Source organism: Corvus moneduloides, chromosome 6, assembly GCF_009650955.1.
Source record: "Corvus moneduloides isolate bCorMon1 chromosome 6, bCorMon1.pri, whole genome shotgun sequence".
NCBI classification, from domain to species: domain Eukaryota; kingdom Metazoa; phylum Chordata; class Aves; order Passeriformes; family Corvidae; genus Corvus; species Corvus moneduloides.
Genome location: NC_045481.1, coordinates 16,329,037 through 16,898,702, shown reverse-complemented (window position 1 = coordinate 16,898,702; position 569,666 = coordinate 16,329,037). Strand labels below are relative to the sequence as shown.

The window sequence follows — 569,666 nt, the reverse complement described above, 5'->3', positions numbered from 1 at the left end:
TTTGGAATAAAATACTGAAGAGTTGCTCCAATTAGACTGATGTTTGTCCAGACCATCTTTGTTGGATTTGAAAAGCAATTCCTGTACTCTTCTTGCTGTTCTTTTCTGGATTTTTCTTGCTCTCCTCACACTTGCTTAATCTCCTGGTTTGCTTGGTTCATGGCTACTGCAAGCCATGCAACTTAAGAAAAGACCTACAAATTGGGCTGTTGTGTTTTTTACTATGCATATGTATTCAAACAAAAAAGAAAAAAAAAGTAGTATTTCAAGATAGACAGCCTGCTGCTATGACCATAGAGGTCTTTCTGAGGACCTGGACACCTGTCTAATGAGGCATGGGAAACAGGAGGACACACACTTTTTCCTCCACTCTTTATTCACACAGAAAACATCAGGGATTGAGCTCTGTCTGTGTCTGGCAATCTCCTTCTGGAAATGAACATTGTGTGCAAGACCACACAGGAAAAGATGGCATGCACTTGAATCTTGAGAAAGTAACAGTCCACGGAGATGCTGTCCTGCTGGGAGCCAGCCTAGTCCTTCATGTGCAGACCTGGTTCTTGGTACCTCTCCCACATTCCTCCTGTCTGCAGCACTTGCTTCTGCTGCTGGTTTCCTGGCATGCAGTTGTACTGCAGCTGCAGTGGAGGTCTTTGCTCTGTTTCCCAGAGTGGATTTCAGATTTCAGTCCTGCAGCAAAAGCCATCCCAGGAGTTTTCTGGAAGTTGCACAAACTCAGGGACTGGTAGCATTTGGCAGGAGAGGATGTGAGTCTGGGAGGTGTCCCCCAGGTGTTTCAACCCTCAGGATCTGCCCATTCCCATGTAAATCATACCAGGCTTTAGGTTTAATTTTGCTTTCTTCACATAAATTTTACTTAAGTTTAAGGCTTACAGCTAAATGCTTATTTCTGCTTTGCAGCATACGGGATGAACATAACACGTTCTCTAAAACATTGGATGATATTTAGGAGGCCTGCATAGACTCATGACCTGTTCAAATAATAACTGTAAATCTCCTGAGAGTTCTGGTAATATTTTAACCAGTCATCCTTCTTCAGCTAGTAAAAAAGCCCTGTATCACCCTATGTCTGCACACGTAGCACTACGATGATTCATCACGCTTCCCTTCTTTCTCAGAAGCTTCCTGCACAGCCGTGTGGTCCTCATATGTCCTTCTGCAGAACTGAACTGGGCATCTTTTCAGAATTAAAGAGAAAAATGTTCACACCGTAATCACAAGATGGAAGAAGCTTTGGGGTTTTTTGCATGCATTTGGACATAGGCATTTGTTTGCTACGAGATATTTCCAGCTTCAGTGGTAGATATAGTAGTCACAAAAGGCTTAATAACTTCTCTGCAGTTGCTAGGTAATGCTGTCTTATCATTGGGACCACTTACTAGTTAGTGACAGCCTTTCTGATGATGTAATGCTTAAATAGTCATTGTGGAGTGCATTAAAATGCATTTTTATTTTTCCTGTTTCCTTTAGGAAGCTAGGAAAGGAAACATAAAATGATATTATGGCTGCATGGATAAATCAACCAAAAGCCAAAAAATACAGGAGCTGAACCTTAGTCCAAGGAGACATCTTCAGCCCTGAGAAAGTAAACACTTTTGTTAATGTATTGTAGTATAGCTTCTGTTAAAAAGTATTGTTGCTTCATAGTTCTTGGACCAAAGTGGAATGAAATGATGAGTCCAAATGATGGGTCACTTCAATACTAAGCATGGAAATATCAAACAGGCCTTATTACAGTCAAAAAAATATTTGAATGCTTTATTTTTTTTTCTTATTTCTGTTTAATTCAGCAATTAGAGTCACTCTTATAAAACAACAAGCACTGTTGGGATTCAGATTACTTTTGGACACAGACCAAACTTTTCAAACCCACATGCAGATCAAGGCGTAGCCAGAACTCCTGCAGTCAGGTCAGTTCCAGAGGTGCATTCTTTGGGTATCAGATCTGAAGTAATTGCTAATTTGTTTCTAGGTAACAGGAAAACACATTAAAGTGAATACAACTATTCAAGAAACATTTCATTCTCATTTCTATTCATTTCACTCAGCTAAGTGGTCCAACTCCATGTCCCTCCTTTCCTAGTCTGGGAAATACTGGAAGAAGGGGCTGAGTCTCAGTGGGGTTTTACACCCTTAAAATCCTCAGAGCTTGTGAGAGCCCTTGACCCTGGCTGTGGCAGACCCCACCTGTGCTTGCTCTCAGCCTCCTGGGACCCCTTCCTCCATTCCCTGCCCATTCTCTGCTTCCTGTGGACCAGGGCTGCTTTGCTGATGTCTTTCATAAGGCTACACAACTCTAACCAAGGGTGCTTTAAAATGAGCACAGTGTAGGCTCAGCAAGTAGTCCCAGATGAGCATTCCAATTCATCCTCCACATGGCCTTTTCTTTTTCTCCAGGAGCATCTCAGACTGGGAAATAGTGTTGGGAGTCTGGGGACTGGGGGCGATTACAGTGCCTGACTATCTTTTCATGCAAGCAAGGCAAATCCACTTGTGGATGCTATTCCTGAGGCAGGACCTTACCCTAGATTAGACAGCAGTCACGTCATGGAGAAGCTGGTATTTACATAGCTGGCACCAAGCAAATGGAGAGAGAAAGGTAAAGTTAAACACCAGGTTCTTTTTTTCATCTCTTTGCATGATCATTTGTGAACCTTTTGGTGACTAGAAGAAACTGCATGCTCACTCAAACCTACATAAATGTGCTGAACTCAGCCTGGATGCTGCTGAGAGGGGCTGTCTTAGCCAGCAACAGTGGCAACCCAGCATCTTTGTATTTCCCATTTGTCAAATCAAAAGGTCCTATTTCAGACTTTCCCTTATGAATACTCCTACAGTGGACACATGAAAGGAGACCAATTGCTCCCTGACTGAGATATGTGTGGGACTCAGTGTCAGGAGAGAACAAGAAATCTGCAGGCTTCAGCACCCAGCTTCTGTATGCTGCTGACAAAACTAGCAGGAATAAAATATGCATGCTGAAAAGAAAAGGGAAATAATTGTTTCTTTACAGGAGCCTTTCTCTAGGTTCTAGGACATGCAGTCATAATAATGGTGGACACTACACAGAAAACAATACACAGGGTGAGATCATTCTTGTAGTCAGGTTCAGTACAGGCATTACTGAGCAGAACTGCAGAGCACAGAGACTGTTTGCAGGGCAAGTCTCTGCTGTGACAGGTCATTCAAATGCTCGTGGCAAGCGCAGTTACTGCGGATATGAAAAAATGGTAGCACAAAAATAACTGACTACAGGCTGTGGACCACTTCAGCTAGAAAGATTTTATTATACTGAGTTTTAGCCCATATGTAGGTAGCTATGCTATAATAAGTAGGACGAAGTATCACCATAGCTGGGAATGGCATTACCAGTCACATTTTATTCCATTTGGTTAGATAGAAGATTTCATCCTACTCACTTGTTTGTCTCATCTCAGGAAATATAATCTGCTAATACAAATACCTGATACAAAGCATCATCCCAGCTGAAGGAGCAGAACTGTTTTGAAGTCGTCCTGTTTTGCACTTGTGTTTCTCTCCACACAGAGCAGGTGGTAGGTAGATGCCTGTTGCAGCACTGAACGTATGCATGGAAGGCTGACAGACGTGTTTGTGAAGTGAAGTCTGGTGTACTGATTTGCTCATTTCTCCATTTCTGAATCCTTCATTGACAGTGGTGCCATGTCTGATGAATGAGAAACATTTGAGAGAGTTACAGAAACATTAAATGCTTTAAGTGAAGAAGGTTTAGCTCCACAAATCAAGACCATCAGAGATAATCCCAGATGATAATTCTCTCACTGTTTCCCACTTAAGTGATGCAATCACAATAGAGTGAAACAGGATGGTAAGTGATTGCACTGTATTACTACTGAAACTGAACTATCATGTTGGTACTCTTTGAAAACACTTTTCAGTTTAAGGATCAGTGCTCTCTGCAGTCATCAGTTACACCAATGTACACTTATAACCATGCTGGCTGAGCCTCCTGACTGTGATGGTGGCAATTCATGCTGCCCTGCCTTCCAGCATGCCAGCAATCCTGTCCTCTTCCAAGTACAAACTGTGGCAAAGTGTGGCCCAGAATTATGCACCTGGTCTGTAATGCATCTAACTGCAGATAACTAGTCACCTGAATCTGTACCTGGGGCAGTTCTGGTAGTGCTGCTCACAGGGAGCAGTGTTTCCTCTTCAGTTTCCTTTGGCTTGGGAGAGGCAGGACATTGTCCTCACTCACTGGCTTTGTTGCAGCAGACTCGGACTTTGCTTTAGCTAACATGAGAAATGCACAGTTCAAACCAAATAGTAGAATAAACATTATTTCTAGTCTCCACTTCGCTAAGTGTATCTGAGCCTAGATCAGTGTCTGTCCAAGATGTTTCCCAACACTTTGTGGCTTCTGCATGGATCCACAAATCTTCCACCTTCTTGCAATCATTTCCTTTGCCTATGGCTTATTCTGCAAGTGTCAAGATTTTAGCTAATATAAAAGCCTTCTCCAAAGCTTTCTTTTTGTCCCTACTTGCACCTTGCCAGATTAATGAGTTCTAGCAACAACATCTGGCTTCTGTGTTCAGCTACTGCCAGTTTCCAACCTCTGCTGTGACCAAAATATCTGTCTGGTTTTACCTCCCAGGCAGCCCATGCAGGGCCCCCAGCACCCCTGTGGGGCATTTGCCCCTACACACACACATGTGAATCAGAGACACCCGTGGTTCTGGGCAGGAAGGAGAGACTGAGGGGCCTGTGGGGACCTCTGCTCCATCTTCCTTCACCTTGTGCTGGCCAGGCCTAATCCTAGACTGGGAATGTCTGTTTTGTCCTCCACCCAAACCCTCTCATGGTAGCTTTGTCTGCAGGATTAGGCTCCTGACAAGTTATTTCCATTCTGTACTTATGCTGGGTCATTCTCATCAAATGGCTACAGAGGTTTGTTCATGCCTGTCCCCTCCTCAATATATCTGTAATTTGGGAAGCAGATTTCATTTTGATGATTTTTTCCAACTACTTAGTATGCTGGATTTCTAAGGCACTTACACTTGGCTTGGTGATTCCTCAAAATGGGAATGGTGCCTAATGAAGTTAACCCTGTAAAATGTCTAATGAATAATTAAATAGCATGTTGCCTGTAGTTCAGCTTTTTCAGTTTGGTCAGTTGATTGCTGGTTTGCTGCTTCTATCAAACAAAAACCTTGCTGTGAAGCTTGTTTAAAATTCAGCATTTGCTAATTAGCATTGTTTCGAATGTAATTCTAAGTGCCACTTCTTCAGGCAATTCAAGAGAGCAATGTAGAACTTCAGTGTCTCTATGGAGACCATCTATAATTTCAAAGACAGAAACAACAGTTTAATGCCTTGTAATACTTAAAAAAATCACCAGTAGCTCTTTTCAAAATACCCCCAAAATACCAATAAAGAAAGGATGGGGCCCTGCTAATATACAAAGCCAATTTGTTGAAGATCACTGAATTGTCATAGAGATGATTCAGTGAAACTAGTTGAGAGCTAAGTTAAAGCACCAGGATTAGTCTCAGGAGTTTAAATTAAGTACTGAATAAATATTTAAAATGCAAAAGATCAAATCGTTAGGCACATGTGCCAGCTGTAGGAAGGTAAAACCATTTTGTTAGATTTATGTACAGAAACATCAAGAAATGAATTCAACAGCCCTGCTAACCATCTGGCCCACAGGACCATAAGCCATGACTGATCTTGATTTCCAAGGCAGAAGCGAAGAGGGTTAGATCACCCACACTGGGCATCTGGCCTCCAGCAATGCCTTATATCCAACACCTCAGAGAAAAACAGCACTGGGATGACACAAAGGCAGGGTCTCCTGTGAATAACCAGTGACCACACAGGCAAACTCTGCTGGATGAGCAATGTACAAAGCTGTGCCTCCTCCTGTACAGAATACTACGGCTGGTCAAAACCCAGGGCTGAAACTCGTGGTGCTGCAGCCTGTCAGGGAGAGGAGAGCTGGCTGCCTGCAGCAGGACACTGGGATAAACACAACTCCTGAGGCTCCTCAGGCTTGCAGAGAGGTCACTGATTCCTTGGAAACTCTCAAATCATTGACAGAGAACAGTACTGGGTACGATGTGTGAAAAATATGCAGAGCAAAAGCTGTGTTCCCTACAACCAAGGAGCAAAATAAGGGTGAAAGCAGATAAGGCAGGAGAAAAGGTGCCAGCAGCTGTGAAAGAGCCCTATTCCAGTTCAGACCTATGCTCTGCACTGGGCAGCTTCAGGGAGCTTCCTCATCTGACGGCATGTCAGGACAGCAGGAAGGGTGGGAAGGGGAAACTAGGAAAGGAGGAAGAGACAGGAGAGAGCCTGGGTGGGGAGCAAAGCCCTTCTCAAACATGGGTGGAGACACCAGATATGAGGAGGGATAAGCCCTATTCCACAATCAATCGTGAAACACGGCACCTTGAAAAGCTCAGCTCTGTACCAGGCAGACTTTGAGCAAAAACACTTTGTGCCCTGAATTTCACAGGTCAAACAGAACACGATGAGTACAAATCTCACCATGCAACCTGTGGGAACACGTAGGAATAAAGGTATGCCGCTCTGCCTGAAAAGAGCCAGCAGAAGTTAAAGAAAACTTCTAAAATTTAGGTCTTTATTGCTCAAATGTCCATACCTCTTTCAAGGTTGCCTTGCAGTTGAGAGCTTCTGCTCTCCTAGTGTGAAATATCCTAAAATAAATAACACTATCTTCTCCAATGGTGCATTATAATCAGAGTAGGAGTTTTAAAAAACCAAGCGGAAATGTGTGGTCTAATTTCTAGCTGAGCTGATCAGAGATCAGTTTTCTTACATCCTTAGAGGTATTTTAATATAGTAGGATTTCTTATTGTACCTTGTTAGATCACAGGAAAGATTTACTACTCAAAATTGTAAAGGAATACATTTTACCATATTAATTGTCTTATTTCCTTTGCCCCTTTGGCAATAATGTTCATTAGTGTCTATAAAAATAGACATTTAATGAGATGTTTACTTCATTTAATTAAAGTCTAGTATTTTTTGCCTGGAGTACAGTATCTGCTTAGTCTTGTTTTCTACATTAGATACAAGTTAACTACATAACTTGATAATAACAGTGAACAGGGATTTTGTTCTTTAATACAAATAATTATATTTTTTTCCTTATTATTCACTCACTGTTCCAGCTGGTGTTAGTGGAAGGACATATATAAGAAAAGCATTATCAAACAACTCAATGCACTTCATATTTCACATGCAGCAGTATTTTTATTGAAGAAACAAATACTTTTTGCACACCAGCTTTAGTTTTAGGTAGCTTATGGGATTTCTTGTCTTGCAACATCTTTATTTGGCGCACTAAGGTATATGCAGCCATAGGATGAAAGGAATGCTTTGGTAAGGGCAGTTTTCACAAGACCTACTTGGCATATAGAATGACAGAATCATAGAATGGCTTAGGTTTCAAGGGACCTAAAAATCATTTAGATCTCCCTGCTGTGGGCAGGGAGACCTTCCACTAGACCAGGTTGCTCAAGAGCCCCATGCAACCTGGTGGCTCACCCCACTGCTGTCCGTGCCAGCTTGATGCTCAGCTCTCTCATTTTTGTTTCCTCTTTCACCTTTATCTTTTTGCCGTCCCAATACACACTCTTGCTATATGTGACTAGTTATCAGAGCATTCAGCATTCATGTCCAAATACTTTCCTCATGGAAGCTGCTGTTGCACCCTGAGGTCCCACTCCCTCCAGGTGACAGGAGCTGGTCCAGCCACAGAGCTGCGCACACTGCAGCTGTGCAGGGTCTGCATGAACACACAAAGGGTGCAGTTCTGCAATCAAATGTCTGCTCCAGAAAAGGTTAAGCCACTGGTCCATGCTGCAAACCCATAGGTTCAAGTCTTGCATCATGACTGTGAGCTCAAAAGGCAGAGCTGGAAGCCCCAAAGCCACAAAGCGAGCAGTGTATCAGGGCAGAGCTGGTCACGCCAAGCCGAACAGTGGGAGAGTTGGATCAAGCCAGCTTCATTTTGCCCAGAGCCTAACCCCCAAATATCATCTTTTTTAATCAGCCAGCATTTAGCCAGAACTTATGCCTCATCAATGTAGCCATATTTCTGTTGAACTTTTTTATTTTCTGATGGATCAGCATTACTTGACAAGGAAAAAAAAAAAACCCCATCAAAAATGTTACCTCCTTTCACCCCCAGCTCCAGTGAGAGAATGTTTCATGGATCCATACAGCTGGAATCAGCTGGAGTTTGTACCAATAAGGCATCCTGCCAGGAGCCAAAGAAGCCCCAGCCCCACCTCTCTAATCAGATGTATATCCATTTTGAAAACAAAAAAATTTGGTTCCCCCTCATTCCACATTCTTTTTTTCTGTTTGCTGCTATAAATAGATACAGGACTTATCTCAAGAGTCTGTGTGATGCCTTCTGACCCACTGGATTGCACTTCAGATATCTGCTTCAGACGTCTCTTTTAATATCATGTCTCTTCCACTTCAGACTAGGTCAGCTATTATTGTGTTAAGAATATTAGAAATGTTTTTAAAACTGTAGTAAATTAAAACCTACCATTTCTTATGTGTCTCTTCTTCCTTTCCAATGGCATTGTTTGGGCAATAGATCATAAAAAATACCTCACTACAGTGATGTATGGCACTAATCTATCATGTGAGCACTATCTTTTTGGTGATATATTAGAACAATGCATCATTAAAACATCATTGATGTAGATATATATTACTCAGCTACCAACTGGCCAGTAGCAATACATATATATATATGGGAATTAGATGAGTTTAATGTATTAAATCAAAAGTGCATGGATTTGAATCTAAAATAATAATATCCAAATGCTGTTAAGAATGGTATGAGGTCATATATTAATAGGTGTAATGAGAGACGCCACAAGACATTTCAATTTAAGAAAATAAATGCTGTTTTAATGAAATGGTGGAAGCTGCCCTTCTGCTACCCACATTGTTTTCCTGTTTCAGACTGGACCAAAATGGAAAGTGAAAGTCAGAATGAAAAGATATAGGGCAGTAGTCCAAAGGCATCACTACCTCCCACAGCTTTGATGGCAAATAGGAAAAACAAGAATAGCAAATTTAAAAAAATTAAACGGAGAAAAGCAGTACAATTCTTTTAGGATTTGCTGACAGCTTTGGGTCTTTCTAATATCCTTGACTTTGAAGGTTTAACAGGGTCTCTGATCTTTAATAAACCGAAGTGAGGTGGATCATGGGTGTGGGCACCAATAAAAAGAATGAAAAGGAAACATGATGTATATGATTCATTAGTTTCTAGCAAATTATGTGATTTTGCCCTGAAGTATTTGTTAAATTCCCTGTCTTTCACTAGAATGATTTCCTTTGCCCAAATGAAAATGTGGGGTCACATCTGTTGAGGGAAAACTGTACTGACAGAGCTCTTTCCAGACTATTTCTACTTATGCCAGAACATGATGAACCTGCCATTTCTTGATGTTGTTTGTTCTTCCTGGCCCTTCATCTTTTGGGAGTACTCAGGAAATAGGGGGTTGGGAAAAGGCCATTGCATTATTCTGTAGGAGTCCTTTTTGCCTCCAAGTGCAAGATAAAGCAGAAGCTGTGTTACAAACCTCTGCCTGCTCTGGTTCCTTTGGGGGATGTTTTTGGTTTTGTTGGAATTCTCAGTGACCTGAAAGCTAACTTTTTTTTTAATCATCTGCTTTTCATTTTACAGGGTAAGGATATTCTACGTGGTTAGTAATTTCATTTCATAACCCACCTTTGAACCATAGAAAAATTAACTAATTTTTCAGAAGCTTATTACAGCAAAGCATAACAACTCCTTTATCCAAGTTCAGGGAGCATGCAGTTGTCCAAGCTGGAATTGCAGTTAGCAGGCTCTCTCAGTGTTTTCCTAGAATTTAAACCATATTTACCTTCCAGAACTTCCAACAGTCCTTCACATTTGTTAACCATTTTTAGTCAGTCTGACTTCTTGTATTACCATATTACTAACATAACCAAATTTTCACTGCCCACTGTCATAGCACAATAGATTCATGTCAGTAATATAAAAGACCTCAAAGTCATAGAATGATTTGGGTTGGAAAAGACCTCTTAGATCATCAAGTCCAACCTTTAACCCAGTTCTGCCAAGTCCACCATTAAACCATGTCTCTAAGTGCCACATATACATGTCCTTTAAATGCCTCCAGGGATGGTGACTCCATCACTTCTCTGGGCAGCCTGTTCCAATGCTTGATAGCCCTTCTGGTAAGGAAATTACATGGACAGGGTTTGGAAAGGATAATCCAAACTCCAGAGTAATCGCTAAGGTGCAGATATACCATGATATGCAGAATGAGAAAGCTACATACTAATATTAGACTGAAATCTTGATACATTGTGGTTCAGTGGTGAAACCACAAATTATTCAGTTCAGTTAACAGAAGGAGAGAGACAGAGCAGTGAGGAGCAGCAGGTTCAGCACCATGAGGAAACCACTTGGTAGCATTTTGTAATGGTGGGGGAGGAAGAAAGTGTGTTTCCCGTGCCTGAGGAATCATTTTCCACACAAAGACCTTTCCCGGTGTACCACCCTGAGTACATCCTGCACTCCACCAAGGCATTGCACATTGCCAGGCATTGGGTCATCATATGCCCTATAACTTCCAATAATTAATTTCCCTTTCCACTGAAAGACTATGTTACATCAGTGAATATCATTGACACAGTGAGGTGGCAGCAAATATCCTGGTTCTGCTGTTAGTAATGCAATAGAGGACCCAGAAAATCAAGTGCCTTGTAGTTTAAAGGTCTGGGAACATGATGTGGATGTAAAAAATTGGTAGTACAAGCTCATTTATTCTTTTGCAGTTCAGGCCATATTTTTTCTGTGGCTTTCAGCAAATCCCTCAGGTTTTCTGAGCCCAGTCTGTAAAACCAGCCTTGCAGTCTTTCGTCATGTCCCACATAAGGGACCATTAAAGATTGATTCATTCTTGCTTGAAAATTGCTGTGAAGATGAAAACTGCAGTATAAATTCTGCCTATTGTTCCAGTGGCCTCCTGATTTCAAAGGCTGCCAGGGTTAAAGTGGTAGGAGACTGATTTAAGTGGAAATCAAGACACAGTGTGGCTGATGCAGGAGTCAGACAGAACATGTTCAACCAGCAGCAGCCTGAGAGGGAATGATACAGAGAGATGATACATAAAGCTCTTCAATAACATAAAGTCGCACATAAAATAAATCTCATTACTGCCTTTTGCACTCTCCAGCCACTGTTCCTACAACTCTATCGGGCTCTGGCAGTAGTGAGAAACATATTAATGAAACAGAACAGGATCTGGGAAGGGTATTGTGTCAGGTTGTATGATGAGATACACAGACATCCTTTGGAGTTTACCAAGAGTGAGACAGTAATATGCACACTCAGAATAAAACCTTTGCCTTTGCAAGCAGACAGCAAAACATCAGAGGGGCAAAGAGGTGGGAAGACAAGCTCACACTGTGACACACAGTGGCTCTGTCAGAGTGCATGAAAGGAGCTGGCAAACGCTTCATTGCTGCTTTTCATAAAACTTGTCAAGGTAAGAAAAGAGGTGACTACCAAAGCAATGGATACCAGTGCGCTTGTATTGATAAGAAGCAGAGCATAAACCCATGACTCCACCCCACAAGGGGACAGCTGCTTGTTTCTGCAGACAGGAAAAAGTCCAGAGACTTTAATTCAGATTTTTCTGTCTAAGAAATGGAACAGCAAAATTAACAGGGTTAATTAATAACCTCAGAAATCCATAATTAATTAAAAACCAGAACAGATTTATTGAAATCCAAGCATATCGTCACTCACAGTGTGGATGATGATGCTTGAGACAGAGCCCTAATCACCTAACTGAATGCGCTGTTGATCTCTGCAGTCTCCATGGCACAGGAATGGGCCCAGGAACAGGAACGGCTCCTGGTGGTGTGTTTGCCCCTGCTGCCTGTAAGAGATCTGAAAGCCATCGGGAAAGCTGGGGCAGCATGAAAGCAGGAGCTGCACTTGGGAGCTGACTGAAACCCAGTGATATCTGTAGAAAGAGCCCCATACGTAAAACAAAAGGTGTTCTAACTTGTGTTACAGTGTTATTATCATCACTCCTCTCCTTCATGGCTGTGTCTGCTGAGGTGACCCATAGTGGCAGGACCCATAGTGCCATACACACCAGCAATGACCGTCTGGCCCCACAGCTCAGGGCAGGACTCAACCCAGTCCAGCAGCCTGGGTCTCTATCAACTCAGAGTCCCAGAATAAGATGGAAACAACGCACAAATGTGGAAAAATGCCATCCAAATGGTGAGAAGCTGCAAATGATTCAGTAGGTTATCTGATTCTGTGGTTTCCTGCTGAGCGCAGGCTGCCATGTGGTGACACAATTAATGGAAACAGCTTTCCCAGCATACAAGGAAAACAAAGGCTTTCTGGTGTACATGGAGCAAAGCAGCCCAGGACAGTCCTGTAAGCTACCAAGGTGTCACTATGCTCCCTGCAGCAGCCCTTTCCCTCCGCACTTTTCAAGGACCAACAATAATTAAAACACTGCCCTTCTACCCTCCATTTCAGTCATGGCATTTTATTAGCTTTGCCAAACAAAGCTTCCCAATCCCTCTGGAAGGTGATTGCTATCCATGTTTTATGGCTGGGGAGATGCAAAAGTCCTGGGGGAGATGAAAGGCTGATTGCTCCCAGCTTTGTCCGAATAAGCAAGGGAAGAGGCAGGGGCCATAAAACCTCCCCTTTCCTATTGCATGGCCTTTCTACCCCAGCTGTCCCACCAGGAAAGAGCCTGGCAGTTCTAGGGTATCTGCCTGTCAATGGAACTTTCCAGAGGGGTGGCATTGTGTGTCTCACCACACCCATGCCAGCAGCAAAAGGACTGCTCACTAAGACAGAGAAAACGGCACATGCCAACTGACAGATAATTTGTTCAGCACCAGAAGGGAATTTCTTGTGGCTGAGAATTTGTACCCAGGACTTTCAGAGCTGACTTCACCCCTGCCAGCAAGATGGCATGACTTGTGGGTGGCTGAAATGAACAGTCTGTGAGTGAGCAGGCCAAGATTTTCATCATCTAAAAAAGGGAGATGATCAGGGTCAAGACATTGGAGTGACTGCTCATAACCAAACTGTCTTATTAGATTGCTAGCTCCAATTTTTTGGACCCAGATGTTGTAGCATATAAAAACTGACATAAATTTATGATAGAAAAGTTGCCTTTGGGCTCTCTAGTGTCCATCATCAACAGTGCACACAGTCATTTAATGTTTCCTCTGGGCATCCAGCATAAACACTGCTTTTATGTAACATACCTATACACATGCACATACATGCAGGAGGATTTGGGAATAGTTTCCTTGAATTCTGTGTGGAAAAATTAATCTACCTGAATGCCATGTTGAATTTCATTGCACTCATATCCCCACACATCTGGCACAGCTGTGGCTCTCTCTGGCAGACCGACAGCCTGTGCCTCCCACAACAGCTACATGGAAAAAACCTTCTGTTTGCAATGCTGCCTTCTGCAGCCCTCTCCTTCCCCTAAGAGTCTTTAGATCATATAATCTATACCACTGTTTCAGTTGCTCCTTTTTCATCCAGCAGATAAATTATTATGAAGACTGACTTTGCCTTCCCCTGACCACAGCCTCCTCCATGTGTAGTGAAGATAAAGATTTAGATAAGCCACTCATCTCAAAAAACATCTAGGAAAGCATTCACACTATTTTTAAAAACTCCCACCCAACACTGTAGTGGCAATTGCCACAAAAAAATCCCAAACTACAAACAAAGTAAACAAATACAATACCACTGAGAAACAGAAGAAAGCAGTAGTAATGCTTGCTATTCGGCAACCACTTCAAAATTCAAAACAAACCAACTAAAATTGCTTTCCTAATTCTCTTTTTTCCTTTTTCCTAGGCCTTTCTCATAAGGTACCTAGTAGAAATTGAAGCAATAGTTTTATATAGATAAATCCATAGCACTGAAAAGCGTCTGATCTCTTTTCTCTAGATGCTCAAAGACTGCACCAGTCTATATGGTGTCAGAAAACCATGTGGGAAGGAGATCATTCTCTCTTAAATTCAATAGGCTTTTAGAATCACATTTATTCACTTCTATAGAGTTTTTCCATATGGGATTTCAGAGCCTTTTATACAAGAAGGTGCCCCCTTTTCTCCTCTTCTCTCCTTTCTTTGTGCTTGTTCTTTCATCAGCACAAAGCTGAAGTGAACAATAGTACACACTCGGCTTTACATCCTGCAACATCCAGGACTCTGAAGAACAAAGAAACAAATACCCGACCGAGGGACTAAAGATAACAAATTCACTGTGATGGGTAACTTTAGCTCCAGTGGAAAGTTCTGGTGCTGGTAGAAGAAGGTTCATTTTAGGAGCCAAAGAAGATGAGTACTGAAAGCTGGTTCTGATGTGGGCTGGCTATAAAATCCCAACTGAGTCACTCTGACTCTCCAAGCTGCATTTTCTACAGCTGCAAAATGGGTTTTTGGCCTAGAAGCCTGGGTAGTGGTTTTATAAGGCATTATAGAGGACTGCAAGGAATATAAACAAATAACTATTTTTTCTCATGGGAGGGCAGGAGCAAAGACAGAAGGCAGAAAAGCAAATACACTGAGTGGGAGTGTTGGGACAGCAGTTGGGACAATTTAGTAATTTGGTTTCAATCTCATTCTCAGAAACAACGTACAGCTGCGTCAATCTGCTTGTTGATCACTCTCTGCCTGCTGAGTGTTTCCCTGCATTGGGGACCTGGTCCTGCTCCATGCTGGAGGCTGCCCCTTGCTGCCCTGCCTGTACCCTCTCAGGGCCTGCTCCCACCTCAGGGTACTGAGCCCAACCAGCTCCCCTGCTTTGGTCCATGAGGACAGGCGGGGTGACTGTGATGCTGCACCCTTCTGTAGCTGCATTGTCTTCTTTTTCCCTTGGTCTGAAAACTGGGCTGGGGAAACACATCTCTTTTCCCAGCTGGTTTACTGCAGAAGGAGAAAGAAAACTATTTTTCTCTCCCTAATTCGGATGTCCCTCAGAGGCATCGGTGTGAGGCAGATGCCACCCGTGGGACCTGGAGAGCAGGGAGGGGCAGGTCAAAGGCCCAGGTGTAGGGAAGGCAAGATCTTGCATTTTTCCTCTTCTCACTGAATCTCTGAAAAATCATGTCCTTGCCTGCTGCTATCATCACTGATTACATGCCATTTGCCTGTTGCATTAAAGCTGCTTTCTTAATTAATATCATTTTAAAGGGTGGGCTTGGCAGGAAGGAGACAAGCTGTTTTGAACCCCAGTAAACACATTTTGTATGTGATCATCCTAAGCAACTCCTGCAGCCTTTCTACGGTGAGCAGGCAGAAAGCACCACGAGTTAATGAACTGTGTTTTAACCACCTGATGCTGGTCAAAGCTTTGATCTATCAGGTTTAAGGCTGGGTGGAGGAGGGGAGGCAGAGTGTTCTGCCACGCTCCCCAGTACCACTGAAACTGTTAATCAGCCTGCTCTGCAGTCTACTGCAGAGTTTGCTTTATTAAAGCTCCCTGCTGCCTGCACACGTTCACTGGCACAGACATCGAGAGACAAGCAAACACTTACCCAAGTGCAGAGTACTCACTGCTGCATTGCAGAGTTTACTGGCATAAAATGATGGGGGTAGGTAATCACAGGTGGAGACGGGTCCTCCCTCAGCCTGCCTGCATCTGCAATCTCCTGGATTTCTGTAATAGGGGATACAAGGAGAGCTGATGGCAAAACATGCTTTTTAAGGCTCTTTTTCCAATTCCTGAATGTCTGGATAGCTGCATTGCTTGCACTAGTCTCAAATGTAGTCTATACTGCTTAATGTGGTTTTTGTTCACAGTTACTCTAAAAAAACTAAAAATTAATTTCCTTTGATGTACTTGAAGGGGTAAGCGTAATTTTATTTATTGTTGTTATAAACTAACCTTGCCTCTGCCTAGAGGCCCCCTCGAAGGTTGAGGATGCCGTTGTGCTGTTAAGTATTCAAATTAAATTCAGCCTCCTTTCAAGGACCTGGCAGCCTGAGTATTAGAGGCTTCCTGGTTTTCCTATAGGTTGTCTCATATAGAAGGTTGAGCAGTATTACATCACTTTTGGAGGAAATTGTAGGTGATTAATTCAGTTCATTTCCTTTGTACCCGGCCCCCCCCCCCCCCCCCCCCCAGGTTTATGCTTTTTCCTTTTTTTTATTTCTTTTGCACCAGCACAGAAGTATTTGATTATTTCTTGAGGTTTAATACCAAATAGCTGCTCTGTTTTGGATTTGTTGTTTTTTTCTGGAAGAAAGCTGGTATTTGCTTAAGAATTGTTAGGCATTGCATTTCTAATCTGTAAATATGCATGTGGAAATTTAATTATAATAATTTTGTTCTTTGTGAGCAGCTGATTCAGGATTTCTCAGTTCCCCTTGTATTTCTCAGGTATGTATCTCAGCTGCTTTTTTTGCTCTTTTCTTTTTGTGAAACAAGGATGGCTCAGATTTCTCCTCCTTACATGTTTCCTAGTGATACAGTACTGCAGTCTCTGCCTTACTGAGCTTATGTCTAACTGCAGAGTATTTAGCAAAAGAATTCAAGGGCAAGTTTTAGATTTGGAGTTAACCATCTACTATACTCGGCTTTGGTAGCAGATGTCATCTGAACAGCAAAGAGAGTCTAATAAGGAGAAATCCATCTTCAGGCCTATGTGAAGGTGGACTTGCATCAGTCTGAATCAAGAACTTGTAACTTGGTAGAGTTTAGGGAAAAGGAAATTTTCTTTTCACTGAAAAGCCTGGATATATCTGTGCAAGCGTGACATCTGTTGCAGCACTGCTTGCTGACAGTCTTCTGGGACAAGCTGGCCAGAAGGACTGGATATTGTGAGAATTAAAGCTCCGTGTTTGCATGGCAGCTTAACTGCTGAGCGCACGCGTTCTGAAGGAAAAACATGATTTACCTAACAAGAGCTACTGGGGCTGGATTTCTCGAGATGTTGAAAAAATCTCTTGACTCCCACAGGAACCTGGCTACCAGGTGCTTCCAAAAGCAAAGTCTCCTTGTCAAGGTGAAGGTTATGACCAAAGAAGCCAGATACGATTTCATTATTATTTTAACTTTCCCACATCCCAATTTCATACCAATGAAACAAGGATGACATTTTACTATCTTTAAGGAATGGTAAGGGTTAACATAATATAATCTTAGTAGTCCTGCAAGGAAGACATTGGTAAGTGACACAGTTGTTATGCTGTTAGTGGCCATTTTTGAGCAATTTTTCCTCATTGTTCAGATCCTACTTTAATTCACTTCTTCCAGCGACCCTTTCAGTGTTAATCCACCACACAGAAGCGTTGCAGTTTTAATTAAAAAGGAAATCTCTATCTCACTAAGCTTAGTCTGCCATCTGATCATGCAGTATGGTTTACAGACAGTATTATCTGTCTAATTTACATCATAAAACCATGACTTAAGCAAGGCAGAACACATTGGCAACCCTCAGCAAATAATGCTGCTCTAACCAAAACCAGCCATGTTTTAAACAAAACTTGACTGTAAGAATGGAGATGTGTGACTCACATGGTTCTGCACACAAGGAGGGTCACAGGGACACAGAGAGCTCAGTGGGATACCTCTTTAAAATAAAATCTGTAAACTGAGTTTGGAGCAGCTCCTGAAAATATACATTCCAGCTTGACCACAAGATAGGAATTTGAGGCAGGATTTACTGGATTAAATTATTTGGCTTCTGATATAATGAAGGCTAGTGGTCCCTACTGATCTTTAAAACCTGTGATCTTAAATACTGGCAGTTGTTATGCCCCCTGTCACTTGGAACTTCATTAATCAAACTGTGTGGTAAACTGCAAAGCTATGAACTGTCCTGAGGGCCTACATGTGGCAAGTATTCACACTGGGCTGGGTAATATCCCCAAATCCCATTCCAGCAGGTGATGGGATCAGCAGAAGTCCACAACTGGGCAAAAATCTCCTCTTAGTTGTTCTTACATTTGGATCGAGGTAAAGCAACTGTCCCAGAACAGTACGGACTTGAAGGAGAGCAGTACAACCAGCCTCGCTGCTCAGCTCCCAACAGCACTGGCACATCAAGGTAGCAAACATAATTTGGGAGTCACTGAGTGAAAACAGAACCATACAACACTATTTTTCACATTACTGTCAGATTTTAAAACATTGTGGATGGAAAGCAGTGGGGGAAGGGAGAGAGAAACTGGATCTTGTATTTCTTATTAGCAGAGGAAGGATGGAGGTACAAGATCTGTGTCATGCTGTAAGCTCTTTACCTCAGAGGAAGGTGAACCCCACCTGGCAGAAATTAAATGTTAATGTATCAAATTATGTCCAAAAGCACATAAAGCTCAAGGGACAGCTTATGATACCCTTTGAAAAAAAGATCTAATTTAATTCATTTGCATATCCTGATACCCAATACTGCAAATTGGCATTGGTGGGTTAACGCACTGCTACCATTAGGCTCCCTTGAGCTTATTGGAAAACTGTATTCAACAAACTGTAGGCACTGAATTGAAGTGTCTGGTCAGGGAAAACCAGATCAAACTACATCGTCTTAATTGTGACTCATTTTGGGATGTAAAAGGGTGGCACCAACACTTGGTGGAAAGAAACAGTGAATCGATTTTGCTGAGAACCTCATCAATCACTGGTCACAGTGACCCATGGATCATTAATCTAATTAAAAACTTCAGCCTTGTGGCAGAAGTAATAGCAGACACACTAAAACCATGCAAATTAGATATGCTTTCATAAATTTGAATGGGTCTCGCTGCTGTTCCTAAGGAGAGCTCCATTTCTAAATTGGGCAAACTTTTCACTGACTCTAGCTGAACTTCAGCCATTTACTCTGTGTCAGATGGCATCTTTAAGAGCTGTGAAAACTGTACGGAAGGTATGTGGCCTGTTATTGAGTCATGTTCATATACCCAGTTCAGGGAAGGAAGACCTGAACAGTGGGCATGGGACATCCCCTCTTAATGTTGTGATCTTCTTGACAACTAATCTCTCTGCTGCGTGAGCTCTTTAGGTGAGGCGACTCAAAAAGAGTCTGGGAAACTGTCCTGGTTCTGGCCCAGATCAGCATAAGGGTATGGCCAAGGCACTGTGTTATTTGATACCATCTTATGTCATGGGCTGGGGAAAGGGACTCTGAGAAGGGACTTCTGAGAGGAAGGGATGTGGTTTCCAGCTGGAAGGAAGCATGGCAGATGGAGCAGTTGGGGTGGGGCACTACTGGCTGTGGTCATGTCAAGTAGGGCTCAGTGTGCATTTTGCATGTAAATCACCTTCTTTTTTTGCACACTTGTTATTAATATTGTCACTGTTACTGTTCATTTTCTTATCTCATTGCCGTTTTCAGTAAATTGTTCTTATTTCAACCCATTATTTTTACATTTTTCACGTAATTCTCAACTTCATCCCTGGAGCAGGAAGTGGGAGGGCAAGTGGGGGAGCAAGTGATTGGCATCTCGTTTGCATGAGTCTCAAGAGAGGCCGTGACAGCAACACATCTGAGAGTACACAGGCAGCACTGATTTTCTGTGTGTCTGTGAATCCAAAGAATTTGCATTTTCTTGAGGGATGATATATGCCAAAGAGTACAGTCAGTTGGTGATGTGGGTCAGTTGGTCAGGTTGGTCCTTTCAAACACAGCAGAGCCCATTGCATCATCGGGATGCAGGTTTTGCTGTCATCTGTAGAGTTGTAAGAGCATGCATGCAGTTGCCAAAACTGCTAATGTGCACAGTACAGCTGCAAAATTTGTACTTGTTCTTCTCAGACCTTGTGAGCACAATCCATTACTCTGAGCACATCCATGCAGTCCATCTCTACTCAGATGGTACTTGGCCTTGGTCTCAAAACTTGGGGAACTCTACATCAATCCTCTTATTATTTGACCACTTGGGATTTTTACTGAATAAAAAATCTAAACGCTTTTTGGGTGCAAAAAGTATTTCAGGACTTCCATATTCAGCACTTCCAGGATCTCCATGTACCACAGAACTGAGGCCAGTTCATGCTGTGGGTTTGGCCTGCAGCAGTAAGTACTTTGACTCCAAATTCATCAAAACAAAGGCTGTGCATGTAAAGAGCTGTGATGCCAGTGATTATGCTGGAGCAGCTTGGCATACATGCCTCTATCTATCATGAACTACACCAGATCAGGACTGATATCCCTAACAGTAAGCTCCGTGTTGCACTGTCACCTGGGACTTGAGCATCTTGCTGGGTCTGAGACATCTAGGACCTTAACAAGCATTGCAACAGATGAGACTCTCTGAGGCCATCCATTCACCCCTTCCATCTTCATTGCCATGCTCAGGACAAGTGGAGGGGCCCCAGGCATGAAGCCGTGCTTCTGGCAGTGCCTGTGGCTCTGGGAGGTGTCTTGTCTGAGTTATACTTACTGAAGAGATGAGATCAATAGGATGTGTTTAGGTACAACTGTGCCTAGGAAAGATATGCTGTATGATTCAGCCACTATCCAGCAGACGTGGGCAGCTCAGGGGCCAGGACAAGAGATTCACCTCACCCCATGGGTACTACTAACATGTACACACACACACACACACAAGCAGCCTGTTCCAACAGCAGCCTCCTGCCCTTGTTTGCCAACAATGACATGCAGGCCCTGCAAACACTTCCATATAACAACTTGCTATGTCACAGCTTGGCTGACAGTTAAGAGACAGGAATATAATTGGGGCAACAAACACCATCTGGACAAGACTGGCTCTAACAGGCATCTGTGTGTAGCCATCCATAGCCCTAGCCTGAGCTGGCTTTGTCAGCACCCCAGTGAATGAGGTTTTCTGTGGTGGGACTGACATTGTGTACTGAGGAAGCAATGGCAGCAGATGTGAATAGAGCAGAAGTGAGCATGTGTTTCTGCAGCAGCTTCTGCACTCCTTTATTTGGTTTGGTCACTTTACGAGGAGGATGCTGGGTGTTTGTCATCTGCCATGCCTGCGGCAAGCGCATTCTGACATCCGTGTTGGGAGAGTGAGGAGATGCTCTCACCTCCAGTTGCAGACAATAGTGGAGGCTGGTAAGATGCCAGGTTTGTTCCCAGAACACTGCGGTGCGGTCATGGTTTGTGTGTTCCTGAGGGACACAGGCCATGCTGTACAGGCTGCCAGGGAACCAGGGCTTGCTCCAGGTGTGAGCTGCAAAGACAGTGTAAACAGGCTTTTTTGTCTCCTTCATAGCAGGTCACAGACGTACTGGTGTGTTTGAACACAGTACACAAACCCAAGGCTCAGTCATGAGTTCAGGGGAGCATACCAGATCATTGCTTCTTAGACTGTTGAATTCAATGTGCAATGCCTAATGTTAATATTAACCTATATACTGAATGGTTTGGAAAGTACCTGTTTGTACCAAGCTCTCCCAACTGAAACGCTTCAGCTGCAGAGTTCTCAGCACAGCATTCATTATTCTGAGACTTGCTTTCCCAGTTAGCTGGAAAGAGCCTGATCGTTTTCACCATTTGGATCATATTTTAGCTCCTGTAATAGCTTTACCTGAGATAGATTGACGAGCAGAAATTTCTTTTAAAATGCTATGATTATGGATAGATTACACATTCTTTGTGAATGAAACTTTTCATGCAATTGGGTGGGAATTGAGGGAGAGCCTTTTTGAACTTCATTAGTAATGCTGCTGGTTGTCTCTTCTGACTGGTACAATGTATGTCACACAAGAGTATATCACTGAGCCATGCACTTTATTAAATGTGAGTATGTAAACATGAACTCAGACCAAACTGAACGTCCTGAGTTCTACTTACACCTCAGCATGAATCCAGAGTCTCTGTCATGTAATTTTGACTCTTCCAGATGCCTCTCATGCCTTTCTGATTAAAGAGCAGATAATGTGATCCCAAGCTATTGTCAGCAATCTGGACAGAAACTGCATAGCTCACAGGTACAGTATGACTGAGCCTGTGGTCAGACTGGTGCTTTCACCTCAATATTGCTGGTTTCATTGATAGCTTTGCAGAATATCTGCCCTGCTTTCACATGTAATATATCATGGAGTAAAAGAGCTTAGGGAAAATACACTTTGTGAGAAAAGATGGAGAAAGTTTAGGTTGTTTTGTTTAGAGAAAAGTTGACTGAGGAAGAAAGGAGAACTGTTTTCAAATCTATAAAAGGTGCTGCAAAGTGGAAGGGGTAACCTGTTATATATGCTGGGGACAAGACAAGAAGCAAGGTTCTTGCTTTGCAGTAAGTTAGAAAAAGGCAAAAACCTCTTATCAGTAAGGAGGTAAAGGGCGGAAACCACTTATGAGGAGGGCATGAAGCTTCCACCATTTCACCAAATGCCTGTTGGGCTTGTCATTGGCAAGGGCAGGGCATAGACCGGCATAAGCAGGCAGGGTCAGAAAGGGGAAGAGCCTCAGCACCCCGGAGCAGATCTTGGGTCACCACGAGCAACACCAGAGGGACTCACTCCCTCTAGCCCCTCCATTAATGGGGTTGCACAAATATCTGCCACAGGTACAACTTGTTCAAATTTATTTTCAAAGCACAATCACTAAATTGCAGAGCCGAGAGCAGAGGGCAGGTAGTCTAGTTCTTACTTATCTGTGCTGCCCACCAGACCACAAATACCCAAATTCTCCTGACATGTGAAATTAAGCCAGGCTGAAAATGACTTTTCACCTCAGTATGGTCTAACACAGAGGTGTTACCAACAGCAGTCCTAAGCCCTAGGGGACCAGAGGAGTCCTTAATTAGGAGGTGTGGCTTTTTCTGGGGAGAAGTGATTTGGAAGGCTAGAAAAGTATTCTAAGTGTTCTCCCATGATGCTATTGTGAGCAATAAATGATCTTTGTGCCCCAGGTTTGTAAGGGGGTCATATTTTCATGATGTCAAGCATGCTGCTGTCTTTTCTGCAATAAAGCTCACCTAATCAAAACAAGTCAGAGCTTATCTAAGCCCCTAGCCAGAGATATCTCTTTGGTGGCTACAGAGCCAGGTTTCCTAGCAACCTAAAAGGCATTAGACAGGGCTTTGTGGACATTTATCTGTTACACACAAAACCCCCCGTTTGAATAATGTTACGGGTGTAACATCAACTGACAAAAGCCAGGAAATTCAGAGCTGGGGCTGATTTTCTATCCTTGCCTCTCATCAGGCTGAAAAACAAAAGGCACAGTCATGTGAGTGATGAGCAGAGCAAACCAACCTTTATATGTCCTGGCTTTTCTCCAAAACGGGATGCCATTCAAATGAGGTGCTTGGTATTAATTTCCTCTGTTTAAGACAGGTTTAATGCTCACATTAGGTAGCATGCTGACAGTGCTGTCAGTTTCTCCATGGGCTACCATTTTTCCTTGGAGGGGCCAACTGGAGTGAGGAAAGAGATATCCTAGCCCCACTGCAACCTTTGGTTTCTCCATGGTGAAACCAGTTTCAGATCTGTGGCTTCACAGGTGGAGGCTGTGAGCCTGCTCTATGCAGGGCCACCATGGCATCCTCAGGAGATCGCTGTTAGCCCAGGGTGGAGCCACTGAGGATACATGGGTTAAAACCACCCCATCTTCCTACTACTGCCCAACTCTAAACACATGAAGATGATTTTTATAGGTTTCTAGGGATTCTTGAGATGGATCTTGGAATGGATCTTGTTATCAAGCATTTTGAAAACAAAAGGCCAGGGGAAAAAAAGATTTAATGTAGGTGGGCTTTTTCCCAGACCAAAAATATACCGAGGACTGATGAATGGTCTGAAAAGTGATACTTCAGTGATGTCTTTTATTTCTTCACTTGTAGCAATAGCAGTGTTTAAAATCTTGCAACTTAAAATTTGTGGAGGAGAGTGATGGAGGGAGGCATGGAAGAACTGCCGTTGCTGCTGGCTGCCACTTCAAATCCTTGGGGGAAGAGTCTTCTGGAAGTGAATGGAAACTGATCACCTCTCTACACAGTTCTTGAGTCATCTCACAGAATTTAACAGAAAATTATTCTTTTGCTTCAAATTGATATAATGTGGCTTAAAAGTGCTCAGAAAGAAAAGATGTGTTCATTTCCACAATCTAAGTTATCAGCTGGGATAAATTAACTCTCTGACTTCTGTGCAATTCTGTATGTGTACCATCTCTAACTAGGTAGGTTTTCATATGTATATTTGCACGGCTTTAGTAGTTCCATCTCTGGGGCTTTCACAAATAGATAACAGCCATTTTTACATTTGTTTGAGGCCTGACTGCAGGGTTTATCTCCATGTAAATTTTCCAGCCCAGTAGTGAAACTTCTGAAATGGATGGTAAAGAAAGTTCTGATGAAACTTAGCCATAGTCGGGTACTTCACTGCTGAAAGGGAAAATCCTCCAGTCGCTGTCAGTGGGTGAGCAACCAGGCTTTCATTCCTCCATTCTTCACTGTAATCTCCATTAACATAAGACTTGGTGTTTTGCTCCCCACACATAGATGCCATACTGTTTGAACTCCAAGGGGCTGGTGGGATAAAGGCATGTGTACAGGCCTCTCTGCTGACCACAGCCAGCAGTTCTTCAGCAAGCATAGCGTGAATATAAACATTAGATACACCACAATGGAGAGGAATTACTATGCACACTATCACTTTCAAGCCTTTGAAAGAAACAGAAGCAGAAGGAGGTTCTTGCACTTTCTGCCGACATCATCTTTACTGTCCATCCATTTGTTCCCCATTTAGCCTCCCCACTGGCAAAGCCTCTATTGTGTGCTGAAAGAGGAGACAATGGGAGCCTACTATGCCTGTCGAATGCACACATTGTTCCGTGGGCTCCCTATAGAAATCCCTGTGTCGCATGACCCATTTTCCAAAGTTTGGGTTTTTTCTTTTCTGAAGGGGGAGGGTAAGAGGAAAAGGGACAATGTCTCACAGCTCTGTGCAGATTAGTGGTACGTTCATGCCCATACATTGAGATGGATAAAATAGCCATAAATTTTTCCCAAAGTGCTTATTTGTAATGCATGCATGAACTCACTTAACAAGCTTAAAATATTTAGTGAACACCGAAATGAATGGAGAGTGTGGGAGGCGGGACAAAACTAGCAGAGATAATTGAATACACTTAGCAGTCATAGCAGCTTTACATAGCTGTATCATATTCTCTATGGATAACACAGCTGGGACAATATGGTTAGAGTTTTAAAATATCTAGGGATTTCTGTCTTAAGATAGTTATCAATAATTGCAAACTTAAACATTAAATATTTTTGGCTTAGTTAAAATATATACCTCTTTATTCAATGCATGATAAAATATTGTAAAATAGAGAACATTTTCCCTTTGCCAGTTTTTCAGGACTCAGGTAAGCAGGAAGGGTCTCTGAGTGGGCCTGTCCAGGAACTGAAGTCTGTCTTGGGGAAACCACAGGCTGCCAAAGGCAGGTGGATTAAAACACAGAAGTCCCTCAGACTTGACAGAGTTTGAGATGCCAAATGAAATCAAGGAGATGGGTTACTATAACACAGGTTCATATCACCTGTGAAACTGGTAAAGTCCTTCAATGCTGGAGAAAATCTTGCCAGATTAAATCATAAATTTCCAGTTTCATTCCAACTGAGCCAAAATTTGTACCCTTGCCCTTGTTCGGACTAGGACCCCAAACCCACACACTGCAGCAATACATCCATCTCAGCTCACACCTAATTAACTGATTAATTACAGCAGCACTGGGGGAACTCTGCTCTTTGTTTTCCCTTTCTCTTTGGTGCTTGATGCCACTTGTAGCAGCACAAAGAGCTTTGAGTGGCTGGGCCTTCCTGGTCACCTGCAGGTTCAAGGTGAACCTTCTGCTGGGCTTTTCCTCTCTTTTCTGAGATAATTGACCTTGATGTCACCACAAGGCTCCTCCCCCGGTCGCACCACTCGCACTCCAGCCAGTACCTTAGCTAGAGCTGGAGACTAATGCAAGGCTGTTTAATTCAGAAGAGCAATATGAAGGTCACTGAGGAAAGTAATGTGGTCCTGTTGATTGAATATGTGGATAAGGGAACCACAAAAACATAATCTACTTTGCTGGGGATGCGATAAACCAGGTTTATGTATGCAGTTCGCAAGCAGTACTTCTGAGTGTTACTCTATCAGATAATCCAGGCAGCAGAGCAATTATATATCCCCCTGGTCCCCTAATATGGCTTGAATCAAAGGATTAGGTAATTTTCATATTTTTATGGTTTTCTAAAACAGTATTATTTATTTCTTACTTGTTTCCTGATTTGTATTTATGAAATACTTATTTCTGTAATCAAGCAAAGGTAGTCTAAGAGGAAGTTTTCTGATATTCCAAGGGACAAACCCTCTTATTCCATCCAGAGTAAGATGTCCCGAAACCCCAGAAGATTCACTGGGGTTTGCAGACAGACTCAGCAGCTATTCTGCATATGTACATGTGGCTGGGGTGTCCCTCATGTGAGACTCATCACACACATGGAGCCCAGGTGGTGTGTGGCTGGGCAGTAAATTTGCTGTATATATCTCTCCAGCCCAGGTGTCACAGCATATACCAGGGAGTTTGGGTCTTGTAAAACAGTCCTTCACAACACTTGCACATCCTTTTCTGCACCAGGCAGGTTGTGAGTGGGAAAGAAGGATGTGGTTGTGTTGTTAAGGCATGATGGATGTGATCCAGAGGAAGCTTCTGCAGAGGTCAATGCCATCTTCTAGCTCTTGGGATCAGGGTCCTGAATCAGAGCTGCAAGTGGGTTTGCTTCAGCTGCTAGGCAGAGGGACACCTTTCTGACCAAGGAATGTCCTGTCTGTACACATATTTGTTATCAGGTGTTTGGCAGCAGGTCAGACATAGAGACAGCTTAAGCTAAGCATAAAACCAGTATTGTGAGGTTAACATCCAGGGAGAACTACTTAAGCTGTCGTTCAGACTATAGCTTAAAGTTCCACAAGAAGATCTGGACATATATTTATGAATAAAATTAGGCTGGAAATTAAAAGGATTCTAGAAATGAGAGGAGCGAGATTCCAAAATGGCTTTCCAACAAGAGTGGAAGGGTTCAGAAGTCAAACAAGTCTGAGATCAAGATTTATGTGACACAGTTGCTGAAATAGTGAAGAACGTGGGCCAAGAACTCAGAAGTGTGTTTCCACCTTATCTTCCCTGCTTGCTTTCATTTTGACCCTCTCTGTTATTCTACTTTCTCCTTCTCTTTTTTCCTGTTTCTTTTCTACTTGGATGACAAGCCGGAAAATCCTCTCTGTGCATTTTTTCTGTTGCTGTTACATCAATCTGGTAGAACAAAGCAAAGGCAAATCCCATTCTGGAACATCTCCGTAGGCTTATTGAAGTCTGCAGGCAGAGCCAGTGTGGGGCTGACCCTCGGGGCACAGGAGCAGGGGCTGAAGGAGGCCATGATGCCCTGGTGACACAACAGAGTCCTTGCCCTCCTCGTGCATGGCTGGTTCCCCTTGCTCTGTGCCACAGACATGCGTGTGTGCCTTGGCAGGGCATTCAGTTGCAAAGCACTTGATTGCTGCTTGGGAAAGCTGATGACACAGTATCTACTCAAGAAGGCTGTTGAGGGGTTAGGTTCATTTAGGGGATGACTGCCATGTTTCTGTGGAGTAGAAAGGTCCAAAATACACATACAGCTGTAGCGAACATCATTGTAAAGAGAATATTCTGTTTAATTGGAAATGGAGAGGCTGACCAGGTAGCACTTGTCGGGGGGAAGAAGGAGATGCCCTCAGGACCCCGTGCCAGGAGCCGCAGGGCAGTTGCACCTTGACCTGCCATTGGCACTAGCTGTGAGTGCCCACCATTTTTTAAATCCCATCCTTGCACACTCGGCAGGGCTGGTCTGAGGCAAAACAACAGTGTCAGGATTCCTCCACCATACCAGTGTCACAGTATGCCAATCAATCCTGCACCTACCTCTTGGCTCTGAAATGGAGCTTGCAGAGAGCAACTTGTCTTAACATATAATAAATACGAAGAGGGGCTCTTTGGCAGGGGGTATAATGCTTCCTGGTGCTGGCTGCTTCATCTGCACTTGTGCCCACTTGCAGTGACTATATTTTGCAGCTTGCAAAATAATTGCTTGTCTTTCACTACATGTTTTTTTGTAAAAAGTGAGCATGTCTTGGAAGAAGTTTGGCCAGTTAATACAAAAGTAATTTAGATGCTAATCAGACCAAGTCACTTTTTTCTTCTATCACACTTTTGCAGCAGATGTTTGGGTCATGGAAAGCCACCCGAGAAGTTCCCACAGCTCTATCAGCTGGCATTAGCACCTTCATTTCACAGAAAGAAAACTGTTGCTTTTCACTGTTCTGGCTATAATCCGACAAGCACTGCAGCTATATACCAGCTAGTTGCCATGGTCATCTTCTTCCTTACCGCCTGGCCATGGGACCCTGCCTCCGTCCTCAAACAGCTCCAACACTAACCAGCTCCAGTACCCTGGCATTTCAGCATGAAAAGATATTCACCTTCAATTTTAGCAGGCCAAAGGGGAATGTCCAAATTCATAGGAGCTGGCCAGAGAACAGCTAAGTCTGAGAATCCTGCAGTTAGATGGACTCAGGCTGATAAAGAACCAGCGTCCATGTGTTGCTCACAGTTTGTGGGGAACAAATTTAAGGCATCCAGTGGCTGAATTCACCTTGTGTGTGATCCTGCTGTAGCTTTCCTTAATTGTCACAACAATGAATTTAACTTTCTGTGAAACCTGGTCATTAGAGATGATATGCCACTACATGCATACCCTTTTAAGTACAGTATTAACAGCTGAGTGAAGGGGACTATTACAACTACTGCAGTTTTCTTCTCTTGATCAGTGTTCTGTGGGTTTTCCCTTGTTGGAAGAATAAGCTAAAACTAATTAAGATGAAAGCAGAATACAAAGTGGAAACTTCCAAAGTGTCTGTCACTTGCATTTGTGCAAATTAAAACATCTCACATAGAGCAAACCCAGGGCCTTTCTTTTTCTCCTGAAGATTTTATATTCCACAATGAGCCTGTGCAACAAGATGTGCACTGTCACCCTGCTCACTCAGATACAGCCCCTGCTCCATCAATCCCACAGGACCTAACAACAAGTTGGTATCCTACACTGGCAGCTGTTTCACCATCAGGTGCCAGGGGAAAAGGCTGCCAGCTAGAAGTACCTCTAACACAGGCAGGAGAATGTGACCAGGTGTTCTTCCGGCACCATCGACCCTCTGAGTGGCTAGTCAATATGCAGAGCCTTTACATTTTGGGGTTTTTTTTCCCTTTAGAAGTTTCCAATGAGATTTAATCTTTTAAAAAAGCATTTTATTTACAGCTACTGACCTCAGAATCTTGTTTGTCTAATTTTAATAGAAATAAAAAGCACCCAAGCCATTTTCACAACCCCAATCTCCCTATATTCTGTGGCCATAGACCTTCCTGCTGACTCCTTGGGGATGTTCTTGCAACATGGCCCATTGCTGTTTGGGCAGGTTTTGCTGTTTTTTCCCTCACAGACACACAACAAAGTTGTGCTGGTTTTGACCAAAGAATCCCTCTGCTCAACTCATTGCTGGGCCCAGAGGTTGGCCCATTGCATTGGATGGGTGTTACTTCTATCCATACCACAGAATTATAGAATGGTTTGGGTTGAAAGGGACCTTAAAGGTCATCTAGTTCCAACCCACCTGCCATGGGTAGGGACACCTTCCACTAGACCAAGTTGCTCAGAGCCCCATCCAACGTGACCTTGAACACTTCCAGGGATGTGGCATCCACAGCTTCTCTGGGCAACCTGTTCAAGTGTTTCACCACCCTCACCATAAAGAATTTCCTCCTAACATCTAATCTAAAACTCTCCTTTTTTATTTTAAAACCTTTCCCCCTTGTCCTATCATGACATGCATTTGTAAAAAGTCTCTCTCCATCTTTCTTGTAGGCTTCCTTTAGGTACAGTTTATTAGGTGTTTCACTCTACAAAGGGTCTTAACTGAGCCTGAAGGAAATTTTCTTAGTGCTTTAATCAGAATGATTTTGAGTAAAACAGATTAATGCCTTCCAGTATTATTAGTCCTCTTGCAGCAAAGAGTAAAGTATCAGATCTTAGAGAAACACTTATCAGCAGTAATGTACTTCTCATAAAAATCTGAGCCTATAAATAATGAAGTTCTTCCCTTTCTGGAACATCCTTAATTATCATAAATCCAGAGAGATAGTTACAACCTGCAGGACGTATCCATGCACATAATGAAATTTTGCACAGTGTCAAAATATCCCCTGTAGTTGGAGGGATCATGTAATAAAAAACCAAGAAATTGTCCAGCATGGTGGAAATCATCTACTTAAAATGAATCATGATTGAACGAACTGCCTCAGGAGCAGAAGGAGCTCAAAGAGTCGTCAGAGCCCATGTTCTGGATGCTAAGTGATACTGCCTACTGATTTGGCAGAAATGCGGGCATTTATATCACTTATATGTGGAAAGGCATGTCAGCTGAAGAGAAAAAACAGCTGGTATTCTATCAGGTTAGACCTGATGAATACCTGCCCAGAAGCTAACCTAATATCTGTGTGCTAGATACCCATATGTGATCCCCTGCCCACAGAACAATCTGTAATATTCTGACTTTTTGGTGAAGGACTTTACTTAGTGAGGCTGATTAAATAATATGAGACAGAAGAATGTGGGGAAGAATCCAGCAAGTGTTTGTGGTAGCTCAGTGAGCTGAGTTTGTGGTAGCTCAGTGAACTACAGATATATTTCTCATTGCTGCTTCATCCTGCCATCACGCTCATGGATGCTCTGCCTCCACAGGCTTCCCCTCATTTCATTGACCATTCCTCACATGACAACAGTGTGCGGTGCTTTTCCAGTCACCAGCCTCTGGACTTCTTGCACAAGGTTACTGTCTTTCTTTGAATAATGTGGGTTCAGAGTGAGCCGTGGATCTATAGATGGTTTCCTGTGGTCTCCTGCCTATTCCTTACAGGACTCTAGTTTCACAAGTACAGTTTCATTAGAAAGGCCTGTAGCGGAGATTGCCTTCCCACTCTTTCCTGTTTACATGATACTGCTTATGTGTGAAGGGCAGAATAGTCTTTTTCCTCTCTACATTCCCAGTATAAGACATTTATAAATGCATAGAGGCCACTTTAGTCTAATTTTATAGTGTCTCTGTAGGAGGGAATGTGGAGTTAAAGCAGTCCATTGGGGCCCAAGAACACTGGGATCGATTCCTAATATACAGATAAATTGGGTAATTCGGTTAATTTCCTTTCTTACCCTAGGTGTCTTTTGAAAGTGAGGATAATGACATTTAGATAGGTAGGATCACAGTATGCCACAGCTCACTGCTGCAGCACTGGGCATTGCCATCACAGCTTTAAGCTCACTACTGCTGGTAGCAAGGCAGGAGATTTCAGCCCAGGCTTTCACACAGGTGTGGTTCGAGATGCCCACAAGGCTGAAGGCTGTGCCTGCTGGCTGTGCTGGCTGCTCCAGGTTGTGTGCAGGTCTGTGCCACAGGCACTGGTCCACCTGCAGCCATGCTTGCTCACGTGCCATGCTTGTTTCTGTGGTGCTGTGAGCGGCCTGCAGAACAGCATAGCCCAGAGCCTCTCAGTGCTCTTGTAAGAGAAGCAAGAACCACTTGTTAAAGCTTCCTGTGCTGTCTTTTATCCCTTTCTCAAAAGAGAGAGTAATGTTTTGAAGAGGTAGAGCTGCTGCAATGACTCTCTGTTGTGACCTAGACAGCTTCATATTTTTTCTGGCAAGTACACCCACCAGGCATCTAGGAGGACAAAGCAAGAAGCACTGAAGGGCAACAGTAGTAATCTACCACCAAGAAAATCCCATTCCTAATCCCCCATGGTGAAATATTGCATGGAACATAATTTATATTTGAGTTTGTGCTTATGATGTACTTTTAACCCATTAAAGTGCCTATTCTTCCCTTGAATCTGCACTTTGATTCCATTTTCCACATGGATAACCGTCTGTGACAATGAGTTTCCCTGTACAATTATTCATTGTGGGGAAAAAATATTCTTTGAACTACCAAACATTCCATTTAGTGAATATCCTCTGAATCTCTGCTAAGAATATTCTATCTTTTCTGTATCAGTTCTACAGGACTTCGGAAGGATACCATATGCTATATGAACATTTGAGTATTATGTTTTCTTTTGGAACCCTAGTGTTGAAATTATATACGGTAATTTTTTAAAAAAACAAGCCATATATTTTCTATCATGATCATCATTTGCTCAAACTAGAAGAAAAAATAAACTTTTTTCACTTAAAATCATAGACTCATAGAATCGTTTAAGTCGGGAAAGACCTAAGTCATAAACTCTCCTTTTTTTTCTGAGTTCCAGCCAATGCTCTCTTGAGCAAGGTCACCAGCTCATCTTTTGGCACATGTGGACCACATGAAAAATCTAAATTTTTGCTCTGGTGAAGCTGCTTGCCTCCTTTCTCATCTAACCTATGTCTGCTACAGGCATATACAAATGCATATGAAGAAATCTCTATTCCATCTGATGAGGTTGGTGCCATGTTTTGGCAATTAACTAGCTCTGAAGAGTGAAATGATGGAAATAATTAGTTTTGATTGATTCACATAGTTTTGTACTCCTAAATTTTGCAACTTTTCAGAGACTGAAGATATAGTTTAATGTACTATTAGATTTTTACCTGTTTGATCTTCTATCTTGCCTTAACTGTTGACTTCTTTGGTGTTATATTTGGTCCCTGGTTCAAGCCTACATACTATAGCATTGGATCAGTTGCTTAAGGAGAAGACACATTTACAGATCTAGAATTAAGTCAGAAGTGCTTGAATATATACTGCATTTGGATTTCATCTGGGTTTGCTTCTTACACATATTCCTTCTCCTTACAGGTTTTTAGCCTGTTCACTCACATGGACTGGATGATTTTAGTAGCTGTTTGGAAAACAGGGTGACTTAGATGGGCTGGAGCAGATCTAAGGCTGAGATTCAAGAATTTTGCAATGCATTTGCCCAGTGAAGACAAGGAGCTAAAGAGCAGGGATTAATTTATTCAACAGTGATTATAAAAACATTTTATTCTCTGCCCATAGTTACCCAATTCATTCAGAAACCACAGAAGCAGGAATTTCTGATGTGAAAATCATTGGGTCCCCTAGGTGTTTTATGTGCAAACAGCAGGGCAGAAATGAGGAAAAACGAACACTTGCATGACAGTTTCGGGAACTGACTGCCACATACACTTCAAACTTAAATAACCATATTTTTTTCTGCTTCAGAGGCTGACTTTGGATGTCCTTGAAGTCTGGTAGTACGCATTCTGGCAGGCATGTAGAGAAATGAACCAGATGCAGCAATTTAGTCATATAGGGAAGTTTCTAGTAAATTTTGCACAACGGGGTAGTGACAGTGTACTTAGTAAAGCTGCATGCTTTTTTAAAAATAGTGCTATTGATTTTCTTAGTGTGTGTATCAAATGTTAACACATTCATTAGAACAGCAGCCTTCCAAACACTTCTGTAGAACAACCAGCAGGCCCAGAGTCAATATCCATCTGAATACTGGCTTGCTTTCAAAGGGCGACTTAAAATTAGGGCATTGACTTTTCAGCTTATAGAGGAAAGATTTTAAAGGGAGCATTTATCAAATAGAATTAGAAAGATGTAACAAATACAGCTAGGCTGCAGGTCCTGTTTGAGCAGGCAAAGATGCGTGCATACAAGCATGTACAGCACTAGCAAAACAGCATAATACATGTTTATACATATATGTATATATTATCACTTAGGGTATTATAGGTCTAGTATAGTTACATGAGGAAAAAAAAGAGGAAGATATTTATCTAAGGAAACTTTCAGTTCTAAACTCCTGTGCTAGTGTATTGAAATATCGCTGAGTAGGAATATAATGTATTACAGTGATTGAATAAATACTGGGTCTGTGTTCTTATAATGTAACTTCTTGTACAGTACTGGGAACAAAGCAGCATATAAGTACAAATATAACCTTTTCTGGCAGTAGCTTTACAGGAACAAAATACAGTCCACTGTGTTTCTTGAAAAAGAGCTAACATAACACAGTAAAATCAACTTTTTTTTCTCTCTCCTTGTAAGGATGAGAGATGAAGGAAGGTGAGTAAAGGTCATTCCACTTCTCATAAATTTACTATGAATTTGGGATTTACCTGTTCTTAGTGTTTCCTTTTTGTAACTGTTCATGCAATCATTCAAACTTTCATATTCCCTGAGGAAAGGCCCTGTGGAATGTGTTCAGTACCTGTTGTGCCCATCTGTATTCTTAATTTGATTCTGTATTCTTAAACCTATGAGGATGAACATGTCTGGAGAACAAATGGTCTCATTATCAGATCACTACTTGTTTCATCACCTAAACTGTAGGCTTGTCTAATTTCTGTGGGGTTTATTTGGTTGGTGTGTGTTGCAGTGGGGATCCTGCAACACGCATATATCAAACCAGGAGTCCCGTGGAAAGGAAATATATATGGACAGACAGATTCTTGCTAGATGTTTCAGAGATGTTTATTTCTCCAGCCGCATGGCCGGAGCTCTGCCGAGGAACTGTTCCAGTCACGGGACCAAGGGTCCTTCTGCCCGCGCAGGGAACACAAACCAACCAATGGGAACGAGGCTGAGCAGGGGCAGGGAAGCCCCGTGTCTGTGCCCTCAGGGCCCCTCTCCCAGGGCTACACGGCGGGGGAGGGACCCCAACAGGTGTGTTAGTTGGCTGGTTGGGGTTTTTTGAGTTTTCTTTTAGCCCAGTTCACAACATTGCTCCACTGTCAACTACCTACCTGTGTTGACGTGAGTGGGGAGAAGAGGAGGTGAAGATTACATTGCTTTAGCTAGCAGCAAAAACTGCCCCTTGGAAACAAAGCCAGAGCCACCTCCTGAAGTATCCTACTTCTCTTTCTTACTTAGAGAGGGGTAAAAGAGCTTCAAAGGCCTTAACTTAAGCACCTTAGTTAGGTGGAAGAGAACAGGCACGTACAAATACAGGTAGTTATATACAGATTTTAGCTGTGTTGACTGACCCTTCAGAATGTCCTCTACTGCTGTGACTGCAGAAGGATACTTTGGTGAGGTGCATGGTGCACTGGTGATACCACAGTGGTGGCTCCCAGCAGTCTCAGGAGCATTGTGTCTGAGCTGGGACTGCTGCTACAGACACTCAATTCAGTGAAATCTTCACAAAATCCCAAGTTGCTCTCTTCCTGTTTCCTAGCCACATGCTGAAAACATTGAACTGCATGTTCCTTCCATTCTATATTTTCCTTACTTTCTCTTTTATAACACAGCGTGTCAGCCTAAGAGGATGATTTCATTTGTTCTATTGTTTAGAGGTCTTGTTAATTTTTAACCTACTTGTCCTAGTGACTCCTTTTGTGAAGTTGTCTTTTGCAACTTCTCTTAAGTCTCAGTTGTCACTCACTGAAAAGTTCTTTTGTGGTATTATTGTGTGGCAAGCAGCTAGAGTAAACAAACATCTTGGAGATACTCTATGTTTCTAATGGAAATAAAAGGTTTCTGTCTCTGTATTATTTTCTCCATTCAGCTTGTCCTTGTCCTTGTAGCTGGTACTGGATGCCTCTTTCCAGTGTGTATCTCATTTTGAACCAGATTCAAGTGTTCTTAAATGATGAGACTTCTGTTGTTTTATTTCTTTCATGTTGAATGCATTATTATTGCAAATGAATTTTACTCTTTGCTCAAGATGTATATCCCAAATATTTTTATTTCCTGCTCCAGAAAGAAAAGCCATGGCTTTGGATAGTCAGCCTGTGTAAAGGACAGTTTTAGCAGTTTTATTGTTCCCCACAGAATACGACCTCTCTGAAGTCTTTCTGAATTCCTGAATCTCCTCCTACACTGTTACCAAAATTGTGCTCTAGAGTCTAAGGGGTCACCCAGAAATCCTTATCATTATGATGGATTGCATTTATCTTGTCTCCTTTGATGAATGCTGAGCAATAACGTTAAACCTTTCTTCCCTTCCCAGCAGGATAGATGTTCATCTGGAGTTTAGTGTCTTCAAAATAAATCTGAGATAAAGTCATCAACAGAATGAGCAAATGGAGCATTGAGGAGTAAATATGGGGCCCAGTGTGGGTTTGAGACTTCCTTGTCATTGTATCACCAAAATCAACTATTGTAACCAGTGAAATTAATTCAAGACTTCTTTTCCACTTAAACCACCAGTTCAGAGGGTGGCTTTAAATTAATCTTTTAGAGTAGTAATTCACAGGTGGCAGAAAAGTTGAGTTCTAAAATGGTAAAGTGCCCAAAATACGGACTCCTCTCTCTGCCTAATTTTATTAAGTAAGACTGACCTTCTTTACCATGTTTTTAAAATACTCTGGATCAAGGCTGGCATGGATGTGCAATATATTAAACTAGACTTATTTAGGTAACCTTTCTCCTCCTTAACCTTCTTCTCTTCACGTTAATTTTGAGCACCTTGTGGCCCAGCTGGGATCTGCCATGTGGATTGCATGGTGAGCTCGGAGAAACACGGAGTGTAGGCACTGTGTGGAAATTAACCAGATTACCAAGGTCAGATGATTTATAAATGTTAGCTTTTTATGTCCTTTTAAAAACAGCCAGATCTTTCTGGAGTATGAGAAACAAAAAACGTAGCACTAGTTAATCCCATGAAAACTTCACTTTGGCAATGCCTTCCTGTAAGCAAAACACAGTCCCCTAGAACTGCGTTCCAGAAGGAAAATGCTCTCAGATGGCCACTGAGACAATATGAGAAAATGCTTTTTGGAAACATTTGCAGCCAAAACCCCTCAGAGGATCTCCTTGCTGCTTTGGTAGCTGGACACTTGCAGTGTGGAAGGAGGGCAAAATCTGTTTTTGTCCATGCCAGCCCCAGCCACCCTGAGCCTACACCTACAGCTAAACCTGGGCCCATTTTTAGGCTGGGTGTAAGATGTTACTAGCTGGCACAGTTCTGCTGGGGGCCACAGTTCACTCTCTAACTTCTGTAGGAATGAACACATCAGGAAGGGTGAAGTGAGCCCCACACACCCCTCAGGGATGAATGGGACGTGAAGCTGAAGTGGAAGGGATGATAGAAAACTGCTCAGAAATCAAGAGAAGTTCTGTATTTTATGAAGTGGATTTGTGAAACTACTCCCAGATTTTATTTTTTTTTCAAAAATGGGCTCCCTCCTGACAAGAAAATTATCTATTTGAAGTTCAAATTACTTTGAGATTAAATTAAAAATTAGATTTCTGGATTTTAAAATTTCATTTTAATTAAGTGTTGCAGCCCTTTGGAATTTAAAGAAACTGAAACTCTCTGAAGACAAATGGGAGACACAATATTTGAAATTTGATGACAAATTTGTCCATAATTTTATCCAATTACATTAAGAGGTCTTTGAGTTACAAAGCATTAAAAAGCACTACTGAGGCCAGAGACATGCTAGTGAAATATTGTTTCTGTCATGTGGAGCTCTGTACAGAATTGTGTGGGCTTAAATAAATGTATCTTGATAGTTTACCTTAAAACTCTCTGTCCTTTTCCTCAGTTCAGCTGAATCCTATGAAATAGATACGCAGCTTGAAGAAGTTCTTCACACCCCCACAAACGCTAAAAATGGCCCTGATACAACATGTATTTATGTAACAAAATCATCTGCATTAATATCTTCCTTTCCTTTCTGCAAGAAGCACAGGAGGGACCCAGGCTGACACATTTTCATGCAGCCCCTTCCAGTCTTCTCCTTGCATTTGGGGCAGCAGGGATAAGCTGTGTTTTCCCTTAAAAAAAAGGCCACAGAATAAACAAGAACATGATGTGGCTATTAAAAGGGTCGGCTGCAAACCTGAAGCCCAAGCTTTTGGGTTTTCTCTCTTTGAATATTCAGTATCCTGTTACAGATTGAAACTATGTGATAACAAGAGTTCTGACCACTGTTTTTATCCTGATCTTTCAAAATAAAGAGGGTATTAAAACTGATATATTTCCTCTACTTTTCTGAAAAGATAAGAGACTGGCTGATGGGATCAAGTGTGATGTATTGAGCTGTTAACTTCTTATTCACATCTGGCAGAATGAAAAGAAAAATGGCCCCACCTGACAGCTGTTTGCTGTCCCATTTGTCACCATCATGGTCAGGTGGTTGTCTGCTCTCTAGATCACAGCTGAACCCCGGGCATCTGGGCAGGTGTGCAGCTTGAGGAGAGGGCTCAGGTGCTGCAGAAATAAAGTGAGTGGCTTTATGTTGGCCTCCCAGGGCTGGCTGCTGGCCTTGGATGAAGGGAAGGGAGATTGCACTGTAGCTATTGCTGCTGCCAGTAGGGTCAGAGAAAGTCTTGGTAGCCCTGCCATGTTTAGCATCACCAAAATACCTGGGAAAATCAACAGCCAACAAGCCCCCTCATTTTTCCTATGGAGACACCTGTGCCTGCTCCGCCGTTCCCCTCTGGATACTGAGAGCTGAAAGTGTCAAAGCCCTTCCTCACGCCACAGCTCACCAGGATGGCTCCCAGCTGCCAGCTGGCTCCTTGGAATGGAGTGCTACTCCCACAGGGCTGTCCCGAAGAATGACCTCCTAAGTCTGCTAAACCAACACTCACTGCCCCAACCTGCTGCCTGTTGCGGAAATGAATCCTGACCAGCAGTGAAAATCAAACCAATATTCTCAGCAGCAGCTGTAAACTCGATAAGCTCTCTGTCCTCCTTTCTCTCCCCCTGCCCTGTCCCTCCCTTTGGTGTTAAAATGAAGGCAGAAACATGCTGAGAGAAGCAGTTCAGTACTCTGTTTGCAGGATAATATGCAGACCACATGTATGTATTAAAGACTGTATGGAGTTATAATTGAGCCAGGAGCATTTAAATGCAAGCCAAGGGGAATTTGCTATTCTGTGTGGGCAGATTTCAATTGTAAGGTTGGCAGCTCTGGTATCCTGTTCTCTAATGCCATGAGATGAGGGAAAATAGGCTTTTCTTTCAGAGAAGCTGATTATTGAATCTGCACCAGCTGTTCACCCTAATCCAAGCTTTCTGTGCTCGCTCCTTGTAATAGAGGCATCCCTCATCCATCCATCCATCCACCCATCCATCCATCCATCTCCCCATTCTCATTTTCACGGGTCTTTTGTAGTCTTCCAGAAAGGTGGTTAGCAGATATCAGCCATCTAAAGTGACATAAGCATCAGTACAGGCAAGGATTATAACTAATTAAAAAGAGAAGAAAGCCCCCCCAGCTATATATTGAAACTCAAATTATATTTCACATCCACTGCAAGATGGAAAAAAAGCCATCATGAATCAGAAGGCAGAGAACCATTTTTTAACAGTGACACCTGACTCTGTGCCCAGCAAACTGTGTGGGATCAGAGCTGGAGCGGATCCTGACCAGCACAGTGCGGCAGCTGTCCCTGCCGCCCCACTGTGAGCCTAGGGACCTACACCCAGGCATGCAGCAGCAGTAAAGGAAATATAACTTTTTTTCTTTTTTTCTTTCTATTTTTTTTTCTTTTTCATAATAAAGGGGGAGGAAGGGGTGAGATAAGAAGTGAGTTCCTTCTGGGTGCTTCTCACTCAGCCTGCAATGTTATGTAAGGTTGGTACAGCTAATGCCTGCTCTGCTTCACCATCAGCCTGGCTGTTTCATCCCCACTACACAATTATTTCATCAGTCTCTCCTACTAGACATCACAGTGCTATTGCGATTAGTCACATTTATTAGGAGAGCAGCTAAAATAAAATGAGCAAGTGCAGGGGCCCAGTTGCACAAGGGACTGGGTGAATACGGATCCAAGTAGCCCCTGCCCCAGAAACATTCTAATATCCTGAAAGAGGAGGACACGGGACAAGGGGGTGACACAGAGGACCCAAAAGAGGGATGTGAAAGCAGCAGGAGGAATGCTGTTTCCATGAAGAGCCTTGGCAGGGGAGGGTGAGTCTAAGTCAGAATGAGTCAACTGGGAATAAAAGGCAGCAGGAGAAAGGACATTGTAGGGGAAAGTGTAGGGTGGAGGAAAAGGTAATACAGTAAGTGACAAGCTGAAGAACAGAGATTGATGGTGGGGAAAAAAGACAAGTTTATTCAAAAAGGCAACCAGCACAGCAAATCCTCCCTGTCTGCCTGTCCCCTGCCCAATTTCTCTGCTGCTGCTGCTGCTGCTACACATTTTTTCCCTCTGTCCAATTCCCTCACAGTGTTTCTCTGTCTGAAGGGTGCTTCCTTCCCTGCTCACCATGTCCTCCTGGGCTCAGAGGATTACCCCACGCTCTGTGTATGGGCAGCCTATAGCATCCTCTCTGGAAATCTTGGCTGAATCACAGAGACTGTGTGTAATGCCAGAACCATACAAACTGAAAAGCGACATTAGCACTACAGATTGTATGTACAGATTCGGAAAACAGAGATCCAGAATGTTCTGGGGCATGGTAGGGAAAAGGGACTGGATGACCTAAGAGAAGACAGACAGACAGGCATGTACAATTGTATTTCTGGATGTTATGGACATATGGATGGAAAAATGAGCCCTTGAACTGACTAGTGGACCTTCAGGAGCTGGAGATGCCAAATGGTGTATGTCACTTAGCTATCAATTTAAATCAGTATATCTGGACAATTTATAGATAAAACTCCATAAAGAATTGGCTTGGCAACTCATTAGGTAACAGACGTTAAAATAAAAGGAGGTCTAAATGTGATTCTTGGATGAGTAGAGAGAGGAATAATAAAGTGCAGATTTTTCCTTTGCAAATGCCATTGATGATACTTCAAGTGGGCTGCTGGATAACGCCAGAGCATCCACATTTTCAAAAGAATACTGAAAAAATGATGAAGTTGCAGAAAAGAGTTCCAAAAAGATTTTGAGAAAAATAGGATTATAATTAGATATAATACTTTCTATTAAAAAACTCTGAATGCTTAACCTGTTATGCTTATCAAAAAGAAAATTGAGAAGTGTCCTGATTATGGTGTGAATAACTTCACAGTGGAAAGAACTCTTTAGTTTAGTGGAGAAGAGCATAGTAAGAAACAATAGCTGTAAGCTGAAGCTGACCAGAAAAAATTAAAAGAGAAACTAAAATTAATTAGCTTTTTAACAGTAGGAATTATTTCTGAATGAAATTCTAATTCACCTCTGTGTTTGTCAGATGACAACTAAACTCCTTTCATAAAGGTTCAGTCAAACACAATTTTTCTGATTCGCTGCAGATGGTATTGGGTGAAAGTTGACAGTTTGTGTTATAATTTGGTGGTGTTTTGTTGTCTAGAATTCCATGAACAGCTTATGTATCCACCAGAGCTAAAAGCTTTGTATTCCACCCACTTTATCTGATTACATCCTTTGCTATCACTTCATAGGTAGAAAGATGACGGATCTATACACATTTGCAGAGTAGTTAGCCCAAATCCTGGAGATCCTCCCATTCACGTGGTGAGTAACTGTAATTAAAATTTAAAATGCTTACAGCCTCAGTTTAAATCAAGACTATTTCCAACAGTATTCTTTTGGGCTGACAACAACAGGAAGGCAGATTTGAAGGTTATATGAGTTAAGGGAAAATTGGACAGAAGAGAAGTGTTAATTTGTCAAAGTGGAAAGTTCTTTAAATCTGGCACTCAGCAGGTACCCAAAATGGTTAAAATTGACACACAATTCTTGGCAAGTACTGTCAGAGGGTGGCTGATATAGTGCTGGGAACTGCTTGGTGTAGAGTAGATGCTGTCTGGACCCTTCTGGATTAAACAAGTATTACATGAAGTCTGCAATAATGAGTGGATTCAGTAATTCAGTTGCTTCAAGTCGTATGGTCCTAAAACATCTGCTGTTGGGCTGTGCTGGTGTGTACCAGCAGGAGCTCTAATCCACACCCTGCAAACAAGTTTGTTTGGCCCAGCGTGTCTCCCATTGCTGAGGGTGCTCCCTGAATAGTCTGACAAGAGAGCTGGTTGGCATGAACATTGGTGTCAACAACAAATAAGGGCAAATATGTCCCAAATTTAGAGCCAGCAAGTTTAATAGACACAGTACTTCATAAGACTGCTGAAAACAAACCACAGTTGCCAGGCTGTTTGTCTTACTTCTACCACTCCACGAGTCTGTCAAAAAACAGGGAAAGCACATCCCAGTTAAACAAAAGCCTGGTACAAAGCCTGCCCAAACGTGAATCAATGCAGAGCCCTTAAGTCCCCGTGGCCTAGCCCTACTTCTGGCAAATTTACCACATGATGAATTAGGGCTAAAGTTGTCACATCTCACAAGCCTGTCTTTCTGAGCACAGCCTGCTTGCTGCTTTCTCACGCCTTCAAATGCAGAGCTGGCCCATTTTGTACACAGCTGCCACAGTTTGATTTGCTTTGTGTTTATGCCTTAAGCTTTGCCTCTCTGTTTCCATGTCCACAGCCCCAGTCTATTTTATGCCATCCTATCTGGAATGCCTGGAAGAGAAACATCCCCTTCAGTCACACGTGAGGGCATCAGGGCTCCAGTGACACAGAAGAATCGCACTTAATTTCTCTGATTGGCTCTGGGTGGTATTGTGGGGTGATTGGGTCCCCACACTTGCCAGTGTGCCTGTTACCATCCAGCACCCCATCAGGTGCAGCTGGGCCATGGATCCCAGTGTACTGTTCTCTGGCAGTTCTTGCACTGCCTCCTGTCCATCATCAGGGAAGGTGCTGATGCAGCATGGCAGAGGACAGACAGCCTGACAGACACAGTGTGGCACCTGGCCTCGGCACCCTGCAGCTCACAGCTCTTTCTATGGGCATCACAGGTTTGGATCCTAGCCGGGAGCTGTGGTGCACACACCGTGTGTTAGCGTGGGTGTAATTCAGGAGCAGCAGTTTTGAAGTGGGTGATGCAGCACTGGTGTGGAGTGACGGTATGGGGGCTGTGCTTTGGTTCCAGAGAGGGAGGGAGGGGGAGAAAGGGAGGGAGAGCTAAGGTAACCACAGAAACATGGTATCCTTGGATATTAGCAATCCTGACCTACTTCTGGGTATTCACCCACTGTTTCAGTGCTGTTGACAAAGGAGGAGTAAAATGGAGGGCTTAAAGCTCTGAGGGAAAAAAAAAGAGATCTTTCCATCATTTTCTAGGATCAAAACTATTCACAATAATATTCAGCTAACTAAAATCTTTAAGTGTTTTATTCCCTTGCACATCATACTGTTTTCATTCCTGCTTTATATACTATAGAAAATATTTTAATAATACATTGAACTATAATTGACAGAGATGTTTTGTATAGGGTGTAGTTCTGAGTGACTGATGGGGGTGTCATTGTGAACATATAACCTACTCGTTGTCAGTAGTGTTAATCTGGCTCAGCATTTGATTTAGATCTGTGAGAAACCCTTTTCCACACCTGCAGGGCTACTGGTGATCCAGATGCAGCTCTCCACTTATATCAGTAAAATGACACTGCTGTAATTGCAGAAAAAAACAGGCCCTGGACTTCAGTGAGATATGGAGAATTTATACGAGTAGGTAACTGGGAGCAACTGAGTCTGTCTATTTTATACCAGATTAAATACCTACTTCAGACCAAAAGACAATGGCAAGGAAAATTACTGTGGGATTCGCAGTCATTCCTAAACTATCAAGGGGAGGGCATTTTTGATAAACAAAACCAGTTGGGAAGACAAGAGTGCTGTCTGGTGTTGAGCTGTAAGTGTCCATTGCAAAGCGTGGAAAATACATAGTTTAGGCCTTCAACTGAACCCCATTAAAGCTTTCATTTCAGTGTACTGTGGACCATGGACCATTGTCTTGCAAAAATCTGTACCTGGTGTATTAATAAAGACAGAAATTGAGATTTAAAACTATAACTTTAGCTTCTAGTATTTTTTTTATTTTTGACAGTTCTGTGCCAAAAAAAATTAATAATGAATCAGGGCTTGTCAAGGTGTTTTTAATATTTTTCTCAGCTGCAATTTTTTTCTGCACACACAGTCTCAAACATTTAGACTATGCTGGTAAAATGAACCAAAAAGAGTCTGAAAGTAAATGGTAGCAAAAGTGGAGCATTCCAGCATGACTTTTTATTAACTGCTAAGTGAAAAGCAGACTAGGTAGTGATGCTAACATAATGGTGCCTGGGTGCATATAGAGATGCCTTCTCTAAAAATTGAAACATATATTTATATATCTTCTGCAGAACTTGCATCTCAACAGCATGGTACTGACTAAAGACATGGCTTGAAGAAATCCCATGCAGCCCTTCACCTACACCAGGCCTGGTTCAAGTCATGTTGTTAGTCCTCAGAGCTGTAAATTATGTTCTCAGCTTCTACAATTCCCACTTTATTTGTGGAAAACTTGTATTAGATGGAGGTTAAATAATCTACCGAATGCTACTCAATGATTATTTTTGCAGGATTGAGGGAAATTAATGAATTCCCAGTCTACAGAGTGCAAGACCAAACCCTTGCCTTTGTAGGCATTGATACAAATATTTTCACTATTTCTTTCATCTGTTCAAGAAGGATTCACAGCTAGTTTCTGCTGATAATTCAGGCATTGTCTCATGTAGAACTGCTTTGATCAGACTTAGACTGTCTGCATTGAAATCTTGGCTCCACTGAGGTCAGAAAGAGTCTTACCACTGAGTTATGATAAGGGGAACTAAATTTCTGCCAGTTGCTCTGACTGGTAGCCTTGTCCACTCTACATGGTAATGCCTCACATACACAGCACTACCTGACAGTGAACATTGAGTGAACTTTTGGTGGAAACAATAGCAAATCTGGGGCATGCACTGCGCCCTGCCCCTGCCTGACTCCCCTTATCCCCCACCATCAGCATGGACATCCTGGAGAGGGTGTTAAGCAGGCAAATATGAAGGGGGGAGGAATGTGTTGGTGGGCTGTGGATACTGCTGAGCAAACTGTGCAGTTTTGCAGTGCTGTCTAATGCCTATGTCCTCAGGGAAATAGACTTCCTTATTTGAAAAGGGCTTGTGCAGCAGGTTCATGAAAGATTTTTCAGAAAAAGCCTGTCTCAACAACCTATTAGTAACACAGCCTTATGAAAGACTCAGAGATATTTCTAAAGCTGTTAGCTTAATTTATTGTGGTTGGACTGTGGGATCTGAGTCTGTATTTTTTGAAAGGAGACTTTTTTTCCCTGTTACACTCCAAATTTGACATTTTTCAATTAAAAATACATGACACAGATTGACTTTCTGGTCACACTTTAATCAGCCCCTGCACCATAGTGTCTCTGCTAGTGGGGTCTTATTCATTGAATAGTATTTCCCACAAGCCTGCAAATTTCCTTCCTCATTTAGATAGTTACTTAGTCTTTCTTTACTCCAAAGTTGAACTTAAATGAAATGTAATTTACATAACAAGTCGCTCAGAGCCTATTTTGTGTCAAATGAAAAAATCTGCTGTATTTTATCCTTTCCAGCTGACAAGTAGAGAGAAATATGTTGAAAGGGACATACCCAGTTATTAAGGGAGTCTGACAGTATTTTATTCTTTTATCTTAATTTAGCAAAGTGTCCTCACCACAAACTTGTATTTTTAAACATAAAATACCCTGAAATATTTGATCATGCTATCTGGACTTTATTGTTAACAACAGGCAGGATCACAAGGTAAATGGCTTGTAGGAAGAAGCTCCAAGAAAGAGGCTAATTAGCCTCTAAATAAACCTCAAAATAGCCTCTAAAACTAATAAGAAATCCATGATGGAGTAGAAACCCAGTGAACTGGTTTTTGCATACCATACATGAGCAATTCCATTGACTTTTAGTAAAACATTATAATACTAGATCCTCTAATTCTTGCTCATCTTCTTGAAGATGTGGTTTGCTGCATGGGATTCACTGTGAACAGTGGCTTTAAAGACTGAGTTGTAGGTGAAGTCTGAGCTTACAGTTACCATCAAATACCTGAAGCTGTAAGGAACACTTGGGTGGCAGTAAAGCCTTATAAGCTATGAAATGCACAACAGAGGTCACGACCACCCAAATATTAAATATCCAATACAGTTTTCTCAGTCTAGAAATTTGGTTTGGTGTACAGGTCACATTTCAAAGTGGTAATATTCCACCTATGGCAGTTTTACCCACCTCCACTATTATATTCTGTCCCAACTCACAGCATGACATGCTCATCACCGACAAAAAAGCTCCTGCTCTTCAGCATTGAAGTTACAATCTCACAGTGGACAGAGATACCAATGTGCTGCAGACAATGTGACAAGAAAATATTTGTGGTGAACAGAAACACGTAAATACAACCTTTTATTTGAAGAAGGTGTGGTCTTCTGTAGCTTGACCCCATCCATGAGCCCCCATGGGCTGGAAGTTCTGAGATTCATCAGCACCAAGGACTGACAAGTTAGTTCATGGCCTGCATTGGCAGTAGTCATTTCTTCCTGGTGTCTCCATGGGAAAATAAGCCCTATATTTGCAGCTTTTTGCCAATGACAGGATTAGTGGAAACACTGTGTATCCCACTGAGGAAAATCTAAGAATAACATTAATAATGCAATCCTTACGAATTCAAGTGTCAGTCAGTCTTTCAGAAGCAGTGGAAAGGACATGATACATCCTGCAGCTAACACAGCAACTTCAAAGTGCATGGGCAGCATATGCACAGTGCCACTAAGTGATACAAATACTTCTCTTAGCACTCCATGCCAGGCTCCCTGTTGATACAAGCTGTTCATAAGAGATCCAGGCTAAACCTATCCATAGGCAGAAGGAACACAAAAGGTTAGGATGTTTTAGATGGAAGGTATATGAGGTCTATAATCTCCCTGTTACTAATAATCCCACACTTCTTGAAGGTACCATTTTCTTTTGTGAGCCAATCTCTGTATTTTAACTTACATATTTATCCACCAGGGACAGCTATCCTCACCAAAATGATGCAAAACTTTGTAGGATCCTTTTGTGCCATATTCCCACCTCCACTACATGAGGACAGCACACATGTTAGCACTGAGCCCAGCACCACATCTCACCACAATGAGAAGTGCACACCATGAAGGGGGAAGAGTATTGTGCCTACATAATACCCCTTATCAGGGATGCCAATCAGTCAAAAGGCCTTAGAGCCAAACACAAACCTCAGGCAGGACCTAAATAAAAACCAGATATTACAGAAGTGCCTGCAACAGGATCAAAGCCATAGTGGAAATCCTGCAGTCAGAGGATCTGGCTATATAGGGCTCCATACTGGCCTGGGGAGACAACTTCTTCCCTCAGCTCAGAGCAGCTCAGGAAAGCAGAGGCTGTTTCTGCCATTTATTACAGTGCTCAATGACAACACTACAGCAACGCATTATGCAAGCAGGATGAGTAAGAACATGCTGGCAGTGCCAGGCAGCTTTAGAGATTTGGAGTGTCCATGATTGCATCCCTGTAGTGGGATTCAGGCTGCATTGCCTAGAAATGGAAACCACCCCAAAGGCCTGGCTGGGTAGAATGAGCCAGTAAGTGGCCGGTGATCATTGGGTGTTGCCTCCTCTTCCTAAAAATCCCTAGTTTCCAAATACCATGTTTGTGAGGAAAGCAGCTTACCATTTTCTTCAGTATGTCCTCAGTACAATGACAAGCGCAGTACATCTGGCATAGGACTGCCTGATTATTTCTAAACTGGAAAGACAAAGGGTTAGCATTCGAAAAGACCATTACTGTGCTGCTGATCTCAGCAGAGGGGTGAATTTTGAATGGGAAAGGGACATTACTACAGCAACACATAATGTAAGCATAAAACCATAGCTTCCAGAACCTTCTACAAGTTGCATAGGTCTCATTTTCCTTTGAACAGCTCTTTATCCTAAAACAAATTTTGTGGAAAGTTAGGTGTAGGGAATTTACATCTGCTTTACCTGCATTCATTACTGGTGACAAGAGAACAGCAACTGGAGGCATTTGCAGGTTATTACATCTTGAAAATCTGATTTTGCACAGCTTAGGAGGCTACATGCTTTTTTGCAAAAACTGCTCATTGATTAAAGCACTAACTTGGATGCTCAAAATGCTCCTGGCTAGCTATGAAGCTGGGTGACCTTGGACATGTTACTTAACCACTATACATTACTAAAAGACATCTTTGCCTTATAAGGTTTTGTTACAATAAGAATATGAAAGATTGTAAACTATTCAGTGGGGTACAGTGGGCAATATATGTTTAAGACAGATATTTTTGTATTTATGAAGCATGGGTCTTGGGTGACTTTCATTTGCTTAATCATACAAACACTGAAGTAATCAGGGAGCTGATTAAAAGTGTTCTGCATAACTTTGTTGAGAATACAGCAAATTGTCCTAAGTATAGTTGTTTTGGAGAGTATCTTGACAGAAAAGGGCCTTGCCGCTCAGAACCAGGCACTTTCTGTACGGCAGCGAGGTCTCCCAAAAGCTTTTCTGCTTTTATGTCTTTCTGCATTTCTGGTTCCTTCCCTGCCAGGATTTTAAAAAGTGACTATGCAGCTTGAAAGCTTCAACTTCTAGAGAGCTCTGAGGTGCCCCCTCAGTGCCCAGGTATTCCTGTCACTGGCTGCAGGTACAGGAGAGCAGGAGATGCAGACCCAGAAACAGGCTCAGAGTTCAGTCTCTTTTCTCCCTAAAGCTGCAGATGTGCAAGGCAGGAACTGTGTGAGGCTGCTCCACATTTCTGTGTGTTGCTCCTTGTATGCTTCCATCTGTGAGAAGTTCTAGTGAGCCTGGGAATACGTAGTTATATATATATCTGGGGTGCTAGAATACATAAAAATATGTGTTCTCCGTTTTTTTGCAATCCTGTAACATGTTAGAGATAAACCGACAGCAGTCAGAGTAGTTAATCTTGGTAAATGTGTTCAGTTCATCCCTGGAGGTCTTTAAGTAGTGACCAATATGCCCATGTGAACATGTGCCCACCAGCCTGATGAACTGGGTGGTTTGACTTATGAACAGAACAATACAGACAGAAACAGTAGACAAGTAATGAGATCCCCTTTTTGGGTTTTGGGAATAAAGATTTTCACTCTCCAGCAGAGCTGGTGCTAGCCAGTACCCTGCTTCTGGGATTTTCCCCATTCAAAGCTCAGTTCCCTCAGGGGAAGCCATAAGAATATGTATTGAAAGGCTATGGAAAAATCTGCCAATAGTGGAGGTTTCTTCTATGGTTAACATTAAACCTAGACTAAAAACATGGGAAGAAATTGCCTTTTAAAATGTTTTTAATCTTGTCTAGTAGAATCATGGACATTTTTATCATTCATATCAGAATGTAATTCATCTTTTTTGTCCTTTCAGGAGGAAAATTCTACTTCTGGCATTATAATTAATGCCACTGCCTGTCCTTCAGAAAATGTGGGGCATCGCACTGTGTTCAACTGCTCATTCTTGCCTTGTTCTTTTCTTTCCACCCTGAGAAACTAAAGCACAAAGCCTGACTGCATGACTGCTTGCTGCAGGGAAGGACAACTACTCATGGCATGGGAATAAGACCAGGAGTGGCAAAATCTAGAAGGGAATTGAAGCAGTGATAAAGACACAGGCCCAGGCTCCTGCTCCTTTCCCATCCCATGGGTACACCCTGGCACTGAGTTACCAGGGCAGGAGCAGTGTGCAGCATGCCTTGCCCTGCCAGGGCCTTTCTCTCAGATACACGCCAGTCTCTAATGGCTTTGGCCACATCCCCAGTCACTGGGAGAGCAGATGCTACTGTACCTTACATGGTAAAAAAACCAACAGTCAGAGGTCCAATGAGACAGATATTCTCAGGTGAAGTCCCCATCCAGTCCTGTATTTTACTGTAGTCTATTAGTTTTGTATTGAATTCTTGTTCTGTAGGAAAACTCTTTTCTGGAAATGAAGTAAATGAACAAAGGCCAAGATGGACTCCCTTTGGCTACTGCTATTGCTAATGCAATGTGAGCACTCTCACAGCACTCTCACCTCCTCACAGCAGTACCCCTGGACTATGCTTCACACAAACCCAGGTGTGAGGCTCATATAACCAGACCTCAGTAGTCTTGTCTCAGGATAATGAAACAAGTAAAAAACAGACAATATGTATAATGACAAATTCAAGATAGAAATATAAGATAAAAGCACATACATAAATGTTTCCTCTTTTTATTCTTTACCCCCCTCTTTTATACCAAGCTGTGTTGAGATTGGTCTTCTTTTAAATATTTTTAGAAATATTGAAATAACTGAGCATTGTAATACCAGTAGAGGCCTCACCATGGTACCCTTAGGCATTGCTCTGCTATTTCAGGCTCTGAAAGAGTGCAGTTTGATAGAGTGAGAAGATCAGAAAGCTTTGTCTTTGTCCTAACTTGATGTCTGAGTCCTCTAGGATCTGCTCAAATGCCCTGGGACTTCTGCTTAGTTCTTTTGAGCATTATTCCAGTGCTTTAAGAGAAGACTCTTGAGCTGGGACCATGCTTCATCTCCAGAGGCAAAGAACCTTTAGGGTAATCATTTCATTGCCTATGGATTTGAGGGAAGTTTAAGGCATCATTGTGCCTTAGGATTTCAAGCCATTATCAGGGACCAGAAAAGCTACTGACATACATCAGAGTAGCTTCCACAGCCTAAATCAGCCCACAGCCTCCAGAGCAGCACACGCTACATAATATTTTCTGCTCTTGGTGCTTTTCCTTTCATCCCTGCCATCTTTTCTAGACCTCATAAGGCATCAGTATTGGACGTACAGCAGGGATTGTTTTTGTCTCTTAGTTACTCAGCTCTGGTCCACATGTGACTTTAGAAATGTACACCAGAACGAGACGTAGGGCATAATCCACCCCTGTTCAGTTGGGTTTCCAATTATTTTCAAATCAATGATACAAACTCACTGTAGAAAAAAAATCTAGAGGTATTTCATAAAACACGAATAATTACTTACAGCAATAACTGAACGATTGTTACGCTGTGCAAGTGGCTGTGCATCTGTTTCTATCTTTAGGTAATCAAACCAACATCAGAAATAAAAATATATAACGAATAGGTAAGGAATATAACAAAAAATTCTCAAGCATAGTCACTCAGATTTTAAATTAATTCCTATAAATTCTGTTCATTCCCGTAATCAATACTCAAGAAAATGGTTCATGGACAAAAACATTCACAAAAATAGCTTGTTTTAATTAAGTGATGCAGCATATTCAAAGAAGAGAATTTCCTATTCATAAATGTCAAAATCACACCAGAAACCTTTCCTTAATAATTTTGTCAAGTCTAGCACCTTCCACAGGACCACTGTGTCCCACCAAAATGCTTGAGCTTTCTACATGGAGGAACAAGGCTCCCCTCTAATCATTTTCTCTTTGAAATTCTGCTTGATGCTGCTGCATATCCACAAGAACCTAAGTATTTTTTGTAATATTGTCCTCTGTCTTCTTTGACATTTGTCATCAAAGCCCCCTTGCTGAGCAAAATGATTTAAGTAGCTGAAGCAATTGCCCAAAGCAGTGGCTAAAGGGAAAACATGACTATTTGATTTCTGTGAGCAACTGTATCCACTGTACACAGAAAAACTCAAATTATTGGTTACCTACGGCAGAAAACCAGGAGCATGCAGGAGCTTTTTGTGCAAGAAAACTGAGAAAACTGATTTTTTATTAAAATGTAGTGTGTTCGTGCATTTTGTGGACATCTTTTGTAACCATACAGGGATCTGTAATACTCAGTTTCCATGGACAACACACAACCAAAAGGCATGATCGTTCTTGTCAAAAAACACATGTAGGTGTTAAAAAACTGATAATTTACTTGATATATCTCAAAAAAAAAAAAAAAAAAGACGGAGGAGCTGTGTCAAGACATGCTGGAGTGGGAGCTCAGTGGCCATGGCTATGGAGTCTGTCTGGAGGGGCTGTCTGCCCTGTGGGCTGAGCTACTGCCTGGGCTGAAAAAGCAAATGGAGGAAGGAGAAAAAGCATTTTCTGGTCTAGCTAAAAAAAACCTGGGGAGCGGTACTATGCTTCCGCCAGCCATGAAGCACAGCAGAGGCAGCGGGCTCCTGCGGAAACGTCTTTACCTCGCTGTCCTCCGTGGTGGAGTAAGGCAGAGGAGTCAGCCCTCCCTGAGGGGTTTTGCACACAGGTTTTACTAACTCCTTTCATGTGAGTTTCCTGCTAATGTGAGGGGAAAGAGGAGCCGGCCGGGCTGCGTTAGGTGGCTCATTGGTATGGAAGCCACACCCTCCCAGCCGTCTCTTTAAGAGCCGTGTCGGTGCAGGGGCGGGACGCAGCGACTCAGCCGGGCAGGGGCTGGGGTGGGATCGGGATCGGGATCGGGATCGGGATCGGGATCGGGATCGGGATCGGGATCGGGATCCGGATCCGCATCCGCATCCGCATCGGGATCCGCCGCGTCCCTCGGCCCCACCACACTGCCGGGCTCTCGCCTCCCTCTGCCCTCAGAAGCAAAGAGCCACCTCGGGGAGCCACTGCCGGGTGGCCCCGCATCGCCCTCTGCTCCCGTGGGGGAGCCGGCCACAGGCACACGGTGGCACCCTGGGCAGGGCTGCGAGGACAGCGTTCCTTCCTGGAGAAATGGCGATTGGCAGCCGTGACGTGCCGCACGGTTTGCGGTGGGGCCACCTCAGTGCTGTGCCAGGCCCAGCTGCCCCCGCCCTGCCGGCGCAGATGCAGGGGCTGGCTCAGGCCCAGCCGGAGCGCCGGGGCTGCGGCTGCGTTCCTCCATGGCAGGGCTGCTTCCACGAGGGAACACCGATGGAAACGCCACCGCGGGCTCGCCCGGCTTGGCAGCATCAGGCTTGGGCAGCTTGCCGAGTCTGGACCTGCTCGCAGAATGGTGCGGCACACTGGCACGGTGCAGGGCACCGGGAACCACAACAGCCGCTACACATATGCCCAATACCTGCTTGACATAAACATAATGAAAACGTTTGATTATTAGTAATAAATTATTCTCTATATAGTCACTTATTTCTGGGTCAGTCTTAAGGAAAATGCTACTGAACCTGTGCCAGATCAATGTATAGGCACTTATAACTGATTTAAATTGTTAGCTTTTCTTTTTCTCCAAAACCATCTCCCAGAGATCACTTACAAAGCTGGAGCAGAAGGCAAGAAATTAGTGTGTCTGAATGGTTTGGTTATGATAATGGCCCGCTTGAATGGGCTGGAAACAATATAAGGTAAAATGGATTTTAATGTTGGTAATGCATATGATTTGCTCTACCTCAAAAAACCTCTGAGGCAGGCAAGTTTTTCATATCCAGATGCTGAAACATGCCAAGATTAACTCTGTGTCTCATGTATAGAAAAAATTGCAGATTTGTGGAATTAATTACTTTATTTTTTGGCCGAAGAGAAATACTATGTGAGCAAGCACAATTTTCAGAAGAAAAGAGTTTGTGTTTTGCAAGGTGTCATGTGAATGTGATCTCAAAAAGGGCATTAGGTGTTACAGGCCATCAGTTCAGAGGTATAAACAACACAGAAAATGAAATGAAACAAATTCAAAACTTTCCTGCCCATCAAGAAAAGAATTTCACCAAAATGAAGGAATTTACATTTGAAAAATTCTTCAAAAAGGCTGCTCAGGACAGAGCCACTCTAGGACTTGTGTCTGTAGGGTAAGTGGAAGAGCCCTCAAGGTTTATCTGCAGTAACAGTCTTGGTAGTAACCTGTCATTGATTCCCAAAAGGATAACACTGAATCTAATAATTAACCCAACTATAACCAGCATTTCTCTCAGATGAAAGGAGTAGAGAACAGCTGACAACATACACTTCCAATGGGTACATCTAGAGACACAGTACAAGGTAGCACTAACTGCAGAGCAGTTGGGAGGAGGGGAAAAAAAATCCCTTGATGGAAAGCTGGGAACATTTATAGCCAATTGGTATTTTTGAATGGAGCTAGGAGTACAGTTTTCTTGCCTTTTTGCCTATAAATAAATCACTAGAAATAGATTCAAGTGCTGGTGCAACTGTGCAGTCTACCTCTTTCTACCTCTCAGCAGGATAACCTGCTGAAGATATGGAGGACTATCACTGTCCTGTATTTTGTCTTGAAGCAGAGAGTCTCAATGGGTTGCTCAGAAGGCAAGTTTAGACTGAATAAACTAAAATGCATTCATATTTTGGTCTCAAAGACCAAATTAAAATATTGAGAATTCAGTTGACAGTATGCAAACTTCCAGACAGAAAAGCTCCAAAAGTTGCTGCCATTGATTGTTCCTGCCCAGCTCCATTTTTTTTCTTTCTTAGGCTTTACTTTCTTAGGATGCTCTCAGCTCTTTCTGAAAATCAGACATTGTTGATATGCTACTCATTCTCTTTGTGCTCCTCCAAACCCTGGTGCAGGTTCTGCCTCCCTGAAGTACCCCAGCAGCCAGTATTTGTTGAGAGTCAGATGAGGATGAAGCCTTGTTTCTTGACTTTGATACAGTGCTGTAAGGAAGGGCTGACAGTTAAATAAAATCTACTGATTCAGCTTACTGAAGAATCTCTACAGAGAAGCTGCCACGCTCTTGACAACACATCAATGTGGTGTTATGCTCCTGAAGAAGCTGAGTGCATGCTAGATGAAAAATGCTCTTCATTTTTCTGCTTGAATCTATGCAGCTTTCATGGGGATTTTTCTTAAGCTCAGTGCTGTTCTTGGTCACACTCTGTGTCAGCAAAAGGACACAAGGTTTGTCCTTGTTACTGCTGAATACAGATGTCTTTCCTTTGGCCTAGGTCCTGGTTATCAGGACTCTGCAGCAGAGGAGAGAAAGGAGAAGGGAAGTGAAACTACAGTATTACCAGCTTTGCTTGTTTGTGCCCAGAATGCAGCGAGGACTGAAGCCATTGCAGCAGGCCAGTGTGCCAGTCCAGCTGTCACTAGGGGTTGCCACATGAGCCATGGATGTTGGAATACTGTAATGCCACAGTGATGGCTCTTCTGTCACCAGTGGTTGCTCTAAGTCATCTTTAGTCAATTGCACAAGTGGAGCCTTACTTGATAGAAAAACAAGTGTGTTGTTTCTCTTGTTGGACCTGCTGGACTGGCCTGCTTGCGCAATCCCCTTTATGGCAAATCCCTTTTACAACAGTTCCCCGCTTCAAACATGAATTCTTTCCACTGTGGCATCTGAAAGGATACAGTTACTTGAAAGTGGGGTGACAGCTTGATGCCTTGCAGTGAAACCTGTTTAAGTCTGTGCTCTTGCACTAAACCAACAAAAGTAAGTAGATTTCTGATACTTTTTTTCATTGACCTGTATTATTCTAACCACTGTTATGTTATCAATGCTTCTCAATATTGCACTGAGCAAGATAAAAAGCCTTTTTATACAAGAAAAGACTTTTAATATGTATAACTGATTATTTTTGTAGCTTAGACAAATGTGGACTTTTATTGGGGTGCAAAGGATTACCTTTAATGTCTCAACGTCAAAAGGTGTGAGCAGGCAGGTATAATCTGCAACTGCCTTGATTAGAAAAAGAAGGATTGAAACCTGATCTCTGATTATTAAATGGCCCTTGAGAGTCATCACTGATACCCAAATAAACATGGTTTCCTACAGAGAGATCTGGACAGCAGGACAATTTGTTCTGAGTGTGGCATCAAACAAGAATCCAGGTTGGAATCTGTGATTTTTGAGAAGAATCAGGAAATAACTAGACATGGTAAATGTGCTTGATTAAGAGATTCCCAGGGATAACCTGATGTGTTTTTAATATCATGAAGCCATGGGCTACTAATCTGAATGCAACCTGGATGGAATTGCATCATCTGTGCTGGTGAGGAGACAAGTGTAAATAGCTCTAATAATCTCATTGGCCTTTAGAAATGTGATTCCTTTTAAGTGTGGTTTCTGTGATGAGCCTTGTGTAAGTCATGACAGGGAAATGAGTGCCTAACTGCATGACAGAGTTGTTCTTCTGCCTGAGAAGCAACCAGCAGCTATTACCAGACAGCACCCTGCCTTAAAATATTTTATTTTGGCTTTTTTGTTCTCTCATTAAAATAATTAAAATACGACGGACTGGGGTAGAAATCAGGAAATAGGCACTACTCACTGAAGAAGTTGTGTTTTGGCTGCTGTTAAAATATGATGAACAGTTAACTGTATTGAACATTTTACTAGTGCCAAGAATTGGGATGTATCATTTTGAGGTTTCATTAAAAAAAAAAAAAAAAAAAAGATGCAAGCAATCCTCTGGTTAAGGAAAAAATCTCTATGTATAGATTTGGTATTTACAGCACAGATGCCTTGATGAACTATGGTTGTCAGTGGTCCTTGTTTAGGTTTCATTGTCTTTTACATCCAAAACAAAAGGTGCAAAAACGTCTTGCAATGAAAGAATTACTCAGACTCTGTGCATCCTGAACTTCCCTATTTGGGAAAGACATGAAACGAACTTAAATATATTATGAAAAAGAGTATTCCCAAGCAAAAAAATGGAGCTACATCTGTAAAGTGGCAGTGGCAGGGGATGATTAGGACTCACTGAAGCCAAAATCTGATTTGTGAGACTAAATCCTGTCTGATAGCAAGACAAAGATGAAATATTTAAAACTTAGGTTTCTTAAAATGACTAAAAATTCAGTTCTTAGCTTTCTGCCCAGCTTGAGAAAGAAGTTGAAAGTTAATTTGGTTGCCACAGGATAGTTTATAACACATCTGTTTTCAGAAATAGCTGAAGCATCTTCCATCAGCAAATCACTTTCTGATTCTTGAGCCTTCTGCTGTATTTAGACATCTAAGAGGATGACCTTTTCAGATATAATAGCAAAACCACCCATGAAGTTCTTGGGAATTAAATGTTGGTGAATTTTTCTTTTTTAAGAAAGATTTAGCTTTCATAATTATAGGGAGGAAAAATGGGGGAAAAAGGCTAAAAGCTGAAGTCTCAGAAACCAGGAAATAACATAAAAATATTAGTATTATTTGTTGAATTTCATGATTTTTAGGCAAATTATGAGCCCAGTTCCAGAGGAATTATGATTAATTCCTCTCTCCCCCTTTGAAGTTAACTTTTTTTCCTTCCTAAATACGTTATCACAGTGATGTTACCACCATTTGTATTGGGCCAGAAGCCTTGGCTGGGGATGGGTCCATCCTGGAGGCGTTGGCTGGCATTGGCTCTGTTGGATGGGGGGGAGCTGCAGCACCTTCTCACAGAAGCCACCCCTGTAGCCCTGCCTGCTACCCAAGCCTGGGCAAGCAAACCCAATAAAAATATAGCATGAGGAATTGAATGTTGATCATTTTTACCAGAAAATTATTGTGAGGATTTTGGTGCCCTTCATGCTGTTGCAAACCACACTTTTGTATCTTTTTCTAAGGAATATCAATAATAGTTGGGAACAATATGGCTTAAGTTTTGGTGGGAGGTTAACAATTCTGGCATCAGTGAAATTTAATACAAGAGTGCCATTACTCCAACCCCTTCATCAAACTCTAGTAAGTTTTGATTTTGCTATTATAGGACACATTAGGCAAGCTGACAAACTTAGATATCAGCTGGATTTCCTAACTAAAAGAAGGTTGAGACAGGTAGGTGTCTGTCTTTTATTCACCTTGTCTAGCTTTTTAATCCACATCCAGCTGCAGTCAGTGTGACATGGTTGACATCGAATTTAAATATCATTAATTCTTTATGTGATTTGTCATACAAGTAGTGGGGAGAGGCACTGGTAATGTCTCCACTCAGAAGGAATGCATTGTGAAATCCCCAATTTTATACACCAGAGAATTCACACAGGAAAAAGCAACCATGAATTTCCTGCAACTGGAGCCAGAATTTATGTCTATTAGGCAGGACTTACGTCAGCTGTAAGGCACAAATTCCTAGGAAATTGTGTTTCCTTAGGTTTTGTGTTCTAGAATTCCTCTTAGTTTTGAGTAGTAAAGCAAAGATCACAATAGTGTTCTCCTCTAACTAAGGAGTTGTTCCAGATAATGTTTGCAAAGTTGTGTTTGAGGAGAGGGTAGTTGCTGGTGTAAATAGAGCATGATGTTCCACTGGCAAGAATCCCGGGGGAGATGAGAACCTAGTCTCCAGGGGTGTCAGGACCATGCTGAAGGACCTTGCCAGAAAGAGATGGGAGAGTATGGAGAAGGAGAGGCAAGAAATTGAGGTAGTCATTTTAATGAAATAAGGAATAAATATAGAGGCCTGAGGAAAGGAACAAAATATTCTGCCCAGTGACAGAGTTAATGAAATCCTTTCAATCTGTGTTCTGCAGTTGAATTCCCTGGTACCAAATTTTCCAGTACAACCTCATAACCAACTTTTTTTCCATCAGCTGGGAATTCACAGCATCTCTTTCCTGGGTGGATTCACTGTGTCTGAGTACGGGCTGAGTTTCAGTTTCAGCACTCCTCTGTGGAAAAAATAACAAGATTTAGAAGGGGATTGATAGGAACAGGTAGTGCACTGGTGGTGGTTTGCTTTGAGCAGGTAATTTGTATTTAGTCACTGGATGGCTTGGACATTTTTTTGTGGACCACAATTTACATTATGCAGGCTTTGTCTACAATGGTGCCTAAGGTAGCTGTGAGAATGAATTTTCTCACTTCACCACTCATTTTGCCCACTAATACCAGATCATACACACAGAGACATATTCACACAAGAAAGAAATACCTAAATTTTTAAAAATGTGCTTATACCTAGTCACACTGAGTTTCAAACTTACGCAGTTATAGTAATCATCAGACTCTCAAAGCTACGGATGTGGGTTGGTATAATAGAGAGTGGATGAGCTTTTATTAATTGTTTACCCAGATTTTAGACTTGTGTATGTGCTTCAAAGCAAATATAAGGTTTTAAAATTTCCATTACTGTGGTTAGATGTTAATCAGAAGTAAGAGGAGGAAGTAAAAAATAACTTCAGTGAACCTACATACTGTTTAAAATGCATAATCATAGCATCATACAATCCTAGAATGATTTGGGTTGGAAGGGACCTTAAAGATCATCTAGTTCCAATTCCCATGCCATGGGCAAGAATACCTTGCACTAGATCAGGTTGCCGAGGGCCCCATCCAAACTGGCCTTGAACACTTCAAGGATGGAGCATCCGCAACTTCTCTAGGCAACCTGTGCCAGTGCCTCACCACCCTTACAGAGTATTTATCTAATATAAATTCCCTCTCCTTGGTTTAAAACCATTCCACTTTGTCCTATCACTATTTGCCTGTGTAAAAAGTCCCTGTCCAGCTTTTTTCTAGACCCACTTTAGGTGCTGGAAGGTGTTCTGAAGTGTCCCCGCAGCCTTCTCTTCTGCAGGCTGAGCATCCTCTGATCATCTCTGTGGCCCTCCTCTGGACTCACTTCAACAAGTCCACACCCTTCTTATCTTGGGGACCCGGGGCTGGATGCAGCACTCCAGGTGGGCTCTTACAAAAGCAGAGTAGAGGAGCAGAATCACCTCCCTTGGCCTGCTGGTCAGGCTGCTTTTGATGCAGTCCAGGTTGTGTTTGACTTTCTCAACTGCAAATGGACATTGCTGGGTTGTGTCCGGCTTTTCATCCCCCAGGACTGCTCTCAGTGAGTTCATCTCCCAGTCTGGGCTCATGTCTGGGATTGCCCTGACCGGGTGCATCTTGTACATAGACTTACTGAACCTCCTGTGGTTTTTGTGGGCCCAGGATTATTTGAGGATTATCCAGGTCCTCCTGGATGGCATCCCATTCTCACTGCTCAGCTTGATGTCAGCTGCAAACTTGTTAAGGGTGTGCTCAATCTCACTGTCTATGATATTGATAAAGATATTAAGAGCACCAGTCCCAAGACAGAGCCCTGAGAGACACCACTCATCATCAGCCTCCACTTGGACATAGAGCCATTGACCACAACTCTATCTGCATCCATCCCGCCAATTCCTTATCCACTGAATACTCCAGCCATCAAATCCATATCTCTCCAATTAGGAGTTAAGGATGTCATGTGGGACCATGTCAAAGACCTTACAGAAGTCTGGGTTGATGACATGGGTCAGTTTTCCCTTATTGCCTGTTGAAGTCACTCCATCGTAGAAGGCCACCAGATTGGTCAGGTATGGCTTACCCTTACGTTAGCTAGTCTTACCTGCCAGAGTTGCAGCAAGGAAACCAATTGTTTCAGAGAAAGTGGGGTCAAAATCTTGGCATGGTTTGAGTTTCTATATTCACTTGGAGTTTTTTCAGGTAAACTGCTCCCCATATCATAAAACCCCTTGAGATGGGTCAGGGTGAAGGCAGTGCAGGTAGGAGGCAGCAGGACAGCTGCTTGGGGTCCCTCCCTCCAGCCCCTCCATGCCCAGCAGCTGTCACAGGCAGCTGCCACGCTTTCCACCAGCCCCATGCTGGGGCAGGCCTGGGGCATCTGCAAGTGCTGGAGCCCATGAGCCTCCAGGAGAGATCATGGCAGTGGCTGGCAAGCAGGACAGCTGTGGGAGGCTGAGGGGTGCTGCTAGCACATGGCGGGCACTGCTCCTGGTCCTGGGTCACCCCCACCCTGGCAGCATCTCACAGAGGTTCAGTGCAATGCCTTGTAGGAAATGCTGCTTCCCACTCAAGGTTACCATGGTGATGGGGAAACAGGCACCGTTTCAGGCTCTTGGCAGCAGTGTCTGAAGGGAGCGGCCAATGCGTGGGTGAATGTCAGCCCTGCTCCACACACTCTCACTATAATCGGGTATATGTATATATATATATATGTGTATATATAAATACGTATATACACACTTTTTTTTTGCTAGAAAGCCCTTACAGAACCTGTTTGAGGAAGTAAGTTAACGACTGATATGAACCAGAAAATCAAGAAGGCAGCTTATGTCGGGGAAATCCTAATTTTGGAAAAAAACACCCACTCCAACATTCACCACTCAATACAAGGCAGAATTAGTTCTTTCTGCTGCTGCCAGCTGTGCAACAAGCATGGAAGAATCCCAATGCCCAGCACTGCAGTGGCGGTGGGAAGGCAGCTCCAGGCTGAAAGGGTCCCCATGGAACTGCCAGCAGCTCCTTAGCCACGTGCAGGAAAGGACCTTCTGCAAACAAGAGGGGCTCTTTAGGTGAAATGCAGGACATCTTGGCATGCCAGTGGTCCTACAGCCCTTGTGCTCAGCCTTGGAATGCTCATAGGACCAGGGAGCTTTCAGCTGTCAAAGGGAGACACATCTCACCACAGTGAGGTTGAAGTACTAACAGTGACTTGCTCCAACACATTGGCTACAGGCAACTGCATATAAACTATTAATATTTGTGACCTATGCCTCCCTTTAACTTGCTTTTGAAGAATTAATATAGTGAGATCTTGTAGTTTTTCTTGTTAATCCTTTTCCTGAAAGATCTCTGTGTATCTGCAGTCACATATAGAAGTGACCCTGCAATAACAAAGCAAGTTGTGCTTCAGCAGGAAGGAGACCCTGGAGTAATGTCTGGTCTGCAGTGTAGGGATATTTTCCCTTTTGTAATGCTGTGCTGTTCAGCTTTGCTGTAGACTGGATTACTCCAAGGATTTCTCTGATCCAGAATATAGAATTGTGAATTCTAAGATGGTTTATTTTGCCTTTTTTTCAGGTGATAAATTGGAGATGTGATTAATTTTCCACTTATTCCAGCATAAATCAAGAGCATCCTGTTGAACCTGCCAGAGTTTTACTGATATTAAGCTCTCCAGACTGACTGGCCCCAAAATCAATACCAACCCTTGCAATTTCTATTTGATAACATTCACCTTTGATGTAGGTAATAATTTTTTGTCATTTAATATGTCTCAGTAGACCAGTTCCAAGTAAACTAACATAGGATTATGGACTACTTGTAAGTTTGAAAGCCACTAAAATCACACCATAAAATAGGAAAGAAAGTAATTGGTCTTATGACAACAGTAATCAAGACCACAAAAGCGAGATACATTCAAGCTTAATAAAAAAATAGTATATATTGTGAATTTTTTTCCCTGATGTTTGTCTTCTTTACAAATGTAATTTTCTTACAGCACACCTCTGAGATACATTCTCAGTACTGTAGGTTTCTACCTAGTAGAAATCTGCAGCTGTTTCAGTTTCTAGAAGAAGAAATCAGAAACACAAAAGAGAATTCCTCAACTGGAATTTAGCCAAAATTTAGTAAAGTCAGGTGGCAAAATACATGAAGAATTTAGCAAATTAAGACAAAAAAGAAAATTAAAGAAAAGAAGAAATTACTTTGGCCTAACTCACTGCATTATGCTTCTCAGATATTGCTGATGTCTCTGAACAGTAGGAGATAATGTGTTTGTGGAATCCCCTTTAGAGCAAATTGAATTTGGGGCACTCAGACCCTACTGGTTTGGCCTTATAGTTGAACATCCTTGGTTTCACTCTATCATGGATGTTTTCTTAGCATTACAATTATCAGAGTCACTTCTGTGGGAGTGTCTGAAATACCATGCAAATATGTCAGTTCATATTTAAATTGCTACTAAAATCCATTTTGCATGCCCTTGTGATCATTTGCAGTAGTCATCAGTTATTTTTTCCAACTATCTGAGGAGCATTTGTCACTCCACTCTCTGACCTGTTTCCTATGTAGGATCAGGTGAAGATTTGGCTTCCATAGAAGAATTGCCAAGAAATAGGACAATGTGTGTCCTCTTTCATCCTCTGCCTCCTTTTCCCAAGGGGGCTCAGTGCTCTAACCTCTGCCTCTGCCTCTGAAGTGATGTTTGTCTGAGAAGCTTGAGCAGTGAACCTCAGCATACATAGCACTGCCTTTTTAGCAGTGCATCACCCCAAATGCTTGAATTGTTTGACAGGTATTCCTGTGATTTTGGGTTCCCTGTGCCACATATTCCCCTTGCTAGGGAAGGATGCCATGGATGTGTGAGCAGAGTGAGTCCTTACTTGCTTGGACAACACAGTGAAAAAACCCTCAGGGCTTCTTGCTGGAGCGGCAGAAAGGGGAACAAACAGCGTGAGAGCTGAGGTCTGGGCAGGGATGACTGGGGATCTGAGGGATTTGCAGTGCTGGAAGTTGACACCTGCTAAATTACTTGACTGACAGATAGTCAAGGGCACGAGGGGTCAAGGCAAAGCATTCAGAAGACAAATCCTACCCTAAATACAGTCACATAGAACTGGCATAACTCCAGTGATTTTGGAGGCAGTCATTACTTGGGTCTGAATCATGACTTTTAAATTTTTTAACCACTGACTGTTATTTACCTGGGGCAAAATGAGATTCTCTATCATTGTGCTGAATTCCCATTGCAGAGCTTGGCCAAATTTAACATTATACTTTGTTCCTTTTTTCTTAGAGTTTGCTCTCACCTTATGTACAGAAAGATCTAAATTTACTAGAGCTTTATCACCTGCTTCAGAAAGAAACACCTCCTTTTTCTCACTGAATCTGCAAGTTAGGTAGCAGTGAACTCCAAGCAGCCTGGGCAAGCTGAGTACACTTGAGACTCATGAAGCCATTATGTCAGTGCATCTAATAATTAAAAAATATAGTTCTGTTAGTTACAGTTCCCTGTAGACTTTTAACTTTAGTTTAATGCTGTGGAGCACATAAACTGAACTCCTTCATAGATTCACTTTGCCTCTTTCTTTTCTAGGTTTCCAATTTTGCTTTGATACACTTTTTTTATTGTAAATTATGTACCATAGGGAGGGTGGGAATGTTTTAATAATTCAGATTTTATTAAGAATCTTGAATTTGAAAACCAAATTAACATTTCCTTGCTTGAAGACCTGTTCATCGCTGCTCAGACTGCTTGTAGCACTAAGAGGGCAGCTCACTGTGTCCCAAAGCCTTGTCTCAGAAAACTGTCCTGGACCTGCAAAGGTAAAACAAGGCATACAAGGCGAGAGGGGCCTGAGTGGAATCAAATGTTCCAGGCTGTCCCCAGTTTCTATCCAGATGGACAATTATAAAATCTGGTTTTGTGGCTTTTTAATGTCTGGAGTATTGTCAGCTTGAACAATGACTGCACGGTAACAAATAAGAGGAAGTGAGCAGGCTAGTTTTGTGGTTTAGCATAACAAAAACAGATTAAAGCAAGCAGGCAAGTGATATATATAGCTAATTTTGTTAAGGTAACTATAAAACATATGCAAACCTGTGTCCTGTGGAATTTATGATCTAAAAGCATTCAAAGTAAATTGGATGCTTAAATCTAGTGATTGTGATCTGGGTTATTTAAAGGACAATAACTTATATGACACCTCTCTGTGAAGGAATATGTACATTCCATTTTAATAGTCTGATATCTTGTGGTGTGACAGGCAAAAATATTTTTGTAATTTTATATTCATGATATCCCATTAAATTAATTGGTGACTTCATTCACTGTTTTTCTTGTTGCTATTCAAACTGGTTTATGTTCTTGCTGCAACTGGAAAACGTCCCTCCCACAAGGACATACCTTAGTCATTCACCTAACTCAGCACCCAAGGAGTCAAGTTTGTCAGGGTGAGCCAGCTCTGGCACATTCATGACCATTTATCCACTATTGAACTGTCACATAGTAAACTGAAAGTTTACTAATATTTTGTGCTTCACTGTTGTTTTCAATAGGTGTAAAGAGATTCCCATGACAGGCTGTCATTTCTGTCTTCTCACATGTAATTAGTTTCCCATGCCATTAAACACAAACAAAAAAAGTTTGCTTTTTTAGAAATATTAAAGTTGGTGTTCTGTTTGAGCCACAAGTGAAAGCAAAACCACTGGATATCTTAAAAGCATATATTTCAAATCAGTGGGCTGTTCCAAAAGGACTATCACATTGCTGTGTGTTGTACAGCACATCAGAAAGGCAATGCCTTGAACAAGACACAGATATCAATTAAAAGCTGCTTCATTACAGGATAAGACCCTGGTGAGGCATCCCTCAGCTAAAAGACAGCATGGCAGTCTCCTTCAATCACACATTGGCTCCCTACAAATACACTCTCCAGTCCTATGAAAAGTCAGTCAATAACTTTTTCTCTTCTACTGGAGTTTTTACCATGTTTTCAGTGTGTTTAACTTTGCAGAGCAACAGGAAGCTTTAGACATTACTTCCGAACCTGAAGAATTGAAGTCAATAGTGTAAAAGAGAGGGGCTAATTACGTAAGATTCCTCATTGAAGGAAGGGTTCCCTACTCAGCTTCAGAAGACAAAGCTCATCTGAACTGCCACTATTATGGCTTGCCTCTGCTCACAGTCATGCAGTTTAGCTCTCCTCTCACTCACACAGTATCTCCAGGACAGAGGAAGCAGATATGGGTAAAAACAGTTATAAATGCAAAGTATTTGCTGGAAATTTGGCTTGAATTTAATGTATTCTCCTGTCTCTCTCAAGTGTTGCTACTCTTCGCCTTTCTCATTTTCCATGCCTCTCTCTGAAGAACTGTCCCAGATAAAAATTCCCTCTTGGCATCTATATTCTGTGGGGCAGTGTAGGATCTTGTCACCTCCTTTCTGTCTCCCCCTTCCACTCTGACAGCAGCAGCTTCTGGTAGAGAAAGATACGGTATCTGCAACTTCCACTGTTAGTAGGATTATTAAATATAAACTCTTTTCCACAGTAAGGATACCACAGAGGCAAGGAAGGAAAGAAGAAGTGTGGATTCTGCTGTTGCAGGTGTAGGAAATGCTGTTGCAACAGGAGATTATTCATATTTGAGCAGCATCTTCAAATCCAGTAGGCTTCTGACAGCCTCCTTGTAGAAGGAAATGCTGAACCTTTTCTGGGTATTAATTATTCACCAGTGCAGAATGATATAAAACACGTGAATTCTCTTAGCAAGCAATCCCTAGTAAATATATATATATGCTGTGAAATCCTGAGTTGGTTGTGTTGATGGCAATATCTGTAGAGATTTCAAGGGACTAGAATCTAACCTGGACTACTCAGTTTAGTCAAGATAACTTGGGCATCAGCATCTCAAATAAATTAATTATCATATGTGTATAGGACTTTTCATGGGTTTTAACTCCTCTATCTAAGTACTCGTAAAGCTCCTATCACTACTGCATGCAAGTGTGATGTAGATCTTATATAAAATCAACTTAGTGGAGCTATTCTTGATTTGCAATGGCATTAGTTAAATCAGAACTGAATCTTTCAATTATGTCTCTGCAGAGTGCTTTGAGCATTATTCAGAGTGTTGTAAAAGAACCACAAACAAAGGTGTTTCTTACTGGAAGTTGAACAGATTTACTGAACTGTGCCATGTAAACACAAACACCTTACAACCGGGGCATGTTCCCTCAGACTCACTCCAGTCCTGGGTACAGAACAGGGTGAGATAAGTAACATGAATGGAATGTCTTATTTATTCTTCTGACTTGTTGCAACAGAGAGAATTACTAGAGAGTGTGTTGAGTGACAGTTCTCTTAAAAGGATTATCTTGAGAACGTTTTAATGTTGATAAAATGGTGACTAACATTTCTGAGCTGTAACAACACTGCAGAAAGGCCACTCCTTGGGAATCAGTCCAACAGAGTGAGAATAAGCTGCAGAACACAGGAGGGAAAAGACCTGCAGAATGAAGGGACAAGAACTAGTGAGAAATACTAACTCTTAATACATAAGAAGTACTCCCCTCTCCCTCATGTCAAAAGTCCATGCTTCCTCCACAGGCCAGTCAGGATGTGCAAGGGCTGCATAAGGATTTGTCCTTTACATTGCTCTATGGCTGCCCTGGCATTCCATGCAAGGCCAAAGGTGAATTGGTATTTGCAAGAAGAAATTAAATAGGTGGGGGCTGCCCAAAATGAGTCCAAATCTCCTCCTCCTGAAGCAAGCCTCTCCTCCCAAGCCCTCAGTGAGGCAGCATGCTTCTAATTCACCAGCTGACCTGTTCATGGCCACCTGAGCTTCCAGTTCCTTTGCTTAGCACCTGCCACTTACGCTGTGAAGGAATATAAATCTCTCCTGCAGTGTGTGAGAGCTTTTAATCTCCAGTTTGCACAATTACAAATGAAGATCTAAGGGGAAAGGCAGAGAGGGATGTGAGAACAGTGCAGGAAGAAAGAAGGACAGTGTTTAAATCCTTAGCAGCCATGCTTTGATCTTGCCCTACATGACTGCAGTGTACGGAGTTTGTAGGGCCTTGTACTGTAGGAGTCTGCTGTCTTTGGGATGTGATACTTAATATGGTGAGTACACACACACACACACACACACACATGCACAGAGGGCTGACTGCTTGTACCTGCTAAGATTCTGACTTCACATGTTCACAGCTACAAAATCAATAGGCCTCGTGTCCCAGACAATTTGAGAGTGGTTTTATTTTGTTTCCTGACTACCCTCCTTACCAGTTTTAATTGGAAGAAAGCTTTTTTCTTTATTTTAATTGCCTACTCTATACTGTAACAGTAATTTTCTGTACGTTTTGCTGTCCGCAGAGATCTTCTAGAACAAATGGCCAAACCTTAAATACATCTATTACTGTGTAATTCACCTACCATTTGTCTCTGGGTAGGGAGGTTACCTTCAACCTGCTTTGGACTTTTAGCACGAAAGTGGAAATTAAAAGTCTCTCCAACAGTCTGGTTCTCAAGGGGTTTTAAATTGTTTTTTCTTTAATGACGTTTTCTTCATGCATTGACATTATTTATAAGAATGACAAGAAAATTTCCAAGCCATTGAATTTTTAACTATTGATTTAAAGAATCCCAAACAACCCTGAATATTGTATAACAGTAGCCTAACACCTGCTAGCTAAATGCATATCGGTTTCTCCCTCAATGAAACAGGGAGAGGGATTTTAACAGCCTAGTTAAGCTATTGGAACAGATGCTGCATTAGTGAGGCCTGAAGCTGTGGACAAGCTCTGCCAGTCATTTCTGCTATGAAAACATCAGTCAGTCCACAACTACAGATACATTAGCATGCTTCAGCTGACAAGCTGTCAGTGCACTACTTTCAGATAATAGCCTCACTTTTTGCTTTTTGAGCTTCCAGTTGGCCTTGACTGCACAATTACGTATAAAAGTTACATGTATATATTAGTACTTACATGTTTCTCAAAAAATCCCTGGAAATGGCCTGTCCCTACTCTGCATAATTTGCTCTGGAGGTTCCTGGTGCATAGAAGTTTGTCTTTCTCCAGTAAGCTGAAATGAGTTCTTTTATCCTAAAATATCTGCCAATGTGGCTAATGGCTAAGAAACAAGAGCAGGCAACTCTTCTGAAAGGTAGCAAATGACAGAAAGGGGCTGTGTACCAGCAGTACAGGGCAGAAAGACACCTGTGAGTTTCCCGTGTTCATCTCTGGGGCATGTGTCAGCTCTGCCCTGCAGTGAACAATCTCTGGGCTTGAGCAGTAACCAGAGCATTAGAGCACAGTCAGACCTTGACAGTGTTAGCAAACCTGCCTTGTGGTACTTCCAGGTTACCTCATCAGTGGGTGTTGCACAGCCTGTGGGGTCACTTCATGGGATTGCTTCTGCTGCGTGAGAGGGCTGGTTTCCCCTTGTTAAGTTTCTGCAGCTACCAAGTACCGATGGATCTGCCTCTTGGCTGCTGTTGTGTCTTTTGGGGGCTTTGCAAAATGGATTATCAAAAATACATTCCTGGCCATGTTTCAAAAAACAAACAACTCTCTTTATACTAGTAGTGATGGGTGATTCTTAGCAAATAAGTATTTGACAATATTACAGTATAATTTGACAAGTTACTACATGTGGACGAATGCAGTACATGCTATCCTTACCTGTGCCCAAAGTATGAGGCCAAAAGGAAGAATTTACAAAATATCTGATAGCAAACGGTGGACTAATGCAGACTACCAGAAAAAAAACCCAGAGGATGTAGAAAAGGAACTGCTCAAAAAGTTTTACGAGCTTCTTATTTCTACAAGTTGAGCAGAAAAATTGATGTAGGCAGCAGCAAGCTGAAAAAATACAGGTTTGGGGGAATTTTTCCAAGTCATAATGTTCTAATAACCTGGAAGTGCAAATTTTAAATCCTTGAGAACAAGCCCTGTATAAAGCTGTTCCAGGTGACTGTTAGCAGAATAGTTACCCAAGGACTCCAGTCTGGAAGAAGTTATGCAATAAGCACATTGGAGTAATCTGATTATAACCACATAGATTGATGAGGCCATGAAGGATGAACCTATTCATGTTCACATCAGGATACTGTAGCAATACAGTGTTGAGACACATGGCAACTCTGACCTGTCCTTCATAAAAAGTTGTTGATAATAGCACTGGACTAAATGAAACCAATTACTCAAGTGATGAGTCAGGTGGAGTTTAGAGAGGTTATGACTGGGTCACAACATGATTATGATAATGAAATATCAGGTGTATTTTCAGTAGCATCTTTCTTTACTAGAATAACACCTCTTTAAATGTATTGCTCTGAATAGGAAATTACAGTGGCTGTCTCTGGAAGGACAGGTGCTTTGGTGTGCCAAGTTCAGAGCATTGAGGCACTACCCATAAGATGAAAAACTATGTGCAGGTACCTAAAAAGTAATGTGCACTACCTTACAATATACCTGTGAAGTGTGCTCTTGGTTTGAGCTGTTATTTACGAGTCTGATTCTCTTGCCTTTGCCCTTAAAAGGGCAAAATACCTTTTTGCCATAGAAATGTATTTTTAACATGTAGCGACTGGGATTGAGTGAGGATGATAAAATATAGAGCTAAAATATATAATTGAGACAGACTAATAAATAGTAGATAGTAAAACTTCCATGCTAGGAACAGTATCACCAACCTGGCGATTTCAAAATTCCAAAGGAGCCATAACAGGGTATCCCATTTTTGATTCTCAAAAAAACCCCAGCTGATACACAAAATAGACCTGCCATGTACAGTATATATTATTTCCCAAGTATACCACTCAATCTGCCTAGATTTTTATCTAGTTGATTCTTTCTGCAAAATCTTTCCTAAGAAATGTCATCTGATGAGTTTAGGTCACCTCTTTGTTAGCATGTGCTGAGTCTGTTTCTCCAGGTTATATTCTTAGTCAACCAGTGATGACTGTCTGGATAGCTGAAGTTGAAAGTGTTTGTTAATAGCGATCGATCGAACAATAGCAATTCTGTGCCTGCACAGAATTAATATATAAGAACTGCCATTTTAGTGTATGTGTTTGGGTGTTTGAAATAAAAAATACTTATTCTATTCACTGGAATTTCACAACTCCCTGAAATAAATCTGCCAATAAACTACACTTTGTGTTAGTAACAGTCATTCAGTGGAATGGAAATGTGAAGTGCTTTGTGTGTGTCCGGCAAGCCCACATTAGAAGTTGCACAGAAGTGATGATTAGTGATGATTAGAAGTTCCTCCTTGATTTTTTACAAGTGTGACTCGTCATCTCTTCTGTGAATGAGGTATGGAATGAGAGAACATTGTTGACATGTTTTGAAGGAACAGAGGAACTTGAAAATTACCAAAACAGATATTTACAGTCCTTCTAAGCTACCATCCTATTTTTAACAAACACATGTATCAGGCATTTTGTATAGAGTGAAGGAGGCAGAAAGGCACTGTAAGAAAATGGGAGTTTGATTATAATCTGGATTTGCAGTAGTAAGTTATTGGCATCAAAATTAAAGTATGAATTGAATTAGAAAAATCCACAATGGTCCTAGCTTTATATTTTGGACACGATTTAGTATTTTGTTTATACTTAATACCAAATATAAATAAATATTTTAAAATGTGTGTGTGTGTGTATGTGTGTGTAATACTAACTTTCATATGGATTTTACATTTCAAATTCTGAGAGATGTCTCCAGGATGCTTGTGAAATGCTGCACCTTGGACTTTGTTGGCAGGAGGAAGCCTTGGAAGGTAGAGGGAAAAATGACTGGCAGCCAGTGGGAATAGTTTTATCCATTCCTGTCTAAGCTAAACAGGGGAGACCTTCACTGAGCAGTGGGCATTAAAAAGTTAATCAAAAAGTCCTTCCAATTGCAAATCACAAATGAAAATTGACACTAATGCTGCATATTCAGAAAGCTGGCATTTGTGAAAGACTTCTGTTGCTGTTTTCAAATGAAAGAGGTCACTCCTTTACTCATTTGTTTGGTGTTTGTCATAATAACTGTAATTATGAGGCACTACTGTGATAATTTAATGTAATTTAGCACATAATTAGTGAACAAAAATACTACACAATAATTCTTCCAGGGAGCCATGCTGCTAATAAATAGTGGCATTCAGTGACATCTTTCCTGTCCTTTTTCCTCATCAGGCTTATGTAGCCTATAGTATTTTCACTTGTCTTGCCTTTTTTTTTTTCTTTTTTTTTTAAAGAGTACAAGTATCATAGCAGAGTTACTGAAATGACATCTGCAAAAATTGCTCTGCCCTTTGGCAAAGAACACTAACTTATTCATTATCCAGTGAGTACAGCTTTAAAAAGAGTGTCCTCTGAAGCTTCATTGTCCTTCCACGCTCTGATGATGCTCAATAATGTCTTCACTGCTGATTCCAGGGAAAAAATACTTCTATCAGTGGGAGGGGGAACAGTAATTTCAATAGGCTTTTCTGGTGCAAACTCCTTTCAGTTGATCTCTAATACAGGAGACAATCTCTGATGTTTTCTCTTCATGTAGAAGAGGAAAGGCTTGAACTGTGGTGTATTGGGAGCACTCTGCATGCGCACCGGAGAAAACTCAGACGATGCAGTTGACACATGTCACAATCACAAAGCTGAAGTAAAAGAACTAAAAAGGCTCCTTTTCTAAACCCTCCTAAATATTAATGTGTCTATGGAAGCACTATTTCATATACCTCTCAGATCCAGTACCGGAAGCAACGAGTTTTCCACTCCAATAGTTTATCTTGAATCTGATTTTAAAATATAAGGACTTCCTTAAACTAGTGTTTAGCCTTAAAGAAGGTTTATGGGAATCTTACCAACATGCATAGATAGATACCTGATGCAAGGGAATGAACACAAGGGAGCAAGACTCTTCTCAGTATTGCCCACTGACAGTTCAAGAGGTAATGGGCACAAATGGAAATGCAGATGATGTTCAAAACACAAGAAAACAGTTTTGTTACTGTGAGGGTGGCCAAGCACTGGCCCAGGTTGCACAGAGAGGTTGTGGGTCATTCATCTGTGGAGATACTCAAAACTCAAATGGATGTGTTCCTGAACAACCTACGATAGCTGACCCATCTTGAGCAGAGTGGTTGGGCTGATGGGCACCTGCAGCTAAAGAAAATTTGAGGAGAAAGGAAAAAGGTATCTCAGGACTAGGGTGCCCATAGCCAGTTGTTGACTGCATTAATAAAGAATGGGGACAGCACCATATTTGCCTCTGCACTGTGACCTTATTAGCATGCCTGAGTGTGAGTAGTCCCCCCTTTCCACAAATCTTTTTTCATCAGCTGTATTCAAAACCTTTCATTCTAAATCTGAACCCTTATGGTCCTGCCCTTTCTATATCAGCCTGTTATATGGCGATGTGGTTAATCCCCAAGCCCTTGACCTTTAGTGATTTGTACTGCTGTCAAGACACATTATACAGCTTTCCAAACTGCTCTGCACTACAGAAGAAAATGTCCACAGTAGGGTTCTTTTGTTTAAACCACCAGGCAACAGGCATCAGTTTTATCATGCAAACATTTTCTTATTTTTCTTCAAGGGAAGCAAGCCCCCCCTGCCTTCCCTTCCCCAGAAGAGTTTCAGTATGAAAGAGCTGAGAAGCTCGAGTAGGTGCAGGAGAGCTGTTTGCAATTTGCAAACCAATGAAGATTATGTTATTCCTGCTGGGGCAGAAGCTGAGAGGAAAATGTGAGCTTAGTATTAATACCTAGGAAGATGATGGCTTGATTTTTCAAAGAAAAAAACATAATTTTTGAAGAGGCCCATGGCTTTGTAAAAATAAAAAAGGATTGCTGGGGTTTAGGAGCAACTGTACGGTACTCAGGGACCTCAACTCTGCTCTTCATGGGTTTTGATGGATAAGTCACCTATGAAAAGGTATAGGTAGGAATTAGAGAGTGTTCTCCCATTAGCTGCAAAGAGAGCAGATGCAGCATGCATGCAGTCTCCCATCCTCAAGGTTATTTTATTCAGAGATTTAACCTTAGCATAGCAGGGACAATTTCTTCTCTCTGCCAGTTCAGTTCTTGTTTTTTTGAGGACTTTGGCATGTGTCTTAGCTGGACTAATGGGAGTTTTGAAGTGGACTGAAAATAGCAACTAATTTCACAACCAACAGTGATGACTTTCAGCCATCAGCCGAAGCTATATTTTGATATGGAGTTAGGACATGGACATATTAGAAATTCCCATAAAAGAAAAGGCTTAAAAAGTGTTTTCTTCCAAGATTTACCATGTTCTACTTAAGAATGCCATATTAATGCCAAAGAGAGATTTCATACCAAATTTTCTAGCTATTACCTGTAAGAATCAATTTCTTACATCAGCTTGCCAATAGGAATAGTTACTTTTCATGCTAAAGGAGATTAACATCAGATAGCTTAAAAGGACTGTATCTGTAAAAATAATCTTAGCCTTACATGCACAGTGATATCCTTTAAATTAACAAGTGCAGCTCAGGAAAGAGCTCTTTGGGTCACACTTGTTATTTCTCTTAAAGCTGCATCTCAGTAGCCTTTGTATAAATTCATAGGTGCTGATGTATGGAGTAGCATCTACTTGCAGCTGCGGTCCTTCAACCCAGCAAGGGGAATGATGGGATCCAGAGGTACACTAACAAGGGTAACTGGGGTGATGATACACGAGGAACAGCTCTTTGCATGGGGAATCAAACAGCCTCTGGTTCACTGTTTTAAAACAGAGATGACTGGGGTAGAGTTGACAGATTTAATATTGTCACAGGTGTTTTGGAGAAAGTGAGTGGGAAATTATTGTTCACTAGTCCTTGCAATACAGGTTAGCTAATGATGTTACCTACTGGCAGATATAAAGCAAACAACATGAAGTCTGTTTCCCCCACACAAGAGTTCCAATATTAAAACAATGAAACTCATTGCTATGAACAGTTGTGGAGGGCAAAAGTTCAGAAAGTGATAAGACAACTTCAGGAAGGGTAGGTCTGTCATGGCCTATCAGATATCAAGCCCCGGCAGCAGCCTGAAGCTCAGAAAGTTCCCAGCCTGCTCCCCACTGAAGATGGGAGGCTGCTGCTGCAAAGGAATCATTCTGTCCACATCTCACTTTGCTCTTTCCTGAGCATCCTCTCCTGACAGCTGCTGGAGCCTGTAAGGGATAGACTGTAGACAGACCTATAGTCAGACCCTATCTATAGTTATCTGTTGGGTTTACCACCCATGATGTCAAGCATGTCTATAGATGTTACAGTCCTGATAGCCTGGACAGAAATTCACAGCAACAAAAGCACGAAGTCTGAAGCCAAACATGCATATGATTCTTATTTTGCCACTGTAACAACGGTTGTGTTTTCTGCACAGTGTCACAGCTGAACCACGTGGGTCACATTTCACAGGGATTACTCTCTACACTGTTGTGTTTTGTAACAATATTGCAAGGATTTCCAACCAGTGAAAAGATAGTTTTTTTGCATTCCCTTTTGTTGCTGGCCTGTCCACCCACGCTTTCCTTTACTGGTTTTTTAACAGTTGGGACCTCTCCTTCAGCACTTCTCTCAGTCCCTGGCTTCCCCAGCTCCTTTCATGCCAAGTAAATACGGTTTTCAGAAAGGAGAGATCTGCTTGGCAAAGGGAAAGGTAGGGCAAAGAGGCAGAGACAGTTGGAAAACTCGTCAGGGTAATCACCCACCCAGCTCCAGCCACATTCCGTCCTCGTGCCTCAAGCCTGTGTTTCCAAGCTCATTTGCAATCCATTGCAACAGCTCTCAGTCTTTCCTGTGCTTTGAATTTGCAAATCAGTCTGCCTGTCTAGAGCCATATCAAATGTTTTCAACCAGCTCCTCTCTTTCACCCCTGTCAGCCATGCTGACTAGATGAGCAGACTCAGGAGTCAGGCAGGACAAGCTGACGTGACCTGCTGTGAATCAGCTGCAGACAGGCTCCATCTGAGGGGACTAGAAACACTCTCCAGCAAAGCTTGCCATGGCAATTTAAGACTTTACCATCTGCAGCTCCCTCTTTTTTAAGACTTGCTATTTCATAGTGGAAGAGAAGTACTTGCTCCCACTTTAACTGACTTGCTTCTCACTCCTCTCATCAGCTTAAGCCAGTACTGAAAGTTGAGACAGTGGTCACACTGACACAGGGCCACTCCTTCTGTGCCTGACACAGAACAAGAGCTTAGTCTGCCACGAGATCTCCCTTCCATTTTCTGTGTTCATCAGGAAACTATCACATATGCAGATGTGGTCTTTGCTGAGAAATAAGTGACTTTTTTGGTTTTGTTTTTCACTGTAATTAACTCAACAGAGACAAGATATGTTTGTTTTGCTCTGGGAGCTACAATAGGCAATGTCAACTCTAGAAACAGCTGCTGGCTGCAGCTGAATTAATTTTTTTTCATTCCCCTCTCCTCTGGAATATGTAGAGTAAGGTAAAGCAGCACATTTTGTAACTAAATCTCAATTTTACTAAATTTCTTCTGTGAGCAGAAATCCTGAAAAGCCCTTTAAATCATAAAAGTATTTTATTGAGATGCTTTCAAATATTCTTTTAATTAGCATCAATATTTTATTTAGAAATTTTCCTTACTGTGTTGGAGGCTCAAACACAACATTCTAGGTAATTTTTCTGCTTCTTTGAATTGATAAAAAAAATTCACCCACATTTTGGGTTGCACAAAATGTCTGTGTTATTTGATTGTGGGTGACCTGAATTCCCAACATAGATTCAATTTTATTAATTTTTTTTTTTTACATGGAAGAATCAAAACATCAGTTATTAGCACATCCCACAGTGCATCTTGCCTGTTTATTTCACAGTAGAGAAGATACTTGCCTTTGCTTCATTACATCCTATTTCATACAGTCTTCCTGCATTGCCCTGACAATTCCTCTGCCTCCTCCTGGCTGTCCTCACTTTTCCAGGCCTTTCTGTTGTATCCTTCTGCTCTATGTAGGTCACTACTGCACTTCCCTGAAGTCTCCCCTTGTCGTTTCTGAAATGAGATGCTTCATTAGCCACTCTTCAGTCTTCTGGCATTACTGACTTCTGCAGTCGGCTTGTAGACACCTCTGCTAGTGGCTGTCTTCCTTCTCTTGCTACTTGCCCTACAGAAATAGTGCCAAACACATTCATGAGTCAGAAACTCTGGGGAATGCCCATTAGTGTGCAATGGGTTTCTCTCGGGTGTGCTTCACACTCTGAATCCTATGGAACCTCATTATGTTTCTTTTCTATTTAGATGCTCAACACAGCCAATATTTGAGGAGGACAGATGCAAGGTTTAACATTTTTTTTTAATTCCTTACATTGCTGTATTTTGGGGTAGAGGGAGGAGATTTGCAAATGAGAAGCAGCTCTATGCTTCTAGTTCAAATGGCTCTAATTTTGCCCTAGGAAAAAGAAAACTAAATGAAGAGAGTTGTGTACATGAGTCTGTGCAGCTCCCTGCCCCCTCCAACGGGAGCACTGAAAACAAACAAGGCACAACGTTTGTCTTCTGCTGGGAAGAGGCATTGCAAAGGTAGGAAAGAGGGAGAACAAAGAGTGCGTGTTCCAGAGTTCTGCACACAATCACCAACAAATAAGCCTGGCAGCGTCTTCATTGTCTGTAGGAGTGTGCCCCATACAGCTAATCCCCGCGTCCCGAGTTGCCATCTGGAGTATGCCACGAGCAGGTCTGTGTAGCAGAGGTGTTGCAAGCCTGCGACAAACCAGGCGGTGCACCCAGGGCCTGCCAGCAGCCATGGGCTGTTCTTGCTCAGTCACACTTGTAGCCTAACACACAAAATGTACCCAGTGAAGGGCAACCGCCCCCTGGGAGAGGCCTCCTGGAAATAAAAGCCTGAGTGCTATCAGCAGTATTTCCCTCACAGAGCTTGGGAGCAGGATGGTCCTCAGCACACTGCTTGGAGCACCACCAACACCCTATGCCTTGTAAGAAATATCTACAGGAAGCAAAAAAATGCTGAAATCCAGTGAGAGGATGCTTGCCTGGCCTTCATTCCTAGCACAGTGGGGACCAAAGGCCCCCCCCAAAGGCCATGTGGCAGCCGGGGGCTGGCAATTGCCCTGTTACCCATCCCCCAGTGCACATTGCTCCCCATCACACACAGTCTCTGTTAACTGCTCATTTCAGACAGCAGCATCCTGGCATCCCCTGTCACCCTATGTGCCGGCCCAGGGCCTCTGGCAGAGCCCCAGCAGCTCATCTGGAGAGCCCCATGGCGTTCCCCCACCTCTGCCGAACCCAGGGGCTGGGCACCCAAGCATCAGGGGGCCCACATTACCCCCCTGACTCTTGAGCAGCCACAAGGCTTTTGGTGAGGGGTAGGGGTCATACGCGGGCTCTTTACAGCTATTGCTGTTTCTGCTTCTGCTGGACGATAGGGGTTTTGTTTCTCCTGTCCTTTCCTAGCTTCATCAGCATCCTAATTGTGCTCAGCTCTCTTTTATGGCAGGCACGTGTAGGCATGTGCAAATTTTCTGACTCCTGGAAAAGCTCTGTATTAGAAAAGGGGAAAAATGGCTCAAAAAGTGCAGCCAAGCCCTGAAGGCTGTAACCATGCAGGACTACTTGTCTCCCATTTTTAGGCTCTTTATGCGGCTGTCAGAGCAGCAACAGCTCCTGGCATTGGGGGTGCTTTCCACCCAGTGATCTCAAACTTGTCTGCTGAGAATCATAGACTCACTAATCACACTCCAGGGACACGGGGAAGGAAGAACAGAGACATGACATGGTCTCCTGCCTGCCCTGCCTTGCTGCTATCTCTCCCAACAGCTGCAGTTTCTCACCACCTTGAGACTAGAGCCCTTGTGTCACACAAGGAGTAGAAAATCATCCATTAATCCTCCTTCTGTTTTTCCCTCAGGAGCTGCTGTGTTTGCTCAGGCAGGGATGCATTTGCTTAGAAAGGCAAGTGCTGCCTATTGGCTGTGAACACTCTCTCTCTGCCCCTCTCTGGAGGGCTCTCCCCATGGGGATGCAGCAACAGCCTCCTGCTTGCTGTCCATCAGTGGTAAACTGGCGGGTGAGTCACCTGCTACTCCAGAACCAAAGCACCAACCCCCTTTGTTGACATTAACCTCAGCAGTGAAAGGTGCAACTTCTGTTTATAAAGAAAAAGAGAGAAAAGGCAAAGGTTTGGGTCATGTGCTTCCCTGCCTCTCCCCCAATGGCTTTGATCCACTTTGGGCTTTGGTCCAAAAGCTCATTAAAAGGAAAGTACAGCCAAGTATTACTCCGAAAGAGAGGAAAAAATGGCTCATCCATCAGGAGAAAGACAAACGGTGTCAGATACAGGTTGCTAATTTGCTCTCCCTAGGGAGATCTGCTTCTTTTTAACCAGAAGAGTGTTTTTCAACAGAGGGATGCTGACTCAGCCTGACTCTTTCTTACCCTGGGCATTTCCATTTCCTGGCAAGATCCCAGTGCAGACATTTCCCTTGCCTGTTGATCTCTGAAGTGCTGGATGGACACTGCTTGGGAAAGAGACCAATGCATGGATGGCACCTAGGAGTCTCTTGAAACACCTGAAATGTGACAAATAGATGCATCCTGTAACAGCAGTGTGTGGCAAACAAGGAAACTCAAAAGAGAGAAACCAGTCTGAACCATAATTCTATTATTCTGTAAGTCTGGAGAAAAGGATGCTGAGGGGAGACGTTATTGGTCTCTACAACCACCTGAAGGGAGGCTGTGGTGACGTGGGGGTCAGTCTCTTATCCCAAGTAACAAGCGATAGGACAAGAGGAAATGGCCTCAAGTTGTGCCAGGGGAAGTTTACATTGGATATTAGGAAAAATTTCCTCACAGAAAGGGTTGTCAAGCACTGGAACAGGCTGCCCAGGAAAGTGGTAGAGTTGTCATCCCTGAAGGTATTTAAAAGAGGTGTAGGTGTGACACTTAGGGACATGATTTATTAGTGGATTTAGTAGTGTTAGGTTAACTGTGGGACTCAATGACCTTAAGGATCTTTTCCAACTGAAATGATTCTGTGATTCCGTAAGGCCAAAGTACAGAAAAATAAGGCATGTTTTTTTAAAAAACCTTTTTCAAGACAAAACTAGTTACATCACTGGTACTACCCCAATACTAAGGCAAGGACTGTAGAGAAAGCTAGATGAAGATGCAAATGGTGCATGACAACAAGGAAATTTTTTTTGTGTGTGTGTAAAAGTCACTCAAAAGCCTTTTGAGCAGAAGTTATTTAAGATGTTGATTTGCAGTATTGCTAGGAGCACTAGGGATATGACAGAGTGGAGGAAAGGTGATGTACTAATATTTAAAATATATAAATGAGATGTCCTTTCATGACCTTTGAGTCCAGGCAAAGTACTGGAACAGCTGAATGGAATTACCTACTTAAAATGAAGGAAGAGGGGCTTAATAAATACCAAACATTGTCAAACTAACTGGAGTCCCTTTCTTTGCTGAGATAATGTTTGGTGGTTAAAGGTAAAAATACTTGTGTGTTTAAATTTAGTTTTGAGCCAGGCATTTTCTTCAAGAAAACACAATGTTTTGATTAAAAAACCCAAAATGATACATAATTCAAAGTGGAGTATGTTCAGTGGGTTGGAAAGTGACTCACAGAGCTCCAGTGTAATTGTAACTAGGGAATTGTTGTTTGGCAGGCCTGTTTCCAGTTGGGGCATCAGCAGCAGGAGGAATCTTGCCTCATCTCCTGCCACATTAACTGTGGCATGTGCTCTGCATGTGTGTGCTTTTGTGTGTGTGTGTGTGTGTGTGTGTATCTCTTTTTCTGGTAGGTTTGCATCTGTCTACAGGGGCTGTTCCTTGATCCCACATCTTTAATGGCTTTATCAATAGTCTGAAGGGCATCAACATGACCCCTGTGCTGATCACATTTGCAGGCAATGTAAAAGTTGGAGCTTGGTGAATAAGGAGGATATTTCCTTACTGATACAGTGCATCTAAGACTGCTTGGTAGGATGGGCACAATAGGAAATGTCTGCTTGGCAAATGCACTGGAAGCCCTGGCCCACTGTGGGAGTTGCTGGGAGCCTTGCCTCTGGTTAAATCAGGCTTTCTCTTGCAGGTGCCTCCCATCTGCGAGGAACACGCCATTGTAGGGCTCCTCAGTGTGGCAGGTGAGAGCACAGGAACAGCAAAAGCAGGGAAGGTCCATCTCAACAAATTCAGCCTGGAAATAAAGTCCAGGCTTTTCACAGTCAGGGGAACCTCTCCTTGCCATGACTTGCCAAAGGTTGTGGTCACTGGGCACACAACATCAGGATAGGGCATTTTTTCCAAATGCTGTGCTCATGTTCAACTGGACTTGATTCGAGGAAGGCCTCTGGTCTCTATAGTGGTAGCTTTCATGTCCTTTTCATCTGAGAACTCCATGAATTTTTGCCACTGAAAATGTAGATCCCTTAGGAATGTCATTTATGTAGATTGTAACACAGTTGTTACTGAAGTTTCTTTATTGAAGTTGACCTGTTTAGTCATCTTTTCTATATTTTAGAAGATAGTCTGCATGGGAACTGTAGGTCAGCTGTCACAGGGTAACCCTGGCAGTCCTGCCTAGCTCATCCAAAAACTGGTACTTGTACCAGCTTATTCTCCAGAGAAAGATATATCCTCTAGTACAGCATTAGTCAGCAGTCTCCTCTGCTTCAGCAGTTGCTATTTTTAAGTCATTGGAAGGAGGGCTGCTTTAAGAAATACCATTTGAGTCATAGGAAAATTGAGCAGGGGTCAAGTCTCAGTGTCCTGAGTAGGAAGTTGCACTCCCACTTCCTTCCTGCCTCTTTCCAGAAGAGCTTGGTAATCCTCTCCTCCAGTCTTTCTGTCACTGAGCTGCCTGGGGACTGAAACCTGCCCCAGCTCCCTCGGGAACTTGTGAAATACTCCCCAAAATGACCTCTCCCAAACCCCGCTAACTGCATCTTTTGATGTAGCTACAGGGTACCACTAAGATTTTTTGTGAAATTTTGTATACTCAGCCTCATCCCATCCCTTACTCTGTGTGTCATGGCTCCTGGAGAGGTAAGAAGTAAAGTGCCCCCCGCTGTGGAAGGCTGGGCTGAGGGCCCAGAGGGTGGTCCATAGCTCTGCCCTGCCATTAGCACCTCTTCCTACTGGGCCACCATGCCTGAGCAATGGCTACTTGACCACCTTTAATTATTATTGGGTTTGCTGCAAGTTGAGTGTTTACTGCTTAATAAACTGATGCATAACACAGGGAACTATGATTTAATTCCATTTTGCAAATGGGGAAAGTTTAGGCCTGTTCCTGTAAGTGACACCACTGAGGCTTGTGGCAAAGAAATGGGCTAATTCTAGGTTACCAAGGAGGAAAAGGCTGAGGATACATTCATCCTAGCACAGCTGGGTGCGTGCACGCTTCGTAAACAGCACTGGAGGCAGCTCTTCCTCTCTTCAGCACATGGAGGAAGGAAACTCCGTGGTGTTAACATAGGGTGGAACGTAGTGCTGGCTCACGAGCTGCAGGGAGGATGTGACTCCACATGTGTCACCAGAGTGAGGCCAGGAGCTGTGCCAAGGGAGTTTCCAGTGGTGATTGCCACTGAGCTGGCAGAGAGAGGGCCTTAAAGCTTGGATGTTGTGTCTGGCTAAGGAGAGACCCTGAATGAGGAGAAAGGGCTTAGCTGCCATGGTAACAACAAAGCCATTGCTGGATCTGCACTACCCAGTGAAGGCAGGGTGGAAAGATAGGAGCTGAAGCTTTCTGGTTGATTTAGAGGACACCTGCACACCCCACTTCGTAAACGAGTGTCTTCATTGTCTTGAATGTGGCAGTGCCCCTGACTGAATTTTTTGGTTGTCAGACTCAATTCCTTGTATGTTTCCCTTCATGCAAGGTTCCCAAAGCTGTCTGCAGTACTTGACTAAACTGGTGCCTTCCAGAAGTATGTAGATAGTAATAAGGAATGAGTTTCATATGATTTTATATATATATATATATATATAAAATTAATTTAAAGCATGTTAATTTTTTACATGGTAAAACACCACTGGTTCTCTAAACTGACGTGGGAAGGGAACAAAACTGTATTTTGCTTCTTGTGCTTGCAGGACATTTACCCAAGGCTAGCAGGGAGCTTTGATAACACTAGCTGCAGATCTTCATTCTTACTTTGTTATAGGTGGCCTTGTGCCTCCTGTCCTGCTGAGCCCCACACGTGGTAAGCTGACAGCACCAGTGCTCCAGCCTCTCAGGCACAGCGTGGACAACAGACAGCAGTGGAAAATGGGGTGGTGTTGGCAAATGCTGGCAGCTCCTTGCTATGCACATGGCAGTGGTGCATCCTCTGGGCTCATTGTGGCTGCTCCCAATGCTTTGCCTGCACAGAGGCACTGGTGCCCATCACAGTGAAGCAACTCAACCCACTGCAACAGAGGCAGTGTGGATTTGTTTAGTTGTGCTGTTTGCTGGATTCATTTTTATTTTCACTGTGACAGCTTTTACATGGAGAAGTTAACTCTCCTCCTAGCTAAACCTTTGTATTATTCTGTTGCATTGCAAAAGAAATGTAGAAACACTATTATTTTCTGCAAATGTCTCTATCTGTGGTTAATGTACTATTAGGAGAGGAGGCTCCAAATTCTTATTTTGAAGGAAAATTAAAATTATTATCAACTATATATCTTCTGCATTCTGAAGGATTGGGTGTAACCCAGGTTTTGGGCAAAAATTCCAGGGGACACTTGCAGTTCTTCTTCTGAAACCTCCTTTTTTTTTCATTTATGTGTGGTCTGATCTGGTCTGATCTACCAAGTGGGACACAGTGCCTCAGAGCAATGGGCACAGAGAGCTGCCCCTGAGCATCGCTGAGTGGGGGCAATGGCTACTCTGCCTCTTGCTGGATGTCCCTGCAAGGGGATTACAAAAAGTTTGTCATTCTCTATGTTGTCTACATGTGATAGGATCTTCTATAATAAGTAAGCAATTAGCAAGCTAGTATCTAGAAAAGGTGTAAAAGACAGAATTTTCAGGCCAGGTTTTATTATAGTTTCAATCAGAAGTATCCCTTCTGGCTGCTGTTGTGCCCAATCTTCTCTAAGCAGGATTAGTTTGTGACCAGAGGGCAGCTCATCTTCGAACTCAGGTAATCTTTTGAAATGCATTTCTGAGGAGACCTCATTATGTTGCCAAATGGCACTGAGCTGGCCTAACACACCAGTCTTTCAGGGCAGCCTTGGGCAGCCAGGCAGTGCTGTCAGCCAGCAGATGATTTTCCTAACAGCATCTTGAGAGGCATAAGTTCAGGATCTAGTGACCCTTGAGCAGGGCACCAAGGGCAGCGGGGAGGAAGGAGAAGGACTGAATTTGTGGATGCAGGTGGAAATGGGGCAGGATCAGTGCCAGGATGTGTTGTTGCATTGCTGTAAATCCCTGGCCACCAGGGTGTCCTGAGTTTGTAGATTTTATTAGGATGATGTAACATGACCCAGAAGACTTCACACAGAAAACTTTGAAGTGTTTCTGGTTTCCTCTTACTGTTTCTCCAAGCCATTCATTGTTTTCACCACTGTGGAGAAGTTAATCAGAAGCATGCAGCAGAAATGACTGCAGTGTGTAATGAATGGTGGGGCCGTATTGCAAAATTTCTCACCATAACAAGCAGGAGGTGTTTCTGCAGAGAAGCCTGGAGCCAATGGTCCAGGCTGGGCATTTGGACCATGACAGCAAAGGGCAAGGCATGCTGCTTGTTGACCCAAAGCCCTGGTGGCACAGAGAAGACCTCCTGCAGAAGCCAGGCTTGGGGAAGGAGTGCTGTGGAGTGAGCCCCCTGACAGGACACGGATGTTTCTGTACCCTGGAATGGCTTGGACACCATCAAGTCGATGAAAGGCGCCATGACTGTACTCCAGCATGAAGGAGAATCAGTGGTGGGCTTGCTCATACTGTAATATGTCTCAAAGCAGTGTATTTGTGGGTGCCTGAACATAGATTGTATGGTGTTTTTCTCCTTGTAAAGAAGGACACAATGTTTGTCTAAAAATAATGTCCAAATTCAGCCCAGAGTGGATTCCTCCAGATTATTGCTTTTTGGCCACACTACTCTGAATTGGACAACAGTGTCTGGAAAAGCTTCTGTGTCCCTTGACTGGCTAGAGAAAAAACTATGCTTGATCTTGGCAAATATCCCAGCTCTCTTCAAGGCACAGAATGCTTCTCTCCTTTCTGACCGCATTACTGTTGGACTTGACTCCAGCCAGAGTTTAGCAGCTCTCGGTTTATTGCAACAAACTGAAAGTGGCTGGCAGCTGAGTTCAATACATGCAGGAATAAGGTGGCTAATTCCTTTTCCAGAAAGACACAGAAGTGAGGCTTTGTGCAGGCAAGCACAGCCCACAAAAGGTATGAAGCAGAGCAGATTTCATCAGCTCCAGGTCAAAGAACTGCCCTTCCTAGGACAAAAAACATGATTCTGCACCACGTAAATCTGCATTTACTCTGTAGGCCAGGAGACCTGTCTGCCAAGTGGGCTGATGTAGAAACTTTCAATAGCAACAGGCCACCTAATCACCTTACTCTTTCAGAGAACTTGGTTCCCCCAGTTTGAAACACTGGAGTTAGTCATCATTACCTTATTAGCCCACTCTTCCGTGACGTAGTATGCGAGTACATTTTTAACTACCATTGTAGTGCTTCATGGCATTTATTCCATTGAAAGGCAAAGGAGCAACATGGGTTTTGAAGGGAAGTGCAACTGTGGGTAGAAAGTCCCTCCTCTGTCCATGTGTGGTGAAGTCAGCTGCTGTGCTCTGAAGCTGGCCCTTGGCTTGGGCAGAGGGAGGTGAATCCCCTAGTTCATTTGTGGGGCACAGGAAGGGCAGACCCAGCCTGTTTGCAAACAGACATGAGCAGGGTGCCCATTTTCCAGCATGGCTCTGCCCATGCTGGAGACAGATGGGTCAAGAGACTCTGCAGTTGACTCTGTATTGCTGAGATTTGCTCAGTTTCTCACCCACCTCCTGCCTGTGTCCTGAGAAGTGTGACAATCTGATTTCCTGACTGTTTCCTAGCTGGCTCCCAGCCCAAGGGGGTGAATCACAGTACCACTGTCCTGCAGCCAGGCTTGCCCTCAGCTGATCACTCGTTGCCAACATAAAGTCAACATAAAGTTGCCAACATAAAGTGAGATGGCTCCTTTACTCTGCCTCCTAACATCCTTCAGACTCTGGGCTGGTGTAGTCCCTGCCCTGTTGCTGACCTGGTCAGGAAACCTGCAGAGGACAATCCAAAGCTCCTGGGTGTTCCAAATTAGGCAGACTTTTCACTGCATGGTAGGGAGTGTTGACTCACACAAGTTGCATACCTACACCTAAATAAAGTGAAGAACCTTCTTCACATCAAAAAGGCCACCCATTTTATCTGACATGGCTTCCCCTTCATCACCCCCAACAACTACTTGCTCCTAGATCTGTGTATCCACTTAGATACACAGGCTTTCAATTGTGTGGGGCTTTTTAATTTTAAGTTAAATTTGAATTTGAGAAAGAACAAAATGAGCTCCAAGTACCAGAATGTGATAGCTCTGGAATATTATGCAGCATTAATCTCAGCAGTGAGTGGGAGCAAGACACTGAGGGATGCGCTGCCTGAGAAAACCGGGGAGGCTCGGTAAGTAGCAGGAGCAGATAAAAGCAGACAGCTTGGAAGATTTTTTTGGAAGAGAAATATCAGTGTAAAGAAAGCAGACAGGAGAGAGACAACCCAGGCCACTTCCAGGGCAGACCTTTCAGTGAGTGCCAGCAGTTCTGTGCTGGTGGATGTGGAATTGTTTTATGGGTTTCTCTAATCTCCAGACTCTTGGAAAACAATTGTCTAGTGCCTGACCTAACGGGAAGTACAACTGCTCAAAATAGGGAGCACATCCAAGAAGGAAAATGAAAAGCAAAAAATTAAATTCAGAGGTTAGCTTTTCCTATTTTTAGCTTTTCTGCAAGTTATCTGGAATGCATGCAACTTATTTTGGAAGATTTAGGAAGCAGAGGGTGTTGCCAGTTCTTGCAGTAGAAAAACCCAAATGTACTGCATTTCTTGTGACAGATGATGAGCTGCAAAAGATACTTAAATAGGCAGGGTTGTTAAGGGAGGCTGGTTTTAGATGGCTGCATTAAAGATTTTTCAAGTACAAGCTCCCTAATGTTAAAGAGAGACACGGAGAGCAGGGCAGAGATCTAGCATGTGTGGTTCTGCAGATGGGGTCACAGGTTGTGTAGCTGCTCAGAAGTTATTGAATTGGGCCACAGCTGTATAGGTGTTTTGCATTTCCAAACTCTCCCATAAGAGGGAGGTTGCACTCTATCCTTTGCAAAGATCCCCATAGATGTGGTGGGGATTTGGCAGCAGGAATCTGGCCACTGATTTGCCTGTGTTACAGGCAGCCAGGTAAAACTTTGCCCAGGACCAGCTCCTTTCCTGACCCCATTAAGCACCACTCTGTTCTCTGGTCTCACCCATCAAAGAGCTGCAGTCTGAGCTCCTCAGAGCAATCCTGAAGCTTTCACTGAGCTCTCACCTTCATTTGAGGTCTGGCACCCTTGAAGGGAACAGTGATTTAACCCCAGCTTGTGGCTGTGTTGAGTCTCTTTTCTCTGACTTATTGCACAGACACAAAGAACTCACTTTTGCTTCCCTGTGAACCACTGTGGCTCACTGACTCCCACTGAGTTGTTCCTGATGAAGACACAAAATTCTCCCTCACCAAACACAGCTATTCCTGGTGCACACAGGCTCCCTCTTCCTGACAGCTGCATTTACTGCTAAGGGCTTGTAAGCTCCCCAGTACATCAGGAACCTGGCTGAGGTGCCATTCCCTCCCGCAAGCTTTGGGAACATCAGGATCCTAGAGGTAAAGGCACTCCAGGAGATCATAACAAAGAGATTTGTGTTGTGTTCAGCCAGGAAGTTATTGTCTGCAATACTCAGGTACTAATTGCTGATGAGACCATATATGTGTGTAACACATCTTGTTTCTAATCACATAAACAAGTATTTTCCTGGCCATGGCACTGGCAGAGAAAATGTGATTAAAATTCAGTGAGCTACCTCTTCTCCCTGGTAGTGAGCATTCCCACCCAGCCAGTGGAGGCAGCCACCAGCCACAGCCATGATCTGAACCATAGCCTGAGCAATGAATTCTGCAAAGGAAGATGCAAACCTGTGGGAAGGACTGTTTTCCTTGAAAGGTCTGCAAAGCCTGTTGCTCAGAGGACCCCGCTGCATTACTTCAGCAAGGAAAAGGCGGTGCTGCCCCACAATGGACAAAAGGGATGCAGTACCCCGAGATCTCTTCCAGCAGCAGACTCCCAACTTCAAGAGAGGACAGGCTGAAAAGATGCAGCTATGTCTCTGCTGATCCTGCCTACACTCTCCTGAAATGCCTTCATTATTTGCATAATGGCTACTGCTGATTATCTGTGGGGCCAGAAGGAGTTGCTCAGCTCTTCACATTTCTCTGTTTCTCTGTTATTCCCATCTTCTAGTGATACAGAAGAGTGTGGCATCCACTTGTGAGAGCATGCAGAGAGGCTGCTTCCAGCAGCATGCCCACTAGTATCTGTGGGCTTTCCGTGATGCGCAGGAGGAATTTTTTTCCAGCTTAGGGTGATGGAAACTCTCCTTCCTTCCTGCATGCATGCATGCATGCATGCATGCAACAGTGTTTCGAGTTTCACCAGCCTTCTGTAGACTTGTGAAGTGAGGTGTGGATGCTCCTGTGTACTCTTGCTGGTCCCTTAGCTGATCTCAGCCAGTCGAGGGGTCCAAGCTCATATCCCAGGTGGATGCTAATTTATTCAGGATGGCTTGCTCCTTTGGCAGATGTTGTGCATTTCACTACTTTGGATACTCAGCTGTCAGCAGAGAGGACAACGTGCTGTTGAGGGCCTCCTGTAATGACAGCCATTGCAGAAAGAGCTGTTTGAAATGCTGGGTGGGGATGGTAAGGCACCTCAGCACACACTGTGCCAGTGGGAAGCTCCCTTGCAGGCCTTTGGAATCTCACTCCATTTATTAGGCGGCCTGATTGCTCTGATCTCCACTCAGAGATACTTTTCACTACCAAACTAGATGGAGAGTTTACAGTGCACCAGGTGTGGCATACTTGCACCCTGCAGGGCTAATGAAATTTAAGCTTTTTGTCTAGAAGGTGGCTTAATGCACTTCTTGCATGTTCCTTGTTCAGATTCCAGGTAAACCTCTATCCACAGGCAGCATACTGCAGGGAGCACATGCATTATTAGCCTGGATGCTGTGCATTACCCTCAGGTAGTTGTCCATGGATATACAAATGTGGTCAAAGGTGATCAAAGGTGGTTGTCAGTGTCTTCTGTCTTATCCTATAAAGCTTCTAGTTAGAGCCATGGAAACTGTAAATACCAAGCATATAAAGGCCTGTGTGCTCTGCTAATAGCAGTGAAATAGGAATTTGTGCGTGTGTGCAAGGAATAGTTGATATAGTTGAAGTACCATACCTGTAATTTAAAAAAATTTCTCAGGCTTCTTGGCTTGTATTTCACTGTGTGGTGGAGGCCTGTGATGTTGGAGTAAATGGTGCTAAGCAACCTGGAGCGTGTATGTTGTCAGTATATAAATCTAGATGCTATGGCATCTCCTGGGTGAAGACTTTCTCATTTCTGCTCCTCTCAGGAGCTCTGGCCATAGTGCCATACCATGTAATAACTGGAATCATTGTGGTGGTATTCTTTCAGGCTGCTCCAGATTTGAGCACATCTGAAACTATCAGAAGACAGTTACTGGAACCATCATAACATGGCCTTCACACAGTTTGCCAGTGTTGCTGGGGCTTTCAGCTAAGACCTGGGTAATGCTGAGCTGTTTATTCATGCCTGAGTTTATATTCATTCATGGGTATTTAATTCCTGGTGGATTATATATAATAGCTGGTGGATGGGCTTTGCTGCGTCACATTGGTTTCTGCAGGATGCTGACTATTTATTGTGCTTCTTAAGATTACCAAGCTTGTATTTCCAAGGCAGGAGTCAGCCAGCAGCCAAGCCATGCCAACCAAGAAGGACAGAGATGTCTTGTAGAATATTATTCAAGGATAAGTGTATGTACAGAGTAACACCCAGAAAAGTCTTTCTCAACAGCAGGGTCAGCTCACATTAAGCAGTGTTCCTGGTGCAGTGCCTTGCTGCAGGTAGCTGTGGGACAGCTTTGCTATGCACCACTTTGCAGCTCTGGTGGTAGAGATGGTGTCCAATCTTCAGCCATTGCAGCAGTAAAAGCACTGTAAGAGCTTTGTTGCTAAGGGATGGCCTCAGCATGAGTTTTGGCTGTGAAAGCTGCATGTCTGACACAGTGATCTGTGCAGAGCAGTGACAGGCATGAGTCGTGAACAGCTGTGGCTACCAGGGGGTTGCAACCCTACAGCAGCTTGTCTGCCTCTGGCTCTGGAGCAGTGAGCTGGCCATGGCGAGTGAGGTGGCTCAGCTTGGCAGGTACCTCCCTTGGGGGGCACAATGGAGGCCTCAGCCAAGCATTTGCTGCCATTTCCACGCTGGGGTCATGGGTGAGGGTTACTATTGTCCACATCCAAACACCAACTTATGAAACCTCTCAAGTCTGTCAGCCTGTGGATTTGTTTCATGCAAACTGTGTACTTCAGTGCCACTTCCACTCCCCACCCAATGTTTAGGGTTTAGTTGACAAATCTTCATCTCTCCTGGATGGTAATCTGCAGGCATCAGTGGTGCCACCCAGCTGAATCCACCATGAAAACCCACCAAATGTAGGTGACTATTCATGAGTGCAACCTGCACTTCCAGGGGCTTAATCAGGCTTGAAGCACTAAAACTCACTGAGCATCTCCTGGTCAGTAGGGAAGTTTGTGTGTCATATAATCCAAGCACCACATACAGCTGGAGAGGCTCAGGTTGGGTCTGTTAGACACCTGATTCCTGCCCTGGAAACTTCAGCACTATTTTGCTGCAGTACCCTCAGGCTTGGTGTGCAAATTTGCCCACATCATGCCAACTAAGCTACAACAGCCCAGAAATTACAGCCTCCATCCAATTGGTAAGATGGTTCAGGTCTTGTCTTGTCTCATCTGGGCTGGGAGTGTTTGGACTTACAGCTACCTCAGCACAAAGAGAGGCACTCAATCAGCAGGGTAAGGAGGGGAGTTGGGGACAAAACGTCCCCCTGTTGAAGCTGTTCTGCAAAGAGGAAGACAGAGTTCCAAAAGCCACATGGCATATGGAGTAAGGCCCTTGCCATAGCCCAATGAATGAAGCTGGGCAAGCCCAGGGTTCCTGACTTGCAGAATACATAGGCTTTTTTCTTTTTTGTAAGTCAGTGACTAAGATAAAGCTCGAACACTCACAGTCATTGATACCACAGTAAAATTCTGCAAACTACTTAGAAACATGAATTTTAGCAAATGAGGAAAACTGGAAATTTTAGGTCCCCCCCAGAATAACTCTGATGCTGGCTCAAGCAAAGCTGATTGCAGAACCAGGCTGAACCTGAATACTGCAGCTCTGGCCATAGTGCCATACCATGTAATTTTTCCTGCCTCTCTTCTTGCAAGCTATTTATACCACCCCTGCTTCATGTAGGCTGCAGCTGTCGCTGTGCCTGAGCGTCTCGGGCCGAGTGAGCTGCTCTCGGGAGGATGCTTTCTTCTAGGAATCAGGACACAAAAGCCATTGGAGCGTAGTGTTCAGCATGTCCCAGTGAAATGGGAAATTGAGGACAGAGAGCAGGATGGAGGCAGCTCTTGTCACTGATCCACGGTGGGCTTTGCACAGAAAGGAGGCTGAAGCATCAGAACATGAGAAAAGCATCAATATCAGCATACTGGGAAGTAAAATGCAGCTAAGCCTGAATCCCCAGTATCACAGTACATCACTCCCAGTGACAATCCTATTTAGAAATGTCTGTGAAGGCTGGACACTGACAGAGCTGTCTCACAAGCACGGCACTGATGGGATACTCCCTCCATCGTGTGCCAGAGTCCTGTGTTAACATTGGTGTAATCTGGGCTATGGCAAGAGAATGATTCAAAAACTGCAACCCACTATACGAAGCACTGAATGTTTGGTGGTGATAATGGCCAAGAATTACAACTTAAGTCCATTTTAGGGCCAGGAAAGGAAATAGTTGTGCAATAGCATCACTTCCCATTCAAATCCTCTACAGAGAGGGAATCAAGGTCTGATAAGAATCCTAGATAAGAAACACAGGGTGAGGCTGAAAATGCTCTGAGGTATGTTGGCCATGAGAGTTGTTTTGAGTCTTCTCAGTTGTGACCTATATGATCTGTGCCTCCTTTCCTCTGGCCTTTCTAGCAAGGCTGGGAGCTATGAGTCTAGGCTACTGTTAGACACCAATTTACAAATTCTCATAGTGCATTTGTAAGCTACAGTGAGCAAAGTCTACATTATTTCTGAACAAGAAACATCCACATAAGCATGTAATACATTTTTATCTTACTGATTATTAGCATCACAGTTGAAATGAATGCATTTTAACTTTCCTGAGCATCTCTAGTATCACCCAGTCTCTATTTTTCAAACTGTAATGTAACAAGAGACATCATTAGCATAATACCTCAGGCTACTACTCATAGCAAAGGCATCTCTCTGCTGGGAACAGAAACCTCCCATGCTCTTTCCTATTGTGTTTCTTAGGGCAAATGTGGTGCTCTGTGGCCAGAAGGGAAAACTACTTTACATGTGCATGAGACCCAGCTGGGAACTGCCACCCATCAAAACTTCAGCCTTTGTTTTGATGATAACAGTGAGGGAAACAACAATGCAGGTTCTCAATAGGCATAATCCAACCTACCTAACTGCCACCTATTTCTGAAATGGGCTCACATCACCTCCCCACTTCCACTGCCTCCTCTGCAGTAAAAAAAACAACCCCAAAAGTAAAGGCCATGAGCACAGTGGGCTGGTCTGGCTCGCCCTGTAGCCTCACACTAACCAGACATAACAGGAGCAAAGCAAACACAGGAACCAGGTCTCCTGTTCAACAGCAGCTGCCATTGGTTTGGGTCAGGCACGAGATGAAGTCGCACCATAACCTGGCATCTAAAACGTGTTTTGATTAACCCTTGCTGTTGCTGAAGCTCAGCCTTGCAGCACGTGGTCCTTCACGTGAAGCCTCTAACCCAAAACAATGAAGAACATGCCAGAGTTCTCTGACGAGCATAAGATGGAAACTGTACAAAAGTTTGTTTGCATCTGCTGGTGGGCCCTCTTGGGGGCTTTTCATAAGCCAGAGGAACTTGTGCCTACTCCTTTAATTTTTTATTTTTAATCTCTCAGATGGCAATGTGGCTGACTCAGCACACACCATGAAACAATTGCTCTCAAACCAGTGTGTTGTGGTTTTCTGCTCCATGTGGTGCTGCCAGCCCATGCACCCCTGTGCAGCAAGGCAGGGCAGTGGCCAGGAGCACCTGCCCTAGAAATGGGGCCTCCTGCAGGCTGGCCACCAGTGTGGGCAACCACTGCAGAAGTGGGGCAATCATCAAACAAGTGGGACGTTCCTGAAGGGCACGCCTGGGAAGAAGTGATTTTAGTCTAAGAGCATGTAGGGCTTGTGTCAATGAAGCCACTTGCTGGGCCCTTTGGCCACAGGACCTGCCCTGAAGGTTGCAGGGTTCTCATTCCAGCTCACAGGAGTTAGTTATGCTAAAAGCTTGCAATATTAAAAAGAAGAAAGAGAAAAACCTTTCTTGAAGGAACCCTTACAAAAAACAATTTTTCAGTCAGAAGATTACTGTTTTACTTCCAATAAAGAGCTATTTTTGCAACACAGTCAAAAGGAAAGCAACTTGGCATGTTTTATGGCCTCTGTTGCCCCCTCCAGTCTTACATTAGTAGTTGGTACTGTTTGGAAAACAACAATCTTAGGAAATCCTGCACTAATAATAACAATGTCTCAGGCTCATCATTTGATATACATCTGACATGCGCTGGAAGTGAAAACTGGGGCCAGAATTTCCTTTTCTGGCACAACCAGCTATCTGTCAAAAAAAGCAAAGCCTCTTTATAGAGGAGATGGCTTTACAGGAGCTAAAGTGAACTTGTACAGGAACTTCCTCTCAAAACTCTGCCACAGTTGTAAGATGCACCTGTGACATGGCTCTCTGTAACTGTGAGCATGTGCATGCACATGTGCAGCAAAAGTGTCCACTTAAAAATTGGTAAGCAGGGCCAGTTTTCTCTTTGGGAGACAGCCCAGGGCCCACGTGCTGATCAGATGTTTGTTCCTCAGCTGTACCCACCAGAGGGACTCTCAGCTTTACTGTCCTTACAGAGGAGGGGGCTCAGCTATAGAAACAAACAGGAAAACACCAACCGTGCATGCTTTTAAAGCCATGTCACTGTGGTGATAACAAAGAAGTACTATAATTACCTTACTTAATTGTCTATCAATTGATTTTTTCAAGCCAGATAGACAGGGCGCCTTCAGTAATTTCATATTGAAGTGTCACATCCTTGGGGAGGCAATTCTAGAGGCAGAGAGGGAGCCAAGAGCTAGTCATGCTGCTCCCAGTGAGGATAGGGGGAGCAGGCTGTAGAGATTTATACCTGGATGAAGCAGACGTAAATATACCTGGAAAAAGGGTCATCTCTCCTACAGAGATCCCTGCCTCATGTAAGGACACAAAGGAAAAGAATTCAGCACAGCAATGGCACATTTCATTGACCTCTTTATGTCTAAAATAGGTTTTTACACTCAGTCCCTCCAAGGAAGTTTTCTAAGTGAAGGCATATTTAGAAAGACCAAAGCCCTCTCCCTCCTGCCTTTGGGAGCTTTGCTGTGTGCTCCTGCCGTGCTTTAGGGCCACATCCAAAAGAGCACACCTGGAGGCTGCTGCACTCTGCAAATGTCCGAAGCAGTGCCAGGGTAGTGGCACTTGGTGCTTGTCTGTCCCATGACTGGGCATGGAACAGGAGCCAGACAGAAGCAGTTATATCTTTTCAAAGGACTGAGAAATTAATAGGTACAGTTTTCTCTCTTTGAAATAGTAACTGGGGAGATTACCCACCTGGGCTATAAAGGTGCTTTAAATTGAGAACTGGAAAGGCCAGGTGACCAAGGTGGTGACAAACCAGCATAGCAGTATTGTGTTTCCCTGCAATGGGGAAGAGCAAAGTCTGAGCAACACTCACCCCCCACACATTCCTCTTTCCAAAAAAACTTTCTGTTTTCCTCAGGTTGAACTTCACTGTCCCATTTCTTCGAGTCCACCTGTTCGCTTTGCAAGTCTGAGAGACTTCCCAGCAAATTTCACACAATCAGCAATGACAGCCACATAGGACAAAAGCTGAGTATTCTCTGTCTTTCCTGTTGTCCATGAGCAGAATCCTCACCAGATAGTCTTTGTAATAATGTGGATGCATGTGGAAGTGTAACAGTCCACCATAGCCCATCAGTGTGATCAGAAAAGGTAGTTTGGAAGTGATGAGGTTAAATAGATGAAATGTTGGAGAAGTATACTTGCTGAAAGCATATTTTAGCATATAAGCTTTTTAACTTGATGCTAGAGAAGAGAAAGGACAATTGTGAGAAAAATACCATTATAACTGATAACTGAACAAACAAAGAATTAGCAAGGTATATCTGGAACTCCAGTATATCCAAGCTTCTGCTATCATTCCAGAGTAGAACAGTCTACTCAGGAAAAAACAGATTTTCAAGGAAAATTAAAGCAATTTTAAAAATAGCTTTGATGTTTAAAATGCATATAATTAATGAAAAAAAGTTTTCAAAGATACAGTTGGATTAGTTCTGCTTGGATTGGTTCTCTTGTTCCTGTGAATCATGAAAGCAAAAGTCGAAATAAAATAAATCGTGGAGTAGAAATGGTTATCTGCACCAAAATTAGAGATGAACTTTTACCAATTACTTGAATGATAAGTTTTCTTACTGCAGGCGCTGCAGAGTCCAACCTTTTATCAAGTGCAACAGAGATTGCTGCTACACTTCAGCATATGCTCAGTAAACTAAATGTTAATCATTTTGAGTAGCACAAGCAACCTGCAGAATAAGGGCAGTCTCCTCTGAAACCCACTATTCCAGTCTTATGGATTTAAGAGAAGAGTATGTAATCCCCATTGAAAGGCTGGAGATCTTGGGCGTGTGCAACTTGTCCCTATATTGGTATGAGTGCTCGACGATGCACTTTAGTAACTGTTTTACACTGGTCCAAGCAGGGGCTGTCCTGCCTTTCTCCTCTGCAAATTAATGTTACTACTGGTGCAGTAAATCAGATGAAGAACTACCTGAAGCCTTTACTTGGCTCCCACCCAAAGGTTAGTAAAACCTTGAGACAAGGGAGCAAGGGGGTTGGCGTGGTTTTCAGCCCTTGACTTACCTCACCGATCATTTGACCAGCTCTGATTCCTGACACCGGCTGGGGGAGCAAGAGCACACACAGATTGTGTGTCCACATGGAGATTTTGCCAGCCACAAAGTCCAGGAGCAGCCTTCATGAGGATGACACCAACTCACGGGCACCAAGGGAACACTTCTCCGGGACTGGCTGTGCACATAGGCATTGTTTCCTTCACTAGTGACTGAAAAGTTATGGTGGTCTGACAGCAGACTGCAAAAGGCAAATCTCTCTGTATAGCAACTAAAACAGATATTTTTTTATCTTGGCCTTCTTACTTGTTTAAAAAAAAAGTGCAGCTGTAAAACCTAGAAACTTGTTGTTTTAACTCAAAAACTATGTTTAAACAAGTGTTGCTGTATAATTCATATGCTGCAAGGATTTCCACTTCTGCCTGAAAATTCCTAAATGTACAGCCTTACAGACATAATCCATTTTTAAAAATAGGTAGCTGAGGCTATTCCCAAGAGGTAGAAGCTTGTGGATTTACAGTGAAACTGATTCCAGTGCAAGAAAAAGAAAACAGATATTCAGGTTCACCTGATATGCACAACACCAGTGATAACTTCTCCACTAATAAAAGACATGACACAATTAGATTGCTAACCTTTCCACATTGGGAGTTTATCAAAACAGCCCAGGACTTGAATTGGAATGAGAAGAATCAGAACTGAATTCTGTTACAGAATTCTCCTATTCTCTACTTTTGTCTGAAGCTCTCTTGAGAAAGACCCCCTGTGTCATATCTAGGTGCAAATTGCCTTTTTAGAAAAGCTTTGATATTACAGTAAAAGGTGAGTCAATACTGTGAAGGAGCACACTTGTGAAAGGTATCACAAATTTAACTAATGGAACTGGGATAGGAGAAGTGCTCAGGAAGAACTGAATTAAACAGATGAAAGTTTTGCACTATTTTTTGGTATCATGTAATGGGTGCCAAAAGACAGCAGGGCCAGAACACCAATTATGAACTGGGACTAGAAAAGAGAACAGTTGGCAAAAAAAAAAGAGAAAAAGAAAGCCAAGGACAGTAGGAAGAAAATATGCCAAACAGGGACTTTAAATGGGGAAACAAAACTGATGTTTTTCACAGTGAGCAAGATGACACAATTTCTACTGCCTTTAAAATAGATTTGAAAACACTACCTATTACAGGGTTTTGGTCCATTTTACAGAGAACATATGGGCCAAATGCCAAGCAGTTACAATTTCAAAGTAGCCTCAGCCTAACAGGCACATGAAATGCCAGGGGGAAAACTGAAGAGTTCCCCAGGTTTAAGTCTTCTGCCATTAGAAGATGCTCACTGGACCCCCACGCTGCCGCAGTGAGGATCCTCCATGTGTTTGAGGCGCGTAAGCTCTGGTGAGCAACAAAGAACAACATTTCCTGAATCATCTGCTATCCTGTGCTAAGCACTTTAAAACCACTTCTTGTGACAAATCAGCCAAGTATCAAGGAGCACCCAGTCTAATGGGGAAGCTGGAACTCTTCCCAGGCTCCAAATGTGCCCAACGCTGAAAATGAGCGGACGCTACTAGCCCAGCTCACGCACCCTGAATAGTCATTGCAACAATGACTCTTCTCTACACATCCCAGAGAATCTCTGGCAAGTATTTGTCTGCTAAACCAGCCAACTTTTCTTTCAAGGGACACAAAGTGCAGGAGATGTTGAGAAAGAACTATGAAGACAGTAAAAAACCCCAAAGAATATTGTATAAATATTTAACATGCTTTTCCCAAGCACTACCAAGGTATATGTGAATGTCCGTATATTATGTAGAAGCAGTGTAATCTGGCTTCATAGAGAGCTGGAGTGGAAGGAAGAAAAAATGAGTAGTGAAGATTTAAGGAAACCTGAAATCTAAGATAACGGTACCATTGGCAAAGAGTATAGCAGCTTCTTTTCTCTAGACTGGCCTCAGAACAATTTACTTTTGGTGTTGCTCATCTTCAAGGCCAGCCAGCCAGCTCATAAAAACGTGTCCACAAACCATCTATTTCCCCCAGATTCTTAACCAGGACAGGACACAGGAAAGGTTCCATTTAAAAATCATTTTATTATTAACATAATCATCCCATTTAGCCAAGTGTGGGTTCATGTATAAGGAATGTCGGTAAATATTCCATTTGAGGCTTCTTTTTACATATTTCCATTGATAAATAAACTCTGAATTCACATAAAAAAGTTAAACTTAAATAACTAATATATTTTTTGTAACAGGCATACATTGATAAAATATAAATATTCTTGTACTCAGCCTTTGCTCTAGATAACAGTTAGCCACACATCACAGTTATTAACAACTACAAACAAGAACTCAACTGATTTTCTGGCCTGGACTAAAATAGAGATGGAAACAGAAAATTCACATTTTGACTTTGGGCCAAAAGAGGTTGAGAGGCAGGAATAGAAGAGTTTTATTAACAGACTTGTTAAAAATAGTCTGTTCTGCCACTGAATCTTACTCTACAATTGGTAGTTGATTCCATTATAATTTTATGTAACACTCAAGTATCACTAACAAAATATGGCACATCATCCATGAACAATATAACGATGTTTTAAAACTACCAGGGCAAAACTGCAGGCGATATGAGTGATTTGGCTCTGGCTCACCACTCTGTCCTCTCAGTCTGACATTAACATATGGTGGCATCTCCCTGCTTTGGCCACTTTCCCGCTAAGAGTGGAGTTTGTTACCTGTAGCTCTAAAGTTTCTCAAACTAACCAGTTACCAGGCAGTCTCATACACTGGGGTTGCTCACCCAGAAGTCAGACCAAAAATCGGTTGATCAAGGTGCCCTCTCAAAGGACTCTGGGAATGATGGTAAAAGGGACCACAGGACTGCTGGCTTCAAGCTCCAGTGCTGTCAAGAAGCATTCAGTCGCAGCATCATCATTGCCTTGAGCCTGCAGCACCTCTCCCAGGCTGTTCCAGACCTCGTGGGCTGTGGAGTTCACTTGGACGGCATCTCTGAGAATCTTCTCTGCCAAGCTATAGCGCCCAAGCTGGTGAAGTATCAGAGCCTGCAAGAAAGCAAAGGGAAAATGGCTGAGATTGGCCAGTAGGGCTTTCCTGTAGCTCAAACAAGGTCACTGCAGTGAAATAAGGGTAGGCAGCTCTTGGGCTCAAAGTGTTAGACTATGTAATTTTTTTTTAATTTAGGAAAAGAAATGACCTGATGCTGGACTGGAGCAAGCTACTCCACACCAACAAAGTCAAGGGGCTTTGTACAGGAAACAAAGACTAAGTAACAAAAACTCCACCCATTTGCCAAGAAGCAGGAATTACCTGGGCTTTTGCATAAGCTCCTGTTATCTGAAGTCCTAAGGTGCATGCCCTGAAGTTTTCATATCCTCCCTGTGCATCTCAGCACCCAGCTCATGCCCTGTAACACCTGAGAGCATACACGGCACCAGCGGCCCTCAGGGATGGCTGTAACAAGACTGAGTTCAGCTCAATGGGCAACAACCACAGTGCTTGATTTAATCTGCAGAACAGAACAGGGACTGATATTGCCCCAGTAATGCACAAAGGACCAGAAGGCACAGAACTTCCTCATAAGCTTCCTTGTTACAGATTCTCCATTTTCCTCTGCGAGATGAGATCCAATTCAACACCACACGATCCAGAGCACATCCAAACCCACAAGGATATGGGCTGAATGAGGCCATGGAAATCTCCATCCATCACATTCAGCTATGTTACTGTGCCAGAAAAGTCATGGAATGACCCAGTAAGAGAGCTTTATTCTGGGATTATAATAATCCTAACAATATGCGTTTTTACATTGTGATTCTGTATTGCAAAACACATATGGATCACAAATCTTTGTTTTGCAGAGAGGCGTCCCTTACTGCTTACAGAGGCCTTGTGACTTCTCCCCTCCCAGCCCCCACTCCTTGGACCACAATTCTTTTTATCTCTCTGTACATCTGTCCCTAAAATCCTTATTAACCCAAGCACTGATGATTAGAAAGTACTGACATTCTATGCAGCCTCTGAATTATCCACCATACATTTCCAGAATTGTGCCCACCAGGCTGAGTTTCAGCTTGGGAAGACTGCTGACTCCATCCTACAGAACAACCGAGCACACCCTGAACTGTAGAACAATATAAAGAGTGCTGTACAGTATTGGCAAGTGAATAAATAAATGCAATGCAGGCTAATTTGTATCAGCCTGGCAGATGTTCTCACATAGAGGTGCTAGAGGGCTTTTTTGGGTTTGGACTTTTTTTGAGCTGTCAATTGAGTCAGCATTTTCAGAGCAAGTGAACAGTACTTCCAATACAAAAACTGGATAACTCTCAGGGTCAGTGCTTTTTTTCCCTCCAGTGAAGTGATTGTCAGTGAGTGGTAGGTATCAGATGAGAAACTACAAAAAATGAAGCAAGGAGATGGAATACACAAAGCTGGTGTCACTGCAGTGCACCTAACCCTAATAAAATGTAAATGTTGTTAATTTTCAAGACAAGATTCTCTATTTTCAAAAGCCTTGCTTTTTTGGGGTGCAGATATGTCTGTTTTATACTAATTAAACATGTGAATTATTTGAATATTGGTAATACTTTTTTCTTAAATATGCCAGACTATTTTTCCTGCTTGCTAAGGATACAAGCTGTTCTTTTCAAGACTGAAGAAAAATCCAGTTTTGCAGATATAAGCCTGTTCATAGGAAGAGACACATATTACGTCACATCTGCCCTATTCTGTATGGCAAAAAGGATAGCTGAGATTTTCCAGGTGATAGAACTAGAGCAAATACTGGCAGTTTGCCTGCTTTTATACCTTCCTAAGAATACAAGCATCAGTCTTGAAATTAGCATGTAGCAGTAGTGAAGGAACAACTCGCGTGGGCAATGGGGTCGCATCGTGTACCCTCATGCTTTGGGGACACAGCTTTCTTGAGGGAGTGTTTCCTGAAAGTCAAGTCTTTCAGTAGTATCTCAGACTGGGATGGTAGCCCTGGGACAAGCAGCTTTGCTTCCAAAGAACCAATAGAAAATTAGACTTGTTTCAAGCAGAGCATTAAAAGGACAGTGACATTTGATAACTGTAGTTGTGGGCTGAACTCAAACAAGTGATCCAGAGAAAGAATGCGAAGTACCCTCCGATTCATTAACTCTCTGAGAATGATGGTCAGATGTCATCCATTTTAAGTGTCCAGTTTGTAAATCCCCTTCCTAGATGACTTCATTAAAATTCTGAGGCACAGAACATTTCAAATTGTTTGCAGTCCTTGCCTGACTTTGCTCTATTAAGCATTACACACCACAGGCAGAAGGAGCAGGCATGTCTATCACACAGCAATATCCTTTGGTGACCTCGCACCCACGCTCATCCAAGAAAACTAACTTCAGTTTACCAGCTGTCAGCATATGCTTGCTTTCTGAATTAACTCTTCAGGAAAAAAACCTAAACCACTAAAACCAACAATGACAACAAAACCCACCCAACTAATCCCATTTCCCAAACCAAAACTCCTCTAAGACTTCCCAGAAATCTGTACAAATTATCCCAGTCCTTCACTGCATATTTTCCTCTGCTTTCTAACTGGAAACAAAATCTCGAAGCTACCAGTTCTGGCCTTCACTTATTTAGCAGCAGATGTATGGACGACATTTATCTGCAGAATAATGTTAAGTCTCTTGCTTTATGGGTGGAGATGGGCCTGAACAACACATCAGCTCTGCAGAAACACAGAGGGATACCTAAGTGACATATGGTTCAAACCTTCAGACTTGGCATGTTAGTTTAAAACCTAAGCAGAATGCCTTTTCTGTATATCCTCTCTATAAATAGAGATATAGTCTTTAAAAAGATAAAATATTAGAGGGATTTTGGAACTGAATCAATTAGAAAAAATGCTGTATAATAATTTGTGTAAATAATAATAACTGTCAGTAGGAAAACATCCATTTGACAAAAGATAATCAAACCAGTAAGTTCCGAAGGAATTACAGAAATCTAAGGCAACCTATTCGTTCTTCATTCATTTTAGAATGCTGCAGTACTTGACAGAGGTGTTTAAGACAACTGTTGGCATCTGCAGGAGAAAGCAGGATCTTTCCTGCCATTGCATCACTTTCACATGAAAGAACAATAAATTTATGACATTTGCTCCTAGCAGAGTTATAAAAGCCTCTAATGTGTGTACACCTCTTCATTTTGCAGCTCGGTACAAATGTTGCTTATTACTTTACTCCATGTTTGGTTTGTTGAGAATTTTGGGGTTCTTTTAAAGTTGATTTTTTTTCCTGTGAAATCACTGATCTCCCCTAAGTGTGTTAAGGCTTTCACTTTCTCACTGGTTAGGACGTCTATATGTTGTAAACTCTCTAAGCAAACCTTATTTTTCTTTTAGCCAGTTCTTCATTGTAGGGGTTGATTTTGTAATTCAAAAAACTCGAAGAGAGAACTCTAATGAGAAATAGCACAGGCAGAAAGTGAAGGGAATCTCTGAAGAAACAAAGAGACTTTTTTGTGCCATCATCACAATAAATGAAACCAGTGCTTCATGTCTCCAATCCACTGATATTTATACCAGTCACTTTGAATAATCAACAGTACTCAAAGATCTGTGGAGCTCAGATGCTCTCTGCTCAAGGAAAGGTCAACAGCCTTTTACAGTGCCCAGCCAGAGCTGGGAGTAAAAGGGACTTTGCAATTCCAAGAGCCTCCAGGGGCTCTCCAAAGGGGCTTTCTAAAAAAGCAGCACTGTGTAACACTGTGTGCTGCCTTCGACAGGGAGGTACTGTTGTCACTACAAACAAGGTTCTATCCAGACTTCACATCCCAACAAAACAAAACCCTCCAGGAATTAATCAAAATGGGGGGGAAAGTGCTTCCAACTTCTGCCACAGGTTATTTTCAAGATCTTGCCAACTCTTTCCTCACCCAGTCTGGAGTCACAAAGTCTCCCTCTTGGTCAATGATTTCACATGTGTTTCCTCCCTCAATCATTCCCTTTACACTTCATTTTACATTGCCCCACATACAAAACTACCAGTTTTTGCTTATTTCACCCAAACATCTCTCCAAGAACTGTTTTTTACAATGCTCAGTCAAACAGAGCCCATTTATTCATTAGACAAATGTAAGCATTTTTTAAAAGGAAAACATTCAAATGAATTGGGATTTCCAAATGGAGCATTACAGACTTCAAATAAAATTTCCAGTTAGAAAATGCACTATTATTTATTGATAAAATATCATCACTCAGAGCCTGAACAACATGATATAATAAGGAATTGTATAAAGCCCTAATTGCTTAAATAAGCATGTAGTGTAGTCTTCACTGCAAAGGTATCTTTTTTCTGCAGACAAGCTTTCTCTCTTTGCAAATTAACCTGTCATAATGATTACCAAACAGTCAATGGAAAAGACATATCTAGACAAATAAACATAGGACTAAAACTCTGTAAATAACTGATTTTTGATTTTGAAAAACAACTATTTAAAAAATGATTAAAACCAGCCATTTAGAGCAGTCCAGTAAGGTCACTTTTTTATTTGCTTCTAGGCAAGTGAGAAGCTAACATTCAATTTTTTTTCATGGAACTAACTTTGAAAAAATTACAGTCATAATTATTACCCATCATATGTCTCATCAAACCAGAGCTTTATCGTAAAGTGCTAAACTATATTTGGATTCCATTGAACTGGAAAAAAAAAAAAAAAGGGTAAAAAGGTAACACTACAAAGATCACTGTGGCTTCTTCGGTGTAACTAAAAATTTTGTCTGAAGAGAGCTGGAGGTTTTCTTAAGGTTTACCTATCTGATTACTTCTCCACCGTGCCTGAAAATAAACAGTTCTCAGTCTCAACAAAAGCACCACTTGAGATTTTTACCTTTATTCACTTCATATCAAGAGGAACATTTTCATTTTCTCTGAGAAAAATATAGACTAGAGGTGGGAGATGTTCTCAAAAGCAATGAAATTTATTTAAAAGTGAAAAAAAAGGGGAACTGTAACCATGAGTCCATTTGCACTCTTGCCTTTTTCAGGGACGGTGCTGAACTCTCTCTGCAGAGAAGGAAACTGGGAACTGGGAGAAATGGACAGAACAAAAAACGTGGCCGACTTAATGTGCAAAGAAGTGCCAGAGATTCTCACCATGTTTAAGAAATGCAGCCTGTTGACCTACAGAAGTCTCAACTGTGGAGATTTGAGTAGTACCAGATATGATATTCATATTAATTTATTCCTGGCAGGTCTGTTACATGACTTGATTGCTAAAAAGCTTCTAGATTTGTATGACACAGACCTTATTTAGCCAAAAAATAACCCTCAGAGATAAAAGTGTGTCTTGCAAAAACAATAGCTACAAGAAAACATTTTAAGCATATGAAAATAAAAAACGGACTGATTTTGCCTTTGATGATAAGAGCAGGGAGACAGAAGAACAGTGGCCAGTTTTGCTGATGACCTGCTGAAGCTCAACAAGCTAACAGCTGATTACGTATAAGCAGACACAAAGCTATTCAGATGTGGAAAAAAAAGATTTTTAAAAGCTACAAAAGATTTAAAGAACTCACTACATCCAACTTCACAATAATTTTCCCAGTTCACTATCTTACTGTTTTTAAGCAGGTCCCAGCCTAAGAGATAATCAACTTTAAGCTGTGATATCAGAAGGAAATGTTAGAAACATCCCCATCCTATCTAAAAACTTAAAAATCAGGGATTATGACCATAAATAGTTACAAAACTCGGTGTGCAACGTATGCATTGCAAATCCATATGCAGTGTAATTTTAGCATCACAAAACTGCCCCTTGTTACATGGTGCTTTTTCAGCCTATTTTGCAAGTGTTAAGGTGGCTGCTATTTTTAAACAAATCTATCAAACCTGAAGGTTTACCAGAGACTTGACAGTGTTATGCTATAATAATGAAACAGAAGTGTTAGTGAGGCAAAATGAGAAGAATTTGTCATGATACATGGAAAAATAAGTAAAATTCTACAGCTGATACTTTCCAACCTCTGTGATAAAAATACGCATTTTAAATGTAGTCTATAATCAATATTTTACACTTACGTAGAGTGAAATAGAACATTATTTATATACTATGCTCTCCTATTTTCATTTTAGCTGATGACTTTGTGCTGAAACATGTCCATCTAGTCAAAGTATGACTTTGCATAAGAAATCATTTATAAACTCCTTTCAAAGGCACATGCACGTTGAGTCATTGTACATAACTATTTTCTGCAAGTACGAAAAAATTGTGACACAACGCAGCAGTTAGAAATAAGCCACTCCATCAAAAAATGATGAATAAACATAGTTCTGTATCTGCAGACACAGGTTGCATTTTAATGCAGGGGTTTTGAAGGGTGGCCACATTATAAGATTTAAAACCAACTGGATTAACCACACTACACTTACTTTACAAGTAAAGGTGATAAAAAATACTTTAAATTTTTTTTTTCTTTTGGAAAAGAAACTGCAACATGTATAGAATTCGTTTTCCAAAATACAGAATAAAAAACTACTTATCTTATTTTCTCTAACAAGACAATTCTTTTGAAAAATAAAAAGCGTATTTCTTCAAATGTGGTCTAAATAAGACTTCCTAGCAGCTCAGTATGGATTTTCTTTTTTAAATGAGAACAAGCAGCTAATAATATAACAGTCAATCACTCACTAAACCAAACAAAGCAGCTGACGAACAAATATGAACCTGTGCCTGGAGCCAACACTTTTGTTCAGAGCCTATCCCAGAACATTGCCTGTGCCACACGTCCCTCTCTGCCTGGCCCCCTCCCTCACCTTCCTCCATGCCCAGCACACCCTTTTTGTGCTCTGTGGCCCCTCTGGAGCCCCAGTTTGGTCTTTCTCCGCCCTTCCCCCAGTGCTAACATACCCCCTAAGGTATCCAATTGCTTCCCCTGCTGCAAAACACTTGTTGCTAGGAGAAAACCTACTGCTTGGCAACAGATTTTTAAAACAACAACTTTGGCTTTGTTACTCACTGAACTTCACATCGCCAGCATGAAAAAACGAACCCGTGTGGTCGGGAGTGCTTCTCTGTACTTGTAACTCCCTTGGAAATGACCGAGCCCTTCCCACAAAGATGTGCTTGCCTTTTAGTTCCTTACAGCTCACAGCCCAGAATGCAGAAAGGTTCAAAATCGAAGGTTTTTTTTAAAAAACTGCTGGTTGTCGCCTTCCACTGAGATGGAAGCTCTTGGGGGACTTTTCCTGTTAAGACAACATGTTGTTGCAGTAATCTGCTGTAATTTTGATTTATACCTTATGTGAACATCCTATCAGCTTTTAAAAAAATAGCATGACTACCAGGCTACATTGCAAGAACCAATTTGACAATAGCATGTACACTGGAAACAAATAGAACGGCTTATGATAAAGTGAAGCAGATAGTGACTCCAGATCTTATTTAACTTTTTATCTCCATCTGAAAATTATATTGAGGGTCTTATTTTATATGCTGTGGCTACCAACACAGTAAACCCACAATGGTTCTCCCTTCAAAAGGCAGATGGCTACAGCTCTGGCAAGTACTGCATCACCACTGGCATCAGAGAATAATTACATATAGCCTTAGCCCTCAGATTATGGCCAGTCCTAAACTTGGAGTATTTCTCATCTGGTGCAAACATTTTACATTTCGTCCCAGGTGTGAGACCATGAGGTGATGCTGAACTGTATGTAGGTCTCTTGATCACCTCCTTCCATCTGGAAGCTTGGTAGCACTGCATCTTCCCTCCCCCCACTACCAGCACTGAAGCCACATCATTGTCTTCTCATCTCTCCCACAAACCAAAAACGAGGATTTCCCAGATTTATAAAATACATACACCTGCAATGAAAACTGGTGCAGGAGATCACAGCTTCACGCAGTGCTGTTTATGAAAGGGCCCATAGTAATTTCTGTAATTTGGTACATTTTTGTCTTTCCCCTTTGTAGACAGTTTATAGATATAAACACATCACAATGCATTCCCTACAGAAATCCTGCCACTTAATCAGTCTAATCTGTAGCTGTATTTCAACACTGCCTGGCTTTAAAGCAAGGCCAAGTTTACCACTGGATCATTGTACTCCATACAGAGACTCCTAAGAACTGTTTGTTATTGATGCCATTATTTTCCCAGTATTGAGTCAAAGGGTCAGAAGTACAGAAAACTGTATTTCTATTATTCAAAACCTAGGAGTAACATAAAAGTTTCAATATCCAAAAGAGGGAAAAAAGACCCAAATCCTCCAAAAATTATACAAGTGCCAAACAGGATAAACAGAAAATCTCAGACCAAGGTTTTTGAAATGAGTATCCTCAAAGTCAGCCCACTGAGTCAATATTCAATTATTTGAGCAAAAGCTGGATTTTCCACGAGAACTGAGGATACCAGGAATTCAGGGTCCTTACTCCACTGCCTAAGAGTAGGTTCCAGTTTAGAACACCTGAACGTTCCTGGTTTTGAAAGCTTGTGCTCCATGCAAAACTACTATAATGTCGAGAAATTAATGTTTTTCTGTCCATCAGTCAATTATGGATAGAATTAAAAAATAAATAATTGGAAATAGCAAGCAGTGACTTTTTAAGAAGCTGTTTTTCATTAATGACAGTTCTTCTATGCAACCACATAGAACATAGTAGTTGTATGTGTCTTCTGGAAATAGTAATTAGAAAAACTGACCAAATGTTTTAATGAAGAAATCAATCTGAAGTCAGAGGAATAGTTTGTGTATCAAAGGAAAACTAGAGTTGCAGATCCAGTGCTAGGCTTTGTGAGTAAAATTTATAATTAATAGAACTGTCAGAGTTCAAATCAAGCACTGTGGATATCTTTAGCTAGATTGCCACTGTATTGAAAGCTAGCACTTGTAGTCCATGCTTGTACACACTCAGTACTACAGAAACTAGCACTTACTTGTCTGAACTTTTGAGACTATGGAAAAGGAATCAGAAGTGAATGATATTCTTCTGAAGTACCTTTGTGCATTTATGCATGTGCATTTCTCGAAAATATTCTGAAAAATGCTGTATTAAATATTCAAAAGTCAGAACTGCAGTATTAGATAAAAGATGACCAATCTTTTCATAACTAAAAAAACCCAGAAATTCATAGATTAAAGCACATTACTCCCATTTCTACTCCTTTTGCCCTCAGCCAAAGAGACTTCTGCATATAAAAATACGTACATACATATGTTTATAACTATGACTAATGTCACTGTTTCAAAAGAGTTATGACACTGCAGCAGCACTTACTACACTGGCACTGCAGTAACCTCTAAGAAAAAGAGGTTATTTTTAATACAGCATTAATAAATATTTTTTTCAATAGCATCCCCAGGAAACAGAGCACTTCCTCCCCCGCAAAGCAGATGTGAACTGCCATCTGCTGCTCATGCTCAGCACACTGCACTGGAAGGGCCATCCTCATGGCAGTGTGCAAAAACCTCCCGGCAGGAGAGGGAATGCATCCCCCCCATCTCTCCCCGGATTCTGAAAAGCAAGGCAGAAGCTGTAGGTAGCTACTAACCTGCCAGTCTGCCAGGACAGCTGCCAGCAGACTCTTCTTTAAGGGACAGCTATTTTCAGTGTGAAGGGAGGGCCCACACCCTCCCATCTGTGCACCATCAGGCACAGGTCAGAAGAGCCAGAATTTAACCATTGGCTAAGAAAGGGCTTCTAGCACTTTCAGAAAAATAAAACAAACACTTCCCTTTATACTGAATTACCTTGCACAAAATTGGATGAAGTTGAACATACTGGAAACTACAGAAAAAAGCTTGTGACAACTAAAGAGAGAAACCCAAACAGCAGTATTTTTGGGAAAAAATTATTAAAGACCTAAGAATAATGTCAATGTACCTCAACAAATCAGCTTTTGTTAGTACTGATCTGGAAGCAGATTAATATAACTGAAGCATCACCTAAGTTTTATAATTAAATTCCATATAAGCCTGTCACATTTTCTCTCAACTGGTTTTTTTTTGTGGATCATTGTCAATTTCTTGTTCCACAGTGTTCAGCCTGTAAGTGCTAGGAATCCTGTTCACATCATCTTCCCAAATTTTTCCCTAGCTAGTTTGTTTTTATTTGCTCCAGTGCCAATGCCACTTAGCCTTATTTGGATTATGCATATTCCTCTCATGTTTACAAGGATCATATATTAGTATTAAAGTTTCCTATTCCTCCCAGGAAGCTCTGCAGAGATTTCCAGTGCCACACCGCAGTCACCTTGGCACTCACCAGGTGCAAGGGCAACACTGATGCAAAGCCACAGGCTGGGTTTGCCTTCCAGCCATGTTACTTGGGATTACAAGAGAATCACAGCCCCAGCCTGTGAGGAACCCCGAGTGAAACCTCTGCCTTAGTGCATACTGAGGGTTCACTTGTCCTGTTGGCTGGCCTCAGCTGGTTTCACTGGGCATGGCAGTCTCTGTTTTGGGGACATAAAGCAATCCGTGGAGCATGAACACCACCATTCCACAAGGGAAGGAGAATCTGTAGGCTTAGAAAAGGTGAGACTACACTGTTGACAAGATGACGATGCTGATAACAGGGACAAGATGATATCTCATGTTGTGCCAGGCCAACTCATGCACAATGGAGATGCAGCTCTGATCAAGTACTACCCCAGCTCTTTGTTCTCCCCAATCACTTCTATACTCAGTCTTGCTCTTGGACTTTGTATTTCTGAAAGTTATTTTATTTCTTTCACTGAAGGGTCTCCAAGTCTCACTTTTGCCTTTGTCCTGTAACTCTTCTCACTGAGTAGAGGTACTGCACGAACTATTCTAAAGTTTTCTGTTAACAAATTCAGTAATATTTAGTGAAGCCTCAGTTATTTAATCACCTAGTTCTTCCAGAATTCTGGTCAACTCCTCCATACTCTTCCACCAGCAAGTACTTGCCATCATTTCTATACTTTCATTTCCACTGCTAATTTTACTTTTGCCATCCATGACGAATACCACATTCCTGTTGAAGATTGAGGCAAAATATGACTTGCGGTTACGGACTTTTTGTAAGTGGATATCCACCACTGCACTGATTGACACTGCATGTTAAATCATATTCTGTAGTTGGTTTATGGCTCTTGAAATACATTTTCCAAGCTGTATAATAAGTTAGTGCACAAGGTTGGAATCTGCAGAGAAAGTGTAATTCCAAATGCTGTTTTTCTCCCTCAGTCCTCTCCTTTTTTTACTATTGTCAGCTGACAGGCAGCTGGAATAAATTTGAGCCCTGCTTCCCAGAGTGTAAGAGCCCTGTCCATTTGAGTCACTTTTCTAGTTCACTGGAGCACAGTTGTCAGGAAGAACAAGAATGACAGAAAAGGCACTCCCCCACAAAGCTAGGATTTGATCAGACTAAGCAAACTGGGAAGTTAATGCTCTCTGAGTAAAGAGCTGAAATGCAAAGTGGCAGCTTCCACTTTTCAAGGAAGGAATTTTCAAGGAATAAGAGCTACAGCAACAGCATGGGTTTGGTGGGGAAGGTGGGAATTCTGGAACTTAAGTGAGCTGCTGAGTCTGAGGTGAGATACAAACATTTCCTACCAGCTATTGTGTTAAACATCCATTGATTTATTGTCACAAAAATATTCAGATATAAATGTTACATTAAATCAAATGTAATCCACATGGCAGAAAGGCCACACTTGCTCATAACAGGGTTTGATTCTGCAGCAAATGAGGTGAGTTTGGATGGCCAAGCTAAAGCTACCTCATTTATTTTCCAGAGATCACCAGCTGCTCATACTATCGTATCACAATTTTAAAGGAAATTAAGTTTGACATGTCAATTACTTTAATAGATCTGACAGCATTTCATACAGTTTTATACTTTATATCAAAACCAGTTATTTCTGCCAACTGTAACCTACCAACTTGTGGCTAGGCATTCAATTAATATGACAAAGTATCATCACAGACTGCATTTGTGTCATAGCATTTCATACCCCTCTGATAAATCTTTGGGTCCGTGACCCTCACAATACCATCTGTTCCAATGCTATTGTGGCTACCACTTTTTCAAATGGTCATAAATTAAAAACCAGACAGAATCCCAAAGAAGCCATTGTCACCTGTCAGGACAAACTGTAACAAGGACCATGGAAAAATGGAAATTGAAATGGCTGTGCAGCTGATAGAGGTTCACTTGCTCATCTTTTGAACATTTGTCATTTGTAAACACGTGACAATATCTGCCTTAATTTATTATTGCACCCATTTAGAAAATAGGGGGGTTTGGCTTTCAATGAGAGAATGTACTTTGAAAATGATGTCTTTATTTTAAAATATTTATTTTAAGGTAGCAAACTCCACTTACCATCAGGGTCATTTTAATTGAGAAGCCAAGGCAAAATCCTTTCATTTAGTAGGTCAGATCACTTCTGATAGACAGCAAGTATTCTTCCAAAGTGCTACCTAACACGATCTTTGTCCATGTAGATTTAGAGCTCTGAAGCCATTTTCATACTGTATATTGTACAGAAGAAATGTTGAATCCACATGATTTTTTTGTTATTTCTATAGCCCTTTATGGATAAGGTCTCTGTATCACTCACAATTCACTATTTTCCCTAAACATATTATGCTATCCAGTAATACAGCTAACTAAGCTAATGTAGCACAATACATTATGTTATGTTCTGGAATAACTTTAAAAAGTCAACTTTTAACAGCAGTGACTTCAGTGAAGCCTGGTTTGGTTTTCTAATGACTGTGTCTTACATCACTGCAGCGGAGAATTTACAAACACTCACTCTTGTGCGTTTGCTGATACCTAATAAAAACTGAAATAATGAAAAAGCCTTGGTAGTCTTTCCTCCTGCCTCTATTTTTGTAATATTTGCACAAGCCTCTTTTTTTTTTTTTCATCATTCCCTCTTCTGATCAGATGAAACAAATGTATTAAATAATGATTTCATAGGCCTGATTTCCTAAGGATATTGGTCTTAAATAGTAAGTTCAATGTGTAAGATATAACCAGAGTATTAGTAGTGGCTGAGGAAGATTGAATACACTGAGTTGCAATGAATCATTTCACCAGCATCACTGATTAAAGACTAACTAATTAGAACCCAGAAAAAAATGGGGTTAATTTCATGTTAATTTCAGATACATCCATAAAAGAAGCATTTGTAAATTCACTTACAATGTTTAGTTCCTGGAATAACAGGAAAGCATTTAAAAACCTCAGGATTTTTCATCAAAGTATTCAGAAAGAAAAACTGAAAGAATCAAATGTCTGCATCCTAATGGGCCTACTAAAGCATGCTGCTCAAGTGGTTTTGGGTAGTGTCTCCTTGCAGGGCTTAGCTTTTAACAGTGTGAACAATGTTCATGTTTTCATATTTCTGCCAAGTAAGTGCTTTGCTAATGAATTGCTTTGCTTTGTTCATCTGAGCAGTACTAAAAGACTGAATATTTCTTCCAGGTCAAATGCTTTATGTACAGATACGTAGCTCTTGAACATGAGCACTCCATTTTAACTCAGTGTTTTGCTAATGTTTCTTTTTCCTTCAGTTCTATACCAGCTCTTAAGAAAGAAAGAAAAGCTGTTCCTAAAATCAACTTCAAATCTAATTTAAGGGCTATTTCTTGAAAGCCAGCTTCCTTGAAGCATCACACCAGCATCTAACACAACACAGGATTTCTCAGATTAGTGTGTAAAAGCCACACATGTATAAAATACACATCAGAGATTAGCAGAAAGAAGCTGTAATGCAGTGTGATGCAAAAAGTTTTCTCAATTTCTCAAGACTCTGATAAGTGCATCTTAGTACAAAACTACATTCAGCCTCAACATCTGGACAGTAATATATACTTAGAACCATTGTGACATACTTCAAAGTATTATACAGCCCTCTTCTGTTTACCTCCCACTAATCACAGAAGAGGAGCACAAAGTTATGGCTTGCCATTTCTTACCAAACTGATCTTTCCCAGAGGGTATTATCCCTCTTCAGGGAAAAGCTGACCTGAAAAGTCTTACTGAAAACAGTATTTATTGCATAAAATGGTAATTACATAAGCACACAAACAACATAACAACGAAAGAAGATTTATGACATTAGTTCTCCAAACCTGACTCTGGTTACACACAAATAAACATTCCAGAGTTACATTTGTGCTCACCAATTCAAGTTAGGGACTATAATAGTCTTCAATTTCCCCAAGGACATACATCAAGATTTAATTCTTTTTTGTTCAAACCCAGGTAGGATTCTCATTTGTAGGAAGATGCACCAAAGCATAGACCTGAACAGAACATCTAAGAAAAACTAACCTCTCATTGTATAATAAAAGCAGCAATCCTTTCTCCTTTAGATTTCTATACCCACGTACTTCATATTTAGTTCTGGTTTGAAGTTAACTTCTCTTGAATTTTATCTTACTACCAAGTAAAAATGTAAGATAAGAACCAAAGATTTATGGAAATAATTTACCTTTATCATTTACAAAAGTATGTTACTATAAAACAGTGCAATGTTTAACTGAGCTCTGAAAACCAGATCAAAAAGTAATCACAGAAACAATGCACTGATGCCTCAGGTACTTCTGAACCAATCTGCTGTCCAAACAGAGATCTCCTTCACAGGCATCTCAGCTGCAGTGACTTGGGAAATAATATATTCATTGAGCAAATCCAAGGCAATATTGACAAATTTTCCATAAAGGAGAGGAACTGGGAGAAAGAGAGACGTAGGTAAGTGAAGTGATATATTATTTAAGAGTATTGAAAGTGAGTGATACAAGGGCCTCATTTTACATGGCTGAGCTTAATGGCTATCAAGGAGATGCCACAGATCCCTTCACTTAAACTGCATGCAAAGGCAATAACTATCCAAGACATAATTTTCACTGATAAATTATAGAACTGATTTAATAATCTACTTTTTAATAGGAGGTCCATCAGTGACAGAACTAAATTTAAATATCATAAGGGAAAGTCCTCCTAAAGTCTGCCAATAATTTGCAAGTCAACACCCACAAAAGACACTCCACAGGCTCCTTTCAGCAGGCAGCGGGAATACTGATACTGCTGCCCTAACGAGGTTGACATTGGAGATGACTATGGGGAAAATTATTTTCTTCACAGTGCAGAGGCACTGGAAAGAATAATCACAGGAATTAAATGTCAGTCCCATGAATGTGATGCTCAGAATGAGAAATCAGGAGGCTTGTACTGTATTTAAAGCTAGGTATGTCACAGCACCTATGCTCCAGTTTCCCCAGTTTTTAACTGGGAATTCATGCTTCAGGGCCAAACATACTTGAAACTTAACATGTTCAGCACTCAAAATTATTATGAAAAAAATACTATAACCTTTTAAAAACATCCAAATTTTTGATTCAGAGAAAGAGTAAAAAAGATTTAAGTTATTGTCTTACTCTTTGACATACCAGCTCTTAGTTGCCGTAACACTTGCAGATGCTCAACTTAGCCAGTTACTTTTTATTCTTCCAATGCTTAAATATTAATGGCTAAAAATATAATAACTATAACTAATGGTATTTTTTTTCAAATGCTAAGAGTTGTTTGCAAAGCTAGTGTTTTAACAAAACATACAGATTAAAGTAATGATTAACTGTTGAAACTAGAAAGCTCTTACTTCTTGGCTCTCTGTAAGTCCACACATATTAGTATCAAATTTTAAAAGGTGCAGATCAACACTGTACTGCTGACTGAAAAGTGAGGAAAGCCCAAAACAGCTTTCTGTTTTCAAGTTTATCATTACTTAGTCTCACTGATGATGTATTTTTCCACCCATATCAGCTTAACCAGGTTGTTTACCATTACAGAAGTAGCATTAAAAGCATTAACAACTCTAAGTCTGCAGTCAGTTTTATTTAGAGAAAACACTGGCCTTTTCCAGTGAGATGAAGTACACAAAGTGGTCAGATAGCATGTCTCCTCTCCCCTACTGAAAAATCAAGAGATGGCAGCTTTCTGAGTAGTATCACTGCGTAATTTTCTTCATGCCATTTGTTGCTACCTGTTGAAAAGAATATACTCTAATAGGAATAATTATGGAATAATAACCATCAGACCTTCAAAATGAACATAGTTTTCAGAGATGTACAAAACGCACTTCAGATTTCCCCACAAAGCTCACTGAAATAATTGCTTTCTCTTAATTTGTTCATCTTGATTAAAAAAAAAATAACTTGACATAAAAAATAGCCCATCACTAACCTTAAAAGCCAATTCTCTAACTCCATCTAACACAAGTTTGCTACCAGAAAACACAGTCTATGTTTAAAGAAATCTAATCTTGGAGAAAATATATTATGCTATTCACACATAGTAAGTTGGTTGAATTCTTCCAAAGTGCAAGGTGCAACTCATCTTTAAACTGTAGACTCATGAGCAGGGGAATTACTGCTAAGTATAAAACTGGCTAGCAGAGACACTAAGCCTCAGCAATGGAAAAGAGGTCTTCAAATAAAATTTAAATGAGATGAGCTGAAGAGGGAGAGAGAGACATAGGAAGACTGCTCCAGACTGGGGATTTGCAGAAAAACTCGGAACCAGAGCAGACAACTTATCTGGGGAATACAGCTGCTTGACATAACCCTGCAAAAGCGAGCATTAAAATGATTTCCTGGGGGACCGTTGCTTCCAGATCTCTAGTTTTGCATTAAGGTAGGCTACTTTCTGCTTGATAAGGATAAAATAAAGCATAATTTTCAAGAACAAGTTGTTTAAGTTCCTAGTCAGAAAAAAACCCAAATTATAAGGTAACTTCTGGTCCTCTCAAGAGCAGTCTGTTTTTTTCAGGAAACAGCTTCTGCCAAAGCAAGTAAAGCTCCCTTGTGACAAATACAAAAGCAAAAAGCAAAAGATAATTTCACCAGTGCATTAGAAATGCATCTGAAAACTGCATAAGATTTATAGCAAAATACATGCACTGATAACTCATGCACCATTTTATAATAATGTTATTCTAAGACAGACTGACAAAGAGTCAGGACGCAGACACCTGCTGATGGTGCTGCAAGTTTCTCACACACATTTACTCACCACCTCAACTAAGCCACATGGAATGGTTTATCTCATTCAGATTGCTGTTGATGGTAGCACTTAGTTATATTTCACCAGTTTGCAAAGTTAGGCAAGAAAAGAAAAGAAAAGAAAAGAAAAGAAAAGAAAAGAAAAGAAAAGAAAAGAAAAGAAAAGAAAAGAAAAGAAAAGAAAAGAAAAGAAAAGAAAAGAAAAGAAAAGAAAAGAAAAGAAAAGAAAAGAAAAGAAAAGAAAAGAAAAGAAAAGAAAAGAAAAGAAAAGAAAAGAAAAGAAAAGAAAAGAAAAGAAAAGAAAAGAAAAGAAAAGAAAAGAAAAGAAAAGAAAAGAAAAGAAAAGAAAAGAAAAGAAAAGAAAAGAAAAGAAAAGAAAAGAGAGAAAAGAGAAAAGAAAAGAAAAAAGAAAAGAAAAGAGAAAAGAAAAGAAAAGAAAAGAAAAGAAAAGAAAAGAGAGAAAAGAGAAAAGAAAAGAAAAAAGAAAAGAAAAAAGAAAAGAAAAGAAAAGAAAAGAAAAGAAAAGAAAAGAAAAGAAAAGAAAAGAAAAGAAAAGAAAAGAAAAGAAAAGAAAAGAAAAGAAAAGAAAAGAAAAGAAAAGAAAAGAGACAACATGTCCACAGGACTGCAGACTTCAAGTGTCCTGTAGTTAAGAGTTCTCACCTACAGAATTCTACAACAGAACCCTTCACAAGAGAAGGAAAATAAAATCTCTTCTGTTCATTTAAAGTTGAGGATGGCTGCTCTCTCAAAGCCTTTTTCAGATTCTTTATATTTAGCCCCCAATCCTTAAAAATATTTCTTTATTAATTATATGAAATTCAGTTATAAGTGATTAGATGCCAGATGTTACCGACAAGCAAAAGCATACCAGGTGCTACGTAGCTTTTATTGCTGTGTAAGTTCTCAGCTCCATCTATAAAGAAATACTTTAATAAATTCAACGAGCGCAAAAATGGTCAGGGAAGCAAAATAATCATAATTAGCTCAGTGCATACTTCAGCAGAATGACCTAATTTTAAAAGTGTTTTGCAAAGCAATTCTCATATTGAAAGGCAATTACACAGAGCAAAATAAAAATAGAACTTTTGAGATCCATGCAAAAAAGGACCAGCAAGTATCCATGAAAAGGGATGTAAGAGACTACAGAAGATAGCAGGGAAGAGCACACATTTTCCATTTTGTCCATGCCTTCTCTCTTTTCCTTTTTGTTCTTTTTTTTTTGAAAATAAGGAGAACTTAAATATCAAGAACAACTATTAGCACTTTACTGACACAAGGCCTCCTGGCCATTTCCTGAATTACTAAGACTGCTAAGACTACTGACATTTTCCTTCATTAAATTAGTCATCCTTGTTAATATTTTTTTGATTAGTATAAATCTGTATGTTTTTTCCCCTACATCCTATTTTAGGTGGCCAGTTACCCAGAAAAAGGCACAGAGGAAAAGGGATGTCAACAAAACCCATCTGTCAATGGCCTTAATGTAGTTGGCCCTTTAGAGGGTAAAAGGCATAAGAAGATAGAAAGACTCTGGAAAGACTTTTAATAGGAATTACCCTTTCTAAAACCTACAAAGAAAAAAAAAGCCTGAAAAAGGAAATTTTTCATTATGCTGTGATCAGATGCTTTTACAATCTTGCTGGCTGTTCATCATCTCTGCTTAGTACTACGAAAGAGATACTTTCTATGTAAACAACAGTGAAGAGTCATAAATATTTTATTTTCTTTAAATAATATTAGACACATCTCTGTCTATGGAAGCCTCAGTGCAGATAACAGTACCAAATTCAAAGACTTTATCCTATAAAACGTAAATCAAAGCTTGAGATGAACACTACTTGTATTTCAAAAGCTGGAAACAAAGATTCTTAAAGTCTTCCAAGCAAAGAGAAGGAACTCCATTGGAGTACTACTGCACGTTGCAGACTGACCTGCTTCAACAGTGAATTGTCATGAATTATCTGATGGGTGGACTTTTTTCAGTTCCACACAATACAATAAAAACAGTGGAATGATTCGTGCCCTGCCAAATAAAGAGCAGTAACTCTAGCCAAAGCATCCCTTCCTTCTGCCAGCATCTGCCACTAATTAATTTTCCATTTTTTTAAATGGGAACAAATAGAAGGGATAAAATGTTTTCTGGCAAGCTGTGCCTGAATAGATAAACTGTGGAAAAATCTATCACACAGATAACATGAAAACAGAAATTTAAAGATGAGATTACAGGCAAAAATCCTTATGTTAAAAAACCCCAACAATCAAACAAAACAAAAAACCCCAAATACCCCCAAAGTTTAAAAAAAAAACCACCCCAGCTTTCTGACCCTTTAAGTGTTTCGGTTTTGTTTGTTTTTTTTTTTTTTTGTCTACTTTTAAATTAACATTCCTAGGATTTCTATTTGAAACAGTTTCTCTCTGTATTCAGAAAGCTGCCTTAACCATTGCTACTAGATTCTCAGTAAATAGTACACCTCAACAGCTGAGTTTCTCCATATAAGCCCAGTTCCATTCAATGCAGCCATTGTGCATGCTGCACAAAATCAGATTACCTTTTCATCTTCAGGTACTCAGATTGTCTAAACCAAACAACCATTTAAGTGAGCTGCAGAATTCCTTTTGTAATGGCTCACGGCTGAGGACAGCACCAACGAATTGAAGAGACCTTAGAGAGCTCGCTCTTACAGGGTGAAAAGCATCCAAGAATGGAAGTATTTTCTTGTTGAAAGATCTGCTCCTGTCACAGCTGCTTTAAGCCATTTGGAGTAAATACAGAGTAATGTGAAAAGAAAGTCTGTTATGAAGCAGTATTATACCATCAGCCCCATCATTCCACTTACAGAACAACAGTTCTCAGGGAATCAACAGTCTTGCCTGAGTAAATGGGAGTTCACCGCTTCAAGCTATAAACAAAATTAGTGCTGCAAATTCCTACAGTCACTTTCTGTTTCCAAAAGAGCAACTAGGTTCTAGTTTAAACTCAAATTTGTAGCAGTTATTGTTGTCAAATACTGAACAAATATAGATCTGCTTTAAAAGAGTGCTGTAAAATTCAGGTAAAGCATTTAGGCAATAAGAAATTCTACTAATCTTTCTCCAAGTCAGTATGAAGTGGTTAACTGCTGTACTTGATCTCAACATTACAAATAAAAGAAGGTAACTTTGAAACAAACAGGGAAAAAAACTTCCCTAATTTTTCACCTTGATCTCCACTTTATTGTATTTCAAAACCTAATGACCATGCAAGTTGATTTTATGCACTTTTTTACTGCACCGAGCACTGATGGCTTTCTCTTGTAAGGCTAAAAGGGGAAATAATATTTTCATGACAGAAAAGAATATAGCCTGGGAGTGCCTCACAGCAGACAAAGCATTTAAAATGTATTGAAATGGTCCTTGAGTTACTTGAACTCAATGGTTTCCAGGTTAAAATGCAAGCAGAATTGTTTTTTCACAGTACAGAATACAATCATTTGGAACATTTAGACATGGCCAAGTCACAGTGAAATGCCATTGTAAGGAGCAGTGAGATTTTGGCCAAACATATATTTTGCTTTCTCTGCCTTTTGTGAAATGATCTTGAAGTTTCTGAAGGGCAAACCCAGAACACTTTACTAACAGATATAACAAAACCAATGACCTTTATTTCTCCATTCTTCTTCAACCACCATGTGTGTAAGGATGCATTTAGAGTGAGTCAAATGAGCACTGAGATTTGGCATCAGCATTTAGCTCTGTGGTCATCAGTTACAACCCAAACCACCCATGAGAACCAGCGTAATGTGCTTAGGACAAACCTATGCAGCCTAAACCAACAATTTTACTGTGCAGGGGCCTGAGGATGAAAATCAAATGAGTTACTCAGTGTTCTCCAGATGAGAACACTGACTCACAGAAAGAAAAAAGTTAGTTGGGTGACTGTATTTACACTTTATCTTCCTTAACTCCCATGATCCCTTCAAACAGGGTCTGAATTCATGTTTCTAAGTCTTCTCTGTTTTTCCTTTCTTTCAGTCAACATCTGTGACAGGCTCGTAAGCACACACTACCCACCCATACATACTGCCAGACTTCTTTCTGGCAGTGTCTTTGGGTCAAAAAAATAAAATAAGAGTCAGTATAGTAAGAAATAAATAACAGTGTATTTATAACTGAGAGATAAAGCACACATAGTTAATCTGAGCCTTAAGAGATCTGGTTCAGCTATGCATAATAATAGGAAACTAACAGGTATCTAAAGTGTGAAGTAGGGAATGTAACTCTCTAAGATATTGCTTTCTGAAAACTAATTTCTACATGAGTAAATTGCTTAAGTAATTTCTCCCTTTCTGTTTTAGTTTTCTGCTCTTAGAACCTAAGCTACTAATAGTATTAAATGGCAAGTGCTATGATGAATTACGTAATATTCAGAAAATACTACAGTCTTCTGGGATTATACCAACATACAAATGCTGGATACCTATTTAATTTCAAAGCTAAATTTACATAGGAAATTTTCAGCCTGAGAGAGAATACACAGATTTGTTTCCTGGACAATAGATTGAAATATTCATTGCCATTTCAGGCATTAGAGAATGATGGCCTGTTTCAGGACTTTTCAGACGTCAGCAGTAAGGGCTACTTTCCACAACAGCACTCTGACCGCAGGAGATAAAAGAATGTTTATTCTTTTTTTCACAGGGGAGGAAAACAATGACAAAAGCAGGAAGGCAGCAGTAATGCAGAAATCTGGAGGTGGTGATAAAGGGTAGGGAGAATGGAGAAAGTTGTTCAAATAAATCCATTTTGGCCAAAATCAGGCAGGTGATAACCATAGGTATATGACATTGAAGTGTGAATCATCATTTTAAAACTAAGTAATTAAAGAAAAATTTAAATTTCATTAGGTGTGAGAAAAAAAATATTTGAAATTCAGGAAAAAAACCAAAGCATTTGAAACCTTTAGAACACAAGTTCACATTGTTTTTTCTGAATGCACTATACAAACCTTAAAAGGAAGAAAGGACACTGCATTTGTTCAAAAGCATTGCTGCTGCATTCTGTAAAGTACACCTAATTAATACTGACATGTTATTGCTTCCCTCTGGACACCTTGTGAACAGTCAGAGCTAGCCAAATAGCAAGCTGGTATAACCTCTGGCTTAGAGAAAATTGCAGTTAGTGACAAACAGTAAAAAATAGCACCTGAGAACAAGGCAGAGCTTAAAATGAGCATTGCTCAACAAAGTAAAGTGAATGAATGGATGGATGGAAACATTAACTGTATGGGGAATAATTTAGTTCCACAAGGAACTGCAGAGAATTTTAACAGCATTTCTCTTTGAAAAAAACTAGTTCTATTGCTTGGCTGATTTAATTAATAAACCCCCTAAGAAGGGAGGTTTTATTAATTAAAGGTATTAATAAACCTCTTAGAAGGGGCAGAAATAGCAGTGAGCACAAACACAAACATGCTGCCCCTGCAGCTAGCTCTCTGTTGGAATAGCTCCCATCTTAGGTAATGCAATAGTATGACCCAAGAAGTTCCATTTCCCAACTTTAGTTAAGCAGAATACAGCTAAACCATTTGTCATTTACTTGTGGATCAAGTCCCCAGCATTTGCTGTTATGTTGTCTTAGGCATTTCATTAATAAGGTAAAAACCTTTCCCCCAAACCTTCCCATTTATGATTATCGTTTTGTTGGCAAACAGACCTCTTTCATCACCCTTAAATGCTTCAATTTTCACACCATCATCAAGACCTCCCCTTTTTCATTTTAGTAAATCTCTTGAAAAAGGAGTAAATGAGTGAAGACCTTCAAGACAGAAGCAAAATGAGTAAGAAATTGTTTCTTTAAAAAAACTGTAATTTTGCAAAAATAATGATGCCAGCCAATAAAAAGTAACTTCATTCAGATAATACATTAGACTCCTGCAGAGTCTTCATGGTCACACTAACAGAATGTGGAGTCTGCACAAGAGACAAATGCAAGAGTCTTTTTGCAGAAACTCCAAAGTGCAGCACATGCTGTAACTCAGAGGAAGAAGTACAACACTTCTGAAGCCACAAAGCTAACTTTTCTGGTCTTTATTCACACATTTCTTCAGTAATTTAAATTAACAAGGTTAATTTAAATTTAATTAATTAGCACTTAATTAATTTAATTAGCACTTCACCATAGTAGATCATAATCAGGAATAGGTACTTAGAGAGACTTATGGCCAAAATATTGTATGAAATGTTATATGAAAAATAGTAAATTTTTCAAAGTTTAACTTTTCATCCTCCTTACCAGCACAATGTAACATCATTAAAAGGATGGATTATAAAAGGAGAAAACTCCTATGCCCACTATGCTATTGTTGTTCATACAAATTGAAACAAACATTTTATTTAGCTTTTTTTTTCCCCTCTGGACAACTACAAAGACTCTCTCCAATCAAAGACTCAGATTTCCAAACCATTAGGATCAGGAAATTTTACTGAGTGTCAGATGTCACTCATTCTAAAATTTTAATAAAAACAAAGAAAAGTTCTTCCAAACTAATTTCAGGTTCAACTATTTCAAGTAATTTCACTTGGAGAAGCAGGCCTGGATACACATGCTACATGCTAGAACTCATGCCATCCTTAAATCTTACTTGCTTTTTGTTTCATTTTATACATAAAGTTATTATGATCTATACTCAGTATTTGCCCCTCAAAAAGAAATTCACCAAAACTTATTAAATAAACATAAGCTCTAAGGTAACTTTTATGTGAAAATAGTTACATTTTATAATACTTTCTAAGCATTACTAGAAAGCCATATCAAATAATTTTAAAATATCAAATTAATCAGAAAATAAGGGGTTTTTACACAGAACTTTCATTCATAAACCAATTGTCAGCTTAGAATTGTGAATACAAATATTAGAAGCTAATGTTTGAGCTGTTGTCACAGAGGCCGATACCTCCACATTGCTGTTGCTATAGCTCCCCTGCCACTGAGATCATCTCTCTTTATAATAACTAGGTAAATATATGCAAACAAAGCGTTGGGATGTACAGATATTCATCTATACACACAGGCAAGAGTAAACACTGCAAGCTTCCTCATTAAAATACTTTTTGCAATAGTCAAAAGGTCAAGAAGTATACAGAATCCTGTACTTTCTCCTACATGAAATTACATAGACAAGTATTTTTATAGCATACGTCTTGAATATTTGTATTTAAGCAGCATAAATCTCTCAGAATCTACTGAAAACAACATCCTAGTGCAGAAAAGTGCAGAAAAGTCTAGAACAGTAGAAAAAGCTCTTATAAAAAATTTTTAAATTATAAAAATCCTTTAAAAGGACTGTCCAATCCAATGAAATGAAGTTACCTTCAAGCTAGGACTCGAACAGAAAATCCCATAAAAAGGAAACCTGGATTAGAAGCCCAGTAATTTTCATCTCACGTGCCTCTTAGACAACTAATTTCTCAGTCATTCTGAAGAGTACTGTGTGTTTACAGACTATTTATTCAAAGGTGCATTCAGAGGAGGGGCAAAAAGATACCCAGCAAAACATGAGCTTTCGTTTTCACTGAGTTGCCCTGCTTTAGATTGACTGCCTGCTTCTTCAGAAAAAGGAACCTTTTGGCATTTGTCAGCAGGCTCAAATATCCTGAAATGCTGAAAAGGTGAAACAAAAAAATTTCCCTGTGCTGCCTTCCTATCTGATCTTTTGTCTCATATGTTTCCCTCAGGGATGCACAAGAAATTTCTCTGAATAATTCATAAGTAACTAGGCAGAAACCAGCTTCTACTTCCAAATAAAAAGATGGGGTATGAAGCTGATTTCAGCTGTTCTATTCTGCTCTATCTGGAAGAAAATTGGATTAAAAGAAAGTAAATTTCCTAACATAGCAAGCACACAACATATACATGTATGTATCCATGAAGTATATAAATAAGCATATGTTTATACTGGGGAAGGTACCTTTGTACTTAAAGCTACACATTCATTCGAGGGCAAGACTGATTCTCTACCTTTCAAAAACCCAAGAAATCACATAGCACAAAGGTAATCAATAAACACGCAGAATGAAGAAAACAGTTCTACTCGGCACTGATGTAGCCTCGAGTCCTGTGTGTAGTTTTGGGAACCACAATGTAAGAAAGATATAAAGGTATTGGAAGGCATCCAAAGGCGGACCATGAGGATGGTGAAGTGCTTTGAGGGGAAGCCGTATGAGGAGCAGCTGAGGGCACTTGGTCTGTTCAGCCTGGAGAAGAGGAGACTGAGGGGAGACCCCACTGCAGTTACAACTTCCTGTGAGGGGAAGAGGAGGGGCAGGCACTGCTCTCTTCTCTCTGGTGACCAGTGACAGGACTGAGGGAATGGCCTGAAGTTGTGTCAGGGGAGGTTTAGGTTGGATATTAGGAAAACCCAGAGGGTGGTTAGGCACTGGAATAGGCTCCCCAGGGAAGTGGTCACAGCACCAAGCCTGACAGAGCTCAAGAAGTATCTGGACAATGCTCTTGGACACACGGTGTGACTCTTAGGGGTGTCCTGTGCAGGGCCAGGAGTTGAACTTGATGATCCTTGTAAGTCCCTTCCAACTTAGAATATTCTATGATTTTACAAATTCAACTTTTACTTTGGAACACCAAAGTGACTGGTCTTTCCTGTACTGTATCCAACTACAGTATCCAACTCTTCTCTTACCATAAGCCACCTTCATTTCCCAATGGCACTGAATATTAGGCAGATGCAAATGACTTCTTCTATAGTCTCTGTTAGGATTGAAATAGTCTTATGGCTGGCAAATCCTTTTTATGTCCCAACACACAGAAGACTGAATAAATGCCAGGAAAGACTGTTTCCAAAGCATTTTGTAATAAGAATATAGATCCCAAACTCACAAGCTATGGGTTATGTACACCAAGCCAAGACTTCCCCAGTTGAGATGATGCTGCTTATGAACATGGGCTCAAGACTTACCAGCCTCTGCATGCTTTTCACATGGGTAGGACTAATAGATAAGGCCTCCTCATACCAGCGTTTGGCTTCATCAATATTTCCACGAAGTTCAGCCACCTGACCTCTCATGTAGAGAACATAATGTGACATCGGAAAGAGATTAGCTGCTTCCTGGGTACATGCTGTGGCCTCAGCAGGCTTCCCAATTCCTATGTAGACTTCAGCTGTGGAAGAAACGTCAGGACCAATTAATGATTCTTGCTTCATCATACCATGACTAGGTGTTGTCACATGTGCTGTATTTGCAAATAATTTCACTTTAAATAAAGGCTATTTTCCTAAAAAAATTTTGCGTCTTAAAAGACAAATTATTACCTAAATTATTTTAAATTAATTATTCTTTCAGGAAAGTTGGTTTTCAAAGTGTATGAGGAGTTACAATTTCTAAATGGCTGTTTTAAACCCCAGAATACTCTTTATAGTTTGCTATTTTTATCCTAAGTCTTGGATTTTTTCATTTTAGTTTTATTTTTAAGACACGAGCATGTGAGTATTCCAGTACTCTTTAATTCAGTTGAGTAGCCTGACACACACTTATGTAAATCAGATTGACTATAGGGGAAAAAAGTTTCATTCAGTGAGTAATTAACAACTAACAATAGAAGTATTTGCCTTCAGTAGCTCTTATGATACTCTAACACTCTTCAACATTGCTATTTCACTACCTTGCTGGTTCATCCTAATCTCTTGCTGAAAGAGTGGGAGAAGAGAGGAACAAAGAGATACTAAATGCAAGAAAAAGCTATTAAAATTCTGGGTTGGGTAATCTTTTCCTTTACAGACCAAATAAAAATAGATTCTCAAAGTAATTGTATGACTGCATTCTCTTGTGTCACACTGTACAAGAGTTTTGTAGATTAAGGTTTAAATCAAGCTGCTGCATCAAAACAGCAAAGTGATCTGTCACTGCTGGAGACATGCTTCTCACTGTATGATACAGGCCACCCATCTTGGTTTAAAGGCTCTCACATCAGGAACTCACACTACAGCAGTGGATTTCAGATTATGCCTAAAAATCAGAATCAGACTGATATTTGAGTGCCTTTAAAGGAGCTTGCTTATGAAAAAATTGCAGCCAACAGCTTTAAAAGTATCTCTAACTAGTCAAATTCAGTATAGTAGAGTGTATACATTATAATTTACAGATGATACCTGCTATGAATATTCATAATTATTTTCATAAATATCAATTTATAACAATGACTAACAAAACACGGACTTTGAGTTTAAAGGTTTAGTAGTTTAAAGGTCCTTCTCCATTTTTATTTTATTAAGCTATTTTTACATGGTTGCAGGAGTAAATTCTTTTCTTCCTGTAAGACCAGCTCATATTGGTGAGAGAACAGACCTTTTTCTACCGGAGGAGCATTATTTTGCTCCTCAGTTGACTTGGTGATTTCACAGAACACATTCTACCAAATATAAATAATATGTCTATGTAGATGTATTGATTAATGCAGTTTATTTTTAGAAAATACTGAAATGTTATTTGATGGAAAAAGTCTCATCCACATGAAGAACTAACATGAAATTGCAGATCCAGTCACACTTTTTACCCCTCTTCCCCTCAGAGCAAGTTGTAGACTGCAATGGGGTCTCCCCTCAGTCTTCTCTTCTCCAGGCTGAACTGATCAAATGACCTCAGCTGCTCCTCATATGGCTTCCCCTCAAAGCACTTCACCATCTTCATTGCCCTCCTCTACATGCTATCTACTAGCTTAATATTTTTTTTTTTATATTGTGGCACCCAAAACTGCACACATTATTCAAGGTGAGGTCACCCCAGAGCAGAGCAGAGTGGGACAATCCCCTCCCTTGCCTGGCTGGCGATGCTGTGCCTGATGCCCGCCAGGACACATTTGGCCCTCCTGGCTGCCAGAGCACTGATGATTCATGTTCAACTTGAGAGGACCCCCAGGTCCCTTTCCACAGCACTGCTTTCCAGCCTCCCCTTCCCCAGTCCGTCCATACATCCAAGATTGCCCCATTCCAGGTGCAGAATCCAGTACTTTCCCCTGTTGAATTTCTTATGGTTGGTGATTTCCCAGTCCTCTGATTTGTCAAGGTCTCTCTGCAGAGCCTCCCTGCCTTCAAGGAAGTCAACAGCTTCTCGCAGTTTTGTATCATCTGCAAACTTGCTCAGTATCCCTTCCAGACCTGTGTCCAGGTCATTTATGAAGATGTTGAAGAACACAGGGCCAAGCATAGAGCCCTGTAGAACCCCACTAGTGACAGGTCCCCAGTCTGATGTCACCCCATTCACTGTAACCCTTTGTGCCTGACCCATGAGCCAGTTGTTCACCCATCCCATGATGTGTTTATCCAGGTGGGGGCTGGACATTTTGTCAAGGAGGATGCTGTGAGAGACGGTATTGAAAGCTTTATGAAATCCAAAACAATTACATCTACTGGTTTTCCCTTGATCAACTGGGTGGGTTACCTTGTCATAAAAGGAAATCAGTTTTGATAAGCAGAATTTTCCTTTCATGGAGCCATGCTGGCTGTGACCAGGACTGCATTGTCTTTCAGGTGTTTTTCAATACCTCCCTGAGTAATCTTGTCCATAACTTTACCAGGCACTGAAGTGAGACTGACAGGCCTGTAGTTCTCAGGGCCCTCCTTCTTGCCCTTCTTGAAAATCAGGACAACGTTTACCAGCTTCCAGTCAGGTGGGACCACTCCAGATTCCCAAGACCACTCAAAAATCATCAAAAGAGGTGGTGTGATGACATCAGCCAGTTCTTTGAGGATTCTTGGGTGAATCCCATCAGGCCCCATAGATTTGCAGGGATCCAGCTGGAGCAGTAGATCCTGCACAATTTCAGGGTTGACTGGGAGTTGATAATTCTCCCAGTCATGGTCCTCCAGCTCAGGGCCCTGAGACCCCCTTGGTCCATCATCCATGTTGAAGACAGAGGCAAAGAATGTGTTAAACACCTCTGCCTCATCCTGTAATGGGCTGATGTTATTTTTATACTGCTTACTGCCGTTAATACATGAAAAAACTCTTTATTGTCCCCCATATTTCTGGCAGCTTCAACTCCAGCTGAGCTTTGGCTGCATGAATTTTCTCCCTACAGTGGCAAGCCCATGAGTTCTGCCCATGTCAGAATATTTTAAAGATATTTTTAAGAGTGGACAGTGGCCTGTGCAGCAGATTGTAGCAGCAGACCACCAATATGCATGCAAATCTGACAAAGTTGTGAAGTAAAAAGGAATCAGCAAAGAGTGTCCAGACTCCTCCTTTGTGGCCAAACAGTAGCAGTCACTTGCATGAACTGAATAATCAGCAACAGCACATGACCCAAAAAAAATTTTAGAACACCCCCACCAAACAGCAAATAAGTAGTGGAACAAGCTGCCACAGAAGGCTGAGAAATTACCAGCATTATAGATGCTAAGAGTTACTGTAGATGGTCATCTGTGACAGTTTATAAATATTTAAAATCAATGATGCCACAATGCAGAGCACTACACCCTGTTGGACCTTGCCCTATTCTAATCTGTGTTGCTTTTGAGTAGCCCAAATGAGATCACTATTATTAATCACTGTAATTGCTCTTTCTTTCTAATCTTCTGGGCTTTTCCTCTAAACCACTAATAGCTGGGAGCCATTGCCCTGCAATGACTTTCACACCATAAAACTGTAAATGTAAATAGGTAAATTAAAATGCTATGAAATAAAGCACTGTTTTGTTGAATATAAACACTAAAGAAAAATAAAATTATGTCACTGAAAAATGCTCTAAAAGCAGAACAAAACATAACAATTGCTGGCTGATTTCTGAATTACATCTTTCTGATCCAGCTACCAATAAAAACAATTGCATGTTACACATTTTAAGCTGTGTAAAAAAACACTAGATCACCATTTTCTGGTTAAAATGTTATGTAACAGCCACTTGTGATATTGCATTTAGCTTGAGGCTTGAAGCATCATAACAATACTAAATCCACTCAAGATGACTCCACATTTAGACAAACAATCCTGAGTCTTTTACATTAATGAAACCAGAAGGAAAAGAACTGAATTTAAGCTCATTATCACAGCTGCAAGGGACAGGTTGCTCAATAGTACTACTACTGTTTCTTTCCCTGCATATGCAGAGTTATTTATTTTCTATTATAAACTTCTGTAGTTGCAGGAACTCTATTCAAGAATCTTACAAACATCTTTTTCCATTCAATGGAATCAGTGACCTTGGATTAGCTCACTTGGTTGCAGAACGGTGCTAGTAATGCCAAGGTCCCAGGTTCCACCCCTTATGGATCATTCACCTAAGAGTTGGACTTTATGATCCTTGTGGGTGTCTTCCAAATCAGAATATTCTGTGATTCTGCAAGGACACCTAGATTTCCAAGTACTAAGATACTCTAGGTACTTCAGCAACTAAATTCTTCAAGGATCAGGGAGAGAGTGCTGCATTTGTTCTACAGAAGACGTGACTCCACTGGTAACAGCTACATTCTAAAACTACTGCCTTATCTTTCATAAATGATCTTACACACAAAGTGACTCCAGTGTGCTTTTTATCTCTTGGCTTGTTTCAGTGCCATACACATGGAAAAAATATAATCTGATAAGTGGTTACAGATTCTGAATGAAACAAACAGATTTTGGCAAGTCCATAAGCTAGCAAGAAAGGAGAGGGTATAGAAAAATAAATTTTACTATCACAATACCTGCATGAAGCCATATTTGAGCCAGAGTCATCCAAGGATGCAAGGGACCTTGTTTAGGGGCACTGCTTTGCAGAGAAGAAGCAACCTCAGACAATGCTTGCTCCACTCTGGAAGCTGCTATTGATGTAGCATGGACAGAACCTGTAGAAGTAATAAAAAGAAGTTACCACCACAGAAAGAATGAAGGCCATATACATTGCATAAAACATTTAATCGCAACCCTTTTCATAAGAGGCTTTACCCCAAACTCAAGATTTAATTTACATTCACCATTTTGGAGATTTTTTCTCAAATGCCAGATGAATTTTCTTATGAAAGCTTTTATACTGGTCTGAAAGTCTATATAAAAAACACACTAAACTTTGGTAACTGTACCTGACACTTTTTTAGGTTGCTACTATGAATACTCTCTATTAAACTTGACACCTCTTTTCTGGCAATGTACAACCCAAAAAAGGTTTGTGACGGTATCATACACTGTAGTCTTCAGGTTGCTGCATTGGCTTCAGTGTTAGTATTAGCTATGTCTTTCCACAGAGTGCAATTAGAGGATTATTTTACAGCTAACAAGAGAAGAAAAAAAGAGAACTAAAATACACACAGCGATCATGACATACACTATCACAAATACACCGTTAAACTGCACTGAATGTAAAATGTGCCTCATCAAGAAGGCTGAGTTAAAGTGCCCTGTGGCAGAAAAGTCCGTTGCATAAAAAACATTCCCAAAGCATACTAAGGATAATTCTCATAAAATGGATAATTTCCAAGTCAGATTAGAATCTCATTGGCAAATAATACCCTTTTCAAAGTACTGGAATTAAAAAAGCTTCTAGGACTAGAGAATATCTAATGGGAACTGTGCTTTGGATAGTCAATTACTGCCAGCATATTTAGTCATGACTTTTTTTTTTTTAAATCAAGACCATGAATATTTTAAACTAAACTCCTTCTTGTCATCTAAGCCTCAGCATATATCTAGTTGTTTTATAATTACAAATTACCAAATCTCAGACTGATTAGGCCTGATTAAAAAATAAAGGTAGTAAAATATTCCATACTGGATCAAATGAGAAATTGTCTAATTCCATCACCGTATCCATAACGATCAACAATGGCAGATACTCCAAAAGAAAGTACTGAATCCTGTACAAGTTGAACTGCACCACAAAAGCTTGTCCTCATCATTACAAGTTAAGAAATAGACAAAACCTTCACTCTCAATATCCCAGGTTTTCTAAAAGTTTTAATGAGAAGAGATCCCTCACATAAAATACATATTTTTAAATGTGACAAGATAAATCAGCAAACCAGAAAGCACCAGAAATTCCTAGTACACAGATCAACAGGAAGAGGAAGTTTGTCTGAAAGTGTGCATAATAGTTCCCTTAACTGACAGAAACAAAGGAAAAGCAGCACAGGACATAATTAGCAATTCATGTCTTTATGAACAAGGAATTGCCCTGAAGATCTGAAACAGTGTCTGGCAGTAGAGTTTGCTTTCCTTTTTACTGGCTGATGAAACAACTCGAAGTCCAGTCTGCACAGCTGAACATTCACTAAAGATTTTGTGTATCTTATTTTAAAGCTTAAATTCTGAAGAAATTTAAAAGGGAAGTCTAAGCAAGAAGTACATGGAGTGCATGATAAGAAAAATACTAGCAAGGGTACCAAAAATAAGCAATAGTCACGAGTAACCCTTTTATTGTCTGACAGCCATTTCTGTAAATGCACATCACTGCAGCCTGGCACTTGTTAGCCTTCCAGGGACTAATAGTGAAACTGCGTTCTTGTCTCTCCAGAACAGTTTGTAAAGAAAAGGTGCAATTCACTGCCATAAAGGAGATCACCTAATCCCTTCCTTTGGAAAAGCAAGTATGCAATTTAGTATTAAAAAGGGCCTGTATTTTCTATTATTTAAAGCAAGGACTCTGGCTGCCAGCCAGGCCGTAAGTAATTTCATATAGAAAGTGTGCTGTTGGATTCTAAGCCTCCAGTACTAAACAATAAAGCACATATGAAAATATATTATTAAAGCTTTTTTTACATCAATTTATTTATAAGAAGGAACTATACTGTGGTATGATTCTTATGAGTTTCTGTGCCATCTGTATTAAAATTAAACAGATTGAATACTGAGTGCTTCCTACCCTGGACTTTGTATAAAGTGGCAAAAAAGGAAGAAAAAAAAATTTCAAAGTATTTCTAAAATTTTTCTTTGAAGTGCTATTGTTCAAGTTGTTTATTTTTCCTTTTAGGAAAAAGGTACCTCATAATATATTGCACCAATTAGTTCTCTGAAGAAAACACACACATATACAAAGCAATGGCCAATCAGGCATCTTTCAGGGACATTGCACTCATGCTAATACTCTAACCCATGAACCCCTAAATACTTCTTTAGTATTGTCACAATTAGCTGTCATCTGACTCATTTCTGGCTCCTTCTGTTCAAACACATTTTGTAAACTTTCATTTTGCAGACAACTAAAAATCATTTAAAGACTGTGTGTACTAAAAAGTTTTTTCCTACTTTCCTTCAAATTTTACTCAAGCATTTTCATATTAGAACTAATTTATCTGAACCCTTGTCCTAATCCAGGATGTCCTAACAGGTTCAGATCTCTATATTCACATGATAATTCTAAAACACACAGTAATTTCAACTACAACTGGTAAAGATACAAAGTGGGTTGTGAGAAACTGAGGGTAATGAGTAGATCTTAAGAGTCTGCTTGAGGCTTTACAGATCCTATGTAGCCAGTTTATTTGGAGGTTCCCTGTTGGTTTTGTCACCAGCTCTTCTCTCTCATCTCAGTCTTATCTGCACTTTGCCTTCTTTGGTCTGAGGTCAGTACCCACAGCCAAACACAAGCATATCCTACTTTCAGTATTACAATTCACTCTGTTGTAGCTTCCTTCAAGTGCTCAGACAGAGCTGCAGCAATTTCTCATTTAATATTTTACCGTATCTTTCACACAAAAAATACCCTTGCTCTTCCCAGACCTGCTGTTATAGCATGACACTTAAATATCAAGAAAGAAATCCATCCAAATACCACAAGCAGCAAAGAGTATTTATTTTGAAATAGAAATCATGAAGCCTGGAAAATTTATATATCACCAAAATAGATCCTGGCTGCTCGCTTTCATTTGTTTAGCCTTGTTCTGAAGCTTGTTTATACTAAAAAGGCCAAGTGTGAAACAGGGACTATCTTTGCAAGATGTAGAATTCACTACTTAAATTGATTAACATCTGGAATCACAATCACATTGCACATTGCAAAGTGTGACAGAAGGTTTTAACCATGACAAAATATTCCTAAACCGAAAAGGTATAACCTCCCACTCAAGTTTCCTATAATGGCACTTGCCCAGAATCTAGTTTCTACTCATCATACTAACATCCTATGTTGCAGATTCAGTGTTTCAATTCAATCTCAAATAGAAAACCTACCAAGAGCCTTGAACAAAGAAAATTTAACCAAGAAGTCATCTCACAGAAACCTTTCTTTTCCAAGACACATCTACAGTTAAACTTTTGTGAATAAAGTATTCAGTTTATTCTCTTCAGGCTTTTCTTAAATGTTACAGGAGAGGCTATATGAACTCATCCATTAAATGCCATTTATAATACCATACATCTTATGTAAATGAGCCTGTTATGACTTCTTCAGTTCTTTCCTTTGTCATTTCCACATAACTTCTTCACAATGCAGTGTAATGGACATGAACTAATACATGGACTCTATCAGGACATAGATGGCATGAAGGCTTGGAGAAAAACAAAATCACTTTGCTATGTACATCAAATTTTCCTTCTGAAAATGAGTAATAGAATGGCTGCTCATCCTTCATGGAACATGTTCATATCAACTCACAAAAACACTATGGCAGGATTTCTTTTTATACCATAAAAGAGAATATTACTCAACAGTTTTACATTCATCCCATTTTAACATTTCAACATTTACATAAAGAAAATAATGCTTTAACTGCAATGCTTATGCAGGAGAAAACAGGAAAACCCCCATGACTCCACTTCGCATGCACACGAAGAGCTGGAAGTAAGAATATTAGTGGTGTGACACACAGAGAACTCCAAGAAAAGCGATTACATCATGCAAAGAGGCAGCACCTTCTGCAGGACTAATACATCCCTGAAGTGATGCATTTGATAAGACGGATTGGCAGATTTAGCCAAAATTCTCAATTTTTTCCTTTAAAATTCATTGAGAGTCTGAGATACTTTTCACAATCACAAATTACAAACATAACTTTTACTGCAAAGTTATGCATGGAGATGATAACAGTCAGGTATGGACAGCATCATTCACAAAGCATCCTCTCAGCTCTTTGAAAAAGATTTTCTGTGCTTAGTCACTGCCAAACGTATTGGTTTATCTGTCTTTTCACTTTTCTCTCCTTCACCAAATTGATGTCCTGTACTACCCCATAAAAATCTATTGAAAGGTAAACAATGAAAAAAAATACAATTTAGTATTGAATGCTATGAACACAGCTTTATAAGGTAACTGATTAGAGAAAAATAATATTATTTCACGTCCTGGTTAAAACAGCAATTATTTTTATTGATCTATATTCCTCATTCTTTCTTATTTAGCTTGCTTTCATAATTTCATTATTTCAAAGCGTACTCTTCATTTATTTTACAAGCAAAACTTGTACCACAAAAGAAAGTAATAGTTTATTATGAGTCACAACAGTAGTTGCAATACTGCATTCTGGATCAATGTACCTCTTTAGGAATAGCAGTGGCATAATATCTTCTCTAATACAATGTACTGGCAGTTGGCCATTATGTTACACAAGACCTGCCTAATATATCTTTATTTGCAGTCCTCTAGAAATGAATACTGCCTCTTTAATTATTAAATGCAAGTGTTAGTTGAGTGCATTCAGGTCTCGTAAGATTACAGCCCTTAGGATGACTGAATGGGCAAAGAGCATCAGCCTTGCTTTACACACTATCAAGCTTCAACTACTGATGGACAAAACGTCTACATTTTGTGGTAGAGGAAAAGGTGATTTTAGTCCTTGAGAAATGAATATAGCTGCACAGTGAATATTACTTACAAACTGAAAAAAGGGAGTAAACCCCATGAAAGTAAGCATCTGATGGATTGCCTTTGGATAGATCAAAGCACAAATTAAAACCCAAAGTAAGAAGAAAAAAAATGTTATATAGATATATATAAGCCAAAAATTCTAAGAAAGCAAAAAGATTTCTGATAATCTTCAAACCGTAAATCAGGTTTTCAAAAGATGAAAAAATTAAATAAGATGCTACACCTCTAAAATCATGTTTCTGTTCAACAGAAATTGGAAGTCAAGTCTGTAATACAAAATGCCCTTGGCTTCTTTCACCAGAAAAAAAAAACTGAATTGAGCAAGATACAGAACATGAGATTTTCAGCCCCTTAAATTATACTAACATACTATAGGCATCTAGGGAAATGGCTCCTTACTCAGACAGCTTTATCTTTCATTAATTATTGACACTATACAAAGGACTCCAGTATCTTTTTTTTTTCTTTTTCATGGTTCTGCTACTTCTCATGCATATGGTAGAAGCTCCTTTCCCTGAGGACACAGTAGCTTGGAAATGCAAAACTTGGGCTTCACGTAATGGAATCTGTGCTTTGGCTTCATCATTCTTTCAGTTCGCCTTCATTCTTGAGTAGGTTCTCATTAACTTATAGCTTTGCAAAGAACAAGAACAAGTAATTTAAAATTAACTGGAATGTACTCTTTATAGTATAGGTCTGAGCAAGTTCAACTCAACGATACCCAAACCTGTAAAAGCAGCCAGTGAGAAAGTTAGACTTCAACTTCGGTAGGACACAGATTTCCTGGCATCTGAAGGCAGAACTTTCCTTAATTTCCAGTTACAGGCTTACATATGTACGTCAGCTATTTTAACAAGTGAACTTTTGCTAATATGCAAAGATTTATTTGCTACATTTTGGTTGGAATTAATATCTTTGACATGAAATCAGTCTAAAGACTAGGTATCAAAATTAATTTCTTAAAATCAGATTATAGTAAATTCAGTGACAAAAACAGCGCTATGTAGGAGTGAACGGCAATTTAACAGAAATTAAAAGGAGTTAAAAAGAAATGGCTAAAAAGCTTTGTTGATTTTACCCTGTCACGTGAACTACTCTGGCAGCATTGCTGTACAGTTTGTATTCAAACAGCATGGGGATTGATCTTACAGCTGGTTTAAATTGGCATCATTTCAATTAACAACAGAATAGCTTTTGACTTGAAACAGCAGAATGCTGATTTTCACTGCTCTAATGCCTCTTCCAAATCATACCAATCTGCCCTACCTGCATTATGATACACACTGATACTTAGGCAATGGTTTCCTTCATGTGAATTTTCAGGGAATGTTTTGGATGCAATTAGTTAAAGGCTTTCTGAAATTAAATTAATAAAAACTGTCCAGATAAGAGGAGATTCTGTGGCAGGGACAGTCTTGTTAGGCAAAAGATGCCAGCACTGGAAATAATTTACATTAGTAAATGCTACAAAGCAGCCTTGACCAATAATCTCTTTTACTGAACACCTATAATTTTCTGTAATACTCATGAGAACAGAGTATTAAATGTGTCTGTAACTTTACATCTTTTGGGATCAATAGAACAGTCTTCTCTGATGAAACTCTTAAAACCCATGCAGTATTTAATGAAAAGCAGCTGAAAGGCCAGATTTCACAGACACTGTTGAAACATAATCTATTTAAACATGGTTTATCAGCTATGAAGATTATCAGAAAAATACAGCACAAACACACTCATCAGGAATAGAAAGCCAATTTACAGCGAGTAGGTGAACAGGGCTCAGGAACTTGGTCACAGTATGGAGAGGCTGCATGGGGCCAGACAAAGGTATCTGGTTTAGGATGAGGATGAGGAAGATGAGAAGATACAAACAGTTGGAGAGGAGACTCTGTTCTTGAGAGAGAAGATGAGGAAGTATCAGAGGCTAAAAAGCGAAACAAAGAGAATGATAAGGGAGTGTGGGGGGGGACAGGAAAGAAAAAAGATCCAACAGGGTTAATGGACTCATGGATGCCAAAAATGCAAAGCATTTGTTTCACTATTCAGTAAGATCAAAATGGCTCCTACGTAAAATAAATGTCACTTCTGAAAGCAAAAACAACAAAAAAATACCACTTTATTTATATGTGCTCTCCTTTCATACTAAATTTGATTAAAAAAGCAAATTAAAGATTTTTTTCCCCTATGTTCCAAATGCATAAATTTTAAAAATATATTTAAGGGGAAATAAAGGCCAAAATCTAAAACTCAGGTTATATTGTTTCTTCTTATGATAAAGTCAGTGGACAGCAACTAAACCGAACAGAAAGTTTTAAAAAAGATTGATTGCAATTTATCTTAACCAAATAGCCAATGAGTCTGTAGAGATTTGCGTATTTTTACCTGTTGTTGGATATGAAATGTGTGTGTCTCCCTGTGAGATTGATTGGTTCACCAAAGGCCTTTTTTTTCCTCTCTACATTTATTTCCTTCATCGATATATACAAATATGAGTGCACGCCAGTCATGGCAAGCCAAGTGAAATGGAGACAAAGTAAATTTGACATAGTTATTGATCAGGACATTAGAATCAACAGTGGAGCCATGTAAGAAATCCACAATACACTCTTGATACTTCAAAGGCTACACAAACTTAAACTTGAATCACTTAATTATTATAGGATTGGTAAGAACTCCATATAAAGCAGGTTTCTAATACTTTTAAAAGGTCAAATTCTGCTTAATTGATACATCTAAGAATAAGATGAATTTACATCCACTGCAGCTAGATTTTTTTGGAAAGATTTTACATAAACTTCAAATTTGAATTTTAGCTCTCATTTCTTGGTACTTGGATGACTGAACTCAGACTAGACAGGCAAAGGGGATCATCATCATCATCATCATCATCACAGATGGCAAGCAAAGCTATGAAGGGCAAAATTTCCAAATGTTCACATGTATTCACATATAAATGTGCTCACAATGTAGCACTACACAAGGTAGTTTAACGAGGAGAGGAGCAAATATTTCCATCCTAAGACAACTTTCAGCCAGAACTTTCCTGCACTTTAACGTTTGTTTACTTATTTGCCAAATTCCTTCTGCATTTCTAAACTCTGTGAATCCACAGATTTTGCAGGTGAGCTCTTTCAGCCCTATATAGGTCTAAAATCTTGACCATCTATAGTTTCTCATCTACCTATTGTGAATAATATTTTATTGACAGCCTGCTTAAGCTTTCTCAAACTCTATGACAAGGCTGACTGCTTTGATTCTTATAGTACCATAATCTTTTAATTCCTCCTTTATAATTATAAAAAGAATGTTTATATAATATTCTGATGAAGAATTCTGAACGAATACTGGATGTGGAGATTTTTTATATCTATAATTACATAGAAACAGTAGATAACAAAGCTCTAGTCCTTGCCAGAAATTGAGTACTAGTATTGCAACAAGGTTTCTTTTGCTAAAATTAACAATTAGCAAAACCCCACCAACAAACAAAATCAACTCCAACTCCCAATCAAAAAAAAAGAAAACATAAGGGACATCCACCCACTGATCCTCCACAATTACCTTTTATAAGATAAATAGTCAAAAAGGGATCCCATATTTTTAATTTTCCATCTTGCTCTCCTTGACAATAGAGTTAAGTTCTAACAACACAGCTGAGATTCAGAAAAAAATACAATTTGGACCTGCTAGAAAAATCAGAATGTATGCAGAGATCCTATTTTGATCAGGGTATTGGCTGCAGGATTTGAATCTGAGGCAAGCTTCTTGAAAAGCTCACTGTTTTGAATGAGGTTTCATCTTTACTTAAAAGCATTGAGGAATATTCAGCCTTTAAAGTGCACCAATTCACTGTGCTCTCAATGTGGCAGATATGAAACAGGACACCCTGAAGGTATAAATCAAGAGCTGTATGCCCCCACTGGAAAAGAAACAAACAAAAAACCACCACAAGAAACATTTCACAACACCCATCCACAACAAGCACTTTTTTGAAGGCATAAAATTTTATCTATAGCTATGTCTATCTATATATGTATATGAAACCTATAAAATCTAGTTATGTTCTTAAAACAGAAACAATTAGGCAGACTAGAGTATAGAATGATCACCATAGAATGATATAATGTTATCCATTTTAATTATACAAGAAGAAAGAAGATTCCACGTTGTTATATCATACTGCTATTCTCTGAAATCAAGTGACCGGATCTTTGCAATCAAAACTGCTTGCACTATAGCAAGCACAGAATACTACTTTAAATTCAAGATTGAGTGAACATTCAATCCAATTTTAACATTCAGAAGTTAAATAGCTAAATTGGATTTTTCTCTACTGCACTATTCTGATATTAAGCAAAGACATTATACATTTCAATGTGTCTTAATTTATGGGTCAAGTGTACTCAAATTCGTAGGCTGGCAAATTTTCCCATAAGCTGTTTGTGTCAAAGAGTGATTGAGCAGAAATACACCCCTGAAAGGTGCCAGGAAAAGCATTCTATGGTTTTAAAAAGAAATAAGAAAACTCTCAATATTTAGAACACAAGTAAGATATGGAAAAAGTTTTTGGAATTAGCAGCATCATGATAATTCCTTCTGCAATCTTTGCAGAATGCATGGCTCACATGCTTTTTGATTGCATAACTTTTAAAGTATATTAGTTTGCCTTGTGATAACTGAATATATTAATACAGGCAAATTATATATTGTCAGTATTTACTCACATGTAACAATCTTAGCTTTTATGTAGCACAACTGTGCACCACAATTTTTTATATGTATATAAAAATATCACAGTATGTATAATTTACAATAAATAAATTTTGCTTATGTCAAAGTATGCCCACAGTAAGCCTACCCACCCATGTAATTATATTTTAACATATAATTGAGATTTTAACTAATTAACATCTTATATTTTTTTGAGATTAAAAGTTCTCTGAAGTTTTTTTATTTACCTTTTAAACAAAAAGGTGCAAATACAGAATGGACCAAAAAGCACAGGACTTTGGCAAGTAGGCTAGTTCAGCATACTAATTTTTAGCCCTTGCATAAGGAAATGCTACTAAGCTCAGCAAGAACTATAGATATTTTAATTTACAGAGAACATGGTCAGCAAGTACTTCATAAATAAAAAAGAAAAAAAAAATTATATTACACAATGTCTATTTCCACATATATGACAATAATGAAAATATAACTTCATTATGCAAAATCAGGGGAAAAAAAACGAACACAAAATCTATCTACGGCCAGATCATTTAACCTATTTTATGGTTGATGTGCAGTTCTTACCTGTTTCAGGATCACTGAAATCTGGTAATGTAATTGTATTAAGCTGTCGTCTATCGGCAATAGCTCTGTCTAACAAGCTGCTCCCACGTCCAGAATCACTGTAATGAAGTACAGAAATTGTAAGCTATTAAAATAAAAAATTATATACTGATATACAAGTTGCATGCTGCCCTACTCCCACAAAGGTTCTTGCTATAAAAGTTACTGCTATGACCAAATTTAGTACCAAGCACCACTAACCACTCACAGTGCATTAAGCCAGTTGCATTAAAACAGAATTAAGCTGAGCAAAATTAAATCCTTATTTACTTCAGCAATTCTGTTTTCATAATTAATACAACCACAAAGGGAATACTGGCTTTTAATTTGATTCATAACTAACACCTCTACAGAAATGATATGGAGTACATCTATTACAGAAAGCTGAGAAGGCAGGTGTTAGGTTGAAAATCCACACTTTCACCAGACTGAATAGAAACACTAAAGCCAGGACATCTAATTTGAGGTGAAGATGTTATAAAGGGCTGTTTTGGTTTTGTGATTTTTTTTTTTTGTTCTTTATATATGCACACATGCAGATCAACTGCCTAATGTTGAATTTGATTCTAACAGCATAGCAGAAACATTTTGAACATTTCTAACATCTCAGGAGCCAAAGCAGCAGCAGTGATTTTTACTGATTGCACCTGTGGACAAATGCACTTCTACTTTAGCTGTAACTCAGTATCTGCCCCTTAGGCTTCTTGTTGATATGCTTGCTGGAAAACTAATTGCTCCTAGAACTACTATTAAAGATTCAGCAGAAGAACAGGGACTGAAGAACTAAATACTTTTTCTCCTTAATATGAGGCAAGAATTGAGACACATTGTCAGCAAAGTATAAGGAAGCATACATGGGCATTTCTTCTTTAACATTCTATGGTTAGTACAGTAATTTCATTTTTAGGATTGTTAAGTCTGGTACAATTCATTATCAATAAATATTTTCTTTAAAGCCTCATTAAGAAACCAAACCACCCCACAAACTTAAAAGTAATTAAGTTTTAAAGCAATTGAACTGCTAGCCCAACTTAGCAGAGTGTAAACTTCCATCTGAGTCTCCCTGAAGAGAAAAAACTGTATGAAATTCCTAGTTTAAAGTAAAGCCTGAGAAACTTTAATCTAAACTGCTAGACTGGAATTCAGCACATCTCTCTATTTGCCTTAATTTTACAACTGCTTCCTTCTGAATTTGAATTGAGAGAAGAGCAAGAATTCTACAACAGTTCTTAATTATTGCAAAAATCAGTGATACAACATCCTCTCTTTGTAGAGCTGTTACTAAAATGGTAGAATTAAAATTTTGCGGTATCCTAACATTATTGCATTATTTCCTTACAAAATGACATCATTATAGAAATCTACAGGAAACAGAAGGGAACTTTCTGGGACATGCACTATCAACTATAGCTGTTACATCACTTGGTGTGAATTTTCTGTGGTAATTACTTCCTCAATCCACATGCAACCACATGCCCAATGTTGCTGACAAGTAGAGCCAGACCTACCGTCAGTATCTTCTAAGCACAGCACTGGCACTGTGGTTTATTCCTTTTCCAAATGCAAACCATGAAGTGGGAAAGAATTCAACTATTTTCTAATGCATTTTAAGCAGTAGGCTAAAGGCAAACATCTTCCAAGCCTTGCATCACAAAATAATTTTAAAATTCATACTAACCATCTCATGAGAAAAAAGTTTGTATGTCAATTAAAGACAAAAGTTCTCTCTCAACTGAACAAAGGTAATGCACAGTATTGCATTTGGCCCATTTTAAGGTATATCTAGGTATTTGTGATTTATTTTTATCATTAAAACATTATTGGGGACACTGAACCCAAGTTCCCACAAAATCTGATTAATTGCAGAAGAAATATTTAATATAAACCACAGCTTATCAAAAAAGTAAATTCTTTTCTCATTGGGAAAATGATACACTAAATTAGTTTTCAGTCTAAATCAGAACAGAAAAAGATATTTCAAATAAGCATAAAAGATATTTAAATCTTTGAAAAACAAAATTACAAATAGGTTTAAAATTATTAAAAGACCTTTTATTACTGGCTTAAAGAACTTTTTTTAAAAAGGCTTCAATTATTTCCAGTGGCAGACATAATTTTCAAATGGTGCTTTGCAATAAAATGAAGTGTGTGTTAAAACTACAAAAGTTGAAAAATTAAAGTTTTCACAATAATCCTGCATCATCATTCTTCAGTACATGAGGAGTGCAGCTGTGTGAATAGAACCTCCCAGTCACATTTCAGGTCTCTTTATTCACTGCTTGATGTAACTCTGAATGTGTGATTTGGGAAACCTGTCTCCTTCCATCATGACACTTATCCACAGGTCCTGTTCATTCCAATCTGAATTTGATCTTAATGCACTGCCATTAACTTCAAGAAAAGACTTAGATGTTGAGATTAAAAAAATCAATATTTAAAAAAAAAAAAAAAAAGATGCAAGGTAGTCCTCACTAATTTTTCCACTTAGATGTTCTTGAAGGAGAATGGTGCCAAGGAGAGTTATCAACTACTGCTGTTTGAAGCTGACACAGTCAAGAGTAAGTTTTCACAGTCACTGCTGATGTCTGAAGGAGGCATTACTTAATGTGTGTTTAACACGGCACAGTAGCTCTTAGCACAAGAACAAGAACAACAAAACAGTAATGACAAGCTATGATGAGAGCCCTGATCTGTGTAAAGGATATAACAGCAGAGATGGAAGGTGAAAAGTTGTGTTGGAGTACATGCAAAGCCAGTCTGAAATTAGGCTTGCACAGAAACTGTAGCTATTCTGCAAAGTACAGCATTCAGACACTAAACTCTTAACCCTGCCTGCCCACACACACAACCAGCTAAATAAAATAAAGCACCACCCACTAAGTTAGAAGAGAAATTTTCTCCCTGGCCCCTACTCCTCATTCAGTGAAAAGATTGAGCTCAAACCTTTCTGGCTGCTGACATACTTGCTTTGTGTAACCTGAGTGATGCTCCCTGCTCCACAATGCAGTGTCAGGGTCTCTCAATATGCTGTGACTGACTCAGGTGCCTTCCCAGCCTTCTCCTGCCACACCCTCCAAACTTTGCTGCTCTGAATGCTCACTAGCTCCCTAAGGAGAGAAGCAGTTCTCCCTCTTCTGCCATTAGGTCAACTCTGTCAATCTTCTTAAAGAGATGCCTGTGTTTACATGACTGGAATCGAAGTACAGCAAAAACTGCATATTCACCATACTGCTGCATAGGTATCTAATGTCACCTGGTACAAAGCCTTTCTGCTGCAGCATCTCTTCTCCAGAAGCTGTCAACCCTTCAAACGACCAGATAGCAGGAAATTCTGCTTGTCTCCTTCTCCAGGTATTTGATAAACATGTTGAATAGTACCAGCATGGATTCCTGCTAAATAGCCTTCCCATTTGTTTCACAGCTTATCTAAACATACATAGCAAAGGACCTTCACAAAAGCATTTTGGAAACCCAAACGGGACTATAAGAACTTATCTATGTACTTGTTAATGCCCCTGAAGAACCGAAATAGGTTCACGAACAAGACCTCCCTTTAAAAGACAGCCGTGCTGACTATGCAAGCACATCATATCTACCCACATGTGATCCCTGATGCTTCCATGGTTTTAATTAATATCTTGTCCTCTTTCATATTATTTTTGAAAGTCCTTGAACTAAATTCCTACTACAGCAATCTCTCTCCTAGACAATATAAAAGACTAAAACCCTGATCAGGAAACGAAACAAGACCATACCAGTACATTGAGAATGGATGGGTTACCCAACCTGTGTAACCAGCCTTTATCGCTGCAGAATTTAGTAGCTTTGGCATACCTTACTTCGTGGAAGCCTGGGTAGTTCCACATGACCATCAACTGATGTCTTTGCAAGTCAGTCTCCCAATACCCCAGGGATTAGTTTGTTCATATGAAATACCAAAACAAGTAAATGCAGGACTGCTGACCTAATATTGCCCTGAAAAGCTACTTAGCAAGGTAGTGAGCAGCCCAGCACTCTACAGCATCTTACCTTGGGTTAGTTAGATTGTAGCAGGATTTCCATATCTGGAGCATGTGTTTACAGGTAAGGAGTGCTTCATCTGGGCCTCTGCACAGGGACTCCAATTTGACTTTTGTAAACAGTAATCTAGTGAAAAGGAAAGGGAAATTAAAAGAGATTACAATTCAAGAAAAACATTTTTAAAGACAGTCAGCATCACACCAAACTGGAGAAAACATAACTTCAAATACAGTAATAATTTAAGTAATAGTTTAATGAAGTAATTATGATAAATATCTAATGCCATCAGAGTAACAGTGCTTTTTACAAGATGCCTTTCAACTGGACAGAAACAATAGTTGACAGGATTTTTTTTAATTAAAAAAAACGTTTCAAGACAACGTAGCTTATTGATATTAGCAGTACCCCAGGATTCCACAGGATGGATCAACTTGTAGGTTTTCCACAAAGATTAACCTAGACACCTTCCTAGTTACTTAAAGAATATAAATACAGTGTGACAATAAAGGAACTAGTCCATTGGTAGACACATTTATAGGAGTCACAGCACCTAGGAACAGATAATACACTAGAAAAATACTAACTGAAAAGCAATTTTTAGTAAAATCCCAGATTAAAGAACACAAAGCAGAGGAAGAGCATGCATATAAAACTGTAAGCCAACTTTCTGTTTTAAAACCCAGGTGTACTTTGGTGTTTTATTCCACTGCAACCTTAATCATACTAAGTGAAAAATTTATATGATTGCTCATATGGTTTGCGTGGGAAGACTGAGAAGGGTGTAGCGGGTGGGTATGTGTGAAAGCTCAGAAGTTTCTTATCCCAAATACAAACTTGGAGGCTGCTAATAGTAACTGAAAAGTGCAGAGTTTTCTCAAGAATAAGAAACTACATCGAGTTACAGTAGTTAAATCCTTAGCATTGCACTGAACATCCTTGGCAGAAACTACCCAGCATGGAAATCTAAAACTGAATCACACAACCTTAAGTGTGTAACGTGTGTGTTGTGGGACTGAGAAGAAACAAAAGGCAGGTCACTGAGTTAGCTTAAGAAAATGAGCAATGAGCACCTGCCAGGTACATAAGGTCATATGGAGTCTCACTTGGTATCTTGTAAGAATGAAGAGAAGAGTAATCAGTTACACTAGTTTAGCTTTCTTCCTATCAGTAAATTGGATTTGAGTATACAGGGAACTATATGGATAATTTAAAGCTGTGTTTCAGTTGGCAGAGATGTCCTCTCTAGGTATTTGTTCAACAGTGACTATATCACTGAAAGAAAAACATGCCCAGGTCTGTCCATCATTTTACTGAAAAGAGAAGGAAAAATGACAAATAACAACCTCCTTCCTTCACACTCCCCTCGTCTATTCTATCCTTAACACATGTGCACACACACCTCACCCAAACAGCAAGACCTAGGCATCAAAACCTGAAACCAAAATCACAGGAACCTATCTCATACAAACCCTTTCCTGCTTATCTGTATGTGAGATAGTACATCTGACAGTTTGAAGAGCTTATAGAAGTTCAATTTCTTAAAATTTGTGATCATAAAGCATTTTACAAAAGTTATGGAACATAATCGATTCAGAAGCACTGAATTTGCAAGTTATTCTAGAGTCAATAATCATAATATATACCTTATTATGTAGAGTTTACAGATAGACTGAATTTCCATTAATAGCATTCAAGCATTTAAGAGTTTCAGGAATTTTGTAGCAGAGGGAAGGCACAGGGTCAGTAAAATGCTAAGATTCAGCAAGCAAGATTTAAAAGGAAAAATGGAGCAGGGAATAGAAAGGGAGGGGATTTGGTTATTAAGAAATTACTTAAAAATACATGTACAAAATAACAGGAGTCTGTGTAACAAAAATGTTGGAACCTGGGCTACTAGTGTAGGATTCAATGTCAAGACAGCAGAAGACAAATATCTGCACAAGAATGAAAGCAACACATCAGTTTGTTGCTTTTGGATGTACTTAATACACGTTGCAACATCATTCCTGTTTCTTGCGCATTGTGGCAGTCTGGACTGGGTGTTTGCACATTTTCCAAAATACAAACAACAAACAAAGTATGATGGAAAAATATTCACAATTCTAATAAAGAAAGGCTAGGAAATTGCATCTAATAAATAAAGTACACTGGTGTGGGATTATCCACACTACAGCAAAAATAATCTTTTGAGTAGAAAAGGTTGCATTTATAAAGCCACAAAAGCAACTTCCCTGGATCCGAGAAATATTTGGACTATAAATCTTAAAAGAATGAAGACACCTCAGAAAACTGAAATGGGAGGTTAATAATAAAATGAAAACCTGCCAGCTACTCGTACTTGACAAATAGGGGAAGGAATGGAAGAGGAAGGAGGCAACAGAAAGAAGGAACACTATGTGACAAACAGGTCTCCCAAATTAACTTAATTTTTTCAAGTTCCCTTGAAACATGGCTGGAGGTATGAGCAGCTCAGGGACAAGTATTACCAGATAGGTTTTAGAAACCAAGAGGTAGGTTATCTGAAATAAGATTTTCTGAAAGGTCAGCTTCAAGCATCTGTGAAAACAGCTCTTCTGGAACACAGCCTGCATAACAGATACAGAGAATTTTAAACATTAGAAGAAGTTTTGATACTCTACTAAAATGATGAAGAACAGATAAAAACTACCAAATGATAAGATGATGAAAATAAAGCTGTACATTTTATGAGCATCACTAATTATCTGTTTCTGTTTGAGAGTCAGAAGTTTAAATTACTGGCACATGGTGCCAGAGTAACCTTGACATGGTGGAACAGCACTCTACTAAGAATACAAGTACTGAGAAATAGACAGTATTCAAAAAAGAAATGAAGAATAGGACAATGTGTGTCAGAGATCTGGAATAAATATAACAGGTAAGAACAGAAATCTGTTTGGGTCAAATCCTTTGGGGAAGGGAAGTAGGTAAAACAGGTTCTTTCAAAGATAGACTAACAGGGCATTTGTTCTACCATCAGTGTTTTCTCTGGATGCAGATCTTTAACATTGCTAAAAATAAAGTGAATTGTATCATTTTAGGAGATTAATTACCCAGACACAAAATGGAGAACAAATCAAACTCTTAAGTGGAAAGACTTAGTTATTCTTGGAGCTAATAGCTGATAAATTTATGAAATAGCTACTGAAGCAGCAAATGACTCCATTACTTGAAGACTGTTTTCACTAACTAATGAGGACATTATAAAACAGCTGCTCATAACCTAATCCATATATTACTGGATTTTTATTTAAATAAAGAATAAAAAATTCCAAACGGGTTTATAACTAGGTCTTTGAATTTCAGCAGCAAGTAATTTGACAGTGAAGGTTAGCAAACACATTCAAGATGCAGCAGAAGCCTGGTGTTTAGCACAAAGATGCTCAAACATTTAAGGATCTGCATCTCAAGTTGAGTGGGTAAAACTCTATGTGTGACAAGCCAATCATTGATAAGACTGTGCAAGTAAGACATCAGAAATGTGCAGAGATCCTATCAAGAACAGCAGGGGACAGGCAGGGGACAAAAGAGCAACACAAAAAGCTGCATCTTATGTACATTAGTAAAAAGCAAAGCTAAACTACACCTGAACAGATTATTATACATTAAAATTATAGGTTTTTAAGGCTTTTTTGTTCAAAGTAGGAAAAAAAAAGAAAATGTGTTTACTAAACAGGGATGAAGATTAAGAATATTCAGGGATGAACCCCCAGCCTTCACCATAATCTTTACCTGTGTTGTCTGACATATGAAAACTATGGCAAATGGAGAATAAGAACACTTTAAGAATGACTAAAGTTAATGCAGTCAAAAATAATCCATTTCTCAGAATTATGGAAACAGTGACACATAGGATTGTCCTTTCTAAAGTAAAAACTTTAAAGAAAATATCACTTCTGGAATGACTGGGGAACAGCATCTATACTGCCAATGTTTTTGTCAGGAGGGTAGGAACATTAGATAACACCATTAATGAATAAAAGGGTTACTGTTCAAGTTTAGTAAAGAGATTGTACCAAACAACCTGTCTAACCATTATTCCAAACCAGAGCTGCCTAATAGCTGGGCTCATCAACGTAAGACAGCTGTGAAGAGGCCAGATGCAATTCAGGGACTACTCATTGGAACAGAAGGAGAAAGACACAGTGCCCTTGTACCATATCCCAGTGAGATCACACCTGGAATGTTACATATAATTCTCATTGTAACCGCTAAAAACACACTTGAGGAATTTCAAATTGGAACAGCTGCAGAGAAAGGCTGTGAGGATGATCCATTGACTGGAAGCTGCAGAGTACAAAAAACACTTCACTTAGTCAGTCTAGCAGAAAAAAAAAGCCAAGAAGAGGTACAAATTCTTTCTATAAATACAGATGAGACAAGCAGCAGGAAGGGAAAAGAACCATTTATCTAGAGGAAATAGTTTTCACAAAAACAAGTATATCTAAAGGCCATTCAGAATATTAAAACACTAAGGGTGGGAATTAGGTCTTTTAATTTATAATTAAGTTGTAGAAAAGACTGCTTCCTCACAGTTTGTTTTGGATAGACCACAGAAGAGGTGGTGCAAATAACCTACCTTTTTAAAATATAACTGATAAGTTCATGAGAAGTATTACAGACAGGACAACTGTAATAATGGGGCCTTGTGCCATCAAAGGTTCTTGCTACTGCTTTATTTCCTAATTGATGCAAACTAATCTATTAGTCCATGATCTGAAGCTTTCTCCACCAGCCAACCAGTGTAATTTGTAGCAAAGAACTTAGGAATCTCCAAAATACAATTGTTGTCCTAACTCTCAGCCAGCCCGTTTCACTTTTTGAATATGCTACAACCACCAATTTCCTTCCATAGCAACTCTCTTACGTCAGGAGATGAAGAGGAGTTAATTTGTCCAATACTGGCTTAAGCTTTTGAAGGTATTTCTAACCTGTTGAATGAAGCAAAAATTTGAAGTATGGAAGACTGAGCTCTGCTATGTGACAAGTCACACTATTAATATTGAGAACTCTTAGTTCTTTCAGTGAACAGGTATTGCTCACCTCAAGCATCATTTTAAAATCAGCTGTTTTTCTTTTGGGATCAAGTTAGCAATTTCCACAAGTTGCTGTGCACCATAAGAGTGCAGTGGCTTGGATCAGACATAGTTGGATATCTCTATTTCATACACTACTGCATGGATGACCCCTGCCTTACATTCTGTGATCCTTTCTTCAAATCTAGCAACATGACACATTATCTATGATTCTTCCCCCAGACCCGCCTGCTATAGCACTGTCACTCAATGCAGTAGTAATCAGGAATCTCCCTAATGTCTCTCAGACTAAGTAACATCCTACAGGAAACTTACAGTTCCACTAGACTTCTTCTGAAGGGTGCATATCCCCATATCTTGATCAAAACTGCTCAGACTGCTCTATTTTCAGTCAGTGTTGGAAGCAAACTTCATTATTATTCTCTTATTATATAAATTATTTACATTGTTCAGGACTTGAAGAACATAAGAAAGAGCTGTACGTAACACTTAAAAGTATGTGCATTGAAAATTATAGTGTAAAGTACCGAAAGCCTTGCTGAGAAACCTAAGAACCCCCCTAGGAAAATAAAATTTAAAAGGATGCATCAAATCTGCTTGCTTGGAATGCAGGATTAAAAATGCAACTACTTTGGAGTAAACTTACTTGGAGTAAACTTACTAAGTTTTAAGAGAACCTTTTTGAATAATTTAAGAGTTTGCTAAGAGTAACTTCAGCTAACAGTATTTTTTACATGACAATCAATTATTAAAAATGTTAGGAAATAATTAATACACTGGGAGTCCCATAAATATGGGTACAACCAAGAAAAAAACCACACAAAGTATCAAACAAACAGCTTGATCTCCCAGAAAACCACATCAATTTCTACAATAGCTTAAGTACAATAATAAACTTTATATAATCAATTCTGATATACAGCCTGTTACTTATGAGACCATAAAAGAAAGGTGAAAAATACCAATTCTATGTGGAGTTATATAATATTTCATTTTTCACATTTAAGTGCTTATTTGATATATCTCACAACTTTAAATCCTAGAATGCTAGAAGAATTCAAAAGAAGTTGTTCTGGTTTTAAAACCAAGCACTATATCAAAAAAGAAAACCAAACCCCAAACAAAACCAATCCCCACAAAAACTATCAAACAAACAACGCCCCCCCCCCAAGAAAAAAACCCACCAAGTCTAATCAGATGACTTGCAAAATCTTAGACTAATTAGTTTGACAATAATTCTGCACTAAGAAAAGAATCACAGAAAGGATGATGCAGAATGTAATGCTAAAGATACTGGACTCTGAAAATAAACTCTTTTTTAACAGACAGTGTAGACTTCTTTTCATATGATCTGAATTTAAGGGAAAAAATAAATACGGTGATGCAGGACTTACATTCACATGCATACTTCATACTGTTTGATCTCATTTCTGTAACAAACTGTCATAGTGTCAACTGCTTGTGCAAATTAAATCAGGTTAACTATGAGACCCCACAGAATAATTGAAGTGGGAAAGCTGTACACAGAATGCACAAAACTAAGGTGGAGCAATTATTATTCAAAATTGATTATTTGCAAGAATCTACATCTATTGACCTTTCCTAGATAAAGCATTAGCAAGTCACTCCTTGCACTCAACAATTACATACAGGGAAAACTGATGACTGACAGGAAACATAAGAAATTAGGAAGTAGGAAGGAAGCCAAACCTTGGCACCGTCAGTTTTCTCTGTGTCAGCAGATGCTGTGAGCACGTGCCCTTCTAAAAATCTTGTAATGACTCAGAAATAAATGGTTTAGAAGAAAAAGGTTAAAATTAGAAGAAAACCCTGAAGTTCCCAGTGTTTATCTCATTCACAATCCAGATTTTGACAATAGTTTACTGTCTGCAAGTTGGTAGCTTCTTTTAGAAGGAGAACGTAGGGCTGATTGCCTTAAAATTCCTCACTTGAGAATTTCAATTAAATCCAACAGGACTCTAATTTACACGTAATACACCCTCCTAATGAAAAGATCCTTATAAAACACAGTAGGAAACTTCCTCAAGAAACTGTTCAGCAGTACAGCTTAATAGCTGTCATGCCAAATATCTTTTTAAAGATTAAATACATAGCTATTGGAACAAATACAGCCTTTGCAATCTATATGTGGAAACACGTCATAAAATAACTAACCAAGAAGCAAATAAGAATGCCAGCAAACAGGAAGTTGAATAGAAGTCCCCAGTGAAGCAATTATGCTCAAAATAATTAATACAGCCCTTTTGAGGAGACATGATGCAGGTGCTTCTTGTATAATGAAGTAATAAATGATATTGAAATATTTTCTGCAGTTCTCGTTCACCTGTGATAAAACTGGCTACAGTGCAAGGAATAACTGAAAGGGTGGAGAATATGCCCTTACTGCCAGCAAGTAGAGTGACATTCTTATCAGAAAGGACGTTGGGAGGTGGTCTCATTACAGAAACTACCATCAAGAGAATGAAGTCACCAGGACTGCAGAGGGCTTAGCAAATTATGATATAAAAACCAATGGCTGGAAAGGAACCAATAAGGGATCAATTCAAATTAAAACCAAAAATGCAGTCTTAATGAAGAGTGCAACTCCAACACTGAAATGAGCTACCACATGCTGCAATGGTTTCTCCAGGTTTAGATGTGTTCTTATCAAGATTGGAAGTCCTCTGGAAGGTATGCTTTAGCTAAACCTATATTAATATAAAAAGTAAAGTAAATTTAGGAACTTCTAATATAAAGACAGTTGGGGGGTTAAGAATTGATCATCCTGGCTGCAAACTATAAATTCAAGCATCCAGTTTTGACAGCTGTCCCTTTCACACATGCTGTAGAAAGCTTACAGCTTCACATTATTCAATTCCCAAATACCTGCCTCATTACCAAAACACGAAACAACACAATTGAAAAATTTAACCTACAGGGGGAATGACAACATGAAACTAGACAGACTATGAAAGACATGTAATTTTGTAAAGGATGTATTTACACATTCAGTGATCTTAGATGCAACCATGATAATCAAAGTACAGAAAGAAACTTAGAGAGGTGTCTGCTGCAATTGCAAAGTGAACCACTGCACAGTCAGTCTACTCCATTTTCAGTACTCAAGGAGAGTTCTATTATCAGGAGAGACATAAAGAGTTAATTATAAAACATGAGAAGTCATCATTTTTAAGTACCTTGAAATCACTCAAAGTCCAACACTGGCAACAGGAGGTCAAACAATCAAATCTAGTTTTTATAAAAACTCCAGGAAAGCATTCAACTTAATAAAAAAAAAGCATCCTAAACTGTTTCTCAATCAATCACCAAACATTCTCCAACTCCAGCCACAGAGATCCCAAGTACTGGAAATTCCATACACACACAGAAACATGGATGAAGTAAAAATAGGCTGTTCAGATTGCTATTTGAAGCATGACTCTCAAAAAAGCAAAAGAAGCAACAAAACCAGCCCTCAAGCCCCAAAATAATGCAATTTTCTGAAAATCATGAATAGGTATATTTGGTGTCCATTAGATGGACTTCCTCGCACCCTACTGTTCCCCATATATTTGTTCCCAAAGCAGTCAGACCTGTGATTTTTGGTGCAGTGTTTGTATACTGTATTCCATATTATGAACTCGATGTCCTTAAGAAAATGTAAATCTCTAAAGTATAATGAAGATAGTTTCTGACTAAAGCCAGAACAAATTAGTTATACTTGAAAACTTTTTGTTTGTATGCCTTGAATTCCCTGCAGCAGCCGGCTCATGACCCAAACTGGGACTCTTTCAATCAAGTTTCAAAGAATCTACAGCCTAGCAAACATAAGTCAGGGATAAGACCCTGAGGCCAATGACCAATTTGTTATATAAAGTAATATCTACCTATCAGCAGTGTCTTTTTTAATGGACCATTCAGTAAAAGCATGTAACAACAACCAAAGGGGAAGGGGGATGAGGGAGTGAGGTAGAAGAACACAGAATAAAAAAAAAAAAAACCAAAAAACACAAGCAAACTAAACTGTCTTTCATGACTTACAGAAAAATCATTCCTGAGAACTGATTCATTTAACTCCCAAAATAAACAGGATCAAAATGGAATGGATTTGAAAATGCATGTTGTAAAATGTTGACAAGAATGCATATACAAACCTGAAAGACATGATTTTGGCAAGCATAGCAAATCACTACTTCTTGTCCAAACTTATATTACCATCCTTTCCTCAAATAATTTCCAGGGCTCTATTTATCAAGGAAAAATCCCCACAAAGTTTTACCAGCACCACATACTGCAGTGCAACTACAGCTGACATTGGGAAAGCAGAATAGGGTAGTCTGTTTCCTTTAGTTGATAAATATCTTCCTGTCCCACAAAACACCATTGTATATGTATCATCCTACACTGCCTGTACTAACCAGTTCTTTTTTTATGCCCACCTGGACATCTCCAAGGAGGAAACAAGTTTGTTACACACTGAACTGAGAGGAATGTTAAAAGGCCCTGTGATTCTGGGAAATCTAATGTAGCTCAAAAGAGCCCTTGAGGGTCAGGAAGGAAAAGATTTAATAGTTTTCAGAGGAATGACATATTGGCCTGATGCTTCTGTGAAATATTCTTGGAAGAAAAAAAAAATTCCATCACACTTCAAGAAATGTAAATGTTTAAACTGTGAACTAAGTCTTCAGTTGTCTTCAAACCTGTTACCATATGTCTTTCCTTTTTGAGTGTACTTAACATTAAAATAACATGCTTGCACTCCTCAAATAACCCATCTGCTGTTCCCTACTTCTGCTACTTTAAAAGCTTGTCAGCTGCTATCCATTGCAGTTCCAATTTTCAGCATAAAATTAGCAATTTACTACTGATTTTGCCTAATTACACTAATTGTAGGCATTACATTCGTCTTTAAGTGTCCCAGCATTTGAAATAATAAGGGAACCCCAAACAGTTAAGATTAAGAAAACAATATCCCAAGTACTTCACTAAGAAACCTGACTCTGTCTCCCTTGACTGAGAATCTACTTTTGACTAATCATGAATTAAAAACAGACAGAAGTGTGGTTTCAAGATTTCACATCATTTGAAACACCACTAAGATATAAATTCCTTGTAACAAGCAGATAAAAAAACAGGGTATATTGTACATAAGGCTCCTCAGGTACTTGCACATGTATTATATATATTGAACAAGATATACAAGCCCAATATGAACCAATGCAACACAAACACTGTTACCTTGCATCACCTTGAACACACCCTCAGACTGAAATGCACACCTCTGGGACTGCTTACACATTCAGAGAGGGAAATCACTGGATTAACAGAAATAAATCTCAAGGAAAACCCAAGCAACTGAGACCTGAAGCCCCCTCACAGCTAAGCACTTTAGCAATTTAGAATATATTATGGCTCCTTCCTGCCTAGTGTCTTTGCATTCAGGGCAGCACATCCCTGCTTCTGTTACAGGAGGAGAAAGTGATCATCTCCCTCAGTTGCCCTTATAGTCTGATGGTTAGGACTCTGAGCTGCCTCATTTGTGGGTTCAAATCCTGTCAAGCTGGAGAAGAATTGAACTTACATTTCTATGAATAGGACAAGCTGTCTAATGAAAGGAGAAAAACCTTAACTTTAAATTAATTTGAACACAGTAGCACCTGATTGAGATTAACTATTCAGGTTTTTGGTGCTGGCATCTTATTCCCACCCATCTCAGTATTCATACTGAGTACAGTATTCATAATCTTTTCAGTATCTTAATCTGTTCAGTAATCTCTTGTCTAGAGATCTTTTTGTCCCTGGATTAAAGCATGCTCAGACTGCAGGAGGCTTCAAAGATTAGCTAGCATTTAGAAGGAGATTGATTTTATTCATACAGATGATTTCTTTGTAAGTAGAGTGGCTACAACCTAGCAATTTAAGCTTAAAAAAAGTTTGAAACAATAGTGCTATAAATATTCAGTAAACAACTTCCTTTTTTATTATTTCTAAAAAAACATAGCTACATATCTATTTCAACTTTAGAGGTTTCTTTGATTTTTGCCAATAGTTTTCCCAATACCTATTCAGATGTCAGAGGAAACTGCACATTTATGCTGCCAATATAATGAATACAGGAGGAACAATCAACTCTCTATTCAAAGAAAAAGCTATACCTTGCTGCTAACAGCCCAATGTGTTTGCTCCTTCCTTCCACTCCTTTAGATAATGATGGGACAGAATTCTTTGGCTCTGAGGAATTTCTTTCTACTTATTGACCTAAGATGCCCAGGGCAAAATCATGATCTGATTGGCCAAATCTCTACCTTCATAGTGCAGGAAGGTTAATATTAATTGCACATCCAAACGTACGCTTGCTGTAAGCTTCAAATATTGAACATGAACTCTAGTAATGCACCAGGTTTCCAAATGTCAAAAACTGACAGACAACATGCTTACTAATTGATTACAACAGAAGAGTTCTGGAAAGTAGCGACTTTTCTGTGTGATTCATGGTGTATCCTATGAGTTCCTTGCAACCTCTGGCATTTTACAAATAATAAGTAATAAACTTGTGAAAACATAGATTCTTTTTAAAGAAATGCATAACAAAAAGAACATACAGCTGTGAAGAGAGCAAGAACAGCACAGTGCAGCAATGCAATTACAGCATATAGAGGTATGCAGATAGGAATAATGCACAAGAAATGAAAGAAACAGGGAATAATATAAATCACAAGCACTATGCTTTACTATTTCCAAGTACAGGGATTTACTATGCTGCAAAGCCATCAAAGTTTCAATTTGCATAAAGCTGGGGTAATGGATCCTGGCAGAAATACAGAGAATACCAAGAGAACTCTTGTAGTATTTAGTTTACTGGGTTGCAGACATAACAGAAAGATAAAGCATAAAGGTATCTGAAGGGTTTACAAAACCAAATAAAGCACCACAGGCAAATAATCATATGTTTCAGTGTATCTAAAAATTAGCAAGCTGTAGAGGAACACAAAAGGATCTCTTTCCAGTCTACTAGGAAATACCTAGTAGAGACTATATTGTTTACAGAAGTCACAAAATAAGAAAACAGACTCAGCAATACACAAAGAAGTTGTGTTTTGTATTTTATATATACGCACGTACACATTGTCAACCATTTCAAGAGCACCACATATAGTTTTCAAAAGCTGATAAATCCTTGCAAAAATAACCCAGTTACATGACGGAATCAATCCAAATTTATATTATTGACCAGATGTGCCTGTCTGGCTGTCAGTATCAATTGCAGAGAGCAGACAAGAAATCTCAATCATATTTTCGACTTCTCTGGGAACTTGACAGCACTAAAAACGAGACTCTAAAAGACTTTCTTGAGATACATGTAACTATTTCACCTTGGATTCTTTAGCATTTTTTGCCACATCTGATGGCGATTCCTACTGCCAAGATATTCCTCTCAAATTCCCTGACCTGTACCAGTACACTGTAATGCAGTACACTGTATTAACACAGAGTCTGTTTTATATGACAGGACCAACAATTTAGAACCACTATGGTGACCCATATGATGAATATATATACACAGATTAATACAAAGATCAGTACTGTAATGAACAACTTGGACAACATGTTTAACCAGAGCTGCAGTATAAACTACTCTGGAAAAGCCATGAACCACGTTTGAAAAACCCATAAATACTTTTTGAATGCTCACAAGAGTAATTTTAAACATTTTACTGAATGAACCTTTGTTCTCTCATTACAACAGAGATGAATATAATAGGGTGTTCTCTTATAACAATAGGGAGTTCCAAAACGACAGTTTCAGAAATACTTCAGGATTATTACTACTCTGAGATACATAGCAGTTGTAGATACCTTATTTACATTGCCAATAAGTGGCAGAAGATGAAACAAGAACAGACAGAAGATGACAGCCATAGTGCTTTGAACATATTTGTCCTTAACAATAATAGGGTATAAAATTAGGAAGCTGATACTTCAATTGCCTCTCAAACCTTGACTTACTGACAAGTCCCTCGGTCCTAAGGAAAGCACGAACAGATATGAAAGAGAAACTGCAACATAGTTCTGAAATTGTGAAACATGGATAGAAGGCCCTGATAAGAACCAAGACAAGTCAGGTGTGTAGATAAACTAGGAAGTGACATACAGCAAAAAGCAACAAAAGCTGTTGCACAGAACTGACTGCAAGCCATGGAAGTTTGGAAAAGAGATGGTATCAACAGAGGTCCTGGTCAGATTTGTGAGGAAAAAGGCAACAGTACCTTAAAGAGACAGTCAAAAGGAGACATGAAATGTCAAGGAAGAGGAAGGAATACCACTATAGTTTCTATTTTCAAACTAATAATACAAAGAAATCATATTTTTCTGGTAGGTTGATATAATAACAATTTAGGATATAGGCCAGTCATTTAGAAGTTAAGAATGAGATACTTCAAAAAACTGCCCAAATAAGCATGTAGGCTATGCGTCATATTATGGATTATAACCTTAGTGACAGCTGGTAAATCACCAAAGTGGAAGACTGGAAGTTAATGGAAGCTGTCCCTAAGATATCTTCCTATAAAGAATTTTATTAGATTTTCATAAGAAAATAAATTTAAAAACAAACAAACAAAACCAAAACAAAGAACCCAAACAAACAAACAAAAAAACCAAAAAACAAAACAAACCCGAACCTCACAAAAGTACAAAATCCAAATGTATGGTTAGATGTACTTAACATGAAAAATAAACAGAAAGAATGATTTTTTTATTAAACAAGAGAACATTTAGCAAACATGCTTCTTCCCTGTTCACTTATTTAGTTGTCCATCAGCCAACTTCAGATGAATTGTTATTATCTAAGCAAATGTGGAGATTCTCTGTTCATGGTGTATTTTACAAAATAGGTTACATATCCATAGAGTTATCTGTAGGATGGGATAAATCTGTCCTAGCTAATAGTTAAGTCCTATTTATCCTTCTTGGAATATTGCATAAAAATAGAAGACACAAACATACTATAAGTCATGCAATAGGGAGAAATTATCTACACAGAGGGTGTAGAAAAAAACAAAGAAAGATCACCTAACCAGCTCTAACCTCCCTTCCAAACCAAATCCTTTATCCCTGTTTAACAAGCCTTGAATAAGCAGACTTGCGCTAAATGGCCAGGAAGGAAGACTGCTGGAAAAAGAAAATAGACCAATCTTCAAATCAACCCCCTCTTGAAATGAATGAGATGAGAATCCAGGAAAAATAAATACAAGAGAAAGCGTAGAAAGGAAACATGACATTCACTCACATAAAATTTTCTGGATATTCACTCAAGGCCATATCAATGATATTCAAAGCATCATGATAGTGTTTCTGGGCTGATAGCAAGAGTGCAAGGAGATGAAGAGAGTTGGCATCATCTCCTTGTAGCTGCAGAGCCTGACGAACATAACCCAAAGCTTCTGGTATCTGATTTAAAAAAAAAAAAAAAAAAAAAAAAAAGGCAGAAAAAGAAAGCACCACTATTAGAAGTATTGCCTTTTACTTAATTGACATCCATAAAATTTTCAAAATGTTCACCCAGATAACATGTAGAATTCTATACACTCCTGTAAGACACTGCTCAGAAGTTTAAAATGGACCTGATGCTCTGCGGTGAACACTGAAAATTAAATAATATATTAACCCGGGAAAGTAAGATACATGTTTTTAAAAAACAGTTCCCTTCAGCCCCTTAAAATATTCTCTTTCAAGTCCTGGCTGTATTTTTATATGATTTTGAAAATATTTTAATTGCAATGTTTAACTGAAATGTACAGTTAGACAGCAACAGTAACTTTTCTTCATGTAGAATTTCATTATCTCCTCAGCTGCCTGTGTTTTTGTTCAAAGTAAGTTTTTTTTTTGTTCACAGTAAGTGTTAAAACCAGGAAATTTAATTAAGCAACACAAGAATTTTGGAATTCAGAAGTACAGAGTCATAGCCTGCTACTCGAAAATATTTTGTGCTAGTAAAGTGACAATCCATTCCATTCTAAAGTGACATAGTCCAAGGTCTGTGCTACTCATTAGCGATGAAAAGTAGTCACCTAGAGAATGTAAACAACTGTGCTCAGGGCTACTTTATGAAATAAACATGACACAGGAAGAGGCTTACCATGATATATAGAAAGCAGTTCCACATTATCCAAATTCACGTGATGTATGGTAGAATGCCTTAAACATACCAGCTGTACAAGCTGGACTAAGCTCTGATCTCTTTTATAGCGTCAAAATGTTTTCCAGTTTTCTTAAACAAGTTTTTGTAATTTTGTTCACAACAACCAAGCCTCATTCCGGTATTCAGGAAGGGCATGGCTACTAGCCAGTATTCAAGATTTAAGCACTGTCAAGATGGTTAAAGACTAGATTCAAGACCTCCACTCTCCAGGATCTGAGCAGTAATTACACATAATAGGTAAAAACACTGTAAAAACTGACTTTTTTCTCTCTAGCAACACAAATGCTGAAGCAAGTGGAATTACTTCTGTCTTATTTCTGATCCTAGAGCTGGAAATATTGGCAGAACTCTGGAGAACTGCATAAGACTGAAGGTGTTTGGAGAGAGTATTTCACTATTTTTTTTCAGTATTTCAGTATTTTTCCCTATATATGAATATGTGCACAAGGAAAACCAGGTTTTTATTGAAGAACTATTCATCTGTATTCATCAACAGATACAAATTCTAATCTTCATATGACAGCATGATACTGCACTTTTAAAACATAACTAACCTGTCTGGATATGGCAAGCTGCAGTGCCAAGTAAAATGCTGCCAAATGATCCGTTGGAGACAAACTGTGAGCCCTTAAAAACAAAGAAACAAAACAAGAAGTGAATTTTCCCCTTGTTCCGACAGGTTAGACATACCCATAAATGTACATATATTCATTTATTCATATTCAGATCTCTTCACTACATGTATACTCATATTTTGGTTTAAGTGGTGTTCATTTCAGCAACTTTTCTCATAATTCTTAATCATCCTTGTTTTAAAGGAAGCACCTTGGGATGTGAAAAATCATTTTTAATAGAAAACAATTATGTCATTTCAGCTTAAATCTTAAAAATAAATCTTTAATACAAAATGATTCTTCAAATAAACTGTACTCCTAAACAAACACTAGATGTCATTACTTAGAATATTTATAATAAAAATTCCTTAAATTAAGTTTTCTTACAAAGAAAAAGGGAAAAAAAATCCAAACACGAATTCCCCAGAACACCATGCCTTTAAAGAGATGAATTATATCAACTTTTTCCCACCTTTTAAAAAAATTGTATTTGTTCTCTTCTTTTTACAGTTTCGGTCAAACGCGCACACTGAGTCTGAGTCATTTTACTATCCCACGGAAATTGTTCTTGTAATACACTCTACTGTTTCCCCCTGTAATACAATCTTTCTGCTGCAAGATAAGAGCTTTTTAGCACAGGGATGCTGGAGCATAGACACAAAAAAATAATTATGGCTGCACCCCAAAATGATGTGTAGTAAGTACTGGGCAGGAAGCCTGGAACTATTCCTTTATTTACATTTGTGGCATTCTTTTAATGGAGGCTCATTTAGAACTACGACGTGCAATAATCATCTTTGGAACATGTGAGTCACTTCCATTGGGAGGAAGGATCAAAACTGACCTTTAAACCACTACAACCACAGAGAACCTTCTGCTTCTGACCTGTCCATTTCTGTCTTCTCAAGTCCAAAGAGCTGTACAGGTCCCTTAGTTTAGCAACTACACCCAGCATGCTTCAAAGCAGTTTTAAGTTATTAAGGGACAGTTCCACATTTTGTTAACTTCACCTGTAAATTGGAGACTAGATGCACAGGTAAAGCCCAACAGCTTCCAGGACCAGACCTTTTTTAAATTTAAATTCTCAAATTAAGCAATACGAAAAAAGAACAAGAGATTTTAACTCAGAGCGTTCTTATTCAGTCACCCAAGTTTCAGATAGTGAAAGAATAAAGCTGTTACTATCTATCTACCATTTGGTGAGGTCTGTGAAACTTCAGTTCACACCAACCACAGGAAAAGCACTGAAAGTCTTCCAAAATTTAAAAAAAAAGAAATTTAGTGAAACGAACACCCCCTCAGTACTGTGTGAAGAGAGCAATAAGCACCTTCTTGAATGGCCACCATCACAAATTGGTCAGCCTTGACATCTGGCTCAGGCAATGGTCCAAAAAGTAAATGTATTTCTTCAGGACATTTATTTCTTCAGGAACTGGCCCTCTAGGTAGGTGATTTTAAAAATCTAGAAAAAAATTATTTTAAAAAACAGGCACACCAAAATACACAGCCCAGTACAGGCTGCTTGCTTTATAAACTGGTAGGAGGTGGAGAATTCAACTTTCTTCTCCTGGAAAACATTTATTTTTCAGATGTGGTAAGAGAAAGTGGGCATGACTGGTGTGCTGGGTGAAAGGCAACATAACACACAACCAATCAACAATATTTGAACAGAGATTGAGAAAGAGTAATTTCACAGTGATAAGAAGCTGAATATTGACATGACCTGGCAATGTGCTTTTACAGGCCAGAAAGCCAACCCTGTGTTAGGCTGCATCAAAAGAAGTGTGACCACAGGGCAGGGGAGGTGATTCTCCCTTTCTCGTCCACCTTCATGACACCCCACCTGGAGGGCTGTGTCCAGGTATGGGGTCCCCAGCATAGGGAGGATATGGACCTCTTGGAGTTAAGTCCAGAGGAGGGCCACAAAAATGACCAGAGGGCTGAAGCACCTCTCCTTTAGAGACAAGCTGAGAGAGTTGGGATTGTTCAGCCCGGAGAACAGAAGGCTCAGGAAGATGTTACAGCACCTTCCAGTACCTAAAGGGGTCCTACAGGAGAGCTGGAGAGGAGACTTCTACAAGGGCATGTACGGATAGGAAAGGGGTTGTGTCTTCAAACTGAAAGAGAGTAGGTTTAGATTAAATATTAGGAAGAAATTCTTCAGTACGAGGGTGGTGAGGCACTGGAACATGTCCAGAGAAGCTGTGGATGCCCCATCCCTAGCAGTGTTCAAGGCCAGGCTGGATGGCGCTTTGAGCCATCCAAGAAGTTGACTCTCAGAATTTTGGGAATCACTATACTGAACTGGAGAACAGGGTCAACAGATGCTGAACTGAAATGGGTTAGCTTCAGACTATGGGCCATTTCACCCCTTGCTGTTTCAAGAACCCTCAGAAGGAAGCAATTCACTATCAGGGTCTCAAAAGTAGTGAATGAGCAGAATTGGTGAAAAACGGTTAGTACAGTACTTTTTGAAATAGTGATGATTAAGTCAGTAGTGGTAAGAGGGATGGATGAGGAACTGAGTTATAAATCAGGAGGCAGAAAGTTCAGTTTCAACATGGAGAAAATGCTGAAGTAGTAAAAAACTAATTAAAACCACTAAGGAACAGGAAGAGCAATGTTAAAATATATTTACATACCAAGGAATTGCTAAGACAACACAGAACAAAGAAGGACCAACACACACCAGCCTCTCTCTAAAGTTACCTGCAAAACACATTTTCAGTCCTATCCCCTCAGATACAAAATCACCACCAAAAAGCCAGGACTTCATTTTCACAATAATGCACAAATCTGTTTCCCTACATTTAGGCTTCTCTCACCAAAGAAGGGTTTTCAAGGGTATATAAACATAAAAGACATATTTAGATGCTGCAGCCCTTTTTCCAGCTTTGTCATCAAGATTTGTTTCTTCTATAATTAGTGTAGAAATGTTCTCATTCACATGTTTATTGTCATTTCATTTGCAGAGTCCACAAGAATGAACTACTGTCATCCCCAATGGCATTGCTTCCAGGTAATGCACTTGGAAGATGACATTTGCATGTCATTGCCTACACTGTTACATCTCCAGATAGAATTTTCATTTTCCCCTAGCTTACTACCTCACCACCTGCACTTCACCGCTCAGCCCCAGCAGCAGGGCCTCAATTATTGCTCTGCTCCTACAGAGATAATTGCAAAAGCCTCCTACACAATCTGATCAGTGGACAGCTCTTAGAAACACTATCTCATTGAACTATGACTTGAAATCTTACATCATGTGTTTTTTCCTTCTAGATCAGAATATTTGAACAAATATTTTATACTAGAGAGCAACACAAATGTCTTTTAAAAAAGGGAAATCCTTAGAAATCAATTTAGGTAATGCTGGCAGAAAATGATGGAAATAAATGCTAAAGAAATACATTCTGTTCTCATGACAGGAGACTCCCAGAGGTGAAGCTGTCATTACAAAATCTTTTACAAGTCTCTCTTTTCAGCACGTAATAAAAGCTTTGCACTACATATAGCAGAATGAAATGGAAAGATCAACACCCACTCACCTCTGAAATGCAAGAAGAGCCTTTCTCTGCAAGACCTCTTGCATCCCTCGCAAAGATGCTAAAAAGGATATATTTAATCAGTGATATGAACGATGATGAGATTTCATTCCACACACTAATTGAAGAAGTTTTAATACATTGACTGAAAAAATGATTGCACACAGAACCTTTAATTAGATGTCTACCATTCTGCCAGGTATCCTTTTTTAGACAGCATGGGAATTTCCAAATGTGAATGTTTATTCCTGTCTTACCATCAGTAGCCTGCAGACTGTAAGTCAATCCCAGTGCCAAGTAGCCTTTTGCTTTGAACTCTGATGTTTTGTCTCCGAGATCAACAACTGCTTTGGCAAATCTTTCAGCTTCTTCCAACTGAAAATATTATAAAACATCCATGTAAGTCTAAAACTAGCTAAATCTTACATTATAATTATAAGAATGCTCAGAATGCTCACAATGTGTACTATGCACACTGAACCTGTTAAAATCTCAGCCATGATTGCTTTGAAGGACTATTTCATTTCTCATTAGACTTAGTTTTCTTGCCAAATACTGAGTAAAAAACACAGATTTTAAGCTGAAATACCTCTTCCTATGGTTGAGAGAAATCTGGCACAAAACACACTTACTGTGCTTTTGCCTTTTTTCTTTTTTTTTTCCAATAAAAAAGGAAAATGCCATCTACCATTTTTGCACTTCATAAATATGGTTCTTGACCCATGAACCATTTATTTAGGAAAATCAATCACAAGAACTGTGGCTCCTACCCTGTATAAAAACAGTATATCCATGCAGAACTGCTTCAAATACTGCATTGCTGAATGGATGCAAACTCATAAACAGAGAAGCAGGTAAAAAATCGAGGTTTAACTGCACACCCATGTTAGCACACTATTTAATAATCTAGAAAGAAAAAAAAGCCCATTTGAATCCATTCCAGTAACAATAAACGCTAAGTACAGTAAGCTACTCCATACGGACTCAATCCATAGGGAACAATTTACAGAACTAGGATATACCTTAATTAAGGCTATATTTTTGTCAGCCTCAATAAGCCATGTTTGTGCTACTACAGCACTTCCTCAATTTCTGTATGTGACCTTTCCCTTCTCTTTTCCTTCTTTTTAAAATATACTCATTCTTCTAAAAATTACACAAGTATCTTGAAAACAACACGATGATCTTCGATCACTTTAATTTTTTTTGTACAGATACACTGATTTCAAGTTTATCTAAAATACAACTCAACTGTCCCTACTATGAATTCATAAACCACAGCTACCTGCAAACATGGTATCACCAGAAGATTATGAAAGATTTGTCTCATTATCTTCCCAAAAGTTAGTTTCCTCTTGAAGAAAATAACAGAAGTTGCATTTATAATCTGTCTTCCAACAATGTTTCAATTTCCATACATTTGAAGCTATGTCTTAGACCAGTATCAAAATATGCTACCTTGATAAACATAACCACTGTCAAGTATTTCAAATTAGCCATTCAAACAGGGATGTACACGTGCATATTCATATCTGTGCTGTGTTTTTAGATATGTCCAAGTGCATGCAATCACTGTGCAAAAGTATTTGCTACGTATCTAAATCAAGATTTTACTACAGCTCTTGCTGAGAAGACAGAGGGCAAAGCTTACCCAGTGCAGAGATCCCATACAGAGCTTTGCAGCAAGGAGTGGAATAGTTGCATCATCTGGTTTCAAACGTATACATTCCTTCAAGACTTTAACAGCTCGAGCAGACTGTTTAAAACATTTTCCATTGAAATTATGAAAAGCATAAATGTTTCACAGATAGAAGATTCCTATTTCCAGAATTTACTTTATTTTTCCTTTGTGAAGGAGACATTACTACACATTTTGGTGACAATTTGTCACAACTCCTCAAGCCAGTGCAAGACAAGACTTCAGGCACTGCTGTTGTTATTTAACTCCTATGAGCTATCATTAAGCATCCCCAGAGAAATATTGGCTAAGAATGTAATTCCAATGGTACACAATTCAGAAAAGTTTTGAGATGCATTTAAAACTTTGCTAGGCCTGTAAACTCACAGCATTTGAGACAGGCAAATGAAAGAGAAAGAATGGGACAGTTTTCTAAACAAGCAGTGTTTTGGTGTTCTTTGGGAGTTAAAACAGCACATAGGAATAGGTCTGATATAAGATAGAATGACACTGCTCCTCTTTTTTTTGACTTATTTTGCCTCTATCTAATCACAGTTTGGAAGATAACTCAAAGTAAATAGAGTTGGAAGAAGAACCAAGTCTCTTCAGAACCAATGTGCTGCTAAATATTTTCTAAGGAAAATACATTCCTTTCCCCCATACTGAAAATAAGCAAAATATCCCCATTGAGAATGATATTTTAGAAAATTAGTTGTTTACATTACATAATGAATGTCATTTATTTTCTGTAACATGACAGGGAAAAGCAAAAGGAACTGAAAACAGAGAACAGCATCTCAAAACTTAAGTTCTTAGTTTAGATAATTTTTTTTAAAAATCCATTAGTTGCACAGAATACAGAGTCTCAAAGGCAGCAATATTAAAGAAGATAAAGTCAGAAATTTCCAAAGGAAAAAAAAAAAGCAAGAGCATCACGAATCAGCATTAATTTGTACCTAAGTATAAAATAAATTAAGTCATCAAAAGCACACTTTAACAAGTTTTACAGGATAATAGGATCTGGTGTAACTCACTACTTGTATTCAATCAGCTTATTTTAGGATTATTGGCAAGATAGTTGTTATCATCACCCAGGTTAGAAGCTGTTCAAATAACAACATTCTTTGTACAGCACTGGGAATAAATTCAGGAGTACGGCATACTTAGTTGATTTAAGGATTAGAATTATTTTCAAAAACACTACAGATGAAAGCTATGGAAGCGCTGAACATTGTTATCAAACGCCATCAATACAAGAATTAGAAAAAATTTAGACTTACTTTTCCTGCTGCCATCAAGGACAATGCAAACTGATACCAGAGATGGAACTCTTCAAACGCAAACTTCATGGCTCTTTCTAAACACTAAATACGGGGGGGAAATTGTTATTTAAGGTCATGTTCTTCAATTATTGAGAAGATATTTTAGTATCTAATATCTAGTAGTATTATCTAGTAGTATTAAGATTTTCTTATAGACTCTAACTTACATGTAATAAAAATTTTAAATTATTCAAATACATGAAAACAGCTGTCAGATTCTATATGGAAAAGAATTTAACAGAAAATTGATTTCCCGTTTACTATGTTTGTTTAAATACTCCTGCTGGTACTGTATTACATAGTCTGAAAGAAGGAATGATTAATATCACCTTACTGAAGATACCATCTGTAAAAAGTAGGAGATAAGTCTTAAGTGAAAATTGTACACACTCTCTTCCTAAGTCGTGAATACTTAATAAGCAACAGTACCACAAGCACTTACAAGTACCATTTAAAAGGAGGGGTGGTATATAAAGATTCACCTTGAAGTATTATTTCTATTTGTAAAAATTTTAACTTCACACTCCATATTCTGCTGAGATTTTAAACAAACTAACTGAATGCCAAAAGGAAAATCTTTATTAATACACTGAGATTAAATATATGAAATTAGTATTATACAATAATTTTGTATGTTTCATATCTGCTGTTGTCAATAAGAATAATTTCATTTTGCTATGTTAATTTTAACCAATCAGGCCTGTTCTAAATAGCAAAAAGGTCAAACACTTTTCTGCAATAAACTGATTTAGGAATTAATTTTCTAGTCTGCAGAGTCCAATTACAGGAAGCAACTTTTCTGCTCTGAGAGCTACAGTGTATATTTTACACCATAAAAACATGAATTATTTTTCCCATACAAACTCAGCATTAACATTACAGAAAGCACAACAAGGTGTGCAGTGTGTTCCCACACTAGACCAGAATCTGAAGCAAAGAACAGCACTGAAAATTAAACAAAAGGGAAGTGCATTATTTGCTACATGTGACTAATGCACACTAGAATTTATCCTACTACAAAATATCCAATATCAAGACTATTACTTAATAGAACTTTTATTATATTATTGTAAAGGAATGAAATGTCTAAAACCAAATACTTTCTAATATTGCTGTAAAAGGTTCATTAGGTTGCATGTGTAGTAAGTTAATTAAATGTCTATTTATGAAAAACAAGACAGGATTTATTTTCCCGTTGGACTTTTCATAAGTGAAAACAAAAAGAGCACAGAAAGAAACAAGTAAGTTATGTGTGATTTCTTCTATTATTTTAGATACTTCACAGAGATGCGTACGTAAGTACTGTAAAAAATGTAAAATTTCTTCTCTAGGCCTTGCTCAATTAAAAATTAATTACCAATTCTAACTGCAGAAAATGAGGATTAAGAAATTGATACTTTAGGGCTTTATAATTTTGCAACTGTAAGGGCACAGGACACAACTGTAGGTTATCCAAAAAGGCCTGAGTTTCAACATACTAATAATATATCTACTATTTTTTTGCTTGACTTCAAGTTCTATTTACTTGGCCCTACTCAGTAAGAAAAGTGACAGGTTACATGACTTGACTTTTCTTTGTAAGATGACAAAACCAGACATAGTGTATGTGGCAGTAAGGGATGAATGGATAGATGTGTTTGTGACCTACACAACAACATGAAAACCTCTTAAACTGGGTTCTCCTGAACAAAGTAACAACAAGGAGTTTCAAAGACATACAGCCTTTAACAAGAACTACATAACAAGCAATAGTCACCAGGCAGACTGCAAGTTAAGAAAATGTTCAGGATAATGGCAAATGACTTAACTACTTGAAAACACATTCTGTACAATCCCTCTCCTACGGAAAATGCAAATGTTGATATTGCCTTGTAAATAATCACAAATCACTATATGAACAGGCTATGTTGAACACACTACTGAATTTGGTTGTTTAGCACTATGGTCTCCTGAAAAGTATATGCTTGAAGTTAGAGAGCTGAAAGATGAAATGATGAAAATGTAGGAAAATGTCTGGACTGCAAAACATCTCTTCTAGTAGGACACTTATAAGCTCAATACCTTGCATCCTACAAAGCTTAAAAACTAACTTGATTACAAGCAGAGTACTTTTGTTCAGGAAAGAATTGACAGTATAAAGCTCCTCCATCTATTTGAAGCCACCCTAAGAAATTGAAAGCCCATTATATACAAGCTGGATAAAAACATGAGCCCTTTTCAGTTAAGAACGTGACTTGGCATTAGAGCAGTTTAACATGGATGAGACAGATTTTTGATCACTTAATGTTCTTATATAACAACCAACTACTTCTGTATGTAATCAGCTAAACCAGAAGACAGCAATAAGATAATGGAACTGGAGGGTGCATACCATTTCCACAGTTAGAATAATTTCCCAATTTCTGATTTAATCTAGAACAGCTCCACTACAGCAATCAAAATCAGCTCAAAGACAATGAAGCCCTAAAACATTAAATGCCTATTATATAACTGAACAGAATATTTTAACATTTCTGAATTTGTGTTTATTGTAATACTTCAAATTATAAAAGTTACAGACTATGGGCAGCAGGATTTGAGGGCAGATATTTTTCTACTCACTAAACTGCAAGAGCTTCTTAAAGTCTGTGTTTTCCACTGTGCTTTGAATGACAAGGATAGGAGGAAATGAGATGTTCTAAACATTTCCTGGTAAGATCCTGCTGCAGCTATATATCTAGAATATCTGTACGCTAAAATAAGTATTGCTTATTATACCAGGTCTTCATAAGATCACTTTTTTCATATTCAGGAAAGATAGTTCATGTACATATAACAAATACATTTTAATTATTCTGTATTGAAAGTATTTTTCAAACATAGTGGAATTATTTTCTTATTTTCAAAAAACATTTCAAAAGAATATACATACAATTTTGTTGGAATATTACCACAAAGATGCTAGACTAAAAGATCCTAGGTTAAAAAAAAACAGAACAAAACAAAACATCAAGAAGAAAAGACCTTAAAACATGCAGTCTCTCCTACTTTCCACATATTTATGGCCCTGCTTTTGTCTGTAATGAAGATCACCACCAGCACAAGAAGTTCCAAAAAGGCACTGAAATCAGAGATCTAAGTCAAGTTAAAACATCTTCCACTATTTAGAATATTCAATTGTGCCCAAAGGACAGAAGGAACAAGCAGTACCATCTGTCAGCTACAGGAGAAATCACACAAGCAGTGAGGGAAACAAGTGCTATGCTTTCCTCTATGTGAGGGGACTGTAAGTCTTTCCTTCTACCCTTCAGGGTAATGTCCTACACTTCAACAGACTTGGCTAAGAACATGGCTAAGAGATACCTCCAGCCTTCCTGATGAAGTCAAAATCCTTCCCTGTTAAGAAATGTAAGAAGAACTGGAAGCAAGAAGTTGTATCTACTGTGACATAAATGCTACCCAAAGTGTCCCAAAGGAGACTGTAAAGAATCCCAGGAACCTGTTATGTTCCCGTAAATATAATGGTTGTTTAACATTCTAAAAAAGACAAAAAATCCACAACAAAAAAAAAAACCAAAAAAAAAACAACAACAACAAAAAAAAAAACCACAACAAAACCATCATGACACCAGACAAAACATAAGAATCAGATTTGGAACCCAGGGCTCCTCCATCCTTGCCCAGTTGCTAGGCTACTATATAAAATGGAAAGGTTGTCAGTCACTTAAAGAAAAAAAAAAATCACAGTTTTCAAGGTTTTTTGGCCTCTTGGGTTTTTTATAATACTTGTTGGGTTCTAGACTGAAATATATGGATGGGCCACCTCTTGCACCTTTGGTGCACCTGCCTAAAACCATATCAAGGGGATAGTGTCTGTGGTGGCAAGTAAATGGAAATACTCCCGATTAGATTATGTTGTAGGGCTGGTCCTGTCTTCGTACTCCTTTGTTCTGTGAAACACCTTCCACTGTACTGATTTAAACTGACTTGTATCCCAACTGGCAGCTAGGTAATACTTTCAAGAAAAAGAATACCCAAACTGAGGGTTTAACATCACGTGAGATGCAGATTAATGGGTGACTATCAACATATACCAAAGAAGAACTAGAGCGCTTTTTTTTCATCTTTTTCTTAATAGAAGTCCTCTATTATGGCAGAGAGAAACTGTTTCTTAACAAATCAGGTCCTGGGTATGCCTTCCCAGCACATATGCTGAAGTACTCTTCGTGGATACCAATAATTAATTGTGGTCGGCAACAGTATCCTGCTGCTGAGTGAGCACTGTTTGAGCAGCAGAAAGATCTGCTCTGCCCAAAGAGCTGTAGCTGTTTCTCAGGTATAAAACTGTTAACAAACTTGGCAGTTTCCTGAAGCAGTTGCCACAATCTAACAAAACACAAGCATGCTACATAATTAAACATAAGACATTGAGGTAAGTAACACATTTCCCAAAGACCTGAAATTTTTTTTATTAACTTCATTTCCTTTTTATTAACTTCAAAACAATTACAAACTGTAAGGACTATGGATCACCTCAAATATTAAGAAGTGTAAAAGAAAGTTTTCTTCTGAAATCCTTTTTCATTCATTACAAACATTTTTCCTAGGAAATTATATCTACCACTTCTATATCCAGAACAACTTCTATTTTTTGCCATTCCTTCTTGCTCTGTCCATTTAATATGTACCCTTTTAAGCAGATCCATGCATCCCCACCTAAAAATCATGTGAATTTCTGTGGCATTAAACATTTACCACACCTTCCACACAACTTCTCTGTTTGGCCACCTCAAGTCACTTGTATAAATTTAGACAGCAAACATTTTGGGGTGGAAACTACCTCCTGTATTTAGAAAGCAGTCAGAATAACAATGTCCTATATTAGTTTTAGCCCTTTATTACTACCACAATTACCACGATTAACTGAAAATATCAACAATGACACAGGAATATTCGCAACTCTCAACAAACCTCTGAAAGCATTTCATATTGGCCTCTTCTTCCCAAGGCTATCGTAAGTAAATCGTAGACTACAGATGCACTTTGCAAACTGATGATACGATCATTCTTGTGTTCTGGTATTCTGCTCAGCACAGCATCACGGTTAGCCTGAAACACACCACAAAGAAAGAAATCAAGTCAGCCATTGTAATTCAAGCTACATTTTCACTCAAGTAACTACCATTGTGTTCAACCTCACAGACAGCAGTTACTATAAGGGATAGAGAGAGATAGTATCTGGCACTAATTTACAGATAGAAAGAATCACCAATTTTATATATTAGTGGCAAGACTGATGGACCTACTTTTAATTACTTCATTCTAATCCCATAAACTAAGTTATGTATCTAAAATTATTGAAGAGTTCCCAGAAACAAAAGAAGGTATATTTTCAATATAATGGATATTCATCTTCTAAAATTTCTTTTTACTTTTTGTGTGCTAATAGAACATACTAAAAGGATCTTCAAATCCTCTATTTCAGTTTCCATAAAATAAGGCTATCAACTTCTTTTCTCATCACAACATTATGACACTACCATCTAACTTGTGAATGGTAACATGCCCAGGATAACCCACAGTCACCTTCAGCAGTTACTACAGAGAAGTGAGAACTAATCCTGGTTCTGGGCACAGCTTTGGAATCAGGCTGTGTTTGCAGTAAGAGTTTACACTTTCAAATCCGTTTCGTGAAAGGCACATTGCAAACCTAATTCCTTAAGTAAAGTGTTCCTTTTGGGAAGGAAGAAAGCTGAGCTAGAAATGGATTAAATTAATTGACCATGTTCAAGAAGAAATCATGTTCAAGAGTAAAGAACAAAATTTGGGTCTCAGAGTAGCTAGTACCTTACTGAACGACCCAGTGCTTCTCCCACTTTACCATCAAGCCTCTGAAAACACATTACCTTCCTATCCTATCTATTTCTAGTTTTCTTGGTGTTTAATATTCCCACTGGTACAAATGCTAGTATATCTGGTAGTCTGAAATCAGAAGTCAAAGATACTTCTCTCTTCACTTCCCCCTCTTTATTTTGATTTCACAGGGCATGGCCCCCTTAGTACATTTACTTAAATACACTAAATTTTAATAGGCAGCTTATTTTCCCCTCTTTCAGATGCAAAAAATGACACACACTAAGGGATAATAAATTTTTTCTCCACTTTAACAGGGTAACATTTTAAGCTCTGAACATACTCGATAAATCTTTAAAATCAGAATAATTAAACAATGAAAATTTTTCAAAGAGATACATGGAGTGTAAAATGCACAGACATCTCAGGAATTATCAACTGAATAATCCACACCTTGGTTTGAAACAACCCCACACATACACACACACAATCCCCACCCCCCACACACCCACCTCCAAACAGACATTTTGCTTTCTTTTGATCAAGAAGTCTTTGGCTTTTCCTTTTTAAACTGCATAAATATTTAGTCAACTTCAAGAACTTCTTTTTAACTCCACCTCTAATCACTATTTGACTCAGCTCCTTGCAAGTTTTGAACAAGCTGTTAACTAGCACTTCTTGTGAAACAATGGTTGACAATGCCAAAGCACAAGGATGTTTCATAATTATCACAGATATCTTGTGTATTTGAACAATCATTTTCTTGATAATTATAAACCAGAATGTAAGTAGGAACTTACATGCTCAGTATTTCAGAACTGCCGTGGTCTCAGACACTCTAAGGTGACAGTTAAACCACAATGTGTCATCTGGCCACACTTGCACACTTTAAGCCTGTAACACACTTGAGCAGTATAACTCAGTGCAGCCTCAGTGGGAGGAAGGATATGTTCAGCCATTTTTCCACTGGTTAAGAATCACACCTAAAGCTGAGCCCAGGAGGTGGTGATCAGTGACACAAAGTCCAGCTGAAGGCCAGTAACTAGCAGTGTATCCCAGAGACTGATACTGGGCCTGATCCTGTTCATGAGCCCAAGTATGTTTGCTGAACTGGTATGTCAAAGGGCTGTGCTGCCATCCAGAGGGACCTCAACAGGCTGGAGGAATGACAGGAACCTCATCAAAGCCTTCAGAAAAGACTTGGAAGTGCAAAGTCCTGCACCTGGGAAGGAACAAACCTGGGCACCATGTATGCTGGGGGCCCCCAGCTCAAAGGCAGCTTGACAGGAATGCACCTGGGGGTCCTGATGGACACCCAAGGTGAGCAGGAGCCAGCAAGATGCCCCAGCTGGAAAAAAGGCTATTGATAGTGCAGGCTGCATTAGCATCAGTGTTGCCAGCAGGTCGAGGGCAGTGATCCTTCCCCTCTGTTCAGCACTGGTGGGGGCCACACCTGCAGTACTGGGTCCAGTTCTGGACTCCCCAGTACAAGAGACATGGAGCTACTGGAGAGAGTCCAACAAATGCCAACTGGGATGTATTAGACACCAGAGTATCTATTCTATGAGGAAAGGCTGAGAGAGCTGTGACTCTTCAGCCTGGAAAAGACAATGCTCAGGAGGGGATCCTTATCAATGTTAGAAATATCTAAAGGGAGGACACAAGGAAGAGGGAGCCAGGCTCTTTCCAGTGGTGTCCAGTGACAGGACTAGAGGCAACAGGCACAAACTGAAACACTGAAGGTCCCCTCTGAAGATCAGAAAACTTTTTTTTTCTGCTGTGAGGGTTAATAAGCACTGGCCCAGGCTGTCCAGGAAGGCCAAATAATCTCCAGAAGTTCCTTCCAACCATAATCACTCTGTGATTCTGTTATCACAACTCAGCTGACATGCAGCAACACATACATGCACTGTAACATGAGGATGTCAGATCATAGAACCACAGGATGGTTTGGGTTGGAAGGGACCTTTTAAAGATCATCCTGCCATGGGCTGGGAGACTTTCCACCAGACCAGATTGGTCAGAGCCCTGTCCAACCCGGCCTTGAATAGGGCTTTTTCTTACTAATTCACAGACAATGAAAGTAAGGGATCATACTACTTTAATAACACAATAGCATATCAAAACACCAACGATTACTCAGTCTTCTCTAAGTGTTACTTCTTTCCCAAATATTGGTTTCAGAATCCTAAATCACATACTACTTCACAACTACTACAGCTAGAAAGTTAACATGCACTGAAGCTGGAATAACAGGTCTCAACTCTCAGAAAGGTAAGTTTGTAATGATGAATATTTTTATGCTTAATCTTCCCCTTTCCCTCCTCCGAAACTAATTTGAACAAATAACTTAGCCAAGGTAAGTCAATCATGTCAAAGATTTTATACTCCCCCGAAACAAACTCTTTTGCCTGAAATAACCTGCAATAATTACTGTAAAAAAAGAAAAAAATTGAAAGCTTGCTAGAGGTATATGCTCTACAGTGACAGTGTTTGATATAATTAGGCAGAGCTAATTCACAAAGGAAAAGCTGTAAGTAACCTGAAATGACACTTAACAAGGCAGTACTTTTAATTTGGTTTTTGGCTTCTTAATGATATGTAAGGAACTACACATGCAAACACAGCAATCTGTAGTCAGATCTTGCAGAACTGGGACTGCTTTCACTTCACGTCAAGACCACAGTTCACATCAGAATTCTGTACATCTTCACTGCTGCTCAGGCACATTACAGAGGCACAGGCAGCACCTCTCAGTGGTAAGTATATGCTGCAGCAAAACCAACATATGATATGTGAAAATCTTTGCCCAGTTGATTTTTCTGTATTCTGAGAATCAGAATCTAGACAGAATTTCTAGATTCTGTCATGAATATTGCAAGGCAGATCACTAGGAATGAGGAAAGTAGTTAGCACTACAATGTAAGTATCTGCCACTTTAAAACAGTTAAACTAGGACAATGTTCACTAAAATGTTCTGATCCTATTTAACTGTAGCAAAACAGAAATTATGCCAAAATATGTAAGCATTTGAACCACCTACAGAACTTAAAAGACTGCATCTCACTGATGTGCAGTGAGACAGACTGCATGATGCCTGAGACTGTACAAGTTTCATCCTCCCAGTTAAAAAAACAGCAAAAGCTCCAACATATCATTTTACATGAGAACATAAAACTGACAAGGTATGAGAATGTCAGTATGTGGCAGTTGATTGATGGCTAGCAGAAAATATAGCAGGTTGATAAAGGTCACAAGTAGACCATTGAAAGGAATCACTTATTGAGGAAATGGGGACATTTAAAAAAAATAAACCAGTAGCAAAGACGGAATGTCAGTATCATCAAAAATCATTTACAAATTTGAGTGACTGAAGTTTAATGCACAGTGGAAGGTACTTTTTGGCAATGTTTATTATGCTCTTCTAGTAGTTTTTGATTTGATTTTTACAACAAAAATAACTTAGATTTTTTGTCTGTCTGAATAGCAACCAACTGGTGTAACAGTGGTTCATACTGGTAAGTGATGTCAAATGAAAGACCGGGCTTGTCCACCTGCCTATGGCTGGAAGGAGGCGAGGTACAGCCAGTCCAAAGGAGAAAAACTCCGTAACACTTGCAGACCTCATCTTGCTGCCTCAGAGGAACAAAAACTTGAGTTTCAGTAAAAACTGCCTGCTTTCCTAACACAAAATGAGAGATAAGGCAAAGTAAGGCATGGGGGGGGAGGGGGAGATGTCCTGTTTTAATTTAAAAAAATAAAAAACAAAATAAGGAAAACACACACAGCACATGCACATTCACTCTATTTTACCTACCATAGATTCACTAATAAGCAGCAACAGTAAGGCTTCTTCTGTATTTTCTTGAGGACAGAAGATGCTGTTCAAAACGAGAATTTAATTATTTAAGCAGAACACATTACTTTCATGAGTAGTTCACACATATATATTAAAAGCACTGTAAAAACTGGAAAATGTCCAAAAAAGAAAACAGAAAGTAACTCGCATAGAAAAATCAATTGGTTAAAATGCATTTCTTTGCAATGCTCTATATTTTCATTTCAGAAAAGTTGTCTGAACACAATAAACGAACAAAACTACCACAGATGTCAGAGTTGGACTCATTCAAAGACTCCAAAATTGAACATAATTTGACAACTGTAAACACTAAACCCATAGTTTAATTAGCCTCTTACACGTAATCTGTCTGAGCTGAATCTACATCACTGACTCAAATGCTGGCAAGAGGAAACTCTCGCACAAGAACAGGAGAACTTTTGTGTTTCAGGCAGTATGTAGAGAAATACTTCTATCAGTCTTTCATGAGATATGCTTGAGAATTTTTTCCTGATGCATTCAATAGCTATGAATATTTTTAAATAGAGCCATGACAATCTCCACCTGCTTGCCATAACCACTCTTACTTCCAAGCAATAGAATTATTTGTTAGTAATGAAGCACACTTCCTTTTAACTTAATGCTGAAGGTCTGCATAGGACTAGTTTCCAGACTTTACTGCTTTCTCGGAATACTGGATGCTTTCTGAACACTCTTCTATGCTGGTGAACAGACAGCAGTAATCTGCACTGGGTACCTGACTGGCAGGAATTAATTCATCCATTCTCATACACACAAAAAATTCCCCCAAATCAGTGACTATGTTTTATCTCTTCAGATTTCTTTCTCTAAACTATTTCTGAATTAGCAAAAGTACCATTTTCTGTTAATTCAGACCATTAGTTTCACAATTAACTGTTCAAATGTAGAAAATAATTTGCTGTTAATAATCAATTCTTACGGTCCTAAGAGTGTTTAAACTACAATACATTATAGACAGGAAACAAAACTTGTCTGACATTAAAACATCTTTTGGGGTTTTTTTAAAGCACTAGAAATATAAGCAGTAATTAAATCCCTGAAAGAAAATGGAAACTAAAACACATCTGAACTCCAGGCAGGTTGAAAGCAACATTGTTAATGTTGTGGTAATATAAAACAATACATTGTAATGTATTGTGGTAATATAAAACAGCTAAGACCCCAGGGCAGCCGCTCTGTTGTTGTATTTTTATTTTTTAGTCAATGCAACTGCTCACCAGATTTTTAAGAGTATTCTAAATCTTAGAATACATTTTTATTATTACATAACAAAAAAATTTCAAAACACAGTTATTCGTGAACAAGAACCACCCACGATGAGGAATGAGGAGTGATGAGGAAGCATCAGAGTGATCCTTATTTAACAATCCACTCTTCTATGCAGAATTTAACAACTTGGAAGAAGATTTAACCTGACCAACTGACAATGGCATCCAGAATGCAGAATAATGATTGGAAAGAGCTGCTGGAGAAATTACTTTCTCAGAGAAAGAAGGGATGTTGCCCCAAAGAGAACCACTAAAAAGTCACTTATCAAAACAAAAGCAAACATTATTTTCTCTTGCAATTTCAAACATATTTTCATAGTTATATTGATGTTTGACTCAAACAGTGAAGATCCTCTCTGTGCAGAAATTAGTGAGAAATTTCCTTGACCTGTCTAAGCAAAAAGTTCAGTTAAGTTGGCTGAACTCAGACATTTTCTGTCTCCTGATAGAGGCAGGCACGTGAGTAAACTAATTTCAATGTAACAGGGCAGAGCAAAAGAGGCAACCAAAAGCATGAAATGGCTATAAACCAAAGGCAAACCATGAAAGTTATGCTCAGTTGAAGAACTTATTAAAGAAAACTGAAGAGGCAATTACACAGAGATCTACAAAATCATAAATGCTATTAGCCAAATCACACCCATAATCCTCAAAAGAACACAATGCAGTTATCTAATATCAGGCAACACAGAAAAAACCAGTGCATTGTGGAGCCAGTTTTGGTGGTCAGAACAATACCTAGGAAAAGATTTCCTACATATCTGTCTTCCTATTCATTGTCTTTGATACTGCTTTCAATCACTGCTGGAGATGAGATACTTGGCTGGACATATTTTATGTGGTATGGTATTAACCAGTCTGATGTGATGGAAGGACTTAATTACGTGCTCCGTTGAAATTGTGGAACTCCTTACCTGCACATCCCAAGAACGAGAGAACTAAACTGAACAAAGCCCCGCTTTTGCAGGAAGCATGTTGCTATGAGTTGAGAATGGAGAACATAAGTTTGAAAGACTGAGCCCAAGAAACCTGCTGTAACTATTCTTGATCCAGGAAGGAGAATTGCTAGAAGTCTTTGAAGATAAAGGCCATTCTGCTTAATAACAGTAAAGGCACCATAATTATGTGGGCTTGCTGCTGTGTAAAATATTCCTTAATGGAAATCTGCAATAAATACAGCTAAACAACTCAAAATGGTGTCATACTGCATGCATTTATGTTACAATATAAAGATACTGTGAACACTAAAACAAAACATCCCTCCATTATGTAAGCAGGGCTACTTCTATAATCAATCTGCCACAGAAGCAGACTCTTTGGCACATAACAAGGTCACTTTATGGAAAAAAGCTTTCATGTTAACTAATAAGGCATATATGCTGTAAGAGAGGAACAGACTGTTCTTTAGGATTTGCTGTGCAATACCAAGTAGTTTGAGTAAGAAAATAATTAAAGCTGCATAAAAGAGATTTCCTCATGTCTGGACAATAAATGTACTTCTAAGAGCAGTGATCAAGATGTATTCACAAAAAAAGGTACTTCCTTTATACAAAAACAGGCTGCCTGCATGTACAGTTTATTAATTATGTACTTGCAGGGAAACACAGTTAGTTGTTCTGGTAAATTGATTGTTCAACTCCGTGCCTGTATCTCTTATTAAAGCTCAACAGACTACTTTTAATAACTTCACATCCCAGAGCTAGTCAGACAAGATTGAAACTACAATCCCACAATGCCTGACTTTTAATCCAGATGGACAACAATATAAACAAAAACCAATAATAATAATAATAATAACAATAATACATTTTTGTATTATTATATATTACATATATATGTATATATACATATATATAAAAATGTATATATAAATGTATATATATATAAATATATATATCTTATATACATATATATTTTTATGTATATATATGTATATATATACATATATATATATATAAATGTATATAATAATACATTTTAAAATACATTTTTGAAGAAAGAGGGTAAAAAATTTCCCATGGAACAGACAACGTGATCTCGTAAGATATTCCCAGATCATAGTGATTTCACAAAATCACTGAATAGTTGAGGTTGGAAGGGGTGTCTGGGGATCAGAGCTATTAACTTCTATGAAAAATTTCAAATGAGAGGAAACAGCTATCTATATCTAATACTAACCCTAATGGTGATTGGTTTGGAAAAAGAAGTTACATTTTCAAGAAGGAAGAAAACACACCATAACTACTCCAGAATTCGCTATGAGATATACCACACAAAAATGATCCGAAAAGTATCACTTACCTGATTCAAGGGAAGATTAAAACTAAACAAAAAGATGGCATCATAAAGAAGTGCCAAAACTCATCTAAGATGATTAGCTGTAAGGTAGCTGCCTTGGGAAATAAACTACCTTTGAAACTGCTAGATAAATTTCTAGATATGTTTTGTTTTTCATAATGCTTCCTGGACCAACTTGACCATATGGCTGAATCTTTCCTTTCTATGATAAAGCAGGATAGATGCCTAGAAGCAGCACACAACTTTTAAAATGTGCAATATCGGATTTGCCATCCAGTCCATGTTTTCTTTTTTACCCCATGCATAATAAGAGATATTGAATATATCATATACACCAGAATAGAAAAAAAAGAAAAAATTTCTACAATTTCTACAAAAATTTCTACAATTGAAAACAAAAGGTCTAATGTATACAGTGCAAACTTCCACCTGGAGAGCCATGTTTCTTCCCTAGGTCTCTTCAGAGCATCTATCTATCTGTCTACACAGCATGGGAAACATTCCCATTCACACTGCCAAATTCCTTCTATGTTTTCAAAAATATAAACTAAATTACCCAGTGCACTGGGTAACAACTGCAGTTACAGAAACAAAAGAGGCAGAAACTCAGCCATACTTTTCTCCAGTGTATACCCGTGGTCTTCTACTGAGCGCATAATTCTTAGTATTTGAACCCTTTCGAAGTGGATCATCGAGGGGTGATTGGTGAGGAGGATCTTCCAGTGGATTCCAGTAACTCTGTTCACACATACCTCGTAACAAAATTTCTGCAAGTTGTCTTGCAATTGTCTGTAAAAGCAAAAGATAGATATTTTCCCTCGAAATGCTGAATACAAACTCTTAAAAAATGCTCCGATTTTTTCTAATGAAGACTACTTATACAGAATATATTTTTTTATTCTACAACATCCAAAAAAACAGGCATGATGCTGTTTAACAGGTAAAAGTACCCAGTTCAATTCTCTAAACACAAAGAAAAATAATGGCAATAACAAACAATTTTTCAATTTTATTAGTTAAGTTCAGATAGTTCTGAAGTATAAACAACCCAATTGCTGCTCCTGAGACAATCAATAACCTAAGATGCTCAATAACCTCTACTGCCTTGATGGCATCAGCCTCTATAGACCTGGAGCAGTTGCTTGCATGACAGAGACCACAGTGGAGCAGCTGTCCACACTGCAGCCTGCTAAGAGAACCACGGTGAAACAATGATACTCCCTGAAGGAACTGCAGCCCAATGGAGGGACCCCATGCTGGAGCAGGGGAAAAGTGTGAGGAGTAAGGAGCAGCAGAGAGGAACTCACCACAACCCTCCACCCCTCATGCACCACTCAGGGAATGGGAGGGTAGGGAGAGGAGGTAGAAGAGTCAGAAGTCAAAGACTGAAGTTGAACCTGAGAAAAAGGGGGTGGGGGGGGGAAAGGTGTTTTAGTTTTTGTCTTTGTTTCTCATGATCCCACTCTCTTTTAATTGACAATAAATTAAGTTAATTTCCTCCAAGAAGAGCCTGTTTTGACTGTGACAGTAACTGGTAAGCAAACTCCCTGCCTTTATCTCAGACCTCAGACATTTTCCAGCTTATTTTCTCCCCATGTGTTAAGGAAGGGGAGTTTGAGGGCAGCTGGGTGGGCATCTGGCAGCCAGACAAGGTCAACCCACCACAGACAGTTGTGGTCTGTGGGCTGAATGGGGCTTCTGACAACTAGTACTTGAATGCTGGTGTTAGCTACTGTTAAAGCTCAGCAAGAGTGAAACAAGGTTGAAAATCAGCATGAAAAGGTTTATTTTGACTATTACTGTCACCATATATTTAACTGTAGAAATACTTACAAAAATATTTTTAATTAAATAATACTAATTTAAAGCTTTTAAGTCATCCTGTAATCCATAAGTATCAAGTTAATCTCCTCTTTAATGTTTCATACACATGCAATAGAACCTGCACAGCTACATATCACAATGATGAAAAATCAAAGATTTTCTACCAGGGCAGTAGAAAGAAGGCAAGATCTAGATTTGCATCAGAATTGGCAGAATTTCCCAGTAATGTTTCCCAAAAACAGATGTGTAATGTTTAAGTCACAGACAGTACCATACAATCTGCATCTTCCACCTTAACTTCTATACCATAAGAAGCCCTTCATCTTTTTCATTAAAATTTGCAATATTATCCCTGTCCATTGAAAGTCTATTTTTTAATAATTTAAATATATTTACTAGGAATCAGTTACTGAATGAATTAAGAAACCACTTACCTTCCTTATTACCATTTTGGAAGTTTTAAAGGCCCAGACTTTTTATTATATAAAAGATTCAAGTTTCTGACAATATAAGTAACAAATCTTCATGATTTTGCTTTTATGGTTTTCCTTTAAGAGGCTTTATAAATTGATAGCCTTCAGCTTAATAGAAACCACACAAAAATTATGCACTCTTTTCTCACCCCCACTACCTTACGAAAACATGAAACTACATTGACTCATAAATAGGGCAATTATAATCAAGGTTGAAAACATGGTCACTTAGAGACCAGTCAGGTTCTAATTATAACCACATATAGGAAAAAATAGGGGAGAGACTGGGTACCAAACATTCCTTACTTTAATCATTCCCTTAAGCCAGGAAATGTTAACCTTACACAGTGTTGGATACCAGGTCCTTATCAATATGCTACGTATCTGACTATTTTTCTCTAACTCATCCATTATTTTTATGCTTTCCCTGCCTACCGAAATTCAGATGCTACAATAGGAAAGTGGTTTAATATAACTTACCATTCGCAGGTTTTGTGTAGTTCTTGTTTCAACAGCTCTTAGTAACTCTCTAAATCTACCAACTCCTCTTGTCAAGTTCCTGTATACAAACATAGAATTTGACACTATTCCAACTTGGATGAAGTAATACCTTAAAATATTTCTCAATAAAGTTGTTAAAATCCATGCTACTTTCTTTTTTTCCCTTCATAGCCTCACTGCCTTTCTGTGAGATAGATATATAGAGATAGAGATATAGATACATATTCATCTGGGAACCTCAACACTGATTACTATAACAACACTCCTTGACAGTTTATTGAAAACAGGGACATTTTCATGATCAGTAGATAGTTCAAGGGAAGGCAAGGAAAAAAGTAAGAAGCAACCACCTCAAAAAGAAAAAACTAAGTTGTTCTCTTTGCTACAATAGTTTTAGTTGTCAATTACATTAGGCTTCAAGTATAAACTTTGAAAAAAAAATCCATTTTAGCTGCCTCTTGACATCTTAAAACAGAGAGACTAAAAATGAGTAAATCTTGTAACCCTGAAAGCAATATAAAACATAAAATTTTGAACTCCTTTTTAGAAGGGAAAGAGCACAAACACATTAAGGCCCACTGTGTGGCCAGAAGAGAACTGGGGGATCAGTGTTCTGTTCTTGACTCTGACTGGCTTTTCATGTGGCTTCTGCAATTCAAGTTTCTCCATCTACACTTCTTCCACATGTGCTGCCTAAACAGCTTTTGCAGAGATTGAAGATCCTCAGAGGCATCATTGATACTAACAATTTTAGCAGATCTGAACTTTCTTCTCAAACAATAGATTATATTGAATGATCTTACAGCTTTACCTTTTTTCTCACCTCTTTATCAGTTGTTTGGAGGTTTTATTGCACATAAAAGCAGTTTAGAGTATTTTATTTTGTACTGATACAATTTGTCTTTGAACTGGTGAAGGACTGGGTTAGCTTTTTGCTGACCTGAACAACTGAATTCTGCAACCTGAACACAACAATAGGACAACCATTTCACTATTTGAAGTGAAATGGTTCAGTCAAGAAACAAAGTATTTGATCAAAAGTATAATTTGTCTCAAATCATTGCTGTTACATCACATATTGTCTTAAGGTGTGATGTTATGGGCAAGTTGCATAGCATTTACCCAAGACAGAGCCCAAAGAGACAAGAACTATTACATATTGTGTAAGCTTTCTGTAAGTAAGAACACTATTGCACTGCACTATAAATCAGATGTTAAAACTGCCTTCCTTAGTTTGCTGTCTTTCTTTAAAAATATATTTAAAATACTGATCTTTTGAACTGCAACTCCGCACAAATTCAAAGAAAGCCAGCATTTTTATACAGATATTTCTTTCAATGTAGTTGCAGAATACCTGAAACTAGTGTGTGAAGCAAGAGATCTTGCTATAGGACTGTAGTACTCCTATCACTTTACCTAGAGACCTACTCATTTATTTTACTCTTCAGATTACATGACAGCACTCATCTCTGTCCTGTTTTACATAATAAAGGATTATCAGAATATTTCAGAAACTTTAGTTTCCACACATCTTTCACTAGCATGACATCATCTTTCACTGGCACAAGTTCACCTTCTAAAATACTTTTATATAAAAGCTCATTTTAAAAGAAGTAGCATTTCCAAATAACAAAACCTGTATGAACAGCTTGAAAGTTATGCCAAAGTATGCCACCAGTTGGCTAAAAAGAAATAATCACCAATCACACAAGAAGTAAAAATTGTTTGTAAAAAGCCCACATGCTACAGCAGAGCTTGACCATAGCGGGACCAGCGAGTACATAGAAAAGAAAATGCATCTTGTGTAAACATCTGCATGAAAACGGCTGTGTGAAAGACTATATTGATTTATACATTTCACACAGGCAGGCCTCAATAGCTGATGACTATTACACCAACGTCATACACTAATGAAGGACAGATAGTCACTAGGCTAAATTTCAAGAAAACCTCCAAACTCATTGGAAGCTAGATACATTCAGCACCTTTGGAAAGCCAAAATGCATATCATTCAGTAATACCACATTCCAAATATTTTAGAGAGCCAAAACCAGTCCACTGGAATCCCAGCTTTAAGTCCTCTGGTCTAAGTGTGTATTTCCCATGAATGGTGTTATTTCTCAAAGACTGTATTGCAAAGTCACAAATGTATCCTTATAACAAGATTTTTTAAAAGAAAATAAAGCAAAAACAAAACCAAAAAACGAAACAACAAACCAAGAAAGAAAACCCCAACCAAACAAAGCAGATGCCAAAAAACTGAAATGCTCCCTGCAAAATTGTCGAAAAAGAGTTATGAGTAAGAACTTGTCAGCTTGAACTTTTATTTTCCCAGTGCAGGTGAAACATATACTATGTAGTAGAACTTCAAATCACAATTAACTTCATGAAATTTTAGGAATTGGCATTTTTTTCCATATGTAGTTTATGTCTTTTGATGTGTTACAAGAACAATAACAAAACACTTTATGAAAAGCATGCAACTTTCACAAGCCCTTAAACACTTCATGACAGGTTGCTATTAGTTACCTATCACACTTTTTTAAGCATCTGCAAGGGACTGAAAATTGTGACTGAAGTTCTACTGTATCATGGAAAAAGCAGTAAGATTGTACAAGGAAAAAAAAGCAGTTAAAATACAGAATTAGCTTTTGCTTCATAAAGCATTTAACAGTTATCCACTGCACAAGTCAACACAAACACAAAACAGACTTGTCAAGCATCTTCTACGTGAAATTTAATAAAAAACAGACTTCAAAACTACAATCTAAATCACCCTAAAATAGAGTTAAATGCTTTGAGAGACAAGAAATGAAGCAAAATACACCATGAATAATATGGTAGATCTCCACACCGTACTGCTTTCAGCAAAGTACATTTCCTGTATTTGTTAACATTTTGTAACATTGAGGAGAAGAGTGGTGGCTATTCTGGCACATGGTTTTCCTTCCTAGCCTAGGACACACACACAGCTTTTACCTGCTTTTCACTACAATGTGCCCTCATGTCAGCAGCTCTCGCTGTGCTGATTGAATGCCAGAGCAAAAGGGCACATTAACTTAGACAGCAATGTCCCACAGTGTCTGTAAATGACTTTGAGATCCCTTCCTTCCATGGGACAAGGGATTTTAAGGTACATTAACGTTCACTTGTAACTGACACATTTTCAGTGATTTCAGACAAGACAAAGACAGCCCACAGATGGACACTGATAGTTACATACATGTGTTTATACGACTGCCTCCTGCCAGAACATGCTCAAAGCAACTCCTTTGAATTGCATTTTTCTCATTTTTAAAGATAATTGAATGTTTGATGCTTTAAATCTTCAAGGAAAAAAACCCCTTACTTTGACTCTTTAAGTAGCCCTCTGCCAGTTAGGCTGAGAACCAAGATCTAATGAAAGTCCATACAGACATGCCTTTAGGGCCTATTTGCATCCTTGTGTCTACGTATTTGCACCCTAAGCCACAACAATTCAAGTTAGAACCTAATTAATTATTCTCATACAAGATTGACCTCACTTCCCACCTTCGCTTGTGTTTTCTCTCTCTTTCTGTCTATACTTAGAAAAAGAAATGCAATGTTTGTAAACTCATAGGTACGCTGTAAGTTTTAAAGTTTGGTTTTTTCTCCCAAAAACTCAATATGAAAGTAAAGAAAGGAATTCTTTTAAAGGTAAGGAGTAAGGGCAGCCAAAACTCTTAATATGCATGCCAATCAGAACAGTGACATTTTAGTAACTTCAGTATAACTGACATGGTTACAAAAAAACATAAGGATTAATATCCATACACTCTAACTAATTCGTTTTAGCCAATTAACAGTCATTTACACAGTATTAAGGCCAGAAACAATTTCACATTAAAATAAGTTACTACATAAGCAAAAAGCAAGAAATGTGACAAAGCAAGAGATTAACTCTTAAGCAGTAACAGAAGATCCTAATACCAAGGTATGCTGTTTACCATAGTGCTTTGTACAGCCCTACAAGATGAACTAAAAAGAAAATAAATTAGGACTGCAATTCTATGGCTCTCTTCCATAAATTTCATAAAAGGCCTGCCCAAATGGACAAAGCTACATACTCTGCACAATGGATGGTGCTTTGGGTGATGGTGATTAATGTCTGTGTCTGTTTTCTGTTCATGTTTAAGAGAGTGGAGAAGAAGTATAACTTAATCCACAATTAAAAAAACACCCTGGGATGCATTTAGATACCGATCTATGAGAGGCAACATACTTGCAACTTCAGACAGTCCTGTTTTCACTCTCTTCCTTTCATACTTACACTCTCAGTACACCCACAATCGATATAATTTTCACAAAACATTAATTAACACAGGGCATTATTTTCTGAATAAAATGTAGAAAATCCCTAATTTCCTGGCAGAATCTACTTTTTTTTTTTTTAAAACCTACTTTAAAAAAATGTTCGTGGCACACTTCTCATTTTATCCATTGTTACCTCATGTAGAAAGAAAAATCCCAGATTTCTCAAATTCATTACAGAAGATCATGTTTGCTTGATGTTTGAAAGTTCTTAACTGCTGTTTGGGCTTATAAATAAAACATCTTCAGTGTGCCATTAGAGCTACACAAGCTTAAGTATTTGAAAAAGCCCAATCAAGCAGCAATTCTGGCATTCATGCATTCAAAATGAAAACACTGCCCAGACTGCAGTTCCACTGGTAGGTAGTCCACCTAATGGTTCACTACCTGAAGAGGAAGATCTCATCCTCCCCATTCCCATCTCTTAGTGTTTGTTCCCTTTTTCCACCATTCTTCCTTCTTGATATCTTCCTATGCTCACTTGCCATGGTCCTATCTCATTTCTGACAGCCACACCAGCCATTATCACACCTTCCAATGAATCAATTCTTCTCACCAGAATGAGAGAAAGACAGGATTTCTTTGAGAACAAAAAGACTCCCCAGAAGAACCAAACAAGCACCTGAACCAGCAAAAGGCAAACAAGGAAAATGCATGCTAGCAGTGTAACTCCTCTTTACAGTGGAAAAACAAGAGCATTAACTACAGCAGTAAAATGAGCATTTTGAGGGGAGTAAGGGAAGTGTACAAAATAATACCTCCCCAGACTGAGGATCCAATTTTGTTTGCCAGCCATCACAACTCATCATAAAACCAAAAGCTACAATCTGACGCTTGCAAATGCAATCAACAGCCACCGTCAAGACATGTAGTACATGGGCTAAAAAATGCTACATATCTTCTTGGAAAAAGTGAGCTGGAGTCAGAATTCCAATCACAAACTATTAAGAGTATCAGCCTTGAACATCAACTCAGATACTGACATTACTCTTTCATTGTTCTTTGTATAACTAGTTATTACAGAAGTTGATAAGGTTTTGAATAAAAGCGATTCCTTCATGTTTATTTCCACTTTAGTCTTCCCTGTAACACTGCCAGGTTTCCTACCTGTAACTTCACAATGGAATCTTATTTTAAACTCTTGAAGTTAAGACACAATTCTGAGCAACAAACATACAGTAAGGTTTGAAAGAGAAAGCATTCATAATGGATGATTTTATCTTGAATATCTGAGGGAATAATAATTTCCTCTCATGTTCAAATGAAGTTTTTTCAGTGAAAACTAAGAGGTAAGAACAGTATTGGAAATAAGGATGAGGAAAGCTTCTGATATGGCAGATTAAATAAAGTATCCTTTGAAAACTTATTTTTGCTAGGAATCACAGAGCAGTGATTTTTGTTCCTATCTTGAATATATTCTTGCATTACCTTCCTAACCACACAAACATGAAAGCAGGTATATAGAGAAAAAAGCTGTTTTGAAAATTGCAGCAGAAGTGATCTTGCTTGCTTTCCAATATACAGCGGTGATATTTTACATATAAGGAATGTGATACTTTGTAGGATTTCAATGTTTACATCTTACTTTCTACTCTACTTAAACACCAACTTGTTTTGAGCCTGATGTAGGATGTGCAACAAGATCTCAAGAGATGCAGTGTGATAGGTATCTAGTACTGCATTCTAATACAGTAGAGAGCTGATCTTACAGGATGTTCATGTGCATTTATGTCAAGCATTTCCATAAACCTTTTCTCATGGGTTTCATCACTAAAATCCGTAGTTGTGAGCACTGTACAGATACACATGTGGAATAGAAGCACCTACAGATTGGCCCTCATCCACTGTTCCTCCCTTACCAGAAAGAGAGCAATATTCTTATGCTATTTCTGTCATATGCTATAGTGAAAAGACAAAAACAGGTAAAAGAAATTCTACATAGATAAATCCCATACTCTAAGTAGGGCTTTTTGCTGTGCTTGTCAAACATTTAAAGCCAATATAAATCAAGTATATCAATTATACGGAAATTGAGAAACATTGGTTGATCTTTTTAATTATTTTTTTAGGGCTAATTTTCTATGGAGAAGAAGCCAATCTATACATAACAACTTGCTGGAGGAGACTGGTAATGTCTTGCTTCACTGTGGCTGTGCCAGCACGGGTAATGGCCCCATGAGGAGTACAGATCTTCTCCAGGATCCTCAGGCTTTAACTGAGTATGTGAACCATGATGGAGACAGACCAAATTGCAGTCTGGATCCAGAGCAATATCCTTGGAGGAGGTGTAAAATAAGCCAAAAAAAATAGCTCTGAAAGTTAGGTAAGTCTGGTTTTCACACGATGGCCTACTGATTTTAGACTTCAACCAGAACGCCATTTTACTTCAAGAGCACACACTTCCAGTATCTTTGTGAACATTATTACCTCAAAAATAAAAACCATAAAAAAGACAAAATTAATTTGTAAACCTCATAACATGAATACAAAGTAAATAGTAGGATTGAAGAAACACTGGGTACATAAACAGCTGACCTCTCTTTCTCAGGGGCATTCTACTTGAAAACAGCTATGTTAAATACTAATGTCAAAGTTCCTGTGCTCACAGCTTTTCTTGGAAAAACATCAGAACTTTGAACTCCTTCAATATGAAATTACAAAGCAACTACTACACAAATTATGTAATCATCCTGAAAGACATGTAAAGTTACATATTTCGGAATGTTTTTTAAAAAATACACAAACCCTACCCCAAGTTTTAGAAAAACTTCATCAACCTCCTTGTTAGGCATTTCCAAGCTGAAATGTTCCTCATCTCCCAAGTGAAAAATGGGTATGTAGTTTGTTTCTTTAATGAAATTCTGTATGCTTCAGAAGAAACCATTCATTTCAGTTTTGTGTCTTAATAGCACTAAATGAACACTTTTCTGGTTCAGACTATTTCCACTTCAACTTTTTTTTTTTTTAGCTAATTGCATTTCCATGTATTTTCAAAATACCACCACTTAGCAGAAAGGCTAAGTTAAGTTTCAAACACTTCCTAGCTTTTCATACAAGATAATGCATACCTGCAACATAATCACTTAAACCTCTAGAAAAACTTGATTACTCAACTTAAAAGAAAATCTTTGTACAGTTAACAAACAAAAGGGAAATTTGAAGTAGATCAACCAACTTTATGGGTAGGCAGCAATACTCCCTAAGTTACTGCTGAAATTATGGTCTTCCAGCTCGTATAAAAATTATCTTATTTTCTTTTCTAGTTTGAAACTGACATACGTGTACAAAAATGATTTTAGATTACATTAAAACTTGAAGTATGTTGCAAAGCTTACTGGAAAGATCTCAAACCTACTTTCTATAAACCTGACATCAAGAGGGATGACATATTTAAAAATGAGACAAAACATCCTTAAAATAGATGCATGAAAAAGCAGGCTATAAATTAAATTTATACCTATTAGAAAAAGTATATATTTAAAGTTCTCTTCAGTTCTGGTAAACTGAAGTTAAAAAATGAAAAAAATTAAGAAAGCAATCCCTAAAAGCAGCCACACAACAAGCGGCCTGGAACAACGACCATATTAGGAAATATTGAAAGAACTGTGATTGACTCTGAATTAAGGAAGGAAAGTAATGGATGTAACAGCAGGAATATATAAAATAATGATTGTCATGGAGCTATTTTTCCTAACACCTTACTTCCTATCATACCACAAAAAAAGTACCACTGGCCAATGGAACTAGACGAAGAAATTCAAAATTATATATATAATGTGTAATTAGCTTATAAACTGCAAGGGATCACTGTACCAAAGACTGCAAAAAAATTATATGCTTATGTAGGAGTTAACAAGATCACCAACAACTTCACTGGGAAGGATTAAAATGCACATGAAATAAAATCGCCTTTCAAAGTTCACACCAGACCAGCTGATATGGTCTAGGAAAAACACTCACGTCTGGATGCTCCTTAACAATCCACTGCATAAATTTTTTTGTGCAGTTGCTCTTTGTTTTCTTCATTAATCACAACCTGCTTTAAATGGTGCATTTAATCTGACATGTTGTGTGTAAAAGCAATCAGCAGTAGACACCATTTCCATCCCTGGCCTTCAATCAACATTCTTCAAAATGTGGAATACCTAGCTTATTCTTAATCATGACTGCCACTGGGATTTTTTCAGTAACTATATTTTATTTATTTTTTGTGCAAGCATGAAAAAAGAGATCTTATTTTTAGCCCTGGTAAATGAAAAAAATCAGCTTTCAGAACATTCCATTCCGCCTGCAATTAAGTTATGAAAACAGAACTAAAGTGTAACTCGCAGATCATGTTATTGCACCACTACTTCAATACTTTAAGAAAGATTTCAAAAGCACAGTGATCATTTCCCTGTTAAAATCCCTGAACAGGTTAAAACTTGGATAGCCTTTTTTTACCCTACCTTCAGTACATTAAAATCTCGAACTCTTTACAGACACTGCACGATTTCCTGCATCTCTGGTTTACATATTTGAAAGAATAAGGAACATTTTTGGTACAAAATAGTAGTCCTATCAAAAGTTCCAATATTTCAATAAAATCAAATTTCCTAATGAAATAAGAAGCCCCAGGAACAAATTTTTAAAGTATGTGATTACAACAAATGTCAGAAATGTACTTAAAACCCATTTGTGCCGAGTTTTGAAGTTCTTAAAAATGGAGAGTTGTATTCTTTTTCTCATTCTGTGTGGTAACTGAATTTATTTTTAGGCTTTTAAGCAAAGCCTTATTTAAAATAAATTATAAAGAAACTCCCATGCAGAATCTAAAGGGATCTACAGAGCAGGTACAATGAAGATTGTATACTTGTATACATACTGTTGATCTTCATGCACATTAATCCTGCAGCATAATGTTAAAATAAGTGATAACTGAAGAGATTTGGAAAAAAATTATACAAAATCAAAATTATAAAAATCAAGAGTTTCAATATGTTGACAATTACTTTTAAGAGTGCTCGATAATAAATTTCAAATAGTTAAAACTTAAGGTACTTTAAGTTCTTACATTTAGTAAGTAAAACTATAAAATGCTTTCTGCTTAATATACTTTGACTAAACAATTTTCCAATATGTAAATAAATACAATATGGGCAGCCTTACTATTTTAATCAAAAAATTACTACTTTATTAATAAGGGATCTCATAATTACAGAATCCACAATTGCTAAAAATGATGCTCAGTTAAATCACAAATACAAAACCTAAGCAAAAAACCAAACACAATAAAAGAAGAATCAAATCTCACCCATTCTTGAAATATAAAACATGTGCTCTTTGAAGTCCTGTTTCCAGAAAAAAACCAAGTTCTTGTTCATGTGCAGTGGGCCCTGGCTTAGGGCTTCTGTTTTGTATATTGGCATTAATTACCTAAGAGAGCAAAAGAAAAAAGGGGGAAAAGTGTATTTAGAAAAAAACCTTAAAACCAAGGTTTGTGTACTTTTACATGGAAGCTAATATTTAATGTTGGAGAAATCTTTGCCATTTGTAGGTGGTGGCTAGTAGACCATTTCTAGCTTTACCTCCATTGCTACCTAAATATCAACCTTTTTGCTCTTGGCCCTTAAAGATAATTTATTTACCAAGCAGAAATACTGCTAAGCAAAATTTTATAATACTTATTCAGAAATTGTTTGAAGAATGGTATATGAAAGAGAGGAATATGAAAAAGCATATTTGCAATCTTGTTCAGTAGCAGGAGGTGATGATATTCAAAAATCTAAAACTCCTGTTAGGTTAGAAAAGACTGTTGCAGAGAGCAGTAAGCAGATTGAAAGTTATGTCCAGACTGATTTCCAAAAAAATCTTTAGAAATAATTGTATTACCTCAGCATTAAAAATGCCGTCAAAATGTGGAGTTATCATTTTTCATTTGCCTTCATATTCAGTGCACATAGTCTACCAGCCACTAAAAGATGACAACAAAACAAGCAAAAACCCTCAGAAAATAAAAACCTGTATGAATTTTAAAAACAATGTGAATTACTTTTTTCTCCCCCATCCCATCAGTTTTCTTTCCCTTTTCTTCTGTTTTTCATGACCCTAACTGTGTCTTATAACTCCTTCAAAGACAGCTGTCAGGTGACAGGCCTGAAGCTTGCAAGCAATGAGTCTGAAAAAGAGGATCAGATGGATATTGTCACCTCACTTCACTCTAACAGCATTCACAAGCCAAAGAACAGAGCCCCAAGCATACTGCATTTTGCCCAAATGTACCTCAAAGACTAAATAAAAAGCAACAGTGTGTAACTCCTAGAAATAAAGGGTACCACAAATTTCTTTTAAAAAAGCATTTATATCACTTAAGGGTTTTTGCTAAGTGGTAACAAACAGAAGACAAAAGTTAATGGCGTAAATGAAATCAAGAGGAGGAAATAAAAGAGCCTTTGTATCCCTTTAAATTCAGAAAAAGCTTGAAGCATTTAAATCATGAAGTGTTATGCTCTTAACAAATGAAGAGCCTAAGTTTAACTTTTTATAATTCATAATCCATAACTTCTAAAAGGCAAGGAGGTACAGGAACTTGCTTAATATTCTGCAGAACTGCCCATATTCTGTTGTATTTTGTCTAACATTGAGAAGCTCAGATATAACAGCTTTCATTAATAAAAACCAAGTCTACTACACATCTAGTACCCCAGAGTCTGACAGTGACTGCAGTTTCATACATACATGCAGTAAGGAATATATTAATGAGAAAAAATGACAAATGGACTATCAAATCCAGGAACATTTTCCTGATTCAATTTATAAAAGTATTGAGTTATCTGAAGTTCATCTATATTTCAAAATCATATGTTTATCTGGCTATGATATCTGATGATTTTTTCATTGCCCTAGGACTGTGCCTATCAGCTGAAGAAACACACTTTCAGTTACTGTTCTGGCTGCTATGTCATTGAACTTGCTGACGGGTACAATGTTATGTCAGAATTTTATCTTCAAATAGTTTATAAAAGAGAATTTAGGCGCAGTCATGTTATTGACTCAAAAAAAACATCAACAAGATTAATTTTCTATCTTCATAGCTTCATTTTGAATTAAATTCTTTTCAAGAATTATCTGAACAGCTAGTAAGGACATACATGCAACATACATATTGTAACATATGTGTTTGAAAGACACCATAATCCCATGATTCTGAATGAACTACCACAGCGTAACAAGAGGCCATAGATCAGCATCTGAAATATATAGAGTAGCTCAGAGGAGCTCTGTCCCTTTTTTGGCAATTAGTGCTGTTTCCCAAGAGGTCAGAATGAGACAACAGTAGAAGGATAGATGCCAGGCATCCATTAGTGCATACTAACTTATTGTCAAATTGTAAATGTGCATTGAATTCTTATGAAAAGAAACACCAGACATCTTTTTGTTGAGTTACCAAGATGTTGGTAAGACCACATCAATGAAAGATGAGCCACACAATTCTTCAATCAGGAAAATCACCCCAACTTACCCTTTCTATCTCCTGGAGGTACAAGAGAGCAATATCCCCAGCCTTCTCATAGCATGTAACAATTTCTTGTTCACGGTCCACATGGAGATTGCTAGCTGAGGAAGATATTGGCAGCTTCTCAAGACAGAGACCTTGGGAGGCAAAAAAAAAATTCAAACGAAACATTAAAAACTAATGTCATCTAGTATTATACCCAAAACATAGTCCAGGTTAAGCCCCTTTAGTCAGGAGAAGAAACAAAGGAAAGGAAGGTATGATCCCCTAAAACAGACACTAATAATAATAATAATAATAATAATAAAAATGAATAAATAAAAGTGGCTCCTCCTCAATAATTATAAATCCAGAAGCAGCAATTTTTTTAAAGCAATTTTGATTTAAAAGACATTATGACAATCTACCACAAAAGTATATGGTGTCTTTCTATACCAGTTTTACATTACTGAGTATGCCTTAACTTTTCCAGAATGATCATAGAAACAAAGGCACAGTGAAAAAAGGCACTCAAGGTAATATTAACCTAGTTACTGTGCAAGGCAAAAACATCTATAAAAACAAATACATTTTAAAAAACCAATGTGTTAGGAAGTGTAATTTATAAAAACAAATACATTTTAAAAAACCAATGTGTTAGGCAGTGTAATTTTTGTATTTAAATTTAGAACAGGGAGTTCACTCTCATCAAGGCCATATAAGACTTTTCTGATCAGGACTTACCCAACAAATACATTATGTCGTGCTTTGAAGAAAAAAAAAATCTTTGCTTGTCTCAAATAAAAATGCAACAACTCTTACTAATCAATACTAACTCCTACACAAGTCACTTCTATTACAGCTATTTTCAAGATAATTAAAGTGCTGGAAAGGACCTCAAGAATATGAATCCATTTATCTGATGGAGGAATCAACCAACCCCTGACACTTGTCTAACCTGTTCCTTAAAGCTTCTGAGGATAGGGATGCCTTGGCCTTCATATGCAAATTACAATAGAGCTCAACCATTCTCACAAACAGTATTTTTTCCTAATGCCTAAATCTCTCTCTCTAGATTAACTACTTTGATTCATTCTCACAGAGAGGTTATTCTGTTCTTCACAAAACACTGCAAGTTACAGCATGGTGCCAGTAACACCAGGGTCATGGGCTTGATCCCCTATGGGCCATTCACTTACAATTGGACTCCATGATGCTTCTGGGTCCCTTCCAACTCAGATTATTCTGTGATTCATCTAGAGAGAGAGACATGCTTGCAACAAAAAATGTCATTTCTCACTAATTTCTCTTTTCATGCTTCCTTAACAGCTAATCATTTTTATCTCCTCTAGACACTCTCCAACTGGTTACCTCTACCATGACTCACTGTGCCAAAACAGGATACATGGCTTCACTTGAGGCCTCAAGAGCACTGAGCAGAGAAGATTAAAGACTTCCTGGTTTTCATAAGGGATACTTTAAAAAAAGGTATTAAAAATCAGCTGAACTTCAGTGCCTTCCCTTACATATTAGTAAAAACTCTCTTCCACTTATGATCTGCAACAGATCACCAGCTCATATTCTTCAAGCCAACTATTTCATCTTATATTTATTTGAATAATTAATTGCATTTGAGGTAGGACTTGCCACACGTTAACAGATTTATTTCAGGTCATTCTTCCAGCTTGTCAGCAGTACACACTAATCCTAAAGTGCCTTCAACTGCTCCTACATTGATATAATCTACAATTTAAATTACTGTATTATCAACTCATCATTGAAAGTTTTGAGAATCCATTGCTGGAGAAACTAAAACCAAAAACAACAACAAAACACATATATTGGGCAGATGTCTGTAGAATGCCAAGTAGTACAAATCCAGTTTGAAGAACATTTTATCAAAGGATTTCTGTCAATCAATACTGTAACGTCAGTACAGTATGTTTCATTACAATTACAAAAAAACTTGGGAAGACACAGCTACATAACCTGGAGTTTATTTATTGGTAAACTCAAAACTGTGCAATATCTGTGGCCTTCAGATTATTTCAGAACATCTATTAAGTTTCAATCTCTCTGTAAAAGTGTAGCTCATCTGTATAAAAAAAACATAAAGCCAGATTTCTGGCTTGAGAGGATGCCTTACGTTTGTATGAGAGTTTGTTGGCCACCTTTACCCTCCAATCCACCCTTTACCAGTACAAGTAACATATATCTTACTCTATGTGCTATACATCCAGCTAAGACAAAATCCTGACTCCAGTACTAAGACTCCTGCTAAAGACAAAGTAACATCCAATATACTTTTCAAAATAACTACACATTCCTAAAGCACAGCAAACACACAAATTGTCTGTCTCCTAAAAACTCACTAAATCTGAGTAAAGTAGACACTGGGTTTTGCTGACATGTCATAGTTTTAACCTAGCATACCTCTAAAACTTAAGTATATTTGCAAATAGTCTAGAGTACCTAACTAATCTGCTTTTTTTCAACTTTTCAGTCAAATCAAAACATCCAAGAAATTTTTTGAATAACAATAAGTCCCCAAAGTAACAATAGACCCCAAAGTAGCAAGGCTTAACTATAGAAAAAAGTCAGGTCTCCTTGTACTACAGGAGGTTTGAAGAGACTTCTGAAAGGAAGATCTAAATGCAAGCTTGATACTGGATAGAAAGTTTGCAGCGTCCTACACGAACACCTTCAAACTCAAAGGTGACTAAAGAATACAATAAATGAGCTTTAATAAACACATCAAATGACTGAAAGCACCAGGTAATTTGTGTGTGGATCACTCCTCCCCATTCCTTCTCTCCCATACTATGAACAGCCAACACCCCTGAGTAACCATCTACTATATGAAGCATATTGCTCAACTGACTATTTGTAGATGACTCAGATTTATTCTTTCTATTTTTACAATTTATGGCCATAACTATAATCTTTTAAATCTGAAAAACTCACTATAAGGACATTTTCTTACTTTAGCTGAGAATTATCATTATGATACAAAAACACCTCAGTGTTCAGCCAGAAATTTTAAGTAATGAATTAGGGAAGTATTTAATTTTAAGTGTTCTTTGAAGTACAGAACACTACTTCTTAGAGAAACTCCACTGTGTAACTAGTATTCACTTTTTCTTTTTTCTGGTATTTTTACTAAACCCAGGAAATTATGTATATTTTAAGTATGTAACGCTTTGGAGAAGGAAGTTTATTTGGAGATCTATTCTGAAATGACCACTTAACAGAATGGTTTGCATGCTGTATTTGTTGTGATGACACAAGTAAAAATTGCAGTTTAATGCTGTGTTAAAAATGAAAACGTATCAACTAGAGGAAAAATCCTGGAGAAATTATGATTGCTCTAATTATGATTTCATTAAAACAAGTCACTCCAGACTACCCATTTTTTTCTTAAATGCAGATGAAATTTAAGAAATAATGTAATGTATAAAGAAAATAAAGTATGTATATACACTTTCTATATAAAGTGTATATATATACTATTTAATTTAAAATATACATACATAGCAACACAGCAATAACAACTACATAATATACTGCCCACTTCTTCATGAGAATACTGAGAGATGATAAGAAGTTAATTAAGATAGGGATCATTATATTGGGCCCTCAGAAACAAGAACAAGCACATGGTAACATATAAAACAGAGAAACACATGAAGTTCAAAAGAACACATATCATCCTAAATTATCTACTGAAGATTTGTCATGGAATCAGACAAGTCACTTCTCCCCTTTGTGATTCTTCCCACACCTGCCAGGCAGGAATCTGCCGTTCTCCCCCAAAAGGGTAGGCATTTCTTTAACTGTTTACACACTGCTTAGAGATATTTGGAAATAAGGTACAGGTTACTGCTATAAAATGTTACTGCATTTGTTGTAAAGGCCATAGCTATTGTTTTATTTAACTTTTGATTATTTTGTTTTATTCTGCATTCAAGAGTATCATGACAACTGGTATCACAAGTTGACTTTGATATTCAAGGCTTTTAAGATTGAGCCGTTCCAGTTAAAACCATCTTCAAATAAAAGCTTCCAACAAACTGGGTCAGTTTCATTTTGGGAAGACACTTATCTCATACATGTCTAGTCCTGATATCAAGCAACATGACTCCTGAGGGGAAAGAAAGTGAGAAGCAGTGAAAGGAATACGAGTCCATACTAATTAAGCTTACACGTTTTGCAAGGTAACTCTAAAATTGCTTGTCAAAAGAGCAGAAGAGCAACAAACAGCATTTGGACAAGAGAAGAATATTCCTGATATTTAAATTATATAGTAACTTGAAAAGGTTTTCCTTAAATTTTCAAAAACTTTATATGTTTTATAAAATATTCAGAAAGCAAACACTAGACATTTTTATTCTCTTCAAATAAGTGGCATTCTTGTGTCTGCAGTATCAAATCAGTGGCCAAGGTTATGCCATGTAAACATTTTTTCCAAATAGAAGACCAGGCCGGCCGTACCACCACATTTGCAGAAACTGACCACTATCCAAAAAAGAGGATGCCTCAGTAAGAACAAGTAAAAAACTATTTTTAAGAAGTCCCCACATAAGTAGTTAATCAACCCTTTTTATGTCAAAAAACCCCAGACTTCAGTTCTGTAGGAAAACCAATTAAGCCATACTCCCATTTCACCACACAGAGTAAACCAAAAGTTACTCTAAGGTCAAAAGGGAACCCACAGCACAGTTCAGATCTTTACCAAGTACTCTTACCACACAGACCACTACTGAGATCATTTTAAAAAACCCAACAGAACCACAAGGGTAAGGCCTGTCACACTTACAGCATTATGTATCTGAGGATTATCCATGATGCCAGCCAGTACCTTGTCTGCAGAAATTTTAGAGACCACAAATAATAACTGACCCCATTGTTTATCCACTGTTTCCAGTAGACAAGTCAAAGGACAGAGGAAAAACAGTGAATTACTATTTTATACTTAAGTCAATAAACATGTTTTTTTCAAGAGAGAGAGTGGCATCAATACATAAAGATTTCTGGGTTGGCTTCCTGTTTTCCTTACATGGACATGTAAAACCTGAGTGTATTTGAGTATACAGCACTTTGTTTTCCTTATATGCTATGCAAAGTGCTGATAAATGTTCCAAATGCTGGTAAGTGTTCCAAAGGCTGTACACAAAAACCCCCTTTCACCTCCTTCTAAAGAAACTTCATGTTTAGTTTATTGTTATTGCTATCAAGGAACTCCCACAGTTTATTCCTGAACTTAGAACATAAACTGCTAATCTCACTGAAGGGAAGGACTTATTAAATCCTCAATCAAAGATTTTGATTTGCTTGCAGAGAATATTTTTAGAGAATTTTTTTAGAAAGCAAAGCATGGGGGGTGTTTTTTTATTCAATTCCCTACTGATATTTGGAAAGTAATTATTATAAAGGAAAAGAGAAAAAGAATAAAGAGTAAGCAAATATATTTATAATAAACTACCTCTTACTGTTACAGTGACTCAAGATGCACTGTAGGCATTGCCTATTGCTTTAGACAATTTAGGGAAACAAAAATAATTACTCTGATTTTTAAAGTATCTTGTACTGCCCACCCCATTATGCCAAGACTCAAGGGGAAAAGTCTCCAACAACTGTCAGAATGCAAGGTTTATGGCTAGCTTCATACATGTGCTTTCCAGAAAAGGCACCAGGAAAAGAGCCAATATCCCCTTCTCTCAGCACACTAGATTTTAAGAGAAGGTCCTCTGGCTACCCACTCTTTTAAACCTGCACTACTTACAGAGAATTAAATTCCATTCTAGACTAAACCCGGAGTAACATAAGCACAACTTTTCAGGCAGAACAGAGCATTTTATCCCACATGCCCATACTGCAATGTCATTTCATTAATACAGCTTTTCTAATGCCATAGTTATTATGCTAGCGCTTCTAAGCACCTTGAAATTTCTCAGTTAAAAAGGGAAAAAAACCCAGAAATACTCACCTCTTTTTCTGAAATTAATACCTACTTATTACTCCAAGCAGTCAATAAAACCATAACAGGATTTCAGGATTTCTTTTAACATCATCTGAGATAACTGTTGTGAAACAACTGGTCACACTTTTCCTCTAAATGTAATGCATTCCAATCTTTGTGTTTTCTTAAGAAACAGACTTTTACAGTATCTTTTAAACAGAAGAGATCAGTATTTTTCCACACACACATTTGTTTGTTAATAACCATGTGCCAGGCAATTCTTGCTACAGCATAGCCCTTTAACAGGCCAGCATCTTGTGGCAGGGCTGAAAAAGTTCAACCTAGAGATAAAAGCTGGAAAAAGGACTGGTTATTGTTGCACATCCTGGAGTGAGTGAATATCTCTCTGCTGAACACTCCCCCAAAGCAGAAATGCTGCTCACCAGTGTATGGAATGGGCATCAAGAAAGCTATTTGCTAAGGACAAAGGAAATTATTTAACTATGGAATTTATACTGTTCTACTGTAAAATGTCAGGATTGCTCCTACAAGCACCTCTAAGGAAAAAAGACAGAGCTCCACTGTGATATCTGCTCTTCCTGTGGCATGAGAAAAGAAGGCCAGAATCACTACTTTTTAATTTGGGCCCAACATTTTTAATCTCTCTTCACTCTTGTCTTGGTTTGAAAGACAGGTGTCTGCTACGGAAGGCAGGAGCCCCCATTGGAAAAGCAGATGCAACCCCCCTTCCCTCCGAGTTATTATAATTTTGAAATCAAGGGCTTTTAGGCAAAGATGTGGGAAATAGGAATAACAGTTCTTTACTATTATATATCTATATGTGTATAACCAGTCAAACAAGCAGCAATAACTCTGGCAGTAACAGCAAACAATCACAAACCCAGTGCCAGCCTTCTCGGCTGTCGGGCCCTTTCCCCTCGGGTGCAGTTCCGCTCGCAGCCGGCAGGGGCGCTGGCGGCTCCCGGTGAGCAGGGCAGGTGCGATGGTTCCCCCGCGGCTGCAGGGGGCGCTCCGGAGCGAGCTCGGGACACACGCGGCACCGGTGCCCTGGGATCCCGGGAAGGGATGGGACAAAGGCTTCACAAACCCCTGGGCAGCCGATCCCGGTGTCCGGCCAGACCCTTGGGAACAGCAGGCTGGAACAGCAGGCTGGAACAGCAGGGATGAGCACAAATCCCGGATAGCAGATGAGACGCATCCAAGTGGGGAACCCCCCAGAGGTCTGGGCAGGCAGGGTGAGCAGGGCTACAACGTAGCGAAGGCTCGAAGCAATGGCGGGGGCAGGGTGGCCACGGCCCGGTCCCCAGCGGGGCAGGGAAAGGTGGGCTTGGGATCCCGGGGTTTCTCTGGCAGAAGGAAAAGCAGCAGACGAAAGCAGCCTCCCTCTCTGTCCAAAAGACGAGACCGACTGCCCACACACCCAGGTGAAACAAAAGAGTAGCCAGATGCACCCCACCCCCAATGGCTAGGTCTTTGTTTTTCTTAAGTACCCAGCAATTTGTCCCCGTAGCAACACGCATGGGGAAAATTCCTTTAACAGAAAAAAAAAAAAAAAACCAAACCAGGAGAGTTCCTAAAACCCCAACAACTCTGCCAAATGAAGGATTCTGAAGAAATTCTAAAGGTTTCGAAGAAACTACGAAGACACCACCAAACTGCTCAAGTCCAAAAGAATTCTATTTTAACAAGAAATATAGTATTCTTATTCAGAGTTTGGCTTTCAAATAATAGAGCTAAAAGCAGCACTGAGGAAAGCAGGACAAATGCCTGGGCTCCTCCCAGTCCCTGTTCCAGCAGGGCAGAAGTCATAAATGTAGTCTGGGGAAAGAAAAGCTTTAATGGAGAAAATTTGAACTCCCTATAGCATAGACCTCCTTGCCATGGTCTGCAAAATGCTCACTGACAGTCTGCAACATTTGCACAGCAAGACAGGAGGGGGCGAGGAACCTGAGTTCTTGACCCATTGCCTAATGAGTCTAGAGATCCCCAGCATAATTACTAAACCAGCTTTCATTTAGCATTCTTCCATGAAGAGTTGCTCGGTGTCTGCTGACACAGGCTAGCAGCGCACAAGATCCCATTACAATCGCATATGATTAAAGTTAAGTGCAGCATCTTTTCCCAAATGCAAAGTAGCAATCCACATGCACCTGACACTGCCACTGAACCTAATGAGTATTTCCATGTTTCTGTAAACAGAACTAATTAATAGCCAATCATTTAACTTGGTAAATGCAACATTAAATTTGAATATGGGTCAGCAGCAGTAAAGACAGTCTCACCTTTCTCAACATACATCATCTAAATGTAAACACAGTTCTTCAAATAAAGATGTAAGCAATAAAGATGTAAAATGACCTGCGGCAATAAGGCTACAATTCTGTAATGTCACAATCTAACTTATAAAACAATATCACTCACACACTTAACAAGAATTCATTAATGCAAAGCAACACAGTCATCTTGACAGATACCTGAAGTAGTCTGTAAATCTATACACTGTATTAATTATAAACACATTCTCTTTACTAAAATCAAGTTTATAAAGTTGCAGACTTTAAGAAACATCAGACCTGTAAATCGCTGTCTTCCTCTATAAGTATTTTTAGAAAGGGTCGCTAATTTGTAATGCCAAGTATTATAAATTCATTATTTCAATTATGTCTTCTGACTTAGGCAGTAGTATCAGAATTATGTTACCAAAAGTTTCAATAAGTTTATTTCCTAGTTAAGTAAATACCTGCTATTTCAGAGTTCCTGACAAGTTGCTCCTCCCCAAAATAATACCTCAATATCCCACAGTGCGTGCATTTTATCTCTGCTTCCATAAGCAAACAAAATTGCTTAGAAACATAGGAGATACTGCCTGCACAGTATTTGAATACTGCCTATGTGCGCTTTCCAGTATATTACCTCATTCACATACTGCTGAAAACTTGCAGAAACTTAATTGATCTGTTCCCAGAGGCCACAACCCTAGGAGATTATTAGCTTCAGCCAATATTAAAATGGATTATAAATACATGCTTCTGTATGGCAATAGCACATAATTTTTTTTTTCTGATTGGTAAGAGAAGTAGGAAAAGTTAAAGCTAGTTACACAAGCTTGACATTAAAAGAAAAAGACATACACACTCTTTAATTACTTCTTCATGGATTCATAACTTGTCTTATTTCAATTCTTCATGAGTTCAAGATTGTCCTCAGTCTCAGAATTGAGCACTGCTAATTAAACTGATCTAGTGAAGAACATAAACAAGTAGACCCTAAAGAGACAAACTTAACCTTTTGAACAAGGGAACCTTCTCTACCTATCAGAAAGTAGTCCTTCCTATGAAGATACTTAAATATCAAGTATTTAATACAGCCAGAAATGTGCAAAATACCTCTACACTTTACTTGGAGCCAAGACTTGTCACCACAATCTCAAGACTGTCTTTCCTTCCTCCTCCCCCTTCCCAGCCTCATTTCCTAGCTTTGCTCGATCCACATAAGACAGCTCTAATAACCAGTACTGATATCCAAGTTATATTTGTGGCAGAAGAAACAAAATCTGCTTTTTTCTGTACTCCTCCTTGTAATTTCATACTAAAGGTATGACGTGCTCCTGTGACCAACAGGCAACAGCTTCAGGGAGCCAACTCCAGCAATTTCATACACCTGCTCTCAGGCTAACACATTGCCACAAGAGAGTCATGCAAACCTGCCCATCCTCTCAGCAATGTCATACTTTTACACCTATTTTTCTCTCCCTCATCACACCCTCTTGAAACAAGCTGGCAACTCCAACCACAGGCATTTTGCTACAGAAAATTGTTTTAATGGATGCTTCTCCTCTGCTTATGTGTCAAATGAATTTACAAGCAGATGGGGGGAAAGTTAACCAACAGATCCAAATAAGTATTCTCACGTTTTTGCAAATACTAAGTGGTCCATTGATTTGAAAAGCTCCATCTTTTCAATTTATGTTTTATATTATATTTTAAAAATGTCCCACTGAATGTCTTCAAGTAAGTCTTTGAATTTTAAAAAATTATGTATTTAATACAAGAACTATGACTTTATTAATAGTCTATCCCACACAACACCTTCTACATACCCATACAGAATCATTACTCAGAAGCACAGCATTGAAATTAGCTCTTTCCTTAAAGAAAACACTAGGTGTAATCAGAACTGTATTCTATGGGCACACACACACAAAAACATCAGTGTAAGGTCAAAAAGTATGCTAGTCCGTGAAGTTAACTACATAAAAGAAAATCATCTTCTACTATGACTCTGTTTTCAACATGTGAATTTGAGGAATAGGGTGAAGAAAGGCAGGAAAATATTGGAATTCTACTAACCAAGTTTCTGAGACTTTGCCTCATGCATTCGCATGGTTAGTCTGCTCCCTGTTGTTTTAATGGACACAACAGCAGCAAACTTTTCATCAGATCATCCTACATCTTCTTTGAGTCAGGATAAAGCACAAGACATCACTACTAGCAGCAATTTTTGTTGCCAGAAGCCAGGAAAAAACTAAAACCAAACAACTTGTCCATGAGCTATTGAGTCTGATAAAATGCAGCCATGCGTTTATCACCACACTAACAATATTGAACACTTTCCCTAGAAGAAGCAACAGAAAGGAACCACTTTCCAGCACTTCTCGGGCACTGAGACCCTGTGATTCTCTGCACATCACAGGCTGGCAAAGAGCCACATGTAATGGAAATAGAAAATCTTTCAAAAGGTAAGTTGATAGAATTTTCTTAAAATATTGTTGAAATTTTACAATGTTGCACTTTTGACAAATCTAGCAAGAAACTTCCTTTGGAAGATCTGAAGCAGCATTTCACTAACTGGATATTTCCAAGAAAATAATAACAATTGTTTAAGCTTCCTTGCTGGGTTTGAGAGTTTTGAATCCTTGGCTTGACTTACTATCATTCCATATGATCCCTCTTCTCATATATAGTCTTCTAAATATGCTGTCCTCAACTAAAGCTATAAGCAGCATAAAGAACTAAAAGCATTCTTTTAAAGATATACGTATATAGAAGCATTAAACTCATATATGTAATAAAAAATTTGAGGACACCCTTCATGAGTGCACCACAGGCAGCAGATGGCTTTAGTTCTCTGGTTTCCCCTTCCATGTTCCAATTCCATTTTTTCTCCCCACCACTGCCACTACTGCTGCTCCTCTTCCCCTTCTTTTTACCTATCAGTAGATAAAAATCCAGCAAAATTTAGCTTGAAGCTGACCCTGAATCCATTTTGTACTTTGTTGCATCCATACACACATGCTGACCCTTCCTCTGCTGTGAAGAACAGAGAGACGTACTTTGATGCCCATGTAAGAGTAAGGTGAGCCATGTGGAAAGCAGGTCATTTCCAAGGGCTTCTTGTGAGCTGTGGAACTGTCTATGGTTACAGTGCAACATGCTCATATAATTACCCTGTAAAAACTGTAGAAGAAGAAACATGTCAACTCACGCATCCCTCTCAATCTATCACCTGAGGTTACAGAATGAAGCCTCAGAGTGAAAAGGTAAGTACTTGGAGGTGGTCCCACCTGAAATAATGAAAAAAAATTAAAGGCAATTAAAAACAACCATTTGTTATCTGCTTTTTGCCTTTCTCAGTGGTAAGAACATCCATAATGGATCACTATACAATACTACAAGACTGCAAGACTGCAAATCCACTGGAACTGGATTGAAGTGGGGCAATTTCAGCAGGTATCTTTCACTGCCTCTGCAGACTGCAGCACAAAATGGTGCAGCTGGGCCAATGCTTGCAAACAGGCACGGACAGTCCCTCACTGCTTAATACCATGGTACTATGACTGCCAAAGAAATAAAATCTAAATACTCTGAAGAGTTTTACCTTTATATAATCCAGTTATCCTGAACATACAAGCAGAAATACAAATCCCAGTGAAGCACAAAATCTCTGTAAGAATAACTTGTATTTAGTTGGGTAATACCTACAAGCCTCAGTCACCTCTGAAGAGACTCTAAATTCAGACTGTAAAGTTTACAGCTCACTCTTAAAGGAGAAAGAAGAAAATCCACCAGAAAGGGAGAAGAGAGTGAGAATGAAATATACACTGCTGGGTAGAAACATATGCTATTTAGTCGTCAACTACTCTAAACCTGTTCAGACTTTGAAAACTAAATTTAAGACTGCTCTGTGATTACCACCTCATTCTAGAACACACAGAAGACTATATTCTTGCAATCTTCCACCATGAGAAGAAGGGAAATTAAAATTTTTTAATCTTCTGAGAGCATTGGGGTCGTTCAGCCTGGAGAAGGCTGTAGGCAGACCCTAAATCACCTTCCAGTACCTAAATGGGCCTACAAGAAAGCTGGAGAGGGACTTTTTACAAGAGCATGTAGGGATAGGACAAGGGATAAAGGCTTTAAATTGAAAGGGGCAGGTTTAGATTAGCTATCGGGAAGAAACTGTCTACTCTGAAGATGGTGAGACACTGGCACAGGTTGCCCAGAGAAGCTGTGGATGCCCCACCCCTGGGACTGTTCAGGGCTAGGTTGGATGGCACTTTGAGCAACATGGTCTAGTGGAAGGTGTCCCTGCCCATGGCAGGGCTATTGGAATGAGATGATCCTTAAGATCTCTTCCAACCCAAACCATCCTACAATTTCATTCAAACTGGAAACACAACAGTAAAAAAAGATGTTCCTGAACATGAACAAAACAACAAAAAAGCCCCAACAGTTTGCTCAGGTAAACTGGTAACCAGTCACCCAATAGAAGTGACCAAAGTAATGAAGTCCGATCAAGATAAATCAGGCCTCATATGACAGATTTCAATGTTTTAAGAATAAAAATTGAAATAAGAAGAGAAAAACCACACATCTAGACAGAAAATATGCTGGGTTTCTGTTCTGGTTTTTTTTTTTAAATTCTGAACCTACAAAACATTCCAGAGTAGAAAAGACACCCGTTTTTCTATTTTCTAATACATCATGTTTAAATTAGTAAAATTAATAATACTTATATTTTCTGCAAGATTTATGCCACCATGGTTTCAACTGTTTTATATCCTTATGAGGCCAAATAAAACAGAGCCAGAAGAGTTGAGCTCTGGGAAAAGATTCAATTAAATTCCTTGGAGATAAAAGCAAATTTAGGTACTTAAAGTTGATCAAGTCCATGGAGAGAACATGACAAATTCAACAGGCATCCTCATAGATTTAAAAAACAAAAAACAAACAGCCAAAATCCACAAACCCAAGTGGAAGCGTACCCAAACCAGACACTGCCCAAAAGCCCACAGATATGCTGTTTGAGAAAACTGGGCAAATTTACATCTTATACAAGAATTCCCCCTATACTCCCACTTCCCACTTTAATCTAAATAGTGACCAGACTTATGAAGCATCTTTTTGTCTCTGCTACCAGTTAGTTTCCTTATTTCCTTGACATCTCTAAAGGACATGATTCATGCTTGTCTAACATTTACTAGAGGACTGTGTTGGTGGAAAACAGTCACTCTCTTCCAAGACTCACGTTAGAAACAATCCTTGATCAGTTGTCAGTCAAAGCTATTGAAGTCTCTCACAAACTGTTTGCTGCCTTTGACACCCCTCTTGCCATAACCAAAAGTACGTATGCAACCAAACCCAAGCTTAAACACAGCAGATCAAAGCAAACACTTCACTCAGTAAATCCTAATAAACCCCTGGCATACAAACTACCATTTTCCCCAACACACTGACCAGCCCTAAGTCTATTACGGACTTTTCTAAACTGAAGTGGCACTGCCACCTTAAGACACAAGGCCAGCATTACAATTTTTCACTATACTAGAGTAGTAAAGAAAATGCTTTTTAATTTCCTTCACCTTCTGAATTTCTAAAAAAAACTCTATTAATATAAGAAAAATTCAAAAATAAAATGGCATAAGTGATGCATCGCTTTAGGTCAGTTATCATGTCATTAACACTCTTCAATTAAGTGGCAATTTAGCTGTGCAGCCTAGCTTAGATTGAGCATTTTAACATTCAGTAAAAGGCATCACCGTGAATCAAGGTTCTCCATTCTGCCCACAGCCACCACAAAACTGCACTGCATTTTGTAACCCTTAACTTTCTGCAATAGTGATAGATACTTTTAGTATCTAGCCAAAGTTGTTGTGATATTTACATATGGAAGGACTTTTAAATATATACACTCAAAAAATTTGATCAGGTGACAGCACAGTTAGAATATTAATTGACGTAAAAGTCTTGTCAACTTAGAACAAACCCTGAATAATTTAAAGGACCCAAAACACCCTCTTATTTTATCTACAGATATGGCACTCTACTACTGTGTAGATGACATTCACACTAAAAAAACCTTCATCTTTGGACAAGATAAAAATTAACTTTTGAAAAATTACTTCCATATTATGATACTGGGAAGAGCAATCTTACCTTTTGTAGAATATGCTTCAGCAATCATCCGTAGCCGATATGGTGGCACTGCAGTCAGCTGCAAGTCATCGACACCAACTCTGGCATATGTGTTCAGAGCTTCTTTGTAATCACCTTCCACATAGTTTAATTTGGCCATTATTAGGTTGGCTTCTTGTAGGAATTCTGGCTAAAAGGAAGAAAAATAAGAAAGTGTTTTCCCTGAGAAAACACACCTAATTCTTTCTGATAATTATTAGGTATGTTTTCTGTCACCCCCAGAATATTTTTTGTAACAGAGCAACAAATGAACAAAATCCTTATGTAATATTTGAGAAGCTTGAAGTAGAGGGGAATTCACTAAATCTCATTCCAGCAAGTTACTGAAAAGCATTACCAGTCATTTTAGATATTCTCATACTTATTTACATGTGTACCACAAATACGTCTCTGCTGGAAACCAGCTTTGCCAGGTGATAAAACTATTTAAAGGCAGCCTATCATTACAACTCCTTCAGTGATTTCTTTTTCTACCACAAGCACAGTTGAAAATAACATAGCATCAAAACTTAATGATATAAGCTCCACAGCCTACATATTTAATTCACACCATTTCAAAGTATCAGGGCAGAATAAATAGAATAAATAGAAAAAAAGAATTAATGGAAGAATGAAGAGAGAAAAGAAAATTAATACTCCCAGAAGCCACAGAAAACAAAATGTTATAGATGACTGTAAAATAAGCTTCTTTTGATTTCTCAAAAGATGGATGTTGAGAACAGAAGAGGTAAGCTGATGTAGTAGCTACAACAATAGTTAAGTAAAAGAAGGACCAGAATGAACATTAGAAGGTTCTGACAGAAAAAGTTCTCTCATATTAATCTCACTTTCAGCACCTGCAAATATAATTTAAGGAACCTTTCTTCAATACTCCAGTCAAGCTCAACTTTCCTAATTCTTGCTCAGGCTGACTTACATACCTTGAGATTTCCCCTATCAAGTGCTGCCGTGAGATGTTTCCTGACCTCCGTCAGCTTTGGCTGGGGGCCCCGTGGACTATTATTGTGTTTAAGAGTATTTTCCTTCAAAAATTGTTCTAGTTTGGACTCCCCAAGAAGAAGCTCTGCCATGTCATCTGTAAAAACAACAAACACAGGAAGTATTAGAAATAATTTTATTTCACTAATTGCCTGAATTTTAAACACAAACCAACCAAAACAAACACAGCATTAAATACTCAGGTTTTTCACGTCATCTGATACTTTGTTTTACTTTTTGATTTATCTTCTCCCCACCTTGATTCACTGTAGAATCAAGTCTCCCATGTTCTAAAATAAAAAGAATTAAAATATTAATCTCAAGTCAGTATTCTGCCCTTCCTCCTCAAAAAGCAGCACTTGATTCCAAAGATTTATGTAGCTTTCTGAACAGGACAAGATACACTTCTGATACTCACTTCCCCAAAAAACTGGTTTCAACTATGAATCCAAATATCACTGGATTAATTTATTTGTTTGAAGTTACATGTCCCTCATTATGTCCATGATCACCATCCGTATCTTCTCTCTAGATCTCCCTCAGACCTTGTTAAGGCTCCAGCCATCCCAAGTCTTCCATATGACAGCCCATTTCTTAGCCATCTCCCTGTTTCTCAGGTCTTGCCACCACTTCTCAGACCCGGAGGTAGAATGGAATACCAGGCTGCCCAGCAAAGCTGCACCCAGGACACTTCTGAAATCCAAGAAACTGGTAATGCTCTACTGCACCCTTATCCAGGACCACTAAACTTCTTTTACTGAAATGTGTTGCGTTTTCCTTCAAGTCAGAAGAGTGCTGCAAAAGTCATCACCCTTCTGGGACTTGAAAAGACTGGGTCGTGTCTTGCAAACAATGTCTGAATATGCAATACAAATACGTAATAACAATAAATGAAATAGATTTTTTAAAAGGGAAAAGGCAAAAGATTAACAGTCAGAAAAGTGCTCACCACCTTCAGCACGGTCCCTAGAAGTTACAGAAAGGGGCAGAAAGACCAGAGCATGCAGAAGTCAGTGTTACTGCAGAGGAAAAGCTTTCCCTCAGGAAATATATGTATTTCATGAAGTATAAATGCATCAGCACTATATTTTAAGTATAACAAATTTCAGTATAAGCTATAAGGACTGTAGTAAGCTATAAGCTTCTGTCCTGGAAGGTGTCCTACCAAGCAGAAAGACAAAAACCTACAATTTTTTCCCTAAAACTTCCAGCTATCTGCTGATTCTTAAACCACAATTTCTTCAAAAGAAAGTTTAAGAGACCAGACAAATAGGAAACGCCTAAGGTGTGTAAGGAGCACTTATTCTTCCATTTATATTTTTTATATGGTGTGCTGGGCAAGATATCCACAGTAAACTTAACATTTATTTATTCTCAACTGCCATTCACTCATGTTTTACTGCTTAAGCACTACTGCAAAAGGGAAAGTTCTCAGCATCCAGAGGAAGACAAAACACACTACAGATGCAGCCTGGTTACCAGCCTGCTTAATCTTCTGTCTTTCCAACCACAACTGTCAAATTCATCAATCTTAAACTTTTAGTAACAGTTCTTTTCCCAAAGTTCACCCAAAAGAAGCCCATCAAATCTTCTCCCAATATTTCAGGAATACTCATCTCATCTCCAGATCAGACGACACCAAACAATCTGAAGTGTCGCTTTCTACAAGCATCTTCTTCTCCTAAGAGCACCTTTATGCCACTTCACATGTATTTTTGTTTTGTCTAAACTGTGCACCTTCTGCTCAATTTATCCTTATAACTCTGGATACAGCCTTGAAATATGAGGAAGCAGGGGGAAAAGCTTCTGTTTTATCTCCCTGGTGCACCATTGCTTTGGAGACATTTCAAAAAACAGTGACAATTCCATCTTTCAAGTACCTATTAAAGGCACGCCATTCCCAGTTAAAAAAAATTAATATTACTACCACACAGTAATATAGCTACATTATAACAAAGAATCACTAACTGCCCCCCAAAAACCTGCTTTTCTTTACCTCTCCAAAGCTCATATGGCAAACGGCAGTTCGACATGCATCAGCAACTCCATCATACAGTTTACACATCCCTTAAAAATGAAGCTGATCTGTTTATAAAGTTTGACCAACGTTTCATAACAAATAGGAGAACTTAAACGCAGATTCTGATAAATATAAAATCTCAAAGTTTGTAGACTATAGTATTTTAGATGTAACTTGGGATATACTGAACTGAAGGTTAGTTATCTTCCTTCCTTGCACACTGGTAATACAAAATTTCTGAACAGAACTAGAATGAGAAGGTTCTATGGCAAATAAGAAATATTTTGGTAATGCACAAGAAACCCATTGTTATCTGCAGCAGGGAACAAGTGAGCCTGTGAGGACTGAGCGAATTTATGGCTTAATATGGCTTACAGAGTCTTTTCTGTGTTTAGAAAACATTATGTCAGAGTATAGCAAAAATCAGGGAAAGGGCCAGTAGATGTTGTCACCTGGAAGGACCAACACCAGGCTTTGAAATCCCTTGTCCGCAGCCTCCACTGCTCCACTGCCTTGTAGCAGCAACAGCCACCAGCTCCAACAGTCACCCTAGGAAAGGGTCCAAGGCATTCCCCTAGGAAAGGGTCCAAGCTAGAAATCCCAGACTGCTTGCCCCCTCAGCCACATAGGTTTGTTTGAAGCAATTTATACTCATTTTGCCACTCTTTCATTGAAGGCCATTCAGCAAAAATGAAAAATAAAAGATACTTCAACGTACTAAGTGAAGAAAATAAATAAAACACATATTTCAACAGTAGGAAATTATACATAGTTTTGAGCATATCCACCCATTACAAAACATCTCCAGATGACCTTGTACAACATTTGACTGTTCTTCTGGAAATTTTTAGCTTGCTATCCACTCAACATTTCCCTTGGTGCAATTTTTCTCCATTGACTCCGACCACTGTCTCCATCCATACAATCACTTTTCGTCAAAAGCGATCTGGTTGGTTTGTCCTTGATAAACCCATGTCAACTGATCCCAATCACCTCCTTATCCTTCCAGGACATACTTCCTAATCTTCTCAAGGCCTAAGGTTAGGCTGATCAACCTGCAGTCCCTGGACCCTCCTTGCAAATGGCCATATGTACCTATTTCCAGTCACCAAGAATCACCCTCCACCACAAGGGCCTTCAAAAAAAGGGGTGTCCATGCAATTGCCTTGGCCAGCTCTGTCACACTGACATAACCTACCAGGCTATCACAGGCTTGCATTCCGCTTTGTACAAAACAGCAGGGCATAGTGCTTCATTTCATGGGACTTTTCCATCAAATAGCTTTATATCCATCAATAACAACATATTTTATGCAAGCTCTGATACATATACTAAAAAGCACAAATGGTACAGACAATTGTAATTGCAATAAAGTAAATTTTCCAAAAAACCCAATATACAACAATGATTTTTTTTTTTATTTTTAAAGATACCCAGCATCTATTTTGTTGCAGTCTGTTTTCCGCATATTCTTTCTTTTCCTTCAAACAGAAGTTATAGCATAATTGATATTATCAACAACTCATATAGCTTCAGTTTCAAGCTGCAAACTAAACAAAAAATTAAAGTGACCAAATCTAAACATGGTACTTCAGCCCAAATCTCCTTTGTAACAGACTTATTCCAAACCCCACATTTCATTACCATAGCCACAGTATTATTACAAACAAATAGTAAAATCAGATATTATGACCAACATTACCCTGCTCAAACATAGCTTTAGCATAACACTCCGTAGGACTGCACACTTTCTGCAACTATTCCACCTCTCTGGAAATCAAAGAGTTTAAAGTGCATGCACAGAAAAGACACCTGATTTTGTACACCAATTCAGAGCAGGTTAGTTTGGTTCAAGGAGTTTAACATGGCTGTGTGAAAGGCTCTCAGAGATCGGAGGCCCGCTCCAAACTTATGAAACCAACTTCAGTTCACTGTATGCAATTAATTGCCTTTCAAAGACTCAGTCACTGGGGGGTCCTTTCAGGACAGGTATTTTACTCATAATATTCAGAAGATGTCAGTCTGTCCTGAGTACACAATTTTTGTTTATGAGCCTCTTTAAAAAGGGGATTAACAAACAGGAATGGACCTTGAAAATAATACTTGAGGTCAGCACGGTAATGTCCCACTTGGGAGAAGAAAAATGAAGATTAATTTAGCTAATTGTATTTTTAAAGTTAAGTGGCAACTTAAAAAAAGGGTGAAAATATGTCAAACTGGTTACTTTATGTTTTAAGGGATGTGAAAGTTGATACTTTCTCTCTGATCTGTACTCACTGAAACCAAAGTATTTAATTTAACAAGTAACATTCCTCTTCCCTTTTATTCAGTTTAATGCTTCACTGAGCAAGCTCCATTTCCAAAGAAGGTTGAGGAAACAAGATTGTCAAACATAGCAAGGAATCTAAATTACACTCTAAAACAAGTGCTTTGGTTCAGGAGCTAAAATACCACCAAGGCTGTTTACAATGAAAAGAGTGAGGTCTATCACTGACATTCTTTAACACTTCAAATAGCAGAACTTCAGAAGTGCCAAAGAAGAAAGTAGCACATGTACCTTTCCCTCTCACAGGCACCCTTTCAAGTAGGTTTCAAAAATTGTTCTGGTCCACACTCTTGTAACAAGCATTTCTTTAATTAAGTTAAATACAGTAGATCTATCTCTATGGAGAAAGAGGTAAGAACAGCTACAACAGCAACAGCTGCCAGATATGTTTTGCTTATATTAACTGCATAGTTGTCAAGGAAGCATGTGAAACAACTAGTTTGGATTCTTACAACAGATGAGCCAAAGAACAGGTCAGACACCAAAGAAAATAAACCTTTCACTGCTAGGTATGAAAATGCATACCTTGAGGCATGAGGATTTGTAAAACAAAGTGCTGAAATAATTTCTATTACAAATGGGGAAAATAATCACTTTGCCTGTAACCAAACAACAGCACTGGCACATGCAAGAGCAAAGTGTAGCTATATCAGCTGCACCACAGAAAGAGGAAGACCAGCTTTAGAAGACCCAATTCCCACCCATTTGTGGGGCCACAGTAGAACAAGAGAGGGATAGACACAGATCTAGCACTCTACAGAAAGTTTGTAAGATTATTTCTCTCTTATACACAGCAGAATTTCTCACATTGGGGAAAGTAAGAGGAGAGAAACAAGAAGCCACCTCTGGGAAAATTTAATTTATCCTCTCTCTCCCTTCCCTGTCTCATCCTCCCCCCTTCACCCTGAGAATAGTTTCACCTCTCTGATAATGACTTGAAAACTTTAGAAATTTGATGTTTTTCAAGACAGGACACAAGCGAGAACAAAGCCTTAAGTTCAAGCTGGCACATACTCTGAAACTATCCAGGCACCTTAAGATGAGAATCAAAGTAGTCAATAGGACCCAGATATTTTGTTCCCATCATTGATGCAAGTCAGCGAAGCTAATGATTTACACAGCAGCTAGAGACAGTCACAGTGCAGCAACATGTACTGCCCATACTTTCATTCAGAGGAAAGGTGGGAGAGGAGAAAACAGCAGCTGCAACTTACACACAGATCTGACCAAGCAGCAAAACAAAAGCTGCTCTTCTAGGTCATTCATACACAGCACAACTCACCCTTTCTCTGTACCACTGCTGTAGATCATGAGACACAGCACCACGAGAGAAAGAGTTACTGTCAGACTGGCTTTCATCACCGAAGTGCTGCACTGGTGCAGCTGCTGCTGACTAACACTTGAAAATAACAGGTCACAGACTGCAACCCATAAAAGCCACTGCAAAGCAGAATTTTCTTATTTACTGAGTCACTCATCTGCTAAGTCTGTCAACCAGGGCCAGATATTGGCAACAGACTTTTAAAGCAAATTATTACTGAGTGAGTGCTTTATTAACAAAGCATTGGTTTTATCGTGTCAACCATTCTGTGCCAGTAAGATTCAATGGTGCTTGTAACAAAATTCCAATTACATGGACATTTCTGAAGGGAACCATTTAAAGCCATAGCTCTAGCAGAGTTTTTCATTCGATACAGCTATCCCTTAAGACATCCTGAAATAATATAAGAACTGTTTGAGAAGAAATTGCTTTTCTTTTTCTTCCAGCACAGCATGAGTGTTCTAGATGATATTCTTCTATGAGACACTTTATAGAGACAGAATTAAACTCTGTAAAGTTGATACCTTGAAGTCTAGTGTTCCTTCAGCCAGTCTAAACAGATATTTCAGAAGAAAAACTGTTCAAAAACAGTTTCAGTATCATGAAAACCAGTGTCCCACTTTTAGAAAATTGAGACAATTATGGTTCGATATACAGTTCTTGATTAAAGGAAAGACTCCCTCCTATTCATCTATTTCGCTGCTGAAAAATTCATCAACAACAATTACTTGGCAGATTTAGGGGGTATTTGATGACTTACATCACAACTGCATTGCAGAACCATTTCCTAACTGGAGAAGAAGAGCCTAACTTGCCCATCTGTTTCTGCAACATCACAGTATCACTGAAATGATCCACCTGACTAATAGGATGTCCTCTGCCTATTATCAAAGACAACTCCGAGCACCTTGGAACTCCAAGACAAACTCAAGGATGCTTTAGGTGAAATTCCCATTTCTCTTAGCACTCAAAGCAAAAACAAAAAACACAGACACTTCATGTAAGCTGCTTTCTTTCAGCTTAGAGAAAGCTTAGACACTCGTACAAAATGGCTTGAGAAGAGCCTTGTGTAGACATGGCTATCGCTCTTTGCAATATGGATCAATATTAATCATCTTCAAAATGAGAATACAGGCTGCCATAAACAGGTGGTAAGAAAAAACACACAATGACGTGTCTTTGTAAAATAGTCTCTAAAAATATCATAATGAAAGCGGCTTTGCTACTTTATTTTTAGTATCTGTTTTTTGAAGCAAATTCTTCACCACAGTATCAGGATCTGAAGCAGTTATGCACAGAAAAACAGAATTAAAATAGAGGATTAGTCTTCATTTATCCTTGGTCAAGAATGATGAAGATTACTTATAATACTAATACTGACTTAGGTTAAAACCATAGTCTATCTTGAACCATCCACTGAATCATATGCTAAAATTGGAAATAGTCATCTTTCTGATGAATGCTACCACAACCTCCAGGTACTTGTTGAAGAATGCAGGGGTTGTTAGCAGGCTGGGTGAGAGGAATATCTAGCTCTAAATTCCTCTCGAAAAGTAAGATTAGGGAGAAGGAGAGAGAAAGAAAAGAATGGCAACACTGCATACAGCTAAAAAAAAAAAGCATAGCTGAATACAGAGTAGGAGCTCTCTCTCGCCTTCAGAATTCACTCCAAGAAGTCACTTCAAAAGTTTATTCAATTCCAGAGTACACTAAGATACATTCATAGTGAATGCTGATGTGGTCTCAATAGACCTAATGAACCTGCTTGCTACCTGTTGTTTTGCGGGGCACCAAATAACTGCTTTGGTAAAGTATTACTTTTCCTGTGGTGGTTCAACAGTTTCAGATAAAAACCAAAGCAAAACACAGAAGTTTGTCTAGATCATGACTACTACATATGCAGTTTCTCAAGTGTTCTTAATATTAATGCAGAAAAAGTAATTTTTTTAAGGGTCTGATAATTACTTTTTTCAGAAGGAAATACTTGGAAGGTATAACAGAAACACACCTCTTGGCTAACAACTGCTATCACAACTGTGGCAACAACTATCAACAATCCTGCTCCTGTTATCAAGTCTCCATGCACCAGATGTTTCTCTGCAATTACACATCCATATCATGCTGCTGTGGTACACTGGCAAGAGTACACATGATCCTGTGCTAACAACGATAGTTACATGTTATTTAGGGAGCCTCCCTCAACAGCTCAACATCTACAGCAAGAAAGAGTATGGAGAAAAACACTTTTTCTTCCATATACGCCAAATGGCATAGATGAAAAGAAGTACTTCTAGTATTTCATTTCTCTTTCCTCTGAATTACACAGCTGCAAGGAAAAAAAGTGCATAATTAGGATAAAATCTCCTACTACAATGATTTAAGCAAAGATGCTCAACCTCAGACTCAGGTCCTGGGGATCTGAATTTGAATAGGATGTATTTAGGAATAGGAAATACAGAGCAAAATATCTACAGAATCTGACTGGCCAAACAAACTTTAATCTTTCCTTGTAAGCAAGCAGATAAATCTAGAAGCATGTTATGTCACATGTATCATTTCACCCACTCTTCACCAAAATCATCAGTATTTCAGGTAATTTATTTCAGACTCTTAAAAAGCACAATTATCCAAATGCGTTGAAGTCTAAAGATCATGATTATCATTAGTTCCAAATGAAGACACTGTATGAGGTGAGATTAATTAGATGAAGCATGGAGTTCTAAGAACAGAAGACACTGCTGCTTCAAGTGCCCAGTCCCAGAGTCCAGAAAGAAAGAGAAATGAAAAAACTCAAGTCCTAATTCATGACTATTAAAAAAAAAACAAAAAAACCCAGGGTAGGAAAGGGACAATGTGTAAAGAGGACAAGTATGAAATTTCCAGAATCCAAATGGGATCATACATTGATGTGCAGAATTCCAGGAAGCTGAGATTTGCTTTGTAAACTCCATTCTGGTGCTTCAAGCCTTCCCAGAGGGAAACTAGCTTGGGACGAGAAAAGAAACTATTCCTACTCAATCCCTGAAACTCTTACTCTCTCTAAAGGTAAAATTGAAGGCTCAGAGTACCTGAATGCATGGTGCATGCTGCAGTATTTTATGACAATTTTTCCCTCAGAAATCCTATAACCTTTTGGAATATCATTATGCCCAAATTAAAAAAAAAAAAAAAAAAAAAAAAAACAAAAAACAACCCAAAAAAAACCACTAAGGAATTTTATCTAGGAGTGGTATGCAGCAAGAAGGATCCCAAAGGGGTCAACTGCTCTATATCGTACCCAGACAAAGATTTCGGAGCGAGGTTTCTGTAAAACAGCTGAAAACAAGAAAAATCTTGTAGCCTCCCACAGGACATTTATGAAGGCGGCCATTTAAAAATTGAGCTTTCTTCCAGAGGAGGATCTGGAAATCCTGGATCCAGAACTGATTTCATATTCATCTGGCAGAAAAAGCATGAAACACATGTTTTATACCCAGGAACAAGTTGCACTTAAAGCAAAGACATTCGCTTTGTCCACAATGTATCAAACAGTAAGAGCATTGGCTTGAAGAGGAATATCAGTGCAAGTCTCCAAGTACTCATACTTTGTGCTCAGCACTCAGTAACTCTGGACCAGGAGCTACTTAAATTAAAATGAATGCTAAAACTAATCTTAGATTTCTACAAGGTTTACATTAAAAACATGAAAAATAACATATAGATATACAGATTCCATCACTGATTACTTAGCAGCAAGAATTCACAGCATCAGAGGATGTCTGACACTGGAAGGGATCTCTGGAGATCATCTAGTCCAACAACCCTGATCCAAGCAAGATCAACTAGAGCAGGTTGCCCAGGATCTTGTCCAGCCAGACCTATGGAGACAGCAGAAAAGTATGCAGAAAACATGTGCAGACCAACAAGCACTATTGGCAGAAAGGCTGCAAACTGATGCAGATGATACTCATGTAAAACCAGAAGGAGAAAATACAGAGCCAGCTGTTCAAAGAAATTTAATTTTACTTACTAACACCTTTAATTATGTACAGTCATTCATTTCTCTGCCTCTTAGGTACACAGTGGGTATGGCACCTTTTTCCTGTGTAGCTATATAGTATCTACACAATTTTCCTGCTTGACAGCCAAAACTTGCTTTGAAGAAAAATATTATAGGCTTTCCAATCTATTTATGTATAGGCAAATTTACTTTCAAAGTACCACTACTACTGAAATTTATTTTATGATGACACATATTAAGAACAGAAAACTGTTTCAAACTATTTTTTTTTTTTAATATTCAAGCTCACCTGATTTCGTGAAATGTTAAAGCCATCAGAACAGTAAATAATCAAGCCAAGGCAGTCACAGTGTATCATCTAGAATACTGACAGGCTTACAATTAAATAAGATTTGGCCCATTCAGTCAAATGCAATGTAAAACCAAGAAATGAGTGTCATACCCAAGACTGGGAAGCACAAAGTGTGGGAAACAGGACCACCATCATCTTTGAGTATTTAACTGGAAGCAATTCTATCAACCACACTAAGGAATAATGATCAAAATTTAGCTTCTTCCCATCTACGTTTTGTTTAGGTTATAAATATCAAAGAACGACTGGGAGAACAGGAAAGGCACATGCTTTGATAGCTAGGAATTCATTCCAATCTTGCTTCTTGCCACGACTTATTTCTCAAAGGATAAAACGGTTTTTCGTTGCTACTAACAACAACAACAAAACACTAGAGACTATTTAGATAGAAGGCAAAAACCAAGCCATGGCATAAGGACAGTGGCTCTTGTCCGTTCTCTACCAAACAGCTATATTGCAGCACAGCACAAATTTGAGAGATGATGACAGTGATGTTGTCACAAAAAGATAAAGAAAATGATTGACAAAAAAGGAAATCACTGATTAATTTCCAGGTCAGAAGAGAGACATTTTTCATCTCTGGGGTGACCCAAAGCTTAGATTAAAGCACATAGATGAGCCTCTGTTCCCCAGAGGCAAGATCTCGCAGTTCTCTACCATTTCCAATTTTCTTCTCCTAGCTTTCCAGGTCCACTTGGGAAGGCTCAAGTAAATTCTTGAAAGATAGTACCCTACATCTGTCAATCTCAGAAACAATTGTCTCAGGTACATAACTAGCAGTGTTAAGACATAAAGTACCTTTTGCCAACTTGGTTGGTTGGTGTTTTGGTGGGGTTCATTTTTTGTGGTGGTTTTTTTGTTTGCTTGTTTAGTTTTTATTCTACCAGCTGTTCCAAAAACAATAGGTCTCTATTCTGCCTTTCCTCAAACCCAGCTCTAATGCAGTCCCATTAAAGCCTTGATTAATGCACACCATTTTCTTCCCATTAAGGTAAAGAGACTGCAATTAAATAGTAAAAAGTAAAACAGAAGTGTAGCTGCAAGCTAAGCCCATGCAAAACTGAGTTTGAGATAAAGCACACTTAAAAGATGACCTACAACTTGTTCACATAATTAACTGCAGAAAAATACGGGAGGGCCTGTAAAGTGCTGGTGTTTTCACATCTTGGTTGCCTTTGTAAAAGTTTTATGGAGATAAATCAAGTTACTGGTCTCAGGTGAGCTGCATTCAAAATTCTAGGAATAAAAGGGATTTCCCACCCACTTTTTGTTAAAGAAACACAGTTTACAACTCTAGATAATATGAGATTATAGTATAGGATTTCAGCTTATGCATACAAATTCTGAGTGGAATCATATCAATCACACACAGGTCATCAGTGGGGTGGGAACTTGCAGAAAGTTATGCAACACCTCCTGAAGTAACTCCTGAGCAACTGATAACATCACAGATCAGAGCAGCTACTAAAAGCTGCCACTATGCATTCTGCCACACATTTGCTCACAGCAGGGAAATGCCCAGATTCAGCATTCTCCCTCCACAGCCTGGAGCAGAGATCAAATGCTCTCCAATTATTAAAGGTCTGGCTACCCACCTCACACTATTAGCCAGACAGCCTCACTTCTTCCAATTTATCTCAGTATCCTGCCACTTCGCTTTTTACAAAGCTCACTCCTTATCAGTGCACAAATTAAACAGCGCTCAGTGCGGAGAAAACTGTGAAGAACTGAACCATTAAATTCTAAGATTTTATTCTTATAAAGACAGATTCATGGGGAGGAGGAATGGCCCAGATTTGGTAGGGAAGGAGAATGGCTCATATTTGGTACAGTTAAGGACCTTCTGACCCCTTCTTTACTAACATGAAATTCAAACTCAAACAAAAGTGATATCAATGATCCTGAGTTTACGCTAATGAATTTATTTCCCTATAGAAAAGTTAACCATAACCTTTAACCCCTGAAGTTAGTTTAAAGGAACTGAGAGAAGCTATAATACAGATATATACCAGTATCTATTCACTGATAAACCTGGCTACTATTTCTTCTTGTAACTTTTAAACAAGGCAAAAGTGCAACCAACCCAACATTACTAAATGAGACATCCAATTTCTAAAATAATTACATTCATAATATATAGAAATATCCTTATAAATGTAAGCAGTTATAAGCCCCAAATATCCCAAATACTTAGTTCATTTCACTAAGACCAACTACATGCTTCCTCACAGTTCCCCTCACATTTGCCCTTCACTGGCTGCTGCTACTGTTCATTTTCCACCAGCTGTTACACTACTCAGACCCCTGTGTGAGGCAAATCAGCTTGGCAAGCCAGCAGACACAGCAGGCCCCAGAACAAGAAGTACAGAGTTTACTGCTGGCCAAGCAGAGTAATTGCCACCTCTGGTGTTCATCAACACAAGGGAGAGGCCAGGAACACATAACCAGGAGAAGCTGCATAGAGAAGAAGCAGCTTGATTAAAGGCAGGAAGAAAGAACTCCTCTACATAATAGCAGCATGCATTAGACCAGCTTGGTTACTTGTGAAATCACACGCTAGCATTTTCTATTCCAGATGACAACACAGTTGGAGTACAAGCAGATGATCCACATCATCACTTACACTGTTGTAACACCCCTGGCTATCTGAAGAAACAAAGCTGTCAGTCAAAAATATGAGAACACATCTAACTACTGTCACCACCTTTGCTCTTCATTCAGAAAAATGTCTGTCCTTAGTAAGCTTGTTCTGTAAATGTGACAGTGAATGCATCAGGAGGAAAACAAAAACAGATAACAAATGAAGAGTCCTTCACTTCTACTTTTGTGGACATGCAAAAAGGCACGTCACATGGTCTGCAAACTTTTCTGGTAGAGATGTCAATCTCTTAGGAAAGCTTTGCATATATAAATCGCACTACAAACTGTATGTTTGAAAACAAACAAATTTGGTAAACACCTTCTAAGTAGGGCATGAGTCCTAAGAGGTTTAGAAATCCCTTGTTTACTCTGAGGATAAGCTTCAACCATACATCTGAGGTCTTGTATTTCACAAGGCTGCAAAATGATGAAAACCGATGTTTCTATTTTTAGGTCCTACTTATATCAAGATAAGGGAGCAGCATAGAAGGTGACAAACAAGATTAGACATGTAAAAATAATTCATCATCTTTTGGTTTTGCTACTCTGCTCCTAACTCCTCTCTGTTCCATTATTCTGCCAGGCTAAGTATGAGGATAGGTCTAATAGAAGACTATAGAAACAAGGTGTTGAGAGGAAAGGCAGTCAGAGAAGTGATCACAGACAAGACAAATCACACAGAAATGGGATAGCAAAAGTACTAAGAAATTCACTAGGTAAAAAACCATTGTGTTACACTGTTGGTGTGTTTCCACCAGCAAACTTGATACCTGCAGGTAATGTTCTATTTTCACGGCAATGTCACAATGCCTTTGGTAGCATATAGATCCGTGAACTTCCTGGGCATCCATTCTCTCCCCGCAGTAATGCAATATTTCACACTGGCTAAGGTTTCTAGAGAATTACATCATTCTACCTCATTTAAACTATAAAAATTCACCCCCTCAGTGCTTTTCCAGACAGAGGCATACATCTCACTGAACTGGAGCAAGGTCACGTTCCAATTGCAGAAACAATGAATGGCCGGAAACTCCCATGGAAATCCATGGATCCTTTATTTTATCCATTCAGCTTGCTACTGAACCAACCTAAAGCTTCCTCATTTTGTTTCCAAAGGAAGGAAAGAAAACACGAGAGTACTGATGCCCTGAAAATGCCCTGAACAGACACAACCTTCTGACTGAAGTCTATTGTAGACACTTCCTATGAGACGCTACTGTTTCATCAAAAATACATAATGGCCTTGCAATCAGCTTTGCAACGTGATTGCTAGCTTCCAATTGTGTTTCTCAGTTCCAGGAGCACTTTGAAATACATTCTCATTAGTTTCAGATATTCAGCATTTAGTATTGTAACCTCTTCCAATATTCTGTGAGCAAGAAATTATGTACTCAAGGCATCCACTAACTCTCATGACCATGCTTCACCACCACGCTGTTCATTTGCAATGTTAGACAAAATTCAACAAGCAATCAAAATTTCTTCAGATCATTTTCTTAGGAGCAACCTTTTTAAGTTAGTTAAACCAGTTGGGAACACTCACAAAGTTTCATTAATGAAAACTGCTCTAAGATTTTATTTCTAACAACTTTGGGTTTTTCTCAGTTCCATTCAAGAAGTGATACTCAGGATGTGAACACTGAACACTTGAGGACGGCACCAAACAGGTTACAGTCTATCCAAGGACTGCATCTCTGCGACCTTCAGGGCAGCATGATGATTTCTATGCCAGCTGCTACAGTTTTTGAAAAGCCTGATGTACTGGTTATAACTGGCAAGGTGCTGGCAACAAAGGGGCTGCAGGAGTAGCTCCAGTGGGAAAAGGCCAGGGGTTGCCCTGCCCCAGGCCCAGCTGGTTCCAACAGTACCACAGCCAGACACTGCTGAGCCCTTGGCAAAACTGACAGCATCTCTGTGAAACTGTATTTGAGAAAGGTCAGAAAATGCCACAAAACAAAATAAAGGAGAACAAAAGGAGTGAGAAACAGCAAAAAACCATCAAGGTCAGAGAAGGAGAGGGAGGAGGTGCTCCAAGCCAGGTGGATATGCCCTGAAGGAACTGTACCGCGCAGAGAGCCTGTTCAAAGCAGGACCGCTGTCAGCTGGGGAGCTTATGCCAGAGCAGAGGAAAAACGTGAGAAGGAAGGAGCTGCAGAAAGAAACTATCTTTCACTGTGACCACTTTGCCCCCGGCACCACATGGGGAGGGGCACAGGAGTGAAGTTCAGCCTGGGAAAGGGGGAAGAAAAATTGTGACTTTCATATCTTTCTTTCTGTCTCAGTATCTGACTCTATTTTAACTGGCAACAAATTTAATTCAGTTACTCCAAATCAAGCTATTTTGCCCAGAGCAGTAAGTGATCTCCCTGTCTTTATCTGAAGCTACAATCTTATCCTATCTTTTTCCTCTGCCCCTCTAAGGAAGGGGAGAGACTGAGCAGGGGGGTGGGCATGTGCTGTTAGCCAAGGCTAACTCAGCACCCTGCACATAACAGTTTTAACCCAATCTTTTAGCAGAATGCTGATGCAGCAAAAGCTCAAACCAAGATTTGTGTTACATGGCATGAATCTCAGTACTGCTGCTGAGTCTTGGTTCTGAAGTAGAGAAATATAATACAAACAGGCTAAGTGGCTAACAAATCTGAGGTTAAAGACCCTTTTTCATCCATCCATCTATCCATCCTTTGTGAAAATCAATGCAAGTCACAAGCTTGACACAGAATACACATTTTCTATGATTCCAATTGTGACTACTACTTATAGAATAGCAAAATAAGTGACCAATTCATCAATATTTCTCTTCTCTCTTTCTTAAAGCTCAGCAAACTCAGAAAGCCTTTCAAATGCAATCCATCAGACACAGAAATTTGTTCTAGTGTCGTTTTTATGCAACCAAAATCCTACCTAAACTGTCATTTATATTTGATCCACTGCCAGGTTTTATACACAGACTTCTATTAGGGAGTAGATAAGATCCATCAACAGAACTAAACAGGATAAACAATACAACAATCAAGTCCGCTCAAAATACTGCACCTCTCAAGTTCTGCATTTCATCAGAAGTACATACTATTGCCTTATGTATCCACACAGACCTTCATCCTGGGAGTTGTCATTGCTATTTCTTCCTTCATCTTATTTAGGCTCCAAGCTTCAAGAGATGGGAACTTGCTAATGCAAAACACCCCAAATAGTAACTTGGACCAATAAACTTTCTGTCAAGTTGTCTAATCCCCAATTCCAAAAAGGAGATGTAACGGAGTCCTAGTAAAATAGCAGACTATTCTTTTGCAATTGTGCAAGATGGAAGAGATTACAAGAGGCCTTCCCCAAAGGAGTCATTCCCATCTGTGTTTAAAGAGCAATAGACACTATTCCTAGCAATGTTGATATCCTCAGTTGAAATGCTCCAGCATTCAAGAGTTGAAGCCAATTCCCTACACACCAATACATGGTCAGAACGAAGATCCTCTTCCCTACGCTTTTAAATCATTCCTATGACATATTGTTACACATTCAGGCAAAAACCAGATTTTTGTTATCCAGTCCCAAGTCAATTTGTAAAACTGAACATCAGTACAGAAGGATGCAGTAAGGTCCAGAGTACTTTTTTTTCACTTAATTGCTTCAGATTAAGTAACAAAAGGGATATGCATCAGAGTGCCTTTCAGTGCACATCTCTCTTCATGGGTGGAACACAGGCACTCCCTCTCCTTGGTAGTCTCACTAGCTGATAACCTTGGCCTGTAACCTGTTAGGTACACCCAGATCTGGAACACAAACTTCCAGTTTTAGACACTCTCAACAGCAGGTGCAGGTATTTCACTAAATAAATTATTCTCCTCCTGTGTTACTCCAATACAAAAGAAGAATCCCATATGATCACTTAGCTTACTCACTGTTTATGTTCTCAGTTAGCCAGAATTGGAAGCCATGCACATTGATTTAATCATTCATGTGCTGTCAGAAAGAGATAAAATCTGCATATGACACTTTCCCATATTTTAAAGATCAGAAAATGCTTCAATAATTTGTATTTTGACTGGTACAGAATCTAGAAGATGCCTTCATAGGAAAATCACTGAAGTGTAAAGTTATGCAGATTGCATAATCTTCTCTGATATGCTTCAGCTAGGTAAAAAGTACACAGGTTAGAGAAATTCAAGTCAAACTCTCAATAACATCTCCTGCCTAGCTCTCCCTGCCTGTCTGAAATACCTAAGTACATCTTGAAACTATGAAGATCGTGCTTCCCAACTAGACAGCAAAAACATGCCTTTGCTTGTAGTTGTCTCTAACTAGTTCATAGTCTATCATTCAATGATGTATGTCGTGAAACTAAACATACCTTCCATCTTTTCAGTCATATTTATTTTTAGTTAGCATAACACCAGTGTCAGGATCACCACTCAGTTGTTTTTAAGGCAAACACATATAATGTTACCTACTACCCATTTATTCTTAAATTCTTTTCTCTTTGAGTCAGGCTTTTCCTCTTTTATTTGTATTTCTACAGACCTGAATCTTGCAGTTTTCTTCCCCATCTAAACGTGCAAAGCTATCATTTCTTTCACAACAAACTTCCAGTTTGTTGTCAATGTTATGCGTCATCCTCTCTCTGTTAACTTATCACCTCTGAATTCGCCCCAAGTTCTGTCTTCACAGACTTGACTGCACTCTGAAAATACCTCCAGGTCCACCTCAAGCATATGAGTGAGCCCAGAGAAGCAGACACTATCCCCATATTTTCTGTCACACAGAATTAAGGCATCCGAGGCAAGGAGAACTTCCCTGTATCTCCCGCATTCATTACGTACTTCCATGCCTCAGAATGAAGCTGCGCTATATTGCTGAGGTTTGCTTTTAAAAGGAAGGACGGAAGCCTTCATACGACACGCTGTGCACAGACACTCTGGCAGTCACAGAAGGCAGAAGGACATTTAGGGCTTTATGCACGCTGTCAGCATGTGCGCCTGCAAACTGCAGCGCTCGTGATAAACACCGGGCTGCTCCGCGCTTCGGGGCGCCAGTGCACAGGGCCGCGCTCCCGGCCAGACGGAGCGTGGCCCCCCCGGCTCCGCGGGGCTCCGGCGGGCGGGCACCCCAGCCCCGCGCCCGCGGGCGATGTGCGCAGCGCCTCCGGCCGGGACCGGGCCCTGGGCGGCTCCCGCCGCCCCCCGCGCCGCTCCCGCCCGGCCGGGCCGCCCCGACCCGCTGCCCGCCCCTCCGGCCGGCGGCCCCGCCGCCTCCCCCGGCTCCGCTGGACCCCCTCGCCGGCCCGCCCGGCTGCACCTGCCGGGCCCCGCCGCCGCCCTCCCCGCGCCGCACCGTTCGCGATGAGCTTGGCCGAGAGCTGCTTGACGAGCTCGGGGATCCGCTCCCACTGGCACTCCGAGCGACACCGCTCGATCTCCGTCTCCAGCCGCGAGCCCGCCTTCCTGGTGGCCATGGTCGGGCCGAGGGGCCCCGGCGGGAGAAGGGGCCGGGGCGGCGGGCAGGGGGAGGCGGGGACGGGCTGCGGCGGCCCCGGGAGCGGCGGAACTCGAGCGCCGCGGCCGCGCCGCGCTGGCGGCCCCGGGAGCGCCGGGAGCGGCGCCCCCTGGCGGCTGCGCGCGGCGGGGCGGGGCCAGCGGCGGGGCCGGCCGGGCCTGGCGGGGAGCGCGGCCCGGGCTGAAGGGTCGCTCCGGCCGCCGGACAGCGCTGCCCGGGAACCCGCGGGAGGCGTAGGGAGAGCAGGAGGGGGAGGGAGAGGGGGAGTCTTCCTGATGCGACCGCCGCGCCGCTGAAAGTGCCGCTGGTAGCGGGCCGGTACCGCCGGGCTGCCGCGAGCACCGGCAGGAGCTGCCCCTCAGAACCGGCTTACACGTGGGGTGGGGATGGCACGTTCAGCTGATTCCATTCCTCCACCGGCGAGTGATGACCACAGACCGCCCCGCCTCTGCTACACTTGCCCCTTCCACAAAAGGTAACGCAAAATTAGTTCCTGCCCGTCTCCGGTCACCTCTTCGCCCACCTTGAAACCATTCACCCACGCTCTCTCGAGAGGTTTTAGTCCATTTAATGGCCCTCTCCCCTGGCTTTTCCATCTTTGTACCTTCACCGCGGTCTCTGCCGTCCCAGTAGCCGACAGACGCTTACACACCGTGTTCCAGACCAAGCAGACCCCAGCGTGGCCACCAGCTCCGGACTCACCTCCTCCTTAGTCAAAAACCATAGGGAATGCAAGGTACAGAGATTATGCCCTGTGTTTTGAGAAAATAAATGCATTTCCAACATTTAGCTGGAACAAAAACACTTGCTGAAACAATTCCGATGGTACTTTGTATCTTTATCAAACACTACATCACACATACGAGACACACAAGTTCCACAAACTTATATACACCTTGGAAAGCTGCTGCCATGACTGATTTTCACTGAAAAAGTAGCAAAAAGACCGAATTGGGAAAAAAAAAAAAACAACACAAATTGCTATTTACTTTTCACAAAATAAGGATACAGCCCACTGACAGAAAACAGGTTTTGCAGAGATATGGTGTATCTACATACAGCATGAATTCAAATGATTCATGTATCTCGCTCCACATCCTTGGGTCATAGTGCAGACTTGTATAATTAATTCTTTTCATCCACAGAAATGAGAAGTCAGTGAAGCCAATTTGGTTGAATTTGGTTGAGTTTGAGAGGATGACTGTCACAGATGATGATGAAGATTCAAAAAACAGGCTGAATGCAATTTTTGCTTTTACATGCATTGCACTCCTCTGGATCTAGCACATGTTAGTCTTTAAAAATTACAAGTTCATGAAGTCAGAAGTCAAATATGGGCAAATGTACAACTACTGTTCTATAAATAGATCCATTAAATGTAAACATGACATTGCCTGTGGGCATTTGGGAGAGTTGTTCACATAACAGAATTTCTAAACAATTGTCCGGTTCACATATTCTAGAGACAGATGCCTTCTGAAGTTTTGCTTGGTTTTGATCATCAGCTGAAACATGAGAAACAGGATGCATCTTTTTAAAGATCAACAATTTCCATTGAATCACTAATTGACCAGGAACAAACCCAGGCTTATACAACTAAAAGCTTGTTAGTGTGTTCCCCAGCTATATCCTCAATGTAATAAATATCTACTTCCATCACGTCTTGTTTTGCTTCCATCATCCTTAGACCATCACAGCCATTGCAACTCTATGACAGGCATGAAATGTCTTGTTCAGTGTTTCAGGTAATTTACTTTTCATTCCCAGTGTTATTGAAAGCATAACAACACAAAATTCAGATACTGTAATTTGCCTTTTTGTCAAGTTGCTTTTATGGCACCTTTAGGTTACAGTCCCATTTCAAACAAAATAATTCAGATTTCAAACAAAAAAATTTCAGATTTTAGAAGTGAAAGGAAATGGTAGCAGAACATAACAGTGTTTTAAAAATACAATGGAGTATTGCAGGACTGGAAAGAGGATTTAATAATGTGAAAAAAGCAAAAGGAGAAATAAGTAATCAAGGTTTTTTGCCTACATGATTTTTCAGAAGATCCAGAACATCAAACTGATTATAACATGATTTTTTTACTGGAGAGAAAAGACAAGTTAAAAATGAGGGAGGAAAAGAACGATAATTCAAAATGTTTGATATTATAACTACTAGTTCTTTTACAGATAAGACTATGAAAACTAAAGTTTCAACTTTCTAAAAGAGCTAATTTGCCTATGAAGATTATTCATATTGATTCACAACAATTCTAGCACATTTTGTTAGCACTGATCACATCATTTCACTAAAAGCTACCAGCAAAAGAATAGTATTAAAATATTTACATTACAGTTCATCAGGCTTATTATCTCAACAGCTCCTATTTATGAAGTGAGATATCTTTGCAAAAGGAATTAGCACATTTTAAAATGCTTAGAAAATCTGCTTTAACATTAATGAAGTTTCCATACACCTAAAACTGCTCTGAGAAAATTCCTTTGTAGATGACCCATAATGGAATACAATAATGGATTTGGAATGAATAGCATAAAAGTAACAGAGAAAAGAAGCATGATCCTGCATATTTGTCAGTTGTCCCTTATTTTTTCAACCTTAAACAAAGTGTTGGTTTCTAGAAATGGCCTATTTATTACACTGTTGGGGCATACTAAAGTATACCTGTACTTGGCTAGAAATAGTCTGCTTGTACAGTGAGGCAGCTGGCTAGCAAATATAGAGAGATACCTGGTTTCTGAAAAGGACAGAAATTCAAAATGCAGGAAAAGTAACTAAGATGTACTGGTCAACTATTTTGCCTTATGCCATCTCTCCCACTCCAATCCCTCCAAACACAGAGGGAAGAGAAATAATGGATTGTTCAATGCAATTTCATGAGCTTGGTATGAAGAAAGAGGGCCTTTCACTACACAGTTACGCACTGCGGTGGTGTGACCCTGGCTGGATGCCAGGTACTCACCAAAGCCACATGATCATTCCCCTCCACGAGTGGACAGGGGAGAGAAAATATAATGGAAGGGTCATGAGTTAAGGACAGGCAGAAATCACTCACTGATTACTGTCACAGGTAAAACAGACTCGATTTGCAAATATTAATTGAATTTATTACCAACCAATATTACCAAAATCAGAGCAGGATAATAAGAAATAAACCCAATCATACAAACACCTTTCCCCCACCCTTCCTATGGGCATCCACCTGCTCCAGGTGGGTCTCTGCTCCCCTGACCTCGGTGGGCTGCAGGGGCACAGCTGCCTCACCATGGTCTTCACTACAGGCTGTATGGGAATCTCAGTTCCCGTGCCTGGAGCACCTCCTGCCCCTCCTTCTGCACTGACCTTGGAGTCTGCAGAGTTGTTCCTCTTGCACATTCTCATGCCTCTCCTCCTGGCCACAATTACATCTGTGCAATAACTCTTTTTCCTTCTTAAATATATTATCACAGAGGCTTTACTACCGTCTCTGATGAACTCAGCCTTGGCCAGAAGTAGGTCCATCCTGGAGCCAGCTGGCATTGGCTTTGTCGGACATGGGGGAAAGCTTCAGCAGCTTCTCACAGAAGCCACTCCTGCAGTGTCCCCTCCGCTACCAAAACCTGGCCACACAAACCCAATACACACACTGATATGGTACTCCCATACTTCTCATAACCTGACAATTAGCCTCCAAAAGAAACTTTCTCCACACAGATCTATAAGAAACAGGTGTGATGGGCCTTTAAACTGTTAATGTGACAATGTTAAAGTTATAGAGAATATAAATTGACTTAAATAAAGTAGCACTTTAATCTCTGCTAGGATATTAAACATTCTATAACAAGGAATCAGAAAAACCAATTCAAAAAGTACTAGCATTTATAAAAGTAACATATGAAAATAGAATGCTCAAAACTCAGAGGAGAGGAAAAAACTCCTGCAAGCAAACTTACAGGGTCAATGGGGTTTTTATTCCAGACCGAATTTTTGGCTTCTTAGACAAATACTGTTCACCACTGAAGTAGTGGGGAAGAATCCAAGCTTTACAGCCAATTTGTGTCAAAGGTTAGCGATGCTTAATGGCCAGTGTTGTTTCACTATTTAAAGAAAAAGTGTTTAATATGCAAGTTTACCTACTACTCTGGTTTTAGTTTGGCACACTGACCAGTGGTATGTTGGGTTTTTTCCAAAAGGTTTGTCTGAAACTGCTAGTCATAGTGCTGATTATTAAAATTATTTTTCTATCTGTAGCATACATAAGAGAAAGAAAACAATTTTGAGGGAAATATGATGTTACTGAAGACAGCACAGAAGTCCTTATTTTACATCCACAGTAAAATAAAATAAAGTGAATATTAAAAGGCTTCTCCACAGCCCAAATGGTAATTTTACCAGTCTTTTGTCTTTCAATTCAAATCAACATTATAATGCCTATTAAGAAGTTAAATATATTCCTACTGCAAGTGATCAGAGAAGCAATTCAAATACTATTTGTATTTTAAGGCAATCACAATCAACTCCTACTACTGTCTGCTGTTTTCTCAAATGTGAACTGCAAAAATTCACAAGCCAAAATTCATTAGTGTGATAATTAATTTCTTTACAGTGAAGAGCACAGCTCATAACCATTATAGAAGCAAAAATTTTACTGGACCCTAAGTTTTTTTTTTTTTTTTCAGTTAGTACAACATCACTAGCGAAAGGAGGTAACTGTACAGCTCTCCATTCCTACTGAAGTCAGTAATCTCTATGAAATTTAGAACCGACCATATGAAAATTGTTTGAGAAAATATTTTCACAGTGACATTGGTCTCCTTTCTGAGAATAGAAAAATGCTGTTTGAAGGGAAGTAAAGTGAGACTGAACAGTATCCACTAAATCAACAGTCTGACAACACGCCCATTATAAAACCTGCCACCCCTGCCTCATAGCAAGGAAGACAGTCATATAAGAAGTGAAATAAACTTTACCAAATTATTTCAGCATTTCAAGGTTTTGCACTTAGATGATTTTATTTTCTTAGAGATAAAATAATTTCATCTGCAAATGTACATTATTTTGTAAACCAATTAGTCTTTATGGCCGTTTGAAAGTTAAAATCATACACAAAACAATTCAAGAAAACTTAGGAACCTGAAAAGCTTTCTTCACAAAGGACTTTTGATTTGGTAGTTTGTTGCCTTCCAAGTGATTCAGTTCATACTGCACTTATGAGATAATGGGCAATTGATACTTAAAATGGAATGTATGCCTGTACAATCTGGCAAACAGATTTTTTCACTTTTAAGAAACCCCTTGATGCTAACTCATAGTCTTTAAAAAAATGACAGGGGCTAGCAGTCATTGATACTGACTGTCTGAATCCAAAGTTTAATTACTAAATGTGCTGCAAAAAATAAAAAGTCAGACTTCAAAAGAGATCCTTTCCAAGCCCATTCATGTGAAATGGGAGCCAGCACTGCCAGTGAAAGGGCAACAGAGTATCACTCAGCTGGCAATATATACTAAAATCACATTCTTCCAGCTCAGTGTTTATACTACATTTTAAACCTGCCACACTGTGCCTGGAAATATCCTCTGCACCACAAATGCACGTATTTACACACACCAAAAAAAAGGTCATCTCCAGAATTAAAAAAAAAAAAAAAAAAGCACTCCACTGGTTTTTGGAGGCTGAATAAATGTATTTATATCTGAATTGCGACTTGCTCCACAACTGTATTTTTACAATGGTATGGTGCCAGTAAATTTGCTATCCTATATTAACATGTAGTAAGAAATAGGAAGCAAAATGGGAAGAAAAATGCCATAGTTTGCTGTTTCTCATGTTTATTGTGTCAGTGTAAAACATTTCAGTCTTGCTCAAAAATTCAAGGATTTCAGATAAGTGCTTTGGCTACTTTTAAGTTCAGGGAAAAGCCAGGGTAAGCCTCCTCCCTGCTGTATTTCAAACTGGTGTTCAACACTACTTGTAGGGAAGCAGGTGAAAAGGGTCCCCGCGTAGTCTCTGCGCAATAACAAAACTGAGAGACACAGTTCAGCCAAACTGTAGATGTGATCCAGATTGTAGCTTAATCTCTAGCTTAAACTCAAAAAAAATACCTTCCTAGACAAATTGAACCTCAGAGGCAAAGACGTTTTCCTATTCTTTTGACTTATTTATGAAAACAGTGTCCAGAATAATATTCTGGATTTTAAAAATAAATAAATAAATAAATAATATATGTTTTTAGAAAGATACAACGGTTTTGCACTTTATTAGGCCTCTGCTTTTCAACACAGAAAACCAGCCATGTACTATCTTTGCCTATTTCTTAAGGGTAAAAACAAAATCCAACGTCTTACTGCATTCAAACGTGTTGCTTGTTGCTGTCACTACAAGCAATTAAACCGTTTGCCAGCTCCATTGCCAGACCACCAGAGGGAGTCGAAAGCTACATATAACTTCGGAAAGTTTCTAAGCCCGTAGGTAGCTTAAAACACTGACAGAAATATACTGCATGTTGTGAGTACTATGACAAATGGCTAAGAAAGTTGCTGAGGACAATGAAATAATTTTAGCAACATCATCAGTTCATTACTATCCAGAGGCAAGAAAATCTTTGGTGACAGAGACAAAGGAGTGCTCAGCAACTATTTTTGTGCTGTGTTTGGAAAAAATGAAAAATCATGCATTTAAATTAGATTTTTTTCAATTATGTTAATAACTGGAGAGAAGCCTTTAAAGAATAAACAGATCCAGAATTAGTACAAAATAGTCTGAAACAAAGAGTGGCTTCCTTGGGTCTCATCATGTGCCTTTGAACAGGTCGTGGAACACCAGGGGCACCCTGAGGAGACTGGGCTTGTGCCTATGTACCAAAGGAAGGTGGAAGACAGTGGTAGAACACAGTCTGCCCAGCCTGAGGTGACCCTAAGAGAAAATTTGCATACAAGGCTACATTATTATGTTCCAAAAGCAAGGTCCTTAGTAGAGAGGGGAGAAGGAGACTTTCTAGGATCAGCTGGGGAAAATTCCAAGAGATCCATACTCCCTACAGGTCAGAAACACTAGGAAGTGGACCCACCAACACGAGTGTGAGCTGCTATTTCTGCATACCAAATATGAGTTTAGAGACCTGGCCAGTCACCAGTCTCTGCCATAACAACTGGAAGAATCAAAAAAATATTTGCCTTTTGTTTTGGAAATTAAATACCATGTAAAGAAAACAGCATTTAAAAACAGAGTAAGAGAGAAAAAAAAAAAGTTGAGACCTGTGCCAAACAAATTTATATAAGAAATTAGACTTTTAAAACGTTATCACTATAATTAGCTATTTGGTTAAATACCAAAGAGGCAATGGATTCTTCAAGTCTTGATATCTCCAAAACAAGACTGGGTGCTTTTCAGGTAACATGAATTGGTCAAATACAAATGTCTAGAGATGACTGATTTACATTTTATACAGGATGTCAGGAAATCACAGACAATTCCCTGAAATCCTTGCTGCATTGTGCAGTATGGAATTGTGCACTATGAAACATCAGGCATCACCAAAAAGACTACTGAGGACAAAGCAGCCAACATCATTCTGCCAGAGTGTAGCCCCCGCTGTAATCTGCACCGGAGTGCTGTGTGCAATTCTGGTCTCACTGGTTTGACTCAGCATTACATTTCTGACATTCTTACAATATTCAGTTGGCTTTACACACTACAACTTTCCTTATCTGGCCTAAGTCAACCTTTCAGAACTCTATTGCCTAACACTTGCCCTGGTTGGTCAAAAGACAAACTCTGCTTGCAGCTTCTGAGATTATCTAAAAATCAATTATTTTCTTCTTCATATACTCTGATATGGCACAGCTCCTTTCTACGAAAAGCTCAACTTGGTATTTCCAGAGAAGATTAGGACTGAAATGCAGTTAATTTAAAATACAGTAACATGATCAAAGAAGTCTGCAAAGGGTCTAGCACTTGTCTGAAACCACAGAACATAATTTCCAGTCTACTCCACTTCCCTGGAGATCATCTTATCTCTGAGCACAGACAACATAAGAACAGCATATGTGCTTTTTTAGCTGCTTGATAAAAACTCAAGTAGAAAACAGTAATGTTGCTGTGACTACAGCTGGTTGGGAATGGATGCGAACTATCCTTCTGTGGACTTTATCTATCTTCACAAAGATAGTTCACAAACAAAGCTTCTGGGGGCTAATTCCCAGTTTTCAGCCACTTACTGCTCCTGCTGGATCCAAGTACAGGTTCCTGAAAATCTGAAGTTCCACACCTGCAGGACAAAGCTGACTTCTCCTACCAGTTGCTGACCTAACTCTACTTCAAGGTGTAAAAGATAACTCAGCCAGCCAGATCTGGCACCTTGTTCAGAGTATATTTAGATGCAAGTTTGAAGATGCTACTTAAGCCTGTACCTTTTTGTTTACACTCATTCCACCGACCCAAAATTTTTAATTATTCAGTTATTTAAAAAATTGTTCTTTTTGTACTTCTAACACGATTCATTCTGTTTGTCAGTCACATCATCTGAAGAGTAAGGTACCTATTTATTGACCAGTGCAATTTAAGCTGGGTATTTCCACACTGATAAAGGAAAGTGCATATTGCATAGTCTTTCTTCATCCTTTTATTTCCCCTGTATATTCGTCATTTGACTCTACAGTTCTTTTTGGGCACAAATACCCATGTATTACCTTTCAGGACAAGCAGAAAGACTACAGAAATCAAAGAGATAAGTGGGTTAACATAAATAGAATCGCCAGGAAAGTAACAGAACTAAGTATACAATATGGGGAGTAAAAATAAATAATAGTCATTAAAAACAAACACCATACACACACACCCTAAAAAACCCAAATAAAATCTGCATAACCTACTTAATCCCAATGTATACTAGAAAAACGTAGGATTCTTTAGGTATGCTGATAGCATTATACCATAGGATTTTACCATATATAGGCATTTTCACACATTTTCCTCCAAACCCAAGCTCCTGACAGTGCTGGAGATCAGTAATAGCTCAAATACTATCAGTCTGTCTTAGAGACTCGTTCAGATACTTCTCCCTACTGCCAGAGAAGTCGTGCATAATGCAACAGCCAGTAAACTCCCTGGTTGTTACCAATAAAAGTGCCTTCAGCCAAGTATCATCTGCCTAGCATTCAGACGTTCGGTTTATTTCCATTTTTCTGTGAAAAGAGTTCCCAGCACGCACAACTTCAAGAGTCAGAAGAACAGTGGACATGCAGACCACCAGCTACCACAGGGAATACCCATGCTATTGCTCTGCACTGTGCACAGCTCTGGCAAGAGCTGCTCCTAGGGGAATCCAAGGCTGACTTGTTAACAACGACACAATGTACTTCTCCAGATTGCTTTGCATTAACTTGGAAGCCATCACAGTGGTTAACCACACAATTTAGTGCAACAATAACAAAAAAAATCTCTTCCCATTTTGAACATCATGGCCTGAGGAAGAAAACAGGCTGCTGAAAATCAAAACCTTCATTACAGTTATCATTCCACCACAGCTGAAGAGTCTGATTTGCCAAAAGTTGATCATACCCTGGTAGTTAGCAAGACTTGCAAATAAGGCAAAGTACCTCCAAGACAGAAGCCCAACAACAGATTTTCCTAAAACCTGTGGCTCTGGCAGGACTGGCCAACAGGCTGGGCTTATCACCCTTCAAATAAGCATGGTTAGCTTTAACAGCTCTAGAGACAGGAGCATGCACCTGACATCTGGTTCCACTAATCTTCCCCAAATCTTGAGCAGTATTCTAGAACACAGCTTTCCTGTATTTTTTCCACCACTGCAAAATTATCCTTTCTTTTAGTACTTTTCCCATCAAATTCAGAATCATCCTCTGGACTCACTCCAAAAAATCCTCATTCATTTTCTGAATACTGGGCAAAATAAACCAGTTCAATTACTTCTCTTGCTTTTTGGTAAACTACTATCACAAGGTTTGCACTTTGTTGGCAAGACAAAGAATTTTAGAGAGGTGCGTATTTGTCAGAAAGAAAATTTCACTGCAATCTGTTGATAACTGGCATTAAGGAAATCAGGAAATCAATGTCCGTGATGCTGGATTTGCCATTTGAAAATGGCACTGTTTCCAAGAAGAAAAGTTGTCAGGTTAATCTGTGTGGGGTTTTTTTATTCAAAAAGATTTTAATTAAATGTGGAGATCATTGCTCCTTCAAAAGCAATGGTGTGCAACCAGAATGTCCTGTAAATTACAGTGAGGTAAAGCACTCAGCATTCCCTTCTTCCCGTTTCTTTCCCTCTCCCCACTCCCTGCCCACACTGACACAAGAAATAGAACGCCCTGTTCCTCTCACTGCAAATTAACACAGCCTGCTCCTTTATAACCAGCTGTCAGAATCTGTCAGCAATTCATTTTTTGCCTTTACAGCTTCAAAAGTAAAGGTAGAAATTAGGGATGATTTCTAGTGGGACTCCAGCAAAAGTTTTTATTTGGCAAGAAAAAATTTTCCAGGTTTCTTTCTCTGCAGGTGAAAGAGATCAATACTGTAAAGATATCTGTAAGCATCCATATTTGCTGCAGGAGCATCTTAGGACTGTCAAGGTTGAAAGCCAATGCCAAACTTTTATTCATTTTTGTAATCCAGATGTATGTTAAGATTCAAAGCCTGTTCTCACTTTGGTCCTGAAGTAGATCTCAAGTCTTCCTTTTAATTAGACAGCTTTAAAATTGAACTGACCTGCCACAGCTGCATACCAATTGGACTGACATGGTGATACATACTAAGCAGAATCGTACTAACACTTGAACTTAAAAGCAGCAGGGACACAGCACCTTGAGCTCTAACTTGTACCATCCCCCTACAGTGAACACATCACCAGAGAGTGGGATCCTGTTCCCTCAAGCAGGCATAGCTTCTACAGGAGTAACTGTTCTATACAGCAGAATTGTCTATTTAAACGACGAGAACTCATTAAGGAGACACCTGAGAAAAGCTCTGAGGTATTTGCTGCTTTAGGGAATTTAGGTTCTCTTCTCCACTGTATATTGATTTTAAAGGAAAAAAAGCATATGTACTGTTACTAATGAGTGAGCTTCTGCAGACAATACGATGATGCCTCCGTAACCAGTCACCTCTAGTAACTCGGGGACAAATTTCAAGCATTGTCCCCTCTTTGCACCATCATCTTGAAATACAATTTCCCCCTTTCTTCTCACTTTGCTAAACTCCAAAGACTTTACACTTGAAAGCTTTTTTAACATAGCTGAATGTCACACAGAATCACACCCATAACTTAGATAAAATGTACTTGGTTAGACATAGTTTTATCAGCAAATATTAGTAATATATATGCATATTTGAAATGGTTACCCTTCCAAACAGATTTCTTTTAGTTATTCACAAGGCCTAATCCTAAATCCTTAAATTTTTCTCCTACTTCTGAAAATACACCTTTGGTCACAATCATACTAAGACAACTACATATTTAACAAAATAAAAAAACAACCAAGGAAAATTAGATGAACATAAATGAGACACCAATTTTAAGATTTGATGCTGGATTTGTTGACAAATATCTTTGTATTAAGAAAGTTGTAACAAGTTTGCAATCAGTTTGCAGTTTCATCTGTTAGGTTTTCTGGCAGTTCCCAAAGCAATTAGAGTTCTGTTTTTCTTTCCTTTATTATTGGTATTTCAAAGGAAGTTAGCAGACTTCTCCATGATTGTTGTAAATACAGTCAGATTGGCTGCCAATTTTTAAAAGCAATTTTACATGTCAATAATATGGATTCCTCTCTACCGCTGAATAAAGTATTAGTCACACCAGCCTGTAACATCTCTACCTTAACACTTACAATTGTTTCCCAGCCAGTTGCTGTCTTCCATTTCTATCAAACAGAACACGAAGGCTGTCAAAATACATGTTTTCTTGAAATTTACATTATTGCAAGTCTCTTGCATTTCTCCATTTTGCAGTTTCTGGGTACAACAAACCAGACTGTTTCAGCTGGTCTGTGTAATTGAAAGCATCACTTTATTTTCTAGGGCAGACTACAGGAATCAGTCTGAGTTTTCTTTTCTACACAAGTGTCCTGAACCTTCAGAATTTATTTAATATGTGATATATAAAAATGCGTGATGGCAGGTGAGAGCTAGTGAACAGCTCTGCATTTCTTCTACTTTTAGAGAATCCAGTGCCTTGTGGGTCAAAGGACCAAACTGAGAAGTGTTTCTCAGCAGACAAAGATCAAAGCAGTTTTACCTCTTTGCAGCTGAAACAGCCATGTTATATTCTGTGCTCTCAATCCAGAATATTCAGTCAACTATCTCAACTGAAGGAAAGCAATGTCATGTTTAGCCATGTAAAAACTGGATTTTGAAAAATCTGTCACTTATGGGGGAAAGAATGAAGACCATTGACTTAGTAAAAACACCTGGAATGATACTTGAGACATAACAAATATTTCAGTATGATGAACTAAATGTTATAAAGCTACATACACACATACTCAGAGACCTGCAGAAGTAGGAAATGTTTATGTTGGACAACTGGCAAGAAAGCTTGCAATTCAGTCAGTGAATAATACATGCACATGGAGATAGACAGGGGAGAAATTACCCCTGAAAATATCTTCCCAGAAGCCTCTCACCTCTGACTTCCCATAACCTTCTTCCTCTTCTGTGGCAGCCCCCTTATCTGGTCCTCTGAACCTGTGTGAGTCCAGAACCCATTTTTAAAATACAAGTTCTCTTAATCAAGGCATATTACTTTAAATTGAGATCCAGACATGCAATACAGCATGTATCTACATGCATGCAGAGAACACATGCACAGATGAAAAATGTAAGATGCTTGTGCAATATTTCATTACAACCAATGAACGCATTTTCTGCTGAGAATTATTCTGTTGTCAGATGACTGAGAAGGGATACAGCTGTGTAGGAATCGTTACCTTGTTCAGAAAAGTAGCCATGGAAAAGGGCTGAAAAAATACGTCCATCAGCAAAGCCAATTTGAAGCCCCAATCCATTCTGAGATGCCATATGTTACCCCCGCCCCCAACTGTTTAATGAGTATTTAACAGGGGTTTTAAAAGTATTTAATAAGGATTTTTTCATAGCAGTAAACAATACATATGCCAAATGCACTGATTCTTTTCCTTAAAGTACAGAAATTTCCCTAAGCCAGAGGAACAGGAAGTCGTTATTTTCTTTGTACTTTGTACTGCTAAATCCTTTAGCAGAATTACCCACTATACTAGTATTTGTGTTTCTAAAAGTATTACAAAGAAATGGCTTCACCAGATATTGAGTACTTTGAAGATCAGATTAAAACCCACACTAATTTAAATCTTTACTGATAAGAAATTTGATTTTTCACACAAATCTGCCTACAGCATTGCTGACAGCACTGTATTTCTGACAGCAGACAGATACCATTACTAGACATTAAAGCTGATTGAGGTATAGCAGCAATGTGAAGAAAATCTGAGTATACACATAATTTGCAGTGTAACATCTCTTCACCAAGGCAATATAAAGTATTTATAGTACTAATGAAGATTAACTTGCACACTTCAAATTTGAAACAGTGGTCTGAGTATGAAAAACTTGGCCCATGGTCTTTATATGACCTTGAGTGCCAAGCTGTGCAACAGATTAAAACTGTTCTGCCAGGAGTAACTATTTCCCTGCAGGGACATCAGAACAAGAAGTAAACTTACTCTTGAGCTGCCTAGTTTGCAACTCAAGTTGCACTGTATCAGTGTATACATACATCAGCAGTTGTTTATGTAAAGATGCTAATCTAAAAATTCAGACAGCTTAGTGTCAAATACACTTCCTCAAGAGCTCTGTTACCTGGAGGCAGAAGACAGAGGTTATAAACATTTCAGCTACCCTGGGTAACTGGTTCAGAGCAAATACAAGGTGACACCTAAATTACTTAGCCCTGCCCGAAAGAAATACCCTGGGTTTAAATTTTTATTAAACAACTACTGTGAGAGCACAAAGAGGACACAGAAATATTCAGCTATAAAAGTTGTCTTTGATACAAGTGATGTATTCTAATAATTTTAGTCTCACAACAGTCTCTCAAAACCTGTGTAGAAAAAAATATTGACAATACAACCATTATCTCTAGCATTTAGCATCTTGTGCAAACATTCTTGTTGTTTCATCAGTTTGTCAAGAAACAGTTTAAATTTCCCAACAGGGAAACAACTGTTCTGTGTTCCTAATATTTAAGTTCTTTCAGCTGGGTCACAATATTCCAAATCCACCCGGTATCCAAAAGTTTCTTACACCTGAATGAAATCAGACCAAAATTGCTTTTTGTTGTCCTCATCCTGAAGACAACAAATTCCAAGAACTGCTCAAAGTGCAAACTTCACAAGCAACCTGTTCTTCAATCTCCCAATTCACTGCATAACAAGTATTAATGGTGGATTGTTTGTTGTATTTACAGCAAGTTTATTCGGGAGAGAAAAAGTATTCTTTCACAAATGAGCCATGTTCACTATTGAGATTACTTCCAAAGAGAGCATTCAGAAAGCAAACCTGAATATATTACATTGACAATTATTTTTCAATACTTTAACATCGGCCACTTAAAATTGGTTGTGTTATTAGCACATAGACTGATCTTTAAATATACTACTTCTACATAAACAGTGCAAATCTCAATATTCACATCAACCTGAAATTAATGCTGCAATTACTGTTGACATTCACATCAAGAAAGTAGTAAACTATTTCACATGAGCAATTCCAAAACCTCAGAATGCCATTATTTATATTAAAGAAACACAGAACAAACATGTTGGGCTTCGAAGCCTTGTTTTGATACACACAATCCCTGTAAACATGGATGTATTGTATTTGTCAATACTGATATCTGATATAATTCTATAAATAAAACCACTGATATAAACAATTTCTATAACCTTTTTTTTTTTTTGCATAGGGTTTGGATTAAGGTTACTTTAGGATAGAGACAGCTGTTAACAAAATCCTCTAGTCAATTAGTCTTCCATCACACAAATTTAGGCATATGACAAGGAACCTCTCTGACTTCAGTGGAAACTTACACATGTAAGCATTTGCAAAACTGGAGTCATCTTTAGCACTTAAGTTACCCCTAGTCATTGAGAATACAAGCTATAAAAGAGCTCTCCATAAATTTATAAAATATACTGATTTAAAAGTTTATGCTGATGTTTCTGTAAGTCACATTTATGATTCCAAACAGTTATGTACATACTATACTATCACAGTAGGAAATACTTCACTGTAGAACACCACAGTGAACAAGTTGTGAAGCACAGTGTTCAATATAATTTCCCTTTAGTATTCCCAGTGCATAAATTGTTGACATCTACACTACACAAGGTGCCCAGGTCTAGTATTTGTTATATACAATGTAAAAGCAAGATAGAAAGAGCTTTGCATTTTAAAGTAAGGAATGAAAACAGTGGGTAATATACAGGGATTCACTCCTGCAAACTACAGAATTCTCCTTCACAATGACCACAACCACCAAATATGGTGGATTTCAGGTCATTCAGCCCAGTAAAACAGTGCTCAGCACCTTGTAGGAAGAGAGATCTGAGTGCACTTTGTTCTAAAACATCTCCCTTGGATGTTATAAAGTGCAAAAAATAAAACATATATTCTAATATTTTACAGTCACTATTAAACTGCCATATTTGCACAATGCAAAATTCAAATAACTTGGTATGCATTTTTATGGACCCTATAATAACAAATGTTGAAACTGGAGTTTTCTCATCTTTAAAAAAATCTTAGTATTTTAAAATTATTGTGTAAATATAAAAAGAAAATATAAATTATAATTAAATCTTGAAATAGGTATTTTAACATGTGACCATTTTCTAAAGCATCAAATACGAAATTTAATATTCTCTTATAGCATTACATTTTAGAATCTGTAAAATCTTTTAGAAGTTAATAACTTCAAAAAAAAAGTTATTGTATCACAGTACTAGACATCTCACCTTATTAGATATCTTTTACCCTAGATGCGTTTAAAAAAATAAATAAATAAAAAAAAAAAAATCTAAGACTTCTATTCTCAGTTGTTTAAAACAAGATATGTGGAGTTACTTTTTAAAACAAAATAAGAGTTCCATAGTGCTTCATTTTGATCTGAAAATTCAAATAAATGGGACAGAATGTAACCATAAATTTAAAAGGCTTTAAAGTACTACACTGCTTTGGTGCATTGTACCAATGATTCTTTACATGCACGAAGAATCAAATTCTATAACATTCTTCACAGAGCTTGGGTAAAAGCAGAAGATCCCAAAGTTCTATATATGTTACAGAGCTTTCCTTTCTTTGAGTAGTGGGGAAGAAACTGGGAGGAAGGTTGTGACACTGAGAAACAGTCTTCTTCCAAGCGGTACCACGAGCAGCACAGCTCCTCACCTTGAGCTTGACTGCACACCAGTAATTTACCCCTCAGAGAATACAATGTTTGTTGTATAACAGTATTATACTATATCCAGTGATACCAAACAATACTAAAAAGAAATGTATGGAACTACAAAGCTAAAAAGGTATGACTAAAATAAATTTCTAAAGCAAAAGACGTCTTCCTGTAGCAGCCTGTAAGCCACAGGGAGGAAGGGTGGGAGAAGACAATACAGGTACTGCCAAGTCTATAACCACTTAATTCCTCAAGACAGGATATTCTCTGCTTCTCAGTCGGAGAACTGGAAGATGGTTTCTGGGTTATTGCTGTCTGTAGGGTTTGTGGGCTGCAATGTCTTTGTAGGTGTAGTTTTACCATGAGAATGAGAGGAAGAAGAATGTGAACTTTCACTGGAGCTGCTACGTGTCTCTGTGCTTGTACTTGTTTTTTTCATTTTCCTTCTTTTTGCAAGAGGTGCCTTGTCCACATTCTGGAGACAAAATCCTTCCCTTTTGTACTTGTTAAAGGCCTGTTTAAAAATAGAAGGTAATTCTAAGTTTTTCAAGAAATTTAACACATTTTATGCCTTATCACTTATTGTGAGTGATCTATGATACATCACAAGATAAAACGTAATTTCTTGACTAATTCCTATTGTAGCTGTAAGAATGATTCTACCAGCCTTTTTACAGGTACATAAGAGCCAATATATAACATTATTAATTGATGTCTTCCTCTCCTTGTTCTTTTTACTTTAGAAGTATTTTTATTAAGCCTTCACCTATTTAACACTACATTTTCAGAGAGGACACTGTTAAATTACAGTTTTTCTTTCAGCCCAAATTATGCTGCATAATCAGGACCTCTCCAAGAAACAATTACTTTCTTCTTCTCTCCTTCCTAAAAAGAGCCCACAAGCATTTCAGCATAAATCTGCTCAATTTTGGTTTATTCTCTGTGGAAGGTATCATGAGAATCAACACTGTGATTGTGAATTACAGTTGCAGTTCAAATGATTTTTTGAGTAGACAAGTAAGTCCACTTAAAAAAGCATCCATGATATAAAAAACATGATATAAAACATAAAACATACATATATTCCAGAAATTTTACTTCATTTTAGTAACCAGCGGGACAAAAACATTTCCTTGAGTTAAATATAAAGTTCTGTCTTTTTTTATAAAAGTTTGAAGACCTTTTAATAGATTTCTCTAAGAAATAAAGTGTTTTTAATAGCCATTTCAAGAACAGCACTCAATGCCCAAATCCTCATGAATATAAATATCTTCAAGAAATTTCTTCAAGCTTTATCATCCATATTTTCATGTACTCCATCAGAGATGCTATGAGGAAATGTTATTGAGGAAAATAAATCCAGCTATAAGTACCTACTTAATTATAGGACAGATATGTATTGTTGTTAAGACAAAATATACACAAATCTAGATGACACATTACAAAACATAGCACATGACATAACATTTCTCAGAACTTACATGGAAAGTGGCTTTGACATATGTGTGCACTGCAGCTCCTGAAGAGCCTAAGTTATCAGGCGTCATTAGAGGGTTAGATGAGAGCTGGCTGCCATCCTGAAGCCACTCGTTGTATCTCAGGCTGGACATTTTAATTCTTTTGTTTGGATCCACTGTAAGAAGTCCTAATAGAAACACATTACATTCTTTAAAACTGTGAGCTATTTATCTTTGTTCAATAGAAAATGCAAATATTTCTTAATAAAATCTCATGCATTGCTTTGATAAGTAACTAATGTCAATATTTATCCCAGGTATGCCAATATTTATCCTAGATAAGGCTCACACAATGTTACACAGTCATCCTCTCCAGAAGGATCTTAAAAGCAAAAAATTGATATTTAACTGTTTGGTAACTCACATCTCTTTTTACACAAACTCAGAACTACCAAATGATTTCTTCACTTAAAACCTGTCTAGGATGAAATTCAAAAGAGTAAGCCTCAGATTCCCTGCACAATCCACTCAAGTCTGAATCTGGAAATCCCTACATTTTTGGCAGAAAAATTCCTTACAAGTCTGCTTCTACAAAAATTAAGAACTCCATGTAAGTAGAATTAAGGTAGGTGTCTAGCTCATGATGAAAATATAATTAGATGCTCAAAAGCTTAAGGGGACCCAAAGTACAGCAAACGTCAGTGAAGTAGCTCAGAAATAACACTAAGTAGGCTTGGTACAGGAATTAAAAGAGCCAATGGAAAAGAAATAGTAATAAATTCATTTTCTGCAAAAGCTCAGTTTTTAAGACATTTATCTCATAAGCTGTTTCGGTTTTTTTAGAAAAGCAAAAATAACATAATAGAAAAACTCTGCTTTTAAGTAAGTTGTAAGAGTGAGTTCACTTTTTCTGAAGCTCTTCATTTCCTTCCAATCCCACTAACCTTATCAGCATCTTACCACATTAGAAAACTCTGCTAGGTGTACAAGCAATTTGTAATGCATTCTGATGTGTCCACCTCTACTCGTTGTTTGTATTAGAGGTCAGTATATAGCTCAAGCTGTGGATATTGCTCTGTCAGGTTAGATGCTTTGGTGCTGATTACAGCATCCAGATATTGTATGGTTCTCTGAATTTTATCTTTTGAAATAAAAATATAATGTACATGAAATACTTATAAATACATACCTCGAATTAGCTCTTTAGCCTCTTCAGAAACATTTTTCCAAGCTTCTCCTTCAAAGGAAAATTCTCCCTTTTTTATTTTCTTCATAATTTCCAATGCACTGGTACATGTTAAACTTCTGTCTTGAGACTGAAAAGGTACCTGTCCTGATAGCATTGTGTACTGCCACAAGAACAAAAGCAACATTAGGAAACACAGTATATTATGGACAACTCTATTGTTAAATATGAAGGGCTGTTGTTTGCCTCACCAATGCTATGCAATAAAACTTGGACTAGCATAACTTTAAGGCTGTAGAAAATGTAAAACATGCAAGACTTTCTCTGGAGTCCTTGTTAGAAAAAAAACATTCATCCATTCCAGGAAGCTATGAACAAAATATATTTCTACCCTATTTATACCTAATGAAACTAATTTTCTGTAGATCAAAATACAGGTGGATTCCTTCTCTGAATTGAAACTGTAGAAAGATTATATGGATGCCTGTAAAATCCCCTAGCATGCTTATCTCTTTGCAAGAAGCTAACTGTATCAGGTAATTTTTTCATTCCCAAGAATGTTAAATTTTATTTCCTACTTGGTAAAAAAAAATTTCTGTCCCTGCAAAAGATCTGTCTTCAGAACATATTATTTGTGCAGCAGTGTTTTCACCTCCCTTGAATTCAGCATATACCCAATTCACATCTGAAATAATTTCAAGTCCTTTGCATTTTAACAAAAAGTAAATACATGCAATAAAGTTACAGTTAAAAACCTCAAGCACTCACCAAAATGACCCCCAAACTCCACAGATCACAAGACTCATCATAACCATTGTGATTCAAGAGCTCCGGGGCAGCATAATGAAGAGTAAAACACGGAGTCTTAAGAGGCTGATTATCAGGTGGTTTTAAACGAGCAAAGCCAAAATCAATTATTTTTATTTCTGAATTATCAGTCTCATCTGTAAATAGTAAATTCTGAAAAGCAAAGACAAAAATCAATACCCGCACTGGGTAGAAAATTAGTTATAATTATTTTGCTACATTTATTACTGCAGAAAATTTTCCATTATTTAGAGGAAAGGTGAACTGCGAGACACTGGGGGAAAGAAGAGAAAAGTGAAAATAACAATACTCTGGGTTGTAAGAAATGTGATGTGTTTACCTGCCCTCTGCATACCTGCAAGTCAGGGCAGTTCTGAGATTACTAATGAAAATGGACACGTAGCAGAGAACAGTGGAGAAAAGAATTCAGGGAACACGGACAAGAAAAAGCTAAGACCTCAACATGTCTGGAGATGGAAGAATTGCCTTCTTCCTCAAACAAAAGCAAATTTTCTTAAGCTTACACTTCCTTCTGGCATGTTGTGAACAACAGCTTTCTTGTGTGGGGGACTCCCACTGCTTGTCCTGTCTTGTGACTGCATAGTCTTTGGTACTCAAGTGGTAACACATTATTGTCCTGAGGACAATAATGCACAAGAGTCGTTTGAAAGTGAAGGACTGTGGTAAAAAGATGTACCTTGGTATGAAGTGGTGTTAGGAAGTGCACCAATAGCTCAGAGGTTGCACTCAGAGCTGTCTTTGCTGGCATAGGTGACAAAGCTAGTACGGACATGTGTTCTGGAAGAGACCTGGTACCAATGGGATTCAAGCACTGAAGGCCACGTAACAGTCCAACCACAAACCTAGTCCTTACACCAAGGTAGAGACATTGGTACAGTAATCCTGAGAATTCCAACTTTACACACTAGAATGTGGCACTTTGGACTTGAAAACAGACAAGCTATTATCAGTTTAGAAAATATACGGCAATCTGCTTCTTTTTTTTCCCCCCAAGTATTTACATCTGCCAAGGAAGATACAAGAGGGGAGCTAAGTCATAGGAAAACTGTCTGAGGCCAAGATGAATTACAAGCTTATTCTACTCTTCCCTTCAGCTTTTGAGAGAAGAGCATAATTTTGCTATTGCCTTTACTGTTTAATCTATGAATGCTAGGAAACGTCTCAATATTAGAAATCCTATAGCCCTTTTGTAATACAAAAGGTGAATGACTCACACAAAGTAATTAATTTCAAACTCATAAACAAGGGTAAAAAAAGATTGCTAGGCTGCCAGCAGATCAATAAGGAGAACCTGAGATCATTCATTATGGATAAAAGAAAGTAGCTGCTACAAAACAGTATTTTAGTATTTTTACTTTCTGTACTGCTGTAATAGATTAATGCACATTCAGAGAAGTCAGTTTTTAATTGTTGTGCAAAATGGATCTGAAGGAAGCCTAACATCAGCAAAAATACTCATACAAGGCTAAGTGATTAATATAATTGTCCTTTTTCTAGGGTGATGTTATATAGTCTACAAGAATGAGTAACATTGGTTTAAAAAGACCTTTCTTAAGACAAAAATTAAATTGGTTATGCATGGAAAGAAAGGTACAGTCCAAGTATCCTACATAGGGTTCAGGCTTCCCTGTTGATTAGGCAAATAAAGTGTGTTTCAGAACCCTCCCATCCCCCAAATATTTACAGCTATATTCCACATATATTTTATGGATATATAAAAACCAGTCTCTCTTATTTGTTACGTTTTGTTGTAATACCTTTAGAACCCAGTTTACAGATTAATGATCACAGAAACAGTCCTCCTCAAATCCTCTACTGAGAGGCTCCAAATATGGGCACGTATGCTACACAGACTCTTTATTCCTATGAATTCTCTATTTTCTACCCAGTACTTTTCCTCTGTTTTGTAGACCAACACATGTGATCTAATTACTACTGCTAAATAGAAGTCTTTCAGTTCATGAAATTCAGAAAGTCTCGTCCTTAGCTACATTTAAGCAGCCAGACTTCTAAAAAAAGAATTATTAGTAGCACATTAGATGTCAAAGTTGAACATCAAAAAAATCTGAACGGAATTCTTAGAAAAGCAACAGAATTTCTTAAACATCTTTTTACAGAGAAGTACACTAACCATATCTATATTGGGAAACCTGCATATCCCATACTAAGTTCATGTCAGAACCTGAAACAGTAACTTTCAAAACAACAAGCAGGAAGGAGATGAGCAGGTTAAGTCCAACTTTGTGGAGGCAATAGATTCTGCAAGCTGTTTGCTAACCCTTCATTACTTGGACTTCCCAGACTTCTGTTCTTGAACATAATGTAAAATTGAAGACTGCCTAATTTACCATGCAGCTGAAGCTCTGCTTTACTGTGCCTTTATATTCAAAGTGGTAGTAAGACTAAGATGGTAAGAATAGAAGAGAGAAAGGGGGGTCGGGTTTTGTCCTTTTAATAATTACTTGTTTCTAAAGATGTTTCCTTACTCTGATGATGTGACTCTTGGAGAAAGTTTCTCTGATGACTTTTTCAACTCACACATTAGAATTTCAAAATAGCCCCTCTTTAACTGTTTACTTACAACAGGAGCCCAGGACAGAGATTCTTTCAAACTCGTATATTTTGGATTGGTTTTCAAAAACAACTAGCAACACCTACAAGACCTCTTTACCAGCTGAATTGGAATTACTATAAAATACCAAGTTTTTCATATCACAGAAGGTATATTACAAAAAGATAGTAGGAATGATGGATTATTTTTTAACTCCAGATACAAAAGGAATAGCTATTTCCTGGGGTATGATGGCTGTAATCACCCTACAATATAACATCCTTACTGGATGAATCAACATTAATCTACACTATTTTCAGGCTCAAGAAAACACATCCCAACCCACTGTTGGCAAAAGCACCCAAGAAACACTGGCTCCAGGAAGCAGAACAAAGCCAGTGGTCAACTTTATAAGAGTAAATGGAATGGTCTAGAAGACAAGATGTTGCTGAACAACAAAGCATCAGAAAAGCAGTCACTAAAAAATACATACTGATAAATTGTTTCTTTTGGAAAACTACTGAACTCACTGAACTCAAATCTCACATTTCTATTAGTCCTCATTTTGTACTTAACTGGAAAAGAAGCCCTTCTGAGGAAATTAAGATCAAACAAAAGGTGGAAATGTACAGGCAAAGTACCCATGCAACCTAGCTCTGCTTACGAACTGTTTCATACAATAAATACATGACAGTGAAAAATGTCCCCAAATAGGCAAAGAACGTTTTTAAACAAGAGTAGAGATTGCCTACAGAACTAAAAATGTTTCCTAACAGTTACTTTTACCTATGAACAGAAAAATATCTACTGAATTTGCAAAGTAAAAGTGGTAACATTTTATTTAAAATACAGAAATAGAAAACTCTGTAACAAAGGCTAGAGAAACAGAGATACATCACATTCCAGACATTTAATAACTTATTGTCTAAACATGTATCTACAATCACTATACCTCAGGTTTCAGATCTCTGTGGACTACTCCTACATCATGCATATGGCTCACTGCTGAAACAAGTCTGCGCATAATGTGACTGGCTTCAGTCTCACTGAAATGTTTCTTTTTCTGAATACGCTCAAGCAGTTCTCCTCCCTTCAGTAATTCCATTACTAGGAATGTGTGAAGCTGAAACAATAAAGAAAAATACAGCATGTTAGAAATGTAACATTACGAACCAACACTCACTCAGGAGCTAGGTGCTATTCTGACAGGTTCTCAACATTTGAAAAAATAGCACTGCTGCTTGTAGCAATTTGGAAGGCCAAACACAAGCACCAAATCTCAGATGGCATGTTTTCCATCAATCTTGTTGAGACTGAAGAATGAAGTCTTCCCCACGTGCACCCATATTTATTAACAAAAACACAATGCCACCAGCTAAATGGATAAATTTTTAGAGAGATGAAATGGCTTTACTTAGGCTAACAAGTAAAGCTGGAAAAAGCTAAACTTCTGCTGCTTAAGCCTCTTCTGATATAAATATATATATCTATTAATATGCATAAGGAGTTAACCTCTTAAATGTTATGAAATCCTTTAAAAACATCCTGAAACTTTACCTCTGATTCAAGGATTATCTAGAACTTGTGATTTTATCCCCTACAGAGTAGTAGCCAAAACTACTCCATCATTAGAATTACATGGGACACCTTCCTAAAAATTAAAGAGCATTTTTTTAAATTAAAGAAGCAATGGGTTTTTAGAAGGTTGTTCTTTTCAAGGCCATCAATAAGCAGGGTCAAAGACATTGGCACACAGTCAATTGAAATTCAAATGTCTTGCCATTAGACAAACAGCAGACTTCACAGAATGGGGAAGTGAAGTCAGCATTCTCAAAAGGCAATGGATGTAGGCTTGCCACAGCTTCCAGCCCTTCCCTCCCCTGAATAACAGTAACAAAAAGTTGCAAGCAGAGCAAAAAAGTTCTGGGAAGAGGCTAAAAAATGGAATTCAAAGCAATAGTCAGAAGGCGTACAATTTAGATACCAAAGAACACAAGCAGAGCTATGTGGACAGAAAGCAGTAACTTCTTAGAATAAGCAAGGTGTCTAGTAGTGCTTGAATGACATCCTCTGCTGCAAGCTTTCTTTATGCCTTAGGAGTAGATGACAGGGAAATTGGAAAGGATAACGAGACTTTTTTCACTACAAAACTTCTGGCTCATCAAGAGACTGCAACCCAATATTACATGATTGGAATACTAATGTAGAATTTGAACAAACCGATATCAGAGCAAGTTAAATACTGGAAATTATTAAGACAAACTGCAGAAAGGTCAAAACTAGAAAATTTTCAACAGTTTTGGTCTTCAGAATATTGTCAGCAGGTAATCTGAAATGTAACCTGGGAGCTACCAGAAGCAGCTAAAAAAAAAGTGGGGGTTGATTGGTTTAGAGCAGCCTATTCAGTTGCAGAGCAGTCTGGAGAACATTTTTCTTAATTTAGTACATTCAATTTAATCAAAGGAAAGAAGTGTCCTGTTCTACACGTGTACTCATACTGTACCTATATGCAAAAAAAAGGGTTTTCTTGTTGTTAAAAATTACAGTACAGATAGTGTATCCTCTCAGCTCATTTCACAAGTGCTCTACATGAGCTCTCTGCTGGCCCCAGTATAAACAGCTTGAGGGGGACAGACTGGGATATGTGGAGAGGCCAGAGATCCCTTGTTCCATTACAAAATCATAGACCAGAACCACAGAACAGTCTAGGCTGGAAGGGAGCTCTACAGGACATCTGGTCCAAACCCTAGCTCAAACCAGAGCCAACTTTCAATTCAGATCAAATTATGGTTTATTACATGCTGTGGAGTTTACATTACATTAAAAGAAAAAGACAATTAAGGTATCTAAATAAACTGATCTTAATGCACTTTCAAATAAAGGCTCTATTTTCACATTTGGTAACTTGGCAAGCTATTTGGTTATCTCCATTAAGTTACTAATGTGTAGGAAAAGATGCTAGATATATAATCTTCATTTCCAACATTTCTAAATTTATTCACAAATACTATTTTAAGATTTATGATGACCCTGGGGGAAAGGTGATAACACATTTCAGTATCATAGATACAGAAATTGGGCCACAAACACATTGTAGGATGGTTAACAAAGACACTGAAGAACAGAACAACAAACAGAATCCAAGCCTCTAATTTTTTCACATACTGTTTTGATTTGCTAGAGTAACTGCAAGATCATTTGAATGCAGAATTTTTGCTTCATCTTCTATCGTGATTAGACAAAAGCCCTAGGAAAAAAGTTGCCTCCACAGTTACAGTATGCTTAAGTCCAAAAAGTTCTTGGAAAAACACATGGCGATGTGTTTGCTAGGTGCTGATTATAGTTTCTTCAAAATACCTGGTCATGAAAAACTTCATGTAACTTCACTACATTCGGGTGTCCTTCGCAGAGTCTCAGAGCTGTTATTTCCCTCTGGGTGTTGGCTTCCATTCTGGAAAAATTGAGCAGTCATTTTGTACCAATTTTACTGAGCAAATTGCACATTCCAAGTGTTATTTTTTAACTGCTTGCAATCCAGATTTTTTTACTATTACAACCACTTGAACACAATTAAATGCATATTAAAAAAAAGTGGAGAACAACTCTCCCCATAACCCTGCAATTTAGTACATTAAAAAACCCACACCCAATTCAAATAATGTTTTCAATGCAATTGCAACTTCCTACAGCAAAAGCTGATGTGATATTATAGAATAGTTTCTATCTAAAACAAACCATGCCCTTAGTCCAGAGCAATTTGACTTCACCTCTGTTACTACCAGTATTTGTTAGTTCACCTTTATCTTGGCCCAATCCTATTCCATTCTTAATGGGGACAAGTACTTCCAAAATGGTATGTAAAATATGAGCTCTACTAGAAAAAGAGAAACATTGTCTATATATGAATTGTGTTATGCAAATGACCCCCAAACCAGACCATTGTAAAAATCTGAAATGGAAGAGATAAGAGACTACCTCTGGAGAAAAATCACTGCATAAGTTCTCTTTCAAGTACTGAAATCTACAGCCATAAAAAGTGAAAATGGTGATCATTATAAAAGCTGCAAGAATGGTGACAGAGAAGAACATTTTTTTCCACTACTTAGATATATTAATTTATTTTTGGCAATTAATGCCTGAAAATTTTTGCCAAAACTCTCTCCAAGAAAGGCTAACCCTGTACTGACTCAGAGAATGGCTTTACGGGTAACAGATACAGAAAGAATCTCTCACCACATGTGTTCTTAATTTTTGTTTGCTTTTTTTTTCCTTAATTAGGATGAGAATCACAATGAGAATTCTGTGCAAGAGAATTCTGTCTTTCTTGTAGGCTTCATATAATCAACAAGTAAACTAAGCTGTTCCATCTGCATCTCTGCTGGTGAAGTTTTTTAACTGAAAGTGACTTCAGGTCCTTAAGGAATTAAAAAACCTGACTCTCAGAGTCTTTCCCCCTAAACTACTAACAGAAGGAAGTGGACCTTGGAAATAGATGAAAAAGGTTCAGCATCATGAGCATTAACCTTTGAAATTTGTATGTGGGCTTTTCTAAATACTTCCTCTCGGTAAATAGTTACCATCTCAGATTTTAAACAACCTTGTGAGAAACAAATGGGATGTTCCAGAACAGTAACGCAAGCAAGTTTACAGAGATCCACTGTTTCAGTGGTCATCAGACACACAGATAAACCTAAAATTGTTGGCTGGGGGCACATCCAGCACTATTAAAAAGCAACACCACAGAGGAACTGTTCATCCCAGCTTTCACCTCAAGCATCATGAAAAGGTTTCCCTAGGTCTAAGATTCTGGTTTTGGGCACATTTGCCCAGTAGGAGTGAAAGGCTTTGAGGCAGAGAAGGTGCTAGAAACTTCTTATACTTTTCCTTTTAGCCAGATTTACTGGTGTGCTCCCCAGAGCAATAGTATTTAGAGATTCTTATTCAAGTTGGGTTTTGGCCAACTGTTCAGCACATGGGTTTACTGCTAACTCTAAATACTGTACAAACATGCTGAGTCTGCTCACACCCTGCAATCCTAAAAAAAAATTTAAATCTCTGTATACAGATCACTTCTTACCTTCATTTAGCCTGAGCCGCCAAGATGAAGGAGAAAGAGCAAAAGAACCCATGAGTAATAAAATTTAGGGACATAATTTCTAAAACTTAAGTTCTAGGGGAAAAGTCAGTACTAGTCTGCTCACTGTTATCCAGAAACAAAACACACTATCTTAAGATGAAATGGGAGCACTAACCTACAGCTCAGCCACAAAGGTAGTAGTCACAAGACTGATGGGAACTGGAGGACAGAGAAGACACCAACAGATGCTAAAAAATGGCACTACGTAGATGTCTATGTTTAAGTTACTGAATCCCATTTCTAGTGCAAGATAGTTTTAGGCAGGCCTCCATTAATTTAGCAGACCTCAGAAAACTAACTCAGACACCTACACTTTGGCTTCTTTTTCTTGAACTTACCCTATTCAAAAAGCATATGATGAAACACTTAAGTCTGGTGGACAGCTTCTTCCAGAGTTTGGGAAAACAGAGGTACAGCCAAATGTCTTGGACAAGAGATCACTGTGAACTATCATTCTGATAGCAGAACAGTCCTACTTTCCTGCCAGCATTCTACAACATACTAGGGACGTACTTACTAATGAACTCTGCAAAATGAAGGCAAAAATCCATCTGCTCCTCAAAGAATCCCTTATCTTTATTTTTCTCTGGGCAGAAACTCCCAGAGATATCCATTCTGGAAGAGAACCAGACAGTACCCGTGTACAAAACAAGTCAGCTGTTTCCACTGTAGTGTTCTCTTCGGAACACCCAGGAAACAAGATGCAACTTACAATTCCATAGTCTAATTCCATTTTATACACACACACACACACACACAATTAGATCTGAGGCAACCCACATTGCAGACCATTCTTAAAAGCAGTATCCTAGGCAATCAAGTGGGCTGCCTAGGAGAAGGAGCTAGCATAAGCCTACATTCAGTTCACTTCAGTCTCAAGATAGAAGAGCCTTAAATCTTACTTTGTTAGGAGCAAAATCAGGGGAAATAACGGTAGAATACAACTAGGAACCAGAAAAGTACTCTCTAGGTTTCTTCTTGTGTCCCAAGAAGAATAACATTTTATTTCAAAAGGCTCTCAGAATCTTTTAAAGGTCCTAAGGCTGCAATAAGTGTCTGTAGATTCACAGAACAGGAAATAATTTTAAAGTTATTTTTCTACTTCCAAAAATGTAGTGAACATTATTCTACTCCATGGGTGACAGTAAGCAAAGAAAATATTTTTATTGTCTTATAGAATATTTATACCTTTTGCTAATTATTTTTACTGCATACTCTTGGCTAGTTTTCTTGTGTAAGCACTTTCGACAAATGGAAAAACTTCCTTCTCCCAATGGTTTCTCTTTCAGATCCAGTTCATAATGATGATAAAATGGAGAGTCCTGTTAGGAAACTGTCTGTATTTAGTTTTGCAGAATACTTTCAGTATACACAGTCAAAGACAAAGAGTAAAGTTCCACGAGAATTTTTTATCTACATTTAAAATTGTAAAAGAGCTCTCTTTTTAACAAAATTAATCTTACATTTTATTTAATAAAATGCATAAAAATTATTCTAACAATCAAAGAGTAAAGCTTACATTACATTAAACAAACAACCACTAAATAAATCATTACTATTACAACAGTTGAAGATACAAAATATTCAGACAAACAGGATCAAAAATGGTCATACATACATTTATCCACAAAACTATGTGCTCATTTGAGGACATCACAATAGCATGTGTTCTTATAAGGCTTCACACGAGTATACACTCTTTTGGGTAAATATAACACAGAAGGAATTATGATATAATTAAAGTAGCTTCAAAAATATCTACAATGGTTGGCTGAACAAGAACTATCAGGAGTATTATTATTATTATTACTACTACTATACTTCAGTCTTCTGGAAAACTAGACAATCATCTCACTTTTCAGATCAAACTTCAACTGCTTCTTAATAGTATCACATGCAAGATTTGATGGATCATCAGATGCTTGGATCATCTGAGGAGCCATTACAGAGAACTGAAAAATGAATGATGCCTATTTTGTAATCTGTAGCCTAGCTGCTTGGGAAGTTATACACAGTTTTAATTTAACCAAATTAATTTAGGTCTTGATATTATTATTACCTTCATCATAGCACTTCTAGCAATAGTTGTAGCTCCAGGTCGCTCATCCCCCACATAGAACTGAAAAGGATCTACTGTAGCTGCATTGCGTTTAAACAAAATAGAAGGTGCAACGAAAGAATATCCCTATGAAATTAAAACATCAGAAAAGGTTATAGCTTGATACTGTCGTACATAAACTATCATAATACATATGAAACATCAGGTTTCAGAAGAATTTTTCAAAGAAATCAGAATTTTTGTATCATAGTAGAGAAATTGTAACTTTCTCTGTTCAACATGAACAGGTATCTTCCTGGAATTGGTTATATGATCCTCCACAGTTAAAGACATAACAATAATACAACAAGAATTCTAATTAATGCTAATCTGGCTCAGTTACAATTGCTTTACAATAGTGATAAAGGCTTGTACTTCAAACTAGCCAGTTTCCCATGACACCTTAAAGTTAAGACATGAAATAGTTTGTATGTTGCAAGGTAAGCATCAAACAATTTTAAATGGATAAACAATATAAACATTATATTAATTATGGGCCAAGTTTGAGTATCATAACAACAGCTGTGACTACCCCGGCAGGGGGAATCAGATGGTATTATGACATGCGTAACCTGCTTGCTACAGTCACTGCAAATCTAACAAGTTCCAAAATATGATGCCACATTCCTGTACCCTAAGGATTAAGCTGCTCAGAAACAGACAATAAAAAACAAACAAGCACAAGGAAGGGGAGAAGAACAAGCAATCCAAACTGCTGTTCACCTCTGCAGCTTTGGTACCAAGCTGACTGCATGTGAGCTGTTTCTGCCCACTTGACATCCAGACCATGCAGTCTAAGAAGAGATTGCTCTTTAGTAGCATGGAGGGAACAGTAAGGAAAGCTTTGTTACTCTTCTGTATACATCGGTCTAATAACTAGAGCACTCCTACAAAACGTGGAGGACCTACTTTCAGCTCTGCAGGTAGCTCCCACTTTCCAAAGGATTACTTCAACTAGCGCATAATGGGGAAATGGGTGAACTACATTGCTCTTGCTGAAGGTGGCAGCCCACGCTGATGGAGTCAAGATGACAAGACTCATAAGGTATGAAGAATCAATAAAGAACAGACTGACTTTAGTCCAGCAAGCAGGACATTCAGCTGGGAATGGAGAGACAAGGAATTTCATACTTGCAATAAGACTGTTTCCACCTTTCTCATTTTACAATTGTTGAACAAAAAGCCCGGGGAACTAGGACTAGAGATTACACAATTAATTCCAAGAACTTCGAGGCAGGAAGTAAAAAAAAAAAAAAAAAAAAAGCTAGCTATACATGGGGAATTTTTTTAAAAAATTAATTTGATTTCTTAAAATACCTGAAATATTCTTTCTGAAGTCTGAGGGGTTGCTGCAGGAGAGTATGTTGGATCCATTTCTGTAAACTCCTCTGCAAAATTGCTGACATCTAATTCATCTCTGATTACTGGTTTAAATGGAGCTGGTATTTTTTTGGCAGCTAAGTCCTCCCAATTCATATTCTAAACAAAAAACAGGAAAGTAAGTTGGAATGAAATGAAAATTTAACAGAAAGAGATATTGGAAAGAGAGACTTGTCCAGACACACAGTCCTAACTCTATCTGCTATTTTTCACAGGCAGATGAAAAATATTCAAATTATGCTCCACTGATTTGCTTAGGTAAAGCCAAGCAGTATCATACTTACTTGTACATAGACAAAATCCAATCAAAAAGAAAATCAATGTAATTAAATTTAACAGTGGAGATGAGCCAAACAACTAGCGTGATGGTCCTTGAATTTCTTCCTGTTTTTCAGAATAAGCAATATTTATATTTTTGTAAACCATAGCGCATGCATGTAGTATCTTCAACTTTTCATTGCCAATTTCTATGCTTAATTATTGATGTCAGTTTTCAGAGCCCTGAGAGCATAAACCTCCAAATTCTTACTTAAAGGCATGACTAGAAAGAGGAAGCATAGAAATAGCAGTTATGAGAAAACTGCCCTGTTACTGTAAAGGAGTGGAACTGAAATTAAGTAAAGAATAGAAAGTGTTATATGATGACAAAATTTATCTCCCAAAACAAACAGTGAATTAAGGAAGTTTAACTCCATTTAACTCTACTTAACTTCAGAAGCACCATAAATACATAATTTTTTTTTTCAAAGAAAGCACACAATTTTAGCTACAGTGGATGGAACACTACAGATATTGTACACAAATTCAGTCTTCATCACAGTTTGAAAGCAAATGTTAATACACTGAAATCTGAATAGAATTAAAATTAACTAAACAAGACTAAAGATTTAATTAGGCCAAGGAAAATAGAGTGAATTTTATCAACATTCAAATTTTACTAGTAATGCTAGTGGCAATCTTTAAAAAAATCCTCTCAAAAAAACCCCAGCAGACAACACAACACAATTTCAGTGTTTTGCATTAAACCTTCTGATTTAAGCAGTGTGTCTTCTGGCTTCTTCAAGTAACTGTTAGATACAGACAATATATTAAAAACCTAGCACGCCCTTCTAATACACACAAAATCCATACACACAAGCACATGGATATTCTTACTAACTTCAGTGCCATTATTCATGCAATTAACATGTCTCTAAGCAGTTCTGTTAACAAAATAACAGAATTTCCTTCGACTTAGATTTCACAGGCACTCATGCAGAGTAAGTGGGATCTGGTGAGTTTTGTTGTTTGCTTTACCTGGAAAAAGGGATGCTGTTTGATTTCATCAGCATCAGTGGGACCACAACCTAGCCTCTTCTTGGGGTCTTTCATTAAAAGCCGCTGAATTATATCCTTAGACAGAGCACTCATTTCTTGAGGATAAGGTGGCTCACTTTTTAATATTCTCCTTTAAAACAAACAAAATAACAATGTGGTAATTACTTAAAATGTTGAGAGTTAGAGATTTACCATACTAATGGAAGCATTAACATTTCACTTAAACTTCTATTGTACCCAAAAGCAGGAGTATGACAAATATGAAACCAACCTTTTTTTAAATAAAGGAAGGTTTAAGGAATTGTGGGCATGAAACACAACCTCTGGAGAGATACATTATGTAACTCAATCTACAAAAGGAGAACAATCCTCATTTCATGTACTGAGCTTACTATTTAAAAGAAATCTCATAGCTGCAACAGATAGCTCCACAAAGAAATCAACCTGATGCCTAACAGCAGTCAAACCAAAAATAATTCCAATATTAAAAAGTATTAGAAAACAAAGAAAAAAAAAATCCTGTATTTGAGCCATTGGAGGTTTGCCTGCACCCTCCATGTTGTGTGCAGCGCTCATGCCCTAGTCTCAAAAGAAGGCACTATAACTGGAAAAGTTTTAGAGAACAGTAATAGGACTAATCAGAAACACAGAATGTGTTTTATAGGACGTTTTATAAAAAGGCTAGGACTATCCAGCTTACTGTAATGATGATTCAAGGGAGCCGCGCAGTGTTCCCCTCAAAACAAAGTAAAGAAAGTAAACAGAGACCACACCATCTTTTTCAATACAAGAACTAGAAACCATCAAGTTGTGCCAGTGGAAGTCAAAACTTTGGAAGCCTAAGCAGAATCACATTTCAATACCTATCTTTTACATCTGTAGTTCCCACAGTTCTGTATAAAAGAGGTAGGCAAGTTTTCCTTCAGCTACTCCAAATCTAAATGCTGAAGCTAAGGACTCTAAAGGAAAGTAACATAGCCAAAGACATGTGAACAGGTTTAAAACAGAGACACAAAAAACTTTTTAGCATACAGAATCACAAAGAGTTGTGGTTGGAATGGATCCCTGGAGGTCAGCTGGTCCAACTCCCTCAGCTTAAACAGTTACCTAGAGCCAGTTGTTCACCACCATGTCTAGAAACCTTCTGAATATCTCCACGGAGAGGGACTTCACCACCTCCTTTGGGCAGCCTGTGTCAGTACTCAGTCACACTCACAGTAAAAAAGTGTTTCCTGATGCTCAGAGGGAACCTCCTGTGTTTCAATTTGTGCTCCCTAGCTCTGGTCCTGTTACTATACATCACTGAAAAGAGCCTGGTTCCCTCTTATTTGTACACTTTCTTCAGGCATTTATGAACATTGATGAGGTCTCCCTGAGCCTTCCCTTCTCCAGGCAGAAGAGCACCACCCTTCTCAGCCTTTCCTCACATTCTTGGCAGCCCTTTGCTGGACTCTCTCCAATATATCACTCTCATGCACTGGAGAGACCAGAAGTGGAATTGAGTACTCCAGGTGTGGCCTCACCAGTGCTGAGTAGAGTGGAAGGATCATATCCCTCAACCTGACCATACTTTGTGTAAAGCAGCCCAGGATACCATTTGCTGCCTTTGCCACAAGGGCATATTGCTGCCTCATGTACAGCTTGGTGTCTATACAGCCTGACGCATACTCTCACTGTGGTGACTTCATAGAAGGACTTACAATGCCTTCACTAAACACAGACTGAAAGATTCTGAAGCCATGAGAGGCTGAGGCTCAAATGACAAGAGTTCATGGCAATACTAAAATCTCAACTATTACATGTTTCTGCCAGAGCTTAAGTTGATCACTGCAGGACATTCCTAAATTTTGTTGAAAGTTACGCATGACATATCCTTTAGAGTCAGTTATCCCATGAGAAAATTTTTATCTTGAAATCTCTAGCTTCTTGGATTAGTCCAAAAATAGATGCAAACAGATTGCTTCCTAAATAATCCTGTTCTGGCAATGTGGAAGGACAGAACCAAGTTCAAAATGCACATATCTCAGGGGTAGCTTCTACTGACGCAGTATCCAATTTCAAGCAAACAAAAAGACAAAGCAAGCTAACCTCTTGGTTTAAGTAACGCTGAAAGGAGTTAGAAAAATACACTCTGAGTTTTAAGATGGTGTAGAGGTCCAGGATTGTTTTTTTAAATGACATATGGATGATCTGCCAGTAAGGGTCTAAATCACAGCCATTCTGCTAGCAGAAGTAACAGCAACCATAAGACCTCTCTTCAACTTCTGGACACATTTCACTTTATAGAAAAGGAGAAGAAAGCACAATCTTATCAAATGATTTTTCAATTAGGGATGTTATTACCAAATTTAAACATCACTAAACAAGAGTATTCTTACACTGTAGGAGGGATGGAGAAGTAAAGATTCAGTCTCTTCAGAAATCACCCAGTCTCCGGAAGGGGAAGCAGGTAAGGAAGTAAGAAAACCTTCCTGTTCTAGAGACAGAAGACAGGACACCTTGATAGAAAAACTACTTTATTTACAGGAGGACCAATGAAATCTACAGTGTTTTCATAGCTTGAAAATCACTGTGGTTAGAGAAGTCTGAAAAAGCTTCTTTATCAACCTTTCTGATGAAAGAATCCGAAAGGTAAGTAGCAAAGATCCTGGAAAGCAGCAGGTTGTCTTTGGGCTCTCAGAAGGGGTAAAAGCCCCTCCAGTCAGTATTTTTTTGAAATTGATTTCTAAAGCAATGAGATTGAAACTCTGGGATGTCCTTAGAAATCAAAAGGGAAATTCTAGAGCAAGTTCTCTTCCACACACTCTAGGAACCTCCTAAACTGTTTTCCTCTTTGCTGTACTGTATTTCCAGAAGACATCCAGTAAGTTTTGTACTGAGAAGTATCTTCCATCTGTTGACCCTCCATGACCCAACCCACTGCAGGAAAGGCAGCATTTTGCCATGCTCCATTACAAGGAGACTCCTGTAAGTTGTATTTATAAATGCCAGTGGCTTTAATTCAGAAATACTTTTGAGGTTGACTGATATTAGAAAACACTGATGATGCTCTGGATTGGTTCACAGAACCATATTACAGAGGCAGTGAAGAATGAAGCTACCTTCTTTAGAAGTTCCAGGAACTACATAAAATTATCATGAAGTATGTGAAGCTGCATACACATTAATTAGGATTGAAATCAAGCTGCCAGAAAAGAAAGACCAGATTGGATCAACATGTGAGAGAGCAGATATTTGTGGAGCAGCTTGATCAAGTAAAGAGAGCCCAGTTTCACTAGTTCAACATTACTGAAGGGCTGTACCGACAGTTAAGTCACTCAAGGCTCTAACAGTAGCCCATACAGTGTTCAGAGGAAGGAAGCTCGCATGTATCAACATCGTTTTTGGGATGCGTGTGCTTCTGTAAAGAAGCTATGGCCTTTAGCATTAATGACCCTTTTCTCAATCACCACCATTCTTTTGTACGTTTCATGTTTTTATGGGGTTGTCCACATTGTTCATGGAAGTGATCCAGTAACAGTGCAGAAGCAAGCAGGAAGAATTAAGTATCCCAAGTGGCAATTGGGAAAGCTGAAGGAATACTCTGCTGTATTTATTGCCTTTCCTGGCCTGGTATAAGCCCTCTGAGCTGCAGCAAGCTGAGATTACCCTGCTGATGAGAGAACTCTGGCTGTACTGAACACTCAAAGAAACCACCCCTTGCATAGGTCAAAAAGTTTAACACTTTGAAGTCATGAATCATTTCCATCTTACCCTTCTCTATGGCAGACTACGCAGAACTAGGAGTAACCCCACTGGTATTGTTTTTCAGGAACTTGAGCTCTGATGAGTTTTCCCCATAAATACTGCAGACCAAGAACATACATGATAATGCAAAGGACACACTAATGGATGATAAGGAAGAAAAAGAGGTGCTTAATCTAATTCTACAGTACCCTGAGAATTGTGTGCCTTGTGGTGATGTATGAGGATAGTCTATTCCCTGATCCTCTGCTTTATGCCCAAAAATGGGTGCTGTATCTTTAAGGTGGGTGCAGAGGAGGAGGGAGCCTTGGGCTTTTCAGGGTTTTTTTTCAAAGCCTCACTCCCCCAGGTGTCCAGGGTGCCTCGGGGTCTGTTTATTTTGCTCGGCTACCTTGATTTTTCTGTTAGCCCAGGCAAGAAGTTTTTTCCCTCTCCCTGGCCTTGGACAAGCTGCAGCAGCAATCCTTTGGCAACTTTTCCAAGGTAAACTGGACAGTTAGTTTAATTCTGAGACCAGAGATAACAGGACCTGCAGGACAGGAGTCAGTCAGGACCAGCAGGAGTAGAGGGGCCACTCTGTCTCAGCCCCAGACCTCAGAAAACCTGAGCCAGTGAGAGAAAGCACACCAACCCCACCCTTTTCATCTGCTGTGAAGAGGGGACCAATGTCAGAGAGTCAGGTTCCCACCTGTTTGCCCAAATTGTTGTTTGAATCTCCTGGTTTTTAGGTGGTTTTTTTTTCCCTGAGAGAGGAGCTGCTATCTTCTACCAGTAGGTAGGTAGGTGGCGAGCCAGTGGTTTGTTTTATTTTTTCCCTGGCATTTTGGGCTTTTTGTTCTAGTGTGTGTGGGGGGGTGAGGTCTGACAGTTTAATATCTAGCATTTATTTACCTTTTTCCCATTGGGCATTCCGTTTTGTCAATAAACGGTTGAGGTGGTTTTTTCTCACTTTCATCCACTAGTATTCATTTCCTATTGGCTGAAAGGGATCGTTGGAACCGTTTTTAAAGGAGGTGACTCATTCCAGAGTGTTTTCTCCTGAACTGGTCTCTAAACTGAGGCATTGTGTTACAAGCATCATCAAAAAGATACATGTCTCTGCATGTACAGGGAATAAGAGAAAGCAACCCCAGGCTGTAACCTTGTTAAAGGGCAAATGGACAAGACTTCCAAAGCAGAGTTTTCACCTTCATATTTGAGAATGATCCTGTCACCTCAGAACAAGTCATGCTAAACTCCTTGTTCTTTTATTCCAATTTGGAGCAGTCAGATACGTATGTGTATCCCTGGTCCTAGGCAAGTCAGAAATTTTGCTACAATACTTAAAGCTTTCTTAAAACCATCTGTTTTACTGAACGGTTGAATGGATCTATAGGCAGAGTGACTGGTGCACTCTGATGTGCATGTAAACCTACAAATGCTGTACATTATAGATAGACAGCTATAAGCTCTAGGAAAAAATACCAGAAGACACCATGCAAATTAGAAGTCGGATTTAATGATTGTTCCATCTTTTAAAAGCTCTTTTAATCACTAGAGTTCTCACAGGCACAGATTAAAGAAGGAAATCAATAAAGAAGGGCATCCCAGTATACAGCTGCTATGCATCTTGCCAACAGCTCTATGAAGAAAAGGTTTCTTGCAGGATCATAGATGAATCTAACAGATTGTCAAATTTCAGCTGTCCTCCATGAAGTCTAAATAAAGTCTAACCAACCACATCGAACAAAGACCCCAGGCTGCTACTGGCGTTAGTATGCCAATACGGCATCATATACTTCTAGAGATTATTTTATAGATCTATAGATGTATACAAATGAAAAAAAAAATATAGGTTTCTATCTATTCATAATCCCAAAACTGGTAAGATTTTCTAGGCTGCTGTGCAGCTGCAAACTAATACTCCAAAACGTTCCTGCTCATTTTAAGTCCTATACATGACAGGACCCTCAAAAGTCAGCCCCCTAAAATGGATTTGTCTGTCTTTCAATTCAGCACTACAAATTACTCCTAGTCAAACTGAAAATACTGGGTGTGTAATCAATCCCAGCCCTTGCCTGTGCTTTTGCAGGATGAGTCTTATCCCTGGCTCTGCAGCAATATAAGCTCAGAATTCTCAAAAATCAAAGGAAGATTTGGGAACAAGGGAAAATAAAGGGGAGAGGGTGCACTAGAAAAGGAGAGATATTGGAGTAGCTATGTGAATTTTTTTTTAAATTTAATAGTTTAATAACCCGTAATACCAAGCACATGAACAAAGAGTCTTCAGAGACAGAGATGTAAGGTAAAGTATACACTTACTTCAGTTGCATTTTCCATGAAAGAGAAGTCCACAGTGTTGCCAAAAAGATTATGATAAAAGAACAACCCAATTTCTCATCAGAAAGAGAAAAAAAAAATAGAAACTACACATTATTTCTGACACAAAAACTGAACTCTCCATTAGAGAGATATTTTAGAATAAAGTTTCATGCTTAGATTTAACACCAGACAGCCATTGTGCCACACAAAGGAGTAATATTATCTAAAAATATCAAAGGTTACTTCCTACCTAGGTGAAATAAAAAAAGGACCTGAATCCATTTAGAAGACTTTTTTTCCCTAAACTCAGAAAAATAAAAGGCCATGGAAACCATGCTTTCAAGAGCTTGTGAGCAAGTAAAAAACTGAATTCTCTAAGTCTGCTGCAATTGGCAAGTTAAAGCATATTTAGGTTAACCAATATAATTTCTGGTTAGAACAACTTTGCTATCAAGATAGAAATTTGTACCGACTCATATCTCTGTACCAGTGCCAGTAACTTCATGATCAGTGGCAGCTCTCAATAGCTGGTTTCTGTTCTGCCTGCTTTACACTATCCTCAGGGAAAGCTCCAAACACACTCCTGTTGCTCTCAAAGGCATGCAGCAGTCACCATTCCCCAAAAGGTCCCACACAACTCAGTGCAGCAGCCAGGGCAGCAGCACTGTTCTCATATGCTCTTCAAAGGAGCATAACATTCATGACAAACTGCAAGCACACAAAACTGAAGTCATCCAACACAGAAATTGCTATCAATGGAAAGGGTTCAGAAACCAGTGGGTCTTAGGAGTATAGAAGTAACACAAGACAGATGAAACCAAGTCAGAAATGCAGTAATATAGCTGGAAATAAAAAGATCTCAACTGTAAACCAGAGGGTTATCAGTTGAAAGTGACAAAAGAGGAGAAGGAATTAGATCTATCGGACCAGCACTGGCATCAACAAGAGGAACCCAAGAAAAAGGAAGAAGTATTTTTTTGTTCAGACGGTAAATTCTTCCTTCCTCTAAACAAGAGCCTCTTGAAACATCAACAAGAATAAATTGTCTGTATGTAAGATAGAACAACACAAGCTGAGTTAAGAAAAGGCTTTTTCAGGAAACAGGAAGACTGGGCAACATCTTTAATATAGGAAACTGTAAGAATTTAACTTCTAAATTTATCAAAATAAAAGCTGAAATACTACAGGACTGCTGTCTATAAATGTGTAGCATAAACACCCACCAGAACAAAAACAGACTGAGCAGCAACACAGTAAACTTGCCACAACTAAAGATCAGAAAATAAGTTATTAGGTGTCAGAGGACAGATGTTAACAACCTTGCAGTTACTCAAATTATCAGAAATATTATTATCTTAAAGCGCACATAAGGGCCTACCAAGTCAAGTCCTGTAGAATACATAACTAAAAAGTTTCCCAGTTTTTGGGAAACTATACCTGTAAAATTCAGTTCAAAGTTCTCTCAAAAAAAAAACCTGTTACTCCTTCAGAGTCCCATCTAGTAAATCTTGGAAATCAAAATTACCAAATTCAGCCATGGCATAAGCAACTAGTCAACCAAACTCCTAACCTTAAATAGGTGAGAAAGAGATAACTGAAGTTTTAACTGCAATATAATGACCAAGATGGTGAAGTCCCGAATTTTGTTTTGTTAATGGACTCGCCTCTCCCCTGTATTTTTTCTAGTGACCCTCCAAGTTTCCTGCTCTGGTAGAGAAGTAAAAACCAATACACAGGCCTCCATTTGCCAAGAAACTGCCTGAATTTATAGCGTAAGTGAAATAAATTATCTAAATAACTGAGGTATGTTCTATCATCCATTACAACCTTAAATATCAAGTGATTTTAGGTGAGGGTTAGAAGCATGACAATACCTTCCAATAGAAGCAAGACTATTCTTACTTTGGGGACTGGACTTACAAGCTCATTTTGACAGCAGTTAGTAATTTGAGCAATTGAAGACCTCAACTTCTGTTCCAAAAGAAATCCAGTAAAAGGAAATGTTTGTTTTGGGAGAGATTTCAGTTATGTGTTTTGGGGAAGCTTATTGGTTTGTCTTTTTAAAATGTTCCAGTGCTTTTACACAGGTACTGAAAACAAACCTTTAAAGTGTAGAGGTTACTGAACATAACAAAAAGTTTACGTGTAAAAGGTAAGAATGGTATAGGTTATTTCATTTCTGTAAGTATCATACTCATTTCTTCTCAGTTATGCAAGTGGGCCTCGCAAAGATCACTTTCTTTGTTTCATATTATACACTAATAAAATAAACATTATTTGTAACAAAAAGGTAGGAGTAGGGTACACTCTGACACTTTAAATCTGCAGTCTGCCAGAGTGACCTAGCAAGAGCTGATTTAAAAAATACCTCTAGCTAAAGATATCTCTAATGTATTAAGATTTTGAATGTGATAATTCTATTTACATACAATTTGATATTTCATTTGAATTCTTCTTCAACGGTAACCATGCAACAGGTAAGTATCTACAAAGCTATGGTTCCACTGTAGTTTAAACAAAACAGGTTTTTTGTAAAAGTTGGTTCTATTAGCTAATAAAACCTATCTACTTTCAGATGTCATTCTATTAAACAGAACTGGAGCACATAAAATGTTACCATGGCAGCACTTTCTTCCTAAATTTTAAATTAACAAACTCTCATAAAACATATATTACACTATAGGATCATCTGTTAGCAAGCACATATACTTCACTGCTTTGAATCTTACCTAGAAATCTCTGCTTGAGAATTCTTCTCTCCGTCAACTGTAAATGGTGATGCTCCAGTTAATAATTCATACATAAGAACACCAACACTCCACCAATCAACAGCCTAGAGAACAACAATAATTATGTATGTTATGATACACTGAAGTAAAATTGTTAACAAAGGAAGGAACAAAACAATTCTCTTAGAAAGCAACTAGCATAGGAAGAACCTACCTATCAATACAAAGGCAAAATGGGATACAATGAAGAATAAACAACTGTTGTACTGATTGAAGGTATTTCCTGTGATAAATTAATTTTATATTGAAATCTTTCCACTTAGCTTCTTCAACTTATTTCTCAATCTGAACTCTTTACACTGACTACTCAAGCTCCTTTTGTTTTCCTGCCAGAATTAATTTTTATTTTTACCATTGTCATGTGATATGAATTCTAATACGCACTCAAAATAAGAGGAACTTAAGGCTTGCTAAGAAGTAGTGGAACTTGAACTTTCACGAGATTGAGAATGAAATTAAAGAATGTTCAAAAAGCACAGTTTAAGATCACAGGCCACAGTTAATCCAGGCACCTAAAAATGCTACGGAATCATAGAATAGTTTGGATTGGAAGGGACCTTAAATACCATCTTGTTCCAACTTCCTGCAATGGACAAGGACACCTTCCATTAAATCTGGTTGCTCAGAGCCCCGTTCAATCCAGCCTTGAACATTTTCAGGTACGGAGCATTCACAACTTCTCTGAGCAACCTGTTCCAGTACCTCATCAGCCTCACAGTAAAGAATTTCATCCTAATATCTAATCTAAATATCTCCTCTTTCAGTTTAAAGCCATTCCCCCTTGTCCTGTCACTACATGCCCTTGTAAAAAGTCTCTCTCCATCTTGTAGGCTCCTTTCAGGTACTGGAAAGTTGCAATTAGGCCTTCTCCAGGCTGAACAATTCCAATTGTCTCAGCCTTTCCTTATAGGAGAGGATCCCTCTCATCACTTTGGTGCCCCTTCCCTGGACTTGCTTCAACAGGTCCATGTCCTTCCTGTGCAGAGAACTCCAGAGCTGGATGCAGCACTCCAGCTGGGGTCTCAACAGAACAGAGCAGAGGGGCAGAATCCCCTCTCTCACCCTGCTGACCACGCTGCTTTGGATGCAGCCCAGGACACGTTTGCCTCTCTGGGCTGTGAGTGCACATGGCTGGGTCATGTCCAGCCTCTCATTCACCAGCACCCCCAGGTCCTTCTCAGCAGGGCTGCTCTGATCTGTTCATCCCCAGCCTGCGTTGATATCAGGGATTGCCCTCACCCAGGTGCAGCACCTTGCACTAGGTCTTGTTAAAACTCCTAAGATTTGCATGGCCTCTTCTTGAGCTTATCCAGGTCCCTCTAGATGGCATTCAATTTTTGGTTGTTGTCAACAACAACAACTTTTTAATGTTTAATTATCTGGACCACTATTTGTCTATTTAGGATCCTGAAATTTTTCACTTAGGTAGTATCTGCTTCTGTCAGATATTCCGAACCAGAGAGATTTTTAAGGAACCTGCTTAAAAGCACAATTCTTTCCTGTTATTAAACCTGTGACATTTCCAACCTTGAACACAGTTTCAGCCAGTTCATGTTTCACCTCTTTGCTGGTTCACTCAGGCAGAGCTTTCAGAAAAAACCATGTCTCCAACATGCTACTGTTGCAATGGATCATGGGTAAAACAGTGGTTTTGTTTGCTAAAGAACTTTACTAAGGATCTAGCATGAGCCTTGTTACTCCCACTTTGACAGTTTACTGCATTTTGGTTCCTGCTACTTCCCCTGCTATCCATTTTGCATGTGCAGCTCCAGATGGCACAGGCACTGTTCAATCATGGTCATCCAGTGCCACCACTGCACCTCATGGGCCTTAGAGAGATGGACTGTGGTAACACATGGGATATTTGGCTTCTCATATACTCATCATATTATTCATATCTCTCATAACTTAAAAAATATTTCTCTCTTTCAAAAGGAAGGATGCTACTATGAATAATAAAGGAAGCAGTTTAGTCCTTTCAATGAAATTAATTACAGGTGTTTGACCTTCTCAGGTTCACAGCCATGAAATCTGAAAATCAATGAAACTTCTGCTTTACTTGTGTTGGCAATATTAACACAATACAGGAAGACAGCTAGTGAAATCATGACAATCACCACATATTTTATTTGGTTTTGCTTCAAAATATACAGAATCTGATTTCTGATATATTCAGCCAAGAGTGTCTAGAACTCGCTGAAGAAGTCTCTGCACTGTTACTAATTATCTTTACAAATACATAATTCTCAGAGAAAATCCCAAAGAATTTCTTCTTGGCATGTGTTTTTCCAAAAGAAAAGGAGGATTTGCAGAATCAGAAATCAAACTTTAAAAAAATAAATACTGAAATACTAGAGCAAGTCCTTAAGACAAACACTGCAATCATCTAGAAGAGATTACAGATGATAAATACTGACTAATGAGAGCACAGCATACTAAAGCAATCTTGTTTTCTCTTTTTGTAAGGTCTTTGAGTTGCTAGATATGCAGTAAGTATAAAATACACTAAAAACCTTCTAAAATGACAATACATGACACTGCCAATGCTAAGGTAGCGAACGTGTGGTGTAAACAACTAACATCACACACATAACTGCAAAATCACCCCTATCGATCAGCTAACATTCACCATCAAACTGTGAAGCTATTCGTTATAAAACACCGTATGACTCTGCACAACATCTGATGGAAGTATCAGAGAGAACCAAAGGTAACAGAAGAGAGATTCCTCTTCAAGTCAGCAACAAGACTGAATTTGTAAGCTTTGAGAAGCCAGAATCATAATTCAACATGACTGAGAAATCTGAGAGATGCTCTGGAGGTGGAATGACTAAATTAAGAGAGTGCAGGAAGAAGCTTCAATACGCAAGTTTAAATTCCATTTTTAATAGCAACTGGGCAATCAGTATAGTAGAAAAAGACAAAGAGGTTATAGTGGAATTCAAGGTAGATGTGAAACAATGACTCAGTGAAAAGACAAAGCACACTTTATTTTATGTGTAGTAGAAGAATCAGGGAGGTCATTCTGCTATACTTCAAACTGCCAAATCCCAGCTGTGCCCACTACAATGCTCCCTAACTGAAGGTAAACTCAGACCAAAAGAGACACAGAATGCATAGAGAAGAAAAAGAAAGAACTTTCTCAGGCAAAAGTCAGACTTTTCCAGTTCTTAGACCAGAACCACAATCAACTACATTCCATGATCCACAACAGAAAGACAAGTCAACTCAGTCTACAGCAAAAAACCACATAGATTCAATATTCTCCAAAACTACCAAGTATAGTGAGCAATCAGAATAAATTATCTAGGAATATTGTAGAATTATTTTGGAGAATAGGGTTTTTTGTTTGTTTTAAAAATAATCTGTTAATTGTTGTTGTCTTGATCTTGTCTATCAATTACTGACACTTTACTGTGTAATAAAACTTGAGTCGCAAGCCAAACAATTAATTTTTACAATATGAGAACACTTATAACATTAATAACCCATCCCATACCTCAGTAAGTATAACAGATTTCTCTGATGTCCAATTTAACATGTATATCAGAATTAGCCACAAACCAGTCACTTTCCACTCTGAACTAGTTTTTCATGCAAAGGCAAATAAGTGTCAACTAAGTTTATTGTCCCACAGCATGTTTAGAACAAATTTTGAACAGAACAAAAATAAGCCTCAATACCTTTATAAACATGCCCTTTACCTCAGACCAGAAAAGGAAAATACATCAACAGACAACTGAATACACAGGAAATAATCTATTTTAGGACAACCTAAAACAACACATACTTAAATAAGACAACATCATATTTTACAAAAACCACCCAAACTGAGCAACATGTTGACTGAAGAATTAGTTTATTTTCAGTAATAAACTCAGAACATACCTTATCATGTCCTGTGTCTCCCCCTCTTACAATATCTGGAGCCATATATTCTATTGTTCCACAGAAGGAATATGCTCTCTCGTTCTAGAAAAAAAAGTAAAATTTACATCAAACAACTATATTATACAAATGATATGGGACAGATATGGCTAACAGTTCCGAAATGCTGGCAGCAATTCTTCTCCAAATAGCTCAGAACTGCTAGCTAAATAATATTCCATCATATGTAGAGATGTATCACATAATGCTACAGAATATTTAGTCTTCTATGAAAAAATAAAATGTCATAAGTCTGTGTTGCAATCTAAGATAAACACACAAAAATTAATCTACTAGTATTTAAAAAAAACTCTCCCGTAAGTCTAAAATGATTTATACATTTCAGAATTACACAAGATTCCCCAAATAACATAGATATACATTCTGAAGGCTGCAATACCAGTGCTCTAGATAACAAATGAAACTTTTCATTAAAAAGGGAATTTCTTTGTAAGATGTACAATTTGACTAAATTGGATACAAGATCCTTTGGGTTCCCCATATTTAGGAATTTGTTATGACCTCTAGAAAAGTTGTTTTCTTTCACAACAAACACATATATAAAAAACAACATTATCTCAAGAAGAGACTTGGAGAGAGACAAGACAGAAAGGGAAAGGCAGACAGTGTTGTAAATTCAATTTTATTCTATGCACTGAATTATTCTCTTGACTATGTTCAAAACTAAGCTGCTTTCACAGGCATGTATAATTGTTCCCTGGTAGCGATTTACCTTTGAGGTCAACATGAGGTCATGCTGTACCTTGCTAATGACGAAAGCACATGTGTTTGGGCCATGCAACATTGTTCCTCCCTTATCCTTCATGCTTCTAGCATTTTGGGGAGAGATCCTGATAGGTCCTTTAAAGAAGAGTGTTCAAAAAAGCAAATATTTCAAAAGTCAGGTTTTACATTTGTAGATTCAGATTTGGAGTTTAAAACAGGTGCTATATAAGAGACTACACTAATGAGAAGAAGCTTCTAAAAGTAGAAATAGTGCTCTGTGCTACCCTAAGGCATAAAAGTTAAACAGTCCAGCAGCATATTATTAAACTGTATTTCTTAAAATACATATACTGTGACTGGTTTTTTGGGATGAAATTCTGAGTTCAAAATAGTTATAAGGCCTCATTTTGTTCAAATATTAACTTGAAATATTAACTTCTGAGACAAAACCATATAATAATGAACTTTTCATGATTCCACTTTCTTTTGACACAACTATTGTTTCTCTCTGATAATCTTTTCCAGAACCTGTTATCCTAAGGAATATAATGTGATAAAAAGCATAAACAAAGAAAAATTATCAGAAATCCCTAGCCCTCCATCAGCCAGTCTAAACCTACTCAATATCTCTGTTCTTTTTTCCTTCAGCTGGGAGGGAGGGAGGAAGAATGGGGAAAAGGAAGGGGAGTGGAAAACGCAGAAAGAAACTGTTCTTCACTCGCTACCTCTCCAAAGAGTAAAGATAATGCAGCCAAAGTGAGATATCAAGACGACTGTCTGAAAGCAAAGCACTCTGACTCCACCACAGATTAACACAGACTTGCCTTCATAAGATACTGTAGAAAGTCCTGACTTCAAAACAGTTGAAGTCATAAAATCCAGATACTTCTTTGTTAGAAACCTCTGTTTATGTTGTGGTTTATTAAGTTACAGGCTTCATCAATTACATCTAGCTGTTACTTAAAAAACACAGGTTTTGCAGTGTGAAATTTCACTAGGAACACTTCGGTAAATTTGCCACTGTTAAATATGCCTCTTACAGGAAGTCATTAATAGTTTCCTCTGTTATGCACTACACGTGGGTTTAAAACCATTTTCAAAGAATGTTATCTCCAATAACAGTTTTATTTTCTGTCATTTTCTGGTCTCTTGGGTACATGAGAGACAAGGATATAGTGGACAGAGTCCAGCAAAAAGAACCATAAATATGATTTAGGGAACCTTTGAGGAAAGGCTGAGAAAGCTGGGACTGTTTCACCTGAAGAGGTGAACCTGAAAGCTCAGGGAGATCTCATCAAAGTACAAAAACGCCTGAAGGAAGTATGCAAAGAAGAGGGAGCAAGGCTCTTTTCAATGGTGCCTAGAGACAAGACCAGAGGAGGAAACACTTTTTTACTGTGAGGGGGACTGAGTGCTGGCACAGGCTGGCCATGAAGGTTGTGGAGTATCCCTCCTTGTAGATATTCAAAAGGCTTCCTGTGGGCAACCAGCTCTAGGTGACTGTATTTGTGCGGGGGGTTGGGCAAGATGACTTCCAGCAACCCCTTCCACTCTGTGATTCTGTCACAAAATGTCACTGAAAGCTGTATTTCAACATTCATTTGTGAAACCACAACCAAATCCTATTTTGTACCCCCTCCATATTTACATTTCAGCATAATTTCTGAATGTTTATGCAATAACATATCTTTTAGTAAAGGTAAACAAAGTGGCTTACTCAAACCAGTTAGCTGCTTAAGAGAGCAACAACTTGTCTTGAAGCCACAGAGAATTTTGTTACGAGTTCTTGAATAGTGATAGATACATTCACATGGACAGCCAGGCACTTCATTTTGTTAAGCCATCTTGCTATTAAATTAGAAAACCACGTTATATTTCCCTATTATTTTACCTTCGAGATGAACAACACACTGACACAGGGGCTGTCCCAGTATATATTACCAGACTGTTTCTAATAAATACTGTAGTACTACACACAGGGTAGATATATAAATTTCCCCACACCAGCTACAGCAATATTAAAAAAGATGGTGTACTGCATTGCTTCCTAGTTCCCTGCTATCATTCTGACTGATCTAAGCAGCCTAGTGAATTGCAACTGCTTTAACTTGCCAGAGCAGTTTCAGTACATCTCCAGATAACTTATTTTAACATCCCATTTTCATTTTCCTTCATCAAAAAAAAGAAAGGGCACCGGGCAGCTTTCATGCAGAGCGTTAGAACTCTGTGACATCCAAGAGATGTGTGATGCAGATTACCATTTGTCCTGGAAGACAGCACTTCATCAGAAAAACCCTACCTCAGAACAGTGTCTTCTTTGCTAAGACTACGTACCCCAACCTGGGCATCTTGACCACAATTACACCAATTGCAGAGATCAAAATACCTAACTCCAAAAATCAATCAAAAGTGCTGACAGAGGGTTGGCAATCTTGCACCACCATGTTCTTGATGATCTTGTGATATCATCGCTTGGCTCTGCTTTATAACCAAGGAATGGTAGGCAGGCATTTGAAACTACCTGAAAATGTAGAAAGCATGTGTGTAAAGTTTTCTCCTCAGTGACAGAGAGGTCTTATGCCTTCAAAGTTGTCTAATGACCTCCTTCAACAAATACAAAAAAAGCACTTTAACAGCAACCAAAAAAAGCAAAAAGATCAAACTCTACTCTGCTGCAGACACTAATCACACTCACCACATTTACTGGAAAGGCTTGACTGATAGAGAAACAGTCACTACTGTCATAGAAGGATGTGTCCTTTAGAGCATCCATCCTAGCCTACAATAATACAGATTCAGTTTACTAACATGTGCAAAGGCAGCTCAGACAGTTGTTAAGTCTTGCAACTGCTCAACAGGTTGTAACAGTATGTGGGACAAGAAGTGCGATTCCAAAGCGAATCACAGGAATCAGATGAGACATCAAGACAGCAAAGGTATCACTCATGCTCAACATGCTCTTAAAAGGCTCACCTCTACTGGTCCAAACTGCCTTTTTGCAGCCAGCTCTTCAGAAAAAGGACTACTCCTCTATGTCTGATTTAAGAGGATACTGTGCTGGCAGGACGGTGTTAGTTTCCAGTGCCACAAAACTCACACAGCCCAGAAGCATTGTAAATGTCTGATTCAATGTCCTAATGCATCCAAAAAGGGCATGCAATCTGGGCAAAGAAATAGTGACAACAGATTCTGGATGGGTGTTTCCCAACACCTTGGAGGTGAAGGCCTTGCAATTCTTCTCAGAGAAGAGGACCTGATCCCAAGGAACTGTTATATAGTATAATAACTCCTTCAATAGGCAGAACATCATTAGTTCAGGGCCCCAACAAAATCAAATTAATTTCCCCATGGAAATAGAGACCTGTATAACTGAAAAGTGCATTTAGAGTATCTGGCTTAGAACACTCAGGCATATTCCAAGTACACTGTTCTGCACATGTGCACAAGACTGAGGAGAAGATCTATTTGCCATACATATACTGCTTTGGGGAAACGCTTCAGAGCTTGAGCAATTGTGATTTTAATTCCAAAGTGTAAATGCAGGTGTGGAAAGCACTCAAGTGTCTTAAGACAGTTACTATGCCATTTGAAGATGTATTATTTAACATTTAAATATACAGCCTTTGAAGTACTTCTTTAACTTGATGAGATTCATCTAAATAATAACTGCCACCACTACTCCAACAGACACTTGAGTCATAAAACCTTATGGCTTATTTAATTTAGAAGTCTTTGTGCAAACATTATTTAGACAGAGGATTAGCCAGGTATTCACTGAACCCATTCTTTTCAGCATTCAAAATTAGGACCCACTTCTCCAACTACATGAAAGGTCATCTTTGAAACACGACAGACTGCTTTCTGTTTTCTGACTACTTACTGCACAAATACTTTGTTCTTAACTGAGCTAGACTGCTACCTGGAACATCAGATATGACAAATTCTGAAACTATAATACTATCATATTCTTTCAAACTGTGAAATTTGACTCCTTAAATATATTTTGTAACTTGTAAAAAGTAAATATATAAAACCAACGCTACTCTTCCCTAAAAGTTCTTTAATAGTGTAAGTATTCTCTAATGGGAATTCCTTGCTATTCGAAGAGATGGTAGGATAGGGTCAAAAGGCTTGGTTAAAACCTAGAGCAAGTTAAGTTCTAGTACAAGAATTTCAAGAAATTGAAACTATGTTATATAAGGGAAAGAACACTTATCAGCTATTAAATTGGCTTGAACTAACTTCCTTGCATTCCATATTCATATAAAATATTCTTGGAACATTATCACATAGCTTAAAAATTGTTCCTTCAATGAAGTCAATATTTAAAAAAAGACAACAAAACCAAAACCTAGAAAACTCAGTGCTGTTGGGCTAAGAACACAAAGGCCACCCGTAGAGCTGGAGAGTCAGAGGTACAGTCTCTGGTGGCACATATTTCATCTGTCAGGAATAACTATGGCTGGCTAGCACCTAGTGCCATGGAGCAAGAGTGTGCAATGGCACAGAAGGGAACCAGGTAGCCAGACAGAAGCTCTCTGAAGGCATTCAGGGCTGCTCTGATGATTGACTCCACAAGTCCAATGAAAAATTCTCCAATCCAGACAAGAATTATTTACTGGTTCTCATCATGTTTGTTATGGAGAAATAATATAATTACTATGCATGTTTTGACTGGGTTCTTCTATGGTTTTCAGCAACATTCTTACAACATTCCTATGCTTGTCCGTAGTTCTTAGTTGGCAAATTAAATTGCCTCATTCCCTTAATCTGACTTCATCATTATGAAGGTTTCAAAATGTTATGACCTAGCAAGAAAAGAGGAATACTTCTCTCTTGGAGGTATTCCGAATTGGCATAACACATTTAAATAATGTGTTAAATCTAATACAGCTATGGACTTTCCACTTAGTCAAGGACAATTCCCCCCTTATTGCATGGGTAGTAAAATTCTCTATACCAACTTTCAGATCAGGTTTAGAGATGACAAATCAAACTCACGAAAAATCATAGTTTAGCTAAAATTCTCTGTATATTGGGGCTTCTCTTTTATCAATCACCTAGCATATACTTCACATACTGGAAAAATGCAGAACTGCTTGCAAAGTTCCTCAAATTTCTATTTTGTGGTATGATTATTAATATACTAACTGTACCTAAGAAAAATTCTATTTCTTAAGTAGTGCTTCATGCAAATTCTAGCCTAGCAGGAAAGTCAGTCCTGTTAAAAAGACACAGAAGGTATTGTTCTCATGAAGGTTCAGTGATGGCAATGGACATCTCTAATACCCTTTCATGGAAGGCTTTATTAAAAAAAAATATGCTGAGGAGAGTAATTCTGTCCCAAAAGATACCAAGTATCTAACTTTGTATCAGATTATTTAACAGCTCCCAGCCACTAATTCAAATACATACAGAAGTCCCAACACTCAGCATAAATACTTGCCACCTGGCTAGGACTGCAACACTTCAGCCAGTGAGGAAGAAGCCATCCCAAAAGACACCTGCATGTTGCTCTTCCACAGAAGGTCTCACTCAAAGAGGGTAAGGCAGAAACACAGACTCCCAATTCAGAACTCGAAATAGCAGCAAGAGGCAACAGTACTGGAAACACTAAATAGGCAGTGAATCCTCTTGAAGAATAATGCTAGTGTGTTTTTGTGAGATTTCTGAAATGTCTTTGTGTGCATATTTATCAGTATCAATATAATACAAATAGCTTCAGCCACAATGGTATGGCCATTGACTCTTCTATTTTACAGTTTTACCAATTTCTTAGTTAACAAAGAACATTTTAAACAATATACACTAAACTGTCCCCTCTAATAATTTTCTTTTATTCAATGCATATTTAGAAATTGACAGGAGAATCATTCATTCTACTATTTTTGCAAGGCTGCTGAAGAAAAAGTAAGTAGTTAAGAAATAAGCAAATTCAGACAGCAAAGGTTAGAAAGGATATATAATGTGACTGTATTCAGAAGTAAGACTTAATTGGGTGTACGGGCTCATCTAAAGAGTTTCACAGGGTATCAGATTAAACAATTTTCTTGTCCTTTCAACATAAAATCCATTTCTTAGTCTCCTCAAATGCCTAAAGTGGTAGATAATTTCTAGGCATGAACAGACACCAGTGTTCGTACTGCACCAGAGAACTCTCACTGTTGCTCTTCATTTGATTAATTCAGGGAAACACACTGGAGTATAACTATCTTCCTTAATTGCTTATACCTCTGAACAAATGCTTCAAATCCCAAGTTGTCTTTCTTCCTTTGTTAAAGGTACATCAAAGTTCCAGACTGCATTAATTAGACCCTCTCTGGGCTCTATCAGTAGCGTTTCAAATAGCACCCATCAGAAATGAAGAGATGTACCAAAATTTCTAGAATACAAGAATCATTGTTCCAATCAAGTACCATCATTGTTCCTATTTTGTACAGCTGTGAGTGTATGTAAACAGAGTCCTGAAAGTCATAACTTACAGCTTCGCTACAAGCATAAATAGCGAAAGCTTTCCCAGAATTACCAATGGCAGGACCCTGAGCTTATCAACAGGCTCCACAATCTCTTTCACCAATCATAGGGGTTAAAGCATCTCTGCTTAAGACCAATTCTGACAAAATGCAGCTGAGTGACCTGTGTGGAACCTTCTCAGGGGCCTCTTCCACTTTCAGCTGGAAGCAGAAGTTCAGGCTCCCATTCTTGAACCTTGCATCAGCTGTGCTGTAGGTATGTCTGTACTTGGCTGGGTACCTCGCTGATACTGATCCACCAAATTCAAATCCTGACTTGTCCTCAAGCCTCTTCCCTCACAACAAACTTTTTTGATAACCACTGGACTGTTAACCAAGCCTGTTTTTCTGGCACTAGACTCGTTCTGATCTTGCACTCCTGGTCAGTGAGCACATTGATCCATACCTGCCTCACTATCACACTTAGCTCACACTAATGCAGGGAGCAGTCTCCCCACCCTGCTGCTTCCTGGAAAACTAGTCAAGAACCACAGTTCCTCCAGGAACAGCTTACAGGACTGAAGACTTCATGCAGTTGAAGAGTTCAGCAGTATCACACAGAGCATTTCATATATTAGCTATCAGCAAACTGGCTGCAAGCTACTGATCAAGCAAGACATTAGATTTCCCTCGGTAAGCTTAGTAAGAAAACCAGGACCATAGGATAAATCAAAAGAATAATATCATAACTGAACATTTACTTAAGGCCACATAGCAGAGGTGCTACTAACAAGTTCCCCTGCTGAATGGATTTTACATTTCAGAAAATTCGCAAGTAAAGACTGAGAAGCCTGATTTCTTGGCAGAAACAGGACCTGTACCTTCAGTGAGTCTTAGAAGTCAACCTACCATAGATATTTACCTCAAAAATAGAACTGCACCAAGGAAAAAAACCCATCTCCATAGAAATTATACCTCTAACATTCTTCGCCATTATTTTAATGGCCCAGAATAACAATAATTACAATCTTAATTTAGGAAGGCAAAATTATATAAAAATTGGCAAAAAGATCTCTCACAGTTCAAAGATGCGATATAGGTTTAAAATGAGGAAAAAAATCTTGTTTCAACAAAGCCTTGCGTACTGACTGGTTTCTTGTTTTTACGCACTTCGGTTTTTTAAAATTTCAATTATTTTGGGAAACTTATTGGTGGCAATATCTAAAAATAACACTGAGTAATTAAGCTGTCCATACCAGAAATTATAAAAAAAAGTCTCTCAGCTGAAGACTGTTGCTTCTGCAGCTGTAAACTTCTATTCATGACCAAAACTAACCTTTGCAGGAGACAAACAAGAAAGAACAAAGACAGGCAAAAACCTTAGTGGTACGCTAGTTAGACTGCTCTGCTGCATATTACAAAATCATAATGAAGACTGTAATATGAAAACAAAAGCTTAGACTAGAGCAAAAATCGTTGCAACAGGGCAGATCAAAGGTCCACTAGTTTGAAATGTCATCGTATGAAGAATTTTTAAAAAAGTATAGGGTCATGTGAAATTAATTGAACATCCTATCCTGGTGGCTGTTCCAGCTTGAAGAAGCCATTTAAGTCAGAATATATTGGTTAGTATGCCTCTTGCCACAGCTAGACTGATGACTTCTGCTTCCAAAACACAGATGGAATAATGCTACTGAATTTTTCAAGCAAGAATGAGATTTGCCTGCCAGCAGATGCCATCAGAACAGGCAGATAAAGGGGACAGCAAGGGTAGCTAAACCTTGCACTGTGTTAACCAAGAAAGCTACGACCTCTACCTCTGTGACCCCAGAAAAAAAGTCAATGGAAGGCCACACCCTCATCTAATGTCAAGTGGAGATTCAAGAAACCTTTTCACAGACTTTTACAACAGCAATGTTCGGTTTCACAGCGCAATGCAACTGCAATTCTACATGAAATTATTTAAACCAGTTCCTGATAATGGATTTTAAAGTAAATAACTAAGAGTAAAGAAAACAAAAGTCTCAATTCTGCAGACAAAAAAATTCAGAAACAATGTATTATTGTGTGGGAGGAATGCAAGTCTGTACCACTGTCAACTTGGATGAACATTTTGTACTAGGTTCTTCTCAAAATTCCAATTTTTGGAAGGCTTGTTTTCTAAAGCATCGCCTTTTTGAGATGAGAGAGGTAATAGTACCAAGAAAGAACAGTATACAAAGCAAAACCTGAAAAAATCATATTTCTTCAAAGAGAAGCAAAATTATAAGGTATGGAAGAGTACTAATTCTAGGAAGAGTTCTGCTAGCTGTTACTACAAGCCTTCAAAAGTTAATTTTTATTTTTTTTTTAATAAAGAAAATCATACAGAACATGTCAAATAAACAGTTTCAGAGAGCTCCACATGTAAAAGGTAAAGGAGTAAGAGTGGACCATTTTGCTCAAATGCAATCCATCTGGTTCTAAATTCATTTACATTTGTCTGTGACTCTCTGGTCATGTGAGTTTTTCGCACGTGGCTGCCCAAGTTTCATGGAAGTAGGGTATTTGCAGTAATTCAAAAGAAAAAAAAATCTATGGGAAAAATGGATTCATGACAATGGGAGCATTTGCTCTCAGAAAGTTACTTGTTTTCCTTTGGAAAACAGAATCAGAATTTTTCTTAGTGACTAGCAACCTAATATCCAATAGAAGATACCAGACTACTTAACACAGAGGTTGGCCTTTCTCCCCAAAATGGGACTTTTTTAAAGTGGTATATTACAATAGGAAAACAGTATCCTTAAAGCAGTCGTTGTAAGGCATCATGATCTGTCTTGCAAAAATTCTTAACAGAACTTTAATATTTTGGCATCAAAATCTGGACAGAAACTATTTTATGCTCTGGTCTTCTGCATTAGTGGTCCACGCTGGAAAAGCACAATCTTCCTTGTGATAAGCACTTGAAAAGGAAACCTCCTGGGCAAAGGCTCAGTCAGTCATCTGATCACTGATGACCTGGTTTTGCAGTTAAAGTAGTCCAGCTCAGTGATGTGCCTGTAGAGTGTTTGGTAGTTCTTAATATTCAATTTCAAGACAGTTAAAACTGAGCCAACTGAAGTACACCAAACAAAACAAGAAGTTTTTGCCATTGTTTCATGTCTTTTTCCAAAACTAATTATCCAGACATATTTATAACCCATGTTAACTTCTGTGGACTAATTTCACTATTCAATTTACTCTTACTTTTTTCTCTTTGGAGAAATGTAAATCTACTCCTTATACCTGTTTATGTCTACATCACTGAACAATCCTTTAACTAAAACACAAGTTATCTGAAGTATGGATAATCTTACTCTTTTTTGCAAGAGAATGCTCAGTGTTGGACAATGTACTGTCTAATTGCAATGATAAGACATTTTCACTTAAATTGGACAAGTATAAGGGGTCTTTTAAAGCCTTTTAAAGTTAAATGCATAGCTAATCTACTAGTTCACTCACGTGAGATGACAGTTCCTAAAGCACTAAATGAGTCAAGTTGTAGTCACACCTCTCTGTTCTGCACTACCTTTAAACTCCACTAAGAACGTATACAAATCTCTTCCTAGATCATCTACCAAAACCCATAGTGGACCAATCTCCATTTAATCACTTTTCCTCCAACAAATATCATTTAAAATTTTTTAAAATTAACTAATTTTCTTTCCAGAACAAAATGTTCACTCTATCATCAAATAAATGAAATCGAACAATTCAACAGTGAAAAGCATTTGAGAGTTATAACTAAATTTCCAACTCTGATCAAGAGATTTTCAGATGAAGAAACAACCATGTATATTAAATATTCATTCTACACATCAGATAGAAGTACACAGACATCCACCCAAAGTCTTAGGTTTCAATTCAATCATCCCTCATACAGAATATCCACTTTTATATTATTTATTGCCAAGGCATTTGTATGCTCACAGACACACTGTTTGAAGACTGACAACATCCAGTATTTACTATCTAATTTATTTGAACTTCATTAAGCAAACACAAAAATTTCAGAAAAAACTTAAGATAATGCAGAAGACATGTACCAATGCAGAAGAATTGAGCACTTCACTATACTCTGGAAGAAAGTGTACTTCACTGGATTTAATTAAGAAGAAAAACTTTAATTATTATGCATGGTCAAATATATCATTTTTACAGTAATTCAATGCATGTGTTCATATTATTTTTTCTGAGACATAGATATCTCCATGTATACTAAAATATGATTTTTAGTTTGGTTACAGAACTAAAGGAAATGTGAGCAGAAAGATCGTAAAAAATGAAGTTGCATTTTAGCAATACACATCAAAATTAAGACTAGACCTGATGACTAGGTTAAACTGACACTGACCAAATCAAAACAATTCCAGCATAGAAGTAGAGCTATTAATGAGATAAAAAGATAAAAATATGCCTAAGCCACAAGTCCACAAGCCAAACCACAAAAAATACAATGGAAAAAAACCCCAGAACAACTACTTAGGAGTTTTAGGGTTTTTAAAGATAAATGCATTACACGGCTTTGAAGTGATTTCACCTGTGCGATGAACAAAACAGTGCTGTAGAAGTTTCAAGTCATACCAATTCTCCATATGCCCAATAATAACTTATATTAATGTCATGTGCAGATATACTTTGAACCCCAGTTAGACAAACACTCAGCTGAGATGCATGAAAACATAAGGATAAAATTGTCTTTTTTACCCCGATATTTTTTACAAATCAGTTGAGATTTAAAAATCATAAACACTAGCCTTAAATTCATCACAGGGTTAAGAATACAAATGCCATAAAAGGTAATACTAAATCTCTTTCAATCTCTTAATCTCTTACTAATTCCATTCTATGGTTAGGCTAGTAAAACTGTAGGTCTTCATGAGCTTTTAAATAAAGTTTGCATCAAAAGTAATTTCATACCTAAATACTTTGTGAGACTGACCTACCCTACGTGAAAATTCTTTTTTATTTAACTTTTTTATTCTAGTCAGGTTATTTCTTCTTTTTGCATGTAAATAAAATCATATCGCTTCATTTTAAAGATAAAACAAAGGAAACACCACTGTTGATTCAGTTGTAAAAGACAAATTTCAGGTTTTAGCAAAACAGTAGCATAAAATATTTTAAAGCTCTTAAAGCTGCACTGCTTTAACTTGGGTATTTTATTCTTGCATGCTATTTTCACATAATAACAGAGAGAATACTTGACAGTGCATTCTTCACACTCATGCTTTAGTAGCTCCATGGCAGAGATCAATAGGTTTCTGCTTTCCTACAAGTCACAGGCATTTGCTTCCTTTCACTCAAGCGCTTAGGAAAAGCAGCTTCCCACCTCTCCACTGTTGAATAGTCAATCTGCTGTAATTATTGTAGTTCTGTTAGATTTATTACGTGCCCAGCTACATGGAAATCATCAACAGCCATCAGATTACAGCAGAGACAATGAAAACATTGAATCATGATGTTTTCTAGCAAGCATCCCTAACTACAAAACTATCCAAAATTCATAAATACATGGTGAAGGGTTTCTCTCTAATAAGAACTCTAAATATATAGTACATACCTCTACTATGATAATTTTTATACATTTTAAATAACCTAAATATATCTTGTTTCAGAAAATTAGTCCGAAGAGGGAGTTACTAGAACAAATTCCACTTGCTTAAGTACACATTTCTAACGGTGAAGTTCTTGCAAGAAGCAGGTGGACCAGGAAAGACATGTGAAGAAAGGGAGAGATAGGAAAGTACACTGCTCTGATTAAATTGCAATTGCTACACCTTTATCCGACTTATACAGTTGTGTAATTTTATTTAAAAGTGCTACCCTAGTGAGCATGAAAACAGCTATACAGGCAAATTCTACCTGTTGTAAGTACATTGGTTCAGAAGTGTAAGTATCTATTCTAATGAATTTTAAGTGTTCTAGTAGTAGTTCAATTGTCTACAGAGAATAAAATATGAAATGTCAATTTCTATGTGTAAATGGGTTATTTTAATCATGGTTAAGTTCAGTAGCTAAATTACAAAAGCACACATGAAAAGTGGAGACAATTCCTTAGATTTTGAAAGCAAACAATGCAATTGCAATTACTTTTTTCATTAGATGAAACATGAGAAATGAGTTTTTTTTACAGGGAAGACAAATACAAAATGTGAAAGAGAATAAAAGAAAAAATATAATTAAGTGAACACATTTCTAAGGTATATACTGAAAATAGAATGGATTAGAGTCAGAAGAACTGACATTAAATGACCAAGGAGCAAGGTGGCTTTATTTAATGACTGGAGAAAGAGGAATCCGATTCATAGTGTGGATAAAGCAAACAGGTACCTCCGATGCCTATCCAAGTCCTCACCTTTCCTTGCACTGCTTGTAAATTATGTGCCAAAGGTGAGCACAGATGAGGTGTACTTCTTAAAAACAACTGTTTTGAGACTTTAAGGTTATGATTCTCTATTCAACACAGTGAAGATTTAGGCTTCATTCAACTTTGGCTGCGAGGCTGGGGAACTGCTCCTTTTCTCTCCCATCAGTGCAACAATACCAGTACTTTGCTTTGTCTCTTGCGTCCAGCACAGTTTTTCTCACAGCTCTAAGCAGGTCCCACTCTCCCTAGCCACACCTTTCACTATCATTCTTTCCTGATGAAAACTGCATCTCTCTGTACTTACTCTCTGGCACTGGTGTGGCAATCTGTTGCTAATCCCTTCTCATACCAGTTGAACCTCCTCTTGGTTTTGTGCTGTAACTTTAAAAGGAATATACTGACATTATCTCTACTACTTCCCTGGTTCAGAAAATAAAATTTAGTATCTTTTAAAATGGTCCCTCTTAAATCCCACCAGACTCCATCTGAAATGCAAATATTCTAGAGAAATTACCAGCTATCTATTTTTAGAAAACCCTTCTGCCGCTTCTAACAAAGACTTTTAGATCTGCAGTCCCAGTTTTCAATACCTCTGATTTGGCTAATGTGAAAGCCAAAAAATATCCATTTTTAAATTTTCTCAGAAGAAAAATCCTGCACAATTTTGACTCTCTGAAATCTAAAAAGCCTATTTGGAGACAGAACTGTACCTTACAAATAATTAATAGCGAACATCAACAGTCAGAGATCACTATGTTAGGTACTATGTACGTCTCTAGAATGAGATAAGCTTTTATCCTAAAAGCTTGCAATTAAGCTTATTAAAAGTGACACGAAGACGTGAGAAAAAGACAAGATAATAATACATTAATTATTATTAGCATAAAGAAGAGTCATAGCATACCATTTGCCTAGTCATTGCAAAGAATTAGCACAGTCAAGCATTTTTTTTAAAAAGCATCTGAAAATGAAAATGTAACTGACTTTTCAGACATACGCGGGTCTTTCCCTTTTCATGTCAAGGTCAGCAGAAGAAAGCATGAAAGTTTTTCAGGGAAAACTAGAACAAAGATGTATGGCAACACTGGCAGGCCTAAGACCAATAAACTGGAAGCTCAGAACCTAGTAACACAGACAACTAGATTTTGTCCTATGATGTAGGAGTCTGGAATGCAGGTTTTCCACCCTTCTCAAATGTGCTTAGGATTCCAATGAAACACTGTCATCTTGCTCAATTCTGTCCACACTTACTGGAGAGCCAAGTACTCACCTCATCAGTAAGAAACTCCTTACTTAGACCAAAGTCTGTCAGCACCACATGGCCATCAGAATCGAGGAGAATATTCTCAAGTTTTATATCCCGATATATAATCCCCAACTGCAAACAGAATACAAAAAAACGTATTTCCAAATAGTGTAACCACATCAAGAAGATGTTGCTGAATGCATTTAAATATGAAGCCACCAAAATTCTCCTTATTAAGGTAATCTGACACATGAAAGTTGCTCCTCAAAAAAGACAACTTGTAAAAGCCTTTGAAGAAATAACTTTAAAATTACATTAAAATTCTCAGAAACTACACTGTGCATTAATGTCTTAAAATTTAAAGGACATATTGTATATCACTCGAATTTAAAAGTGACTGAACACTTGCTGTTGAGTGCAAAACTCAGTTCAGCTTTTACTGAGAATGAAAACAGATGCTTCTGTTATATGGTCTAGACATAGACCAGACAGGTATGCACACTTTGCAATAGTCTACAAATCTATTTACTACTTCTGAGAACTGTAACACTTTTCATGCCTACAGCTGTGCTAGAACTCTACTACTCAGTAGTGTAGAAACAAGGATAACTGAATAATACAACCCAAAACTTGTTCATGTTCATTACAAATTAGTTTTACTGATACACACTGTTTCACAAGGATTACTAAAAATGACCAAATCATGTGTCAGTAACACTACTCTTCACCCTGCAGACAAAAATTTGTAGCCTTAAACTGGTGCACAAGGAGGGACATTTCATTGGGGATTATTTCTAATTATACAACTAATGTCCCAATGTTAGATAAAGTTACTTTCAATTTAAAACAATCTAAAACAACAGTTCTCCTTACTAACTTTATATGATACAAAAAGAATGCAGCTCTAAGTCCTCAAAATCAGCACCAGAATGAAGTTACTTTACCTTGTGGAGATGTTCAAGTGCCAAAACGATTTCTCCAATGTAAATTTGCACCTCATTTTCTGAGAACCTCTCTCTGTGTGAAAGATGAGTAAACAATTCTCCTCCATTTATATAGTCTAAAAAATAGAACAAAGAACCTTATAATTCCACTTTCCGACAATTTAATTTTCTTATTGGAACATTATTAGGTACTTTGTAAGTTATTTAGTAACACATTCTTATCAGATGCTTTTACTTTATTGTCATTCACCAGTATTTCATCATGCTGTACAATACTCAATTTCTTTCTTAGAGGACTGAGGGAAGAACAAGACTCACTTTTGAATAAGCAGTAAAACCATAAAATAACCCTCAACTATTCCTAAATTATAAAGATGGGGTTTTTCACAAAATCAGTCTTTTAGTTACTTAGGAATATGAAAAGAAAGAAGTACAAATGATAGCTACAAACAGAACCGTTGTAGACTCTCATGAAGTAACTCTGATGAGCAGCAAGGCAGACTGACATAAAGAAAGGCAATTCAGAAAACAGGTATTAGGGGAAATAATCAACTACTGACAATTCCACAGTTTTCCCTTCACAAGGGAAACCTTGATGGCAAAACTTACTGGAGGAGATTATTTCCACATACACTCCCTCATGGAAACCACACTTTCATTCTTTGCAGGCTATGACACAAGGATTTTCCCACAGTATGGGAAAGGGGAAAAAAAAATTATTACAACAGAGCTCCACTGTAACACAAACATATTTTAGATGTAGAGCTGTTTATGCTAGCAGTGTACATTACAGCCATTAATTTGCAACCTCAGAGCCCCCATTTTTGTATTTGAGGTCTACATATACAGAGCAGGGAACATGCCCCACAACATTTTACTCAGTATTTTCTTGAATATTGTTTCTACAGATCCATGGGTATAACACATAAATCCATGAAAGTGGTCCAATCCTATTTTAAGTTAATAGTTTGAGGGAGAAAGCATATATACAAATTACACACATTCTGATCTCTCTCCACTTTTCAGTTCTCTCTTTGAAAAGAAGTATTAGTGGAATCAAACAACGTGAGAAGGATTATTTATCTGGACCAGTAAGAAAACGAAAAGATTTAATGAAGTATAAATAACCCACATTTTACAATTGCTTCCTTCTTCTAGAAGAGCTCCAGCATGTAGAAAAAGGTAACAGAAACAAATTTTTTTAAATATTTCTACCCGGAACTGTTAACTTAGCACAAAGTAAGCACTGAATTGCCGGGTGCTGTTCTAAGGACTGTGACAGATCCAAACCAAAGCTGCCACAGGATTGGCACAACAAGCTTAATTTTATCCAGATTGTAACACTAACCACAGCCCAGTGAAACAACCAGCCGTCAAATTCTTGGTGCAAGATCAAATGAATCACTGACACAATGGAAAAAAAAAAAATTCCTGGTTAGTTCAGTATAAACTCCCACCTGACAGTTCAGATTATTTAGCTATTTTTTAAAGTATTAGAAGGTTAACCTTGCGTGACAAGCTTTGTATAGAAATAATGGTACTCACATGGATATAACACATTGTTCGTTCAGTATAGCTTAAAGCCAACATAAAACCTGGAATCAACTCCTAACCCTGTTTTCTGGAAATCTGGCAGAAATGCAGCTGCATGTCTGTACTTGATTCAGTCTAAATTCATATAGCTATGTAATCTGACAGCATGAAGAACTGTACTAAATATTGCACTGAGGCTCCAATTCTAAAACCTCTTAAAACTAAAATGGTAGGTTGCTCACATACCAAATTCAGCCAAGTACAAAAACAAGACAGATAGTGGTTTCCCTCAAAATCCAGAAGCCTCTCAAACATTTAACTTCCAAAACTACATTGAAGTGATTTACACAGACTTACATAATAAGACATGAAAAATTTGTAACCACCTATTTGGGTTTTTTTCCCTCAGGGAGGGTGTGAAGCCCAGTTGATTTATAAAGTAGCTTTACATCATGTTAAGTAAGAGAAATTTTCACTGTTACAGAAAGTCATTAAAAGTAATTTTGAAACTAATTATTCCTATTTTCTGCTGAAAATGAAGGAAAAAAGGATCTTTCTGGCCCCAACAGATATGCTGAAAATGGATGTAGAACTTATGAGAAAGAATTACAGCCTTTTGTTTTGTTTTTCTCTCTCTTAGCTATGAACTTCTTGCTTCAAACATCACCTCAACATTGTGTTATGGTGGACACGTGCCCAGGCTGCACTATCTGCTACACAACTTTCTTCAGAACTACTGGGCTTGCTCCTTTTTGACTCTTATGAGAATATAATATCAAGCTTTTTAATTTGCTTTCATACAAGAGGCTTTTATTGCCTTCTAATTAACCTTATCGCCTAAATTTTCCCCCTGCTATGTATTTATCTTTAGGCAACTACATTATCTCAGGTTTGAGGGGGTTTTTTGTTTGGGTTTCCCCTCTTTTTTAAAAAGTATTTCTAATGGCATCTAAGCTGCATTTTAGCAAAAACTATCTGGACTTAAAGAATGGTTCTATAATATTTATAATAAATGTTCGCATTTTATCTCATTGGATATTTCAATTTTTTCCAAGTTATTAATCAATAACTTTAAATCCAATAAAAATTTCAAAACCTTAATTATTAACAGTTACTATCAAGGAATCAGAAAGCTATCAATATATTTCTAACTATTTATTTGTGACAAACTTTTATGTATTTCTCTAATGTCCTAGTCAGAGGAATTTGCAAGAAACTATATTACAATTTTCAACTCTCATTTTCAAAAGGAATTTAGTGAATACTCAATTTCAGTTCCACATATTTATTATTTCACTGCAGTATATGAAACTAAGGTATGTACATAAAATATCTTTCTAAGAATTGACACCTAGAGGTGTAGATTCATTTAACATTAATAAAATTTTGCTAATTTAATGTAAATCAGCCTGTTAATAAAGGTTAAAAAATCAAAGTTGTGGACAAAAAGGAATGCAAAACCTGCACTTCAATTAAAGGACAATTTACTTCCTCAAACATTTCACTAGAGAAACATATTATTAATCCAAGCCTTACATTAATCATTCATTTCACAATTCTTTTAAAATTCTCTAAGTAAGAAGGTTTTAAAAATTGCTGGCAATTTTCTTACAAATACACTTCATACACCAAAATTTGCTACACTAAATTGCATACACTAAATTTGCTGCTAATCTGAAAGGTAAATTTCTAAAATTAGAGTAATACCAAACCTTATGAACAAGTCTACTTTCAGCACAGAAATGTGTGATTTTGGATTGTCTCTTTACACCCAAAAATTGAAACATGGAAGCATCTCAATACTCAAATACTCAATACCTCATAACAAAACACTTAACAAAGCAAATGCTTCCAGGTCATTGATGAACATACATTTTTTGCTGCATATAAGATAACCACTACACCCCCCAAGTCAGAGTAGCACACTGAAGCTCAAACAGGAAAACCACAAACACAGACACTGTCGAAGATGAACAGTATTTTACTTCCTATGCTCTCTCATGCAATCTCCAAACACACTGTACTTTAGACCACATGAAAAAAACCTTACAAAACATTGAGATAGAAGGGCTTTTTTGGGGGGAGTTTTGTTGTTGGTTTTTTTTGTTTTTTTTTTTTAATAAAAACTTTAATCCTGAAGACTACTCACCTAAAATGAGATGAAGCTTTGTATCTGTCTGGAAGGCATAATGTAACGTGACCAAAAACGGTGATTGCCTAATGTGCTCCAAGACTTGTCGTTCTGTCCTTGTGTGCTCAGTTGTTTTGGCTTTTTGAACTATAGTTGCTTTCTTCAGTACTTTCATGGCATACAGTTTTCCAGCATCATGGCCACTTACTTTCCTCACCAGGAACACTTTTCCATAGGCTTAAAAATTGGGGAGGGGAAAAAAAAAAAACAAAACCAAAAGCAAAGAGAAGAAACACAAAGAAGAAAAAAAAAAAAAGACAAAAAGAAAAGACAATACAAGTTACCTACCTGTACTATAGATCTGTCTAATACCATTATTACTTTCAATTACTCATTGTTACGGCAGACAGTAATCACCCAGGCTAAAAATCTACCAAAACACTTTCCGTCTTTCAGATTGACCTTTACTGAGCAAAATTTCAACCCAATGAGCTTCATAACTGAATGCTGCAAGAGTGGGAAAAGCAATCCAACCACTTCAGTATTTAAAAATTATTTTAAAAGCTGATGATTTCTTCCTTTGTAATATACTAAAACATCCATATCTAGAATTAAGCAAGAGTTCCGAGTAAGAGAGATGCTATTTTTTTGTTCTTAAAATAGTCTGCCCATATTTGCACAACTCCTATACTTTCATTACTGGTTTTAAAGCACAGAAGTTACAAAAACCTGTAGAAAAGCCAATGAATTCTTCCCATCAGTATTTCATACATAGGAGCTTTCTGAGGCTCTCATAATGAGCTTAAAAGGACTCCTAGGAATTCTACATAAATAAATGTGATACCACTACTAGGCAAACCTGTAGAAACAGTAAAGGTTAGAATTAGTGTCCAGTTGCTGGGCCATGATTTCATTGCAATTACAGAGATACAGCAGGATAGCTTGCATAACTGGAATACTGTCATGGATGGTTACACACTTTTTAGGAAAGAGGCCAGAAAGGCAAGGTGGTGGAGTTCTCTTTATGTAAGACAAAACTTAAAATGTATCAAGCTCTGCCTAGGGGTAGATGAAGGAGGAGCCAAGAGTTTATGGGTAAGAATTAAGGGATAGGCTAAAATGGGTGACGCTGTTTACTATAGAACACCTGATTAGTAAGAGGAAGTAGATGAGGCCTTTCACAGACAGCAGAAGTAGCTGTCACGATCACAGGCTCACAGTTCTCATAACCACTCCCACAGCTGCTGGAAAGACATCACAGCTTGGTACATGGGAGCCCAGGAGGTTCCTGCAGAGCACTGATAACTCTGACAAAGGTGGTGGGGAAGCCCACAGGGAGAGGTGTGTTGCTGGACCTTGTACTAACAAACCAAAAAGGACGGGTTGGTGATGTGATGGCTGGTGGCAGCCTTGACTGCAGTGTCCATGAGAAGCTGGTGTTCAGGATCCTGCATGGAAGAAGCATGGCAGTAAGTAGGATTATAGCCCTGGACTTCAGGGCTATAATAACTCTGGCATCTTCAAGGGCCTACTTGGAGGAATCTCATAGGTTAGGTCTCCAGAAGGTAGAGTGGGTCCAAAGGAGATGGTTAATATTCAAGTAGCACTTCCTTTATGCTTAAGACCAAGACATCCCTGTGAATAAGAAATTAAGCAAAGGGAGCTGGAGACCTGCATGGATGGGCAAGGCACTTCTGGCAAAATTCAGGCAGAAGAAGGAAGTTTACAGAATGTGGAAAAAAGGTCAGGCCACTTGGGAAGAATATAGAAATATTGTCCAAGTATTGCAGGTATGTGTCAAGGAAATCAAAGGTCCACTTGGAATTAAATATGGCAAGGGATATCAAGGACAACAAGAGGGGCTTCTTCAAGGATATCAGCAGCAAAAGGGAGACTTAGGAAAATGTGGGCCCACTGCCAAATGAAGTAGGTGCCCTGGTGACGAAAGGTACAGAGAAAGAGTTACTGAACACCTTTGCTTCTTACTCGCTGCTAAGGCTGGTCCTCAGGAATCCCAGAGCCTGGGGACTTTCCCTTGGTTGAAGATAGGGTCAGACAAACCTGATAGCCACAAATTCATGAGCCCTGGATGGATTCACCCATGAGTGCTAAGGGATTTAGCAGATGTTATTGCTAGACCATCATGTTTGAAAGGTCATGGAAAACAAGAAAGATTCCTGAGAACTGAAGAAAAGCCAATACCACAACAGGCTTCAAAAAGGGCAAGTGGTAATCTAAAAAAATAAATAGAATGTTAGAAACTTCAAAGAAAGTATTGAAGTGAAGAAATAACACAAATGTACCACCCCCCATACCTTCAACACAAACCCAGAAATCCCTTATGCTGTGTTAGAAATCCTTGTGTGCTTCTGTCTTGAATGAAGCACGCTATTTTGGTACCTTCTGTCTTCTGTCCCCAACTACCCTGCTCCCATCAGAAAAAAGTATAAAACATTCAAAAGGGATAAAAGAATTCCTCTAAATATGAAGGGAACTAAACATACTTCCATGTTTTATTTAGCCTGAAAAAGTAGAGTACTTAAGAAGATTACAGAGAGTTAAAAAAGAAAAAATCAAAAACTATAAGAACTAAAGTAAAGAACAATTTTCATTATTTTTAGAAACAAAATAACTAAGGCAACAAATTAAATCATTAGGTATCAGCATTAAGAACTAGGCAAAGCACACAAACAAATATGCAGTTAAGCTGTGGAACTAGTGTTATATGATACTGCAGCTGTCAAAAATGCAGATGAATTTAAAAAGATTACATAAATCCCTGAGGGAGAGGAAAGCACATCAAGTGTTGCCAAACACTGAAGAGAATCTCTGGCTCAGGCAGACCCCAAACTGCAGGTTGCTACAAGCTCACTAAGGAAACCATCATTGTAAGCCTCTCCTTAAGCCATCAAGAGACAGAAAAACAAACCAGCCGGTTGTTTTGTCCGACCCTTGTAATTACATTCACACTATTTTCTCAAAGAGAATGCTCAATATCTCAAACCTGACGTACACTAGACAAGTGTATACTGTCCTGATGTGAGACACTAAAATTTAGTTGCCCTTTAAAAATGCTACAGCATACAAAGCTCCCAATAAGCATCACGTGCAACTCCAGATTTCTTGCTGGATTTTTCCCAGACAGGTAATAGAGAGTTTTAAACTACCAAATGACATGTGAGCTTTTTTCCTAAATCCAGGTTCTCCTCCAGTCAGTATATAAAACTGATACTGCTCATATACTGAACAATTATTTTTAAGAAGTTTTTTACGTGACTCATCACACCCTAAAGAAACGTGCTTCCCTTCTTTACAGAACTCATTACTGGCAAAAAGAGCTTTCATAAAGTAAGTTTTCATAACATATCTCTCAAGAATGGCAAATAGAATAGGTGATTGTAAACATCTTTCTATTTTGTGAGATATGTAGGACAGTCTCTTTCAAGACTTTGCATTTTATGTTTCATTTCCCAACCTTCTAGTTACAAGATCTCAAGCATACCTAAGCCAGACTGAATGGTCACCAGGTACTCATCAAGAAATGGATAAACAGATGTAAAAGGATTACTCTAGTAAAATAGGCATGAGCCATAAATCCTGTCACGATATACAGACGCAGGTGACCTGAATCAAGGTTATACAGACCATAATATTGTGACCACAGTAATACTGTTATGCATATGCACCATTTTAATCTTATTTCCTATTTTCCAATACTAGATGTTAAATTATTTTTAGCATCTGAAAAACAGATTCCTACTACTGAGATAATTGTTTTAAAGAAACTGCTTCCAAAAGTAGTATTTACATTTTTATAAGGAGTTAGTTCTCAAAAAAAAAGTGTAGGTAACACTTTTGCATTTTCTAACAGGCAACAAAAACAGTGCAGAGAATGGCCTTAACCTGCATTTCCCAAATGCTTAAAGAAGAAGCCCTAGTTTACACCAGGTTTTAAATGGAGTTTGAAAATTAACTTCCCTGTGCCTTTCTGAAAAGCAGTCTAGAGCATTAAACGTAAGTTTCCTTAGGTTCCCAGGAAACAGTAATTTTATCAGAAATGTTGGAGAACATTAAGCTAAATTAAAATAAAGAAAAGCCTCAGGATTTTAACACTTGGCTACCTGTATCTTTAATCACATTTTATAAAAACATATAATAATGCATCTTAAGTGAGAGAATGTGGTACCTACTACAGCTTTACACGTAGTATCAGAGAAAATTATCTGGTACAGTGTAATGGCTGTAAGACTCTCTAGAAACAACACTCTTGTTACCATAAAAGACTTTGCAACATAGAGCTTTGCCATGGTACAAATTGTTTCTTCAGGAATCTGAAAAGGACTGACAGAAAGATGACGATTCTCAGCATTTTTTATGAGAATAAATCTCAAGTAGCACTATTTTAATCAAATGACTCATAATATATTCAACACCAGAATCTCTGATATCACCACAAGATATCTACTTAAAAGACAACACTGCAAAAGCAATTTATTTGAGTGGCAGCAAGGAGAGAGCACATAAGCTAATTGCAATACTCTTACCTGACAATTGTACTTCAGTAAAGCTTTTTTAATTTCTCAAAGAGCAACATTTTAGTGTTCATTCTCATAAAATCTCATGCACATCTAATCTATGCCAAGGCAGAAATATTTAGCCAGCAATATATACCCCATAATGAAACACACACAATCACCAAATATCCAGCCCCTAAATTCATTGAAAATACATTAAATGATAGAAAAACTAAAATACTATATATAATACATACACAAACTATGTTAGACTGACCTCGCAGCTGAAGAGAAATAAAATAAAAATTTTAACAGTAATTATTAGTTGCTGAGTTATATGGACATCAGCCTTTATGATGATTAAGATATTTCACACCAGCAATTTATAGGAAATTTCCACTCAATTCGTGAGATAGAAAAATATAATTGGGTGCTAAAAACTCTTTCATTACTGCCCCTTCCATGAATACAAATTCATAGTAATACATAGTAAGTATATATAAGCATACCTACAAGTATACTTAGACAGAAGTACATATATAAGTATTCATACTAATACATATCACCATTCTAAGTAACAATTCAGCAGGCCATTAGAATATTCTAAAATACATAGTTGCTGAAAGACAATGAGTTAAAAATATGAAGTATTCTTTGTTTCCTTGTTCTTTCTGTACAAATGCAAGCACATTAAGGCATTGCATCACACCAGCAAATTCTAACAGAGAAAAAGGAGTGCAATTCTTATTGTTTATAGCACAATGGATGGTTTCTGTGGACTCCTAAATTCATCAAAACTTTATACTTGTACCCAGACAGTTTTTTAAAATTAATCTTTTCAAGTGTTAACGTAAGCTACACCTTTTTCTTAAATTACTTTTTTACTGTTAGTGTAAGAATAATCATGAGACTACAAAGGAGAAGGCTCAGAGGCACAAAATATTTAAGGTTTTGAATAAATTTCATTGTATTCTTGCATGATGTATGTTATGAATGTATTGTGATGTTGGATTTTTGCATGTTCCTTAATGTTAGAAAAACTTTACCTAGGTTCTGTAATGTAATACATGATATAGAATGTCTATTGTTTATGTAGTCAATTTAGAAAAGATAGGCAGAGAAAGTCTTCATATTCCTGGAGTATCTTATCAGAGAAGAAGAAAAACCAGAAAACCAGAGAGAGAAGAATTTATGGAGGGAGCAGAGACGGAATGGAGCCAAGGAGGAAGATAAGGCTGACGGGATGATACACAGAAACTCCAAAGAATTTATGAATCATGCATGATTGTGATGAATATGCAATAAGAGATGTACTTTTAAAGATGATCTTTTGGATGTAGAGGTGTGCCTTTGGCTCTGCCAAAACACCCGGCCGTAATACCCTTTTTGCTATTGTCTCCTAATTGTCCCTTTTATTAAACCTTTCTTAAAATTTTATAAAGAGTGAACCTTGTTTTTCACATATATGCCTAATGACATCTTTGCTCTGCAATTTAGATTTAATCTGCCCAAGGAATATGGAGGTAGAACTCTCACTGTGCTAGTATCTGTCCATATGAATTAAAAATTGGAATGCGGCAAAATTAGAAAAGCATATAGCTCTAGCAGCTAAAAATGGGGGGGGGGGGGGGAAGCTAAACAGAAGCCTTAACAAATCTCAAATAGCATTCTGAAGAATAATTCCAGTTTTTATTGTCTATGACCAAACTGTCAAAAGCAGGCAAGAATCACTAATGGAATTTTTTCAATGTTATTACTTACCCCAAGAACAAATTTTCTCTCCCATTAAGCAAGAGAGTGATGATTAATATGAAAAGCAGAAAGTGACAGGAAAGGGTAAGTTGCATCTTAAAATGTATTTTATATCAGCATTTTGCTTTTGTTTATTTTTTGGCTTTTTACCTTTTTTTTAAAAAGTAAATGCTATTACAATAAATAGTTATGGCAGACAATACATGCCTAACTTTTTTTTTTCTTTTTTAAAGCATGTAAGTTTTTAGAAGGCAGCTCTCATATGAAAGACAGTCTACCACTGGATAAAGATGCCATTAATTTTTAATTATTACAAGAATTAAGGTAAATAATTTTCTTCAAAAATTGTTTTAAAGGTACTGCATACTGCTGAAGTTTGATGAAGTCAGAACAAACAACCACAAGCTGCCTGAGAACATCATCTTATTTTCTCCTTTCCTTCTTCAATGTAAGACTGTTTTTGCTGTTCTCTCTGACATTAGTTCCAGTAAGAATCTTTGTTACTGATCTCCAATTTAACGCACAGATTTTTTCAGAATTCTCTGGCGGATGAATATGACAAATTTGTCCAGGTTCTTATATTGAACACAGCCCCCTCTTTTCAGTCTGCTCTTCATGCAGAAAACTAATCTTCCATTTCCAAGCCCTGTCTCCAATTAGCCATCCCACCTAACAATCAGTATACATTCTAGCTGCCCTCAGCAGAAACTGAAGTAAAATATTTAATTGGAGTTTGGAATTATTTTTAGACACTCACTAATTTTGGCTCACTCTCTTGAGCACAGTATCCCCACTTCTTTCTTTTTCCTCCTTCTATGAGAGAATATTTTATATTTTCTTCAATATGCTTTGAAAGAACTAACTTCATTTCACCGTCTTAACTTTGTCAGAATACTTTCTGACCTCTTAGATGAAACTTCATTATATGTCCTTGTATAACAAGATTTTTGAGATAGTTATTTAAATCTGACATTCATCCCACTAATTTTGTTCCCTTCATATGAATAAATCATTCCGATTCTGAGGATCTTCCACATATAAGGTAAATATTCTTCCTGTATAAGCACTTAAATCCAAAAGATCACGTATAAAACATTCTCTCATATATGTTAGTTAGATTCTTGTTTCTCATTATTTTTGTCTTCTCGTAGGTCAAAAGGTAGAATGGATTATAAGTGCACGTGCTCAGGAACTAATTGTATTGTCTCTTCTTAACCGCAGTTGAAAGAGTGAACGAAAGTGGCATTTAATGAAGTTCAGTAGAGAAAAAGGAATAATCCTTGGTGGAAAAATGTATGAACCAGAATGCACTCTAGAGTGTTTTGTTATTTTAAAAACACATTTTCAAAGAATGAAGCAAATAAGCCAAGTGGGCGTGCATAAATCAACACAGCCACCTTCTCCTGTTGTTCCTTTCCTGGCTTTGGGAAGCAATTAGATTACTTTGCTGAAAAGTAACCGTCTTCTACAGGATAGACTCTAGTTTTCCTTGTCACAGGGAGAAAAGCTTTAACTAGACAGGACGGACAAGCAGGAAACATGAACACGGACAGGAAATCTGAAAATTCTGTATTAGCAAGGCTATACAATAACAAAGAGAAAGACTTGCGCAATTTCAAAAAGCGTATACTGAGTAGAACACGGGGCAGTCAGAAGTCAAGCCAGTAATAATTTGTTCCCAGAGCAACAAGTACATTATTAACAGCTTCATTAACAGTGGCATACTGTCATGTATTTCATTTTACTGAAGTAAAGTGCTACTGATTTCTTCAATGGATAAGTTTCGTCTATTACGACCCCCTAACCGCAATGTAAAAGAATCCCATTCAGACTTTTGCTTCCTTGTCTTTCCTCTGAGACTCAGGTCAAAAGAAGAAAGCATATAGCATGATACAATTTTAATACCAAAAAGCAAAATGTAACAAGTGTGCTTCCAACTGAGTGCATATATTAGAAGAAAACAGACAAAAGAATGTAAGAAAGCAATTCATACTAAAGAAAATAGTAAGTATGAAATTATGCTAAGCCACAGCATGAAAAAAGTTATGGCAAAAAATGGCTTCCAAAGGAGAAACATCAGCACACACAGATACTATTTCTAATAATCTTAAATGTTTGTGGTTTTAAAATATAAAGCTTAAAAACAAAGATTTAAATAAACCTTCACTGCTACTACCCGAAAAGAATCACCACCAAGTCTGTAAGAAACCATCACAATTACATATCCTTATGCAAGGATATCATTTAATTTAGCATGTTTTGAGTATCTTCTGTGGTTATTCCAGCTGCTTCATAGCAGACTATCCTTAAAATACTGTAATTAGTTTAAATAGCATCTACAGTCATCACTTAATGTAACTGTGAGGTTTCAATATATTCTCCCTTGCATTACTGTAGATCAATTAAGTATTAGTTTGAAAACACTGCATGCTGCATAACTCCACAGTGAAGCATTTTAAAACAGCATCACAGTTTTATTTAGCATTAGTTACATTACAGTACTATCAATAATACAATAAAAATACCTCACACCAGGATAAAGCTTTCACTGCCAGAGTAAAAATAGCTTTTGTCTATTTGCTTATAGCAATGCCCAGAATGTTTCTCAAGTTAGGAAATTAAACTTCATCAGCAAGAACATCTTAGTAAGGTTCCAGAATCTCTAGTACTGGAAGGGTTTTAAGAATGAATCAGCACAAGGGGTGATACAGGTATAACTGACTGTGTCTTGGGCCAAACAATTAAGGGACCTCTTCAAGGTCTGACCTCTTTGGAATCCTGTTTCCAGCAATTCCATGTTACAGCAAACATTGCCAACTGACAGATGGTCACTTACCCAAAAGCAAAGAGAACTAGCTCCATTCTGATCAGGTCATTGGCATTTAATGCCACCCAGTAATTAGAAAGCAGCAACCTCTGACACATCTAGTGCATGAGACTCAGCTGTCATAGGCTTGAGACTGAACAAAGCTTCTTGACTGCCCTGACAGTCTAGATTTCTGAAGCAAAAACCTCAGGCTATGATTAAAACTGCGTATCAAAAAAGTGGAAAAAAAACCAAAAAACAAACATCACAACAAATGCCAACTAGTCCTCCTACAAATGCCGTTCCAGGAAATCCAAGGAGTCCTTGGATTCCTAAAGTTTGCAAGAATCGTTTAGTCAGTTCTTAAAATAGTTTAAGATCTACTTAGACAGAAGACATTTCTGGAGCAAGAAGACTACTAGACCACGATGAAGTCAGACAGGCATGCTTATTCCACTTTATTTTTTTACTTCACACACACACACAAAGTCAATCCCACTGTCATCCAATGAAGGAGCCTTTTCTGAAAGGGGTCCCTCAATAATTACCCTGTTAACCTGAGTGAATAGGATAGCTTTGCACTGTGAGCCTAAGGATTACCTGCTATGGTTAAGAGTATTCCAGGCCAAGAAAAATTTGGCCAACCTGTTCATGAAGGAAAGAAGGCACGGGAGGTAGCAATGAATGACTGACAACAGTTTAACAGCAGCAAAATGGGCTATTTCAGAGGTACTGCCTAAAGACAGGAGAAGGTCAGGCTACTACTAGTCTGAACTTGAAGACTGGCCCTTATGAAACCACCAACTTACTTTGTAACCCAGATGCAATAGGTGTAATATTAGCGTGATCTCAGACCAATGGCAAAGGTAACAAACAGACAAAATTCCAGTATGGGACGGGTTTTCATATACACACATATTTACAAATCCAGCCAATGTTTCCATCAGCAGGAAAGAAAGACATCCTCACATAAATGCATAATTATTTATAATTTCATTTTTGTCAACCGCACTCAGATCCACACTGACCATTTCAGAAAGTCATGATTGCTTCTACCTAGGAATATGCAACATTTATCTATGAATATTAAAGCTTCCTTGTGTCTGCCCCTAACTACTGAAATTTAACACCAAGGGTTCAATTTTTTAGCATGTTTAAATTTAAACTTTTAAAAATTTACTGCAGAAACAGGAAAGTATCCTCTCAGGTGATTTAAGAGCTTAACTAATTTATGAAAGAATCAATATGACAGCTAAAAGTGAAAATCAAAATCCTTTGCTCTTTTCAGTGATGTTTTGGGGAATTGCAGCCTCACTGCCAGCCATTCATGGCTGATAACACCCAAAAATTTGGCATCATTTAACTAGCCTAAAACTTCTGCAGACCCTGATGATAGTCCACCTTCATGATTATCCCAATCTACTCAACAATGCATCTGATTTAATACTGACCAAAAAAGCGTAAACACCCTAAAAAGAATAAGTGTCATTACTTTTGGTCTGTATATGGCCCTGTCTGTGTGTCCCTTTAGCAAAGGGGAAACAAAGGGTTTTTTTCATTACCACCAGTAATCCTACAACATTCTAGATATCTCCAACATTTTGCTGAAACCCACAATACAATAATGAACTTTATCCATCTTATAAAATACTAGGATCTGACTAGGACAGAAAGTTATGGAGCCAGCAGTGACCCTAAAACAGATTAGTCAAAAAATGGGGCATCTTATCTAATAATATATTAAAATTACTGGTTTTTTCCCAAAACTTAACAAAATTACCAAGATCATGCCTTAATTTAGATTAGGTTTTCCACAAGCTATATTAAATTCTCACAAACTTTCGACCAGATGTTTTCCTTTATTTTTTAAAATGTGCACCTTAAAACGTGCTGTGCTAAAACATGTGACCTCCAATTTTGCATGATATTTGTGAAAAAAAAATTGAAAAAAATACACTATGCAATACAAAAGTGCTACCTTCCTAAAGAATGTTCCAATTACCAAAACCTCAGCTAGAAAACTAAATCATACATATGAGTAATGCTTCCAACATTTAACTTTAAAACAGTGCATCTTACCCCCTGTTCCAAGAACTTTCAGGAGCTCAAAGTTTTCAATGCCAACTTTCTCTGCATGGCCTGTCAAATTTGCTGAAGGGAAGAAAAAAAAAAATCACATCAGATACGTAGCACACCAAAACACCATTCTGACATCTTACTACAATAAAACCAAGTTAGCAGATGAATTAAATAAGCAGCGCTAAGAAGACAACCAATTCCATACTGTATTTAACTGGAAAAGCAAGGGAAAGCAATTTTCTTCCTGCCATCAGTGTACCCAAAGGCATAAAATCACAGAAAAATTGAAGCCTATCTAGTTTGTATACACCATCTTTCATTGTATGACTGGGCACCTGTAAAATGAGTCCAGTTCTACCTTGTCTGTAATCTCCAGTCACATAGTTACAGACAGCAATCAGGCCATTCCTTAGCCCTAGCACCCTGAATACTCAGTTTTTTGGATTATATGGTGTTTGGGAAGACATAAACACAGCTCCAACAACTGCTCATGCATTTATCACAGGATTATTAAAGACTCTACTAGTAGCAAGTAGAAATGACCTTAAGTCTACATAACTCACAAGTATGGAAGGTCAAAGCTGCTACAAAGTTGTCATTTGTTGCACAGTTTGCACTATGTTTATACAAATCTATACAACTTTGAGTACTTATTTTGTCTAACATACATTTTTCTAAGAAGGGATATAAAGACCTCTGTTTAAAAACAAGGAGTTGCACAGGGTTGCTTTGTTGTTTATCGCCTTTTTTTCTCTTCTAAACTCCTATAAGAAAGCCTTAAGCAGTTGCCATTTTTTCCATCTTTCATTACCATCATAATATTATGCACCCATTTGCATCTATATGACTGTAGACCATTCAGCAAAACCCCTCACTGAAATGATCTAGGCTGAAAAGCAGCAAGACAAAAAGTTAACTAAGTCTGGCAAGACAAAAAGTTAACTAAGTTTGATTATTCACATCCAAGTTCAGTTCCCTGATCCACTTTACCAAGCAGCTTCATAAGCACAATTAAGGATGCAGCATCTAACAGCAGAAGTTGCATAAGCTGGCTACTAAAAGAATGCCTCAAATAGAAACTTCAACACAAACTGCATGTCTAAAGGCTAGTAAAGAGAAAAAGTCTTCAGTTAGGATAGGAGATGCTGACATTAACTTACTAATTTCACAGAAATTCTCATTTGGTTTGACATTTCGAAGAAACTTTATATGCCTCCTAAATTAGTGTCCAAATGTGTAATTAATGTCCACTCACAGAACTGCAGTAACTCAACAACTCAAAACACAAAGCTTTGGAAAGACCTCTCTGCAAAGATGAACCAGTGTAAAAAAAATCCAAACACTAAATAAATCAAAAAGCAAATTCATGACTTATTGCACCAATCCTAGGAGTCTGCACACACATACAAAATGTACTTAGTTGGGTCAGGGCAACATTAGTGCTCTCAATGCGAAACAGTGGTGAAATCTCACCTAAAAAGAGATTATTTTCAATCTATATAATACATCTTTTTGAAGGATTAATCAAACGGTGTAAGTGCAGAGACACCACTTGAAATCACTGTGAGATTATAAAGTCTAAAAGAGCTTTCAGGTTTTTTTTCTTGTATGACCAGAAGTACACACAAGAATTTTTGCAAATCTGAGGGAATCTACAAGCTACTCTAACACATTAAAAAACACAACATAATCAAGTTATTATTATTAGAGAAAGATTAGTTTTGTGATCAGTTCCATTTTAGTAACATGTACTAGGCAAGACTGTACCAGAATCCTTAACAAAACAGTTATGCTGTTTTGGATGCTTAATGGCCTTATCCTAAAAAAAATTAAAATTTAATATCCTGAAGGTTACTGTAATATTATTTTCATAGTAAAAGAAGAAAATTTCGTCACAAATAAGCATATGATAACTCCAAAGTAAGACCCACCTCATTCTTTTTACATCATACTGAGGAAAAAAGCCATCCCACAATAGCTAAATGGTGCTGCGTAACACACAAGTGTGATAGGACACTTGAGACAAACTCTCTCACAAATACTCCCTATAAAGCAAGAAGTAAAATTATCCTTAATTAAAAAATAAGAATAACAAATTTTCAAAGCTATAAGAAAAGATTAACAAAAATTCCCAGAAAGTGCTCCTCCCAATGTTGCCACATGGTAATGGCTTGCTCCAACAGCCTCAGTTGCAGTGCTCTGTCCTTCTCTGAAGTCATAGTGCAAGAAAAGCAAGCTGAAGAGCTTGTTTGTGCCATTTTCTAATGACACCCCTAGAGCAGTCCTTTGTCTTCATCTGCTGAAACCAGGTGCAGCACTTTGACACATTAGCAGAGATGAAATGCAGTTTCTCCATGATGAAAGTTGTCATTCCAACATTTTCTTCAACTTGCTTTCAGAAGCATAAATCTCAAAATATCAGTTATTCTATTCACCACTCACTCCCAGGAACCTGAATGACCATTTTTGGAAGACCTTTCACCAGGGATGCTCTCTGCAGTTACAAAACTGTTCCAAGACTGAGATGTTGTCTTGGGATGATTTTATGATGCTGTATCCCCTGTCGTCTGCCCTATGCCAGACATGAGTTCTGTGCCTTTAAAGCTAGGTCCAAGACGGGGTGTGGGGGGAAGCCAGTGGAATTCTTTTGGCAACCTATGTTCAAAAGCACAGATAACTCGCTCACTCCCTCCCCAGCTCTCAGCTCTACAGCAGGGCAGAGAGGTGCATTCTTTTCTTAGCTAGCTTCTTGTTCGTTAGCTGAAGCAAGGAGTTTTCCTGGGACTGTGGCTTCTTCTTTTTTTTTCTCCTGGAACTGTTCAGCTCTAGTCCAGAACACCATCACTGGGAGGCCCCACACCATGGCCCGGAGGGGCCCACACTGCACCCCAGCTCCAGAGAGCAGAACCACACCTACAGAAAGGACTCAGATTTTCTCCACAACAAGAAGGTTTATTATCTAACATTATTCTTTTTGTGCCTGCATGCACTCTGCTTGTTAAATAAACAGGTTTTTTCACTTTCCTCCAAGACATCTCTTTCCAAACCTGTGGGGGCTAAAAGCCCAAGGATGCTGTTTCTTTAAGATGGACCTGGGGGGCGGGGCCACAGGACGAGTGCGGGGCAGTTTAACAGCTGGGCCCAGCGGTTCAGGGCTCAGGGGTCTCGGCAGGGCTCAGGAGGGAGAGCGCCGGGAGCATGGTGCTGCTTTTTGGTCTCCTTTGTGTTCCAGCTAGCTGGGAAAAGGTTCTGTTGGGTTTTTTCCTTGTTCTTTTTTCCCCTTCCTTTCCCCTTGCCTCACTGCCTCCCTTACCTCCTCGCTGGTCCAGGGAGCCTGCGGGGGCAGCCCCGGCTGGTCTGAGCCCGCGTGTCTGTTCCCTCTCTGGGAATCTGTTGTATTTTGAGGGTTTTTTTCTATCTACCCTGTTTTGTTCGTGTATTAATAAACAGTTTGGTTTCTTTTTCCCACTTTCACTCCTTGTGACCCATTTGTCTCATTGATGGAGGAAAAGGGGAAGAACACTCATTCCAGAGTGTTTCCTCCTGAAGTTTTGTCTCAAAAACCGAGACAGTCTCAAACCAAGACAAATATAAATTTGGCGCCCAACATGCAGCCGGAGGAAGTGCAAAAAAAACCCCCGAGACAGACGTTTTAAAGGATTGCAATGAGACCACTACTACTACAACGACTAACAGAAAAGGGAAAAGTTTCTCACACCCCACAGACATCACCGTGCTGGAAATGGTGTCAGCACCTGACCCAACAACTGCCTGTTCACACTGCACAGCCTATCTGTCAAGACAGCATTGGGATGTACATTGGTGCACAGAAAGCAGTTTTGGAAACAGAAAATTTACTTTTCCATGCACTTTTTTCTTCAAGTGTCTTGACACATCAGCTGAAGTGCAGCACAGAATGGAATAAAGTTTGGACAGGAAGAAAAGTACTGCCCAAGTCAACAGGATGAGAGTTTCTCTACAAATAATATGAAGCTACACATGACACAGCACTACAAAGGGATGGTTGTACATAATGGAAAAAAAGAAAGCTAACAAATCCCCTTGGAGATAACCTCACTGCATGGGTACACAATTAGAAAAATCTTGCGTTTACTAATGTTCTAGTGTAGTCCACACTAAGCAGCATTGCACCAATATGGTTAGGTAGAGCGTGCAGCTGAGGGCAACAGCAAGAGAGAACACACCAACTCAGAAACAAATAGTGAAGGGAAAGGCCAAGACATCACAGAATTCATAAAAACGAAGAGGAAACAGAGGTACTAGTTGCAATCATCACCTCTGACAGCAGAAGGAAAGGAAATATCCAGAAATACTACCACTGCAAAGACAAGCAGGGACACCAGTGCATGGAGACCAGAGCTGTCATTCTCAGTCCCCTGGAAGTAGGGCAGCCTGTTTATCCAGAATAACATTTCTGTTTGATGGAGGATCTCCAGATGACATAAGAGACATGACTGTCATCTGCACTACATGAACTTTGAGATGGCCAAGACTGAACTAAGAACTGTCCAAGCGGGTACTGTGCAATGAGTCTATCTTTTAATTGCACTTCTTTGATCTTGAGAAATAATATTTCAACAGGGTTTGTTTTCAAGTTAAAATGTGCTCTGTCCTCTGTTTCTGGACTCCACTGCATACAGGTCTTGAAGCAGACAAACAAAGCTAGAGCTTCCTCTACCAAACTTGATCAAGCAATCTTCTAAAACAAGCTCTGCCTGAAAGCCAAAACTTGTCTCGGCTATTCTCTGCAACACTAGACCAATTCTGCTGTTTTATTCAGCAGAACAATGAACCTCAGGCAATTATAAGAAGAACAGAGAAGGAAAATGAGACAGAACATATTCTGCATTATTCCAAATATTAGGTTGCAATGTCTAATACCAGTATTAACTTGATCTTAACCTGTTACTTCAGAGAATGGCCCATCCCCACTCACCTAACAGATCTACTTAAGCCACAGCATCAAAGAACAGATGTTGTTTTAAAACCTATATGTTTATGCTTTATTCAGAGTGGAGAGTGGGTGGTTTTCCTCAAAATTAAGCAAAACTAGCACATTCCTTTCTAGGAAAAAAAAATGACACCATGCAATAGAAACTACACAACTATTTGTTAGACACTGAAGAAAATGCATATGTTATACTGTTTATCTGCTATATAGAGTTATACTTTGTTACTGGTTACAACGACTTAGAACTATTTGTGAAGGGAAATATTCTAAAGTCCTTGAAATCTGAGAGACCATCACCACCTAGTAAGTGTCAGGTCACTGAACAAGAGCACCATTTAATCAGGTCAGGGTACTACCTTACAAGCTTAAAATGGAATTTAAAAATCATAACATCCCAAGAATACTTTTCTTAGGCAAAAGAAAGAATGTAGAGCAAAAATAAAACACACAGTTCTGAACTCATGTGAAAGAAAAGAAAATGCAGTTCACATTGCTCTGAACTCTAGGGTATCAGTTAAGGTAACTGGGCTGGTAACTGCTGATTCTGTAGAATATTAGATGCTTAAGGGTAAGATCACTCGAACTGAGAAAAAATTGTAAAATTTGAAAAAAAACGTGGAAAAAATTCAAGCTCTCACAAAGCTGCTGATTCCATTCTAGAAGGCTTGGAAACCAAACTTCACACAGGCAAAGATGACAAAGACCTCTAAAGTACTAGCTAATACAGTATGTATACATACATGTATACATGTATGTATACAGCATACACATATATTGTATGGAATACAGTATGTGGAAATTCAGAAGCATAAAATGCTGTGGAAAACATGATAAGAAACTGTCATTACCATCATGAAAATAGAAGATAGAAGATTATCCCACCAAAGTTATCATTTGCATACAGGAAGCTGAAATAAATATAAAAGTCCAGGCATCTGAGATTAATGATGCAGACTCACAGTAGTCTGAACTGGAAAATGCTCCATGTTAAGATCCATTTGCATGCAGCAGCATCTTTTCCTCTTACAGAGGTGACTTTGCCATGAGGTTTATCATTACTGCAAGCTGAATCACTATGAGGTCCAGAGGCACCTCCATGGTCAGCTACAAACTTAATGGGTAGCAACACATCATACAATTGCAAAAAAAAAAAAAAAAAAAAAAACAAAAAAACAAAAAACCCCAAAAAAACCCCAAACAAACAAACAAAACAAACAAACAAAAAAAAAAAAACCACCAAACCCACAAAAAAAACCCCCTAGCAAAATGTAATTAGACAAGATTCTAATGAAAAAAATTGCCATAATCTAATGCAGAAACGAGTTGAAACAATCAGATATCTAAGGATTGTGCATATCTTTTCAAACAAAAAATTTTATCTAACTATAAGATATGAATCAACTTCGGTTTTCTCTATCATTAGTAAGGAATGAAAACACCTTATAAAAAATGAGTCATAGGCACCTCGGACACAGCATCAAGAGTAACAGAATACAGATTAATTTATCAACAAAGAAGAGCAACTGACAACTTACATGGTGATGGAAGGTATTTACATATTTGTTTATGCAGACATTAATCAGAAAACTTAAGAATTATCCTCTCCCAAGTAAAGCTTTTATAAGCATCTGTCCAAGCCAGCATAAAATATTTACAGATGTCAAGAAAAATGAGAAGAGGAAACAGTCACAATAGATCTCAAAACAAAACACAAACCCAAATAAACTGACTGCATGTAACGTGAGTCTTTCACAAACCAGGTCATCTGCCTATCTATGGACTGAGTCAGAAGCAAAGAAATCTTAGTAGAATTTGCACCTCATCATTGGAATTCTATGGGGGGAGGAGACAGAGAGCATGTTTACCATAAGATACCAAATTACACAATGATGGGGATATAACAGAAATATTTATGTGGAAAATATATTGGGAAAACACATCCTCAGATACCCAGGCTTTGTCATATGATTAAGGAATTCTGGCAAGTGCTCTTTGAACTGCCTTCTGAATAAAATCCTAAAATGTATTAACACAGCATGTAAGACTCCTAATTCCTTTGTGGAATCAAGCCTGAGATTTTAAACCATCACATCTATTAGACATTGGATCAAAGCTAATAAACAGGCTGACAATGAAGACTGCAACTTCTAGTCCTCATTTGTATTAGACATTTTATAGAACATCACTGAAACAATGACAGCAAAATGATCAGTTGTACCAGACCCTTTTATAGATAATTTTAGCCAGGTTTGTTAGATTCCAAAGCCTGGAGGAAGGAAAACAAACAAACAAAAATCCCACCCAACAAAAACAAACAAAAAGCCACAAACACAACTCAGGAAAGATCAATAGCCATCCCTCTTCATAATCAAAGCTACAAGAAAAAAAATAACAATAAATTCCTAGACGACAAAGTACTTTTAGAAAATATTGATTGCGTAAGGAGTAAAATCCACAGATTTAAGCGGTATTTAAAATGATTAATAAACTTAAAATACTCTTTATAGTTCCCACAATCCAAGAATATGTATTTTTTAGTGCTCAAAAGAGAAAAGTAGAAGCAAAAGCAATCCAAGCTTTGAAATAGTCTATTAGTACCTCCTGATCCTTAAACAATACACAAAATTAGTAAATAAGTTTTTAAAAACCTGCCTTACAGAAAAAGTAACTTTAAAAGTATCTTTAAAGTTTCATAAAGTTTCCTTTTAAAAATAGAAAAAATAAAATATAGGTGCCAGATGTACCTCCATAGTGAAGGCTGAACTCGCTATTCAGTGCATGATTCATCATGTTTTTTAGTCACAGGAATTTTCACAATTCCCTAGAATGTAACATGAACCTTCCAGTTTACAAATAAATCCATTCTAATTTAAGTTCCCATTCAAGAAGGTGTAACTAAGAATTTGCATTATGAAACCCTTTAGATAATCCGTGTATTTATTTTCTGAAGCCTTTTATAGTTTCATACTGAATTATAAGTTTGACTCAAGGGGAAGTTCCAAATTCTTCTGCAGTCCGTTGCTACACTACCTTCTGGGCTATACATGTCTTTTCCCATGCACTTAACAGTCAGGCAAGCTGCAAACTAACACAAATTCTTTAGCCCAAAGCTTGTGAAAACATTAAAACAAATCCAGTATCCTCTTCAAAACAGACTTGCTAAAAGGAAAAGAACAACACTGTAAAGCAAAGCAAACAATGTATATAGAGCCCATTGCCCATATATTCATGGAATGCCTCACAAGTTCCCTTCAAGATCCTGGTTTTGGCAATCTCTGCCTCTCCCTGGGCAAAGCAGGGAGTGCACATGCATGCCACAAGATGGGCAACCTCCTACAAAATCACTCATACCCACTTAAGGTATAGGATCCTTTGATCCTTTTTTCTAAAAACAAGAGTTATGACAAAAGCCAAGAGGAGATGGGGAGGAAATCTCACTCTTAACTGTTCTGTCTCCTTCTTATCTTCTGACATCACAAGACTTTTCTTCTCTTTCCATACCCTTCTCTATCATGTAAAACGTTTCCTCTGATAGGCTTTCCGTTTGCCATTGTTCAGTTCTGCAGCATTACCAAGCAACAGAAATGTTAAGATGCAACAATGTTCTTTTTTCAGTGTAAATAATATGTAATTCCTAAGGTCTGCAAAAAGATTAGAAGTTGCATTAACTCTGAAAGTTACCCTTCAAAAAATAAAACCTTTCCCCTTACAAGATTCCAGAAATAGATGCTAAATAAAATTTTGTTTTCTTATTATTTTCACTGGACAGCTTCAGTGAGAATCAGAGACAGTCACCACTTCCTACTATTTCAACTTTGGTACATTTTTGCTTTTACTTCCTGAAAAGAGATTCCACTTTCCCCAAAACCTCATTTTCCTTCCCAAAGTGAGACAAGAAAGACAGTAACTATTCTGAAGTGGCTAAACTGTGAGGCTTCTATCAAGAACAAAAATGGTTTGGTGTTAGGAAAAGAAAAAAAACTTGGTAAATATATTGGGAGAATATCATTATTAAATGAAATGTGTCCTAAAAGTCACTGCTCTGTCTAATCTGCAAAACATCACATATATATACACACACACACACATATACACACAACACAAACAGACAGAGCAGTGCCCATTATTTGTAACACAGCATATCACATGGTATCACACAGAGGCACTCAAGTGTTACTTCCCTATCACAGACCCAATCTACATGCCTATCAAGTGATGTTTTTCCAGCAATTACTTTTTGGTCATGCAACAGAGGAATTTCAGGCCTCTAACACTATGAGATATAAAGCTAAAATTAAACCTGACCCTATGTACCAAAGCCAGCACTGTAATTTCAAAGTCAAGGTTTAAAAGAAGTCAAACCATGGTATGATAGGGTTAACTATCAGCTGGTCTATGTAGAAACAGCACTGCATATGCTCAAACTTAACACATTTTCATATGCCTCCATACTTGCTTGGAGGTAACAACAATCATCTGTTTCATTCTTTAAGATATTCATTTAATCTTAAATTCAAATTCTAAAGTATGTTCACTTACTCACTTGACCATAATCAATGCCTGTCCTTAACTCATTTAATACTTTTAGAGCAATCCCAAGACCAAGTAATTCCAAATGCAAACTGTTTACCTGCATTCAGTTGATTTGAATTAGTGAGTTTTTTACCATCGGTTCAAGTAGCAGCTTCCACAACATGAAAATAAGATATACCCTTCTCAAAGAACTCTCTATTTCTATGACAATAGTAAATTCTTTCAAAGCACTGGGGAGACCGACCTCTTTCTCATCTGTCAACTGACAGCTACTTTCTCTATGTAACTCTAAACGATTCAATTAGTCACAGAGCTAGCACCATCAAAGAAAAAACACAGATGAGGGGAACACCAGAATCTAAACAAATTACACATTAAAGGATATTCATTATATAGAACATATTTAGGAATGACAAAGATCTGCTGGCTCCAAATTCTAGTTCTTGCATGTCCTCTCACCCTCTTCCCTAAAATGAAGCAAAATTAAATAATCATTCTGCATGCTTTAAAGCTGTGGTGAGTTAACCCTAGCCAGCAGCTAAGCATCCACATACCAGACCCAGCACAGAAAACACCTTTAAACTTGCCAAGTATCCTATAGATTTATACATTTCTGTATCAACAGAAGCTGACTGAAACTTTTCTCCTCAAATTATTGTATCTCTGTGGATTGTATAGAGACAAGTTCTGAAACAGTATTTCCATACGTCTTGCATAGTGATGACACTATTGACACCTTCAGGAGTAGGAGTCTCCCAGGAGTACATGACAGAACAGCTCCCTCCTCCACCCTAGTGCTCCAGAAATAGACAAGTCATTGTTAGAAAGCATTTTTCAGAAAGCAGAGTTTTCTAAACACTGAATACAGAGAACAGAACAAGGAGGGGAGAAGCAACTTATTCCTACTAAACTGAATTTCAGAAGCTTAAAAAGACAAACGGGGTTGAGACTTTTTAAAATAAAAGTGAGAATTGGTACTTCATAAAGCTTTATGATCAGGATTAAAATCAAAGTTGCTTATTACACTACATTAGACAGTTCTTTGTCTAGTTTATACAAATGTGTTTATTCCTCAAACTACCTTTAAATAACGATCCCTCAGGCATACATGTTCTCAACCTTTACAAAAGAAATCTAGACATAGCTATGTAAATATATTGAATAAATGTTCCACTTCCTTTCCCCTTACCTTTTCCTCTTCCACACTTAAATGTAGCAACACCTAGCGAGACAACTATGTTTTCCAGCAGCTCTTTTACTTCTTCTTGAAAGAAGGAAACTACAGTCCCTTCGGTTTCTGTAGCTATCAAGAGACCGCCTTTTTTTTTTTTTTTTTTTTTCCCTTCTCTCCTCCTCCCCTCCTCCTCCCATCCCCCCCTCCCCCCCCCCGCCAAGGAGCAGTGATAGCTGTATTCCTCTGGGGCTACTCCCCCGACCCCAAGACCGAGGGACAGTGGGGCAGGAGGCAGAACGAGACCGAGGAGATCCAGCACCACCACCCGCTTTTCACATCGGCCCATTCGAGAATGTCAACTACATTAACCCGGCGGGCAGCTCTCTCAAACTTTTGCAGTGAACAGCATCATATGCTTACTCTTACTTCACCATGGAGAAAAAGATGATGACAGAAAAGGAATGAAGCACATGGGTTAACAGCACCTTCATTGTTAATCAATACAGAGAATATACATTCTGATTATGTTTTACACGCACTTCTAAATTAAGATTAAAATTTAGATTTACTGCAGTGTTCAAGTTGCCTAGAAACTTCTGAGAAGCAGAGAATCCCTTTTAAAAAGAAATAAAGCTCTTCCCCAACACAACAACCTACAACAGAGCATTTCTGCTACATCTTTAAAGGTCATATATATTTCACATGTTGAACTACTTCTCCAGAGGGTCGTCAAGTAACTACCGAGCTACAAAAAGATTCACAGACTGAAAAGCCAGATAACTCTGCGGTTACGTGTTGGCACATTCCCCTCCCTACAATTCCGGCATTTCACCGAGGTCAGAGAAAAGCTGTCATATAAAACGACTTCATTGAGGATTGGAACAAACCGCCCCCCCCCCCCCCCAACATAGCCACAGAAGTCAGTCAAACACACAATTTAAAAAAAAAAAATGTTTAAAAGAGAGCCTGGCTACCCTTTATCTCCTTCAAAAGCGTCAAATACCACCGGGAAGTGGGACAGGGGAGTCAGGCATAGAGCAGAACTCGAAGTGAAATACTTTTTTCAGAAATAAGAGAAGGCCCCCTCCCCGCCCCCATCGTACACGCTCCTGCCCTTACCTTCCAGCTCATCCTCTTTTTTCCCCACACTGAGATTTCCCTACTGCTCCCAACCAACTCTCTCGGAGCTCCCTGCTCAGCAGTGTTTTCCCCAGCCCGGCCCCACCGGGCCCCTCCGCCCCCGCACGACCCCCGGGCCCGCCCGCTCACCGTTCCTCAGCTCGTGCTTCACCGTGAGGAGCGGCAGCTCCGCTTCCCCCGAGGGTCCCTCCATGTCCTCACGGGCGGCTCCCCCGCCCCTGCCGCTCCCCGTGAGTGTGAGCGCGGCGGCGGGAAGATGTCACCTGGCCCGAGACGGGTTCTATTTCCCAGGGGCGCTCCGGGGAAGAGGAGCCATGCAGGCGCGCTGGGGGCTGCCGCTCTCCCCTCCGCCTTGGGGAAAACGGGGGCGAAAAAAACCCCAAACCTACACCACCCAACAACAAACAGTTATTAAAATCTAGGGAGGCACAAGCACGACGGCTTCCCTCCCCCGGCGCTCAGAGCCAGCCCATGTCCTTGCGGCTCCCCTCCCCCGGGCTCCGGCCGCCCTCCCCGCCCGACAGCGGGGAGCGCAGCCGAGCCCCGCCGAGCCGAGTGGACCCGAGGGGAGCCGAGTGGACCCGAGGGGAGCCGAGCTCGGCCGGGATAGGCTGAACGACACGGGGGGCGGAGGTGGGGACGCCGCGGGGAGCGGCTCCTACTCAAGCGCTCGCGCCCCCTCCCTCCCCGGGCCGGGCGCTCATTGGCCGCGCGCGCCCGCGAACCCCGGCGGCCGTCGGGCAGAGAACGTTCCCCGCGCGCCGCCCCCGCCCTTCCGCCGAGCGCCGCGTGCCCCCATTGGCTCGGCGGCTGCGCCAACCGCCAGCTCCGCCCCCCGTCTTCCCCCCGGCCCCTCTACTCCTTGGTGTTGTTTGTAAACATTCCCGCCCGCCTCTCCCGCTGCCCCCCGACCCCCGCGGGAGGGCGGGCGCTGGGCTGCCGAGAGGGAAGGGAAGGCGCTGATTGACCACTGGAGCTGGCAATCACGTGAGGGAGCGGCCATGGCGCCCTTCCTCGCGTTACGGGCTGGTTCCACCGTCCCCGAAGGGGGGAGCCGCCGTGGGCTGACCCACTCGCAGTGGCGGCGGGGGGGGGGGGAGGGGGAAGCTGGGCTACAGCGTGGCGAGGGGGATGCGGCAGCGGGATGGGAAGCGGGGTATCCCCGCGGGGGGATGCGGCGGGGCAGGGAGCAGCGAGGCGCAGCCGAGGGTGGGAGGGATTCCTGCAAGGCCCCGGCCGCCCGCCCGCTGAGCCCCCGCCTCCCCGCGCGGGCGGCGCGTGCGGACTCGCAGCGGCGGCGCGGCCGGGCTGGAGAGCTTGCGGCACATCGGTATGTCCGCCTGCCGCCCGCGGCCGTGCGCCTCGCGCTCGGGGCACCGAGCTCTGGGGCACCACAACACGGGGGCGCGGGTGGCCGGGCCCCCGGTGCGCGCAGGGGCCCGGGTCACGCCTGATCCCGCCTTCGCCCTTGGCCGGGGCCGTGGCTTGGGCTGGGGTGCAGGCGGCGAGCGGAGCCGCCTCTTGGGAGGTCGAAGAGACGGCATGTACTAGAAGTTCAACCAACCTTGGTGATCGGTAGAAAAGCGCACGGCTTGGTGGGTTATGGCAGCTCAGGAGGTGCCTGACAGGGGCTTGCTTGTCGTAAGGTGGGAGTGGGCGAAGTTGCTGGGTGGGTACATCCCACCGGTTCACCTTGCCCTGCCTGGGGCGCGTTCATCTGGTCCCTTCAGCTGCGAGGGAGACACTGTCCTCGCAGCGGGCTTTGACTGCATTGTTGAGGGAGATAAGGTTCAAAACACGTCGTATCTGTTCACGTCAGTTAAGCCTCTCAGTCTGTTATGTTTTGGAGGCAATCTGGTGCTTCTAAAGCTGCCCTCATTTCCTTGAGACAGATAAAACAAATGACTTTTCTCTCCGTTTCTTATTTACAGTAATTTCTGACTTGTTGCTCTTGAATGCCACCGCTTCTATCCTTACACACAAGCTAATTCACAATGCCGTGTCTCAGCAGCAGTGTTCACACAGTCTTAATTCAGTTACATCGAAGATCAATGAAATAAAATGTCTTATGTTAATCCTTTATTCACATTCCAGTATTAAATGTTAAGTGTGTTTGTATATATATATGTTAAAAATGCATGTACATGTATATATTTCTACAGTTTCTTGTGGAGAGATTGAGTTGGACTATTTAAAGTTGGTGAGAGCTTTCTACTTCATAATTGTTTATATACCAAACATCAGGTTTAGGGTGCCTTTGCAATTGGTTGTCATCCCAGAAATTAAAAATACTACCTAAAGGTTTCATAGTATTTTTGGTAAAACTTTTGAAGGTGTTCCCCAGCAAGCACTGCAGCTGTTCTGTGGAGGTATCTCCCTGTAGCATATGGTACACACATAACTCCACCTAAAATGTCCATACAGTTACTGCCTTTCCAACAGTATTATATCAAGACTATAAATATAGAAAGTCTGATCACAGGAGATGTTTTCAAACTGGAAAATGATTGATTCCCTTTTGTCACTTGGTTCTAGAAGCTTCACTATTGCAGAGAAAGTAAATACTATATCAGTATAATATTAAACTACAGAAGGGAAAATGGGAATATTACACTAATTAATTAAGTTTTTGCATCTTTGTAACTAATGGCTCCCCTGTAGAGTTAGTGGGGACTGTGAGATTTACTTCATCATTACAAGGCGTAACAGCTACTTCTGATTATTCCATGTCCCAGATACTAGATTTTAAAGGGACTAGTACTATATTTCATCCAACAGCCTACAGTTGGACTAACTGTCCCTGGCAGCCTCAGAAAAGAGAAGCTGAAATCTGACTCCATTTACTAGCACTCAGTGTGAGGGGTATTGGCATTGAATCCAGTAGTTGTTAATAGTCTTGGTTTCAGATGTTCATAGCTTGACAGACTGTATCTGCTTATTTGCCTCAGGCTGAAAATTTCTCCTTCCAAATTTCAGCTAAAACAGCTTTAAAAAATGAGGCAGTAACCCTAAAATACCAAACCAAGAATACTGATTCATGCTGACTATGCATATAACAAGATACAGTGATTACTGTGTATACTTCAGTTTAAGATGTGATTGGGCTTGCAAAGTACTACTACATGAACTGAAAGTTCTTTATTGTCATTGAGGGATGCCCTGATGTACTTGCAACATGGTTTTTCCATTAAAAAAAGTTAAGATTTTTTGCATAACACTTTCTCTGGTATTAAAATGTTTTTGCAGTGGGATTCTTGTGTCAAATCCAGAAACAGCAAAACAGCCTTACTGAATGCTTGGAAAGAATCCCACCTTTTGACAGAGAAAAGAGCTATATTTCCAGTGAAATCCTAAATCTTCTGTCAGTAGTCCATGAATACAAGAGTATGCTCAAGTTTTCCTTTCAGCTGAACTTTTGGGAGCAGTGGAGGGCTAGACTTGGTCGTGTTCTTGACATAAGAGTAGATCTACTTTCAGTGGAATGGTCCAGGTGTAGTGGGCTGGTTGCATTGCCTCCATCACACTTGTCTCAGAAGCAGTATCACATGGCTTTGTGGGTGACTGTAAAAGGCCAGAGTTCTGTCAACCTAAATGGTAGATAGGAATTACAGATAGGTGGAAATATACAGGCTAGATCTGTACCAGAAAATAAAACTGATTAGGATTCATTTTGTAGGTGTCCGGGAAGTGGCATGACATAGCATGGTGCAGCTAAATTCTTTCCCCTTCAAAACAGTGGCTTTTCTTGAATTGCCTCCTGGATTTGTAGGGACTGCCTACCATTACTGAGCTATGCTAGCCTCCAACTTGTACAAAGACATTGCTTGGAAGAATACTAGTCAGGGACCCAACTCCTGCATGCCGGCAGTCAGAAGTACCGATAGTCATGTACCAGCACTCAGATTGTGCCTTTGTCCCATTTAAATCACTAACACAGACAGTCACAGAGTCAGATGAGGGAGGAAATGTGGCTCGCTGCAGCTAAAGCAGCATGAGAAAGTACAGGAACAGTGATAGGCTGTAGACCCAGAGGGAGTACAGACTGATCTGCAAGCAATTTCTTTATAGTTTGAAGAAGTAAAACCACCCTTGGTATGTAAACTGTGCTTTTAGAAGTGCAATTTAACTGACCGAAAGTGTTACTTGCATTTAAATACATTTGTGTGTGTGTGCTGCAACACTGAAAAAACCTAGTATTTGTATAATATGTATTCAATAAGTTACCTCTCTGGCATTAAAAAGAAAAATATTTGATGTTTCAATGATTAAAAGCTACAGGGCAGTGCAGAGCCGCTCTTGCTCCATAGTGTAAATGCATCGTTTTTGGGGGTTTTTTTTATAGTAGCATTTTCATATTCATCTGCACGATAAGAGCAACCCAATGGGTCAGTCAGCCACCAGGTCAGTGTTTGGGCTGAGCATGTGTTGCAAGTTTGGGACTATGGAGTAACACCATTCTAAAGATAGATGTCCCTTCTCTACCCCGCAACACAACTGTTCAAAAATATGTATATTTACTTGCCATTCCTAATTGTGAAAAGACAGAGGAAAAAATTGCTGTGGAAAATTCCCACATAGAAAGATATTATTGAACTTCATTAAAGAACAAATGTCACAGCATTTTCGGTTTGGTTCTAAAAGAGGTGGTGTGCCAAGCTGGTTTGAGGCCTGAGGTGAAATTGAAATGCTCAGTGTACAGACTTCTGAAAGGAAATGAGAGAGAAAAAGAAGAACATGAGTGCTATAGCTGCGTACTTCCAGGGTGCCAGGGCCTCACAGTTTTGAGGTATTTGGTTTACTTTCTTTCTGAAGGGGAGCTGCTTATGGAAATTGTAGTTTCTATGAGGTGAAAGTTGGAGGTGTCTGGTGCTTTCTTATGGTCATTGAATTGTTACAGAAATAGGTGTTAAAAGGACAAATTTTGGAAAGCCAGATGATACAAAATGTTCCCCTTAATCACTCCATGCAGAGCATTTGCACAGCAGGGGGAAAAAAGGATCAAATTTTGGAAACCACAAAATTAATTTAGGGAAGTACTCACTGTGAAAGACAAACACGACATGAAACAGCTTTTGTGTGAGATTTTAGTACAGTATTAGTTCTAGTTTTTAGTTTGCATATATTCTCTGATTTTTATCTTTGGTTTAATCTGAATCTTTAATTGAACATTCTGTGCTTGATAGCTGTCAGATAAGTAGACTGGGTAGGTATATTTGCTGTTTAAAGTATTTTTTATGAAACTGCTCTGGGCAACAGTTTTATCTCTCTAAAACCACTTAATGTTTTACCATGAAAGGAGAAGTTATGCTAAGCATCCAAGTCTAATAATTCTCGTAACGGAAGTGGTACAACTCTGTCAGGAAGTGGATCGTTTCTTGAAAGAGTGCATTTGTTACTGTTTCTAGGGTCCTGTTTCAGTTAGTATTACTTTCTTCACTGAAAAGTCATTTGTTTATCTTTTTCTTCAGTCTCTGTACAGTTGCAGCTACTATTATTACAGGCAGCACTTTACAAAGTTTAATTGCTAAAAGTCTACATGGTTATAGAAGAGAAAAAAAAATTGTCAGGTTTCTCAGTTTCTGATGAGGAAAAGGAAAATGAGTGAATGCTGTCTAGAGGGGAGAGAAAGCACTAGCCATTAAAACAGAAATAGGGGGTTATTTTACTTTTTGAACTGGTAAAGCTGCTTAAGCTAGGCAGAAATGGAATTTCTGTTTAATAAAAAGAATTGACTTTTGAATCGTAATCCTCACTCACAATAGTTTGAATTTTTTTTCATATTTGTTGGAGGGAACACAGGAGTGTTATACATAATGTTGTCGTTAAACCTCAGTAATACTGACTGAGTAAACTTCCAGTCCTTTTCAAGACCTGCATGTAAATTCTCACTATTTTGAAAATTTTGGAGAAGGGGACTTTAGAAAGGAGAAGTTAATCAAGGTGATCTGAAAGCTAGTGATGATGAAATTAAAACTTTTAACTCATCATGAAGATTGTGAATACATTCTGATAGTTGCAGAAGTTATGGTTCTGCTTTCCTGCTCCAGAGAAGGAAGCATAAACATGAGAAAAAAAGTGTTTAAATGGCAGACCTTAAAGTTCTGCATTGTAGTTCTTAAAGAGAGCCTGCAGAAAAAGAGATAAGTAAAAAGAAGTGCCACATAAAATGAAGGGGAAAGGAATTTTTGAAAACTGTTACTAAAAAATAATAAATTCATTTCCATAACTTTTCTTCTAATGATATATTTAAAGATACTGCATCTGTTAAATTACCACAGAGCAAAAAGAGATTTAATGAAGTGAACAGTATTACAGAGGTTCCTTTTCCTTTATCTGGAGAAAAGTTGTATGATTATTGATTTTGAACCTACTCTTTTAAATTTATAAAGATAAGATGTCTCCATGAATTGAAGTGGAAGAAGAGAAAATCTGGAAGCAAATGGATAAATTAATAGAATATGATGTTTCAAACTCAGTTGGTATATCTCCTGGAGTTTGAAAAGGACTTGGAGCTCCTCAGAAAAAGTAGGAAAACTCCCAATAGTTTCAACTACTATATCAGGTGGCTGGAAGGCACCTCTCAACATAGAGTATTATTATATTTTTATAATATAATACAATATAATTTAATATAAGCAGCATTACAACTAAAAACAGCTTTAAAAGGACCAGGAAAATGTTTTGATGAAAGGTTTGAAGGATTATGCTTAGTTTTAAGGAATAAAAATAAATTAAAATGTGTTAGAGAACCAGTGGATAAATAGGTTTCCGTGAACGTGGCCTAGATATAAAATACTATTGTGAAAAATCAAGTAGCAAAGGCTATAATAGCAGATTACAAATTTTCAATACATCCAAAAGATGAGGATTTTTAACTTCACCTGCATAATTGACACTGGCACTGTAAATTGTATGACTTGTGACTAGAGCTAACAGGTAACTGGTATTGGAGCAATTCTATGATTTCATAACTGTTTTTCTTAAATTTTTAATCCCATACTGATTTATTTAGATACAGGATGTGAACTAGGGTATCTCTAGCTCAGCATTGCTGTCTCCAGTGCTGGCCAGGAGCAGCTGTGTAGTGTCATGACAGTCTGTGGTATAACACTGTAGTCCTTGGATAAAGGCCTCTATTTGTTTGGATTGACTTTGCCATTTGCTAGTTTCATCTGATGGCCCATAATGATTTAGTTACAAAAGAGAGTGAAGAATTGTTACCTTTTATTTCCTCCATGGTTTTGCTTCATCTGTCCTTATTTCATAGGCAAACCCAGAATATGAAGCAGTAGCTTCACCACCTCAAAAAAATCAATTAAAATATTTGCTGTAGGTAATCTGCTGTAGAGGTTATGCACCATGCACTTGGAGTTTTTTGAGCTTTCAGTAATCCATGCACAGCCTCATTTCTTTCATTTTTCTTAGGTAGAGAGGACTTCTGGGGGAAGCCTAGATTATTTAAATGTTAGAACACTCAGTTTTAATACATCTTTTTTCTTTTCTAATGTAGAGTGTTTGCTGTGACAGTCTTTGAAGAGAATGTCAAACTCCAATTGGTCAGAAGACATTGTACACTCTTCTTGTAAATTCCTCAGGATTTGCATTTTCTGTGAAGTGTTAGACTTCCATGCAAATAAGTGCCCCATTAAGCAATTTTCCTTTAACTGGCAACTTTTATTACGCCTGGCTAAGAGTGAGGTTTGGCATCCTTCTTACAACATGTCACATTCAAGCTTACTTTGCTGTTGTGACTGCTTCTTAATGTATTGATGGGGAACATGACAGCAATATAGATTATTGACATTGTAAATAACTCCATTAACTTTGAGGTATTTCAACCCCCTCACCCCCCAGCACTTTCAAGATTTAATAAAGATTTATATTAGTAACACATCTCTCTCCATTTTTAAAAGAACACTTTTGCATTCAAGGATTTTATTCCAAACCCAACACTGATTACAGATTTACTGTCATAAATTATTTGCTTCCCATTTGACTCAATGTTACCTTCCTGCAACTCTAGTGGGATGCATCTTCAAACTGGAAGTCAGATGAGGCAAATGCCACAGATTACTTGTAATATGCAGAGAAGTTAGTGTATGCCTTTGATTAAATCACTTGTTCTCTGAGTAACTGTCTTGCTTTAACCCCAGTCAGCAGCCAAGCCCCAACCAGCTGCTCACTCACTGCCCCACTGGCAGGATTGGGGACAGAATTGGAAGGGCAAAAGCTGGAAAGCTTATGGGTTAAGATAAAGACAGTTCAATAGAGAAAGCACAAGCCACACACACAAGCAAAGCAAAATAAGGAATTGATTTACTTCTTCCCATGGGCAGGCAGGTGTTCAGCCATCTCCAGGAGAGCAGGGCCCCATCACAGGTAATGGTGACTTGGGAAGATGAAATCCATCACTCCAAATGTGCACCCCCTTCCTCCTTCTCCTCCTCACTTGAAATACTGAACATGGTGTCACATGGTTTGGAACATCCCTTTGGTCAGTTTGGGTCACTTGTCCTAGCTGTATCTCCTCCCATGCCCCTCCAATTTTCTTGCCAGTGTAGCAGTATGAAAGCAGAAAAGGCCTTGGCTGTCTGCAAGCCCTGCTTAGCAATAAGAGAAGTATCCCTATTATCATCACTGTGTTCAGCCAAATCCAAAACACAGCCCCATACCAGTTGGTGTGAAGAAAAATTAATTCTACCCCAGGCAAAACCAGTTGTAAGGCCCCAAACAACTTGCTTGATGAGACTTAACAGGGCTTACAGTTGTTCATGTACTTTGAGTTAGATGCATAGGAGAAATACTGACAAGATATTCTCAAGAGATCAACAAAAAAAAACTTTACTGACAACTTTAGAAAATCAAAGAACTTTGGCAAAAGGTTTAGAACAGCATTCACTCAACATAAGCCACTTCTCAAAGTATTAACTTAGCAAGCTCAAAGCCCATTCAATTTTAAGTTACTCAAAATTCTAACAAGAGGGAATCAGAAGAAGAAAGAAAATAAAGATACCAAAAAGAACAAATATAGCTACCAACTCCTGGGTTCCAACAGTGTCCAACTAAGAGAAATTCCAAGAGGAGGTAGATCAAGGCATGTATGGCTCCTGTTTGGCCTTAAATACCCCTTGGTCTTCCTGGGCCCTTCCCCCAGGTGGGACTTCTGGTTATTTGGCCACTCAGGAGCTGGGTTGGGAGCTCCTGGGGTGGGTGTAGGGCATTGCCTCAGGTGTGTCAGGGATTGGTCACTTCGGAGCAGGGATACAGGCCTGGGGGGTTGTATGGGGTAGGGCACCACCTCACCAGGGAAAGGCCTGACCTGTCTCTTATGCACACACATGGAAGGTTTTGAGCCAGTAATCTTTCTAGTCTGTCACATTAGCACAGAAACACGTATCTATAATGTGATGTGGTCTTATAGTATCTTCCTGTCCAAGAATTTGGTTTTGGCAGTAGTGAGTGAGTTGCGAGATGCTTGCCGTTATTTTCCTGCTTCTTTAGATAACAAATTGGTTAAACTGTTCCACTGTGTGACAGTATTTTTCTTTAGAAAACTGTGATTAGTGGAGGTAATGGTCTGGTTTACGCATAAGATAAAATAATTACTTTTGGATAACAAGTACCAAAACAACAGAATTATAAATCATTTGGGGTTGGACAGGAGCCCACTGCAGTCCCAGAACACTATCCTTTAATGGATATATAAGGAAGAGATAGAGAGGTTTTCTGAGGAAATCATGAGAGTCTCACTGCTTTGGCGAACAGCAAGTGTTAATCCCTTATTTAATCTTGCGTCTCAAGACAGACCAAACCTGTGTTTTCTGTAGCCTTGTATGTACTCTTTCTGACTTTGGATATGCCATGTAAAAATAATCATGCCTTCTCTAAGACAACAGCTGCCTAATCTTTCCAGTGCCTCTCTTTCTCTGCAGAAGTAAATGCCTTCACACCACCCACACACCCCAGGAGAGCAGCCTTACCCCCCACTCCCTGCCTCTGCTATGGTAGCAGCAACATCCATTTGTCTTCAATTACAGAGTTAAGGATGTTGTTGTCACAGCTGAAGGTGACGTTAAGCATCTCACATTATCACTTTTCTCTTCCTATTATTGCTTTTCCCCCTCTATGTTGAAGCTTCACAGTGCATCCTCTTACATAGTTGAAGCTTTGGGTTACAATTTAATGTGGTTTGGCCTTACTGATTTGGCTGTTCTGTTTAGTCTTGTGAACTTTATTCCTGTTGAGGTTCTTAAACATGACTAATACAGAAGTCATATACTCTTATTAAACCAGAGCCTTGTCTAGAATAACCATAAACCCAAAATATTTAAAGAAAGTCTGCCTATCCATTTTATTAATAATCACACCATCCCCTGTTTATAGAATGTTCATTGCTAATCTTCACCTATTTACTTTGGAGAAACTTACCTCTTGTCTTTTCTGATTATTTGCTTGTCTTACATCTACCTGTTAACTCCACATATTCATGCAATAAATATCCCAGCAGTCAGGTTACCCCCAATATTCCCAAGTTGTTTCAAAGAGGCCACAAATGTATTCTGATTTATTACAAAAAGATCTAATGAATTAATTCTGAATGTTATTTTATAGGTGGTATCAAGGCTATTTTCAGCAGAAGTTTCAATCTCTAGTTGAAAACATACAGCTTTACCAAGTGTTCAGTGCAGGTAAGAGATTACATCACAGTGCAATAATACTGAAGAGCCCTTGCTATAGCTGGCCAAGATACAGACTTTGTGCTGAGCAAGATGCAGACTCAGAACAAAAAGATGCCCCCCAAAATTTCTTATTAATGTGCTGTGATGAAAGCCCTTAGAAGACAGCTGTAAACTGGGAAAACTTTGACTTTTTCACTGAAGCTGATTATAAAGGTCAGAAATTGGTTGTCCATCAGAAATATGTGTCTATCAAGGTACAAAATCAGCCATCAATAAGCATGGTATCCTCTCTATTCCTGTTTATTTTTAAGAAAGACATTTGAGATGCTTGACTTCAGCTCATGAACTCAAGGTCACTGAAATTAGATGCATTTCTGTGAATATACTTAGCTATTTTTAATATACATGGATTATATCCTGAACAATGCCCACTTAATGCACTTTGTTTCACGTATTTTCTTTTGTGTACTTAGTAACCATGGAAAAGTCATATACTGATCATTCTATTCTTTGAACTATAACATACGTATTTTGGACTTTTATTCTGTTAAATTTATTCAGTCTTGAAATAACTGCTTGAGAACAGTTTGCTTTATATGATGAACCATGGAATGAATGCATATATATTATTTATATACATATATATATATACTTTTTTTCTTGCCCAGATTTTGAAACCAAGTACAAATCACAATATTTTCTGTCTTCAAAAGGAGTGGAAAATATTGTGTAATTTTATCCAAACTGAAGCTGGATCTACTCAGAATGCTTGTTTTTTAAATTTTCCACTACAGAGAGGGGGGGAGGAGGGGGAAGTATGTTTATTGTTTGATGCAAAAGACACAGATTTGCTTATTTTTATATATGGTTTCATAGTCTTCTAATGCTCCAGTGAGCTTGCATTACTTCTGCCAATTTTCCCATGGACTCAATGATTGTATATCTCATATATCTGTAGTTTGAAGTGCTTAATAGATTCAAAATCAGCCTTGTATAGCAAACTTTCTATGTCAAAGTCAGTTAATTTATAAAGACAAGTATTATGAGAAGAGAAAAGAAATTTCCATTAGGGAAATCTGTCAGTGGAGAATGGAGTTTGAAAGTCATTAGGTACCATCATCTCTTCAAGTGTTTTAGTTGTAGTAACTTTTTTTTAATAGCAGTCTCCTACTACTCCACCAGTCTGACTGGAAATCACAGCAGTTTCTAGTAACTGATGTCTGTTCATCTTACTTTTAACTGATTAAAATCCTCTCTTTTTAATTTGTAATGAGAAACACCTTGATCCTGTATTCAAATCATAATGTTCTTCTAACTTTGCACATTTTTGAAAATACTTCCTGGTATTTACGATATAGCAATATATCATACAATACACCTTGCTTTATAGGATTTTTTTTTTTTTGTTATATTTCCAAGTAGCTGAACAATTATCCATTCTGTAGGTTTACTTTTTTTCTGTCCAGAAACACTGTTCCTAAATACTCCATCTTCAAATTTCCAGGTGGTCCCAAAAATATGTCTTTGTACTAATTGTATTAAAAGAGAAGCTACCTAAATAGGCCTAGGTTTGAACCGAACTCATTACTCCCTTTCCCCGACAATCAAAATCCCACACATTTGACTAGTCTTTTGGAGACAAACCCCACAGCTTTTCAGAGTTTAGTTTTTCAAATGTGAATGCTCTATTTTAATTGTACATTTAGATTTGAAGCACGTTAATGCAAGCTGCTGAGTGCTTTTAATTTGTCTTGTCTTTTTTCACTGCATATACCATGTAGTCTGATCCTTTGGGATGAGATACTGCTGAAGATTGCTGGAACACTCATGTAAGATGCTTGTCTCAAGAGGAAATATTTTTATGGAATTAGGATTAAAGGAATGCCTGTGTTTGTAGATTGCATTCTAAAATAAAGACAGTTTAGTTACTTTTAAATATATTAGCTTTGAAATCCATGCAAAATTCTTAGCATTTGCATCTAGACAGTTTTCCAAGTAAAGTAATTGGTGAAATCCATATTATATGCTGCAAGATGCAGTTATATGGGATAAAGTCCACTTGGCTATGAGTCTTTACGTTAACTTCTACAAACAAAGAAATGTCCTTTAGCTCCAAAGTTTCTGAACCAGAGGTCATGAAATGCTGGAAGGATAAAGCAGCTAGGTTTTGTGAATGTTTTCTCTGCTTTTGAGCTCTTCCTTAGGTATGCATTGTTGATCACTATCAATGTCAGGAAACTGGGCTAGATGCAGCTTTAATTCTATTTTCTGAAGAATACTGTTTTAATAATATTTTTAATTATTTGGACTTCATGTATATATTAACTGTACCATGAAACTGTTCAGGCACTATGATGTAATGTAAATTGAAAATCCATTTCAGAGAAGGAGGAAAATTCAGTCAGATCAAAAGCTAATGCTCAAATGAGCCAAGAGTCTTTTCTCATTTGAAAACAAAATAAACCAAAACTTAGCACACTCCCCAGACTTAGGATATATAATAAGTTATGTGAAAAAAAGTCGAAGAACAAAAATGGTTACTCTTAAAAAGTGCTTTGTAAATAGGAATATCATATAATGGTTTGGAAGGGACCTGGAAAATCATCTAGTTCAAATCCCTCTACCATGGGCAGGAACACTTTCCACTAGACCAGGTTTCTCAAAGCCCCTTCCAAACCAGCCTTGAGCACTTCCAGAGATGGGCAGCCCGGGTTGGTGCTTCACCACCCTCTCAGGAAAGAATTTTGTCTCAGTATCTAACCTAACCCTACCCTCTTCCAGTTTGAAGATATTACCCTTTGTCCTATCAAATTCCAAATGTGAGATATGGAATTTTAAGGTACATTATTACCATTTCCTATCTGGCATCTATACAGAAACCAGGAAAAAGGATCAATGGTTGCTAAGAAGACAAAAACAGAGCTAAACCTTATTTCTGAACTGTATGGTTCATCAATACTAGTTATAACTTATTTTATATCAAGGTGGTTAGCTTGTTTCATACATGTGCTTATAAAAAGCAGTTGTATTGCTTATATATTTTTCTGTCTTTATGCTAACTTTTCTGTCACATCTTTCTTTGCTTCGATCTGCATATAGTATATGGCTTGTATTCAAACATGTATGCAGGTGAAGTACAATGCAGCAAATGTTTAAGCACTTCATCTGTCCTTGAGCTCGATGGGACTAATTATCTGTTTATCTCTTTTGCTTTTATTCATAGAAGTACTATAGGTTTGAGTCCTTAAGCTGTAAGCTCTGTGGTAAGGTTTTATGCATATTTACCTCTACCATATCTGGGAACAAAACTCTAAAAGAAAATAATAATAGTAAGAACTTAAATTTTTGTTTTGTGTTGCTTCTATACAAAATACAGGCTCAATTTTTGAATTAGAGTACACCAAGATACCAATGACTGTAGTTTATTTATATCTTTAAAATATAAAATGAGGTGATAGGTGTGTAAAACATTTTCAGCCCTTACCTTCTTATTCTTGGTAATGAAAATCAAAATTATGACATTATCATCCCTTTCAAGCCAGCTAACTGATGCTGCAGCATTATGAGTCATCTCTTTTAACACCAAACTGCCTTTTAAAAAAATGTTTTAATGGTGATAAAAGGTTTGAGGGTGATATGTGTACAGATCTTACTCTACCCATGGAACATAGAGAAAAGTGGTAAAAGTTCAGGATTAACTCTATGAGCTAGAAAGGTAATTGCATTTTTTCAACATCTTGAGTTCTTTGCTGATAACTGCTTATGAACACAGCAGTTTGAGATGTTCACTATGCCCGCTGTAACTGCATGGAACACTGTGTATGATTGTGTAAGGCACTGAATAGCTGCAGAGTGAGACAGTGTAGTCAACTGATACCTGATCTAATCTGTCTAATCTGTCACCAGGAACTTAGATGTGAAGTTCTTCACATGGCCTGTGCTGTGATCAACAGCAGAGCAGATCTCCTGAGCTGCTCCATTGCATTCACTGCACAGCCACAGTGCTGCTGCCACCAGCGGTGATGCCCCAAGGGTGCCATGACAGAGTGACTGCATCAGAAACACCCACATGCTGTGGGGTCAGGCTGCCCAGGACAGTTCAATAAGGGCCTGTATCCTTTCCTTCAGTTTAAAAGTGTAAGGTAATTGGGAATTTCCTTTTCAGAACACAATGCTTCAGTTCAAGCCTACCTTTCTTCTAGGCAGAAGGCACTGTGGTAGCCTACGGCTGTGGTGTAGCATTCCGTGCTTTGCCAAGGGTTGCTGTGGTGGATGAGGACAGTTGCCCAGGGCAATTACATCATATACTGGTCTTGAATGACTGTTTTGAGTTCAGAAATGGTGAAGGCAACTGTTGGTACTCTGCAGCATCAACACACCGCTTGCAGAATGTCTCTTCCCATGGTCAGCGTGATTGCCATTTGCCTATAGAATTAGTTAATTCCTGGTTCCTGCAGATGACTGGACGATCAGGTCAGTGTAGCAACACTCATTTGCTTGGTTGAACTGCCACATCATCCAGGTCTTCCATCACCCACATTACTGCCCGGCTGAGGTCCTCAAAGGTTCATGTGCTGTAGAGTTTCATAGTTTCTCTGTATAGGCAGGGGAAGAAGAGTTAGGAATGATGTACAGATCTTCATTCAGGCCCACCACAAGGGGCTTTGACTGTTCACAATTATAACTCATTCATACTACAAGTTCTTGTTCACAAGTTCAGGGATGTTAAAGATTATCACTCATCATTTATTGGGTCTGTGATGCAGTCTATCAAATAAGTATGTAATGTCTGTGGGGTTTAGAACTTGGGCATCTTCATTAGGGACAAAGCAGCACTCTCTTCTCCAAATGGACTGTGATATTGTCAGCCTTAGAGTATATGTCTAATTACTAATAGCACTGTTCATTGTCCTTTTCATTGTACTGCTCTACTGAGTGTTGATCAAACATGCCCTAAGCTCTTGCAGATAGAGGGGAAATGTGTCTGCAGGTCCCTGGCTGCACCAAACAGACCATTGAGGGCCGTTTCCAGATCATCATGACAACTACGGTCAACACATAATACCACAGTGTTCAGGTATGCATTAATGAAAGCATAGTAATGCAGCCATAGTTTCTCCATGACTTGGAGCCTTTCAAGTTAGAATGGATGCTGCAGAACAGAGTTGTCCAGGTATCCTTGATGAAAATTAACATTTATTACAGGGGCAGTGTGGATGCTCCAAAACAAAATAACTGTCCAAATGCAGACCATTTGCTATCACATAGCACAGTTGCTAACAGCAATTTATCTATACTTATTCCTGAAAGTTGCAGTGAGGTATTCTTGGAGATCCTGCCACAGATTAATCTGGTTATCCCTATAGCACTACTTAAGCCAGGAAGTTTGTCAGGGAAATGATGGTTGGTCCTTTTGAGCTGTTCTAAGATGGTTGGTCTAAGAGCTGAAGGAAGCAGTGGAACAATGAAACTTAGTATCTCTTCATTACAGGTATATGTGGAGGCAGAGGTGTTTGTTCTTGGTAGTTTAGAGAGGTACAGTTCACTGGAGGTTCCCCAGACACAGCCTACTGAGACACACGCACCTCAAGGACACTAACTTTGTGTAAACACATGGGCCGCAATCATTTCTTTAGTGACCATCGCTGAGAACTGCTTGGTGAGCAGCAGTGGGTGCAGTGACAGCACCTGCTGGCAGACATGTCAACACAAAAGGAATGGCGTAATCCTGGAGGGAGCCTGAATGACCTGACAGCAGGAGCATGGCACGTTTTTTGGGAGCATGGTTCTGTTTTTATGGTGCGTAGGTAGCAGAACATCACTTACCTGCTTACCTTCAGATGGAATTCCTTGGTAGGAATGAGCACTCCATCAGCCCTGTGACCGTGCATGACGTGACTGGGTGTAACCTAGGTGGTGACATATGTTCTTATCAAAATAAGCACCTGTGGCTGCTGCCTTGCCAACAAAGCAGTACAAGTCACTGTACTTTGTCCTAGGGAGTTCCACTTTCTTTTCTCCTGAGTAAGACTGGAAAGGAAGATTTTTCTCACTTCAGGAGTTTTTTTTCCAGCCAATACCCGTCACCTTGGCTGCTGTGTGCAGTGCACTGTTAGCTGGCCAGTGCTGCCACAGGGGCATGGGAGACGCTGGCACTGGTGGCCTGCAGCAAGGTCCTCCTGCATTCTTGGGCTGTCTTGGTGCCAGAAGAGCCCAAGTTAGAGAACTGGTATCTGGACCCAGCCCAGAGAATTGTGGAGCAATTCTAAAGATCTGTAGCTCAGCATAGATAGGGAAACAATATTTAAATACCACCCTCATGTCCTCATGTTCTTTTTCAATTTCTTGAAGCTGAATAAGCGTATCTTGTCATCTTATGTGAAAACAACCTTTGGTGGATCATCTGTAGTCTCTTCTTACTACAGCTGGTGAGTATTCCTGTCAGCAAAGTCAAAGGCATGAAAGTAGCAGTTTTAAATCTTGATGAATTTCCTAGTCTCCTCCTAGGTCTATACTGTATCTTGCCGAAGGTGCATGGAAATGAGGTGGCTGTTTTAAAACTTGTTGGTCATGTGTATTTTTAAGGTGATGAGGCAGGAATGTGGGTATTAGGCTATGACCCAAGGGGTTGGAAGGGTGTGTGAAGTCATGAGGCCTCATCCTTTGCAGGATAATAAAGCCTGAACAACTGGGATCTTGCATAGGTTGTGCCCATGCAAGGGCAGGGCCCCGATGTGAACTATTCTCTAGTCACTGCCCATATTTCTCCACCTGAGAAACAATTTATTTTGTCCCAGAACAGAAGCTGAGTGTAAAGTAATACCAATGCAGTGGTCACAGTAGCATATAGTGCTGTCTGAAATTGCCGCTTTGAAACCGGTAATTGCTTTCTGTTATTTGTTCTTAATATACTGAGAGAAACTAGATGTGTACCTTTTTTGCAAATAAACAAGATTACATCAAAGATACATTGATTCTATCATCAATTTCTCATCCTGACATCATCTGCAGATCTCAAGTATAGGCTGGCTGCTTTAAGCAGCAGACAGAACACTAATGGAAGCTAATTTAAATTTCCATTTGTAACCCTCATCTAAAGGTGCAAAAACTTCAAATGCATATACCTTATGTTTCAAATGTAAAGTTAAATAGTAATTTTCCAGATGAACCACTGTCTGAAAATACACAACGCAGTCCCCTTTTGGAATGATACACAAAGAACTTCTGTGCTTTGAAATGATTCATAGCAGATAGGAAGAAAAGTGATCATTAATTGATTCTTCAAATAAAAGATCACAAGTGTAACTGAGAGACCCTGTTGGAAAATCAAATGGACTAAATTTGCAGAGAAGCTTGTGCTTTTCATAGAAGTCTTCTGGCAGAATTTCAAATCAGCTTGATGATTAAACAGCAGGTCGTTTAAAGTGTGTTTACATTAACAAGCCTCTGTAACCATATTCATACTAGGGCAAGGCATAGCACACAAAGAGTTTGTTAGATTATAATTAGTTTAGATTACTTTCCATTATGTATTGGTAAAGGCAGCCCATGGGCTGGCTCATGTTTCAGGTTACCCTGCTGTTCCTGTTTGTGCAGCAGTAGCTTTGGGTAAGGTATCTGCGTGACAATATCTAAAAAAACCTGCCCAGCAGTTTTAAGTAGTGACCCTTGCACTTCTTTGGCTCATGATCCCGTAAATGCCACCACCCATTCTTCTTATCAAACTTTAAACTGAAAATAGGACAAAAGTGATATAAACTGTGCAAGGCTGTATTTCATAAGAGTCTTTGGGCTCCTTGCAAGCAAGTCTCTAGATTACACTGCATTAAACCATAATTAGTCTATGAGTGCCACTGGAGAAACAGACCTGTAATATGTAACATCAGAATCTGGTGTTAACTGCTTTGCAGTGTTCAGATCTTTTTATTACCTTTACCACCCATACTTTTTACAGGTTGTGTATTCTCATGTGTTCCATTTTTGAAACCACATAAATGCTGGTTTTTACTTCTATGTCATTAATTTACTTGATATGTGTGAAAGCAAAGTAGTCACACTGACACTTCTGAAGAATGTTTTAATCCTTTGTGTTATTACATAATTTCTTGATTCGTTTTTATCTGGTGTGGTTTAGCACAGCAGTATGGACCCACCCACTGCATCTCAAAGTGTAATCTTTCTGACACTTAAATGACATTTTTCCATTTTCTTGGGTAATTAATAATTTACAATGTGGGCCTGTAAAGAATCTATGCTCGTATTTAAATACCTGCAAAATTTACAGGTTCACTTCTTCATTTTGAAAGCTCTAAGGTAATATAAAATGTTTCACTTACTGCTCTTCCTTCTTTTTCTGTAAAGAGCTTATGTTCTGCAGATTGTAAAACTGTTTTATAAACTGTATCTTGTAAGATATATAATTTTGTAGGGCTGGTTGGTGGTTCCACTGTCAAAAATTAAGAAGGAAATAATTAGAAAAACTATGCTTAAGCCAAGCCTGTCTGTAACATTAAAAGGTGTATATATAGATACAGATACATATACACATATGAGTATAATAGGGTCAGAGGAGTCTAAATCTTACAAGTCTGGGCAAACATTTGTGAATTTACTGTGTATTATGATTTCTGATGTTAGACTATTTTGTCTCACACTGGGAAGAGGAAAAGCTCATTTAAGATTAAAAGTTGAGAGGTTAAGGTACAACTGAGAGACACAGCAAGTATATAAATTTAAAAGAGCTAGTGAGAGGAGACAAGGCATCCGAACTCCCATATTGCCAGTGGATGCAGTCAGATAAACCAAGGAAGCAAGTACTACAAAGGTCAGCCTAGCTTGGAGTTATGGAGATGGGGGTCTGAGCTCAGGGAGCAAAAGATGCAGAGATAGAGGCGCACTGTAGACAAAGAGGAAGAAAATAAGGAATAGCCTGGGAGATGCAAAGAGGCTACTCTGTCCATCATGTAAGTCACCTGAAACTCAGGGCAATCTCTTTATTAAATCTTGTCTGGAACTACATTTTTCTTGCTTCATGTCTTCCTCTCAACATGCCTTTTTCCTTGCATGCATTGTGGAGTTTGGGAGAAGTAGAGCATATTCTTTACAATCAGTTATGAAAATGAGGCTTAGAACAAGTTCTGTTCCAGTCACCTCAGCAAAGTTCAGCACATCTTTCCACTCAGCCAGCCGTGTTCAACTAGTGCTCTGAGAACAGCATGTAGAAATGGTTAATGACTTAAAACTTCATATGGCAACCAGGGATCACAATTTCAAATAAAAAAATATTTGCCCTCCAAATCTGGCTTTCTTGAAAATTGTTATTGTCTGGGCGATGAGATATTTTGAAAATCACCTGGGCCAAATTAATCAGATAGTGTGTATCTGCTTAACTCTACTGAAGTGGTGCTGCACAAATATTTACTGAATGAAGATGTCAACTCACAATTTTATGTTACTTATTAAAACCAGATCCGTTTAGAACTTTTACCAAACTGTACTTTGACTGCCACTTTGATGCAAAGAAGAGTTTTTTTCTTGAATATTTATCTATATCTTTATAATATAATGTCATTTCAATACAATATTGTTTCTGACAAATTGATTCATTATTCTGAACTACTGATCTTGCATGAGCTATCCTCTCATCACCACCTGATCACATAGCTCCTTACATCATTTTCATCTCTTTCCAGCTTTGAAGTTTCATCATCCTTGTCAAGATCTGGAAGTGCAGGCCAGGATATGGTAGTGCCCACAAATCAGTAGTGGGTAAGTGCCATCTTAATGTCTCAGACAGCAATGTACTTTAATACTTATTCATTTAAGTTCAGTGTGTAAAACTCAAGATATAATTGAAATATATTGAATCTTCATGAAAACTCTAAAAAGAAAAGTGTTTATTGTGCTTCTAATGTGGAACCAAATGTTTAAGAAAGTGTTCATCAAGAGCAAACTTGATGCTTCAGTGCTATGAAGCTTTACTATATTGGTTGTTGGTGTTGGAAGTCAGGGAGTCTGATGTGAGCAGCATGACTTAGAAAAAGGTCTTTTTTCAGACTGGGTGCTTTAAGTATGTAATTTGTCATGAAGCCAGTCAATGACCTGATTTTCAAATGCCATTTACACAGGATTCTATCTGGTCTGCTTTAGATGTTCATTCCATTAAAGACAACACACTGGAAAGCCAGATCTTAGAGTCTCTTTGGGGGCACAGCACACAGGATGCCTTCAGGCACAACAGCCATCTTGAAAGCTCTGTCACCCTCTTCTCTTAAGCCCTTTTTAACACCCTGCATGTTGTCTTTATTTGTGTCATGATCCAACATACCCCCACGAGGTAACTGATACTATGATTATCTGAAACTATCTCAGAACAAAGTGAAAGCAATTAAGAAACCTCTGCCAAGGCACAGATCCTGCTAACTGATTAACCACTGTCTCAGACTGTTTACTTGGAGTGCTGCTTGAGGCCCCCATGAAGTCAGTCTGTACACTTCATAAGGCATTCTGATGGGACAAAATGGAAAAGATGCTTTAAGATCCTAATTATCTCTGTGCTTCTCCCCAGTCATTCCAAACATGCCATGGTCATGATAGCTCCAAGGATTTTTCAGGAAGTTCTAGAGGTGGTTGGGGAATCTAAACCTGACTATGCCTCCTAGCTTAGAGAAATAGCATACTGCATTTCCAGCCATTCGTGGGCAAGTCATATAGCAAAAGCTGGGTTTTACTGTGAGCATCTCACTGTTTTTATTGTATATCCAAATTTAGTAATTAATCAACAAAAATAATAGCATCTTCTATTACTGATATTGTCCAGCAAATACAGTGATCTGAAGTTATAACTCAGAATGTTAATCCTCTTGAATTTTCCCTGTTATTATATAAAATCACCACAGGAAGGTGAGTTTTGTCTTATTGCTCTTATACAAAGTTTAAATTATTCACTTTCTAACCAGACATCAACACTATATATTTATTCACAAGTAGGAGCAGCAGGCCCAGGTGCTTCTGTGTGGTATCTACAGCTGACATTTCAGCATTACTGGTATTCATAGTCCTGTAGCTTGTTAGCCACTTGCTGTCATATGAACCAAAAACTTTTAGGGGCCTAAATGTTTGCTGATAAAACCTCATAGGTACTTTCATTTCTGCTGCTGGGCACACACTTTGTGAGAGGACAGTCAGGCTTTCCCAACATCAGAACAGGGTATTTGTGACAAAATACCGAGTTAAAGACAGCTTTTGTTCCAAACTAGTTTTCTGAACTCAGACTGTCTTTCAAGTCCAAGTAAACTAGGAGTTCATCAGTAGCAGGCCATCAATCCTACAGACGATTTAGATGGTTTTAAAGATGCTCAGAAATAAAGAAAAATTATCTGAAAGAATCTAATGAACACATCTGGAATGTTTTATTAGGATCATTGTATTTAGTTTGAAATCTCTTGAATGAATCATTCCAGAATGGTGTTAGAAATTCTCTTTACTCTAAGAATAGTGTATCTTAAATTTATACTTATAGGCCTGAATTAGTGCTCAGCGATATCTCTATATCCAACTTCTTGTTATCTTTAAAGTGTGTGTTTGGAATTGTTCATGATTTTGTAATGAAGACTATTTTTGTACAGCCTGCAGAGTGATAATGTAAAAGCAGCAAAAAAGAGCTAGAAAGTAGTTAGTTGGAGTTCAGAAAAAGGACCTTTTTTTGGCTGACAATGTTGTATAAAGATTTCAGAATTAAGATAGATGCAAAGTTTACTCTAAATTTCAGTGCATCTAACTTAACCTTTCAAAACTCTGCAAACTCTGGGAAACATATTGGACAGACTAAGATAAAAGTATGATTTTAGTCAAAACTTGCTCTTCGAGTTAATTGTGGAATACTTGCTCAGAGGTATAAATTTTCACACTATTCCACGCCAGTCTCCAGTTGTGAGAGTGTACTCACAAACTTTGTACTATCATAGTTATAGCACAAAAACTATGGACCTTTAACAGAAAAGTTAACTTTTGCTAGAAGGTTGTAACATCTCATTATACATTAATTTAGTAGCATCTTTTAAAAAGAGCAGCACAGCTTCCCTCATATTTATTACTTCATATGAATGACATCAAGAATGGCTTCTTCTGAATTAAAGAAAAACTTGGAGGTTGGTAATTTGATTACCCAGAGGATAGTTCAGTTTCTTTACCTAAAAATGAGCAAGGTTAAAATCATATGCAGCCAGGTTATTATTTTAGTCTGGCTTAACTCTTACTTTTTCCTGATAGTGATATAATAAACCCTTTTTAGTTATTAGTAGTTCAGGTTGAGAGAAAAACTATGTGTGAACTTTGTCTGGATTGCAGAAAAATGACATTTTAAATCTTCAAAAGAAGTAAAAAGAGACAGATATTGATTGTAATTAGGAAACTTATTTCTGTACCTACTGCAGATTGTATGACAAGTGACTTAAACATCTCTGTTTGCTTTCCCAGTGGAAGAATAGCCACAGGAGTATTCACTTCTGCATAATTAGTATTTGAAAACCATAATACATGTGAAATGTATTACAGTGACATTTTCTGAATATAGTTCTCTCTTTACCACAAGGTTGCCTTGCTAAGTGTCTAAAAGTATTTTGATCAGAAAAGTAATATTACATATTATAGCTTGGTAGGTTAATCCATTTGTGCTTTTGCAATTTTAAAGTTACAATGACTTCTGGAAAATGGAATATTCTAGAAAATTAATATATATCAGGGAGGAAAGAAATGTTTCTTACATTATAGGGCAGCAAAATTTTGCATTTTATCCCAAAGGTTAAAGTGCATGTCTCCAGCTAATCTATTGAAAGATTCGGTTTGCATATAGTTATAGAATGTCAGTGAAATAACCCTTTGACTTTGATCTCCCTTTTGAGTTACAGCTTAGAATTTCCCAGTGATAATAACTTTGGTGGAACACAAGGAGGAAACATAAGCTACGTTCTCCAGAAAATCAGAATTTAAAATGTGAAAAAAAAAGAAAAAGTGCTTTGCGTTTGAATTTATAATTATCTTTCTGTTAAGGATGAGGAGATGCTTTTGACAGGAGGCTTGAAATCTCTCCTTCCCCATGTGCTAAGAAGAATAATTCGATGCAACAGACTGACTATTAGTAACACTTCTGGAATGGCGGAAGGTAAGTAAGCCTAACAGCTCTCTGTGCAAAGTGATTCCATTTTAGATTCATAACTATGTGGTTTTTTGTTTGTGAAGCATTGAAGAAATATCAAAAGCACTAAAGTAAAACAGAAAAATATGTTATGTTCTCGGGAGTTTTTGAAACCACCTTGTAAGCACCCAACTGTTTTTTAAATCATAAAGATATAGCAGAGAAAATGCACCATCCTACCTGAGTAATGTACATGGACTTTGCTTTCAATGTTAGCAGTGCATCCCTCTGCTTCCAATTGTCACTGAGAAATGATGGATGCAGAAAATATTTGAAAAATCTTTAAGCAAATCTGGCTTTGCTTGCATGTTATTATCGCATTTGTAAGATGACCTGCTATGTTCTTCACAGAGACCTTGCTTAACTTAGCACATCAAATATGCTTTGGGGAAGAATTAGAGATATATAGTTACAGAAGCGGTTTTCTGCTTCATTTGTTGCATAAAGCGAAGATTTCTGGCTCAGCTATACTGGGAATTATAAGGGGGGAGGGAAAAATTAGTTTTATACTCAGATAACTGAATGCATTCTGGAAGATTAATTTCTGTCTTGCCTGTCATAGCTGGACTTCTACAGAAGCAGAGAAACCTGTCGTTGTTCTGATCAACTTCAAAAAGTAATAGAAACAAAAATACCATGGCAAATAGCTGATCAACAAAGCTGTGTGCACAGTAGTAGCACTACAATAAAAAACGTTAAAGGTCATTTTGTAGAACCATAGTGAGTCTTGAAATTGTGGTTTTCTTTTCTATCAGTTCCTAAATTGAAAATACTAATGGAAGACATTTTATAATGTTAATAATATGCAGTTTGCCCCAACTGAATTTTTTAATGAATTTGTTGCTGCAGTAGTTTCAAATGTATTAGTTCTAACATTTTTAGAAGTATTATTGACATACAAAACAAGTTCATTAACAGCTTCGTTATACAAAAAGAACCATTGTAACCAACTGTCTTATGTTGTTGTTATCCAATTCTTTCTTACTGTCCTCATTGTCATTCACCAAAGAAATTAAAAGCTCTTTCTAAACTTCTCTGAACTGGGACATGAGTGTGTTGAATTAATGCCTGGGTTAGTCAGCACATCCAGCCCCACTACCATTGCTTGTGAATATATTCATAATAATGACTCCATAATGCAAGTGAATACATCAGGAGGTATGGATTTCATTTGTACAAAAAGTAAGGATAGCTATCAGGAGGATATTTGCCTGCAGATTCAGTCTGTCATCTGTAACTAGTATGTGAAAATTGGTGTTGTCAATTGAATGCCCTGACTAAACCCATAATTTTAAGAAGTCATTAATATAACCAGCAAAGCAGCAAGTGCCTGTGGATTTCTCATGGATGGCAGGGAATGAAGTTGAGGGGTAACTGAATGTAGCGTTTTATTCAGTGCTAAATGTAGTATGTTTATTCAGCAAAAATATTTGTCTGTATTTAGCAAGAATCTCTTTCTGTATTTAGTAACTTTTGCTAGTAATAAAATGAATTTTTGTGCTGACTGCTCCCAAGAGAGCAGTTTGTGGACAAATTCAGTATGCAAATACATGCTTACCTCAGCCTTTGCTTTGTATTTTTCCATCAGGAATAGAATTCTATCTTTGGATTTCTTTGTTAGCTTTGGTCAAGAGTAAGATTTGGCTCAGTTTCTACAGCCTTTGAAGGAAGCTTATTGATTTCAACTAAATTATTGCCTCTTTGATGACAGACTACTGCAGTATTTAAGAAAGTGAGTGCTTCTGTGCAGCCTCCTACTCGCCTGCCTGATATCAGACAGTAATAACTCTTCAAGAGAGTATCAGTACAGAATTTAAGGACTGTTAATTGCTGGGTTTATACACCCCAGACCAGTTGTACTCCAAATTTCCCCTCCTTATTTGAACAGCTGATATTTCCATGCAGGAAAATTTAAATGGCATTGGTATTAACTACTACTGTTAAGAAAATAAATGCTAAATAAATGAATGGGACCTTTCTTCAGTGGTACTCATTCCAAAAATATCAATGTCTTTAGAAGCTATTTCATGGTAGTAGTCAACAACCTTTTAAATCAAAGCTGTTTCCAAGTGAAGAAAGTGTAGCAGTTCTGTGTATTTTAGGTGGTTTTTTTTAAATTGTGTAGCTGTTCTGTGTATTTTAGGTGGTTTTTTTTAAATTAGAAATAGTGGAAATTACTGAGATTCAGTGAACAGTCAAGAGTTTATTCCTGACCTCTAATCGTATCTGTTTAATTGCAGCCCACATTAAAATTCCCTAGCCAAGAAATTTTAAAGAATGTTCTACGAACAACAAGATACCAGGAATTTATATCTTGGTGTTGTGAAAAATAAATGTGAAAGTGTGGTATGCGATAGCCTTTCTTTGGCTCTGGGTTAACATTTGCAAATAAAGTATTTTCCTACAGAACACTAATTTCCCAGGTTAGACAAGAAATTATGTTTATATATAAATTCACAGAAATGTTTAATAATTATGGTGTCTTCATATTCTGCTACTACCCATGTCTGCCAACTGTTTTAGCCATGAATGACTTCACAGGTAGAGTGGGCCCAGCTATGATTTTTAAGACACTTCAGGAGGTTTAATCTAATTACAGAGTTCTGAATCAAAAATTTCCTTTGGACCATCCAAAGAAATTTATACAGAAAAGTTACTGTTTCACAAACAAAAAGCTGAATTAATAACCAGTCATTACTACCTTCCACAATTTAAGGCTATAAACAGGCCAATGTTGTGATTTTGCACAAGTCCCTGGCTGATGACTTTGAGAAATTCTGCTATGCAAACGATGGACCCTTGCCACTGCTGCACAGAAGTCAACCAGGTGATTGGAAATGTCCTTCCCTGAGTAATGATTCTGATATCAGGTAACTACAGACCATTTCTGCTGGTCAATATTCTGCAGTGAATGCTGGTGGTGATTAGGAGGGTTTCAGGAAACAGCCTGCTTACACTGTTGAACATTTTGAACAAGGTTCTTTTCTTGGAATTACACCTCTGTGTGAAAACCATGTATATAACAGCCTGATCATCTTGTTCTTGAGAAACATGTTATGATAATTGTCACTATTACAAGTATTTCTCTAATCCAAGGGCAAAATCTTGTGTAATTTTAAAATATTTTGCAGTCTGAGCCTGCAGAATTCAGTATTAGTGTTTTATATTTCTTTTCTTTACTAGAAACATGGCCATGATGTCTGCATGATACTTGCAGAGTCTCTGAAATTAGAAAGATGTACTCCTGTAGTAAACACTAAAAACGTGGCTTAAACCGGCTTCCGATTTTTTGAAAGCCAGAGGCTAGATACACATAAGGGGCCTTTACCTATAAAACTGAAAAAATGCTGTGTTGGCCAGCTTGGTTTTGTGCAGAATAAGGTGTTCTGGGGGTTTTGCCTGTGTTTGTTTTGTTATTACTCAGAAAAAAAGTGGCTGTATCTTGTGGTTTCACACTGGGTTTATGTCAATTCAACCAATGCACCTTGTTTTCAAAAAATGTGATAAAGCTGTGATAACTTCTTATTTCACTAGAACTGACTGCCTACAGTACAGAAAATATGAGCATGGAGCTTGTACTGGATCACTGAAAAGCCTTAAGGAGTATTCTGAACAACTCAAGGACATGGTGACTTTTTATTTAGGCTGCAGCTTCTCTTTTGAAAAAGCAGTCCAAAAAGCTGGCATTCCTATAAGAAACGTTGAGCAAAAATGTAATGTAAGCATGTACAAAGTAAGTATATGCACACACATAGTCTTTATTGTAATTTTGCCTGTGAGTTTTGCCTGTATTCACATTAGGTGTATACACCTATTATTCAAATCAGAACTGTTTTTCTCTACCTACAGAGTAACTTAAGGCATGTGCTAGTGCTGAGAGCATGAAAGTCCAGAGTAAAATATTCCCAGCCTCATTTCAGTGCAAGGCCAGTCTTCTTTTTTTATTCATTTTTCGTGACAAAGCTTTCCCCATTTCCTGTGGCAGCCATTTCATTTGGATTCTTTCTGGTTTGCCCTCTCAGTGTCACCCAGTGATCCAGGCACTATTCTGACCATGCCTTTACGTGTGTCCTGCTCTCCATACCAGCTCCTGCTTGCAGTTGGAATATTCCTTTTATAAACCATGACCATAGCAGTTTCTTCTGCGTGACAGCCACATTTTGGATTTTTCCTGTGACAGTAGAGCCTTTAAACTGCACATTTGCTGCAAAACCAGGCCTCTGGGACAGAAGATGTTCCCAAAGACTTGGGGGTGTCTACCATAGCACTGAAAATTATGACTGAGCTCAGAAAGTTTATGGTGTAGATTTTAATGTTAACAGAAGTCTTAGTGTAATTCTGGCTCCAGTAAGCAAACCCCTTAATACTAAGAACATTAAAGTACGTATTTGCATACCTTTTTCCTTTAGTTCAGATGTTGTGCTACTAGAGGAAGGCTATTGTTGTTTTCAGTGTTACTCTTACACAATCTGTGCTATGCTCCTGGTCAAAATGAAGGTGCAAACGTATCTCATATGTGAGTCCTTCTACCAAGCCTAAAGAAAAAGTAGAACTATGTATCTGCCTCTAGCATTTCAGAATTAGGAAAAATTTTATAGTTTATAGCACATTAATGCTGTGAAGAACTGCACAGTTTGTTTCTTCAGTGACGGGCGTTATTATTATTATTATCATTATAAAGGCTTTAAATGAACATTTTCTAGACAGCTCTAGCTCTCTGCGTGTCTTGTTTATGTTCAACTGTAACTCAGATACCAGACTTTCTTTTTATAAAAAGCTGACCTGCTAAATAGAAATTTCTAAATAGAAAAGGTGCTTCAGCCTCCCAGTTGGTGAGGATTATGAATTCCAGAGCCTTTGTAGAGGCATGAAAGATTTTGTATGTATGGAACTGGCATGCTGCTTCTGTGCAAGTGGGTACTGCCATCAGCAGCGGCTCACCCAGGCGTGTTACAGGGCACTGTGTTCAAGTACAGAGGGTAGATTCAGTCCAAGAAGATTTGCAGCTGTGCAATAATCTTCTATTAGCTTTTTCACTTTCTGTAGAGGGAACACACCATTGTTTTCTGATAATATTCAACATATACTGAGCTCACCTTGTTGGGTGCACAGAAACAAGAAATGCATGATGTTGAAAATTTTAGTGATCTATATGATGAAGCTAAATGATGGACTCTTAAAGGAAAAAAATACGGGATCCTAAGAATTTTTTTCAAAAGGATTCAAAATGAATGTTAGAATGCCTTTCTAAACTCAAGTACAGCACAAAGATTTAAATTCATTTATTCTAATATTTTAGAAGTAGTATTCCATATTCCTGCTAACACTGGATTCTTTTGAACTGCCAGACATCTGTGCCTTGCTACAGCGTTTCTATGTTTCACTGCAACTTAGTAGTCACAATGAGACCTATTCCTGAAAGCAAGTTGGAAGCAGCTGTGCTAGCAACGTGTGAATTAAAAGAAGCCCATGGAGCACCAATTCACATAGGTGACCCTGGTCAGTGCTTTTCATTTTTCACTCTTCATACACCTGACTATGGATAAAAGTGAAGGGGGAAAGCATGGGAAGTGGTAGGACTGAAATACCTGTACCACTACATCTATTATGTTTTAATCCTTTCTGATGGTCACAAACCTGAATATAAAAGGAAAAAGAAAGAAGGAAAAAAAAAAAAAGAAAAAACAAGGTGTTGAGTAAGCTGAACACACGGATTTCTTAGATAAAAGATAGTTGTTGGATGTAGGTAAGTTATATGTCAGGGGTGGTTTTGGTAAAAATGTGTAATCACATTTTTCTGAAATGTATGCAGTTTCATTTATATGTGAATACTTTCTTGCTGTCAGAGATTCCAGTGACAGGGTGGCAATGACTGACAGCATGGGGAAAAGTATGTGTGGATGCGTTGTGTCTTAGTGGTTGAATGTGAAAGTAAATACTGCATTATTTTTAAAAATACTGAGATGGCATACAATGAGCATAACACTTAAGACAGAATGAATAGAACTATGACAACATTTTTTTAAAAATCTAGCTTGAACAAAACTGGAAAAAAAATAAGACAGGAGGCTGTGTGGATAAGAGCAAAACCAAACAAACACCTGTAATATGAAGATATATAGGAATAATTCCCCCCTGCTGTCAGAAGTTTGGTAGTCATGGGCTGCATACGTGGAAAGGGCATGGAAGGAGATGTCTTTGGTTAACACAACACTCCAGTAATGCATTTGAGTAACATATCTGAGTACTTAAGTCTGAGAAACTAGTAATAAGTCATTACTAAAGAGTAAATTATTATATATACAAATTACATAAATTAATTCCAGAAAAGATAGTGGTACATTTAAACACCTGAAGAATTTAAAACCAAGGGAGGATAGTGAGTGCTTAGAATGACCCAGATTATTACAAGTAGGTGTTAGAATAAAATAAAAGACAATTTAGTGAAAGGCAGCTAAGAGTGAGATGTATTTATCTAAGGCAGAGAGGAAAAGAGAGATTGATCATTTTTCTAGCTAAAGAATGTAGGAAGTTAAAGCAGTAGAAAATGTGTTCTAGAAAGAACTCATTTTGCATTGCAATCATTCATTCTTGTTTGCCAGTGCTACGAATATAATTCTTCTGTTTATCCAGAGGATTTATATTATCTTGGAAGCTCAGCATAAATGTCTAGCTTGTATTTTGTTGCAGAAATAAGGTAAATACATTTTTATTGGTGTTGTCAAGTACAAAAAGGGAAATCAAGTCAGCTCAGGCTCTGAGAATATGCTCTCAAAGGCAAACTAAATGTTCCACTTTAGGCAGACTTGACACTCTTGCACTCAAGTCAGTGTCATTGAATGATGTTTGGGGTCCACCCCCCAGCTTTGCAGTATTACTGCTTAATTAGAATCACTCATGATTTAATTTTTGATCAATTCCAGGTCTGCTGGGAATACAAGATCTTTCTAAACCAGATTATGGAGATCCAGTTCACCTTCACCCTGATGATATTCCAGTGTTTTGGGCCTGTGGAGTAACAGGAGTAGAAGCAATTATCAACTGCAGTATGTGCTGCTTGGAGACTTTTTTAAAATTATCTTTCAGTCTCTTTTCTCTCTCTCTTTTTTATTTTGCTTTTTTAAAAGCAGACTGGATGAGTTGGCCGATTAGCAGGCTTGATTTTAGGGTAAGATAAAAAACACCCCAACCAAACAACAAAAAAGACTTTGGCAGGACAGTTTTTGTTGTGAAATACAGCTCTACTTTAAAGAAAATTCCTGCTGAAATTTCACCACTTTTGAGTGAGTATTTTAAAGGTTTAAATCTACAGCTCTGGCAACATCAAAACATCTTTTTAAGCATTGTAAAAAACAAGAGGTTTAAAGGCATTCATTTTTAAGCTTCTTTCTTTTGAAATATTATTTTGTACTACATTAAAGCAATAGCAAAGGAAAAAGAAAAAAAAAAGAGAAAAAATTAAAGAGAAGCCAAAAATCATTCCAAAATGTTGTCAAGAGCTAGCAAATTGATTGACATGGAAAAGAGTTCTTAAGTATCTCATGGAGAATGTTGAGCTTTTAGTTTTTTCCAAAATTAAGTAAATGTGACACACTTTACATAAATGAAACTTTCTCCTCTGCACAGAGTGTTTCTGCACTGTGTGCAGTGATTTATGGAGGCATGAGCACAAAGAGCAAGAAAATGCAACAAAACCATAGTAACAGTATTATATACTTCTCTAAGTCACTAGAGTGGAATGAAATACTGTATTTTCATTCTTACTGAAAAAGAAGCTTAACAATCGTAGGCAGTATAATTGGGAGAGCCTTGGGAGGCCATCTGCTTTGTCTTTCTCTCCTTGCAGGATCTTCATGGTTTCTTACAGATGTTTGTCTGAACTTCTCTCAACACCTGCTCTAAATATGTTCAGCTTTAAGAGAAGAGACTTCTTTTTCTTTCTTACATACAATCTCTTTTCTCCAGTCCCAAATCCGTGCTGAAAATCCTGCTCTTTCCTGTATTCTTCAGCAAACCTATTTATCTTCCTCATGCATCCTTGTTGTAAGGAAAAGAGAGAAAAAAATTGCAAATGTCTCTCCAATCTGTTGCCCAAAGTGACTGTCTATCCTGCCCTTGCCTGGAACTGACTTTCACTCATGTTTATTTCTCCATTTTCTATATTATAACCAGTTGTCATTAGTGCCTTCCAGGAAATTTTTGACAGTTTTTGTTTTGCTGTGCTACTTTCTCAGCTAGGTAGTTAAAAGTCTGCCATACCGTCAGTACCCACACTTTACATGAATCTGCTAGCTTGTCACAAAAAATTGTCTGCTCACAGGGTTCCATGAGGTCTAGTAAACCTTAACAACCATGTTCCCCAGGTGCTTTAAATTGCTAGCCATAGAGTCCCAACAGATCCAGCTCAAACCAAGCACATATATACTTAGTAAAGAAATATCTTTATTTTCACCCTCCCAACCAAGTGAAGATTTGCTTGTTTAAGTATACCAGTTGAGATTTACCTAACAATGTACCAATTTTGCCAAATCAAGTATTACCTAGATCCAGACTTCTGGAATCAGTATAAAGACAGGAAATATTTTCAGCTTAGGGAGCTACTATGCTGTCAGGTATAAAGTAGCTTATTTTTCTCCGGGGTTTTAGAGGCTACTCGTATTTCCTTTGCTAAGGCTTACTGGTCCCCTTTTGTCATGACTCTTTGCCACTTTACAGTGGTTGTGGTTTAGGGGAGAAAATTGGAAGGGTAAAAGCTGGAAAATGCATGGGTTGAGATAAAGACAGTTTCCTAGGGAAAGCAAAAGCCATGCATTCAAAGAGAGCAAAACAGGGAATTAATTCACTGCTTCCCATGGGCAGGCAGGTGTTCAGCCATCTCCAGGGCAGCAGGGCCCTGTCACATGTAATGGTGACTTGGGAAGATAAACGCCATCATGACAGACCTTTTGGGAGGGCACCAGAGTTCTGTTCTTAGGTTGCCTCAAGTTTAGACCAAAGAGAACATTGTGGAAAAAACTCAACTACCCATGTGAGCTTTTTAAAAGTGAAAACATTTTCAGATGTACAGGCATATATTTCTTTCTCAAAGTGTATTAATTACTGCAGTGTAAATTTAAAATATAACCTATTTTTATAAGTGTCATCAGGCAGGGACTCTGTTGTTATATGAAGTAGCTTTTCAAAATTTTATCATCCTGATAATTCATTATGTTGCAATAATAACATTTAACTGAAGCTTTTTCATTCATTTTAGGTGCTCCATTAGCTTTTACTCATTCTCCTGGCTGCATGTTCATTACCGACCTGAAGAATGACAATGTCAGATCCTTAGGAGGAGTCCCACAGGTCCACTGCATCTCTCAAGATCCTCTGCATTTCAGTATTGTGTCAGCAGAAGCAGCACAGAAGATAAAGACTCTGGAGACTCTAATTGGAATAGATCCAGGTATAAACAAAAACTGTCTCCCTTTAATGCATTCGTTGTGGGGTAGATACCACCTAACCTGCCTTTTTACATATTTAAAATTCAAGAACACAGTAAGAATCTAAAGGTGGTTTTACGAATTCTTTGTGGAATGCAGTGAGTTTATATAACTAGGTCTTATATTTTCTGTTAGTGTAGTTAATATCAGAGTCTGGCCAAAACCATTCATCTGATCTTGATGACTATATGCTCTCGAACATCACAGGAGCACTGATGTTTACAGCAGACTGGAGAGTCCCCAGGGAATAAGAACTGTTACAGAATAAAACTGAAATTGGTATGTAAAGTACAGGGTACCTCAGCTTGCTGGTAACAGCTACATGGGTGTTCACTGTAGAGTAAATAGCACATTTCTTTACATATATTCATGACTACTGTGCTCTTACTAGAAAATTCTAGTAGTTGCATGTGTTTTTCAAACACTGCTCTCTGATGGGTGGAATTATCTTAATTTCTGCTGACATATCTATCAGTGACCATGTCACCACAGAAGGTAGTGGCTGGTTGTGTAGGTAGGGCTGCCTGTGTGTACAAGGAAGAGAGGGAAGCAAAGGCAAACTGAGTAGTGCAACCATTCCTAAAATACACACTGAGTTAGTCCCCTCTGGCTACTGTAAAGTCTGAGCTCAGTGTGCCATAAATTTTCTGAAATCCTCTGTAGGCAGTAGTGGAAAACAGCTTACGCCCAGCACTCCCAAGCTCCGGGTTTGGGCTGTGTGCATACATTTGGGTCTGTTTATTTTTGCTCACAAGGCCTCTCCTTTCCCACTCTCTGGAGTTGGCTTGGCACAGTGCCAAGCTCTGCAGAAATACGGGACCTAACTTAAGAGTTAGCTCATTTTATTGCTAAAGGAGAGTACAGTACTTTGTCTCAGTCAGTATACCCCTCTTCTCAGAGACTTATATTCTGCTTATGCTAAGTTTTGTTCTGAACTTTTTCATCTATCCCTTATCTGTGTATTGCCTGTGTGTTATTTAGGAAGAACAGAGGGATAAATGCCAAAGGGGAAACTGAGGACAAAAAGAGGAAAATGTGGGGATGAGGGGAGCGAGAAGGATGAAGATGTGAGGAGATTGGAAAACAACAGTGAAGACTTATCTCTATGAGCCCATCATGCTGGTATTCATGGTTTTCTTGAGTGCTAGCAAATCGAAAGAACTGAGCTGTGAACTTTTTTCCAAGTGACAGGGAAGGGACATGGGATAGGAAGTGTTTGAGCAATGAAAGCCATACACAGAAAACAGTGTTGCCTATTTAGGGACTGACCCATGAGAAGAGACTTCTGTTAATATTCACCTGTTTCTCAAGGTCTGATAACATGGTTCTCTACTACATGAAGTGTTACAAGAACTTCTAGTAGTCACCTGGATACCACTGTATTCATTGAGTTTAAAAAGTCCCCAGGTAACTTACAATGTCTCTGAAGCCTCACTTCTGAGGTTAATCATTTCATTAAGTGACATTTATTTGGGAATTAGCTCTTCCCGAAGTGGATGGAGTTAAATAGAGACAAAGGAGCAGCTTACACATCTGAAGTCTGCATTATAACTAAGGTGTGGGATGCTTGAGTTGCAGTCTAGCTTCAGTAGCTAAACCTGGTCTAGCAAGACTGTCAAAGGAAAGCAGAGGGCTAAAGGAAAGGAAACAATATGCAATAAGCTCTCAGAAAAAGCTATTTGCACTCATACCTAGAAATGCTAGTTATAATAATTTTCAGAATTGGACATTCTTAACCTGGAAGAACAGCCCATTATCTTCATTACTCATATCCTACATCATCTTAGGTTTCCTGAGGAAATTACCCCAATTCCTGCCTTGACCAGAAGTTTTTCCTCTCTTTTTTTTTAAACCCATTTTATGTCACTAAAGTATGTACTTTCACCCAGAGGGAACTTGGCCAGGAGAGTGATACCCAGAAGTGTACCGCTCTCTCTAAAACCACTTGTCTAGGAGAGCGGGGCGTGGTGCACCTGCGGCGCCGGGGTGAGCTGCTGCGGGCCTGCCTGGCGCTGTCCCACGCTGGCTCCGTGCTGATAACCACGGGATTTCCCACCCACTGCGCCCACGAGCCGCCCGAGGAGAACGACGGCCCCCCGGGAGCCCTTGCCATCGCAGCCATGCTGCAGGCCTTGGAGAAGCAGGTTGCCATAGTTACAGATCAGCGAGCCATGGATCTGAATAAAAAGATTATGGAAGAAGCTGTTCAACTAGGTAAGAGACACGGTTTTTTTCAGTTTTTATCTTTCTAATTTGAGCCAAGGCTTGCTTCAGTTTTAATCTGTCACTTAGTACAGGAGTTTTTTTCCCCAGAGAATGAATCAGAATTCATCCTCTAAGCTCTGCTCAGCATTGCTACGATGACATTTTGTTAAACCTAGCTGGCATCAAGTTAATGTGTACATATCTGGGTACTGATTCTGGATGAGTTGCTTGGGATAAATTCTGGATGTCTGCTCTTATTCTTGTAGACCTGTTTTCTACCTCAAGGTCCTGTTTAATAGCATTTACATTGAAACAAGTTTAAATTAAAATAAAAATACAGGGACCTCATCAAGAATTGTATAAAGTTCTTGATTTTAATTCTTACTGTTCTAGCAATTTTGCTTTCTTTTTTTTTTTTTAAATTCACTCAAACACACATCAAACAAAAGGAAAAGTATTTAGTATCTGAATTTCATTTTGCTTTCCTTTAGGAATCCTGAAGAAACCCATCCCTCTACTGAGTTATCAAAGGCAAAATGCTGATTCAGCTTTAATGTTTTTGTGTGAGAATGGGAATCCTGGAAGACCTAGGTACGTATTCCGTTTCTGAGAATGGGTCACACCTCTACTGTGCAAAACTATAATAAAAATAAGGACCATGGTCTGAGAAGGCACAATGGCTACAAGTAAATCCTTAAGACTTGGAATGAGCAGAACAAACTTCGAACCCAAACACTGTTATTGGACCACACACAGAGTACAGAATTCCACATTATTCTGCAATTATGCACTTCTGGGGTACAAAAAGGAAACAATTCTTCATATATCAATAGCTCTTTTCCTTCAAAAAACTGCTAGAAGTTTTTCAGCTGTTATTCTGGAAATATATATACACACACTATATATTATTTTACCAATTTTTAAATCAGTGAGATCAAAAAGTATTATATCAAAATCAGTGAAAGAGCTAAGAAAAGAGCTGTGGAGTGTGTTCATTTTCTAGAGCTTTAGCTCTAGTATGACAACTGGGGAATATGACCTGACTTAATAGTCTTGTGTGTTTGTAGTGGTGTGATTAGGGTTAATGCACTGGAGAATTTGCTAAGTAGCTGTTTGTTCATTTCATGACTTAGCAGGCAACTTAAATTTCCTTGAAGTAGGCATACATTACTCATTTTTATTCATCTTTCCTCATAAAGTATTTTAATGTAGTTGCCTTCAGTTTGTATTCTTTAATAAAAAGGTCTTTCACCCTGGTATTTGCTTCATTAGCTTATTCAATTCCCATTTCTTTCCACAGGTTAGTGTGTACTGTAATAGTATGCATGATACTGTTTTCATTTTTTGTGTATTGTTTTAAAAATGTCTTTTATAGCTATGCTTAATAAAAGTACAGGCAGATTCTATTTAAATTGGTCCCTTAGTCCCAAAAAGCTGAAGTAATTTTTTAGGTAGACAACTAACCTGCTGAAGGTCTCTAGAATCACTGTAGATACCCACCCACAAGAACATTAAGTAATTCAGCAGAATTAGTAATCTCTTGACAGTAAAATTGGAGAAACAGAAGCAAAATAACTTAATTCTAACATACAGTGGCAGAACTGAGTACTAAAGTTCTACTTAAAATGTAGGAGAGCCGCAGCACATCTGCCTGCTTTCATAACCAACAAAATAGCCATACACTTAAAAAATAAATCCCCCAAATCTAAAGACCCAAACCCACACATTGCCTAACTAGAAACAGTTGAATATTTGTCAAGCAATGTACTTTAAGCAGAAAATATATTTGCACTAACACGGATTTAGATGATCATTAGTTTTCCACTTTTTTGTTTTCTTTGAATACACTCGCAGAGTGCAAGTGTATTAATATTTTACAAGATACCACCTGCTTTAATGTGGAACAGAGGCAGGCCAGATGGCTGACCCAAACGATTGCTGGCTAGGAGGATTGCATGAGCTTCTCCATTTCTTGATAGCAAATGTGGTTTGGGGGAGCTGCACTAAAGCTATTAAAAAAAAAACTGAGCTAACCTTTGAAAAAAAAACCCACAGAGAACTACATTCAGAAATAACAAAACAGTATCCAAGTTTTACCTTGAATCCCAAATGGTCAAGAAGTAGAACCAAGCACAAGCAGCCAACAGAAGAATTTTTCATGTGAAAATCACAGCTTTGACTTTTCCCCTCTGTTTTTTCATTCACCTCTAACCAGATTTGATCACCTGATAGCAATAGAGCGTGCTGGGATGGCTGCTGATGGCAATTATTACAATGCCAGGAAAGTTAACATTAAACATCTTGTGGATCCCATAGATGAACTATTTTTAGCTGCACAAACCATTCCAGGGGTCACAACAACAGGTAAGTGTGAGTTTGTGTGACTTCTCAGAAGCAAGAGAAGCACAAAACAGGACCTCTTAGTGGTAGTGAAGGGGAGCAGGAGGCAGGTGTTGAGTAGCTGCTTTCAGGCTACAGCCATTTGTTGGTTGAATTTGAAGAGACCATTGCTGGAGAAAAATGGCAAGTTTCTATTATAGGATTCTCACAGTCAAAAAAAAAAAAAAAAGTTGATTTCAAAGTTATTTAAGGGAAAAAAAGCAAGGCCAGGTGTATTACCTGTACGTAAGTGTATGTACATACACTCTAAGTGGAGTTTTTAATAGTGAATCCATTCTGTATTTTATGTGTTAAAGGCAGCATAGAAAGTAAATGGTTATTGGATGGTAACATTACTTATTAAAGTATTGGGTTTATGATTGTTACACCTAAGTTAAATCAGCAATCTGGATAGAATCTTTGTTTATATTGTCTTTAGCAGTACATCCCTTTAAGCAGGAATTACATACTTGCATCTATTATAATAGTGCCTTCTCTAACAAAATATGTGTGTACAGTAAGAATCCTTAAAGGAATGCCTTGTCCTTCCCACCAAAACAACATTGCCCTTTGCTAGTCCCTCTAACGAGATTGCTTTTGTCAGCATGCTGCTCCTCTCTTTAGGCAATAAACCTTTTTTTCTTGAAAACTTATTCGTATCTGGTTTTGAAAAAATATGCCATAGACCATTGTACAACATTCTTGTACAATCAAATGCTTCCTGCTACCATGTGTGGCCCAAATGAGAGGTTTGGAGATATATAATCCCTATAAATATTAAAATTAAATTGGAAATAAGTACCCAGGCCAGACTGCCACATCAGAACATGTCTGCTAATTTAGCTTTTTTTCTTCTTATAGTGCTGTGGACTTGCTTCTAAGTGTTACCAAAAGTATGGGAACTTTGGCTTCTCAGTTTTGTTGTTTTTCAAATGTTTCCACAGAATTTAGAGAGCTTCTGCAGAGTTAATTCATGGTCTGATTTCACTGTATTGGTATCATTTAAAAGCTGTGCAGCAGAGGACTTCACTGATTTTTTTTATTATTGTAAAATTTGCAATACTTTGTATTTAGATTTAATTCAGTTTTTTTCCTATTCATAAGAAGTACCTTCCAACATTCAAAAGGAAGTACTCTAGATGGCACTGTCTTGGCAATCTCAACAGAGGACAAAGATCGACTAAGTATAGGAGAAGCTCTGTTTTGTAAAGATGTCTGGCAAAATGCCTCAGAGCTTTATCTGCTGCTGTTAGTTTCAACTCTTGTCCCTGATTTTAGGTTGTTGATACAAGAACTTGATCTCTCCAGCTACTTACATAACATCACAACCTGATTCCTTTAGTAAAAATACCCTAATCTCTTCAAATATCTCCCTCAGCAGCTCAAGGTATATTATTCATTTGCTGGAGTTAGGAATGTTCTGCCAGCTGAGAATTTGAATCTATTCAGCAGAATGTAGTTTGTTTCAAACATTCTCTGAATATTCAAATATTCTACAAATTGCAATTAATAAAAAATACCACAGGCTTGTGAAAAAGAAGAAAAGCAGTTATTCAGATTCACTATGTCTCAGTGCTGTGAACTTTCTCTAAAGAGATATCTGCATAGAAAATAGTTTAACAAGTCGGAGGCTTCAAAGGACAATGAAGGAATCTGCTCTCATCTCCCACGGCATTTGTGTATGTGGGTATTCTGCTCTGGGGAACTAATTGAGTATCTATAGAAAAAAACTGTAATTGTTTCTTGCACTGTCTGTTACCTAGTTAACATTTCTTGTTTTGCTTATCACACTAATTTTTTGTATCTGTTTTTTGTAAATGGGCAGCAATTTCTTGGGTTGGCTGTTGGGTTTTTCAATGCGTTTCTGCAAAGCTTAGTTTAACTTAGCCACTGGGCTGTGGCCTTTGTGTCTTGTCCCATTACTGATAGCAGTGTATTGCTACTGATGAGGATCAATTTTTTTCTGGAGGGGCTATCTTCAACTTTCTATATGGTCAGTAGGAATTTGGAGGCATATGACTGGTTCCAAAATAAATGCAAACATTGTACATCATTAGGGTGGAGTACTCGAATAGCCTTATGGGCTAGAATACTAGAAAGATCAAGTTTTCAGCCTACAGAAGTTCTTTATATAGTATGCTCCATGGCAAGAACCACTGTGTCAGAAGGTGGAGAGGGGAAATGTTAGAGTATTTGTTACATGCTGATTAATTGCTGTCAAGTTCCATTTAAAACAAGATCTGTGTTTTTAAAAAAATCTGATCCTGTAGTTTGACCACAGACAAAGCATGAGCAATGCTTACAATTGTATGGGTACTGACATCCTAAAAACTCAGGGAGTAAGGAGCAGCCTTGAGGAATTCACAGAGTAAGAAAACATGAAAGGCTGAGTTTGGAAGGGACTAATTTTCCACATAAGACTGAAATGAAAGATTAAGAGATGTACTGGAACCACATATGACTTTTTTCAGCTGTCATACAATTGACATAGCTATATGCTATTTATGTAGGAGCTGATTAAAAGCTTTCCAAAGTACTGCATGAAAAAATGGGGTCACACATTTCCCTTTCATAAAGATTTTTAGCACAGAAGACTGGCATCTCCTGCATATTTCATGAATGTAGTTTCAGAAAACAATGTAGTCAGTGGGAACGTGCATGGAAGATCCAGCAGAACTATTTTTCCTTTGCCTGGAAAGCAATTGGGCCTTTAGAAGAGGATTTATCTTGCCTATTTTCAGACATCTATATTTGAGATGTCTGCCTTGGGGTGAGATGAACTGAATGTGTGAAGGGAGTGTTTCTTTCTGCTGACTTTAAAAGCAGTGTAACTGACTGGCTCATGTGTGGATGGCTGTGTTTGCACAGGTGAATTTCACTCTGGAGATCTACAGTAAAACAGATCTCTGGCAATGTGTGGAGGAAGAAGAAAACAGATGGGACAGGAGACTTTTTCAGTGGGGTGTTCTTTTCCTCCCAGTGTCACACAAATGGGATACATCCACAGCAGTAGATCTCCTAATTGTGCTGCCATCCTGGTGACAGGACTCCCACAAAGACAAGAAAAGCAAAGCAGGACTGATAGAAAAAGCCCTGAGCAGTGGATATCTTTCAGTTAAAGAAACTGTTGGTTATCTTCATGGGACAAGAAATTCATCTTAGCCTTTTTAAAGAATATTAGGAGCAAAAATTTTGAGTATAAGAAAAATCAGATTCTTACAAAGCAGAACTTCCATATTTATATATGAGGATAGAAGCACCAGGATTGAATCAATACCTGTTTGAAAAGTACTACCAATGAACAGATTTTTGAAAGCACCATTAACTCCCAATGGTGAAATAAATGTGAGCAGATTATTAAAGATAAAAAAAAGTAGCTGTTCCATGGCAAATCATTTTACGTAAGCTATGTGTCACTCAGTTATGCCCCACTTGACTGGATAGACTTAAGGAATCAAATAAAAAATTGCTGCTGAGAAATAACTTTCCATTTCACTTAAAGAAGAAATTTGCTACAGACACATGAGATATTTATGCAGTAACTAAAAGTGTTAAATTTACCAGTTTTCAGGGCTGAAGTGTAAATTATAAATATTGTAATTTCTCTCCTGTAACACATGCTATGCATTAGAGCACAGTCATATTTCAAATTCAAATCTGATACATTGCAGCAAGGACTTGGAGCTCTTCACTGTTCTGTTTCACAGACATTGTCTAGGATTTTTCTGTAAAATCTTCAAATTGAAGACAATGCCATTCAGACTAACAGATGAAAGAGAAATTTTAGTTTCCAACTAAATAGATGAAATTTTTTAGTATGTTTTTAATATATTGATGAGAGATTAGAGGTGCTATCCAGCTTTTATGTAAACTGCTAGTTTATATGTTACCTTCATCTCCAGGTCTCTAAATGACATCTGACAACTTTATGTCCTAAATATAGGGTTGCCCAGAATTTTTCTGAAATTACACAGATCCCACTAATTTCACTAAAATCACTAAGACAAATACACAGTATTTCTATTTGTGCAACAAAAATCAATGCCCCACATCCAGTACATAAGAGCACTTTAAAAAATAAAGACTAGCTGTCGTTTTGGTAAATGACTATGGAAAATGAAAACAGTAATAGTACACAGGGCTGGGCTCTTTGGGTACTGTGGCACATTAGTGATCTGTATCAAACAGATGGGCAGTGCAGTCAGGCCTACTTCTGCCCAAATCCTTATGTATATTTTTGCTTGTCTTTCTGCAGTAGTTACTATTTCTATTCTGGTTTTTTTTGATTAAAGCTTGTAACAAGCCAAAGTTTTCTATGCTTGCTGTATTATAGAATTGCCAGCTAATTTCTCAGGTTTATTTTGGTTTAATTTTCTATCTTCTCTCTCTTGATGTACTTGTGATAATGCAGTACATAGAACACTCATGTAAGACCTTCCATAAGCAAAGTTTATTGTCTTAATTCTGTCTGCAGTTCACAACCACTTGATAGTTTTGATCTCTTTTGTATGCACACAATGTACAGTGTACATTGCTTGTATAAACCTAGAGGCTGGCATGTAATAGATGATGCTTTCAGCTATTTCATTCACAGTCTTCTGTTTTTAGGCAGTGTGGATGAAAAAGGATAAACCATCTCATATGGAGCTGTGAACTGTCACAGCAACTGTGGGGAAGACACTGGATGCCTTCTAGAGGGATTGTCATTTATATGCTGTGTTCATACTCATTTTGTCTTCTTCTCTTTTATAAAGGTGTTGGAGATGGAGGAAATGAATTAGGAATGGGCAAAGTAAAAGATGCTGTAAAGAAGCACATAAAAAATGGAGATGTTATAGCTTGTGATGTTGAAGCTGATTTTACTGTTGTAGCTGGTAAGGGATTTTTGGTGGGGTGGGAGAGTAGCTGGTGTTTGAGAATAGAACTGACAAGGAAACATTTGTCTTTTCCCTGGCAAACGAATCTATCTCAGTATTATGTACATTTTCTGAAGAGTTAAGGACCTGTTGCTTCAGAAGAACTGACTGAAAATTGAGAATGTTCAATGAACAAAGTGTATTTAATTGGACATAGGGCAAATCCTGAGTATTCTTGAAAAATCACACATTGTATAAAATCACAGAACCATAGAATCCATCCAAAAATGGCTTGGGTTTCAATGAACCTTGAAGATCATCCAGTTCCTACTCCTCCTGCCATGGGCAGGAAACCTTTCACTAGACCAGGTTACTCAATAACAAAAATCCATAAGGAAGACTGCAGAAGTGATCTGTGTGGGAATTAAAATGTCTGTGTACATACAAATTTTCAGTATAATTGATAAACTTCTGTGAGTGTGCTCGTATCAGGCATAAATTAGTCATATTGCTCCTTTACAAAGAGATAAGTTCTTTCAATAATCACTCAAGGACAAATGTACATTCTTAATATTCAACTGAAGTTGAATGTTACAGTTAAAATTCTCTTATACACCAGCATGAAATAAAATTCACAGTGAGAGAGAGGTGTTCAGCAAGGACCAACTTGTGAACTGGATGGTCCGTATTGTTCTTGGGCTCAGATTTCTCTGTTCCTAACCCAGGTGTCTCTGACACACTCTGGACACTAAGCAGCCAATTTTTGCAGTCTGGTTTCAGTGTCACTTTTGCAGGGGTCTCTAACTGGGGTGGCTATGCCATCGCCTGTGCTCTGTCTGTGCTGCGCTCCTGTGAGATCCACGACCGCTACCTGCGCAGAGCCGTCGGCTTTCCACGGGCACCGGGCCAGAGGCTCTGGCTGCCGGCACTTCCGTCCGTCACCAAGGTAATTCCTGTGCATGAGGGGTTGAGACTTGCTCATGACACATAGATGGAAGTGGCCACCAGCTGCTGAATCCTGCCTAGTCCAGTTCAATACCTTACCTTCACAAGGTTTAAAAGACAGGTGTCTGCTAAGGAAGGCAGGAGCCTCCCTTGGAATGGAAAATGTAACCCCCTTCCCTCCAAATTACTATAATTTTGAAATTAAGGGGCTTTCAGGCAATTATATGAGAAATAGGAATAACAGTTCTTTACTAGTATATATAACAAGGCAATAATACAGAAATACTGGCTTAACCTGACAGAGTCAGGATATGACCTGACACCCTGCTGGGCAGGGTGGTGGCAGCAGTCCCATGAAGGGGTGGCTGAAGCCCTCTTTGAAGTGGTAGATACGGTTCTGTAGAAGCAGTGATCCTGTAGAAGGGTCTGGTCTTCCTCTGAAGGTCCAGTGGTGGTTATGTAGCTCTTGTCCTCTGGGAACCCAGTAGGTGAGGGCTCATTGTGGTGTTCCACACCTCAGAATATATCCAGGTAGGAATGCTTGGTTCCTCCCCCTGGGTGGAGCATCTCACAACGGGATGATGTAATTCTATGAGTCATGCAGTGAGGCTGGATGGCCCATTAACAGAAGATATCTCCTGGAGGGAGTTATCAGGGATGTGTCATGGAAGAGACAAAGAACCCTGCCCCACCTGGTTTTAAGAGCTGGTGATAGAATACATACTTTTGGTTACATCTTACATTGTAACCTAAGACACAAGGTCTTCAGGGACTTTTGGGGATTCCTTGTGAAGAAGCAGCCACACTGTACTTAGACTGTTCCACAAAGGATCCAAAACAGGTTGCAAATAAAAATCCTTCAATATGAATGTGTTCATGTCTTCTAACTTCAAGCAGAAGACAGTGCTACAATTTTATGGGCAATCCAAGAAATCCCTGTATCGAGATACAGTGATTAAAATTCCCTGTTTGCTTCCTTAGCATCATTCATGATTTTATAACTCTCTGTTTTAGTGTCCTTTAGATGTCTGCTTCCAAAATCAAGTCACAGTTCTTATGCAGTAGCCACTCCATACTTCTGATCTTTGTACCGTACTTCTGATCTTTCCACCTTTCTGGAACCTTTCTACAATTAGTTTTGAATGTTTCTAAATTAAAGTTGGAGAAAAACTTGTACATGAATATTTTTAAATGTGTTTTGACTAATGCAGCTCTGTACAGTGTGATATTCTGGGAATGCAAAGGTTTCAGACTGAGAAAAAGTAAAATAACTGAGAGGGGTGAGAAATGACTGTGATCTGTGCTCATCCTGCTAAGCACGTGCCTCTATTTTTAACTTGGCAGTGGTTAAAAAAAATCTGTCTATATATACACACACACACACACACACACACTCTTAATGATTAAATAAGGTTTGTTCCACGTATTTGCAATAACTTAGGAACTTCAAAATTCGGCTTTATTGGCTGAGTGCCTCTATAGAGATTTGGACAAAAGCATTAAGTTTGTGACCTCCAAGAATGCTAAGCAAAATGCAATCCATCTACCATAGAAACTGTCCAAAACAAAGAAGCTTTTCTCCTGAGATGACAGCACATTCTGCATGAAATTCCAACAAAGCACCTTTTAAGTATTTTAGAGTAGATCTCACCATTTTTTTTTAGTTCTTGCTATCTTAGTTTTTTATCCAGAGGTCGTAAAACTGAAACTGATACCAACACTTGGCACAGCCATATAGTTTAACAAAGCTTATATGGCCCTTTTTAGCACAGTCTTTTCATAAAATAGATTAATTACTTTTCAGTTTTCAATGTTTTTTCCAGTGGCATCTACTGGTTTTTGACCTTTAAATTAATGCATCCTAAAATTACTATGATCAAAATTCCTGGTAATGAGATAGTGTAATTAAATGTCATACTGTGTACAGGAAAACCTTCTTGTTTTTGTTTTACTAAGCTATACAGCTGGGAATATTAATGAGCCAATAATGGGCTACTGAAAGTGCAATACAAAAATCTATTGAGATAAAATTAATGGAAACAGTTTTCTGGAGGAGAGAAAATGACTAAATGTCAGACAAGAAAATATTATATCTTTAATTATAAATCACACAACAGTGAACAATGCAGAAGATTGAATACATTAGTATTCACATACTCCATTAGTATAAAAAAATCAGACCATTTATGTTTATATGGCTACTTTCTGCAAAATTCATCTTCATTTAATGGTATAATAATTGCCCTAGTGAGATAAAGAGCAACACCACACAGATCCATCTTGGTGTTTATAGTTGTATTTGTAATTGAAAAGAGGACATTTGAAGGAGTGCCTAAGCAGCAGACAGCTGTCTTATCATGTGCTTTATTTTTGTTCAAAAAATGTCACTTCCATGAATGCTGTAGGTCATAATTACTAAGTGAAGACTTCCCCTGAAACACCAACATTATTTCCCTGCAGGCTCTTGTTCAAGCAGTGTCAGGGCTGTGCTGCCAAACCCCAGAACTGTGGAGCTCTCCCTTCCCACTGAACAGCAAACTCAGATTGTTCTGTGCTCATGGATCAGCCTTTACACACATCTTAGCGACAGATGCTGCAAAGCATTTGTTCCGTGGCGAGAACTGCAGGAGCAAGAAACAATTGGACCTAAACAATCTTTGCTTACCTTTACCTTTGCTTACCTACTAATTTGATTATGGTATTGGCTTGGCTTTTCAGATGTTTGTAGTATTGTTATATCAAAGTGACTGTAATGAAATTAATTCATTCATACTTATCCAAATGTAGCTAATGCTAAACATCTTACGGTCAACTCTGCATTTCATTGCATCTCACAATCAGGTTAATATATCAATCATTTGTTCTTTTACTGAACTCTTCATTAATGGCAGCGTATTAACTGTATCGTTTGGGGTTTTTTTAAATGATGACCTCTAAGAATATGAACTATATTATAAATATATGAAGGTGTGATGTATTTTTAGTATGCTTTATTACCTTTGCCATTCATAAGGAAGTTGTTCCCGTGAATGAAGCACAAACTAACAAGGTATTTTTCTATTTTTCTGATTATTTTTTCTGGTTACTCCACTCCCAACATAATGATTTACTAAAGAGAGAACTGTGGTCAAATTGCAGCACTGTACAGCTAAGGAAGCGTGCTGCTGTACATTGTATTTGCTTATTACAAATGGAAACAGTAGCATTTGATGACAAACTATGGTTTATCAGGCATAGTTACGTAGCATTAAGCAAGCAAACTTTTTTACCTCATATAAGCAGATCAGAGAGCTCTAATATGTAAATACGTAGCAGAAACCGTTCATTTTAGAGATTACATTTTGTGTATCCAATTTGGGCATCTCTTTTGCGACACAGGAGATCTCCTTTGTCCTTAAGCATTTAGATACACTCAGTGCTAAGAGAAACCTCTGTAGTGCAGAAAGATCAGTTGTATATTTGCATTCATATATATGAACATTCATATGATATAAACTGATGTATATTTATAATTTTATAAATTACAAAGTAGCAAATTTCATGCTACTAATGTATCCTGATAATTTCCTTACATAGATGCATCACTGCTGACACCATGTAACTATGCATATTTCTCCTTTAGTAGAAAACCAGACCCTCATTTAATTTTGTTGCAGCTAAGAACTAGGATGTTTTACCAGGAAATAAAAGACAGATCTTTAGAAAGTGCATTCAGAAAGCAAGTTACAAAATTAAACTGAATTGGTCATACAGGGCATGCTTTGCTTCATTCAGAAATGATTACATTTTGACCATGTACTCTATTGTGTAAAATACAACCATATTGTGTCTAAATTCAGATCTACAGCTCCTGTATTCTTTGTGGTTTAGAAGTGTTCCTGGAAAAAGTCCTAACATTTGATAAGAGTAGATATTTTAACGTTATAATTTTTTTTTCATGATTCATTTGTGTCCAGGAGATAAAGAACTTTGCTGGAGTTTATTGTGTGGTAATGTCAAACAAGAAGTGTTAAAACCTAGAGAACTCTTTGTCAAGGACACTGGTAGGACTGTTCCAGTAGCAATTTCCATGCAAGTGGAAATGGCATGGTAGACAAAGACCAGAAAAGGCATTCCTAGCAAAGAAAGGCAGGAAAAGATAGGTAGGTGAGTGTTTCAAGGTCTTACATAACTTATCACCGGGTTGGCGTAGGGGAAGCTAGGATTTTTGTTTTCTTGGATTTTTATTAATAGAATTCAAGAAATAAATTCTCAGTATAGTAAATGCTAAAAAAATAGAAAGAGTTTTACTGTGTACATTTCATAACAAATGAAAAGCAGAGCCGTTGATGGCAGACATGCGTCCACTTGAAACCAGATCTTCAAATTTCACTGTTCCCTGTGGTTTTTTCAGAGCTCATTTTATTCCATCTTTTCATCCCACAATGCTAACTGGCCCATAGCTCACAAAAAAGCATTTTGTTCCCTCTGTGTACTTTTACAGCTCAGCTTGGAACATGCTTTGTTATCTGCTTATATTAGTTAACCAAGAAAATAACTAGTTCTAAACAAAGTTTATGCTATTTCAGACCATGCCAAGGAAGCACAATTTCTGAGGTTGTTTTGTCCCCACTTCTTCCCTAAGCAACCAAAATTCTCATAAAATCAGTAAGAAAAAGGGAAGAGAGGGCCAAAGGCACGGAGAGATCAGAGAAGCTGCAGAAAAGTGAGTGTGCAGCCCATCCAGGTGCTCTCTATAACCTTTTCTCCTGGTGCATCCTCTTTCCCTTCTGTTCTTTTCTTTAAAAATGCAGCTGCAGCCAGCTGGATGCAGCTGCCACAGATGGATTTTTGAGATACTTTGGGTGGAGGTTCCTCTGATTCTGATTTTTGCAATATAGGAACTTGAAACCAGGCAAAAAATGATAGATGTTTCTGAATTGACACTAATGTTCTGTTTGAGGGAGTGTGGAGAACAATAATATTCAGTAATTAAATAGCAGTCAAGGGTATAAACCATCTGACACTCCCTGAGCTCCAGATGCTAAACATATTCTTTGGGACGAGATAGTACTTGCAAGTTGATGGCAAAATAAATATGGAGGATATGGTCAGTCTCTCCCAGAATTAAAATAAAGATCTTGGTGACTGCTCTTGTCTGATTCAGAATTTTAATTATACTCCGTTTCTTTGTTTTTTAAGGAAGAAAAGCTTCTGAAAACACTTGTGCAGCTCGGGGTCCGCAGTGGCAAAACTGCCAGTCTAGAGATGGAAGTGGACGGGCTGCCCTTCTACAACACCCATTCGCTTATGATTGAAAGGCTGCTGCAAGAAGCACAGCAGTGACTGCCCCTAATGATTTCTGCATCAAGAGTTGCTCCGATGTCATTTCCTTATTCTTGAGGCTCTCACAAGGTGTAAAAGACCAAAAAAAAGATGATTTTTCATCTCTGGTGTCTGGACCACACACAGCCTTTCATTGTTATCCTTACAACATCTCTGTGCAACAAGAAGAGGGTATCATCACCATGACTTGGTCTACCTTTCTTTTCTGTAATTTTAAAATGGAGAATGAATATTAAATGATTTATGATAAGAGGTGATCTGGCTTTTACAAAGAAACCATGCAATTACAATGAGATATTATTGCACTGCTGTTCTTGTTTCACTGACCTCATAACTGTAACAGGAAGTAACTCTCGTAACAACTTGGGTTTAAAAATACTTGCGGTGAGGAAAACAGCTACAGTAGAGAGGGGAGATTCGAAACAAAACTGCAGTTTTGAAATAGTGAAAGCTCCACTTTCTGTAGCCCCTCTGTCTTCTTATGGTGGGGGATAGTTTGTGGAAATGTGAGGAGATAAGGAGAAAATTTCAACTGAGCTAATGAAAATAAGGGCAGCATTGCAGACCTTCCATGTAAAGGGTAGGCTGTGCCATTGACCTCCATTGTATCAGTAGTTTGCCTTTTATGTATTTTGCCCCTTTCTGGGTAATAGAGAAAAATTGTAGACATTTCAGAGCATCCTGTCGTTAAAAAGAATAGAAATATATAAATAATGATTAAAATTAATTATTAGAAATAAAAGTATGATTAGAAATGAATAAACATTTGCATTCAGTATGAAATAACATTATGTAAATAAACATTGACATGAATTCCTGTTATAGAAATTCAGCTCCTGACAAGACCGCGTGAAGTAACATTAAATTCTATCCCATAGAATTTCTAACAATGAAGCAGTACACAACAAATGGTTGTGAATTGTGCCCAACTTTTGTCATTTAAAGCTGTGATTTTTACCTTAACTCCAGATGAGTGTCAGCACTGAAGTTCTGCTGGCTGTCAGCCCTCACAGCAGAGAGGGGAGGGTAGCTTTGACACTGCACCTCTAGAGCACTGGTGCTTTACCTGTCATAAAATGGAAGTTGCCTTTAGTTGGAGTTCCAGCAGCCAGCAACACTTTGTATCTCTTTTCCTTCCTGGCAGGTGAGTTTTATTTTCCTTCTTCGATGCAAGACAACTTTTTCAGAATGAGAAAAATAATTTCATACCACAAACACCAGCATATTTTGAATATTAATCTCCTGAAGTCCCTGAGCACATAAAGCCTTTAAAGACATAAGAGAGTTGAACACATGACAGAAAGAAATCTTAAAGCCAGCTAGACATTCAGGTTCACCGAAGATCCCAATGTTTATTTTACAGATTGATCATTTTTTTAGATTTATCTCAAACCTTCTGAAAAGATGTTCTGGAAAAGTATCTTTGAAGTTTCACAATTAGAAAACATCTCCTTTAAAAGTCTCCAAACTCTCCAAACTATAAGTATTAAGTAAAATATTTCATATGAATGCTTGAACTTTTTGCCAAAGCCAGTAACCCTGTAGGATGGCATATGTTCACTGCTGCACAGAATTCACAGAATGAAATTGGCATCATTTTAAAAGAAGCAGCTGCTTTTATTCTCTGTGTGCTACTGACATACTACACTAACAGGTGCAATGTATATTACTCTTTCCAAGCACTAACTTTTGTCAAAAAAAGGTTTTGCTCTTGGTTCCCCCAAAATACAAGTCTTAACAGTCAGATTTCATTGAGAAATACAAAATTTAATAATTTATTTCTCTTTTTCTCTAGTGCATGCCTTTAAAATCCCTTCTCGTGTGCAGTCCCAAGCACTGTATTTACTGCAATAGCAGGTGTAGCATGTCTCTAGCAACCTTAGCAGGACTCTTGAGTGAGTTTTGACTGAGATGGAAGGAAAACTCTGAATGGGAGTTACCTTCCTGCTGTATTGGTTACAGTTCTGCAGCCTGAGGTGAACAGTTACAATACAGAAAGAATTGATAAAATGTCAGCTTCAAGAAAAAAAAGAGGAAAAAGAAGAAGAAATCCCTCCCTTCTGTTGAGGGTTAGCAGGTTAAGTGCTGAGAACTGTAGCAGAATGCTGCGCTGTGTTACACAAGTTTCCATCTGATTTTCAACTGCAGCAGCTGACCAAAGCTGACCACATCAAAGCACCAATTCAAATAAGCCTTAATCCCTCAGATGACAACTCCATATAGTACAGCATGCTCTGCATTCCAGTTGTCTAATTTAAACAACATGGGTAACTGTAAAGAAGCAACGCATAAACATGACAACAAATACTTAATCCTAGAACAAACCATGTGTGTGTCTTGCAGTCTGACAGGTCATGGGGGGTCCAAGAAGTTGGTGCTTAACAATGTACAGGCTCAGCACTCCAGCAGTCCCTGCCTTATGACCCCCTTGGAACACACAGCAGATGAGATGAAAGATTAGGAGAAAATAAAGCTAAACAGTGCTAATAGTCAGGAGAAAAAAATGCAGTTGTAATTAATCCAGCTGAGTGGTCAAAGTATAAAGAAATGTAAAATAATTAAACAAATCAAATGTTAACCTAAGCAAACCTAATCCCCTCTTGGGATTGGAGACATGAATCCTTTCTGCTAGAGGAGGGAGGAGAAGATCTGTAGTCTCACAAATAGAAAATAACTATCTTTTAGCCAAAGCTAAAAGATAGTTATTTCAAACATAGAGTGAAAAAATATAAAAAGAAAATTATAAAAACATTCTTTATTAAACATATCCACTAATTATGTCCAATATTGCACTCTCAAGGTGGTTTCCAGAAAACTGTTAGTATATATTCCTTTTGGAATCTGATGACAAGCAAGGCTGTGTTACAATGACATACTTCAGATAGCATGAGTAGACATCTGTCTAGACAATCTTTTGACTTAAAAGCAAACCAGAGAAACAAAACTGATTATACTGCTGGAAGTTATCAGCTCCAGGGTGCAGAGAGGTGTTTCAAAGAAGATCTGAAGCCAGAGAATTGAAAGGACAAGGCAATATTAATGGTGTAACAGCTACAGATACAAGAAGGTGTGATGAGCAGATCACTAAGAAGAATCATACAGGATTCATTACTGTAACAAAAAACCCCTAGAAAACCTAGAGAGGAGGTGGTGGTAGAAACAATACTATAGAGTACAACTCCCACATCTTTAAAAGCCACTGTTCTCCACTTACTCCTGTATTTTGTTGCTGTCTAAACCAGGACACTGATCATTCATACATCATATTTCTGATACTGTATTTACTGAACCATGACCGAACCCTAAACTATATTATCTGTGGGCAAGAACAGAGTTTATACAGAATTCATTCAACAGTTTCCCTGACAAATGAATTGTTATATAATTGCCTGCATGGTCTGTGCTGCACAAAATACACAAATTGCAAAGGACACAATCAAAACTGTAGCAAGGTGTAGTAGAATTTAGATGTAAATAAATGAATACAGTGACTCAGAGAAGCACATGGGATCAAAGTGCCTCACACACTACCAACCTTCTGTTCTCTTCCAAGTCAACACACCAAGTTACTGACTCTTGACACACCATCGGAGCCCAGAGTCTCATAGTTCTGGAAGTCTCTAGGAGCCTTATGATGAGGTTTAACAGTCTGAGATTCAACAGTCAAATAACAGCCTGAAGGTCTCAGCAGGTGCTGAGTTCCCTGTGCATGTTCTCCCATAACGTCTCACACTATGGGAACCACTGTTTCAGGAGTCTGGTTCTGGCATGGTCTCTACATGCTTTGAAACTGGCAGAAGGAGAAGTTATTTCAGAGAGTTACAGAGAGGTTGCAGAAGTGTTTTGTTGGTTCTTTTTCTTTCTAAAAGTACATATGGAGACATTAAATTTTTTCTGTCTCTGACCTTTTCGATAGATGATGACAGCTTGTAGAGAATTATTTTCTCAAGATGCAACAGGGGAAAACAGAAAGCAGTTAAAGATGAGTTCACTAGAACTACACACCATGAGTACTGGCTTATTCCAGTCAATGCAGTCATCAAGACAAACAGGTTTTAAGTGGTAGCATGACAACAACAGATATATGATTATAACTGAACTGACTTGGCATATGCTTTCCTCCCTATTGCCAGGGTCCAAGCACCTCCAGAAACAGCTTCACTGTACAGCATTGCTCATAAGCCTTTGCGAGGTCACACTGCTGTAATACGTGAATAATTCAGACAGATACACAACATGGCCATAGCTGCAGATTTAGGATCAAGGTCCTTTTTTGATTAATGCTATAGGCTGTCTATATCAGCTGTGAAGCAGTCCTTCATTCCAGCACCATCAAGTGGTATTTGTAATAACTCTGGTTGTTGCTCATGCTGTGTTCTGTTGGGAGTTTCAGTAATGTTCAGTGGATAGGACTCCTTTGTCTCAGTACTCAGACGGCCTAAACATGTTAGACAAGAGTCTCTCATCTTGACAAAGTTCTGGTAAGTGCTTTCACTGGAAAAACAGTATAACACTGGGTCAGCAACACAGTTAAAAGTAGTTAACAAGAGAGAAATATGGTAAACATTAAATACTTTCTCAGCAAATGAGCAGTTGTTCTCCAACAAGCTACGAACTACAAGTAGGATGTGGTATGGCCCAAAGCAGACTAAAAATATGAAAACAGTGCTTGAAACCAGTCTTTTAATTTGGATTTTCTTCTTCTTTTGAGTGCCGGGACTCTTGTGGACAACTCGTAAAATCCCACAGTAGGAGAAGGCCAGCAGAAAGAAAGGGAAAAGGAAGCCAGCAGAGAAGCGGTAGTAATTGACATTGTGCTCCCATTTCTTGATGGGGTAATGCTCAAAGCACACCAAGTGGCTCTCAGCATCCATGCTGATCTCCCCGTGCGTGAACACAAAGCAGCATGTCATTATTTCTTTGGCCCAGATGATGATGCTCACAATGGCAGCAGCCTTCATGGTCCGAAAGCGCTGAAACCGGAAGGGGTGCACCACGGCCAGATAGCGGTCAATGGAGATGCAGCACAGGAAGCCCACGCTGATGTAGATATTCTCATATAGGATGATGCCACAAATTTTGCACAGCAGCTCATCGTAAGTCCAGTTGTCATGCTGTAAAGCATACTGAAGCCAAAAAGGCAAAGAAAATATGTACAGCAGGTCTGCTACAGTCAAATTGCAAAGGTAGATACCTAATTCATTTTTAGCTTTGATCTGTAAATACCCATAGTACAGTGACAGACAGTTAGCTGGCAAGCCTAATATAAACACAAATATGTACACCACAGGGGATAATGTCTCATGGATATCATGATTAATGTTGCACTTCTCAGTTGCATTCTCTGTGAAATTCACCATCTTCTACTTTTCTCTCTGTATCACTCATCAGGGTCCTGAATGTAAGACTTAATTACATTCAGTTTTCATGTAGAGTTTATTTCTTCCACAAATGTTTAGGCTGAAGTGATGCCTTTGCTGCAGGATGTTAATAACCTGAAGATAAAGCACAAGGAAATCCTTAGAAGAGGTACAATTGTTAAATATATAGTACACTATTCAGAAAGCTGCTCTTTCCTAGCTGTAGATATTTTACAGTCTTTGATAAAGATAAAGCCTGTCTAGGAAATCATGAATCACATAAGTCCTAGCATGTAACAGAAAAGTGCCAGAAAATTATGTGATCCAGAATCACAAAGCCAATTACAAATATTTGTTGTTTTAGCTTTGGAGGCATCTAAAATGTGAAGAAATATCATCTCTGTTGTACAGATGAGGCAGAAAAGCAGTAATCAGATTTCTCTACAATGGAAAAGGTGTCTCTGGTAAACCAGCAGTCCACTCAGACTTCTTCAGAGGATCTAGGGTGCAAAAAACTGTTGATTTTTAATTTCCATTTCTTAAATTTTCCTTTATATACAAGATACCATGTAATATGCAGTTCAATTCATCAGGATTTTAAAAAAATAAACTGAATTCTTAGCACTCTCTCTTACAGCTACTTGTAAACACAATCCTGAAAGCAAGCTGTCTTCCTCTGTTGGAAGGGCATGGTAACACTCCGGTACAGTGCATCCCCATGGTCTCAGTTCTACAGGATATTCCTTATTTGCCATCAACTCCCAAACCCACTCATTTACTCTTACTACTTACACACTTGTATCTTTCCTTTTCACTTTCACCAAATATGAATGTAATTGTTTTCACCTGAGGGGTCTGGTATAATCCAAACACATACCCACAGAAACCACTGCTATGCTATGCTATGCTATGCTATGCTATGCTATGCTATGCTAAACTAGTTAAAACACAAGAACCACTGCTGACAATGGGTTAGCACTCAGTTCTACTAGGTCAACCCTGGACCCAGCTCACAGTGATGAAACCCTCGACTAAACAATGTAATACCCCATGCAGGATTTTATCACCTCGTGATATATTCACGTGGGCACAAATGGAGCACTGGAGAACAGCAGGGCAAACTGTGCCTAGTCTGAAGGGGATGCATGTTTAACCTGATGGTGCAGAACAGCAAGACTGTGTTCCTTTCAATCTCTCCTCAGAAAATTCAGGGTTGTTGGCTATACCTTTGTAAGGTTAACAATTTGTGTACTCTTTTTACGGCTTCAGACACTATGAATTCAAAAGCAGCACTATCCAAAGATAAGACCTTGCTTCTTTTTTCTGTTTGCTATGCTAATGTGCATTTTTGTAATCATATTCTGTGCCATCTAGGAACATAAAATTTCTTCCAAGGCAACCCTTACAGAAACATGACCACACTACAGTAAAATTAGTGTCAGTTTTAGCACTTGAGGATGTTACTGTCAAATAATCTTTTTTGCTACATGGTTTTTTTTTTTTTAATAGTGATAGGCTTTACTCCTGTAGAAACTGAAAAGAAAATCACTTGCTTTAGGCCAGAAAATAATTGCCTGGCTGAAATAAATGATCAAACCTGCAAAGAACTTCATTTTTTAGCTTCAACCAGCATAGTTCCACAGAATTCACAGCAAACACCTACAAATAAAAATTGGGATGTGTTTTTCGTCCCTTTACTTCTACTGTTTCTTACCAACAGAGAGAAAATCAGCCCTTGTTTTGGTGGGAATGTCCTTGGGAGCTCAGAAACTCTCAGTCGTGAAACAACAAGCCAAGGTAAGATCATCTCCCTCAAAACTTCTAACTTCACTGTCCCATGCAACTTGTGTGAAAGACTGCTCAAGTCTAGCACTCTGCTCTCCTTCTCCTTTCAGTCTCAAGCATCTCCTTTGGGGTTTAAGAGACTCACCCCTTCCAGTGCAGGTGTCACAATAGTTACAACTCATGTGTCAAACTCAGCAGAAGAAATGCTGCTAAAGGGACCCAGTCACAGATATCTATGGTTCAGTTTGAAGTTTGCTCAAGGAGATTGCCATAACCTTCCCCTGGAATAAATATGACAATGTTAGCAGTGCTGACATTTACAGCAGAAATCAGTCACTAAAGTTATGGACAAATTTCCCCAAACACTGATACTTATTGGCCATTAGTTCTCCTGTAACACTATCCAGTTTCTCAAAGGCTTGATAACCATCACACATCTCTTCCACCTGCAGACAAGGGCAGTGCACAGAATCTTTGCTGAGGCAGGTTTGATAACCTTCTTACCCCACCCCGCCTTTTTAATCCAGAGCTCCAGGGCTGCGTTTGTATTTCATAGCATTTCTGTATTATTTGGTGACTTTTACATGTAAGGGTTTGCCTGTGCAGGATGATTGGCACACCTTAGTTGTTCTCTAAAATGCCTAAAATCTGAGGCCTATCATCATATCTACCAGTGTCCAGCCAGTGTCCAGCTCCTGTCAATAAGTAATAGTAATAGCAATTCAAAAGCTGTTGACAGTTTTGAAAATTCAGAACTGTCTTTATATGTCTAGCACTGAGTTTCATTCAGTGTTACCCAGTGAGTCATTATGGACCACAGTATGACGAAAAGCAGATGTACTCTACAGTTGCAGTGTTTTTTGAAAATGTTTCTTTTCCTCTAAGAACTCAAAGTGTTTTTATCAAATTATGTTTATGTACAGAGAATATGATTATAAAAATAATTTCTGCCTAGTTTAAAAGTCTTGCCAGAATGTAGGATGTGAAGGAGGCAGAAAAAGTCTTATTGATACAATATTATGCTAATATAATATGCACTTACCATTACAGCAACATTTCCTGCTCCTGGAGGAAATTCTGGAGTGGGCTGTTTGAAGGGGCAGGAAAAGGAGGCTGGCTGTAACAAATCTCTTTGCCTTGTGCTAACAAACCCTCCTCAATTTCAAAGATGGCGATGAAAAACAAAGGTCCAGATTCTTGGGCAATACCTGTCTTACACTGCTGTTCTGGTCGGTGGCAACAGTGAGCCAGGAAATTCTTCCCTTGTTTCAGCCTCCTCAGTGTGTGGGCTCTGGGCCACCTTTGTACCCTTTGACCATTCGTGCCTGGCTAAGGACAGACTCAGTAGCCAAATGGAAGTACAGAGGCAGTTCACCTTTTCCCCAGCACCAGGTACACTAAATATAGCTCTGCACCAGACAGGGAATGAAACTGCAGGATTTTTTCAACAAACCTGGTATCAAAGGACTGCACTGGCAGGTTTAAATAAATGGGTGTGGAAGAGCCCACTCTGTTATTAAAAACATATAACACAATACTTTACAGGCTGTCTGAAAAAGGGGAAAATGAAGGAAAAATGATGCATGGTATAGAAGAGAAAAGACAAATAATTCCCCCATTACTTACTGGCAACATCTGAATAGATGAAGGAGAAAAATTTAAAAAGTTGCTCTATGAAAAACATCTAGGGTGCAGACAATCATGAAGCTGAAAGCAGTTATGAACGGGAACACAAAGGCATTTCTTTTAGACAGCTTTAATATGGACATAGTGCAGCTGTGTGACTTTGTTTTTTTGAGCGTAGTTCATGTAACACATTCAGTATCATGAATCTGCAGTCATTTCCAGGCAATATTTCTCTCTCCTATATGCCCACATCTTTTAGATGATACCCATCTAAGCCTAAGTCTTGGCAATAAATTGGAAGACTCTCTCCATCTACATGAGCTCCAAACAATTCTCTTGTTCCTGGATTTAAAATAAAGCCAAGGATCCCTGAGCTTCAGAAAGCCTCACTTTTTCATGCTTTAAACAAGCCAACTTTATTACTCACTGGTGAGTTCAACGACAGTTCTTTTCTTTCCCAATTCCTTTGTGCCTTAGCTGTTGACAAATGCATGATTTGCCCCTGCATGATGAACCATGGGGCAGCTCATGGGTTAAGCACTGCCTGCTGGCAACGGCACAGGAAGCAGCCAGAGCCACGGACAACAGCAGCCTCTTCACCTTGGACCAAGGAGTACCATGGAGCCCAGGTGGGTCTTTTCAGTTTCAGTGAATATTGCTACAATTTTTGTTGTAAGAAATCTGTCTGCAACTAGGCCTACATATTTTTTTAGCAGAGACAAATAGGACTGCAGCAAAGGACTTCCTTGCTAGAATTTGCAACAGTTGTGCACCCAGCTTGTCTCATTCACAAAGCACCCACTTCCATTAACAGGGAGTGTAACATAGTTGTGTGCCTGCATGGTCTCTTGCTATTTAATCTGTCCCTGCACCTGTCATACAGTGCAGACAGGCCTGAGTCACTTGGCTGTCATTGCAGGACTTAAACTGTCCTGCATACCTTGGAATCAGAAACTCAGAGTGGTTTCAGTTTAGGATTTGGTTCAGGCCATTACCTACACAAACACCAGCCCTTAAATTCACACGATAAACTTCCTTCAACACTTGCAGGTTTGTCAGATTGTTTGATCCTGTTTCACAAAACCTGGAAGAATAAGGTCAGATAAGAAGGCAGGGAAGCGATGACCAGCCGAAGAGACTAGGGACTGGTCAAACAACATAAAATGGGCAGGAAAGGGACAATATCCCTAGAGCAAGTTTGAAGAAAAAAAAAAAAAAAAAGTAGAAGAAAGTAGAAATTTGGGTGCACCACTGAGTATGAAGAAATGGCACAATGATGTTTGGGTTCGATCAGAAGAATTATGATGTAAAAAATGAATCTGTTGGAGCAGGTCCAGAAGAAGGTCACAGAAATGACAAGAGGGGTGAAGCATCTCTCCTATGAGGAAAGGATGAGAAAGTTGGAGTTGTTCAGCCTGGAGAAGAAGGCTCTGGGAAGACCTTGTTGCAGCCTTTCAGTACCTAAAGGGGACTTAAAAGAAACATGGGGACAGACTTTTTAATAGGACTCGTAGCAACAGGACAAGGGGTAATGGTTTTAAACTAAAAGAGGGTAGAGTCAGACTACATACAAAGATGAATTTTTTTATGATGAGGGTGACAAACACTAGCCCAGGTTGCCCAGAGAGGTGATGGATGCCCCGTCCCTGGGAACATTCAGGGTCGGGTTTCATGGGGCTCTGAGTAACCTGGTCTAGTTGAAGATGCCCCTGCTTATTGCAGGAGAGTTGGACTAGATGGCCTTTAAAGGTCCTTTCCAAACCAGACCATTCTGATTCTAGAAGGGTACCAAGCAGAAGGAGCCATTAAAGTCAATGGAAGATGTTTCTATTAATACAAGATAAGTAAAGGAAAAGACAAGTATATATGAGGGACAAACACAAATATGTATGTATTTTTATAATATATATGTTTATATAACATATGTTTATATGGTATATAAGTATTTTTATATTTCTATAAAGATAACTGAAATATTTCCTGTTGGTTTTTATTCCAGTCTTTAGAACCAGAATTGTTAACCAGCAACTAACAAAATCATTTTTAACAATAGGATGGGGGCATAGAGGAACATAGATCAGCAAAGGCTAACAGATATTTAAAAAAAATACATGTACTCCAGCGGATTTAGTTACAGCAATTTGTGAATTATTGCTGCTAATGTTTCAGGAATTATAATGAATTGGGGTAAAACAGACATAACATTTTGTTTTGTGAAAAAGAGGAGTCAAATTGAATTTCTAAACTAAAGTATTTTACATCTATGCACAATCTATTCAGTGTTTGAAACTTGCAAGTGGATTTTTCTAACGTGAACTTCTGAGTACAATAATTATTACTCTGTATATCTGTTTCAGTTGAAGGAAACCATGAAAGTGTTCTGTAAATTACAAATAACTTTACTTTTGTCATTATCAGATGACTCCTCTTATAAATCTATTGTCAAAGAAGGAAGTCGGCAACATTTTTTTTCAGAATCCACATAAACAAAAGACTAATTAGTCATCAATGACCAATTTTTCCTAACATGGATATGCAACTATTTGCAGTCTTGGTAAATCATTCCATTTGCTCCAACTTTTGATATTCTGGGAAATCCATGTTCTTTCCAACCTTTTCATTTCAGGTTTTTATTACTTTGGAATTCTTAGTTGATGCCTGTGCATAGGAAGGACAACTTGAGACGAAGGGCAAGGAAGGGAGGTAGGTTAATAGGCACAGTTTGTCCAATATCATAGAATCGTGGAATGGTTTGGATGGAAGGGACCTTAAAGACCATCTTGTTCTAACCCGTGGGCAGGAACACTTTCCACTGTCCCAGGTTGCTCAGAGCCCCATCCAGCCTGGCCTTGAACACTTTTAGGGATGGGGCATACACAGCTTCTCTGGGCAACCTGTGCCAGTACCTCACCACCCTCACAGTAAAGAATTTCCTTCTAACATCTAGTCTAAATTTTTCAGTTTGGGGCCATTCCCCCTTATTTTATCACATGTCCTACATGCCCTTGTAAAAAGTTTCTCACCATCTTTCTTTTAGGCTCCCTCCAGGTACTGGAAGGCAGCAATTAGGTCACCCTGGAGCCCCCTCTTCTCCAAGCTGGAAAAAAAAACAATTCTCTCAGCCTTTCCTCACAGGAGAGGTGCTCCATCCCTCTAATCATCTTGGAAACCTTCCTCTGGGCTCACTCCAAAGGTCCATGTCCTTCGTGTGCTGAGGACCCCAGATCTGGATGTAGCACTGGAGGTGGGGTCTCAACAGAGGGAAGTGAAGGGGTAGGATCCCCTCTCTCACCCTGCTGGCCATGCTGCTTTGGATGCAGACCAGGATGTGTTTGGCTCTCTGGGCTCCAAATGTTCCTGTCCAGCCTCTCATCCACCAGCAGCCCCAGGTCCTTCTCAGCAGGGCTGCTCTGATCTGTTCATCCCCACCCTCTGTTGATACCAGAGGCTGCCCTGGCCCAGGTGCAGCACCTTGCACTTGGTCTTGCTAAACCTCATGACATTCCCATGCACTCACTTCTTGGGCTTGTCCAGGTCCCTTTGGGTGGCATCCCATCCTTCAGGTGTGTCCCTCCTCTCTTTGGTGTCATCTACAAATCTGCTGAGGCTGCACTCAATTCCTTCGTCTATGTCATTAATGAAAATACTAAATAAAACTGGTCCCAGTACAGACACTTGAGGGACACCACTTGTCACTGAGGTCCATTAGGACTCTGAGCCATTGACTATGACACTCTGGATGCAACTGTTCCACCATTTTCTTACACACGTAAGAGTCCACCCACCAAATCCATCTCTTTCCAGTTTAGAGAGAAGGCTGCTGTGGGGGGGCCTGTCAAAGTCTCTACAGAAGTCCAGATAAATGACATCTGTAACCCTTCCTTTGTCCACTGATACAGCCACTCCATCATAGAAGGCCATAGGCTGATCAGGCAGGACCTGCCCTTGGTAAAGCTCTGCGGGCTGTCCCAAATCACATCACTGTCCTTGATGCGCCTTAGCAGAGCTTCTAGGAGGATCTGTTCCATGATCTTGCCCAGGCACAGAGGTGGTGCTAACAGGTCGGTAGTACCCAGGGTCCACCTTTCTACCCTTTTTAAAGATGAGTACAATGTTTCCCTTTTTCCAGTCACCTGGGACTTCTTCTGATTGCCATGACTTCTCAAATATCATGGACAGTAGCTTGGCAACTACATCTGCCTGTTCCCTCAGACTACTCATTCTATCTCACACTACTACTTATTCTTTATCTAGGATTAGGGCCTTTTTACCTAATGTGAGGTCTGAACAACTGGTTGAGCGCAAGAAAGTGCTGAAAACAGAAAAAACTTTGGAAAATCCCTATTTACGAAGTTCATGCAATGTGTAATTTCAGTCAAGCAGTCCAAATAGTATCAGGGAGGTGAATCACAGCAGAAATTAGTCATGCTATAGCTGCCTCAAAGCTTAAAAAAAATGACCCTAATTTGCCCCCCACTTCCTGCTGTTAAAGATCAACCAAGTGGACAACATGACCCTCCAAGTACTGCACTGCTGAGCTACTGTGACTAGTTTCTACCCACAGGGCACATCTCCTTGAAGCTCTGTGTATGACTTGCTTGAGTACAGAACAGTGGGTGGAGGAAAACACATCACACTACTTCCTGCAGACATCTTAAATCACTCTATTACTCAGAGAAAAAATTCCAAATCTTCCTTTTCCCTGAATAAAACCTCAGTGAAGTCAATGTCCCTCTCCCCCACAATACTCCTTGACACAAAAGAAAAAAACCCATCCTGTGTCTATTGAAGAAGCAGCAGGCAAGTCATAATCAGTCATAGACATCAGAACTACTTATAATCCCAAACTCATACACTGATCCTTGTTGAACAGGACAATGCAAAAAACCCCAAGATTACACAGGTCTTGCTTATTAGAAGCCATATAAGCCATGATCAACATGCAATATTAATAAGAAACAATGACTGGAACAACTGTGTTGTAACCTGGGATTGAGAAATAGGAACTTCATCCTTCTAAGTTCAGTGAGTTCTGATTCATTTTACCATCTACAGCTTTGGGGAAAATCATCCTTCTGATTCATTTTCCTAAACTGTATTACTGCCTCTTTTGATGCTGCAGCCTGCTCTGACACCAGCACAGTGCTAGATCAGGCAATGATCTTGCGTTGAGGTCAGTGACTTAACATTTAATTCATATCTGTGTTGCATTTCAATGATTTTTGCCTTTCTCAGATTGCCAGTGTGTCCCTGCAGCCCCAGCACTACCACACAGCTCCTGCTTCACAGAGTGGCTGCTCAAAGGGAGCCATGGGAGTCACCCACAGATTTCTCTGCTGCTTGAGCATGAGCCACTCATTTACATACCATGGGCCGTAGCACACTGCCGGCACCCTGTCCCGGTCAGCTCGCCCCGTCCCAGTCAGCACACACCAAGGCTGAGCAGAGCTCTGGCTGTCAGCCTCTGCCTTTGGCCAGAGGCTCACGGCCCTGGAGCTGATGTGTGTATTAAGAGCAGCTTGCTCGCTGTACCCACATGCTCACTCAGAAAGGGAACAGAATGCCAGCAACACACAAGGCAGTCCCTTCTGTCAAGCTTCCCCAGCATCACTCAAGGGAAAACTTGCTCAAAATCTGAAAAGTTAGAGAACAAAGCAGGGACCAAGGTATCTTTCTGCTTGCATCTTTTGTAATGCCATAAGGATCATATCCTCCAAACAGAACAATATCATTAACTAAAAGTCATTTGGAAAGCAACCAAACACCCATCTATAGAATTTTTTCTCTTCATTCACTGATAATTCAGTGGATGAGACTTATTGTGCAATGCTGCTGACAAGCTTGGGACATCCATAATCAATGCCTGACTAATAACACTTGACAAACAGCAAAGGCTGTCTGATGGAAAAATTTTGCTAGCTAGGTCTAACTGGTTGAAACTCTGGCATGTCTAAAGAGATAGAGCAGATCTCCTGTTCAAGGAGAATGTTAGCATTTTCATTATTCCATGCATCAGCAAATAATGATACATTCAATAAAGTCATCTCTTTTTGAAATGTCATTTTCTGCATATATGATTCAGTATATGATTCATTTTGTACTGCAAAAGTTTTAAGACATGGTAAAGTGAAAAGCTGCTTACAATATTTGAAGATTTTTCCCTTCAACTCATTTTTCTTTGACTTAATTATTTTTCTTCTGTTTGGATTTATCCAAAGAGAACAAATTCATCATGAGATAGGAGCCTGCTCAACTGAAGCACCTAACACTGTGTGCACTGTTGCCATCTGAAAAACGAAAACAATTCCGTTTTGCCTTTGTACTGTGTTTGGGTTTCCGGCTTGCACTGATCACCATTGTGCACTTCAGACATGTTTCTGTTCTAGATCCAATTCTTTCTAGTCTAGCACACCATCCACCCTTCCACGCACTTCTGTTTAGCTACGCTTATTTCCTTTGAGGCTCAATTGAGCCTTTTTTGGCTCTTGTTCTGTATTTCTGTATTTCTTCCTTGGATACAGCATTGAGGGGGGGTGGTATGTGTGCTGCATTATGCATATGTATTTGTGCATGTCTTCAAATAGTCCCCATCTTAGGTAGAAACCTAACTCTACTAAACTATCCCTTATTGCTATCTTTAATTAAATTTCTTCTCTTTTTTTTTCAGTTTCCCTTCTGGAGATTAACCAAGTTTCCTGTAGAACTGAGTCAATATTCACATGTAAGACATGTTCTTCCATTGTTATTTCTCAGTCTTCTCACGAGAAGTAGTGTGCCTTGCAAAAGGTTTTTTCCTTTGTGCTCTTTCACTCGTTGCTGTTCTTGCTCCCTAGATGACTATTGAAAACGTCAGTCCTTTTTTTTTTTCACTTGAGAGTACAGGACTCCAACAACCTAGTTCCCAGCGGATTAATCACTTTAAAGAAAGTGCTGGCATCTGTATCTGCAGGTTTGCTTACATTTTCATTTCCTGAATTTCCATTTCTGGATAAAAGACATTCAACACGAAAACTGAGAAAAATAGTTGAAGAGGCATGACCTCACAGAAATGCAAACCCTCCCTTCTTTAATAGTATCAAAGAAGCAATTCACAGCAAAAGCAACAACCTTGCTGTAAACCATTCACACTTCCAAACATGCTTCTGACTAGAGAAAAGGGAGAGAATCAAATGCTTGTTCAGGACAGTTCTGATGAGCTCTTGATGAGACGGAAAAGCTGGCACAGGAGATGTGAGATTCCAAATTGAGAGCTGTTCAGAAATCCAGGTCCTGCTTTGGGGCGGAGGTGTAAAAGCAGCTCTGAAATTTGGACATAAGTTCAAATTTGAAATAATAGTTTTCTGACATGATAGTTTCGGGTATTTTAGTTTAAGCCTCTTGTAAGTTTAAAAGACAATCGCTATTTTAAAAGCTATGTCTGAACAGTTCTTAAACACGGGCCATAAACCAGATACATCCTCTAATTAGGTATGTGAGTAGACACTAAATCATTATCCGTCACAGAGTAAAAACTCTCCTTCTTTGGCAGAAGGAAGACAAAATGCTTCCAGATATAAAATGACAAAATTCTAATGGTTACTAAAATATTGAGTTAAAAGAAAGCAAAGCCAAGAGATCTCTGAAACATTTCCATTCTTCCCTGCTGATATTGACCATTTTAGCATTTTATTCAGGTGTCGTTAAAGGGACTCAAATTTGATAGCTCAATTACATTTGCTCTTGTAATTAATTTGTTGGTTATCTCCCCTTCCTATGCTGGCTACTCAACCTCCCTTCCAAGCTTTGTGTCTTTACTGCTGGCCCACAGAACACAACATAAGAGAATCTTGAAACCTTGCTGAACAACGCAACAATGTTCAGAAAGGAAAGTCTAGGCTCATCCTAGCAGCAATAGCTGTCCATAGCAATTTCTGAGTGGAGAATGTCAGGAGGACATCTCCTGTGGAGCAACAGTAACAGCAGCAGAGTGCCCTCTCTGTTACCTGAAGGTCAGATCAGTTTTGCATTTCTATTTGATTCTGGCATGGTGACAGATCTGAGCCTAAGCAAACCCAGATCAAACTCCAAGACAACCCTGCTGGAAAGGAGTTTGTTGCCACAGAAACAATTTCTGGAAAGAGGGCTCCATGAAGAGGAACAGAAAATATACTTTCAGGGGAGCCTGTTTCTCACTCTCCCTCTAGCAGGGTTTTAAACCTATTATCTAGTCTTTTTCTCTTTTTCAGACAAATTAGTTACAGTTTCCAGATGAAGTGCCTGAAAAGCTCTTGTTTTGCTACCCTGTAGATTACCAGAGTTTAGAACAGTGTTTCTAGTGGAGAAAAAGGGTTACAGTGGATGTATCCCTTAGAGAATAAACTGCAATGGGTTTTTTAGCTGCTGTTGCTTACTAATACTTTTAGTTAAAATTATTCGTCAGTTTCTTCTAAACAGTAAAGCTGCTCTGTGTCTTTTCAAAAACAATTGCCACCAGCTGTCAGGGTCAGCAGCTCTGCAAATGCTTCAGCTGGCAGAATAATTCATAACAAGCAATAAAAGCCACTCAGAATAAGCTTTATAGGAAAAACAAACATATTAGAGGAGACAATCAGCTAATTACAAGGTAATGAGCCTCACAAGGCTGCCATGTCTGGAGCTCTCTTTCCACAATTCTTCCCTTAAAAATAATTACCAAGTTGTGTAAATGTCCTCATGAGTGGACCTGACTTTCTTTAGTTATCACCACACTGACACAATACAGCCATCAGAAGCGAAGCCCCAGGGCACCATGAATGCACCCTCAGGTCAGGACTAGAAAAACTGGAAGGCAAGAAATTTTCTTCTCCATGCACTGGAGAAGCCAGTGCATGCCAACCATGCCAAGAAAACACACATTTAGAGCATCAGCTGGTTCAGCTGAGTAACACCATCCACGAGGCTGGTTTAGGTGAGGAAAATTTAAGTTATTGCCCCCTTTGAACACCTGGCCCTGTGCAACTGTGCGCAGCCACGGGTAAGAAGCTTCCTGTCTGTCTGAACTCACAAGCAGCCTCAGGCTCACCCTAATTGATGACATCTAGTATGATGACACCTGTGTACACCTAGTTCTGCAGAGATTCACTTTCATCCCTTCTCTTCCCTTTCCCCATATCCCGCTTCTCTCTTTTCCCACTGCTGTAAGATTACTTGCAGTCCTCAGATCCAGAACAAAGGGAGTCAATTTTTGTCCACCAACCACAAAGTGAAATAAATACCTCTCAACGAAGATGTCAAGTGACACAAGGCTTTTTAATGAGATATTGGAACCACCAAATCTTTCTTCATTTAAAACTGTGATATTCAAATCACAATGCTATGATGTAGACATTTTCACCCCTGCTATCACAGAACAACATGCTAGTCTGATCCTATAAACCCAACACTTTCTTACAGTATACTTCCTAGACCCTGTAAAGTCCTTTAAAACTTTGGGGATGTACTTTCCATGCTATCTACATCTACTTCTCATCTTACCTACAGCTGTTTAGCATGGAGCGTAAAATAAGCTGGAAACCGCGCTCTTCTGCCTCTTCACTCATACAGCAGAAAGACTTTACAAGTGCCTGCACAGGAGCAGCCTGATATGGGGGAATAACAACATAGCAGCAGTAAGACGGGGAGGCAGGAAGGATAGGGCTGAGGACAATAGAAAATTTTGTTTCCTCAAAGAAGAAATGGAAGAGTGGGTGTTAAATACACAGGATTGGCTATCTTTTACTGGCTTCTTGGTTAAAGAAAACTTGAAAGAAGAAGTGGTTAGACATTCTGCTCTTCTGGAGCCAGTGTGAATACAGAGTGCTAATGTGGAAAAAGTCACAGTGGGTACTGACTAACAGACTGCTCAGAAAGTCCCATAATGCTCACAGTGACTCTGTCATGTCTTATGAGCCTACATGTAGCCATTTTTACTTACTTTACTAAGTCTCCTTACATTTTTATTAATAAATATCTGCATGTGTTCTGAACAGAAAAGGACAGGACAAGCTGTTACATTCTTCTAAATTCTCCATTTTTCAGCTCCTCTCCCCATGCAACACACAAAAGAAGAAAGCATCACACACTGAATTGCTTTTCTTGTTCCTTTACAGAGACTGACAAGAACCAGAAAAACGTTCTCATAACAAGGACAAGCTACAATAATGAACAAAAATTTTTGATCCTATTGAAAAAAAAAATTAATTCCTCACCTGATGGATTTCACTTCACTAAACAAACCCTCACATTTCAAGTTTCCCAAGTCAGATTCTGAACAGCAGCAAGAAAAGTAGCTTAGTGTTTGGAAAATATAGTAATAACATACGTTTGAGATACAAAGACAAAACTACATGGGTGTACATGGAGCACCCACACATCAAGGTATGTGGTTTAGCAATTTCATGCCAGGTGTAACTTTTGGCTTGTGTTCTCAGGGGAAATTAAGTATTTAAGTCACTTACTAGTCCTTCCAAATATCTTGTATCTAGTCAACTTATACAGTACTACTAAGTTCTCTGAAAATGACTCCAGGAACTTATCTTCAGGCTACTGCTCTGATTCCTTGCTGCAAACAACAGTTTCTCAGTTTATGTTAACAATTTCCTCTCATCAATACAACTTGAACAGTCAGCTCTCCTTGTGCCTAATTGGAACTCAAGAAAGTGGTTCTGGGAAAATCTTTATTCCAAGTTCCTGCTAGTAGGAACTTTGCCAAGGAAATTAATCTTGAAGTTGTGAATTTTTTTTGGACACGTTGCTTTGCTTGAGTCCTTGGAGCACCTCGTTATTTTGCTTTAACATCTCAGATAGAAAACTGTTTTACCACCTCTCCAGGGGTGAGACCTAGCTCAATGATGGAAAATTAACTTGCTTTCAAGAATGAACAGATAAAAATGAAACTCACCTTTTCGCAGAGTTCATGCAAAGATGTTTCGCCTGCAGTGTGAAGAGCACAAAACTTCCCTTCTCCTCACTCCTGCTCAGGCTGCTGGTGAGGCTGTCCTCCTCCCAGCTGTGAGCAAGGCTGTGCGTGAAACAGCGCAGGAAAGGAGGAGGAGATTGTGTTTCAGCTCCTGTGCTCTTTATGTTTCATCTGTGAAGGAGTCAGCCCAGCCCAGCCCTCTCCTCCCTCACCCACTTATTCATAAGTAAGAGAGATGAGAGTGCCAATAGCAGGCACTAAATACAGAGATTGCAACGTACACGGAGTTGTGTTCCCAGCCGTACCCACCGGCACGCGCACTGACCAGCAGAGAACTGCACTGCAATCACAGCAGCTGGTGCAGAGGCCAAATACAGCTGCTTCCAGCTTATCTAAACACACACAGATGTTGCCTCATGCAGGCGTATTGAAAAGTATACAGTGTTAGTGTTGTTATTAGAATCATTTACAGTAAGTTGTTTCTAGAGCTTGCAGACATCAGACCATTACATCCAAACACAGCAGAAGGTGATCTCTGCATGAGGAAGCATCTTATCTCACTGTGAAAGAGTAAGGGCTGTGAGGGGGGGCAGTTCCTTCCTCTCTTGTCTAAACAGCCAGACAAACTGAGGGCCACACAGATAAACAGATCGAAGGGCTTGTCCAAGGTCACTCAGGAAGAGTGTAGCAGATGAAAAAGCTGACCTCCTGCTAACTGACAGCACTACCCCTATTCCCACAGGAGTGAAGGCTGCGCTGTGGGATATGTATTAAATTGTCTGTCACTCAAACTGAAACGCACTGCTTTTAAAAACACAGATAACTACAAATTACACCATTGAAGCTGGAAACAAAAGCTGTTACCAGCTCAGGCTCTAAACTGGTGTGTAACTCACCTGATGCAGTGCTCTGCCATACTGCTGTAGGGACACCAGTGGCCCTGTATGCTCAGAACAGCACCCAACCAGGGCTCCCTTCTGCTCACTGCAACGGGCATGAGTGCTCCAAGGACAGCCAGACACAGTGAGACTGGAAACAGGAATCTTGTGCAGGGAACTCCAAGACATGTTCTCCATTTCCAGCCTGGTGGAAAGGAGAGTGACATAAGCACAGAAACAAAATAGAAAAAATAAAACAAACCAAAACAGGGAGATGACACAAGAACATTTATTTAGAAAACTTGGAAATACTCCAGGAGTACCCATGGCTAATGTCAGAAACAGCATCAAAAATAACTCCCCATTCTAAACACAGTCAAAGGGCTCTTCAGGTACAACAGGCTATCCAATGGCAGAGCCCTTCCTCTGCCAGGGCCTCTGGCAGATCAGAGATCTGAAGTTATCTACAGGGTTAAGAAACCTCTCTGAGTTTCTGAGGAGGGATGGAGCAGAAAAAATAGGAAATTCTTGGATGTGGTCATAAAAGGCTGCAACAAGCAGAGAACAGTCCTTTACAGGCTCACTGTGCTGCTCAGAGGATGTCAAAGGTCAGGCAGCATACCTGGCCGAACAGGCAAGGCACAGGCTCCTGGGAGCACAGCCAGAGGCTGAACAGCCTCTACAGTGTTAAGAAATATGAATGGTTGCTGTCACATTTATTAGGACTACTTGGAATACTCCCTCCTCTGATTAAATTTTTCTGTTGTTGTTGTTTTTTTGTTTGTGGTTAAATTGTTTTCTTTTATTTTGTACTCATTTAGTCTTTATTATTTATTTTTATATACATATATAAGAATATATATATTAAGAAAATCACGCAGACTGGGTCCTTTCAGGAAGTGAAATAAAACATTTGCTCCAACACCTCTTAATCCAAAATTATATACCCTTGGATACTGCAACACTTTTATTAAAGAATTTCTAAAATATGGTATTAAGAAAATGAAGTGCAGTAACTTCCTTGGTAGTACGTGCATTTTCGTCAGTAAAAAGCAACAGGGCATTATACTGACTACTTGCCTTCCCTGAGAGCACGTCAGGGCAGAAATCATGTGGTATCCAGTTCTCACTGGTGGCTGCAGGGAAAGCATTCCACCTTCTGCAGGGTCCAGGGTGCAGATAGGGAACAAGCCCTGAGAAGATCCACAGAGAGTGATTACCCTTTGGGTACCAGGGAAAGCAGAGATACTGGCAGAGATAATATCGTGGGCAGTATTTCTTTCCTAGTTCCCACGTTGGGTGCAGTTGTCTTGTCATGCTGACATGTGTACATGCTCAAAGATGTGTTACACAGATGTTGGATACAGGTGGACAGAATATCCAGAAAGCACAGCCTGAACCTTGGTCATCAGACACAATACAGGTCTATCAGAGTGGGCTAAAAAGGCAGCACTTGACCCATGCAGCTGGTAAATTATGCCTTGCAAGTGGAGCAGAAACAATGACTTCCACAAACATCCCTCTCAGAAAATGACAGAGCAAAATAAACTCCAGAAAAATCCTGTGTTTGTTTCTTTTTCATCCAGACATTCTATTTTGCTTGCCTCAGCATGCAGATGCTGTAAAGCAGGTAACTAAAATAATGGGATTTAGGGGCTTGGGCCAACTGCCCTCATCACTTCCAAGGGGGCAGAGCCATGTGTTGTCACCTCCATCACACACACTCAGCCACTGCATATTATGTTGTACCATATTTAAGACTCTCAAAATGAAAAGAAATAACATTTTTGTAGTCTTTTATCTCCATGAATTATACAGTAGTTATTAAAGCTGACAAATAGCTATTACTCGCTCCAAGTAGCAATTCTAGCTTTTCACGCACTTTGGTCAAATCATTTTAATGTGTGTGATGATTAAGTAACACTATTGAATTGAATTGCTCCTGGCTTGCATATGTCAAAACTAGAAGCAGCAAGATTCAAAAAAAATGGAGCTAAGCTGGCATTATAAATGACACAGATGCCATGGAAATGCAGCAGGAAGGAGGTCATTTAGACCATCTCCTTACCCATTGAGAAAGGCTAGACTAGCTCCTCTAGAGCTTCAGCTTCTCTTAAATTGCCATTAAGGAAGATTCTGCCTCACCCCTTGCAATGTCTCCATTCCCTGGCTAGGACTGTTCTCAAGAAGCTTGCACTAATATAAAAATCTTTATCTTCTATATTTCAAATTAATTTATCTTTTTATTGTCCTTCTGTGAATGTACATGAAAAACAGTCTATTGCTACCTTTCTCAATATCAATCATTTAAATGTCTGAGGATTATACATGCTGTCCCTCTTTAGATTTTGGAGAGTAAGCAGCCCCACTTTTCCAGTGTTTTTTGTAGATCATGTTTTCTAGGCCTCTACTCACCCACAACGATCTCATTTCCAGTCATAAGCATTCCTCCTTAAGCATATTCCAGCAGAGACCCTTTCTGGCAGTATTGGCATTGATTCCCAGTACCTGGTCTATGCTTTGCCTATGAGGGTCAACTTTGCTATGAAATTTGATTTAAATCCTTTCAAGCACCCATTTTGGTGAGGAAAAGAGGAAAATAAGTTCTCTCTTTTGCAGTGACACAGAGATATTCCCATATTCTATAGCTGAATAACAAGGACTTCCTAATGGTCTTCCTGGTACCACCCTAGAGTCACTGCTGGGCCAGCTCTTACACTGCCTGGAGGGGTGGCCGTGCAACACAATGCTTCACTTGTTTCAGAGGTTTCACTGCAGCCAGGCATCTTGCTTTATCTAGATGTTCTCCTCCTATTTTCCCTTGCTTCTGCTCTTGTCCCCATCTGCACTGCACCATGTGTTATTTTTAAACTTTCCCACAGGTTAGAAGGGCAACAGGTTGTTCACAGGAACATATGACCAGCAGGAAATTCTCTCTGTTCTCACTATGCTGGTGTTTTCCAAGCTCCTTCAAAATTTAAATTCAAAAGCACTCAAAATGTCCTACTTTTGCCCACCGCAGCAGAGGTAGGAACCTGGAAGGGCAGCAAGGACTCAGTAAGCTAGATAGGGACAGCAAGCCATCCCCACAGGGCTGGGGTTTTTGCCAGGTAACACACACCTCTCTAGCTCCTTCCTGAGGCAGGGAACACTTTTCATTTACACTGAAAATGCAATTTAACAATCTTTTGCACCTAGACTGCAAATATCCAACACGGAGACTTCATTTTGGATGCTAGAAATGGGCTTCATGGAGGTGAACTTGGTAACCAAGTAATACCGTATGGTGGCTACCATGTGGATTACCAGTCATCATCTGCAGAGGATTAAGGACCTGTAGAGGATCAGCTGGCTTGCCCTAGAGTGCCCTGTGGTACAGCTTCAAGCACCCAGTTCTTCCCTCTGCCTATAAAGGGAGAAAGGCCTCACTCATACAGAAAAGAGTGAAGAGTGAGGTGATATGAGCATTACACAGTCATCCAGGGGCTCTGCCTGTTTCTGTTCACAATACTGAACAGTGCAGACATAGACACAAAGGAAGTGGAGAATGTAGAAATTTCTATGGCAAGACTATCAGAATTAATAAAAAGTTTTTTCAAAATCTCGGCATCAAGGGCAGTGAAGTTATTGGTAGTCATTACAGCTAGTCCAGGATCCAGGCTAAAATATCTCTGCTCTTGCTATCTACAGAACAGACTTTATTAAGTCTTTCCCCAGTTATGGTGCCCCTAGAGACACAGGCTTCGATGTGTGGCTCATTGTGTGAAGGACCTGTGTATGATCGCGGGTGGGTTGGTACACTATAAATGTGTGCATGAACTTCCATTCAGCTATGGGAAAGAAGGCTGGTCACAGGTAAATGGAGTTCATCAAGAGGGACAGCCATGTGGACTTAATCTCCTGTGCTGCTCTTCTTCCCCCTATTAGCATGGATTTGGCAATTTTAGTTTGAGAAGAACTGTAGTCATAAGGTAGTCCATACACCAGTGCCCCAATGCAGTGAGGAAGATGGGGCCTAAATGCCCTTGAACCAATACTTCAAGGACAATATAGTCCCCAGTCTTCTATCAAAGCATGAATGTTCATAGTTCCTCAGATAACGGTGCTTGCCATAAAACATTGCTACAGACATCGTGCTAAAAACAATAGACAGGGGTCACTGAGTTCACTTTTTGCTTTCCTTCCCACGTTCAGTTTTAGATTCCCTTCTAAGCATACTCTCCTTTTCCAGGTAAACCTTGTTAAACAGATATAACCTGAGAGTTTAACACGTGAAGGGAACATTTCTTCTGATTTTAGTTACAAAAATTCATGTGGATGTAATTTGATACAATAAAGTCGTTGGTATCTGTTTTCATTCATTTGGCTGATTGCATAAGAGAACAAGCACGTGTTCATGTAGGGCAGGGTGGGAATTCAGGATCTGCCAAATGGGACCTGTTACCATTGATATGGCTGGTTAAATAAACAAGGAAAAGGATCTGTGTTCATGGGAGCTGAATGTGGGTAATAGAACTGGGCTTCAGGAATTCCAAGTTTTTTTCAATTAAAGAAGCCAAAATAAGCAAGGAAGGAAATTCTAAAACAATGAAAATGATGTGGAAACTTGTACTGTTAAAAATACTGAAGACTAAATAGAAACAATTTTGCCTCAATATGCAAAAAGTGATATGGATCTTCTTAAATGCATCTATCATCCTACTAATATTTTTAAGTGCTAGCTAATTCCCACAGAGAATAAAGATAATACTCTGCGCTGAAGAACAGAAAAATGTCTAGCGCTGGCAAGGAGAAGTCACAATGGAAGGAAAATTGCTGGAGGTGAAATGGGCTTGATCAGACTGTGGTAGCTGGTTCCACTATCTGAGCTTTGGACAGGATCTAGCGAGAAAGCTCCTTTTCATCCAAAGAATTTTCTACCAACACACCATGTGGTTGTCGTTGGAAGAAGTAGTTTTAAGAGCATACCAAAATAGTATATAAAAATATACTATTACCCATCAAACATATATAACCCACCTCCTTTAAGCCTCAGCTATCCAGGAGCAAGATGCTACTGTGTGGAAACACAAGAAAAAACAGCAATAGCAGAGAGATCCTCTTGCCAGTGAAGGTACCAAAGCTGCATTCTGGAGTGTACACAGCGTTTCCCCCACTGGATGCTGCTTTAAACCTTTTGTGCTCTAACTGATCTAAAACTCCTCCACATGGAGAAGGAACAAGTGTATCAGAAAGTTGGGAGGTATGATGCAAATGGAAGTACATAAGCTGTACAGTCCTGCTTACATGATGCTGTTCATACAGCTTCCTAAAGCATTCTACCCCTTTGCATCATTTACTGAAGGACCAAAAAATCTGTAAGCAAGCTCAAGAGACTGAGCAAATTGAAGGTTACCAACTTTAGCTTAATTTAAGTTAAATCCCAACTAAATTGATACAAGGTCTATTCCATTCAGTTTGTGCCACCTGTTTTCTCCATCTGCTTTTTCATAGAGTCACAGAATGTACTGGGTTGGAAGCGAGTCCTAAGGGTTATTGAGTCCAGCTCCCTGCTCTTGGCAGGACTATCTAACACTCAGTCACATGACTAAGAGCATCATCCAGACTCTCCTTGAACTCTGACAGGCTTTTGCACTGCTATGAGCAAGCAACCCTTGTTCAGAGGATTGCAGGTGTAAAAAAAGTTCCAAAGATTTTTCCTTCACAGACATTTCCCTGATTTGCATGATTTCTTCTACTTTCCCTTATAAATAGTCAAAAGGGTCCTACAGAAGCACTCAAACTGATTGGGAATTTTCCATCTCTGTAGAAGGCTGAGATGCTGCAGCTGAACATCCCCAGCAGCCTTAAACCACACTCATTTGTGGATTAGGTATTTGTGGGCTCACAGTGCACACAAATGCAAGTCCAAGTTTTGCATAACTAGAGAAAAAAATCCTCTTGCAAAGGTGAAAGGAAGAACTTTTTCATGGGTTTAACAAGAATGGGGTAATTTTGGTCAGAGGTACTTAAAATGGCAAGGGAACATAGACTTCCAAATCCCATAACGTTCAAAATACCCTGCCAAATGGTAAAACAATCATAGTAATAGCCCTATGAAACGCTCACCTCAGTTGTTCAGACATACTTTTCCATTTCTTGCAGAAAACTCCCTCTTCCTTCCAATGCAAGTCTCTAGAGATGCCTCAGCAGTCCACTGGCAAGTTGTTCTTCTTCATCTGGAATATCCTTCTCAAACACTCATGTTCTTCCTTAGCAGTATGTTCCCAAACACAAACTGCTATTCTTGCCATTTTGCACTTCCAGACTACTCAACGACTGCAAGAAGTGAGGTGATCTTTGACCCGCAATTTTCAGAGTTTTTTACATGGAGAAGGTGCTCACTGTTTCAAGCGTGGAATCCATGCGATGTTGGAGAGGAAGCAGGAGGCTCTTATACTTCTATCTGATGATGTTTTCTTAAAGCACAGGCTGTTTAGCTCTCCCATGAACTCTCTCATATCATAAACCAAAACCATTATAACACCATATTCTATTAATCTATCTGATTTCATAAGAGCCTGGTGCAATGAGTCTCACCAATAGCTTCACTTTCCCTTTCCTAAGCGCACTCTCCTTTAGCAGAGTTTCAGATCACACCATAGGATGTCACTCACTGCAGAGGGAGCTGGGCTGCTTTTGTTTTCCCTTGTGCAATACAGCTTTTCACAGGCTGGTGCCAGTGCTCAGATCTGCTGCTCTTTTTCGTTCTGGTATGCAACACACACATCACGCACTTTGGCATGGTCTCACCATCAGAGCTACGTAATCCTCAGTTATGATAATCTTTGGTTAAAAATGTTCAAGTATTTTAACTAGAGCTGATTAGAACATCTGGGAATGATGAGCTGACAGTTTCCATGGCATCCTGTGTTTTGTTTTGGACATGTTTTACATTCCTAGTTTCTGTGGAATAACCACATTTTCATCGTCCTCTTCTCAGGGAAAACCCAGTTTTGCTTCCCTACCATTATATCCTAACCCCCAACAAGAGTAAATAAATAAACTGTCTCTTCCATGTTTCAGCTGAGAGAAGCACAAGTACTCTTCTACTGGGGTGCCTTACTCATCCATGTTACTCTTTAATGGGATTCTTCACAATCCTCCAAATCTGAACAAATCTCAGCTTTCTGTCACAATTCACCAACTCGCATTTCTGTCTTTAGGACGCAGGTTAGCCTTTTAAGGACTTTCCTATTTTAGAAGCTATTGAACAGCAGCTCTCTGTTTTCTACTGCTCTCTTCATATTTTTGAAAAAATTCTTGTAACTGGAAAAACACCATTTAGTTTTGGAAAACTTGCCATACCTTCTCCCACTAACTTTAAACTCTGGTCAGTACTCTTAAATAATGACTCTTTTTCAGCTGATGCCATTCTCTCTTAGTTCATACAGCAGCCTCTAGCACCAGCTTTCAAGCCAGACCTTTATGGCCCAGTCTAATTCTCCAGTCCCTGTGAGCCCTTCATAACAACAACTTCATTCGTTATTTCTGGTAAATGAATTATTTCACCCTGCACTGTTACTTCAGGTCAATTCTGCCTGGTACTGGAGACTTGTAAAAACATTCACAAATTTTCCACCTAGTCTTGAACATTTCCAGTGCCGTTGGGATCTGATATTCCATGATCCTGATAGGCAGAGAAGCAATTTTTAGGATAAATTTTTTTTTGTGAAATCTACCACAACTGATTCCACACTCCACTGCCCCCTTCATCTGAAAATGCAAACCCACAATTCAAATGCTCTCTGGACAGTTGGGTTCATGTTTAACCAGAAAAAAAAAAAAAGAAACAGTGTTGTTCTTTGTACATCAGTTTAACATCCAGGCTGTAATCCTTTCACCTGAATGACCAATTTCTGGATAAATTTCTTCCATGTTCTGTCTTAAAAGTAATTTACCTGTGGCTGAGCTAGTATGTCCCCAAATGTCTGGACAATCAGAAATAATTTCCGACCACATGCTGATGCACAGTTTTCCTAAGCTAAGCACCAGTTATTTTTACAATGTCCTTAACACTTTGAACTTCCCTCATTATAGAAAAAAAAAAGTAAATTCTATTTTTTCAAATTCTACTTGTGGTGGTTTTATGTTCTGAACTCAATTAACTGAAATCAGAAAAGGTCTGCTCACTTCACAATCAGGTCCCAAGTTTGAGGAACAGTGGAAAAATATCTAATAGGAAAAAGGTTTCCATGACATGCTATCTCTGTAAAGGACCTCAGATTTCTCGCTAAGGATATACTCTGTCACTGCAGAGCACGCAACCTCCTGGCAGCCACTCCCACAGCAGCCATTTATTGTACTTCAAACACACACCATCATTTGTTTCCTTGCGTCAAACAGCTTCACTGACTTCAGAGTTTGAGCACGCTGCAGGGAGCGGGTGCTGCCAAAGTCACAAAGTGCCCTTCGGCTTTCTTGGAAAACTACTGGCAACTTAGCTGCCTCCTCGGGATGGATCCCCTTCAAAAATCCGTCCTTTAATAAAAAACTCGACCTAGAGAATTAATGAGCCACTGAACGGCTTGCAGCGTTGAACCCAGAACCATTCGCAGCACTACTTAGCACATAATTAGCAACCTTCAGAGAGCACACCCTTCCCTCCTGTCAGGAAATATCAGCATCCTACAGCCCATGCAGAGCTGGGAAAAGCCAGTGTGAGGAAGGCTGGGGCTCCTGGAGATGCCTTTATCCCGCTGTCCAACAGGCAGCTGGGGGCTCCGCCAGCTCGCTGTGTTCCCCCCCGCAGCCTGGCCCAGCCGCGACAGCCGCAATGTGAAACAGCTGCTATTTAATCTTCACTTCTTGGAAGGCATCAAGAAAGGGTCGGGCAGCTCTGCGCCATCCTTTACCCTCACAGGAACACCTCTCCCCACAGTTCTCGCCACCTCACGCAAGCTGGTGCCTCACGGCACCTCCACCCGCCCAGCTCCACCTGCACAAAACTAGAGAGGATTTGCCGATTTCTGTCCCTCATAAACACAACTCCCTTCTCCCCCTCAGGCACCAGAACGCCTCTTTCACGCTACCGCTGGCTCTGCGCGCCTCAGGAAGACAAAGCGCAGCAGCAGCCCCGGGGCTGTGGGCAGGCCTTCCCCCGCCCAGCCTTTCCTTACCTGATGGCGCAGCACACGGCGGGAGCGCGGCCGGGAGCCACCGTGACTGTCAAGGAAGAGCTGACAACAATTAATGGACTGAGCAGACTGCGAAATAACTGCACCCGCCACGGCAGGGCAGGCACCTACACCAAAACCTTCCTGAACGTTCCCAGAAAGGCCACTGCAGGGCCACTGCACTCTGTGCTTCAACAGTTGTTCCATAGCAGAACATCTCTATTTAGAATTATCCCACACCCGAATGGTACTACATATATATTTAGTATCTTTTTATTCAAACTCACTAGAACTGAGAACGTAAATAATTGTGAATTACCCAGAAACTGACAACTAAGGTGTGCCACTGGGCAGGTATTTATAGCAAAAGCAGATCTACAGTAACTAACAAGTCACAGATCGCTTCCTCAGCAGTCCAGCCTGCACATGCCCTCCAAAAAGGAGCTGAAACAAGAGAGAAACACCAGTCTTGAACCTTTAGTGGTCCTGCCAAGAATCCATTTTGAGATAAAATTTCTGGAAGAAGAATTTGAGTTTACTAAGAACATTCAGTATGTTCCAAAATTGCCATAGAGCACACATAATTTTAAATTTGTTGCAAAACTATAGTTTGCAATTAAAATAGCAGAGAAGGCAGAACGGGGTTTTTTGCCATTCTCTACATGTTGAAAGATGAATAATTTCTCACTTTCATAAGGCATCCCGAGAGCTAATTACAAAACAGACTATACAAGATGCAAGCTTGGTCAAAATTGACGGCATGTTTGGCCCTGCCTGAAGTGGTCAGAGAAACATAAAAATCTAACAGTCCAATTATAGAGTGAACTGTAAGTCACTTACTTTGCATATTCAACCCTCCTGTAGTCTTCGGTAAGAAGGTTACAGTTAAACAAAAGGACTTCTGGTAGAAGTCTTTATACCTTCTTACATTGTAAAAACAAATAAAACTTCACCCAGACATGCAAATCAATACTAAGGCTTACAAAGAGCCATTGCAGACAGATCGCCAGCACTGCGAATCACATTTTTGGGGGTTTTTATTTTTCCAAGGACAAAAAGTACAACATCAATCAATTTTATTTTAATCTTTATTATAAACAATTTTGTAGTTTTCAGAATGGGATTGCTACATATTAGATAACAAAAACATCATTAAATGAATCAGTTTTATCTTTTACTAAATTAAATCAGAACCAGCAAAACAAGTATTTTTTTTTAAAGATTTAGTCTATTGCAAGAAAAACAGCTTTACAAACATGGAATTAAAATATGCATTTGATCATATATACATAAGCAGCTGATGACACTCTGGACAGAAACATACAAGGAACTTCTTTGCACATAAATAGATTTTTAGAAGTATATTTCTTTCACATGCGTACAAAATTATTTTGCTTTCTATACTGAGAAAAATTCTTGGAGACAAACAAGGATTTCTAAGAGACAAAATCCCACAAACCACTTACGATGTGGGCTGTCATGCACACAAGGTTGTAATAACACAATTTACACAGCATTCTTATACAGTACTTGGTCTTCTTATATACATACTTACAAGACACTTTTGTACACGAGATGCCACCATTGCAACTGAAATGGCATCTCCCCTGAAAGGCTGCAATAGTTCCAGTGTTTGTATAAAAGATAAAACAAGTTTCAAAAGGCAGCACCACTGTGGTTGCAGAGTCAAGGATCCACTGAGCTGCAGCTATAGTGAAGGCAGTGGGGTAATTATGCTGGCCTCTGTGTTTACACAGTCCAAGTGGGAAAGGTTGAGATGCCATCCTTGAAGTCTACACAATACCTTCTATAAGATGTAGCTGTGGCTAGAAAAATAGATTTTACCAGATCCATGGCTAAAGCCATGCACTTCTGCTCGTCATCTCTATGCTACTTAAGCATTTGGTTCTATCTTTAGGGGAGAAATTTGGCTTTTATATGACCTTTTCAGTGTGGTTATTTACCAATGGGGAGGCTGGGTTTAGCACACACATGACCTGTGAAACTTTTCTTTAATGCATGTAAAAGGGTGCACCGTGCAGCAACGACAGAAGACCCTGCTAAGATTCTGCTGGACTGGGGAACGCTCACAACCTGTGAGAATCAGGTGCCAAGTTTGCTGTGAGATTAGGTCAGGCTTCCACTTTGTTTTAGGCACAACAGCGTCAGAAGAAGGACTGGAGTTTTGCTCCTTGCTTCTCTTAATCACACTTTGTCCAGCTACAGAACAGTACCCAGAGAACACTCAGAGCAGCATGTAGGTGATGCCTTTTAAGACCTGACAGTGTCTAGATAAATGGTACCTGGACATCAGCCATACCAAACACATGTATTACAACTACACCTGTGGGTTACACACAGCCATATTCATACCAAACCGTCTGCTGATCCCCCTGGGGATCAGGAGACCCACCTGTGCTGTTGGAGGTGCCTCCTCTCATGGGCTCCTCTACAGTCCCGGAGCTGCTTTCTAACAGCTTACCCTGGCACTTGGTGGGTAGGGCATCACCCTGGCCTTGCCCTGGGGAAGTACTTCCCTCAGTGCTGCTGCAAACAGCTCTGGCAGGGGCCACTGTGGCCACCTCCTCAGTACGAGGTGCTGACTTGGGTTTGACTTTTGAGGGAGTGTGTGATGCAGACGAGTAGTGTTGCCCAGGGTTCACACGCTCTTGCTGCTGAGCATTCAGACTGCTGGTGGATGCAGTGGGTGAGGCAGAGAACTGATGGAAGGAGAGTGGCCTCTCATCTTTTGGTGGGACCAGGGAAAGGCGCCTCGCATCAAGCTGCCGACAGCGGGAATCAACACCTTGCACGGAACCTGCCACCTTTGCAGACTGCGGCCTCTCTCTTAATGGTGCCTGGGAGCTCGTTGGCACAGAAGCTCTGGTGGTCTGACTGACAGCGTCCTTGCCCCCATGCAGCTCTGCTCCTGACCTCTGAGGGCTCTCCTGCCTGTAGGCCTCTGGGCCAGCAGCCCTGAGGAGGTCTGCAGAGGCTAAGCTAAATGCCCTGCTCAGTGACGTACTCCTCCTGCTCACAGTTCCAGGCTGCTGAGGCTGTGCCATCGGCCGCATCCCGCTGCCAGACTGGTGCTGTGGCGTGTGAGGAAGCTTAAGGGACCCTTGGGGCTTTGCCAGAGCATCAGGTTCAACTTGTCTGAGGTTTGGCTTCATGTAATTGTCAGGCTTAGCTGTTCTTCCTTCTTCACCAGCGATGGCCATCTTCACAGTTGGAGCAACAAGACTAGTGGGCATCTTAGCAGCCTCCTTTCTGGACAGCTGAACCAGCAAGTTCCCAGTAGCTGAATGCTCATTTGCTTTCCTAAAATAATCGCCGAGCAAGTCATCTCTGTTAGTGGAGGTGTCCTGGTGTGAGAAAATATGCACATCACATTAATGACAACACATTTTTTTTAAAGAATCATGCAGAACTCTGTATTCACATAGTCTTCCTTCCCACTTAATTCAAGCCAAACACAACCATAGATTTTATATAGTGGGGAACAAAAGAGATGAATGCTTAAATGGGTATAAATCCAACTCAAGGAAAAATGTGCTTATTGTAATTAGATTATGACAGCCTTGTTTGCCAGGTTAATTGTCATAATTTTTAAAAGTTTCATTTTGGTTGCAACCTGGACAGCAGCTCTTTTGCCTCCTTTCACATCAGCCACTGTCACTTTAACATCAATATCATATTGATTACATCAGCCTTTGGTATCAGCAGATATCAATGATGTCTGTCATCTTCCAGAATACAGTTCATCTGGATAACTCTCTACAGTAACTTCAGGAAGGTAACAGAAGACAATACCTTGGGGAAATGTGCTAGCATTACAAAAAAGTTTCATTCCTTCTCCATTGATTCCCTTCACCTTTCCCACTCAATATATGTTAAAAGCTGCATGTGCGATACAATGAAATGTACAAAAATACCATTACAAAAATTGTTCGCCCACTATGAACTTGCAAATTTCAAGTCAGACAATTAACCTGGTGGTAAAAGAAAACATACAATGAGTATTTCATGAGGATGGTCCATGCAATCCAAAAATGGCAATGTCTGATCAGCAGCCATTGTAGTATTAGTAAAAGGCATGCTCAGAACAGTTAAGGGACATGCTGTCTTTACAAACAACATGCTGAGCAAGCTAATGAAATTTACTTGTTTTCTTCAGGGAGCATGTTTAAAGCTTAATATCCTTATTTCACTAGTGTTCCAAATATTTCTTCCAGCCAAAAAACTCATTTTCCATAACCAAACACCATCAATGGTAATAGTGCAGTGTAAAAATTTCTAAGCTCCACTAAGTGTTAAAGCATTAAGGTTATTTTTAACTTTATTTAAACAGCTGTTACACACATTAACATTACAGAAGGATGAATCCTCCGAAAACACGCATGTGTACGAACAAGCACTGCAAATACTTTAGGAGCAATTAATGCAAGTGATCTGCCAGCCTTTAAAATAACAAGTAAGAGTTACAGTATGCTTCTATAGGTATTAATATGCTAGCAAAAGCTGTGGTAAGTCAGCAGCTGTTGCCTTCATAATAAGAACAATGGATACCCTGGGGATATAGAATGAAGCAGATCTCCTATTTCCCCTGCCTGTTCTGTGCCTCACGCTGTCAGGACATGAAACACTGAGGACCGATTCAAGTGACTGCGAATGCTCCTGATGAATGGAAGGACATAAGGAGTAGCAAGAGGGATACAGTGCATCAGCTTCTAACAGAAACTGGTGTAATGAAATCATTTCAGTCTCATTTAAACTGCGCCGATGCTGAAAAGGAACAGGATGACAGAAAGAATGAAAATGGACATGGTCAGGTAGTTACAGACACACACAAAAATAATAATTTTAAACATCTCTAAAAGCTAAGAATTGCACTTGGAATAATGAGGGAGTAGGAGGTATATTTAAACACTACTCTGAAGATCCAAGGGCTAGAATTTACCGATGCCATGAAATGGCACAGCTCTGCTGATTTTAATACTTTTACCAAGGCATTCATAAAACAGAAATCTCTGTTCACTTACACTATCAATTAATTGTTAAGATATTCCTTACAGGTATATACCTGTTCAATAGTGCACTGCCTCACATTGTACAGCATGTCTGAGCAGTGAAACACAAATGTCATCTTGAAAACAAACATTTAATTCCTGAAAAAAGCACTTCAATAAGAGACACATTGTTGCAGTCATTGAACCAGCACCAGTCAACACACAAACATGGTGAAAAGTATCAAAAACTTCCGTCTGCAAGAAAAATAGTCTTTCTCAAATGCACTGATATTTTCAGATTAAGAGATGGTTTTTACAACTGCGTATTTTGCACTTCAGTTGAAAAGTATTCTAGGTTTCATTCCTAATTAGTGCTGAAAATTACACAGAAAAGTTACCAGTTTATAAATAAAAATACCTGGAGCTGAGAACTGATGATATAATACAAAACCTTGACCACAACCATTTGCTAGCAAAGAGCCCCAGCAGTCCAACACACAGTACTTGCAGTGAATTATCTGACTTGTCACAGCTCATACACCAAAATAAATTAGCAGAGTGCTATGTGAAAGCTAATTTTGCCTCAGTTATTGAAACTGTTTCATTTGCAAGACATCATCGTACTCACGTATATGAACAAGGATCATCTTGTCTCTCTCTGTTTCCCTATGCCCTCATCCTCCTAAATCAGCTTTTAACAGTTTTTTGACATCTGAAATGGGCTATCTGGCTTTATTTACTTACACTTGGTAGAGACAGCCTGTTGCTCTCTTCCAAGAACTCTTCCAAAGTTACCATCTCACTGCCAGGTGAGGCAGACCGCTGCCTGCCTGCGTAAGACTGAGATGGATTGTTCTTCAGAGGTGTATCACAGGACATCAAACCATTCCGGTGGGAGGAGGACTCATGCCTGCTAGGGCTTAAGAAAGCAGCAACAGAGTGAAGGGAATAGGTGTCTCGGAGCAAGGCTGATGCCTCCCTGCTTGGCACCATATCTTCACTGCTGAGGCTCTCAGTTCTACCATGGATATGGTCTAAGGAACCTGAGGAGAAGCATAAATACCATTAATGACACTGCTCTGATGTAATATCAGTAGATTTCACACTCAAGTAGGAACTTTATCATCCAGGGCCATTTCCACACAGACTGGGTGACATTTTTTACCTTACTTTTTTTCTCCTACAGAAGTCAAAGCAATCAGAGCTTTGAAAAAATCAGGAGTAGTAAGAGTCTTACAGCACCTTAAACAAGCACAACTACTTCTCCAAAGAATAAAAATAGCACTGCAGGCTAATAAGCCTTATATTAATAAGATAATATTGAGGTGCCTCTTTACAACCTGTGAATCACTAAAAGATCTCCCAGGCTGTGTGATCTGAGAGCTAGAACCTGACAGTGGAAAAGCAGAAAGCGGATTTTTCCCTCTTGGCATCCTTCAAGGATGCACAATTTCAGCAAAAGCAAATCTCCAGAGCACACTGATTCCATATACAAGCTGTGTACAGAGTAAGAACCACAGAGACCTCTTGCTGTAGAGAGTCTAATACGTTGCAGAGAGTCTAATAAATGGCCTGATATTTCCCACAATACGATGCCAGTCAGACTGAAGCAAAACTTGATTGTGTGCCTTAAAAGCCACCCCTTGCCAGAATCAATCTTAGAAAAGCACTTCTTGCCAGCATTTTGATTCCCATGTCCAGATTGCATAATCATTACCATTTCAAAACAACAGTCTTTAAAATTAATTGGAAGGAAAATGGCATTTTACACAGTTTCACAGAATTTCACTTCCTGTTTGTCATAACTCAGCTGTAAAAGCTTTACCTTTCAAATTGAGAGGTGAATTACTGCTGGAAGCGTTCCTACTGCTCTCTAAACTGTTTGGCCTGGACACTGAAAAACAAAAATCAAGCACTGAACAAACAGATCTTAAGTTCCTCTGATTCTCTAGAAGACTTGGCATCAGTCTCCCTTCTGAAAATAGGACCTGTGCAACTAAGTCACTTTGAAAACATTAACAACATAATATACACAGGATGCCAAAATCTGGACTGAGTAGAAACCATCTTCATTTTTCAAGTTGTTTAGGATCCATCTTGTTTATCTCATTTTTTGCATAAAGTAGTACCTTCTGGGTTTTGTTTTTACACTAACTATAAAGTAATGCAGATACTGAAAAAGCTCAACAATAAGTTGCTGTCTCTTTCTCAGTTTTCTTTGGAAGGAGCTGCTAGCCAGCTTGCAAATTAAGTCTTCCACAATCTCTAGGCAGGCAGTTCTGCTGCTTCAACAGTCTTGCCACTGTGCATCCACAAGCCCCACACAGAATTTTTCTTACTGCTGATTCACTCCCTTAAGGAAGGAATTAAACATTCTCAAAAAAAAATCACCAACAAATCTGTAGGACATGCATTAAAAGGTCTGTTGGTGGGGGAAGGCAACTTGCCTCAACATTAACATTGTTTTGAAAATTCATTTTGGCAAAACATCCATTAAAAGCTTCAGCAGAAAACTAGAAGCAGTTGGAACCACATTCCCAAAATGGTGCTGCATTACTACACCTCCTTCTGTAATATTAATGTAACTAAAATACTCCAGGACAGTTCACACGGATGTAATGAAACAAGTCTTAATGCAGATGTTTAGAGCACTCACACATGCTACAAGCTTACCATGCTGTCTGGTGCTTGCAAACTCCACCTCCGGGGACTGTTCACATAGATTATCTTCTGAATTATAGCCTGGAAAAGAACATAAAACTTAAAAGGCCAATTCAACACAGAAAGGTTAATCCTTCAGGCCAGTCTCTCTAGCAGTGTAGAAGACTGAGGTGATCCAAGAGGGTTTTATAGACCCATCTTCTAAACACTGGGTAGGGAACCACTGAAGAACTGACAGTCAAATGTGGTCTGTCAAGTTGATGACATTACAAGAGTGAGTAAACCCTGTATTTCATCGTTAAACCATTAAGCAGATAAAGTAGGAGTGAAAATATTAGTGCTCTGGCTTTATACTCAAATGCCACTAGCAGCCTCGCAGGAGCTACGAAGCAGCATGCCTGGCACTACCAGCCGGTGTATCAAATGCACCACACACCTTTGGGCCTGCTCTGGAGCCGAGAGATGGGAGTGGAAGTGTGCACGTGAATAGCTGAGGTTGAGTAGGTCCTGGGACCCATTTCCACACAGCTGGGTTTTGTTGCAGAGTCTGCTGAAATTTCAACATTATCATTGCTGCCTCCGTGATGGGAATTCCTTTTTTGCTTTAGGTCCATTAGCGCTGGTGGGGAGAGAGGTAAATGAATAAGACTCAGTGAAAAAATAGCATTTGGGGATTTGTATTTATCTGCCCATACGAACATGACAAACAGGCACAAAGAAACTGCACAACAGAGGCGCTAGTTTGGCAAGCTTTTCCATAAACAGTGCAGTAGTGGATAGGAAATTTCTGCCACCAGCTTGTCAATCATGTGTGCTCTCTGTAAAGTGTGGGAGTGACAAGGGCTGCTTAGTGCCGGTGGGAGGGTTGATATTATACATGCAACAATTACTGTGAAAGGAGGAAGAAAAGGAGCAAAGACATGAATCCAGAAAAGATAAGTGAAGTGTGAAATTCCCATAACATTATTACTTGTAGGTGCATTTTGTAAGTACTTACTTCAGTAATAAAATAGAATAAGGAAAGAGTGACAGTAGTCATGCTCTTATTCAAAGAAAAATAATGCTGATTTGAAAATTATCTATCATGATCCATGCACTAAGCTAACTGCTTTCAGGCTTAGATCTTTGCTGTGGGTAAGAGCTCAGTCTTTACAAGGTTGAAACTGCTCTTATGATGTTCTGGTGCAATGATTTTTAAGTGGAGTTCCTGGGATCTTAGCAGGAGAACAACAAAACTGTCTGCTAGAATATTACTTAGATTAAGAATCTGAAAAATTCTTTTCCACTGATGAAGCAGGTTAATTAATTCCTTGTAACATGAATGTAATGCTTTAAGTCACACATAGAACAAAATTTAAAGAATGTACTACAGAAAACACACTTAATGAGATGCAAGATTCTAGATTCTGTATATATTTCTATAGACTACTTGATTAATAGAAACCGAATGTTGAAAATGCAGCAGAGTGCAGCAGTCAAAATAAACAACTTGCAGAGAAAATGGACAGACAGTTCAAAGCACAGAGCAGCTGTGAAGTGGTATTAGAGAAATGGACCAAGGTGCTGTCATCTTAGGTGGCCCCTGGAAGCTGACTTCATTCAGGAACAATGTTTTCTCCCAAGGTCTGTGTGGACTCCACTGCATAGGGCCAGCATTTGCTCTCAGAACTGAAGCTTATACCACGCCTGCAGGGGAAATTACTGGCTAAAGCTTCACATGCAAATCTGTATTTCTAATTGACTTTGTAGACACACTTAAAAGTTCTATGGATGCCAAAAATATTAATTACCCTGGAGATTTAACATTCTCTACAAATCCCAAAATGGGCAGCAACAGGCTATTCTGCCAGAGTCCCTGGTTGTGCCACCAGGGACACTTCTCAGAGTGAGAAGGGAAACGAGATCTTTTGGCCTCTCTGCTGAGCTCCTGGTAGCACACTGCCCATGCTGCATCTAATTCTCTAACACGGTGCGGACTGGACCTGCACATTCATTTCAGAAGCCACCAGGTCATGACTACTAGACAACAAGAATTCTGGGCAATGGATTAATGAAGGTTATTCCCAGTCTTAAGAGAACAAATCTACATTCTTCTTCCAAAAAATCTGTTGAAACTGAATCAGAAGAAACCAAAACATCAGCTCAATTCAGGATGAATTTTCACAGTTGGAAGTATAAAACCTTGCAAATATCAGGTTTGAATGCAAGCATCAAGACACTTGGCTGAGAATAATTTTTCCAGTAGCTTCCACTCTATATTCAAAGCTAGACTATTTAAAAGCAGAAAAAGATGTTAAAAAACTTGTCTTTTAAAATCATTTAGTAGCACAGACTATTGGAAAAATCTCTGGAGTTTAAGACTGTATTTGTATTTTAGTATGACTACCACACTGTAGAAAGCATAGCAACAGCAAATCAACACTTTAACTGGACACAATGCAAGTACATGACTGCAAGAAAATATTGAAGCGAACAGCAACTTCACTTACAACATGCACCACAGCCAATATACATACGCAAACTGTATGCCATGAGGTCCCCTAAGTGTGCTGCATTGAAGAAATGATCCACAGTGTGCAAGAGTGATTCATCTTCTACAGGAAAACTTAAGTCCATGTTCACTAATCTTTGCTTGTATTTAGAGTATTGTATAGACATGCTGAGTGTTTCTATCAATGTGCGTATTCTTTTATGGCATATGGGATTTTTTTTTTTTTTTTAAATATTTGACAGAAATAAATGAAGATAAATGCTACAGAGAAGTTGTTAGAAAACTCCCAGTTCCGGGAAAGAAAGAGTTTCGTTAGGAGAGGATGGGATGTCGGAAGAAGACCAGAACCGGAGCCGATTAGAGAAAGACTGATGATTCGATGGAGACTTAGGAGACTTTTCTTTATCCTTGCTTTTGCTTCTCAAAAAGGCAATCTTTTTGCGCTGTGCAGCTAAATTGTTATCACCCAGGTATCCCAAAAAGAAGAAGAAAAAAAAGTAAAAAAAAAAAGCCTTATAAATAAAATTTAAAATGTCTTAACACAGATTAAAGACTACACAAGCAGTAAAACCAGATACGGCTAAACAATGACCAACACCTATAATGGAGGACTGATGAATGCATAGCTGAACATAGCTAATCTGACTCAGGTTAAGTCATAGATTACCACATACACACAATATTTAAGCAAGTCCACTAAGAAATTACTGTTAGAGCATTCAAAATGTTTTTGCTTTATAATATAAAATTAAATTGGTGTACATGTTACTCAGTGATAACACACTCAAATTTCCTGGATGTCTTCTAGGCTTTAGTACCGGTGATCTGCATCTGCACAGAAGTGTGTTTCACACAACATCAAAATAAATGAAGCCCCAGAGACTTTCTGTTATCTCTGGCACTCTACAAGGGCCTTGTTCTGTGGCAACCCAAGCCCAACTTCCCATGCTGAACTTTTGATGCATGTTAAACACTTAACATCTCCTGGAATCATATGGATGATCTTATTCCATAAAACATCTGTTTTTACTTTAAGTGAATAAATGACCTCAAAGAATTAGAATAGAGAAAGGCTTTTTACCCAATCAAAAGGAAACCTTCAGACAGACAGATACTTGCAGTAGTTTATAATAAGAGTTCCACTTTTCTCAGCTGCTCCCCCCTTCTGTTTCCCACCCACCACAGTGGGAAGACAGGAATTTTTATTCAAGTATCAATTTCAAATTTGCTTCTTGAAAAGTATTCCTGGAATACAACAATCTACATATAGAAGCTGACAGAAATTATCTCAATAGAATAAACAAAGCTTGGGACATATATATTACCTTTAGTAAGGATGAAGAGTATTTATTTTGAGGAACTTTCTTTTAAATTTCCCATAATTAGGAACACCTGATTTACTGTATAAACTAACATAACAGAAAACCATTCCATCTTCCCTACATATGCCTTAGTGTTAAAAAAAATAATTTCATCATTTAACATTATAAAATTCCTTGTTCAATTCTAAATCAAAACATGGTATTGTCCTCCAAAATCACCAGCTTATTTACAATACAGTTATTTACAGTTATTTACAATAAATGGGTTATTTGTTCTGCACGTGCACCACCTGCTGGCAGTGGCTGTCAGCCAGCTCATGCCCCTCAAAGATCAGCCTCTCCTGAACTACACATCATTCCATGATCAAGTTTTAAACTGCTTTGCTACAAAACCCCAGTAAATGAACTATTTGAACCAACTTATTCAGTAACATGCAATACACCTAGGAAAACGAAGGAATTTTACACAGAAGGCCAAGGGGGTAATAGTAGATAAAAGGAAGAAAGTAAACTAAAACTAAACCCAACCCGTTACCTTCTAGAGTTTACTCAAATTTCTAGTTCAGGGTTTTATGCATACTAAAACTTTTGTTGTACTAAAAAAACCAAACCAAACCAAAACCAACTGAACAAAAAAAAAAACCCGACCAAAAACCCCAAAACCAAAAAAAAGGACATAAAATATAAAGTGATTGAGCCTTAACATTCTCTATATATTAAATATTTTTTAAATTTTTTCAGGTTATAAATTTGGGCTGGGCATTCCTTACCTTTGTTTGAAGAACCCCCAGGGTTCTCTCTCTCTTCCACAGGGTTTGACCCTTGAGAGGTATTATCCTGAGCCTCAGGTTGGTATTTCAGTTTTTGGGAAGCAGATGGAGAGTTTACCATCTCTGGGGATTCAGAATGCCATGTGGGGCTTTCTGCTGCTGGTTTCAACCGCTCCCTTGGAGTCTCCTTCTTTGGCTTGATTAATTTGACTAAGGCTCTGGCTCCAATCCAGGGGTTTTTCCTGATAAAGCAGGTTTTGTGAATGGAATTCAGAAAATGCTATAAGAAATACTCCCCAAAGAAGTTTACAGCTGTGCTAAAGCCATCAAGCCATCCTACATTCTTATTTTGTTTACTGTCATGATTTGGTTCAAAGAATGTAGCATAAATTTCACAGCACTTGAGATCCATTTCTCTACTGAAGTCAAAATTACTTTTACAGAAATATTTCTTCAGCACGAGAAATGTGAGAAAGACAACTGTTCACTCTGCTAGAAATCTAAACTACACATATGGACCCATGTAAGACATTCTTACAGTGTGAAAAACTCCACTACAAGAACAGACCAAGGAGGAAAGAAATGAAAGCTGCTTCGAAGCCTCTTTGCTAAGGTTATCAGTCAGAACTAGGTATGGTGGAATTAGCTTGGCTCTTTTTTGTTCTTAACATAATTTTTAAGTCCTTTCTCTCCAACAGACTGCTTATCCCTTGCTTTGAAAGAGCAGCTCTGAAAGCTCCTAGTGCTGTTTAGTCACCATACTGGGAGCAAAGTGGCTCTTTCCCAATTAATTTTGTTTCAGATTCGTGTATTAATACAGAGGGCCCCGCACGAGGCCCTATATTCCACATTAACACACCCTGCTGCGCTTCAGGGAATAGCTTTCAGAGTAAGAGTGAAGAGACAAGTGGAAATGACACCACCCTTACTTCAGAGAAGTTTCTGTTATCCCCAGTTACAGAAAGCCCTTTCTTGTCCTCACAGATCTGTACAGCAGAACCAAATCCATGTGGAACTTACTTTTTTGGAGCAGGATCATAGAACTTGTACTGATCCATTATCTTCTCTTCAAGTTTTTCCTTATGTCTCCTTAAGGCATTTAATTTATCACTGTGAGGGGGAAAAGCATATTCCGAATCATCTGTATGAAATTAAGCATAATCAAAAAACTGAAGACCAAAAGCCACCAAGAGAGGAAAGAGACTGAAATACCTTCCTATCCTGAACCTTCAGAATCCCACTGAGTTCATTTACAGTCTGCTTCAAGAGGGCAAATGTAAAAGCCTACCAACCACGCTGGCGGGTGATTTTTGTGCAATAAGTTTGAAAGGTGAAAGAACAACAGTAGATGGTGGTGCTAGATTACTAATATCTCAGGCAGAGTTAGTTTGGTGGGTGTTAAAATTAACTATATCTCTCACTCATTATTTTATTAACCTACACACTGGAAGTTAGCAAATCTTATTTTCATTCAAGTAGTAGGGCAAATGTACCTCTATCACAGAACAGTCAGACACCAGGATAAACAGAGTACATCTGAACTGTATTCAGCCTATTTCAGCAAACAATTTCTTAACACTTCAACCATATAAGCCAGTACTGCTATAAAACTCAACTCAGTAACTCCCACATCATCCTGATGTGCTTAAACTAAAATTCTTGGGATTAAGGACATTTTTTCTTCCTTCTTTCATATCTGTAAGAGAAATTCACTGCAGTGAAAACAGGATTCTTTGTAAAGGCACAGTATCTTTAAACAGGGTATCTCACTTCAGCGTGTCAACCTGTGCATGAAGGACACAGCAACATATGTTGATGTCTGTATCCTTAAAAACAACATGAAAGCAGGTATTTCTTGAAATGCAAATGACAAAACCAAGATGAATATGAATATTTGCTATTCTTCAGGAACCTAAATATAAAATTACTCTCATAAGACTAAATTTGTGTTGCAACTTGGCTGTTTTCCAAAATCTTAAAAATCTTTCCAAACTTTCCCAAACTCTTCTTCTTTGACAAGTACCACTGGGTTTGGCATCCAATCTTTTCTAACTGAATTTTCCACATAGGTTCATCTGTATTATTTGGAAAGAGCTGTGCTTCCCCAGGTGTTTTGTGAACATCCCTTTGCAGTAAGGAAATGTGAAAACATTTTGTGCTTTCTCCAGTTACACTTATCTCCTACCAAACACCCCCTTTTCTGACAGATATCAAGAAGACCTATCATTCCACTGCCTGCTCTTCTAGCTCTGATGGATGATTTGTATTCTATATTCATCTAGATTACTTTTTTAGGTTTCACAATTGAAATCTCTTTTTTCTTACATGTACTGTTTCTGTTCTTCATGATACTGGTCCTTGCTCTCCATGTTCTGCTCCAGTAACATCTGATTCTGCTGGCTCAGCATCTGAATCTGACTCAGGAGGTGATGGTTTTCTTCTTCCAGATTTCCCTTTAGACGGGACAGGAGCTATTAAACAAGACAAATTAAGCTCTCCTCTGCATCTGGCTTCCCTGGAGTGCACCATAATCAAGGTAACAACAGTAGCATGGCAACCTAAGATACAAACCCATAAACTTCAAACTCTTATGGGTGCATTGTTAGTTTGGCCTTCTATACATAGCATGTCAAAAGCTTCACACAATAAATGTCAGCTCTCTAACTCAAAAGCAGCAGCAGCTGTGTATCTACAGCTACTCACCTCACAGTGGTTATCCAGCTTTGTCAGAGAGATATCCATGGATTGGTGCTGTTCTTTCAGCTCATCATAGCGAGCTTGCCAACGATTCAACTCCAACTGAGAGTTGTTCAAGGAAGTTTTCAGCTCTTTAGTGTGTGAATGCAGCCCTTCATACTCTGCCTTTAGTTGGTTGTGCAAGAAATTCACCCTAAACACGAAGAAGACAGCAGACTTAAGAAGGATGCTTCACAGAAACGACCTCACATTCAAAGACCACACCACATCTGTTTGCAGCTCTCACTAAATCAAACATAGTTCCAAAGAGTAACTCCTAAGGACATTTTTATTCTAAGCATATAATAAAATTTTATTAAGAAGTAGTGATAACATTATAAAAAAATTTCTAATCTACAAAAGAACTGAAAGGAAAATACATGAAAAATAAAACTGCTGTTTCCTCAATATGTGAGAAACACACCACAAATTTCTGAGGCACAAAGTATTTAAGAGCATTTGTATATAAAGGCAGCTCTATCTGGCAAAAAATAAAGAAAACACATTCTTGTTTTTATCCTGATGCATGAAATATGAGCATTTAAGTGTTCTGAAGTGTGAAACGCTGTAGTGTTGTAAGATGATACTGTGGCAGTCTTTTACACTTTTAGGTAAATATAAAAATGTCTACAAATCATGAAGGCATAACATTAAATAACTAAACGAACAGATTAAGTTCTGTATCTGCTGACAGATAAGCCTGGCTCTCTACCAGCCCTGCAATCAACATTATGCGACGTCTTTGTCCCTAAGAAAATGAATTAGGAACAGAAAACTTGAGAAAACCTCTGGAGAGCTCTGCACTGTTCTAAAGTACACTTGTACAATCGTGCCTCAACTTAAAATGTGATTTTTAAATATAATTTAACCTGACATTGCTTTAACTTGAAGTGGTCTTGGCCCCTTATTTGTACCAAACAGATTCTCAAAACACCTTCGTAGTAATTAGCAAGGCTAGGGGGAGGTTTTTGGGGGTGGCTCTCAAAAGGGGCTCTGCCATGAGTGAACAGCTACCCACTGATCAAGAGTCTCTAAGACTGCTTTTAGTAACAGAAATGGCAGTTTTCTCTGGGAAGCAGAAAATAAACAATGGTAACTCCTAGAGCTAAAATCATATCGTGTAAAAACCATAAACCAGTTCTCCTCAAGGGAAAAAAAAACCCAGTACCATCTGGGGGGTTGGGCATTTGTAGCTCTGACTAAAGGCAAGTGCTTGGAAACAATTCATTGCAGAAAACCCTTGTGAACTGAACCAACCACATGTGGAAGCTTATTTTGTATGAGCAAAGGTCCCAGGTCTGAAGCACCAAATAACAGTATCGGTTGACAGTATTCATGAAGCTGACAATATTTAATGAGTTAAAATTACCAAATTAACAGTACTGAAATAGAGAAAAAACCACAGACGCATTATATGAAGGTACTTCAGAGCTAAAGCAACATATCCATGTTTTGCGTAATTGACTTTTAAACTAAATATATAACAATTTAGCAAAGGAACCATACCTGTCCAGTTCTTCCCTCAGCTTCTGATTTTCCCCAGTGGTTACTGCATTTGATCTTCTCTCTTGTTGCAGAACCTCTCTCTCAGATTTTAAAACTAATTCCAACTCTTCTAATTCTGCTTTGTGTTTCATTAAACTGCTGTATCTGCAAAAGGAGGAATAGCACACCCTCAGCTTTCATTTAAACATTTTTCTTCCTCTGGATTAGGATTTTTAATACGTAATACCCCAATGACCAGAAAGTATTTTTTTTCCTGCTTGCTTTATTTTATCCACCTTTATGTGGTTAAACTTCTACCAAAGCTGAAGAATTCCACACTATGCATGAAAATTCAATTTAGTATACAAGTCAGCAGAGAAGACTTTAGGGGGAAAAAAAAAATAAAAGAAAAAGAAAAGCATTTTTTAAGCAAATTGGAACACAACTGCCAGAATCTTACTTCAATTCCAGATTTTGGTCATTTGGTGAAAGCATGAGATTCTGCAGAGTGCATCAAAACTGCTCCACTAAACCAGAATCCAAATCACAAATAATTGATGGTGGCAAGAGTCAAAAGTCTGACTAGAAAGCAGCTCCCAAAAAGCAACAAGAAAGCAGAGCAATGAGCAAGAAATTATTAGGTAACCACCTCATGCATATTAGGTTGTATGTATAGGTAATAGCATCCTGCACATCTACTAATCTCCTGCATATTCCAGACAGATGATGAGTATCAGTGAGTTGACAGCAAAACACCTTTAAGCAGGGGCTGACTCACATGCTCAAGTGGCTCTATTCGTTCACTAGTGAAAAAACCAAGAGCAAAAGTGGTGTTCACATCCGGCCTTCCACTGTTACTTGGTTTATGTAACTTGTGGATAAACCATTCGGGGCAGGGAGATGGGAAGAGAGAGAGGGCTGATGCCATCAACTGTGTCTTTAATTTTGATCTCTGGAATGCTAAAGTAACCGATGTGTGGAACGAGTCCCCTGATACTTGGCACAGGCATGGATTAGGGAGGCTCAGCCTCCCTGAGGTGCTACACCACCTGCATTCAGAAAATGCTGTGAAGAACGAGGTGGATTGAAATCACTTCACAAGGCAGCAAGCTGTTCCCAGATTTTTTTTTCCCTCTGGTGGCTTCTGTCAGAATCTGTGCCCATACAGATACACCGGCAGAGGCCACTGGGGCCACCGGTGCAATGAATGTCAAAACTCATCAGCACGTTTTTTGGTGACTGTAATATAAGGGTATTGCCCCAAACTATCAGATACATCTGTGTCAGTAATGGAGAAATATTCTTCCAAGCAATTTTAAAACAGAATCTAGGTGGAAGATGCAGCATTGCTTAAAAAGCTAAAGAGAACAAGCATCATCTTTCTGTGACTCTCATGCCAGCAGAGATGAATGCAGAGCACAGTTACTCTGCAGTCAGGAAAACTTCAAACCAAAACCAAAACCAGCAGACAGCACCAAATACACTGACTCCTGCCAACTTCTTTTTCTTTCAGGCTACCATTCCCTTCATCCCAGGGTCAAATTACAGCCTGTCCCAAATTCCAGTCCATTGAAGGGCCACACAGAAAAGTACCTGTCTCCCAGACAAAAGCTGCTTTATGCTATTCATTCCCAGTAACAGCAGTAGAGTTTAATTAACCTTATTTATTTATTTTCTTCCTCTATTCAGGTCTGGGACATTTCAAATTCAATGTCCGTACAACAAATGGAAGAACCTGAAAGCAGAGGAAGGTTTCACATCCAGCTCCAAGAAGCATTTTAGACAGTGTGCCAATCCAGAGTCTGAGAAGACAAACTCCTGTTAGTCCTTTGGCAGAGATTCCCATGGCTGTCTCTGAAGAAACTGTGCTGTAAATTCTTTTGCTGTGTCTGTATGATAGGGCTACTCTGTTCATTTTTATCCAAGCCCTCTATATTTTAAAGAGGGCTCCTTAGAGAGAAGCAGAATACTGGTCCAGTGTTACCAGCCAGGCCCAGCACCACAGGCTGCCACATGGAGCCTGAGGTATACCACAGCTGCTCCCCTAGTTGTTAGGTGAAAGGTAAGAAAGAGGAGACTGTCTCAAAAATAGAAATGATTCTTCATGTCCACAGCCCTAATCCTCAGCCAAAACCTTCTTGTAGTACAGATTCAGCCTGGAGTCTACAATTTGAGCACAATCTGTGCAACCTGACAAGTTCTACCACCACGGACCAGGTTACCCTTCCTGTCAACTATTCGGCACTCATGGTCATTTCACTTTTTAAAGCATGAGGCTCTTGGACAAAGGGTTTTAAAAAGATTTTCTTATACACGCATATAGAACCTATTTTGGCTCTGACACAATCCATTCCTAGGATTGAACAATCACAGTCCTCTTTACTCCCTTTTGGCTTTTATTTTTTCTGCTGCTTTTTGAGGAGAAATACTATGGGTAGGTAATTGTGACTGAGACAACTCTGAAAACACTCAGCTATGGTAGAAAGCGTGGCAAAAGGAACCCAGAAAAATAATTACCAGGCAGCACTGGTAACATAATAATACAGCTCCCTGCAATATGTAATCCTACACAGCAGGGATTCTTTTTCCAATGTCTCTGTAGGATTAGACTTCTCCAGACTAAGCCACAAAGAAATGCTCAGGGATCAGTTAATCAATTGTAGCTAGAAAGTTATTACCTTCTCTTAGTAATATGCAATATGTAAAGCAAATTTTAAAATGCAGCAGAAGCAGCCAACCCTTCTGTGTTCTCTGAGATGGTCAGCCAGACACCACAAAGTCAAAAAACTGTTATTAATGGTAAATGACCCAAACATACCAACCCTCCTTTTCTTGCTAAGCCAAATCCACACATCTGCGGTTCATTGGGTTATGACAGGCCATTTCACTGCAGTAACACACCACCCATTATTAAATCCCCACTGCAGTGTTAATACTGTGCAGACAGAACCAAGAGAGGTTTAACAAAGTTTGCTCAGGTGCAGAAAACATTCTGTGGTTAGAATGCAGCAGAGTGAACTACACAAACCTTGGGGACGTGCTGTTGGACGTGCACAAGCTAACTAAAGTTGCTGTGGATCTTTCTAGACAAGCTGCAGTCATAGGTTTGTGTGGAAGTGTAATCCTGCCTTAAGCAACAGAACTATGATTACAGTACTGTCACCAGCTGAGGAAAACCAAACACCTTGGAGTTCTGATGAGCAAAACCCATCTCTTAGACACCACACAAGAGAACACCTTGGCTGCACTGAGCTGCTCTGGTGAAAATTTAGCAGGCGGTGCATTCTAGCTGAATTTGAAAGTGAAATATTCCATCTTAGCAGTTAAATACTTTAGTTAAAAAGAAGAGGTATAAGAGAACTTTTCTTATGCTAGTCTTTCTCCCTTCTGCTCCCTCAGCAGCACATGATGGAGGGAGAACAAAACATGCACTAAAAAAGCGGCTTGTGGCTTTTTTCCTGACAGCCAAATGGGCTCCTTGGACAAATCACCTTGATAAGTATCTTTTAAGACTGATCTGCTGAGGAGGATACTGCACTCTTAAAACTGCCAAACTCAACCTGTTTTGAATATAGAGAAGGCCACCACCTGCTCCCCTGCAACACCTCTCACTAGGAATCACATGTCAGAAACAGAGTCCAAACTGTTAATGATTACATTGGATATCTGAGCACTTACCTCTCTAGGTAACCTCTTCTTTGAAAAACACTTTTTCCTTAGGCTAGAGCTGCTTAGTATTTGGTACTCATCAAGCAAAGAAAGAATACAGCAAACTGCCTTAACAGACTGCAGTGTAGTAATCTCAAGCAAAGCCTGAATCAATGAGAACCATTAATCAGTCTGAGAGAGACTTGGTAAGTAGGAACAGTGTCTGTGTAATCACTTACAGCTCATTTAGTCAACAGCCAAGCAGCTGTCCTGTCACACAGCCCCAGTGGATATTTTAATCACAGTAAGTTTATTTCTGCACTTTATAAGAATCTACCGCACATTATTTGCCAACTCCTTAATCTTTGAGAAGAAAAGTTTAGCACCAGTTTTCAGTCTAGCATCAAGGATCACCACTGAGTTGCTCTGAACCCAATTAATGATCTTGCACAGAAATTAAACTTAAATACAAGTGATTTGAGGAAAATCACTGAAATGCAAAAGAGAAGTTTGAGAGGTAGGCAGAAGCAGCATTTTTTGTAGTAATACACCATGTATATTGTTCAACCCACGCACAACTGTCAGAAAACGACAGTGACTAGAGACTAAACAATTAACAGTTTACTGATTTCCTAATTCAACTGAAAGGCCTGAAGCAAAAGCTTTAGATTATGAGAACTACAAGAAAATTAATAATACATCACTATCTGATAGGTCAATACAGCTTCCTTCGGAGAGCCTCCTTTGACATGACATGGATGCCACAAAGTTCAATTATTGAAATTTCTCAAGATACACACCAGGCACGTACAGGTAACTACCTGGGTGACCTGCAGACTTCATCGTTAGAACAGAGACCTCACACAGTAGAACTGGAGAATGTTTTTAAGGCTGTATGTTGTTACAGCGCAAATTCTTAAATGTAGTGGAAGCATTTAAGCTACTTCTGACAAAGCATCCCCAAGATCCAAGCCACTGTTTGCTAAATATTACCAGAGTTAACTCTGTTCTGACACCTTTAGAGATCTGAAATCTAGATGAAAATACTTGGAAAACTCCAATGTCCCAATGACAACAAGAATGACTAGGCACTTTTTCAGGGCAACAACTTCGTAACTTCTATTTGCAATTGGAGACAACATTTAAGGCTAAAATTCTAACATGGCCACATTCTGGCTACACTATACTCCTGAGCAGTGAGCGTACCTCTCACCCAGACCTTTGTGCTCCAGATCCAGGGTTTTGTGTAATGTTTTCAGGCAGCTGTGCTGATTTATTAGCCTTTCATACTCTGCAGACTGCCGTTCATGCAGTGAAGCAAGGTGTTCATGGTCCTGAAGCAATGACTCATACTCAGCTTTCAGCTGCTCCTTCTGTTTCAGTAGATTTTCATTCTCATTCTCCTTGGCTGTCTGCTGATTTTGGAGTAAAGTGTTCTGGGCCATCAGTGAAGCACTCTGAGAGCTGAGAGTTGAATTTTCTACCTAAAGTTTCTCAAATAGAAAGTAAGTATTACTTATTCACCTCCACTGGTAGATACAACAAACATTTTGTAGCAGCTTACATCAATATAGAGTTATTCAAGAATAAAGTCACTGCCTTGTAGACTTAAGGCATCTATGTACAATTTGGCGTAATTTTGGTATTACCACTGCTAGTATGCACCCCATAAAGCCATGCTATCAGCAGTATGAAAATTATCCCGATAACCTCCAAACTGAAAAAACACTGTTTTACCAGAAGCTCTTGAGCCCGAAGACTGAGATGATCTGGAATACTCGCAACTCAATTGCATCTCTGACAATCATGATCAAAGTCAAAAGTTACCCCACAGTTGTGTACACGTAATGAAGCTTAAGTTCACCCAAACTCAAAAATATTAACTGCATCACTGTGTCCGTGGACAATACTCCTAACACTGTGTATGTGAGCAGTACTCATAACAAGTCTGGTTTCAGTAGAGAGATGGTGTATTGATTTTATATGTTGCTAATATAAGTCAATTACAGGTGAGAAATAATTAAAGAGAACCAAAACACCCATCTCTGAACAGGTAAGAGGAAAAGCTTGAGAAGTGAAAGTCATAGAAGAAAAATAGAGGTAATCCAATGCTGTCCTTTGAAACTGGTCTCTTTCTCAAACTAAGTTTATTTTTTTAAAATTCAAATACTTTTTATGAGTATCTTTTCCACTCGCAACTTTGACATTTTGTCTGAAAGCCTGAAAACTGTGATTGGAACTCATTGCTACAATACCTACGAGGAGCTGACTTGTGTCCTCTTTTCATTTCTTCCAAGCTCTTTCACAGGCATAGCATTAACAGAAAAAAGCAAAGAGCAAAGTTTTTTTTTATTTCAGAAGTGTAGCTTATGGAATAACACATCTGGATTTTGCTGTATTGATTTTAACAAATTCTCTCTAACTAACCACCTTCTTGCTGAAGGTAGCTACCAGACATTAGCTACAGAGCCAACTTCCCTTCTAGCTTAGAGAAATTCAGACCTCAAACTAAGCTCCACCTTCTGGACCTCATCTTTACATCACTGCATCAGCCTACCAACACAAACGTTTTATTATTAGCTGTCATCTTCTCCACACTACTGTAATCAAATCCAACCTCCTGGCACAGAGGCACAAGGCTGCCCTGACCTGGAGTTTGGCTGTCTGCGTCTGCAGGGCAGTGTTGTGCTCCTGAAGGAAGACGTTTTGCTTCTGTAGTGTCAGGATCTGATTGTTGAAGGAGACATTCTGTGTTTCCAAATGCTTTAGCTGTTCCTTAAGCAGCTGCTTCTCAGTATGCAGGGCTGCATTCTGAAAGAGAGATGGCATTGAAGGGGTGACAGGAAGAAAAGAAACAGCTGTCCTGATCATCTGGAGTCCTATCAAAGATGAGAGCCAATTAGTGATGATCATCCTGCAACAAAGGCATAAAACAAACTCTTCCCAGCATTAAATGATGGTAGGTAGGACGGGTGTTACACATTAATCCCTGCAAAGATGGGACAAGACGGACACAAGACACATGAAGCACTTAAGTCCCGTGTAGTCCTAAGAGACATCCAAGAAATTTGGTAGACTTGGGTGCTCCAGAAAACCTACCAGATTCCTTTAAGCTCAAAAATCCAGTTTCCAGCAACCCACTCATGAGCACAAGAGGTCTATGAGCTAAGAGGAAATAGAAGAAGGCTTACATTCCTTTCCAGTTCAATTGCCCTGTCCTTCAGTTTCAGCAGCTCTGTGGTAGCTTCTTGGTGCCCCGTTTCCAATTTCTCATTCATTTGCTGGTTGGGAATGAGCTGCTCTGCTGAATTCCTCAGTGACTTCTGAGTACACTGTCCATCCTGCTGAGTCTGCTTAAGCGCATCGAAGTCCTTCTTCACCTACACAGTCAACAAGCAACTTCAGCACTGAGGGAACTGGGATTATGCATTAATAATGATGGGAAATGTCACTCCTCTCTTGCTCTGTACAGACTTTCAGAGACTCAACAACCATTACCCCACTTCACAGACAGGGTAGCTGAGACACAGACAAGTGGAAGATTCCACGTCTCTTGGCCTCCAGTCAGGGGTCTTTTGACCCAAGCTCACTGTCACCCAACAAACACGCTGTTCCTAGGTGAGATGTTTCAACTGCAGTCTTCTTCAGCCTATGTTTCCACTAAACAAGGCAGAAAAACACAGCCATGCCAATAAAAAAAACATGGGAAAACAGATCTAAAAAGAGCAATTATCCAATAGCACCCTTGCTGATGTGCTCCTAGAACAAAATTTTTTAATGAATTTTGTTTCGTTATATAGAAAGGGACAAAAAAAAAAGGCAGTCCAGTGGAAAAAAGTTCTTTGGAATGATGTGTATAGAGAGGGGCAGAGAGAAGAGAGAACCTGTTCTTCAAAAAAAATCAAACCTCAAACCAAAGAATCTCTGAACATGTGAACACATTTACGTGTTCAGAACTACACTGTGAAAAGTTAAAATTCACTTAAGCTCTTACCATATTTAGATCATTCTGTAACTGCTGGTTCAAGTTCAGAAAGTCTTTCACTTGCGCTTCCAGCATTGCAATCTTTTCCTCTTTCACAGCTAGTGTTGATTTTAGTGCTGATTCAGTTTTGCTTTCCAGAACCTTGTATTTTCTGAAAAATATGATAATAGCTTTCCAGTGTATGCCACTAGGATACGAGCCACCATCTAAATAGACGACTTCACCTTCACCCATTCCCAATCTCACTACGTGTTAAATTGTATGTGCTTGCTTCTTCAGGAAAATGATTTCCTCTAGTGTTGCAGATTGCTACTGATATATTATAGCTGGGGAACTCACTTATGGAAAATCCAATCAATTGTAATAGAGGTTAACACCAGCATGGTTCTACAGAAGTATCAAAGAGTTATATAACTTGAAAGAAAATAAGTTTTTCTCTTTTTCCCATAATTACACTACAGAAATTTCTTCTCATGGCTCTTTCGTACATTCGTGACAAGAAGGAAAATCCACAGTCTAAAGACTCCTACAAGATGGGTATGTTTCTCTAAGTAGGTCTTACCAAGAAGCCAATATACACACAGGTTGTTGAGATTTTCTTTGTTCATTACTATAGGACTTACAAAGGAATTCCTTGCCATCAGATGTTTCTTAGGCAATATCTGTGTTTATACTAACAGGTATCGGGATCACCAATTACATGAAGTAATGACAGACACTGTTTAATAGACACTATCCTTACTTGTTAAAGAGATCATGAAGAGAAGTACACACTGAAATAGCTACCCAACTACTCTGCTGGGGAGCACAGAGGAACTGTAGTAACACTGCTAGCATGGAGGTAGAAAATTGCATTTCCTCCTTCCACCCAAAAAATGTTTTGCAAAACTTACAGTATGCTGCCAAGCTTGCCTCAGAAAAATGTGATTTATCTCCAAACTTGTTAAGGGTAATGGCAAGGAGACAGATGAGAACCAAAAAGAAAGGCAAAGGGCTTCAGTTAGGCTGAGTCAAAAGAATGACTAGAAGAGCTCAGTTTTCTTACGTGTCGTCATTTCCATTATCATCCCCCAGCAGCAGCTCTTTGTTCAATCCCATCTTCTCCAGTTCCTGGCTCAGTTTATCCAGCTCACTAGACAACTTCTGACTCTTCAGCTTCTCCAGGACCAAATCCTGAAAGAAGCATTAACATGACTAGTTGCTATGCAAAGGGTGGTGATAATTATCCAGCACTACACATTTCTTTTAAGAGTACTGAAAAAATCATTGGATAAAATCCTAGTTTCAAGTAGGTCAGCTAAAATTCTTCATCAGTGACAGCTGAGTGCAGAATTAAACTGACTGCTTTTATTTATAGGTCACTTGAAATAAATCTGCAGAATGCTTCTTTTGGCCTTTGCCTCACTCACTGTACTGAACGACTTCTGCCAACACTGGCTTTGTGCCTGCCTACCAAACGAGGGAATGTGAGGACCAGGAGACACCACCCCATCTCTGTGCCACACAGGGATGTGTGCAGGCCAGGGGACCAGCAGAGGGAGTTCCCACCTCTCAGCTAGGACAAAAAGCCCTGCCAGCACTGGCATACACAGAGAGGAGCAACAGGACCTCAGTATGGAAGTCTTCTGAGGTATTATGGCTATGATGTTATTAGCAAGGGACTTGGTAACAGGCTCAGTAGTGAATAATGCACTGAGTTTCTGACATACGGTAAATTAATGCCCAAAATTTAAAAAGTGTATTATTGTAGCATAAGAGACAAGACAGCTTTGGACTTGTGACCTTGCTCACTTATTCTGGTATCTACTAATGCAGCCTGGTTTCATTTAGGTTTCTTTGGGAAGAAACTAAAGCAGAACCCAGCAAGGAAGTCACACAAGGAGAAGACCTGACAGCATTGTACCAGAAGGTGAATTGGGACAATGCTTTGCTGTTATGCCAGTAAAGTGGTCTGTGTGGAAACGGCCTCGAAAGACAGCCTGCGTTTCTAAAAAGCACAAATTACTTTTGGTGCATGGCTAAGTGTGAAGATCCCTACCATTCAAAATTCTCTGAAATACAAAGGCACCATAGAGATCTACACTGCTCATGTTTCTGCTAAAAGTTTTCTTAAACAACACATGAAGAAAGAACAAAAATGCTACTGAAGCACTTTAAGTAAAAAAAAAAAAAAAAAAAACAAAACCAAACTACCCTGAATATCAAATAGAAGCAAGAATAAAATTTTAGAAAAATATTTTGTTAAACTCTAGGTATTCAAGAGTCCTCTGATATCACAAATGTAGCCATGAATTCATTCACACGGCAAGGGAAAAAAATGTATGGGTAAGGCCAGTGCCAGTCCAGTGGTCTGTAAAAAAGGGTCCCTTCAACATCCATTAACTCCTTCAGCAGGATCTATAGGAAGTAACTAAGGAAAAGAAGATGGGCTGCTGTATGGAGGTCTGCGCCACTGGAAAATCTGCAGAAGTCTGAGAATGAAAAGATTAAAAAGGAGCCTTCTCAGAAATTATATTATTTTATTTATTTTTAAGGAAAGTTGGACAGAAACACAACTTGGGATTGTGTCAAGTGTTTCTGACAGACTTTATTTCTCCTCCTCAAAATTACACTAATGCTTCAAAAATTGAAATAAAACTGAACGTTAAAGTAAGTGATTGCCTACTGTATTAGTCTTGCTAAACTTACTTATTTCACTGAGCTACTGCAGCACGACCCTTTTTCCTTTTAATTTCACAGGAAATCTTGTTTCTGGCAGGACAACAGCAGCTGGGACAGGCAATGAGAACAAGTTGCAATAACCTGAATCTGCTCATAGGCCACTTGTAAGAGTGCCAGGTTCTGGCACACACATCCTCTGATTGCCAAAGTCCCAATGCTTGGTGCAGGGAGAGATCACTGCTGCTTAGCATGCTCTCACTCAGCAGGGAAGCATGTGGGGAAAGATGCTGTATGTAAGGTAGCTGTAAAGCCAAATCTTGGTGCAGCTCTTATTGAAAGGTTTAGGTTGGTCATCTGGGATGGTTTTGTCTCTTTCAGAACAGGGATGCCAATGTGTCCTCAGCAAGCGCTAGAAATTTCTAGACCTGAGAGTCAATCTCCCCTGCTGGAGCTCTTATGTTAGCAAACAATTTTGTGGTCACAGTCAGAGAAAGTATCAAAGTCTTTGGATAACAGGCACCACATGAGAGCTGTTTTAAAATTTTATTCTGCATGGAGAAAGACATAATTTTGAGACTCTGTATTGTGGACACAAAGTGGAGTACTGCACAGTTGCACCAAGTGCAGTTTTTGGTATGTTCCACTTTCCAGGAACAGTTGTTAAGGCTGTGAAGATCTCCTGTGGGACAGATATCTCCCTTTAGTACTTCACTGAGCTTAAAAAAAAAATAGCAGCATACAACCCAGTAGAATTATTTTGCTTACCTCTCTCAATGTAGCTAGTGTTCCCTTATCAATTGTAACTTGCTTTAGGAGGTCTTTATTGTCCTTTTCAAACTCTTTCAGTTTATTAGATGAATCTCTGAATCGAGCAATTTCCTTTTCTAGTGTCTTGTTTTCCTTCTCAGCAACTGCCAACTTTTCTTTATTGTCATCCAAAGTAGCATCTCTCCGCTCCAATTGCTGCCAAAGCCGTTTTGTTTCTTTCTCTAGCATTTTTTTGTCTTTTTCTAGCTGAGACATTTCTTGTTCTAGGGATTTGTTTTCCTTTTCTAACCTCTCTAGCTGTTTGGCAGAAACCTTTAGCTCTTCAAGGTTCCTCTGGAGGACCTGATTTTCACTCTCCATTCCTTGAACTTCTTTTTCTAATTCCTGGATCTTTTTACTGCTGTTCTCCACCATTTGCTGAAGTCTCTGGTTTTCAGAGTTGACGCTCTGATAGATAAGCTCCAGCCTCTCTGATTTCTTGTTCATTGCTTTTAACATTTCCACATTCTTTCGTAAGTCCTCTTTCTCCCTCTCCAAATCTTTATTTTCTGCTTCTATTTGTGCCATTTTTGTGCTGGTAAATCTCATGGTCTCTACCACTCTTCTAAGCTCCAGATTTTCTTCATCCAATTGCTTGTTGTCCCTTTCCAGGTCACCAAGCCGGATGGAAATATTTTGTAATGTGTCCAAGGATTTTCTTAGTTTCCTATTTTCCACTTCCAGATCGCCATTCTCTTGCTCAAGAACTTCCACTTTTTCTGTCACTATTTTCATCACTGCTGCCTTTTTTGTGAGCTGCTCATTCTCCCTCTCCAGTCGGTGGAGCTCTTTTTCCATTTCTTCCACCCTTTCCACTTTTTCTCTAACCTGGTCAAAATCCTTTTGCAATTGTTTCTTCTCAAATTCCAGCTTGCTCAGTTTGCTACTAGTCTCGGTAACTGTTTCATGAAGGATTTTGTTCTCTTTTTCGATATCCTTCACTCTTGCCTCGCTGCTCACTTGTGATCTTTGTCTCAGGGATAAGACAACTTGATTAAGGTGATCATTTTCTTGTTTAAGGTCCTTTATCTACATAAACAGTTGTGCAAATGTTATTCATCTACTTTACAAGTGCAATACAAATTAGCCCTAAAGCAGACAGATGATTGTTAACAAAATCATATCCATTTAATCCAAGATAAATTTCTCAGCAAATTACTGAATATAACCAAGAACCCAAACTATTGAAAAAAATTGTTACCTCTGGTAAGCCACGATTTTAATAAATTAAAAAGTGTGTGCTACATTCCTGCCACCATCCAAGAAGGCTGAGGCAGAAGGAGAAAGTAAACAGAGGACCTTCAGAGAACACCTTGGAGAAGATGCTTTGCTACAAATAATTCCTAATAGAGGGTATATTTCTGTCTAGGTTTAGTCTAAGATAGTCTTAAGTCCCAAAGTCCTCATCTTTAGGATCTGAAGACTGAAATTATCTCTGATAAGGTGTCAGGAATCTCAGAATGCTTGAAAATGTAGAGCAGTTACAGATGTCATTAAAGAGACACTTCCTGTAAGGACAGTACACTTATCCCACTGGTCAAATTTCAGCTGATGCAATTGCAATTTAGACTGCAATTTGCATTTGATTCTTATATTAGACAACATCCACACAAATCAAAAGGGCCTAGACCTGAAAAAATCACAAACTGCTCTTTTTGACAACTGAGAATATATCCTGTTTTACTTCCTGCCCTACCTTCAAACCATGCATTAATTCCTGCCACAAAGCATCTGTATTTGTTCTAACTGAAATGCAAGACTTTGTTGGTAAAGTGCAGTTTCCCAGGGAGAAGTATGGGTAAAAATCCTTCAAGATTACAAGAATTACACAAAAATAAGATGTTTTGCTATTTAATTTTTGCCTCACAGAAACTTATAAATTTTCATACAGGTTGAGAATATTTAGACCAGTCTCTAATGATCTTTGTCTGTACTTTTTTCATTTGTCAGATTAGTACAGATGATGTGATACTTGCACAAACCTGTAACAAGAGAATTTCTAGGCATTGCACATGAACTGCACAGTGGTAAAAGCTGAAGGGCAATTAAAATGTCAATCCAGAAGACATAAATACTTTCTTAGCATGTCTTTAAAATAGTGCAAAAAGGCTGGCTGAAGGACCTCAACCAAACCGATCACGCCATACAGGTGGCAAAAGACCAATCTTCAGCAATAAAATGGGGATTTATCTGCACATCCTAAAACCAGATGGTACTCCATTTAGTAAAATCCAAGGGCTTTTTTCCCTCAAGGGGGAATGTCTGTTCATACAACAGCCAGAAGATCCCCTTATGGTAACAAGAGCAGAAATCAGCAAAACATGCTGGGCTTCTATACTTGAAGAAGCTTTTAACCTAGATTTGAACAAGTTCAACCTGCACTTAATAGCTCTCAAATTGCCTTATCTCCCTGAGAGAACCAGATGCTCTAAATGGCATCACTGAATTACCATTACTGAGCACATGCTGTTATATTACATTTGAGAAGTTTTCACCTGTCTGTCTTTGTCAGCTTTTAGAGTCTCCATGACAACTTGTAGCTGCTCTTTATCTTTTATCAGCTCCTCACTCAAGGTTTCCAAGTCTTGATTGCTTTGCTTCTCTTTTTCAATTTGATTTTGCAACTTCTCAATCTGTATGGAGAGAACACACCAAAACACATCAGCCACAGCTTGACACAAGTTTGCACTTTAAGTCATTTTGAAGACCAGAGAGAAATGAGATGGGGACTATGGCTGAAAGATTAAATCCTTCTCTTCTGCAGTTGCCAATCTCAGAGGAGGAAATGGACTGTTTTTCTCACAGTGCCAAGAATCTTCTTCATGCCATTTATGATCAGAGCATATAAGGCACAGCAGTAAGAAATGCTTAGTTCACCTGCCTGCTGAATGCCCTGTTGTGCTCCTGCCAAAAGTGATTAAGTTTCTCCCCTTCTAAGTGATTACGGTGCTCCCCTTCCTGGGGAACTTGCCTCCTCCTAGCCACTCCATCACTGATGGTCTTACTCTACCACTGAATGCAGACAAAGTTATTAAGACACTTCAGTGAGCAACAACACTAAAAAAACCAAAACACCAACCTAAAACAGGAACAGAGGAAAAACACTAAAGCACTGGAGTGAGCAAGTTTAAATTCCCACTCCCTGTGCTCTGTTGGCCCTCTTTTCCCCAGTAGGTGACAAGGCTGCATTTGAAAGATTTGTGAATAAGGCTCCAGTCCTACAACAAACAAAAGTTTTCTTACTTATTCCTTTTGAAGTCATACTTGTAATGCATGAAGAACAGAAAAGCAGTAGTTCTTCAGTATTTAGAACCAAGAGGTTCTGGGAACTATACTCCCCAAGTCAGGAAATATTTATTCCTTTCTAAGCTTGCAAAGTACTGTGAGCACCTACAGCTCTGCGCAAGTATCAGCTCATTTTTGTCTTGGTATTATCAACTCTGCCAACAGTGAAAATGTCAATGAAAGGGGTATTAAACCTAATTCTTACAAGTGGGAAATAGCTGGAGGCTGGGCTCTGCCTGTGTCAACATGTGCCTTACTACAGGAAGTGTTTAAACAAGCAGGGGCTGCCCAGATTGGAGATAAGGAGGGCTCAGCAGTTGGAAATGTAACCATGTGGAGGTTCATTGGTCTCAAAGGAGCTGTTCAGAGAAAGCTGCAACAAACTCAGTAGCTCAGCAATAGCTGATCTTCATCTGCATTTCCCAGAAAACTGGAAGCAAGTAAGACATTACTGTTTACAGCTCTTGTCAGTAAGTCAGAAAGGCAGAGACAATGGACAGGTACTCAGACTGCTACTACTTGACTGTGCCTGAAAGGAGGGTTTTCTATTATTAGCTCCTCTGAAAACCTTGTAAGAAAGGGAAAAAAAAAACTGTACGTAACTTTTCCTTTATAACATCTCCTCTTGTACTACCTGAATAATCCTGTTTTGGCTACATGATCCCACCAAGCACTAGATCAGCAGATAAACAAGCATATTCAAACAACATTTTTTGAAAGTCTCAGACAGTGGATGAAATCTCAGCTCAATTAAACAACTTCAGGGAGACAAGACTTTACTATGGGTATCTCAGGAAAGTTACCAAAAGAACCCCAAAGACACAGAACATTTGAGAAAAATACTTCTTTATCTCTTGTCCTCTGACTTATACATGCTTGACTTTAATGCTCTTCCAGAGCCCCTGCACTCTCCCCTGCCCACCACACTAAACGTTTTTCAGTGAGTAAGAGACTTTGCCTATTATTTCCCTGGCACACCTTGCTATATTCTAATTGAGGGGATACATGTGTGGGAGAAATACAAAAACATACTTGAGAAAGGCAAGATTAAAACAAATTCAAACATCTCACATCAAAGATTATTTTATGTATGTAAAATAATCTTGTACACTGACAAAAACCAGACAGAATGCTGTCTACTAATTGTTTTCCCAAATTTCCCTGAAGGGGAGATGAAGTCCTTCAACTTGACTCATCTGTGGTATTCAGTCAACAGCTCCCATCATATTCTGTATTTTTCTGGTGTAGTGTTCAGGCATTTCACTTGCTCTTAATAGGACTATTTTTGCCTGCCTTTTTTTTTTCATTTCTTTGATACATGTGGTGCTCTCCTTACACTACAGAGGTGTTCCCTACTACTATTTTGTGTCTTACAGAACTACGAGACCTTTAGGTGACCCCACCATGTCAAAGCATTCATCATCTTCAAAAACTTCAGACTAATTCTGGAATCACAACTGTTGGCACCAATATAGTGCTGTAACAGGAGGTGCCCACAGGAATCTGCCTAGGGCAAAGCCAGAGGTTGACCACAGTTGTTCAAGTGACTTGAGTGGCTGTACACCACAGGTATCTGCTGAGTGCTTTCTATGCCTCCCTCTCCAATTTTAGGCATGTAAATTAGAGCTGGATTGAATTACTTATACACAACAGGTCATAAATGGAAGTGTGGAAGGAAGATTAGAGTGAACTGAATCTTTGCAGTTTTCCTTGCTCACAAAAGAAAGCAAAGAAGCAGAACTGATCACAACTTAGCAAATTAATCTCTCCAGAAGATGGAATGATCCAGTGCTGGATACCTGTTCTCTCCAGCAGAGAAATGGGCTTGTTACAATCTAGTCATCCACAAGCAGCATTTCATATCTAGATGCCTTCTCCCCTTGTCCTTTGAAACACCCAGTTAGCTCACAGGCAAGCCAAACAGAACAGAAATCATTGCATCAATGTCACACACACACAGGTTACAGCAGTAATGGCAAAAGGAGAAATGAGCCTTATATTCTGGATAATTTATGAACAGTAGGAATGTGAAAAAATCCAACACGAAAATGTTTTATACTTAAAGAGTAGCAAGCACCTTTTTTTCCCAGCAGCATTTGGCTCAATTAACCAGAGTTGAGGATTCAAGTTACTAGTCAGACAAAAATAAGGCTGGTAGTTGGAGATGAACTGAGCAGTTTGTTTCACAAGGACAAGCACTGAGGTGGCACTTGAGCTAAATGTCATCACAGTTAATAACAGAGTGCAACACACACACATATGTAAGTAAATTTACCAAGTGATGACCTACATGTTTGTTACAAAGACTGGAAGAACTGAGATCTTTGCAGAGAGAGGGAGACACCAGAGAATTTTAAACAGCAAAGAGGACAGAAAAAAAGAAAAAGCAGATCCAGGACTCTGGACAGCCAGAAAGACATTTAGAACACGCTAACCTGAATTCACCTGTGTGATTTATTTGACTTACATGTAAAAATTATTAAACTTTCAGAAAACTAAAGTAGTTCACTGTGACCATGGCTTCCTTTCCTAGTAGTGATGGTTGTGAGACAACAGAAAAGGACATAATCAACAGTACAATCTGACAGGGGCAAACAGGCACTGAAAACCAGCTTTCATTTAATGGGAACAGTCACTTTTTCTTACAATGATGCACATAAGCAGGCAGTGAAGTAGAAGGCAATAAATAAAATTATTAGAATTTAATTGCATAAGAATGCAATTAAATAGATGGGACCAAAACCATGGTCAGTCTTACGGGGATCATGGGTGAACTCCCTGAAAACTCTCATCATTCAGGAATGCTGCACAGTCCTTTGTGCACTGTGTTTAAAAAACTAAGAGCTCCACTTGTTCCTGTGAACAAATTACCTTTTTGCTAAGCTGTTGATTTTCCTTTTCCAGTTCCACAAACCTTAGGCTGCTCTCTCTGGAGGTCAAGGAGGCATCTCTCAGCTCTTGGATTGTGTTCTGCAAGCTCTGATTATCCTTCTCTAGCTTCAGTATTCGACTCGAAGCACATTCATTCAACTCAAACACAAAGGACTTTCTGGCTGTTGAAACATGAGAAACAGAAGGTGGCACTAATCAATTTACAAACGTCTCCTTCTGAGGTGTGTGAGATCCACTCAGATGAAGATTATTGCTGTCAGTCTTACAATTTCAGCTTGACTGCTAAGTAAAGACGGTTAAAAACAGAACCCATTTTCACAGATAACCATTAGCACCTTTAATAAATAGGCTACTATCTGAACAAACAGCCATCTGAACAGCCAGCTGTCTCAAAAGTTGCTCACTTTCTTAACTCTTCTTAAATCTGCTTTAGTCATGTTAGGAATGCGTCTGATGTTAGTAGCAAAATATACTTTGATACCATCTCATACTTTCATCAGAGGAAATAAATTGAGGCAGAAAATAAACCCCTGCTAATTGTTTGCTAAAACAGCAAGGTGGTGCACTTCCAAGAGCTAGTGAAAACTCAGGTATCTAATCACATTTAGTCATGAAAAAAGTTCTTACAAAGGAGTATTCCAGTGCTTATCTTTACAACTTCTTCATCAAGAATATGCCGAATCAGAGAGAATAATTTATTACTAGGTACCCAGGCACAGGACACCCATCAGAATGCTGCTCTGAGAAGTGTCTGAAGTTGAAATCTCAGAACTAAAAAAATTGCATCAAGTTTTACAACAGAGATGTTATTTTACTCAATGTTTGTAAATCAAAGTCTCACTACCTCTCAGCCTCAAAATCCATCACCCAGGCCTTACTGTTCTGTTAATTTCTCTGCCCAGCATTTGAATAATTACAAGAGCAATCTTCTGTTTCACATGAAATAATTGCTACCCATCACCTCAAAACAGCATTTCATATGAAATTGACTTTTAACACTGTCTTTAAATCTAAGAAAATTAATAACTCCTTCTAAATAAGCACTACAGCATACTGAGTACTTTAAGCTGGCAACTTTCTGAGAATAGTAAAATCCTATTTGTCTCTTTTATGGAGCATCACCTGGAGAGCTTCGGTCAAGTGAAGACTCAAATAGTTAACATTAACTGAATACTCCAGTCAAGTTCTGTTCTGAAGCAAAGTCCATCTAAATTACTTTTTACCATGCTTATTTTTAAAATTATTTTGAATAAAATATTCCAAACTGGCTGGTAAAATCTTATATCTATCACCCTTGCAGACTCAACTTGATATCCAGGAACAGGAGATTTTCCAAAAGAGTTTTGCAGTTTGACTCTATTTGTGACAAACAAGCTGCATTCAGAACAGCAACATCGATTGAAATAAAACTTCTTAAAGAGAATTATTGTAAAATCACAACAGCACTTCCATGAGATAAAAGTCCAAAGTGGAATAGTCTCTTTTTACAAAAGAATCCAGCTTCCTTCACCATTTTATTTTCCTACTGAATACAAGATTGTGGATGTTCTTAGTTCCTCATTCTTTTTCTCTGGTTAATCAGAGAGTTTCTGATGCTCCAGGGCTAAAATGCTAAACATCAGTGCAGTGATAAATCACTCAAGCTAATTTTGAAAGTTATGTTTCAGAAATTAGTAAATAAGATGTAACAAAATAAAACTAGCATTCTTCCTTCTATTACACTGATAGTGAAAGCAAATCAGGAAGGGAACAAAACTTGGTATTTTAAACAGGCCAGAAAATACGATATTTTTACATTTTCCTGAAATACTCTTGATCAAAATTTCTAAGTTTTGAGAAAACTGTTTTCCCTCCACTAACACAATGAGCAATATCCTTGATTACATGTAAGGAGTACTAGAGTGACATTCATTTCTCAGGCTAACATAACCTGCTTTGCAAGATTATTATTTACAAATAACAATTAACTAGTCATTAATCTTAGTGAAGAGAACTTGGATCCTAGACAGCAAGAAGATTTCAGAATTGGTGTCAGGCACACACTCAGCTGTTTTACAAAACAAAGCTATTCTAGAGAGTTTCACTGAAAACATCTGCTTACTCTAATTTATTCCTTTGTCTTCAAGTTCAACTGTTCCCGGTACACAAAGCCAAACATGCAAGTCTTAGCAAAATAAGGTGAATACTCAGTAAAAGCTGCATGTTGAATTACAGGAAATAGCTTGTATTTCCCAAGTTCCACTTAGAATCATTATTTAGGCTGGTATGATAGAGTAAATGTTAAACACAGAAATCAATTCTAAAACCTGTCCAGTGAAGAATGAATTAGTTATGTTTGTGATAGTTACGGAAATCAAATCAATCACTCAAAGAAAAAAATATCAGCCAGTTATTTTAACTGCACACATTTTTCAGTATCTAGTAAAAATAAATGACTTCAGCATACACTGCTTCCTGGGACTTAAAGGCCAGTTAATTGTCTGTATTAACTGTACTAAAGAATACTAAAGATCACAGACTCCACCCAACCACTCAGTTGGAAATATTCAATGTGACATTTCTGCTGTGTCATTTCCAAAGCTTTCTTTTTTTTTCAATTTTTATTAAAGTGTGATACTTAAAGTCACTCTCTCAGTGATGAACAAAACAAAAGCAAAACACTTTGATGCTTTCAAAGGAAAGTGAAAGATACTAAAGGAATGCATTTTAGAAGTTCAAAAAAAAAACTAAGGTCAAAGACAAGTGGCTGAATGAGGGAAGTTTTCCAATCTTCAATTCACCTTCTGTTCCCATCTCAGTCAACCAATCTGTCTACTCTGAAACAGACCACAAACACCACAGCTACCCCAGCTGGTACTCACTGTCTGCAAGATCAGTGCTTTTAGACAGTTGTTCTAGTTCCCAGCCTAGGTGTGCAGACTCGTTCATGCTCTGTTTCTGTGCAATCTCCAAGACCATGTTCTCCTCCAGAAGCTCTTCAATTCTCTTCTTGTCTGTGTCCCGGTCCTGTGCAAGACACATATGAATGCAAACGCATATTCAGCTCATCTGTAAGATTCTAGGTCGAGCTGCTACAAGCACAGTGTATGTTGAGGGTAGAAGAATCTCCTTGAACACTGTGGTTTTATAACGAAATACACCTTCAGCATTAAATGCTTGCTGTGGGCTACCATATATGCCACAGAAAGCAAAGCCCAGCTGGCCCTGTTTAGCATCAGCTCTGGCCCACAATTCACTTGGAGAGAGAGGGATGGCAGCGAGAACCTACCAGGTGGTCACAGGACCACTACAAGCCAGGACTAGTATGGCAGGCTGGATTCAAGATGTCTCCAGAGCTAAGCTCTTCAAAAACATGCAGCATCATGCTCTTACACACTGGAAATTCTGCAGATAGAACCTTGAATTCTGCAGAGCTTCAACTCATCACATCGAACTTGGACACAGTCATATGGATCAGCAAGTAGCATAGCACCTGCCTCGTAATTTGAATTTTAACTCCTGAAAACAGATCTGGAGAATGAATCTGTTGTTGCTTCTTGTGACTATCTGGGCCATTTGCATTTATGGACACTGAAGTGCTGCCTCAGTGGTTCTCAAATTTTCAGAAATCATAGCCCAAAAATTCATCAAGTCACCCACAAAAGCATTCAGAACCTCCAGCCACTTCATAAAAGCTAGCATGACATGACCTTTATAATGTCCTGAATCACAGAATGATAGAATGGGTTGGGGTGGAAGGGACATTAAAGATTATGCAGTTCTTAGCATGGGAAGGGACACCTCCCACTAGACCAGGTTGCTCAAAGCCCCATCCAACCTGGCCTTGAACACTTTTAGGGATGGGGCACCCACAACTTCTCCAGGAAACCTCTTCCAGTGCCTCACCACCCTCACAGTAAAGAATTTCTTCTTACTTTCTAATCTAAACCTACTCTCTTTCAGTTTGAAGCCATTCCCCCTTGTCCTATCACTACATGCCCTTGTAATGTAGCATAAAAACAAAAGTTAAAAAAATTAGCATAATGAAAAAGAAAGCGCATACCAGCTCTACATCATGAAGTTTGGATTTCAGCTGCAAATTTTCCTTCTCTAATTCATGCAGCTTATCACCACGAGCTCTTGCCATGGTTAGCTGTTCTTCTAGCATGGCCTTTGTTTCGATCAATACAATGTTGTCCTCTCTCAATTCCTAGGGGAAAAAAGTGTTAATTTCTTACTGACTTCTCATAGACCAAGTGAGTTTCATAAAGTGACATTGCAAAAAAAAAGAAAGAAATCTGACATGTTTGTCTCATAAGAAGATTTTTACCTAATATTTTAATGAGAGGTGATACTATGTTTCATTACCTGGGAGTCATTATGCCAGTAAATCTAATATTTCTTAGGGTCTTTTTCCTCAATTTTACCAGTTTAACAGTTTCATTTGCTTTATATGAGGCTAGATCAAGAGGTGCACAAAGAGCAACTGTTCAGTTCCAATTCCACTGTTGTAATACCAATTTCTTTGCCAACTTATCATAGTCCCTTGTTTTCCCAGCTTCAAAATAGATGATTTACTTTCAAGGGATGGGGAACAGTATCCATCAATACATTCAATATCTGCATTCCTGTTTCAGTACACTTATGTGCAAATGCCTGTTTAATAAATTTTCTCTCTCATGAACAGACTTTTAATTCACTTGAACAGTAGAAGTTGTTTTATACTTAACACTCCCTGCCACTTCCCCACTAAACACATGAGCATTAACTGCACAAGCCATGTCGCTTACTCATTAGAGCTTTTGGATCTGGTTTTACTGAGTAGAAGTTTAATTTATTACTTTTCTGTAGCCACAGCATTAGAAACAGGTTAATTATCCTGCACTGCAACTGTTTCTTGCAAATAACAAATGAAACTCTGTGCATTTAAGTATCTTATCCTGGAAACATGAAATATCCAAAGCATGAAATCTGGCCATGAATTATTGGTCATGTTTTAAACACATGTATCAAATATGTCTCATTTTAAGCTATAATACCTCACTTCTAGCTTTTACTTTTGTTGATCCTCAGGTAAGTCTTGAGTACAAGACAAATGTTCTGTGGCAGGAACGCATCAGCATTTAAAAGATTAAATGGATACAGTAAGGAATTTTCCCCAGATGAGTTACAACTGGGCAAGAAGCAGATTGATTCTCTACAGAAACTTCATCATTCTCGGGTTTCCTCCCTCCTCTCCTGAACCATTCTGCTGTTCCAATGATACATGCAAAACCAGAAAATGTGCAAACAGACAGGACAAAATGCTTGACAAGTTTATTCCTGGATAACTGATTTCAAATGTGATGTCTCTGCTGACAGAGTGTTCATGTCTGGTCTCTCAAACCACAAACACCCAAACCAAGTAGATTCCTGAAAGATCACCAAGCATGAGCAAATCATTTTCACAGCTTAATCAGCAACTACCTTCTCATTTTTTGGGGTGGAATCAGCCTTAAGAAGCCTTATATGGCTCAGTTATTTAAAAAACAAACAAAAAAGAAAAAAAGGAGAAGAAAAAAGAAGAAGAAAAAGAAACAAGATAGATGTAAAGAACAAGTTAAGAGTGTCTGATGACAGCCACTCCCCCTGCCTTTTGATACTACAGGGGGGCATCATTTAAAAGCCTGTCATAATCTTAATTGTTTGTTGCAGCTTGACTGTATATGGCATAATACGGAAAGTCTACCTTATGCAGTACCATACTACCCTTGATCTCTCAGTGGGTCAGCTACCAACTTGAAAAGCATGAGAGAAAAAATTTCCCTACTATAGTAGCATTAAAAGGACAAGTATGTCAGTGCTTTTGAAGAGGTTCATCTTCAATTAAAATGTCTGAGTATGCAAGTAACTAAAATAACAATAATACTGAAACACTAAAGTTACAGAACCTGCATTTTGGGCCAAGTCTGATCTAACAGGGTCACTTCAGGGTGGGCAAACTTAAAAGGCTGACACTAAACAGATGACAGACCAGAGGAAGTACATGGCACAAAAACTGCTGGGTTATTATGGAAGCTGCCAGAATATCTGTAATGAAACAGCAACGTGCCAAGAGTTTACTTTGCTAGATCACCCCACTCAATGTGGACCACAGCCCTAAGAACTAAGGTGGCGTCTGACCTCAAAAACATGACCTCATAACTATCCTTAAAACTGCCTACCATGCAAGAACTAGTTATTTTAGTGTCTCATCAAGAGTCAAGCTATGTGCCAAGTACATGTACATATGCAGGCTCTGGTACAAACCACACATCAGTGGGAGCTGCAGTGTATGGAAAACTGAGGCACTTTCCACTGAGTGCCCAGGATGGGCAGTCATGCCAGTTCAAAATAGTTCTGATGAAATATTAAATTAATAACCAGGTGGAAATGCCTGCTATGACAAGGTAGACATTGCTCACCCCCAGATCACCATGATCTGAGCTTGTCTTAATATTGAGATGTTCATGTAATTTAAATAATTAGTCCATGGGAGCTTTGTAGAGTTACATCTCAAGGCCTGGGAAGCAAAGCTGTCCGAACTAAAACATGACAGCACTAACATCTCCCAGAAGTTGCTGGAATAACACAGCTGACCTAAAAATCTCTCTAGCTACAAATCACACTTGTTAGACAGTCAGCAGGTGGTGGTCATGAGGTGGTGCTGCTTCCTCTGAAATTAAGGTTTATTTTTAATTGAATTAACAAATGCACCAACATTATTTTATAACCTTACGTTCATTTTAAAATCAGGAACAAATTGGCTGTGTATTTTTTTGTCTAATACACTGAGTTTAATTCAGCTTTTGCAGTTTCTAAAATGAATTACATATTGTGGTTTGATGCCCTATCAACTGCAACTTGAAATAGCTTTAAGAATGTGCATTGTGTATTCAGATGGTTACAATTAACTCTGGGGATAAGTGGTTGCACAATCAGGGTGTGTTGCCACTGGGAAACATTTTCAGAAACTAAAGTAGCAATGAAATTGCTTAAATCTGAAAATAGAGAATTTGCACATGCATCCAGACCCAGTTCAAACCCCTGCCTCGAGGCAGTTCAGAAGCTGTCGCTACTGAGCCATGGCACAGTTAACATCTTGTGACAATCATTGAACAGTATATGAAAACATACAAGAAATGCTTTTGCCTTTTTTTAATTCACAAGAGATTACTCCTGTCATCCTGCATAGAAATTTGATTATGGTGAGAAGGAGGAAAACTGGGCAAAGCACACTCCTTGGCCTCAGCAAACAAGCTCATCTTGTGGAACAGCCAAAGGTTCAGTGGAGATGAATCCTGGAAGGGAGCTTCGCACTGCAGAGAAGCACCCCCATGAAGGAAGCCCTGCACTGAGCTGCTCCTTCACATTCACAGCTCATTAAGCCACCCCAGCAGGAAGGCTCCAGAGCACATTCATGTCCCTTCAACAATGGTTCAACTAACAAGTCACTCCTAAACAATTTGTCAAGACATACAGAGAAGGAAAACAACACACAAGCCCTAAATGTTTTACACTGACATACAGATTTGAACCTTCTGCACTCCTCCTGCAATACCAGGAAGGAAAAGGATTTAAGGACTCATTTAATAGCTTTCTGCATTGATACAAAACATTAAATCCACTTTTTCTTCTCACCTACCAATCTGGCACTGCTTATTAATAACCCTGTCAAGACTCTATGAGCCTTAAGATACCACATTACCACAGAACAATGGCTGATGCTGAACACACCTACATTTTCACTGCTGTGCTTTGTATGATTTGTTGGTCTTAAGGGTTAGAGCAGCTTAGCAAGCCATCAGCAACCAGTAAACACCACGAAATGAATAATCACTGTACAGTCTAGAGGTAAGAATCTCTACTCTGTTACATCCCAGAACAAATCTAACCAGACACTGTACTGACCCCAGACATTAATTCTTCTTTCAGAGGGGCAGAGGACTTGAGTCAGATTTGACAGAAAACTGAGCCCCCATGGAAAGCTAGATACTGGCTAGTATGCACAGCCTTTGTGCTACTCTATGACCATAAAAACATGGAATAGTGCCCTGTGGAATCCTCTGAATGCATCAGCCTGAGACCAATGGAGTTTGCCTGCTGCTCAATGCTGGCAGTCCATGGCTGTGTCAAAACTCGATCAATGATGGGAGAGGGAGTGGTGAGAATGTGAAACTCTCTGTCTATTCTAAACCACAGAGCACCCTGCAGACAGCTGTGCAATCCTGCTGCACATTAGAAAAGCTCAGCCCCTACAATAGCGACAATTTTTACTAAAGGCCACACTAGGGCTCCAAATCAGACATGCGCCAGATCGATGGGAAATAGTCCTTGTCCCACTACTGTATTTGTGCTGGTTTTGGCTGGGGTAGAGTAAGTTCTCTTCACAATGGTTGGTATGGGGCTGTTTTTTGGATTTGGCTGAACACAGTGTTGATAATAAAGAGATGTTTTTGTTATTGCTGAGCAGGGCTTACACAGAGCCAAGGCCTTTTCTGCTGTCCTACTGCCACGCTGGCGAGGAAGTTGGGGGTGTATGGAAATTGGGAGGAGATGCAGCCAGGACAGGTGACCCAAACTGACCAAAGGGATATTCCAGACCATATGGCATCATGCTCAGTATATAAAGTGGGGAGAAAAAGAAGGAAGGGGAAGACATTTGGAGTGATGGTGCTTCACTTTCCAAGTCACCATTATACATGATGGGGCCCCTGCCTGTCCATGGAAAGCAGTGAATTCCTCGGTGTGCTTTGCTTGTGTGTGTGGCTTTTGCTTTCCCTACTAAACAGTCCATATCCCAACCCCACAAGTTTTCCAGCTTTTACCCTTCCAATTCTCTCTCTGATCTCACTGGTGGGGGAGTGAGTGAGTGGCTGCGAGGGGCTTGGCTGCTGGCTGGGGTTAAACTATGACAGTATTGCAGGGAGGTATCCCTGGAGAGCCAGCACTCATCTCTGACATTCCACAGTTCCACCAAAAACTGACAGAGTGGAAGAGACAGCGAAGAGAGTTAGAACAAACTTGAAACTAACGTGAAGGTCTCTTAACTGAATGCTGTGTTAAGCAAGATTAGCAGTGCAGGACATGCAGACAGCAGCGCAGGAAAGTGCTGGCTCTGGGGCAAGCAAGGAGGCTACTCCCTTGATCTCAGATGAAGGGGACAAAAACTCCTCTCCAAGCTCCAGGTAAATTATCTGAGCAGCAGGTAAAGCTAAGCACCACCAGCGCACAGTCAGAAGGGGAACACCAGGATGGCACACTGATAGCCAGTGTGCCAGGGTAGAGCATGACTGATTTGCCAGCTTGAGGGAGGAAAACAGAGAGAGACAGAGCTTTGTACTTCCTAATGCAAACTGAGAATTACTGAGAAGCAAGACAGGCTTTTGTAGTCTATTACTACATTTAATAACCATCCATTTTAGTGAACCTATTCATAAGAAGCAGCAGCTAGCTGCCCCCTTAGGTTATAGAAGGGAAAAAAAATCACCTACAAAGTAGAGTTTATAGAGCAGAAAAATAAGGTCTATGCTCTCAGCAAGAGGCCTGGCAACCTCACTCTTCTACTTCAGACCTGGATTTTATCTAATTATAGTGAGGTTGTCAATTACCGAACCTGCATTTGTTCAGCAGTCTGGATTTATTTGACCTTGGCTGAAGTGTTACGTATGTGGATTATTGGGAGTTTTGGTGTGAATGCCTCAAAGAACTGAAAGAACAGAAAGTAAAAGCAGTCCTACTTAAATTTAATGTCAGCCATGCTGAGCCAATGAGTTTGGCCAGATGATCTCCAAGGTCTTCTGCAACCTAATTCAATTAATAATTCCAGGATGGGCATAGCTGCAGGTGACTAAGCTGAGTAACTGACATTACTACTAGGGCAAAGCCACACAATTCTCATTAACATATCCCACTCATAAAACTAGGGAGGAACCAAATTTTTTCTCCTTTCTACTATAAGTAACAGTTGCAAAAAGGGGTGGCTAGAATTTGTCATCTGAGGTCATCCTTAAAAATGCCATTTTAACACCAGTTGCATCTGCTACAAAACCCTAAGGAAAATCGCCCAGACGTCCACTTAACTAATTAATACATGGTATTTAAAATGCTGGTCAAAGAACAACTCTGGAACACAGGGAATTTACCTAAAGCTAAACTAAGGATCTGGACTCTAAAAAAAAAAAAAAAAAACAACAACATTCAGAAAAGGTTTGTCCTGTTTAGCCACATAATGCTGAACTAAGCAGAGTTCTTTAAAACTAATGGGCATTTATTTTGTGCGCACCAAGTCCTTCCTCTACTGAAAGAAGTTTAATGATGCTCAGTCAACTGCTATGATGTATGTCATGAAAATTTTACTTGCTCTGATGTTCTGCTACAGTCAGCTCAATGACAAACAACACATGAACTAGTAATGCAACAAAAGCCACACATTAAGGATTGCTCAACGAATCCTCCTAATTTTCACTTGCCTCCATGCGAGCTTTGTAAAACTCCACATCGTGAAGTTTCTCCTTGCACCGAACCAGTTCCATCTCGAGTCTCTCCACACGGTTTGCCTTCTCTCTCAGAGAGTCGAGCTCATCTCTGTATGCTCGGGCAGAGCGAGCATCTGAGGCAAGGTGCATGTTCTGTGAGGGATAAGCAGGGAGAAAAATCTAAGTTTAACACTTTTAAGCATGTACTTCAAACTTTATTTTTTTGTATTTACTTACTGATTTTAAGTGTTGACAAATAGTATTCCCCTGGTTAAGGAGTAAGAATTCTCTTGGTAGCCAGTAAATTCTCTACAAGACAGAGAGGTTCTTCAGCCTGTTGGACATTACTAATGCCTGATGCTGCATAAGCTTCAGGCACTACTAGGCTATTTGCAAGCTGAACAGATGAGACTGCTCTCAACAGTTAAGTGAAAAGCATAGCACTGCTATGCCACAACCATAATCTTTGAACAGCTTGCTGGACTAAGTTGATTTCTTCATTACAAAAGAGGCATAGTAGTAATTTTAGCCTCACACTGAAACAGGATCTTTTTTTAAATAGGGAAGATTGTCACAGTAAAACAAGCCCATCTCACCTCTTGCTTTATTTTTTGCAGCTCTAGGGTGAGCTGCTCAACTTCATGTTTAGAATCTGCAAGCTGCTCAGACTTCTCTTCCCTGAAAAAGATTAGAAAAATCTTAGTAATTTTTTTTCTTTCCTGAAACAATATTGATTATATGGACACTGCCAGGAATCTGTAAAAGAAGATACAAATCTCACAGCATATTCTTTATTATGACAGCTTCATCATTTTCCCATTATACCATACACATATCATAGATCTGAGTTTGCAACTCTATTTTTATACTAAGTTCCTCTGTTTAAATCTCATTCGTGCACCTGCTTCACTGGCCTGTGGACTTTCTACTTCAAGTTAAAATGCAGAGCTAGCAGTTGGTATTTTGAAGGAGGGGAAGAGAGAGATGAGACAAAAAGAAGAATGGAAGCAGCCATCACTACATTTAAAAGCCAATTATGAAAGAAGAAAAGATGGAAGACACTACTAGCTTCCTACTGCTCTGATTTGAAAGGTGTGATTCTGAGAGCACCTATGGAAGCTGGTGTATTGGAGCCAACAGGCTCCTGCTTTTTCAGGATGTACAAGACTTAATATGCAAGTCTCTCCAGAAGCACAAAATAACGGTGACTTACAGCTCCTGACGGATTCTTCTCAATTTAGCCTTTGTGTCCGCCAGCTCAACTGCAAGGTGCTGCTTTTCTTCATTAGAAAGAGGGTTGGCAAGGTTTGGTGAAGAATCTGGACTTGGTACTTTCAGAGGGCTTGGTGGTTGCTGAGACTGCAGATAGTCTCTCTCTTGAGTGAGATCTACAATGACCTGGAAATACAGAAGACTATGTAGTGCCAAGAGATAAATAGCGTATTTATACATTGTTTTAAAAATACCTAAAAATATTTTTAGATTTAGGAAATTATTGGTCTAGCATGATACAGAATCCTAGTGACAGCCAGGAATGAAGGTTACACAGAAGAGGAAAGGAATCTCCACTATGCTCTGACCACTAGAACATTCCCCTTCCAATGCTCAAAATAAGTAGTCTGTTTTCCTTGAAGAATTCATAAAAACCTGTAACAACTAACAGTTTTAATTAACACAATCGCAGTCAAAAGCATGACAGATGATTAACAGGCCAAAGAAGGTGAGGCTTCTCCAGAGATCTGAAGGGAAAGGAACTGATGAATCAAAAAAAACTAGACAAGACAATGGAGCCCAGGAGGGTAGATGCCAATGGAGAGACTAGGAAGCACTGCATGAATGACTAGACAGAGACTCAGAGACATTCGGTCTCCATTTCATGGAGAGACTGCTCAACTCCTCTTCACCAATCATTTTACCACATCTTAGTGCTTACACAAGAACCAATGGAAAAGTCAAACACTTTCTACAAATTTTCAGAGGTGTAGTAGAAAGGTGCAGAAGAAAGAGAAACCTAGTCCACAAACAAGACATGAGAGAAGGAATGGAGCCCTCATCTACAGCTTCTCATCAGCTCTGTATGGGATAGATATGTCCTCGTACTTCTGTGCATTCATCTCTCTCATCAATGAGCCTCCTGAGGTGGAAAACCATGTTCCTGGAGAGAGATTCTAGTTCTTCTGGGGCCATATCTGGGAGCTCCAGCCACTGCAAGTCAAATACATTCTCCTGGTTGTGAGTCACCTAGGAATAGGAACAGAAAAGTATGTCTTTCCACTGGTTGAGTTGAAAATTTGTTCACCATATATGCAGCATCCCCCAGGTTCTTCTACCGATAAATTAAAAAACATATCCATTTCACCAAACCCAGGCTGCAAATAACAAATGCAACTACCTTAACTACAACACTACCCAGAAATTCTTGGTATTTACATTTTTTATAATTCTTAAAGTCTGAGTTTTAAAAGTGATCAGATAAATATGATCAATAGCATGCACACTTGCATATTAGAAGTATGCAACTGTCTTACTGACCCTGAGGTGATCCCCACAGAGAAGGGACTGATCCCACACTGAACGTTACTAGGAAGAATCCCCAATTTCAATGAATTTGCAATTTGCACCTGATACAGCTGGGAGGAGCTGTATCAGCTGCAGAAATACCTCTGGTTGCTGCTAGCAGTTAATCTTTCAACTGTTACCCTACCTAAATTGATTTACTCTGAATCATTTAGCAGAAACATCAGGCAAGTCTCTCAAGCTCAGTTAATGACTGTTCCAGCTTTTGTTATAATCATGTCCTTACCTCATTGTAATTTTTTTCTTTCCTAAAAATTAACTATTTTTTTAAATGTTAAGAAAAAATTCCTGTCTTAAGACTTCCCTTATTTGTTCCTCAAATCTGACTGTACCAGGCTTTCTACACCTGCATGCATTACCTGCATGCACCTGGCCACAGTCAGCATCCACTCCCACTGAGGGGCACTTCCACCTGGCTCTTCAAAGTAAGAGACTTTCTGTATTATTTGGCAGGCCTATCCATAGCCTTTCCTTCTTCTGAAGTCCTAGAAATCTAAGAATGCTTGTCATTGGATCGAATACCTTTTTAAAAAGACTATATGTTCAATTTCAGCTCTTCAAGACCATCTAGCTCAGAGGCCACTGAAACGAGTCACTGGGCTGTTGCAGTGGGGATCCTGCAACATGCATATACCAAACCAGGCGTCCCGTGGAAAGGAAATATATATGGACAGACAGATTCTTGCTAGATGTTTCAGAGATGTTTATTTCTCCAGCCGCATGGCCGGAGCTCTGCCGAGGAACTGTTCCAGTCACGGGACCAAGGGTCCTTCTGCCCGTGCAGGGAACACAAACCAACCAATGGGAACGAGGCTGAGCAGGGACAGGGACCCCAACACCTCACCCGTTTTATTTTAATAAAAGGAGAATGAGAACAACTGGATAAACATTACAAGAACAGTTTCAAAACAAAACAAGCCACCCTCCTGAGTCTTTAAATGTCCAAACAGATTCTGTGGAACATCTTAGGGCTGACAGAAGGGAGACAGAACTCTGAGCATGCTTTGTGGGGAAACTGAGGCAGGAGAGGGTTTAACTTCTTCCCTTCCCATTTTCATCCCCCACTCGGCATTGGAAAGGGATTTTTGGGGAAACAATTGGCAAAGGTATGGTTTTGTGAGGGAAACCATGGGTGAAAAAACGGATTGGGAATACACTGGGGGTAATAGGACATAGGGTAAAAGGGAAAGGTGGGATTAGGAAAGGGAGACTGTAGGGGGGGTTTACAAGGGAGATATTGTCTAACATGACTACGATTTTTAGCATATATACTGCCTTTCACAGAAACACCATCAGGCCCAGTGACCTGCGATGCTTGTAACCCTTTTCTACCTCGTGTAATTTTGAATTCCACTACCTCTCCATCTCCCAAGCTTGGGATGCATTTTTCAGGGTTATTCTTTTTAATAGCAGTTCTATGCACGAATATGTCTTGCTGGTTGTCACACCTTGTTATAAAACCATAATTTTGCTTAACATTATACCATTTTACTATCCCTAAGGTCTTAGTTACTATGATCTTTTCCTTTTTCCGAGTGGCTGCTGTTTTCTGTCTCGCTGCGTCTTTGCTCTCTCTTTCGGTCGCTCCCGTGTTGGAATTCTCGGGGCTGCTGGTGCCTGCGCGCTCTTCCCGGGGTCGCGTTCGGGGCTGCGCGGGCCGGGCCGGGCCGCGCCGCTCAGTTCTCCGTGTGTCGCCTCCTCTGGTCGCAGCTTCGCTGCCGCTGCCAGGCGCTGCACCCACGTCTCGGCCGGGCCCCCGAGCAACGACCCCCCCCACGCCCTGCTCCAGCGCGCGTTCCGGCTGGGCGTGGCTCCGTTCTACCGCCACCGCCGCCCGCGCGCCGCCCCTCTCGGTCGGGAGTTCACGGGGCTCGCTCCACCACGCGCGGCCGTGCGGGCACCGCCGGGTCCTGCCGCTCCCGCCGCTCCTCGCTCCGCCACCGACACTGCAGCTCGCGTGGCTCCGCCCGCACGCGGGAACTGCCTCGCTGCTGCTCGCAGAGCGCTCGGTGCACGTGGCCTGGGCCGCACGGTCCCTGCGCCAGGCTTCCCTTCGCCAGGACACAGCTGACATTGCTCAACAGTCTCGGTAACTAAATAATATTCACGAAAATATTCTTCCATCAGCATATATTTTGACTCCAGTATTAACTGTGTCCAAACGGTTTTCCAAAAGCCCTTGGTAAGAATTAAATCCCAGGAAACATAGAAAAAGTTCTTAAACAACCATGCCAGGAAGTGTTTCAGTTCTTTTTGAGCTTGAATCAAGCTAAAATTTACAAATCGTTGTTCAAGAATCATTTTAAGATAAATGTCCATATGCGGCTCTGAGAGCCAAGAGTCTTCCCACGGTTCCTCCATAGTTTAGATATGGAAGAGCAAAGCAAAACCAAGAAGAGGAATCCAAAGTTTCCAGGGTTTACTCACACAAATCAGTCGCTTAGGGATCGGGGATCGTTCTGCCCGCATTCCCCACCATTATGTTGCAGTGGGGATCCTGCAACATGCATATACCAAACCAGGCATCCCGTGGAAAGGAAATATATATGGACAGACAGATTCTTGCTAGATGTTTCAGAGATGTTTATTTCTCCAGCCGCATGGCCGGAGCTCTGCTGAGGAACTGTTCCAGTCACGGGACCAAGGGTCCTTCTGCCCGCGCAGGGAACACAAACCAACCAATGGGAACGAGGCTGAGCAGGGGCAGGGAAGCCCCGTGTCTGTGCCCTCAGGGCCCCTCTCCCAGGGCTACACGGCGGGGGAGGGACCCCAACACTGGGCAGGCTGTGTCACCTACCACAGGGCTTGGGGACTAAGTGTTTACACCATTGGTGCAAGGGGCTCTGCAGCTTCTAAGACATACATGGATTTTGTCAATATTGCACATGGATCCTTACAACAATTCCTTCTACATAACCTTTAAGTGGCAAGCAAGGCATTTACCACTGCATCTCTAAAAGACCACTGAGCCAAGTAATGATCCCAGCACCTATTTTCATCTTGTAATTTGAGTGTAGGAACAGGAATTCAATTTTCCTTTTTGTGAATTTCATGAATCCATTATGAAATTCTAAGCATTAATATTTTATAGCAAAAATATCCTTAACAGATTGACTGTTAAGTCAAGGAAGGGAGAGATACAACATCAAAAGAGACAATACTAGGAATCCTACCTCCTGAATGTGCGACACAATGGCAGCTTGGGTTTCAATATCCAGTTGTTTTATTCTGTCAATAAACTCTTCTTTTCTTTCACACTGTTAAAAGAAAGCACACCCTGAAACAGTGCTACATACCCTAAAACTTAACTGCTCAATTTTTCATTTAAATTTAAAAAAACCCTCCAAACTCAAACAACCCATAATGCTAATAAAAAACTGTTTTAAGATCTATATACTTTGTCACACTAGAAGGTGTAACACTTCACTGCTCCATATGGAGCACGAACCAAATTGCATTAAATTATTTAAACTTTATAGTCAGTACAATTAAGGCTACGTTAAATGGCTGGTTTTGCTCTTAAGAAACAAGTTCAACATGCAGTGTGATCAAGAGGTGGGGAAACAGCCCGAAGAAATCATCACAGCTTCACTAATGGAGCTGCACAAATGTAAACCTTCATTTACACTGCACCATTTAACCTGTCTGCTTTGCTGTTTGCATTTTGCTTAGTTTTGGCAATGAAGAGAGATGCATCACTTTAGATATTATCCACATCAACACCCAATGTTGTTTGTTGGACTAAATCAACATATGCTTTAGATAAAAAAAACTGGGAAACATTCTGGATAAAAATGAGTGACATTTCAGACAAACAGATTTCAGTAAATCTTTTACTTAAGGCTTTAGAAGAGGCAGACATCTGCTATCTGTATATCTGTGATTGTGCACTAAGAACGTTATTGCCTTCTTGTAACAACACTGCACTGTGAAGAACTTAAGCAGTATTTAAAAGGGTTTTTTTAAACTCATTTACAGTGTCCTTCTGGGGCCTGGTTCTGAGTCTCAACCATTTATTTCACTGGGAAGAACCCCAGACCAGTAAACGAGGGCTGAGGATGCACAGCAGCAAAAACAATTCTTTGTGCTGCAATGCAACACTAACGTAATTCAGAGAGGCAATACGTAGACAGCTTTACCCTGACATAATTGAGCTGACATAGCTGAGCAGGGTAAGTGTCCTAAGGCATGACAAAGACACTAGGCAGACCTACAAACAAGGTCAATTATCAGCAAAGGCCCGCCCGCAACGAGGCCATTGTTTACTGCCTCAGAGGTTTGGTGGGCAGAACACTGATTTCTTTATCCAGTAACTGCTGTGCATTTCTGCAGTTTTCCGTATGCATTGTCTCTCTATTTATTTAAACAAATGTCACACAGAGATCTCCACACTAATATACAAAGTATCTATTAATCTGGTATTTTCGACACAATATTAAATCAAAATATTGTGCAAATAAAATCATGATTCATTAAACAAATATTTAGACTTGTTAAACTATTTGTTTGGCATTAACATGTACTGTTCCACTTTTTATTTTAAAACGATAAGAAAATATACCAACAGCAAGCTTGATATCAAGAGCACTGTTCAAAACTTATCTCGTCCCACTGTGTTATTGAAGCTGTGAAAGTACACATCCTGTGTCTGATTAAGCAGTAGCAACAAATTGAGGCTACTGCTATCACACAATGTGCTTCCTCTCCCCTGCATTTCTTTCCTTCACCTATTGTGTTTCTCACAATTTAGCTCACAAGCTGTCTTGAGCTCAAGATTTGTTCACATAGCGCTGATCTTTGGGTAGATTTTCTCAGCTCAGAAAAAAAAAACCAGATTCAAAAAAGTCTTATTTTCTATGAATGTTCACCTGCACAGCACATCCCAGAACCAACAAGAGCAGCTTCTTGATTTCATCCATGCTTTTACCTAGAGAGGAAAAAAGGTCATCAGTACATGTGTATAACAGATAAACTACGTCCAAGTGATCATCTCCAAAATACATGCCTAAAAAGAGAAGACCTTCGAACAAGTGCCTGAACAAAATATATATGCCTGTTATAAAGTTACCGTATTTTTTACGCAACAATGCAGTTCATATGGATTAGTTTAAAATCCCAACTTCAGCAAGGCATTTTTCCTTTGATGTGCTATCCTCACCTATCATTTTCTAAGGCTTTTCTGATCAATACATCACAAAAAGAATTCCTTTAAATAGTTCAATGCCTATGACCAATCCTTGTCTCTTGGGTCATGATTAACAAGAGTGCAAAAAAGCCCAACAAACCACCAACAGCTCTCCCCACTCCAAAAAACCCTACCAAAATAAAACAAAAACACCATGGGCAGAAGCAAAGGAGGGTTACTCACAAAGAACTTGCCCTAAATTCTCCTTCTGTAAAACAGTTGCCACTCAGACTTCCCAAAGCTGAATACCATTCTGTGCATATAAATCCTCTCTGAGAGATGTTTTAGCAAACAAATTCTGCCTGTGTTCTGCATCAAAGCCTGTTCGCACTTTGAAGCGTAAACCCCATGTGGTAAGAGGACAGAGAATGAGTGATGTATAAGCGATACTGAGGAGCTGACCATATGCTGGGAGCCGTGGGGAGAGGAGACACATCCCTGGTGCTGCTGCAGGGAACCCTGCTGCGACCAGCAGCCCTGCCGGCCATTTCCTAGGGTTAGGAGAGGGAAAGCCTCACAAGAGGAACTGGTGCAGCTTAGAGACAGCTTGTTTCAACAAAATTAATGTGGACTGATGGATGGTAAAGGACATTACGTATATCAAAATAAGACAAAGGGCAAGGCAAGGAGGGCAAAAGGAAGGCAAGGAGTTTCAATGAGGAAATAAAAGCATCTTTACGGAGCTAGCTTCAGAAAAAGCCTGTCCTCATCCACACTGGGGGAAGATCAGGAAAGAGAAACAAAGAAACAAAACAGGCCACATAAAGTTTTCTCTCATCCCTACACATGTGCATTCTTCCTGAGTGTATAACTGGGACTAACACTTTCATTTTATACCCTGCTTTACTTGGGTGTTCAATTACTCCCATCACTACATAGATACTAAATTCTGAGTGCAACTGCGCTCCTCCACCAACAGCATGCCCTTGTGAGGCTGCCCTGGCAGAAAGTCAGAGGCATGTGCAGAACCCAAGGCCAGGGAAGGGGAGTTAATCTGACTCGTCAGTTAAACTGCCACAGCCGCACAGCTGCACAAAGGCACTGACCTAAATTACCACGGGGGTTCCTGCCATTCCCACAACCTTGCAAGCCAGCATCGCCACGTGCAGGCAGCTTAGGAAGTAACTTGTTTCCTGATTTCCGAGCACACAAACGTCCTAAACCAGTATTTAAACATACCTACAATTTTTCGACAACTTTTAGGAATGTTCATCTTTTAAAACGACTCAAGAATGCCCTACAAAAATCATCATGACTGTATGAATGAACACTACAATTCTCAACATCCAGGTCTTGCATTTAGTAACCATTATGATTTTGCAAGCAGAAATTCTTCTCTTCAACAGGAACAACCATCTTTAAGCATGCAAGTTCACACTTCAGCCTGTAAATACAATATAGCTTATTCCCCTGCAGAATATTTAAAAACTGGTTTTGAAAAACATACAATCATTCTTACTCTTCTCCCCATATGTAGCAGAATACAAGGCTTCCTCTTTCCTGAAAAGTTACAATTTAATACACAAATTACATTTCAGCCTGTGAAAGTCTGATTGTTCTGTATGAGCCTCAGTAACACAATCTTAAGCATAGACAATGACACAAAACCCTTCACCAACAGCAAAAAAAAAATCTGTTACTTCATGAACAGTTCTTTTGAGGGCACAACTGGGAGACTATCGGTTTGGTCAGAAGGTATTTTTTCAAGAAACTGAGCTCTCATTAGTTTCAGCACTGGGTTTCATTCTACATCATCTTCAAAGCAGGTACAGACCAAGAATTAAATGCAGAGCATGCCTGTGGGACACAAAAGCGAGTCATTAAGTTATGGAGAGCAAGTGACTTGAGTGTGTCTCTCATTGACCCAAACTTACTCAGGCAGAACATCTCCGTGGAGAGACTGAAGGAGTTAGGCTGCTTGCTCTGGATCATGCCAGACATGAGATGTAACCCTTATGTGCTCTGGGCACCTTCATCTGTCAACCATAAATTCCAATCTGTGCTCCACGGCATCCCAATTATCCTTGGGGTGAGCACAGTGGCTTGAAATCACTCATTTTAGAAACACCAGGGCTACTTCCCAACTGTGACAGCATCTATACCATCCTAAAGGCATGTGAGCTACTTAAAGCCATTCAAACCACACTCTACCCCTCTGCAACACAGCTTTGCTATTTTCTCAGTGAGGTAACAGATGGGCATTGGTGCTGCTGCACGACCCTATGAGGTGAAACACCTTTGGCTATTACTGCAAAGTAACTTAGCAAGGTCAACAGGGACCGACCTTGCCTGGAAACAGCCTTTTGAGTGAGACCTTACCCCACTCCAGTCCTCCCACGAGGAAGTGAAGCTGAGGCAGACATGGCAAGCCATGGCAGGGATGGACAAACTAGAGTTTATAGAAAGGAGTAAGAAATTAAGACGAGATAATCATGAGTTATTAGTCTCTTACTGTTTTAAACAAAACATTTAGCAGTCTGCTCTCCCCCCTGGCAGCTCGCAGTGAAAATATAGCTGTCAGGATTACGTAGGAACCCAGAGTGCTGAGAATATTTCTCTGCCTGTTTTTAAGGGTTCTTACCCCCCTGAACAACACTGTTTTAACCTCCAACCTTGGAAAAAAATTACCAATGATCAGACAAGAACTAGAAAATACAGTGGTGTGAATTAGATGATAGACTACTATGTAAGATTGTCACAGGGTGAAAATTTAGAGGTTTTGGGCTTCTCCTCGTAGTAAATAGGTAAGAGTAAAAAATACCAAAATGGAGGATTGTTGTTGTTCTCTAAACCTTCTTCTTCCTCTACTACTCCATGCTCTGCAGTAAAAGTAGTTTGGAATGACTGGATAGAGAATTCCACAGTTCCTGGTTGTGTTACTGAATAATTGGTAGAAAAGTGAAAATAATATACGTTTTTAGTAACTATTGGTTAAATTATCTTTAAAAGGCTGTGTAAATCTTGATAATTAGAGACTTCACTCCTGCTTTCTGTGCTCTATGCTGCACCTGGGTCACGCTAGTGGCTCTGTTCCTCTGATAAGACTTAATAAACAACTATCTGGCAGCATTGAAACTCAAGGAAAAGTCTTGGTTTATCTTTGAAACTCCTTGCAAGGACTTTTAGAAAATTCTCGCCCATCAGGAGGGATTTGATTTATGGCACGGTTCAGTGTCAGATTAGTCCAGGTTTTTTCAATAAATTTTTCTATGCTTGCAGACATGCTACATCATGTAATGAAAGTGAGGTTGTACTACTGACTAGAAACACTTTTAAGGCTTAAAGGTCCACTCAGCAGATACACCAGCCACACAAGTGCTTCCAAAGATCATGTGTGATTAAAGAGTTCCATTCCTTGGGCTTTCATTCAGAAGTTGTTTTCCGTGGGGAGGAGACAGTTTGTTGACATTAAGGCACTCCCAGATCACTCATACTCAAGCTACATTTGAGTAACATTTTAAAGCCTTGTAGAATTACACTATTACAGGAGATTTTTAGAAAAAATAGGGTATGAGTATGAAAAAACCTCTCTAACAATCTGAAGTGCTTTAGAGAGAGTTTTCAATTAAACCTCAAAACAAGCCAGGAAGGGATTAATTACCCCTCTCTCCTTTTTCATCTCACCCACAGGAGAGCTGAGATACCACACACTTCAGTGGAGTGCCCAAGGTGACCAAGTGAATCAGAAGCACTTCTAGGACTATTACAGAGCACCACAGTGAAGTTCTACACTGCAGCCAGTGCTTCTGCCCTGCAATGCCTCTAATCCTGCAATGCATGCTGAAGGAAAGCAAGTAACCTTCATCCCCGATTCAATCATGCCTTCTAAACAGTGAATGGTTCTCATGTTTTTCAAAAAGCTTGATTTGTGCCCATTTATAAGATGCTAAAGTTCCTTGTGCAACCGCATAAGCAGGAATGTGCCAGCTCCCCTATGCTGGCTCACTTGGATGACACAAGTCCTTCCCAGACAGCTAGGAAGTCTGCGGAGTCTACTCATGCTTATTAGCTGATCTTACCAAGACACTGTCCTCCTATGACCTAGGATGCAAACATTTAGGTCTGGGGCAGCTCCTAGCAGAGAGGTACCCACAAGCTGAACAGACAAGAGTCAAAACACCATCACTTAAACAGAAAGGTGCTAATTAAGAAATAAAGACTTTTATGCCTTTTCTTAAAATTCCAGGGCAATTGCTCTCAGGCCCTGTGTTTGTGCTGCAAGGGAGCCAGCCAGCCACCCGGAGCATTTGCAGAAAGCCCATCTGCTCCCAGGCATGAGAGAAGGCCAGCAGGTTTCCTGGAAAATAAAGAAAGGGAAAGCCCAGACACCACTTGTGCATCCTGGGAGCCTCTCTGTGCCAGAGCCAGAAGATCCCTCTGCTCTCGTGGGGGTGGAGGGTGGGAAACAGATGGCAGGACTCAGGGAGAAGGTGGGCAGAGGGATTAGGAGACACAACAAAAAAAGGAGGATCAAGGTACAGAGAGAACACAAACAATGAAAAAAATGAGAGGGGGGATGGAAAGATGTCAGAGGAAATGGGAACAAGCAGGTTCAAGTAAGTACAATCTTGGGCTTGTGCTGCCTGTTTCTCCGTATTTCTACTCTGATGTTACTCTGTCCAGCACAGGAGTGGGAGCACCAGCACACGGAGTGTCACAGGCAGCAGCTGGAGCGCGTGCAGAGAACGTGGGGAGGGTGAAACACACAAGTGCTGTTTTCCCCAACTCCAGCAACATCCTCAGTGAGAAAAGCTTGAATGCTAGATTTACACTATTGAGGCACTGTTTTGTTATTAACTTTATACTTTATGAACCTTTGTGCCTCTGGAGGACTGTGAAACAAAATGAGGAAGGAAACCAGACATGAAAAATACCCAAATGAGAGTAGACAACTTTTACAATTTTAATGAAAACTAGTTTTCTATAGACACTTGTTAGCAGGGACTTTGGGGTCTCTCATTCACAAACTTAACATGTAATTTGAAAACTGTATATAAACAGCAAAGTTTTTTGAAGGGACAGAAAGGAGCCTATCTTAGGCAAGTAAAACCTCATTTCCATTCTTGATCTAAAAACAAGTTAAAATCTCTCCCCCCTCATGATTATGACTGTTTCAAAAGATTAATTGCCATAAGTTTCTAAGTACGCTCACTAGCTGTGTAAAGCTAAAAATGTCTAGGAATGGAGAAATTAAAAAATGCACCTAAACAGAGGTTCACAACCATTACTGTGTACTGATATTCCCTGTGTGGCCACATTAATGAGTGGCCGTTTATAAGGCACGCTAAAACCAGACATAATATGAAAAAGTGATTACAGCAATGTCAAAGATGATACATAGGCTGATGATTCTCTTATTGAACACAGGGGGATTTGTGGTGCAGTAATGAATTGAAAAAGCTGTTCAGCAAGAAAAACAAATGAGAAAGACAGAAGCCAAGAGGAAATTTAATGGTAGTAGCTGTCTACCACACAGTGCAGTGAAGAGAATAAATCCTCTAATATCAGCTGCATTGTTCTGCAAGTCAAGTTCCTGCGAAAATTTTTTTAATCCTTCAATTAAACTTTCAAGTTTATTTTTAGCTTCCTATATTCTAGAAAACAGTCAAGCCTTCATCTTCTAACAAATATTTCTGATTTCTTTTCCCATGGACAAATGAATTACAGTAGGCAAATTTGCCATGGCCTGGAACCAAATTAGAGGACATGAAAGCAAGTAAAGCTCATAAACCCAACAGACATATGCCTTTTCCTATGCAAAAGCCCAAGTGCTACTGCATTTTTTGTGATGGCTGCTCTGTTTTTCCAATAATCTCACATTCAAAGCAGAGCTGCAGAAGCCCCCAACAGTCAACGGTGAGTGCCAAATGGAAGCTAAATAGCAAGAACAGCATTCGCAGCCTCAGTGCTGTTCAATCCATAATTTAATGCCTGTAACACCACTTTTTGCTGTGTTTTAGAGGGCAAAAGTAAAATTTCTGAAAAGTGTGCGTAGCAAAACATCACACGGGCTTGTTACAAGAAGTAAGTCACTGAAGTTGTACACAGTGAATCAGATTTAACAGCTCTCTGGTCTTGGACCTGTGGAGTCAATACAGTCATTAAGAGCATTCCCAGCTCAAACAGTACAAAGCAGTACTGGATTTGTTCCAGCAATGAAACCGTGGGATTGATTTTTTTTCTCTGATCAAGAGGTACCTTTCAGTGAGATAACTTAGCTACAGGACAGGGAAGGCAAAATTGGGATTTCATCTCTGCCTCACTAAGAGAGAGAGAGACTATCTTTGTTTTGCTTGTTTTTCCCCTCCCAAGTGCTGCTGCCTTCCTCTGACTCCTCTCTGCAAGACAGAAACAATGACATCATCACCAGGTCATCACTCACTTACATTGGTCATCACAGCTTATTCCTTCATTCAGCTTTTTGCATTGGCTTTACTACCTTTGCCTCAGCCATCTCCTTCCTGTTCCCTCTTTCCAAGCTTCCCATTAGCCCTCAGCCAGGTTCTTCCTCCTGAAGGAAGTTCAAGTTCTCCACTTTATAACCATTTCTCCTGCACGTCTTACCAGTAAATGCCTACCCAACAGGAAGATTAAGATCAGCTCCTCAGACACTCTCCTTCTTGAATACATTCTTGAAAGCAAACACATCTTGAGTCTTCCTTTGCTCACCACCTTCTTTGGTCATGTCTAGGCTGGGACTGGTTCTCAAAAATCCTTATATAATATGGCTAAATAAGAAATTTGTACTTTTTTTTGTACACATATGCCATCAACTTTAGACATCCAGATGTTACATTTTTGCATTTTTTTTATCCTTTCTTCTCATGTTCTGTCCCAATAATTCCAATGATAAAATTTATTTTCCCCATTGCTGACTTAAGATACCACAAAAACCAAAACCAAACCAACCAACCAACCCAAAAAAAACCCCCCAACAAAACCCCGAAAAAGCCAAACTAAACCACCACATTTTTAAAGATCTCAGAGAAGAAAGTTTTCTGGTTGTAATTAAAGGAGCTAAAAGACAGGAACACATGGATGACCAGCATCTTTCCTACAAGAGACACAGGTACTTTCTTCAAAGAGAGATCTAAGGTACTGACAAAAACCAGCAGGTCAAGGGTAGGAAATTATAGCTGAACCCAGGACAGCTTTCAAATGTGCAGCTTTCCCAGGAACCAAAACTGTATTTACCACATTATGAGTCTCCTGCCAGCTGTCGCTCAGGAATGGCTGTGACAAGGAACCAGCCAGCCTTTCCCCTTGACACTTAGCCACCAGCAGAGATGCTGCCTTGCTGGCCCAGATATTTCTATTCAGCAGCACTCTTGATGCTAAGCAGCCCATTGCCCATATGACTGAGAAGAACAACAGCTCTTGTATTTTGACTTTCTTCCTTGCCCATAACACTAGCCTGTACAGCCCAATTAAGACTTGCAGACTTTATTCTGCTTGCTGAAGAAGTGGATTCCTTACTCTCAGCTCAATTTTAAACAGAAGTGCCAAGACTATGAGCATCAGTGATCCAACATCTGCTAATATTCTTTTCGGACAAATTCTTTTCTGTACATACACACTCTACAGCTGCTAAGAGCAGCAAAATACAATCTTCTGCTAAGGTTTCTACCATTTATTTGTTCTGGAGATGCTGATTACCATGTCATTCCCCATCACTGCTGACAGGGTTCATTCAGTTTACCTTCTTTGGTAAAAACAAATACAATGTCCTTGGCACTAGCACTGGGCTCAGGCAGAGACAGAATGGGCAGGCAAAAAGAAAAAAAAAAAAAAAAAAGTAAGAAACATAGCAACAAAACTTTCCATTTCAGAAATGTGGTTCAAAGAAGTCAACTTCATTTTCAGGCTAAACAGCTTTAATTTTGTCTCACCAAAAGCATTGGACTCTGGACATGAGCTCACTGGCTTCCATCTTATTTTTGATGTGCTACTTCATGCAACAGATATCATTGTCTAAACAACATAGCCAGACAAATGTTTTTCTTTTTGTCCATTCTCTTCCTCACTTTTTCTTATTTTTTCATATAGGTATTTTTCTCTCCATCTTCTCTTAATTTTCTTCCCATATTTCATTTGCAACAGTCCCTTCATATCTTTTGGCAATTCTGCAAGACCCTGGGTGTGTACATATATTCAGAACTAAACTCATTATACAGGCACACAAACACCTGAAGGACAGCACATCATTGTCCTATGGCAGACGATATCCTAGGTCACTTGCAGCAAGGGGTGAAGACACACGGCTTTCAAACAAATAGCTGCTGCTCTGGCTTTGGCAAGAACTCACTCATCACACATATATATGCATCACATGCAAATACACATGCATATTTATTCATACAGGTATATTAATACCTCAGTGTTACATTCTAGATACATAAAGTTGTAAGATTCAGAGATGCTTGAATATTTGTCATTTGCCTACAACTACATACAGTTTATTAAAAAGCATGTTTGTATTATGGCCTGTTTAGGAGACTGGCTGCCAGAGTCCCTTGGGAGCAACTCTCAGTCCAAACAGTTAAATCCCGCTGGTGGTCAGTCACAAGTGGGGCTCCCCAATGCTCAGTACTGAGGCCAGCCCCGTTTAGTATCTTTATCAATGATCTAGACAAGGGGATTGAGGGCACCCTCAGTCAGCTTGCAGACAACACCAAACTGGGTGGGAGTGTTGATCTGCTGGAGGGTAGGAAGGCTCTGCAGAGGGATCTGGACAGGCTGGATCCATGGGCTGAGGCCAGTGGAATGAGGTTCAAAGCAGTAAAGGTCCTGCCCTTGGATCAACAACAACCCCAGGTAGTGCTACAAGCTGGGGGCAGAGTGGCTGGAAACTGGCCCTGTGGAAAAGGACCTGGGGATGCCATTTGACAGCAGCTGAACATGAGCCAGCTGTGCCCAGGTGGCCAAGAAGGCCAATGGCATCCTGGCATTCTGTGTCAGCAATAGTGTGGCCAGCAGGACCACGGCAGGAATTGTCCCCCTGTACTTGGCACTGGTGAGGCCACACCTCAAATCCTGTGTTCAGGTCTGGACCCCTCATGACAGGAAGGACATTGAAGGGCTGGAGTGTGTCCAGAGAAGGGCAACGGAGCTGGGGAAGGGTCTGGAGCATAAGTCTGATGAGGAGTGGCTGAGGGAGCTGGGGGTGATTAGCCTGGACAAAAGGAAGCTCTGGGGGACTTTATTGCTCTTTACAACTACCTGAAAGGATGTTGTAGTACGTGGGGGTTGGTCTCTTCTCCCAAATAACAAGCCATAGGTCAAGAGGAAATGGCCTCAAGTTGTACCAGGGGAGGCTTAAGAATACTCCTATGGACTCCAGGAAAAATTTCTTCACTGAAAGGGTGGTCAAAGATTGGAACAGGATGTCCGGGGAAATGGTTGAGTATAGAGTATCCCTGGAAGTATTTAAAAGACATAGATGTGGTGCTTAGGGACATAGTTTAGTGTTAAGGGCTAGACTCCTTAAGGTGTTTTCCAACCTAAATTAGAACAGAATTACAGAATCGCTTAAGAAAACAAAACAGATTTAGTATTGCAGAGGAGACAGGTGAAGAAGCTGATGAACTACTCACCAGAAAGAGGATCTTTGCCAATCATTAAAACATTTGGTAAATTCATTACAATCAGCTGCTGGAGGACCTCCTAAACAAAAGAGAACAGACAAAGTTCAGCGTGAAGGAATCCAAATCAATCCCACCACAAAGAATACAAAGCTCCATCAATTACAAAACTTTTAACATACTGGCAGGTCAAAGGTCACAAGAGGAAGCCCCACTTGAGAGAGAAATCACTATTTGAAGACAGCATCAGGTTGCACAGCTAACACGCACTAATCGCCTCTTTTAACAATGGCTAATATGGAACTCAAAGGGTCCCATGGCACTAATCAGGATAAATGCATGACCATGCCAGGAACACCAATCATTCATGCCTTTACCCCAGGCACGATCTGTATTAATCTGATGTGCAACATACAGCTGCTGTCATGTTTCAGGGCATATAAATGCAGCTGGTTCAAAGGTACCGAAGCCACTCTGTGAAGTTTGAGTAACTCAAATAATTGGTCAAATTATCTCATGGGTCTGAAAATTTAAGGATGGGCTGGGGAAGTGGGTGTGGGGAAAAGCCCTTGACCAGGCATCTGGCACTGCTCAGAGAAACTGGATATAAAGTTCTAGATTTATTTGCATTGTTTTTAATGAGGAGTAAGACAGAATTAAGTATGTCATGAACATCATTTAAGGGTTGTTTTATTTCAGGGGAGATGACAGAACAGAGGTGCATCAGGTTCAACATGTAAATGCCAGCTGTTTGAAGCTGCTCTGAAATCACAGAATGGCTTAGGAGAGAAGAAAGGCTACAAACCCTGGGGCAGGCAAAATGCTTAAAGTTGTTCCAATAAATACATTGCAAAGGGGACTCTGCACAGTAACAGAACCAGCCATGCACCCCAGAAACAAAGAGCAGAGCAATACAGTTGTTAACTTTGACCTGCAGTTACCAGCACCCACTTGCGATGATCTGGATAAAACATTTTGCAGGCAAGTTTTTATTTCACATAAAAAGCCTGGGAGGAAAACAGCTGTATGACTGAAATGCTGTGCTGAGATTCAGGAAACAAAAGTTCACAGATACAACCCTACCAAATGTTTGGCAGGTGCCTTTTTCCTGCTTGTCTCCACTTCCCAGACTACCCCTAGGCCACTGGAAGGGCACATGCATTGATACTCGAAAAGCATTCAGACCAGGGGAAAAAGCACCACAGCCCAGCAAAGAAACACACTTCCTGAAACAATCACCCATTCACCCAAACACTTCCCCTCCAAGCTACCCATTGTTATTTCTCTGCTTTCAAAGTTATACCACAGGAGGAAAATTAAGCCTGATTGAAAGAGGAAATAATTCAGAGAGTCTGCAGCCTTTGATAAGCAGAGTGCATATTCTAAAAAAATGTTTTGTATACAACACATTTAATTTTTTTCCTCTGATCCATACCAAAAAACACTCCTTGGCAGTTCTGCTTTTGGATAAAGTAGAAGTATCGCAGTGTCACAGCTAATAGGGGTTTTGGATCTGTTAAGGAAAAAGGTTCTACAGTCCTTTATGTAATATGAAGCTAGGCTAAGGCAGACCAAACATTCCCTGACTCATTAGCCAAATGCATTTTGTATTTTGGGCATTTGAGACACATTAAACAAAGTTTGTTTGCATCTGTCACCAAAACAGGTGTGAAACCTATAGGATATAAGACCACATGGCTGGAGTGCAATATGTGCTATGACAATACAGCATGGCACTGAGGCTTTAAACAAAAACAAACAAACAAACAAACAAACCAAAAAAAAAAAAAACAAAAAAACACCAAACCAAACAAAAAAAACCCCCAAAACACCAACCAACCCCAAAAAAAGACCAAAAAAAAAAAAAAAAAATCAGACTTCGCATATACTGAAGTATGGAGCTTTAACCAGCAATTTCCATGGCAAAAAAGAGGAGAAAGAATTCTGCTTCCAGTCACCCAGCACGTGGAACAGCACTGAGGCAGGAATGCATAAGGAATTTGCGTTGTCTTTGTGTAATCATCAGATCGCTAGCTATTTAACTGGCAGACACAAAAGACATTACAGCTAACCTTTATGCTGCTAACATTCCCATGAGCTCCTCCTGCAAAATTGTTTGAGTATATCATCCAACACAACCATGTCTGAACTCCCTCATAATTGTCTGAGCTCAATATCTTCTAGCAAGAATCTGACAGTCACTGAATAGAAGCTGAAATGGCCCCAAGCCTGGAAGAGTGATTTGTTAATTCAGATTGAAAGATTCCAATTGTTGTAAGAGGTGATACTCTGACCCGTTTATTTTCAAAGTAAAATGTTTAAACAGATAATTATCTGTATTATTCTAAAAGCCTTCACCTTCAGATTAGTGCCTGTGATAACACCTGACTTACGCAGTGCAGCTCACCAGCAGATCTCAACACTTTATAAAGGAAGGCCAGTGCCACTGCTCTCCTTTTTCAAGCTCAGGAAAGCAAGTCAGAGAAACAATTATTTCAGTTTAATAAACTATCCTCTGTGAACCAATGTGCCAATGAACCATCCACTCACACAACTGCAAGCATGAGATAAAACATGTTAAGGGAAAGCTCCTACACTGATCAGTTTAACTCAGATTTTGTCCAGACTGAAACCTCAGAAAGTTAGTGAAGCTCAGCTGACACTCAGTGACTGACTCAGTATCTGGGATAATGTGACCAGATCTCAGATCCATTGCTCAAAATCCCACATCTGGAAATAGAACTAGCATCCCCCTCACCTAAAAGCAAATCAGGAATTCTTCAACGTCTATCATTTATTAGTAGTTTCTTGTTTTCAGTAACACAGATTGAGAAGTAAAATGCTGTGCCTCAGCCTGGACTCCCAGCTCCCCTCACATCTTATCACTCCTCCATGAAGACCCTGTGAAGTCAAACACTTATGCTTCAGGCAGAAGACTCTGCTGTTCCAGCCTGTAAACTGGCACAGGGACCAAAGGGCCCCACGGACCCAACCATCTCCCAGGGTACAGCTACTCTGGGCATTGAGTGAACCTGGACACACCACTGATGCCCAGAGAGAGAAAGAAATGGTAGATAAAACGCAGCATTTCCCCACAGGGGCAGCAATTATGTTACTGCATTATATATAAAGGATGCTATTATGCTTGAAATCAAACACAGCTGCGAGACTCCATAACAGAGGCAGAGATGGTGTGTGTGTCTTTCTACTTCAGGCAACCAGCAGGGCTAGGGGCAACACATCGAGGCAGGAACTGGAGAGGGAAACAGGGTTTTCAAACATTTTAAATAGCCCACAGCAACCCAGAGTACCCTGGAGAGCAACTGTACAAGCAAAAAGTCTAATTCCTCCTGTAAGAAGCCTTTTAATTATTTTTACAGCACAACTAAAGCTTGGTTAAAACAGTAAAGGTTACAACAACAACACATGGTAACAATTTCCCAGATTATTAGAACCATTAGGATCTAAATTGCCAGATTTACAGCTAGACAATTAACCAACTCAGAAGCCAGTTACTGCAAGGCAGCAATCACCTCCCTCAGAATATGGTTTGTCTTTTTTATTTTTTGTTGCTAGTGAGATTTCCATGAAAAAAAAAGTTGGTATCAAGTGTTACTTAAAGAATCAAAACAAATCCCTGTCAGCCCTCAGTGCAGTGCTCATAGGTTTCTGAAATGTTTCCTTGCCCAAAGATTGGGATATTTTAAACTTGAAAAAGATTTGTCCAAAGTCTTTTGACAGCAGCGATGGTTGGCAAGAATGGATGCTTCTAGATAGTACATCAACACCATGATCACAAAATATAAGGATCAGCAGCCAAGTGTTACACTCCTTGAGCCAGACACCCAAATTCAGTAGATAAAGCCCACACACAAAGGTTTGAGCAAGCAGTTACATGACCCTGTAACGACAGGGAGGGCTTTTCAAGTGAAGGTCACACTGAGTGTTTGCCCACACAGACATGGAGCCTGAAGCCAGCTGGGACAGTCGTGACACCCAGCAATGAGAAGGATACTGCCTAAGCCAGAGGTAAGTTTACTGAAAGCACCTAGGCTCTCCAGGGCTGGTACACCAAGAAACATCAGTGAATTACCTAGAAATCGTAAGGTTAAACATAAATATAAATGCTGTGCTCTTATCAGCAGCCTTCTGGCGTCTAAGCCCCTGCTGTGAACTTGCTTGACATCTGCAAACTCTTTGCAATCACTTTTTTAAAAAGAAGCTTAAGACAAAATAAAGCCAAAGTTCCCCCACATTGATTCTAACAGTCAAGGGCCTTAGGAAAAATCAAGACACATACAAGATTAAAGATAAAATTCTAAGTGCCAAATTAAGCATTTAGGCTTACTAAACACAAGAACACACACATTCATTCCCTCCATCTGAAAGTTTCTCATCATTCCTGGAGTGCTGAGGGATATTTTATGTCCTCTTTTTATCCCTCCAAGATCACACAACACCGGATGTTTACTCTTTGCCTTAGATCTTCAGAAGAGATGCAGTGGAAGCTCTCCCTCTCAAGTCACCGTGGTCACATATTAACACTGTATTTACCTGTAATAGGGTAAGTGGGCCTCTTGTAATTTTGTAGGAACAAAGTCTCCTTGGTCCATACTATATTTCAGTACATATTTTCTTCTCAAAAATACATGTGCAACAGCATGGTCTTAAGGTACTATTCTTAGATGCACTTTTTTAGTGCCAATTCAAGTGTGCCAACAGTCCTTGCAAGGAACAAATTGCTAGAAAAGGAGTAGGCAAAACTGTCCTTTCCATGGCTGAGAGACCAGACAAATACAAGCTTTACACAAAAACTTTCCCCTGCATTACCATACAGCACAGCATTAATATAGAGTAACTACTAGCTTCTCATGCAAAATTAAATTAACCTCTGCCTGAATCCTAAACAAGAAGCTAGTACTAAATAAATTATGTAAGGAGAGAGGCAGTCTACCAGTCATTGTAATTCAATGCTCAAGCCAAGCAATTCCATTTAAGTACATTGCTTGGCTATGAAATGCTAATTGCCCAGCTGACTGGAAGCCAAATGGTGCTTTCCTACTTAAAATGCCCATGAGGAAAAATCATCATCAGCTTTATTTATACCAGCAAAAGCAAACAGTATCGAGCCAGGGAATTCGGCTTACATTTTAGCTGCAACTCAGGCCAACAGAGCAGGAAAGCTCAGCAGAGTCCTATCTGTGCAGCACAGCCAACATCTTACTCTGATAACCTCTGTGCGGACCTGATCTCACAAACATCCCTGGAGTGGGAAACATTTGGTGAAACACTGAACCCTTAGAGAACGTCTCAGCAGGAGTCTGGCCATCTGCACCAGCCCAAAGCCTCCTTAGCAGCAGTACAGGGTGGCAGCTTTGCCCCTACACATTTTAAGGCCCCTTTGGATGCTACCACAAAGGCAGGCTGGGAACTGCATTTCCAAGGCAAGGTGCACTCCCAAGTCCAAGGGACAATCAAACACAATTCTCTTCTGGAATCAGAATTTGAAGGAAAAGCAAACATGCTAATGAACAACCTTTAAAGTAAAACACACTTTAAACAGCAAATTGAGAAACAAGGGGGTTTTTTTTAAAGTATGTTTTTTTTCAAAGTTTCCAGTTTTGTATTAAAACAATAATGAAAAGCTATTTTGTGGCCTATAAAGAGGTTATATTTTAGATGAAAAATATATTTGTCTTCCAATAGATACAAACTTCATAAAGGTTGGGGGTGGTGCTGTAATTATCTGAGGAGTTATTAATGGTGTCAGAGAAATCATAGCAAGATTCTGTGAACTGTATGGCAGGGTCTCACAAAAGATTAGACAAGATGAAACAAGTTGTTGCACAAAAATGACAAGGAAGAGAAACACAAATGTTTTATTGACATGTTTTCCATGTACATCTTACCATGCAAGCATGCCTGATGACACCATGTAGTGACTCAGTGCTCATTGTTTCCCTGCCAACACATTATATACATGACAAAATTTGATTAAGAACTTTGCTCATCTCTGCAACAATTGCAGTCGTTATGCGACGGACTAGAGGATTAGCTGTCTTTAAAGGGATTTTTTTTTTTTTTTCCTACTGAAAACCAGCAAATTACAAAGCACATTTCTAAAGACCCTTCAAGTGGAAACCCAAAAGCCACTAAAATAACTGTTGCCTCATCTGCTGAAAATAATCAGTTCTGACAATCGTAGACTAGAATCTCAGTGGGAGGGGATGTGAAGGAATCATACCTAGTCTTAACTGTGCTCAGCCTGTGCAGGGTACAGATAACCCACTAAATGACAAAAATATACTCAGCGTAAAAATACACCATGTAAGATCAGATTTTATTTTAAAAACTTACACATATGAGATTTGGATGGCATATTATAGTCTATCGTATAAAAACCCCTCAAAAAACCTAGAAGGACCCAGGCATAACCATCCACCCAATTCATTGTTATGGCTCAGGTTTTGTTATTTGTATTAGAGTAGTGCAGAGGTCCCATCCAGGAGCAAAACCTCATGCACTGGAGCTGTACAAACAGTAAGACACCCCTGGAACAAAGAGTTTGTTATAAATACCCAAGGTATTGGTAGGCTGATAAAAAAATTAGTAACAAGCAACAGAGGAAGGAAATGAAAATAAGATTCTGTGGTTATAATATGATCCATTGTGTGCACACTTGCTGCTTTATGAACTAGTTAAGTCCTTCAGGCTGGAGAGAACTAAATCACTCCAAATATCAGAGGGCATGGGAAGCAAAACAAGTCCTGATAAACACATTTTGCTTTAGGATGAAATTGTTCACAACACGCATTGTTCGCATCACAAAAAAGAATCATTTAAGTGTATTTAAATAAAGGTACTTTTATATACATAATGGAATAAATAATGGAGAAGCTGACACACATCAGTTGTGTAGGACTTTTATTTTTTAATCAAACTAAGTACAAAAGTGTATATTTACATCTGAACAATGAAATGTATTGCAGCAAATTTTTTTATCCTAGTTTCAGTAACTCCAGGATTAATCACTTACGCTAATAAAACATACAACTATGGTTGTGCCTAGTAGCAATATTGATTTGACCCAGGGAAGAGAAAATCCAATTGTGGAACGCTGTGTTTTCCTGCTTGTATTGCCAGCAGCACCTTTGACTAATTTACCTACTTTTGCTACAAATAAAAAGCCTATCGATTTAACCTCAACTTCTCTTTTCAAATCATGTGCAAGTGACTACACACGTTTGTAACAGTGTCCTGACAAATTACTCTTGACTTCTATTTTATTTCATCTTTGATTTGTCCTGCAGTGGTTTATGCAGTAACAGGGAATATGAAATGTGCTGTGTTAAAGGCTTGTCACTTGACATTACAAACCTAACCAGCTAAAATGCAATTCATCTGTTGAACACACCTTCAGCTAATCTACGGTGGTCTCTAAGGGCTGTAATAATTCACCTTAACACACAGTAAAAAAACACCACAGGCCATCAGAACAGACTTAAAGCACCACTGAATTCTCTGAAACTCAGCACCAAGCACCCTCACTTGTTTTAAAAGGAAGTCAGTTTTCTCCATACACTGGGCATATTTTACTGGGATAATCAGAAATTTCATGTCAAACTCTAAAACTGAGCAACTATATTTAAGCTTAACACTGAAGCCTGATATCAAAACACATTAGCCATGCAGAGCTCCGAGGTACAAACTCTACTCCACTGCCCTTGATCACTGGAGTGAAAAAATTATAATATTAAAATACAACTTGTTATCAAGAAACAAACACCAACACAATAAAAGCTTCTCTAAGGAAGATTATGTGCAAGATCTGTTTTCTGTCATTTCTCCTATTACAAGCATTTCTGAATCTTGGGGGGGTTTATGTGTTTGTATGAAACATACAGAGTAAACACCTAACTGGGCACATGATACCAGTTCAGATAAAATACACTGAATTTCTTAACACAATTTCTATAGTGCCATGAAGAAGACCAAAATTCATTAACCCAAGGCAAGCACATGGCAAGTTGTGAGGCTTACTTAGACGTTCAGAACTAAACATTTGCTTTGCAGCTTCAACACTGTATACAGAGGTCCAGGCTCTGAAAAAGTGCCAAGACTCTAAAGAAGCAGGCAGCCACTGGAGCGACAATTGTGACACAATTCCTGAAAAAGCAGCAGCCAAAAGTAGAGGAAAAAAGGAGTTAAAGATGCAGGAATATGAGTTACACATTATAGCAATACTACTTTCCCAAAGATGAATAATGAGCAGGAGCTAGGTAGCACAAATGTATACTTTTTGCATTTTTGACAGTATCAAATAATTTATTAGTACAAATGTTGCTTGAAAAAGAATGTGTTTTCTTGGGGAAAACTCTAAAACAAACTGCTAATCCTATGAGGGCACAGGGGCATGTGTGACAGGAATAATTTTGAGGTTTCTCTAGTACAAATATTGAAAAGCCAAGGCAACACTGAAGTTTAAATAAGAAAACAAATCTGTCAAACCAGAAAAAAATGAGTAAAGCAGGGAGGGGACAAAAATGGGATAATTTCATGATTTCTAGTATTATGAAAAATATTTTAGTAGCAAACAGGAGGCCTAACAGATGCAAAGGACTTTAATGTGAATGTATGAGTCAAATTTCATCAGTGACTCAGGGTAACAGAAGTACATCCAAGTTGACTGTTACCAACATGATACTCTTAACATCCTGTTGGAAGCAGGAACGCACAAAAAAACTTCCCATCTACCTCTCAGTCCCCAAAAGAAACAAGCTGCTTTACCCTGCCACTCTTACTAATGCTGAGTAAGATCCTACTGTCTCAGCCATCTTGACTGCCATCGGGGCATGTCAAAAGTCAGCAAAAGGTGCCATGCTTTGCCTTCCAAACATCCAAACACCCTCAGAGCTGCTCAAATATAAGGCAGTTAAAGGCTCAGAAACAAGCACAAATGTGTTCAGTCTTTCCAGAATAATACTCCCTGAACAAACAAGATTTAATTCACGTTACACTGGTAAACTATTTTGAGAAACCCAAACGGGTAGCACTGGAGAAACACAGAAAATGACACCTAGAAACTGAGAAACTGTAAATACATGAACAGTACTCAAGCAGTGATGACCAACAGGAATTTTATGGGATAAACATTTATGTTATTGGTTAGCGTTGCTCGCTTTGAAACGCATGAAAATCTTTGTCTCTAACTCAGGAAAAGCAGTATTTCCAGGACAATTTTTTTCTCCCAGTGAAGAAAGGGGTTGTGACAGTGATTGATGAATACCTGTTAGAGAACTGAGCAACTGATCTGTCAGTACTTGTCATACTTCCTTCCCCTAGAATGTTTATAAATGTGAAGGGGGAAAAAAAAAAATCAATTAAGTTTAAATTAAACCCTCCAATTTCCAAAAGCTAATTTTAAAGGTTTTTAACCATGAGTTTCCAACAAGCTTAAAACCTGTGCTTGGGCAGCTTGCAGGCAACCTAGTATTGGACAGCAAGTTAATGTTTCAGGAAGCGTGTACACAGTCACTATGCCATCAGCTTACTTTCTAACTGCAACAGAGAATGCAGCCTGAGCAAGAGAGGTCCTTGAGGCATTTGCAGATAACCATGCAAAAAGCCACGCTGGATTTACAGAAGAGGAAAGCTTTTAGCTGGTCTGAAGGGAAAAGGAGAAGGTACAGGGAACAAGCTGTGCCACCCTACAAGGATGCCTGACCCAACAATATGATGCTATGGGACAAATGAGGTGAATGAGGAAGTAGAGGGAACAGAAGGTTTCACTGGTGAGGTCTGTAGTTTAAAACAAAACCAAAGGAGTCTGTATTTGCTAATCACTTGATTATGTTAGGTGCTTTCTGCTACAACCACCTGACGCTCTCTTGTAGGCAAACTCTCATTACCAACCAGCTAACAGGGGCACTAAAAACCTCAAATACCAGTAAAGCAGAGAGTCCTTGCAGTTCAGGCATGCCCCTCTCAAATACTCCTAAAAAAAAGCTCTTAACGGGTATCATTGCAGGTTAATGTTATGAGCTTTCCAACTATTCTGAAGCAGAATTTATATCCAACATCATCACTTCAATGCATCACCGCATTATCACTATCATCTAATTTACCCAATATTAACAAGTTCAACAAACACCCACACATCCCTAGCCATGTGCTTTGCCACTGTAGCAACAGTCTAAAATTTTTTCTTAAGGTGAGTAAAGGGAGAAGCTTCAAGTCAGATCAGATGGTTTTCCAATGCACAAATGTACAGTGGTGTCTCTCTTTATAGCTAGCAGATTGCCCCAGGCAGGGAACACACAGGGAATTTTCAAGACCTTCAACACCTCCTGCACTGTACAGGTGGAGAAGCTGCAGTAAATTTCACAGTGACTTTCTCAAGGTAACCCAAGCACCCTTGGGAAAGAAAGCACTCCCAGCATTTACTGCGACAGTCATCAGTTTTACCATTAACACTGAGCTGCAGTTACAATAGAAGAAAAAGAGGAGAAGAAAGATGACCAGAGAATCTAGCAGTGAATAAAATGAGAGGACAGGAAAAGGAAGCCATGTCCTCAAAATAGCCTCTCGGATCTCATCTTTCCCTTTCTGGATTTTCTATGCTCATTTTTGATTTTCACAGGCAAACAACCTTTCCATCTGGAGAGTTACTGAGGCCCCCGCGGAGGAGGGGCACAGGTACCCACGGAGAGGAGACACAGCTATTTGCAGTTGACACTCAGCTACTCACGGAGTTTACTGCCAGTAATTCGCACCTCGGCAAAGCCGGGTCAGGCGAAACCCAACAAGGCAATTACCAGGTCAAGCTGCCAAGAACAGCCTCCCTGATTTGCCAAACTTGTTGCCACCGGGGAGCCTCCTCCTCGGTCCCACCCCACGGAGACCTCTCACTGGCATCTGATCCCTTTGTAAGCTGCCAGCCTGGAGCTACCGAACAAAGAGGATGATGCTTCAGGATGCTTAGTGCTCAGCACCCACCCAAAGCAAGCGGGTCCAGGAGGGGATCTGGGGAAGCCCCCGGACATTCTACACCCCAGGACAACTGGAGGACTTGCCCTCTCCTGTGCCATTCCCATCTCACGGAAGTTCACTTGTTGCCCCTGCCTGCTGGGTGTCCCATAGTAACAAATACTGTCCTCTAACAAGATATAGGTACACGCACTATATATCTCTATACATCTACACATACCGAGTTTTGTGTGTATGTGTTTCTGCTATTTCTCCCCCCTATTACTCTGGGATCATTATAACTGCTCAAACCTGTAACAAGCAAAATCCTTCGGGAAACCCCATCTGATTTTCTGTAAGGAAAACTATCCCCCACATTCTCACATTTGGAGTCCCCATGGCTCAGTAGCAAGAGCATCAGGAGTCTTACCCCACACCACACAGCAACAAGGTGGCTTCTTAAACACACAACACTGAAAAGTGCTGAAGTGATGAAAGAAAAACTGTGATACATCATATACTTGATAAAATTTAAGGTTAGTCTTTCAGGGTCAGTTCAGTTATCCAACTTATTTTGAGTCTGAGAATATACACCAAAAAATAGTTGCTATAACACTTTTTTAAAAAAATGAACGCACAAGCATTTTGAACGAATATGAAAAATCCTAACACAAGGTGCTGTGGTACATCAAGATTTTACATCTGCAATCATCAAATTCTTCTTTATGATGAATTCACCCTCTAGACACTTACAAACCCCAGACACCATTCTATTTCACAGATATGCAAGAGAAAGCCCTTAAAAATTAATGCTGAAAAGCCATGGAGCCACATTGAGTCCACAATTCAAATTGCAGTTAATATCACAGGATAACAAAGATCTCCTTACTGCACAGCAGGGGAAATATTTCACAGAAAGAGAGTTATGACCAAAAATAGATAAAAGGAAAAAGTCCCTTCCAACAGCTGCCACAATTTCACCTATACACAGGACAGGAAATAGCCAATATCCCTGTGTGGTAGCTGCTAGGCAAAATTTACTTATCAATGGCAATCCAGGCTATGCATTCACACACATATGCATACTTGCACATGCAAACACTTTCTCAAGAAGAATTTTCAGTCTTGCCAGCTCTTAACAGAGCTCCTTTAAGTATCTGAAAGGACTGATTAGCCCTGCTTAATACAATCTGTGTAATCTACTGCGGATCTTGCAGATAACTCATAACTGTTAACATTAATTAACTCAGCAGAGCTTTACCCTTCTTGCTCTCCCACCAGCCTCATACCACAGAGCTCAGTTTAAGCGTTCTTTCATGACAACCCTAGCAGACGGCTTCCCCAGAGGTAAGCAGCAATGGTGAGCTTCTGATGCAGAAAACTCAGTTAAGTAATTACTATGTTTTAAGAGAAGACTTTTCTCCACACTTTTTACTTCTCTTCAGCAGTACTGAGCAGTAGTCATAGCACACTCAATGCCTACAATACCCTGGATACCCATGATAAGAGAAAAAATGTGAAGGATACTGTTGCATCCTAGAAAATCCTTTCTTTATGCTATCTGTGAGAGAGACAGACAGAAGCTGCGTCACTATGTCATTATTAACATTTAGGATAGATTAGCTTCTAACAGTACTATGCCAGTTTTAAGGCTCCTGACCACTACATTTTTTTTATGTCAACAAAATACCATTTCCTTCTAAGTTGTGATGTTTCGTGCTTTCCTGAAAGTGGATGTCATCTATCATATGCTCAGACAAAAGCCTCATTTATAGCTGAAGGAAATTCAAGACCTTGTATTTACCGAGGAAAACCTTAAAAAATGGTCACAGAAGATTCAAAGTCAGCAGGAGCCCCCAAACACAAGGTGCTGCCTTGGCTATAGGTAGAAAAAGCAGAACTATGCATAGTGCCAACCCCCTTTTTTATTACTGGTGCCATTTTTTCAACCATACTACTTAATTTTCAGTGTCCTTGAAGGGCACACAAAGGTAGAAGACATGTATGGTTCTCAGCAATTTCCAAGCTGCCTCACTTGTAGCTAGTATCTCTTACCTCCATCAGCAGAGCTCAGGTTTATTATTTAAGCAACATAATGGAGGGAAACCCAATATGAAGTATCAAGTGACTTTGAGCTCCATATCAACCAGATCACAAAACAACAGCCAAGCAACCATGATGAGCTGGAAGCAGCAGAGGGGAGGATAAATCCCTAGAAAAATTGCTCCAGGCAACAGAAATTCAAGCCTCAGGCTGCAGAGAACAGCAACACGTCCCATCCAGCACATCTGGGCTGTGTTGCTCTGTAGAAATAAAGACTACTAGTATTTCAGAAGATACAGGTTATACAAAAGTGTATACTGTTGTTGCATATACTGAGCACCAGATCTAAGCCTAGCAGCACTCAAAGCATGCTGAACGTCCTTGGTGGTCTAGAAGAAGTCTGATTCCTAGAAGCAGCCCCCATGAAATTTTAAGGGACACTACAATCAGAGCAATGTAGCACAAGCAAAATTTTATCTGCAGAGACAGTGTTTACACCCTTCACCTCAGTAAAGCACAAAATCTTGGCAAGGAGCTCCGCTGTAAAACATGAAAAGGAGCCATGCAAGCTCCACTGCAAACTCGGGAATGACAATGATGTTGTTAAATGCTGGAGTAAGGACTATCTTACTCCGGTTTAGTAGCAGCCTTTCACGTAACTTATTAAAATGGCTCTGCATCATTGTTTAAACATACTTTGGCGCAGGCATCGAATTACTCTGACAAACCTGTTTGTCTCAAAGTATCATGAATTAGTTCAGTGATGAATGGCCAATCAGAAACTGGATCTCTATGGGAACTGGCACAGTTGCTCACCAGAAGAATGTTACGGTAAAACAAATTGTGCTCTTCAAACCTATAGTAATAGCCTGCATTTTGAAGCTGGGCACCCAAATTAATGATTTTTCTTCACAGTGCTCAGAAAACATGCAGCTCCCACAAATTATAAAGGAAGAAATGGATGCTTACTACCTGGAGGAAATAATCAGAGAAAATCCAGTTGTAACACAGTACCTTAACCCAAGTCTAGGTACTCTGGCACCTCAATAGCTGTACCCAAATCCACTGTTCCTCTAAATCTCAGCATAAGGCAAAGTTTCTATTTCTACAACATTAAGATACACAGTAAATATAGGGTGCAAAAATAAGGCATTTTAGTTTGAACCTCCAAATGAAGCAATTTCTTTTGATAGTGAAAATATGCAGAAGATCTGCTAAATCAAACATTAACACACAGTAGTAAAGACCAGAATCTCCCCCAGACTAAATCTGTAGCCACTGATGTTACTTTCTAACCAGCAATACAAAAACAGGCACAACTGAAACTGAAAATAAAAAGAGTATTTGCTGCATTTCAGACTAGTAGATACATGATTCCTTGTGAATTTTGACTAGAAGTCATTCTCACGAGGTAGAGGCAACAGCCCCTTTGAAATTGGCTCAGCACAATGCACACAGGAACTAAGCAAACTTCTTCAAACAGCTCTGCCAACACCATTCAGCTCCAAGCTGCAAAACTCTTGCTGTTTCAAACTCAGGGCCTCCTGTGAGCAAACTGCTGATTACACCAGGTTGTATGGCAGGTTTTTGATACATGCACAGGCCAGAAGAATAAGAATGAAACCTGCCCACTAGTCATGTTAAATACAAGATTTCACACCAGACTGAAGGAAAAGGATACTGTGCCATCTATTCATTCCCTTGCCCTCCATTAAAGGGAAAATGCACTGTAGTACACTGTATACACACTCTGAACGGAGTGCACAACTCATGCACTGCACCAGACACACTGCTATCACAAAAGATAAGTGGGAGACAGCACCATGCCAACATCTTATCTCCAAACGGGGGAGATATACTCAGTCAATAAAGCCAGAGTGCTGAAATGCAGGGCTGCAGCACATTTAATGGGGTTCTTTATCCCCAGTTATGCTTGTACATTACAGAAGATTTGGAGTAGACAAGGAAAATTAATTATAACAACTCCACAGGCATCTTTCATACTCATTTTTATGAGACTAATCCAGAGGAATCAAACTCTTACAAGCTTCTGTGAAATTTTGCCAGGGGAGACCCCTGGGTATCACTCCAGGCAAGGAAAGAGCAAAGGAAAGAGATAGATAGGTAGAGGACACAGGACATGCAGAGAGCTCTCCCCTGTTCCCATAATACTTGCTTTTTATTTATGAATTTGAGCAAAGAGGCCTTTTCTGCCTAATCAAGTGCAACTCCCTTGTTGCCTTGTAGCACCACAGCTGTGAATCTCCTAATTGCATCTTTGGTATGCAGAAGGTAAGAAATGTTCATGAAAAGATGGCACAAAAAGCTTTGCTGGTCGGTCATAAACATGGACACAAGGGCTTTTCCTCAGGGAATGGCCAGCACAGAAATCAGATGTTCAGAATGTATTTCTGGCCATATGGTTCAAAGTGATGAATAATGTGCTTTGGAAAAGAAGGATGATAAAAATAATACAGCACTGTAGTAAAGCACCAAATTAAACAAATAACAGGTGGTCACTAAAAACGCATTTTTAATGAGCACCTCTTTATGAATGCACACAATGCAAAGTGGTTTCCACTACTTTGTAACACACCACTCCTCCTTATGGATTAAAAATACCTCAGTTATATAGAGCGAGATGTGTAAGTTCTTGCTCTTTGGACCTCTCATAGAATTTATTTTTGTAGGATTTGGCAGCCAAGTAACATGAACTTTAAATTCTGAACTCTTAGTACTCACAGATTCTTTAATTAACTTTTTTCACTAGGCAACTTTTTTATTAAATGTTGATGTGTGTTTTAATAAACTTTGATGTGTATCCAGTATATCTGCCTCATCAAGTGTTCTGCTCTTCACATATATATAATTGAGGAAGACAGCAGTCCAGTGGTTAACACAGAAGACAATGTTTGAATTCCTGAGTCCAGACAGACATGAAACACAGATCCACAGCAGTTCTTCAAAGTGAATTATTGCGTTCCCAAGCTCTTCCCAAACCAGTCTGCATAAAATCCAGTGGTCAAGAATGAGACACTACTCCATACCAGGAGGTACTGCTACACCACAGGGTATTAAAACATAATAAGAACCAGGGTTACTTATCCAACTGAGAGAAAGCTAGAGAAATTATTAGAGGCCAGTTACCCAAGAAAGCAAGACTAGTTTAAATGGCCTATTTCTGCAATGGAGGAAGTCTCAGAAAGAATCCCAGGCAGTTAATACACTCAGGAAATGAGAGTTTGTGGTATTAGAGCTACAGTGTAATGAAGTACATTCAGCTAAACCTGTATCCTGCTTTGTCTCAGCAGAAGAGCAATATTATCCTAAGGACTGAGGCAGCAGTTTAAGCAGCTACTCAAGCCTGAATCTTCTTGCATGAAGGAAGGTCGGTGTTACAGAACATGAAAATAAATGTGTTCCTCCTCTCAAGTGCAGCTTTCTTGTTAATCTCAAAGATGACATATTCTTCATGTATCAGTCACCACTTTAGAGCCCTGATTCATACAGAGAGACTTAGGAACACATGGCAGGTTACTATTTCAGCAGGTTGCTTATTTCTGCAATGCGTAATACTCCTTGTAATTCTTAATTGCTTTACTCCTCAAGGGCATACAGCATATGTCTTGGGAACTGGAACAGACTTGCTCTGAATAGCAAAGAAAAATTAATGACTTGTCATTAAAAAGGTGAGAGGTAGTAGTAGTTAAGCTCTACTCTCTTCTAGCTGGTTCCTTGGAAGGACAATAATTTTTTAAAAATATTATTTTTCCCTTTTAATAGTTGTTTTGATGATACACTAAAAAAATAAACAAAAAAGGCTTGTCCCCACTCTGCAAACAGAAATTACTTTAGGCTGCTGTGTATTTAATATTGCATTACATTACTCAGTATGGTTGTTCTGTTAAGCACAAACTTCAATGACTTCCCAAGTGCCAGCAAACCAGTTCACTCCATTCATAATTTCTGTGATACAGCAGCAGTGTGTGCCAAACATGTGGAACTCAAAAGGGCCTGTATCACACAGAGGGAATGATGATTAAACAAACTGGGAGTGCTTAAACTGACTAACAGTGCAAAAACCTCTCTCTCCCCCAGTAAGTGCAGTGAGCTGATCTCAGTTAAGCCAAATTCATCCTTTTTATGAACACACAGCTTCCCTAACACCTTAAGATTTGCATCACAGCTTACAAAAATGTAACAATCCTTTAAAATCCTTTCCTAATTTAAGACTAGCAAAAGGAGACCAGAATACCCTTCTAGGAGACTTCTTGGAACACCAAGCAAAAAGCACTGCACTTCCATCATGACACTTGAATGCTTCTTCACATACATACGGGAGTAATTAAAAGACATGCCTTATGCCAGCCAGCTAGATACCAACAGGACAGATTACTCTGAGATAAATAAACCCAGAGGCTCATGAGTGTATGTGGGGAGGAGCTGCCTTGTTGAAGCAGCTGCTCATGGCTGCAGTTCTCAGCCATTGTACTTGGGGGGAGAAAAGTCTATCCAATGGGAGCTTCCTTTTGTATTTCAAGATTGCAAAGCTCCAGTCTCTCCAGGCAGATGGGTGTCTGCACTCCAAGGGCACACACAAACTGAGCTCCCTGTACCTCACCAGGGGTCTCTGCTTCCAGGCACAGTCCCTGCTGCCTGAGCTCTTGTGCACTACCCACATGAGCCTACCTGGAAAGGCTTTCTGCCCACCACAGTCACAACACACCCAACAGACAGAAAACCAGTCCTTAGAACCTGGCACTCATCTGACAGAAGGCTTGTGCTGCAAGGGTTGGGCATTTGAGAAGCTGCACATTTCAGTTTGTATAGATTCATGCTTTAAAGAAGTCAAAGTTGCCATCAACACCAGCAGATCTACCTGGCAATAAACCAAAGATTTCAGAGTTGTTGGTGCCATAGCTGCCACAAGTCCAGCAAATGGGATCATATTTCAGACTTTCCCCTTCTCCCAGGTAAATCTACCAACATCTGGAGTGCAGGTATTCTGGGGTCAGGGCTTTCATACTCTTTTTCTCTGACAGCTTTTTTTTTTTTATTTCATGTTCTTAACCTATCTCATGTAAGTCACACAGATGTACTTTGATACCACTTTTTCTCGTTTTGTGAAACTACCTCTTTTCTTACAAGTGACCTGAAATCTTTCATTTGGGGCACGTTAAACTTTTCATCTGATGGCTAAGAAGGTAGGAAAGGGGAAGAAGCACTTTTAAAAAAAACCCCTTAGTCCTAGTTGAAAGTGGAGTAAGACAACAATTAAAATTATCACAGTGCATAAAAATAGTTTAAAAATCCATCCTATGTACTCATGTAATTTTTGTTGCTGTAGAATCAAACAGATGTTTGAAATATTAAACAAGTGTTACATCAAACACGTCAAAAACATATCTGAACTGACCGGTATGAAATACTAAGCCGTACATTTTTGCAGTTTAATCTCTTTCTTTGCACTCAAGCACCCTTCATTGTAACTCTTTAACTAACTTGACAGTACAAGAAATCTGCATGGTGAGAAAGGAGTTCCAGGTATGTATCTCCAGACTTGTACACTTGTCCCTTTCACAATTTTTTGGTACTGTGTTAGGCAAGACCCATTCTTTATCATCCCAGCAAAGAAAAGACAATGGTTGTACACACCCCAACAAAAGAACACTCTGGCAGTCAAACACTCCCCATCATAGGCACCAGACAAAGAGGATAAATAAGGAAACAACCACAAGGTCACAGCATATACCTGCAGAGTGAATTTACTCTTTCTTAAGAAAAGAACTAAAAACCAACCACCACTCCAAAAACTACACACACAAATGCAATGAAACCTATGGCTCAGAAATCTAGTCTTTGATATAGATTTATGGGTGGTGGGGTGGGTGGTGGGGAGAGGAGTTTGTGTGTGTGTGTGTGAGATTTTATTTTTAATATGGCTTTGTTTTGGGGATAAAAAACAAGGACTGAGTATTTCCCAGCCTCTTCTCTGCTTAGGCAGATGTATCTTTCAGCACCTCTTTACCAGTTACACAAACCTCTCAAACTGCAACACTATATATTAAAAACAATCCAAACAAACACCCCACACAGAACAAAAACAAACAAACAAAAAAAAACCACACAGAAAACCCCCACAACTACAATGACTTAAATCTAGTGTTGACCTGATAACCTCCTTTGGCACGCTGGTCAGACAGCTGCTTTAAAATCCCAGATTCACTGATTCAAAAGTATCACACATAGAAAAGCTTATTTAAAACAAACGTGCTGAAAGCCAATCTGCTTGTCACCTCCTTTGCATATTAAATATAGTTGGCAGAAGCAGCTGAAGTATTTTATTTGAGTTACTGCTGAAGTTTTAAGCTGGGAATTATATGCTACCTATTACAGCAAAAACAGCTAATCAGGAACTTGTTTGTGTTTTAAGCAGCATTCAATGGCATTTAACCAACTAAAAATAAATCACTCTTCACCACTAGCTTTCTTAACTTACAAAACATTTAGGGGAATTAAGATTAATACAACCTGAAGGGAGAGACTTGCATGAGTATTAGTAAGATCAAAGTAGCTTGTGGGTTTGGGGTTTTTTTTTTGTTGTTGAAGTTGGGGTTTTTTAAATGTATTTGGTATTTCAGATTATTCCTTTAGAGTCTCAAGAGTTACTGGTAATAACACTATATCTACTTGGCTATAAGTGTATTTCTACTTGTTTAAAAGCATACTGAAAAGAAGCTTTAAATGAGCTGTCCTTTATAAATGGGTGACAGTACAAGCCTGACTGCAAAATCTGTGTGCTAGAAGAGCACAGCAGTTTACTGTGTCATAAAAACAACTGCTTTTTACTCTCATGCCAACTCAGCTCTCTCATCTGAGAGTGTCTCTCTTACAGCAGGTTTGGCAGAGGACTCAAAGCCTCCAAAACCAGGTGTCCTGCTAAGCTCAAGACTGGGAAAGCAAGCCAGTGTATCTTCTGCAGATACTAAAAGCGGCTGCCATAAGCACTGCAAAACCTCTAAGCACTGATAAAGTGTGATACATACCTTGACACTGGTAAAAGCTGCAGTATGCTAGCAATATGTCAAGAAGAACCAAAACAAATCATGGTCTGGCAGACAGCTCTGGTCTCACAATATCCAAGGGTATCAAACCAAAACTGTTTGAAGACCCTGCTATGCAAGATGCTCAGCACCTCTATCAAGTCAGTGTCACTTAAAATCAGATCCTACGCCATACAAAGGAAGGACAATTGCAAGTTAACTGAAATGCTTTAGGAAACAAAAGGCCAAACTGCAGCTGTGTCTAAGGGAAGACAAGTCTTCAAGCAAAAACAAATTATTTGAAATCTGAATCCCTCAATTGCACAGAATTTGGACCTAGCAATTTATAAGAAGAGAATGGGCTAAGTGAAAAAGGGGGGATGAAAATCACCTCTCTAATCAAGACTTTGGCTCAGGCTACAAAGGAAATGCATACTGGAAGAAATGTGAGACAACTCAACCAAGTTTGAGAATTAGAGCACTCTGGTTTAGTTTCTTCTGCATGACTGGATGCTGGGAGCTAGATTAAGTGCCAGAGCACTGAAGTGTAAGCAAGGCTTCTAATAATGGCAGCTTTTGTGGTCTTCTACTACAGAATCATTCCTTCTGCATGTAAAACTGTAAAGATACATCCACATGCTGTTCAGATAAGCATTTGCCACAAACTCTGAAAACAAAGAGAAAGCTTTCAATACTGACACTTTTGCATATTCAGGAAAAGAGAGAGTGGGGTTTTTTTTGTTTGGTTGTTGGGGGTTTTCTTTCACTTTTTAAAATATCAACATTGAAGAAGTGACCTTGAGACATTTATTACCCCTTAAAGGGGCAACTCCTTGTAGATGAATTGTTGTTTTGCTTTGAAGTAACTACACAGTCTTGAGAGACTCCAAGCAACTCAAACAGGTTACTAGTCAAATGAGAAGGGTTTTGGCTGTAGGGGTTTTTTGGTGACTGCAGTTTTTGTTGGATTTTTTTGTTGTTGGTTTTTGGTTGGTTGGTTTTGATTGGGATTTTTTCATCTTTTTTCATCTTTTTTTATGCTTGGTTGGTTTTGGGGGGTTTTTTTTAAGTGAAATGTATTTTACTTTTAGAATAACTGCTTCTTGGGACTGATGCTGTTTCTTCAGAAACTTCATCCTGACAAATGAGTATTTTAACATACTTGGTAGTTCTGCCTATAGTATAAAAAAAATTAAAAGAAATTCAGCTCCTTGCAATTTCTACCAGTAAATGCTCATGCCTCCCTTGGGTCCCCAGTCATTTAGCTTTACTGTAACACAGCTGCTCCAAAATGAACCAGGCATTAAACTCAGTGCCAACGTCCCCTCCTATAAAATACACTGCACATCTAACAGGTCTTTCTGCGATACAAATTTGATGCTCCACTCCCTTGCAAATACGTTTCCAGTGGATATAATACGGATAGGAGCACCGTTAAAAAAAGAAGAAAAAAACCCAAGACACACAAGAACTCTAAGGTTCCACAGGGAACTTAGCTTCTTTTGGTTCTTAAACATACAGCAAACAACTTAGATGTTTTTGAAGTCAGTTCTTTAATGTAAGGTAAATAAAGGTGACTTTTTTAGAGAAAGAGCATCACCTACTGTAGTTTAAAAATATTAATTACCCACTAAATAAGTATCTTCCTGTCCTGTGAAAATGATTAAATGGCATTCATACAATATTCTTCCTTTGTGCAAAGACAAGTCTTTCCTCCCAGCCCCCAAAGGAGCAGATGTCTGTCACTATTATCTTGATCACCTAACGCACACAACTGATGTCATTCTAAGTCTGAAAAACAAATTAAACAAACATCTAGAGACTTTTAATAATGCTAATTGTGAAAGAGAACAGACAGTAGCAGCTCCACAGGGGCCATTTCTGTCTGCTGAGCTGATTTTTATTTAGGCACTTTTACTGGCCATATGAGGACCCAGCAGAATTTAAACACTTGACTCTCCTTCAACTCCATCTCTTAATCTCACACACAGCTTATATTCAAACAGCCCATCTAAACAGCTATTTCAAAAAGTCACTCTGCTTACTCAAAGTACAATGTGCACACACTTTAATTTGCTGCTTTATTTGCGCCTTAGAGTTTGCTCATTTTATAAATCCTTCTCTTCAAAAACCAACGTGTGCAAATGGGAGATGCATGCACGCATGCGGAAATGATAGCATTACAATTTCTATGCACTCGTGAGCAGGTGCCTTCCTTAATTTGCATTGGTGCAAAGTCCGTACACCATGTAAAGTAGGAAATATACCCTTTCCTGTGAGTTGTCTCCAGCAAAGAAATTAGCACACTGAAATTCCCTCCTGTCCCCAGGTCCATGACTTTCTCAGGTCCAGCAACCTGCTCAGCAGGGTAAATCCCACCACTCTTAACCAGGGTAGGTGTCTCCACAACCTTCACACCTATTTCTGGGCCCAAGAGCACTTACATTTGCCAAAGTACTGGAGGTCATCTCAAACTCAAGCACACCTTTACAACACAAACCACGAAAGCTTTCAGAAGTAAATAAAACTCTGCGTTAGATCCAAGATCTTCCACACATTTCTGAAACCTGATACTCCTTCAGAAGGACAGAAGCACTGCTTTAAGAGACATCTCAAATACCTGTCTCAGATGAAAATACCCTGTGGAAGAATTCCTTACGGGTCTAATAAGCCATTAAAAAGGTGAAAGTTCATTACAGAGCTTTGTATCACAAGCTGACCTAGGATGCTGTTGAGTGGAAAGCCAAGGCCAGCTGAGTTACAGGCACAAAGAGACACCTTTGCTTGCTCCACACCACAGGGCCTCAGATCACTGCCTCGAACTGACAGGAACAAGCCTGAGCACCAAACCTTAATCCAGAGTCAGAGCTGTGTGAAAGCAAGACTGTGGACTGAACCCTGTCATAATACAGAATGTGACAATAACCTCAATAAAAGTGACACTGGATTAAGTAACACTTTCACAGGCAGAACATGCCTTTAAAATAAGAATATAAATCACTTTCCTTTACTACCTGCCATTAAAAAGCAGAAGTTATTCGCTTTGGGAATCGGTATGCAATTAGGGGACTGTTTGGCAATCATACTTTATACATTTGTGGAATTCATCTTCTCTCTTTAAAGACTTTTGAATGAAAAGTACTAAATGACATGGAATTCATTACAGAAACACAGGCAACAAAGCGATCTTTAGCTTTCATTTTTTATTATCTTTTAGCAAAAAATAAACCTCAACTCTATATTCAGCTGTAAGTGGCATGCAGGCTGTTTTCTAACTTACCCAAAATTGGTAGGCTCTATAAAACTTAATTCCCTCCTTCACAAAATTTCAGCTGACAAAAATAGGACATTTGCCCAAAATTGAGGCAGCAGGACTGAACATGGCTATCTGAACAGTGACTTACATCTCAAACCTAATATCCAAAAATACATATGAAGTAGAGGACTGAAATACTCTGTGGCTTTAGCACTGGTAATCACAGCAACAGTCAAGGAGATTAACACTAGGCCTTGGCTTTCCTTAAGGAAAGTCACACACACTCTCACATTAGTCTTTTTAAAGCCATATAAAGGACACTGTGGATGCGTTCTGCAGTTCAGACATCCCAAGAATTGCTCTCGATTAACATGTCAGAGGTTAAGTAAATGCTTCTGTGTGGGAACCAAACAGCTATTCCATACTGTAAAATTTTACAGGTCACCTCCATTTGCCTATTTTAGGCCACTGCTCCTCTCTTTCCTTGGCTCAGTTTCTTCATTTGTCTGCACAATATATTCACATCCCTCAAGCCTATTAAGCAAAACAAAGACAAGACTGCAGACATATGTCAGGCTACTCTGCCCTTTCCCATATTCTAGCTCCAGGAAAAAAGTAGTTTAAAAGTCAGCCCATTCTCTTCCATCTGTTTGAGGTCACTATTTCATTCTGCATTAAAATGCACATAGAGCCTCAAGGGAAAAAACCATGTCTCTAAAATGAGTCCTCCCTTAAACTTCCAGATAAAATTCAATCTATCAGCCAAAATGCATCCTAGAGTCACAACCAGTAGTCTCAATCAGGTGTCCAACCTGGAATAGGTACCTCTCACCAACCTGGGAACACTTTGAAAACTGACCTCTGCAGAAACTTATTTCAACTCTGAAGCAGAAATGTTTGTTTAGTTCTTCTGGAAATGACCAAGACAATTTTCACTAACAAAGCATCAGATAGTCTGGCTGCTAGTGATGAGTCACCTGTCTCTTTCCCACTGAAATACCTGATAACAGGACCTATACAAAATGATCATGATTTTTGTTATTCTTATGTTTGTTCCACTGCAGCAGAGTGGTACTCTTTTTCAGCTGAAGAACTAGATCAAAGACTAACATCACTGGTTCAGCATTTCCCAGAATGGCCGCACCAAGGTCAGTCATCCCCTTGCCCTGCACCCACCACTACAATAAGTGAATGTCCTCACAATTCACTGTGGACAATACCAGTCTTACATACAACCTTCATGTCTCATGATCGTGCTCCTGCAGAAGAGAAAGCCTAACTCAAAATATTTTTGTCACTGCAGAACCAAGAAGGCCTCATTAAGCTAAGTACTGCATAAATACATATAGACAGTCTGTGCCTGTAGCAAGTTTAAACTAACTAGAAGTCAAACGAAGAATAGAGGCGGAAGCAAACACACAGCTAATAAGGTTCTACTCCAGGTTGTGCCAGTGGCAGAATCTCGAGTCCTGAAAGGCCCACTGCCTTACTGAAACACAGCCCATCCCTACAACAGTACCTTACAAATAACGTATTTGTCCTAAGAGTTTGTTTATTTCTTGTAGACTTGTGAAAAAGACAGAGAGGCTTCATGGCTGCTCACTGTTGTTGCTTTGTGCAGCTGTAACTTCATGCCACGAGAACATGCACACTACCTCTGGTAGGTGCAACAGTACAACTGCCAAAGCAGAAAATTTGGGAGGCTCTATGAATACAGCCCACTCAACTGTACAGAAAAGGGAGAGAGCTGCACTCAGGAGTGCATGAGATCAGTAAAGCATTTGAATTAAAAAGAGTGTCTGTTGAAGCTTCGGATACCTTGCTCATGAGAAAGCTGACACTCTCAGTTAATGATTTTGGAATTTAAAGCTCAAGATGAAGAAAGGTTGGACCTAAGCCAAAACTGTTCCCTAGGGAACAGGAGTCAAAGGAAAGCAGTCACTCAGGCACAGTGTAGTTTAACACATCAAGCTCACAAAGCTAGCAAAAAAGTTTAGTTTTACCTAATTTCAGTAGGCCATTGGGAGTACAGACTTTCCCCCCTAAGAACAGAACAATACTTTTTTGACTTCAGGGTGTGTGCATTTCTAGCATTTTGGTGTTTACTTTGCTAAGGACTAGATTACTAGCCCACTGGAAGTAGCCTGCCTAGTAGGGAAAGATTCCAGCTCACACAAGAGGACACTGCTACTTCCAGAACTTTATTTATAGCATGAATACAGTTGCCGGTCCCTAAGCTGTGCCCAAATCTGGAGCTCCAAGTTTGAATTGCTCTTTGCAGTTCAGTTAAGAGCTCTAAACCTGACTCAATGCTTCAACTACAGAAGTGGGAGCTGTTTACTGATTTGGAAGCTACTGGTATTGCAAGACCTTCACTGATCCACAGGGAAAAACAGCATTTGCCTCAGCCTGAACACAAACTCATCTCTATTCCATAGGTTAGAAACAGCCTCAGCAGCTCACAGGCAGCTAATACCCTTTAATGCGCCTGATAAAAACTCTGCTGCTTGTACTTGTTTTACACAAGTACAGAGCAGAGAAGTAAAAGGAAGACATGGGTCTGAAGAAATATGCCCTAAAATTAAGGCATCCTTGCCCTCCATGATCTCTGGGCCCAGCTAAGTGATTTAGGTGGGGACAGTAGGATTTGTGGTGATAAAGTATCCCTAAAAATTCAGTGAATTGCTTCCTCTTCACCCACCCCTCCTCTCCTTTTAATGAGAACACTAAGGGTTATTACGAGTTTCTCATTGAAGTTGCACATGCCCCACAGTCACAACTCTTTTCAGAATTGTGGCTCAGTACAACTCTTTTTTTAATTAAGAGACATTTCCAACTTTTAAGAAACGCAAGGCAATCTGCTAGGTATTTAGTGGCCACAACTGCAGGGAGTAGACAACAAAAATACAGCTGTGACCACACTGTAGCATTTCCTCCAACAGCATTTCTCATCTGCATACTCCAGATGTGACCATAATACCCATCCAGGCCTAGCCAAGGGATGATCACATTCTTTTCTTCCGTCAGATTCAAGTTTTTCATGTAAATGCTAGGAATTTTTGCTTGAGAGTGCAGTATATACTGCTGGAGTGATTGCTGACATTTTTGAAGGTTAGGAAACTACCTGTTATCAAAACAGACCTTTTCACAAAACTCCTTTTTTTTGGTATCAAAGTGATTTTTAGTTCCTTAGAAAAAACATTTAAGCCCAAAGACTGACACATGAGCAGAGGAAGCACAATAAAGCCAGTTCAAGCTTCCCCTGGCAGCCCACCTTAGGCTTCTTCCAAAACTCTACAGGTATGAGCATATTATCCAAGCATTGCAGATATCAGGACAGCTGAACTTACATGGAATTACAGGATTATATATTCTGTACAATACAGCAAAGGGAGAGGCTAATACCCTTCAGATTTTCTAGCTTTCTCCTTCCATCTTCTTTCAGTTTAAAGACAGCCAGGCATTGGAATTCAGTCAGAGCAAGAACAGTCATATAAAATTCACACTATGAGGAAAGAAAACTTTGTGCTGTGTTCAGCCTTTTCCAAGATATGGCACCAATTCCAGAAGTTTTATGATCAGCCATTTCTCCAGTGAACCAGTAGCATAACCATTATTAAATGCAATTAATGACATTATCTTGAATGCTCATAAAATCCCACAGCAAAATGAGTCATATGCTCAGTTTCAAAAGAGGGGCCTCTCAAGTCAATAAAAATCTGCAAAGGTACAACTGTTGAGAGAGTGGGAAATGCAAAGACATTGCATGGTACCACTGGTAGCCAACAAATAAAAACCACCAAAGCCTGCAGCAACCAATGTCATCTTCTGTTTTAAGAGTCGTGACAGTTTTTCTCAGCAGCCACCAGCAATGAAGTCTCATGCAGCTGAAAGTTGCAAGATGGCAACTCTTCAGAAAATTGCGAATGAACAAATTCAGTTGGCAAATTTCTAAAAGAGAGAGGTTATTCAAATGGAAAAAAAGCCTCTTCATTGCACGTACCCCTCCCAAGTTATGTCTGGTGAAGCACATCTAGGGGTTGATCTTTAAAGCTTAAATCAAACCCAAATTCCACCAATAACCTGTCTTGTTCATACTTATTTCCAGCAGAAACCCTCAGCTTATGAGATCAGTAAAGTGCCAACACTAATACTTGGAACTGTGCTTCTGGATCAGACCCGTCCATGTTTTCTGAAGTATTATCTCTATCAACGAGAATTTTGCTTTAATGGAGATCAGCTATACAGATATACTAGAAATCTGATATTAGATACAGAAAGACTAGACAATTACATGATCCAAAATCTCAGCTACCTTCTGAATATCAGCATTAATTTTAGTAGGCACTTACGTCACCTTCCTCAGATACTGTTTACAGTACCATGTATTTATGTCATATTCTTGATTGCTCCTGCCCAGTACAAAGAAGGACAAATATTATTGCATACCTACCAATGTCCTTTGAAAAACAATGATGAAAATACTACTTCATTCTAGATGACCTGGTCTACCAAATTCAGCAATTATGCCGTAAACTTGACTTTAGTCCATGAAGCAAAAAGGAATGTAAAATGTCAAGGCCAGTATTGTGTTTTTAGGAGTTTTTGTTTCTCTTGAGGAAGCAGAAAATTTGTTCCTATTGTTTGTCAGGAACTTATCCCTCACAGTCCCCACAGACACGTTTTCAGTCAGTAAGACACTACCCTCACTTTAACTTAGGCTAATGTATTAATACTACTTCATCAAACAATGCCCACAACTTCAGCCTATTTAAAAACATTCCTAATATTCAGGAGAGAAGCAGCCTAACAATATTTAATTATTAAGAATATTTAATATTCCAAAGCATCTATTTGGTTGCATGTTAAAAAAAATCCTAGTAAAACCTACTTAAATCATATCCTAATGACAAGAAAACCTCCAAACATCTAACAGAGACACGAGTACAGATGCAACACTATACTTGGCATCAATCTCACACAGAGCTCAGTTACAGCATAGATGGCCTCAACTACCCCCAGACTATGGGAAGTTGAAGGCTGCACACACCACATGAAAGGGAATCTCAGATTAGCAACAAGACCTTGGATTTGCCCTGAAGATATGATTGTGTCAAGGAAAAATAAGTTTCTTATATAACGGTATTATCATCAAAAAAAAGTTATTTTATTTTAAACTTTGTTGTAATTACATTTTCAGGACCAAATGCAAAGAGTGATAAGCTCTCATGACTACTTTGTTTACATACAGTATATGTTGTCCTCAGGCAGCAAGATTCATAGTACTTAACTTCTGGACTACAATGGGAACATGACTGTTACAGCTGCTACTGCAAGCCTCAGCTACTGTTTCCCATTGAAAATTCTGTGTCTTAATCTATTTTAGTTGTTGCTAGCTTTATTGGATTAGCTCAACAGCTAGGTCAACAAGTAACCTAACACATGACTCTGAATCACTTTTCTTTTTTCCTGACCCTGAGCTCTCTCCAGGTACTTTTAAAAGAGGTCAGAGTATCAGCTTCAAGAAAAGAAAAAAAGGCACGTGAATCAAAGTTTCAGCACATGAAGAACCAGACTCTCAGACATTAAATCTTGAGGGGGCAAGGAGAAGGAAGGTTAAGACTAGTCTCTCTCAGACTCCATATACATTTAAACTATTTACTGAGTAACAGAAACAGCAACAACAAGACAAAACAAAAAACCAACCCACTAACCCCCAAACTTCAACCTCTAGTTATGACCAAATGGAATTTCCCCTTAGAAATCACAAGTCTCAGGAATGACATCACATTGCATCAGCATCTCCGGATCTCAACAAGAGAGACAGATCAGTTATCCTCAGAAACACATGATATCCTCCCCTACACCATCATCTCAAACCTAAGTTACTTCATTTTCCTAGCAGGCTGCTGGAACTTGCACAGATGACTCATATGCCCCATCTGGTTTTGTCATTTTCCACAAGTGCCTGTCTTTCAGGCTTTCCTAAGCAAGTCCAGGAGCAGAGTTGTGGCAATCTGGAAAAGCAGTGTAGGCAAGCTTTGGAAGAGAATGGCACGAAAAGGCACTACTCTACATCTCTTCTGTATTTTGAAGACAAAACCGATACACAGTCTCCTCCGTATATACAAAAAAGATGAAGTGTCCAGGGTAAACACACTGACATCAACTCCGACAGTTTAGTTTGCTTGTTCGTTATATGACTGAGACACACAGAGAAGCATTTTAACAATCCTAAGTGGTTTCAGCTTGGTTTACACTGCACAGCATTCAAATCTGGCAAAAGATGTGTAGAAGGTAACAGCAGAACAGTTACCTTCTCACTATGAAGTCCAAATATACATAACAGTGTGCATACAGAAATTCTATTTAGAGTAACTGAACTTGTGCTGTGGCTTTCCAGCAGCAGCCAACTGCTTGTAACTCTGCAAAAGCACTCAGCTGTCACCACCCTGGTTTTAGGGGAGCACTGTGACAGTACAGGAACACTGACAGTTCAAGAAAGACACCCAACAACTGCACTGTGAGACTCTGCAGTCATTCCCGCACTTCGCTCTCTTAGAGGAGTTCTGAACAAACAACTACTTGAACACCAAAGTACAGAGTGTAAGAAGTCTACCTTCAAGCTAAGCACAGATTTACTTTTCCTATCAATTTAAGGTTTATATTCTAGTGTTAAAAACTTCTTCATCAAGATTTTATTTTCTAGCAGCCCCTTTAAGAAAAGGTTTCCTGTTTTAAAAAGTCTTCTGCCTAGAAACACTACTTCCATTTCAGCAAACCCCTTCGCATACACAATCCTACCACAAAACAGCCCTTTTAGTATATGCATCTCCAAATGCTATGACAGTCTTTGAGCACAAAAACTTCTTTAAAAAAAAGAGGAAGGCAAGGAAGCAGCCTCTGGCCATGAGGAATAGATAGAGAAGATAACCATATTGTCATTTTCAGAAGAGAAAGCATGGCTAGAAGTACTTTTACACAAGCACAATTTCCCCTCCATTTCCTGTGATGCCTTGAGAGGCCTCCCAGAAACAGAGACTAGACAGGAGTAAGGGAATAAGGTAGGTATTTATTTGAAAGGCCTTCAAAGGTACCCCCTGGGGAGCCAGAGGCTACTGCCAAGATAGACCCCAAGATGGATGACAGGTCACGAGTTCTTCACACTTTTATAGGTTTGATTCATTCGCATATCAGAGTTAATTCTCCAATTAAAGCTTCAGTTTGATGATGTAATTCCCCTCAGCTTGCCCCCCTCTCAAAGGCTTTTGGTTTATACTTTTTGGGCCTAGGACAGTCTGGGTGTCCTTGAAGAGCAGGCCCAGATAGACTTTGTTATGTCTACCTAGCACGAGAGAGCAGAAATTAACAGGCTACAAGAAGCTTCAGAGTTAGACACTAAGCAGTACAGAATTTGAAAAATATAGAAGTTAAAACCTAAGGCATCACCTGCAGCAAGCTTCTTTGAGCCCCCAGCCCCTGCACTAGCTAAAACAGTACAGCAGTCACCACAGATCAATGAGCAGAGAGCAGAAAGCTCACCTGATAGTAAGTCTTAATGTTTCTGATCAAGATGGTCAGGTTTTGAACCCGAAGATAGGTATCATTATTTACGTGCTTGTTGACACGTTGGTTGGTTGGTCGAGGATCTCTATTAAAAAGGAAGAAGAAAATAAAATATTACTAATTAAACAGGTGTTGAGACTTAACATCTCAATAACATTTAAGTTTATGCAATAAATACACTGACAACTATACAGGGTACGTATACATTAATTCACGATAGAATAAGCTCATTACCTCTACACCTATGTGTAAGTTGGGAATATTTCCTGCATTTCACAAAGTACCCTACTGCAACCCACACAACACTTCAGGGCAGCTTCCCTTCTTACCCGTATTTCCCTGAAAAGAGAACTTACCTAGCTTGTGCAAGCTAGATCAAAGCAGTCTCTGATAATATGGGGTTTTCCTTATTCAAATAAAGGCAAGTCTAGGAAATACTATCATGCCTTCCTTGGCTTTGGAGTTTTAAAACAAGAAGAGGGTATTAATACTTGATCAGTGATGTAAAAAAAAAACCTGCAAAGACCAGAGGTCTTATAAACTGAAGGGAAAAGAAGAATATTGTACTTATTACACCCATATCATCTAACTAGATCTCTCATATACATGCTATGTTTCTTGTTTGATTTTAAAGAAAACATATCAAAATTGTACCTGAAGCAACTTTATTTCTAAAATAAAAAATAAGACATGGGAAAAAAGTTGCAAATAATTTCATACAAATGTCAGATCCTCTCTGTACACTCTAAGATGTTGCAAAAAAAGGAACCCAAAAATCCTTATCTGCCAATAGCATAGATCAAAGCATTTTGTTTGCCCTCTAATAATGACTCTTATCAGCAGACTCCTACACAATCCAAACACCTGCCTCCCAGAGCTCTGCTGCGGCTGTTAATTAAGCCATTCACAGCTCTTCCAGGGCCAACTACTGAACTCAAGCGCTGACAAGGAAATAAAAGAAGAACTGATCCAATATTTATTTTTAAAATATATCTGCCAACGTTTACATAAGTATGTCAAAGAGCTTTTACTTTTTTTTCTAAATGCACAACCATTCCAGAGCACCTCTTGAGTGAAAGCAGTGCTGTGTGAGTAAGTATGAAAAAATACAAAGATATTCCACAGATGAGAGAAAACTGCCTTGACAGCAGATAACATCAGACACAGTATTTATGTACAAAGGTTTAAGCAATGTGAAGCACAGATGACCAAAACTAGCAAGACACTACACAGCCTTTCCAGCAACACAGGATTTTGCATGTGGATTAGTACTGTAATAAATTATGAAAGAAAGAACAAAAAGAGGCAACTGCAACAAGCTTTTAAAGTAAAATCTGTAGTAAGTATTCCATTTTACTGATGCTCAGATACAGGAGTGCAGAAGCCATACTTGTAACAGTTTGACAGGATGGGTCCTCGACACTGAGGGCGAAGCATCAATGCCACCTGGGCTTGAGCTCAGACAGCACCCTGCCTTCAGTACTGTCTGAGCAGATGCTGAACCTCAAAGGAAGCTGGATACAGCTTTTTTAGGCAAGGCCATGACAACAAACTGGGAAGCTAAAAGGGAAGAAACATTCAGTAAAGAGAAGCTGGCCAAACAGAAGGGTCAGCCTACAGTTCTCATTTCCATGTGAAAGCTCATGTAGGCAGCATGCTGCCATGGCACTGTCTGGCAGTGTTCCAGGTTTGTGGCCAAGAATGGAGATCTTTGACTGGCTAGCAGTCACTACTCCACAATCCTTCCCAGAACTGCACAAAATGGGGCCAAAATCCACAAAACACATTGACGAGCCACAGGAAAGGAGAGGCTATTTCTTCAACAGCTGCAGCAGTGGAACTGCAGGACTTGGATGAGGTTTTCAAAGGCACATAAGGCACAAAACAACTACTTCCTAGACTGCTCATTTTTGCACAGTGGAGACTGTGTTACAAGAACAGAAGCACCAGCAGGATCAGGCCCTCAGAAGCACCAGCAGGATCAGGCCCTCAGAAGCAATTGCAGAGCTTTTATCCTATCATCTTCGTTAAGGGTAATTGATTGCTCCAAAAGCCCTTAATGCCACTGACCTCAGGGTCCTCTTAACCTGCAGCCAAGCTGCAGCACAGTGTAGCTCTGGCACTCCTGCCACCTCTCCATCACAAGGAAGTTAAAAGCTTTTCTGAAAATAGAAGGTAGCTCAAAAACCCTAGTTTTCTGAACATGTTGTGTAACCAGCTTCACACCTCAGCTCACTTCAGAGAGGACCCTCTGCACAAGATGTGCAAGTCCAGCACAGCCTACACTTCAAACTGCCACAGGGATTACTGTCTTTGCAGGAAAATGAAACAATTCCTTCTCAATAGGCAAGATCCCATTTCTTCTTTCTGTGCTTAAAGACAACCCTAGCCTAGAGAATACAGAGCTGTTGGTACCACACTTCGTACATTATAGCACCTACTTGTATGGTGAAATCAAGAATTTTATAGAAAGGAACTGTTTCCAAGGATCACAGTGAAAATTAAAGAGAGATTTTCTTTTTTTTTTTTTGCAACACTAACGGGGTAACCCAAACAAATTAACGTCTAGATATATCTGAAAAATCCATGAACACCACCTCAGATGCCTTTTCAGTCCTTTGATGTTTGGTCTTTCCCTTACATATAAATCTAATGAAAACTACATTTCTTTTTTTTGAAAACCACCTACTCCTCAAGATCAAAAAGGTTATCTAAATGAGACTGAGACTGCATGGCTGAGGTGTGACTTAGGGAGGTACTCCATAAACCAGTAAAAACCCACCCAAGACAAATAAACAGAAGTAAAAATCTCAAACCTCACTATATACCCAAACATTTTAAAGAAGTCATCTGGTTTGTACACTCTCATGACTCTTCTAGGAACAGAGAGAAAAGGAAGGGTCAGGAGACAGATCAAGTGACAAGTTCAGCAGGCATGGGGCCAGCAACACAAGTGCATGAAGATGCAATCCTTTAAGTCATCAGTTAATAAAAGTAACCACAAAAAAACCCCACTTACATTTTAAAATGACAATCCCATTCTTACAATTTCTGACAAACCATTTTGATGAACAAGGGGAAACCCCTCAAGTCAGGCCCAAGGGTTATAAGATGCCAGAAGGAACTGACTGACTCAGCATCCTGCAGCACTTTGCTCTGCAGGCAAGGCACTGATCAAAAACACACCACTCTGGGGCCACTCTAGCCCTCCTACCACCCAAGTTCTTCCTCTCTCATCAAGTGAGGCAATGCTACTAAGGCTGGCAGATTCCTAAATTGCCTAGAAGATGGTGGAAAAGTGCACCTCTAAGTAAGATTCTAAAATTTTAAATTAAACAGATGCACATCTCTAACCTTCTGGTATTCATGCCATCTTCTAGAAACCACAAAGAGCGGGCACTCACAAGGTGGCTGTTCCTGTCACGTGGTCTGAATTAAAGACAACGTATCAACAGCACCACAAACCATGACAGCTGCCACTGAAATGGAAAAAACCTATTATTGTGCATTTTTTATAACGGGATTTTAACACAAATACAGTGTTAGTTATACAGTGTTATCAGCTGTATTCCTAACACACATTCCTGTTCGCTAAATGTTTTGACAGAAAAGCAGTCAATTATCAATTAGAAGAATTAGAACAAGCCAACATGAAAACACTTACATGCCTACATAAAGCTCCACACTATTTCTTATAGGAAGTTTCATTTGGGAAGTTAAATGGGGCAAATATTTGCTTATTCTGTTAGGTATTATACCACAGCTGCAACTGTAACACTGAAGGCAGTCTATGCAGTGTCGCCACGTGCTGATTTCATACCAGGAAGCGACACACAGCCATCTGAACAAAGTTCTTTAAAGTATGTCTGCAGAGAAACTCATTAACCTGGTATACATAAATCCATCAGCAACACAAGCTTGAAACACAGCACTTTGAAGATTAACAAACATTTTTGTATGCAGAGCATTCAGCCAGTACTGCAAGTCTGCAAAATCAACGTTGTCCTTCATGAATTATCAGGTTGGGATATACACTTCAGCAGAACACAAGCACACGAAACCACTCATTTACAACAGAATTATTTGAAAAATCATTTGTCTTGTTTTAAAATCTAAGTGGGGAAACCAAACACCGTTGTCTGACTCTTCCTACTAAATTCAACTTGTTTAACAGCTAGGTGCCCCTACTGAGAACCAAACAATGCCCAACTTTCTTAAAAATAGTCTTGCTTGTTTTAGAGATTACCAGTAAGCAAAGGGATCACCAGCAAAGCCCAACAGCTGGTGTCCTACTGACTACAGTCTGCCTAAACCCAGCCAGGTTCCCTTCCTCTGCCCTTGTGCCATGGCTACATTTGGCAAGCCTGAGCAAACCACATTTTATTCAGAGCTAGCATTCCCGGGGGCAGTTCATTTCTGAAGAGGATGAAATGAAGGCACAGCCCTATTTTCACCTCCTGTCAAAGAGCCACAGGGACCTGGCAGGAGGAAAAGTGATAGATAGCTGTCACATATCTCTCTGGTGACACAGCTGCCTTGCTGAGATGAACCCACCACCTAAAAAACATTGACACCACAACACAAAGCAGCTGGAATCTTCTCCACCCAAAGTTGTCAGACAGCATTTAGGGAAAATCCAAACCATTACAACAGAAATTAGGGGCTGACTGAACTCCTACAGCCCACCCACAACTCAAACAGCTAAAGCCTTACTTCCACTCAGCAATCTCCACTGAACAGGTACATCTGGATTTCTTCACAGATCCACCTATCTTTTTTGCCCTGAATGAAACTTAAAATCTGCTTTGCTGCAGGGCAGAAATGTTATATTTTTAGTACAGAATTTCCCAAGAATCTGGATTTCAAAATCTTCACTGAAAGAAACACGTTGATTTGCAGCAAAGTACTGCATCACACCTGGTGTTTAGATGCAAGCTGTGTGCCCCTGCTATTTCTGTTCCCATAATCAGGCAAGCAGGATAAAAAAAAATCCAAGTGAAATAACACACAAGTGATGATGCAGCTGCTCACATCAGGAGCCCAGCTCTTTCACCCTGCCACCCCCTACTCTCTACATGTGTGTACATGTCTGCACCTGTGCTTTCAAGCAGTCAACACTATCACAGCATGGCAAATTCAATTCTAGATTTATCAAAGGCTCCCATTAACACGCTTTCAGCAGGAAGAAATCTCCAGCCAAGCACTGAAAACTATCTTCAGGGACCAAGACTTAAAAACAATGAGCAAGAATTTTTAAAAACACATTTGTTTTTTTATTCTGAAAGCTCTGTGGGGCAGAAACATGCCTTACAAGACTTTCATGACTTACAGGCAACCAGTAATTGCATTGCAATTTCTAAAGTTAAAACCAGGGAAAAGTAAAGGTCAGTCAGCACCTCTCCTGAGCACCTTGCTAGGTCAGGATATATAAATAAAATTGCAATCCTTCCTAAATTAAACAGTCTTGGGCTCTCAGCACAAAGCTTTTGGTTTCAAGCTCCTTAGTCACCATTAGAAGCACTGGTACATCTCCCTAAAAAGGGGGGAAAAAAAGGCCCGACTGTGTATAATGGGACAGTTTCCTACCCCACAGTGCTTGTGCCTCCCACATTTCACTTTCTGAGACACGACTGGCAGAGATGTTTCTTGGGGAAAAAAACCCAAACAAATTAAAACCAAAACCCCACCAACTTATATACCTGACTGCTTAAAACAACTAAGCATGCCAGGGCATCTCTCATAATCACATGAGAGCAGACAAAATACCAACTGGTGTCACTGCACTCAGCCAGCCTATATGCTTATCTTCCTTATTTCCATGAGATCTTATCATTCTCTCCTTGTCTCCAGACCACTGCTCAGTTGCTCCCTCGACTTTAACAACTCTATCTCCTTAGACTTAGTTCAACGGCCAACTACAAATATTTAAGTTTGCACACACCACCTAATGAAGCTCTCATAAAAATGCCACAGTCATTCAAAAGCCACATAACTCCATAAATTTGTGACTAAATGTGACTCAGTTATTTTTTTCTTGTTTTTAAATAAAAAGATGATTGCACTTATAATTAAATAAATGTCTTCGATAATACTACTGTTTAGTCAAACCTGCAGCTGACTCAGCTGCTCTTCCTTGATAGTTTGGTTGGTCATCTTTGTGCCAAACACAATGGTCATAAATCAAAATTTAATTTCCCACACATTGGAAAGCTACAAACCTGGATCTAAACATTTCTACTTGAGGCTTTAATTTCCAGAAAATTATTTTTTTAAAGAGTAATTATTCCTTAAAAAATGCTGGAAATTATGCCTTCTCTTTCCAAGAGGCTTCTATCTCTACTAATACTTTACACCATTAGTTTGTTATCTCCATGTGTGCTGGCTGATCTGGGTTCTGTTCTGAATCTTGGATCTTCACCAGCTTCACTATCTAAGTTCCAGTACACAATTTTCACCGTTGGCAACATCAAGTCAAAAGAAAATTTTATTACCTTCTCACGTGGAACAACCAGGTATCAGAAGATAACAAAACTTGGCAACTTGAGCAGGTGAGGCATTGATTGTCAGACTTAATGTTATTTCTCAAGATTCAAAAAGATTCTAATATGAATTCTTAATTCTTGATTAACACTGCAAAACACTGGTCGAACTTCAATTGACTTCAGTCACTTAAGATCTTGAGTGCACTGCCAAAACTATGTGACTTCCAAACTCTCCTCCCCTGAAAGGCAAATACTTCTCCCTACAAACTCTCAGATATATTTCAGAATACTTAAAAGCAAATACAGAGAAAAGAAAAAACAGTCAGGCTCTGCATACAGCACAGCAGATCAGCAACAGGAAAGGATGTGGTTAAAAACACAGCACAAGTCCTAACAACGATTCATTTCAATGTTAGGGTATTTTCAGCACTCCATCTTTTAACCAGTTTCTAAGATCCCTCAACACATGGCCTTGCAGTGCCACTTGAAAGAGGTAGCACTGAGGGTTTTTTTCCAAATTATGTACTCCGTATCGAAGTTTACGCAAGAGTAGACAAAGTTCAGATGAAACCCTCCCAGTAAAGCTTTATATGATACTGTACTTTCATTTCCTTCTTTGTACTGCCACACACCTTCCACTGTAGCATGCGTGAATAACTGAGATAACTAGGAGAGAAAAAAAGAAAAACAAAAAAAAAAAAAGAAGGAAAACCAAACACACTCCACGCAAAAAGACCAGAAAGAGAAGTTAAAGAACACTTTATAGAACTGGATTAGTTCGGAGCTTTTTTCCCCCCACGGTTTTTTATAAATTTCGAAGAGCAACCAAAACGAAAATCGCTCCGGCCCCAGGCCGCCCTCCCCGCAGGAGGAAAGCTCCGGGCCGGAGCCCCACACCCGCGGGAGGGGCCGGGGCGCGCCCCTTCATGTCTGCCGCCCTCCGACCCCACTCACATTTGCAGCATGATTTTGTTCAGGACCACGCCATCCACCAGGTCCATGTAGATACCGAGGTTATCCTGGTCGCCACTCCCCAGGTCCCCGAAGGTTTTCACCTGCCGGAGGAAGGACAGCGGGTTGGGGGATGGCGAGCGGACACAGCGAACCCCGGCAGGACAGGACTGCCCCGCCGGCTGCCCCCTCGCTCCCCGCCGCCCCGCTCTGCTCACCCAGGTCACCAAGGGGCTCTGCAGGAAGAGCTCCAGGAGCTCGGAGACGGTCACGTCCATGTCGCCGGGGTTCGGGCGGCGGCGGAAGGCTGCGGGCGCGGGGCCGGCTCACTCGGGAGACAAAGGCACGGAGCCCATGGCCCACCGCCCCACTGCCCGCCGGGCGCTGCCTACAGGGCAAACAATGCGCGGCTCATCGCTCCCCGCCCCGCTGGCACACGCGGGGCCGCTCGCCGCGCTCCCTCCTCCCGACAGCAACAGGCCAGTCTTCCCCCGCCGAGCTCGCCCCGTGGCTACAGTAGAAGTTCCCCAGGCAAGAGCGAGCCACACCAGGAGAAGGGGGCTCAGCCGCCAGGCCAAACGCCCAGGAGCAAAGGCGCGGAGCCCCCGTAGGACGCCTCCGCTCCGGCCGCCGCGGTACCTGTGCCGGGGTGTGCCCGAGCCCCGGCAATTAGACCCGGGCGGTGGCGGCGGCGTGAGGGGCAGCGGCTGCCGCCAATGGAAGGGGCGGAGGGGGCCGGCGCCGGCCAATGGGCGGCGGCCGCGGGGGCGGGATGCGGTGTGGGGTCGGGGCGCGCCGCCCGCTCGGCGTCGCCCGCACGCGGCAGCGAGAGCGGCCCGCGGCCTCTGCCCGCCCCGGCGGGGGCGGCCCCGCACCCCTGCGGCTGCGCCTCGTCCCCGCTGCCACCGAGGTGATGCGCGGCCTCGCCAGGAAATTCGCCCGCGCGGCCGCGCCGGGGCGGCTGTACCTGCCGGGAGCCGCCCGGCGCCGCGCCCTCCTCCGCTGGGAACGGCGCCAGCGCTGAGCGGGAGCGCGCGGGTCCGAAGTTTACGCTTTAAAAGCCACGAAATTCACCACAAAGTACTTTGTAGGGGTGCTTCCAGATGCGCCGCGTAAACCCCTTAGCGCAGGTCAAAGAACTAAGAGGGGAAACTTGGAGCAAAGCGAGCGGCACAACCTGTTGCGCGCCCTCTTGGAATGAACCGGGAGCAGGTGCCCGTGGCGCTCCCGCCGCCAGGGCTGGTCCAGCGGGGCCGGGCCGGGCTGGCTGAGCCCGCGGAACAGACCGCCCTTCTGCCAGAGCGCCCGGGGTGCCAGCTATTTTCCTGCGGGGCAGAATTTACCCAATCTTCAGTTAGGAAAATAAATAATGCCAGGTAATCTGGATGATTGCTGCTTTACTTATCCCAGGCTCAGAACTTGAAGAGAAATAATTTCGTCATGAAGCTGACCAGTTTAAGGCACGGTGTCACATAATGGGGTTTTGTTGTGCCAGGATTTCCGTTTGACAGTTTGCTCTATTTTTCACAGATGCAATTTTTTATCTCTGGTATTTATCAGCCTGTGCATCAGCCACCTTTTAGTGCATTCTGACTATTTCTTGTTCGATCATACTGAACTCAAAAAATATATTTTGCATCTTGCACAGTCAGACACGACATATCTGAAATTCTGGTTATTATTAACCACCTACCTTCGATACGTATTTTTGCTAAGGGGGTGGGTGCACGTGTGTTTGTGCATCGGCTGAGGGAGAGACATCTGTTGTTGTGCCTGAGGCACTAGAGCAGTTTGCAAGCAAACTATTACTAAATGATAGACACTGGTGTTCATTGTAGAGGCCTGCTTGTCCCACTAAAGATCGGGTTTAATGATCTGCTTCATGCGATCGTTTTTCTAGGCAGCCCTGTAGACAAGGACGGATAACTCCCACTTGCTACGCTGGTACATGTAAATTGCAACTTGTTTACGAGCAAAAAACAACTTAGTATTTGAAAAATATATAGACCTATTCACAGAAGACAGAATAAAGATGGAAGAATGCTTTCCCACTTTTCACAACTTGGATACAACTCGTTTGTAGGACAAACAGACTCCTGAAAAGAAGCGACAGCTGCATAGTCCGATCCAGGTGTTGCCAGTAGAGAGAATTGAAAGGGAGGGCGCATCATGGAGCACAGTTATAAAACCCAAACTTCTTACCCAGGAAACTTTCCTGGGGATGCTGTTAGCTGCCAAATGCTCACGCGTTATTCAAGGTGCCTGCCTGCGCTACAGGAAATATTTGGCCCCGGGCAGTATGGGGGCGGGTGCTGGAGGTGCAGCGGCGGCAGCCGGACGGGCAGGGGCTGGGAATGGGGTTGGAATGCGGGTGCCGCCGCCTCGGCCACGGCGGGCGCGCGCCCTCTGGCGGCGGAGGCGCGGGAAGCGGCTGCGCGCTCTCGTCGGATGCCGAAAGCAAAGCAGCAGTGGGAAATAATACTTTCCTTGCTTTGAAATGCGCTGGGAGCACTGATGCAGTCCGGAAAATACTGATAAACTGCTTCAACACGCATGGGGCAAGGGGCATGCGGTGTTGTGAAAGGCGGCAGGCCGGGGGGACGCACGCTGGGAAAGGCTGAGTAGCTGCGAGTCTCCCCCAACCACCCGAGCCTCACGCTGCGGGCGGCAGAGCCCGGCTGCCCCGGGCAGGAACAAGCCCAGGCTTGCCCGGAGCTCCGCTGAGAGCAGCCCTGGACGCGGGGCTGCGGAGGGCACGCTGCCCCACTTGGGCAAAATACATACTCTGGTTCTGAGCCCCCAAAATGCTTGTGGAAGGGTTTCCCGTCGGTAATTCCGTGTCGTACCTGTCAAACCCAGCTGGGTGTGTGCTGCTTCCTCCACGTCCTCTCCAAACTATGCCTTAGCATTTATAGCGAGAGCACTTTTATTCACACACCTTGTGTTCCACCAAAGATGTGTCTTGTAAAACCTCACCTTCCTACTACAGGTCAAGTTCTCATTTCTGATGGTACCTAAGCTGCCGCCTTCCCACAGCAGATAAAATAAAACAAATACCAACGGATATACCCAAGAAAGTCCAGATCCAGACATGTACTAGCAGAAAACTTGTAGTATTTAAGTTTAATGTGATTTGCAACAATTTTGTTTTGACACCATTTCACATGGTCAGCTTTTAACTAAGAACATAATTATCAAAGAATTAAGAAGCACCAGAACTGTGATTTAAGACACATACATAGACACAAGCTACTAACGACACCAGTGTGTTTAATGTCTCCGTTATCATCATGTGTATTTTCAAAGCTGTTTTCACAGCCACAAAGTGCTTGATTTTCAACAACACAGACTACAGAAGGAACTTTCTAAGCTCAAACATTTCTAAATGTTCCTTTAGGCTGACTGTAAATTGCATGATTCCCCCCCCTCAGACTGTCCCCTAGCAACGAGTACAACCATCAACAAAGCTCTACCATTCATCTGCTGTCTGAAGTGTAAGCTGCTGAGGGATGGGAATAACGGAATTCATGAGGTCACAATACAAGAGTTAAACTCATGGTAATCAGGAAAGAGCTTTTTCTCCTCCTTTGCTTGGGACTGCTGTTAAGCAGCTTTTTTGTAAATATGACTTGACTGTTCATCAACCAACTTCTCAGCTATGGAGCACGTTTGCTTTAAGTAGACTCTGGAGCTGTAAACAATGGGTGCCAGGAGAAAAAGAAGGTGGTCAGAAGATAGCTCCTCGCAATATTTGATTCTGAAATGCTGTTTCCAATATTGTTCATTTTTAGACAAAGGTGGTAAAGAAAAAATGTTAGAGAAATTTGAATGAGAGTAAAAAGAAACAAACCCATATGTGCTACCAAACCACAAACAAAACCCCAGAAGTATTTGCTAATGTGCATTGAATCAATCTGAATGCGGAGGCAGGGGGGGATGCCGATGATTAACAGTCTGTGGCTGGTATCTGAAACATTCAGAGACAAACTCTCAGAAAAAACTAGCATTAACCTTTGGCACATATTTGTTCAGTGCTGAAATTTAAGTCAGCTGCTGGGGCTCCTGAGAAGACCAACATGATAGAGAATCCAAAATACAAGGAGACGGAGTTCGGGCAGAGTATCTCATAAACCTCTGAGTCCATAGAAAATAAATAGAGAGTCAAATACACAAGGCAAACAATAGAGTTAATACTCAGCAAAAGATATGGGGAGGAGATGAAGGCGCACCAGCGGTTTATGGCTCTTTGCATGAACTTGAAAGCAAGGGAGGAAGACTCACATCCCAGACAAACACAAAATGATGACATAACCACTTTGACTTGAACCCTTCAGAGAGGCAGTGAGTGTCACAGCAGTGGAAGAATGCTCAGGGGCCTGCAAGAAGAGAGAATAAATTAATTTCAGTTAGATTCATAACCACAAGAGGTGTTAGAAGCAAAGGCTGGTCCTGGTGATCTAATGCAGTGAGTTCAGGAGATACAGTAGGGTGGGAACCTCATGTCCAGCATATTGGGAAAGATGTCCTCTGAAGCGGCAGCAGCAGCAAGGGGAAGGTGTCTTCTTGAAGATTTTGAAGACACAATAGGTCCTGGTCTGTTGAGAAGGTGATTACTGAAGAGAATAATTGTGTAAAGGCTTGGGCACCTTATCCAAAGACTTGCATTCCCATCAGGGCAGGGAACACCCAAGGCAGAAGATTGCTGTGTATGTTTCTCAGTTTCTTTGTCAGGAGGTAAAAGAACAACTACATCAGCAGCACTAACTGGGAATCATGAGACAAGTAAAAGAACTAGTAGGACCACACTAGGAACTGTTACTGACTGCTTTAAAGGAAAAATAGGGAAGTATAGAATGCATAGAAAGAGGTAAAATGTATCAAATAGAATGTGTTTTGATTGTTTTATTAATATGAAAAATATTTCAAATCATAAGTATCAATTCCTTTCAATTGTAACTAGCAAATGTCCTTATAAAAACAGAATGTGATTTTGAAGGTCCAAAACTTTAGGGAATTTTCATTTTTCAGACTGCTGTTTTGACATTTGAGTTATACAAGAGTATATCAAAATCCATATTGATGACACTGGGCCTGAGGTAAAAATAATAAGCAAGCACAGCCAAAAGTTTTAGAAGCAGCTTTGGGAAATACTTAGGCTGTTCAGAGTTGAAGAAAAGTATAAATTCACATGCAAGGAAAACACTCCAGGGAGAAGTTAACAAAGCTTCAGCAGGGAAGTGGATGGCAGTACGGATGGGACCACCACCTCTGATACCTACCAAGGACAGAGCCATTTCTTGGAACAGTGAGCAACATGGGAATGAGGAAACTTGTGTCCCCGCTATCTGCTCAAATAGCACCCCAAATTCACTTCTGCGTGCAAGAATCGAACAGATGTGGGAAGATGAATTTGAGGAACTAATGAAAGATTCCAGTTTTGAGGGGTTGTGACAGAAGGCACAAAACTAAGGTTGTCCAGTGATAAAGAGTCCCTTTTTAAATTGCCTTTTTCCCAGCAGTCCACAGGGTTTCATTTCAGCTTTCAATTGTTCTAATAATTTATATAAAACCCCCACAAGATTCATACGCCAGTAAATGTGGTTGCAACTAGAGCAACATCAAATCAAATCTACAAGCTCATCAGGTAACCAGCCACTGATGAAAAATCATAGGACCATAGAACAGAGCCACAGAATAAAACCACAGAATATCATGGGTTGGAAGGGACCTACAAAGGTTGAGTCCAGCTCCTGCTTCTGTACAAGACAACCCCAAAATACAGTAAGTTATACCTCCCTCACATGAATTAAATTATGGCTCTGATTGAGGGTAGGCATTATAGACCCTCCCACAGAAGGTTTTCCTGTATCTACAGCATGCACACATGCCCTGCCTCCTTTCTGAACTGAACTATGAACTATATATTCCTTCATTTCTTCTGGACGCCAGAAAGTGGAGAACATGCACATGGACAACTTATCTGGAAAAACTTAAGCTGTGGCAACTTCTCTTCTTTGAATGCTTGCCTGGTTTTACACTGGGTGACCCATCTCATCTCCTTTCACAGCTGTTGAGGTTTGACAGTCCCAACGCCAGGCGTCCACGAGAGCCGCTCGCTTGCCCTCTCCTGCCACAGCTGGGCAGAAGAGGGGAAAGGAAAAAAAAAAACAACCAAACGCTTCATGAGTGAGATAAGGACCGGGAGAAATACTCCAAGGGCGAAACAGGCTCAGCTTAAGTTGGGAAGTGAATTTATTACTAACAGAATCAGAGGAGGATAATGAGAAGTAAAAGAAGCCATTAGAACACCTTTTTCTCCCAGCCCCTCCCTCCTTCCCACCGACAGCGCAGGGAGACAGGGCCTGGGTGTTTGGTCAGTTCATCACCGGGATTTCCTTCCGCTGCTCCAGGAGAGGAGTCTTCCCCTGTGAGGCCGTGGGTCCCTCCCATGGGAGACAGTTCTCCTGACCTTCCCTGGCGTGGGTCCTCTCTCCCGAGCAGCGGCCGCACCGCCCCTGCTGCAGCGTGAGCCCCTCCCACGGGCCCACAGCCCTCCCAAACTGCTGCGCCGGGGCTCTCTCCTTCCTCGGGGTGCAGTCCCCCAAGGACAGGCTGCTCCAGCCTGGCAGCAGGGCCCTCTCTCTCCAGCGGGTCTCCCACTGGATCACAGCCTCCTCCAGGCATCCACCCGCTCCGGCACGGGCACCTCCCCCACGGGCTGCGGGTGGATCTCTGCATCCCCGGTGGGCTGCAGGGGCACAGCTGCTGCACCGCGGTTCTCACCACGGCCTGCAGAGGCATCTCGGCTCCCTCTCCTTTTTCACTGACCTTGGTGTCTCCATGTTGTTTTCCCTCACATGTTCTCACCTCCTCCTCTTCTCTGACTAGAATCCAAAACCTTGTGACTTTGTTTTTAAGAAAAAAACTTCTTAAATATGTCATCACAGAGGCGTTACCAACCTCTCCCACTGGCCTGACCTTGGCCAGCAGCATGTCCATCTTCAGATCCATCGGAGATTGGCTCTGCTGGACATGGTGGAAACTTCCAGGAGCTCTTCACAGCAGCCACCTTTGTGGCCCCCCTGCTAGCAAAAACCAGGCCGTGCCAAACCAATACAACAGCTTACCTGGAATGGGAGTCAATGTCCTCAAGGCAGGGGAACTGCAGTGCTGCTCAGGCATTGACAGCACTGCTCCAGGATGCCTCTGCAGCTGTGGAATGGTTGAGACAGGTAAGGCTGAACTTCTGTGGCCACTCTGCAGATGCCAGGAAACATCATTTAGCAAGGTAACCAACATCACTTGTGCTGGGTAGAAAAGGCAGCCACTTGCCTAATAGCGCCACAGCAGCAACATGAGAACAGAGCCCCATCAGTTCTCCAATTAAACATCTCTGCAGGGATGTAAAAACACAGGCAAACCTCATCCAAACAGTTCCATCCTTAGTACATTAAGCACTTAATTCCATGAGAACATGGTGTCTCACCCAGCAGTGACAGTACATTCTAGAGACAACTCACTGTTTAGATAAACCAGGTTTTAGATCCCTTCACCTTCATGACACAGGAGATCTCTTTTTTGGTGATGTGCACTGTTAACTCGAATACTGCCACACACTGCACACATTAGAAGAAAATCTGGAAATATTCCAGATCACCTGGAATTACTTTCACTAGTGTGTGGGTTCCTTGGGGGACCAGGTACTTCATACACATTCTGTCTGGTATTCCCAGCAAGTCTAGGCTCAAAGCTCGGAAGTACATTCAAGGAATCGCCATCAAGTCTTTCAGCCACTGAAGGAGCAGAAGGCTCTCTATGGATGATTCAAACACCTTGGCTCTTGTCTGTAAATATGGAATAGGTGCTCTGTAAACCACACCTCGGCACAATTAAAATGCAACGAAGATGACTGAGCCGTGCTTAGGACAATATACATGCAGCTGTCTTGGGATGAGGACAAATGCTTTTAAAAAATCAGCCCAGAGAAAGATCTAGAACAGAGCACTGTTCCCTAACATCATTTTTTCCACCTATTAACTCAAACCCACTTTTTATTTTTTTTAATTATCCATCACTTCTTGCAATCCCAGTATTCTCCTTTTTTCCCCTCTAAAGTACATTTCATGATTTTTATGAACACAAAAATGAGTATCACTGGGCAAGAGCATACCCACCATTCACCTACTTCCAACTTTTAGGAATAATGTATTATCCAAGTGCAGACATGTCCTGTCAGGCTACAAGCATTAGATAATTGGGAAGACAACTAACCATAAGTTAGAGAGCATTAAAAGATGTGCAGCCTAATGTTTAACCAGTCTTTTAGAGCTTCATAAAAATATAAAAACTTCAAAAAGTTCCTGCTTTCATTATTATTTTGACTAAACCCAGTAACTTCAGGATACTACTACTTCTGTTAAATGCAATGCTTCAAAATCCAAGATTCCTAGAAGTATTATGAAAGTATCTGAAAGTCTGGAAGACTGAAGTATCAAACATCACAAGATCCAAGCACTTGATTGCTAAAGGAACAGAAAAAAACATTAACAAAAAGTGGGCCTTTGACTAACTCAGAAGAATGGCTTCCTGAGATATAGCCTGGAAGACCTGAAGATGACTGTATGGATAAATTTTGAGAGCTTTATGCTCAGGGAAAGTTTGACAGCTTGAGCTGGGTTTAGGTTCTGGCTAATTAATTCTGGTTCTGGCTAATTAATTCTGGCAGATTTCCTTGTCACAATGTCTGCTCTGACACCGAAGTTGCAAAAATCAGGTTTCAGACAGTTTGTTGAGACAGCACAGGGACTCAGCCTGCAGCAGCAGGTTGTGTCTAATCCTGTAGTGACCACGTGCACAACTTCTGACCTCTGTTAAAATTTACTGCTGAGAACTGCCCTATCACAGACATTTCAAATACATTGTAATAACTCAACCTTAGAAAGTGATTACAAATGAACTCTTTGAGAAAAAGATGGCTAATAATTTTTCCCTAATGCACACTCTTACTTAAATCCAAAATGGCTGGTATATACTGACAAAACCCAAGCTCTGAAGCTTTGCCTTTTGTAGCTGGCACAGAACCTGCCATGCCATCTACAATGTTCAGAAACAAAGTGCTCATCTACCCTTGAGTGTGATCACTGCCTCAGATTCTCATTTCTCTTATTTCTATTTGTACTGACACATTTACGTATTAAACATCGTGATTGTTGCAACACTGGTGCTTTGAATGCCCAAAAGGAAACTGGCTCTTGAAAACAAATGTAAGAAAGGGTCTCTCATTTGCAAAGGAACTGAATAAATGCCCTTTCATAGGAAGCACTGCTGTGCAAAACCATCTTCTGTAAAAGGAGTAAGGAAGCAGGATATAATGCCTAATTTCAAATTAGTATTATTTAGACTTTTGGGAAAAGGGGAAAAAGGCAGTCATTGAGTTAGACCAAGTTAATTGCTGTTTTTCAACTGAGTATTAGAATAAATTTCAAAAGATGGTGTCCTTGTAAAGAGTTTATTCTACAACCATCTTTTATTCATTAAAACTGGTATTCCAAAGGGAATCAGAGATTTTTAAAAAATACTACTAATGCCATTTTCCTAAGTCAAATGAGTCAGTATTTTGGTATTCCTAATTCATCCACCTTGCATTTGGTAAGTTAGTTACCATCACTGTTCTGCGTTATGAAATTTCAAAGTCTCTTTGGAATACTAATTTCCTATTTATAAGTTTAAATTTTTTTATTTCATCCTATTTCCCTGATTTTTCTCTCAAGAGGTACTGCTGTAAAATTTAATATAAAATATTTAGTCACAAAATAGTATTGCTTTTATGAACATTGTGGCAAGATTTTTTTCCAATAAAAACGATACCATCTTCCATAAATTCCTTAACACAGTAAGAACTGTGATGCAGAACAAAATTACACAGTGTGAAACAGGTACCAGCACAACAGTGAGATTATATTACATCAAAAAATTTTAATGGTCCCAAATATATACTCAACAACTAAGCATACACTCAGGGGGGCAAAAAAAAATTATGACACAAAAGTGACCACATCTAGAATTCCACTCAATCTTTAATCAAGAAGGGACAAACAAATCCCCTACCTCAAAAAAAATTTCTGCAGTTTAAAGGGCAAAGGGAACAGATTTAAAAAAAAAGAGGAAACTTTATGTTCGGCCCTCCCCCGCAGAGGTTTTTAAAACCTGTTGTAGCTTGAGTAAAATGTTCAGAATGTACGATTTCAAAGGCAGGTCTCTTTTATACAAAGAAACTGCTGGCATTCTTAACTAGTGAAGAACTATGGCAAAACCTGCCTTTTCTTCAGAAGTCTCATCCATGGTCCAAGAAAGCATATTCTGATTGTAGCAACTGACCAGTCAATCCAGAGTTCCACTAACAAAACTCCTGCCCTGTTGGCTTTTTTTTTTTCTTTTTTTTTTTTTTTTTTTTTTTTTTTGTTTTGTTTTCCATTTCCTTCCCTGAGAAAAGGGCAACATGTGGTCCAAGCTGGAGAACTCAAAGGCGTAAGTCCTTCCCCTAAACAAAGTGTTTCTCCTTCTTCTGCTCCTTTGAATTGGCACTTGATTGGCAGAAATCCATTTGTATAGGTTGATCTGTGTCATACACAGTAATTCACAAAAGATTGCTGCTTTGCTGTGGGTTTGTTTTGTTTTTGGAAAAAAAATTCTTCCCCAACTGGTAATGTTCTCCAGCAGTTGCCATTATGATGACTCAAGCTTTGCTTTCTTTGACAAAGGTAAAGTTTCCTCTTTATCTTCATCTTCATCATCCTCTTCATCATCATCAGGATAATCTACAAGCCCAACAAGGCCTCCCTACAAAGACAGACACAATTATTATAATTAAGAAAATGTTTGCACATCAATAGTTCACGACTGCATTGTAACATGTTTGCCATAAGCACACTGGTTCAGGTGGTTTTGAATAAAATTAAGCAGAACAAAAATAAATCCTTCAGCATGAATAAAAATTACATTCTCTGAAAAATGTTTAAATTAATAAAGCCAAAATAGGGTTTTACTTATCCAACTGGAAGTATTTCCAATTGAAATTTAGGTAAAGCCAAAACGCTACGTAATTTTGCTAAGTGTCACTGCAGCTCCATGTGTGAAGACATAGTTTATTTTTACTGAGTAGAGCTGACTACATTGAGCAATCTGGAAGCACTTCAAAAACAAATACAGAATATCCTTCAATTTGAATTTTTGAATTATGATACTTTTAAAACACACGTTGTCTTCACAAAAGTTAGTTTACATGTGTAGTGACTAAGAATTTTTTTGAAAAATGTAACTGAATGAAGTGTATGGGTTACAAAGTTTAAACAACTTGTCAGCTGAAAATGAAATGTATCTAGTAACATTAAAAACTCCCTTGTATTGCAAATACCCACAAATTTAGGATTAGGCAGCTCTGGACCCATGAAAAAGCAGCAGCATGAACTTCTGAAACTTCCCCTAACTCTATTATGTTAAGTAATTTCTGAAGCTTAACCAGCATTTGACTACAATGGCAGTTGTAGTCTAATACTTTACTCAAAGGTCCTATTACTTACTCAGGTACCTAATAATGGACATCCAAACCAGAACATTTCAGTCAACTGCATACCAAAATACAACTTGAAAAACAATTACACATATTCTGTACAGTCACACATAACACTGAGTATACTACACCTAAAACAACAACATCTGGTAATTAATGAAAAACCCAATTTCAACACTGTTTCTAGTTTGCAACTGTGGCATGCTTTACTCTGAAAGAAGGTAAGATACCTTATGCCTGAATCCATGCATGTTTTCCAGAGCACTGCATGTCTCCCTTTGTAAGCTGAACATTTTTCTTTTGCCACCACTACTTGAATTTGTGGAGTCAATACTGTAGCCAATATGTTCCATGTGTAAAGACTCCATTTCAGACTCAGGGAATTACACTGTCTGGGAGAGAACAAACCTCTAACAGACAATGGATTTCCAAGCCACTTCCATCCCTTTTAAAAAGTGCTTGACTAACTCTTGGGTCATGCAAGGAGTTTCCTTCACAGAGGGATTTAGAGGAAGTGTCCTTAGCTTCTTCCATCAGCCAAACTCTTCTAATCCAGGTGTTTTCAATAGAATGCAATCCAAATACAAACTCTTATGCCATGTTGAGTAGAAGAAAGAAAAAACCTAAACCTCCATTTACCTTCACTAGACGTTAGATAAACAAGCTGAATGGTAGCATTACAAAACGAGGATGAATCAGTGTTATTCCAAGATTACCTGAACAACTGATATACATATCTTACCTTTCAGAAGTGAAAACACTTGTTATGAAAATAAATTCTCATTATCTGAACTGCACTGTATCAGCATTACCTTATCTGCCCCTCCATTCTGGGAAAACAGCAGTCCCACTAGTTTCCTGACTCAGTTCAAACATTTTTAGTCAAAAATCTGATAAAATCCAACAGTGTCCTAAAATGTATTTAAAAATGCTTGTTTTGAATATTCACTCCAAGTTACAATGCTCTTTTAAAGGGGCTTTCTTCTTCTATTTCAGTATGTTCCAAATCAAAACTAAGTCAGTTCAAAGGTAAAAATGTCACACTTGGGTATCAGAAATTGTTCTGGCTTACAGCAATCAGCATTCAATGCAATTTATTTCCTTCATATAGGTCAATTATAGAATTCTGAACAGTACAAAAATGGTGATAGTAGAAATCCTCAATGGATGCAGCAGGGCATTGTGGTATCTACCAAAATTTGGCTATGTTTCCAAAATATTTATTTTTACCTGTCAAATATCCCAGTGCAATTTAACATAAGTACAGTGTTGTCTGTATTTCACAGTAAACATCACTGCTAGGAGCAACTAGTGGCATGCTTCCTACTTGACTAGTCTGGCCATTAGAAGAGCTTTTATTTCTTCTACATACAGCAGATCTTGTTAAAAATGCTGAAGGCCAGACAAGAAGTTCACACAAACCAGACAGTCCATTGCTGCTTAACGTGTCAGGACTCACACAAACTTCAGAGAGATGCAAAAGCAAATTCCTACTCTGTAACAATGAAGTCAACCTACAACCATTCAAAATTACCTTAGTTGTAATAGCTGCCATCTGAGATGTGCTTTTAGAAACTGAGCCAGGTGAGCCAGGGGACCCTGGAGACCCAGGCGACCCAGGGGATCCAGGCAGATTACTTGCAGATGACTGGCTGGTAAGGTTAGATTTTGTACCACTGGAAAAAGAAAGCTTGAAACTTGGGCTCTGACGACCTGAAAGGTTAGTTTTCAGAAGAACTTCCTTTTCTTCACTCTCTTTCACTGGAAAGAAAAGAAAAGAAAAAAAAAAAAAAAGCAAAAGTAAAGCATTGAGTCCAACATTTAATCACAAATCACTGTTGGGGAAAGGCTTAATACTTTATGTCTTTATGTATAACTCAATTAAGTGAGTCATCATAGACTTTTTTCCATACTACTGTACCACCTACCAGCTGTTGTCACTGGCCAGGAATGAACACTTTTTTTCTACCAGTGGTATCACCTGAACATTTATGTAGAAAAATTTGAGTTATAAACCAGTATTACATATATTCATTATATATCATTGAATTATAACCCAAATAAAACACAGAAAAACTTGACTATCAGTTAAGATTTAAATTCAAATGCTTCAAGAAATCTACAACACATTCTGCTTTTGAAGACAACCAAACTGTTTTAAAGGTAAAACACCAAATTGATGTTGCAATTTCAAAATAAATACATGCAAATCCTTCATTGCAGTAGGACTAAATAATACAAGTTATGGCATTCATCTTCTCATCACTTACATTTTTTTCTTTCCATGAATTTACTGATAGGGTCCATAATATCCTCATCATTTTTAGGCTTGTCAGAAGGGGGCACCACTGCCTCTCCATCTTCCATATCATCCTCATCAGTATTAAACCACATTTCCTCCTCATCTTCCAGGGTTCTTGCGTCCCTTCTGTACCTGTGGTTTCTCAAAATGGAGCGCATGCTGCAGAACAGTAAGTTTGAAAAGCGTAGATTCAAAAATCAACTCAATAATAAAACTTCTACTCAACACTTAGTGACAGTTTACAGATCCATACACTGCAGAGCAATAAAAACACCATCAAATCATTCCCTAATGTAAACCTTTGTATTTTCAATGCAAATATCATTATAAACTTTTCCATGTAAAGAATCAAATAAAGTACAACTCTGCTAATAGCACAGACTACTCAATCAGTACAAAATTCTGTAGCACATAAACAGCACTATTAAAAGTAATTTTAATAAATCTCACTAAAGTGTTGCATTCAGACTTGGTTTATCGGTTTGCACCGGTAAATAAAAAGTTGTAAAACAAAGAGTTTAGAAATACAGACTTATTCTCTGAAAACATTTTGTAACCTGTTTGTATTCAGGTCCAACAAGTTAAAAAAAAAAAAAAATCTAACTTAAATATGACTCCAGTTTTAAGAAGATACATTTAAAAGAAAGCTATCTCTCTCTGCCACATCCATCTGTTAAAACTTTTGGTCACTTATCAGTATTTTCCATTTTTTAGGGCCTTGGATATGAACTGCTACCTCTCCCTATTTGATCTATTATCAACGTTGGTTAATTTCAGCTCCACCGTACTTTTCTCTTTTCTCACAGAAGCAGTATTATGGTCTTGGAGCAGAGTGACAGGGATGTGGCCCTTCGAGAATGGGGCAGGAGAAGTGGAAGAGAGGTTGAAAACATTTTCATTGCTAGATGTTGATTTTAACAGTTTCCAACAGAAGCATGATGAAGCATTTGATGAAGCACTTCACAATTTACTAGATGAAATTTCATGGTTTTCATAAAGTCTCTGTTACTGGGATCAAAATGTTAATAATACAACCTAGACATTTGCATTACTGACTGCAGGAAAAAACCACAAGGAAAAAATTAGAACATTACACGCTATTGAATAAAAACACTAAATGTACTTTTAATAATAAATCTAGTTATAAGTAAGTTGCTTGCCAGCATTATCATCTCTTATCTATACATACTGCATCATTTTACATTATATTTACACACAAGTTCTGCTAACAGCACAAAACTATGACTTAAGTGGAACTCTAATGAATACTTTTGTGGCCCATGTCCACAAAATGTTGGTCTCCTTCCTTACTGAACTTTCTTTGCTAAAATATGTAAACAGATTCTTGTTATTTGTGCATTTTATTATTTCTGGGTTTTCACTTTAAAAATTACATGGATTGTGACAGGACTTGTGCAGCCACTATATAAAATGTAGGAAGAAGGTTGAGCTACAGACCTCTTGAAGCTCTATTTTCTGTTGGATAAACTCATGCAGCACAACCACTTAGTTCAACTTAAGCCAAGAAAAAAACTAAAGCTTTACTTGCTATACTGGATGGAAATTGCTGAAGAAAGCAGCTGGGTATTCTTTCCCACACATCCATTAATGTAAGAAAGAATCACAGCCTTGAATTTCAGCTGTTTATGTCATAAGCTTAGCTGACATAAGCCAAAATAATAACATCTCACTTTTAACACCTCAGTACTCAAAACTGCAGATCCTGCACATGCTCTTGAAAGTGCTTCAATGTTTTAAAATAAATCTACACTTACAGTCTCATTTTAATTGTACAAATCTCAAATTTAAGTATTAAGAAATCCTGTGGCAGGAAATAGAAGTCTGAAATTTCAAGATATCCTAGTAGGACTACTCAGAATTAATTTTACTGTGTTTTCAAACTAATTCAAGAAAGCAGAACAAAAACAGGTCTTGCTAACAATTCTTAAGAGTAACTCATCTGCTCACACAAGCAGTCATTTTGTTTTAATGAAACTAGACACAAAGCAAAAAGAAATGGAGCAAAAAGGCCTAAACTTCCTATTTTTATACATCTCAACCTTTTAACCTTGGGCACCTGTGTACCATGGAAGGGAACTTTTGTTCTGGCAAATGGAAGGAGCTATTCAAGCTTTGCATCAGATTGTTCTTACTCCATCAGCAAATCTAACAGGGACAAAAAAAGCATTCTCTGAAAATTTCTTTGGCTATTCTATTCCTCAGGCATTTTGATAAAACCTATCTAAATATCTATTCCCACAACTAAAATAAAAAGAAATCTGATGTGAAAATTTTTGAAAGAAAAATCCACAGAATGGTAATTCACAACTGAACAGGCTTTCAAATCAGCAGTGGAAATCTATTATTTAAATAAATGAACTTGGTAGAGATACTTGGTAGGCTTCCAACCTCATTAAAGTAGTGCACATACATTTAAGATATGATAAATTAGCATTATGACTGGGGGTCCACCAACTAACGTTTCCTGAAAGTTGATCAAAAGTCTGTAGCAACATATTTGAAAATCACACTTTTAATCAAGTAAATTCAGCAAAGCTTGAGATGCAAGCAGGAGTCTAAATTTTAATCTCCATTTCCCAGTAATAGAGAACAGCCTATCAATAGTCTGATAAGATAATTAAAGCATCAATATACTATTAAGAACATTTAGTGCATTTTACCTGTCAAGTTTTGGATTATCTTGTCTTTCCCGTTGTTGTTCAAATCGTAGTTTCAATCCTTTGAATGTCTGCACATAATCTACATCTTCCAGTGCCTTCCAGTAATTTTCAATTACATGAGCTGTTAATGATTTTATATCTTCCTATAGGAAGAAACAAAGATAAAGTGACTTATTTTCGTTCCAATTAGTTTATTTAATACAATATAAAAAGTATCTGAAATGAGAATGCCATAGCAAGCACTGTATTCATTAGCTTATGCAAAAATGAGTATTAGAAGTGTAATTAAAAATCTAGAGCCTCAACTATTTGATTAGCAAAACAACATCAATTTTCTAGCAGTATCTCCTTCAAAACACAACAGAACCTAAAGCCTGACAAAAACTAGACCCAACTCAAGCCTAAAATGTCTTTCCCACTGTAACTTAGAGATATTTTTATACTGGTAAGAGTGCATGGCATGCAGTCCTTCAGGAACAGGCAGCTCCAGCAAGGGGCCCTCATGGGATCAAAAGTCCTGTCAGTGAACCTGCTCCAGTGCGGGCTCCTCTCTCCACAGGTCCTGCCAGGAGCCTGCTCCACCAAAGGCTTCCCAAGGGGTCACAGTCTCCTTTGGGCACCCACCTGCTCTGGCCTGGGGTCCTCCACAGGCTGCAGGTGGATCTCTGCTCCACCATGGACCTCCAGTGGGCTACAGGGGGATAGCTGTCTCACCATGGACATCACCATAGGCTGCAGGGGAATCTCTGCTCTGACCTGAGCCAGTGGCACGTTCATCTTGGAGCCAGCTGGCATTGGCTCTACTGAACACAAGGGAAGCTTCCAGCAGCTTCTATAGAAGCCACTCCTTTAGCCACTGCTCACCAAAACCTTGCCATGCAAACCCAATACACCACTGTACAAGTCACAACCACCTACACAGATGAACTTTTTTCATAGCTTCAAAACCAGTTTTCAATCAACTGTTTCATGATGATCAGGTCATCTTATTCATTACCTTGAGTCCCAACTCAAAGAAAAAAGAGGTGATCAACACTGAAGATTTCAAGAGGTGACCATGCCTGGTGACTTACGCTTCTACAACTGTCTGCACCCTAGCTTGGGCCCAATTAGAGACTCCCCATGGAAGGAACTTGGTAGCACTCCATTAAAATAATCAAAAGAGATTGGTAGCTCTTATGTGTATTTCCATATTCCACTGAATTGACATTACGGAGCACAGCTAAATTTGATGGGTTTGTAGCAGTAGTTTCTAATTACATTCCTGTCATAACAAGCCCATCCAATCTGCATGATGAAATTTGATTAGTGCTGCCTTTGCAAATCTGGGTACTGTGAGTACAGTATCAAGTGAATTTAATCTTCAAGTAATGGTACTGTTTGAATGTAAAAAAGAACATGTACAAATATGTAATAGTGATATAAAGCAAGGTTCATATAAATACAGTATCACATGGTCCCATTATGATAGCATAATTTAGGGCAAAAGCAAAACCAAAAGTAATATTGAATTACAAGACTAAACAATATAGTAATTATCTTCATCATATAATAGCACTCACCACTCTGATAAATTCGAACATCTCTATTATGGCAGAGTTCATCAGATTATAACGGGAACCATTATTTAGAAATGCTTTGACCACGGGTTCAAACAAAAAACTTTTCATTATGTAACGGTTGTAGAATTCATCCTTTAGCCCAATTATCTTTCTTTTGAAACGAAGGGCACCTGAAACAGATGTGTTGTCAATGGAGTTTTTAAATTTAAAAGCAAAATTGCAGAAATTACTGAGCAGTTAGGGCAATTTACAGCCTCAGTTCATATACAGCAATACGTTCAGTTGTTCTCTGCTTCTCAATAGTCTTGACTATACCGCTGATTACTTATCTACTCTATCATAAAGAAATCCTTCATCATAACTGTACAAATGAAATGATCTCTGTTCACTGAAGGATTCATATAGTATTGTTTAACTATACTACTGCTAATATAAAAATCTATTTTCGATTTTTAAAATTACTTATGGTAAAGGTAAAACATTTTCTCAGTAAAAAAACTGAGAAATTTGCTTATCATCCCTATTATTCAAATGTTTGATTAGATTTAATTAGTACTATCTGATTAGGATATAAACTATCTAATTTTAAAATTGGTAAACAACACTTTATTCACGCATATAGTAAGGCAAAGGCTTGATTTACAACCAGTTTAAAGCTCTTTCTGAAACTCTGAAGTGTACACAAGTGAGAAAATGTCCGTGCATAAAGTACAGTATCACCTGGCAGCACATTTTGCTTAGCAGCCATGTGTACAGGTTATTCAGTTACAAAATGTAAAAGGTACTTCTTATTGTATGGTACTGCTCAGTCAACTTAAGGCTTTGTTTAACTCTATGTGCACAACTGAACTACAGAGAAAATCTCTTACTTGTCTCCAGAATTAAGTCACACTGCTTTGACACTACTGAGCTGAGCATGGTCAAGAAACTACCATCGTCTGAAGAGCAGCACACTGAACTTCTGTGCAGTTTAATGCAGTCAGGTAGTCACAGTTCTAATTAACTACCTCTGATAATTCCTACTAAAAAAACATCAAAACTTCAACGCTTCTCTTAGTATATTCAATACCGACATACCATCTCTTCAATTCCCCTCTCCACTGAGATGAAGCAAAATCCTTCTTTTTTCAGGATAAAAAGGTATCTAAAACTGCAAAATTATTTACTAATAGTAGCTGATATATCTATAATCTAGTATGAGAAACATAGATTATAACAGTAGAATTTCTGTATTCAGTCAAAAATTGTCATGATCTATGAACAGTTTTTTTTCCAGCAGAGTGAAGATATGTATCAGCTCACATTCACAAAATTCCAGTTTATTCCTCAGCTTTCAAACTTACACAATGCCAAGAAAGCGTGCTTTGAGGCCATGAGAACCAGTACCCTTCGCAGGATATCTTTGTTAATAATGTAGTTTTTTATGTGATAGGTATGATGTTCTACACAGAAAGTTAGCAATTCCAGTATTAATGCCAAGAGTTGGGCTGTCTGAAAATCATCTGTAATAAAACAAAACCAAAATAATTTAACATATCTGGAATACTGCCTTCAGAAGCTAACTTCAAATATCCAACTGCACTCCAGTAAACATTTCCAAGTTCTTTTATTTTCCCACAGACATTTTATGGAACATGCTGCAGGATATGTTTAGTCTTTTAAACAGAAATTGAACAAGCTTGTTATGGATTGAGTGTTTTCTATAAATACAGATATGGCAGGAAACTCTCTTAAAATATGAAACCAATTACATTTTTCTTAAATTGGTGTTTGAAGGTTCAGAGTACAAAACCCTAACACAAGCAGTCAGGCTTATTTAACCAAATCACATTATGATGTCCACACATCTACATCATAAACTATTGCCCCATATGCAGTATCTTAACTGAGTTTGCACCAAAAACGTGATCTATAATGCCTTTTAACTAAAGTACTGTGCAAGAAATATCTTGGGGTCTTCAAACTGCTGCTAGTAGCCAGCATGAACAGTTAGTTCATTACTGATCTCCGCTTTCTTAGTCTGATCTAGAAACAATACCCTCAAATTCAGCACACCTTCCCAGGGGAAATGTTGCAACATTTCTAGTAATCCCTGACCTTAAAAAAACATTTAGACATGTTTACAAGTCTACGTCAGTGAACTGCCCCATGAGTTCCTAAAAATTATACAAGTATTTTAATTTTTGCTAAGGCCAAATTTGCAGCAAAAGTTGCTCACTTCTTAAATCAGGTTTCTCTGCTGAGTTTTATGCCTATGCATTATTCAAGTGACTAAATAATGAATCAGCATTTTACTTTGAATTATGTATCATAATCTCAGACTCAAATTTTTTAGACAGAAAATGTCCTTTGACACTTATTCTAGACATTGACTTTCAACAGCCTTGATGTGCCCAAAATCCAGAGTGTCATTACCTTTGCTAGGCTTGTCCTCTGTAGTATTGGCCAATAAAGGGGCTGTCAGAACATGCATACAATGTTTGTAGAAGAAACCTAAGAACTCTGTCTTTTCTGTTTTCTAAGGAATGAAAAAAAATATATGTAACATACATCATCAAATACTCTAAAAAAATCTAACGTAATTTCATTTGAAGGTATTTACTTACATTGGCAGTGGCAAGCATATTTTCTGGATCAACTAAAGTACGAAGCAAACCCATGAGTAGTACTGCCCCTCCAAGTTCTGGATCTGTGTCACAAATCATGTGCTCTATAATGAGGTTAATGAGTAATATATCCTAAGGGGAGGGGGGGAAAGAAAAATCAATTCAAATGGTACTCCCTTCCGCCAAATCTGAGATTATACAATGCAACAAGCATCTGTGAACAGGTGAACACTCATCTCACCTAACAGAACTCTTTAAAAAACACAAAGCAGTTCAGTATCCTGTTACCAAATTCCATACTTCTTTGAAACAAGGGCTCATGTCATTCACAGAGTCATAAATATAAACCAGTAATTTCAAAACCCAGTAATTTCAAAAACAATACACACATTTCTGAGGACCCTCTACTTACATCATCATTCTGCTGCGCTTCCTGCATGACGAATTCTCGTACCATGGATGGGTTGTATTCAACCAAATATGAAAATATATCAGTGGCTGCACTTCGTACTTGCGCATCATCCATACCCTGGGAAAGTCAAATGAAACCATTTACGCTTTCTTGAAAAGCTTAAATGGAACCAGAAAACATACAGCTTTAATTCCTTTTCACAAATCATACCTAACTATTGCTAAAGCCATATTCTAAAACTAAGTTAACTCTCACTTCTTCTTTGTAGATTTGACAGCAGTTGGGCAAAATAAATTTTATGGTTTCCCTGCCCTTTGATCGATTTCCCTATTTTCTTACTTATTGGGATACCAAAAAGCAAACAAAGCTAGGAAAGCAAATGAGAAAACAAAAACTGAAGAACGCCAAGGCACTTACCAATGACATATTGTAACAGCTTTTAAAGTTTTACAAAAATATATTGAACATTCTGAATCTTAAGCTAGGACAAGCTAAATGAAGCAAATAAAAAGAAAAGCACTTGCTGAAGTTTGTGCTGAAGCTACTTTTTAAAAAAAGCCTCTCTGAAGATAAACAAACTTGTTATGACAAATAGAATTGAAATGACTTACCAATATGACTTCTAGTGCAGGCAGTATGCCCATATTTGACAAAGTTTTGAAAAATGCATCTCTGTTTTGAGGCTGAAGTGTTTGTGAGAATGCACAAAACTCTTTCAGAAAATTTACCTGAAAATCAGGAATATACCAGTCAGTAATTAAAAAAAAAAAAAAGGGATGCACATGTCACTTTGTGATAATTGCCACATGTATATTTTACAGATTTCTTACCAATTCCTGTCTTTTCTCCTCATCTGTGGCTTCATCTGTTAGTTGTGCAAACAAGTCTGTCAGAAATTTTTCATCTTCCTACAAAAGCAAAACAATACCATTTGTTTATTTGACAATATCAAAAGGCATCCAAGTATAATATAAAGTTCTTCTAGACCATGCTTCCTGGCAATGAAGAGAACATATGTTTGTATACTGTAATTAATCACACCACTATCAACTTTCTAATTCAATTTTCAAGTAAATTAATATCTTGTTTTTGAGCTTTAATCATATTCATATCACTCCACCCCCCAACAATTCACTCTCAATTACAACGTTTGTTGTGTTGCCTTCTAGTTGCCCTTTTTCTACTTTCTACTGCAATTCTCACTGTTTTGTCTTTGCCTTCTTCAACTTCCTTCCCCCTTGTCACATGCCAGTCCCCCTAAATCACACCAACCTTGCTTCAGCTATTTACATACATTTACAAACATGATCTCCCACACAGCCCTACGCACGCACACACACTCTCATATATTTATATCTTTGGAATGTTATTAGATGTCTGCAGCAGAACAAAAGCAAGAACACAATAAAGGGAAAGCCGCCTAACAGCAGGAATGAGGTGAATTCTAGAGACCAAATCAAAACAACTGTTCCTATTACATGCAGAATTTATTGGGCATTCTGGCTGACAGCAATCAAAACCCATTCCATTATTTTCACACTGCTGTACCTTAGCAAAACTGCAAACAGCTGCAAACACATTACAAATGAGTATTTAGATTGAACGGAGCAGCAATACTTAGCTTTCCATGAACTTTAGAGTCCTAACAACTAGGAGATTATTAAGACAGAAATAAACTTTCTCCCATCCTTTTCCCAATATTATACAATAATAAAACAGCACTTGCTAAGAAGGATTCCTGTACATCAGGAACTAATACATTTTTTCAGAAAGCTGCCAGTGTTGTTTCTTGCGATGTCAGTAACACCATGTGCAACAATCCCTCCATCCCAAAACCACAGTGCCAGAAATCCAAGCTGCTTTGCTTATGTTTGCACTGCATAAAGCAAAACCATGAAAGTACTTCAGATACACACACAAAAACTTTCTTATGTTGTGAATTACCTCAATACCTCATCCAGGCTCACCATGCAGCCTTGCTGAGAAAGTGAGTACCTCAGTTATGACAGCACACCATGCTAAGGCTGCTGTGACACTGCCACAACACAATCAGGATCTCTACATGGCACTGCACAACACAGATAAATCCACAACAGGCTGGCATGAGCTACTATATCTCACTGCACTATAATGTAAACCCTACATTTGGAATATGCCATGTTTCCTCTTGTCTGATGCTGAGCTGTGCTCCTAACCTGACCCAACAGACAATGAAGAAAAGCGATTTCTGGACACAAGTTCAGGTGCTATTTCTGTGTCTACTTCAAAATCCAAACAAAAGGAGATAGGAGAGACCTCATTTGAAGTATACCAAAATTCACTCTGGAGGATCAAGCACAGATGTAAATTTTGATTTGCAGATATCAACAGTCAAATATGTTCAAAACAACTATTAAGGTATTTGATTTCAAGAAACGTACCTTAAGCTTTGATGGGAGAATACAAGGATGTTAGACTACCTGCTATTCAGCTGTTACATGGCTTTCTAAATTTTCTGTTCTAATATTTAACCCATTAGCCACCACAGGTAACGTAAGTAACCCACAGTAGACATACTGACATACTTAGTCACTAAAATTAATTTAAAAAAAACCAAACAAAGCCAAACCCCATAAAATCCAGTTCTTTTGAAGAATATGCAGGTTCTTTTCCATGATTAGCAGTGCATTTAAGGAAAGGCTACATAGTTTGCTTTCATTTCTCTTTTTGCTGTTTCGATCAAGATGTAGAACTAATCTTATCTATGAAAACTATTGAGAAGATGCATGCTTATCCCCAGCTGGACAGCATAACCCCTATTTCCATTCTCACTGTGAAAGCAACTTTTCACCTCTTCCATAATACCTGAGAGTAAAGGCGAGTCAATACCACAAAATTATCTTAAGAGTGATCACTGCGAAAAAATAATGGAAACAGCAGCAGCAGCAGATAATCATGGCTCTTACATATGTAAGAGCCATGAATAGTGTACTTCTGAAAAATAAAAACAGGGGTATTAAACTGGGGAAATTTATGTTGTGGAAGGAGGAGACCCTGTACTGTTGGCAGTATGTGGGTCTCATTTATGAGACTTCAGTGTCCCAGAGATGGAGTTCCCTGAGGAAGCTGCACATCTGGCACTATGTGGCAGAGCAGGACAGGCAGAAGCTGGCTGGGAGGGAAGGCGTGGGCAGGACCCCAGCTCAGCTCTCTGACCATATCCTGCCACATTCCTGACCCGTTCAAGATGTGGCTGTCTGCAGCAGAGGGCAATCCACTCACCCTGGTATTGGGCTTGCAAACATACGGGACTTGTACAGGGAACCTAACACTGGCAAGCGATAAAGACTTCAATGCTGGCACTTAATGTTTCAGGAAGAATTTGCAGAAGTTCAGTATGTAACTATTTTTCAGCATTCCAAGTATAGACCACAATACAGTATTTTACAATCCATCATTAAATATAATATTGAAATATTCTCCATGCCATGTCCTCTCCCAAACTCCATTAAATACTTTGCACTTTTAAATTAACAAGATTTCCTGAAATCTCCAGGCTTCAAAACAACCATCAGACAAAAATCAGACAAATTAAGATGGATCTGAGCGATTTGAAACATCCCACCCTTACATGGATAATATGCAGTAAATGGCACTTATTCCAAGAAAATAAAAACAACTTATTACTAACTTCACACTTACGGCTTAGCCCTGAAAAGCTTTTAGCATTTATCTCATTCCAGATGCTTAATGAAAGGCAGACAGGTTGCTGTTCACAAGAAATGACTCCCTCTCACATTTATAGAAAAATTGTCATTGCAAAGAACATTCTAAATACAAGATTCTCTCTCTCAAGCTGTAAAATTACTGACAAGGGCAATAAATCTGAAGAAACATTTCTGAACAATACTACCAGGATCTGTGGAAATGCACAGTCTGAGAACAGAGTTCACATATTTTAGAAGTCACAAAGCACCAACACTCAATGCTAGAATTACTTCAATTTACATGTTTTCTTTTTTTTTCAACTTTCAAAAATCCCCCAAAATATGTCTGTGAACACAGTGCAAATGCATAATTCTCTGCAGTATGTGGTCTTTTCACGAAGACAAGTATCAAAACACATTTCGCTGTATCTTAGAAGCTGCGAAGGTCACAACTGTTTTCCAAGAGAACAAAACTGCAAACAATAGTTTATGATGTAATTGTGGATTCTAGGTATTTTCCCCAGGCACAGAAATTATTAAAAGTGCAACATTTAAACTATGTGTAACCAGACACTAAGTATATTCATTTATGCTTTACAAGTTCTAAGTAGATGCTTCTAGGATTTAATACATTTCAAAGTTCATGAAGATAAAAAAAAGCCAGGCCAACTACTCACTCAATCATTTATGACTTTAAAAACAAGAAAACCCACAGGTAAGGTAGGATCACAAAAAAGGACACTATTTACATTTGTGATTCAACTTTCAAAGTAGTCCTCCTCCTCCCAAAAGGCACTTAAAAAAGGATTCTTGAAAACCAGGCCTCTCTAGTAATTAACATTCAGTTATCAGATACTTTTGTGTCTGTGATTACAGATAAATGACATAAACCCTACTTTTCTCAAAAAACAAACATCCAAGAAACTCAACACCACCTAAACTGGAAAGAGAGCACACATTCCGTCCTAAATTCCACCTTCATATTCATTTTGGGCAGAAACAGTATTTTAGCCCGTAAAGTGAAATTTTCATGAAATGTTACTAGCAAACAGATAAATACCACTTCAAACACACATTCCCTCCTGCTACCACACAGAAGATTTCTTAGTTTAAAATCTCCTTCATATCGGACTGCCTTTCCACACATGCCTTCATCATGCATTACTTCCACGTGAATCGACATGCTGGAAGAGTAGTGAGGATCCACCAAATCACTTCTGTAGTTTCTGTACACGTGGAAAATAATTTTCTACAATGAAGAAGTTAATCCCAAAAATCATGAGCATGCACCACTCACAAATGTCTTTCACCAAGTCATTTATTTCCCCCAGAAAGCAGTATCCATTTACACTTCACTGCAAGGTGAATTTTGCTGGAAGTAAATCCCCAGTTATTCCTGAGCCAACTACTATGAGAAAGAAGACTGGATTTGGGCAAAACTACCAACATGCACTAACACAATTCTTCCTCTAAAACAACTACAGATAATTATGTTTGCATCCACAGGACTCTGTTTAGAATAAGCAACTACCTGTAAAACCACTTTCAAAAATTAAAATCTGCCTATTGTTACACATAAATACAGTAAAATATACAGATGTACCTAAATGCCTGCAATTTTTTAGCTCTTGGAAAGAGATATAGGGACTACCAGTAATATGATTTTTGTATTTAAAAATTCTGATTTACCAGTGCAATAATACATCCGATCACTGCTCTACCAGGCACAAAAATTATTTTAACTTATGTCCACTTTTCTCCTCCTCTGAAAACTAAAGACCCTGAAGTCTACATGCACATACCCAAAAGTAATCCTAACAATATTCTTTATTCTGGAAGATAAAAACATCACATCATCTTGCTGGCAAAAAGAGCACACCAATGAGAAAAGGGGGAGAGAACAGAAGGAAATAGTGTTTGCTCACTCTATGGCGCAGTTTTGCAAGTTTTTTTTTTATGAACTAGTTAGTAATACGAAGGGAAAGAACTGGTGGCCTCCAGTGTGAACATTAGTATGTATTTTTTTAAATTGCAAAAGAGCGTCATATAAAGCAAGAAACACCACTTACCTGTCCCACCCCCACTCTCAAAACTTGGCGAACTCCATGTTTCAGCAAGGATTCTTGGTGGCTATGACATCTCAAGACTAGAACAGGTTGGACCCCAAGCAGTAAGAGCATATTAGGAGGGGCTGAAATTGCAAAAAAATGTTATAAACACCTCTCTCATATCTTACACACTGTGAATGAAAAAACCTGTAATTGAGTAGATTTTCACAGCAGTTAATTCCGCAGGCTGGAAATACTGCTTTCATGGCTTTACTATGCATCATGCAACAACAGTATCCAGTTTAGTGGGATGGTGACATGCTCACTTAAATTGACCAATCTTATAAAATCAAATCACAAACTAACCTCCAGTTCTCAGAAAAGCCTCTCAATGTAAGCACATTTTTATAAAGCTTATGGGAAAGCTAACCTTCATGAAGAAGGAGGGAAGAATATGATTCATAACCCTAATGCCAAAGGTTACCTATTTTCTGTTTTTGGTTTTAGCACAAAAGGGCAACAATTATTTGCCTACCAAAGAAAGCAAAATCATGGAAGCAAATATCTTCTGTGACTACAGAATTTATTTTTTTTAAACACATACAAAATCTCTCTAATAAAGCCAGACCTCTGAAGAATCAGCATATTCTCATTTACAATATTCATTAATTATAACTAAAAACTGACTTTAAATGTCAGTGACCTTTAATGACTGTAAATGGCCTATCTTGACCATAAATGCCTTAAATAAAACACAGTGGTAGTTTTTAGTAAAGTCACTCAGCCTGTCAAAAAGCCTAAGACACAATCTGTACAGTCTTGTACAAACTTCTAGTCACTTCTCTGAAACTGAAGTCTGGCTGAGTTAATTGAGATGAGACTACTGTAAGGTGCCACGTTGGTTAATACACAGCCTGACACGGAAAGGCCTTGTTACAGCTCACTGTTTTTCCATGATGGAGGTAACAGTTTTTCTTTTCCTTTCCTTTACAGCCAGAGAGAGAGAGAAAAGAACAGAATACCCAACAACTCAGTTGTATACATAAGAGTTGCAGTATGTCATGGGATATCAGCTACTCAGGGAGTCTACTTTTATTCTGCCAAGTGAAACTTTCCAAGAAGAGATCTCTTTTTTCACATCCTCAATGGTCCAAGAGAGACAACCTAAAGTCAACAGCAAAGGCATTAACAACCTTTATCATGCATCAGCTAAGAACCTGAGATCTCATCCATGGCTTCCAATAAACTACCACGAAGCATCCCAGAGTCTTTTCAATTAATAATGACTTCTAAAAGAAACCACTTCTTAAGTAAACATGTAAGGTTAGTGAGTACCAAGATCTCAGAAGATCTAAAATAATGAATGGCAGGAACTACAGAGAACTATACATTCTTCATGAAGTAACACCCCCTCCACACACCCAAAGTATTGTGATACCAGCTACAGGAATGCATGTTAAACCACACACAAATGGAAGAAAGCCCTTAGGAATTAGTTATAGAAGTGAAAACAACAAAAGAAGTATTTTAGGTCAGTTCTCAGAGCATTATTTATTCTGCTTAAAGAAATGGGAAGCAATAGCATCATACATTTTATACACAGACTATAGGAATGGGGGGCTGAAATGAAACTAGAGTGCAGAGATTTTCAAAAAGTGCAACCTGACCTATTGCTCTATGAATCAATGAATAAATAAATACCAGGTAAGTAGGCTGAAACCTTGGGTTAGAGCTACACTGCAAGAACTTGAAAAATCAATCAGTCAATCAAACCTTTTAAACTCTTAGAAATGCAACGGACACATAATTTGTGAGTATTTTTTAATTCCCTCAAAACCAAAAATTGATCAACAACGTCAAATGAATTCCAACAGATTTTTACTTATAAATTCAGGGAGCTCTCCGTCCTTGCTAGAGAGCTGTACTGTGAAACTACTAGGAAATGCAATATAGCACAGGATGTATTATCTTTCTTGTGTGCTATCATTCTGGGCTCCTCAAAGCTGTGGAAAGCACTTCAACAATTCGAAATGTTTATCTAACTTTGAAATGCAATGTTAATTCTTCTGGCTCCAACATACATGAAGTATACTTTATTCCCAACCATAGAGAACAGCAACAGAAGTGAAGGTAAGGTTAAAAAATCTGCTGTCACACAACAAATCAAAATCAGATCTGAGCCTTTATTTCAACTGTAAACTGCAACTAACAAGTCTGGCAACCATACTAAACCTTGGTATACTAACCTAAACCTGCTCTACATCCATTAACCTAACACAAGTTGTAAGAGACAAAAAAAGGAAACTCATCAGTCACTAGTCCTCAACAAAATTATCTTGGGATGTCTGGCAAACACACCCTTAATTATTTTGCAGGATCAGGCCCTTTTTTTCTCGCCCAGTTTCTCAAGACCCCTCTCAGAATCAGCCACTGTAACCAAGACTCCTGAATAATTCTTCCCCTCCTACTCCTCAAGTCAAAATGTATCATCTTCAGAAATTTGCTTTTAGCAACTGTTGCAAAGAGGGCAAGACATTTTTGAGACAACAGTCATACTGAATGCTCCCGTTGAGATCCCTTAACTTGATCCTCACCAACATTCTCTCAAAGTCAGACTTGTAAACTTCTTCAAATTGGCAACTCCAAAATGATTAAGGCCTTCTAACTGTTTCAGATAAGCAACTGTGACTTTGTTTATCAGTGACACACATACAGACATGAACAGCTGGGTTCACCTGGGCACAAGCTGGGGCCTAGTACTACTGAAGATGGCCCAGGTGTTTCACCTGACAGATTAAAGCTCCGATAGAGTGGATTAAGTAATACCAGTATTCTGATAACTGAGTGCAATGGATGAAAAGTTGTGAGGCCTAGTTTTGACAATTATTTGCTCTATGAGTTTGCAAAAGGAATTTTCACTCTCTTTTGCTATGTTTTCCATGAAATTATACAGGGTACATCCTGGGAGTCAAACTGAAGATAAATAAGGTTAAACCAATCAGTAACATCTAACACTTGGTCCATTTCTCCAGATCAGACAGCCCCTACAAACACACTGACTATTCATTTTTTAAACTCTGGGAGAAATAAGATAACGATAATTAACTTCTACAAACCAAAATACATGTGCTGTAACACCCTGCTGAGTTAGCGGAAAGCTTTAGAAAGCTCCCCTTACTGAGATGTGCCACCCACTTCTAATACTGTTCAGGAAGTTCATGGGTTGGTGCAGAACATCTAAGACATTGGTAAGCTATGTAAAGTATCAAATAATCTCTTTACATTTGCAGTAAGACATACTTAATGAAAAACTGGTAATTCCAAGAAGCATTATTTAGGGACTTATTAAGACAAACTAAGAAAACATTCAAGCACCTAAAGCAGTCTTATGTTCTTAATCTGTACTTTCCAAACAGCTAATTTAATTTACTTCGAAATTAGCAACAGCTACATCGTGGTAGGAGATTATATTGTGAAATTTAGGCAAAGTAATCTTTTTCATAGTAATGTGACAAAAGATACCCTACGTCTAGTGACTAAAGAGTCCCAAAATAAAAAAGAAAAACTAACCCTCGAAACTTCCATTAAAATCAAAGATTCCAAGTGAAAACAGTACTATTCATTCCAAAGAACCTTATTCAATATTCCACATATGTTTGCTCAATTTAAATCGGTTACAGAGAATCTAGTCCAAACCCAGAAATTAAAAAACCTGTATTTGACAACTCAGTACTCAAATCCATGCCTTTTCTGTCACACTCCACAATCACTTACAGAATCACAGAAGTGAAGGTTCCACCGTAGCACCTCAATCTTTCCAGGAGTATTTACCCAACTTTCTTTGCCCAAGCGCAAGTAAGAGACTATGAATTTTTGAAACTTACCTGTAACATGCCAACTATTTCCACTTTATTAAAAAAGATGAAAGAATGAAGTGTTGATAGCATATTTTCCTCAAAAACTGAGGGAGTGGGTAGGACCATATCTTGAATATACTGTACTCTGTATGTCTGATGTATTTTTTGTTTCAGCTCTGGATCAGATATAGGTATCACCTCTTTAAATTTTGCTGTCTTAGTCAGAAATTCCCTGTGTTTCCGTGACTGTGATAAAGACGGATCATATTCTAGGCATCCAATTACGTCCATGATACATTCCTCGGAAAACATGACTTCAAAAAGTGCAGTTCTGTTCAAAAGGAAAATTCCTTTAATAATTTCGTATAAGTGGTGTAGTCCTTCAATGTTCTCCAAGTCTTCGCACACATGAAAAATTTCTAAGAGCTTCTTAATATAACCCTCATTTTCCAGTGCTAGTGCGAGTTTTTCACGACGTAACGGTGAAGGCAGTGAAGATGCCACAAGTTCTGCGATTTCTTCTAGTCGGCTGAGTTCACAGGATGGCAATTCTAGACCTGGTGATGACATATCATCAAAGCGTTCCTCCTCAGATTCATCAACAAGATCCTGAGTAATATCGACAGAAGGGTCTTTGCCTTGAACCTGCAAAATAAGATGTGTCAAAAAGTGGAGTTTAATTTTACTGCTACTTGAATGCTTTTTAAAAAATACCATTTAAGTATCACACTTTTTGTTTGTATGGGCAAAATAGAAATGCTAATCGAGTCTGACACTGAGCACAGCTGGTTTGGAAAATAACAGAGATAATGAGAAGACTTCTTCAAATAGAAAGCTTTAAAGAACTGTTTCTACATTAGACATTTAACTTTATTTATTTTCTAAAAACAGGAGGAAGAATAAGGAAAAACCTACATTTCCTGAGTACTTCAAATAAAACCAGGAAGTTGCAATTATTAATATGGACAGCAACTTCTTAATAGACTACTGAACTAAGCTGTTTGTTTCCAGTCTTTATTCTCTGCAGACAGATTTTCAAATGCAAATCAGTACTATTCTAGTGGTAGTTTAAACATTTATCTATAGGCTATTAACTGCTCTTGATGCTTTTCAAAGCTTCCACTACCTCAAACAGAGGAGAGAGGCCAGTCTTGCTAATTTATCTGTTGTTTTCAGTCCTGGAGAGCTGCAAGTCAAAATCCATTACTGTGCACTTCCTAAATACTCAACAGAGATGGAGAATCTCCTCTTAAGAACAAAAAAGCTCAAACCAACACTGACAAAAGAATAGTGGAAAACTGACCATCAGAAAAATAATGCACAGGACTTGCAAAGATCTCTCCAGAGATATGAGGAAACTGTGGAAAATATGAATTAGTAAAAAAACACACAGATGCTTGGGTACCAGAGTGTATCAGCTTTAATGACATCTTAATTTTAGCATCTGCCTGGAGTCTGATGTGTCAAATTCAGAGAGGCACTGCTGTGCAGAACAGTAGAAGGTGCTGTTCTTTTTAATCTTGAATATCAGCAAAAAACACCTGGGAGAAACAATGCTTCATTTCTAACAGCAAGCCTATACTTCGAATGCTGCTAAACCCCACGTATTGTTCTGCTTATACAGCAGCAACCACTTTCTCTATAAAGGATATCAAAGCTTTCCTTTTAGAAGAAGTTTTAATGACTGAGGAAGCTTAAGATCTATAAAGTAAACTAGACACAAATACAACAGCACAGCCTCAAAACAGGATGTAAAGACACTGGTTTCCTACAAAAATATTAGATCTTTACATGAGGGTGAGGAAGCTGGGCTTCCTCTCTGGGTGTTTCCTAAGAACAAAACTTCCCCTCTTCTCCACTTTGTTTCTGTCCCCAGCTTTTGGGCCATCGACTGCTAAGGTTCTTGGAAATATTTCTGTACTTAATTTACATAAGTGGTAAAGTGCTGAAAAGAATCATTCTTAAAAAAAGGAGTAATCTATATGCATGTAATTGTGAAACCAGGTTTCTTTTGCTTTATTTCTGAAATCACTAAGAACAAACTTCAAAACACAGAGTGGGGAGAGCTAAATGCTTGTTAAGAACAGAAAGAGAGTGCAGAGAGAGATTTAGGATAATTTAGAGAAATCCCACACAATGTAGCACAGAATTAAGAGAAGTTGTAATGCTTTGAAGGGAATAAAAAAACCAAACAAGAACTGGTAAAGTGGACTAACATCAGTGAATACATTGATTAAACTCTTTTGGGTCAATAGTTAATACGCCAACAAATATTATCCACAAACAGCACTGATTCAGTGACTATACAATCATCTGGTTGTAGTGGTAAAACATATGTTAAAATATATACATGCTACATATAAATTGTTTGATTTCTTAAAACATTATCTTTAAGGTGATAATACAGGGAAAGAGCGATCTCCTGCTATCAGATCGATCTTTCATAGCCTGGAAACATTTACATGGAAAGAAGTTCTGAGAGAAACTCAACATTCCCCTCACCTGAAACAGAAGAATGAGAAATGTAGAAAGAGAAATGTAAATAAAATACGGTTTTATTACATATACCATATATAAAGTTACATTTTACGGTATATACTATAAGAAATACATTTTAAAACTCACTAAGAACTCACATACATTCTTCTCTCTACAATAAAACTTAGATAGGTAATCTTTTCCCTTATGGCCAACTAGAAAAAAGTTAATTATGACATCAATTGTTATGCTACTTTTTAAGCACTCATTTTGAGTAACACTTCCTTGGGCAAAAATAGTGCTAAAAAGTTATGTTAAGCAGAAAGACCTGAAAATGCTCCAAAAAAGTACCCAAAACATAGATTAGGTTTGTATTAAATTTCTGGAGGAATGAGAAAGTTTCCAAATTTTAAAAATGCAAAATTTGGGAGAGCTGGCTAAAATGGCAGTTTTTACTTTCTATCTACTGTTGCTCAAATTCACCTCTCAGAACAGCCTAAAACTTTTGAACACAAACATTAAGATAAATTAGGTTGTCTCCATCTTACATTTATCAAACTTACCTGACAAATTTTTTCCCATATTTCATCACATCCTGCTTTTTCTTGAAAGCTAAGTGCCAAATCATAATTTTCAGCTTCAGACCACACAATCAAGGTATCCTTTAAAGAGAGGGAGAGTATTTTCAGGCAATATATTTCAGATCTTACAAACCTCAATAGTATTTAAAGAGTAAAATTTTAAAATAAGAACACCCTGACACCTAATTATGACAGGATAGTATTACAATACAAATGCAACCATCACACTCCATAAAATTTTTGTATGTTCCGAGATTCTTAGGATTAAAAACATTTCTGCATAAATCAGAAAAAGGAAGTTCCAGAAACATATGTTCTTACTTTATGTGACCATAATATTGTAAATCTCAAAAAGGTTGATCTAGAAAAAAATGCACTTGCACCTCAACATATTCTTTAATAAAATACTGTAACAAAAGCAACAGGTTTTGTGGGGGTTTATGTTAGGAGTTTTTTTTAACGTTTCCACCGGACCACAAAAAACTGCACTTTTTCTGTAGGATCAAAGTTACAATACATTTTTTCATTTTTGTAGGCCCCAGAAGACACTCTGCTAATGCACAGAACAGCTGTTTAAACGGTAGCCCCAAGATGGCTACAAACTCTGAAGAAGAGAAACAGCACAATTGACTGCCTGGGACTACACCTACCCGCTACACTGAATCACACATGAGTTTTATTTATTCCAAACTACAACTCTGGAAGGAAGTTTTGCCCTAGATTTCTAGAAATTATTTGAAACCATGCTTAGCTATGTTGGCTACCCAGACACTGAAGCTCTCATCTGCTTACTAGAATACTTCATAAGTTTATCAGAGCCCTCAAACTGCATGCAAAACCAATACATGAAAGTGGAAGCTGATGCTGCTAACAGCAATTTCACACACTGATAAGGTATTTGATCAAGTAGTTGACAGAGAGTCTGCTAAGTAACTCTTAGAATAACTACATAAAAAACTAAATTAGTAAAAGAAGAAAATAAAATCAGCATTGTTTATATGTATTGAATCAAGTTTTATCATTAGTCTTTTGTCTTCCTGTAACAGCTGAAATATAGCCACAGTAAATACATATAGCTCCATGAAACCACATTATTTCAGCCAAGTGCTAAACCATGCATTTACTCACTAGGACAAGAGACATGAGAATTTTTCTACTCATACATAACATACAGAATTCTTACTTCATTAAGTACAGATTTTGCTTATAGCAATACTGTAATGAACACTGACAATAAAGAGAAACCTTACATTTAGATTTTGATATGCACTTACTAGAAAACACCTTAAACTAAACTATAATCTAAACAGCACAAATCAGCCAGCTCCAACAGGATTGTTAAGGAATACAATATAATCAATTTGCCATTACCAGAGCAGCTATACTGCTTCAGAGGCACTAACGGCTTTACCTTGTAAATGGCAAATAGTTTACCTTTTCCTTTTCCAAAGGGTTGAGGAAGAGGTGGTACACAGAAGAAAGGGATTTAGGAAGACCACCTCCAAAATACAAAAGGAAGAAAAAAATCATAATTAATAGTTTATTCTCTAAAAGACAGGTCATGGAGCAAATACTCTGGTAATAACAGATTGACAGCACCTGGTACTGCTGACTCCAATAGAGCAAGAAAAATCAGTTTACAAAAATCTGAAAAGTGAAGGTCCCCCAAAAAATTTTTTTTTGTTTACCATCTTTTAAAAATAGTATGTACCTTACTGCAGTATTAAATGTAAGTATCAGGTTCAAATTCTAATACATTTATCTCTGCAACTGTATTTCTACTGCAGTAATTTTCAAGGCCTTTCTATCCTTAGGTTCATGCTGAGTAGTGCTTCTTTAATTTAAAAACCCCAAACAACCCTAACACCACATTTTAAGTAGACCCTAGCAGAACTTGCAACATTCCCATCTAATTACATTTCCATTCAGGTAAAAGTAGTTAGATTTCTAAACGAGTCATTTCCAGAAGACCAAAATGTATTTTCTTCTTGATAAACAACATAACTAACAAATGGGGAAATGACTAGAAGAACACAAGCAAGGACAGTGTTATTTACATTAACTGTTTAATAAACAAAAGCTCTAAGTCTCTGAATAACATCCAGCAATGGATCAAGACAGAGGAAGGAAGGCAGGCAGAGAAAAATGAAAGAGAAGACAGAAAGTTAAACCTGCTTTTGAAAACTACAGTCACAGATGTAGAGAAGTGTATTCGGCCATAGCATAGCAATTTTTCCCTTTAACAAGATCATCTACAGAAGTTCACACCTCTGTGCATTCTGGGTTTTAGTTATTTCTTCTTTGGAAAACAAAACAAAAAATTGATAAAAGAAATGTGAACAGCAGAACAATAATCTTCCAGTTTGTTTTATCAATATTAGAAAAGTGTTTGCCAATGGCCAGCATTAAAATTTAAAATTATTAGTATCTGTTGTCTTATCACAGAAGGGTTTTGTATTATGGTTCCTCAACAGAAATCTATCAATTGCTACTCTCTGGATCTTTAGTAAACTGTACTTGTTTGTACAACTTTTCCTGCATCAAAGGGCTTTTAAAAAGAGAACATGAAACAAAAAGCACTTCACCCTGTTGCATAATATACAGTTTTGTCTAAGTTGAAATTCACTGTTAAATGCAGGCACTTGTGACTATAATTTCATTTTGTTAATCCCACAAAGCTTATAATCATCAAAAATAACAGTACAAGACTTATACATGTATGAAGAAACGACTGAAGGAAATTCTAGATGGAATTAAAGATAGAAGAACACATCAATAACACTCTACTTTCTACTTTCTGTTTATTTTATTGAAAGAAACCTTTCTATATGCTTGATCTAACATTTCCTCAGTGTAAGCTGAGTCCAGTAACTACTCTGGATCTCTCAACTATGGAATAGGAGTATCTGTTGCTTCCAAATGTCAAACACTACTTCTTGAAACTCCAGAAAGCAACTGAAATTTCTTAAGAATGCCTCCTCCAAAGAGAAAACAGGAGTAAGGGTAAATATGCTTAGTAATAGTGGCTATTGGGTAGAGAGGTAGGGAGATAAGTCTTGCACGTTACACCTTGATGAGGATTAAATCTTCAATTTTATTTGATTCATAATAGCAGTTCTGGTTCAGCTGGATCAAAGGCATGTGCTTTGTTGTTGCATTTCATACAAAATATCAGCATCTACACAAGGAACTGGATGGGATAATTAGAACATCTAAAATTTGTTCTTATCTAGCTCATTGTTAAACAATTAAAATGTAAAACAGCAGTATTAAATCACAGCTACAGTGTGTGAACTGTCACAAACCTGGGCAATGGTTTTATCATTGAAGGATCTTATACTGAGTTCTCTGCAAGAATCTCAGCATTCTAGCTCCTCATATTTTTAAGATGCATCACAGTTCTTGACAAGATCTTTTTAAAACAGGATGATAATTAGGAGGTATTTACGTAGAGTTCATGATCTTATTCAAAGATTGAAAAATCATTTGCTGCTTTGCAAAAAAAATATTTTGACAGTAGTGCCAGTTGGATGTGTCATCACTATCTTAGCCCATACAAAATTTGCTGTCTCCTTAGGACCATTTACATGAATTTGTTTTGTGTTATAATAGTGCTCATTATGATTGTGCAGATAAAATGAGGAATTTTAAAATTTAATGAAAAGTTCTGAGTATGGCCTCATTTTAGGAGACCTAGGTACTTAACATTCCCATAAAGAGGTATCAATCATTTCCACAAGTGGAGGATAGCTTTGTACACTCTAGTCCTTATAAGGGCATAGTCTGAGGCAAAAATTTGTAATAGAATGGGGGATTCCTGTGCTGCTTCTCCCACTGCTGGCTGCATCAAGCCCTCATGAAGCAAGCTGTGGTTAGAGGTTCTCCAGAAGCACTACTGTGTACTACAGTTTTATTTGAGGCCTCATGTCTCAGCAGCTAACCTGCAATAATTTAACTCGGGAAACAGAAGCAACTGCACTTGAGAAGGACAGGGTTTAGTATCTACCCTACGACTGTTCATTTTTTGAAACTATTGCCAAAAGGTTTCTGACTTTCCTCAAGAGTAAAAAGTTTTTGATACATACTATCAGTCTAAAGTTCTCACCATAGCACTCACTAAAGATCAACTTTTATTAGACATTAAATCAGTTTTATTTAACTACTAGAAAGCTGATTAGCAAGTCAGCTTTCAGTGTTGTACAGCACTCACAATCTCCAAAGCAAGCTCTGGGATTTCATCATGAAGAATTTAATAGCAACTAATACTTTAGATTTGATTCTGCTACGATTTCCTTCCTAATGTGATTAAATTAACAAAACTGTTACATTACTGTTTGACAGTGGACTCTCACTACTGTTCATGCCCAGGGAGAACATGAGTCTTCTCTGTAGCTCCAAAACATTCTCTTAGCATCATCCCTATGAGATTTAGGCTATACTCAAGAAGTAGTGACCCCTTAAATTAGGTAAGTCTTTCATAAATTCTTGCTTTCAGCCTTAAAAAAGCAAATTAATCTCTTCCTATTGGCCCTCACATGGTTCAGGCCTATGACACTTTCCTGGCCCACACAAGGTTCAACATAGCCAGGCTGTTTCTTCCCCTCTTGGACTGCCTGATTGCTAGTTCCTTATCTAAGCCCTTATATTGTTTAGAGACACTTCCCTGGACATGCCAAGCCACCTTTCAGCACCTTGCTATCTAAATATTTACAATCAAAAATACAGCTTCATAATTTCAGGTTTCTCTTTATGAAATAAATTACTCGAACTACCCAGACTTCTTAAGTTAAATATACAGTATTGTGGTAGGTTGTGGCAGAATCTTCAAGCGAAAAAAACCCACCCAAGTAATGTGATATAAAGTTTCAATTCCGCATGTACTTTTCATGTACTTTTTCACCTAGAACCTGATTATGTGCTAACAATTTATTCAAAAAACTGATTAACATGCCAAAGGCATACTCAGATTGTGTTCTACTAGCTTCTACGAAAGCTCAAAAATCAAATACAGCTTTTTAGTTAGTGATTTCATAGCTGCATTCCCATGAATCCCATGGAATAAAATCAGTTTATTAGTTCTGCAGCAGAACCTTGACTCACGGGCCATACTCAGCAACAGCAGAAAAATCAGAATACACAGGAAGAGAGACATGAAGGAAAAAAAATGTATGTTAATTTAAAATAGATGAACCGGCCCACCCCAAACCCAAGAGCAGCTCACCCTTCCCCTTGTTTATTCCCTCACCCCACAAAGCCACACACTTTTCCTTACTATCTTTGCTACAATATGCAGAAATTTTATTGAAATAGTTTCACTGTTGACTTGCTTGTCATGACAGCAAGGGTATGAAGTTCATCTTCTCTGAGCATTCTGTCAGTGCCTTTTTGGATCTTTTCAAAACTTGGCTTTTTTATTAGTAAGTCTGCTCTCCATTATTCGAGGATGGCCACCTTCAAGTTACATAGCTAGTAGATAGTACTCTGGATGAATTTAAGTTTTTATTTTTCTGAGGAACTGAAAAAGAGACTGCAAAAGCAAAGGACACAAGACACCTCTAGTGCAGAAGCAAGACTGTAGGTGGAAGCTGTAAGCAACTCAAATCTTCCTTGTATCAGGCACAGAAAGGGATGCAATACATACTTCATCACTACTTCACAGGATACACATGGATGCATCTAAAAAAGCTGAGGATACAAGTCTTTACTGTTCTATTTTTAAAGCATTGCCAAAATACACTGAAAAGCTATATGCCAGTCCACACCTGTATCAGGTTTCTCCCTAGATAAATGCTATGTGTATAGAAGGTTTTTCTAATCCTTTAGGCTGCATAGGAAGACATGTGTTGTCCTAATATACTAGTGCAATTATCCCTTTTCTGAATAAGGATCACTTGTTTAAGGACAGCATCTTTGTCATTAACATTCTGAAGTTTTAATGCCTTAACCCCCTCCAACCCACAACTAAAATACCTTCTACCTTTACTAGAATATTAAGAAAACAACCAATACCAGAAGAGAAAAACTAAGTATTCCATGTGTGACCCAGCAATGCCTTGTGTAATCAAATTCCACCTACTAAACAAAATTTGCTTTTAAGGTGTATGCTACTTACCCAGTAACTAAATCCAGTATACTAACTCCATGGCAAAGTTATGGGACCATTATTGTAACATTTTAAAATAAAAACACCAACAAAACTTAACATAAAGCTGTAAACAAGAATACAAATCAGGTGCTCATGTGGCTGTACTGTGCACATTTTGCCTTTTCAGAAGAAGTTTCTGCCTACAAGTAGTACCTTAACATAAGAAATATTAAGTCCTTTTTTTGAGCCACAGGACATTAGTTTCTCAAGTTGTTTTCTTTCTAGCTGTTTTTCCTCATATGGCTTCCTTTCTTCTAGTTCTAGTATAAGTAGTGATGAGTTTGCCAGGAAGTACATGGTTCAGAGCATCAATACACTTCCACTGTAATTCTGTGTTGCAGAATCAGATACACAGACCTATCTCTCTTTTTAAACACAGCAGAAGACTACTCTTCATTGTGACAGACTAATTTATTTGACTACTGAAAAGGTAGTTAAGAGACTGTCTTATGAATTTCATGCCTTAATAAATTATTTCAAAGCTCCAGATGGCAGGTAAGTCTGGGAACTAGACTGTGCAAACTGAAGTATCTCAGGTTGATGTATGAACTGGGACAAAATCATACTACAAGCTCAGCTTCACAGGTATAGTTTTTGTTGGGGTTTTTTTGGTGGGTCAGTTGTTTTTGTTTGTTTTTAGCTTCCATGAATGTTTTACACACCAAGGCAAAAAAGGCAGCAAGGCAAATTTGTACTCAGGTCTTCATGCTAGTATTTTGATAAATAATTATCTAAACTATGCAGTTATTAAAATACACATATGTATACCATGAGATTGCATAATTTGTGGCATCCACAATTAACGAGACTATCTGTTTCACAATGGCAGTAATAGAGCAGCATAGGTAGAAGGTTTTTTCACCAGTGGAAAGACTTCACTGTTTATCACAAATGTATCTATAGGCTTCTTTTGTTGAAAGATCCAAAGCAACTGGCATAGCAAGTTTCCCCAAGAACTCAGTACACATTATTTCTCCTTGCTTCCAACCACAAATAGTTTCAGTTGGTCCAATAAAAAATTGTTTCTTCTTACAAGCCTCATGTCAGCCTAGATGAAGGCCAGAACTCATCTATTTATTCCATTAGATATTCAAAGTGCTCACAAGCTACATGCTGTGCCACAGCAGAAACAGATGTGCTGCTATGTACCCCTTAAAATAGCATGGAGGTTCACCCTCACAACAAAATTCTGAGATAAAAGCCCGGTAAGATCATAACATTACACAGCTACTTTGAAGTTTTAAGTCTTAGATTTCTGGGAGATTTTTCTTGAAATTTTTTAAGTGCAACTAACAACAGCAGGCAAGCTCAAAAGCAAGTCTTCTACCTTGGGCTGCCATTTCACTAGTAGTGAGGTGACCTAAGTGGCCTTCTGCAGTCAAAAAGAAAGATCTCACTCACTCTTCCATCTCAGTTCCACAAATGCATCTTGCATAAGGTGGCTTGAAATTTCTGCCAACATAAAGAGTTACCAGTTTTTGAAGAGGGATTTAAAGTACCAAGTTGATTTTCTTGTGGCTTAGTAAGTTTAAGCCGTTCAGAGTTCTAGGAGCAGAGCTGGAAAAAAAAACCTACTCTTTCTTTCAGCTGCTAAGCTCCAAGCTTAGCTCATATGGAATCAGGTTTAAACTCTGAACTTGCTGTTTACTAAGGCAAAGGATAAGTAGGCCTCACATGAAAGAAAACAGGCTACAAAGCAGATTTAATACACACACCAAGAAACATTTGGTATTTCTAAGGCTTGGAGTGGAGCCCCATATTCAACCTATATTAGAAACTGGTTTGCTTAAATAATATTAACAATCCACCTGCAAATAAAAATTTCTGTCTACACAGCATTTGAAAGCTTTAAAAACAGCACTTTTCCTTCTCCAGAACAGAGAATGTACAGTGCTATTCTAACGGGACAGATTCATGTTTAATATTTTTATTTCTCTAGCCATATTTTCACAATGACCAGTATGATTTATGCAGCACTAGATTACAATACATGTCTGGCCCAGAGTAGGAAATGCTGTAGGAAAACCACCACTGACAGGCATGTGTGGTGGTTTGCACCAATCTTGCAATTTTATGCCTACTTGAAGTAGGTTTCATGTCTGATCTGGCACACAGCCTATTGATACAAAACTCACCCCTCAATGCTCTTTGAACAAATTTAACCCAGCAAAGCAAGTTCACACCAGATCAGCACTTTAAGCCATAGAGCTGTGAAATATTCAGTGTCACTTCAGGAGTTTTAAAGCTCAAGTTACTGTATCATAGAACCATGACCTCAAGCTAGTCAGGATTACAGCTAAAACTTAAGTCTGCTTAGCATTTTTGCTGGTCTTGTCCTTTCTCACTCCCTGGAATTGATTCTCCAGACCCACACTGGCCTTGTCAGTTGTTCAGTATGGGCTGCTTATACAGTGCATTATGAATTCTATCAAGAGACAGACATGGGTTAAATTTTTCAAGGAAGGGTATTTTTAACCCATACTGGGTTCTCCCCATTCAGTTTAAAATATGGTCCTACAAACAGCTGCAGTTACACAACTACTGGGACTACCTGTGAACAAAACAACAGTATGTCCATGCCTGTAATAAACTATTAAAGCTAAAAGACTGAAGAGTGTTTTAATACACTAACTATACCTGAGAAGATTTTAACAAGTCTGAGCTGACCAAACAGGCAACAAAATACAATCTGGTTCAGCATTTTTAAACCTCTAAGGGCAGCAAATAAAGTACAAATCCCACACAGTTCACTTCTCACCCATCTCATGAGCATTCTTTAGGGGCTCACAATATATGGCTTAAATAATTGAAGCAAGATGCAAACTAAAGGTGAGAAGCTGCTTTTATGCATACAGAATGCTTTGGAACAGTAGTAACCCATACCCACCTTCCAAGTAAAAGACAAACAAAGGTTAATATGTAAATAGCTTTAAAGCCTTCTAGTCTTCCCTTGAATAAAAATACATTTAAAATTATAGCACCTGAAATATAAAGAAGAAAAAAGCCAGATGATACTAAGTTTCAGATACTATAACCCTCAGGAACCTCAGCTACTTTGTGATTTTCACAACTATGTTTTGCCTGTCTCTTCCAAAGAAACTTCTGGTACAAAACAGAGTGCAATTTAACTGTGTAACTTCACCAAAAATGCAGAGAAATAACACATGATCATGTAATGCACGAAAATGGTGCACACTACTTCGCCTATTTTTGGCACAAGAACATAAAACATCATTTGCAATAGAGGTAAAAAATTATTTGCTACACTGTTGCTTGAATATTGTTAAAGAATCTGCCTTTAAACATGAAGAAAAGAAAAGTATGTTTACCTGTTGCTTCTGGTACGCAGTGTTCGGGTTAATTTTGGACTCCAAAAGAAGAGAGCCTAGAAAAAAAAAAGTTCCACTTATTCACATATGCACTAAAATTTTAATCTCCACATGAATTTTCTGATCACTCTTTCTTCAAGCAACAATAAGTCTCTTAACCCCTATACTTGAGCTTGATATTTCATTTGTCCCTCAGAGATATTGTTCACCCAGTACAGAATAATTAAGAGTGCTCTGAGGACTGAATTTTAAACCTTTCTTATTCTGAGTAATGACTTTTCCACAGAAAATCTTTTAGAGATGATAAAGTCTGCAGGTCAGCACACCAAAAGCATCACAACTGCACTCCAGAGATTATCTATGGTTGTTTTGTGTGAAATTTGTAATCATGTGGTATTTGTTCTTAAAGGTTAGCTAAAACACTTCTTTTCCTGGGAAGCATATCTAGAAACTAATGCTTAGAGCAGCAATCACTGTGACTGCTAATACCAAAAAACTTCACACAATAAACTCAGGAACAGTGGTTTCACAGCAGGTTTTACTGATGTAAGACACAGAACAGCAATTCCATTCTCATGTCTGTGTCTTCTTTCCCTTCTTTTTGCGTGTTAGCGTTATTTTGTCACATTTAAATGATCTGAAGGGTTGATCTACGCAAAAACAACCCTTAAAACTGATTTTATTCTTGGACCAATCACTTCCCTCATCCACCTTGCTACTCAGCTGCACTAATGCTAGAGTGGGACTTAAATTTACATATCTGCAGAGCTTCACTCAGCTTACATGAAGAAATACTGATAAATTAACTCGCATTGTCAATCATATAACTAAAACATAAGGTTGCAAGCACCCCTTTAAAGTGGCATTCTCCATTCACTTATCTGTTTAAATTTATTCTTTAAGAAAAGTCCAAACATTCTTTAAGAGAAGTGTTAACTTCTCAGTTTCATCACTATAGTTCTAAGGCAAACATACTGCTAGAATATGGGCTGCTCTCCATCTGTTCATCCCCTAGCCTGGACTGGTACCAGGGGCTGCCCTGACCCAGGTGCAGCACTTGCACCTCATGAGGTTCACAACGGCTCACTTCTCAAGCTTGTGCAGGTCCATGTGGATGGTATCCTATCCCTTGGGCATGTCAACCATACCACTGCAGCTTGGTGTCATCTGCAAAACTGCTGAGAGTGCACTCAGTCCCTCTGTCTGACACTGATGAAGATATTAGGCTGGGGGATGTGGAAGAAGAAGAAGATCACAAAACTTCCCTTGCCGTAAGACTGGTGTATCATTAAAGAATTACCTAAGTATCAGAACATTCTGTTGTCTGATAAGAAAGGTTACTACTTAATGAATTCAGAAGCTTTACCAATGGTTTTTATATCCATTAGCTTACTATAAGTAAGCTTACTTATACTTACAATTAAGTATTTTTTTTAAATTAATGTACCTGCAAAGGCTGCTGGTTCCTAATTTTTAAGTCTGTTGTTCTACAAGAGGCAGCCTTCACTAATGAAGTTGGCTTGAGAAGCTATCACTCTGTCTCAACTGCTCTTGGAGTAAAAGTTGTTTACAAGCTCAGATACAATTCAACAACAAAACTGAAATAAATACCCCTCAAGGGAAAACAAGACACAAAGAAAAAGCTCTCTTGCCTCAAGCCCAAAAACACTATTCAGGTTTTTTTGAGTTTTTCCAGTTTTCTAACTTGCACAAGCTCTTTTACCAAAGCAGCTTATTTGCTTAAGTGTAACCACATAACTAAAGAAAAAAATAATCACAAACCATAGAGCAGGACAGAGAATGAAAACATTTAAGATGAGGTTTACCAATGAATCCAATATATTGCTCATACTTTGGCCATACTCTCGAGCTTTGAATTTTGGGTTTGCCTAATGAACATCTAAAACCAGCATTTCCTTTTCCATTACAATCATCAGCTACACAGTCAGTCATGATTTCAAAATCCCAGCTTCTACTACATGAAGTTTTAGAATATTACTTGTGCTATTAAATTAGCTAACTTCTAGAAAGTCTTTAATGTCTAGAAATATTTAATACCAGCAAGTATGAATTGCAATCTTCTAAGAATCAAAAGTAATTGATAATTTCAACATCGTATTTCAATGGCTGAACACAGACATACAGAGATGTAAATCCCAACATTAGAAGAATATCATACATAACTTGAATGCCATTTGACAAAATACTATTTTAAAAAATTGAAACAATTGAATGCAGACACTTCATCTTCCAAGCTAGAAGCAGACACTAGAGAATCACTTCTTTACTAGACTTATCAAAAAAGAGCATTACTTCTCTACTAAACCTGATGCTTGCAGGAAAGACACCAAGCTTTGTAATTGCTTCTCACTACTACATGATTCAACTTATTCCTCACCATTTGGGACAATAACTAGAAAAATATTGATCTGGAGGTAGAAACATACTGAAGGGTAAATTGTGCTCTATGACTAGTAACTGCCCCAAATCCATCCTTCTGGAGAATATGATGCTTTATTTGTGCAATAAGTTCCCCAAAAAGGGTTCAACAAGTCAAAAATCAGTGACTATTCTACTAGTTAGTTCAATGAGTTTATTTCATACCCTAAGTTTTATAGGATCAAGCCCCTTCCTGGTAGGAGGCAATGTTAAGTCTTTGCTATTGCACGTGTAAACTAGGCAGTAGTAACAGATGTCTGAAACACAGATACAGTCTTTAGAAAAAGGTTCCAGAGATATAACACACCACAAATAAACACCTTTTCCATTCAAGGTCATTATCACTTGTTTGAGATGCTTTTGTCATAAGCATTACTTTCTATGTAGGTATTTTTCCATTGGTACTATCCTAGAAAATGCTAAGACTATCCAGTCTACTTCATAAAAATACACCAACAAAATTTCATCTTCATTGACCCAATGACTCTATTCAAAGTTAGGTAAGACCTGAAAACTCACCTTAATACAAGCTATGTTTTTAGTAAGTGCTCCAAAATCATGCAGATCTAGTTATTTTTAAAATTGCAGCCTTGAATGAATTTGTAAAGGTAACTGCAAAACACTGGTGCTAAAAAATAACATCTGAAACCACCAATAAAAAAGAAAACTGATTTGCAGAATTCTGTTACCTTCCACTGTAATGCAATACAGCACAGCTGGGGGTTTTGTTAGTAGAAAACACCATTCTGTGCTGCAGAAGAAATGTGTGTATAGGGAAAGACTTGCTCAAAAGAGATTACATACAGATTTTCAATTATATTTAGAGACATCAAATATCCCAATTGAACAGTCTTAAACAGCAAATTTGTAGATTTGTTTACAAATATGCATATGGAAGAGACCAGGTAATCTGGAACACTGCTCCTCTCCCACCAAACTGTTATATGGAGTCTTCCTCAAAAGAAAAAGAATAGTGCTGCTCATTAGCCCTCACCAGAATAAACATGTTTACATTTAAATGAAAGTTTCAATTCAAGAGCTGTTTCTTGCAAGATGCACACAGAGGTTTAAGTGGGCGATCAGCTCTGCTGCAACCTAATCACAGAAACTAATCCTCAAAAACTCAAGAAATGGCTCAAACCAAGGCACAAGAAAATGTTCTACAATTGCAAGAAACTATTCCTGAGTATAAGACACTTTTGGAGGGTCAAACCCAAATATTAAGGAAAGGGGAGAACCAGGAGAAAAGAAACAAACCCCCCCCCCAATTCATCCTCCCCCATGCTTTTTTTCATTTTGATCTAAGATAAATACTGTGCTGCTTTCCTAAAAACAAGCCAACAAAATCAGTCCTTTGAGTTTGAACAAGGTAAAACAAACTTAAGCCAAATTTTGTCTAAGCCTTCTGCTAGGTGTACAGGTTTACTGATACCTGCACTACAGAAACAGCAAGGATAGGTGCTTGCCCTGTGGCAGAAGTTATTAACATACAGACTTCAGAAGCAGCAAACTACAACTTCTGAATGAAAATTGTAAGAGTTCCTAAAACACAGCTTGCAAATATGGCCTGCAATGGAGGGGTTAACTTTGGCTTGTCAAAAAGTTTAGATACAAGACCAGTAAGTTTTAATTAAAGGTTTAAGCCTTCAAATTAACACAAATTACTTGAACAGAAACATTAACTTTAGAGGTCACTTCAGTCATCTGGGCTCAGAACAAAAAGAAGGCGATCTGAAACCATGCAGTAAACCCCAAGAAGCACAAAGACCTTTTAAGAACAAGACAGGCCACAGCAACCTAAAATACCACGTCAGAAATGGGTAAGAAATTAAAGGCTTCTGATTGCACACAGAAACTCACATGGAAGGCGATAATTTGTAAGAAAAGATTTCACTATTGCTCTGCAATTCAAGTAGAATACACTGCAACTAGGAATCACACAGAGAAACTTTTCAGGGTTTAAAATAAAAAGTGAATAGCTATTAAAGTATAAAAAAATTACAACTTCATGCTTCAAAGCATAATATACCTGATATGAAAGCAGTTCATGGTATTTCTGTTCTAAAATTGTCTCCAAATTGTCTGCCAATGACTCTTAACAGTTCAGTGCCTGGGAACATTTAGACATTCAGCTAGCAACACAAATCACTTATCTGCTCTAAATTATTTTCTTTTAACTTCTGGTTAAACACCAGCACAAGTCAAAAAACCACTCCTACAGATAAAAAATCCCTTTTCTTGACTTCTTATTCCTCCAATTCCAAATGACAGCTTACCTTGGACATGGCATACTGATTGTATTTCCCTTATCTGAACACCCTGTGCTATAAAATCTCAACCACTTGTAAAGCAGCCTACTACACCAAGTCACAGCTGCAAAATCCTAAGATTGAACTATGTGCTAGCCCACGTGGTCAGCCAAAGAAACCACTGGTAATTCTGCTGTTGATCTGTGCATAGCCAAACTGGTCCTTTAACAGGAGTGGGAATTTCCCACACACATCAGGAACTACTGCTCACATCCCCACGACCTCCTCCACTCAGGAAATGGAGCCTGCACCTTCAGGCAGATCCCGAGGTTTTCTGTCAGCTTCCTGGAGTAAATCAGTAAGAACATGCCAGTGTGCACAGGATGAATCTCAGCTCAAAGGCTAGGAAAAGCTGGTTTAGAAATGCAGGAAGGAAGAAGTTTCATTGTGGAAAGAGGAGGAGCTGACAAAGAAAGAATACAAAAATGCAATGGAAACAGGGAGGCAAATGGTGTACAGGTCCATTCCTACTACTTGTATGTCCTTGATAACTGGGAAAAAGTTAAAAATCACAGTCAACTACTTCATTTAGTTAAAGCATGCAAGGAAACACAAATTGCACAGCATATAAAACCCAGGTATGGCATTACCTTTTTCCAAATAATTTGCTCACATGTAAAAATGACTATTTCCCTTCAAAATTAGCCCACAAACAATAGACACTGGGAGTAAACAAAATATAAATCAAATTTTATGAGGTGTTTACACAAGCAAGTTAGAAAAACTAGCTATTAATAGAGTGCACATTTATCCAGGAATGATACTACCTACTATATTAAGAACTTTAACTCTGTATATTACTCAATACTTCGAAGTACGAAGTATGCCATTTGAGAGAGGTCTGAAGTGTGCATCCTACTAAATAAACATCTGTGTATTAGGTGCAATTAGTAAGTTTGAGACAGTTCTGCTTTGATTAGAGTATCTTAGCTATGCAACACAAAGCGATGACTTAATTTTAGTTTTTATACCAATTTCTATCTTCCTTCTTATAGATGTTCATTTACAGGTGAGCTGGCAACAAAAGTCCAACTCAGGTTCTAATCAGTCTGAAGCACACATATCCCACTGCAAGTTAATAAATGGATTTTAGTATGAATGATCTATTTCTTCACAAGCAGGTTAGGAACTGCAGTTCTTTTGATTTCTTTTCTAAAACAAATTTAAAAAAAAAATCGGAAAACTTTTCATGTATAGGAAACATAACAGTTTTTAAACATGACCCCCATAGCCATGTAGGCAGCCAGGACAGTATCTACGACAAAACATACTGTAAAAATTAGTCTAAAAATTTGGTGATAGCTTTTTAATTCCCTTCTCATGTTGAAATTAAACTAAATCTATTTCCGTTTTAAATGTTTTCTCTTGCACTATGAAGCTGCTCAAGGTTTAAATGCATCTTCCTCACTGTAAAATAAATAAAAATCAGGTATCAGTTTAACCTTTTAAAGTATAATCAAGAAACTACAAGATCTCTCTGGGGACTTATCAGAAGCTCAATTACCAAAATCCAATCTAGATGACTGATTCCTCCATATCAGTTTATGAGCTTTGCTGTGGAGGTTACATATTGCACAGTTTGTCAGAACTTTCTCAAAAAGTAAGGATTAATGATTCTCAAGTTGCTGTTCATCCTACTTCCTACAATAAAAAAGCTTAATAAATAAAATTACAAGGTCTGTTGACAGCCACAAGCTACAACTAGATCTACAAGTCACTATATACAGTAGCTATACATCTAATGAAGTAGTAAGTCATGCACTGACAGACTTTAAAAGCAAAATGGTACAAGCTTGATATTGTAAAGTACGCATTTTAAAATCTCTGATCACAGCAGTCATGAAGTCACTTAACCAACAGCCAAGACTAGCCCAAACATGTAGCTACAGGGCTAGATATTACTGCTCAACTTATACTACTGACATACATTGCCAGAAAACGTGAAAGAATAATCTATCATTTTAAATTTATTTTCAGGAAGACCTAGAACTGCTGAAGGACTGAGAAGTCTCATTACATTAAAAAAAAAAAAAAAAAGCATCTCTGAAAATGCTGTTCTGTCCATTGTATTGTCTTTACTACCATAACTGTATCTGAAAACTGTTGATAGCTGTTATAACGCCTTACATAATTCTAAAAGCTACCAAAGAAAAGAGCAGGTGGAAAAAGCAGGGTGTTAGCCATCCAACGACTTCCTAAAAACAAATACTACAAACTAAGATCTAAGTTTTGAACAACAACTTTTATGAGGGGATCGCTTCCAGAAACATCCAGTGATCAGTTCTGAAACTAGACCACTAGATATCCAAACCCATGCAAGATTTACGACCAGATCTGAACGCATTTTGCAAGCAACACTCTGTATTCAGTATGAACCAAGTGCCTATTATGCTTGCACTTGATGGCAATCTTCTATTTTTCACTTTGCCTAGCACGAATGAACCCGGGTTAGTGACTACTTGCTTTTAGGAATACCACTTGAATTACGCAGCAAAACATTAAGGCAACAGACACAAAGCTACACCCAGTTCCCTTTCTGGGTAGGCAGAGGAAAGACTGTACCTTCAGCCGTACACACTTACCATCACTCTCCGCCCTGACTAGCAGGGACATGCCCTTGAGCCTCTCCACGTAGCAAGAGGACACATGCCCCGTGCCTCGATCATCCCACTGGCGGTCCTCATTTAGCGTGTACACCTTCACCCTCCGCCGGGTGTCCGTCATCCTGCCGCCTGCCACACCGCAGCCACCACTCTGGCTTGCAATCGCTGGAGGAGCAAAAGGCTGGTCGGGGGCCAGGCCCCCCTCAGGGGAGGGGAGCGGGAAAGAAGGGAGCAGCCCCACACGGGCACGCCAAGCAAACTCTTCGTACTCCTCTTCAGTGCCCCAATAGAATCCTCATTATCGAGGATAACAGAGAATTTGGGAAGAGGGGGAAACGACGTGAAGATGTGAAAAGGGGAGCTGCTCCTTCAGGTACAGTCAGACGCTGCACAAAAGGCGAGTAAGCCTAGGCAGGGAGAGCCGCAGAGAGGAAAGAGGCTCTTTGCAGGGCGAAGGGCGGGCAGGAGAGGCGGTGAAGAAGGGATCCCAGAGGAGAAGGGGATCCACGGTAGTGAAAGCCGCGGCGGACAGCAGCCGGCCCAGCGTGACAGGAGCAGGCGTTCCTGGAAGCCGGAGCCCTGCCGAGGAAAACAGGGGGGAGGCTGGTAAGGCCGGAGGGAAGCCGAGGAAGGGAGGCAGGCGGGAGAGGGGCCGCTCGCCCCGGCCTGTAGCCCGGCTCTATTGTGCAGCAGCTGCCCAGGCCCGAAGCCCCTCGCTCGCCGTCCGTCAGCGCGGGGCTCCAAGGAGCCGCCCTCCTTCCCGCCGGGGCTGCCCGGGGCCTGCGGACACTGCCCGTCCCGGGACGGGGTGAATGCCCAGCCGAGCTCAGCGCCCCGTCTTCCCCATGGGCTCCGGTCGCAGGCGGCGGCTTCACTCCCAGCCTAACTCCGCCGCCATGTTGTTCTTCCTCCTCCTCCTCCTCCTCCCGGTGCTGCGGCGGCTCAGTCCCGACTCCCCAGCGCGCCCTGCGACGTGGCTGCGCTTCCAGGCGCTCGGCGGCCCAGCCGGCAGAGAAACGCTATGCCCTGCGGAGGGAGGGGGCGAGCGGCAGCGGCTGGTGCGGCCCGGCTCCCTCCGGCCCCGGCTCCGCCTCAGTCACTGCGCGGCCGCCATCTTGGTTTCACCTCTCACTGGAGGCGCGGGGTCTCCCAGCCAGCGGCGGCACGGGCCGCCCGCCGGCATTTAAAGAGCCAGCGGCTCCGCGCGGGGGACGCGCGTGTGGCTGTGCCCGCGCCGCTACCGTGGGCCTGGGGGAGGCGCCGGCGGCCCCCGGCTTTGTGGTTTTTTTTTTTCTTTCTTTTTTTTTTTTCTCTCGTGTCACACCTTGCCGAGTGATCCCAAAGTTAAACAGCTTTTGGTTCAATGTCTGTTGGATCTCCGCAGTCGTAGATGGGATCAAACAATTCCCATAACAAATAGAAGCTGTCGAGGCTCTGCTTCTGCCACTGCTGCCAACATCTGAGCATATGTTTGACAGATTTCCCTAAAATATGTGAAAACACTGGTGCATTTGGGACCCCACCAGCACCACTGCAGAAGAGAGTCCATTTCACAGTACATTCTAGATACACAGTGTACATGGGAGCACACTGCAATATATACTCTTGTTATTTTATGCTTTTGAACAAGTACTGATACTTGTTTATCAAAGTGAGTTATATTCCGGGTGGTTTGAGACAAAACCACAGATTTGCAGCTTTCACCTCAGAATTAATTATGTGTCACAAGGAAGGCTCTAGTCAAGCCATGTTTTTCTTTTGTCCATCTTCTACTTTGTTTGCCCCGTGAGAAAGACAGTGTTTGGTTCCAGGACTGATAGCCAGCTTCCTGAACGAGCTCTGCAGGGTCACAGCACCAGCTGGACAGAGTTCAAGAGGTGTTTGGACAATGCTCTCAGGCACATGGTGTGACTCTTGGGGTGTCCTGTGCAGAGCCTGGAGTTGGATTCGATGATCCTGGTGGGTCCCTTCCAAATTAGAATATTCTGTGATTCCTGATGTGCCCAGTTAAAGTCATTTGGCCTTTGCTCTGATGCCCCAGGGCTGGTTAAGAATACAAGAGCCTTCAAGAGTGTTGTTTGGGTGCCTGTGACATAGCTGATTGTATGTTGTGCCTGTTGTTCTCAGCATGGTTCTCAGCTTGGCTAAAGCAGCGACAGGTTTGAAGAGATTCAGATGTCTGAGAACTGTGGATTGTGGGCCCAGCTGAAGGGGAACTGCCACACAGCATGTGTACAGAAAGATGCTTGTCACCTTCCTTTGGTGCCCTGGGCAGCTCTTGAGGGGATGTTCCTGAGCAGGTGCTGTGCTAAAACTTTTCTCAGGCCAGTCTGGAGATGGATTTTTGTGGCTTCAGAAAAGGTTGATGTCACTTAGAGAAAACTCTGTAGGACTGTTATATTCGTGTACCATTTACAAATTGTACCCTCTTGTGGCCATCAGATTAAGTAGAGACCACACTTCTCACTGCAGTTTTGATTTTTTTTTAACTGAAAACAAGAACTTAACCAGATTTCAGTTTGCATAGTTTGCTTTATGAAAATGTTCAGCTCAGCTTCTTTTAATGGGCCTTGTTTTATTTTGATACCAGTCTGAACAATGCTCAGTCCAACAATAGTGGCCACTTGTCAGGTTTTAACCCAATTCTCATTATATTTGGCAAGGGGTTTGATTTTTTCAAACATTTCTACCCCTGTCATTCCAGAAAAAAAGGTTGGGCATTGAGAGCAACTTCCCATGCTAGAAAGTAGTTGTGAAAGAAAGAAACATTCTTTCTTTCTTTCTTTCTTGGAGTAATGAGTTATAAAGCAAGTCTGTCATGTCACACCTCAATTCCTTCTCTCCATTTCTAGCGGTTTGACAGTTTGTGTCCAGAAGGAAATACCTTCAGGCATCATGAGAGGCTGCTATTAACTGAGTTAAAAGGTTTAGGCCCCTTTAGTTCCTGTAAATAATAAAGGACCTAGCCCCGACAGAAACTTTGGCCCACCAGGAATTGAGTAATAAATGATGAGATGGAGTACTGAATACCGTTTTAAACTTTCATATTCCTAGGAAAGTAACTGCACATGGATCAATGTAATAGGAATAAGCCTAAACTGGGTTTACCATACAGAGCTACTTTCTTGCACAGTGGTCAAGACTAAAGAACAAGATAACTTTTCTTTCAGTGTCTAAAAATAATTGTGGGGAAAAAAATTGCATTGTTATTATGAAGAACTTCAGGTCACACATATAACTTTGGTCCTATGTACAAAGGCATTATTAGAGCTCCTAAAACTCCTAGCTAACTATTTTCTGACAAAAAAAAAATTATGTTAGGGAAACTAGCAACTTCAGAATTTATTATGGTGAAGATTATCGCTAGAATGAAAGTCTGTGCTTGCCTGAGTATATAGTTATGGCTGTATTCAGTATGTGAAAACAAGGTTACAATCCATAATACACACATGGACACTCGCTATGTCTTCTTGTTCCCAAGGTATGTATTCTGACTTGTGCCCCAAAAAGCTGTGGAAATGAATGACTGAGTGAAAATAAAAAATTATATAGAAAAATTATCATAATAAGGGGAGTCTATAAAGAAGAAGATGTCCATAAAGGAGTCAGAATATCGTGATCAAGAAAGAGGGGAGATTCAGAAAAAATACGTTTCTAGTTTAGTGGGGAAGCAAACACAGCAGTTTGAAATAAATACATACAGTAGACAAAAGACAAACCTAGCAATCATTACAAGTTATGAAGCACAGAAAAAATGGATAAGAATGTCAAGAGTTATGCATAGTTGGTAGTTTTAGGAACAGCTCATATTTCCTAAATCTTAACACTATTATAGGGCTATTCTATCAAGATTTTTAAAAATGTTGATATTGATACATAAAAAAAATTAGAATAGTTTAATAAATAAATTTGTTCTATACTTGAAAGAATGTGTGAGGTATTTGCATCATATGATGATGACTAAGTGCTTTCCTGGTCATTATTGAGAAGGATATTAAACAACTTTTCTTAGAGAGAGACATATTCAGGTATGCATGTCCTAAAGAACTTGAATTTGAGAGTCCTAAAGAGGCTTGCATGTGTGATCTCAGGAAGCATGAAACCTTATTAACTTTTAATAAAGCTTAAATTATTGCAGAAATTCTGCAAGACATGAAGACTGACTATAAATATTCAAACTGGACAAGTGAGAACCCAGATAATAGTAGACTGATTTATCTGACATCAGTCACAGACAATAAATGCTCACACAGAATGCAATAAAGAATTACAAGATGGGCATATAGTAGTAGCAGCTCATGTGGCTTTAGGGAGAAAGATGTTTAATTTATTGTTAAATTACAAAGTTGCTCATAAGGGTAATGGTGCAGATATAATATACATGAATAGTTCTCAGGTATTTTTCTGGAAAGTCAACATTGTATTCTGTGAAGAAATACATTGCATGGGTCAGATTTGAGGTGACTGGCATAGCTCAAAAGAAATTATTGATCAGTGTAGATGATCCTAGATGATTGTGAGAAATAAAGAGTAGGACTGATGCTATTTAGGATTTCTTGTAATGTTTAGAAAGTCAATGTAAAAGCTCTGTACATAAAGCTGTGTATGACTCAGAGAGCCTGGAAGAATGGCAAGAAATGGATGAGGACATAAGGATCAGAAACAGACAGGTTCACTTACTGAAGGTGCTGATGTAGAATGACTTAGCCTGGGACAGCTGGGAAGGTTACTGGCAGCTGCTTCTGGCTTATTCCAGCTTTACAAATGTCTGTGAGCTCATAAGTGCTTCCCAGTAAGCACTGCATTTTTAAGGCAAGCAGTGACACTTTCACTTAAAATTTTGACCTGTAAACAGTGTTTGTTCAAGACCTGATGGATGAGCAGCTTAGGCAGCCAGGGTGTGGCCTGGTTGTGCTCTGACCTACACCTCCTAAATGGGACCCTTCAGATACAGCCAAATACAGGGTCACATCTATGGGAATAAATAGTAAGGCAGCTCTGAAAGAAGCAAGGCTGCATAGTAAACAAGCAACCCAACACAAACTTCTGATACTGCTCTGTAAGATCCTATAATATACCTTTTGGGTGTATTGTAAACTAGCACACTGTGAAAGAATGTAACATCAGGAATAAAAGAAGCTTTAATGCCACATTCTATAATTCTGGTGTCCTCACAGTTAACACATTTTAAGAAATTGAAAAGGATCAGAAAGGACTGCTCTGAAGAGCTTTATTTTTTTGCAGATCCATTTGTTGCACTCCAAAATCTCAGATTCCTGCAGCATGCACTCTTTTGCAGCCATACCCTCTGAATCATGTCTCAGATACTGTGGCTCAACTTTCACATCCTGCCACAGATCCCTGAGAAGCAGTAGCCCTGTTCTTGTACCTGAACCACAAACATGAACCTGTGAAGGTCAGCAGTTAAGATTCTGTGACTCTTCCTCCTACATAATGTGCATACGAATCCCCTTCACAGAAATGTCATCTCTTTTCTTTCAACTCCTATTGTCATCTCAATTTTCAGAGTACTGAAAAGACCCTTATCTTCCAAGACGAGCTTCCTTTTAAGAGTTCTCTGCAACTGCAGTCATGCAAAGTCTGTATTTGTTTTGAATCCTGTATGCCTCTCTGGAAATGCTATGTTTTATCTAAATATGTAGGCCTCATTATCAAAAGACTGAAGAATTTCAAAGCACTGATGATGCAGAGAACATGCCCGGGTCATTTATTCATCCAGCAGTGAAAATTCCCCTCCTTCTGAGAGGGGAACTCCAAGACGTCTGAATTGTGCTAGCTGTCCTTGTGCAGTACATATTTCTATTTTTACATGTATTATTTTGCCCATGGACTGTGTTTGTAAAGTTTTTAGTAAGAGTTATTGAGTCCTTTTTTCCCTTTTTCTATGGCAGACTTCCTATTCCTAATTTTTGCTCCCATGTATTTTTTAAAATAAGGTTTCCAGTACTTTATCCATAACTCAGACTACAACAGGCTTCTCTTAGACCCACACATTTGATGGTCTTTTGAGAAAGCGATGGATAGAGAGTCAGGAGTATGGATCCATGTCATAACCCTTTTTCTAGGAAGATTTGAAAGTCCATCAGAAACCCATAAGGATAAAAACGATCTCTATTTTTCTATTATATCTCTATCTAATCACCTAAAAATTACTATCTGCTGCAATACTCTCATTAAAATAAATTCCTCGTTACCTTAGGCACATCCTGAGGTGAGTGTAGGAACTGTTAAAGGTGTTTCCAGTTTGTGTAAATAAGAACTACATAGGCGGATTTAGAGTGAAAAGGGAGAAAGGCCAAAAGGGGTAGAGAAGGGACATTGTCAGAACCAGAACAAGACAGCAGCACATGGACACAGGTAGGTGGACACTCATCCACACACACGCACAGAGTCTCAGCAGGTTGGTACTTCAATTGGAGCGGCCATCTGGGATGACTGGACTAGACCTGTGTAAATTTAGGATCAGGTTCCTGGACAAAAGCTAGTGAAAGTTACAATACTTCTGTATGTAATAAATTGTAATAAATGTAAAAATATGTCAGACACCTGAAAAAATGTCCTGAAAAAAAGGAGGAAGATGAGTTTTTTGAAGGAAGTAATTTAGAATCAGCCATTGTTCTGACAGCAATTCAATATAAGCTTGTTTTTTTCAATTTTAAAAAATATGAGTCACTTCAGTGTTTGTGACAATGATGGCCTTAGAGATGCAAATAATTCAAGACTTGCACAGAACAGGAATGATTGTGGTGCAAGTTGCAACTGAGTAATATAAACAGGTTGGGAGCACATCCAACTACTCAAGAGATTACTTTACTAATTATAGTTGGCTCTAGTGTCTTCCATTCTGCATATGAAGCCAACAAAGCACAGAGGTGAGAACGCGATACCAGGCTCTGTGGAGGAGCTCTGCAGTAACAGAGGCCAAGCATTTAGGGAGGGAAACGTGCACTGTCCTCACTTTGCATCCCCTCTCTAGCTGAAAGCAAAGCAAAGTAGACCAAATGCAAAACTGGAGGTTTTGCTCTTATTGTTACCTAGAAAAAACAACCTAAATTGTTATGGAATGGGTTTGCCTCAATAGCAACATAGAAATTCCTCTGATTCTACATTCCCAGCGTAGTCTCCTCTTTTTCCATGTATATTACCTCCCTTCTGGCTGACACCAGAGATAGGATTTGGGCTCGCACCTGAGATAGGATTTGGCAGACATCTCTAACATCTTGAAAGGCATGAAGAAAGTTAGCAAGGGTCAGTTGTTTAATGTCCCCTCCAATACGAGAACTGAGGAGCAAGAAGTCCAGCAAGTGGGTGGGATGATCAAAACAAGAAAAATTGTTTTTTCATTGCTCATTGAAGAAAGTGAGGGAATCCTCTGCTGCAAGGTGACATCGATGCTGAAGTCAAACTTAGTAGTCCAATGTACTAATCTACTATGAGAGTCTCTTGCAGAGCATGGGTGGCCTCGAAGCAGAGCTCTCAAGTCAGACACTTCTGTGACTAATGGGCAAAGGCATTAGAGGCATGTGGGCGTTATCAGCGGATGTACAGGAGGAAGAAGGTGTGTGGGCCAGTAAGGTCTGGAGCAGTGAGGTGCAAAGGGGATCTGGCAGCTTTCACGCCCCAGTGTGTTGAAGTGTGGGGTGACTACAGTGACACAGCTCTGCTGTGCACTGGCTGGTGCAGGACAGTGGGACTAAATCCACAGAGAGGATAAACAGTCCTAAATAAATACAACTAGGACTACATTTGGACATTACTAACAAAGACAGTGTAAGTGCCTACAATTTCATTAATCATCACTGCAGCTTTTCACTGTACAGAAATTAATTATACTATTAGAATAATAGATATTAAATATTCACTAACAATTGTCTAAACTAATTAACATGCCGGATTTATTTGTGACATTTATGGTTTTCATTAGTGACAGAACCTGAGAAAATAATAATGAGAGAATGTATGATCTATAAGAATATATCTCAGTTATATGTGTTTATTTGTGTTTAATACTGACTAAAAGAGTATGGTGAGAATTCTTTAAATTTTCTGAAATCTTCTGCATAAAAAATCTTGTAAACATCTGCTCTATGATAGGTGTTTGAAGTTCCTTGATGTCAAGACATTCTCGACTGCTTCAGATATGTGGTGTAATATAGCCAGTCAATTTAATGTGCATGTATGGGGACAACAGAATTGCCAGTTGACATTTGCTGAGGTCTCCTGGAACAGCCTTCATCACTTAAAGATCTTACAGTGCTTTCCAGCAATGAGAGTATTCTAGGGCAACTAGAGATAAAGGAAAACAAGACTAATTACAGTCAGTAAAGCTGAAACCTTGATCCCTTCCTGCTTTCCTCTGTGCTTCTCACTTCTCATAATCCCAAATCATTGGGATTATGATTTATACTTTCCTGTTACCTTTTATATATGACATGGATCAGCACTAAATCCCTTCCCTGACCTTCTCAATGAGGAAACCATGGATCCGAGCAAGCTCATCTTCCTCCTTGACTCATACAGCTGCCCTCTTTATTTCTCTACTGTGTTCCTACCAATTCCTTTCAGCACACCCAAATGAGTTGTGCTTAGGTTATGTTCTCACCTGCCATCCTGCTCATAGCTATCACTAGTTTGAAATCTCTGCTGTACCATGTTCCCTGCTGTAGGACTACTCTCTATGCTTGCAAGGTCCTGCATAACTTGGTTCCCCCTCAAGCCAGACACATTTTTAGAGGTTTTTTCCTATCCTTCTCTTTCCTGTCTTATACTTGCCTTGAAAGCCTTCCCCTATCAATCAGCATGTTTATCCCATGTGTGGTGCTCTTCTTCTTCACATTACAAATATTGTTCTCAAGTTTCTCAGGAAGTGACTTTTTGGGGATTCATTTAGTTCAGTATAACCTCTTTGTAGGCATGAGGAGTGGAAAGGGGGAAAAAAGATCCCTGATAATATTGCAAAATAACTGTATAGAGAATCCACTGTAGCCACAAATTATGGTGAAGGCATGGACATGGGAAAAGTAACAGTCTGGGGGGAAAATCAGAAATATGAGTTTAATAGGATATACAAGTTTTGTTAATCAATTGCATTTTAAGCACAGGACATACTAGGCAATTTTATAGTAGTTTAAACTCAAATCCATGCATTTCACAAAATGAAAGAAAAACTTGTTAGCAAAACAAGACTTCAGCCATTTAAAGAGGAGATGGTTTTGGAATGACAATTAAATGGCACTTTTCTAATTGCCGTACATTGAATGGTATCAGAACTGGGAACTGTGCTGTTTCTTGCCTCCAGCTATCTCGTTCAGCTCTTTCATAGCAGAAGAACTTAGGGATCCTGAGGGATTTTTTTTCCCCCTCCAAAACACTGTACTGGAAATAACCCCCTAGGAGGTCATAGGGTCACATGGAAAATAGCAGTTTAATTTATTAATCCTAAAAGCAAAAGCCAGATTTTAGCATATATTAAAAATACACTTATTTTATGCACTTTTCCAGTCTAATGTCAGATTTTGCTGTTGATTTATTTCTGCACAGTGTATTCTCCTTAAAGAAATTTGTAGGCTGTTGTTGATAATTTCTTCCGATAAATGTGCGCAAAAGAATAGACAGGCTCATGGTTCTTTTGCAAAAATAAATGCACGAGGTAGGAAGTTCTTCTCTTTCTATATCAATTCCTAGGCACCACCTAATGGTGACTCAGCTTTCTTAACAGCAGTTTTTGAGGAGAGGAACACCATTTTCATCTTTTGTGTATCTTTCTGTAGCCACAGTTCAGCAGTCACTGGAACTGGAGGAATGCAATGAATTGATTTCCTACATATGCTGCCACTCTTCTGTGTTATAATGCATGCTACCATATCACAAATACACGAGGTTTCTGGGATAATGACAGTTGTTGTAGATTTACCCTATAGATAGCTGTGTTGTGAACATAAATTAGTAACTTCCAAAGCAAAGATAGCCATTTAAAAGAATGCAGTGAATACCATGTTTGCACTGACATATATTTGCATTGCAAAATTTGCTCCTCCTGCCTACTAATCTAGTGCAAAGGTATAAAGGGACTTGTTTGAATTTGTTTATCTTGGAACCACTCATTTCAAAACTGACTTTCACCTTCTGTAATGCTCCTACAGTAATGATCAGAAGACCATTTCATTGATTCTTCTTTCTGTTAGGAATGGCCTTAGAGTGTACTTAGGTGTCATTGAAGAGTTCATGTTCTCCATTTAATGTAACAAAGCCTGATTTTGTTAGTTTGCAGTGTATGTGGAAAGTAGTATTTGGGAGAAGCAGTTGCCAATTATGAATTGGTAAAACTGGTAACAGAAAAGATGTGGACAAGTATGGTACAAGCAGATCACTGCCACACGATTGGTGCTGATGTTATTTATGTGCTTGCATATTTTTAGCTATTGGCAATGCCTGTCACAGTAGAGAGGGGTGGTAGATACAAATGGAAAGAATACTTTGAAAAGGATGTTATTTTTATACTGAGCTTCTCATATTGCTCAACTGATGTTGCCTCAACATGACACTGAACACAGTCAGAGAAAAAGTGTCAGCCACAAGACTGTAAGAACTGCCACACTGCTCAGATCAAAGGTCCATCTGTTTCAGTGTTCTGTACAACTAAGTGACGTGTAAAAGAGTTTCCTTTTGTTTGTTTCAAATTACTATACAGCTTTTGTGCTTCTGAGAAACAATGAATTACCATAGTTATACCACTGATTTTATATTCTCTACACCTCTCATCATCTTTTTTCCATGAAGAAATGTGCTATTCAGTTTCCCTTGAATAGAACCTATTCACTATTTCTGATCCCTACTGCTTAACTTACCTGTATCTTATCTGGTGCTACTGCACTGGTCTTGGAGATCAATAACCAGAAGTGCACGTATTTGAGATTCAAGGTTGGTACAACATCATGATGTTTTCCTGGTTTGTTCTCTACTCTTTTCATGAGGAAATAATTGTAATGTTCAGTTTGTCTTTTCTTGTCACAGGGCATGGTGTTGCCTATTCAAATAACTCCCAAATCCTTTCATGAGTAGTTACAGCTAAGAGCTCTCTGTTTTGTATTTTTCTTTCAAGTGCCTGTGTTTGAATTTGGTAAGCATACATTGTATGAGAGGTTTTACTGTCTGACTGCTCAGCATTGGTTAAAACTTTCTTCAAATCCTTGCTGTCTGCTTTAGTTGTGACTTTGCTGCACAACTTTTTATCTTTGCAAACTTTCCTGCTTCAGTATACACCTTTATGTTGTCATTTGTGAATAGCTTGTACAGCAGGGTCTGGACAGCTGTAGATCCAGTGGAACCCTGTTTTCTTTATTATTTGTGGAAAATTATAATTTCTTTGGATCTCCCATCCAGATGTTTGCCCATGGATTATCCTTGCTCCCATTCCATGAGAGGTTAACTTCTTCAAAAGTTCTTAGTGAGGTACCTTTCTCAAAGAAGCATTTTACAAATCCAAATACATAAAAATCACCAGCTCAGCCTCATGATTGCTACATTTGCTATGCAAATTCCTTTCTCAAACACCATATTGATTGTTCCTTCGTATTTTAATTTACTCAAATTACTACTTGTTCTACTTACAATAATTTCAATTCGCTTGCCGCCCATGAAAGTCAGACCGTAGGTATTGTAGTTCCTCAGATAACCCCTGCGATTACTAGTTTTTAAAAACTAGTGACATGTCTGTCATCTGTTCTCCTGGTTGATTGAAATGTTGGGTTAAACACCACAGTTTTCAAGTGAGGAATTTCGTGTTTGAAATTCTTGAATGACCTTTCCATGCCCTGGCAGACATTTACTGTTTCTTTAACTGATTCATTTCACAACCTTTCCTTATGACAAATCAGCATAACAGAGTTCTCAGATTATTTTTCAGTTCTTCAAATGTCCCACTACCCATCTAAGATTTTCCTTCTGTATCAAAGTCGTTCCATTCCATCAGAAGGCATTCTTACAAAGATTGATCTCACCCAATGCCTATAGTTTGATTTCCTTCAATCCTTCTGAACTACATCTCATGAGATATTTGTAATTGAATGCACATCTCTATGGAATCAAACAGAAAGACCAGAAAGAAACTGACTATTTAGAGGAAGATATGAAAGAATATAAGAAATAATAATAACGTAACAAGATTGAACCAAAACCAGAAGAGGGACATTTCCTTTACCTGAAGTTTAATAAAGAATAACATTTTTTGAACAGTTTTTGTTATGTAGAGGAATGCTTTGTTGACGTATATTAATATACTATCCAAGGACTGAGAAAAGATAACCAGGGAATTTCAGTAAAATTTTATAAAACTATTTTTTACACTACATAAAATAAATAATTACTTTTCTTGATTCAGTCAAAATGTAACTCTCCCATTTTCCAAAACTATTCAGAATAAAATAATACTGTATTTGAACAACCATTCAGAATAAAAAAATGTGGAAGCAAAGCCATTGATCAGAATTCATTTTTTTTCTCTTAATGGCTTGTAATGGATGCATTTTGTAAACGTAATGACTTTGCTACAAACAGAATTCCAGTGTGTAGCTATCAATTTAATCCCAGTCCTCTTTTGCATTCATTTCCAGTACTGATTGATTGCCAACAATAAGGTTTATTAAACACACTTGGAGCTGTAAAATTGAGTGAAAAGCAAAGACATGTATTTAGTTCTCTATAGTTGAAGCAAATCACAAGGAAAGGGAAAAAAATTCAAACTCTAGAACTCACTTCCATTCAAAGCTATATGAATGTAATATGGAAAATTTCTTCATCATAACTGTGCAGACTCCTTCCACAAAACCAGTAATTGCTTCTTTGCCAGTTTGGCTGAAGTTACAGAAGTAACTGTGGAAGGATATTTAACATTTTTTTTGTCTGTAGCCCTTCCATCTCCACTTATTTCATGCTTTAAAATCTGTACAAAGTGTAGATTTGAAAGTTTCCTTTCTGACTTCAACTGCTCTGAGCTTTCCAGCCCTCGGGTTTAATTCTTTCTTACAAAGCAGCTCCCATCCTCTTTTTGTTGTTTCTTTTTTAACACGTACACACCCCCCCCCCCCCCATCCACCCCCACACCCATCCACCCCCACACCACACACATTTCTTTTTAAGTTTAACCATGTTAATACATGAAAGAAAATACATGCAAGTGTAAAGGAAGTTCTCACAGCTGGTTTTCTTTGCTTTGATCTCAGTGAGGATTTGGGTACTAAAAATAGGACTTATCTGAGTTTCAAGAACAAGAAGCTGAGCCTGGGGTCAGAGTTTGCCTTTCTGTTTGGCCTTCAAATTCTCAGTGTTCACAGAAACACAGAATAATTGAAGTTGGAAGGGACTTCTGGAGACTGCCTGGTCTAAATCCCCTGCACAAAATAGAATCTACTAGAAAAGGCTGCTCTGGATCTTGTCCAGTTAGGTTTTGAATATCTCCAAGGATGGAGAGTCCCCAAGTGGTATTTATGCATCCTCATAGTAAAACAGGTTTTTCTTATGTTTAATTTCCTGTGCTTCCTTTTGTGACCATTGCCTTTGTCATTGTGTTTTTTCAACACTTGTCTGAGCATTACCAAGTCTGCTGTGGCCTATGCAAGTAACTTCTCAGCTCCCACAGAAGTTAATAAGGATCCAAACGTAAGTGGAGTGGCGCATCAATTTCCTAAGGAGATCTCTCCGGTTGGCACATGTAGTTAGGTGAAAGGAATCATAGGTGCCCCTCTTCAGTTTTAAAATGTGTGTGTAGCTACTTTAGTTTTCCAAAGCCAGCTGTTGCTGGATGTGCTGGTTGTTGGCAGTACAACTCTACTAGTCAGAGCACTCATCCAGAAAGTACAAGCCCTGTGTTCAACTTCCTCCACAGCCTGAGCCCAAACCCTGTCCTCAAGAGATAATCCTGACTGTTAGCTTATAAAGCTGGGTGAGGATGTGGCTGTTTCCATCTTTCCTAGTGCAGAAATACTTGCTCTTACGCATTGACACAGGTAAATGAAGCCAGAAATACAGCATGTGTGAGGAAGCATGGTGGTTCAACCTGTAACACTGCAGCAGGAAGAGTGTCTTAAGTTCCTGGCTGATGGCTGGAACTGGTTTTGATTTCCTACTCCAGTGACCAATAACAACAGCATCAAGATCAGAGACCAGAGTTCAACAATTAGGCTACAAAGTCATTGTGCAGTGAGTGAGAACACAGAATGAAGGGCTTATATGCAGAGGATGGATTCATCAGGTAGCTATGGGAGGGAACAATTCCAGCCAGAATTCCAGCCACAGCAATCAATGCAAGACTATCAGTATATTTGTAGAGTAGACAAGCATCAGTGGCAGCAGCACAGTTGTTTGTTTTTCCTTTAAGAGGGAGAAAGGTCAGACAGGTATTACTGAAACTAATAACTGGGCCTGAAATTAATAAACTGACTATCAATATTTTAGCATTCTTGAAGGGTATTGTCCCCGTTTGAATGCCAGGGTCGTGGGTTCAAGCCCCATGCTCATGGAGCTGAGCAGAAAGCAGGAGAGTGTGTATCTGTGTCCTTGAACACAAAACTGCTTTGAAAAGTTCGCCTGGCTTTTTTTCTTTCTCTCGGACCCAGTTTTAAAGGCACAGAAAGGCAAAGGATTCATGTCTGGGCATAGAGCAGGTGATAGGGGATACATATCATAAAGTCACCCCAAGACACGTATGCAGACTATATAAGCATCTTGATAGGTCACCTACTCCCATCATGATCAGCTATAAATCCTGGTCTTACTCTCTGATCATCAGCAGGGTGCTTGCTCAGCATAGGATGAAGGACTGACTGCTGTGTCAAGAAAACCTTGAATTCTTTCCTGCCTCCCCAGACAGGTTAAGTGTAGCTCATATCATATCAGATGCATGGAACAGGATTTTGTCTCCTCTGAGAGCTGGGATTTTCAAAGGTGTTCTTTGGGATCTAAGAGCATAAATTTTGCAAATTTCTTAAAGGGGCCTGCATTCATAAATGCTGTAATCTTTAGGAAATACATCTTTGAAGTATTTTTTCCTCCTGATTTAGAATGCTAAGTTCTAGTATCTAGATGCTGGTTTCCTTAGCGATTTGAGCACCACTAATACCATTACCACATGCTTGTCTTTTCAACAAATGGTCACTTGGGGTAAACTCCAACTTTAACTAGTGAAGGCCAATTACTGCAGAATTACCCCTCTCAAGTCTGGGTGGGAGATGTTTATCTTAGTGATTAAGGCAATCTCCTCCTAAACAATTTTATCATGCAAACTGTTACCAATAGAAATAACATGCTTTACAAGACATATCCTACCAAAATCCACATTTTTTTCACACAATTAAAATAATTATCAAACCATACACATTGTTTTGTTAGAGTAAGGTTCTGTTTATGTACTGATCTCTGTTACTTACATTCACTTTGCTTCTGTTCTATTAATTTGACCTATTCAGTGATCTGCTAAGCACCAGCTATTTAAGAAGTTGTGTATGTGAGTGAGGGGCAGTAACTGTGTGCACATGGAATAGGAACTGTTGCCTTGCTGGAAAGGGCTGTTTACAGCAATGTTCTTTTGAACCTCATCAGGATTATGAGCTGACAGAAGATAAGAATGTTACAAATTTACTAGACTTGTAGTATTGGTAGGTATGGAAATCAGCTTTCAGTAAGAGCAATATAAAAACAGCCTGAGCTTCTTTCTGGAAGAGGCAAAATCTGAGGGGCCTCTGCCTCAAAGTCATGGGGAAAAGTGGAGTACAAGTTATGCCCAAGGAGTAGAGATTGGCTGAAAGGGAGCGTTGCCTCAGGGAAGGTGAAGTAGAAGGAGTAAGCAAAAACTCAGAGAAAAAGGAGCAATTAGCCAAGAAATAGCAGAATGAACACTAAGTAAAATGAGGTATTGAAGTGACTTGTGAGCTCATAAAAGATTTTGAAGTGCTAATAATCACTTTGCAGTTGACAACATCTTAATCTACTATAGAATCATGGAATCGTCAAGGTTGGAAGAAACCTTTAAGATCATGAAGTTCAACTGTAAACTCAGCACTATCACTGTAACCCCTAAACCACTAAACCATATCACCCAGCACCAGATCCAGATGTCTCTATAGTGACCACTAAATACTATAGTGATTTCTAAAATGATTATACAACAATGTTCAAAGCATATCACAATTAAGAAAAAAAAATTAAGGGCCTATTTATTTATAGACAGCTATAACCACATTTATATGCATGCTTGAAATAAATGGGAAATGTTTATGCATTTAAATCCAAATTGATATGAGTTTAAAAGCTTAGGTTACAAGCTCAGCAGAAATGTGAGGCAGGAGCTTCTACTCACAGAGCAGTAGCTTCTGACATCCCTTACTGTTCACAACAAGACCAGGCTGCTTGTAGCATCCTGGGCTGTGCAGTGACATGATTCAGCAAGGACTTCTGTAAATCTTACTGTTGCTCAAGGAAGGCAAAGTCATGCAGGGTACCAAGATCCACTGACTGCTGGACTCAGCAGGGGTTTTGGCACTTCAGCTGTGTAACCAACCCGCACACCCCTGCAATGGACGAGAGGTCAAAGAAGGGCAGACCCCAGTGAGTTCAGGGAATAATGTAATATAAAGGAAGCTGAACTTATTTCGATACCACGTAAACTGGATGGTAACCTTGGTTTTAGTTACAGACAGTTGCTTCAGTGAATCATCAGGTTCCAAGACTATTAACAAAGAGCAATGTCTTTGTGAGCCAGCCAGACCCACACTGGGGGATGGGCTGGAGGTGGTGAGGCAGTGCATAGGTAGCTTGGCACAACATAAAGCATAAAAATTGGACAAATGATAAATTTTGAAGGGATTAACAGGCTTGAGCTGGCTTCCATCCATTTATTTTTTCCAGGTGACTGGGGATGCCCAGTGTTATGATAGTGAGCATACAGGGACCAGTAATGAGAATCATATTAGAACAGAGATTTAACTACAGCTGAATATTGCAACTGCTATATTATGCTTGTGTTGTGATTTCAACTGATTGCTGCATCACTCTGCTAAATTGAACTGCCATGTAATACCAACTATACCAAAGAAGTAAATTTGATATTAAACGCTCCTCATGTGGAGTATCTAAAATCACCTGGTCAGAGAGTACTGGGCTCTGACAAACTGCCAAGAAGTAAATTTTGCATCTATAAGGTGTAGGATCTTTTGAGTCCTGCTGACTTGTGAACTGAGGAAAAGCTGTGGTCTGGGAGCTGCTACTAATTGTCAGAGATGTAAAATACTGGAACTTGCATTTCACATGAAGCTTCCAAAGAAATGGTGGGCCTATTCTGAATAGGAAACAGTGGCATTGCAATACAGGACCACAATTCACAGCTTGAAATAAGAGGGAACATATATTAATGCCCCCTTTACTGTAACAAATTAATGACTCATATTCAAATGCATCTGCATCTTACTGAGATTAGAAAGGTGGAATGCAATACCAGTGTCCTCTAAACCCTTCATAATAGTTAACAAATGTTTATGCAGGGACTGCTCTCCTCAGATTCAATGGGAAACTTCTCCACAACAGTTAACAATCACAGAGGAAAAACAATGTGAACAGTGTCCCAGTGAGAAGTCTGTGACTACCAGAGCTGCTCCCACTGGCCAATAACAAGAAGTATAATTTCCTTATTGTTTTGGATAATTCCCTAAGTAAAAAGTGTGTGTCTTTCCTAATATTTTAAAAAAATTTAAAGAAAAAATTTCTGCAGTCAAAGCAAACAGGCAAATACCAGATGTGGATGCCAGGTGACCTGCACAGATGAAACAATATTTGAGAGTAGGTCCTCATAAGCTCCCCACGAGCTGGTGGGACAGGCTTAGATTCTGTGATTGTATTTCCTTTGCCTGTCTGCTGAAAAAGACAAAGAGTGATTACTTACCTTCTTTCTAGCTAATAGAGTTCATATAGCCTTGTCCATATATATTCTGTAGCTATTGCCCAGTTATTGGCAGAAGGTCCTAAGCTGTTCAATAAATGAAACAGCTGTATCAAATTCAAACTAAGAAGCCACACTAGAATTGTTTATAGTCTGTCTCTACGCATAGACATAGCTAGGCTATCTGCATGCACATACACACAGAATACAGTTCCATAATCTTTCTTTCTTATGCTAGTACTCATAAAAAGCAGCAGAAGTGTTTTTTCTTTGCTAAAATGCATAGTAAAGTATCTTGTGACATCTGAGAGAGCTGTTTCGGAGCACACATTCATGCAAGGTAGTACATACATTTCAGCTGACATTGCCTGATCCTTAAATAGGCCAGTAAAGACAGCAAAGAATGTAAAAAATTTCTATACAATGACATCTGAAATGTACAGAGGAACCATTTATACAAAGATTTGTGGTTTGGGGAAGACAAAAGATGTGGGAATTTGTTACTTTTAAATGGCAAAATTTCTTTAAAAAACCCCAGACCTTTAGAATGTTACAAAGAAGGGTAGGCTATTTGAACATTATGAAGGAGAGAGTATGATGGAGGAATAGTGTTAAAAGACCACCAAATTTTTACTCTGTTGATTTATCACTGACTGCAGTAAATGCTGCTAAGCAGTTTCCTTAAAAATCCAGCGTGGGATTGAAAGCCCTGTCTCCCCTCCATGTTTATTTGTACTTGCACCTACCTCTAAAAATTTGGAATATATTAAAAAAAAACCTGATACAGCCAGAGAGAAAGATAAAATACATCCATTTAACAGTGGACACACTTGAAGAATCACTTCACACAGGCCCATGATTTCAAATTCAAGGAACTCTTGTGGAGGAGAAATACTTATCTAATAAATAAGAAGATAGGTAGAAACCATAGAGCATCTACCTATTGAAAATATGCAGCTTCTGAGAAGAGTTCAAATGATTTCCTAGAAAGGGGTAACTAAGGATACAAATCTCTCAGGACTGACTGACGTCTTTTACAATGCCTGTCAAACTGATTTTGTCAGCAGATATGATAGATTATAAGAAGTGGTGGTAACCTAAGAGATTTGCTCAGGTAGTTTTGGTATTAATAATCTACTATACTCACTGATGCTATGTAACTTACTGTTTCTTTTTGTGTGTGTCTGAAAACTTCTGATAAACTAATAACAACAACAACAATAATATACAACTTTAGGACTGATAACAGAACTATTTTGTTTAGGCTGAGTTGCATAAATACTCCATTACATATGGCATCTATTTTTTCTTTAGCTCATCCAGGAAAGGATCTCCTGATTTTTCCAGAGTTCTGTATGAATCGTGTAGGTGACTAAGTGTCCTGGTTCCAGCCAGGACAGGGTTAATTTTTGCAGTAGTCAAGAGGGGGCACAGTCTAGGACATGGAGGTTATTCTAGAATGCCTCATGTAATTTTCTGGGTATGGGGGAAGGGAGTCTTTTGTTCTTAATACTGCTGCTGTTACTGGTTGTTTTCTTATCTCATTGCTGTTCCCAGTAAATTGTTCTTCTCTCAACCTGTGACCTTTGCCTTTTGTGCCCCCAATTCTCCTCTTCAGCCCTCCACAGGGAGGAGGGGAAGGGGGAGTGAGTGAATGGCAGCCTGGTTTGGAGTCTCAGTGGGAGCACTAAATTGGGGAGCACCATTCCTAAACCAGAACACTAAGGAATCTATGAATCTTTAGAACTAGAAATAGTGATACTGATGTCATCAATACTGAGCTAAAAGCAGACCCAATAGTTTGTGCTAAATAGGCTGTGCCCTTGCTTTCAGAACTTGTTTCTTTCAAAGCAGAGGTGCTTTGGTGAATCAGAATTACTACTGGTAGATTTGTTTTGGAAAAGCTGAAAAAGTAAATATTGATAAAGAATGTCATATTTGACCATATTTCCACAATCAAATTGTGAATTTTCACGTTTGCTAGAACATTTATTATTTGCTTACAACTTCTAAAACAACATATCAAAAAAGTAAAAATAGAAGCTATGAAATATTTGGCCAACACTCTTTTCCTTGTTACTGTTTGAAAGTATTAAATACTAGCATATTAAGTATCCTCATCTTACCAATACTGTATCACTTGGCCTTTATAGAGGTTATGAATTTTTGAGCTCTTGATACTGCCTCTCCTTCTGGTTGAACTACGCTCAAAAAGTATTATTTGCTGCTCAGTGATATATCATGGGCACAATACAAGGTCAAATAATTTATTTACTTCCTAAAAGGTCCGAGAAAAAGGTAGTTAGTTATTCTCAATTTCTACTATTATTATCATATACAGCACTGTCTGCCTATGCAGCAACACCGAGCTGTGTTCCAAGGGTGAGGTGAACACTCAAAGCCCTCTGCAGCAGGCAAGTGTAACCTGGCCACACAGGCTGGATGAAAAAGCCTCTCCAAGCACACTCAGTTTGGAGGGAACTGAAGAGCAGCTACAAATACAGAGGTCAAATCATTCTCTTTGTGGTAGAAGGGGGGACTGGTACTACAGGATTCATAGTTATCTCTTACCTGAATTTTACTCTGACTGCATTGCTGTTGTCACCCAGTCCAGCTTATTTATTTAAAATGTACACGCAGCTGTATATATGTAATGGCCTGGCATTTCTTCATACAATAGGGATATTTTTGATTCAATTCCTTGCAGAAATCAAATCTTCTTGAAGTTGTGTACAATGACAAGTAAACTGTTCCTTGCAGATTTAAAGGATATTTTACAACCCTTATTTGAATTTTTTTGACAGCTGACCTCCACTAATTTTAAAACATTTAGCTTCTTTATTTCCAGCCTATCAGACTTTGACATACTCAAAAGAGCTAGATGCAAAGCTCCCAAATGATCACAGTACAAACTGACAACACTTGCTGTTAGTCTCAGGCCTGGCATATGTTTCCAAAATTAGAAATTTCCGAAATTAGAAATAAATAATCACATGAAGGGAAGACAAAAGTTGTGCTGCTTAAGATGATACAGAGTAGAATTGAGGTTCAGTGCTTCAGTCAGATCTCTTGCTTTGGTTTACACCTAAAGAAATACTTTCAGAGCAAAATAGCAAGGGGAAGAAAAGAATCTTTTCCGAGCAAATTGAGAAGTTAACAAAATAGAATGTTTTTTCTTAAGATACCTGAAAAGATACCATGTACATTATCCTGCAGTGGTCATTGGAGTGGATACTTATATCCAATAAATTCAAGAAGGTTCTACAAGAATAAAGGGTTTTGTATCTGTATACTTACCTGTAGATTGGAAAACGTAGGTCTCAACTCAAAGCACAGCAAAAATAATGGTGAAATTCCCATTGATTTCAATAATTTTTTAAGCACAATTTCCTTCTTCCTAAAGTGGAATTTATGTATGTACATTGAACTTGATAGGTTTCTTTTTATAGTAGAGGAGCAGTGAGCCAAATGGATTTTAATTCTCGCAGAACTTTCACCACACAAAAATAATGACACATTTTATTCTCCTTCATTGCAAAATATAGTACCAAAACATTCAATTAAAATCCACTCTTGGATTAGTGAATCACTGTTCTGTCACAGAAAGTGACTTCTAAAGAGTTCTCTCCTTATACAGGCTAACTAGTTTTTGTCAAGTGAAGAGATTAATTAAAAGACAGCTGAATTAAATCTATACTTTCCTGATATCATCTATATAAGCCAATGTTATCCTAGTATGTTATATTTAGCAAACTACAACAAATGGAAGGGGAGAAAGGACAGTCTCTCTGTCAAGATTCAATCCATACAGTGACAATACATGAGTTATTTAATTACAGCCATCTGCATTCTGTAGCAGATGGACAAGGAATATATGGTATATGACTGATGAGCTTGCTATGTCCTTTGATGACCTCTCAGCAAGTAATGAAGCATGACTGCTCATGCTTAGCATGGTCACAGACTACACTTTCCTTGTTTGTGTGTCGGTATCACTGTAATACTTTGCCTGGAGCCTGCTGCTCTTCAACTAGGTGAAGGATTGTGCTTGATTCTGCCAACTACACAACTAATAAAGCATATTACTACTGCTTTCTACAGATCTTGTCTCTTTATCAAGTGTTCTAACCTGGAACTTCACTCAGAACTTACTAACAGGAAGAATTAATGTTTCTGTAGAGAACATGTTCATGGTAAAACAGCATTAACAAAGTATATGTGAAGACTGGCTAATGCAGGAGCTTTTTTGTGTAGCTGTCATGCCGTGCTTCATGGCAAAAGGAGGTTTAAATTCTGCACCTGCCTTAGGGAAGAAAAAGCTTCCCTTATAGCTCATGAAGGTGACTGAATGACTGTACCATATTTGCTTTTACAATTTTTTAATCTTCAAGATTTAATAACTGAAAACAATTGCCTCCATCACTAGATAGCCACTCCTGTTAAATAAATATTCACTCTGAATTAGTACGTATACTTAGAGGCAGAGCCACTGAAGAGACTGCTTTTTAGTTAATTAATATTTTTTGAAAAGAGTACCTGTCTACTTCGTCAAGTGTAAAAGTGCCATTTATTTTCATAATTGTCTGTAAACTACTGTGCATAGACTGAATTGTCTGAACACAGAACCTCATTTATAAAGAGACCTCTCCCTGTTGATCTGAGATTTCTTTGTAACAAAAAATTATTTACAGACAGCTTCTTTGGTAATCTCTACAAAACCCTAAAACGAAGGATTTCCACACTAAAGATCAGTTTCTGCTCATGGTACTGATGCTGAATAACTATTATTTTAGAAAGTTTCATAATTTAAATGAGACCGCTGATAGAAATGGTACAAACCCTGCAAAACCATGAGGTCCAGTAATTGAAAATGCATGAAATTAATAATTTTGAGCTTGGTTCCTCTCTAAATTCCTCTGGAACTTTGCCAAAATGGTTATAACAGCAGATTTGGACCCCTTACATCTTTACTTTACTACTTAAGGGGGAAAAAAAAAGGTTACATTACATTCAAATTCAAAATTACTTTCTTTGTATACATACCTCATTTCCATAAACAGAGAGAAATTACCATGTGAAAAAGCATTCCATGTGGCAAAAATCTGGTGTTTGGAAATACAAATCTTGGAAATGTGGGGTTCCAGTTTGTGGCCTCCTATATTGCAAACAGGAACCATGGACTTGAGCTGAAGGAAAATAACACATTAAGCATCAATAGGTAGTAGTACAATGGCCCTGCAACTAATATACAGACTAGCAAGAAAGTAAGAGTAGACTATACTTAAGCTAGGAATGAATTTAAAGTCAGGAGAAGGCAAAACCTACACATATGTTGGAGAAGGAAAGCTGGAAATAAAAAGGCTGCTTTTTCTCAAGAGCTGAATAACGTTGTTTGCCATGAGCTATCCAGGAAAGGCTCCTCATCCCTCCCGGCCGTGCCAAGTGTCGCAGCTGTCCCTGGATGCAGTAGCAGGTCTGTGCACTAGGCGGCGCTGCACAGCGAAACGATCATTCTACGAAAAATGAAAAGGAATCAGTAGTGATTGAATCTCTTTGACATAAATCTATAAATCATACAAGTTAACTTTCAGGCAAATATAACAACAGGCAAAACGAATTATATTAATTGCATTTGGATATAGCTAGATCATTTAAAAGCTTCTCAAGGCAAGAAAGATGGAATCTGGTCAGCACTCCGAAAAGACCTCCAAAGAAATAGCACACGAATTATTCTCCTACTCAGGAAATGGAAATCTCTGAACATAAACAAACAGCAGCACCAGCACCACCCCCCGCTGGAGATCTAATTAATCTGACTATACAGAAGCTCAAATCTTTGTTCATTCTGTTTAAAAACATCCCTTTGCATTCTTATAAGAATATTCACTGGTAACATCCCAGTCAAATTCAAGTAGCTGCAACTGAACCCCAGGGTTACAATTTAAAGTTGTTTGGCCTACCCTAAAATGTGCACTCATTCTTTTCTGGGCAATGCATATTCAGTATATCCATATGTCTGGAAGTTTCAGCTTCTAGCTTCCCACACATACTTGTTTCTATTCTGCAACTCACCTCTTTGAAATAAACAGCTGCCACCTGCTACTATTCACCTCACCTTCAATTGGCTATCATCACATTTCTTACTGTAGCACTGAACTTCAAAATACTGTATCAGGAATGAAGGAATGAGAGTGGATGAAGCCGTATTTAAACATGTAATTTCTCTTGTAATGGTCTCTAATTTTGAGAAACTTGCAAAGATGCCTAGTAGACAAGACAAAGAATAAATGATAAGCAGGGTATCTACATAGGGCCATGACCTGTGGCAACACAGAAAATTAGTGAAACAAGTGTGTCAGCATTGTCATTAAGACTAGTTTACAACTCATGCTAATCACATATATACTGGGAAAAACTGAGCGTCGCCTGTCCTGTTTCATTTTAAAATGGACGATGCAAGAATGGGTGTTTTTCATGATCTGTTTGTTGGAAACAAGCCCTGCAGAGTTATACATCAGTAGAAGCTTCCTTCTCATTTCCATATTATTCACCTCATTTATGCTATATTAATAATAGCTGGTTTTCTTAGAAAAATACATGTTTTGCCTTGAGAAGTCTTCTGATATTCTTTCATTGCAATTAAACTGGTCAAATACTTCACAGACTTCATAGATGAATAACTGATTGAATTGGTTAAATTCTTGGTACACACCTTTTTTTCCTTGAAAGCAGATGTGCTGTAGCAATTCTAGGATCACAGAGGCCATAATCTTAATGAAAACAACTACATATACATCATTACTTTCAGTCTGAAGTTAACATATGCAAGTTATGTGTTTTATGCAAAAAGACAAATTTCTGAGTGGAGAACATTGAGGATCAAATTGAAAGTCATAGGTTGCAATTAATCAAAGGTGACAAATATGTATTTTCAAGGTGGAGATTTAAGTTTCACAACCAAAATCAGGGTGCAAGACTGGTAACTGCTGAGCTTGCTACTGGTACAGAAAAGAAACTGTAATGTAGTCAGTGCCATGGCAGGGTGAGTTCATGCTCAAAATACCCACAAAGGCCTCTGACTATAGAGTCACAGAATGACTGGAGTTGGACGAGACTGCTGAACGGCATCTAGTCCAACACCCCTGTTCAAGGAGGACCACCTTGAGTTTGTTGCCCAGGACCACATTGAGATGCCAAGTCCAACAGCAAGTGCATGTTTCCAGTTATATTTTTCATAGAAAAACTGTATGACAAGTACATGACTGAACATAAATTTTGAGACCACTTATTACCAGTCACATTTAATTAAGTAATTCTGTTCAGTTCAATGAATTGCATGCTTCAGTTCAAAAATTTTGTAAATCACAAACCAGTTTGTGTAGTAACTTCTCTCAACAGACTAAATAAATCTTTAATAATACTATTAGTTCAATAAAGAATGGGCATATAAAAGAAAATCTATTGTTCTACACCTAAGAAAATCTACTTTTTAAGTGACATGTGGTCATCACCAAAATCAAAACAAAGCCTGCCTTTCA

The 569,666-nt window shown here is 39.3% G+C and overlaps 6 protein-coding genes, 1 long non-coding RNA gene and 1 pseudogene across 31 annotated transcripts; 1 reads left to right on the top strand and 7 right to left on the bottom strand.

The window, feature by feature from the left end:
- Positions 1-97,419: 97,419 nt before the first annotated feature.
- On the bottom strand, positions 97,420-227,447 carry TTC7B (tetratricopeptide repeat domain 7B). 3 transcript variants are annotated; one of them, XM_032112159.1, is made up of 21 exons: positions 227,225-227,423; positions 209,180-209,334; positions 208,221-208,389; positions 193,833-193,963; positions 191,625-191,746; positions 191,196-191,219; positions 181,979-182,057; positions 179,818-179,990; positions 175,573-175,636; positions 170,874-171,011; positions 165,882-165,965; positions 164,575-164,679; positions 163,181-163,298; positions 162,927-162,984; positions 159,319-159,391; positions 157,853-158,013; positions 143,519-143,635; positions 139,451-139,548; positions 129,066-129,206; positions 124,344-124,546; positions 97,420-98,410 (listed from the first exon to the last, which is right to left on the bottom strand). In XM_032112159.1, the coding sequence occupies exons 1-21, from the start codon at positions 227,343-227,345 to the stop codon at positions 98,189-98,191; spliced, it is 2,556 nt and encodes an 851-aa protein (XP_031968050.1). In that variant the 5' UTR covers positions 227,346-227,423; the 3' UTR covers positions 97,420-98,188. The 3 variants fall into 3 exon arrangements, with proteins under 3 accessions (XP_031968050.1, XP_031968051.1, XP_031968052.1); XM_032112160.1 differs by lacking the exon at positions 191,196-191,219 and having other exon boundaries at positions 227,225-227,447; XM_032112161.1 differs by lacking the exons at positions 157,853-158,013; positions 159,319-159,391 and having other exon boundaries at positions 227,225-227,424.
- A 12,995-nt stretch (positions 227,448-240,442) lies between these two features.
- Positions 240,443-315,633, bottom strand: RPS6KA5 (ribosomal protein S6 kinase A5). Of its 5 annotated transcripts, none has more exons than XM_032111368.1 (17): positions 315,043-315,633; positions 303,095-303,166; positions 291,962-292,180; positions 288,280-288,395; positions 287,360-287,467; positions 272,485-272,568; positions 268,537-268,640; positions 259,742-259,892; positions 258,383-258,544; positions 257,027-257,152; positions 256,156-256,289; positions 253,188-253,281; positions 250,783-250,953; positions 247,220-247,411; positions 246,455-246,614; positions 245,290-245,453; positions 240,443-244,322 (listed from the first exon to the last, which is right to left on the bottom strand). In XM_032111368.1, exons 1-17 carry the CDS (start codon positions 315,104-315,106, stop codon positions 244,083-244,085), a joined length of 2,361 nt encoding a protein of 786 aa, XP_031967259.1. In that variant the 5' UTR covers positions 315,107-315,633; the 3' UTR covers positions 240,443-244,082. The 5 variants fall into 5 exon arrangements, with proteins under 5 accessions (XP_031967259.1, XP_031967260.1, XP_031967263.1 ...); XM_032111369.1 differs by lacking the exon at positions 315,043-315,633 and adding an exon at positions 314,893-314,911; XM_032111372.1 differs by lacking the exon at positions 315,043-315,633 and adding an exon at positions 313,789-313,867.
- On the bottom strand, positions 269,455-272,437 carry LOC116446217 (annotated as a pseudogene).
- A 164-nt stretch (positions 315,634-315,797) lies between the features above and the next one.
- Positions 315,798-364,792, top strand: DGLUCY (D-glutamate cyclase). Of its 16 annotated transcripts, none has more exons than XR_004240681.1 (19): positions 316,161-316,243; positions 325,525-325,601; positions 327,374-327,421; positions 329,499-329,704; positions 330,560-330,669; positions 335,285-335,360; positions 338,643-338,754; positions 341,504-341,657; positions 342,322-342,520; positions 344,136-344,286; positions 345,711-345,833; positions 348,041-348,232; positions 350,223-350,483; positions 350,966-351,065; positions 352,690-352,838; positions 357,608-357,727; positions 358,504-358,655; positions 363,279-363,359; positions 363,836-363,924. XR_004240681.1 is itself a non-coding variant. In XM_032111477.1 (19 exons), the coding sequence occupies exons 8-19, from the start codon at positions 338,652-338,654 to the stop codon at positions 361,340-361,342; spliced, it is 1,932 nt and encodes a 643-aa protein (XP_031967368.1). In that variant the 5' UTR covers positions 316,161-316,243; positions 325,525-325,601; positions 327,374-327,421; positions 328,816-328,855; positions 329,499-329,704; positions 330,560-330,669; positions 335,285-335,360; positions 338,643-338,651; the 3' UTR covers positions 361,343-363,216. The 16 variants fall into 16 exon arrangements, 15 of the variants coding, with proteins under 15 accessions (XP_031967371.1, XP_031967368.1, XP_031967376.1 ...); XM_032111477.1 differs by lacking the exons at positions 363,279-363,359; positions 363,836-363,924 and adding exons at positions 328,816-328,855; positions 361,115-363,216; XM_032111480.1 differs by lacking the exons at positions 316,161-316,243; positions 363,279-363,359; positions 363,836-363,924 and adding exons at positions 315,798-315,900; positions 361,115-363,216.
- Positions 364,793-367,856: 3,064 nt separating this feature from the next.
- GPR68 (G protein-coupled receptor 68) lies at positions 367,857-391,269 on the bottom strand. Of its 2 annotated transcripts, XM_032111492.1 has the most exons (5): positions 390,652-391,269; positions 384,562-384,748; positions 383,648-383,767; positions 371,270-371,405; positions 367,857-369,474 (listed from the first exon to the last, which is right to left on the bottom strand). In XM_032111492.1, exon 5 carries the CDS (start codon positions 369,337-369,339, stop codon positions 368,263-368,265), a length of 1,077 nt encoding a protein of 358 aa, XP_031967383.1. In that variant the 5' UTR covers positions 369,340-369,474; positions 371,270-371,405; positions 383,648-383,767; positions 384,562-384,748; positions 390,652-391,269; the 3' UTR covers positions 367,857-368,262. The 2 variants fall into 2 exon arrangements, with proteins under 2 accessions (XP_031967383.1, XP_031967382.1); XM_032111491.1 differs by lacking the exon at positions 371,270-371,405.
- Positions 391,270-394,768: 3,499 nt separating this feature from the next.
- CCDC88C (coiled-coil domain containing 88C) lies at positions 394,769-494,269 on the bottom strand. Of its 2 annotated transcripts, XM_032111467.1 has the most exons (31): positions 493,793-494,269; positions 493,578-493,678; positions 486,118-486,226; positions 455,281-455,350; positions 445,371-445,429; positions 443,676-443,759; positions 440,026-440,166; positions 439,139-439,323; positions 438,522-438,603; positions 437,920-438,078; positions 431,493-431,639; positions 430,312-430,456; positions 427,430-427,611; positions 423,769-423,906; positions 421,232-422,302; positions 418,851-418,978; positions 417,815-417,956; positions 417,012-417,200; positions 416,470-416,631; positions 415,027-415,304; positions 410,194-410,337; positions 408,655-408,841; positions 408,277-408,422; positions 406,972-407,061; positions 405,952-406,193; positions 401,805-401,987; positions 401,381-401,449; positions 400,533-400,601; positions 399,452-399,750; positions 398,268-398,483; positions 394,769-397,063 (listed from the first exon to the last, which is right to left on the bottom strand). In XM_032111467.1, exons 1-31 carry the CDS (start codon positions 493,850-493,852, stop codon positions 396,050-396,052), a joined length of 6,291 nt encoding a protein of 2,096 aa, XP_031967358.1. In that variant the 5' UTR covers positions 493,853-494,269; the 3' UTR covers positions 394,769-396,049. The 2 variants fall into 2 exon arrangements, with proteins under 2 accessions (XP_031967358.1, XP_031967359.1); XM_032111468.1 differs by lacking the exon at positions 398,268-398,483 and having other exon boundaries at positions 493,793-494,268.
- A 2,402-nt stretch (positions 494,270-496,671) lies between these two features.
- Positions 496,672-500,441, bottom strand: LOC116445249. The gene is made up of 2 exons (XR_004240717.1): positions 500,403-500,441; positions 496,672-497,950 (listed from the first exon to the last, which is right to left on the bottom strand). It is a non-coding gene; the product is annotated as an uncharacterized LOC116445249 (long non-coding RNA).
- A 3,088-nt stretch (positions 500,442-503,529) lies between these two features.
- Positions 503,530-545,297, bottom strand: PPP4R3A (protein phosphatase 4 regulatory subunit 3A). Of its 2 annotated transcripts, none has more exons than XM_032111666.1 (15): positions 544,161-545,297; positions 536,831-536,886; positions 527,339-527,437; positions 524,325-524,942; positions 515,537-515,614; positions 515,318-515,434; positions 514,707-514,823; positions 514,295-514,426; positions 514,104-514,206; positions 513,032-513,190; positions 511,689-511,858; positions 510,127-510,269; positions 507,414-507,604; positions 506,678-506,904; positions 503,530-504,413 (listed from the first exon to the last, which is right to left on the bottom strand). In XM_032111666.1, the coding sequence occupies exons 1-15, from the start codon at positions 544,300-544,302 to the stop codon at positions 504,300-504,302; spliced, it is 2,466 nt and encodes an 821-aa protein (XP_031967557.1). In that variant the 5' UTR covers positions 544,303-545,297; the 3' UTR covers positions 503,530-504,299. The 2 variants fall into 2 exon arrangements, with proteins under 2 accessions (XP_031967557.1, XP_031967558.1); XM_032111667.1 differs by lacking the exon at positions 544,161-545,297 and adding an exon at positions 528,791-528,855 and having other exon boundaries at positions 536,831-536,857.
- Between the last annotated feature and the right edge of the window lie 24,369 nt (positions 545,298-569,666).

Coding starts and splice junctions, on each gene's coding strand:
- PPP4R3A (XM_032111666.1), bottom strand. CDS start 544,302: ATGACGGACACCCGGCGGAGGGTGAAGGTGTACACGCTAAATGAGGAC. Junction 527,438..536,830: donor CTGCGTACCAGAAGCAACAG/GTAAACATACTT, acceptor CTCTCTTTAAAG/GATACCTTGATTGTGTGGTC. Junction 515,435..515,536: donor AGGAGAAAAGACAGGAATTG/GTAAGAAATCTG, acceptor CCTGATTTTCAG/GTAAATTTTCTGAAAGAGTT.
- RPS6KA5 (XM_032111368.1), bottom strand. CDS start 315,106: ATGGAGGGACCCTCGGGGGAAGCGGAGCTGCCGCTCCTCACGGTGAAG. Junction 257,153..258,382: donor CTTCAGAAAGAATATTTCAG/GTATTTTAAGAA, acceptor TTAATTTCATAG/GGATATTCTTTCGTTGCACC. Junction 256,290..257,026: donor CTAGAAGTGCTATGATGAAG/GTAATAATAATA, acceptor GTTTCCTAACAG/GACTCTCCATTTTATCATCA.
- TTC7B (XM_032112159.1), bottom strand. CDS start 227,345: ATGGCCACCAGGAAGGCGGGCTCGCGGCTGGAGACGGAGATCGAGCGG. Junction 209,335..227,224: donor GGCCAAGCTCATCGCGAACG/GTGCGGCGCGGG, acceptor TTGTTTTTACAG/ATGACATGGCAGAGCTTCTT. Junction 143,636..157,852: donor GAATATCCAGAAAATTTTAT/GTGAGTGAATGT, acceptor CCTTTTCACTAG/ATTACTGTTTACAAAAGTCA.
- DGLUCY (XM_032111480.1), top strand. CDS start 338,652: ATGCTTTTGACAGGAGGCTTGAAATCTCTCCTTCCCCATGTGCTAAGA. Junction 350,484..350,965: donor GGAAGAAGCTGTTCAACTAG/GTAAGAGACACG, acceptor GCTTTCCTTTAG/GAATCCTGAAGAAACCCATC. Junction 358,656..361,114: donor CACTTCCGTCCGTCACCAAG/GTAATTCCTGTG, acceptor ATTTCCCTGCAG/GCTCTTGTTCAAGCAGTGTC.
- CCDC88C (XM_032111467.1), bottom strand. CDS start 493,852: ATGGACGTGACCGTCTCCGAGCTCCTGGAGCTCTTCCTGCAGAGCCCC. Junction 438,604..439,138: donor AGAAGAATCCGTCAGGAGCT/GTAAGTCACCGT, acceptor AATCTTTTTCAG/GGAAGAGAAGTCTGAGCAGC. Junction 417,201..417,814: donor TACAGAATGATCTAAATATG/GTAAGAGCTTAA, acceptor TTGACTGTGTAG/GTGAAGAAGGACTTCGATGC.
- GPR68 (XM_032111492.1), bottom strand. CDS start 369,339: ATGGTGAATTTCACAGAGAATGCAACTGAGAAGTGCAACATTAATCAT.